Genomic DNA, 565858 nt, shown 5'->3' with positions numbered 1-565858 from the left:
CTTACCTTTTCTTTCGTAGGCAGCCAAATTTTGTGCCTATTCCTTCAGCTGATTAAATGAAGATTGGGAACATCAAAGTTAAGCAACCCATGAGCTAAGCTAGTAGAGGAAAGAGTTTCTTATGGATAAGACAGTGCAGTGCAGTTCATATAGAAACGGAGGGAAGTCAGGCGGTGGTGGCACAAGTCTTTCATCGCAGCACTGGGGAGGCAGAGGCCAGGGGATCGCCGTGAGTTCTACAGACAGAGCTCCAGGACAGCCAGAGCTGTTAGACAGAGAAACCCGTCTCAAAAAAACAAAAGCAGAGAAAAAGCAAGTTGAATTCAGCTGGTGCATAGTAAGATTAAAGTGATTTGGTTCATTTAATAAACCTTAATATTAAAAGTATCAATTTTTCTTTTCTTTTTTTTTTTTTTTATTTGATGTTTTCAAGACAGGGTTTCTCTATATAACAGCCCTGATTGTCCTAGAACAATCTCTGTAGACCAGGCAGGCCTCGAACTCACAGAGATCCGCCTTCCCTTACCTCCCAAGTGCTGAGGTTAAAGGCATGTGCCACCACTGCTCAGCTTTCAGGTTTTGTCTTAAGGAAACAAAGACTACATGGTGCTGGAGAGATGGCTCCACAGTTAAGAGCACTGACTACTCTTCAGCGGACCCCAAGCTTGGTCCCAGCAGCCACATGGAGGCTCACAACAACCTTAACTCCAGTTCCAGAGTCCAACACCTTTTTCTGCCCTCTATTGGCATCTGTATGCATGTGGGATCCATAAACTCACCCAGGGGCACATACACACAAATAAATAAATGTTTTTAAAGAAATGCACACCAAACACAAAGGAGAATAAGATTTGAGAGCAGTGATTCCAGCTCTCACTGTTGTGGTGGTGGTGCTTTAATCATTTCTACTGCAAACTTCTTGTTTTTGTTTTTTCTTTTTTTTCCAGACAGGGTTTCTCTGTAGCTTTGGAGCCTGTCCTGGAACTCACTCTGTAGCCCAGGCTGGCCTCGAACTCAGTTCCACCTGTCTCTGCCTCCCGAGTGCTGGGATTAAAGGCATATGCCACCACTGTCCAGCGCAATCTTCTTTTTTAAGCTGTAGTAAGTAGGGATAAGACCCAGGGCCCTATCTGAGCATGGTGGCATATGCCTTTAGTCCCAGCACTCCAGAGCCAGAGGCAGAGGCAGATGGATCTATGTGAGTTAGAGGCCAGCCTAGTCTACAGAGTGCATTCCAGGACAGCCAGGACTACACAGAGAAACTCTGTCTTGAAAAACAAACAAATAAAAGACCTAGTGCCTCCCACATGCCCAACCACTAAACTACATCCCTAGCCCTTGCGAAACTATTTCATATTCTAATTAACCTATTTGTTCTCTTACCTGCCTACATCCAGTACTGAAAATCCACATTAATGAGAAGAAAACGTGAACAGAGAATTTGCTACGAACAATAATATATAGTTAAATAATCTGCAAGGTTAAGCTGGAATTTGCTTTGTTTATTCCTTAGTTCTTTGAGAAAGAGCCCCCACAATGTAACCTTAAACTTGAAATCCTCTGCCCCAGTCTCCTGAGTTGCTGGGATTACGGCTGTGCATTTCCATGTCTGGCTTAGAAACAGCAATTTTAAGTGAGACCTGGATCCCCTATGTCTCTATGTCTCAATTTAAGATAAGTGATTTTTTTTTTCATGTATTTCAAAGGGACTTTGTGTGCTTAGTATGTGCCAGTTTTTCCTCTCAGTGCTTTATACATACTGATATAGTGTGTGTACACACACACACACACACACACACACACACACACACACCGATAAAAAAAAACACCTTGAAATGTTTTTAAAAATAAAAACATTTTTATTTACGATTTTTTGTGTATATGCAGTGTTTGTGGAGCTCAGAGAGCAATGAGAACATCTTGTGGGATCTTGTTCTCTGCTTCTACCACATTCTACCGTATGGATTCAGGGGGTGGAACTCAGGTCGTCAGGCTTGGCAGCGAGCACCTTTGCCCACTGAGCCATCCTGCCAGCCCCAGGTGACTTGTTTCTAACCCTGAAGAAATTTTAGAGTAGAAAGAGTGAAGACGAGGCTGGATGACTTGTGACCCTGCACAGCCTGACTCATCTTTTCTTATCTATGGAGTCTTAGCAATTTAGTCCAGCTTAGTTATCAGGATCAGGGCTGAGGGAATTTCACTTTCAATTAACTGCTGTATAATGCTTAATCAAAACCTGTTTTGTAGTAATCGCACAAATGGCAGCGGTATTGCTTGAGTAATGACCTGAAATCTGAGTCTCTTACTTCTTTCTCCTTCATTCTGTCCCTAAGAGCTGCCTTTCCCATGAGCCCCTAGGCAGCTGACAGCCTGTGAGCCTGGGTGTGTTTATAAAGTCAGCTAACAGCACCCAACTTATGGGACCGCCATGAACGTGGCATGAGGTGGGGTATATGACACTTAGTGCAACGTGATTTCACTCTAGAAACCATAGTTGCCTCCCATCATCCAGTGCATCAAATCCAAACTTGACTTTCAAAGTCTCTAGAAATTGCCAGACTCTAGCTGTCTTACGGGACAGAAATCCTCTGCTCTATCCATTCCCCTTAAGCATACACAGCTTCTTTTCCTCTCTTCGTTATTCACATGATGAAGAGTCCGAAACAGAGTCTCTTCTCCATCACACAGCCCCAGTCTCCTTGCATGCTTTTAAGCACTCTGAGGAGGTGGATCGAATCTGAATATTCTCCTGTGTCACATCTCCTCCAAAGAACCTAGCAGAGTATAAAGAGCTTGCAGCTATTGTTCACTAGGTATTTGTTGCCTGATTGAAGAAAGTAGGCTCCTAACTTATAAAATTATATATTAGATTTTTTCTTTACAGTGCTTCATAACATAAATATGTAATATATACAATGACTATAGAAAATAGATATCTTTTACCAAACTTGCATAGTTTTGGGGTGGGGATTAGTAGCTACTCCCTGCAAGTTCCAGGCCAGCTGGGCTATATAGCAAGAACCTGGCTCAAGGGGAAAAAAGAAAAGGCAGTAGCTTCCATCCACAGCCATGAGGTTTCGTAAGTCTGCCCACTTTTCTGAATTATGTATGCAATTTATTCTTTTCTAAGTATGCTTTCCTTAAGTTTCCCTAAGTTTGGTTTTCCCCAAGATTTTTTTCTCTCTGTAGCCCTGGCTGTCCTGAAACTCACTCTGTAGACCAGGCTGGCCTTGAACTAAGAGATCCTCCTGTCTCTGCCTCCCAAGTACTGGGATTAAAGGCATGTGTCACCACACCTGGCTGGTTTTCCCAAGATTTGGGGCATCCATGATCTTTCTTCTTGCCATGGCTGCTTGTCAGTCATGTGTCTGGCCTCCATCCCAGCTTGAAATAGCATGGCTCTTTTCCCTTTGCTCTAGTCTCAGGCAGCTTTTAAGACCCACAGGTTGCCTACCATTGGGTGTTTCTTTCAAATTCTGGTGAAATTGTCCTTGAGCTTCAAAAACAAATTTTTTTTAAAAAAGCAACAATAAAAACAGGCATTTGGGCCAGGCTCTCGTAGCACACGCCTTTAATCCCAGCACTCGGGAGGGAGAGGCAGGCAGATCTCTGTGAGTTCAAGACCATCCTACAGAGCGAGTTCCAGGACAGCCAGAATTACACAGAGAAACCCTGTCTCAAAAGAAACAAACCAAAACAAACATTTGTGCTGACTGTACTCCAGTTACAGAGCCTGCTTTATGTTGAGCACAGCTAGCCCATCAAGCTTGTTGCTGGCCCACAGCCTCTGTGCTTCACTTCAGCCCTTCCTCCTCGTCACCAAAACAGCATTTCCTCAGCTAAACTCAAACAACACATCTTAACTCTCCTGCTCTGTCATACTGCTCTTGGTGCGCTCTTTCACCACTTCTGAGACATAACTCAGTAGATGTCTTATTTGTTCTTTTGTTACTTGAATAGTTAGCGCCTGCCCTGATAGCATGTAGGCCCCATAAAAGCCAGAGTTTGGTCCGCACCATTGACATGTCCATGTTCAGTCTCCAATATAGCCCCAGACATGAGACGGTCTTTTAATTAAATAATCCTTTGTATTAAATAAAGGAACTGAGTCCAAACCAAACATAAATCACAGTTGGTTTTAGACCAACATTCCCACCATTCTACTCAGCCTGCTTCTCAGGAAAGACTTATACCTTGAGAACTACAGGAAGAATTGATGTTCAAGATAATGACATTCAGATGTGCTGTAAGAGCTTCTATTCTCAAAGAAAATGTTCATTGAGTTCCATAAATTAATTAAAGCAGGGATGTCATGGAATATTAATATATTATGTTAATACATTTAGAAAAATTTCCAACTAAAAAGACTTTCTGCTTTTTCTTTAGTTAACCAGAAAATTAAATTAACTCAGAGCTCCTCATTCCCCAAAGTCCTTGTTAATTAGGATTGTTCTATAAATCTCTATTATTAGAAGAGTTTGTCATCTGTTTCATTACCCTGTTTATTAGGGCAGTCTGAGCAGGGTGTCTTTGCTCATATCCTGATGTGTGCGTCCTAGTGAGAAGAAGCATTTCCTGCCTTCTTATTTCTTCCCTATTCGTTAAGGCGCATTTCATGCTATTAGTATAACAACTTGGTTTATTTGTGTCAGTTCCCTGGGTAAAGTAGGAATGAGATCATTGACTTGGCTATTAAATATAATAATTAAATTCAAGTGGTGTTAAAGATAAAAGCTTGAATGCTTTGCAGCATTGTGTGTGGTAAAGAGAGATTTAAAATAACCTGCAAGTCCATCAGTGAAGGACCAAAAAATAAATGATAGTGTGTCCATACAATTGACTATAATGCAACAGTACAATATAAAGGCATCCTCTCTTAAGTAGTTTAGAAAGAGCTTCATGTGTTCAGAGTAGCCTGGATATTATGATATCTTCTTAATACCTCCAATGAAACATCACATATGACACAACTCACTCATTTCAAGTATATACTCCGAGAGTTGTTCTTATGTTGACAGTTGTGCAATCATTACATTAACCAATTGTGAACATTTTTATTACTAAAAAAAGATACTCAATGAACATTTGCAGTCATTCCCAACTTCTCAACCTCACACCACATACCACTATCCTCCCAGCCTAGTCCTTGTGAGCTTCTTTGTTTATTTGTTTGTGACAATCTCACTATGTGACCTTGGCTGTCCTGGAGCTAGCTATATACACTAGGCTGACCTCAAACACAGCGATCCACCTGCCTCTGCCTTCCAAGTACTCGGATCATAGACGACATGTGCCATCATGCCTAGCCTTGCAAGCTCTTAAATAGAAGTATTTGATCAGAACATAGAGAATGGCTCATGTGTGGAGGTCAGAAAACAACTTGTAGGAGTCAGCTTTCTCCATCCATTCTACAAGACATGGGGAACTCAGGTCATCAGGCTTGGTGGCAAGCTCCTTTAATATCGAAAACATCTTGCTGGCCCCTATGTGTTTGGGGGAAGTTTTTTTTTTTTTTTTTTTTTTTTTTTGTGTGTGTGTGTGTGTGTGTGTGTGTGTAGTTCTTTTATGCATATGTGAATGTATATGTGTGTGCCTGTGGAGGTTAGGAATCCTTGGGAACCATCCACTTTGCGCGCCCATGCTTGCATGTGCGTGCGTGCGTGCGTGCGTGCGTGCGTGCGTGCGTGCGTGCGTGCGTGCGTGCGTGTGTGCGTGATATTTATTTTGGTTTTGACCACTTAAAGGTAACTGTAATCAACCTAGTGCCAGCCTATGAGAAAATATCAGAAGGTATTTCTTACCTCCTGTCCTGCTACATATACACCTTTAATCCCAGGATCAGGAGGCAGAGGCAGGAGAATCAATGCTAGCCAGGCCTACATAGTAAGTTCCAGGACAGCCATGGCTACACAATGAGACCCTTTCTAGGGGAGGGGGGAGTATTTCTTTTTGTTTTATCTTGTTTTGTTGTGCATTTTTTGTTGTGTTTTATTCCTGGCTGAATTTAATTAGGATTGTTTGCATGATCGTGAGGATAGGGTATCACCAGAGCATGGGTAACTTGCCAGCAGCTAGACGCCGCTGCAGAAAATGAGTCCCCCACTCTCCAGTAACCACGACTACCTAGAGCTCTTCAGAGACAGGGTGGGGCCGCTGATCCCTCCCCCCTCCCCTACACTGTTTTTGTTTGGTTGGTTTAGTTTGTTGGTTTGTTGTTTATGTGCGTAGGGGGAGGGTTGAGACTGGGTCTCCTCCATATTGTAGTCTTGTTTGCGCTGGAACTCACAGAGATCCTCCTGCCTCTGCCTCCCAGGTGCTGGCATTAAAGGTGTGCACCACCACTGCCAGCTCTGTTTTGTGTTTTAGGTTTTGTGTTTTCTGTTTCTCAGTTGGTGAGGCCGGTGTACACGTGCAGAGGTCTGAGGACAGCTCTGAGGAGTTATTTCTCCCCTTCCGTCTGTGACTACAGGATCTCTCCTGGGTTTGCCCCCTGGCCCATCCGCTTGCTCCCAGCAGGAGTGCTGGCTTTTTATGGGGTTCAGAGACCAAACTCAGTCCTCGTGTTTGCCAGGCAAACACTTTACCAGCTGAGCCCTCTCCCTAGCCCCCGTTTTTCTACAATTAATTATTCCTCAAAGTATTTTACGGACCTGTCTTATTATTACCTGATGTGACCCCATTGTTAACAGTGACTGTCATTAACGTCCCTCACTCTCCTTAGTCAGTGCCCAATTGTTCTAGGTTTGTAGTTCATTCCCTGGAGAATGTGTCTTGTACTTGAAAGTAATAAAGCCAGATTTCTCTATAAATATTGATGGTATAGACCTTTTCTTAAATCAGACTGCAGCCCTTTCCCAATTATTTCTAATAAAGTCTGCTTGCATCGCTTTTATTTTTCTCTGCCTGTGCAACCATATGTACTGTATGCTCCCTAGAAGCACTAAACCTCTATATTTATACCATAACATCCAATTAATTACAATCCTGTTAACGGCCATGTAGGCTCTAGAGTTAACAAAGTGTGCAAAGTTTAGCTGCTTCAATTTTTTTGTTTGTTTTTGAAACAAGGTTTTTCTATGTAGCCCAGGCTGATCTTAAACTCATTGTTATAGCCCAGGCTAGCCTCTGTGATCCTCTTGACTCAGCATTCCCAGTGCTAAGATCACATTCATGAGTCATCTTACCAGTGTCCATTAGAATTGAATAGATAATTCCGGGTTTTTAGCATCCATGGTTGTCCAATCTTTTGTCACTGCAGTGTGACTTTGTCCTCTGCAAATGTGCTGGGCTACTCTCCTAGCTGTGCCGGGACATATGAAGTCCACGAGGCCACAGGCTGGAGCCGCTTGACAACATGCTCACTGGCTTGCTAAGTACTCGAATCCTGGTGAATATCAGCATTTCTGAGAAGATCAATTTCATTGGTTGGTTTTATGAGAAAAGGTCTCACTTCGTAGCCTACATTGGCCTCCGACCCAGGATCCTCCTCCTACGTTTAATCTCTGCAGCGCTGTGACTACAGCATACTTTACCACACTCACTCAGTAGGATCATTTTTGCTTCAACATATCTGTGTCTCTTGTGTTGAATCTCTCTTTGAGCTGGAATGGTAATGCACAGACCTTGGAGGATGGGATATTCAGGAAGGAAGCACTGCCACGTGGCCAGTCTGTAGAGTATGGCCCTGTCCTAGTAACAAAAGGAAGGGTCTCGTGATAGGCCAGGCTGGCCTCAAACTCCTAATACTAACTTCTGCCTCTGCTCCCTGAGTGCTGGGATTGCACCCATATGCTACACAACAGCACACATGTGCAAAGCAGGCACACACCTTAATTCTTAAGACCTTTTCTCAGTAAGATCTTTCTTAAGGTTTTAAGATCTCCTACTTCCTCTTTGCTCTGAGGTGAGATTGAAGTGTGCAAGTCATTAGCCAAGTCTGTCTCCATAGGATGCAAATTTGTGACTTCAGAAGTTCAGTAAGTCCAATAAGGAAACACTATGCAATCATTTGCAGATGTCTTCCTGGCCAGATTTCATCAAAGTACTCCACAGCTGTCATGGGCCAAGCTTAGAGTCCTGGATGAGGTTCCTCTGTGGAGAGAAGGGCAAGCCCTCCTCCAGACCATGCTGTTCCCACTGTTCTGCCTGTGCATTCTGTGGTAGCTGCTGGGCAGTTGGCAGAAGATGACCAGATGAGGTGTTCTATAATAAACAACTATAAAAGCAGTAATCCTTGACATGGACATGAAGTGTACCATTGTGATTTGTCTGTAGAAAGGTACTCCAGACTGATTATTTACATTTTAAAATGTGAAGCTCTTTCAGTGGATCCAAGATTTATTTTACTACCAGCAACCCAAGCAAGCTTGAAGATTACTAGGGCTCATGATCTAGTCCACTTACTTCCTTTAGCTCACAGTTTCTGTTCAGGCACTTGAACTGTCCAAAGAAAGAGTGCTGCTACCATTTCCAGTCCTCCCAGGAACATGGACTATCTGGGTGTGGCTTTAGTAAGACACTCCATCTTAATGTTGAAAATTACAGGAAGTGTTGCTTTGCACCTTGGTTCGTAAGGCCGCAGGTACAGAACACAAGCTAATTTCTCTGAGTAGCTGAAACTCTAGGAGTGTCAAGCTTTCCCGCATGATCTTATATGTACTGAGCATTACGAAGAGAAGTTAGTCTACCTTTCTTCTCCTTTCATTACAGAAAATGACGTCACTGCTTTTGCTGTCTTGGATCAAAACCAGAAAGAAATCGTTGACACCAATGGAGCCGGAGATGCATTTGTTGGAGGTACAGATTCACTTATTCCATGTTTACTCATGAGTCAAACATCCTGACCCTGGTCTCCAGCCAACAGCCAGAGCTTACTAATCTCACAACCTTTCATTTCTTTTTTTAAGTAACTGACTCCTGGTGCTTCTTCCATCTGCTACCATCTTTGCATTACAAGGAGATTTTACTACAGGAAGGTTATGTGTTTGGCAAAGATCATCAGAGTAATTGTGTCAGAACAGTGCACAGACAAGTCACAGCAGGTAGAGTAGATCGTCCATCAGGCCTCTGTGGCTGAGAGTGCGTGTGCGTGCGTGATACTTAGAAAGGGTTACTAATTTTATTAATTCGGGCTCAGTAAGAAGGAACAAATTTGAGCTGGTGTGGTGGTGGTGTACGCCTTTAATCCCAGCACTCAGGAGGCAGAGGCAGAAGAATCTCAGTTCCAGGACAGCTAGGGCTACACAAAGAAATCCTGTCTTGAAAAAAAAAAAAAAAAAAAAGGAGCAAATTTGATATGGATGAAATCATTTGGGGAGTAAATACTCAAAAGTAAGATCAGGACAGGTTGGTTTTAATTCTAAATTACTCTAAGTTCAGGGTAGGTAAGCCAGGCTGTGTCTCTAGAAAGCTTAGAGCCTACAGTCCAGCCCACAAGAGTCTCTCCTGGTAAATGAGTCAAGACTAAAAACAGTTTGAAGGACCAGTGGGGATGACTGTTACCACCGTCTACTGAAGGGCGATGTGAATCATGGGACACGCTAGATCTGTGGATGCTTGTAATGCAGCATTTCTTGGAAAGTATTATTTCACTTTAATGATCTTACCAATGAAAGTGTTTCATTTTTCTTTCTCTGAAATTTCTTATACCCAGTTTTTAGGGTATAAACAGGTACCCATACCTCATTTTCTCTTTTCTTTGATCCAGTGAGCTTTTATCATTATTCTTTCTTATAAAGTTTATTATGTGTGGATATGTGTCCCACTTACACGAACACACATGCCACCGTGTGCAAGTGAAGGTCGAGGACAACCTTTGGAAGTCAGTTCTGCTTTCCAAATCTAAGTGCCAAGGACCAGCTAGGGTCATCAGGCCTAGCAGGAAGCACCTTCTGAGGTATCTCACTGGCCCCTGTAGTCTTTAGAAAAGTGCGAACAATAGACAGCACCCCATTTCATGCTTGGTTTGGGTTTCCTTGCACTGAAAGGCTTCATCAGTGATAATATTAGAGTAATCTACAGCTAATTTTCTTATTCCATATTCTTCAGAGCTGTAAATCTTTGTAAGCTAAAAATATTTTATTCAGAATTAAGCCTTACTGCATAATACATTAAGGAAACCGTAGTGATTTTCTGATTGGAAATTAGTTAAACCAGGAATTTTAGTCCAGAAGCCTGTATAGTTGTATCCAGTGTGCAGATTTTCAAGTACTTTAACTCTTCAAGGTGATATGTATTCTATTTATTTGACATTTAGTGGGAAGTATAATGAGGCTGTCACAGATACGAGGGTGACCTAATTACTACCTCTGGCCCTGGTGTTCTGGCCTTCCTAGCCCTGCAAAAACAGGGTACACCACAGATAGCCTGCTGCATGCAGCGCCACCACTACTTAATGAGAACAGAGAGACCGTGAGGGGAGGGGCTTTCCTTAGGAGCCAGCTGGAGCGTTCAGACGGCTGAGAGTGAGGAATGAGCAGCACCGGCAAAGTCGGCGCTTCCGTCACATTTAAAGCCTGGTGCTTTAGTGTGCTTTTGTTTGTTTTTTCCTTCGTGCTTGGGTTTTGTTTGTTTTTGAGACAGGGTTTCTCTGTGCAGCCTTGGCTATCCTGGAACTCACTCTGTAGACCAGGCTGGCCTCAAACTCAGAGATCTGCCTGCCTCTGCCTCCCAAGTGCTGGGATCAAAGGCGTGCGCCACCACTGCCCAGCTTGTTGTATTTTTTGTTTATCATGGGAAGTGGGCATACTCAGGCCACAGAGTATGTATAGAAGTCAGAGGACAACTTGTGGGAATTAGTTCTCTCATTCCAGCATATTTTACAGGGTTATGGGGCTCAAACTCAGATCCTCTGGCTTAGGAGCAAGCACCTTTACCCACTGAATCATCTTACTAGTCCTTAAGCCTTTCTTATATCCTGTCATGTTTATTCTGGGGGTATTGTTAGGTAAATATAAAGGAAAGCAGTCTTTAGGGGTTCTGGTGGGTTTGTTTTGAAATGGTCTCAAGTATCCCAGACAAGCCTTGAACTTACTTGGTAGTTTGAACTACTGATTCCCCTGCCTCTGCCTCCTGAGTAATGAGATTACAGGTGTGGGCCACCATGTATGTGGGTTTTATGTGTTGCCAGGAGTCTAACAGAGGGCTTTGTGCGAGCAGCATACCAACAGAGCCTTCCTACAGAGACATTTTTAATGATGGGCCAGAGAGTGGGTTTTATAAATTATATACAGGCTTTACTTTTTCAAAAGGTAATACTTTAAAATAATAATAATAATAATAATAATAATAATAATTCTCTAGCTAAACTGAAAACCGCTTCCCCAATTCCCCCAGAGACTACATTCTGTTGACCCCCTGTGAATAAGAACAGCTTTCTCAACATACCCCCTTTCTGGCAGAACCAGACTCCTAGCACTGGATTCCACAACACATTGCTAAAATAAAAATAGAGAAAGTAAGGTGGGCGTGGAGGCACACACATATAAACTCAGCACTCAGGAGGCTGGGTCAGGAGCTCTGCAAGTTCAGGGCCAACCTGGGCTACAGAGTGAAGCCCTGTATAAAAGAAACCAAGATAAGGGGCTGAAGAGATGGCCCAATAATTAAAGCTACTTGTTGCTCTTCCAGGGTGTCTGAGTTCAGTTCCCAGCACCCATGTTTCTCTGTTCACAGCTGCCTAGTCTGGAACTCCAACTCCAGGGGATCCAACTTCCTTATATGTTGGAGGACATCTTCACACAGGCAGTGCACATACAAACAAATAAAATACATAACGTGTGGGGGGACTAGAAGGCAGGCTGAAATTAAATGTCTGTCATTGGATATCCTAGAATTAGTAGCCATTTTTCTTACTATAAACCTGCTCTGGGGCTTGGGATATAGCCCAATTGGTAGAGCAGTCACTTTGCGTGAGTGTTCAATCCTTAACACCACATAAAATAGTGGCTATGCATGCCTGTAATACCAACACACTGGAAGTAGGGGAAGCAGGAGGCTCAGGAGTTCAAAAGATCAAGGTCTCTTCACTACATAGTGAGTTCAAGGCCAGCAGGGCTACTGCATAACTCTGTGTTTAAAAATACAAGTCCTACTCTGATGAGTTCCTAGTGTCAGTTATCAGTGGAATATTCATATAGTTAGCACATTCTGTGTGTGTGTGAGTCACACTTTATAATAGTAACAGAAGATAACCTTTATATTCTACCTTAACTAGCTTGGGGTAGGGGGGCTGTATTTTGTGAAGGGCTGGGAATCCAAGGCCTTGTGTTAACTAAATAGCACTCTGCCACTGAGCTACACCCAAGCTGACCTTTCTGTTGGTTGTTTTTCACACTTACTTATTTTCTTGTTTGTATGTATGTGTCTGGGCAAGCACGTGTCTTGGTACACATGTGGAAGTCAACGGGCAGCTTGCAGGAGCTGGGATTCCTTCCACCACATGAGTTCTGGGGATCAAACTCAGGTTATTGGGCTTGACACCAGACGCTTTTACCCACTGATCTATCTCACTGGCCCCCAGACCTTGTGTTTTTGAAACTCAGGCTGGACTTGAACTTACTGTGTAACTCAAGCTGGCTTCGAACTTTAAGTCCTCCAAGACTGGTTCTTTTTAACCCGGGTTTACTAATAAGAGAAGCAGGGCAAAGAGAAAGTGAGGAGCATGCCCGTAGTCTAGTGCCTCACAGTCTCAGGGTCAGGTTCCAAACCTGACAATCCAGTCACTGCACTGGATACTTCTGGAAACAGGTTTGAGAGAGATCTCATTAAAGCCAAGAGCCACAGGCCAGCCTTCCTAACAAGCACTGGCTTGCTGAAGAGAAGCTGACTAAAATGACTTCATTCACTGAAGAGGGCCTTTTGTTGTCTGATGGGATGCGGAAGACTCCAGGTAAGTTTGCTGCAGCAAAGAAGGAGACGGAAAGTGTGGAATGGGAGGGCTGCGTGGGGACTGCGCAGGAGCTTCTTCCTGAGCAGGAGAAGGGGTTGCAGGAGGAGACAGGCAAAGCCAGATCATAAACCTCCTTGGTAATCATGAAGTCCAAACAGGGGCTGTATAAAGCAGCTGTTTAATTGCACCTAGATAAGCTACCTGACAAATCCATCTTAAAACAGAAATGGTTTTACATCGTGAAAATAAATAAATAAACCAATTGTTTGAAACCCCAGGTTCCCATCTCCATATCAGCAAGAGCCTTCCTCCTGGGATTAGCAGTAAGCCAGCTGTTCAACTCCCATCTTTGACATAATGGAGAGGCAGTGGCAACCTTTACATTACTAAATAGTTTCTTTCTCTTTGCCTCATTGCCTGATTAACATATCTCCCTTCTGATTGACGTATTCTATCTTTAGACAGATAATATATTCATCCTGTTACTTTCAAGTTTTGCTGGCCTAAGAGTATTTCTGTCTTGTGTGACTTTGCATATCTGTATTTCAGTCTACAAACTATGGTGGTGATTTAACTCTCTGAAGTACAATAATTTTCTTTTCATAAATTTCAAGGTTTTTGCTAAAGCATCACTCTAGCTACCTTGTGCTAATTAAATAACTCAGTACCAAGCTGCCACGTGGTTCATTTGGCCAGTTAAGAGATACGCACTTACGTCATGGACTCTCATCTATAATTCGTGAGTGAGTACCCCGGTGTACATGGATTCAATTCACAGTTCCGTCTCCAAGGTTTAGTGTGTGTACCAGATCCCTCCGGCCTTGACAAGCACACCTCCTTGTTCTGTTTGGAGACCTTCGATGCTTTGTGACCTTTGTGCTTTTATTTCTCAGTGATGACACCGCTCCTTTTACGTTTCCCTCGAAAGCCAAGTGTCAGGATTGTACCTTTTGAAACAGAGAAATTCTGTAACCTCTAACTATGATTTCCTAATTTCCCAGGTCAGGAGACATTTCCTCGTTGTCCTGCTGTGCTCTGTCACAGCGGGTCTGCCTTTTCATTTGGAACCCTCTTTGTCACTGCCATAGTAACAAATGTGACAAGTGCTGCCATTGTTCCCAGTGAAAGTCCCAGTAAATGAAACTGAGACGAAAAAATCATCACAAATGATAGGAAAGGGGACCTAAGCAATGTTCCCACTGGGCATCGACACCAGCCTGTGTTAATCTGATAGGATTTAGTCCTCTGTTCTGTGGGAACTGTGTGTGTGTGGACCAAACCTACAAGTCATCTTCAGACAGAAAAGGACCACGCCTGTGACAGATGATGTCCGGGTGGCCCTCAGGTAAAGCCCGGGGGCCTCTCTCAAGAACCAGCATTCCTAGGGAACAGAACGGCACACAGAAAGGCTAAGGGCCATCTAGTTCACAGCATTGTTTCTGTTTGTTGGTTTGGTTTGGTTTGGTTGTTTGTTTGGGGGTTTGGTTTTAGTTTTTGGTTTTTCGAGACCAGGTTTCCCTGCATAGCCCTAGCTGTCCTGGAACTCACTCTGTAGCCCAGGCTGGCCTCAAACTCACCGAGATCCATCTGCCTCTGCCTCCTGAGTCCTGGGATTAAAGGTGTGTGCCACTACCACCCAGTTTAGAGCATTGTGTTTTGAGAGTTAAACATTTGTGCTACCTCTGAGTACTTTTGATTCTCAAAATTCTCTTCATAGGTTTAACTGAGGGAATGTATTACCTCAAAGAGTGCCTACAATATGTAAATTAAAAAAAAAAACTGCGCAGCGGCAATGGTGGCGCATGTGGATCTCTGTGAGTTCGAGGCCACTCTGGGCTACAAAGCAAGTTCCAGGACAGGCTACAAAGCTACACAGAGAAACCCTGTCTGGAAAAACAAACATATATATGTAAAAAACTCTTAAGGCCACTTAGCGACCACAGTGCAAATAACTATTCTGTTTTTCATCTAATAAAATTCCATTGTCTAATTCGTATTTAGAAAATACTTTGATTTTTTTAAAACTGTTTCCAGACCCAGTGCTTTGGCTCAGGGCAGGCGGAGTCACTTTCCCTGGGGACTGTACTCAGTTCGCTGGCTTGGATGCCGAGCACCTTAGCCGGAGGAGCTGTCTCGCCAGCCTTTGTCTCCCTCCTGAATTTCTGCTTCTTGGTTTTATACAAAGACACGACGCACAATTCCTGAAGTTTTTTTCAGTCCTGGAGCCACTGCTCGGTTGCTCCTGCTCTGTATCTACCTTAAGTAAGTCTTACTCATGGAAGCAGCCCTCATTAAACTTAGTGGGCCATTTCCCCCCACCACCACCAAAAAGAAAACCACAGAAGTAGAGGTTGGCCGGCTGGGAAGAGGGAGGGCGTTAGCAAGAGCGAGAGGGTCTGAGTGGGTAGGAGGGTGAATGGTCAGAATACGCTATACACATGTACGGACCTGTCAAGTCACAGGAGAGGAAAAATGAAATTCCTCGCATTGTTTTTGGTGCGCCGCCACCTCCCTTTGCTTCTCTCCTCACGCAGCCAGAAAGTGATGTGATGGGCATTCAGTGCCTTGTTTCCCACACTTCTGCACTCAGAGATCAAAACCTTTAGATGACCATGCCTCCTAGGGACTTATTTGAAGGTGGCCTGTATGACAGCTACCTACTGCAGAACAGCCGTTTTGTAGTGATGGCACCCTTCCTGCCTTTCTACTAGAGTAGGATATTGTTTTGATTGATTTATTAAGGGAAAAAAATCTTTAAGTATCCAATGAAGTATGGAATTGATTTGGTCATTAAGAATATGGAAGTCACCATAGATATTAGACCAACTTCATGCAGGGGAACAAAGAGATATTCACACCTTGCAATAGTCACATACCCAGTGAAAGAAGGTCATCTTTAACCAGAGTACCGAACTTCAAGAACCTGGCCTGTGACTACTTGAGCATTACTTGGGTCTTTAGTAATTTAAAAAAGTCAAGATTATCCTTTCCCAGCATTGAAGAGTGAAGAGGCAGGATGAGAGGGGGGGGAGGGGAGAGGGGAGAGAGGAGAGGAGAGAGAGAGGGAGAGGGAGAGGAGAGAGAGAGAGAGAGAGAGAGAGAGAGAGAATGAATATTTTTTTCATAGACATTTTTTTTCCTCAAAGATCTAATATCCTACACAGTTTCCATCTAGAAGCAACTGTAAAAAAAAGTTAAAAAAAAAAATGGAATTCAAAGGACTTGACAGGATTTTTTTTTTCTTTCCTTTCCTTTTCCAGACAGGGTTTCTCTGTGTAACAGCCCTGGCTGGCCTTGAACTCACAGAGATACACCTGCCTCTGCCTCCTAAGTGCTGGGATTAAAGGCGTGGGCCACTACCACCCTACACTGGTGGGAATTTTTTAACACTAAAATGGTATGAGCCATTATCATATAAGGGCATCATACACTGTCGTAGTTAGGGTTTTATTGCTGTGAAGAGACACTATGACCACAGCAACTGTTTTAAAGGAAAGCATTTAATAGAGGCTTGCTTACAGTCCAGAGGTTTAGTCCGCTGGTGGGAAGCATGGTGACATGCAGGCAGATGTGGTGCTGGAGAGGTAGCAGAGACTTCTACATCCAGATCCACAGGCAGCAGGAAGAAAGAGACACTGGGTCTGGCTGGACACACTTCCTCCCCCAAGGCCACTCTACCTAATTTCTCTCGAGTAGTGCCACTCCCTGATGACCAAGCATTCGAATCTGAGCCCATGGGGGCATTCTCCTTCAAACCACCACAAACACCAGAGTTCAAATTTTGTGAGCCTTAGTTTTCCTGGATTTGAAGACAATGAAGAGATGTTATGTCATGACAAAAATGTGTGTCTGTTAGTGTCCTGACTTGGAGTATCAGTTAACCAAGTGGAACTGGTTTGAATCTTGAAGTGGATATCCCAGCTGCTATCACATGGATCTAGTCAAATTTGCCATAATCTGCCTGATCCATTGTTAGCTTCTGATGCATAATTACCTCCACAACTTAGTGAGCGGAAACAAAAAATCCATTTATTTAGATAAACCTAAGTTGGAAACTGGCCTAATCTCTGCTGGACAGGTCTCTCAGCCGTCAAGTGTGATGAGATTAAGTAATGTGTCTAGCATCACTGTCAACGCCAATGTTTAAACCCCAAGTGTAGCCCACAAGTTACTCTGCTGCTTCCTCTCTTACTAGGTCACATCACCCCTCCCATTCTGTGAGGAGAAATAACCATCGTGCTTTTCTAAAGACTGGCCTGAAGACTACCAGCCTCTGGTAGAACAGTTTTTTGTTGTTTCATTGGTTGGTTTTGTTTTTCTCTTTTTAAAAATAGAGCCTCATGGCCTAGAGAGATGGCTCAGCACTTAAGAGCACCGGCTGTTCTTCCAGAGGACCCGGGTTCAGTTCCCAGCACCCACATGGCAGCTTACCACTGTCTGTAACTCCAGTTCCAGGGGATCCAACACCCTCACACAGACATACATGCGGACAAACACCAATGCACATAAAATAAAAATAAATCATTAAAAAAAATAGAGCCTCATGGAGCACAAGTTCTTCTCAGAGTCCCTGTGTAGCTGAGGGTGACTTTGAGCTTTTGATCTTCTTCCTTTGGCCACAAGATGCCAAGACTCCGGGCATGTGTGCACACACCCAGTTCATGACGCTAGGGATCAAGCCCGGAGCTCTCTGCGTCCCCAGCCCACAACAGAGGGTTGTAGTATTGTCTTTTGTTGCATTGCTTTGAGATTTTGTCTTTCTTTCCTAACTTCCGTCCTTCCAACCTTCTTTTCTTGTATGTATGTATGTGGTGTGTGTGTGTGTGTGTGTGTGTGTGTGTGTGTGTGTGTGTGTGTGTGTGCGCCCTAGACTGATATCTTCTTTCGCTCTTCTGCCTTATCCTTTGTGGCAGTCTTCGGTCAAAACCAGAGCAAGTCTTGCTAGCCAGATTGCACTACAGGTGTCTAATTTCTGCCTTCTGAGGCTGGAATTACAGGTAAGCTGCCACACGCACCCTGAATTAGGGGGTTCTGGGGACATGAACCCTGGTCCTCTTAAAGCGCTTTTAAACACTAAGCCATACCCCCCCCCCCCCCCCCCGCGCTTAATAACAGAGTTCTTAAATCCGTCTGTACCAGTATAGATAGAGACAAATTAATAAGTTTTCATAAATATAAACGTATTCCATTTTATTTGGGAGGCGGTCTCCCCTACCCTGTATTCAGTTTTAAATTTTGTCTTTTTTGCCATGGAGGAGTTAAATTATCCTTTGTTCATTAGGTATGTTAATAATTTTATGGACTTGAGAGATATCTTAACAGCTAGGTGGTGGTGGCACACACCTTTAATCCCAGCACTCAGGAGGCAGAGGCAGGTGGATCTCTGTGAGTTTGAGGCCAGCCTGGGCTACAGATCACGTTCCAGGACAGCCAAGGCTACACAGAGAAACTCTGATGGCAGTAAGAGCGTGTCCTGCTCTCAGAGGACCAAAGCTGGGTTCCAGCACCCATATGAGGAGGCTCATAACCGCCTCTAACGCCAGTTCCGGGGACTCGGACGCCATCTTCTGGTCTCTTCAGATCCCTACATGAATGTGCATGGAAACACACATACACATAATAAAATACCAGCAGAGGTCTGAATCCACTCCCCCCACACACACACACAAATAGCATATAATTACCAAATTAGAAGCTTTTCTCACTTCAGATATGTGAGATGTCTGAGTACTAACCTGGGCTATAAACACAGACCCTTGGTTTATGTTTCACTTAATTATCCAGTTAACTCTTTTTTTTTTTTTTTTTTTTTTTTGAGACAATCTTACTCTGTATCCCTGCTACCTGAAACTCACAAAGATCCACCTGCCTCCACCTCCCCAAGTGCTGGGATTTAAGGTGAGTGTCACCATGCTCTGCCAACATTAACGTTTGTAATTTTAGAACTATGTGTTTTTATTTCTGGCTCATAAAATGGCAAATTAAAAATGTGTCTGTCATTTAGTACTTTTAAATATCTAGGATCAACTTGCTATGAGAAGTTGTCAAGTGTAAGTCACCAATATATAAATAGTCATATAATGAGTCCTTTCTTATGCCAACAACCATGGCTTTGCTCAACCCCGGATCTATACCTCAACCCCGGTGGCTGTTTCTCCTCCTCTTCTTCCTCCTCTTCTTTTTGAGTGAGGATTTCATGTAGCCCAGGCCATCCTTAAACTCACTATGTAGCCAAGAAGGAACTTAAAACTCCTGAACTTCCTCCCTCCACTTCTCCAGTGCTGGGATTACAGGTGTACCACCTACCCAATTTATGGGGTACAGGGATCAAACCCGGGGCTTCATTCATGCTAGGCAAGCACTTACATCCCTAATACCCTGGATGTGGTTTTAATTCAAACATCCCATACAACAGATAATAGAACTAAACAGGTTTCCATTTACAGCCACAACTTCTCAGTGTCGCTGGAGCAAAGACCATGTGTCTGCGTGTTATAGCCTTACTTCTCAGTGTAGCTGGAGCAAAGACCATGTGTCTGCGTGTTATAGCCTTACTTCTCAGTGTAGCTGGAGCAAAGACCATGTGTCTGCGTGTTATAGCCTTACTTCTCAGTTACACGCTCTATGATGAGAGCCTGTGTTAGGTTAGCCTATCACAAGGGAGCTTCTGCTCTCCTTGAGTTCTGTACAGGTCAGCCCTTGCACCAACACACAGTTAAACTTTAGTTTTCATTGTATAAATACCTGCTGTGCCAGACCTAACCTTAGCAGACACGGTAGCTTTTTAAGTTAATTGAACACTCAATGTTTGTTGATTTCTTTTTCCTTGAAAATTTTGTTCTCTAATATATGGATATGTTACATGAATTCATAACTAGTTGGTAGTTGTGTTGAAGTCGGTATGAAGACAGAACATAATTTTACTGAGTAGACTGCATAGAAAATAGGAAAGTTTACATTTGAGCTCTTCTCAGTCCAAGGAAACCATTACTTTCACATCTGGATGGTCTGAGCTAGCCAAATGGAAGTAGGAATTTCCTGCCAGATGTTAGTTCTTTAAGCAACCTGTGAACATCTCTGTGAGAGGATCTGAGTCCTGGTTTGCTAAAGCCATACCCACCCATGCAAGCTTGCTCCTAATAGGAAACAGACACTGCCCATATACTTCACTAAAGCCAACGGTGTTTGCCATTAGGAAGTGCAAGAATGCCCAAGGCCTCATTTTGAAGGCACAACATCAGTCTCATGGAAACTATTTCAAGAATGAACGTTCTATTGAAATTGCAAAATGTAGATGCTGACAGTTTAGTTTCATTAGTAAAAAGAAGGTGAGACTGTATTGTCACAAGTATTCCAAATGACTTAAGGTCATTTAATCAAGTCAGTTTAAGACCGGAGTATTTCTCTAAAGAAAGAATCTGAATATGAAAAATTGTGAGTATTTCTGTCAACTTCCTGTTCCAGATCCACAGGGGAATTAGTAAAAATTCCATTCAGAGAATCTGTGCACAAGAAGTAGAAACGCGGTATCCAGTTGAAACAAGAAGCATCGTTAAGGGAGGAAAGGGACTGTGCACATGATCTCACTGCTGCTGGCCTCCTCCGTGAGGGGAAATATTGACATTTACCAGGCTGTTTGCTCCCGCTCTCTGATCTCCTGCAGTTTATTTTTATAACAACCTTATCGATGGGCCTCTTACCCAGCTCTCTAGGTTTAACTGAGTTGAGTCGATTTGTTACCACAGCTTCCAGTAGCTGTTACAGAACAAGCAAGACATCCTAATAAAGCTGTAAACGTGTTGACTCAAACAGAGTATTGATTTTACTTGGAGAGGGAAAAGCTGGCGCTTAGCACAGTGTCAGGGTGGGTGGATTTCAATGCAGTTTTTCATTGTCATCTGTCGTGGTTCTGAGACACCACGGAAAGCCATCAGAGGATAATTAGAAGTAGCAGAAATTTAGCCCCTAAAATCAGTTAACCACTGGGGGGTTCTGTAGCTAATTGGCTTTTATTAAAAGTTTCTCCTACCAATAATAACTAGGAATTTTGAACAGCATCTTCAGGTAGAACAGGACCCCAAGGTTGTGACTTGTTAAATGCATGAATGTAATGACTTCAGGCTCTGAGAGTTTTTCTCGTTATGGTAGTTAGGCCCATCAGAGCCAAAGCCAGTGCAGAGACAGAGAGCTGTACATGATTTTCCTGAAAAGTCAACGTTAAGGGATTGGTAAGGCAGAAAAACTATGCTAGCGTCTTCAGGATGCTCATGGTTTTGTCCTGCACCGTGACCAGGTGTGTAAAAATGCCTATACCATGTTTTGTTTCTAAATGCATTTCTTTTTTTGTTTGTTTGTTTGGAACTGGGGGGACTTGTTTTTGGGTTTTGTGAGGGGCTTTTTGTTTTGAGACAGTCTCATTGTGTAGCCCATGACCTGGAACTACCACACTTGGCTGAATACTTCCACTAAAGAAGATTCTAAGATATTTCTGTTTGCTTTTCACTACAGTCGTGTGTGCGTGTGCGTGCATATGTGTGTGTGTGTGTATGCATGTGCACCACAGTGTACATGTGGAGGTCATAACACAGCTTTATGGAGTCAGTTCTCTCCCTCCACTTTTATGTGGGGTCCAGGGATTAAACTCAGGTCATCAGGCTTGAGTGGCAAGTGCTTACCCCTGTGAGCCATCTCTGGGCCTTTTCATTGTAATCTTAATGATTAAGGTTAATGCACATCAAACCAAGCTGAGCCACAGCAAAGGAACTGCATCAGCCTCGAGCCTCACGAAAGGCTTTTGTGTGAACACTCACCTGCCATCTTGCAAACAGCTAGAAAAACATCACAGTGAGGGTGGGGGAAGCGACAGTCACTCACTCACAACAATGAACATAAACTAAATTTGACCATTTAATGCGTCTCCTCGTGTCTACAATAATTTATTCCTGTTTAGAGTAACCGTCTTACACTGCCGCCTCCTCCTCCTCCTGCCCGAGTGGTGAAGACTATGAGATCTAGGACACAGCCAGTTCTCAAGTCTGCAGTAACAGACTTTGTGTCAAAAAGACACCAAAGGAGGCTGTGGGTTCTTCAGACTTAGAACTGGTGCCATGGTTGTGTTTATTTGTACATGCAATTCCAAGCCAGATACTGACCGAGGTTAAATCTTTAAGCTGTGAAGCAGCATGTTGTGAGATTTTGTTACACTGAAGGGGCCACCAGGGCTCATGCTCTTCTATGTCAAGAGGTAGAGGAGGAAATTGGCTTTTGACAGTTGTATTTAGATCTCGTCTTCTATATTAAAGTGTTTAATGACAGAAAAAAGGAACGGCACAGATTTATGATTCAGATTTTTAGGTGTGCATTTCAGAATCCCTGTAATACAGAAACTTACTCTGCTTTGTAGAGAAAGGCGGCCGGATAGGAAGCCATGAGCGCTGGGAACATGCAGAGGGCAAAGTGCAGCAGGGCCAGCCATCACGTGTTAGCTTCAGGGTACCCTTCCTGACCAGCTGGCAAAAGTAACAGAAGCCCATTTCAAGGCAAGGAATTTTGAGGAAGTAAGGAAGCTCATAATCATAAAGATTCTATAACATAGACATTAAGACAATACCCGAAAGCTGGAGAGATGACCCAGTGGTTAGGAGCACTCCTGAGAACCCAGATTCAATTCCCAACACCCACATGGTGCTCGCAACTGTCTGTAACCCCACGTCCAGAGGATGCTATGACCTCTTCTAGCCTCCAAGGGCACTAGGCATGCATGTGATGCAGACATACATACATGCAGACAAAACATCCATTCGTGTTTAAAAAAAACATGGTACGTACTCACTCGTAAGTGGATTCTAGATATAAAGCAAAAGACAGACTGCAACCCACAGAACCAGGGAGGCTATATAGCAGGGGGGACCCTAGGATGACTGTGGCTTATAATAAGTTTTGGTTTTACTCAATTACTGGGCAAGCCTCAATGAAACATTTCACTATTAGGATAAGAATTTATACTGTATCAAACTGATAATAGAAAAATAAATAAATAAATAAATAAATAAATAAATAAATAAATAAATAAATAAATAAATAAATAAATAAATAAATAAAAGAAAAAATATAGCTTAAAAACAACAAACTCAATACATGTTTGATTTTTCAGTCTCATCATTAACTAACTTGGAAAGTGTTCCAGTATGAAATGTCCCCTCCAAAATTCAAGTGTTGCCAGGATGATGGCATTAAGAGGTAGGGCCTTAACAGGCTGATTAGTCCATGAATGGGATTAAGGGGGCTTTGAGGCTATACTTGTAGCTCATAGTACAGTGGTTGCCAAGCCTGCATCAGGTCCTGTGTTCAATCCCCAGGGCCTAAAAATAATACTAATAATGTTTTTCAAAGAGGTTTCAACCAAGCTGTGATTCTCCCTTCTCCTTCCCACCTTCCTCCGTGTGAAATAAGAGAAGGCCCTCACCCAACCAGATGGCAGCAGCTTGATCCAGGATTCCCCTATTAAGCCCAATGGCTATTCCTTATCAATAATCATATGTCAGGTATTCAGTTATCACAGTACAAACAAGCAAAAACAAGAGTCTATGGACGAATAGTTTAACACCATTAAGCCCCATTTTCCTCAACTTTAGAAATAAAGATGAGTATCTACCTTGTTTGCATTTTTCTGAAAGTCAAATGAAATGTTGACAACGCATGATGCGTGACCCACAGAGAGCATTATCTGTTATAACTGTCACCTCTTACAAGAACCAGAACTGGAGGTCTTCACTGGGTGGAGCCAGATGGTGACTATAGATCTGGATCCGCAGCAGGTAGTGGTGACCACGTCTTCATTAGATAAAGCTACTGGGCTGCTTACACGTCTGCTTCCGGTCTCACAGCCCGCCTCCTGGATGACTTTGCATCCGTTCTGGCTTCTGGAAGAGCATGGAAAAGCACCAGCTTATCATTCTGGTTCTTAGACTGCTATCATGAGATGCTGGAAGGATCATAAGTTTTTACTCTTGGTGGCTCAGATGCCATCCCTTGGTCCAGTAGATAATTAAGTTGATTGGCGTGTACAGAACATTTCAGCTGACATCCCGCGGTGATGCTGGGTATGAAGCAAAATCCCTTAAAACCAGCAGGTGGGTAGGCTCTATAGACAGATGTATTTGCATACTTCATGTGTAGCTTTCTCTTCATCTCTATGGATTTCAAGTGTTCCCGACAACATGACCCATGTTTTCCACTCACTGAAGCTTCCATACTGACCTCCATGTCCACTCTTTCTTATACTCCATTCCATTTTCTCATAGCCAAAATAGTCATTTTAAGAGGAAGTTGAGCTATTTTTTTCTTGTGGTTCATGTTGGAGCGACACAGAAAGTCCATGATCTTAGAGTGGTCTAAAGGAGCTCTGTGACCTCCTGTCCCGTCCCTCACCTTAGCTGCCAGTTCCATCTTCTGCTCTCCTTCCAGGCTTGCATACTTTGCACAATTGAAGTGTGAAACTCAAGTTCACAGTAGGTCTGTGGTGGGGCTATGCAGTACAAGCCGCTGCTCCAAGCACAGTGCTCCTGGAACGCTGTAGGGGTCTCCTGCTAAATCACGCTGGTAACATTCCCTCTCCTAGTAAGTTCAAACTCTCCTTCTGCCAGAAAGACCTGAGCAGACTGCTGTAACCGAAGCTCAGCTGTCTGGCTCTCGGAGATCCGAATCACATCCCTGGAGATCTGTAACATCTCTCTACGCTGCGTTTCTTGTCATGTCCTCAATACAGCTGACCTATTACTGTTCTCCAAAAGGTCCTTTCTCTAACACTCCCCTTTCTTTCTTCTGGGTATAATGTCCATCTCTTAGAGCACCCACCAAGACCCTGCTTATGGCACCTTCTCCAGGAAGCATTTCTTGATGTCTCCAAATACACAGATTTTTTTTTCTCCTGAAGTAGAAAATCGAAGACCAACCCTCTATTATCCATCTTTGAATTCTTTGGTATCTAGCTCAGTACCTAGATATTCAGATATGCAGCCTTTCCAGAAATAGAGCCTTCCCTGCCATGGGACAGCTTAGACCTGGTGTCGGGGGGTGCAGACAATGAGAAGGTAAGCATGTGGAAGTAAGAAAACACCACAATGGACACCAAAGGGCAGGCATCTTTGCTTTGCTTCTTTTGGAGGGTTGTATGTTTGTTTGTTTGTTTTTAAGACAGGGTTCCCAGCATGGTGGTCCACACATTTTGTTTTAGCACCAGAACTGGGTGGTTCTCTGTGAGTTCAAGGCCAGCCTGGTCTACATAGCAAATTCCAGGACAGCCAGGACTATAGAGAGAGCCTGTCATTCATACATAGATAGACGATTGATAGGTAGGTGGATAAGCAGGTAAGTAAGTAAGTAGGTAGGTAGGTAGATAGACAGACAGACAGATAGATAAAGGCAGGGTCTCACTCAGTGGCCCAGACTAGCCTGGACCCACTAGGAAACATTAGCTGCCACACCCAGCTTCTACAGGGTGAATGTCTTTTTAAAAAAGAAAATGAAGACCTGAAAACTAAATTGACCCAGAGATGACAGAGAGCAGTGTGTGTGCGCACACATGTAGACAGGAAAGAGTTCCGTGCTATTGCTTGCTAAAGTATCGTATCAGGTTTGCTTTAATTGCATGGTAATGCCTTTAAGAACAAAGGTAATTACATGATAACTTGTGTTACTACTCCCACATTATCTCTTAATAACTATGTAATTAACTTGTCACTACCGTACAGTGTGAAGTTTGATACTGCTTACATATAAAAAGCATCGATAACTTCAGTGAACAAGCTGGAGTGAGGCCAGAGACAAAGGCAGTCTGAAAAGTAAATGATTAATTAGATCGTTGTACCTGTCCAGAGAACGGAAACCGAAGCCACAGCGAAGAGCTGCAGAGCTGGGCTGGATGCTGTGGCTTTCTGAAGAGAGCGAGCATGCACCAGAGAGACTCCTGAGACACTTGAGGAATAGCTGGGTTGGGTATAATACAGAAGCCCTGTATGGTCGCTTCTGTTTGGGGAGGGTTCCTTTTTAAGTAAACACAGAGGGGGTTGTTTGGTTGTGGTTGTTGAGACATGGTCTCACTATGTCTTCTAAGCTACCCTGGAACTGGACCTTCTCCCTGCCTCAGCCTCCTAGGGACTAGGATCACAAGCATGCACTACTCTACCTGGATCAAAATAAAAAAATAAAAATAATGGAAAAACCAGCTAGATGAGGTGGCAGGCACCTATAATTTAAGTCCCTGGGAGGTGGAGACTGGAGGACCAGAAGTCGAAGGCTATCTCAGATATATAGTGAGCTTGGGACCAACCTGGGCCACATGAGATGTTGTCTCCAAACAGAGGAAATCCTTATTCCTCTCATTGCACCAGCATCTTGAATTTGTATGTATGGCACACATGCCATGGATGTGCAGCACCAGAATCTGACTCACGGCTGGTGAGAGGAAAACTAGGGTGGCCACTTGGGAACTAGTCTGGCAGTTCCTTACACACTAAACATATGCTCACCATATGATCCAGCAATTGTGTTCCTTGGCTGCCCAAATGAGTTGAAAACTTATGTCTGCACAAAAACCTGTACACAAATGTTTATAGCAGTTTTACTTATAAATGACAAGACTCAGAAGCAACCAAGATGCTCTTCAGCCTGTAGGTAAATGAATTTGCAAGCTGTGACGCATGCGGTTAGCCGTGATTGAGCCAATACACAGTGATGGCTCAGTGGTGAAGAGCACTGGATACACTTGAGGAGGACCCGAGTTTGATTCCCAGCACTGACATGGCGGTTCACAACCATCTGTGACTCCAGCGTCAGAGGATCTGACTCCCTTTTCTGGCCTCCAAGGGCACCAGGCACATGGTACACAGACATACATGCAGATAAAACACGCATACACATAAAAACAATGAATCTTAAAATAACTTTTAAAAAATGAAGAAGAAATGAGCTAATGGGGCTGGCAGGGTAGCTTAATGTGTCAAGTTGCCTGCCGTGGAGACCCAAGACTCGAGTTCAATACCCCAGTCCTACTTGGTGGAAGGAGAGAACTGACTCCAGCAAATTGGCCTCTGACCTCCACACACCTGCCATGACACGACACATCTACCTCCACACTAAATAAATAAATGTAGTAAATAAATAAATAAATAAATAAATAAATAAATAAATAAATAAATAAATAAATAAATAAATATTGTTAAAATAGTCTTATGTTACATATCTTTCTCAAGGTACAAAAATATCTTAGAAGCCAGGAGTGGTGGCCCACACCTTTAACCCCAGCACTGGGGAGGCAGAGGCAGGTGGATCTCTGTGAGTTCGAGGCCAGCCTGGTCTACAGACCAGCCAGGGCTGCACAGTGAGACCGTGTTGGGGGGAACTTATGCTGTTCGTTCACTCACATTATAAAGAGATTCTTTATCTTTCTTTATAAGCATATACATTAAATATCTTTATATGGTCTTTAAGACTAATAAAGATGACTTTTTGAAGTTCCCACTTATAATTGATTATGTAATATCTGTAATTCATCGTTGCTGGTTTTTAAAAATAGATTATTGAAAAGCTGATACTCTCCTGGGGCCAGAGGTCTTAGCTTTGTCAGCGTCCAGGTTTTCCTTGTCAAAGCAAATGAGTCTTTAGAGTCCATTCTTCTCTTAGAAGGAGGGTGCCGGCACTTAGTCTCACAGAACATTCCATCACATGAGCTTTTCTCACAAAGATCATAGCAGGAAGAATGAGGAAAACAGATGTTGCTTATAAGGCTTCTAATAGACGTGTTTCCATTGTAAGCTGATCCCACTCTGAATCTGGAGTCGGCTCCGTTCGCTGTGTGGGCCCAACATTTCAGTCTCATAGTTTGGCAGAAAGCTTATACCGACCTTCGCCTGTTACCTGAAATCTCCATGATAAAAAATACTCTTGAGAGAATGAGTTCACATTCTTCCAAAGACATCATCCTATTAACCAAATTAATTCTCTTCTGTAATTGGACAAACTTTCTTTATCAAATACAGAGCGTTTTCTGGGCCTTGGAGGTGGGGGGGGGGGAGCACATAAATCTGGTGTAATGATCTCTACAGGTCATTGTACCACAGCTTCAAATTAACCTTCAACTCCACCCTGCTCCCTAAGCTGCCCAGGACCTCAGGGAAGGCCGGAAGTCGCCCGCAGAACAGTTCCTCATTATCCTCGGTCCTGAGCGTTTGAGCACAGCAGCCGCTCAGGTGCCCCGAGGGCCGGAGCACAGGTTTTTCTGGTTTTGTCCTCTCTTACTTGTAACTACACTTTCTTCCTTCCTTCCTTTTATGTTTTTATGGCTTTATTGTAGTATAATTGTTTGATTGTAGTGTAATTGACATACAATAAAATACACATTCTTAAGTGCAGTTTCAACCTTGAAGTGTGATATGCCTGTCCTGAGCGGCTCAGCCATTCCCATGCCCTTCCTGAGCCCTTCTTCCTGCCCATCTCATCCATTTGATGGCCTCCACTTGGGAACTTGCACAATAAGGCTGCTGAGAAAGTTCATTGACAAGTCCATACATGTCTGCATTCATTTACGTGGGTAAATAGCTAGAAATAAAATGACTGAGTCTTAGCGTAGGTTAATTTAACTTTTTATAATGAGATTTCATTTTATTTTATATGTGTGAGTGCTTGCCTGAATGTATGTCTGTGCACCACATGTGTGCCTGGTGCCCTAGGAGGCCAGAAGAGGGCTTGGATTCCCTGGAACTGGAGCTACAAACTGTTGCAAGTTGACATGTGGGTGCTGGGAATGGAACTCCAGTTCTGCCAGAGTAGCCTGTGTTCTTAATGACTGAGCCATCTCTCCAGCCCCAAACTTAACTTTTTAAAACACTGGTAAATCGTTTTCCAAATGGTCTTGTCATTGTACATTCCCAGGGGCCAGTTAGATGGCTCACTGGGTGCAGGCATGCGCTGGCAAACCTAACAACCGAATTCAGTTCCTGGAACTCTCGTAACGGTGCAAGGAGAGAACCGAACCGCTCGCCCACTGTGGCACACGTTCCCTCACACACATCACACTCGGGCGGTGATCAGTAAAGTCTCCTTTACATTCACTAAGTCGGTGTGCCTGAGGTTTGGGAGGAGGCTGCATCCGGGCAGTCTCACTCCGTGTCATTTTAGTGACCACAATGTCACTGCTGCATTCGGCATGTGTATTTGGCACGCGTTTCTCTTGGCTGGCTTTTTTTTTTTTTTTAATTGAGTTGTTTCTTGTTACTGAGGTACAGAGTGAATTTGATGAAATCCCAATTATTGTGTCTTCTCCCCATCACCTTCGTGCGGCCTTTCTGTTCCTTTGCAGTGGCTGGTCTTACACGACTTTCTCAGACACATTCCCAGGTATTTCACAAGTTTGATACATGAGTAAATAGCATTTGAATGTTACTTTTAACTGTTCACTATTAGCTGTAAATGCTACCTGTGTACGTGTGTGTGTGTGTGTGTGTGTGTGTGTGTAGCCCTTCAGTTGATTTTTTCAGTTGGTATCTTCCAGCCTTACTGAACTCCGTAGCTCTAGTAACAGGTTTCCAGATTCCCTGGGGTTCTTACAGAGATGCATTTCTGCATAAGTGCAGGGTTTTATTTGTGTTACTGTTTTGGTTTTTGAAGCATAGTCTCCTGTTAACCCAGGCTGGCCTCAAACTTCACTTGAGTGGCTTTGGATGACCTTGAACTCCTAATCTTCTTGCCTGCAGCTCCCAAGTACTAGGATTAAAGGTTGTGCTACCTTGCCATGCCAAAATGGACTAGGAATTCCCCTATTTGGCATTATCGATACCATAGAGTGCTTAGCAGTGTCACTCCCTCAACCAACCAGATGGACGTTGCCAACTTTTTGTAGAGGGAAGAGATGAGACAGGGTCTCACTGTGCAGCTCTAGCTGACTGGAATTCTCTATGTAGACCAGGCTGGCCTCAAACTCACACAGAACCACCTGCCTCTTTGGGGACTGTGGTACACCTGAGGTGGACGTGGGTTTATCCAGACAAGAGTTATCTGGGGTCTTCTCTATAAGAAGCTCTTTCTGAGACAGGGGCTTGCTATGTAGTCCAAGCTGCCCTGGAGCTCAGAGCTGCCTGCCTCTGCTGGGATCACAGGTTCCCCCCGACCCCCACCGTGGCTTTTACTTACAGTAGCCACAAGGCTGGTCAGGCTAGTGACTTCTGACAACCTGTCTCTCTCAGGGAAGTGTCCAGTTCACCCAATGTGGCAGATCTGTGACGTAAGCTGTTCATCGTGCTTCTTAATTATCCCTTCTCATGTGCCAAGTCCATCGTGACATCACTGCTCCTCGTGGATTTATACTGGCCTTCTCTGACTGTCTGTCTGTCTTGTCAGTCTGTCTAGAAATGTATTTGTTTCGGCCTCCTCATACTCCCCATTCCATCCTCTCAACCCCGTGACACTCTGGACAGGTCTGGGTTGTCGCCCCTTGTGTGTGACCTCATAGCCATGCACAGTAAACTAGACTCATTTTCGAGTCCTCCTCCCTTTCTTAAGCCCTTTGTAGCTAATGTAAAATATTTGAAGAACTTTGTTTCATATAATTTGTCTTTAGTTCATCTGTTTCTAGAAGAAGAATAACCCTGGCTCGTTTTATTCCAATTTGGTGAGAAGCCGTCTTCAATGATGTTTCTATGTTATCTTTTTGGTTTTTTTCAAGACAGGGTTTCTCTGCGTAGCTTTGCGCCTTTCTTGAAACTCGCTTTGGAGACCAGGCTGGCCTCAAACTCACAGAGATCTGCCTGCCTCTGCCTCCTGAGTGCTGGGATTAAAGGCGTGCGCCACCGCTGCCTGGCAATGTTATCTTTTTTGATTTTCCAAAACAGGGTTCTCTCTCTCTCTCTCTCTCTCTCTCTCTCTCTCTCTCTCTCTCTCTCTCTCTCTCTCTCTCTCTCTCTCTCCTCCCCTCCCCTCCCCTCCCCTCCCCTCCTCTCTCCCTCCCCCCCCTCCCTCCCTCCCCCCCTCCCTCCCTCTCTCTCTCTCTCTCTCTCTCTCTCTCTCTCTCTCTCTCTCTCTCTCTCTCTGTCTGATTTTGTTGGTTTTTGAAACAGACTCTCGTATAGCTCAGGCAGGCCTTGAGTTCCCTCGGGAACCTAGGATGACTGAAACCCTGCCGCTCCTGCCTCTGCCTCCCGAGCGCGAGCCTGCAGGTGCGCCCCGCCCCCTGACACCGCTTCGCATCTCTCTGAGACCGTGGCGTTTTCTTGGAACCGCACTGTAGTGGGGGTTCCAGTAAAGAAGGGATCCACAAGGAAGGGGGGGGGGAGATAAACTGTAACTTTATCAGCAAAGACCCCAAGAAATGCGCCTCTCCAGAGCTTGCCTTAGACCTCCCTCTAAGTGAGCAGCACTGTGCATGGTGTGTTCGTTACTTCAGGGAGGGAGGGTTTGCCTCTCACACCTTCAGAGGCTGCAGTAGAGCAAAGCAGTTTACAGATGACCGCCCGGAAGCCGAGACTGTCTGCACTGCCGGCTTCCTCCCCCTCCTCACTCCACTCAGGCCCCAGCCACCTGGGTGGTGCCCCCCACCCCCATGGGGGCACGTCTCACTCCCGTGGTCACCAACGTGCTGATGGGCAGTCCAGACAGACTCTCCTCATCAAGTTGAAGTCAAGATGAACCTTCACGGTGAAACTTGGAGTCCCTGGGTGACGGTTGAGCTCGTGATGTTTCTAATGCTGTTACCCGTCCCTTAGGTTCTCTCGCTTGTCTCTTCTAGGGTTTCTCTCTCAGCTGGTCTATGACAAGCCTCTGACCGAATGCATCCGCGCTGGCCACTACGCAGCAAGCGTGATCATCAGGCGAACCGGCTGCACCTTTCCCGAGAAGCCGGACTTCCACTGATGGGAGAAGGAAAACTCAGGCTGGGCGGGACAAGCTGCGGTGACCACGTCCTGCCGTTCCTGCGTAGGAAAGAGGAAACTTCTCTGCTGTCTCTGCCAACCATGATTCTCATTAATTTAGAGGGCTCGGTACTGCTCCTAGAACCTTTAGTCTCTGAAATCTGGGGGGAAAATGTTTATTTCCATAGTTTGTTAGTGCCTCTTAAATGTCAAACAGGAACCCAACATTTCAATAGAAACTTTTATTTCATTTTTGATTGTTGTAAATTCATCAGTATTTAGTAAATGGATTGTTTTTTTGTTTTTCTTTTTTTACATTTCTGCTTTAAATACAGGTGCAATTTAATATAATAGACTTTTTAAAGAAAATAATGCTAACATCATTCTTGAGCTTTTTATATGAATCTATTTAATTTGGAAGTGTGTATGCACACACATCATATATATATATATATATATATATATTTACCTGATAACTGGTCAAATAAGGTACAGAAATGTTTATCACACCAAATTATTCCACATAAGCTCTTCAGTGTGCTTCAGGCATATGATGGACTTGAGACAACTGATTCCCCCCAACATGTGCATTATGTTATTCGAATCATAACCTTGTGCTTACTGATGGTACTCTGTAATTTGATACAAATAAATTGCCAATATAGGAATCTTTTCGGTCTTTGGCTTATGCTCAATAAAACTAAGGAAGAAAATGTTATTTAGTATTGGGCCCTATATGATTTTATTGATGGATGAGGGAAAGAAATATAGTACATGATAAATATGTGTGCGCATACGCTTACACACACACACACACACACACACACACACACACTCACACTCACAAGAGACCAGCAAGCATTCTTCTTTGCTTTGTGTTTTCCTTTCTTTCAGGTGACATGTAGCAGTAGCACTGCTAGATCATATCTAGACTTTTTTCTTTTGAGACAAGGACTTGTGTAGTTCTATCTGGCCTGGAACTTGCTCTGTAGACCAGGTTGGCCTCCACCTCACAGAGATCCGCCTGCCTCTGCTTCACCACTCCTGGACATATGTAACCTTTTTTAAGGAACCACAAACACTTTCCCAAACAACTGCAGAGCTTCCCATTCCCTCTGGCTGTGATAGCGATAATCCTAGCACTCGGGAAGCTGAGACGGGTAATCACCAGCTCGGGGCCAGCCTGTGCTACTTCACAAAAGCCCGTTTCCAAAACCAAAAGCATATTTTTATACTTACAAGAGTGTGTTACACTCCCAGCTTCTCCACACGTCTAATCCGACACTCATTCCTGCCTGTCCTCACAGTGAGTCAGCCCACCAGGAGCCACGTGTGAGGGTGTGCATGTGGATTCAGGGGCAAGCATATGCTTGTGGAGGCCAGAAGTCAGCCCCAGGTCTCCTCCAGGCAGCAACCACCTTCTATTTTGAGGCAGGATTTCTTCTTGGCCTGGAACTTGAATGGCCCAGGCTCTAGGGATCTGCCCGACCCTGCCTCCCCAGCACTGGGGTCACAAGCACACAGCACTGTTTGCTTTTTGATGAGGAATTCCACATCTATGCTGCCTCCCTGGGGACCAAGCCTCCAGCAGGGGAACAAGACAAGCCAGAGCACCGTGCGGTTGCAGGGCTTGAGATTCCTAATAGCAACACAAGGTTCCCACTTTGCCACATCCTCACCCACCGACACTTGTTCTACATCTTAGCACCCATCATGGTGGATATGAAGTGGTCTCTCCCTGTGGTTTTCCCTCGATTTCCCTAATGACTATTGATCTTGGCGTCTTCACATGCTGTCAGCTCCGTATGTTACCGTTCGGCCTGGTGTGTTTTCACATCCTTTTCTGATTCTGTGAGTCGTTTATCTTACTGTTAAGCTGTATTTTCGTATGTTCCATGTGATGACTAAGACATTTTCTCCCATATGTAGGTTGTCCTTTCTGTTTCTAGAGCTGTTGTGTCCAGCATGAGTTTCAGTCAGTGCAGGCCAGCTGTGACTATAGCTTTTCCATTTTGTTTTTTTTTTTTTTTTTTTTTTTCTTATAGCCAGGTTTCCCTGTGTAGCCCTGGCTGTCCTAGAACTCACTCTGTAGACCAGGCTGGCCTCAGACTCCGAGATCTGCCTGCATCTGCCTCCCGAGTGCTGGCATTAAAGGCGTGCGCCACCGCTCCTTGGCCAAGTCAGAATATTTAGTTCTGCATTTTATCCTAAGATAAGAGCACTGGCTGCTCTTCCAGAGGACTCAGATTCAATTCCCAGCAGCCACATGGCAGCTCACACTGTCTGTAACTCCAGGCCCACGGGATCCTATGCCCTCTTCCAGCCTCCATGGGCAATACCCATAATTGCAGGTAAAACACTCATACACATTAAAATTCCCCCCCAATACCATTTATTGAAGGAGGGAGGTCTTAAATACAGGCTTACAGCACAGCGAGAGAACCCCAGAGGGTAGAAGTTCACTACTGGTCACATTAAATTAAAAAAAAAAAAAAAAGGTTTTTTTTTTTTTTTTTTTTTTTAAAGAGCAGTTGAGAAATCTAAGTATGTGGCCATCATGTGTCTGAAGAGCCCTCAGCTTGGTGCAGAAACCAGCCTGGTTTACATAGCCGTGGACGTTATATCCATGCGGTGGAGGGCTTGAGCCTATGGTTTTTAAAACTATCAGCAGCACACATACCAAGATGAATGGGACAGAGAAGAATAGCATGGTCCCTGTGGAAGGAAGACGCTAATTTGTGAAGGAACTCCGCATGAATAAATATATATTTTTATCAAGTGTAAATATATATGTATATTTACCTTTGCAAGGTAAAACTGAAATTCTGTAAAGGAGCTCCAATAGCCAGAGGACTTCCAAGCCGCAGTGGCTTCACCTGAGGACCTTCCAGTAATCACCAGACCACTGTTCCCTGCTCTATCCAGTCTGGGTGCTTGTCTGGTCACTACTTCAGGAACAGACAGACAAAAGCCAGCTTTCCAGGCAAGTGCCACTTAATGGTGTGTCAAAATGCAGCCGTCTCAAGTCTTAAATCCACCAGGTGAATTTAACTGAGCCTGATCCTAGCACTACGGTTTATGGGTGTAAGCTGAAAGCGCAATGTCCATGCAAGTTTGGGATGTAATGGTGTCTGTAATTTATTTTCTCCAAAAGGACAAGACTGAATCCTACTCTCCTTTAAAAGGAAGGGAGATGCTGGACTGTCGTGTATGGAAGATAAAGAAATAAGAGCTTTGAAAGGCTTACTAGTTCCACAGAGATGCCTGGCCCTAATCCCTGTAGCCTGTGACATGTAACATGGCAGCAAGAACACTAGATATATTGAGGGAGTCAGACCCTAAAATAAGAGTCCACTGGACTCCAGGGAGCCTTGGTCTAGTCCCAAGAGCCTATAAAAGCAGCGGGCTTTGTCTCGCTGGAAGCAGCAGAGGAGGGCAGGAGAAATCAGAGGGACTGGAAGATCAAGAAGGACCTAAGGTAGTACTGATGGCATCAGTGCCCGGGGGCCATGTGAGTGTGCAGGAAACGGCAATAGCTGAGAGAGGGTCAGGCCATCAGTCAAAAAGGAAGGGGCTGCAGCCCTCCAGCTGCACAGAACAGTCTGACCTCCACCCTGAAACAGTCAGTCTTTCTCAGAGCAAGCAGAGCCCTGCTGAGGGCCGGGGCAGCATTCTGAGATCCCAAGGGGAGCACCCAATCACCTTTGAGAGGTAGAACCCGGACACAGCAAGTATTTGAAGATACTCTGCAGGTGGCCATCTGCAACCCGCAAAAAAACAAAGTCAAGTGACCCTGGAAAGTAAAGACCAGAGGCCTGCTGTGGTGGCACACACCTGTGGCCACAGCAAGAGACTCGAGTTACACACCCAGACTATGGGGAGAGAGAGCGAGCGAGCTGTCATATCCCCAGTGAGGAATGGAAACTAGTAGGTTTAGAGCAGAGGGACACCATTGATCTGTATTAATATAAATGGGCTCTCGCCATGTGTGGTGGCGCACGCCTTTAATCCCAGCCCACGGGAGGCAGAGGCAGTCGGATGTCTGTGAGTTCAAGGCCAGCCTGGTCTACACAGCAAGATCCAGGACAGGCACCAAAACAACACAGAGAAACCCTGTCTCAGAAAAAAGAAAAAAAAAAAAATTAAAAAATAAGTAAATAAATGGGCTCTCTGTACACACACACACACACACACACACACACACACACACACACACACACACACACACACACACACACACACACCCTCAGGATATGGCCAGGTTGCTGGAATGCTGGCATGCACAAAGCCCTAGGTTTAATCCCCAGCATCACTTAGACTGGATGTGGTGGTTCACACCTTCATCCCAGCACTTGGGAGGAAGAGGGAGAAGGATCAGGAGTTCAAGGTCATCTTCTGCTACATGAGTTCAGGGCTACCTATGACCTTGTTTCAAAAGAACAAAAGGAATAGTTTTACATTTTTGCTTTGTTTTGTTTTTGGAGACAGGGTTTCTCTGTGTAGCTCTGGCTGTCCTGGATCTCGCTCTGCAGACCAGGCTAGGCCACCACTGCCCACCTTTGCTTTGTTTTTGAGATCGGCTCTTACTGTGTATCCCTGGCTAATCTAGAACTCAATGAAATCTACTCACCTCTGGATTAGAGGTGTGCACCACCACACTCAGCTTCATTTTACATTTTATTTTATTTCATTAATTTTTTTCTGAGACAGGGTTTCTCTGTGTAGCCCTGGCTGTCCTAGAACTCACTCTGTAGACCAGGCTGGCCTTGAAAGATCTGCCTGTCTCTGCCTGGAGTGCTGAGATTAAAGGCTTGCACTACCATGCCTGGCTCATTTTACTTTATTTTATTAATTGGGACAGGAGAGATGGTTTAGGAATTGAAGCAGTTTCTGCTCTTGTGGAGGACCTGGGTTTGGTTCCCAGCACCTGCACAGTAGCTCACAATCATCTGTAACTCCAGCTCCAGATCTGATGCCCTTTTCTAAGCCTCCTCAGGCACCAGGTGCACACATGGTGTAGGGACATACATGTAGGCAAGCACTCATGCATATAAAATAAAAATAGCAAGGCGGTGTGCTCATTGCATGAGTTGGCTGTTTGAAACCTGGAGCTTATGCAGGGATGCTTGGCTCAGTCTGGGAGGAAGGGACTGGACCTGCCTGGACTGAGTCTACCAGGTTGATCGCAGTCCTCGGGGGAGGATTTGCCCTGGAGGAGGTGGGAATGGGGGGTGGGCTGGGGATAAGGGGAGGGGGTGGGAGGGTGGAGAATAGGGGAACCCGTGGCTGATATGTAGAACTGAATGGTATTGTAAAATAAAATTTTAAAAAATACATTATATACAATAAAAAAAAAAAGCTGGGCGGTGGTGGCGCACGCCTTTAATCCCAGCACTCGGGAGGCAGAGCCAGGCGGATCTCTGTGAGTTCGAGGCCAGCCTGGGCTACCAAGTGAGTTCCAGGAAAGGCGCAAAGCTACACAGAGAAACCCTGTCTCGAAAAACCAAAAAAAAAAAAAAAAAAAAAAAAAAAGATTAAAAAAAAAATAGCCAGGCGGTGGTGGCGCATGCCTTTAATCCCAGCACTCAGGAGGCAGAGGCAGGTGGGTCTCTATGAGTTCAAGGCCAGCCTGGTCTCCATAGCTCCAGGAAATTTCCAGGAAAGGCACAAAGCTACACAGAGAAACCCTGTCTCCAAAAACCAAAATAAATAAATAAAAATAATCTTCCAAATTATTATTTGCTAGAGAGGGTATGCATCTGTGCCATGACCTACTTGTGGAGGTCAAAAGACAACTTACAAAAATCCATTTCAGCGAGTGGTGGTGGTGGTGGTGGTGGTGGTGGTGGTGGTGGTGGTGGTGCATGCCTTTAATCCCAGCAGAGCCAGGCGGATCTCTGTGAGTTCGAGGCCAGCCTGGTCTCCAAAGCGAGTTCCAGGAAAGGCGCAAAGCAATACAAAGAAACCCTGTCTTGAAAAACCAAAAAAAAAAAAATCCATTTCTCCTTCTACCTTGTCGGATCCGGAGGTTGAACTCAGGCCAGGCGAGGCGACAGGCTCCTTTACCCAATGAGCCATCTCTCTTGATGACCCAGGGTTTCCTTTTTTTTTTTTTTTTAATTCAACGAGCATTAGTGTTTTGCCTGCATGTATGTCTGTGTGAAGGTGTCAGGTCCCCTGGAATTGGAGTTACAGACAGTTGTGAGCTGCCATGTGGGTGCTGGGAATTGAACCCGGGTCCTTTGGAAGAACAGTTTGTGCTCTTAACCTCAGAGCCATCTCTCCAGCCCCGATGACCTAGGTTTTAAAATTATTATTTAAAGATGTATTCTCTGAAGGCAGAGGCAGGTGGATCTCTGAGTTCAAAGCCAGCCTGGTCTACAGAGTGAGTTCCAGGTCAGCCAGGGATAAACAGACCATCTGAAGAAAAAATTAATTTCAATGAATATAGGTATTTTGCCTACATTTATGTATGTGTACCATGTGTGCGTCTAGTGCCTGTAGAGGTCAGACGAGGGCAGTGACTGGGAACTGGAGTTACAGATGGTTTCGAGCCATCAGGTAGGTGTTGGGAATCAAACTCTGGTCCTTTGCAAGAGTAGCAAATACTCTGAACTGCTCATCAGTGTCTCCAGTCTCCCACGCTGACCAACAGGCTGCTGTGTAAGTCACAGTGCCTGGACAGGACAGAACACCACGTTCAGAAATACTACATTCTACCTCAGCAGATATCAGGAGCTTTAACTGATGAACTATCGATTCTGACCTGGATTCAAACTAACCTCTCCACAGTGTGTGCCCTAGGACATTGTATGACCCCTCTACTGGGCAACTGCTATTCAAACCTTAGAGATTCAGAAAGGCTGTTTACATGGAGTGCTGTAACAATTGTTCCATGAGAGCTCACTGATTTCAGTTCACTGTGATGGATACTCAATCTAGCTGTCAAAGATGCTCAGTGCCACCGTCAGTTAATAAATATCTTGGGTTTTGTTTTGTTTTTTTGTTTTTGAGACAGGGACTCTCTATGTAGTCCTGGCTGTCCTGGAACTCACTAACTCACTCACTCTATAGACTAGACTGGCCTCAAACTCACAGAGTTTCACTGGCCTCGGCCTCCCAAAGGCTGGGATTAAAAACTTGCACCACCACACCCAGCAGTAAGTATTGCAGAATCTTTGTTTACACTGCAAAGATGTGTCTTTGCCAAGAACCCCTGCCGCCGCCTTTTTTATTATTTATTTATTTAGGTGTTTTTTGTTTTGTTTTTTGAGACAAGGTTTATCTGTGTAGCTTTGGAGCCTGTCCTGGAACTCGCTCTGTAGACCAGGCTGGCCTTGAACTCACAGAGATCGACCTGCCTCTGCCTCCCGAGGGCTGGGATCAAAGGTGTGCGCCACCACCGCCTGGCACCAAGGTCCCTTCTGATTGGTTTAATAAAGAGCTGAATGGCCAATAGCTAGGCAGGAAGAGGTTAGGCAGGATTCTGGAGACAGGACTCTGGAAGAAGTATGGCAGAGGCGAGGAGACGCAGAGCAAGCCGAATGTGCCAGAGGAAACAGCCATGAGCCATGTGGCAGGACACAGATTAATAGAAATGGGTTAATTTAAATTATAAGAACTAGTTAAGAACAAGCTGCAGCTTTAGACCAGGCTTTCATAATTGATAAGAAGTTTCTATGTTGTTATTTGTGAGCTGGCGGCCTACGAAAACGCTTGGTACAAATAAGCATCTATGTGAGTCTGCCAGAGTCCAGCTCCGACCTGCTCTCACCTTTTGAAGGATTCTTGGGTAGAAGAGAGGAATGAGGAATATTAGAAAGATAGGAAGAGACGATAAGAAAGACAGACACAGGATAGCCCTGGGTCAATACCTAGCCGCCCAAAGCTTTATTCAAAAGGTCTTTATATAATATGCCAAGGGGAAAGACAAAAGGCCTCCCCCTTGCTAGATCAAAGCACACTGCACAGCCAAGTGTAGACCCTTCCAAACACCTGGTAACCACACCCCAGGCCAAATCATCTCCTTATGCAGCCCTGCTGGGTAAAGCAAGCTCCGATTCTCAGACTCTGAGTAAGGTCTCACTAGGAAGCCTCTGTGGGCCACCACAAGCATCTTGGGAAGAAAAAAAAAAAAGTTTGATAAATATGACAAGTCATCTGAATAAGATAATTGTGTTTAGATCAAAGAAGAGATGTAACCATAAAGCAACAAAGCTTTGGATTCTGTGGCTTATTAATGTCCCCAAGGAGGGATGCCTAAAAAGAATCTGGAAAGTGTGTGTGTGTGTGTGTGTGTGTGTAGACCAGAGGTCAACATCAGGTGTCTTCTGTTGCTTTCACTTTTTCTTCTTTTAGTCTTAAAGTTATGGGTACAGGTGTGTGCCAGCATGCTTGTAAGGGCACCACATGTGTGCCTGGTGCCTGCAGAGGTCAGAAGAGGGCATCGGATCCCTGGAACTGGAGTCACAGACAGTTGTGAGCCACCGCTGGGAGCTGGGAATGAACCCCAGGACCTCTGGGAGAGCAGCCGGTGCTCTTAACAGCTCAGCCATCTCTCCAGCCCCAAGACTCTGTTAAAGTTTAGCATCTGTTGATGTTTCTGTGTGTGAGTGAATACATGTAGGTGTGCATGCCCTCAGACACAGAAGAGGACTTCAGATCGACAGAGCTGGAGGTCCCGGACCTGTGAGTAGCTCTACGGGGTCCGAGGAATTGAACTGACCGCACTCCTGTCCCGCGGAGCCGGCTCCCCAGCCTCTCTACCATTTTAATTTATTTTATGTGTACGGATGTTCTGGCTGCGTGTAGGTCTGTGTAGCACATGCGTGCCTGGCGCCTACAGAAGGTGGAAGAGGGCTTCCCACAAGTTGTCCTCTGACCTCCATGAGCATGCTGTACTACACACACACACACACACACACACACACACACACACCACACATACACACACATACACACACCACACACACACCACACATACACACACATACACACACCACACACACCACACATACACACACATACACACACCACACATACACACACCACACACACACACACACACACACCACACACACCACACATACACACACATACACACACCGCACACACACATACACACACACATATACACCACTACACACACACACACATACACATACCACACACACACATACACACACACCACACACACATATACCACACACACACACACACACACACACACACACACACACACACGCACATACACACACACACACACACACACACACACACACACACACACACACACACACACTAAATAAAAACAGGCCAGGAGGTAGTGCATACTTAATCCCAGAACCTAGGATTCAGAGTTAGGAATATCTTTGTGAGTTCAAAACCACCCTGGTGTACATTGTGAGTTCTAGACCAGCCAGAACTATATCCAGTGAGACCAATCTCAAAAAACAAATATATAAAATTTAAATGTGATTTTTGTGAAAGAATTTTGAAACCATAAAGAGTATTAGAATAAAATATATATATAAGCCTACAAGGTGAATTCTTTGGAAGATAAAACTCATTTAGATATGATTTTTTTAAGCCAGGTGGTGGTAGCACACAATCCTTAATCCCAACACTCAGGAGGCAGAGGCAGGTGGATCTCTCTGAGTTCGAGGCCAACCTGGTCTACAGACAGGACAGCCAGAGATACACAGATACCCTGTCTCAAAAAAACCAAAAAATCTTCTATGAAAATCAATCTTTCTTCTCTCTTCTCTCTCTCTTCTCTCTCTCTCTCTCTCTCTCATGGTGTGTGTGCGCGCGCGCTGTCAAGTCTCACTCTGTAGCCCAGGTTGGCCTGGAAGTCACAGGCAATCCTCCTGCCTCAGTCACCTAGTGACTGGATTGCAGGCATGAGCCACCAAGTCTGGCTTTAAACCACGCACTGTACTCGGTGCTGTAACTCCACCGCCGTCCCTGTGACCCTCTGTCCATCACATCCCTTCACTCCACAAACACTCTCTGAGCTGCTCACATGCTCAGAGCACCCTGGCCTCCCAGGCTTTGTCTTCATGGAGCCCATGTCACAGACTCTTGGGATGTGGGTGGGTGACAATCTCACCTCCCCATGCTCCGTAGAGACTGGCTTTCAGACACCCGGTGTCTCGGTCACTGTTCATTGCTGTGAAGAGACACCGTGATCACGGCAACTTTACAAAGCAAAGCATTTAACTGGGGCTGGCTTACGGTTCAGAGGTTTAGTCCATTGTCGTCATGGCGGGAAGCATGGCGGCATGCAGGCAGACATGGTGCTGGAGAAGGAGCTGAGAGTTCTACATATGGATCCACAGGCAGCAGGAAGAGACTGTCTGGGACAAAAGTCTAAGAGCTTTGACTTTTGAAACCCCAAAGCCCCCACCCCACCCTCACCCCACCCCATAGACAGACTTCCTCCTCTAACAAGGCCACACCTACCCAACAAGGCCACACCTCCTAATCCTTGCAAATAGTGCCACTCCCTAAGCATTCCAATATATGAGCCTGTGGGGCCAATTCTTATTCAAACCGCCACACTCTGGGAAACCATGGGCTTCTCCTGGGAGGAGAGGGAGGCTGTGGGTGCTGCCTCCACCTGCTCACCGGCATCATACTAGGCAGGTGATCCTGGGCCTCACACAGTCTGTTTCTTGAGAAAGGCTAATTATGCAGGCCAGGCTGGACTCATGGTCACTGTGCAGTCAAGAAGGCCTTGCACTCCTGCTCCTCCTGCCTCCACCTAAGCACTGTCACAGGGGCATGCCACTCACGCGTGTGCCTGCCACTCGCCCAGTCTAGAACTAGAGCTTTGTGTACGTGTATACTTCATTGCACACACCCAGTCCCCTGCTCGGCGTCTACTGAGAGTGTGGAAGGAGGGGTCTGTTTCTTGTTTTCTTCGTGACCAGAAAGAAATCAGCTGTGACTAGTTAGCACACAGGGGTGGGGGACACTCACAGACCCTCATAGAGTGAGTTTTCTAACAGAAAGGCCCTGGCAAACAGCAGAAGCCTTGGTTGTTGGCGACTTCTCAGCCTTGTCAAATGGCCAGCCAACGGCTTCCTTCTTCCTCAAGCTCCCGGCGTGGAAGAGCGCTGATGTCTGTTTCTGGAACTCTGGTTCGGGACCAGTCAATCCCATTCAGTAATCTATGACATGAACGTAAACCGCCTCCCCACAGACTCCTGGGTCCCCAGCTAAGGGGACTGTTTTGGAGATAAAGCCTAAACAGAGGAAGTAGGTCCTGGTGAGGCCGCGCGCTCTTCCATTCTTGCCCCTGTGCCTCCATCTGCAGTGAGCTCAACAGCCCGCCGCTCCACAGGCCCCCCCCTCAGGGTGCGCGCCATAACGTGCAGGCTTGCCGCGCCCCGGATTCGGTGAGCCAAAGATGTGGACTGAACCTCAAAAAACGTACATCAAAATAACCCCTTCCTCTTTTGTTTTGGGGTTTGTTGTTGTTGTTGTTTCAAGGCAGAGTTTCTCTGTGTAACTCTGGCTGTCCTGGATCTCACTCTATAGACCAGGTTGGCCTCGAACTCACAGAGATCCGCCCGCCTCTGCCTCCTGAGTGCTGGGATTAAACTTCCTAACACATCATCAAGCTCACACTAAGGTCACGGTCAGGCACTTCTCAGCTGAAGCCGGTCCCACAGTCCAAGGACCCGCCCTCTCACGGGCACCCAGTAAGAAGACAGGTGGAGCCGCGTGCGTGTGCCCATGTGCAGATCCTCAGTGTAGGGCCATGTCCTCTGCCCATCTATCTGGGCCTCCGCCATTTTTCTAAACCAGTAAATGGACAAGTGGTCTGGGAGTTCACCAACACTCAGAGCCGCACTTCTTGTCCTGGAGGAGTTAGGTTAGCTTCAGAGAGAGGGCATTTGGATAAGAACAAAGGCTGCATGTTACAAAAGACAAATGCAGAAACAGAGTATAACCGTTTGCCAGGTTCCTCATGTGGCTGAGAGCTGCGTATCATTGTCTGCCAGGCCGTATTTGTCCACTGTGAGAGTTGTTTTCTTTCATCCATTAAGTCTTGGCTAAATCCATGTCATGCAGAACCTAATACTACCCAAACTGTTCTCTTGCCTATCTGATCACCTGATTTTAGAAAACGCTGCTGGGGGTGGGGGTGGGGGTCCTGGAGAGAGGCTCAGTGGGTAAGCGCAACTGCTATACAAGCTGAGGACCTGAGTTCAAATCCCCAGCACCCATGCAGAAGTCAAGGGCTGAGGTTGGAGAGCTGGCTCAGAAGTCAAGAGTGCGTATTGCTCTTGCAGAGGATCCAGGTTCTACTCCCAGGATCCACATGGGGGTTGCTGAGGTCTCTGTCCTCCGCAGACAACTGAACTTCCATGCACACACCCCCAACACTCATATACACAAAGAAAGGGAGAAATAAGCCTTAAAACCAACAGGCCAGGCCCCACTGCACATACCTATGACCCAACACCAGGTCAGGGGTGCAGAGAGGAGGATACTTGGGCTTTCTACCACCTCCTACATCCACTGAGAGACTCTGCCTCAAGGGACTGCATGGAGAGCAATAGAGCGGGCCATGTCCTGCCCTGGCCTCAGTCCTCAGGCATTCACACACACACAAGACTCTGTTAGGGTTGCCAGCTCAAAAGCCCCACTCCCCTCCGAGGCCAAATGAAGGGCCAGTACAGAGAAACCCTCCTGAGCTCGTCAGTTATTCCTACTGCCACGCACAGCTTGGCAATGCAGGTTAAGACGGCATGCTAACTGCTGGTGAGAGACCGCTTCACAGCACCAGGCCTTAGGGGCCGGGGGCGTAAACACCGTCCTGCACGTGAACAAATGAGACCTGAGAGTTGGCTGTGGCAGCAGTCAGGGGACCGTCCGTCCCTCCTGAGTGTGAAGCCCGTCTAAGAACAGTCTGACTCCATCTCTCCGGATGCAGTGATCCATCTTCCGGCCGTCCTCTCACGTTCCCCACACCTGGATCGTTCAGGAAGGCCGCTGTTGACAAGGACTCAAGTCAAATACGGATGGGAGCCAAGGAGGAAATGAGGTGGAAGGACAGGGGTTTGCGAGCCCCACGGCTGTGAACAAAGCCCACAGCCATCAGCCCAGGGACGGCCACTGCCCTCCCTCCGACTCGCTTCTCACTGCAGGAATCCAAACGCGCTGTCACAGCCAGATCCCTGCCTCTGAGAAGAACTGCAATTCTGGATTGAATTTCACTTTTGTTATTCGTGGGTCTTTAAAGACAGGGTATTGGGGCTGACAAGAAAGCCCAGTCAAGTACTTACCATACCAGCACCAGGGCTTGAGTTTTACCCCAGCACCCAGATAAAAAGTCTGGCATGGTGGCAGGCGTTTGTAATCCTAGCGATGTGGAGGAAGGAGGAAATTCCTAGGACTCACTAGCCAGTCCGCCTAGCCTATCTGGTGGTCCCCCAGGCCTATCTCAAAACAAGGTGGATGACTCCAGGGAACAGCACACAAGTGTTAGGTCTCAAACCTGAACAAACGCCAGAGATGCCTGTTAACATACTGTCTTAGTTAGGGTTTCTATCGCTGTGAAGAGACACCATGACCCCGGCAACTCTGAAAAGAAGAACGTTTCATTGGGGCTGGCTTACAGTTGAGATGGTGGGAAGCAAGGCAGCGTGCAGGCAGGCAGGGTGGAGAAGGAGCTCAGAGTTCTGCATCTGGATCCACAGGCAGCAGGACGTGAGTACCACAGACCGGGCTTGAGCTTCTGAAACCTAAAAGCCCGTCCACTAGAGACCGCTTCCTCCAACAAGACCACGCCCACCCCGACAAGGCCACACCTCCTCATAGTGCCCGCCCACCCCGACAAGGCCACACCTCCTCATAGTGCCCGCCCATCCCGACAAGGCCACACCTCCTCATAGTGCCCGCCCACCCCAAGGCCACACCTCCTCATAGTGCCCGCCCACCCCGACAAGGCCACACCTCCTCATAGTGCCCGCCCACCCCGACAAGGCCACACCTCCTCATAGTGCCCGCCCACCCCAAGGCCACACCTCCTCATAGTGCTGTCCCTATAGGCCTGTGGGGCCATTGTCATTCAAACCCCCACACATATCAAAGAGGAGCCTGACCGCCTGGTTCCCGGCCCCCCTCAGTCCCTGCCTGTTACAGGGTACACCCTCTACCCAGAACTCTCCAGCCCAGGGGCTGGGCTGCCCTTCCCCCCCACCCCAGGCCCTTCCCTGTATAATCCAGACATTTGGACTACACTGGCCCCTTTACCTTTCTTACCTTTTCCCTTTTGACCTCTTGGTCTCCTGGTCTCCTGGCTCCCCCCTCCCCCCTCTCCCCTCCCCCCTCTCCCCTCCCCCCTCCCCCCTCTCCCTCTCCTCTCCTCACATGCTGGTCATGTCCACTCTGGACTCTCCCAGATGCCTCTGCCTCTGGCTCTGCTCTCCCTTTTATCTACAATAAACCTTCTCCTCCAGCATACTTAGGAGCAGTCATGTCCTTTTTTTTATTTCTTTTTCTCACTCATCTGGTACTGAAACCTTGGGACTGACATATTTGAGTTCACTTCCAAGGAACTCGGCCTCTGTGAGCCAAGCTGCAGATCTGCAGATCCGCGTATCTCAAGGCATGTATGGGTCATTTGTTTCTGCCAGCTCCGGCCATCCATCAAATTTGACCCTAAATTCTAACGTCCACCTTCTCAGCCACTTCTCTCCCTGCCCCATTGCTCTGACCATTCCTTTTGTTTTGTTTTGTTTTGTTTTTTGGTTTTTTGAGACAGGGTTTCTCTGTAGTTTTGGAGCCTGTCCTAGAACTCACTCTGTAGACAAAGGCTGGCCTCGAACTCACAGAGATCCGCCTGCCCCTGCCTCCTGAGGGCTGGGATTAAAGGCCCGGCTCTGACCTCTCCTTTCCTTGTCCGCCTTAAGACCTTTCTGGCCCCTAGCGCCTTCTACACCTCCCAAGGCACCCGCCCGGGCACTCCTCTCCATTTTCCAGCTCTGGCCTGATACACACACACTGGGTGTCACCTTGAAGACTCTGCCTCCCTTCCCGGCTCTCTCCTCTTTCCACTGGATAAGTGTGGCCAGGGCTGCCCGCTTCGTCTCCTATCACCCCACAAACCGAACTGGGGGGCAGGAAGCCCCTCTGGAACCTACTGGGCCCGATCACAGGGACAAGCGACACCTTTCCACGCTGATTTGGAACAGATTTCTGCCTGGGGACTCCCTGGCTGGGAGTTATTGTCCTGAGGACTCGTCATCCACCTCAGCTACTTTCTTTCCCTCCCCCACGCCAGGACTCCACAGTCCCCCTCACGGCTCTCTGCTCTGGCCTGGCCTGCAGCTTCTGCTCTCAACCCCTCCTAAAGCTTCCTCTCTCCACCTTGGAGAGGCTACTCCATCTCCTCCCTAAGCCCTGCCAGGCCTCCTCCTCAGGGCCGGGGGAGCTCCTCCAGAAGCTTCTCTAGGCCAGAGCCCATCTGGGCGCCTCTCTCTCTCTCTCTCTCTCTCTCTCTCTCTCTCTCTCTCTCTCTCTCTCTCTCTCTCTCCCTGCTCTCTCTCAGCTCCCTTAGAGCACACAGAAGTTCCCTCCAGTGGACTTCCATTTCTACCTCTCTCTCTCCTCAGACTACAAACCGCTCAGCCTCAGTACAGAGCAATGGCCCAAGACCGTCACACTCAGTTTTCAAATGTTCTCATATGGTAGCAGCCTCTGCCACTGCACAGACCACCCCCAAATCTTAGGTCTAAACTTGCTCTGCACCTCCAAAAGTCTCTTGTCTCTACGGTTTCTCTATTTCCCACTCTTCAAAATCTTTACCTCTACAATTTCTCTTCACTCTGCTCTCAGAATTCTCTCAAGACTACATTGTAAGTGCTCTCTCATGACTTGTAAATTCATTGGGTATGGTTTTTAAAAAATCCATAAAATCCATAACAAGCCGGGCGGTGGTGGTGCACGCCTTTAATCTCAGCACTCGAGAGGCAGAGGCAGATGGATCTCTGTGAGTTCGAGGCCAACCTGGTTTACAAACTGAGTTCCAGGACAGCCTGGGCTGTTACACAGAGAAACCCTGTCTCAAAAAAAAAAAAAAAAAAATAGATCTACTTTTTTAAAAAAAGGTATTTTTAAATAGCAACCACGTGGTTGGCAGCCATCTTGACTAAGGTTAAAGGGTACATGCCACGTGACTTCACCACCCTCTTAAGATGGCCACACAGTGTAAGGCACTAAGACAGTAGCCGTTGGATCAGGTGTGGGTTCACACGGGTCCGTGGAAAGAAGACACAGAGCACTCTAAGGATGATTTTTAGACTTTTCCAGCTGCAGGGGGATCAGCCTCGGGTGAACTGACTCACTGTTGCTTAGGGCCTTTTTATTGTGATGCAATGCACACTTTTCCCGAGTCAATTCCGTACACCAACACCTCTTGTCTGAGCTCCCCAAAGAGGCAATGCCAATGCGAATTCTCTGTTAGGAGACTCCTCCCCCAGCCAAGTTCTGCACACGCTTTGCACCCTTAGGAAACGCCCAAGATCTACCCGTTTCAAGCGGAAGGCACCGGACACAAAAGGGAGCACCCACGAAAGGGAGCACCCACAAAAGGGAGCACCCACGAAAGGCAGATTAAAGCCTGGTGCTACCACTCGGGAATCAAAGCAGCCCTCCAGGCCCTCTCCCTACAAGTAGCTATAAAGCTTTCCAGTCCTACTGAGCTCTCTGAAATCATTGCATCTCCTTTTAGACTAAGGAGACAACAGCAGGTCTCCAAAATATTTTGGATTAGGATGGAATTTTATATCATGATTGTTAATATTCTGACCCTCACCTTGAAATCCCGCCCCTTGGTGCTGCCCTGCATCCTGATGTAAAAAACCTCATTTTAAGGAAAATTCCTCCCCTTCCTCTCTCTCTTCTGCTTTTCCTCTCATGAGGTGTGCACCTCCCCTTCTCTCTCTCTCTCTCTCTCTCTCTCTCTCTCTCTCTCTCTCTCTCTCTCTCTCTCTCTTTCTGCACAGATGCAGCGTCTGGGTTGTGAATGTCCACCTGCCGCTCACCATCATGTCTGCATGGCGCGGGTTGACCGCCAGCCCGCCACTGCATCTTCCCAGCATGCCAGCCACAGCATCATCTTCCCAGCATGCCAGCCACTGCATCTTCCCAGCATGCCAGCCACTGCATCTTCCCAGCATGCCAGCCACTGCATCATCTTCCCAGCATGCCAGCCACTGCATCTTCCCAGCATGCCAGCCACTGCATCTTCCCAGCATGCCAGCATGTTTCCCTCCACATGTGGATACCTTCGGGGTTCCCGTGCATAATCCATAACAATGATAAATTCCTAAAGTTATAAAGGTCTATTCAGTTAACAAAAAAATGACTTGAAGATGTATGTCTATCTACTAACTGCTCAACTCCAGGCTTCTAGATATATTTGATGAATAAGATTTATAAATTCCTGAGATCTACTCAGGTTCACAGCAGTATTTGTCTAGCTTCTTTATCTTTGCTCCATTTGTTAAACTTTAGCTATTTGGATAAACTAAGTCATACAAAAATTACTGTAATATTCTATAATGGTATGCTATAAAAAGATCAGGAAATTTCCCAGTTTCTGTATGGACTGCATTTATGGTTTAAAGTTTTCTGTATTTGTGGGTTGATCTTTTATTTTTATGCTAAAGGATCTTCAATTAAATCTTCAACTCAAATTTTTAAGTCTCAAACTTAACCGGGATAAAGCTGTAAGATCCTAATCTTATAAACGCCACTAACTTGCAAAGTGTTATGTAATTCATTTAGCAACAAGCTTTATTTTGACTCCTGTATGTGTTTAAGGTTAAGCCTAAAGCAAGTAACTAACTCAAGTATACTTAACTCTGAGGTCCTCAAACTCCTCAGAGACCTGCTGAATATGGCATTTAAAGTGTTTAATGAAAAAGCTTCCCATGGTAGACAGAGATCCCAGATCCTCGCAGGAACCCCAAGGTCTGTGGTGGTAATCTAATTGTACTGAAATATTATTTTGATTGTATGTTAATAAATAAAGTTGTCCGGGGGTCAGAGCTATTAGAGCCATAGCAAGAGTGTGGCGGTGGTGACACATGCCTTTAATCCCATAGATATCTGTGTTCAGGGATATAGCCAGCATTGGAGACATATGCCTTTAAGACCTAGGGGGCTGTACCTTCAGACAGTGACGAGGCAGTCATGTGTTTGGGTTTACAACCAATGAGAAGGCAGAACAACATACTATAAAAAAAGAACAGACAGGAAGTAGCTCTCTTTCGCGAAGCTGGGACAGCAGGAGGAAGGGTGAGATTTTAGCTCTGAGCTCTGACCTCTCGGCTTTCTCTTTTACATTGTTTCTGTGTTTCTTATTTAATAAGATGGTTGGTTACATCGACAAAGGTCTCCTTGAAGATAGATGGATCCCAATCACCCACCTGAATTGTGGTAAGCTAGGCACTGGGAAAAACTGCGCCATATATCACCTGCTGCTGGGGCTCTGTCCAAGCTGTGGACACTGTTGGGGTGACTACTCTGCTCTGCCTGGTCACAGTATGGGCAGTCAGTCCCCCAAGGACTAAATCAGAGCTGCTGGGTCTGGCAGCTGAAGTCCGATGCTGCTCTGTGTGGCCACCAAAGATTAAATGCTGTCTCTATGACGGCCAGAAGACCTCCAACTGTGGCCTCCACTGAAGCCCTGGAATCCATGGGAGCCTAGGGCAACCGTCTAGGTATTGGGTCTCTTGTGGCTGTATTGATGTACTGGCCATTTGGAGTACACTTCCTGCGATAATTTATCCTTCTCAGATCTCTGGTGCTATTGGCTGACTGTAGCTTTGTCAGCTTAACATTGGCGGGCAAACCAGCTCCCTATCCAAGGCTACAGCTGCTTTCTCTTCATAAGTAAAAATCAGGCCTCAGGCCTCACTTCCTAGGTACCAGATCACCAGCTGTGAAACACAGTTTACCTTGCTACCAGACTCAGAAAGGAGATAAACTCACGGATTCTTTTAACCCAGAAACATTTTTGGGTTCCCAAACTTAAAAGGTGTGACTTGAAAGAGGATGACTCAGAGGCGCGGGTGTCCTGCCTTTTCTACCACGCGTATTTCAGTACAGATTGCAAACACTGATAATGCTAACAATCTAAAACTTCTATCTCTTTTTATAAACTTGAAGAATGCCTATAAGCTTCGGGGCAGCGACTTGGATCCACCTCTTGCCGTTCAAATGAATTGCAGATAAGGACTGTCAATCAACAGCCTGTTCGCCCACCTGCCTATTCTACATATTCCTGAGAGTGGGATCTCTCTCTCTCTCTCTCTCTCTCCTCCCTCCCTCCCTCTCCCTCCCTCTTTCTCCAGGTCTTGGGACTCCCTTCTCCCTACTACCAGGACCAAGGACCCGAAAGCTTCAAGTGTACACCCAAGATGAATGTTTCCTGTAAACTCCTTAACTCTACCTCTGTCCCTAGTCTGTCTGTCCCAGCAGGGTTCAGATCATCTGCAGACTGCTCCAAAACTGGCCAGCCCCAGGTGGACCCTCAGATCAGCGCCCCAGGCAGCTGCCCTTCCCTCTCTAATCCTGCCATTCTGGCTACACTGGTTCTTTTACCTTTTTTCTTTTCTTTTTTTTTCCCACCCCTTTTCCCTTTTTCCCTCTTGGTCTCCTCCCTCCTTCTCACATGGCCCAGCTCAGTCTGCTGGCCTGTCTGCTCTGGACTCTCCCAGATGTCTCTGCCTCTGGCTATGCTCTCCCTTTTATCTACAATAAACTTTCTCCTCTACCATACCTAGGAGCAGTCATGTCCTTTTTATTTATTTTTCATTCACCAAGGTTGTTCTTTCACACACACACACACACACACACACACACACACACACACACACACAGTGGGACAGGGTCTTGCTATGCACCCTGGCTAGCCTCAAACTCATACTAATTCTCCTGCCTCAGCCTCCCAAGTGCAGGGATCTCAGGCATGTACCATTACGCTAGCTAATTTTTAAATAAAATTACCTGATTTTTAAATATTGGTTCCATTTTTTTCTGTTTATCATTGTTGCTTAAACAGTGCACTGGGCGGCGGCCATGCCAGCGGAGGAGAGTGCTGGTCGGAAGAATCACAAGCCATAGTTACCTTTTTAGAGCTTTATTGGTGGGGGGGGGGGAGAGGATAGGTGGAAGGAGAGAGCAGAAAGAGAAGGGGGGCGCACAGAGGGCCCACCCGCTTTTTAGGCTGGGACGCCGTCGCAGCATGGTGACGTAATTAAGGACAGAATCCTTACAATCATTATTATTATTGCCATGGCTTTTTGAAACAGGGTGTTATGGAGCCCAAGCTGGTCTCACGTTCACTCTTATAGCTGAGGCTAGCCCTCTTCCTCCCCCTGCCAAGTGCTGAGACTACGCATGCTCCAGCACACCTGGCTTGGGTTCTGCTACTTCTCGGGTGTTGAGTGCGTTCTGCTTCCGTTGTGGCTTAGCCAGGAGGAGCCAGGCCTGGCCCTTTTGTGCCCCTCCCTCTAAACACACAAGCACAGACACGACCCACCTCCCCTTCATAGCGCCAGGCTGAGAACACCGAAAATGCCCAATAAAGAAGTGTTTTTGGCATGAATGAAGAGTCTAAAGGGCTTTTCCTTTCAACAATTATGGCCCAATAAATTATACTGGCCTTGCCTCCTGAAGAGAAAGGCCACACCAAGGCCTCCACAGCTGGCGAAGCTGCCAGAGCGCAGCTGCTGGGCAACCTTGGCCCCCTTGGGCTGTCTACCTGGATCTGGGTTTAACAGCTTGGCCTGCAGTTTTATGGCCTGAACCACCAGGCTCAGCAGTGTGTGTTCTTTGTCCGCACACTGGTGCCAAGTGTTGTGAGAACTGGCTGTGAGGACTCACACAGCTCTGGGAGCCATGCAAACAGGGAGGGGGTGTCTGTCCCCCAGGCTGTGAGGCCAGGGGACCTGTCTGCAAAAGGAATCCTGTCTGGACCAAGAACAAGGAGACAGAAGTGGCCAGGCGTGGTGGTGAATGCGTGTAGTCTCAACTGCTTGGGAGGCTGAAACAGGAATTGACTGAGTCTGGAGCTGGAGGCCAGGATGGGCACACACCAAAACTACATCATAAAGTATACATAGGAAATATAGATAAATATTTCATATAGATGTCTATACCTCTATACAAAATAAAAATAAAAAGATCTGGGTATGTGGCTCAGTTGGTAGAGCGTTTGCCTGGCACCCAGGAAGCCCTACAGTACAACACAACCCTTGAATGGTTTGCACATCTGTAATCCAACACGTGGGAAACTAGGCAGAAAGATCAGAAGTTCAAGGTCATCTTCAACTACAGAGTGAGTTCCTGAGACCCTGTAGAAAAATGAAGTTAATTAACTAGTTAGTTAATTTACTAGTTGGTTAGTGGCATAAAGCCCCGGTGCTAGAATGAAGATTGAGGTTAGAAATGGAGTCATAGAGTGAGCTTTGGGGTTGCCACTGAGCTGGACAAAACTGGACAAAGCTGGGAGAGAGGACCTACACTCAGATTTGCTTTCTCTAGCTCTGAGTGCTGTGTGGTCCTGAAAGAATGCAAGAGTCCATCAAATTCAAGACTTCAGAGCTGGGGTTACATATCTTAACAGCCTAAGAAATGTAGTGTCCAAACAAGGGACAGAGGGTTGGAGGCTTCTGTGGGTGGGGTTAGCAGGTCCCTGGCTTGCTGAATGCTCATTCCCTTTTTGGGTTACGAAGTCATTGATGCACAACTGTAAACAGAGCTCACGGCAGTGGTGTTGCTATGGTTTACAAGCCCCACTCTGGGGGATCACTCTATAGATAGTAATATCTGTAGGTTCCTGTGTTGTAAATATGCCAGTGAGAGCTGATCTCACACTACCCAGAACATAGTCCTGAACGCATCATTGGGAAGACATTGCCGTCAGCCAGTGAGAGTCTGTCCTGTTCTCCCCACTCCGGGTTTTTCTTGGCTTGTTTTTTCAGTGCTGGTGACTGAACCCAGGCTAGCATGTCCGGCTAGAATGCTACCAACTGAGCTACATGTCTGCGCCCTAAGGTTTCAGTTTTGTCTGTTATATTGTCTAGGCTGGTGTTTGTGTATGTGTTCTCTACGTGTGTGTGTGTGTGTGTGTGTGTGTGTGTGTGTGTGTGTAAGAGAGAGAGAGAGGGAGAGAGAGAGAGAGAGAGAGAGAGAGAGAGAGAGAGAGAGAGAGAGAGAGCTTGTAGAGACCAGAGGTCAACATCAGGTGTATTGTGCGCTCACCACCTACTTTATCTTTCTTACATTTTTTTGTTTACTAATTTTGTGTGTGACTGTCCTTATCCCCTGTGCTCACCTGGATGCCATGACACACCTGTGGAGATCAGAAGACATTTCCGTGTTCTTTCCTTCTACCATGTAGGTCCTGGGGATCAAACGTGGACTGTTAAGCTTGGCATCGAGTGCCTTTACCCACTGAGCCATCTAGCTGACTGTCCTTCCAACTTTTCTCTTTTTTTTTTTTTTGAGGATCGAACCCGGGGCCTTGTGCTTGCTAGGCAAGTGCTCTACCACTGAGCTAAATCCCCAACCCCCCCCCCCCCTTTTTGAGACAAGTTCTCTCACTGAATCTGGAGGTCAACAGCTGGCTGGAGTGGCTGGCCAGTGATCCCAGGATCTTGTCTCCACTACCTGCACTGGGGTTACAGCTACACATATTGCCACAGCAGCTTTTCCTACAGGTACTAGGGAATCTCCAGTCAGGTCGTTAAGTCTGCACAGGAAGAACTTTCTCCAGAGAGCCATCTCCTCAGTGGCCTAGATTGGTCCTGAGCGAATGGACTCACCTGGTCCTTCTGCCTTATCTCCTGAGTAGCTAGAACAAGCTTGCACAAGTTCTGTATTGCTGTATTTTTGAAGACAGCTAAGCTCATTAGCAAGAATACCATACCCTGTCTCTAGGAGGCTCGTTATCTCCAGGAAGCCAACGACTATCGCTTGGAAGCCTGAGGTAGGGGGACTGAGAGTTCTGGGCCAGCCTGGGCAATATAGCAGTGTCCAAAAGAATATGAAAAAATAATTCCAAAAAGTAGTGAAAGAATGTAAGAATTCCCCTAGTGAAGAAGTATTTGTGTGTGTTGTGAGGGGATGTTGTGATTATGGCGGCTTCTGAGACGCTGTCTCGTGTATCCCAGGCTAGCTTCTGTCTACACAGCTAAGGAGGACCTTGAACTTCTCATCACAAGTGTTGGGATCACAGGTGTGCACCACCATCTCTGTTGTTGTTCTGTTGCTGTGAAGAGACACCAAGACCAAGGCAAATCGTAGAAGGAAGAGTGTATTGGTGCTTAGAGTATCCAAGGGTGAGTCTCCGGCCATCATGGCGGGAGCGTGGCAGCAGGCGGGCAGCTATGGCCCCGGGGCAGCAGAGAGAGCTCCCATCTGATCCACAGGCAGGAGGCACAGGGGTAACTGGGAATGACGGTGTGGGCTTTTGAAGGCCCCAAACTCACCCTCAATGACCTTCCTCCAACAGGGCTTTCCTGTGCCTTCACTGCAGAGGAAGATTCCAGCACCCTTTACTCCTGGGTCCTTCCAGACTCCCAGACCACGAGGCTGATGCTTTCAAGTTCTGCTGCCTGCTCGGCAAGGGATCTGGAACTCTGCTTAACTGACATCTGCATAAGCTTTGCTTTCTTGCTGCTCTCTATGGAGATGGTTCCTTGGGCCTTTCCTTTGCAGGATCAGCTGGGTGGGGACCAGCCCCTAGGACACCAGTCCCGTCATTCTAGTTCTCCTCAGGTCTTTCAGGAAAGCCTTGGCACCGACATTAGTTTCCTGGCGCTCCAGCTGTACATTTCTTTTGCTCCACTTGCTCTTTTACATTCTTGTCCTGCATAAGACGGATCACTAATTACACATGACAGAGTCGATACTAGACCGTCTTCAAATCTCCTCTTCCAACAAAGTTTAGTCCAAGATTTAGCCCCAGACAGATTCTTAGGACAAGGGTAAAAAGCATCCACACTCTGCCAAACTGTTGCAAGAATGACTCTCTCCCAGCTGCTAACGTCCTTTCCCTCTCAGCCTCTCGAGCCCCACAGTCCACATCGCTCTCGGCACCACTGTCTACCAAGCTCCTGCTAGATGTCCCATTAAACCCCACTTACAGCATCCAACCTTTCCTAGTCCAAAGTGCCCAGGTCTTCCACATTCCTGCAAAAAACAAAAACAACGGCAGCCGGTGGTGGCGCACGCCTTTGATCCCAGCACTGGGAGGCAGAACCAGGTGGATCTCTGTGAGTTTGAGGCCAGCCTGGTCTACAGAACGAGATCCAGGACAGGCACCGAAGCAACACAGAGAAACCCTGTCTTGAAAAACGAAACAAAAACAACACAAGTAGCCTGATGAGTCCTGTCTCAGCAATGATGCTGTGGCTGGTACCAACTTCTGTCTCAGTTCCTTTTCTATCGCCACGACAGAACACCATGACCACGGGAACTTATAGAAGAAAGTGTTTAATGGAAATGTACAGTTTCAGAGAGTGAGTCTGCGACCATCAAGGCAGGCAGCATGGCACAGTGGCCCTTCTGAACCACAAGCATGAGACAGAAAGAGGCAGAGAGAGAAACCTAACTGGGAAGGGCATTGAGTGTCTTAGTTAGGGTTTCTGTTGCTGTGAAGAGACACCATGACCACAGCAACTCTTAGAAGGGAATCATTTAATTGGGGATGGCTTACAGTTTAGTCCATTATCATCATGGCGGGACATGGCAGCGTGCAGGCAGACATGGTGCTGGAGAAAAAGCTTAGAGTTCTACATCTAGATCCACAGGCAGCAGAAGCAACTGTGTGTCACACTGAGCGTAGCTTGACCTAAGGAGACCTCAAAGCCCACCCCACAGGGACACACTTCCTCCAACAGGACCATACCTGCTACAACAAAGCCACACCTCCTAACAGTGCCATTCCCTTGGGGTGGGGGTCATTCTCTTTCAAACCATCACAGCATGTACTTTTGAAACTTCAAAGACCAACCACACACACCTCCTCCAACAAGGCCACACATCCCAGCCCTTTCCAAACAGTTCCACCAAATGGGGACCAAGCGTTCAAATATGTGAGCCAATGGGGCCATTCTCATCCAAACCACCACACCACCATGCTTGGTTCCTCCTGCAGCGTTGAAAAGGAGACCCAGGGCCCTCCTCATGGCCCCCCAGTGCTCTCCCAGTGAGCTACAGCTCCAGGCAGCCCAGCATGCTTGATGCTGGTTTGTACCAGCCTGAGACACTCAAGCTGCAGTATGGCTCACCCAGTACAAAGCTCCACGTTTGATCCTCTTCCTGTTGCTATGAGGAAATTCCCTCACAAACCAACTTAAGAGAGGAAGGGCGTGTTTTGGCTCACAGTGCCAGGATGCAGTCCATAATGGCAGGAAAGCAGGATCTTGAGGCAGCTGGTCACATTGCATCCCTAGTCAAGACGAAGAAGGAAGCAATGAACCCCGCTCTCGGCTCTCTGTCTCCTCAGCTCTCTGTCTCCTCGTGTGCAGTTTAGGGAGTGGTGCTGCCCGCTGTGAGGGTTAGCTTTCCCACCTCAGTTAGCCTGCTCAAGATAATCCCTCACAGGTGTGTCTAGAAGCTTGTTTTGGCCAGGCAGTGGTGGCACATGCCTTTAGTTCCAGCACTCAGGAGGCAAAGGCAGGTGGATCTCTGTGAGTTCAAGGCCAGCCTGGTCTACAGAGCAAGTCCCAGGACAGGCTCCAAAGCTACACAGAGAAACCTTGTCTCAAAAAACTAAAAAGAAAAAAGAAAAACAGGCTTGTCTCTTAGGCCATTCTAGATCCTGTTGACAAAACTAATCACAACCCCCAACACCATATACATACAAAACAAACAAACAAACAAAAACAACAAATAAAAGAAAACACATGGAGTTAGTACGTAAGATTTATTTTTATTTGTCTATGTGTGCTGTGTGGGGGTGCTTGTGGAGGCTAGAAGAGAGCAGCAGATTCCCTGGAGCTAGAGTTATGGACAATTGTGAGCTGTCTGCCATGTGTGGAAAGAACTGAACCCCGGGTCCTCTGCAAGAGCAGCAAGTGCTATTAACATCTGAGCCATCTCTCCAGCCCTAAGCTCAGAAATACTTAAAAGAAGATCCAAGCTGGCTTGGTGATATGACCTTTAATCCCAGCACTCAGGAGGCAGAGGCAGGAGGATCTCTGTGAGTTCAAAGCCAGGCTGGAATACATAGAGGAAACCCTGTCTCAAAGAAAGACATAAAAAGGAAGGAAGAAAACAAGCAAGCAAACCCAAAGCATTGATGTTTTTTCTTTCTTTTTTAAAAATGTGCATTGTAAGTGTGAGGGTGTCAGAGCCCCTGGAACTGGAATTACAGACAGTTGTGAGCTGGGGCTTCTTAGAATTGAACCTCGGTCCCCTGGAAAAGCAACCAGTGCTCTCAACCACTGAGCCATCTCTCCAGCCCCCACACTGTGTTTTTCCATGTTGTTGTTGAACTATTTGTATATACTTGGTACGTTGAGTATTTATGATTGTTGTTTTATCTTCGGAGCTTGGACTCTATGTCTGTCCAAAAAAGCCCACCGGGTTTTTATCATAGCAGAGGTTGGGGTGAGGGGACTTCCGGGTTTAGAACCCTGACTGGGGGACATGTATCTAGGGGTATCTTGGTAAAAGGAAAATAAGTGTGTGCTAGGCTCAGGGGCATCAGGTGCTCTTATCTAACAGTTGGAATGTTTGGAATGTCAGGTACTTCCCCTTAGATGCTGGCCCTCCCTGGTTGGGGTCAGCTTATGGCTTTCCCTGGGTCTGGGTGGTACCTGCCAGTAAGCCTGTCGTGGCAGCTGGGTCTGGGCCCCTAAGTCAATCTTGGCAGCTGTGTGGTCCAGCTGTTTTGGGCCCCCCACAATTTCAGCCAGCAATTGTGACTCCACAGTTACCAACTTGCTTCTCTGGCAGTGGCCTGGCCACTCAGGTTGCAACCTGGCAGTAATTCTGTTTCCCCAGGCACCAGCTCTGTCACTACCACTAACATTAGCTTTAACTGAATCTCTATTGTTCTGTTTATAAATAAGACTTGAGAGTCAAAGGCTGGGGTGAAAACCTGCCAGCTCAGAGAGGTTGAGTAGCAACTAGCTGACCTTCCCTCCTTGCTGGCATCTCCCCAAAAACCTGTCCTTCTGCTCCTCCAAAATGAAAAAGCCTGCACCACTCCAGAGCCCTCCCTACTACTTCTGGTGCATCTCTCTATCTCTTCCAGATGCCCCCTGATGTCCTATGATGACTTTCCACAACCAGTTGCTAACTCAGCCGCCTGACACGAGGTTAATTTTATTTAATTGACAAAAATGCTAAGTTGGGTTTCACAGTGTGGTCGAATATCCCCTAAAATATGACGGTTCAAAGAATCTGCCTGTTGTACATCTTAGGCCTGTGACTTCTCTCAAATATGCAGTCAGGTTTGTCCTCCATCTCTCCTTATCTCTTTCCTTGCCCATCACCCTGAAAGTTATTAGGTGACTGCTGTGATCTGGAGCATCCTCCAAAGGTCCATGTGTTGAAGACTCGGTGCTACTGAGTGGTAGTGGGCACTTTTAAAGGGCAGGGCCCGGTGGAAAGAAGTTCTGTCACTGGTGGATGTACCCTTAAAGGCGTGCTGTGACCCTGCTTGCTCTCCGTCTCTCTGTTTCCTGCTGCCATGCAGTGAGTTTACCTTCTCTATCTTGTGCTCCAGCCATGATGCGCTCGGCCACCACAGGCCCAAAACAACAGGACAAGTGACCATTAGCTAAAACCACGAGCCAGAAAAGCACACCTTATCCTGGGCACCACCAAAGGGAGAAAATCAGAACAAAACCAAGAGTATGAGGAGAAATAACGGTAATTCTGTATCTTGCTGAGATATATGACTTGAGTCTAATCATAAAGGAATATGCTCCAAAATGATAGGTTGTAAAGTATTAATTAAAGGTTGTAAAGTATTAATTGTTTTAATTAATATTTCAAAAATATCAAGGACATGGGGATGAAAAACTATTCCACATGGAGAATAAAAAAAAATCTGACAATGGACGCAGCTGGTGATTTTGAGCCAGATCTGTGTGCTGTGAGGGACATTGTTAGGGCCATGGCACAGTGTGGATGGAGCCCGGGAGTCAGAGGGTATCAACACATCAGTGTGTTGTTCAGTCTGAAAGGTTGTGTTGTGGTTGTGTAGATAATGTCCCTGTGTAGCACTGGTCAGTAACGACTGTCAGATAAAAATATCTTTGTATTTGTACTTTTTTCTCTATTGGAGACAGGTCCTCATGTAGGCTAGGCTCAAACACTCTTTGTAGCCAAGAATGACCTTGAAATTCTGATCCTCCTGCTTCTACACCTCACTGGGGTTAAGGGCATGCTACACTGTGTCCAGTTTGTTTGTTGCTGGGGACCAAATCCAAGGCTTCACACATGCTAGGCAAGCACTGAGTCATGACCAGTCCGTGGATAGTACTTCCAATCTTTCTGTAAGTTTGTGCATCAAAACCCAGAGTCAAGTAATTGATTCAGATGTGTGATTTTTCAGTAAATATCATTCTAAGTTTATAAACACTTGAAACGTGTAAGAGAAATTAGGTTTACCATGTCTGACTGTTAATTGGTTAGACTTAGGAAAGGTACTTGAATGACTGGGAGACTATTCACAGCTGTCACAGTTAGAAAGGCAGGCTGACAGGCTGGAAGTGGTTAACCAACTGTATAAACGGGACCAAATTATTAGTTTAAAACTTGCAAGTAATTGCAAAAATGATCTAGACTTAGAAATACCATAGTTTTTGAATTGAATTTAAAAGTCTACTGACTGCTAACTTTTCAATACTAGAGAAAAATAGCTTTCTTTTCTTTGTAACAGATTCAACACACTTGTCTAGCATTGCTAGAGCATGAATTTTGAGCTTAGAATAAAAATTGAAATATAAAACACAATCTCTGACTAGCTAATCAATGCCAGAACATAACACACAGGCAACAATAACAAAACAGGACAGGTGCCCAGCACAGAGACTGTGTGGCATACCCTGTGCGTATGTCGGAGCCCCATCCAGAGGGAGATATAGGAGGCACAGTGAAAGATCCCAGCATACTAGCTTAGCCTAACGCCATTTCAAGTAAGGTCTGAAAAGCGCGGGGTGTCTACGGCCGGCCTCCTGGCCCCAGAAAAGGGTACTAAAGGTCAGAAAAACAGCTTGGAGCCAGACAGCAGGCGTGTCAAGCTCGGGGGAAAAACCACGAGCTGCCCTGAGTTTGAACCCGGCCTCATTTGAATCGTCCAATCAGAACCCTGTAAACCATGGGCTGCCCTGAGTTTGAACCCGCCCTCCTCGTGCTCCTGCTGCCCGACCCTATAAAAACCCTCCACTCCAGCCCGTGGGCGCGCCAGTCTCTTGAGCTTCTTGAGGGACTGTGTTGCCCCGGGTACCCGTGTTCCTGAATAAAGCCTCTTGCTGTTTGCATCTGACTCGTGGTCTCGTGTGATCTCTGGGCGAGGGTCTCTCCAGAGGGAAGACTGCCTTCGGGAGTCTTTCAACAGCAGTATTTGGCTTTAACGGGACAGGGCAGTCAACTTCCCTGCAGCTCAACGGTAGAATGTTAACCTGGCATACAGGAGGCCCAAGCCCATGTCTGTGTACAGGCCAGCAACATGCCTCAGTAGGAAAAGGTGCTCACAGGCAAGCCTGAGAACCTGAGTACAATCCCCAGGAGCCAAAAGGTAGAAGGAGGGAACTGACTCCTATAAATTGTCCTCTGACCCCTCCATGCTTGCTGTAGTACACACACATGCATGAGCATGCTCACACAGACAGACAGACAGACAGACAGACAGACAGACAGACACACACACACACACACACACACACACACACACACTTTTATTTGAAATGTCTATGTGCCAGGCCAGGCACAAGGGTAAACACCTTTAATTCCAGCACTCTGGAAACAGAAGCAGGCAAAATTCTGTGAGTTTGAAGCTAGTCTAGTCTATAGATTGAGTTCTAGGCCAGCCTAATTTATGTAGCAAGTTCTAGGACAGCCTGGTCTACAGAGTGAGTTCTAGGCCAGCCTGGTCTACAGAGTGAGTTCTAGGACAGCCTGGTCTACATAGTGAGTTCCAGGACAGCCTGGTCTACATAGTGAGTTCCAGGACAGCCTGGTCTACATAGTGAGTTCTAGGTCAACCAGGGCTACATAGTGAGACCCTGTCTCAAACAAAGGAAAAGTCATATTAAAATCTGTGTGCATGTCAACCGTGTGCTTTCTTGTAAAAGACAAACGGATGCCTTGTCTCCTTGTCTGTCTCCAATATTCAGAACAAGACCAGAGCCACCAGAGACTATCAGAAACTTTCATGACAGGCCACGGCTCTGGAATCTTCAGGGAGGGTAGACCGTGTCTGTCCACAGAGAACCAGCAGGTAGACTCACTGGAAGCTCACTGCCGACTTTGCCAAGGCTGAGGAAGGGAAGCTGCCCTGACAGGCAAGAGAGAACCATAGGTGAAAGCAATAAAAGCAGAAGGGTCAGGCACAGCGTGGGCATCGGGAAATGGGGCAGGGGTCAAAACCACTCTCTCCCCTGCGCCTGCCCACCACCAAGCACGTGTTTCATCCGTCTTCTCTTCTGTACCAGTCCCTGCTGTGATCACGTGGGAAACAGACGGTTCCTGGGTTTGTCCTGTTCTTGTTCGGGTGACAAAGCGTCACAAGGGCTGGCGGCATGACTCCGTTGGAAGTACAAAGCCTGGGCCAGGCCAGCGGCGTGACGGCACTTGCGGCAGAGCTCACCACTGCACTGTGAGGGTGGAAGCAAGGGGATCAGAAGTTCAAGGTCATTCTTGGTTACGTTAGGAGTTTGAGGCTAACCTAGGCTGTAAGAAAATCCTGTGTCAAAACAAAACCAAGAAAAAAGTGAAATCCGTTAATAAATGGTATGGCTCATTCTAAGGAGATGGGCGGGCACGCTGGAGGAAAGAGCAGGTCATGAGAGACAGAGAACGTTCTAGAATATGAGGGGGAGCTGGCTGTAGTGTTAAATCTTAGAGTAAGAACAGGCTTCATGGGGAGAGGGAGAGACGCTTGGACAAGCTTTGAAGGTGGCCCTGCCCAAGCAGGCAAAGGGCATGGGGCCTGGTCCTCAGCATCCGTGTGATGGGTGGACCACCGTGCGCTCTTTCTGACCTGAAGTGGGAGAGGGAGGCTATGACCACCAGAGCACTTCTCACTTGGAACTCAGGTGACAGGTTGGCAGAGAGATGAAAACAAATGAAAGGTCACAGGGGGCAACATCAACAAATCACCAGCCACAGAGACAAAGAGCCCAAGTGGCCACCACATCTAGAGGCAAGTGGAGCATGTCCATGTGCCGACACACTGCCATAGCCTGAGCAGCTGGCAGGGAAAGCGAACGACAGGAAATATGGCTCCTTAAGCAAGCCTAGCTTTCCGACTCAGTAAGTATGGACCGCACAGGTCAGGTCTGTGCTGAGAGAGAGGGGAGGATGTGCCTTTACTTTCAACCATTGTTAGAAGAGAAATCTATTGCTTCCAGGCACATTTACAAAGTTCTGGAAACAGCTATCCAGTACAGTCTCCCCATGGGAACTGGAAATGTAAAAGGCTCTAAAGAGAGCTTCATTGCAGGAGGGTCAGGCGGGGCGGCAGTCCAGCCCCAGTGATTTCTGACAACAGGGTTGACTCCTCACTCAGACTCTGTGTATCCGAGTTGGCTGGGGCTGCTGTGACGCCTCGTCATTATGGGGCCCAGACTGGGGAGCAGCTGTCGTCTACACACAGCCAGTCGCCATGACAAAGGGAGAGGGACCTTGGAAGCTTCTTGCTAGCACACTGAAAGGCTTCAGCACAGACGCGTACACTTCAGTTGTGCCTGGGTGACAGGATCAGGGGGACTGATCCCAGGATTCCTGTGGATACCAAAATCCTCATAAAACAGTCACTGCCTAGGATCTGTGTGCATCTTCCTGCATGCTTTAGATGGTTTAAAAATGTACCTTTATTATTATTTTTTTTTACATATTTATGTGCACATCTGTGTGGAAATCAGAAGACAACTTGCAGGAGTCGGTTCTCTTCTACTTTGTGGGTTCTGGGAATCAAACTCAGGTTGTCAGCTTAGGGACAAGTGCCTTGGCCAGCTGAGGCATCTCTCCAACCCTAGGTCATTTTTTAGATTAATTCTGCGTAAACAGCTGTATTACATTGTTTAGGTAATAGCAACGAAAAGATAAATCCAAATATGGTTAATAGAGATGCAATTTTGGCTTCAATATGTTTTTTCTCTAAAGCTGGTTGAGTCTTCGGGTGCAGAAGCCTGTGGGTACAGAGGGCCGCCTGCCACTTTGAACTCATTGGTCAGCAGGCGTGGCACAGCTCTGACTACACCCAAGAGAACCAAACCCAGATTTCTAACACTGACCAGGAAGCAGAGAGCTGAAAGGATGGTACAGACAACACCAGAACCTTCCAGAGCTCACTGCATGCAGACAACTGCAAACTAACCAGCCAATCAGAACTCGGCACACAGCATGTCCACGTCATTGTCATGCTGTCCCTGAGAAGCAATGTACTCTCTGGTACCTATGAACGGAGAAACACAATGCAGCAGTGTGGTTGAGCCTGTCACAAAGACACCTCCGAGTGGGAGAGCACACGGAAGGGCAGACTCTCCAGTTGTGAAAAGGGACAAAAGCGTACCAGCTGCCTTCTAGCTCATTCAGGAGAAAGTCCCTGGCACACAACCACAAATACCCGAGACTCCCCAGTGCCAGGATGAGCAGGAGGGCAGCATCCCGAAAGCCGAGAGGTAATATCTCCAGAGAGGGCACAGGCCTGGAGGGCACCCGGCAGATCTGGTCCTCAAGCAGCAGGCTGTCTGTCCAGGCAGAGGGTGCGCCCAGCGCTCACAGGATTCAGCTGAGAGTCACCTGCTGGGAAGGCCTCCCACTTGAAACACGCCCACCGGCAGCCCCTCAGTAGTCGCCATGGACCCAGCTTACCCACCTCAGTCACTAGCAACTGTGGCCTTCTTGGCATCCGAGGCTTGTGTCCAGGACCCAAGACTTGAGAAGCACTCCATAATGGTTTGTTCAGTGATTCAAACAGAGAGAGGGGGCTAGAGATGTAGCCCATTGGTAGTGCGTGCTTAGCATGCATGAGGCCCTGGGCTCCATCCTCAGCACCCTTCAGCCCCGGGAATGGCAGTGCAGGTCTGCAATCCCAGCACTGGGGGGTGGGATCAAGAGGGTCAGAAGTTCAAGGACATCCTCATCTATATAGCAAGTTCTAGGCACATCTGAGATATTGGAGACCCACCCCCACCCCCAACACCACACAAAGAGTCAAAGCAGGAAGCAATACGAAAGCAGATCTCTGGATGTGGTGGTACACCCTCTACAGCCCAGCACTAGGGAGGCAGAGATAGGAGGGTTTCCGTGAGTTCGAGGCCACCCTGGTCTACACAGAGAGTGCCAGACCATCTACATAGTGAAAATCTGTCAAAAAGAAGGTGGAGGAGGAGGAGGAGGAAGAGGAGGAGGAAGGTAGGAAGCGGGGAGGAAGGGGGAAAAAGAAATCAAGCAAAGAATGATATAATTTCTCAGAAACCCAAACCATACTTAGTACCCTGGAAGGGCCCGGGATAGAGAGCAACACAAGGCACCTGGGCCACCCCTGTCACTCGTGCAGAAAGGCACAAAACGTGCTGCGGATGTTTAAAGCTGAGAGCGGAGGCGGAGGCAAGGCTACTGAGGGAGGGTAGCCTGGGGATCTGCTATGGGACAGCAGTGGCATTCCAGGTCGGTGAGCTGGACCGAGGAGAGGAGAGGGTGCCCCTCACAGGAAACCTGCAGCCCCCTGGAACCCACAGCTTGAATGTCTGGAGTGTGAGGAAAGCAGAGGTCGCCCTGGGCCAACAGCAGGGTGACCCCTTCTCCATCAGAATTATAACTGTGTGACCCGTGGAAATGACTCAGACCCGGGGCCCAGCCACTGCCACCCCGGCACAGTCACTGAGCTGCTGTCCTCACGCAACAACAGAGTTCCAAAGGACAGATGTAAGCCAAAGCTGTCAAGAGGCTTCTTCCTCCCCTCCCCCCAACATCAGAGACCCAGGGAGGCAGCACAGGCCGGAGTCAGACAGAAACGCCTGACGACGCTTTCAGAGTCTGGAAGTTTTCACACTTCAGTCTTCCACACGGTGACTGGTAAGCCAGGCCTTTAATCCCAGCACTCTGGAGGCAAAAGGAAGCAGGTCTCTGTGAGTTTGAGGCCAGCCTGGTCTACATGGTGAGTTCCAGGATGGCCAGAGTTACACAGAGAAACCCTGCCTCAAAAAAAAGAAATGAAGCAAAAATAGGGACTAGTGGACCTGGAGATATGGCTCAGTGATTAAGAGCATTTGCTGTTCTTGCAGAAGACAAGCACCCATATCAAATGGCTCACAACAACCTGTAATTCCAATTCCAGGGGGTCCAGCACCCTCTTCTGACCTCCAAGGGCAGTGCACACATGTGGTACATATACAGACAAGTAGGTACACATACATACACATAAAAATACACATATACAGACAAGCAAGCATACATACACACACATAAATGAAAATTTAAAACCTGGTAGGTTTTAAATGAAAAGACTGGCAAGATTTAAAAAGACAAAAACAAACAAACAAAACCACACACACACACATACACACACACACATACACACACACACACACACACACACACACACACACACACACACACAGAGTCTTTTATATCCCAAGCTGATCTGGAACTCACTATGAGCCAAGAATAACATCAAACTTCTGGTTTTCAGGTCTCCAACTTCAGAGTGACGTGATTACAATGTATACTACCATATCTGGTTGTGTAGTTCTAGGAATCGAACCCAGGACTTCATCCATGTTAGGCAATCTACCAACTGGGTCTCATTCCCAGCCTGGATTATAAACTTCTGTGTGTGTGGTATCAGAATTCACACAGGTCCTTATGAGTGTGTTCTTCAGAATGATTTATTTGTGTATTTATTTAGTTTTACATGTATGGGTGTTGACCTAGTTAATTTTCTATTGCCATGACAGGACACTATGACCAAGGCAACTTATGAAAGAAAATATTTAATTTGGGGGCTCACGGTTCCAGATAGTTAAAGTCCATGATCATCAAGGCAGAGAGCATGGCAGCAAGTAGCAGGCCTGGTGCTGGAGCAGTATCTAAGAGCTTTACATCCTGATACAAGAGTGGGGCAGCAAGAGCTAACCAGCAATAGTGCAGGCTTTTGACGTTTCAAAGCCCATCCCAGTGACTCATCTCCTCCAAAAAGGCCACGCCTCCTAATCCTTATCAAACAGTTCGACCAACTGAGGACCAAACATTCAAATATATGGAGACCATTCTCATTCAAACCAGCACAGGTGTGTTTTGCCTGCATGGATGTCTGTATACCACACACATGCAGTACCCAAAGAGTCCAGAAGAGGGTGCTAGGTGCCCTGGAACTGGAGTTGCAGATGTTTGTGAGCGCTATATATGGGTGCTAGAAACTGAACTTGGGTTCTTTGGAAGAGCAGCCCATGCCATTAACCACTTAGCCATCTCTCCAGCCCTCCAAGACTGCCTTATTTGCTACAATCACTTGTCAATTTGAGAGACACAGGTAAGGTTACCAGCCACTCAGACTGGCCAGACAATCTGATTTCAGGCAAGGGTCTCAAGTATTCATCTATTCAAATCTTACAGGACCACCAATGTGGACACCTGGAGGATGTTTGGCCTTGATACCCAGGTCTGCTGGCACTGTGGACACCTCATTTGAGAGGTGAACTATTGTGAGAGGCCAGGGAGCTAGGAGGAAATGGCACAGGCCTTGACTCCTTGGGCACGTTGAACATGAACATACCCCTGGCCTCCGTGGCCTGGTCATTCTGACCTCAGCATCCCAGACGAGTACTTCCCAGCTGTCAACAGTGCTTCTCCATGGGATCGAAGGCCCACTTCCCTGTGTCTCCTCACAGACCAGCTGTCTATACCTCTGGGAAGTAGCTGGACCTGAAAGTGTGTGTACTCTCTCCAAAACCCAGACCCCAAATCCATTCTCCATCTAAATAAAGCGACTTAACAAGCTTCCCTTCCTTTATAGAGGTTTCTCATCCAACTCAGCCATTTACCTGCCAAAACAATGCTCTATGGCAGCTAAGCAGAGTTGTGAAGTTCTCCACAAACTTGTGTATAATGGAAATTAAGCATCAGCAGCAGTGATGTAATTACGAAGTATATTCTACAGGAAAGGTTTCTGCTAGCATATTTAGACACTTCGGGTTTCATAGCACAAAACATTAATCCTGGACTAATTGAACACTTACATGGGGGTGGAGAGATGGCTCAGCGGTTAAGAGCACCAGCTGCTCTTCCAGAGGTCATGAGTTCAATTCCCAGCCACCACATGGTGGCTCACAACCATCCGTAATGAGATCTGGTGCTCTCTTAAGGCCTGCTGGCATTCATGTAGGCAGAACACTGTATAATAAATAAATAAATAAATCTTTTTAAAAAAAATAAAGAAACAGTCATATGATACAGAATAATCTTGTTTCCTATTCACTGGGTCATCATCCTCATCTTTCTGCGTAATTAGATTCATAAATTATAATTCCTAATGTCTTAAGTTCACAGGTAGATGGCCTCCCCCTGGGGTGAGCACCAAGGGGATTCAATGATGTAGGAGCAACTCCAGGCCAGGCCCTGAGCAGAGCAGAGGGCACACCTGAACACCACAGTCTCTGACTGGGCCGTCTTGAGTTGGCCCCAGAGAAAGTAACCCTAAGTGAAAACCAGGAATGTCATTTTCCAAAGGATACAGCATTTCAGCCCTTAGGAAGAGGACATGGGAGAGCAGAGAGTCCACTGTGCTGGACAGGAAGGATGCTGAGCAGGAAGCATCGTAGGGGAGTCACCATGAAGCTGTCTTCTGTTTACATGGACTAGTGATATAGTCTCTGGTTATACAGAGGCAGAGTTCCACGGTGTCCCAGGCTGACCTCACACTCATGGGAATCCTCCTGCCACAGCTTCTCCGGTGCCAGGATTACAGGCATAGTGAAGCATGTTATTATACCTGCTTCCATGACTAAGGACAACTGAGAGCGGCCTTTTCTGTAAGAACAGTGACACAATGTTTTCCTTTTGATTACACTCAAGTAGCAGCAAGTCCATTTCAGTAAACTGTTTTATTCACATTATCCTCTTAGATTTTCCTTCTCTTCCTTTCTTTCTCTTTTGGTTTTGGATGTTTTTTAAATAATTTCTTTTTAATTTTCATTGTATGTGTCTGGGTGCTCTGCCTGCATGCATGCCTGTGTACCACCTCCATGCCTCACGCCTGAGGAGGCCAGAAGGTGGTTGTGAGCTGCCATGTGGGGCTGGGAACAGAACCCAGGTCCCTGGAAAATGACCTTACATTAGAGCTGGCCCTCCACTCTTTCAGTGAGGTATCTTGTGCTGGAATTCTGGCTGGCTCAGAACTCACTATGTAGCCCAAGTTGGCCTGGAACTCACAACAGTCCTTCTGCCTCAGTTTCTCAAATTCTAGAATTACAGGCATGAGCCTCCATTTTTCTGTTTTGTCTTATTTTTGGTTTTGCTTATTTTTTCTCTAAATTTTTCACGCATTTGTTATTTATTATTTTATGTGTATGAGTGTTTTGCCTGCATGTACCTATGTGTAGCACATGTGTGCCTGCAGAGGTCAGAAGAGGGGCCCAGATCCCCTGGAACTGGAGTTAAGGATGGTTGTGAGCCACAGTGTAGGTGCTGGGAACTGAACCCGGGTCCTCTGTAAGAGCAGCAAGCACTCTGAACAGCTGAGCCTCTCCCCAGCCCCTGCCTCCCTGTCTACTGCCAGAGTTACAGGTGTGAAACATGACATCCAGCTTATGTGGTGTTTGAGGTCAATCGAACCCAAGGTTTCCTGAACTCCAGGCAAACACTGGACATCTCCAACCTGGTTTTGTTTTGTTTGAGGCAGGTCTTGTTCTGTAACACAACCTGGCCTCAAACTTGCAGTAATCCTCCTGCCTCAGCCTACTGAGTTCTGGGATTAAGTGTGTGGTATAACAACACTTCATCATCTTTGACCGTGTGTTTGACAGGTGTGGTAGCACACACTTGTAGCCTCAGTACCTTCGAGGTGAAGGCAAAAGGATCAGAAGTCCAAGATCACCCTTGGCGACATAACAAGTCTGTGACCAGCCTGGGCTACGTGAGACCCCATTTCAAAACAAAACAAAACCATTTTACAGGCTAACAAACTGTCGTTTGAGATTCAAACTCTGATGTTCTTGGTGCTCAGACTTTAGCCCATCCACTAGGTCATGTTACATCACGAGAGCAGAAGGAGGCAGAGGGAAGCAGAGGGGGAAGGAAGAGGAGGGAAAAATAAGGGGATGGAGAGAGACTTGGGGAGTGGATAGCGGGATGAAGGGGCAGAAGGCCGGTGTCTCTGAGATGGGTCCCTTGGAGAGACAGCTGCTCTGTTTAAGCGTAAGCGGGCTGGTACAACCCCTCAACTGATCACACAGAATGTTCACAGTAGGAAAATACAGAGGGAAAGGAACTGTGCTCTCTTGCCGCTACAGAGTTTCACTAGAGAGGGACTGCCAATCTATTGGTATAGGTTTGGTTTTCAACAACGAAGGCATTCTAGAGCTGAGCGTGGTGTTGCATGCCCATAATTCCAGCACTTGGAAAGCTGAAGCAGGAGAATCAGGAGTACAAGGCCAGCACTAGGCACACAGGAAGTTCAAGGCCAGCCTGGGCAACACTACACTCTATCTCATGAGCCCCATAAACAAACACGAATATGTAAGTAATTAAGTGGGACTATATGAGAGCTATACAAGGACCAAAGGCACAAATAGGCAAAAGAAATAAGAAGACATACCGTGTAAACTGTAGCCAAAAGAGCAGAAATGGCTGGGCAGTGGTGGCGCACACCTTTAATCCCAGCACTCAGCAGGAGGATCTCTGTGAATCTGAGTCCAGCCTGGTCTACAGAGTGAGTTCCAGGACAGCCAGAGCTACACAGAGAAACGCTGTCTCGAAGAAGAGAGAGAGAGAGAGAGAGAGAGAGAGAGAGAGAGAGAGAGAGAGAGAGAGAGCAGAATGCCTACCTAAGCACCAAAGTAGACTTCATAAGTGAAAGAGCCGCTGGAAGGAATGAAGATTTTATAACTATAGTTTTCAGTATAACAAGAAATCTAATAATTACAAATGCTGTCAACCTCCAACCTTCAACCAACATGCACTGACTATCTGAGGGAAATTGCCTCTGTACTGAATAGCTGCAGACTTTTAAAAATCAGTATTTCCGGGGCATGGAGAGATGGCTCAGAGGTTAAGAGCATGTACTGTTCTTGTAGAGGACTGAGTTCTGCTCCTAGCTCTCAAATCAGGTGACTCACAACTCCCTAGGACTCCAGCTCCAAGGGATCCAATACCTTCTTCCAGCCTCCACAGACACCTACATACTTAGAAACAATCAATGTCCCCTAAGTAATACAATATAGCTACAATCAGCATGGAGTTTCTATTCTGCTGTGTGTTAGAGTGATAAAGTAACTTACGGTATATAGGAGAACCCAGGGATACCTTATACCTTATACCTCAGCACTAGGCTGAGGCAGGAAAAGGTCGCTGGCTAGATAGAGTGAAACCGCGTCTAAAAGAAACAGAGAGCCTCCCTCCACCCTGGGTCCCCGTGACTGCCCGATGCCCCGTGGCTGACGCCCAAACTAATAAACGGCAAGGCTTCCCCTCTTCCCTCCAGGCAGACACTGTTTCTATTGTTTCCTTTTTCTTTTAAACTCTAATAAAACCATTTTAGAGTTTCTTTCTTTTTTAAATTTTCTTTTTCGGCCGGGCGTTGGTGGCGCACGCCTTTAATCCCAGCACTCGGGAGGCAGAGCCAGGCGGATCTCTGTGAGTTCGAGGCCAGCCTGGGCTACCAAGTGAGTCCCAGGAAAGGCGCAAAGCTACACAGAGAAACCCTGTCTCAAAAAACCAAAAAAAAAAAAAAAAATTTCTTTTTCAAGACAGGGTTTCTCTGTGTAGCCCTGGCTGTCCTGGATCTCACTCTGTAGACCAAACTGGCCTCGGACTCACAGAGATCCACCTGCCTCTGCCTCCTGAGTGCTGGGATTAAAGATGTGCGCCACCACTGCCCGGCTGAGAGTTTCTGGATAGATAAATAAACCAAGTAGAGAGGGAAGCTGAGTGCAGCTCATTGCATGCCTAAAGTTTTCACAGCATGCATGAAGCTCTGGACTCGTTCCCCACCATGCCTCTGAAGATAGAGGCAGAAGGATCAGAACTTTCAGGTCATCCCAGATTTTAAATAGTGAGTTTAAGAAGTTTGGACTACATGAGACTCTGTCTCAAGAAAGGCTATAAGGAAACAAGGGGGTGGGAGTGGAGACAGAAGCCGGATGTGATGATGCACCTTTAATGTCAGCACTCATGAGGTAGAGGCAGGTGGATCCCCGTGAGTTTGAAGCCAACCAGAGCTACATAGTAAGACCCTGTTTGGAAAAGAAAGAGGGAAAAGGGGAGGGAGAGGAGGAGGGAGGAAAGAAAGCACACAGGGAGGAGGATGTGCACGGGTTTATACATACACCATACCATTTTATGTAAAGGACCCAGGCATCTTGGGTTTGGGAATGAGAAGGGTACCAGAACTAGTCTCCCATGGCTACCCAGGGACAACTATAGTCATATGAACACCCAAGACAGAGCTCCATAGGACATGAAATGAAAATGGAGTAAAAGGAGAAATAGAAAACCCAACACTCTAGCCAAAGAGGTCCAAGTCATCTTTTTTTGAGGAGGGGGTGATGTTTGAGACAGAGTTTCTCTGTGTAGCCCTGACTTTCCTGGAACTCGCTCTGTAGATCAGGCTGGCCTCAAACTCAGAGATCCTCCTGCCTCTGCCTCCTGAGTGCTGGGATTAAAGGTGTGTGCCACCCCCCAGTGGTCCAGACTGACCAGGAGCTCAGCTACCACTTAGGCCCACAGCCGGGCCTTAGGTTGGCCCATCCTATTTGGTGAGGGTCCAGTGTGCCAGAAACCAGAGGCCTTGAACCAGACCAAGGACTCATGGCAATGAACACTTGCAAGTAAAGCTGATTGGACCAAAGGTCTACTGTGTGACGCACCAGGACTCCAGTGCCGCCAGGTGCTGGAGAGGTGGGGAAGGTGGAGGAATGAAGAGGGTTTTCTTGTTGCTGCTTGCTTACTAGCTTGCTTGCTTGGTTTGGTTTGAATTTTTTTTTTTAATTTTCTTTTAGAGGGGTTATGCAGGGGTGAGGAGCAGATATGGGGGATTGAGAGATGAGAGGAATTGGGGTGCATGATGTAAAATTCCCAAAGCACCAACATAGAAATTATGTTTAAAAAAGTGTATGCCACCACTACCTGGCTAGTCCTCTGCTACAAGCCACAAAAATATACAAAGTAGGATTTCAGCTGATTTATGACAAAGCTAATACCTGGAAGACGCCAGAGGTCAAGCTGAGGCTCAAGGAGCCTTGGTGATATCTGGCTTTTGATTATCAGCTGTTTCCTGCTATGAGTTTCTTATGTGCTATTGTAGTTTTTCCATCATTTATTGGGCACCTTATCCCCTCTACTAAAGGAATATTTAGATAACATTGTGTGCTGACAGCTATGCACAGCCAGAACCCCAGTTCAAGCCTCCCTGTAATTATCGTCTTTGGCAGCATCCGGCCAGGTCCATCCCCAGGTGGAGGAAAGTACCTTATCAGAGATACCTCTGTACTCTCTAAAAACAGACTTAAGCATCCAGGCTACCCGTTTGAGAAGGCCTGGCGGATGTGGCAATTAAGCTTAACTTCCTCCTTTCCCAAATCTTACCTCTGGTTCCAGATCTCCCTTTAACTATCACCAGAGGCATCTAGCTATACACAGGTTGCCTAGCGACCAAGCACACTTTCCCCCACCCAGCAGAAAAACTGCAGATAGCTTGGACAGATAGGAGCCACAGGAAAAAAGAAGGCAGTTTTATTTTCTCCCATTGACCTAGCAACTTATAGATTCTTAACATTTTCTACCAATCACGTTTAAGATTATAATTGAGCACATAAGATCCCTCTTCTTAGATATTACCCGAATTTAGCCTTTAGTTCATTAGTCACTTCCCTTTTGGGTTGCAAATGATAATTAACAATTACTGCCCCTCTGTGTGATTCTTATCACCCCTCCATTTGACCCTGGAAGCCTGACAATCACTGCCTGAGGAAACTCTTACCTGCCATTATGACCACACAGGAATTCAGGCCTGGTGACTTGGCTGGAGGGGAGGATTGTGATGGTTTGGATATATAACTGTAAAGCTAGAGACTGAATGGTGAATTAGAGTGAATGGACTACAGAGCGTGGTGTGCTGAGATTCTATTTTCTTGAAAATAGTCCTCACCCTTCCTAGTTCTCTCTCCTGAGCCCCTGGGATGTGTAATATTAAGGCTGGTCCCTCAAGAGTCCTCTGCTCTTTGGTGGCAAGAATGACAATACTGAAGATCCACAAAAGGCTGGAGTTCAACACTCAGATCAGCTGGGTGTGCTGAACACCTAACACCTTGGCACTCGGGACACTGAGGCAGGAGGATTAGGAATTTGAGGACACCTTGGGCTGATGAGACCCTCTGTCTGTTTCTATCTCTCACTCTCTCAAAAAATTATATAGCAAATAATAGGCACCTACTGGATACTCTCACAAAAACAGGATACTCTTACCTCTCCAGTGTATGTGGGACATTCTGCAGGATGCGGCCTACATTGAGCCATAAAGAGGTTTTCAATATATTTAAAAGGACTGAAATCATACATTCTCCTTTGATCACAATGAAATGAATGTTGTGCTCTATAGCAGAAGGAAATCAGAAGTATGTGGAAATTATACAGCCAGGGGGTCAAGGATGTCACCAGGGAAATTGGAAAACACTTTAAGATGAATAAAGTAAAAATCCAACAAGCCCCAAAGCCTGGAATGCAATAAGAGGGGTGCTCGGAGGAAAATGCATGCTGTAAGGGCCTAGGTAAAAAGATGAAAAGTGTCAGATTAGTAGCCCAGTAAGGGCTGAAGAGGTGGAGCACTCACTGCTCTTACAGAGGACTTGAACTTGGGCTCAGGAATGCAGAAGACTCAGGGTCAGTTTCCAGCACCACATGGTGGTTCATATGCATGCACCTGTTTTACTACAGTCCTAGGGCATCTGGTGCCCTCTTCTGGCCGTTGTGGGTGCCAGACACGAATATATAGTGCACATACATACAGACAGGCAAAACACTCAGACATATGAAAACAAATAAACAGATCTTTAGGAAAAAATGAAGCCAGTAAAAGGGTGGGTAAGATGACTTAGTAGTTAAGAGCACATACTGCTTTTCCACAGAACCCAAGGTCAGTTCCCAGCACCAGTATGGGACAGCTCACTATTGCCTTTAGCTCCAGCTCCAGGGATGCAGTCCTCTCTTCTGGCCTCAGAGGGCACTGTCCTCACAAACACATGCACACATAAAACTAAATCTTAGAAAGAACAGAAACCAATAAAGAGCTTGGTCTGGAAGCTTCTGTCTGTAATCCCAGTACTTGGAAGGTAGAGGCCTGAGCATCAGGAGTTCAAGTTCAGCCTCAGCTGTGTGGGGAGTTTGAGGCAAGCCTGAGAGAGTCTCTCTCAACAAAACAAAAGCAAAAATTGAAGAATCTGAACAAACACATAACCAGAGAGCAACTTAGTCCTCAAGAACCTCCCAAGAGCGTCTGAAGGGACAGCTCAGTGGTTAGGGGCACTTGCTGCTCTTCCAGGGGACCTAGGTTTGGTTCCCAGTACCAAAGTCAGGCAGCTCACAGTTGCCTATGACTCCAGCTCCCAGGTGATCCGATACCTTCTTTTGGCATCCAAGGGCAATGTATGCATACACATTAAACAATTACACAAATAAGCCAGGCGTGGTGGCGATCACCTTTAATACCAGCACTCCGGAGGCAGAGACAGGTAGATCTCTGTGAGTTCAAGGCCAGCCTGGTCTACAGAGCAAGTTCCAGTACAAGCCAGGGCTGTTATATAGAGAAACCTTGTCCTAGAAAACAAAACAAAACAACAACAATAATAAAAAATAAAAATAATTAATTAACCAATGAAGTATTAATTAATTAAAATTTTTAATTTTTTGGAGTTGTATCCATGCCAGTGGATGCCCACATGCTCCAGAAGAGAATTTGACGTTGCTGCTGCCATTATTGCTGTTATAGCAGTGGCAGCCACCACTGCTACTGTTTCTGGGATTACCATTTCATAATTGCTTACTACAGCTAGCACAGTGGAGACCCTGGCAGCAAAAGTAGCTACCACAGTTAGTTAATCTTCATTCTATTGGGCATAATAAATTTAATTCAATAGTTACATATATTTCGATTGGCTTTGAAAATTATAAATTTATAAACTCAAGTTCCATTTGCTTTTGGGATACCATCTTACAAGGACTCCAATTTGCAGTAAGGCTCATTAAGGAAGGGAATGGCTCAGTTGCCTGTAGCCTACTGGCTATGGGTGGGATAGGACCTCTGTGGGTCTTTTCTGTGTGCAAGCCCAGCGCCACTTTGAGATCTTTGGCAGCAGTTAACTCTACAACTCACACACGATTGAGCCTGTATGATAATGAGTATTCAGAGATGGGTAATGCCTGGGGGGCACTCACCAACCTAAGACAGAGCACCTGTGTGGCCTGGGCAGGTGTCTCCATGATGGGTAAGGTGACCTGCTGATGTTCCACGCAACCTAAGTCAGAAGCTCATTTTTTAGTAAAAGGGGGACCTGTAGGGCCCTGGCCCCCCATTTTGGGTAACTGTTGCCTTCCTTGCTGACCTTGATATCCTCCCTGCAATAATTCCCTCCTGGGTTCCACCCTCCTGAATGATTAAGGGAAGTTCCTTGTCTGTGTATCCTGCATATTGGGCGTTAACAGCTTAGATGCAAGATTACAAAACATCAGTAGTGAACTTCTGCTCTCTGGGGTTCTCCCATTGAGCTGTAAGCCTGTATTTAAGACCTCCTCCCTCCGTCAATAAACGACATTTGGCAAAATAATAATTAAAATAATAATAAATAAAAATACTTAATTAACTAATGAAGTATTAATTAGTTAATTAATTAATTAAAAAAGAAAGAACCTCCCATAAACCTAATGGAGTGATTCATGCCTATAATGAGCCCCGAACTAGAGGAGCTGAGGCAGGAGAAAGGCTGTGAGTTTCAGGCTGACCTAAGTTACAGTGGAGACTTTATTTAATAAAAAGATTTGCTTAGCTTATGTGAGGCCCTAGCTTCCGTAACCAAAGGTACTAGAAAAAACAAACAAACCTGAAAGGACTGTAGATCTAGATCAGTGGTAGAGTGCCTTGAAACAAATTCAGTTTAAAATAGGATCAAAAAGGCCCGGCGGTAGTGGCGCACACCTTTAATCCAGCACTCAGGAGACAGAGGCAGGCGGATCTCTGTGAGTTCGAGGCCAGCCTGGGCCACCGAGTGAGTTCCAGGAAAGGCACAAAGCTACACAGAGAAACCCTGTCTGGGGGAGGGGGGGAGGATCAAAAGACCCTGCAAAACAGAAACAGGCAAAAGGATGAATTTAGGAATCAAATTAATGAAAGAAGTAGGTGAGGTGATATTACTCATGCCTTAGAACACTGAAAGCCTTCGCAGGAAGGCCATATGTTCAAGGTTAACCTCAGCTATGTAGTGAGGCCCTGCCTCAAAACAAGAGGGAAGGGGGAGGGGGGAGGGAGAGGAGGGGGGAGGGAGGAGGGAGAGAGAGAGGAGGGAGGGAGGGAGGCAGAGAATACAAGAACTATAAAACATCATAGAGGGATGAGTGGGCTGGCAAGATGGCTCAGGTGAGTGAAGGTGCCTGCTGCCAAGTCTGCTGACCAGAGTTCTACCCCAGGAGCCACATGGTAGGAGAGACCTTACTTGTGAAAGCTGCCCTCTGACCTAGACACACACACACACACACACACACACACACACACACACACACACACACACACCATGTCACACTTTGATCACACACATGCACAATAACTGGATAAAGAAATGAAATGAAAAAATGAATGTGATTTTAAAGCCATTCTTTAAATGTATGCGCTCTTTGCCCTCCATGGATGCCAGTGCACCAGGCGGCTGCTCAGAGGCCGAAGAGGGTGAAGCTGAAGTCACAGGCGGCTGTGAGGCACCAGAGGAGGAGCAGTCGTCTTGGCTGCTGAGCCGTTTCTCCAGCCCCTTAAAAATTTTTTTTTTTTTTTTTAAGGTAAGTAAGCAAGAGGTGTGATGGTGTATGTCTTTAATCCTAGCACTGAGAAGGCAGAGGCAAGTGGATTTCTGTGAGTTCAAGGCCAGCCTGGGCTGCATAGTGGGAGGCAGAGACATCTAGTCTAACAAAAACAAAACAAAACGCTAAACTAATTTAAATTAGGAGTGTGGTGGTTTGAAAGAAAATGATCCCCAAGGAGAGTGTCACTATTAGGAGGTGTGGCCTTGTTGGAGTAGGTGTGCTCTTGTTGGAGGAAGTGTGTCACGGGGAGGTGGACTTTGAGGTCTTATATATGCTCAGCCACGCCCAGTGAGACAGAGCAATTTCTGTTGGCCTCCAAGTCCAGATGTACGAACTCTCAGCTCACCATGTCTGCCTGCATGCTGCCTTGCTTCCCACCGTGATGATAAGGGACTGAACCTCTGAACGGTAAGGCAGCCACCATGATGAAATGTTTTCCTTTATAAGAGTTGCTGTGGAGCCTGGTAGTAGTGGTGCAGGCCTTTAATCCCAGCACTCGGGAGGCAGGCGGGTAGATCTCTGTGAGTTCGAGGCCAGCCTGGTATATATAGAGCAAGTTCTAGGACAGCCAGGACTACACAGAGAAACCCTGTCTGTCTTGAAAGAAAAAAGAGTTGGGGTGGTCGTGGTGTCCTTCACAGCAATAGACACCCTGACTAAGACAGGGAGCAAAGGTGGATTTGGACAGATTTCCTCAACGAAGGCAAACAACTGGCCAGCAAGCACAGGAAATAAGTACAGCGAGCTCATCGTCATCAGGCAGCAGGAAACGTTATCAAAACCCCAGTGACCGCTCACTGCACACGGATGTCTGTGATGGAAAGACGACTGTTAGCCCAGTGCAGGGCTGCACGATGATGAAATGATGTGCTGCTTGAGAAGAGAGTCTGCCGGACCCTCAAGCAGGTGAACAGGCTTTGGATGACACAGCATTCCCCAGGGAAATAGGAACACTGTACGCACAAATCTTTTTGTTTGTTTGTTTGGTTGGTTTTGTTTTTTTTTTTTTTTTTTGTTTTTTTTTTTTTTTTTTTTTTTTTTTGAGACAGGGTTTCTCTGTGTAGCTTTGCACCTTTCCTGGATCTCACTCAGTAGCCCAGGCTGGCCTTGAACTCACAGAGATCCGCCTGGCTCTGCCTCCCGCTTGCTGAGATTAAAGGTGTGCGCCACCACCGCCCGGCTACAAATCTTATGCATAAGGCTCATAGCACAGTCATTCACCACAGCTCCGTGCCGTGTTTGGTATAAAGAGTGTCCTTGGGCTTGCTCAGTGAGTAAAGGTACCTGCTGTCCAGGCTGATGGCCTGAGTTCAGTCCCCGGGATTCACATGGTGGAAGGAGAGAATGGACTCACAAATTTGTCTTCTGAGCTCCAGTGTTGGCATGAATACATGCACACACAGACACAACCAACTCTCTGTCTCTGTCTCTCTGTCTAGTACAATTTAAAAAAAAAAAACTAAATCAAATTCAAATTCAAAAAACAGCATCAGATAGTTAAATAAACATTCTAATTGTCTATTTATTTATTTTGAGACAAATTCTCACTATGTAGCTTTGGCTGGCCAGGAAGTTGCTATGTAGACCAGGCTGGCCTCTGACTCAGAGATTTGCCTGCCTCTTCCTCCTGAGTGCTGGGTGCTGGGATTAAAGGCATGCGCCACAATACTCTGCTCTGTTTATATTTTAGAACTGACCTGTGCCATCTACACAGGGTTTATCTGGACAGCACCGGAAGCAGACTCCTTCGGCAGAGAGGACTGCTGGAATCACAGAGCACAGGACACAAGTGAGAGTTCTATAAGGAGGAGGAAGCTCTGGGAAGAGTCACAAAGTGCACTTTAGGATGTGTACCTGCAATCCCTGCACTTAGGAGGCGGGAACAGGAGAGTTAGGAGTTCAAGGTCAATCTTAGCTATGTAGTGAGTTTGGGACCAGCCTAGGTTATGTGAGACCTGGTCTCAAAAAGAAAAAGAGAAAAAGAAACCCACAGTTTTGCTTTCCAGAAGACCTTTCCTTGTAACCTCTCCCAATACGGACCTTTGTTCTTCCACAAGCCAACCATGTATCCCATACCTCAGATTCCTTTGCTAAACTATGGGTGGTGGACTGTACAGGTAATCCCAGAACTCGGGAGGCAGGGGCAAGGGGATTGTTGTAAGTTTAAGGGCAGCCTGATCTACATAGTGAGCGACACTAGCCAGGGCTACACAGTAAAACTGCCTGCAATAAATAAAACCAGTGCACTTTCTTGTGTCTGTTTTTTCTGTCTGCTTGTTTTTAAGTAGCAAAGAGAGCAAGAGCAGACACAAAGTGCACCCTCCAAGCCAGAGGCACAGCGGCCACACTACCTGTTTGTTTATTTCAACATCTACCAGAGGCACTCTGTGTAGTGTAATTAGGTCATTTTCATGGCTAAATAATACTCCAACAAGATTACATTGCCATTTGTCAGTCTGTGCTTCCCTTGGTGGATGTCCAGATTCTTTCTCCTTTGGGAATTTATGAATAATGCTGTCCTGACAGTGTGGTGTGACATGGATCCTGGGGAGATGTGCACAAATGTTTCCTCACCCCAGATAGGGAACAGATAACAGACCAAAATAAGGACGCCACTGAAGTCCAACTTGTTGAACCAGTGAGTTCTACTGGAGTTACTTACTGGAGGATGGGTTAGAGGTCACTCACAGGAGCAGAGACAACTCCGACAGCTGCATCACCAAAGCCCACCCCAGCATGGTGACAACTCACCAGAGCTGGGAGCCTGGAGCACACTGCACAGCCTACAAGCAGCTCAACAGGTTGGAGAGCATCCTTTCCAAACAGCTCAGCTTGTCTGAGAGTGACTCTCAGGGGCCTATCAATTATATAAGCTTGGGGAGGGAGGGACCTATTGACCGGTCAGTTTCATGGACTTCCCGATGCCTTTGAGTTGTTCACTCCCTGAGGACGGACTGTCTCCCCCTCCTTAGAACAGTCAGTGTCTTAAAGAGCTTCCTTCCAAGATGGATGATTTTATAATGCAGGAACTTGCTCCAGAGAAGTCTTTTGAGGTCTTTTGTGTGTGTTTCTGCTACTTACATCCCCCAAAATGAAAGTGCTTTATCATAAGACATAATCTGTCCTGTTCAATAACACAGATACTGTTTTTAGCAGTGTGGTGGTATGAATGAAAATGGCCCCCACAGGCTCATAATAGGAGGTGTGGCCTTGTTGGAGGAAGTGTGTCACTGGGGGCAGACTTTGAGGTTTCAGATGCTCAAGCCAGGCCCTGTGTCTCTCCCTGCTGATTTGGATGGGGAGAGAACTCTTGGCTCCTTCTCCAGAACCATGTCTGCCACCATGCTTCCAATGGACTAAACCTCTGAACTGTAAGCCAGCCCCAGTTAAATGTTTTCCTTTCTAAGAGTTGCCATGGTCATGGTGTCTCTTCACAGCAAAAGAAACCCTAACTACCCTAACTGAAACAAGCAGAGTAGGTGTGTGTGGGGACCCTGTCTCCCACTGGCACTCAGTAGTCTGTAGTGACTCAAGAATGAGCAGATGACTCCTCTTTCTCAGTTTAGGATGATTTTTCTTTTAGTTGAAGCAACTTCAGTCAAATTAGTCAAGTATTTCAAGGTAACTCACACAGTAGAACACTAGCATGGATCCGCGCTGCCACTTCCTCCTCCACAGCTCTTTCCAGAATTGTTTGATCTATCTGTCTGTCTGTCTGTCACCTGCTTCTACCTCCTGAGTGCTGGGATTAAAGACATGCACCACTCCACCAGACCAATTTTCGTTGTTGAGACAGGGTCTTATGTATCCCAGGCTGGCCTGGAACTTGCTATGTAGCTGACAATGACCTTGAATTTGACAATGACAATGACTAAGTTGGACTTTGGTCACACCTATCTGGGGTGAGGAGGAGACCTTTGTGCACATCTCCCCAGGAACTGCTGTCACACCACACTGTCAGGGCAGCATTATTCATAATGGCCCCCAAAGGGAAAGAATCCGGACATCCACCAAGAGAAGCACAGACTGACAAATGGCAATGTAATCTTGTTGGAATATTATCCAACCATGAAATTTATACGCCTGTCTCCACCTCCCAAGTACTAAGATTACAGGCTTGTGCCACAAAGCCTGGTTTGTGCATTGCCTGAAACAGAACAGAGTTTCCTGTCTGCTAGGCACCATACCAACTGAGCCCAGATCAAGTTTTTAGAGACAAAGTATGACAGTGTAATCCAGCCTACCCAAGCCTGCACACAAGAGGTAGTTACTGTCTTACCTTTGAAAGGGACCATTCCCTGATGGGCTTGTGCTTTTACAATACAGAGTGTGTGTGCATCTAAACAAGACGCAACACTTTCTGACATCTAAACTTCATGTAGATGCCCTATCATAAATACCCTTTATAACATGGTATAGGATAACATGGTTTTGATTCTTAGCCTTTTTTGGGGCGTGGGTGGGGGTATCTTTGAGACAGGGTTTCTCTGTGTAGCCCTGGATATCCTAGGTTTCTTTGCTGACACAGTAAGCCAGATCAAGCCAAACTGAAAAAGTATAACGAAAGGTTTATTTGAGCAAAGCAACTCCCGGGGCAGTTCTCCGGTCCCAGAGACCGAGGCTGGACAAGTCGCACCCACAGAGGAAAACAGGGAGACTATAGGTTGTAGGAGAGAGGTGATGACATGTCACCACAAGCTGGGTTTGCGCCCAAGTACGGTCAAAAGCTAACACCTTAGGGGAGCAGGCTGCAGTAGCTGCCAAGAGTGGAACTGGGCTTTGGGGTGCTTTCCCTTTGTTTAGAGACTCTGAGCCAGTGGCATTTGGAGAGAGACAGGAATGGGACATCCGCATGGAGGTTCCAACCAAACATCTACTATTTAGCCTAGGCTGGCCTTCAATGTGTAGCTATCTTCTTGCTTCTGTCTTCCAAGAGCTGGGACCACAGACATTAGTCGCCATGCCCAGCTTCCATTCTTATTAGTAATATTATTTTGGCAGGTGTGGTGGCTCATAGCTGTGATCCCAGCTTTCAGAAGACCGAGGCACCAGGATCATCATGAATTCAAAGCCTGCCTGAGCTACGTAGCAGTAAGCCAGTTTGAGCTATCAAGGAAAACTTAGCCGCGTGGTGGTAGCACACGCCTTTTAATCCCAGCACTCGGGAGGCAGAGCCAGGTGGATCTTTGTGAGTTCGAGGCCAGCCTGGTCTACGGAGCAAGATCCAGGAAAGGCACAAAGCTACACTGAGAAACCCTATCTCAAAAAACCACAAAAAAAAAAAAAAAAAAAAAAAAGGAAAACTTATCTCAAAACAATCAAAATGTTGCTAGGTGTGGTGGTACTTGCTTTTAATCCCAGCATTGCAGAAGCAGAGGCTGGTGGATCTCTGAGTCTGAAGCCAACTTGGTTTTCATAGTTCCAGGCCAGCCAGAGCTACATGGTGAGATCCTGTCTCAACAAAACAAACCAAACACCACTAAAATGCTGAACTGTGGGTGCTCACCAGAATGAAGGCGATTCACTGTGTTGCAGAGGGGTTTTCCTGGTCTTCTTTATATGTGTAACATCACCTGTTGAAGCAGCCTTTCTCTTGTCTGAAAAGCAGTGGAGGTTCCCAGCAGTCTCAGTTCTTTGTTCTACGGTTTAGCTTCTCATGAATCACACTGAACACAGCATTCCGTAAGCAGCCTTCTTACAGTCAGACCATTGCCTGACTTCAATATAATAAACAAGGGTGGGTTAGTAAAAAAAACAACTAGTCAAATATCATGTTTCCTATGCCAGGGATCAAACCCAGGGCTTCACGCATGCTAAGCACATACTCCGAGCATCACTGCAGCCTCCTGGAAAGTTTTGTGTTTGTTCCTTGGAGAATTTTTCTTTCTTCCTTTCTTCCTTCCTTTCTTTCTTTTGGTTTTTTGTGACGGTTTCTCTGTGTAGTCCTGGCTGTCCTGGAACTCAATCTGTAGACCAGGCTGGCTTTGACCTCACAGAGATCTACTGACTGCTGCTCTGCTGCACAGCCTCTCCATCAAGCTTGAAATGGCTTTGGTTTGGATTTGCATTTTCCCATTCCCAGCTAAGTTGAACACCTTTCTCATATTTGTTTGTGGTTTGGGCCTTTCCTCCCATTATTTGTTCATCTATTTTGTCTTGTTTTGAAGCAGGGTCTCACTGTGTATAGCACTGGCTGACATGGAACTCACTCTGTAGACCAGGCTGGCCTTGAATTCAGAGCTCTGCCTACTTCTGCCTCCCAAGTGCTGGGATTAAAGGTCTGTGCCCTTATGCCTGGTTTGTTTTGTCTTTTGATGATTATTCTATGAAGATATTTTTCCTTTGAGAAAAAAAAATTTTTTTAAGCAGACAAAGAGAAAAGAGACAAAAAGATCAGGAGTTCAAGACTAGTCTTGGCTACTTCATGAACTATAGGCCAATCTGGGCTACAGTACAAAACCTGTTTCAAACACCAAGCAAAATCCTGCCTCTGCCTCCTAAGTGCTGGGATTAAAGGCGTACGCCGCCGCCGCCGCCACCACCACCCGGCGCCACGCCCGGCCTCCAAGTTTTACACGGTTATTTGGAAGGAAGAGAAACAGCATAGAAACCCAGTGCTCCGCATGTGGGGCAGCTGCGGGTCTGTCCAAGAGAAGTGCTGTGCTTTCTTAATTCTGAAGAAAGAAACAACAGCCACAAGTTCTCCCTAGGGAGCCATAGCTCCCTGGGCCACCTTCAGAGACTCTTCAATAAACTAAGGTCTCCCTCCCCTGGAGTACGGGGGCTGGCTGGGAGTGTGGAGAGGTGTGTGAGTGTGTGTGGGTTCTCATGTTCTGTGAATGCTCCCAACCGTCTCCCTCTCCCTCCTCTTAGGATTATTATTATTATTATTGGTGGCATGCATGCCACAGTGCACACGTGGCAGTCAGAGGACGATTTTATGGAACTGGTTCTCTCCTCCCACCTTTAAGTGAATTTAGTCAGCAGTCAGGTCACCAGTGGCAAGCACCCTTTCGTAGTCTAATTGATTAATGTTATGGGTGCTGAGGAGAAAGCTTAGTCTGGAAAGTGCTTGGTTTGCAAGCAGAAGGACCGGAGTTTGATGCCCAGAACCCAACCTGACTCAGGGACTTAAGCTCGAAATGTGAGTGCCGCCATCATCGAGGAGATGGCCGACCCTAGCAGAGCTTATGGAGTGAGCTCCATGCAAATGAGAGGCCCTGTCTCAAACGCAAAAGCCAGGCGGATGGCTCCTGAGGAAGGACCCTGGACTTACACACACACACACACACACACACACACACACACACACATGCTAGCACATACAGTGCACCCACATACACATGCACCCACATATAGACACATGCACCCATGTACACAACCCCAGAAATTAGCACTGTAAGGCTAGAGATGTAGCTAAGTTGGTAGAATTCTTGACCTAGCGTGCAGGAAGCTATGGTTTCCATCTCTAGCACCAAACGACACTGGGGATGGTTGGTGGTACACACACTTGTAATCTCAAGCACTTTAGAGAAGGAGAGTTTAAGGCTATCCTCAGCTACATATCATTTGAACCCAGCCTGAGCTACTTGGGACCTTGTCTCAAAACACACACACACACACACACACACACACACACACACACACATGTAGGTAGTAGGTACTATTTTGTGGATGGTAAGACTGATTTGAGGGCCACCTGGTCTTGCTGTATTTCACACAGTGGGACTAGTTTTTCCACAGCATCTTGTCTCTAATGCTGTCATAGTCCCACTTTTGAAATAGGAAATCATATATTCTTAAGCAATATCAGTTGTAAATAAAGGTACATTTAAAAACCAACCCAGGTTGGGTATGGTGGCACACACCTTTAATTCCACTACTTGGGAGGCAAGTGGGTTTAAGGTCAGCCTGGTCTACATAGTGAGTTCCAAACAACCAGAGCTATATAGTGAGACCCTTTCTCAAAAACCAACAAAAATGAAAATGGTAATTTTTTTTTTTCGAGACAGGGTTTCTCTGTGTAGCTTTGCGCCTTTCCTGGAACTTACTTGGTAGTCCAGGCTGGCCTCGAACTCACAGTGATCCGCCTGCCTCTGCCTCCTGAGTGCTGGGATTAAAGGCGTGTGCCACCAACGCCCGGAAAACGGTAATTTTTATGGAACACGTATCCTTCCTTCCTCCCTCCCTCCCTCCCTCCCTCCCTTCCTTCCTTCCCTCCCTCTCTTTTCTCTCTCTCTCTCTTGTTATGCCCAGATCTTGGGGACCACCAAAAGACCACCACGGAGACTGAATCCCGCATGTAAAAGCAAAGAGCCTTTATTTCAAGCTCCAGAGCTTGGTCCTCTGTCTGTCCGACACAGCGGTGAGAGCAGAGAGCCCTGAGCTCAGGTGGGGCAGAGTTTTTATCATAGCAGAGGTTGGGGTGAGGGGGTTTCCAGGGTCCAGGACCCTGATTGGCTGACAATTGTCTAGGGGTATCTGTAAAACAAAAAATAGGTGTGTGCCAGACTCAAGGATATCTGGCTACCTAATCTAATGGTTGGAATGTTTGGGATGTCAGGTGCTTCCTCACTCCTGGGTAGATCCCTGGGTGGTATCAGCTAAAGGCTTTTCCTGGATCTGGGTGTTGCCTGCCAATAAGCCTGTCACAGAAACTGTGTCTAGGTCCTGAAGCCTGTCATGTCTGCTGTGTGGTCAAGCTATTTTGGGGCCCCTTCACATTTTTACTTTTTGAGAGGGGTTCTCTGTGTAGCTCTGGCTGTCCTGGAACCCGCTCTGTAGACCAGGCTGGCCTTGAACTCAGAGACTCGCCTGCCTCTGCCTCCCGTGTGTTGGGATTAAAGGTGTGTGTCACTGGAACAAGTACTTTTTCATAATTAACAACATCAAAAGTAACTTATTAAAAGGAAACAGGACAGAAAATGAGTGTGAGCAAATAGGGAGGGAGGGACGGAGGGACGAGAGTCCTGGTTGCCCCTGGGGTCACAGGAAGAGACAACAGCAAAACCTAAACCCCCTGAACCTTATCTGAGGCAACCCTGCACAGATCCAAAAGGAGGGATTCTGCAAATCAGCCGTGAAATTCCTCCAAACGTCAGTCCTGGGGAAAGGCTGAGGCATCCTGAGCTGGAAGAGATGAAGACAGCAGATCTAGGGTTGCTCCTGGTCTAGGAAAGGAAAGGCTGTAAAAGCCTTCAGTGGGACAATGAGTGATGTTTGAATATGAATTCCAGGCTCGATGACAGCAATTTAACAATGTTAAGTTTTCTGAATTTGATAATTACATGATCATTTAAGAGGCTGTCCCTCATGTTAGTGGAAGATGGACCTATTTGGGGGGTAAAAGTCTTCAAATTGCGCTCAATTAGTTCAATACACATGGTGGAGGGCGATATAGGGACCGTGGTACCGCACAGCAGTGGGAGACTTGGTAAGGAGTGCATAGGTGTTCTAAGTGCTTCGCAGCTGCCCTTGGCCTCCATCACAGGCATTCTTTGGGTAGGAAATTGAAAAGGCCTTTTGTTTTACTGTTCTTTTTGTTTGTTTGTTTTTGAGTCAGGGTCTCCTAAAACCCACAAAGTGGCTGAAGATGACCTTGGTGGAGTGACAGGTTAGAGTGACTCACTCCCTCGGACTCCGGGGAGAGGGCTAGTCACGCAAGAAAAGCAGCAGTCACTGCCTGAATACCACCCTCCTTGTCCCGTACCTGTGTCCCTTGCTCTTGGAGATCCTGAGTGACAGACACATGGGTGTTCTTAGCTTTTAGAATGTGCGTCTTAGTCTTAGATGATGACACCTATGGCCAAGCGCCAAAATGAAATCAGTCTGAGGTAACAAAGTTCACTTTGTACTTCTGCCCAAATTTGCCCATGGCCAATGAGCAATATATGCGCCCCAGGCGGCATAGGAGCGGGGGTGGGGTGAAGAGTAGGGACGGACTACATAGGAAGGGGGCGGTACAGGCGCTCGGCGGGCCTGCCCCAGGGTTAGAGCCGCAGATGTCCTTGGGATTCCTCTCCACCTTTTCCCCCCACTTGGGTCCTCCAGGTGTAGGGTCCTTGGATTAACATTTGCTTAACACAGTCTGGGCCGTCCTGTTCTTTCCTGTCAGAGAAAGAACCTTCATTTTCCTCCCCTTGGAAGACAAGAGGCGTCTGGAGCAGCTCTGGGCCGGGGGACGCTGGAACTCAGTGAGTGTGACCCTGCAGGGACGTCGATGAGTCTGGGGCTGGGAAGTGGATTTGTGGGCAGAGGTTGGGATGAACCTGCCTCTATTTATCTGTCCTTGGCTGCCAAGACTGCTGCCCTGAGCTGGGGTAACGGCTTGAGAATTTTCTCTCCAATTGGTCACCGCTGAACAAAGCTGGTAGAGGCCCAGCCAGCGTTCTCCTTGTGTGCAGTGCAGCTTTCTGAGGCGCTCCCCAGTGCTGCCACTTAAGCAGAGTGAGAGCCCCGAAAGGGATCTCTCCACTGCCTCCAGAGGGTTCAGGTGGTGAACTGGATAGTCGTGGCCCTGGCCTCCCAGGAAGGAGCTCAGAGGAAACGATGAATAGTGGACTTCAACAGTGCAGTTTGTCATACATAGCAACAGAAATGGCAATTACCGCACACCCAGGCAGTACGTATTTGTAATTTAATTGAATTTTTAAATTTTCTTTCTTGCTTTATTTGGGGGGAAAAGGGTCATTCGCTGACCAGACTGGTATCAAACTTGCTAGCTAACCTTACCTGACCTTGACTTTATTTGTATCTTTAAATTATGTGTCTCTGTGTATGTAGTGAATATGTATGTGTGTGCAGGTGCCCTAGGAGGTCAGTGGCGTCATGTCTGGAGCTCCTGGTGGTTTTGAGCCACCTGGGAGGGGGTTCTAGGAACTGACCTCTGGGTCCTCGGCAGAAGCAATACTGATAGTAACTGTGAGCCATTTCTCCCGTCCCTGACCTTGCCCTCTGACCTTCCTACTCCTACTTTGTAAGTGCTGTTATTATACCTGACCTAAATTTTCTTTGATTAAAAAAACCTAACTGTAGCCAAGCAGTGATGGCGCACACCTTTAATCCCAGTACTTGAGAGGCAGAGGCAGGTGTATCTCTGAGTTCGAGGCCAGCCTAGTCACTTATTGAGTTCTAGGACGGATGGCCAGAGCTGTTACATAGGAAAACCCTGTGTTGAAATGCCCCTGTTGTACCCATTTCGCAAACCCCCCAGAGACCACCAAGGAGCAGGCTTCCAATGCAAGCACATAAGGGTCCTTTTATTGTCAGGTTCTCACCTGGGCCACCGCCAGGCAGATGGAGAGAAATTCGGCAGTGGCTGCAGGTCCAGGGCTAGAGAGTTTTTATAGAGAAAAACTGCAAGCCAGGAATTACATGCTTTGGCAATTTGGGATTGGGTAGAAGGGATATGTGGCAAGGTGATTTTTTTTAAAACTATTGGTCTAGACTTTCGGCGGCGTGAAACCACATTTGAAACTATTGGGTTGGACTTTTTGGCGGGGAACCACAACTTGTTGGACAGGATTATCTGGGCTGCTCAGCAGGATTATCAAGAGATCTTCAAGGACCATAAACCACAGACAGGATGTCTGCGGGAGCATACTGCCCTGTATCTGTTCAAGTTGTCATGGCACATTCCTGAGGTCCTTCCCGGAACTGAGTACAGCAGGTGGTCTAAGATGGTGGCCCTCTCCTAAGATGGAGTCTGTATTGGCTTCACACTCCCCTCCCCAAAAATGGCAGCCAAGTACCTTTAATTCCAGCATAGGCAGGTGGATCTCAGTGGTCAACAACACAGAGTTCTAGACCAGTCAGCGCTGTCTCAAAAAAGATAATAATAGGGTGGTCATGGAGGTACACAACTTTAATCCCAGCACTCGGGAGGCAGAGGCAGGTGGATCTCTGAGTTTGATGCCAGCCTGGTCTACAGAGTGAGATCCAGGACAGCCAGAGGCTACAAAGTGAAAAACCCTGTCTTGAAAAACCAAAAAAAAAAAAAAAAAAAAATCAATGGCAAATAAAAAAAAATAAAGTCAAAAGACCAATGATAAACAGGAGAAACATCTTCGTATTTGTTCACTGAATGACTCAGTTGAGGTTAAAACAAAATGAAAACGTTAGGAATAAAGGCCAAGGGTACTTAAGTAGAGAGTTCAATGAAAAGGAAATACAAATGGCTTTTAAACATATGAAAAGGAACACCCAGACTCTTGGTCAAAGGAATGCAAATTGACTTTTGATGGGACAGCTCTTCCCTGTGGCCAAGAACCAAAGGCTGACTGCATAGGGGAAGCCCTGGCAACTGGCTGGCTTCCATCTCTGAGGGGGGAGTGTTGGAACCACCTCGGTGCAGGACGAATTGACCACAGCTTTAAAAATGTAAATGTGTCAGTCAGGTGGGTGGTGCAGGTTTATAGTAGCAGCATTCAGCAGATTGAAGCAGGACGACAGTGAGTTCAAGTACAGCATAGGCTTTATAGCTGGCCTCTATGTCAAAATACATTTTTAAACATAATTTATTTTTATTTTATGTTCATCAGTGTTTTGCTTACAAGTATGTCTGTATGAGGGTGTCAGAAGTCCTGGAACTGGTGTGAGCTAGGTGTTGGGAATTGAACCCAGGTCCTGTGGAAGAACAACCAATGAACTCACTGAGCCATCTCTCCAGTCCCCATCAAAAGACACTTTAAAAAGACATACTAGCTGCGTGGCAGTGGTGCATGCCTTTAATCCCAGCATTCAGGAGGCAGAGCCAGGTGGAGTTCTTGAGTTCGAGGCCAGCCTGGTCTACAGAGCAAGAGCCAGGAGAGGCACCAAAACTACACAGAGAAACCCTGTCTTGAAAAACAAAAACCAAAACCAACCAACCAAACAAACAAAAAATAACTGATAGTAGAGTTTGTAATTCAATTATACTCATTTCTGAAGATATATTTTTAAAAAAAGGATTGACAATATTTTTATTTTATTAATCTAGAAAGGAAAAAAGGACTCTCATGATTACTATGTATTGAATGCCTAGTGATTCCAGACACTTTGTATGTGTATTAGGTTTTACTACTTTTGAGAATAGTTCATGTTGTACTGTGTTCAGCTGAATTTAATGATTTATTTTGAGAGGGGGCAGGGTCTCACTATTATATGTTACCCAGACTGGCCTTGAACTTCTATACTCAAGTGATCATCTTGGGTCAGCCTCACAGCAGCTGGGACTACAGGTGTGCTCAACCATATCTGGGATATATATGAAAAATCAAAAAACAAAATACTGCTAAAAAATGTAACATATGGGCTAGCCAGATGGCTCAGCAAGTAAAGATGCTTGTCACCCTCCAAGCCTGGTGATCCCAGTTAGATCTCGGGACCCAAATAGTAGGCAAAAACCAAGCCATGCATTGTCCCTTGACCCCTACGTGCCATGGTGACATGCATGAGCAAGCACTCTTGAGCTCCTGTACACACACACACACACACACACACACACACACACACACACACACACAGGCATATACCTGTAATCCTAGCACTTGGAAGACTGAGGCAGGAGGATCATGGTTATCCTAAGCAACATAGCAAGTTCAAGGCTTGCTTGGGCTATACGAAACCGTGTCTCACAAACAAACATGTCACTTCTTCAGCTCATAGCTTGTCTCTCTCACAAAGACACAGGCTCCTGCAAACAAAGTCAGCAGCGAAGCATGAAGCACGGAAGGGTGCTGAAGCTCCCAGGTTTTCACCTGGCACACTGCCGTTGAGCGCCCTGGGTGCAGTCTGTATGGAGCATCAAGGAGGGTGAAATGATGTTTAGACAAAAGCCACCCATTAGCAGCCCATCTTTGTATTCCTTCTCCAAGAGTAACATAACAAAGGTCTGGGTCACCATCCTTGGAGTGACCCTTCTGCTCCACAGTCCATTTTCTGAGCCAGGCTGGTGATAATGTTGGCCTGCCAGCGAGGAGCCTTGCCAGAAGCAAGTCTATCGGTGGTTTGTAGAACCTTCGCCCTTGCCTTTCCTGCCTCCTTTGCAGGCCCTTGCTTGGTGAGCTGTCCTGGGAAGGGAGGCGGATGACTGCCTGGGAGGGTGAGCAGGAGGCTGGAGCGAAGCCTGCTCTACTTGGGAGTTTTGTGTGCCTGACAGCCGTCCTTTAGCTAGGTGAATTCTTTCAGGAAGGGTCTCATTCACATGCTGCCAAGACATCCGCCACCTATTCTTGAATTCACACAAAAATTAAAAGAAAAACAACAGTTCTGCTAATTTAGCAACTTGGGAGATGCAGCTGGTGCTCTCTGGGCACCAGAAAGACAGGCCTTCGCCTTCCGGCCTCTGGCCTCGGGAGGTCTCCCGGGAGTTATTTTGTATCCTGCAGCTCCAGGCCTCACTGTGACAGCTGAGTGACTTAGCTGGCACTGTGGAATAGAGAACGACAAAGGCACAGAGAGCATGGCTGCTTGGTGCCTGGGCATGGCAATGGATGGCGGGGGCCGGTGCATGGCAGCCAAGGCACTTTGCTGTTGCCTCAGAGGAGCCCCTACTCCAGCAGCTGCCACTGCCCCGGGTACCGCAGTCCTGTCCTCGCTCACTCCACCCTCTGTGTGAACTCATTCCTCTATACGTGCAAGGCCAAGGACAGTCCGCGCAGTCGGTGCGTGTGCATGCATTGGTGTCCGTCTGTCACAGGCCTATCCGCGGCCTGGCCTACGACAGTCTTGGTTACTGTCACCACTAAGTGTCAGGACTCCTTCCTTCTATCCCCGGTGTCACCTCATCCTCCCTGGCTGCCCATCTTCGTGTGTTCCTGGGGACTTCCTCTTCCACTGATGGCCTGTGGTGTAGTGAGATCATGTAGCTGTCAATAATGCTGCTCTTCAGTGCAGGTCTGGACTCCTAAACACCAGGGAAGGCCACCCCTATGGAGGAATGGCTTCAGGCCTCCTCTTGGGGGAGGGGGGCAAACAGAATGTAACAGGGAAGAGCCTGCCTGGGAATCCTGACCTCCCACCAAGTACTCAGCAGCTCAGGGTCACAGTTTCCTTGTCTGTAAAACCGGGGCTAATAGCAGTATTTAAACTAGATTGTCGCCAGGATCAAATGAGCCAGTTCAGGGAAATCACTTAGCTTTGTAAGTACTCCATGAGTGTTAGCTATTATTAACAACATTGTTAGACCAGACACTTTAAAGCCATGTTCAGCAAACGTGCTCCTGGAGTCCACTTCAGCAGCCCAAGTTCTCACACTGTTTATCCTCAGAGGTTTTGAGTGGAGCCACAGAATTGCACAATACCATGCCCACGTCATTCCCCCAACTCCTTTAATTGACAAGAATAAATTGCGCTTCTCTTAGCCATGGTGTAAATCAGCTCCTAGGTCATTAGCCATTCCTTAGAGCTCCCAGACTAGCCCAAGAAGCTGCCAAGAGAGTTTTGAACAGATCAAGGCAGAATTTCTTTCCCATTCCCTTGAGATGCAGTCTTCTTCCCCAGCAACATTCACATTTCCGAAAACTCCATTTACAGTAAGGAGCAAACACATTATTGTGAGGTTAGTTAGTAAGCCGGTTTCTGTGAGAGTTCATTTTGTGGTGCTGGACAAAATGCATGGGACTAAGCTGAATGGAGTGGCAGACTGGGAGGCCGAGGCTGGGCTGAGACCAGCCTGGAACAAAAACACTGCTACCGTCATTTGTAAGGATAGAAATGTAAGTCTTTTGCTTTCTAGGTGATGGGAAGTCTGAGATCAAGATACACTGAATTCAGCTTCCTCACAGGGCAGATGGCAGGACAAAATGTGTCTTTAAGGAAAGTATGACCTGGGAGGTAGTACACACCTTTAATCCCAGCACTGGGATGGCAGAGGCAGGTAGATGTCTGTGAGTTCAAGGCCAGCCTGTTTTACAAAGTGAGATCTAGGACATGCAAGGGTTAGTTACACTGAGAAACCTGTATCCAAAAAAGCAACAAAGGGTGGGGGGGGGCGGGGGGGGGGGCGAGAATGTTTGTTTTGTGAAGCCCTGCATTTAGGGGTATGTTTGAACAACAGTACACATTGTATTAGATAAACTTCATTATCGTTTAGTTTGATGCATCGAAGTTTATTCTCTTAGCAGGTCAGAGCTGGGGAAGGAATCACCTGTATCCATTACTCAGGAGTCCAGTCTAAACAGAGTTAGGCCACCTTGTGGCTATCCTGTGGAGCCTGTGGTTTCTGAGATGTTACTGAAGGTAAAGACGGAATGGAGAATGACTCTAGTTCTTTCTTTTTTGTGTGAGGAGTCTATGTGCGATATCACTGTGGTATATGTGTGTGGTGTATGCACGTGTGTGCAGCGTGTGCCCTCGGAGGCCAGAGGAGGATGTTGAGTGTCTTTTCTATTGCTCTCACTGGACCAGGAGCCAGGCTGGTGGCCCAGGGATCCTCCTGTCTCCACTCCCACAGTGCTGTGGGTCAGGGGCCTACTGCCATGCCAACTGTTTTCCCAAGGGTGTTGGATTCTCATGTTTGCATAGTAAGCACTCTTATCCATGGAGATCTCCCCATGCTGGGATTATAGGTGTGTGTGTGTGTGTGTGTGTGTGTGTGTGTGTGAGACCCTACCCTGGTTTTTAAACTCTTGACTCCAGAGATAAGATGCACCACTTCTGGTTTTCATCACCAGTAGGAACTGATCCCATGTCCTGACCTAATGAAAAGGAAAGCTTTGATACACGAGGGTGTACAGAGAAGAATTGGGGATACTACACTACACGCTACAGGTAATCTAGATTTGGTGTTGAGTTCAAGTCGTCAGTACTGATTCAGGAAGCAGAGTAGGCATTATTCCAGACCCTTTCCTAAGGACAGTCACTGTATATATGGCATAAGATCTCAGTCCCAATTACTAGGTTCACTAAGTCCTATCACCCACCAAGGTGAGGCACACGAAGCAGATTAACAGGCAGCAAACTCCAGAAGGGGACTAGAATAACTGGGATAGACAGGAGCTGTTCAAGGTGTGCTGCTCTGGATCTCAAAGGGAAAAGATGAGATGACTACAGCGAACTTTATACCACAGGAGAAAAACTGCAATAAGCATATATATATATATATATATATATATATATATATATATATATATAACATTTAGATATTTTTGTCCTTTTGGTTATGAGCTTTAGCCTTTAGTGGTTAAGCAATATTCTCAAACCCAACATACACACACACACACACACACACACACACACACACACACAAACACATATAAAATTTGAGAAAAGGTCTTGCTGGCCAGGAACTCAATATGTAGACCAGGCTAGTCTCAAATTCAGTGATCTACTGCCTATCTATCAAGTGCTGAGATGATAGACGTGAGTCTTAACCAGGCCTGGTGGTACAAAAACTGTAATCCCAGTTATGTGGGGTGCTGAGGCAAAAGGATCAAAGTGTCAAGGCTTGCCTACAGAGTGAGTTCAAGGCCAGCATAGACCTTGTCTCATTTTGAGACCTTGTCTCAAAAACAAAAGTAAATATGACAACAATAATAAGAAATAAAAATAAGAGTAAAAACGGGCTTGGAACATAGTTCAATAGTAAGATACTTGCCTTTCAATTCCCAGTACCACTAAAAAAATATAAAAACCCCCGTGAGCTGGAGAAATGGCTCAGTGGTTAAGAGTGTGTTGTGTATTGCTCTTATGGAAGACCAGAGTTCAGTTCCCAGCACTAAAATGGGAGGCTCACACCCACCTGTAACTCCAGCTGGAGATCAGACGCCCTCTTCTGGCCTTCACAAGCACCTGTACTCTCATGCACATACTCACACACATAAACATAATTTAAAAAACATATCTTTATAAACCAATAACAATAACTGGGTGGTGACGGCGCACACCTTTAATCCCAGCACTCGGGAGGCAGAGGCAGATGGATCTCTGAGTTCCAGGCTAGCCTGGTCTACAGAGCATGTTCCAGGACAGTCAGGGCTACATAGAGAAAGAATTCTGTCTCAAAAACAAACAAAAGCAAAGCAAAAAATAATAATAACAATCATTCAGGTCTGGAGAGGTGGAGCAGTGGTTAGGAGCACTTGCTGCTTTTGCAGAGGATCTGGGTTTAGCTCCTGGTACCCACGTGGTGGCTCACAACCATCTGTAGTTCCAGTTTCAGGGAATTGAGCGCCAACCACTAAAGGCCTCTTCTGGCCTCTGCAGGGACCAGGCATGAATTCAGTACATTACACAAATTTAGACAAAACATTTATGCATAAAAATAAATCTTAAAAAAAACAAACTAGGCCGGGCGTTGGTGGCGCACGCCTTTAATCCCAGCACTCGGGAGGCAGAGCCAGGCGGATCTCTGTGAGTTCGAGGCCAGCCTGGGCTACCAAGTGAGCTCCAGGAAAGGCGCAAAGCTACACAGAGAAACCCTGTCTCGAAAAACCAAGAAAAAAAAAAAAAAAAAAAAAAAAAAAAAAAAAAAAAAAAAACTAATTTTCTGTTAGGCAGTAAGTCTTATGTGGATAGCAATATACCCTCAGATTAGCACAGTTCCTAGCATATGGTACATGCTTTATAAGTATTTGCTAAATGAATAAACTTAATTAAGAAAGTTCTTTAAACTGGGGTTGTGAGTAGCTCATGCTTGTAATCCCAAAACTGGAAGCCTGAGGCAAAAAGAGTGTCCTGTGTTGGAGGCCAGACTGTGCTACAGTATAAGCACCAATCTAAAAACACTAAGAAACAAAATAATTGATTTTTACAAGTTCTTATGTATAAAATCTACTAAACGTACTAATATTCTGTTGTTTACACACAGCTGTTGTGTTAGAGGCCGGCCTTCTCAGACAATTTGCATGTATCCTAATCACTCTATATCTGGAAGTATCCTATTTTCTCAACATAATTGCTGACATGGGCTCTAAGCTTTCCTTCCCAGGAACACAATACCCATGCAGCCAAGCAAGCATCATTCACCTTTCAAGTTCCATCCCAAGGAAGCCAATAGGATGAGACTGTTGAGCCATGCTGCTAACTTGACAACTCTTGATAGTAGAAGCAAGAGATTGCTTGTAGGAAGACATACTTCAGCTTCATATAACAAGCTTAGACATGGGATTCTGCAGGGAGTGGAGATAGAGCTCAGCTGATAGAGGTCCTAGGTTCAGTCCCCAATCCCACACCAAAAGGAGAGAATGAAAACGCCGTCGAGGACCTTTTTCGTGAGTGTAAGCTGGCCTGAGCTCACCCAGACTGTCTTGAACTGCCATCAGCTTTGCCTGACAGCATTTCAGCCTTGTGGTGTTGGAATTCTAGGAGGGAACCACCACCACCAGCCAGCTTGGTTGGTAAAATAAAAATCTAAGCTATCTTTTAAATAAATACTGGACAGCAAACCTGATAAGCTTGAAGGTTTCCTATACAATGTTTTATGTAAGTGTTCACTGAATATATGGATGTTTGAATGCATTTTCTAAGTACTGTAAAGTAATACTTCTAAAACTACCTATTCTAAGTTGTATGTGTTTATTAGTCAGTATCTTTTTTTTCAAGACAGGGTTTCTCTGCATAGCCCTGACTGTCCTGGGGTAAAAAATAAAAATATTTTTATTTGTGTGTGAGAGCATGAGTACATGTATGCAGGTACCCACAGAGGTACACATATTGATTGTCCTGCCTCTGCCTCCCAAGTTACAGACATGTTATGTGTTTAAAAACATTGACTATCCAGGCAGTGGTGGTGCACACTTTTAATCCCAGCACTTGGGAGGCCAGCCTGTCTACAGAGTAAGTTCCAGGACAGCTAGGGCTATACAGAGAAACCCTGTCTTGGAAACAAAGGAAAGAAGGAAGGAAGAAAGGAAAGAAATAAAATTTTAAAAATTAAATTAGGGACTGGGGAGATAGCTTAGTGTTTAGTACTTCTTGTGCCGTACTGTGGTGACGCACGCCTTTAATCCCAGCACTCAGGAGGCGGAGGCAGGTGGATCTCTGTGAGTTCGAGGCCAGCCTGGTCTACAGAGTGAGTTCTGGGACAGGCTTCAAAGCTACATAGAAAGAGTACTTCTTGCTTTTGCAGAGGACTTAGATTCAGTTCCAGTATACACATAATGGCTCACAACCATCCAAAACTCCATCCAGGGATCCAATGCTTTCTGATCTCCACATGGTGAACATACATACATGCAAGCAAAAGACTCATAAAAAAAAAAAAAAACCTGAAAGGTTTTTAATTGAATTAAAAATAATAAATTTTAAAAGTGAACACACACACAAAAACACACACACACAAATAAGTATAAACCAAAGTTACTCAACAGTTTGTTCAAGAATATAAGTTAGTTGGTGGCAGAGAGGGTTAAAAATGAGATAGGGCCGGGCGGCGGTGGTGGCGCACACCTTTAATCCCAGCACTCGGGACGGGAAGCAGAGGCAGGAGGATCTCTGTGAGTCTGAGGCCAGCCTGGTCTACAAAGCAAGATCCAGGACAGCTAAGACTTATACAGAGAAACCCTGTCTGGAAAAATTAAAAAAAACAAGATAGGGTCTCTCTATGTAGCTCTGGCTGTCTACTCACTACACAGACTACAGGCTAGCCTCGAACTCACAGAGATCCACTTGCTTCTGCCGGGGACCAAAGGCGGGAGCTAGCTTCTGTTCTACTCTTAATTTAGTGTTCTTCACATTCCTTTGCTACTGACCCCTGGACATATGTTCCTTCTGTGTTGACATTTTCAATTGGACAAGCACACTGGATTGTAGACTACTGGGTAATTGTTAATGGCTAGATTGGGCTTGAAATACATTTCCTTACCTTTAGCCCTGTGATTCCTAAATAGATTCTGATCATGTAGCCTGACTCTAAGAGATGATTCTGCTGACTTGGAAATGAAAAAAGGAGAGAAAGGAAGGAGGGAGGGATGGAGAGAGGGAGGCTAGGATGTAGTTCAGTTAGCAGGGTGCTTACCCAGTAGGTACCCAGCCCCAGGTTCCATACCCAGCATAAACTAGGGTGGTACAGGCCTGCCACCCACCAATCTCAGCATTCTGTGACAGAAGATCAGAAGTTCAAGATTATCCTTGGCTATGTAGCAGAGTTAGAGGTCAGTCTTAGTTACATGAGACCTTTCCTCAATTCAGTGTCCCCCTAAATAAATATCCTTATAGATGGGACCTGGTAACACAGTCAGTAATACTAGCTACTCGGGAAACTGAAGCTACAGGATCACAAACTCAATTCCTGCCTGGACAACTTGGTAAAACCCTGTCTCAAAATAAAAAGTAGGGGGCTGGAGAGATGGTTCAGTGGTTGAGAGCACTGACTGCTCCTTCAGAGGACCTGGGTTCAATTCCCAGCAACCACAGGGTAGCTCATAACTGTCTGTAACTCAAATCTGACACCCTTGCAGACATACATGCGGGCAAAACACCAATACACATGAAGTAAAAATAAACAAAAATTATGGCTGGAAAGATGGGTAAGGCCAAGGCTCACAATCAAAATAGGGAGTAAAGAGAAGGTGGAGACTTTGTTCAGTGGTAAAGCACCCACAGCATGGAGGAAGCCCTGGATTCAATCCATTATGCTGCAGCAACATTAAAAACCAAAAAAGCCAAGCTGGGAATAATGGTATACATCTTTAATTCCAGCACTTAGGAGGCAGAGGCAGGCAGATCTCTGAGTTCAAACCAAGCCTGAGCTACACAGAGAGATCCTCTCAAATATACAACATTTAAAGCCAGCAACTATCAATTTGTTTACATTCTGTTTGAATTTTGCTGGGTTACAATATCCAAAAGTGACCTGTTATGGTATATAAGCCATTGATCCCAGCACTTGTAAGACAGATGGATGCAGGGTAAGTCATGAGTTCAAGGCTAACTTGAGGTATGTAGTTTGACACTTCCTTAAACAGACATAACATTGGGAAGACTACACATACTAAATCAGTGTCTTGGTAGATGCCTTTGGTAGTGTCTTTTCTAGATGCTAGAAACTGGGGAGACTTTTCTGAAAGGTAAAGGCCTTCTCACCTTTGAGTCTTAATGAAAACAAAAGCATGCCTAACAACTGTTCTCTTCAGCAACCATTAGTCAGTTCCACAGTAAACCAGCACCCTCCTCCCCTCAGAATTTCACTAGATGCAGAGACATCTTGCTGGCTTGCAGGGTCAGTATTTCCAACCTGACTGCACAGGATGCTTTGAAGAGATGCTGATGTGGAGTGGGGGGCCTAGTTTGGTAGAGTACTTGCCTAGCAAGTCTGAAACCCTGAGTTCATTCCCCCAGTACCAAATACATGTGGCATGGGGGTGCACACCTACAATCACAGCACTTAGGAGGTGACAGGAGAAGGTTCAGAAGTTAGACTGAATGCAGCAAATTTGAGGCCAGCCTGGGTTATGTGAGAGCCAGTCTTATCTACACTAAAACAGTTTTATGTGGTATACATATGTTATACATCGCATGAACACAGGTACCCACAGAGGCCAGAAAAGAGAGTTGAATTCTTGGGAACTGGAGTTCAAGGTGGCTAGGCCTGACATGGATACTAGGAAATGAACGTGGGTTCTCAGCAAGAACAGCAAGTTCTTTTAACTGCTGAGATCATCTTTCCAGTCCCACCTCCCCCTAATAAACCTCCTTCCCCCTGCCAGTAGTGCTGGTGAACGCCTTTAATTCTTGGGAGGCAGGGGCTGTCAACTGGAGTCTACAGAGCAAGTTCCAGGACAGCCAAGGCTACACAGAGAAACTGCCTTGAAAAAGACCAAAGCAAAAACCCCACACACCCACAGCCAAAAACAAACAAACACACAAACAAATAAAAACTGACGAATAACTGACTCTACCTCCAGATACTCTAATTGAATTAGCCTTAGGTAAGACCTAGGGCAAAGGTTGGGCGTAACACACTCCTCAGATGAATCACAGCTGTGACTGGTGCTTCAGGAGGACATGTCTGTAGGGGGAAGGTAGTCAGGCACATGAGCAGGCTGGACACCTGTAGGTGAGGGCAGTTAGGCACATTAGCAGGCTGCGGTCCGTACAGTAGGAAGATGAACTAGGAAAACTGCCCACAGGACTGGGTGCGTGCTTTTATTTATTTGGCCCTTCAGTAAACACTAACTCACTACAGAGCAGGGATAGGGCAGGAAAATTGGAGAGGAAGCAGCGTCTCAGCCTAGATGTGGAAGAATCCTTTCAAGGTCTCTGCCAGATAAGGTGGGGAGTGAGGACCCTGAACAGGAACAAGGGAGCTGGTCCCGCGCAGAGGAGTGTTGGGTAGAGTCCTACATTGTCTCATTGGCAGGAGCAGCCCAAGTTCCCTTGGCTTCAGACTTGATGCAGAATGCATGGAAAAAGTGTGAAAGCTTTTTTTGGTGTGGTAAGGCAAGTTTATGACCCCAGAACCGGGGGCTGAGGCAGGAAGAGACATTCGAATTTAGAGGTCAGCTGGAGATGCACAGGGTTCTAGGCTAGCCTGTCTTAAAAAAACTAAAACCAACCAACCAAAAAGCAGGAAGGCACATGAAGTGTGGTATGATACCATCTGAAGTAACTTGGGCTGTTCCTTTCAGAGTTTGAGTTTACTAAATGATTGACTGATCTTTATTAAATAGTTTAATGATTAACTGATCGCCTCTTCTGCCTGTGACTATTGAAATCAGACATTGTAACCCTGTGGGCACCCATTTCCAATTAGCCTCACGAGAGGATACCATTTGGTAGCTGGAAGGGTGGTGGTATAGGCTAATGCTTTTTAAAGGCCTAACTGAAGGAACATAGAGTTCATCATGGGCTGGGCCTGGACAAATAAGTTCAGGGTCTCTTCCTGCTGCTTCCTCACCCAGTTTCCTCCACCTCAGGGTGACTGTGTCTGTGGTACCCATCTAGCTGTCTGACTTGTCTCAGAGCAGTCAACAAGCCCCAAAGATAAGAACCTTGTGGTTCCCTTAGGCTCCTTTCCCACCTACTCTGCATGTCCTTGTTAAGGCTCAAGGACACATAGGTCACACCAAAGAATCACCCCAGTCCTAATTCTGGCTAAGACATTCATGGAATTGTTTTTGTTGAGGGGGGAAAAATTCAGCCTAGGCTAGCAGTTCTCAAAGATTGAGAATTTCAAGACAAGTCTGGAGCTAACTAGATTTGGGAGCCCATTCCAGAGCTACTGAATCAGAACCTGGGTTGGGCAAAGGATGCTATCTGGGAGTCATCCCAGATCATTCTGATTCCTGTGATCTGTAGACTGCACTGAACAGCACAAATAGCTGTCAGTAGTTCTGGCGGAGGGTAGCTGTTTTAGGGTGGTGGGGGATGGGTGAGACAAGATGCTTGGTTCATAATCTTGCAGAATGGGTACTATGCTTGCTTTTCAATTCTAGCTGTTCCTAGGTTAACTTCTTAATTGAGCTATTTCTCTCAGCAGAAACTTGAGATACCACAGATAAGAAAGAGGTTGAAGAGGAAGCATTAAGTATCTCTGGCGCTCCTCTGTTATCCTCTCAGTCCCACTTATCTGAAGAGGCAGATTTGTCAAAGGACAAGGAACCCTCCAGGGAGGATCAGTGGGAAAGCTGGATTCCCTTGCCACACCCATTGGAGAATTTTCTTAGGACAGAAATGAAAATGTATTTCTGTTTTCTGAGTTTGCTAGCTCCTGAGCACAATTGTAGGCAAACACTGACCTATTTTTTCACCCTCTCTCTTGCTCTTGGAGTGGCTGAGGCTTGAACCCAGAGCTTTAAGCAAGTTCTCTACTGATGAGCCCCCAGCCCATTTCTTTCTTTTTTTGAGAGGGCTTCTTTGTGTAGCCTTAGCTGGCCTAGAACTTGCTGTAGACTAGGCTGGTCTCACAGACCCATCTGCCCCTGCCTCCCCCAGCCCACTTCTTTCAAGAGCCTGTTTGCTGTGATGCTCTGGAAATTCTTGTGCAGTGAGTCCAAGGCCCTGCAGTCCATCCCCAGCACTGTAACAACTCTAAGCCTTAATTAGGACTTCTTTTTTGGGTGGTGGTAGGAATGAAAGCTTCTCAAATGTGGACTTTTACTGGTTTTAGTTGCATCTTTTAACATACTTGGTTTGAGTATAGAGATCTGGAGTTTTAAACCTTGTATTTAACACATAGTTTACTTTATTGCTTTAGATAAAATGTGGTCCAGGGTTGGGCGTGGTGGTTCACTATCTGTAACTCTATCACTTGGAGACTGGGTAGGAGGACTGCTGTGAGCTTGAGGAGGACTGTCTACAGAGCAAGACCTTGTCCTGTCTCAAAAAGTAAATAAATGTCATCCCAAGGGACCAAGATGTAACTTAAAGTGCATCTGGGCAGACTATCAGAAAAACAACAAAGCAAAACAAGGACTAAAGACTCTACCAGCATCCTTAAATTTACTTTGTAACTTCTTGGAGAATAAATTCCCAGCAGTTGCATTATTAAAGAAAAAAGAAAAGCACACTTTGTAAATGCCCTCTCTTTGAAATAATGTAAATGAACTAGACTGAGTTATGAACTAATGGATTGTACAAACTCTCCTTGAGCAAATTATTAAAGATCCTCAATGAGACAGACAGGGAGCGCCTTGCAAAACTCACCCCGGGTTTGCTTTATCAGTAATGTGACTCAAAAATAGCCGAGCCAATCAGTGTCTGAGCTGGCCTTGTGTCTTGTTTCCCTGGGCTGAACCCGAGAGTGCCCAGATTTAATCTAAAGAGGTTTGTGTTTTAAAAACTAACAACCCAGTAATAAAACACCTATAAAAGAGGTTTATAATGGCCCTGGTGACAGTTCTGAGTGTACTGTTACAACTCTTCGGCTCCCCCTCTCCCTGGCTTTATCTTTTATTCAACTCCGTGCCCTTTGTCTTGGCTTCTTCCTCACCTTGCTGGCAAGAAGCACAGAGCAGGGGAAGCTAGCTCATCCACCAGAGTAGCCTTTGTGTCTTAAGGCCTGCATGTGACAGGGCTGCCGCCGCCTGCTGTGTCTGAGATAAGAGCCGAGATAAGCTGTTCTAACAAAGTACCTACACAGTTGTTCAGTAGTTTCTAATGGGGAGTGGAAGACTCTGCTGCCGTGGTTGTCAGTGCTTATGAAGATGTGAGTCAGTCAGGGCAGAGAAACTGGAATTCCTACTCCTTGACACTCTACATCTCCTTACCAGGGCCCCCAAGAAAATCCAGATTCAAGGACAGAACTTCAGGCAACAGGTGGTTTTTCCACCCAGGCCAGCACGCGGGAAACTTGGCTTTCTCAGGGCCATAGGTGTCCCGTCTCCCCAGTGGCCTGGGAAGGGGAACAGTGTTCAAAGTCTGCAGGAGCCTTTTCTCAAGCCTACCTTTCTCATACTCTTAAGTATCCCTTACCAGCATCCCACCCAACTCTGGGAAGAGCCAGGGACGGTTTTTTTGTTTTTTTTTTCAGAGTCCGGAGGGCGCTGCGAGGCTTGTGGGCAGTTTCTGAGTAGCCTTGCCTGGGCGGCCAGAGGATCCCCCAGCCTCCCTCGAATGGGCCTCAGGAACTCCGGGGGCCCAGGGGAAGCCTGGAAAACCAAACTTCACCATTAGCCTTCCTTGCAGCGCAGGGTAGAGACGAGGAAAGGGGCCCCCCAGCGGTTCCCCCCCTCGCCCAACCCCCTGCCCCTCTGCCATCCAGCTGCACAGTCCAGGAAGCACCCAGAACGCAGCTCCGAGCTCGCCAGCCCCTCGCAGGCCGGGAGAGGGCATCCTGAGGGGCAGCTTTCCTCTCCAGCCGGAGTCTGACATCCCCACTCCCACCCGAGGATGCCTGTCCGCAGTCGCTGAATGTCACTGCTCCCTCTTCCTCCCGATCAGGGTAGACACAGCTTCTGAGGCATCCCCCACCCCAAAACTGCCGCGGTCGCCCGAGGGTACGAAGCCCGGGAGAAGGACGAAGTTTGGGGTCCACGGCGGCGGGAGGGGGGCGCGTTTGAGAAGACCGCACCTCAGTCCCAGACCTGGCGGACACACTCCCCGCCCCAAAACGGCCCAGGCGTCCCCATCCTCTCGAGGACACCGGTATCCCCGCCCTCCCCCGAGGGCTGTGAGCGGAGCCCCCCGGGGCGGAGGCAGGTACCCCCGGGGCGGAGACTGGGGCGGGCGGGGTCCGGGCTGCGCCCCCGGCCGGGCCAGGCGGGCTAGCGGGCGGCGCGGGGGGAGCGGGGCTGGGCGGCGCTGCCTCGGGCTCTGTGCGCTGCAGCCCGGAGCCGAGGAGGAGGAGGCGGAGGAGGAGAAGGAGGCGGCGGCGGTGGGTCCCGGGCGGGGGGAGCGCGGCGCTGCGGACCCGGGCGGCTGGCAAAGGACGAGGCGGAGGCTGAGGAAGGCAGCGGGGAGACCCGGGCTGCAGCAACAAAGGGCAGCAAGCGATTGGCCGGGCTGCGGGCGAGGTTAGCCGGGGACCGGGGTGGCCGGAGGCAGCGGCGAAAGGTGCACGTGCTTGCAGACACGGGCGAGTGCGGAGCCGGGGGTGCACGCCCGGCGGGCAGGGGGCTTGCACCCCCTCCGCATGGGATGGCGAAGAGGCTGCAGCGAGATCGTTCCGCCTGCACCCGGCCTGGGGCTGGCAGGGTAGGGGGTATGTGGGGGGGGGGTAGGATGCGAGCCAGGGGGCGGGCGAGTAGTCGCCCGGGACGGGACAGGCGAGAGGGTGGAGGAGGGGGCGGGATGGAACGCTCCGGGCGGCGCGCCCGTCCGCGCGTTCCTCGGCGGGAGCTGGCGACTGAGAACCTCGAATTTTAACTTCGCGTGCCCGCCCGCCCGCCCGCGCGCGCGCCCGCCTGCGCCCACCCCTAAATGCTGCGGCCGCCGCCAGCGATCAGCTCTCACACAAACTTTAGCTGCGGGCTAGGGGCTTTGGGGTTGAGTGGGGGAGGGGAGAGGGAAAAAAGGCTTCTGATTGGCGTGGGGTGCAGCCAATAAGGCCACGCGCCTCTGCTGCGCCCAGCTCCAATCCATGTCTAGAGGTAGAGGGGGGGGGCGGGTAGGTGGAAGGAGAGGTGGCGCGGTGTCTGGGAGAGAGAAAAAGGGCTGGGCCAATCGGTGCCCGGAAGAGGCGGGCCCCGCGGTCTGTTGATTGGTCCTGGCAGTCGGCCCTCCCTCGGGGTGGCGCCGGAGGTGGGGGGGGGAGAGTGATGGGTCGAGAGGTGTGTCTATGTGGAGGCGAGATGACCGGCAGGGACTTGCCCCAATGGGGGGCAGAGTGGTTAGTGAGCGGGTGACGGACAGGCCTGTAGGCCAACGGTTGGCCCGAAGTGTTCGCGGCCTCGTCCAATGGGACGGCGCCGGGGCGGGGCCGCGGCTCGGGTTTAATGAGACTCCATTGGGCTGTAATCAGTGTCATGTCGGATTCATGTCAACGACAACAACAGGGGGACACAAAATGGCGGCGGCTTAGCTCCTACCCCTGGCGGCGGCGGCAGCGGTGGCGGGGGCGGCGGCACCTCCTCCAGGCGGCAGCCGCGGGCTCTTTCCCAGGCAGCGGCAGCGCCCCCGGCAGGCGCGGCGGTGGTGGTGGTGGTGGTGGCGGCGCGCGGCCAGGTCTGTCACCCACCCCGCGCGCTCCCAGGGGGAGGAGACTGGGGCGGGCGGGGGGGACCGGCGGGGAGGGGGTTGCCGCGGACCCGCGACGCCCCTCCCACAGGCCTCCGCGCGCGGGTCACCGCGGGGCCGCTCGGGGTCAGGCTGCCCCTGAGCGTGACGGTAGGGGGCGGGGGAGGCGGAGGGGGAGGAGGAACAGGCTCCGCCCCTGGCCGAGCCTCCGGGGCGAGGGGCGGGGCTCTCGGCTGGAAGGGCGTGGCAAAGCCAGGTAGGGCGGGGCTGAGGGACGCGGAAGGAGGGGGCCGGGAGGGGATTTCTGTGCGGGAGTGAACTGGTAGGATGGGTGGAGGGGTCGGACGAGGGCGTGGGCAGGATTGGAGAATGCAAGATGGGATGGGAAACTGGAGGTGTTTCAGAAGCAGGTGTCGAAGGGGGGAGTTAGGGAGGGACGAGATTTTGGGGGTGTGGGAAGGAGACCTAGGGTTATGTGAGGTCTGGTGAAATGCTTGCAGACCGGCGAGGTTGCAGTTAATTGGGAACACACTAAGGATGAGTTTGGGTGTGGTGGACGTGGAGTTGAGAGAGCGTTGCCGAGTGGGTGTTGGACTCGGAGGGCGGGTCTTGGCTCCTGAGGCAGGTATAGTTGCTGTGATCAGGAAGAAGAATCAGGCTGAATCCTCATGTTGGGGTAGGATAGAGGTTTGCTGGCTCGATGGTAAATGAAACATTAAGGAAATGGAAGGATGGGGTAGTTAGCCTTGGGAGACTTTTTAAAAGGTGATGTTAAGGTAGCAGAAAAAACTTTAATGGGGAGGGTATGGGAGAGAGGCTGCTTTTAATTTGCAAAAACATATTAGTAGTATCTCATCAGGACAGGTGATTCAGAGGATTAGGGAAAGTCTGCGGCCGTGAAGAAAGTGGGCAGGACTGGGCAAAAGGTCTGGGTGGGTATAATTTGATGGACTGTGCCCTCAGTCTTCATTGAGCCAAGAAAGGTGTTTTGGAAACTCTTATTTGATAGGCTGGGGTTGCCTGGAGTAAACTTGAGCCAAGTCTTGAAGGTGTGGTAGGAACAGGGAAAGCACAGAGTGTCCTAGGAAGAGACCTGGAGGCTTGTTACCTTGGGCAAGGACATTTGGTAATTTTGAATTTGGTAGCACTTTGGTTCGGGCAGGGTTCAGGGAGTGGTGGGAGCTGGCAGGGTAAATGCAGAGGAAGGGCAGGTTAATGATCTTCTCTGCACCACGGAGGATTTTTAACACCTGCCGTCAGGAGAGAGTGTTGACATGTGAGAGTAGTGGAAGTTATGAAGAGTCAGTGGTAAAGAAATACAGATGTCAGAAACAGGCAAAGAACCAGTGAATCAAGAGCACTTGGGGTGGGGGTACCAGGAAATTCCAGGTAAAGAGAGTTTACATGTGAACTGTATGGCAAGAGGTAGAAGTAGCAAATGGAACTTAGTTGTGTTGGCATGATGTTCTTTGTAGTCCAATAAACAGTGTATACATACAACTCAAACGTAGGCATGCACATTTTGTGCATGTGGTGCATACAAGTGCGCACACGTTCAGAGGACAGGGCAGGACATAGAGTGTCTTCACCATCCCTCACTATCCCTCTAGCCTTGCCTTGATATAGGGTCTCTTACTGAACTGGAAACTGGCCACTTTTGTAGGCTGGCTGATCTGCCAGGGAGTTTCTGGAGGCTGCCTGTCTTCATCCTCCATTGCTGGGATTACAGGCAATCTAAACCATGCTCAACTCTTTACATGGGTACTGGGGATTTGAACTCCAGTTCTCAAGCTTTCAGAGCTGTGCTGCCTTAATAAATGGTATTTTTAGAAAGTATCCTTCCTCTCATGCTAGTATACCCTAAATTTTCAGATGTAACTCTGAAATAAAACATTTGATTGCTTCCTTATTATAAATTAATTACACATGTACCAAAATGAATTTGAGCTGTTTTGTTTTTAAGAAAGAATGGGTAAGGAACCTGTAACCTCAAGGTCAACTTTGGCTTTTGAGGTAAGCCTGGGTAGGTAAGACCCTGTATTTAAATAAGCAAATCAATAAATAAGGAAAGAAAGTTTTAACTTAAAGGAGGAATTTAGATTACATGGTCAGCTGAACCTTTTGGCTGCATCTGCGCCTCTGGATGGATGCTTGGTGATGATAGTTTGTTTGTCTTATGGGCTAATGGACTACTTGTGAATACAAGTAAGTAAGTGAATGGGTGGAGGAAGTTTGATAAGTTATTATTACTATTTGGCTTTTTGAGACAGGATTCTGTGTAATAGCTCTGGCTGTCCTGGAACTCTGTAGACCAGGCTGGCCCGAGTACTGGGATTAAAGGCGTTTGCCATCATCACTTGGCTTGACAAGTTAATTTAATGTGCATCAGAAACTTGGTTTTTTTAATGTTCATTTTGTGTGTGTGTCTGTGAGTGTAGTGTATATATATGGGTGTGTGCACGCTCACACGCTCTTGCACTGCTGTGACTTTGGAGGGGCTTGTTTTCTTCACCACGTGGGTTCCAGGGCATCAAATTCAGGTCGTCAGGCTTGCCAACAAGTACCTTTACCTGTTGAGCCTTCTCACTGCACTTCCCTTGGACATTTCACTTCCTGTTGGAAAAGACTTAACAGAGAGGTCTGGCTGTAGTTTCCAAGCTAGTTCTGTGAGTAATCCGCCTTTGATTTCCACGTACACAGGTACAGTTGCATTGTAGCTAGAGAAGGCAATTGGTTAGGGAAAGTGAGAACATACTGGTTGTAGTGATTTTGCTTGTAGAATAGAAATAGGGCAGAGGGACGTAATTTTCCTATCCTCTATTCCATTGTTTCTGGTTTGGAGCAATAGTGAACAGAGTTGCTTGGAGCATCCATACATGGTGCACATGTGTCTAAGTTTGTTTGTTTGTTTGTTTCTTTCTTTCTTTCTCTTTCTCTCTCTCTCTCTCTTTCTTTCTTTTTTTTTTTTTTTTTTTTTCAAGATAGGGTTTCTCTGTGTTGTTTTGGTGCCTTTCCTGGATCTCACTCTGCAGACCAGGCTGGTCTCGAACTCACAGAGATCCGCCTGGCTCTGCCTCCCGAGTGCTGGGATTAAAGGTGTGCGCCACCATTGCCCAGCTTAGCTTTTAAAATTTTATACAGTCTAGATTTTGAGTAGTAAGCAGGTTGAGTAGCTTCTCATGTATTAGTATCTTTGGCTTTCCTCATTTGTAAAATTTCCTCTCCATCCCCTCTTTTACTTTGGAACTGAGTCTTTACTATGTAGAGATTTTTTTTTATGTTGTTCTTTAACAGTTTGTTTACATTTATTTACTTTGTGTGTATGGGGGTGTATGCATGCCGTGTGGGTTCATACACTGTGTGTATGGGGGTGTATGCATGCCGTGTGGGTTCATACACTGTGTGTATGGGGATGTATGCATGCCGCGTGGGTTCATACACTGTGGGTATGGGGATGTATGTGTGCCGTGTGGGTTCATGCACTGTGTGTATGGGGGTGTATGCGTGCCGTGTGGGTTCATGCACTGTGTGTATGGGGGTGTATGCGTGCCGTGTGGGTTCATGCACTGTGTGTATGGGGGTGTATGCGTGCCGTGTGGGTTCATGCACTGTGTGTATGGGGGTGTATGCGTGCCGTGTGGGTTCATGCACTGTGTGTATGGGGGTGTATGCGTGCCGTGTGGGTTCATGCACTGTGTGTATGGGGGTGTATGCATGCCGTGTGGGTTCATGCACTGTGTGTATGGAGGTGTATGCGTGCCATGTGGGTTCATGCACTGTGATTCATGTGGGAAGGTCAAGGGACAACTTTTGGGAGTCAGTTCTCTCCTTCCACAATCTAAGTCCCTGGGATGGAACTCAGGTCCGGCTTAGCGAGTTTGATGGCAAGTACCTCTACCCTTTGCCACCACCTTGACCTGGAAGTTCTTTCTTTACGGTGATACAAGTCCTTTGTCCAGTGTGTATGTCACAATACCTTTTCTATCGTGTGGCTTTCCTTTTCACTCTTGATGATGTCTTTCAGTGAACTGAAGTTCTTAATCTTAATGGAGTCAGATTTATTGGGTTTTCTTTATGGGTAGTGCCTTTTGTGTCTCATTTTAAAGACTATTTCCCACCCTGAGGTCACAGGTTGTTCTTCTGTGGAGTGTTATCTCCTGGAAGCTTTACTGACTTTTTCTACGATGTGTAGCTGGGAGTAAAACACACTCTTCCTGACCCCAGCCTCGGCCACTGCCAACCTACGCTTGCTTTTCCTTCCCGTTCTTCAGCCCTCTGTCTTGACTGGTCTGCAGCCACAGCTAAGGGCCGGCTGCTGCCATCCCCAGGCTCTAGGAGAAATGGTCATGTAGACAGAAGTGCGGCAGATTAGGTTTTACAGGCCTCCAGCTGACTGTATTACCCTTTCCCGTTTATGAGCTAGCGTTTTATTGTGCTCCTGCTACGGCTTGGCTCCCGCCCTTGCTTCTTTCATATCTGCTATCTCAGTGATTCCTCTTAATAGTTGTGTAAAACAGGCTTGTATTCTCATCTTTACACTTGAGAACCTGAGACGTAAATTGATTTACTAACATGCCCAGTATCCCACAGTTTAGGTAGCTAGCAAAGTGGAAGCAGGACTGCAAACTTTCTAATGTACTTCTTTTTTTAACTTTTTTTTTTTGAGGCAGGGTTTCTCTGTGTAACCTTGGTTGTCCTGGAGCTCACTCTGTAGACCAGGCTGCCCTGGGTGTTGGGTCTAAAGGTGCATGCCACCATGTCCCTCTTCTAATACACTTCTTATTAAGTCACATCAACTTGTCAAATAAGATTCCTGAAGCCTATTTTTGAAAACTTTATAACCAAAGAGAATTCCTTCCTTACCTTGTATTTGTATTTGGTTTGGGTGGTGGTGAGCATCTGTCTCAGAGCCTCTTACATGCCAAGTAAGTATTCTGTCACTGACTTAGACCCTCAGTCCCAGCCAGCTTATAGGAATGGACCATCGTGCCTGACTGCCGACTTCATATTCGGAGGGTAACATGTCCTAACCAAGGCACATAGAGCTATATGTTGTGAACTTGGATAAAGTTCGTCTTTATATGTCAGAGTAGCCAGTAGGCTTTGTGTGGCTCCTGGATGAGTTAGAGACGGCCATACTGATCCCAGCTGCAGAAGCTGAGGCCGGAGGGCCCAAGTATGTGCCCGGTGGGTATATACCATCATCCCTGGCGTGTGTTCACTTTCAAAAGTAGTGAACAAAAAAATGTATAGTTCTCTTGACATTTGTTTTTTTATTTATTTAATTTTTTTAGAGACATGATCTCATTGTTTACCCTGTTACTGGCCTGTGATTCAGAGAGATCTATCTGCCTAAGTGCTGGATCAGAGGGTGTATGTATATTACCATGGTTGGGTATTTTCTGCCAGCCAGTAGTGGTGCACTCCTTTAATCCCAGCACTTGTGAGGCAGAGGCAGGAAGATCTCAGTGAGTTGGAGGCCAGCCTGATCTACAGAGCGAGTTCCAGGATAGCCAGGACTGTTACACAGAGGAAAAAAAAATATTTCTCTCTCTCTCTCTCTCTCTCTCTCTCTCTCTCTCTCTCTCTCTCTCTCTCTCTCTCTCTCTGTGTGTGTGTGTGTGTGTGTGTGCTGGACATGGCTGTGGGAATCTGTTCTCTCCTCCACTATGTGGGTTATTGGGATCAAGTTGAGGTAACAAGCACCCTTACCTCCTAAGCTGTTTGGCTGGCCCAATTTTTTGAGTTTTAAAGGGACCATCTTTTGTTTTCTAGGTATGTGGGGTGTCTGTCCTAAAGGAACTAGCCCAGTGTCCTGGAGTGACCTGCCTTTTCAGAACAGCCCTTTATTTTAGTGTGTGCATGTATGTGGGTGCACATGTGTTTATAATTGGCAGGCCTAGAGGTGACAGTGGGTGTGATGTTCTCCTCTATCACCCTCTGCCTTCTGTATTGAGTCTTGGTCTCTTAATTGAATGCAGAGAGCTCACTGATAATGGCTGGTCTGGCCAACTGGGCCACTGCTCCGACCTCTCTTTTTTGTGGTTTCTGGGGCATGGGACAAGTGCTATACCTGCTCTCCTCAGCCTTAAGAATTGTCTTTACAGTTCAGATGACTTCTTTTTTAGAGAAAGGATCTCATGTTATCTCAGGCTAGCCTTGAACCTTCACCTTCCACCTCCCCAGCGTTGGGATTACAGTCTTGCATAACACCCAGCAAATGATTTCTTAATTCATTGCTCTCTGTCATTAAAAACTGAGTAAAGCTGACTTGCAATTAGAGAGAAATTTAGGATTGAATAGAAAAATGTAAATGCTAGAAACACTCTAAATGTAGTTGATTATTTTTTAAGTGGAATGCTTAGTTATCATAATTACTAATCAGTGCTAGCTTCAAAGGCCTGCCCGACTTGTGATGACTTTTCATCTTGCCTCAAATCCTCCCTTTTACAAGGGATCAGATTTCCTGTGATGTTCCTAACAGTGTGATTAAATTTTAGAGACTGAAACCATTGGGCACTTAAGTGCAGGAATGACTGTGCAAACCTAATTCATGGCTTCAACCGGGAGATTTGGGGCCTGTCCCTACTAATTTATGATGATGATGTTGAAACTAATCTTTGCTAGGGATTACAGAAGCCGTAATAGTTTATTGATGGTTCAGTTATTGTTTGTTGAAGCAGATTTACACAATTATAGTTTAATGACATAACAAGAGTATTGTCAACTAGGAGAGCATGACATGAAAACTTAAACTTACAATTCATATAATATGTATTAGTTGAAATGATAATTTTCATGGTGATTTAGCCTCTTAGAAATCCTTGGAAAACATTATTAACTCATGAATTGAAAACTCTCTGTTAATGAGTAGTGGGAAAGAACTTCGTATTCCTCTAAAAGACTGAGAATTAAGAATTCAGCCGGCTAGCGGGCATTGAGTGCCTGCTTTTGGACTTGCTGTTGCCTTAGACTCGTACATTCACTCTACACTCGATCGGTGTTTGGAGGGATGAACTACTGCTTGCTTTGGCTTTCTTTCTGTGTGTGTGTGTGTGTGTGTGTCTGTGTGTGTGTGTGTGTGTGTGTGTGTGTGTGTGTGTGTGTGTGTGTGGTCCCTGCGTAGATGCACATGTGTTCCTGCCTTACCTGTTTCATAGGCCACATTCAGATGTCACTGCCACATTGACTCACAGCTACCTTTCTCTTTCTCTTGTCTTCTCTCCCCCCCCCCCCCCCCAGTTTGTTTTGTTTTTGCTGTGTAGCTCAACTGGACTCAGCCTGAGATCCTCTTGACTACCTACATGAGGATCCCAGTTCCTCATGTAGTCCAGGCTGGCCTTGAACTTGAGATGCTCCTCTTGCGTCATCCTTCCAAATGCTGGGATTATAGGTGTCAGCCACCACACCATGAATTCAGGGCCAGCCTGGGCTTTATAGTGAGTTCCTTGACAGCCTAGGCTATAGTGTCAGACCCTGTCTCAAAACAAACAAACAAACAAACCAACAAACCAACAAACCAACAAACCCCTAACAGGCATTGTGTCCCTCTTTTGATCCAGTAGTGGCCCCAGAAAGTTAAGCATGTGGAGATGAATCAACCATCAGTCTTGGTCCTGTGGTAGTGAAGGAGAATGGATCCCATAGGCTCATACTTCTGATGTGTGGTTCCCCTTGGGAAGGATTCGGAGGTGTGGCCCTATTGGAGGCAGGGTGTCACTGGGGGCAGGCTCAAGGTTTCAGAAGCCCACCTCATGTTAGCCTTCTCTGCCTGCTGTTTGCTGATTCGGAGGTAAGCTTTCAGCTGCTGCTCCAGGGCCATGCTCTCCACCACCATGCCATGGACTCTAACCCTTTAGAACCATGAGTCCCAAACTAAATGCTTGCTTGCTTTTTTCCCCTTTTTTGGTGGGGGGAGCAGGGGATTGGAGGTGGGAGAGCAAGGTTTCACTGTGTAGCTCTGGCTGTCCTGGAACTCTCTATGTAGACCAGGCTGCCCTCAAACTTACAGAGATCTCTCTGCCTCTGCCTCCCAAGTTCTGGGATTAAAGGTGTGTACCATTGTGGCCAACTTAAATGCTTTCTTATATAAATTGCCTAGGTCGCAGGGCGGTGGTGGTGCATGCCTTTAGTCCCAGCACTCGGGAGGCAGAGCCAGGCGGATCTTTGTGAGTTCGAGGCCAGCCTGGTCTACAGAGCGAGTTCTAAGACAGGCACCAACGCCCCCCCCCCCCAAAAAAAAAATTGCCTAGGTCATGGTGTTTTAATTATAGCAACTAAAAAGTAACCAAGACAGCTCCTAAGAATTGTATAATTGGTCAGTGCCATATGAGCATAATACAGAATGGACATAAATTTCAAAATGGGTAGAAAGCTGAAAGTGTCCAGCCACACAGATGTGTGGGATTTGTTGGGGTGTTGGATGTTGATTGCACTGATCCATGAAGGCTTTGACTTGGCAGGTATCTAAGTTCTGTATTGTTGTACTTATTTTCCTCTTGAGACGCTCTTGCTGTGTGGTCCGTGCTGGCTCCCTGGACTCTGGGATTGAGTACGGGCGTGCTGTACTGTGTCAGGCTCTCAGCCTCGTGTCTCCAGGTACAACTGAAGCACCCTGTGTGGGAGGGTGTCCCATCTTGGGATCCAGCAAGTTGACTTCAAACTCATGTAGCCAAGGATGACCTTGAACTTTTGATTTTCCTGTCTCTGAGTGCTGAGGTTACAGGTTTGTGCTAGCAAGCCTGGCTTTATGTAGTGATGGGAATTGAACCCAAGGCTTTGTGCATGCTAAGCAGGCAACTCTGCCAATGGAGCTACATTCCCCAGTCCCTAGTTCTTTTTAGTTTTCTGAGTGGTTTTTTTTTTTTTTTTTCTTTTGAGACAGGGTCTCATTCTCTAGTTCTGGCTGTCCTGGAACTCACTATGTAGACCAGGGTGGCCTTGAACTAACAGAGATCCTCCTGCCTCTGCCTCTCCCAAGTGCTGGAATCAACAGCAGGTATCACTATGCCTGACTTTGTTTTAGTTTTTAAAAACATTCTTTATTAGCCGGGCGGTGGTGGCGCACGCCTTTAATCTCAGCACTCGGGAGGCAGAGCCCGGCGGATCTCTGTGAGTTCGAGGCCAGCCTGGGCTACCAAGTGAGTTCCAGGAAAAGGCGCAAAGCTACACAGAGAAACCCTGTCTCGAAAAACCAAAAAAAAAAAAAAAAAAAAAAAACATTCTTTATTAATTTATGAAGTTACATAAATTACATGTTATTGTAATTTTTGAGGTAAGGTCTCAGTCAGTATCTCAGGCTAGCCTGAGACTCATTGTGTAGCCCAGGCTGGCCTTGAACGCTTGGCAAGTGATAAATCCTAGTGATAAATTTTTTATTTTTATTTTTATTTGGTGTTTTTTTATTTTTTATTTTTTGACAGGGTTTCTGTTTGTGTAGCTCTGGCTGTCCTGGAACTCACTCTGTAAACCAGGCTGGCCTCAAACTCACAGAGATCCACCTGCCTCTACCTCCTGAGTACTGGGATTGAAGGTATGTGCTACCACTACCCATTTAATACGAATGTTTATAAAAATGTAGTTATAGGATATCTGACCTTCTGTGTCTAGTTTCTTTTCTTTCTTTTTTTTTTTTTTTTTTGGATTTTCGAGACAGGGTTTCTCCGTAGCTTTGGAGCCTGTCCTAGACTAGCTCTGTAGATCAGGCTGGCCTCGAACTCTCAGAGATCCACCTGCCTCTGCCTCCCGAGTGCTGGAATTATAGGCGTGCGCCACCACTGCCCGGCTTAGTTTCTTTTACAGTGTAATGTGTTTCATTGTTTATCCATATTGTAGTAGTATATATCAGTCCTTAATTTTTCTTTTTTGTGGATGAATAATCATGGAACTATTTTACCACATTTTATCCGTTCTGCTATAAGTGGATGTTTGGACTGTTTGTACCTTTGGGTCTTGTGAACAGTGCGGTTAAAAACATGTTTTTGTTTGTATTGGTTGGAGAAGCTGTTCTCAGGTTTTTCAGGGATCTAGCATGAAGTGGACCTGTGGGATCATGATAATTCTATTAGCTTTTTGAGGACTTACCAAGCAGTATTTTGTTACTTCTTAGTTGATTCCTGCATGTTCTGGTCGGCTCTGCTTCACCTTTCCCATGGCACTTGCCATAAGACTGGGTGTAAGGCAGGGATGTCTGGTCACTGCGTATTCATTGTTCTTTGGTACCATAACCTCATCTCCCAGTTTACTTGTATGGGACTCAAGCAGATGTTCAGGGAAATAGATGTTTTCAGGACTTGTAAGGTGCCAACAACTCCGTGTGGATGATGTCTGATGTCAGACAGTAGATGGTTGTAAACCAGGGAGACTATTTTAAGCCTTGTGCCGCCTGGGTGTGGTGGGTGGTAATGGAGGAAAGAAGTCAAGGTTTCTTCCGTGAGCATCTTGTGCTGTATTGTGGAAGATATTGTTAGCATGTGATGATGCTCACTCAGTTTATATACTTTGAAAAAAAAATCCTGGGGCTTCTAAAAGTAAGAGAGCTAAAATTAGCAAGTCAAACCCAGGATGATCAGAGAATAAACTCTATTATTAACCTTTTGTTTTTCTACCGTTGTTTTTGGCACATCTGGAATCTCATGGCTCGAATGTTGTGACACTAGTTTTAAAACACCACAGGCTTTGCTGCTGGCCGAGAGGACCTGGAGAGGGATATCTGCACTCTCCATGTGCTGCCTCGGACATTTCTGAACAGCGTCAATTTATGGAATGCGGTGAGACTCAGAGCTCAGAGTTGGACCAAGCATTTCCTTAGATCTGTGTTGAATAACTCGGAATGAACGCTGTAAAGAGGGTTATAAGGCTGCAAATTCCAATCTTGTCATTTGCTGATATTTTTTAGCTAAAGATAAATGCTTCATAACCATAGAAAATAGAAGGATTAATTTGATGTGGCATGAATCTTCTGAATTAATTTGGGATGACTTGCTACCTTTTGGCAGCATTTTACTTTAACTTTTAAGGTTTTTTTTTTTTTTTTTTTTTTTGAGACAGGGTTTCTCTGTATAGTTTTGTTGCCTGTCCTGGATCTTGCTCTGTAAACCAGGCTGGCCTCGAACTCACAGAGATTCGCCTGGCTCTGCTTCTGGTGTCATACGTCTTTAGTGCTGAGACTAAAGACGTATGACACCACCGCCCGGCAACTTTTAAGTTTTTAATAGAAAAAAAAGGAAAGAGAATAATGATTTTAGGGTTTTTGTTGTGACTGAATGTCCTGTCCACATCCAGCAAGTACTAGGACTCTGCAAAAGAGAGGTGGTGGGGGTAATTTTGAGTCAGGGGGAAAATAATATTTATGTGGCTTTTTAATAAATTATGCATTTTCCCTATAGATTTGTCTATCTAGTTTGATACAGCTTAGGCCAAAATGAAATTGGTTTTCAATGTATTCTAAGTTGTGCCAATTTAGGGTGGGACCAGTGGGGTGGCGGAGACAGAGCAGCCGGGATTAAAAACTTTGCAGTTGATAATGTACACAGTAGATAACAGTATTTGCTGAGGATTGGCCACGGGTTAGAGATTTCTGATCGGTCCTCTTCCTGGCTGTATATACTTTTTTAAACACTTGCAGCAGAGAGCTGCCGGGTTGCATCTGCTTCTGCCTAACTAACTGTGGGTTGGTGTCACGTGACAGCCAATTTTGAGATTAAATGGAGGAGAGGGGTTTGTGCCTCTGACTGGGGAGGAGAGGAGACTCAAAGGTCGTCTGTTGTTTGTTTAAGACTAGGATACAGGTCTTTAGGATTTCTTTTTTTCCCCTCTTGGTCTTTGAAGGGAAAACGATGACTGTGTGTGCCCTAAACTGAGGCTTTGTGGAGCTGGTGTGTCTTTCTCTCAGGTAACGCTAACCACAGTAACAAGGATGTAAGTGCCGTTGGGCACATAGCTTGTGCTGACATTCGGAGGAGGAAGAGTCCGCTCTTGAGTCGTTTGTACCCCAATGCTCTCACCTCTAAAATGCTGTGTTTGCCTGCCATGTGTATTCATTTCATGATAGGATTCTTTTCTTTTTCTTTTGTGTTTTGGGGACAGTGTTTCTCTGTGTAACAGCCATGGCTGTCCTGGAACTCACTCTGTAGACCAGGTTGGCTTGAACTCAGAGATGTGCCTGCCTCTGCCTCCCAAGTGCTGATAGGACTCTCTTTTAAGGGGCTGCCACAAACCTACTTTTTTCTTTTTTTTCGAGACAGGGTTTCTCTGTATGGCTTTGCGCCTTTCCTGGAGCTCACTCTGTAGACCAGGTTGGCCTTGAACTCACAGATATCCACCTGGCTCTGCCTCCCGAGTGCTGGGATTAAAGGCATTCACAACCACTGCCTGGCATAATAAACCTGCTTTTAGATTTGGAGACTGGGTTCTCATCCACTAGAATTAAAGTGACGTGGAGATTAGCAGGACCTCTGACCGTTCATGATTCAGAACTTAAAACTTTGGTTTTCTTTACTCTTGTTTGTGTGGCTGTGTGCCACAGAGGACAGCTTTCAAGGGCAGTTAGTTCTATCCTTCCACTTCTGTGCCCTTCTAGGATGGAACTCGGGTGGATAGGCTTGGTGGCAAGCCCCTGCTACCCGCTGAGCCCTCTCACCAGCCCACAATGTAATCCTATTGCAAATGCAGATAATCTGGGAAAAGGAATTTGGAGAAGAGTTAGGTTTCTTTTTTTTTTTTTTTTTTTTTTTTTTTTAAGTAAAATGTACTTTTGTTGTTGTTATTGTTGTTTTTCAAGACAGGGTTTCTCTGTGTAGCTTTGGAGCCTGTCCTAGAACTTGCTCTATAGACCAGGCTGGCCTCGAACTCACAGAGATCCACCTGCCTCTGCCTCCTGAGTGCTGGGATTAAAGGTGTGTGCCACCGCCATCTGGCCAAAATGTACTTCTTTAAGCACTTTCCCAGGGCTTCTGTTTCCTACCGTGGATTTCATATTTACAAGTATTTTCAGTGGTTTGAGCTGAGGGACCGTATCACCAAATGCTCACTGGTAGCTCACTGTGGCTGTTTTTAGAGAGGGGTTTTATGAGAGTTGAGCTGTGAGATGGTTGCTGACTTAAGGGATGTCCTTATGCCCAAATAAACATTTACTTTCTTCCTTTTTCTTTCTTTTTTCCCTTTCTTCCTTCCTTCCTTCTTTCCTTCCTTCCTTCCTTTCTTTCTTTCTTTCTTTCTTTCCCTCTCTCTCTCTTTTTCTCCCTCTCTTTCCCTCCCTCCCTCCCTCCTCCCTCCCTCCCTCCCTCCCTCCTTCCCTCCTTTCTTTCTTTCTTTCTTTTTTGGGGAGGGGGTTGCAGATTTGCAGATTGCTTTAAGACCTGGACAGTCTTCATTTTATTTTGTCATAGACTGTTAAAACATTTGGAGCTCCAATTCTGGTATTTTCCCCTATTTAATTACATTTTTAAGATATAAAGTGTCAGTATTGCTGAAATGTGTTCATTGGATGCGGATGGTTATTTTTGGTTGTGGATACTGATTGTGGTAAAAGCTTGTCAGGAATGTATATTTTGGGTGTGTATTACTTGAGAAATATATTTTGCTTTACTGAATGCTCTTTTGCTTATGTATCTAATATGCCTAAAAGCAACTTTGTGTTGCTGGACACTTTCCATGACACTTCTCATCTGCTTCCTGTAGGTGTATTTGTAGGGTCAAATCAAATTAGTTGTGATTCCTCCTGAATAAATGATGCAAGATGAACTATTACTTGGACACAGCGAAATGTCTTCTAATGAAATTCTTCTCCAGACCGTTTCACTTTGGAAAGCTGTTTCCTGCTGTACACATTGACCGGGGATGCTTCTTGCTGTGGCCGTGCGTGGCGAGTAAGCAGTTTGATCCCTACGCACAGTGCTCCAGGTCTAGCGTCTGTCAGAGATTTATGTAACGGCACAAGATGGAGTGTGTACTAGATTTGCAGGTTCAGGCAGTCTTCGGCAGGTTAGAAGGTAGTTTAGAACAGCTTTGAACTCCAGCATTTAAAAAGCCAGGGGTGGAGGTGTACACCTGTCAACGCAGCATTTGGGAAGCTGAGGCAGAAGGTTTGCAGTGAGTTCAAGGTTAGCTTGGACTGCATAGTGAGTGTCAAACTAGCCAGAGCTAGCAAGACCTTGTGTTAAAAACAAACAGCAAAAAGAAATAAACTATAAGAGTTAAAAAACAAGCCGGGCGGTGGTGGTGTACGCCTTTAATCCCAGCACTTGGGAGGCAGAGCTAGGCGGATCTCTGTGAGTTCGAGGCCAGCCTGGGCTACAAAGCAAGTTCCAGGAAAGGTGCAAAGCTACACAGAGAAACCCTGTCTCGAAAAATAAAAATAAAGAAAAAAAAAATTAAACAAAACAAAAATCGCATTTCCATTTCTGTAAGGAGGTCTGGAAAGGTTTGGTTTGACAGCATCTTTGAAAGAAGATTGGGCATTTGGTTGGGGCACAGCCCAGCACGGCCAGTGTGACAGGGCTGTTAAGGGAGGAGTTCCTGTAGTTTGGGGTTGCACGTTTCACTGAATAACCCCTGGACTGTGGGCTTTTAAGGCAGACATTAGCAGAAGTAGCGAGCAGCCACCAGGCAGCTGTGCTTAGAGACAGACCTGGGATGTGTAAAGGGTGAATGAGCTGGGACGCCAGGGCTGAAGGGCGGCCTGAGAGGTCGAGGAGGGGTGGGGTGGTAGTGTTTTTTGTTTGTTTAAACAGTTTTGATTTTAAATGAACTCTTTTTTTCAATTTTATCTTTTATATGCATTGGTGTTTTGCCTGCATGTCTGTGCGAAGGTGTCAGATCCCCTGGAACTGGAGTTACAGATGGTTGTGAGCTGCCATGTGGATGCTGGAAATTGAACCTGGGTCCTTTGGAAGAGCAGCTAGTGCTCTTAACCTCTGAGCCATCTCTCCAGCCCCATATTGGTAGGGTTTTGTTTTGTATTTGTTTTTTCAAGACGGGGTTTCTCTTTGTAGTTTTGGTGCCTGTCTTGGATCTCGCTCTGTAGACCAGGCTGGCCTTGAACTCACAGAGATCTGTCTGTCTCTGCCTCCCGGGTGATGGGACTAAAGGCGTGTGCCACCACTGCCCGGCTATTGGTAGTTTTTTAAGAGATTCTTACTTTCAAATATTTGAAGGCCTGCAATATTGAAGAAATAGTAAAATGCCTTGGGATTGTTCCTGGGACTAGTGTGTTGAGGTCCCAGGAAGGTGGAGGCTTGCTCCTGTGAGCAAGAAATTATTATGGCTGCGGTTGCCTCCAAAGGTGATGGATTTTCAACCATGGCAAGTATTTAAGTGAGGATTTGGTGGCCTGTTAGTGATATTGGATAAAGATCTGTTACTGGGCAACTGAAAGTTGGTCTGGATGACCTCTAAGGTCTCATCAGCCCCAGGTTTCTAAATCTTAGAAGGGAAACACAGGTAACCGACTGTACCATTCTGCCTTTTTCAGGCCATTGGGTCAGGAGTTGAGCAGGCCAATTTTGCAGCAACGGCAGTGTCTTTGTGTGCAAATGTTACATTCTTCAGTATCTAAGAATTTGAAATTTCTCTTGTTAGGTATATACCTAAATCAACAACAATAAAACTTTAATTAATTTTGTGTTTCATGAGACCCTGTTCAAAGTCTAGACACTGAATTTAGTAGACATATAATAGATCTCTGGCTGAATGTTAAGTGCCATATGCAATGGATCCTGAACAATCCTGGAGGCGATGTCTAATCATCCCCCCTTATCTATGGTTTCTGTTATCATCAGTTAAAAGTATTGCATGGAAAACTGGAGAAATGAACAATATTTTTTCTTTGTAACTTTTAAAATAACCTTTATTGGGGGCTAGAGAGATGGTTTAGTGGTTAAGAACACTGACTGGTCTTCCAGAGGACCCAGGTTCAATTTCCAGCATCCACATGGCAGCTTACAACTACCTATAACTCCAGTTCCAGGGCATCTGATGTCCTCACACAGAATATACAGGCAAAACACTAGTGTACATTAAATAAATAAATAAATCTTGAAAAAAAACTTTATTATAGTATATTAGGGTGTTTATTTTGTTTTTTTGTTGTTGTTTTGTTTTATTTTTTGAGACAGGGTTTCTCTGTGTAATTTTGGTGCCTGTCCTGGATCTTGCTCTGTAGACCAGGCTGGCCTCAAATATAAAGATCCACCTGGCTCTGCCTCCCGAGTGCTGGGATTAAAGGCGTGTGCCACCACTGCTGCCCAACTTTTTTTTTTTTTTTTTTTTATTTAATTTAATTGTTGTTAATGAGTATTGTACCTGATTTGTAAATTAAAGTTTATTGTTGGTATATAGGTGCAGGGGAAAAAAAAACAACTAAACAGTAATAATATATATCAGATGCAGTATCTCTGTTCCAGGCCTCCATTGGGGGACTTGGAACTTGTCCCCATGGGTCAGTGGGAAAGTGACCCAAGGCTTGGGGTCACTTCACTTGGTACTTCATTAGACATTAATAGAGCTGGGGTGCAGAACTAGCTGAAGCAGGTGAGGACAGGGTTGGGCTGGGAGTCTGAAATAATGGCCCTTGAGCAATAGGTGCTACTGATTGTTCTATCTTTGAGCCTTTCACATTTAGACTGGTGCAGACAATCACATGTCTTGTTTCCTGGTTGTCTGTTTGGACAAGAAGACAGTTTTACGGAGCCGAGACTGGCCTTCCTGCCACCTCTTCTCAAATGCTAGGACCCCAGACTTGTGCCATCACATCCCACCTAGCAAAATGATGATATGTGTGGACACGCTGCCAGCTGGATAGAAAGGGTGAAGAGTTAGATGTTACCCGAGAGCAGCGGGTCCACTCCAGTTCCGAGGCCAGGATTGCACTCACTGCCAGATTGGAGAGCAGAAGTCTGTGAGAGCTCTGCTGCCCTGGCCAGATGGAGTCAGATTTGTGGGGATTTTCTTTCTGTTGAGGTGTAGAATGAGCTGGAACAGGTGTTAAGATAACTAGAACACTGCATTATTTAAAGGTGAAGGGTTATGTTACTGTATTAGTTTCACCTGGCTAACCTGTGCAGCAGAAGGTCTCCCACACAGATGCTACACAGAGCAGAGCATCAAAGTGTCTTGATTCCCTGCAAATAGCTGGGCAGGGAATTTTCTCAGGTGTGAGTCTTGGGAAATACCTTACTTGGCTCAACTCAAGATTATTGTACTTTTTCTTAAGTTTTTGTTTCTTTTGAGACAGTTTCACTGTGTAGCTATTGGCTGGCTGGGGACTGTCTGTGTAGACTAGGCTGTCTTCAAACTCACAGCGATTTGCCTGCTTCTGCCTTCTGGGTGTTGGAATCAAAGGCATACATTATCATTCCTGGCTTGTATTCAACTTTGTTGATATTTATCTTATATTTGTGATAGACATGTACCTGCTTTCACGTGGTTATTAATTTTGATAACAGGAATACATTTTCCCAGATTTTAATGATTTATTTTGTGCTTTAAGGAACGAGGCACAGCACATACCACAGCATGTACATGGAGGTCAGAGGACAACTCTGGAGAGTGAGGGCTTTCCTTTCACTTTGTGGGTCCCAGGGATTGAACTCAGGTTGTCAGCGCTGGGGCAGGTGCCTTCACCTGCCAAGCCCTCTCCTGGGTTCATGGATTGCATTATTTATATCTTAGATGCAGTGCTCCTTAAGTTATTGCATGTAAGCAAGGACAATCCTTTAAAAACTCCTCTGTAGACTGTGACCAGTATCTGGTTGGGCAGTGTCATCACTGGCCGGCCGGGTTGCACAGTACCTGCCTGCCAGTGTGTTATTTTGCATCTGAAAAAAGCAATACTGAAGAATCTTATTATTATTGAAGTTCTGGTATTAAGAGCCTTTTCTCTCCTTTTTTTGTCCTCTAAGGTCTTGATTTCCTAAAGATGTCTTTCACTTGAAGAGTGCTGTCTTTCCCATTGGTGAACTAAGACAACTGTCAACGTTGCCTGGCTGTCCTCTTGGTCACTTAAGGATGGTTGTCCCTAAGATGTTGCTTGGCCTGGGCAGGGATCCTCTGCCTGTTTGTTGAATTGTGACTTTCGAATGTGCAGGTTGTGTTAAGTACAAGGAGAACCTCTATGGGTAACGTCTGTGTTGGAGAAGCCATTTGTCAACCATGGTAAAACTTGCAAACCCACTTTACACAGAGTGGATTCTTGAAGCGGTGCAGAAAATCAAAAAGCAAAAGCAGCGGCCCTCGGAAGAGCGAATCTGCCATGCCGTCAGCACATCCCACGGCTTGGATAAGAAGACGGTCTCCGAGCAGCTGGAACTCAGTGTTCAGGATGGCTCCGTTCTCAAAGTCACCAACAAAGGCCTTGCTTCGTATAAGGACCCAGACAACCCTGGGCGGTTCTCATCAGTTAAACCAGTCACTTTCCCCAAGTCGGCCAAGGGCTCGAAAGGACCGTGCAGCGATCTACGCAATGTGGATTGGAACAGACTTCTAAAGAGAGCAATCGAAGGCCTTGAGGAGCCAAATGGCTCCTCCTTGAAGAACATCGAGAAGTATCTCAGAAATCAGAGTGATCTCACAGGCACCACCAACCACCCGGCCTTTCAGCAGAGGCTGCGACTAGGGGCCAAGCGTGCTGTGAACAATGGGAGGTTACTGAAGGAAGGACCACAGTACAGGGTCAATTATGGGAGCTCAGATGGCAAAGGGGCGCCCCAGTACCCCAACGCTTTTCCATCCTCACTCCCGCCCGTCAGCCTTCTACCCCACGAGAAAGACCAGGTGAGTGGAAATAACTGACGTATTCCATTTCGGTTGTTCCTTGTACACTTCATGTGGACAGGTGGTCCTCAACCTGTGGATCGTGACCTATTTGACAAACCTCTGTCTCTAAAAATATTTATACTACAGTTGATAATGGTAGCACAATTACAGTTAGGAAGTAGCAGTGAAATAACGTTACGGTTGGGCGTCACCACAACATAAGGAACAGTGTTAAAGGTTGCAACGTTAGGAAGGCTGAGAACCGGTGCTGTGGATGAAAGTTGTGAATGGAGCTGGAGGAGATTAGTTGTTTCTGCCTTGAAACTGGCTTCTGTATTTTATATTAGGGTGTTTCACAGCATGATTCTTTAAGTCATTTTATGACGTATTGAGGGCTTCCTTAGTAGTTAAGAGTTAATATAATACTCACGTGACTTGTTTTGTGCTGTAATTGCTAGATAAACTTTAATCCACCTTCCTCAAGCCTGAGAAAGGAAATTGTGGGGTTTTCCTTCCCTTATTTGTAGGGAAGAAAAACCTCCACACTTATTTTAAAATTGATAATCTTTGCATTTTGGGAGGTATTATGTATTATGTGACCTGAATCCCTACGGCTTCAATTTAAAGCCATTTATTGTCAAGTGGTCAGTGGGTGTAGGGGAATGTTTATTTTGTCTTGTTTGCTGTCTTTGTTAATTTGCATTTATTTATCTATTTATGTTTGTGTGTGCACGCCCGCGTGCCCACAAGCCGTGGTGCGCATGTGGAGGAGGTCAGGGACAGTGGCAGGAGCCGTTTTCTCCTTCCACTCTGTAGGCCCCGTTGAGCAAGCTCAGGTTGGTAGGGATGGTGGCAAGCACCTTGACTCCTGAGCCGTCTCGCTCGCTCGCCCCACGCTTCGTGTTATTTTGATAGCATTGTAAGTGCACGGCAGAATTCTGTTACTGCCAAGATTTTGAGCCTTCAGTTGGGTATGATTTTCTTGGTTTTGTTTCAAGTGTACTGAATTAATCTCCCAAAGTCAAGCTGAAGTAGAATGGCAGATTGTTTGTACATCAAGCCCCTCCGGTTTTTGCATTCCTTTACTGTCTTTTGGTTAAGTCCAGTCATTGATCACATTAACCATTTTTATTGAAAAAGTTTAAAAACGACATGAACCATTGTTCCTAGGAAGCAGTGGTGCCTGTAAACTGCATATTGAGAAAGGTTGACACCCGGGGGTTAGGGCTCTGGGAAATGACAAGGCCCTGGGTTCTGGCTCAGCTCCTAGGGACGTCAGTATGAGAGACTCTGGTTTGCTTCTGTTCTTTGGGTACGAAAAACCCATGATGTGGGCCTATTCCACTTTGTGCTTAGCTGGTAAGGGGGCCCAGCTCCAGAAGCTGAGTAAGACCAGGTCTGTGCACCGGTATCTGAAGTCTAGAATGGATTTCTTAACTGGATTTGTGCCTTATTGGTCTTCTGCAACATTTACTTATCCATTGATGGTGGTTGTATTAGTATCAAAAATGAAGTAAACTGTGAAATTTTCTTCCTAATAACTTTATTTTAAAAATTACAGAAAATTGACTATTTTAAATTTCTGAAGACAGTCATTTAGGCACTTCTGTTTCTCCTTAAAACATTTAAAATTTTTTATTTATTGTTAATATTTAGAGACAGTACTGTGTAGTTCTGGCTGTTCTGGAACTGTATATGTAGACCAGACTGGCCTCAACAGAGACCTGCCTGTTTTTGCTTCTGAGTGCTGAGTTTAAAGATGTGAACCACTACTGGGTGTGAGAGCCACAATGCCCAGCTCTCTAAATATTTTAGTAAAAGCATATATATATATATAAACATATGTGTCATAAAGTTCCCGAGAGCCATTTCTTCATAAGATTGGTTATCTTTGTTCTTTACTCTCAGCCATGGAAGTTTTCTAATGACCAGGCACGTGGGTCTAAGTTCAGGCACTGTGGCCTGCGTAGTGTCTTCGGGAGTAATTGTATCCCCCAGAGGCATTTTTCCTTGTGCTGGGGGAGTCAGGGAAGATTCTCCATAGCGCCTCTCCTCTGCAACCTTGCTCACCATTTCTTACTCACCTTATCATTTTTCTTCAGGCATCATCGTACAGAACTATTTTTAGTTTGAAGGGAAATTCATGTTTGAAGTGTCTAGGATTGAGAACAGAGTGGCTTCTTGCTTAGCATGCACTTGCTGCTCTCTCTAGGATATAGATCCTTAAACTGTCTGGTTAGCATCATTATTTAACAAGGAAAGCTGAGAAAATGTGCTCTGAATATTTAATTGATGAAGTTTGGGGATTAATTGTATCAAGTAATCATAATACATTTTTGGTGGTATTTTATCACTGAGCTATCTATCTAGCCTCAAATGGTTATATATATATATGTTCTTAATTTTTAGATGGGGCTCATTATGTGTGTAGCCCAGACTGTCTTGGAACTCACTAGCTAGCACAGAGAGGCCTCAAAGTCTTTTTATTTGGAGACAGGGTCTTACTATACAGTCCTGGCTGGCTTTGAACTTGCAGAGATCTGCCTGCTTCTGCCTCCTGAGTGCTGGGATTAAAGGTGTGTGCTACCACCACCTGGCTTCCTTCTTTTTTTAAATACTGAATGCCTTCCTCTGTTGCTCTCCACTGTAAAATTTTGGAGACAGGATCTCTCCCTGAACCTAGCGCTTCACTGATTGGCTACCTGGGCTGTCCAGAGAGCCCAGGGATCCTCCTTTCTCTACCGTCTCAGAGCTGGGGTTACAGATGTCCATCCACTGCTCCCAGCCTTGTACACGAGTGCTGGGATCTGAACTCAGATCCTTGTCGTTGTGTGGTGTGAGTGCTGTACCCACTAAACCATTTTCCTCCCTGTCCCCAATTTTGTAACACAGCGAGATATTGTTTCATCACTCAGTCGCCCTGGTTGGCTTTGTTTGAATTTTTGATGTTCCAGTCTTTGCCTCCCCAGGAGCTGGAATTTCAGGTATGTCATCGTGCTTGGCAGCATTTAGGATATGATTGGAAACTCTTCCTAGATGGTGCAATCTTAACTATAGTTTGAAACAGTGTCTTTCAAAGAAGCTGCTACTGTGATTGCTTTGAGTCATTGAATGTCGTTGTAAAAGAGGACATAAAAATAACAGCTAATGTTTTATAAGTATAAATGCTGGCCTCTTCCGAGTAGTTCACACTTAGCTCTTGACTCACAGTTACTGGGAGGGAGGTAGAGTATTGTTCTGCTTTGGCAGATGAAAAACTGAGCTGCAACGCTTAAGCAATTTGTCCAAGGTCAGTGGAGCAGGGGAACAGTCAAGCCGAGATTCCATCCAGATAGTCTTGAGTGGGAGCTCATTTGTTCTGGCAGGGTTCTAGTCGGCACTGGGACTGCTCATGAGCAGTGATGTCTCCCTTACAGTTCTTCAGTCAGTCAGAAGCAGTTTCCCCCAACAAATAGACCCCCAGGGTTTGAAATTTGGTCGCTATTGTATTTTTCCCAAGCAGATACAATCTATATTAGCGAATTGAGACACAGCAGCGGGGAAGCAGTGAGTCTGTGCCCCCTTAGGTTTAACATGCGCACCACCCCTGAGCATGGCTGCTGGGTTAAACGAGAGCCTCCTCCCTGGACCTAACTGCAGGACTTCCTGGTATGGTCTAGGATTCAGATCAGATCGGGTATTACCATGCTCACTTCTTACCACGAAATCCTTTGTATTTATTTAAGAAGCTTTCTCTGGCGAGGCGATATGGAGATGAATTAAACCACTGAAGATAAAACTTTATCTTGGACTCAGCGAGGGAACTCCTAAAGGATAGTATTAATGTTTCTCATTAAAATGGTAAAGCTCAATTAGGTCAGATTATGAGGACTTTGGAAAGTCAAATATTCTAAGAGAGACTTCGGCGATCACACTTTATAGCAGTAAGATTCCATTTGCACATATGGGCTTTAGCATTTTTATAAAATCAGTTTAGTCCAATTTTAAGCAGATTCTTTATTATTTCACTTTATTGAGACTGCCATCCTAAAATTTATTAAATGTCGAGTCTTCGTATGTTTCTAGTGCACTGTAAAGTAAGGGTGCTTCCAGTCATGCTTTTGAATTTTTTCTTTAGGAGAAATGAAAGAATTGTTAGAACATAGTTACGTGAGCATTGAGATTGTCAATGGGGAAAGAGCACGGGATCTTAGAGACAAACACGATTGTGATGGTCTTGGTAGTTAGTTTAGTTGCTTATTTGTTCCCACCTTCTCTCTCTATTTCATTATTTTTACTATCGTTATCGGATACAGGCTAGTCTCAAAAACATAGCCCTGGCTAGCTAAATTCTCCTGCCTCAGCCTCCCACGTGCTAAGATTACGTACCTGTGCAGTCATCTCCTCCCCTCCCCCAGAGGTGTTTTTGAGCTCTGGGCAGGGTAGTGTTTATCAGGATGAAGGATTCCTATGCTGAGACACATTTGCATCCTACATCAGAGTCTTTCATCAGACCACAGATGAGAGAATCTTATTTTTAGATTTTCCCTTTTTAGATTTTCTTTGCTGTTTTCTCTAGTCACTTTATGCCTGTCCTACAGTAGACCCTCCTCATCTTGTCTCTGGGACTTTTCCAGTTGGTACTTTGTGAAGGATCGTTCGCTAGTCCATATTGGTTCATGGTATAGCAGGCTTCCTGAAGCGTCTGAGCCCTAGGGGGTTTGTTTATAGTGTGAAGCAACTCTGTATCTTTTTTGTTTTAAGCTTGTGTAGTTACAGAGTCCTAGTGTCCCCTTCCAATGACTTTAATTAGAGTTGATGTCCTTTGTAGAGAAGACTTGCTATTTTCAGAGTCTTTAGCTGTTCAACTGAATGTTGGATAAAGCCTTAAATGTCATAAAATGTGGTCTTCAAAATCCTCTGATTTTTGGCATTGGCATGGATAAGAGTCGGTTTTAGAGTGACGAAACCTGTACAGTGTGAAAGATCAGATGGATCAAATGCTCACAGTTCCAAGGTCAGGGAAGGAAGCTTGTGGTTCACATTGTTCCTGTAATTAAGCTGCAGACGTTCTTCAGAAGAGCACAGTGCTCCCAGGCTGCCTTTACAAGCAGGTAGTACCAGTCCGCACTCTGTGGAGAGAGCTCTCGGCCTGTCTCCAGCTAGTCAGCCAGGTCAAGTGGGAGCTGAAATGAGTGACTGGCTCTTTCTGTTGCACTTGAAGCATGACCGAGTATCTACTTTGGAGCTGTTATCAAGCTAGAACTTGTCCAGGCTTCTCCTGAAGTAGACTTCAGGAGAGCAGCGGCAGCAGGCAAAGGTTTGACTGTTAAGGGTGTGGAAACCTTCTTTGTAACTCTTTAGATCTCAGGTGTGTTGGATGCTTTTGATACCTTTCCTACAACACTAATCCCATCCGGAATGAGCACCAGCCTTGGGGGATTTATGCATGTATTCCCTGTACCTACATGACTTATACCAGCTGGGGTGTGTGTGTGTGTGTGTGTGTGTGTGTGTGTGTTTATGGGAATAGAATGCAAGATCTTAGTGTGTGTGTGTGTGTGTGTTTATGGGAATAGAATGCAAGATCTTAGTGTGTGTGTGTGTGTGTGTGTGTGTGTGTGTGTGTTTATGGGAATAGAATGCAAGATCTTAGTGTGTGTGTGTGTGTGTGTGTGTGTGTGTGTGTGTGTGTGTTTATGGGAATAGAATGCAAGACCTTATGCTCATTAGGCAAATACTCCACTACTGAGTCACATTCTTACTCTGTGATACTTTTAGTACCAAGAAAGTTAGTATTTTTAGCTTTGAAGTTATTTAACAGTTATGTGTTGTTTGCTGGTTTATTCTGATTTTATCTTGAATGGCAAAGATTTTATTTTTGTTTTCTCTTCAGACTTAAGCAGATGATACACTTTAAATGTTCTCAAAGTGGATGTCTGTGTTCTTTTTTGTCTATTTTATCCTTGTATGTCATTCCCAACGCAGAGGAGATGTGATTGTTCTATCATTGAGGAGACGATTTTGGTTGTAACACTCAGGATTTTGTTGTGTTTCTATACTTGGTTTTTCTTGGCCTTTGAACATTAAACTACAGTAGATTTGGTCAAATTGTTTTCCAGTCACCAAGATTTACAATCCGAATCTGAATCTTCTCAGTACTTTCATCGTTCCCATCTATTAATGTTTCACATAAACAGCAATTAGCTTACCAAATTAGAGTTAGCAAATGAGTCAGCCATGTAATTTGCTGATGACATTTTGTTAGCAGGGCCATGAGAAAAGTGTGTTTTTATTTGCATGTGGGCGCTCTTGCTCTCAGGTGGTGATGGAAGTTAGTGCGCATGCGCTGGAGGAAGAGGGAGGGCGGTGCAGTGCCCTGATCCTTCTGCTCCGGCTTGGACCGCTTTGCTGAGAAGTTGCCAGAGGTGGAAAACTGCCTATTTTAGGGTTTGGTTTTGTTTTTTTTGGTTTTGTTTTTATAAAAGTAAACATCATAATTAGTACACTATAATGTGGTGCACAGTGTACATTTTTATTTTGTTTATGAGAGGTTATGTTTTTAAAAATCTGCAGAACGAGACAGAGGAAGTACTAGCATAAATGACGCCAGGTTCAACTGAGGCTGGTCTCCACAGAGGTGCAGAGCAAACCCTAATCAGTGCTCGGAGGGAATCCAGGAAGGATTTGTGTTAATTTGACAAGTGGGTTTAAAATTCTTCAGCCACTATTTTTCAGAAACCAGCTTTGTTCATACATCCTTTTTCTAATTTGCTCCACTTTTGATCTTTGATAAAGCGACTGCAATATTGTTTCATTAACAAACTTGACTGGTTAACAGATGTTTGTTTTGGCTTGACTGTGTCCTCGCTATTAAAAACAGCATAGGCACTCATAGAAACCATGCTGGGCCTTTTCCTGTCTAGCTAGACCGGCAGTTCAAAAGAGCAACTTAATTTCATTTACAAGTTCAGTTTTTATTCCTTGGTGTTACTCTGGTAGACATGCAACATTGTAGCTCATCAGGGAGCTTTGTAGACCTCATCAGGGAGGTCTGTTGCTTGTCTCCTGGCTTCCCTTGAGTGCAGTCGCTCTCTCCTGGTGGTGTTGCTCTTGTTAAGCATTGTTCAGGCTTAGCATGCAGGAAAAAAAGGGATTGCGGAAGAGAGAATTGAGACATCATAGACTTCCACACTTCAGGGGAAGGAGTGGGTTCAGGCTGGCGAATGGAGATAATTTCTTCCACCTTCTTTGATGTCAGAAAGCTGCCATATGGAGTGCAGCGAGGCCCATGAGAAGGAGGTGAGCCTGGGTCTGGGCTGCCTGTGATGTTCTCAGTGATGTGGGCCGCCAGCCAGAGGCAGTATGGTTTCTGTGGTAGTTTCTGGTGTGACCAGTCCTGCTTTTGTCTAGTTTCCTGCCATGCTCGTGACCCTCTCCAGTTAGTTGTAGATAGGAAGGATGAAATTCGAAACAGTGCAAAGGTTATGTGGAACGAGAGAATCGGCAGAGGAAAAGAATATACGGACCAAAGCCAGTAGCAGGGCCATGGAAGATGATGGTGGTGGTGGTTGACTGTTTCTGTGGTGTTTTAATGTTACACGTCTCTCTCTCATAACAAAACCCAGGTTCCAGCTGTTGAGTTTGAATTGTCGGACCGCAGCAGCTACTATGTGCCTGTGGAGACCATCTGAAGGCCTGTTCATGGCATCCTGGGCAGGATGTGAGGGACCTGGGAACGCAGGACAGTCGAGGGAGCCAGGGCACGCTCTCTCCCCCCTTACCTTTGTAATTTAAAAATGGTGCTGTCTGATTAACGTTGGAAGAGTGGTTTAATAAATGCCACATTTTTTTCACATGGATCCACCAACTGTTAATACTGTACCCTATTTATTCTTTTCTCTTCTAGAGAGAAAGCGAGAATGAATAAATGAATGTGTGTGTGTGTATATATATATATAAATTTTTGAGCCTAGCTTGGTGGCTCAAGCCTTTAATCTCAGCAGTTGGGAGGCAGAGGCCAGCCTGGTCTATATGCAAATTTCAGGATAGCTGGGGCTTCATAGAGATCCTTTTTCAAAACAAAACTAAGCAATAACAACAACAACAACAACAAAAAAAAAACCAAACAGAGGTTAAGTTTGGATGAACTATTGGAAAACATAGAGATCCTTTTTCAAAACAAAACAAAGCAACAACAACAATAAAACCAAACAGAGGTTAAGTTTGGATGAACTATTGGAAAATAAACAGCAGACAGTATTCAGTTAATCCTTAAACATTTAGTTAGGGAAAATCTTCTTCCTGTGTAGCTCAATGCTGTCACTCAGGTAAAAACTTCAACAGGGAAGCCAGAGTTTACTGTTTACTCAATAGTCCACATTTTCTCAAACGAGCCTTAATGTTATTTATGACTTGATTTAGGACCCAGGAATCAGCAAAGTTTATAAGTTGCCTTTGGTCACTATGACTTTTAGTAGAGGACAGCTTTTCCACTATTTCAGGAGAAATTGCCAGTTTTGAAGAGTTGTCTTGAGTTGATAATTTCACTGGGGATTTGAACCCTGGGCTCCCTGAATGCTATATAAGCACTGTACCACAGAGGTGCATTTTCAGCTTCTAGATCTTTCTTTGTAGGAGTACCCCTTTCCTTTTGTGATTAGTAAGTACCCAGTGCAGGCTTGAGACCATGTGAATAACCTTTCGCTCAGTATGCATTAATTTTCCATCTCTGCTTTGATCACATAAGCTTAGCATTTAAAGCGTTGCAGCCTATCATCTGTGGTTAGGAAGTCTAACATGGTTCTCATTATGTGAGAGGATGACAGCCACAGAGCACGCTAGCAGTCTCCCTTCCTTGAGTTTGTTTCCAGCTTCTGGGCTCTTCACTTGGTTTGACTCATGGTTCCCTTCCTCTGTCATCAAGACCAGCCATTCAACATCTCTGAATGGTGCTTGGTTTTAAAGGAGGCGTGGCATTAGAGTGGGTTCATCTGGTTAATACTGGTTAACCTTTTCCCAACAGAGTCCCTAGCTGGGTGTGATGGAGCATGCCTATAATTCCAGCAGTCAGGAGGCCAAGGCGAGAGGATTGCTTCAGCATGGGCTCTGGAGCGAGACCCTGTCTCAAAGCAAAACAAAACAATAAATAAATAAAGCCCATCCCCTTTAAAGTTAAAAACCCAAACAAAGTATTAAGACCTTATTCCTATCTGCAAGGTTACCATGTTGACAGAGAGGACAGAATTCTGGGCATTAGCAAGTGTGGAGCTTGTGGGGGTGGCCATCGTGTTGCCGGCTTGCTGCACAGTGGTTTTACCGAACTCAGATTTTATACTATGGTCAGAATCTGTCTAGAGAAGAATGGGTTCTTTTTTAGGAGTTATGCTGGCTGCAGGTTAGAGTCCGGTTGTCTTGAGTTCTGGACTGAAGCTGTGTTCCTGAGTGATTTATTTCTAAGGGTGCAAGCAAGGGCTGTCTTCTCCCCCACTTGCTGGTGTCCCTTTACTAACAACAAATGGATTTACCAGAGAAATTTAGAAAATTTTGGGGGGAGTGTTGGAGTAGAATTTGAGGCATGTCTGACTCTGCACCTTAGGGTGGCCAGGAACCTGCATTGTAGCCCAGGCTGGCCTTGAACTCACATTCCTCCTGTCTTGGCATTTGGCACTCTGAGAAAACACTTGTGCTATATTCTGCTTCAGAACTCAGATCCTCACCTACCTGACTGAGCCACATCCCACCCCAGAGCAGAGTACTGAAGAATGGAGTTTCGGTATTTCAAACAGTTTTTGTTTTTGGAGATAGATTCTCTGGCCCAAGCTAGCCTCGAACTTGTAGTCTTCATGCCTTAGTGTCCTGAGTGCTCATGTTAAAGACTTGTGACATAAAATCTGATTCCAACAACCCCCCACCCCCCCACCGTTTTTTCTGTGTAGTTTTGGTGCCTGTCCTGGATCTCAGTCTGTAGACCAGGCTGGCCTCGAACTCACAGAGATCCCTCTATGCTGGGATTAAAGGCAAGTGCAACTGCCACCCAGCGGATTCAGATGTTTTTTTTTTTCAGAAATACACTTAAAGTTGTAGAGAAAGATCTTTCAGATGTGCCCACAGAGCACATTAAAATAAAACAGATAAAAGAGCCCAGTGACAAGTCTCCTCAGTAGGTAAAGGCACTTGCTGCCCAGCCTCGAGCCTGGGTTCAGTCCCAAGAGCTCACAGGGTAGGAAAGACCGACTCCTCCAGGCCCTCTCACCCCACACACATACCTCACATTCCCCAATAAACAAGTACATGTGAAAACTATTTTTAAAAATGAAAAGTTTTTATTATTGTGCATGTGTGTAGGTGTGGCATGCACAGAAATCCAAGAACAGCTTGGTTCTCTGCATGGTGGAATCCAGGGATCAAACTCAGGTGTTCAAAGAAGTGCTTTTTACCAGCTGAGCTGTCTCAGCAGGTGAACAAGCAGGTGATAAGACTGGCTTTTCAGAAACTTCATTTTTGAGACAGTGTCTCACTGTTGGCTCTGACTGGCCTGAAACGCCCTGTATAGACCAGGTATGTAGATCAGGCTGGCCTCGAACTCACAGAGATCCACCTGCCTTTGCCTCAAGAGCGCTGGGATCAAAGGTGTGCACCAGCACTGCCTAGCTTTCGGTGACATTTTAGAGACTAAACAATAGCTGAAGCATTTTATGTCTGTTATTTCAACCTTAAGCCCTCAGTTAAGGACCCTGACAAGAAACCACAGAGGTGTCTATGTTTCTTTTTTTGTTCTTGGGAAAAATTCAAGACGTAAACAGCAAATAAAGTGGGTGGCAGGTGGGGCTGGAGGCCCCCTTTCCTTCACAATGCTGCAGCTGCATCTTCCCGGTTCCAGTTGGACGCTAACAACTGTTTACTTATCAGCCTATCAGCTGCCTTCCAGAGCTGATAAAGGCTGTGATCTTAATATCTGATGAGCTCTGACCTTCCGAAACCTTCCAGCTTATCTCAATTTCCACTGGCTACTGAAATACAACTCGATACCAATAATTACATCCCCCAAAAGCGTTTATGCCAACTTATAAAATCACCTCTGTATTGGAAAATTGTGTAGTATCTTGATTTCAATTTAGCATGGTGTGTTGGTTAGCAATAAATCTTGCTAATGTATGAAACACAAGCCTGCAGGCAGTTTGGAGAACACTGATCAGGCGCAAATTGGATGTATTTTGCAAGCATTTCAAAAATTTAGAGCAAAATGAAATAAATAGTTATGACTGAATGCATCAGTTTTTAGTTTTTTGTTTTTTTTTTAATACTCATGTGTATCCTGTGAAAAAATTCCCAGTCCTCCTAAAGTCCTTTATTTGTGTGTGGGACCATTTTAAATTCCCTACCTAGTCTATGACATTCAATGAAAGCAAACAGACATGGTTGAAAACACTGTGTTTGTGCTTATCGAATGTGTGATTAGTATTTCACATTATATTTGAAGATCATAGAAACCATTCAAGAAGATATTCATTTAAACACATTGTAATATTTTCAGGATTGCAAATAAAGCCAGGAGTGGTGGCATACACCTTTAATGCCAGCACTGGGAAGGCAGAGGCAGGCGGATTTCTAAATTCCAGGCCAGCCTGATCTACTGAGGGAGTTCTGTCTAAAAAAAACCAAACCAAACCAAAACAAAACAACCAAGCAAACAAACCAGAAAGTTTACAGAATAATTCTCTGTGAAGCTTGAGTGTCCGTGAGAGCTGCTAGTAGGTACGTCTTACAGGGAAACAAACGGGACAAAGGAAGGGGTGACGTCCCCATGGGCCGTTCAGAGCTGGTGCCTGCGTCTTGGTACTCAGGCTGCCTGTAGTCCCTTTGCTCGCCGCATTCTGCCTCTACCTCTTCCTTTGAGTCAGATCAGCACAAGTCTGTTCGCATATGTGCAAAGCACTCTGCTAGGTCCTCTGGGAGTTACAGAAAGAAACCACGTTCAAATGGTAATCAAAAGAGCCCGTTGAAACATGTCAAGACGCACACAAACCTGCGATTCCTTCTCAAGTGATCGGTATGGTGACCATCATCTTCAGACTGATGGAATTTTTTTTCTTAAAGATGTATTTATTTATTATGTATACAGTATTCTGCCTGCATGTGTCCCTGCAGGCCAGAAGAGAGCACCAGATCTCATTACAAGTGGTTGTGAGCCACCATGTGGTTGCTGGAAATTGAACTCATGACCTCTGGAAGAGCAGTCGGTGCTCTTAACCACTGAACCATCTCTCCAGCCTAGAGTGATGGAAATTTTTAAAATTTGTATGTATTAATATCATGTATGTGGATGATACATGTATGCTAGTGTAGGTACATACATGCTACATCACATATGTAGAGGTCAGAGTACAACTTTTAGGGGTCAGTCCTCTCCACTGTGGGTTCTGGGGACCAACTTCAGGTCATCAGGTTTGCCTGGCAGACACTTTATCTGCTGAGCCATCTTTTTAATTTATTTTATTTTTATTTTATGTATATCAATGGTCTGCTTGCATATCTAAGTATACAATGTGCATGCTCATACAGGCCAAAAGAGAGTATCAGATCAATGGAACTGGAGTTACAGATGTTTGTGGGTGCCAGGAACTGAGCCCAGGACCTCTGCAAGAGCAGCATGTGTCTGTAACTGTTGAACCATCTCCTTATCAGATCCCCCCAGCTAGGGTTACCAGCAGTTGTGGGCCTCTGGATGTGGGTGCTGGGACCTGGAGTTGGGTTTTCTACAAGAGCAGCAAGTGCTCTTCAGTGCTGAGCCGTCCTTCCTGTCCGTGTTAGGATTTTCTTATGTGCCAGCGCAGACTTGCCACACCAGGGATCTGTGGATTGGTGGGCACACTAATAAGCAAAGGTAGAGAGAGAGCTGAGGCCTGGGCAGATGGAGGCCAGGCCTCACTGTCTTTGTCACTTAGCTCCTGGCTCCAAACTTATGTGGCTATAATACTGTGTAGAGGGAAGGAGAGTCAGGAAAATGGGAATTCCAGGTTAGTTTCTGCTATAAAATGGGTTTAAGGCTAGCCTGGGCTAAATGAAACCTTGTTAAAATAAAAATAAAAGATCCAATTAGCTGGGCCTTATTGGCTTCAAAATCCTCTTTTAAATATCTGAGTTCTAGTGGGGTGGAGAGATGGCTCAGAGGTTAAAAGTACTTGTTGCTTTTGTGGAGGACCAAGGTTAGGTTTCTTATACCTACTGGGTAACTCCAGTTTGGGGGTAGGGGAAGTCCTGGAGCTTTCTTCTGACCTCTGTAGGCACCAGACATGCATGCAGTACACATCCATACATGCAGACAAAACACTAATACACACAAAATAAATCTTACAAAAAAAATCTGAGTTATAGTTGGGCCATGTGGTCTCAGCTACTTAGGGGGCTGAAGCAGGGCATATCAAGTTTAAGGCCAGCCTGGGACACTTATGAGACACCCTCCCCTTAAAAAAAGGGGGTTGTTTTAGTTATTTGTGTGTGTGTGTGTGCACATGTGTACAGGTATGCATAGGACCAGAGGTGTTGGCTTCCTTCCCATGGAGGCTTATAGTTAGGGGTGATTGTGAGCCACACATTGAGGATGCCTGGGAAGTGGACTCTGAAAGAGTGTTCTTAAAATGTAAACCATCTCTGTAGCCTCTGAGACTCTGTCTTAAAATAAAAAAGATCTGAGTATATAGTTAAGTGATTGAGTACTTGCCAAACATGCACAGATCCCTGGGTCCATTCTCTGGTATCACCCCCTACACACACACACACACACACACACACACACACACACACACACACACACAAAAGGGGAAAGAAATATGAATTTAGAAAGTTAATAATTCAGTGCTTGTAATTCAAAACAATTTGTTTGTTACAATTGGTATGTCTAACAAAGTTCAACATTTTCATTGATTTTTTTTTCTTTATTAGTTATTTGGAGACAGAGTTTAATGCTGTCCAGGCTGCCTTCATAGAGCTGAGACTGACCTTGAATTCCAGATCCTCCTGTAGCTCCTAAGGCACCTGGGATCACAGGTGTCCAGTACCATACCCAGCTCTTTTTAATTTTTTTTTTTTAAATTGGTGCTTCAAATTTTTATTTTGAGGGGCTGAATATAAATAGCTCAGAGGCAGTGCTTCCTTAGCATGAAACCTGGAGTTTTCTCCCTTCCCTCCACAGCACACAACCTGCTCATCAAATGATGCATTTCAGAACCACTAACAGAAGCCGGGTGCCTGTGGCGCATACCTTTAATCCCAGCACTCAGGGGACAGAGGCAGATGGAACTCTGTGAGTTCGAGGCCAGCCTGGTCTAAGGAGCGAGTTCCAGGACAGCAGAAACCCTGTCTTGGAAAAACCAAGACCAAAAAACCCCACTAACTGTTAGTAACTAATGGATAGATGGATACTAAGAAGTAAGCCATCTTTGTCTTAGACAGCTAGTCATCCTCCCCAGAGGCAAGCAATATTAACAGTCCCTTATCTGATTTCACAAAGATACTCTGTACGCCCATGGTTTTCCAAAAAAGGGTGGTGGTGGCTTTTCGTGTGTGTTTAATGGAGCATGTGATATCAGAGGCCGACAAATCATATAGAGCAATGTATGTTCTTTTTAATAATATACTCTAGTGGGTTGATGCTTTTTTCTGTCCTTTATGTGAATATTAATGAACACTTCACACATCTGTTGGATGCATCCCTAAGTTCAGTGGCCAAGCGAGAGGGCATATATAGTTTAAGTTTAGTTTTATTTCTCTGCTGAAGAACAATCACATCTCTTTTATGGCCTCTAAGCTTCATTTTGTGCATTGGCCTGTTTTGCAAGATAACAAGAAAAACAAATTCCACTTATTTTCTTCCAATGTTTTTCTGTTTTCACTTTTTATTATTGAGCTTTTGCTCCATCTGGAGTTTACTTTACTCTAAGGAATGAGGTAGGAATCCAATTTTACTTTATTATCTTTTCAGATGGCAGCCCAGCTGTCCCATTACCATCCGTCGAGTGATCTCTTTATTCTTCTGTATCTGAAATTCCATCTTTACAATAAACTAGGTGTGTGTGTGTTTGAGTTGAGTTTTAGACTGTGTTTCAGTTCCTTGAGTTGTCAGTGCGTGCACCTGTACCACAGGGTTCCAGCTACAGTAGCTTCAGAGCGTGTTTTATTATCCTCCTCCTTTAGTACCGTTTTATTTCCCCTGTAGCCCCGAGAGATCTTAATGCTAATTTCAGTGATGGAATGACCTCTTTTATGAGAACGAATCTAATGTTGAATACAGGGGGGAGCTTTCCATATTATGTTTTCCGTTAGTGCCTTCTTGTAAGAAGTTTTATTCTTGAGTAAACATCAAGAGCGGTGTTGCCCATTGTCGTGGATAAAAACTGGCTCCTGACACGGCGGCTCCAGTTTTTGCTCTTACTGCATTATTTTGAAGCAAACACCACACATGGTGCCGTCTTGCCCTGTATTTTAGGCAGCTAGCCATTGCCATCATCCTTGTGGTCGGAGTCTGAGAGTGTGCCTATGTGGGTAGGGTGTACTGGTATGCTTTAACGAGCGCTACTAAACTAATTCCTAGGTTTGGTTTTTTTTTCTTATTATAAGTCAGACATTCCATTTACTCTTCTTCGTCCCCCCTCCATTTTTTCTAATGGCTTTAGGTTTTTAAATTTTATTTTAATTATTTAAGTTTTTGGGACAGTGTCTTACTATGTAGCCCTGTATGGCCTGGAACTCTGTGTAGACCAGGCTGTCCTTGCTCAAGGAGATCAATCTCTGCTGGGATTAAAGCGATGCGCTAGCATGCAGGGCTAAATTTATTTGATTTTAATTGTGTGTCTGTATGTGTATTTAGGGGCCTACAAAGACCAAAGGCATAGGATGCTGTAGAGCTAGGGTTACAGGCATTTGTCAGCTACTCCACATGTGCACTGGTGACTGAACTGGAGTAGCTTTCAAATGCATCCTTAACCCCTGAGCCATGCATAGATATGGGTGATACTGTGTCCATGGGAACTTGGACCAGATACTAAGGGAAGGTGATGGCTATAATGGAATGCTCTTCAGTGTACTGATGGCATTTTAGGAGATGCCTCCTAAAGTGTTTCATGCTGAAGTATTGGGATGTTTGAAGTGTTGTAGTGGGTAGTCATTCCAGCTTTAATCTGGAAGTTCCAACCCCCATTGAGGCTTCGGCAACTGTCACGCCTACAAGGCGGGGCCAAGGGAGTACCCTGAAGACCTGAGATCTGGATGGGCCAGCTCTCTCTCTGTTCCTGGACCCTGGACGGTGGAGGTTGACCGAGCAGAGCTCCAGAGAACACCGCTGGATTGTGATACACCTTCCCCAAATCCCGTGACCTACCTATTCCTTCATTTGTAAGTTACCCACTAAATAAATCCTTTTAACTACGTGGAGTGTCCTTAATAATTTCACCAATAAAGTGTACTTTCTGGTGGTTCAGCAAACATTACAACATGAATAAAGAATGGGTGTGAATATAATATGGGTGTGAATATATGATAAGGGGCAGAAATGTGAATAACCAGTGAGCCTAATGAAAGGTATTGGGGCTGGTGGTACTGCTCAGCAGGTAAAAAGGCACTTGCTACCAAGCTTGAGGAAGAATTTAGTACCTGGAATCCACATGATATGAGAAGGGCAGAACTGACCTCTGCAAGTTATCTTCGAACCTCCACACATGCAGAGTGCACATGCATCCGGATACACACACACACACACACACACACACACACACACACACACACGTAATAAAAAATTAAATTGCCTCACTGTCTTTACCTACAAAAAAATGAGTCTATGTTCTTTTTATAAGTAGCATTCTTTGCCATAAATAGAAGGTAATTGTAAATGTTATTATTTAAAATAGTTTATTGAATTATAATTGAGTATTGTCTGCCAAGACTCTTGAGTCTAAAGCCTGCTCTCAAAGATTAGCAAGCAGTAAAGAGGTGTTCAAGCCATCCTAATACCAGACTGAGAGTTCTCTCCTTGACTCAATTGGACAGTATGAAGGAAAACTGAAGAGGAAGCAACCTTTTCATTCAGTGACGAAATTTCACACTTTGGGACACATCACATCAGGTCTAAGTGTAATGTTAGGAAAAGAAAATTTTGTACTGAACTCAGTTTGTTCTGCACTGAAGTTTTGTCATTGTTGGGTAATTTTGGTTACTCTGGATAGACTATGTTTAGCTGAGTAGTGTCTGGGTGTAGAGATGCTATGTTGCAGCTTTCATTGTTACTGGCCTCTTGCTTTGAATTTGTTCTTGTGCACACACACACACACACACACACACACACACACACACACACACACGCACACGCATGCACACGCATGCACTGAGGTCCTGCTGTTACTTGGAAGGAAGGCCCTTGAACAATAACAAGATCCAGATCGTGTCTGCCTTGAGTTTTGTTATCCCCATACAAGACTCAATTGAATAAAACATATCTCCCATCTGGCCTGTAAACCTCAGTGGCACTCAAAATAACTTACTGGTTAACAAGTTCTTGGATCATGGTATCTTGAGTTTTTTTTTTTTTTTTTTTTTTTTTTTTTTTTTTTTTTAAAGTTCAACTTCTTTTTAGCTGTTGCTAAGGGAAGTTTGGTTGACACAAGGGACATGAGGACATGTCTGCATATTGCCAGTTGTTTTATAGGCACTTGGCTCTGTCGCCTTGCAGATGGTAATACTTTGGGTGGTGGGGAAATGTGTGCTGATTATCTTATTGAATTAAGGTAACCTTTTGTTGTCCACCGAAGTCTGCAGACCAGTTGGGCAGTGAGCAGCTGCTGGGGTGGCTTGTTTTGGGGATTTGAGAAACACAAAGATGATCTTCAAGGGTGGTCATTGTAATCTAGGTATCCAACAAAGCCATGTTGAAAGCGTCTAACCCCTCTGACACCGTTTCATGTTCTCATGGGAGGGAATGAACAACAGAAAAAAAAATCAACTTTTCTTCAATTATACTGACTAATTAAAATTGATTTATTATTTTGCCAAGTCCTAGAAAATCACCTTACCTAATGTAGTAAGTCAAAGACAATACGCTTTCATGATATTTGACGCCAGAAGCATCCTAACTTTATTGCAGTCTGTTGAAGATGATGGTGAAATAACGGAATTGTTTTTATTTTGAGTTTATTATCAACTATTCTAGAACTCAAAGCTTGCCTTACTGTTACCATCTGTTTGCAAATTCTAGCTGTAGAACTTTGGGTTTTAGGGTTGTTTTGCTTGCAGTCTGCCACTTTTATCTGGAGTCTGCTCAGTCTGAAAGCTATTTCAGGAGGCTGCTGCTGCTGCTGCTTCTGCTTCTGCTGCTGCTGTTTTTCCTCTTCCTTTTCCTTTCCCCGCTCCTTCCTTCTTCCCCTTTGAAGCAAGGTCTTGCCTTATAGACAGTCTGGCCTCAAACTAGAGATGCTCCTGCCTCAGCCTCCTATTGCCTGGGAAACCTCACTTTTAAAGTAAGGGGATAATATTTATTATTATTATTATTATTATTATTATTATTATTATTATTGCTGCTGCTGCTGCTGCTGCTGCTGCTGCTGCTGCTGCTACTACTACTACTGAAATTGTATGCCTGACTGCCCTTCTTGGAGAATTTTTCTGGAATTGATCCGTTTGGTTCTTCAGAATGTAGTAGTATAGATGACCACATAGAAAATGGGGTGGCCTGGTTATTGTCAGAGAGAAACCACTCCATGGTGATTGAAGAGAACATTCATCTATCCAGTTGGGTCATTTCTTGTGCCCTAGGATTGTGCTTTGGATTGGAAGTTTACCTTTTCTTTCCTTCAGATGTATCTGCCAGTCATGATCCTGTCTGCACGTATTTATGAAGCACACATTCTTCTGGGCAGTGGAATTGGTCTCTTGCATATGCTTTTTTATTGTATTCTCATAACTGTGAGGTAGGTCTTACTAGCTCTGCCTTAAAGGCAAGAAAACATCTCCCTAGGTGGCTCAGTGGCTGTCCAGTATCTCATGCTAATTAGGGCTGAGCATATGGAGTCCAGGGCTCTCAGAGTCTAAGGCTTACACTTCCTACTTTTCTGCTGCTGTCTAATCATCAGACTTCCTTCTTGTCCACATTGTTAGAATCAAATAAGCTCTCCTTCAGGGCTTCAGAAACTATGTCCATGCTAATCTTACTCACGGTGGAAACAGTAAAACATGTAAGAAGTGAGTGTGAGTGCATGTGTGCACATGTGTCAGAGACAACCTCAGGTGTTGGTCCTCACCTTCCACCTTGTTGGAGACAGTGTCTTGCTGTGAACTGCTTTGTACACCAGGCTCGCTAGCCAGCAAGCTTCTGGGTAGTGTCCCATCTCCACCTTCCATCTTCCTGTAGGAACTGAGATGACAGCCACACACTAGCATGGCCATTCCTGGCTTTCCCTGGGTGAGGCTCCTGTCTTCCTGCCTGGAGGACAAATACGCTTACCCACTGAGCCATTCCCGAGGCTCTAATGTGTCAAACACTGTCTAGGATCCCACCAGCTGTTTTTCTCACCACCACACACTCTAGTTTTGCTTATTCCCTTCCAGACTTATCTATAAGTCACAACTGTAGTCAAAGAATACATGTAGCCAGTGAGCATTCGGGGTTGTGCAAAAATTACTCTGGCATTTTATAACTATTTTCTATTTTAAATGTAATGTTTCCTGTTTTTGGAGGTATGTTTTCAGTAACCCAATCTGACCTTGAACTCCTCAAACTCCTGGTCCTTTTACCCCCATCTGAGAGACCTCATCTATAAGGCTGGCAACATACCATGTGTATTTTTAGTGCCTCTCGCAGCCTGCCCTTACATTCCCACGTGTCTGATTATTTTGCCACTTAAGCCCCCTCCCCCATGAAGAAAAGGACTTTTTGGCCACCTCTCTTGTATGAATACAAGTTGTTGTGTTATTTGCTGGCTTATTTAGAAACAGCCAGACACGTTCTTGTCAAACTTGGATGGATTTTGGAGGTTGTATTTAGGGTGATCAGGAGACATATGTCATGTTTTCTGATATGCTGTCAGAGTTAATGTACAGAGATTTTTAACATGAGGCCTAAAATTGAAATTCCCAAGAGCAGACTTTGGTTTGCATGTTAGAGTTGGATAATGTTTCAATTTGTCTTCTCCATGTCTTAATTAGGATGAGTGAAAACAGGATCTTCTGAAACGTGGTGGTGTGTCTCCCCATCTGATAACAGCCAATTTTAAATGGATCCATTTGATAGTTTTCATTTTGTTTAAGATCAGTTGTTTGTTGAAAAAGGCAGTTTCAGTTGCTATTTCTTTTCTGTGAATTTCTTTTTCTCTCTGGCCGGGAATGGAACCAAGGCACCGTGCACGCATGCTAGGCAACCATCCTACCCCGAGGTACTGCGTTCCCCAGCCCTCAAAGCCCTTGTTTTGAACTTGAGGGTGGAAGTTCAGCTTTTGAACGTACAGAACAAGTGGACTTCAGTGTGATCATCCCCACTAGTGTCCCCTCCCACTCGTGCAGGCTCTCTTCTGTGCTCAGTCCCCCCTTTGCCCTTCTAAGGACTGCCTTTCCCGTCACCCAAAGAAGCTTCTTATTTCTTTCCCTTGCTGTATGTGTTTACAAGTAACCCCATGTTCTGGAACCTGTGCTGTGTGTCATTAAGCTGTCCTGCAAGGGCCAATGCATGGCCCACCCCAAACTCACTGTGCTGGAGAAACTGACACTAATGTTAGCTAGGGCCACAGCTCTCAGGCAGGCCTTCATGTCCTAGCAAAGCTTGGTATCCTGTCTTTGGGAGTCTCTGAGCCTCCAGTAGTTTCTCTTCCTCTGAACTGCTGTAGCATCGTGTTCTTAATTGTCTGTCTTGTTTATTAGTCCAGTTTGTGACTCCAGTTTAGTGGACCTTGACATTCTAGGCTGATTATAAGTTCCTTGGCACTAGAAACTCCGTCTGATCCTTAATAGAAAATCTGTTGTCCACACTGTCTGCCAATATGCTTTGTGGGTACTTAAGACATATTTAATTCAATTTTTAAAGTTTCATTTTATTGTATATGTATGACTGTTGTGCCTGTGCACGTGTGCACACTTATACACGCACGCACGTGCACACACACACAAACACAATATCACATGTATACCTGGTGCCCAAGGAAGTAGGAAGAGAATGTTCATGTATTTCATCTCCTGAATCTGGTATTACAGGTGGTTGTTATACTTCAGGTGGATGCTGGGAACCAAACCCGGGTCCTCTGCAAGAGCAGCAAGTGCTCTTAACTACTGAGAGCCATCTTTCCAGCCCCAATTTAATTCAGTCCCCTCACCCCCAAGAAACAGAAAACACCTTTTCCTATCAGCCCTCAGACCAGCGGGTAGAGGAGAGGTGTTCCTAGGCGTAGTACTGCAGGTTGCCTTTCTTCTTGGCCTCTATCTCTAAGATGCCCTCCATGTAGTCCTCGCGGGTGAGCTCCATTGCACCCCTGCGAAGCACAGTCATACCTGTCTCCACACACATGGCCTTGCACTGGGCCCCCAAATATGGAGCGCTTCACGAATTTCCATGTCCTCCTTGTTCAGGGGCCATGCCAACCTCTGTATCCAATCTTAGTGTCTGCCGAAGTGAGCACTTGTTTCAGTTTTTAACGTAGCAGCAGGTCTCAGGGTTGGGAGGGCCTGCTGGGTCATGGGCTAAGCCAGGGCTTGTGCAGAATTCCCACAACGGCCATGCAGCGTGTGTCGCAGCTGCTGTGATGGTGGAGCACCTATCTGTGCCCCCCAACAGCAGCATTTGTCCTCTTTAAAGACGACGACGACGACGACGACGACGACGAAGGTGCCCCTTGCACATTGTGAGCTGCTCTCAGAGTCCACACCAGCTGACAGAGAACGGACGGGAGCAGAGTCTGGACTCGTCGCTTGGGTTAGTGACATGGAGGAGAAGTTCCCCATGTTTATCTGTGTGCCTGATTCGCTTCCTCCTCACATCTCAGGAGCCTGCTGTTGTCCTTTCTTTCTAAAATAACTGCCACCCACTGACTTTGTTAGGACATCCTGTCCTCTCAGATGAGCCAAAGTGGCCGGTGGGTAGGCATGATCCCCACTGACCTAAGAGGAAGTTGAGTCCTGGAGGCAGTCAAGGCCACAAAGATCAGCATCCAGTTGTGTTTTCTGACCAGACCTGGCCTATCTGTGTAACTCCAGGTTTTCTCTTTAGGATTGAGGACCTCTTTCCCAGCCTTCTAATAAACCTGCTCTTAGTAATCTTGGCATCTTACTTGAAGGTGAATGGTAAACTTGATGTGTGGCCATACTGTCCTGAGCTGTGGCGAAGGGAGCTCACGGACTACACTTGCCCGCACGGATCCTTCATCATGAAGCTGTTTGAGTGACCATTCCCTCTCCCTGCCTCCTGCCTCTAATTCTTCCCTCCACTTGTTCAAACACTGAGCTTCCACTCGGGACCATGTGATTTCATAGAGTTCATGTTCAGGATGTGATAGGTTTGACAGGAAGGAAATAGACAGTGATCAGAATGTGTGGCTTTCTTCATGTACTGGAAGGCCCAGGGTGAGTCCTTGAGGAGGATTTGGGAGGTTTCCAGGGTCCAAGTGGGAAGGGCTTAGTCAGTGTGTCTGAGGAAGAGAGAAGGAGCTGATGTGGCCATCACCGAGTGGAACAGGGGCGTACAGTAAGTAGCAAGTTAAGTAAGACTGGGGGACAAGATGACTGGGTTTGTATTTTTAAAGTCATGGAGAGGCATGACAGCTAAATGAAATAGGAGATTGGGGGTGGGGGCTATATATAAACAGTAGTACAGATTGAGCATCCTTATCTGAAGAGTCAATGTTGGAAATGCTCCAAAGTCTAAAACTGAGCTGGTGGGATCTATCCAAACAGTCCAAACCCCCCACCAAAACAAAAAACTAGTCTGAGCACTCCTGGGCCTGTGTATTTCACATACAGCAAGTACTCACCCAACTCCATATTGGGGAAATTGCAAATTTGGAAAATTAATGTATTCCATTCATGGAATGGATATTAGATGCCCCAAGCTTGATGACCCATTTTGGATATGAAGGCTTTTTTAAACTTTCATTTTCGCTTGTTTATTTTTGAGATTGTATTTTAATTCCAGTGTTTGTCACTTCCCTTTCCTCCTTCTGAACCTTCTCATAAATCCCCCTCCACTCTCTTTCAAATGGCCTCTTTTCATCAGTGGTTGTTATATAACAACCCGAATATAACCTTTTAGGTCCATGTAATGTTACTTGTATGTCTGTTTTCAGGGCTGTTTGGGGCTGGACAACTAATTTGGTGTATGACCTTGTTTATTAAGTGGGGTTAATTAAGATAACAGTCTTTGCACCTTAATCTCAAAAATGGAGGGAAGGACAGGAGAAGTGAAAAGTTAGGACATGATTGTCATAATAGTCGTGCAACTTTTTTTTTCTTTTTTAATGTTTCAAGTTTCCCTAAATAAAACTTTTTTCTGAGACAGGGTTTCTCTGTGTAGCTTTGGAGCCTTTCCTGGAACTCACTCTGTAGACCAGGCTGGCCTCGAACTCACAGAGATCCGCCTGGCTCTGCCTCCCGAGTGCTGGGATTAAAGGCGTGCACCACCACCGCCCGGCCCTAAATAAAACTTTTCATATTTTTGACATAGGGTTTGACCTTAAACTCAGTGTCATGAAATTACAGCATGTACTGCCAAGCCTTGTTTGTGGGGTACTGAGTATCAAACAAACCCAAAGTTTCATACAGGCTAGCCAAACGTTCTACCAAGTGAGTTATATCCCAGGGCCTAAAATATGTTTCTTTAAGTTGCCTTCAAAGATGAGAAGGCTCTGCAGGGTTATTGTAGAAGAAATCTCTGTTGTCATGATATTCTGTAGTCCAAAGGAAGCAAATGACAGCTTAGCTGGGTGACTGGCGTTGGCTATCCTGGGTTGTCCTCGGTGATTTTTTTCTCAGCCATCCTTATAGTCACTCCCCACGTTGGTTTTGTAATCAGCAAGTAAAGAGTGTCTGGTAGGGTAGAGTTAGCAATGTTGCTTGTCTTTGACGATACTTCTCTGATCAAGATGTAGTGTGTGTGTGCATGACTTCAAGTCAATCTTGTTTGTTTAGAGTAGTTTTCAGGTTCATTACAAATTTATTAGATTTCCAGAGATTTCCCATATATACCCCCTGCCTGTCAAATGTACACAGCCTCCCTTATTACAGCACTTCCACCAGAGTGATTGGTTTGTTACTGATGAACCAACTTGGAGACAACATTAGCTCCCGAAGCACACAGTTGCCATTAGCCTTGTTTTTTTTTTTGTTTTTTTTTTTTGGTGTTGTATGTCCTGTAGATGTGAGTTAAAGTTTTTATAGTTATTTATAATTTTGTATGTTAATGTTGGATAAATAAATATGACACAAGCTAGATAGGGTAACACACATCTATAATCCGATCTCTTAGGAGGCTGAGGTAGTGGGATTGAGAGTTTGAGGCCATCCTGGCCTGTACAGTGAGAACTGTGTAAAGTAAAGCACCACCAGCGAGCAAGAGCTTGGTGCTGCTGTTGTAAGGAACCAGTTCAGACCCAAGCTGTGGATTCCGGGTCAGTGCAGCAGAAGTAAAGAGCACAGCTGGTTGGTCATCAGGCTGGTTTGGCTAGTTCCCGGGGTGGCATATCAAACAGCCCGGAGCAGCGAGAGGACCTTCATGGTGCTGTAAAGTGACCCTAAAATAGACTCCTCAGGCGTTTGACTTGCTGTTTCTTGGTCGTGTGTCTTTCTTTCATTTTGGGGATCAAAACATGGTAATTCTGACTGTACTGCTGCGTCTTCACGCAGATGGTTCCCCGAAAGGCCTCACTTAGATTTGACAGATGAAATCTTTTCATTCCCAAGAGCAACTTTGTTAAACCAAACCAACCAAGTTCAAATCTCTAATTCCTATTCCTTTCTTGTGTGTACCATTTTATTCATGTAGAATAAACACACGGCCTCAAACATCTTACAAGGCAAATAGACTCCTTTTTAATTAGCGGCTCTATATACAGAATTTTACCATCATGAAATTTATAAACCAAAAAAGGAACAAATATTTACCCTGGTAGTTTCATGTCAACATTGCCCACTAAGAAAAGCTTAGAATATGTAAATGAGCACCGCTTCCCCCCTTAAGTCATGGAGGTAGAAAATTGGGCTTCAGCTTGCTGTTCTTTGAGCATACATGCTCTGTTACGTACGTACGTGTAGCTTCCTTCTTGTGAACTGATCATTTTCACATGGACTTGCTTCCAAAGCTAATACTCATTTTTCTTTTCTTACTAATTTTTAAAAATTATTTTTATGTATATGTGCATGGGTGTATTGCCAGAATCTATGTTTGTGTATATCTGGTAACTGCAGAGGCTAGAAGAGGTGCTATATCCCCTGGAACTGCAGCTACAGATGGCTGTATGGGGCTGGGAACCAAACCTGGGTCCTCTGGAAGGAAGAGCAGCCAGTGAGCCATCCCACTAGCCCCTTATTAGAAGTTCTTAATTAGTATGTGTTAATTATGCATAATAATGGACTTTGACATTTCTATTATACATGCATATAATAATTCCCAGCTAATAATCTCTCTTCTACTTTCATGTATTTATTTATTTGTTTTTGTGAACCAGTGGTTTTAGTTAGGGTTACGTACAGGAACTGAAGCAACTTTCTATTTGATACTGGAAAAAATGTTTGTCTTCTTGCAACCATTAACTATAACTCCCTGTAGATCTTCAGAGAAGGGTGAGCTTTCCTGAGACCCTGTCTCCTCTCCCTTCATTGTTATTTCCCCGTTGCCTTTGTTTGCTTGATTGTTTTTTGAGGTCTTATATACTCCAAGGATGTCTTGAAATCCTTATGCCTTCGAGGATGACTTTGAACTTCTGATCCTTCTGTCTCCACCTCTTGGATTATTAGGCTTGTGTTACCACACCCAACTAATAAGGCACCGGAGAGTCAAACCCTGGCTTCAGGCATACTAAGTGATTACGAGATGAGGGATATCCCTAGCTGCTTTTGTTAGTTTTTGTAGTATTCTTCATAAGGCATCTCAGGTACCAAGGGAAAACTTTTTTTAAAAAAAATACTTACTTTTTAAAATTATGTGAATGTGTATTATGTGTGGTTATGTGCATTTGAGTGCAGGTATCCATGGAGACTAGGGATGTCAGATCTTGCTGGAGCTGGAGTTGGTATATAGGTGGTTGAGAACTGCCAGATGTCTGTGCTGGGAACCGAACAAGAGTGGTATATGCTCTTAATTGCTGATCTGTCTCTTCAGCCCTGGAAAACATTTATTTTAGGGGTTAGCTGCTTTATTATCATAAAGAATAGTTATGCATTTAGGTAGACCTTTTACGACCAAGGCAAATTAAGCAAAGCACAAGACGTTTCTGGGAACAAAATAGCAAAGAAATGAAATTTTTGTTACGGTGAGGGCAGTGTGTGACAAAAGATGACTTGAAAAACAAAACGTTTAAGCTTGGGAGCTCTGAGATGGCTCAGTGGGTAAAGCACCTTCAGCGTGTGTGTCAGGATTGGAGTTTGGTTTCTAGCACGCACATAACAAGCCGGCCTGGTCTTGCAAGTGTGCCTGTAACCTCAGTTGAGGGAAGACTTGCTGACTGCCAGCCTAGCAGAAAGAATGTAATCAGGGGAGCCCTGCCTCAAAGAAGTAAGGCAGTGAGTGAGTGATAGGAGAGGATGTCTCACACCCCTTTCTGGCTTTAGTGTGTATGAAGAAGAGGTGTGCATACCTACATGAACACAGTGTACATACTATTTCTCTCTCTCTCTCTCTCTCTCTCTCTCTCTCTCTCTCTCTCTCTCTCTCTCTCTCTCTATTTTCTCTCTCTCTCTCTCTCTCTCTCTCTCTCTCTCTCTCTATTTTCTCTCTCTCTCTCTCTCTCTCTCTCACACACACACACACACACACACACACACACACACACACACACACACACACACACACACCTTTAAGTTCAAGGCCAATCTGGTCTACTAAGCCAGTTCTAGGCCACCTAGGGCTATACAAAGCTAGACCCTGTCCCAACAAAACCAAACAAAAATCTGTATGTGGTTATCCATACCTGTCTGGAGATTTGGAAGATAGAGGCAGGAGGATCAGTTCAAGGCCAGCCTCAGCTACATAAAGAGTTTGAGGCCAGCCTGGCCTGAATGAAACCCTGTTATAACACCTCCCTACCCAGTGAGGGGGCGAAATAAATGAAAAATCTCAGTTGATTCCAAAAAGTTTGTGTAAATGTATTGGAATAACTTGAAGGGGGAAAAATGAGATTGATATTTCCAAAATTCAGAAGCCGTATGATTTTAGCCAAGGCTTCCTGTGCTTTCTGGTGCTGCAGGAGGCGCCTCTGCTTATTTTCAGCTGCTCTGGGTGGTGATTATGCTGTGCATGCATCTCCGAAGTGGCTTTAGGTTGCTCGGGTTATTAAAATATGTTTAATAAGCTAATCTTTTTCAAAGCCTCAAAAATAATTAAGATGCAAGAACAGATAAGCCCTATGTCTAGAATGAATAATTAATTTGTAAACATTCTGGATGCTGGGGAGGAAGGAAGATGGTAGCTTCTACAGTTCCTGTTGTCAGGTCAGGAAGCAGAGAACTTGAAGCAGAGAGGATTGTTTCCTTTTTCTTTTTTCTGATATAGGGGCAATTTATTTTGGATTCTAATCCTGTATGACCACCAATGAGTGGTAATACTGGCGGTCTTTCCTCCCACTCTGCTGTTTACTTCCTATTAAAGGGCTATACCAATTAGAAAAATAAAACATGGTGGTACTGTAAAAAAAAATTTTAAACAAGTCAGAGACTTGACAAATTCAGAGAAAATACTCCATTATCTATTCTATTTTGGTGAGTCCAAAATGTTGTATCTAATTCACTTTCTATCCTAACTTGATTACCAACCCCAAACTATCTTTTGAGGTCTTTCAAATTTACACACTTTACATCTCTTTAGTAAGTTTCTTTTCTGAATTTGTTAACACGAAAAATTATAACTATCTATTTTTCAACTCCCTCAGAGACCCAAGAAGGAAATAATATTACCTAAGTAAACAAGAAGTGAAGGCAAGTGACTTCCAAAAAGTGTGAGAAATGACAAACAGCTGGCTGCCTGGACAGTCACCCAAGGTTCCTCTGCAACGTTAGGGCATCCATCTTCGGCCTACAGGCCTAGCATATCTGACAGATATTTCTGTGAAGCAGGATTTTTCTGAAGGTCTATCCTACCTTGTCTTTGCAAGGATTGACAGTCTTTTCTTTTGTGTCCTGCTTGTCCCATTTGAACAGCATACTGTCAGCAGTCGAGGCAAGGGCATTTTCTTGCCCAGTGGCTAACTTTTGCCACAAAGAAAGTAAACTCCATATGTAGTTTCTTCAATGTTTATTATTTTCTCTGAAGTAGATTGGTGCTTCCAGGAGCAGACATGTCTCAATGTCATAAAAAAAAATTTATATTATTAAAACATCTTAAATGCCATATTCTGCAGATCTCTGAAGTGTTTGATGACTATCTAAAATATGTTTGACCTTGAAAGCATACCTAACATGACTGCAAGTTTGACTGTAATGACTAACTACCAACCTGCATGTCTTTATATCCTAATTAGTTGTAATAGTACCTTTCAAGAACTAGAAATTTGCATTGCATTGTTAAATGAGATGTATAGGTACAATACCTTCAACAAGAGTAGAAATGTATGTACAGTATGTTCCAACAGAAATAATCTCAACTTTGTATCAATAAACATGATTTGTATACAATATATAAAAATCCAATCCAAGACTAGTAGTTGCTTTTTAAAAGTAGATTCAATAATCTACCTTTTTAAAAAAATCATATTTTTATTCTCTTTTTTCTTTCTTTTTTTAAAACAAGAACCCTGATTCTGATCTCTCTTGTTTAGCTTTTTTTCCTGACCATTACCAGTAACAACTTGTAATCAACCACCAATACAATGGCAAATATCTATAACTCATTGATCAACCAAAAACCACCTCTTGGGAATGTGGGCGTCATGTTCTTAAATTTACTTCCTGCTGTCTGTGGTGGTGAAGGCATCTTTAGGGGATTCTGAAAAGAAAAATTTTGGGTTAATTGTCAAGTCCTGGGAGAGGTAGCTGTATTATTTGTTGTCCAGTCTCTGCATAATGGGAAAATCCAGGGCTTGTCTAAAGTCCTGCCTAAAGTAGTCTGTGAGGCTGGATCATCTCAGCTAGCCGTCTTGAAATTGTCCTGAGCATTTGTAGTTCAAAGCCGATCGTTGGGTGGTGTTTGTCAGCTTGGTGGTGTTATCACAGTCTATGTGGAATTGTTATTGTGGGATCCCACCATCTTTTTGGAGATTTCAGAGATTGCATTAGGCATGGTGGTCATGGTTCACTGCAGAAAACTGATGGAGGCTTAAACCCAAAATCATGTACAGGAAGCTAGATAAAGCTTTTTTTATAGGATTAGTTTATACTTTATATGACCATTAGTATCATGACAAATTTTAATTTCTTAAAGAATAAAAACCAAAAGATCATGAGGTTAATAGCAATAGAATAGTCCCTTAGTTTTGGTTTTTCTTCTGTCTCAAATCAGGTGGCTCTTCTGACTTGATACAGAGATTTTGCGTTTTCCTTTGATTAACAAGCATGCTTGGGTTTAGAGAAGGAGAGAGCCACACTTTAACTCCACATCCAGCTTTAATTTGTAATTGAACTGGGACCATATAAAGACCATTTACATTATGTGTTTGTAGATAACAGCAGAAACAAACATTTAGGAAATTTTATGAAAATTTTATTCTGTTAGATATGTGATATACCAATAGGCCAGTTTACTCTCTTTCTTGGGACATATTTCCTGGATGATTTGTCCTTTTTATTCAGATATCTCATTTGTCCAGTGTTCTTCAGATTCCTTAGCCTTCATTCTCCTGAAAGACAAAAACAAAACCCTTCCCCAACTCTAACTTTGGGGCAGTTCCCTTTTGGCAAGTTATGAAAAGCATTTGTTTGTCGTATAAGTTAGTTTAAATTGAATGATCACACTGGTTGATGAACTATCACCTCTTCTAATTAAGAGGTTTTTCATTTAAATTGAACCTTTCTCAAATTTAATAGTATCTATAATTTTTCTTCTTCTGTGGAAACAAAAGCAAAACCTTGTTTCCAATGTAACACATATCCTGGTTTCCATTCTGAGGTCAGCACATCTTTAAAGTATATAGGCTGATTTAATTCTGTAGTTTTTTTCTATTATCCAATGTCTCTCCGCAGCTGTTGCTCCTTTCTCATTAACATTGAGAAAATTTAAAGTCAATAAAGCATTATGTAATCTATTTCTGGGGGCCTTTGTTACCCCTTTCTGTTTATTTAGATTATCCTTTAGAATTCAATTTGATCTTTTTATGACTGCTTGGCCAGATTCTTCTCATGTTCTGTCCTTTAGAAAGGGATGACATCAAATCATCGCTCAATAGAAACATTTGTTTGTTTTTTTGTTTTTGCTTTTCCAGACAGTAGTCTGGAACTCACTCTGTAGACCAGGCTGGCCTCAAACTCACAGAGATCCACCTGCCTCTGGCTCCAAGTGCTGGGATTAAAGGTGTGTGCCACTTCCTCCTGGCAGAAATATTTTTGTAAGGAGCTACAATGATCATTGGGCACCTCAGATTTGTCTGTGGTAGGTGGTATACAGCAGGCATTCCTATTTAAAGAATCTCAGAGCTGCCAGGCAGTAGTGGCGTATGCCTTTGATCCCAGCACTCGGGAGGTAGAGCCAGGTGGATCTCGGTGAGTTTGAGGCCAGCCTGGGCTACAGAGTGAGATCCAGGATAGTTACCAAAACTACACAGAGAAACCAAAAAACAAAACAAAACAAAAAAGAATCTCAGAGAGGAATGGGGTTATCTTATTCACCCAGTGAGTCATCAAAAGCTCATATCTATTCATTTAGTATTAAAATGGAAGACATAGATCAGTGGAGTGGTAGAATGCTTGCTTTGTGCATGTGAGGCTTTTGATTACATGCAACAGGTTTACTGAGTACCTGCATAACATAAATTATATTATGCAGTGATCAACCATTGAGACTCAAGTATGCAACTGATGTTAATGTTGTACAGAACCCTTTGAAGTGCAAAGGAAGGAGAATTTGGTTTTTGAAAGTTTTACAGAGAAAGGTAACATGGGTAAGCATTCTAGGTAGAGGAAATCGGAAGGTCAGAGGATGGGAGGCATGGTCCAGGATGCGTGAGTATTTGACCAGAGCGTGCATGACTCAGTGCAGGGGAGGCGCGATGGGAAGTGGAACTGCACGACTCACAGAGTGGAGACCCAGCTGTGGTCCATGCCTGTAGTCTCAGCCCTCGGGACACTGAGGCAGAAGGATGGAGAGTTGGAGAGTAGACCGAACTACTTGGCGATGTGTTGTCTGAGTTATGTCCACTAAAGAAACTTGTGCCGTGTTGTAGGGCAGGCTTTGGGCAGGAGAGGGAAGATCTTTTTTCCAGTCTCCTCACCACAAAGCTGACCTTGGGAGAGAGATAGAAGGCAGTGTGCTAATGTATCTCTTATCTCGGAGAGAGCCCAGGCCTATGGTACTGAATAGATATGATGAGGATCTATTCAAGTATAGACATTAAGTTGTGTAGGTTGAGGGATGATGGCCACAAAGGAGAAGAGAGGAGAGTCTTAGCAAGTAACTTAAAAATGCAGTTTTATATACAAACAACCTTACTAGCTTAAACTTGAAATTTTTTTGGCTTGGTTTAATTTCCTTCACCTTTATTTATTTGCTTACTTACTTATTTCCCGTGTGTATGCGTGTGTGCACACTGAGGGCCGCAGCACAGACAACAGCTTGCAGGAGTCGGATCTGGAGATTGAACGTGGCATCAGACTTGGCAGCAAGTACCTTCTTTGCCTGGATGCTGGGGTTGTAGGTGTGTGCCATCACTCCTGGGCTTTGTTTCTTGAAGTCAAATGTGTGTCTCACCGTGTGAATCCTCCCTTGTCTTTATCTAGTTATACAGAGCGGCACATCTGTTGCAGGGCTTGCCCCGTTCAGGAGGCCTTCCAGATGTTTTAGTTAGGGATGTGCTCAACTCAGATAGGACTGAAGTGGGATATTAGACACATAGGGGCTCTGTCTGTCTCTTGGAGACAGCAGTTGTGGGGGGGGGCACTGCGGTCAGAGCCAACTGCCCACTGTGTCATCCCTCTGAGATCTAGTATCTCGGCAACTTCCTGCTTCGCTGTCTTTAGTGGATGCCCCCATCATGCACGGCTCACAGCGTAGCTTCTTCACGTGCAGGCTCTGCCTTTCTCTTCCGGTAGGGGAGGTGGGAAGGTCCAGGGGTAACAGCCCAAGCTCTGTTCAGGAAACAAACCCTCCCCAGAGGCTTCTGTTTGCATTCCACTGACTTGAGGTGGCGTCCCTGGCACGAGGGTGGGCCTTGGCGGGTGGATCTGTGTTAAGAATCTGGCTTTTCAGCCTCTGGTTTAAAAGGCCATAGGTGGTGGGAACGAGTTTGTGTCATTCAAAATGCACCTTAGTTGAAACTAGACAGCATTATCTTGGTGTAGTTACCAAGTTCTAGCCTTCTCCAAGGTGACCATGTTTTCCTAAGGCTCTCCATGTCCTTAAAATATGGAAGGAGTTATCTTTAAAGGCTGGAACAACCCAATGTGATTTAAAAAAAAAAAAAAGCCAAAGAGTAGATTTCATTTCCTTTTGCTCTGAGAAATAAGTGCACAGGGGAGAAAACCAGAAGTAGAACTCTGGGAGTTGCTTAGTGCACATGCGATTCTGAAAAGAGTCTGAGGACTGTGTTCCCAAGGTCAGGTACTCTGTTCTCCTTGTCAGCAGCCTGAGATGCATGCGGCTCACAGGACTCTTTCTAATGGGATCGCACTTGTGTTCCTAGTCCTCTGCCAAGGAAGGACCAGCGTCCTCTGGACATTGTGTGCAACCCCCACCCACCCTCACCCTACAAGGCTTTCTGCACTCCTGTGGATTTGCTGCTCTATGTTTTCATTGTTGTTACTGCAGTATAATTCACATCATGAATTTATGCCCTTAGTGTTCAACTCAGTGGTTCAGTGTACCCACAAAGTCATGTAACCATCACCAGTATCTAATTCCAGAACACTTTGATTACCCCAGAGTGAAACCCACACTCATTAGCAGTCACTGCCCATTCCCTGCTTCCCTCAGCCCCTGGCAACCGCTAATCTACTTTGTGTCTCTATGGATTTGCTTATTATAGACATTTAACATAAAGAGAGTCATGTAGTAACTGGCCTTTTGTGACTGGCTTCTTTCACTAAGCATAATGTTTTCAAGTTCATCTGGATTGTAGCATGGATCTGTACTTCATTCCTTTTCATTGTGTGACGATCCCACATTTTGTTTATTCATTCACTGCTTGAAAGGTTTCAGCTTTTATGAACAATGCTGCTGTGAACATGGTGTACAGCTAGGGACTCACTGTAGCCCAGGCCAGCTTCAAACTGGTGATCCTCCACCTCAGCCTCGTGAGCGTGCGTGCGTGCGTGCGTTCGGATTGCAGATGTGGACTGCTGCTCCTTATGTACAGACTTATGTACAGACTTCTGTGCGAACACATGCGTTCCTTTCTCCTGGATGTGAACCAAGGGTGGATTACTGGAGCTTCAAGCATGTCACACCATGCCTTTCGTAGTTAGGGATAAACCTAACCTAATGATTGTGTAGTGTTGACATTCCTTATCAGTGTTACAGTTTGAATCTCACTAGAGGAAATTATTTTTCCAAGATTTGAGGCTTATAGACACCAGAGTTGCCCCTAGTTGATTTTTCTCCCACCTCTGCAGTGGGATATTGTGGGGCCCAGCTGAGATGATCATGTGGTGAGCTGATGCCCAGAGCCTGCACACCCGTGCCTTCTCCGCACCACCGTCCAATCCTTACCCTGTCGAAATACTAGAATCCAATCTCATTCACAGGCACTCCTTTGTTTGTTTGGACTTTTTAAAGGTGGCTTAGCTGCATAGCCCACGGGCTTCGGATCAGACACGTGATCTTTCTGCCTCAGCTCCTGAGTGCTAGAGAGCTACAGCCATGGGCTCATCACCTGAAAACAGTTGTGTGCTATCCGATGTGAAACTGACATGTTAAACCCTGTTGCAAAGGTGCTACCAGGTAACACCCACGTGGCTGTGGCATTTCAGACACCAGAGTCGCTTCCACATCAGGCTGGCTTCTGACTGAGCTCAGGGCAGCCGTGCACTTGGTCTTGGTGGGTGACAGAGGATGGGGAGATAGCTGAGGCCTGTACTGGCTGTGTCTTTCTGGGCTGTAGGACCCTTCCCCCTTCTTGAGGATCACCCCATGTTCCCTACCCCCCTGCTCAGATTCCTCCTTTTTTAAATTTCTTTTTTCTCTTTGTATTGTTAAGTTTAATCTGTCTCACGACCTCTTCTCCTGAACCTTATCCTAAAAGTGTCCCGTGCACGTTTGCCTTTTTGGCTAATGTTTGACATTAATTTCATTGTTCTCTTATCTGATAACTCTGGAACTCGGGTCTGTGCTTCTCAATTCTAGCCTCTTGTAATTAAGTTTTGTGAAAAAGAAGTGTGACATTCAGATATATTCTCCTATTAGCAAAGGTATTACTTGGTATGAGACTAGAACTGTGCATCTGTAATGAGTTGTTCCTCTGTGAATATTAATGCAACTTAGAAGAAACCTTTCTTTGTTAGAGACTTTTCCTACATGAGCCACATATTTCCAGGCCTATTTCATAGTTAGTCATTTGTGGGTTTTGAGGCATCTCAGGGGAGATGCTCTGACCAGCATGCCCCAATCCTGTTAGATAAACATGTTGTGAGATTGCTTACTTTTAAAAATTATCTTTGTTTAAAAGTTTAATTTTGTACGTAATGCCAGAGTAAAGAGTCTGCAGTATTTAAGAGACCTGTAAATACTAGGTAAAACATTTTGTTTTGCCTTCTAGGCATCTTTTTTAAGGGCTGACATTAATGCTTTCCTGGTTCACATTTTTTCTGAATTTTAAGAACTCCACATCAGATTTAGTAACGTGCCTATAGTGCACTCTTGGTGACCATATGGGTTTTCTTTTTTAGGATCAGCTAAAGAAAATATAAGCAGATGATAGGGAGCCTGTGAGAATGTACTTCTGATATTGTGTTATAGGGTCCTGGGAGAGCGAGGCGGGCAGTGCTTTCCCTTGAGTTCTTGCGAGTTTACAAAGAAATTACTAACAGTGGGCAGCGGGATAAAAGGATGCGTGTGTAAAATGGAAGGCAGTGGTGAACGCTCCTCCATTTGTGCTTCTCTCTAATCAAGGTCAGGATCTGAGCTCCTGGTAAAGGTCTGTCTTATGTCTCCAGGGTTGCCACGTTATTAGGACCCTAAGCCCTGATAGATTGTTTCTTGTTTTGTCGTAGAGTATAGATGCTTTGGAAGTAAAAAGCAGTTTAGTTTCAGGATGACAAACAGCTGATCAAAGACAATAGTGTCAAGTACAAAAGATTATCATCTTTAGGACAGAGAGCTGCTGTGAAGGGGGATAGGGCCGAGTGACAACGTTGACATCACCGGGATCCCAAGTCCTGACTGCCCAGGATCTATCTCCCTGCCCTCCTGGCGGTATTCTAGGGATGTATTTCCTTTGACTCCTTAACGGAAGTCAGTGGTCTCGGGATCCAGCAGAGGGACGTTGTAAGCCCTCGTGATAGGCCTTCAGGTGGAGCACACCCCAGTGAGAAGTGCATGACCTTGGGGTTTCAAATGTTTATGGTGCCATGCTGTGCCCAGCCCAGTGGGAGATCACACATGCCTCCGTGAACTGCAGAATGAGACCATTCTTTCTTCTATGCCCAGGGTTACCTGTCCACTTGGCACTAGCTAACTGTTTTGTAAAGTTGTCCTGTGCTATTTCCTAGCTCTTTCATTACTTCACTGTGAAGAGGGAAGGTTTATATGTAGGTGCGGAAGCTTCACCGCCTGGGACCTTTGTGCCCTGTTTTAGTGAGTCTCGGTGTTTCTAGAAGTCTATAAAAAGTATATGAGCCTTCTTGTGTGCTTGTTTGCTTTATCAGACGGGGCCTCGCTCTGTAGTCCTGGCTGGCCTGGAACTCACTCTGTAGACCAAACTGGCCTGGAACTCACAGAGATCCTCCTGTCTCTGTCTCTTGAGTGCTGAGATTAAAGGTGTGGGCCACTCCACCCATCCAGTCTTTTTTCTTTTAACAAAATGTTATTACATTTGTTTATTTTGTGTGTATGTGTGTGGGTCCACACGGAGGTTGCAGAGCAACTTGAAAAGTAGATCTTTCCTTCCACCATGTCAGTCCGGGTACCAACTCAGGTGGTAGTCTTGCTTGGCGGCACCTTTACCTGCAAGCATCTGGTCAGCATCAAATCTCTTTCTCTAACTTTCTTATTGATGTATTTTATCTGTTCAAGAATTGGGTATTTAATGGATAAGAGAGACAGAGACAACAACCCACATAGGTTTTTTTTTTTCTTATTCTACTTTATATTATCTTTTAAAAATTATTTATTTTATGTGTGAGTGTTTTGCATGTATGTCTGTGCACCAAATGCATGCCTGGTGTCAGAGGAAGTCAGAAGAGGGCATCACATCCCCTGGAACTGGAGTTAACAGATGGTTGTTAACCATTTGGGCACTGGGAATCAGACAGTCTGACCACTGAGCCATCTTTCTAGCCCCTATATTCTCAAGTAATGTATTCTTGGTTACTTTTTGCTTAGTATCAAATTCTCTAATCTTAGAAGAGCTACATATTTTGGCATATATGCACACTAAAATCCAGAGGTCGACATTTTTCTAGGAGTTTGCGTATTATGCTTAGTCCAATACATTAAGAATTATATAAAGATTAGTAAAGATTAGTTTTCTAAATGACCATTAGCTAGACATTTTATCTGTCAGAAGAGGGATTCATGCAACTCCCAAGAATGCATTGCCCTCTTGTAGCATATTAATTGTGGCAGTCCAGAGATAAATGGACTTAAGCTATGCTCAGATTTTCATTGTGGGGAGACATATATAATTCTAAAAGCTCTTCTCATCAGCAAGAGTGTTTCTGTTGTTTTAATTAAACGAACAGTTTAAAAATTCATTATGACACTTTGATGATCTGATAGTGGCTGCAAGTAAGACGTCTTTCTCAAGATTTATTTATGGTGCATCTAGAAGAGTGCTGTTCAGAGGAACTCGGCGATGACGCTGATGCGCTCTCTGCATTGCCCAGTTTAGTAGCCCCCAAAGTGTAATGACTCGTGAAACCAAGAAACTGGTGGTTTAGTTTTCTTTAAAATAATGTGTTAATTTCTTGGCTAGTGGACAACACAGATCTAGAATAATGATGCCTTGAGGCTCTCAGGTTTTTTGGTTTGTTTGTTTGTTTGTTTTGTTTTTGAGAGGGCGTGTTGAAAGTTGAGGCTGTTTAAGTATGAATAGTAATAATATTGCTACGAGGTACAGGAACTTCTTGTAAAAAGATGCAAGTTGAGCTGGGGAGATGGTTCATTCCATAAAGTGCTTGCCTGGCAAACTTACGGATCTGAGTTTGTTTGACCACCAGAACCCATTAAAAAAGCCAGGTCTGGTGTACACACTTGTAACCCTAGCACTAGAGAGGCAGATTCCTGGGGCCTTCTGGTCAACCAACTTAGCCTAATGTTGAGTTTCTGGTCAATTGAGGGACTGTGTCTCAACAAAATAATGTGGATTGCACTTACAAATGACATCTGAGGTTGACATCTAGCCTCTGTGTACCTGCGCGTGCAGACACACACACACACACACACACACACACACACACACACACACACACACACGTACAAGTTTATCAAACTTAAATATGTTGAAGTAAGCTTTGAGAACGCAAGAACTATTTCCAAAGATAATATTTAAATGATATCTTCTAAATATTTCTAAATACAATATAAATTACTACTAACCCAGCATGCTGGCATGTGTCTGTAATCCATTTACTTGGGAGGATGCAGGAAGATTTTGAGTTTGAAGCTTCCTGCGGCAAGACCTACTCTCCCCACCACTGAGAAAAACTTAGAGTAAATGTCGTGAGAGACTCAGAGGTGAGCATAATTTAGATGGAACTACATGATTCAGATCTTGATGGGAAATCTTGAGGGGGCCGTTGGTGGGCATCGGTATGCCTTCTAGAGCACAGAATGCCAAGCAGCTTCTTAGTCGAGATTCTTACTAGGATCTGGCCTCAGTGCCTCTCAGGCCTGTGGTAACACAGGGAAGGGCTGTTTGTTCAGAACACTAAGTTTTGTATCAGCTCTGACATCAAGATGACTTTGTGTCAGGCTGAAATGGGGGTGGGATTTGACTAGACGTGTGCTGTGAGAAGCTCTGTTGAATCTTCTTTCTGAGCAGGCCTCTTAGTCATCACTGTTCCCAGGAAAAAAGACTTTCCCAAGACCCTGGGAACCTAGAAATAAAAATACACAGACATGGAACCTTCACCCACTCCATTAGATAAGTAGGAGTACTTGAAAATGCTATTTGGCTTCAACAGTCAGGTTTATTTAATGTGTATATAAGTATGTTTGGTGTGTGTGTGTGTGTGTGTGTGTGTGTGTGTGTGTATGTGTGTGTGTGTAAATATTCCATAACTGTAAGTAAACTATAATATTAAAAATTATGGCTCGAATTTAAGTTGTGAGGATTTTTGTTTTAAAAATTTTCCTTCCTAAATCTTACAGGACCCCCCCCCTGCCCCTCCCCCAGGGAAAGAGCGTAAACTCACTGTTAGAGTTGGCTCTGCACTGGGAGCTCGGGGTCAAGGGAAAGCCACAGAGGATGGGCTCACTTAGCCCTTCCTTCTGTGCTGCTGGCTTGCTTGTGTAGTAAGAGTTTCTCCTTTGCTAAATCGTAAATGTATATCAGAGGGACCAGTCTACCAGTTTCTGACCCATCCTTACCAGATAGACAAGACAGGGAGCAAGAGAGCGGGGCCCATCCCACCAGATCTACTCCTCAGAGCTCCTCAGTGCCCGGAGTTTACTTTTATCAGGTTGGGGGTGCAGTTCTGAAGGGCATGCATTACACCTAAATGTGAGACAGGAGAGAATGAGTTAGGATGTATGCTCTGACAGGGTACCAGGATGCTGCTGGCTTAGGGATTTAGCTATGGCTGGTAAAGTCCTGCCTTTTCCTGTGGATGGTTTTTAGTCTCTGGTCTTGAACTAGTGTTAGGTAGACCAGACCAGATTGGTACATCTGAGTAACCTGGGATGTATCAGGCTTTTGCCCAAGACCTTTAGAAGGGAACTGAAACCAACACTTTGCTGAAATGGTGCTGCAAGCCTGGCCAGCACAGTGCCTTCAGGAGGTGCTTGTTCTTTCAGAGATGGGATCAGGATAGCCGTGTGCAAAGCTTTGCCTGACCAGAACCCTGAGGAGTTTGTAAAGAATAGATTGGGTATCAGAAGAAAATACTACTTTTATGGAAATTATCTTGGGTATAGATGAGTAAATTTGCTTGAAGATTTGAAATGTCTATCACTAAAGACAGCACCAGATAAAGACAAACAATAGCCTAGGAGACAATAGACTGTGCATAAAAGACGAAAGGTAGGCTGGGCGATGGTGGTGCACACCTTTAATTCCAGCACTTGGGAGACAAAGGCAGGCGGATCCCCGTGAGTTCGAGGCCAGCCTGATCTACAGAGAGAGTTCCAAGGTAGGCTCCAAAAGCTGCATGGAGAAACCCTGTCTTGAAAAGCAAACAAAACAAAATAAAACAACAACAGCTCCCCCCCCCCCCAAAAAAAAAAAAAAAACGACAGAGGGTAAATATGGAAGATGTAAAGAACCTTGTGCAAATAAGAATAACTATTTGAATGGGTAAAACAGATAAAGAGGCATTTTGTGGCAAAGAAGAATAGCCAGTAATTACCAAGAGATGTTTATCTTTTTAGTGATGGGGATCATACATTAAATTGATCGGTTGTTTTCTTTGCCATCAGACAGGCAGAAATTGAAAGGAATAATACTTCTTGGCAACACTGAGTGAGAAATGAGTACTCTTCTATAGAGTCAGGATGCAAATTGTTCAGACCTTCTCAGGCAGCGTAGTAGTAGCTGTGTAAATAAAATCACATACCCTGAGTTGATAATTTTGCTCATTCTAGCACAAATGAATGGTAAAGTCCTGGGATGATTAAATAAATGGCTGTGCAGCCACCATATGGAATGTTAGCAGCTCCTAGAAAGACTGTAGTGTAGATCCTTGCGAGAGAACTTTATGTGGAAACTCTCATACATTGTTAGTGGGGGAAAAATTATAAAACAGTCACATTTATGCAAAGTAAATTTCTTAAAACTAGATGTAGTTCTAAATGTATCATATTTTATAGATGCCATATGTATTATGTATGTATACATAAAATAAATTCATTCAGATTCTGTTAGATCATGCTGGAAAAGAATATTCCCAGTGTCACACCGAGAGGCACGCGGAGTGACAGCCCCTCGGCAAAGGGGTGCGGGAGGAACAGGTGAGCCAGCCCAGGGGCGGGAAGGTCTGATGCAGGTGGAGACTGTACCTCACCTCCAGTCATGTGATAGAGAGAAGTCTCGGGGATGTCTGGAAAGGAAGCCACGGGTAGTTGGGCAAGCACCAGACACTAGAGTTTCACAAGGAGGAAGAGATGTACAGAGTACCTTCCCTTGGCAATCTAGCCATCTTTGGGGGTGGGGTGGGGGGAGACTGTTTCTCAGATGATAGCATTTCATGGATTCGCTCTACAGCAAGCTTTTTAGAAATGAGTGAAATTACAGTACCTAACAATTGGTGGCATGTAGTCGAAGCTCTTTTTTTTTTTTTTTTTTTGGTTTGGGTAAAGATAGTATATGTGGTAAGTGATGAGATCTTGATTTGATGAAAGGTGAAATTAAATACACTGATTAAAAAAAAAGAGAAAGAGGAGATGGGGTGAGACTGGGGAGATGTCAGTGGAGGCTTGATTTCATCTGCATTATCTATATTTAAATTTTTCTTTATAGTGAAAATATATTCAATAATTACATAATGAAAAATGTGAAAATAGATTTCCGATAGAAGAGTTGCCTGGATGCCCGTGTCATCTGAGCCGTGTGTCTGCTTTGGCACCTAGACTCGATATTTAGCTACCCCTGAGAACATTTAAGGCCTAGATGCCAGGCTCAGCCAAGAGAATTTTCAGCTCCATTGGGAAGTTAAGTAACTGAAGGCTTAGGTGATAGAGAACTGAGCACGGACCTCCAGAACTAGGGAGGAGCAGACTCGAGAGCCAGGGCTAATCCTTATTTCCCTGGAGCATAGCTGGTCGGGTGGCCTTCCACTGTTGGGATAAGGTTGGTGTATGGTGGGGCAAAAAATGGGGAATCAGGGCACATTAATTACCCGGTGCTGGTGTTTAGGCAGAGAGTCAAGCCCTAACAGGGAAGAGCCAGCTGACTCTTGATGCACCAGACAGAGGCAGGCCTGGCCAGGACCAGGTCAGAGGTCTGGACGGGAGATGAATCTAGAATCAAAGACGACTATTTTAAAAGGCTATGCTGAGTGCCTCCAGGGCTGAGGAAGGACTGAGTCTGCTAGGGGAGTCAGGGGAGCTTCTGATCAAGATGTAAGATGTCATTAGTGTGGTCACTGGAAGGAAAGCAGAGTCTGAATGTGTGATTTCTTTTTGTGTGTTTGCTAGTTTGTTTGGGTTTTGGTTTTTTTGAGACAGGGTTTCTCTGTGTAGCCCTGGCTGTCCTGGAACTCATTCTGTAGACCAGGCTGGCCTCGAACTCACAGAGATCCACCTGCCTCTGCCACCCGAGGGCTGTGATTAAAGGTGTGTGCCACCACTGGCTGGCCTGAATGTGTGATTTCTAAGGATGGACCCAGCAAGAAGGAAGGTGGATTCCCTGCTGCTCAGCGGCACAGAGGAGGGTAAGGGCTGCTGTACAGAACAAGTGTTGGATGGAAGCTGTAGAGCATACGGTTGACCGAGGTGCGTTAGGGCCAGATGGTGAGGAGCTGAGAAAGTAGGTGCTGAGTCACTTGCTCGGGTTTAATCTTTGAGTTATCGTATATTTTTGTACTGCCATTTAAAAAATGCGGTCACTCCGCACTTACTTTGTAAGAGCATTATGATGCATGTTCAAAGCCAGCCTTAAAGAGACCAGCACCAGGTGCTTGCTTGCTTGTTTTGTACTTCTGCATACAAATGCTCAGATTTCAGGATTACTTCTGCGCCACAAACTTTCTTTGTTTGCAGTCTCTGCCTTGCGGCCTCTGCAAACAGCCACCTCTCTTTCAAAGGTCATCCTTGAACTTAAGCTGTTCAATAACAGTGTAGAACTGAGCCGTTTGTGAAGAGGGGAACTTGACCGGGAAGGTTTCCCGAGTGAGTGGCTAGTGGAGAGGGCTGTGGTGAGCTCTGTGTGGAGAGCTGTAAGCCATTCCCCATGCTGTATACAGTCTGGAACTGCTGCTCTTTCCCTGGGCATCGGTGCCCGGTCTAGCTGGTGTTGCCGCTCCAGTGCTGCCCACGGCAAAACCCTCCACTTCCTGCCTTCTGGCTTGGGCTCTGCAGGTGCCTTGCTGAGCTGACCCGACCCGAGCAGTCGGGCAGGGTAATGTGGCAGGCAGCTCTTGCGTGCTTTGCTTTGTTTTGTTTTGTTTTGCCATTACTGTAAATGATCAGATCTTGTTTGTTCTTCCCTAAATGGTACAAGGGGTTATTCATTTATGTCTGTGATGCTTTAAAAATAACAATTTCATAAGTGTCACAGCATGTATTTGTCATTTTAGTAAATGGATATTTTAATAGGCAGCAATTTGCAAATTCAAACATAGACAACATGATTTGACATTAAAAAATTAAAGAATTTCCTGCCATCTTTGCCATCAGCCTTGCATGAACGAGTTCAGCCCTCTGGAGCTTTCCTTTCTGTTGACTGTGACTGATAGTCGCACACTATTGGCATGTAATGTGAACTGACAGAAACGGCCTTGTTGAGCATCGCCAGTGGTATCTGGTGCGTGTTTTGAGTTCTTGAAGGAGGAAGCGAGGGACTGTCTGGACAGTCACCGAGTGCTCGCTGGGGAGCTGCGGCAGCATCTGCCTTCCGTTGAGGAAGCCAGCGCACTCAGGCGGCCTGAGTGAAGCTGTGGAGGTCATCCTGGCCTTTGATAGTGTCAGTGGAGTCACTGAAACGTCAGGATCTCTGTCCTGATGGCACGCCCGAGTGTGATGCAGGTAAACTCGGCTTCCCTTCTGTGTGTGTGCACACTAACACCTTGAACTACCTACCGGCTGTTCAAACCACTGTGGGTGACACCGCCTGCCCACCCACAGCTTGCAGAGTCAACAGGATCGATACTGTGTGACTGGACGATGACTCGGTCATACGTTTAGGAGGGTCGGATTTCAGTGAGACTGGCCTCTGTGGAGTCTTAGACTTGGTGGAGGTTCCTTTAGTGTCTGCTCACCCAGGAGCTAGCTCCCTTTGGGCTTTAGCATGACACTGTCCTAGTTATTTTTCCTCGTCTGACCTTTCACTAGAAGAAGAGTGTGACAGGATGTTAAAGTGCATTCTCCTGCTGTCTTAAATCTCGGCCCAGCTCCCAAAGCTGCAGATAGTAGGCGCTACTTCTCCACCCAGTCTGAAAAGACATTCTAGAAGCACTTGTTTGTCGTAGGACTTCCCAGGAAGTGGCCGGATGTGGATAGAAGCTATTCCTCTGCTCACCACATAGCCCAGTCTGTTTAAGAGAAGCCTAGACGTGGATTCCGTGCATGTAACTCTAGGAGAGCATTATTCCTTGGGGGAGTTTCCCCCCTTTCTACCCGCCCCCCCCTCATTCAGAGGGGCCTTAAGAAAAGAATGTGGATGCAAGAGGGTAGATTACAGTTTACTGAGCTGTAGGGTTAATTACCAGTTAGGTGATGCCCTGAGATTAGAATGGAATTTCCAGAAAGGTTTTTAAGAGAGTGAGGTGGGTCTGGAGATGTGACCACCAAGACTGGGGTCTTCCTCTCACCTGAAAGCGGCGGTGTGGATGGGCAGTGTGTAAAGAGGGCAGTGGTAATGCTTGACATTTCCTATGGGCTGGGTGGTCAGCACGGAGGCCCGCTGGCTGCCCGCCAGGTATAGGACCCTTCCAGGAGGAGGTTGTGGGTACAGGAGCCGAAGGGGAGGCCAAGAGCTGAGCCAGAAGAACAGTTACCTGTGCCAGGCAGCCTTGGAGGTCCAGGCAAGGGTGCGCTCTCCAGGTAGAACGGGCATGTGGGTTTCAGCAAGAGGAAGAAGGTAGTGGGCCATAAGGAGTGATGGGGTCCTTTCCCTCACGGCTGGTTTCAGAGAAGGGACTCCACATTGGTCAGTATCAAAGTTAGCTTATATATGGACTAGATTGGAGGTTTTAATACCCAAAAGTTTGGCTGTATTTACATAGGATAACATTTTCTTTTTAAAGCCTGCCTAGGAATTGGTGGTTCTGGAAAGTTCTGAGCCCTGTCGTGATGGCAGAGTCGGTCTCAGCAGCAGTACATGGACGCTGGCTCTTGTCGTTTACTCTGCTTTCACCTGTTTTATGCCCTGCAGATTTTAAGTTGACAGCTTACTAGCAATTGCTGTGTTAGCTGTGAAATTTGCAATTTCACAATAACCTGAGCACTGTAAACTTGCTGCCTTAGTAGACAACTAGTAATAAAGATTGTGCCCTCGTGTTGGCATTAGGGACCTCTTAGGAATTAGCTAGAAACCCGCCGTCTTTAATTGTAGTTCTTTTGACATTGTTAGTTTTTGGTTTATTTGTTTGTTTACTGTGATAGAATTGTAAAATAAAGTCTGCCGTGCTGGAAATGCAACTCATTGGTAGAGTGCTTGTGCAGTACTCCCAGAGCCCTGGATTTCGTCTCCAGCACCACATTTGAATTTCACAGCAGCTCACATCGACTCCACAGTAATCCACAGGCATTGCAATTTTTGCGTACACTGGTCTCCTCTTACTACTTTCTGATTACATGTGCATACATGTATGCAGAGATAGCACTTTAGCCCAAGCTGGCCTTGAACTCTTAGCCTTTCTTCTTGCCTCAGCTTCTCAAGTGCTTGGATTCCAGGCTTGCATTATTGTGCCTAGTTGTATTTGTTTTCATATTTATATTTATATGTGAGTTTGTATTTGTTTGCAGTTCTTCTTTGCATTTTCCAAGGCTAATGATAGTGCACTTTTTCATACATGTTTAAATACTTTTGGAGAAATGTCTATTCAGTCTTTTCTTAATAAAGATTTATTTTTATTTTATGTGTATGAGTGTTTGCCTGTGTGTAACTGCACTACATACATGCAGTGTCCTTGGAGGCCAGAAGAGGACATAGGAACCAGTGTAGTTAACAGGAGATTGTGAGCTGCTATAAGGGTGCTGTGAACTAAATCTGGGTCTTCTGCAAGAACAGCAGCAATTTCTCCATCCCCGTATATTCAGTTTTTAAATCTCTAAATTGATAGTAACTTCCTCTTCTTACCCATTTCTATGCGTGCGTGTGTGTTGGGACAGGTTCTGTCTCTGTACCTTGGGTGAGTTCAAACTCAAAGTTTTCTTGCCGGCGCCCCCCCCCCCCCCCCCAGCTGTGATTACAGGTTAGTGCCACCACATGTGGCTTCATGAGTTACCTTTTTGCTCTAAGTATGTCTTTGTCGTTGAAATAGTAATTCAGTCATAGTCCGCCCTCTCCTCTGTTCAAGGCTTTGTCACAGTACCAAGCTGATGCTTTGGCTTTGGTCCCTTTCATATAGTTGTGCTTGCAAGATGGAATGTTATCCTTTCCTTCTTGTCTTTTTTTTTTTTTTTTTTAAATGCTTCTCTTCCTCTCAAGACAGCTCAGACATGAAGATTTTCCAGCCAGCCAGCCAGCCAGCTGCTTTCTTCTCCCACAGTGTCATACATACAGGCCTGGCTGGAACCCTTGTCTGGAAGCGTGGCAAGGCACTTTGTACCCATCCCTGGCCACACCCCAGTACTGTGAGCTCCTGGAGTACCCAGCTTGGTTTGGCCTTTTTCTTCGTCTCTCAGCTCACAGCCCTGTCCTAAGATCTAACCCATATGCCTTGTGACTGTGGGAGAGAAAGAGCAGAGAGCCCTTTAGAAAGAGGTAACAGGACTTTTTACCAGTCGTACTTCCAAAAATGCTCCTCGTCTAGTCGTATCTGGCAAGATTTTGGCAGCTAGCTGTAGATTTTTCTGGACCTACATTGGGCTGTCTTTGTCTTGTGTTACAAAAGCAGTAATTAGAGGAAATGATCCTTTTGAGAGGTTGTTTAATGAATCTCACTTCTTTTAACTGTGCGGCTTCAACTCTTCTTTGCAGTAAACTGTACTGATGTCCAAATTATTCCACTGGAGATCCGTATTGAGGCAGAGTACCATGATGATTAATTTCCTTGTTACATTCCTTTTAGTTTTTTCTTTGGTGTGTGTGTGGGGGGGGGGAGGTCAACCATTTAAAAAGGATTTATTGACTTTACATTTAGTATAGTTTACCCTACTTGATTATATCATTCAACTGTATGTTTGAATGTGTGGTAAAGACGGCTATATTGGAATTCTGTTTTCTGTTAAACACTGCTTGCCGTTTTATTAACTACTGGTGTTTATATTTAATGCTTTAAAGTTTCAGAGTACCGCATTCTTAAGTGTACTGAAAAGCAGTTCTTACAGTCTTGAGCCTAAACTAGCTTCCCTGAATCCTTTTCTGCCCAGACAAGCACAGGCAGAACCCCAGGGAAGTGCTGTTTTCTGTCTGGGATTCACCGATGCATCTAGAATAGTGGTCTAGGTCCAGAGGCCTATGGTTGCGGCTGACCCGCCCAGGGTGGCAGGCTCTGCTCCTGCTCTCGTCCCTTTATTGCTAGTTGCTTTTACCTGCATTGTCACTGCCAGAAGATCCTTCCCTTCCCTCCACCCCTTCCTCTCACTACCTTCTCGCAACACACATGTTATTCTGCAAATTAAAAAAAAAAGCGGGGTGGTGGTGGTGGTGGTGGTGGTGGTGGTGGTGGTGGTGGTGGTGGTGGTGGTGGTGGTGGAGGTGGTGGAGGAGGTGGAGATCATCATCTATTTAGTGTCTTTTAAAAAAATTATTTATTTTTATTGTATATGTGTTGGTATTCTGCCTGCATGTATGTCTGTGTGAGGGTGTCAGATTTTAGAGTCACAGTTATGAGTTGCCATGTGGGTGCTGGGAATTGAACCCGGGTCCTCTGGAAGAACAGGCAGTTCTCTTAACTACTGAACCATCTCTCCAGCCTCTCTGTTTTGTGTCTTAGTTAAGCAACGGACTTTATCCAAGATGGACTTGATTTAAATGTTTTCAGTTTGTATCATGCCTTTAAATTTTGGTCAGTATATTTTAGCTTTCCTTACGCACATATATTCTATTAAAAATGTAGTCATCAGAACATAAGTACTGGGGACCTGTACATAGGGACCTGCTGCTGTGTTTCGCTCCAACAATTCAAAGTATAGAGACAATTTTGTTTCTGAGAACTTGAAACAGGAAATTAACAGAAATCCAGTTGTACTTATTTTTGTCATGTTAATTTAGGGATTTTCAATCAGTAAAAATAATGAAATGTCCAACCTGCCTCTTTCTCTGGCTGATTTTATACAAGTGTTTCTCTGTGTGGGTATGCGCATGTGTGAACGCAGGTGCCCACAGCATTCTGAGGATGGCGTCAGGTCCTCTGGACTGGAAGTACAGGTGGTTGTGTCCCTCCTGACATGGGTGCTGGGACAGAAACTCAGGTTCTCTGCAAGAGAGGTGACGCTCTTCATTAACTACTGAGCCATCTTTCCAGGTTCCCTACCCCTGTTCATTTTTAGAGATAGATTTTCACCATGTAGCCCTGGCTGGCCTGGAACTTGCTATGTGGACCAGGCTGGTTTGGAGATCACAGAGATCTGCCTGCTTGAGTCACCACGCCTGACCTGTTGGTTTGTTTTTAAACACCGTCCCCTCCTCGTCCCTTTTAATATCATCTCAGTGAGCCTGCACTGACAGCCCCTTCTGTGGTGGCTAAGGTGGTGTAGTGTGCAGCTGGGAAAGCGGGGGGGGGGGGGGGGGGGGGGGTTTGACTGTCTTGTCCTCACAGGGTCGGTGGTGGGCTCAGAACTCCTGGATCCATCTCCCCACAGGACTGCTGTTGAGTGCTGGGCTATGCCAAGAGAAAAAGAAGAAAGCAAGCACCGGGCACGTCTCTGCTCCTAGCCACTATTTTCAACTCTAGATGTATCTTAAAGTTTGAAAAAGCTGGACCTTTGATTTTCCACCTCCCAAGTCCTTTATGCAGTTAATAAATCCAAGGAAAGAATTTATGGGAGCAATTGCTCTTTCTATGAAAAATAATATCTTCATCCTAAATGAGTGTTTAGAAATCCACCTCCCAAGTGCTGGTTGGATGACAGGCATGTACCACTGTGTCCAGCAACAAATGATTCTTGGATGTTTTTACCTTAGTCTGGGAGTACTTAAGTTGAGGATGAAGTTTTTTTCTTTTCTCTTTACTTTTTCTTTTCTTTTTTTCTTTTTTCTTTTTTTTTTAAGAAAATTACACTTTTGGTCTGGGAAGCGTAATTATCCTGTTTTGGGTGTCAAGTATAATCCTAAGTAAGTGACCATCTCTTTTCTTGAAAAGCAGTATTGCATGACCTGGAGAGTGGTTAAGGACCCGGGTTCAGTTCCCAGTACCTATGTCAGGCTGCTCATAACTGCCTGTAACTCCAGCTTCACTGGACACGACGTACATTTACATACACACTCATATACAAATACATAGAAATCTTTTTTTTGGGGGTGGGGGAGAGTTTCGAGGCAGGGTTTCTCTGAGTAGCTTTGCGCCTTTCCTGGAACTCACTCTGTAGTCCAGGCCGGCCTTGAACTCACAGAGATCCACCTGCCACTGCTTCCCAAGTGCTGGGATTAAAGGCGTGCGCCGCCCGGCTAGAGATCATTTTTTAAGATAAAGAAAACCATCCAGGCACGGTGGCCATAACTTTCTTTAATCTCATCACTTGAGAGGCAGAAGCAGGTGAGTTTGAGGCTAGCCTGGTCTACATGGAGAGTTTAATGCCTGCCACAGCTATACAGTGAGACTCTAATAAAAAGCAGTATTGCAAAAATGAAGCAAATTCTACAAGTATTATTAGTACTAGCATTATTATCTGTGGCTGCTTGTTATAGCTAGAATTTGTCAGCCTTCTCCTAGTCTATATTGAAGTAATTTAAAGTGTTTGATTTTAGCTTGATTTTCTTTAACATGCAGCAGTCAGACTATGAAAACCGAATCATTCGGGTACACTAAACAGTAAGAAAGAGTGAAAGGTGCAAATCTACCAGTTGTGCTGTGTAGTGCCCAAGTTTTGAGGAACCTGAGAAAAGAGACCAGTGAGATTCTTTTTGTCCTTTTGAGATAGGGTTTCTCTGTAGCCCAGGCTGTCCTAGAACTCACTCTGTAGACCAGGCTGGCATCAAAATCAAGAGATCCTCTTCCTCTGCCTCCCAAATGCTGGGATTAAAGGCATGTGCCACCACCGATTGGTGACCAGTGGATTCCTAAGAGGAAGCGTAAATGAAGCTCTACTTTGGGTCAGAGTAGGTGTTCTTTTTTTTAATTGTTTTATTGCTGATATTTAAACATAGACAGTTTACACATTAACTTAATGGCAGACGTATCTAAAGACAGCTAATGTTCCACACACAGTCAGCTGGCTTTGTTTTGGTCAATATTCATTGCTTGGAGATAAGTGTGCAAGCTGCGCCTCTGCCTCTTGTGCTTGCTCCCCCTGCGCTGCAGCACCTTTTGCGTTTGGTTCTGCCCTTGAGAATGGAAACTGACTGCCACTCATCCTGCCAGGAGAGCAGCTCACGCCCCAGGACCCTTCTCCCACAGCAGGCCTTGGAAAGAACTTGCCCAGGCAGGTGCACCCTGACACCGGCCACCCTCGATAGAGGCACGGGGACTGTGTTTGAAGGATGCATTCACCCAAGTGGCAAAGGTGTGAAGGCTGTACAGCTGTCAGCAAGCTGTGGGGTTCCCAGATGAAAGAGGGGAAGATAGCTGTACCAGAAGAGGAAAGGGATAGATAGAAAGGAGTATGTGCAGGAGCCCCAAATGGCAGCTATCACAGTCACCAGCACAGACAGGGTGAGGAAATTGTTTCACACTGTCACCCCTGTACTGTAAGGATGAATAGGGGGTGTCGAACATGGGGGAATGTGCTGAGTGCTCTGAGATGTCTGTTAGACATGGTTCTCTGATACGGGGTTTATAAAGGCAACAGACCTTGAACTGCCTTCCCCTAGTCCAGTTATAGGGTATATCCTGAGTGTCGTAACTAAGTGCTCATGCTTTGAAATGTTTATGTAGACCTCTTGTATTTTATACTTTTGCTTTTCCCATTTGTTTGTTTGCCTTTGTTTTTTGAGATAGGGTCTCATTTTGTTGTATATCTGGAACTCACTATGTAGACTAGTCTGGCCTCGAACTCACAGGGATCTGCCTGTTGCCTCCTTGGTGCCAGAATTAAAGATGTGTATTTCCTACCTCCCATCATGCCTAATTTATTCTTTTCCAAGTTGAAGAATGAGATTTCTGTGGCTGGCTATGAATGTGACAACCCTCTATTTTATAAAGTAATTAGATTGAATCAAAATGTTTGCTCAATGTGTGCTATCAAGTTACCTATCAAAGCCAACTGAGTGAGTGATTAGAAGGTTCAGATCAGAAGCAACTGGTTTATCCTCATGGAGATTTTCTTCCTTTAATTTAAACTGTGTCTATGTCTAACTGATTATCTTTCACATTTGTAAAGAAATATTGACGTCCAATAAAGTATGCAGTGACCTCACCCTGGCTGTGTGGGCAATATCACTGCAGGCCTCTGAAGTGTTGATATTCTTGTAACCTTTGAGGCAGGATGTGTGTGCAGTGTATTAATGAGCTGGTTGAAGTGATGTACAGTAATTCCATCCTTGGGTAAAAACAGATGTGAAAGATTCTGTTTTAATATTTAATCATGCTCTAAGCCTCTGTTGGCTTGTTTAAGTTGACCTGACAGCATTATACCTGGAAACACTTTGAATTAAACTCCAAGGGCTTGACCTTGTTCAAACAGTTGTAATTTAATAAGGCTGCTGTCTTGGTGGAGATAGTGTAGCTAATGGGCAAATCCTTTCTGCCTGGGATTGTTCTGGGGGAGCGCTGGGATGGGGTGGCTCACAGATGCCCACCAGCTTGGCTGGACACTGGGGTTTGAAGAACTTGGGGTGGGGGAAGACTACATTAAGAAATTGTGTTTTAGAAAATCTCTTTAAAAAGTTGTTTTTATTTTTTGGAAGTATTTAATATTTTAAGCTTTAAATGCAACTTCAGATGGGCTCATTTGGTTGAAAAGAGTGGAAAAGCACTGGATTTTCCAGTGATTTAAATTGAGACAGGGACCTTCTTGGATATCAGGATACCAAAGGAAGCTCTAGAGGGCTAGACACTCTGGTTAGTTACCCTGTCCTTCTGTCTGTCCTTCCTCCACCTGCCTGCCTACCACTTCCTCTCTGGTACCTTTTCTGTGCACAGCCTGGCCAGCCAGCCTCCTTATAGCTTTATTAGTTTGAACTCTGCTGTCTTTCAGCAGTAGTTATTGCTATTAACAAGTTTGCTTCTTTCTTTAGGAGGCTCTCTGAGATATAACACGCACGCGCGCGCGCGCGCGCGCGCGCACACACACACACACACACACACACACACACACACACACACACACACACACACACGTGCGCGCCATGCCCAAACTCTCTGTGCGTTAAAACAGTCTGTGTTTTCTAGAGCATGAGACTGTGGACAGGAAATTTGGGCGTAAAAGGAAAAATTGGTTGGGTCAAGTACCATGAGTTGCCCAAATTTATTTGGAGAAAATGATGTACTGGTTGTTTTCTCATCAACTGGACACAAATGGAGACCTATCTGGGGAGAGGGACTCTTACTTGAGAAAATGCCTCTCTGAGGTAAGCCTGTAGGCTGGTCTGTGGGGTATTATCTTGATTAATGCTTGATTAATGGACTGCCGGTGCCACCCCTGGGCTGTTGTTCTTGGGTTGTATAAAGAAAGCGATCAAGCCAGTAATCAGTGTTCCTCATGACTTCTGCTTTGGTTCCCGCCTGACTTCCCTCAGTGGTGTTACCCAGAAGTGTAAGATGAAAAAAACCTTTTCCTCCTCAAGTTCCCTATGGTCGTGGTGGTTTTTTTTTTTTTTTTGGTTTTTCCGAGACAGGGTTTTTCTGTGTAGCTTTGCGCCTTTCCTGGGACTCACTTGGTAGCCCAGGCTGGCCTCGAACTCACAGAGATCCACCTGGCTCTGCCTCCCGAGTGCTGGGATTAAAGGCGTGCGCCACCAACGCCTGGCTGGTCGTGGTGTTTTATCACAGCATAGAAACCCTAACTGAGACAAAGGAGAGGATGTAAAAATCAATAAACACAGTTGAAAGTCTTCTGTAATGCCACAGATAAGCTACCCACCTTGATGTGTTTCTTGTATGTTTTTTCTTTTTATACGTCAGCATTATACGTACATCCAGCACCCCGAGAGCTTAAAACCAGCAGCAATAGTCTGGAGCTCTGGAGCTGTGGCTCTCTGTAGGAATATTCCAGCAGTGAGACCTATATTAAAAACCTGTACAATTGAGTATGAGTGTTTATTAATTACTTGCTTTCTAAACGAATACTGTGTGGCATTAATAATTATTATGTATTATCTTAGTTTTGTCTCGCACTATTTATCAGCCCTTTTGAAAGGAGTTAAGTATGTCTGTCATTCACGATACTTAACATAATGTCTCATGTCAAGTAGATAATTAGGTAAATGTTTATTTTATGCTTTTTACTATTTTTGAGGAAACTCAATTTCTAGAACTATGAGAAACATTGATAAGTTTCAAGTTCAGGAGAAGGAGAAAGGGAAAACTGTAGCACTGGGATGTGGGGAAGGGTGAAGGGACTATCTCGATTGCTTTAAAACAACTGCCATGATGGTCCATGTGGTGTGGCGGGGCGGTGGTTGGGGGGTGATGGTGAGGGATGGGGTGGGGTCTTTGGGAGCTCTCCCAGGCAGCGGAGCAGTCATCACTGGGCTGGATTTGCTATGGTTCGCTGTGCTTGGCAGAAGTCTCAGACTGAGCCCTAAAGAACTTTCGTTTGTATAATGCCTCTCCTTTGAGTATAGGTAGAAGCTGTGGATATGTTGTTACCATGCCTGTGGTTTTTACCTTGCTTGACAAGGGGGGTATTATCCTGGGGGATTAAGGTGAACACACAGGTACCCCATAGTCCCACCCCCAGCCCATTTTGCTTTTATGACAGCGTCTGGTCTGGAGCCCAGACTGGCCTTGAACTTGCAGCAGTAGAACTGCTTGAGCAGAGCACAGCTCAATAAATTGTTACTGTCTGAAGGTAGAACAGGAGCAGCTTCTAGAAATGGCATGTGGCCTCCAGCTGACAGCCGTGAAGAAATGAAGTCCCCAACCCTGCACCTGCCAACAACCCAAATGAACCCAGAAGTGTGCATTCTTCCCGGGAGCTTCCAGATAAGAGATTAGCTGGCCCTCGCCTTGACGGTGGCTGACACCAGGAGAGAGACCGCAGAAGCTGCCTGGATGTCTGCCCTTTAGAACTGCAGGCTGAGGAGTGGCTGTTCTATTTTTTCCTTATTTTATGTGTGCAGGGGTTTCACTTGCCTGTATGTGTGTGCACCACATACCTCGTGAATGCCGTGCTTGCAGAGGGCAGAAGATGGTGTTGGAATCCCTGGAACTGAAGATAGCCACCATGTGGGCATTGAACCTGGGTCCTCTGGAGGAGCAGTGAGTGCTCTTGACAGCGGAGCAGTCTCTCTAGTCCCAGTCAGTGTTTTGTTTTTAAACTCACTGTGTCACTAGAAAACCAATACAGCATAAAGACTGGCCGAGTCTTGGCTTTGTCAGATTTCAGTCTGTTTTTCTCTTGCTAAGGTACAGACTCATGCTAGCCCAGCTAAGGACACTGCTGCCTGGCTCAGGAGGTCAGTGCATTGTTGCTTTAATACCGCGGAGGCCTTTCTTTCTTCTAGGCACGGGGACACTTAGTTTGGATGGTTAGCACATAGATAGAAGGCAGACAGACCTGTTAGTGAACCTGGCATCCAAGGAAGTGAGGAGAGTACAGCTTTTTTTTTTTTTTTTTTTTTTTTGGTTTTTCGAGACAGGGTTTCTCTGTGTAGCTTTGCGCCTTTCCTGGAGCTCACTTGGTAGCCCAGGCTGGCCTCGAACTCACAGAGATCCACCTGGCTCTGCCTCCCGAGTGCTGGGATTAAAGGCATGCGCCACCAACGCCCGGCGAGAGTACAGCTTTTAATGGTGCACTGTGTACCAGAGAGCGTGACAGTGGCCCACTGCCAGCTCAACTGGAGAGTCACTATGTTAAGCTGTCATTACTGCGCAGGAAATCACCAAACAGCGTGCACGTCAAGACTACGTTTCTGTTGAAATCAGAGTATCAGTTAGGACCATGGTCTCATTGGAAGCTCACTGACTCTTGACACAGTTCAGTGACTTATTGTAGAACCGTGGGCCTCCGCTCCTGGGGGACCTCTTCACAACTGGGCATTTTGCCTGTTCAAGAACCGCACACTTAGAGCCTTGTCAATCTCTGACCCCCTTTAAGAACTTTTTGAAATGACATGTCATTATTGTGTGTGTGCACATGCAGAGGTCAGAGAACAGCTGGTCAGAGGTCTCTTTAAAGACAGGGTCTTCCGATGTAGCTCTGGCTGGCCTGGAACTCTCAGAGATCCGCCTGCCTTTGCCTCCCACACACTGCTGTACATGCACCACCACGCCTGCCCAGGTTCTCTCTCCTGTGTGGATCCCTGGGTTTGTTGGCAGGTACCTTTTCCCACTGAGCCGCAGCCTTTGACCCCTGAAGCCTGGTCCTGCTCCTGCTGGGGGGCGGGGAAGGAGGCTTGTTAATCAGGATCTCCTAGGGTCTAGACTTCGGGCTTTCCTGCCGTACTCGGGCCATCCATTGCTTCCTGACCACTTGCTGTCTGACTCTGGTTATGCCAGCACCTGCTTTGGAAAACTCAGGCCTAGCCAGCTGTCCCAACCCAAGGGGCACAGAGCAATGTAGTATTGTGCCTCTTCTGCTCCTACCCAGTGTGTGTTTATTTCAGGCTTTCACTTTGTGAGGGTAATTTTATTTTGTTAATCTTTCTCTTTTTGTAAGTGGGGATTTGATAAAAGGAAATGTCTGTACTCTAGTCCCCAAGGACCTCATAGCCAGGCTTTCTGTTGGGACTTTTGTCGTCTGAGGGTTACATGTTATTAGAGGAATTCTGTCCTCACTGGAGTTTGAGGTTGTGACTTAAAATTCTGTTTACTACATGGAGACACTGGGGAGAAGAAATGAGATTTATACAGTTAAAATATTAGCAAATGAAGGAGTGTATTTCTCAGATACATTCTGCATTTTCTCAATATGGCTTCCAGTAAAAAGCAAATCTAGCCTAAAATTAAAGCAATTAAGAAAAATAAATGTTCCATTGTGGGAATTTTGACAGTACATAAAGACAAAGATGTCCTTACCATTAAAACGAACACCAAGGAATCCAAACTGTTTTCCTGAGGTGCCTTTTCCCAGTGCCTGTCCGCTGTGAGAGATGATCGCCTCGGGCCACAGTGACTGTCTATGTGACAGTTAACCTGCCTGCACTCTAGGGAAACTGTCAGGAAATGGGCCTTAAATTAGTAATGTAAAAGGATGTTCTCAGAGCTAGAGGCAGTCAGGTGTTGATTGACTGATGGAGAAGGTAAGAAAGTAGGCTAATGGAAGACGACATCCCCGCTCGGCTGGTGACTTCAGCTCAGCTGACCCAGGGCCGCTCCTGCCTTCTGCTTATTTTCCTTGAGAGGTTGTAACTTGCAGGATAAACATGCAGACTTGGGAATCAGGCTCCTCGGAGTAGACCCCTATTTATTTCTCTATTTAACTCAGTCCCCCTAAGCCTCTGCTTCCGGTTACAGTGAGTGTTAAAAGTGTTTAATAAGACCCTGAGCAATAACGGTGGACCAGGACACACCGTCTCATGCTGGCGCTGTCAGCCCCAGCAGGCAGTCATAATTGTTTAGAATTGCAGGTGCAGGATGATAATAATAAAAAGCAGGCTCTTCCTTGTTACTATTTTTAAGTCCTCTCCAGACAGGCCTCCCATGCTGCCTGCACCCTGGGTGGATCACTTCCCCCCACTCCTTGAAATGCCACAGTCCCACACCTAAGCTCTTTTTACACATACCCTGCTGTTGCCCTTCTCACATTGGAGCTGAGGGGTAGTTCCATTATAGAGAGAATGCCATGTTGATGTTATCTAACAGTATCGTGGTAGAGCACTATGGGAAAGGTTGGTTTTAATAAAACTAATGAGGCATTGGTTTTTTTTGGGGGGGGGCGTGGGTTATAATCCATTAAGAGTGAAATGTAACAAAACCTGGTTTAAGACACAGAAAAGATGAAGCAGCAACAGCTTCAACTCAGAATTTATTTATATATATTTTTGCCTGGATGTGATATTTCAAACAAGTTCCCATTTAGTCTAAGCCATGATAGTTCTCTTCTTGGTTCTGCCTCTAATCAGGGTGGAGAAGACAGGTAAAAGGGGGAAGAAAGTGGAGGCGAATAAAAAGGTCAAGGAAGTGACCGCCCCGTTCTCCTGCAGCCCCCTCATGCCGTTGCCATTCCCAGTTTCCTGAGTTTGGCCTTCCACCTCACTTCTAGCTGTACTTTCAACTGAACCATCCCAGCGTGGGAAGCCTGAGCTCCCGTCTTCACAGCCCACGGTTCCTGACCCGGCATCACCCAGCCTCTTGGAGCTGAGCTCATTGTCTCCTGCTCTGGAGTCCCTGTGTGCTGCTGCCCCAGGCTGTGGACTGGTACCCACTGGTCCCAGCCTGTGGACGCCCCCCTCCAGGCTTCCCCTGCAGCTCGTCGGTGCTGCAGATGTTCCCATTGTACGACACAGTGGATTACAGGGCTCATTTTTCCTGCTTGCAGACCTTTGTTGGGATCTGCTGTGACCAAGGCACATCTCTGGGTTCTGCAGAGGGTGGACTGGAGATACTTCTTTGCCTTCCTGAATTTGTCTTGTCCTGTCTTCTTTCAGGACAGACTCAGTTCACATCCACCCTATCTTCTCTATTACGACAGACTAAACTAACGCAACTCACCAGACCATGCTTTCATTTAGTGGGCAAGATCTTAGAGAACATTTTGGAAGGAGTCTTCAGGACCATCCTGTATGGAAATCTCTTGGAGGGTGTCTCCCTTCTCTGTGCACATCTCCACTTCCTACTTTGACTGTCCTGTGTGGCACAGTATATCCTTGGAATTGAGTCTGAGACTTGTTTCCTCTGGTACTCTCCAGGGGAGGCACACTGAGTCGTTTGCTTCGTGATGGCTTTCTCAATATGAAATACTGCCCTAGTTATTCATCTGAACTTTGTAAGCTTACTGATATTTGACTATTTTTGACCTGTAAAAATGGCAGTTTCTTGCAGGACTCATTATCTTTCCTTCTTTTCTAGCTTAGATGCTCTTGTGGTTTATCACTTAAATCTAATTAAGTTTTCTTTTTCATATACACAAATGTATATGTACACATGTATGTATATTTAAGTTCATGTTTGCCTTTACATCCACATCTTGCTGTGGTGGGCTCAAGTTTTGTCTTTTTCCTCAAACTGTGAATCACCCCTAATTCCAAAGTCTGTCCCCCTCCCTCCCTCCCTCCCTCCCTCCCTCCCTCCTCTCCCCCTCTTTCCTCCCCCTCCCCTCCCCTTCCCTTCTCTCCCCTCTCCTCTCCCCTCCTCTTCCCTTCTTCGCATTCCTCCCTCCTTCCCTCCCTCCCTCCCTCCCTCCCTCCCTCCCTCCCTCCCTCCCTCCCTCCCTCCCCCCCTCCCTCCCTTCTGATTTGGTTTTGGGGTTTTGGTTTTTCGAGACAGGGTTTCTACTGTGTAGCCCTGGCTGTCTTGGGACTTAACTCTGCTTATCAGACTAGCTTCAAACTCAGATCCGCCTGCCTCTGCCTCCTGAGTGCTGGGAGTAAAGGCGTGCGTCACCACCGCCCAGCCTCATTTAAAGTTTCTTAATCACAGTATATACAAGTCTTTATGTGAAGAGTTTGAAGGGACAGTAAACAGTGGGGACAGAGGACGACTGAAAAGCAGTGGTAGGAGATGGCACCTTGGCCTTATTAACATCACCAGGTCCATTTTCCTACCAGCTTTAGAGCTTTCCCCTGGTGACGTAAAGCTGCAGCTCTCACCTTAAAGGGAATAAAAGTTTATTCTGGAGCCATTTTGAGTGACCATAGCCTGGGGACACAGGTGTAGGTACCCCAAATTCCATATTGCAACATGGAAGCAGTTTTGTGGATTTTCACAGTTTTAAAGAAAAAAGAAAGTTAAAAGGGGGGGGGGTTAAAGTAAATTGGTGAGTGCATCAGAGAGGTGGTTACAGCAGGATGGGGAAGCTTTTCTGTAGGCCAAGATGCCATCTGATGACATTCTTAGCTTGGGTTGGTGGGAACTAGTGGTCTGCTAAGTTATAGATTCCAAAAGGCTTTTTATCTATTAGTCACAGATGTTAGTTCAGAAACAAGGGTGGACAAGCAATGGCTGGCTGTTCTGGAGGGCTAGAACTAGCTCAAGATAAAGCGGTCTCTGGATCTGCAACATTCCAATCTCCACACTACTCTAGTTCTTATCAATCAGTCTTTGCAGACATAGCTCCTTTCCAGAAATTCTCATTCACAGCCCTCAGTTACATAGAACCGCTCCCTCCCCAGGTCCTCTTGGGTAGCAGGTGGGAGGATTCAGACTGGGGTTAGCATTGTGCTAACTAGACTCATGCACCTCCCTGGATACTCTTCCTAGTTGGTGCTCTAGCTTCCTACCCTCCCCACTGCCCTCCAGTTGTGCGAGGCGTTTCCTTCACTCTTGGTTCTGCTTGGATATTGGCTTTCTAGATGAGAAGCGTGTGCTGTGGCGAAGAATGTTCTGGCTTGCTTTGATGCTACAGCAAGCCTGTTTCCTGCCCTAGGCTTTTTGTGAACATGGAATGGAACACTCTGGCTGTTAACCCTTGTTTCACAGGACATTTTGTAGAGAGTTGTAGTGTTTCTTCGGTCTGCAGTGCCCAGCTCTGAGCTCCACCCCATTTCCTCCTAGAGCTCTTGAGGGGCGCTCTCCAAGTATGTGCAGCCTGGCTTCTGCTTCCTGAGGCCATGCATGCAGAGTAGGATGTGGCACAGGAAGACCCTTGCTGTCGTCATCGTCCCTCTGTTCTCAGTCTGCTCTGGTGTGCTGTAGTTTTCCAGCTAGTGAATCCAGCCATCTGTAAATCAATTTTTTTTTTGTAAATACAGGATGTAAAGAACTAGCCAATCAATCAATCAATCAATCAATCAACCAACCAATCAACCAACCAATCAATCCTGTCTGTCTGTCTGTCTGTCTATATGTCTGTCTCTCTCTCTGTGTCATCCATCCATCCATCCATCCATCCATCCATCCATCCATCCATCCATCCATCCATCCATCCATCCATCCATCATCAGCCTTTAACCCATGATCCTGTTGCCTGCCTGCTGAGTGCTAAATTACAAGGGTAGGGTGCCACATGGGGCTTTGTCATCTCCCCGCTCTGTCCTCCGCTTGCCTATGGTTTTATCAGAAGAAGTGAGCTTAATTTTGGAGGCTTAGTGACAACATTTTGCTTTCCAAAGCTTGCTTATCACTTCTGAGTAGTATGAGCCATTTAAAGTTTTGCTGAAGCAAGCACAGTATTTTTTTTAATCTTAATTTAAAAAATTTCTCCCTCTACTTTTTTCTTCCTTTTTTAATTTTCTATTTATTTTTAACCCACTGAGCCATTTAGCTAGCCCTCCTTTTAAAAAAAAAATGGAGGTTTCATTTCTACTTCCTCCTCTGGCATCTCTCCCTTTCTAATTTTTCTCACGTGATGGACTGCACACCTAGCCTCCCTTCAGTCTGCTTGGGTTTGAGAGGAAGTTTGTCTAGGCCTGTAAACTGGACTCTCGCTCATGTTTTCTGGAGATGTGGGGCACCCATACAGAAGCTATGGGCTTTCCCATTTCTTCCTTGATCTTGAGCTGACATGTTTGTTTAGTCTAGGTCACCTTTGCCATTTTCAAGATCCCTTTTATTAGCACAAGTGGATGTCACATGTGATTTTTCTTCTTTGAAATCGTGTGTGTGTGTGTGTGTGTGTGTGTGTGTGTGTGTGTGTGTGTGTGTACACGTGTACTGTTGCTGTGCTGGAGATCAAATACCAGGTTTCACGTCTGTAAGCCCCCTCTGAGCTGATACCTCCAACAAACATTTATTGTTGCTGTGTATTGAGACAGGGTCTCACTCTGATGGCCCAAGCAGGCCTAGAACCCGTGCTTCGGCCTCCTGGTGCTGAGGCAGGCATGCACACCACTATGCCCAGTTTTAAATGAGTTGACTCATTTAGTGATCATTTTTTGTGGTCTTGTACATCAAACCCAGGGTTTTCATGTGCTTCCTCTACTATTGAACCATATGGATCACCAGCCCTATGAGCATATCATATCATATCATATCATATCATATCATATCATATCATATCAGCAAATACTGTCTTGACGGTCTTCCCTTGCATTTGGTGTTATTACATGTACTGCTTTTACAGTTCCTTGCTGTTTTTATAGCAAGCATGTTGTCTTTCTTCTCACCATGATTTTGAAGTATTACTTGAGAATATTTTAAGATTTCAATTTGTCTCTCCATTTCAAGTTATCTCTCTTTTAAAACATATTTTGATACACTTTCTAGAATGACTGAGCTCGCCTCATGATCTGGATCCGAGAGGATACAGTGAGTTTGATAAAGCAGATTCTGTGCTTCAATGCTGAACATTTCTTTAGTCTGTTGCAAATGGTATTTATTGCATGAGCATTTTGCTTCTTCCTGTCTCCCCCTTTCTCTTGAACATCGCTAGGAACAGCTGAGAATGCAGCCAGTAGTCCGGTCACAGTAGCTGATTTTTGTGTAGTCACCGGTACAAAGGAAGGGATGGTCCATGGTCCTGTGCTCTGTACACATACTGGACACTTCCTTCCATTTCTTATTCTGTGGAACTATTTCATTACAGTCAAGTTCCATTAATGGCCCATGTGGATTTAGTCTTGTCCTCACTGTCCCTGTGATGGAGCAGATTGCTCCTACTGCTTGGTAAGCACTCTCTGACCCAGTTCTGACAGCCCCAGGGGAGCCAGCAGCTAAAGCATTTGTTGGTATCTGAGAGTCGAGTGTCCTTGCTGCTATAGATTAGGTTGTTCAGTCATTTGAGGGAGGAAAAATGAGTCTCTACCATAAGTGGTAGTTAAGATAATCTTGGAAGTAAATACATGTCAAGCAAGTATTACTTGAATTTGGGGATTGAAAAGTGGGAGAGGTTTAGTATAAAGAGCTATTCAGTATGGCTGATATGTAGTTAGGTAACTCTACATGTCTTTCCTTAGAGATTAGTTTAAAATCCATCCTGTGTTAATTGCTTCTGAACCTTATAAGGATTGAGGTATACTTGGACCTTTTGGGGGAAGCACCTTCATCCAATTCTCCATCAATAACTGTGTAGAGATTAGCCTTCTTGGAGAGCGCATGTGACGTAAGAAAGCATGGATGCTGGAGGCCCGTGTGTCAGTGTGCTTTCTGTTTAACACAATGCTGTGACTGGAAATTTTCTTTTCGTTCAGTTAGCTCACAGTTTGAAGGCCGAAGTCAAAGATCAAGCAGTGAGGTGTTTAGCCTCTGGTGAGAGTCTCTAATAGTAGTGATGGTAACACTGTTGGAGCTTGTTCAAGAGGGAGAGAAGCTGGAGTTGTGTAGAACAATGTGAGTCTGTTCCCCAGTCAGCACGCGCAGTATGGCCTACCTCTTAAAGCCCATGGCTTTGTAGCATCGGCAAGCTGGGGAGCAGTCTTCCAACACAGAAGGCCCAGAGGGACATTCTTAAAAGCCACGTCCAAACCACATTGGGTTTCTAGAAAATAGGAAGCAAGCTGACCTTCAGGAAACGAGTGCTTAGCACCAGATAGCCCACTGAGTGCCAGCCAGGACACGACACTTGTCTGTCCTCAGGCCTAGAATGAGCATTACTTGTCCACACAGTGTGATATAGTGTTTTATTGCTGTTTCAAAGTGTAATTAGTTAATTCAGAAATTAAAAGTCCTGTGACAAAAATAGATGCTGTTCTCATGGAATGAGAAATAAAGTTTAACCTTATTTATTATTTAAATGAATTCTTTTTAAATTGGAGAATTATGTGGGTAGCTTTCAACATAATTTTTCAATATGAGATGCTGAGAGCTAATTTAGATTTAGTTAGCTTAGTATTTATCACATTAGATTCCTATTTATTGTAGAGGTTAAAAGCAATTTATTTCCCATGGAAATTTTTTGGGTCTTATGGATTGGGGACCTCAGCCAAAATTGGTGACTTTCTGAAGCAGCTGGTTCAATAATTTAGTTCATTTCGCTCTTATTTAATTGAACAGTTTAAAGGGTCTGTGTAGTTGGAATAGGATTCCAGTGTACACACTGTACAGATGGTTTTGGGGGTTTGGGGGAGCCACACTCTGCTTTGTTTTCAAAGACAACTTTTATGTTTCCTTAAAAGCAAAGAAAACATCTTTTAAAACTCGGGTTTTCATTACACATGCTCTTACTTTGGCAAAGTGTATGTTTATCTATGGGGTAATGTTAATGACAGGAGGTCTCAGATGTATATAGCTCAAGAGAGCCTGTGGTTACCCAGGTAAGCAGCTGATTTTGCCCACCGTTGTGTGTGTAGCCTGAGCAGTGAGTGTGCTTCCTCCTCCCCTGCGACTCTAGCACTGTGTGTTCCCGACTGCCTGGACGTCTGGCTTGTGACAAGTGTTCCTCCACACCCCACCTCCCTCCTTCTACCCCACTGCGAGTGTAACTGATGAGCCTCAGAGTCTCCATTGGCTTCTCCATTGTTCTCTTTCATTGTAATCCCCAGTAAGGCAAGGACTATCTACAGCATTAAAGCTTATGTCCTTCCTTTATAATTAGTACTTAGATAAATAATTGTCTGGTCTGTCTTAAATTGAAACATGTTCAAAAGGGTGCCTGTACTGGTGGATCTGCTTGGGTCACAGGTCTAATATTGCTACCCACTTGTACTGTCCCAGTGTTCCTGAAAGTGCTGTAGAATTCATTCTGCTTGTGACTTAATTAAAACCTACACTTTTCATGAGTGTTACCATTGAAATGACTTTGAGATACCATAGTGTCTTAATGATAACTTCATACAGAGCCGTGTTGCTTTCAATTATATCTGCAGTCCTAAACGTTCTGAGTGATGCCTATGACAGTTCACATTTCTTTTTATTTTATATGTGTATTTTGCCCATAAGTATTATGTGTTTCATGTGCATGTCTGGTACCAGCAGAGGCCAAAGGGGAGGGCATTGGATCCCTGGAACTGGTCTTACAGATAGTTGTGATCCCAGTGTGAGTGCTGGGACTGGAACCTAGGTCCTGTGCTTAAGCAGCAGGTGCTCTGAACTGCGGAACCATCTCTCCTGCCAGCAGCATTCCCAGTTGAAGCTGACCCACGTTTGTGCCCCCGTCTGTGGTCTTGTGCAGTACTTGGTTTACGGTTTGGTCTCACTGCGTCTGTGTTCCGCAGAGAGCTTGCGCACAGCGGTGGTGGCAGTCAGCCGTCTTTGTTGACTGCACTGGCTGTAGAGCTGTTTGCAGGCTTACTACACTAGTTTCTGTTTCTCACGGAAGCTGTTCACTTGGCTTTTTCTTAACTCTACTTGACGTATGTGTATAGGAATTCTTTCATTCACGGTAAAATTTCAAAGTATAGATGTGGTAATAATTCATTTGCTCTTTTCCATGGTTGATTTATTAATAGTACCTGAAAACTTAGTATCAAAATGAACATTTTGTTGTGATGTTTCCGCAACGAGACATAATAATTCAAGTCTTCATGTTGTTGGTTGTTTTTTACTCTTGGGCTCTTTACTCTTTGGGGGCCCGCCACCCAGCTCCCAAATAAATAAATATACGTAGGCTTATTCTTTCTTATGAATGCCGGGCCTTAGCTTGGCTTATTTCTAGCCAACTTTCCTTAACATAAATTATCCCATCTATCTTTTGCCGCTGGGCTTTTGCCTTTTTCTATATCTGTATATCTGTCTATCTTACTCCATTGCTGGCTGTGTGGCTGGGTGGCTGGCCCTTGATGTCCTCCTCTCCTTGTTCTCTTGCTCCTCTGTCTTGATGTTCCTTCTCCTCCTGCTATTTATTCTCTCTGCCTGCCAGCCCCATCCATCCTTTCTCCTGCGTCGCTATTGGCCATTCAGCTCTTTATTAGACTGTCAGGTGTTTTAGACAGACACAGTAACACAGCTTCACAGAGTTAAACAAATGCAACATAAAAGAATGCAACACATCTTTGTATCATTAAACAAATGTTCCATAGCATAAACAAATGTAACACATCTTAAAATAATATTTTACAACACCTTCAAATAAATATTTTAAAAGAAAACATTTTTGAAATAATTTTAAATTATTAGAAAGTTCCAAAAATAGCATTGTGTTTATAATTTTTTGTTTTTGTTTTTGTCACAGGCTGACTCCACACTCAGTCTAAGGGTGGTCTTGACCCTCCTGGTCTGTCTCCAAGTACAATATAGTGTTCATGTACATCCTTTTAAACCTTTTACTAATGTTAACTCTTATATAAACTTGAGTATAAATGCTAAAACATTACTGGAAAAGTTTCTGGTATGACACTATTCACTACATCACAGCTCTTTTGATTATTATTACTATTATAAACGAACATTTCTTGTTTGTATATGAACACACACACAGTGCTGCACACGTGGAAGTCAGCCTACAACCTGTGGCATCACCTCTCTCGGGAGTCCACACAGCAGACTTAGCAGCAAGCCCTTTGAGTGCTGAGCTGTCTCCGGGGCCTGCCCTTCTATTCATCTTTTCAGCTGTAGCCTCAAGCTCCAATCAGCATCCCGCCATCGCCTTTAGTTGATTTCTTTTCAGTCTTCTTCTATCGGATAGTTCCTCATTATTTATTTTTCCTAACTTAGCAAACAGTTTTGGATCCTCACTATGAAGAGTTCAGTTCTTAAGATAGTAAGACTGTCTCTTGGTCATCACCTAGTGAGGGGGAGCAGTGCACAGACAAGGTGTGCCAACGACACGCCGGTGTCGTCTGTGGAAGGCATTTGTCCTATCTGAATAGAAGAGAAGGAAATTAACCGCTGACGGTGTTGAGATAGCCTTTCCACAAGAAACAACTTTGGTTCGAGCTGGAGAACTGGGAGAGAAGGGCATTGTGGGTAGAAGCAACAGTGTGCCATGACCATGGAGATGAGTGTGCTTGCAAATTGGCAGCCCTTGCCTGTGAGCAGTGACAGGGTGTGTGGGGGCCTTCCAGAGATAGAAAGGTACAAGCTACTTTTTTTTTTCTTCATTGCTATAACAATAAACATGTCTTCATTCCTGCAAAGTATATTTTGGGGAAGTTCTTAATTCCCAGTTAACTGTACTTATGAGCATTTAATTTGTAATTACTGCCTCTAGTTTTGAAAAACTGTTGATCGCGTGAATTCCTTTCATGTTCTCTCTTAGGCCTCCACGTAAGACAGGCACTTACTTACGTGCAGGAGATGGATCAGCAAAACCCACAAGCTCCTGCTCTTTTTCTGCTGTTTTCTGATGGGCTGGGTAAATCTACCATCGGGGTGTCCTTCTGGCATGTGCTAACTGCTTACTTAACACATGCAGCTTGCTGTGGTCAAGGTGCTTGGAGGAGGAGGGGGAGGGGGAGGGGGAAGAGGAGGAGGAGGAGGAGGAGGAGGAGGAGGAGGAGGAGGAGGAGGAGGAGGGGGAGGCGGCTTTCATTGTATGCAGGCTTGCTGATGAAAATATTTTTGCCACACGTGGTGGCGCACACCTTTAATCCCATGGAGGCAGAGGCAGGCTGATCCACTGAGTTCAAGGCCAGCCTGATCTACAGAGAGTTCCAGAACAGCCAGCGCTCTCACACAGGGAAACCTTGTCTTGAAAAACCAAAAAAGAAATTAATTTTTGTTTTATTCCACATTCTAGTGTGTTACTGGGGTAGAATATGGAACCCAGGGCCGAAGCATTCTGTGACTGAGCTGGGCCTCTAGTCCACTCTTGAGCAGAGCCCCGCCATGCTGCCACTGCTGTCCTCTAGCCGGGGACCCGCCATCGCTTCCTGTGTAGCTGGGATTGCTAACAGTCGCGCACCACCCCTGGCCCTCACCTTCATTCTTGAAGGTTATTTTGGTTATTTTCTTTGAACACATTAAAGAGACTCCTCTATTGTCTTGACTTCAGTTGCCAATCTAAGGTAACTGCCTGTTTTCTGAATACTTTAAAAAATATGGATTTCTTATTTTATTTTTACTTACTAATTTTAATTTTAATTTTTTGTCTAGAACTCTGGGTGAAAATTGATTCATTTCCTCAGCTATTATTATTATTTTTTTTTATTTTCTTGTTCTTTGCTTAACTCTCCTTTTGGATGTCCTGTTAAAAATGTGGTAGTGTTTCACACTTTGTATTCTATGCCTCTAAACCACTCTTCTCCAGACTGTCCTTAAATAAGTCCTTCTCCATTGGCGTCCATTAAACTAAGAGAGTTCCTGACTTAAGCTGCATAGTGGTCATAGGGTTTGCATGTTTCAGTTTGTCACAGTCCGCTGCTGCTGCTTTGTTGCCTTTTGTGGTACTTGGCATCAAACCAAAGGACTTGAGCGCAAGAAGCAGCCTCAGCCCACGTCCACGCGCAGGTTTTCTCTCTCTAAATACAGTGCATGGTTTCTGTCCGTCTGGTTCAGTAGCTGTTCTCTCTGTCAATTCTAACCCTTTGTTTCACTAGTTAATCCATAACTTCTCCCTTCTTGTCCTTGGTTGTGTTCAGGATGCTGTGTTTTCAGTGTTTGTGGAATTAGCTTCAAGTCTAGATGGTGTTTCTGCCTTCTGCTTAAATCTGAAAGCCAGGCTCGTGAACTGGGCTGTGGATCCACGGGTAGCAGAACAGCTAATTTACCTCACTTTCTGCTAGGTGTTGTCCAACTTCCTCAGGGATGGGTGTATTTGTGACCCCATCATCTTGGAGCCCAGAGGGCCAGTGAATTTTTACTTAACTTTTTCCTCCTGGGTCAAAATAACTTTAAATCAGAATGACCGAATGTTAGGCTTATCATTCTGAAGTCTTTGACTGATGGGGATTCAGCCTGTATCATTGGCTCTCTGGTGCTTTTATGAACATATGCTTAAGTGCATTTTTAACTTTTGAAATGGTTAACAACAAACAGGAGGACATAAATACCTCAATATTTCCTGCACACAAAACCTAGAGAGTATCATGATTGCATAGATTGATTTTTCTATTATTATTATTATTATTATTATTATTATTATTATTATTAATGTTCTCTATGCCAACTTGAAACTCACTCTGTATCCCAGCTGCTGTCACACTTTTGACATCCTTCTGCTTCTGTAGATACACCCTACTAAGCCTGTTTGTTTATTTTTTTAATTAAACATTTGCTGATCTTATATTGTAAACAGCTCATAAGCATTGTGGGCTAGATCTTCTAGTTCTTATCCACAGTAAGAGGATAATGTGTTCTCTACAGCTGTTGGTCAGTTGATCAAATGGTGCTTTCTCTTCTCTGTTCTCAAGGTTCCTTTTGTCCCTCAAAAGAGTGATTTGACATAATTTGAAACATAGCCAGTTTTTCTCCATTTCCCTTTTCTGTTCCACTCAAGCTGGGTTAATCCAATTAACCTCAGAGCCAGGCATGAAAGGATGGCTTCTCCTGAGGATCCAGGTTCAATTCCCAGCACCCACATGGCAGCTCACAATGATCTAATCCAGTCCAGGGGATCTGATGCCCATTGCTGGCCAACAGTGGGCACCAGGCGTGTACATAGCACACAGACATACATGCAGACAAAAACACCCATATCCATTTTAGTTTTAAAAAGGGACATTCCAGGGGGCTTTGCTTATTGTTGTATATTCTAAAATGAAAGATTATTTGGATTGTTTGAAATCCAAAATTCTGGTAATGAAGTTATTCGTACAAGCCAGGTATGGATGTTTATGCCTCTAATTCGAGCACTTCGACAGTCGAGCCAAAAGGATTGATTCATGATGTGCATGAAATGTTGTTTAAACAGAAAAGATTCATATACAATTTTAAAGCTTAATTTACCTTGTATTTTTAATTTCCTTCATTATGTCTTTGTACCGAATGGATTGCTAATGACCTTGGGTCTCTGTAATAGATACTTTTGGAGTATAGGATGTCTAGCCTTGCAGTTTCTGAGAACAAGTTGTCCCTTTCTCCTTTTTATGTCTTTATGGAGGCTAGTCTAACCCTGGAGTAACGGGTATCACTGAGGGGACTGTCTACATGTTCCTTTAAATTGTTTTTGCCTTCAGTGAACATGTATTAATACCTGATGTGTTAGAGGTGGGTATGCCTCATGTTCTCACCCCAGAAACCCGTCCAGCAGGTTCCTCATTCCTCACTGCTTGCTCCAGGGTGCTGTTGGCAATTCACCAGGAGCTTTTGAAGGCCCTTGTCAGCCTGCCCTGGTTTGTTTCACTTGTAAACAAATCGCTTAAGCCAGAGTTGATTTCTGTGGCAGCCTGTTGCTTAGAATGAAGTGCTAATGAGGTGCGGGTCTTAGGTCGGACCTCTGAGTGCCCTCGGACACAGATCCTGATTTCCCTCTCCAGCTGTCTTGAACATGTGTGCTGTGGCTGGCAATGGGCATTGAGTGGGAGGACAGAGATCAGAACAGGAAGCAAAGTCTACTCCTACTGATAGGTCAGCAGCCTTTTCATTGAAGACCAGCACGTTCCTGTTAGGGTCTGGAGCTGTGTCGGACTGATTCTTCCTTAAAGTAACTTGTGATTGTATGGGCTGTCTGAAGCAAGTGTAGAATACAGATAATGTTTTAAGGTGTGTTTCAGTGTAAAGATGGCTTTTGGGTTGTAACAGAGCATTGTTCCAGACCAGAGATTTATATATATATATTTCTTTAAAATAGAGAAATGTAAGCGATAGAAGTCCACATTTTAAAAATTAACCTGTTTCTTATTTTATTTATGTGTATGCATCTGTGTGTGAATGTATGCCCCCTTGAGTGCAGATGCCCACAGAGGCATCAGATCGCTTGAATCTGAAAGGACAGTTATGAGCTTCCCCATGTGGTGGGTGGGTGCTGGGAACCACCTCATGTCCTGTGGAAGAGAAGTCCTGATCTTAACCACACTGAACCACCCCCAGCTCCTAGGGGTTAAAGTTCATAGAGCACTAGTGGGGGGTGGCATCTGCAGAATTGCTGTTTGGAAGAAGAATTTAGGAAATGCCTTCTGTGCCCTTTATCCAACCAGTCTCAGCTAACCTTCTGGGGCGGTGGGGGGGACGGGACAGAGGGATTGATATCTATATATACTTAAAGAAAAGTACACAAGCATTTTAGCAGGTCACAATTTACAAATGACTCAACAGGCTTTATTGAATGTATTTCCCTGTTTAAGATCTCAATTTCCATGGCCTAAATCATGAGTTGAGACAGCTCGTCATGATGTCTTTCAAGCTAGTAGATATTCTGATTCTATTGTGACTTGAGGGGTTTTGTGGGGAGAGAATGTTAGTCTTGCTCTCGAGCCCAGATTTTCTGGATAGAACTCGAAGAAGTCCTCCTGCCTCAGCCTCTCAAATGCTGAGATTACATGTCTGACATGACTTTTGTTCTTAATTTACATAGAGGAGAGAGAGAGAGAGAGAGAGAGAGAGAGAGAGAGAGAGAGAGAGAGAGAGAGAGAGAGAGAGAGAGAGCGCATGTGTAACTTTTTAAACATTTATTTCATGTCTTCATGGAAATTTTTTTTAGCTAATAGTGAACCTTAGGATGTTGTATATGCAGAATTGGGGGTGGACCATCAACAAACCCTTTATTTTCATAGCCACACTTTCATTTTGATGTATTGTAGGAGAGAAATCTCACTGTCTTAAACTTATGCTTTCAAGCATAGTATTTCTTTTCTGAAAAGATTTATTTTATTTTATATGTATGGGTGTTTTGCCTGTGTGCATGTTTGTACACTACATGTGTGCAGCTGTCATGGAGACCAGAAGAAGAGGGTGTCAGATCCCCTGGAACCAGAGTTACAGATGGTTGTGAGCTGCCTGCCACGTGTGTTATAGGAATCCAACTCAGGTCCACAGGAAGTGCAGTCAGCGCTCTTAACTACTGAGTCATCTCCCTAGCCTGGGCATAGTAGGTCCTTTCTTGGGTTTTTGCTGCTGTTGGATTTTTGTTGTTATCCGTGGCCTTCCCCCTACCCTGACCCCCGACAGGATTTTTCTGTGTAGTCCTGGCTATCCCGGAACTCACTCTGTAGACCAGGCTAGCCTCGAACTCACAGTGATCCTCCTGCCTCTGCCTCTGCCTCTGCCTCCTGAGAGCTGGTATTAAAGGTGTGGGCCAGCACTTACTGGCATGTGTGTTTTTTTTTTTTTTTTTTTTTTTTTTTTTAACTAAAAATTGAACCAGTTGAAAGTTACTTGTTTTAAGTAGTAACACAGACGAGTTAGTTACTTTTCTACCACTGAGGTAAACACCGTGGATGGAAACTTGCAGAAGGTTGATCTGGAGCAGCAGCCGAGAGCTTGCACCTTGATACACAGATAGAAGGCACACTTAATGGCTTAAATCTTCTGGCACCTCAAAGCCCTCTCTAGTGACACAGGCCCCTAAGAAGGCTACACCTCCTCATCCTCTCACATAGCCACCAAATGGGGAACAAGTATTCAACTGTCTGAGACTTCTTAGGGGACATCTCATTTAAGCTGCCACACAAAAAAGTCTCTGGGACTGTCTTAGAGTTAGCAAACCCCAAGCTCAGATGCATACTGGCAGAAGAAACTGGGGCCCAACAAACCTGGTCATTGGAAAGATTTAAATCGTCTACTGTTTAGTTAGCAGTTAAATTGGTGTGAGGGTTTTTTGTTTCTTTTTTCCTTTTGGTGCTGGGAATGAAACTCAGGGATTGAAACTTTGCAGCAAACATACTACCCACGAGCTTCATCCTAGTCTTGTTAAGTTGGTTTCTTTCTTGCTTTTTTTAAAAAAACAAACAAACAAACAACTTTGTGTTTTTAGGCAGGGTATTGCTAGGTAGCTGCGCATGCTTTTAGCTTGTTCTGTAGCCCAAGCTGCACTGGGGGCTACAGGCACGGGCCACCATGCCTTGCCTGTAAATGGTTTCTCAAGCTCTTGTTTACATGTTGAGTATAGAGTCAGATAGGGTAACGTAAAGGCAATATTTAAAATAGGCCTTTGAGAAATACATGCAAGGCAACTTGATTGGTAAGTCACGAACACGTAATTCTGTTGAAAGTAGGGATATCAGTCTGGATATACTATACCTGCTTAAAACCCAACCAAAGAGACGGACAGGTGACAGGCAGACAAATAAAATAATGGTGAAAAGGAGTGGGAAGAAGTAGAAAGAAGACGTCTGGCATTCATTTTCACCTGTGTACCGGCCACTGTTTGCTGAGCGCCTCCTGTGTGTCAGGCGCTCTTCCAGACATTGGGGAACTGATCAAAGAACAAAACACATAAATCTTTGTCCTCATGAGATTCACTTTCATTCAAATGAGAAGAGACGGATAATAACAAGTAATTATATCATATATCAGCTGGCAATAACTGCCGTGGAAAAGCAGTGGAAGACAGGTATGGAGTGATGGGGGCGGGAAGACAGCATTTGTGTTTTAAGTAGTTTGATTAAGCGCCATTTAATCCAACTTCAAAAGGAAGTGAGTGTGTCATGCTGGATGTTGGGAGTAGCAAGCGCAAGGACCCTGACGGAGAGTGTTCTGTGATCCTTTGGAAGTATTGGAGGCTGGGTATGTGGCTTAGTCAGAGCAGAGAGCAGGGAGGAGGAGATGATGGCGGAGACTCCAGCCCAGGTGTTCCAGTCTCAGGAGCCATCATAAGGCTCCTGCTGATGCTGAGGGCGGGGGAGGGTCTTCTGCAGGGTTTGGAGCACAGGTAAAACATGGTTTGGCTGATTCTACCCCCCCCCCCCCCCCCCAGTGGAGTTGTTCGCAGAATTGAACGCAGAGCCTCACTCATCTTAGGGAAAGACTCAGAACTTTTAATAAACGTTTCAGCTGCTGTGTTCAGAATAAGCAGTAAGGTGGCACCTAGGGGCAGCTGGGGAGGACTGCTGAGAACCCAGCAGGTCACACAGCAGCGCGGAGTTGCCGGGTGGTAAGTAAAGGCCAGGTGCTGTGTCTGTGTGGAAGTGCAGGTGACCGGTACTGTGACAGACTTGGCGCAAATGTTAGGACACCTAAAGGTCCCAGGGTTGGTCTTGAATAACTAGAAGTATTCGCGTGAAGAGGAGAGAGAGTACATGCTAGGAGACTGCACTTCTCTAAAACTGTAGGCTTGCACTTAGGATAAACTCTACTGTGGCTCTGTGCACACAGGGCCTGGTACTTGCTTCTTCTTTGAATTTATTGCTGTAGATAGATTTCCTGGAATACTTCTGTTAAAACGATAATTGAAATGGTCATAGTAGATCTCATTTGGTTCAGGGTTTTTTGGTTTTGGTTTGTTTTTAACTTCCTTTTAAGCCGCCTAGGCTGCCAGTTTGATGACTAATTGGGTTAGAGGTTAATGGCAAGGTATCCTTATAAACATACATGGGGGTGATGCACCCAAATGAGAGCTGTCTTAGGCAGATTCAAAGAATGAAATGACTAAAAGCCATATAACAAGCCCTGTGAATATTGAAGAGTTCGGCCTGTGAGGAGGGGGCATCACTCTCGCAAAGAACTGTCTTGGTTGAATGTTCCTTTACTATTCATTGTTTGGTTTTAAAAACGTCAACTTTGTCACCACAGCATCTGTTGTTGTTTTGGGGTTTTGTCATACAGACTAAGGATGGTGTATAGGACCTATATGCACTAGGGCAATCAATGCTCTACCACTGAGCTGCCCTTTTAACTTTTTCCTTTTCAACAGGTTCTTGCTAAACTGCCCAGGCTAGCCTTATTCTGCAGGTCAGCCTTAGCCTCATAATGTCTTGGATTTTGGGCCTTGGGCAGCAGACCCACCTCAAAACAATATTTATTTAAAAAAAATAGTTTCTTCCTTTTCAAGTCAATTTCTTGAAAATGTATTTTTATTCTTTGAGAATTATTCTTATTATGTTTTTATGATTATTTATGGGGTAGCATGGGGGAGCATTTGCATGCAGTAGCATGCATGTGGAGGGCGTATGCGCTGAGAGAGAGCTGGTTCCCTCCCTCTGCAGTGTGTCTTCTGGAGAGCAGACTCAGGCTCAGCAGCAAGTGCCTTTCCCCTGAACTAGCTTTCTAAGCCTATGCATTGTTTCTGGACAGAGTTTTCAGTAGCCCAGACAGACCAAAGACAACCTTCAACTTCTGAATCTCTCCCACCTCCTCAGTGATATGGAGTAGGCAGTGCTGGGATCCAGCCCAGGGCCTCGGGCATGCTAGGCAAGCACTCTCCCTACCAAAGGAGATCCGTCTCTGGCTCCGAAAGCATCGTTTCTTAAGCATGGAGCTTTTAAGACTTGAAAGTTTTGTGGCTTGCTTCCTAATATGTTGACCGGATATTCTTTTGTTCAGAGAAAAGGGGCAGCTTGATTTTGTGCCTTCCAGCCAAGAGAAGCCCTTTTATCTCTCCACAGGCCAGTTACAGACTGCTTACTGCTCTGGGATGAGCTCAGATGGTGGAATCACAGGCCAGTTTGCTCTATTGAACTTTTTCTTTTTTTCAGCTTCCTTCTAATTGCCCTTTGGGGAATAAACTATTTCTTAACATCTGAAAGCTCAGAGGTCTAATATTGGAATTAATGGATAGTTGAAGAGATCTTTTAGACTCCATGGCCAAACTAAAATGAAGACTTTTTTACTGTAGTAGTCCACATAGCCCTCTCCCTCTGCTGTATCCCCTAGTCTCTACCCAGCACCATTAAAGAGGCTTGCTTAGTCTTTCTTTATAGTAACATTTCTTTCCCATAGGCCCAAAAGGACAGTGGTAATCAAAGAATGAATCCATGCCAGGTGGGGTGGCACACGCCTTTAATCCCAACACTTGGGAGGCAGAGCCAGGCAGATCTCTGTGAGTTCAAGGCCAGCCTGGTCAACAGAGTGAGGTCCAGGACAGGCACCAAAACAAATCCTGTCTCAGAAAACAGCAACAACAAAGGATGAATCCGAGGCTCTCTGTATTGCATGTAGGCGCTCGAGCAGTAGCCAGAACAGTTTGTGTGGCTGCACTTAGAGCCCCCAGTGGTGGAGGGAAAGGGAGCCAGGAAGCAAGTATAAGCAGATAACCACAACCACAATTTTTAAAAACTTCTTTATTCTTTCTCTGTGTCTTTCACATCATGCATCTCGATCCCATTTATTTCCCATCCCTTCATATCTGCCCTCTGCCCTTGCAATCCCCCCCTCCAAAATAAAATAAAATTTATGAGAAAAAAAAAGAAAGAAAGAAAAAAGAAAATATCTCATCATGGAAACTGTAGTGTGACATAGTAGGTCACGCCGTAAACTCTTTTATCCGTATATCTTTACTTGCAAGTGCTCCTTGCAAAGAGTCATTGGTCTGGTTCGAGGCCTCTGGTTTCTGCCACACTGTCGATGCTGGGCGCTCACTGGGACTCCTCTTGGAGATCCTGTTGTTGTCTTGTGTCATGGAGAGCCTTCAGCTTTGGGTCTGCAGGACTGGCCTGTTCATGTGCTCCATCAGATCATCGATAGGGTTGGATACTGGGGTGAGCAAGTCATCACCCTGGTTCTGGCCTGACAATCACAATTTTGATAGGTGGAGGGCATGATGAATGAGCCGATGAGACACAAAGAAGAACCTACTATACTACGTGTATTGATGTGTATGTTAGGATATTCAGTGAACAATTGCTGAATTGGACTTTGAAATTAGATAGACATTAGATTTTAGACTAGTAAAACCCAATTCTTTTTTTCTTTTTTCTTTTTCAAAACAGGGTTTTTCTGTGTAGTTTTAGTGCCCGACCTCCCGCCCGAGTGCTGGGATTAAAGGCGTGCGCCACCACTGCCCAGCTCTAAAACCCAATTCTTGTACCTACATTGTCTATAGCAGAAATTGCAAACTGCTTATTTGAAGTATCCTATTCTGCCAGTAGTGGGGAGCAGACCTGCAAGCCTTACAGGAGCCAGGGAAGCAACCCTCCTCCACCTCCCAAGTGCTGGAATCACTGGCATGTGCCAGCATGCCCTGATGGACTGACTGACTTTTAAAGATTTATTTACTTTAATTTATGTGTATCACTGTTTTGCCTGCATATATGTTTGTAAGTGTACACATACATGCAATGCCCATGGAGGCCAGAAGAGGGTGTTATGTCCTAAGAACTGGAATTACAGATTGTCATTAGTCACCATGTTGGTACTGGGAACCAAACCCAGGTCCTGTCCAAGAGCAGCAAGTGTTCTTAACTGCCGAGCCACCTCTCTAGCTCATGGCTGACTTTTAATAACCCGACCCAGGCCCTGTCTTAGTTCTGTTTCTCTGCTCATGATCTGGTTTTGTTTTGGAGCAATGAATGCCCACCCTTTAAGACCAGCCCATTGGTAGCTCACAATCATCTATAATGAGATCTGGTGCCCTCTTCCCGGCAGAACACTGTATACATAACCAATAAAATATATATATATATATTTAAAAAAGAAAAAAGAAAGACCAGCCTAAAGTCCAGCCCAAAGTGCCACCAGATGATGAGATGGTGGTGGTGGTGGTGGTGGTGGTGGTGGTGGTGGTGGTGGTGGTGGTGGTGGTGGTGGTGGTGGTGATCTCACTGGGGCATGGAACTTGCTGTGTATGTAGAGCTTGTGGAACGGAACAGAGTTTCTTTACTAAATGAATGCATCATTTAGGTTCCTTTCTCAGTATACACCAGAGGCTCTCCCACGAAACAGTGACTTTTAGTCAAGTTAGCTATGTACCCAGTTTCTTTCTTTTGCAGCCCTTATCCTCAGGGTCAGCTGAGGTAAGGGTGAAGTAGTCAGTACTTCAGTGAGTACAAGGCAGCGGAGTCATGACAACAGCACGCTACTGTTCTTCCCTTTTCAGCATACCTGCCCCCAAATGGAAGTGCAGGTGCAGAACAAATAAGTGAAATCTACTGAAAATGTAATAATTGCCGTTCTTCCGTCAGAAGTGGCTTTTGCTGTTGCTATAAGCCAGGGTCTGCTCCATGAGATCAGGTTGGCCTTGAGCTCAGGGCTCTCTGGTTTGCTCCATGTGCAAATTACAGGCATGTGCCCCCATGTTGTAACTGGGTTTGGTTTTGTGTTGTTTTGTTGTGGTTGGTTGGTTGGTTTGTTTTTTAGTCTGTAACTTAAAATTAATTTTTTAAATAGCTTTTTTGTTTTGTTTTGTTTTTGGAGACAACCTCTATGTATCCCTGACTGTTCTGGAGTTTACTGTGTATATCAGGCTGGTCTGGAATTCACAGATATCCTCCTGCCTCTGCCTCCCAAGTGCTAGGATGAAAGGTGTGCGTTACCCCACCGGGTCCTGTATCTTAGCTTATTGACATCATTTGCTGTGTGACTGTAACTTTTTCAGAAAAGAGATTTAGTTTTTACATGACTTTAAAAATGTTAGAGGTTTTATAACCCTTTCCTGAAAAATTAAGAAGTGAAGCCAATAAGTATTTATGACATGTACATTCTTCAGCTTTTAGACAATAGTAAAACAAGCCGGATTAATGTCCGTTCAGATGACTTTGATGAGTACAAGATGGTGAGTAGAGCTTGTAGCCAAGAACTTTTGCTTCCCCGCTGAATATGTCTTACTGTTGTTATGAGCTAGAACTTGGGGCTGACACTCAGACCGTTTCTTGTCTGGGGTTGTTTAGTGGATCATTAATTACACGACGATTTGCTAAGTTCTCTGTGCTCTAGCCTGGGAGATGCTGCAGATACTTGGCGGTAGTGGTTTGGGCCTCAGCACTTACATATCTTTGATGACATTATGCCTTGATTTACCAGAGATTATTTTTCTTTTAATAAGTAAGAAAGTAGCCATTTAAATGAAATTAGTTTCTTCTACCCTTGCTGGGTCTTTAGTTTTCTAACCAAAATATCTGATCTATCTTAAGTGCCTACCAAAATAATATTTATATATACTGGCTGGCCTGTGTTCTGGCTCATGTTTCCAGGCACTCTCTCTTGAAACATCCCATTTCTACCTTAGGTTGCATATGCTTTTCCATACAGTGAAATCCTCTGATAAATATTTTTCAGTCAACATAAAGTATTTAAAATACTTTCGTGAATGGCAGTATTATTATGCATTGACTGAATGCTGCCAGGGTATGTATCATCAAGTATAGGATACGGTCCAGCGTAATCCAGATTGATTCCACAGTCTAATTATCTGTGAAGTGATCAAGTCAAAACAAAGCCAAGGAACTGTCAGTGGATCAAACTGTTTGCAATTGTGATTAATAACCTGGTATGGGGACTAGGCCTGGCATCACACGCCTTTAATCCCAGCACTCAGGAGAGAGGTGGATTTCTGTGAGTTCAAGCCAGCCTGGTTTACATTGTAAATTCCAGGGCAGCTTGGACTATGTAGAGAGACCCTGCCTCAAACAACAACAACAAACCTGCTATAGGTAATTAATAGGAAATATGTGTGGCTCATGGTAAGGTGCTGTTTTATACATACACATTCTGTAAGCAATGTATACAAAAGAATTCACACTGAATAAAATCTCATTACTAATACATCCTTGGCTTAATTCTCACCTGCATTTTAACCTACTCGGGCAGAGTTAAGCACAAATAAGTGATACTTTTCTTTGTGGTAATGATAACATTTAGGTCTTAAAAATCAGTCAGTGCTGTTAAATGCTCAGTGCTAAATAGCATGTCTACATGCCCCTTCCGGCTTGGGGAACATCTCAGAAGAGGATGAGGAAGGAACTAAGAGCTGGGGCTTGGGGCAGTCCTACCTGCACATTCTGGACCCGTCAACATTCCCTCATGGGTGGAAAAGGGAAGGACTCACCTCAGCGGTGCAGCCACTGAGAGACTGCGTTCACTTAGCAGATAGCCCTCCACCTGGGTCCTTCAGGCAACCCTCATTAACGCAGTGAGACACACAGGCCATGAAAGTTGGGGGGACTTGGAAAGAAGAAATTTGTGGACTAGGAAAGAGATAAGAGGGGATGAGGTATATGTCCAGGAAGATTTTTAAAAATCAAAGAATGTTTTGATAATCAGTCAGTGACAGGCTATATTATTTTTAAAAATATCTGCATTTCACAGACCAAACTTACCTTAAATGTTGTTACCTTTTCTTAATTATTTTAAGATACTTTGAAAATAATGCCTATTCAGCCAGGCAGTGATAGTGCACGCTTTTTATCCCAGCACTCGGGAGGCAGAGGCAGGAGGATCTCTGAGTTCGAGGCTAGGCTGGTCCACAGAGTGAGTTCCAGGACAGCCTGGGCTACACAGAGAAACCCTGTCTCAAAAAACCAACCAACCAAACAACAGCAACAACAACAACAAAAAGAAAAGAAAGAAGAAGGTGCACTGTGCAAGATGCCTGTTGAAGTTCATTGTGGAGATTGGGGTTGTGGGCAGATATGTAACAGATTTGTGTTTAACCTACCTCGCGTTTCATTTGCATAGACTTAGTGGAAGTGGACATGGTAATTCTAGATTTAAATTTCTGTACTGTTGGAAAATGTTTTTCTACCTGCATGTTAGCACAGGTTTTTGAGTGGATGGTGGAGAGGGTCTGGAGATTTTGGTTGGGTCGGGTTTTTTTGTTTTGTTTTTGTTTGTTTGTTTTTCTTTTGTTTTTGTTTTTGTTGTTGTTTTGAATTAATTTTTTAGGAGAGAGGTGGTGTGTCAAGATGTAGCCCAGGCTAGCATTGGGTTTACTCTGGAGCAGAGATTGGTTTTAAACTGCTAAGCGTCTTGCTGGCCTCTTCCTCTTTTTTCAGACAAGATCTCAGTTACCCGGCCTCTCACTCACTATGTAACCAAGCACGATCTCGAAATTCTGGTCCTTTAGCCTCTACATCCCCAACACCGGGTTTTACAGATGTGCCATCTTGCCCAGTTTTGTGGTGCTGTGAGGATGGAACTCAGGACTTCGAGCGTGCTTGGCAAGTGCTCCACCAGCTGAGCCCCATAACTTTCGTTTCTAAGGAGTATAGGAACTGACCATTTCCCATGTAACTTGCCAACTTTCCACAGACTGTTGTGTTGAAAAAATGCAAGAAATATGATTGTGGGATTACGTTGTCTTCGGTTTTTTAATTGTGTGTATGGTTTCTTAGTGTGTAGTTTGTAAACTCTGCAAAGCATAAGTCATATGTTCTCATTTTTTCACCTTTTTTCCTGATGTGTCTTGAGTAGTTGCTGAAAGCTATGCATGTCTTAAGCATATATGTAGCGTGTGGGATTCTGTTTGCATGTATGATGTGAGGTGTGCGTGCATACACACACGGGGGGGGGGGGAGAGTGTGTGTGTGTGTGTGTGTGTGTGTGTGTGTGTGTGTGTGTGTGTGAGTGATTCAGGTCTCATCCCAGTGATTGTTACATTTTATAGATGTGGAATCCAAAAGCTAAAGTAGTCAAACCCAACTGGAAAGTGCAGAGTTCAGAATCTAACCCGTGATCTGATTCCAGATTCTGTGCCTTTTAGTTCCCTTACCATGCCGTGGTCAGTGATTGTTTAGAGTCTTTGAATAAGTTCTGTTACATAGAAGAAATATAACTAAGATAAGTGTGTTTTTAAAAACATAGTCTTTTGATAGAGTTGATGGGGGGCCTTGGATGTGCCTCATTGGGGGGCAGGGGAGAGGGAGAAGGGGGGGCGATTAGTAGGGACACCAAAGCATAGCAGTGTCTGCTGTAGTCTGCTACCCAGTAAGAAAAATATCTCCTTATATATACTGTGAAGTGTTTCTTACATGTGCCACCTGAGGAGGGTGATGTATTACCGAGCCCTCATGTCTCATTGCTGGTGACATCAGGGAGCCCTTTTTAGAATGGCTGCCCATCTGTCCTCCTCCAGGGACCGCTGGATCCATGCCGCTGCCGCTTGGCTGCTGCCTTCAGAGCCTGAGTCAGTGAGTTGCTCACACTGGGGAGAACAAACAGGCTCTTCTCCTCAAAGTGTCTGTAATCACACTCTTGTGAGCATAACCAGAAATAACAACCTTCTTAAACAGTTTGCGGCTCTCATGGACAGACCTCTGCTTACCCACTTTTTTCCTGAGGAAGTGGTCATTGGGCCTAATCATTGACTGTTGCTTAGATGTTGGGTAGCCACATTCTCCTCACACTCAAGTTTGGTGTGGCTTGTGCTAACCCCTGTCCTTGGTTTATACATTGCATGATGTGTAATCATAGAGGACATATGTCCAGCCATACAGGACAGACATATTATCCGTAAGGACCCTAGTGCCAAATTATAGTTGAGAGAGGTAAACATACACATGCATAGCTCACATGTAAACACTCCCAGTTTTGGTCCTTGTGGGTGGATTTGACTTTCTTGTTGTTATAGATAGTAACATTGTTTCAGTCAGGTTTTATAATGTTCAAAGAGATGTAGGTCACTGCTGATTTTTGCCTGATGGTTTTGAGTTGGAGCAGATGTTGATTAATTCATGAGCCCCAACTGCAAGGTAGATGTTCAGTATTGATTAGACACATGCTCCTGGTTGTATGCAGTTAAAAAGGACTCAGTTGTGAAATACTCCTAAAGCTAAATCAATAAACTGCTGAAGTTGGCTTTCCCTATAAATGTTGGTATTTGATTCCCTTTTCTAAATGAGAAAAGCTGTTAGGAATTTCTATGATCTGGTCTGTTAAGAAAACTAGCTGTGTGTGTCTTCAGGACAATCTATGTGTTAACCATTCCAGGTGAGGATAAATTATTCATATGTGCATCCTAATGGAAGATAACTGTGCCTTAATGGAGGCAATAGTAAGTTTTCTTTGGAAAATTCTCATCTTTATTCTGATGGCTTGGGTAGAGAACTTTGCTTAGAGTCTATCTAAATACTAATAAAAGTTTCAAGACACAGATCCCCACAGTGTAAAAATGTCTACAGTCTCTATGACGAACATGACCAGTAATTGCTAAGCAATTATCTGTGCTGGCAGAGTGAGTCACGAGAGAGCTTCCTGTCATGGCACTTTTTCTGAGCACTGTTGAATTTAGAATACTTTTCTGAGCGACTGTCCCCCTCAACAATACAGACTTGCCACGGATAAAATCAGTCTTTAGGAAACCTCCGGAAGTCCTCCAAGCTCTATCGCGTCTGGGTCCAGGCCTCCTATTCTTTGCCTTCTGCTTGCCTTCTCTTCATTTTGTAGAGCTACCGCAAGACCTCTTCTTATGCCCTTCCTCAGCTCTTCCCCTTCCAAGTGGCTTCTCTTCCCCTCTTCCCCGGATCTCCCTGGCTGCCTGTGCACACGGCTGCCACTAGCAGGCCATGAATCCTCTCAACCCTGTCATCTCCTCAGACTGCCTCCTTCTCTGTCCACAGCCAGCGTGAGCCTTCCCAATACACCATCATTTTCTTCAGCCCTCTGCTGATCAAGCAGAGAATTGATGGCCTCCAAATCTTCCGGCAGTCAAAGGCTCCACTCTCTAGTCCCTTCCCCTGAAATACTGCTTCCCACTTCCAGAATGATTCTGGTTGATCAATTGTGTAACCTCTCTGGCTCCTGTTCATTTTTACTTGTAGCCATGCCTGTGGTCCTAACCTCCCTGTGCCCCACGGTCTCCTCAGAAAGACTGAGGCTATAGTAATATCTACTGCATTGGATTCTTGAAATAGTTTAAGCTTCTAATGCAATAATTGCCATATAGTAGATGTGCAATAAACAGTAGATATTATTATTAATGAGGGAAGTGAGAACAAAGCATGCCCCTCCACATTCATTATTCTTAATATGTGTATACACATATGTATACACAAACCTCCATGGTGTTATAATGTAGGAAAAACATCTAAAATTATAATATACCTTTTTTAGAAAATGGAAAAAAAGAATATATTCAAATGCAAAACACAAAATAAATTTGAACAAAGCGCTTGTCTACGAGGCTAGGTTTGCCCAAAAGGAGCGAGGCACTGTGCCGCTTGTTTCTCCCTGATACACCAGTCTGATGTTAGTGGTTTGGTCTTTTGAAAGCACAAGAATGCCGTATGTATGCATGGGCACTTGCACACTTTTGGGGGGTGAGGGTGGTGGTGGTGGTGGTGGTGGTGGTGGTAATATATTTTCCTTGGGGAAAAATTCAAAAGCAGGCATTCATAGAGCCAATTTTAAGTAAGTGGAAGAGAAATTTATTTTGTTTTTAAAAGGATAATGTAAAGGAGGGAACTCTAAAAATAACTGGAATGGAACTGCAAACAAGTATGCTATAAGTCTATACATACCTCCTTTGAAATCTCATATAGCTTCAGCTATTATTTCAAATGGTATATTTTGCATTTGTTTTCTTGTTTTTATTACTTCTAAATATCCTGTTGCATATTCTTGCTGAAGGCAATCTAGGCTGATTAGTTCCTTATTAAAATAATGTAACAGGTTTGTGTTGGTTATTTGTATTTGAAAACGTTAAATGTAGATATTGGTGAATTAATTTCAAATCAGTTACTTTTTATTTACTAGGTATATATCAGTTAAGTGTTTTATTTTAAAAAAATAATTTATTGGGGTTGGGGATTTAGCCCAGTAGTAGAGTGCTTGCCTAGCAAGTGCAAGGCCCTTGGTTTGGTCCTCAGCTCCACAAAAAATAAATAAATAAATAAATAAATAAATAAATAAATAAATAAATAAATAAATAAATAAATAAATAAAATAATATATATATATATATATTAAGATTTACTTTTGTTACGTATATGTGTATAAGTGTGTTTGTGAGTGCATGCTTCCATGTGTTTCTCAGTACCCACAGTGGCCAGAAGAGGGCAACAGATTCCCCTGGAGCTGTAGTTTGAGGCAATTGTGAGCCCACCAACCCGAGTGCTGGGAGTCAATCCTGGGTTTTCTGTAAGATGAGTGTACACTCTTAACTGCTAAGCCATCTCTCTCTGGCCCCAACGAGTGATTTCTAGATAAGAAAATGAAATCTTGAAAAAATAGTAATAAATAAACTGGGCATGAGGGCACATGCCCTGATTCCAGCCCTCGGGAGGTAGAGATAGGAGGAAGTGGAGACCAAAGGATCCAGAATCCAACAGTTTTAGCTACATAGTGAGTTTGAGGCCAGCCTGAGACATGAGACCCTGCCTCAAAAATAAAAAAAAAAAATTAAAGATACTTAAAAATACAGGAATATGATTTAGTACATCAGTGCTGAGGGAGAGGGAGGGAAGAGAGAGGCTGACAGAGACAGAGGCACTGAGACTCTGGAGAGCCAAGGTGTGCTGTGCATTATGTGTGACTTGGTTTTTCCTGATTCCTGGTGTCATCCCTCATATCGTTGAGACTGCCACTCTTCTTGTGGGCACAAAAACTATTTGGATTTCCCTCATTTTCACCTTACTCATGTGATTTAACAGCATATGTCATTCTAAGCTGTCTCACTAATGTTGGTTTTTTTTAAAAAGTAAGATTATTAGTGACATCATAGAGGACGGTGGCGTGAAAGAGGTGGCCAGAGTTTTGCTGTTTCGTGTTTTTAACTTTTATTTCTGGTCAAGTGTAGATTTATTCCTAGTGATACAAATTGCTGTTTTCTTTGGCAACCACTAGAAGCAAGTCTATGTGAAATTATGTAATGTCTGAAAAGTTATATTCATGATTAATTGGCCTAAACCTAGAATGGTATTTGTGTGTGGAAAAAGGCAATCATGCTTTTTATTTGGCTGTGGGTTAAAGTGCCCCTGCTCAGATTGGATTACTGTACAGGGCTTTTGACTGAGAAATGTATGTTTAGCTTGATCTCTAAAAAGCATAAATCGTTGCTTCCAAGCCAAGTGTGCTGGAATTCATATTGTAACCAAGGTCAGTCTTAGAAAAACTTCAAAAGCAATCAGTTCCACTCTGTCACACCTTAGTTAACAAATAAAGCCAAGAGGTTTGAAACATCGTGATCATTCTAATAGCCTCTACAAGCAGAGTCAGTCTAGATTATGCAAGAGTAGGTTGTCTGACTTGTCAAATACTAGTTTAAATTCTTCCCGACCCTGACCTTAACTGATCGGTTACACTGCTCTATTTATTTGTCTAAGCTGGGCTTTACAGGAGCTAGCAAAGAAGGTCTTTAAACAATGCCTCCTGGTGTGTCAACTTGAGAAACGATGACATTCATTACTAACAGTGCAGTTGGTTCTTTGTATCTGTAGATCCCACAGCTCCAGTCTAACCAACTACAGATAGAAAAGTTGGGGTGGGGGAGGGACATTGCATCTGAACTGACTATGTACAGAACCCCCGTCCCCCGCCATTTTTCCCAGTCACAGCATTTTTACTGTTAGGTATTGGAAGTAATTTAGAGGTAGATAACTTACATAATTCACTAATATGCACATTGTATAGCACATCCTCCTGCATCAGGTACTTGAGCATCCACAGATTTTTGTGTTTGAAGGAGATCCTAGAGCCAAACCCCGCAAATACCTACGGCCAGCTGTGCTTAATAATGAACTCGAGGCCTCAAGAGATGGTAGCTCAGTTGCTTAGAGCCTGACTGTCTTGAGAAAGTTAGTTTCATTCGCCTTGTCTTGAGAATGGAGACTACAGTACCCACTTCTGGCATCTTAGTATGCACTGAGTGGTCACCTGACCTTGTACCCATAGTTTGTGTTCCTTTAAAATATTTATTGCTCGACAGTTCCATACATTTATGTGATTACAGTAATTTCCACTGCCACCCCAGTTCCCCTCTGGTCAGCAAGTATCTCTCTCTCCTACTCTGGTGCCCTACACTGTGCAGCCTACTGATCGGTCAGAGTTCCTTGCCCTCCCCCGGGTTGGAGAGAATTTACTGGAGAAAAGGCTATAGCACTGAGAAAAGTGACAGTCCCTCCCCCAACAGCTGTTAGGGCCCCGTGTCCCCCTCCCCCCGTGCTGTGTTACTGAGGGAGCCAGGCTGGGCAGGGAGCCACGGCTGCAGTGATCCCTGGGTGCAGTGGCTGCATGTCTGCCCTTGCTCTGGCTCTGCCATCTTTGTACCCCGTGCCTCTTGAGCACTGGGGGCTTTAGAACTGAAAGGTAAAGCATGTCTCAAAGTTAGTATTGGTTATTTTAGGACATGTGCTTTGTTTTATTCATGCTCTGACAGGGCTTGAGACCATCTCATTCTGGCCTAGATCTTAATTGTTTTGTTCTCCCCACAGCTCTCCCTTTCTCCCTCCTATGGGTGAGGGTCTCGGGTACCCCAGGTTGGCCTTAAATAAGTTCCTATGTGACTGAGCATGAACTTGAGCTCCTGATGATCCTTCTGCCTCTACCTGCCAGATGTTGGGATCACAGGGGTGTGAGTCTATGCATGGCTTGGGTAGCGTGTGTGTGTGTGTGTGTGTGTGTGTGTGTGTGTGTGTGTGTGTGTGTGTGTGTGTGTGTGTACACGTACACATAGGTGCACATGTGTGAAGGCTAGGAATCGACTTTGGGTGTCTTTCTTAGTCACTGTCTACCTTATTTTTGTGTGTCAGAGTTGATCTATGCTGCCCAGACCCACAAGGCGAGAGTTCCCTCTGTACCTCCCCAGGACTGGGATTGCCGACATGTGCCTCCACACCCAGCCTCTTATGTGGGTGCTGAGGATCAAATGTGGGTCCTCATGCTTGTGTGGCAAGCAGTTACTAAGCTGTCTCCTCAGCCTTTATTTTTTTCTTTCTTTTCTTTCTTTCTCGTTCTTTAGTTTTTGTTTGTTTGTTTGTTTGTTTTGAGACAGGGTATCTCTGTGTACCAGCTGTGACTGTCCTGGATTTTTCTCTGTAGACCAGACTGACGTCGAACTCACAGAGATCCTCCTGCCTCCGCCTCCTGAGTGCTGGGATTAAAGGCGTGCACCACCCCCGCCCCAGCGTATTTTTAAATTATCTATATTCTTAGTATTCGGATGTGTGGGTCAAGACCAGCTGTACCAATTCTACCTGGGAACTTGTTTAGAATGCAGGGTTTCAGCTTTACCTCAGAAGCACTGTTTCGGAGTCTACCGTTTATACAAATTCAGGTTCATACAGTAAAATCTGAGAAACATTCCTCTATTATATGTCCCCAACTGTCCCCAACGTCATTAATAGCCTGGAGATGATGGTCACTTGTTAACCAGAGTCTCGAAACAGACACAGGGCAGGTGATTGGAAGGAAAGAGGGAATGGGGAAGGAAGAAAGAAAGGCACGCATCCTAGTTCGGGTCACTCTTGCTGGGATAAAACATCATGACCCAAAGCACCTTGAAGAGGAGAGGGTTTGTTCTGCTTATATTTCCACACCACAGTCCAGGGAGAAAGGACTAAAGCTACAAGACGACCCATATGGAATCTTAAGTCATATTTAAGAAAGGTCACTGAAATTAGCAAGTTGACGGGAAACAAAGACTGCAAGAAACATCATCAGTCATGTTTCTATACAGTAGCAACGATCACTCAGAAACCAGGACGCTAGGCTGGCAAGGTAGCTAAGTAGGGGGAAAAGTTTGCCATTTGAAGGTGGTGACCTGAGTTCAGTCCCAGGAGACCGTGTAAACGTGGGAAGAGACAACTGCTCTAAAAAGTTGACCTCACTTCCATATGCGCCCCAAGTCAATGTTCATAACAATTTAATTAATTTTTTATTCTTTAGTAATCATATATATATAGATATAAAATATGTTTCTATCATATTCACCCCTCAATATTTACAGTAACATCAGGCATCAGATAGCAGAAAAATGCATGGGGTAATAGGCTAGGGAGTGTAATTTAGTGGTAGTTCATGCACTTATTATAAGCATAATATACATGGTCTTTAGTTCAATTCCCAGCATTTCCACAAATCGTGCGTTCATACCTGCACACACACATAAATTTGGGAAATGTGAACAAAATATGCATTATGTTAAAAAAAATAAATGTTTGAAATAATCTAAAGACCTAAACATGTAAATACTCATCTCTATTGTGTTGGAGGACTTCCATGGTGTCATAATACAGTCTTTCCCCACCTGATGGATACAGTAAAAATCACCCTAGAGCAATGTTGCTCAGCCTTTTTTCTTAGATATTGATAAGCTCATTGACACAGTTCTGTGACCTTACCCCATATCGCACCAAGCACACAAAATTAAATTAAAAATGTTCTTAGACTTTAAAAAACACGACCACAAACTGGTTTTATTCTTGCAAACTGAGTATAAAGTAGAAAAATTGATCAAAAATTCAAATTCAATAAATTACTAAGAAAACATATCCTGTATGTTATTATACTCTTCATATACATATAATACACATGGGGGAGATGTATCCAGTCAAGAATTCTTACAGCAAGGCATGCACACTGGGAAAATGGTAGATGTTTTAGGTGTGGCGTCTTGGTTGGAAGCATTGGAAAACACTTGAACTTGGGATCCTCCTGCTTCTGCCCTTTGAGTGCTAGGATTACTGGGGTACTGGGGTACTGCGTTGTCCTTCATACATGCAGGCCAGCGGTCTACCAACTGAGCCAGAGCCCCAGCTGGACAGTCAGACTTTCTCTTGCTTAATTAAGTTTGGCTTATAGATGCAAAAACCCATTTCACCTAAGCTATTTATTAATTTGTTTGGTAACTACCTTTTGAGAGGGCTTCTCTGTATAGCCCTGGCTGTCCTGTAGACCAGACTGGCTTCAAACTCGGAGATTAGCCTGCCTCTGCCTCCCAAGTTCTGGAATTAAAGGTGTTTGCCACCACCACCCAGTCTAAGCTCATTTTTAAACATAAAACTATCTATATTTCCTTTTGTTACAGTGTTTTCAAATTCTGTGGTAATATCTCCTCCTACCATGTATTTTCCATCCCCTGCCCCCTTCTCAATTAGTCTAGTGAGACATTTCTGGTGTGTTTAAACATTAATCTATCCTGTGATCTAGCAGTTCCAGTCTGATATATTTAATCTGCAGAAATGAAAATGTATTACTACAAAAGTACTACCTACACACATACCTGTAATCTCCAACACTCAGGAAACTGAAGCAGGAGGATTATGGCTTCTAGGTCAGCCTAAGCTGCATAGTGACACCTTGTCTAGAGAGTTTTTAAAAAAGATAATTTTAAGAAAGGATGTTCTTAACAGTTTAGCTATAAACTAAAAACGAATGCCAATCACCTTTGGTGGAAACAAGTAGCTTATGTGGGCCTGGCACACTGCCTTTGCAATGAGGCAGATCCAGTAACCCTTTATTTATAGTAAATGCTATTCAGTAATAGAATAGTGACCGATAAAAACAACAGACTGAGAATCTCAAAAACACGGACCATGACAGGAACCCTAAACAGAGCAATTCACACTGCCAGGCTCCATTATACAAAATAAGTGTACAATGAAATTAATTTATTGTAAAAGAAATGAAAAGTAAGCCGGGCGGTGGTGGCTCATGCCTTTAATCCCAGCACTCGGGAGGCAGAGCCAGGCGGATCTCTGTGAGTTCGAGGCCAGCCTGGACTACCAAGTGAGTTCCAGGAAAGGCGCAAAGCTACACAGAGAAACCCTGTCTCAAAAAACAAAACAAAACAAAAACAAAAAAACCCTAAACAAACAAAGAAATGAAAAGTAGTGGCTGCTAGGGGCTGGAGATAAGACTCAGCAGTTAAAAGGATTGGCTGCTCTTCCAGAGGACCTGGGTTCAGTTCCCAGCACTCTCATGGCAACTCACAACTATCTGTAACTACAGGTCCAGGAGGTCTGACACCTTCACACCAATGCACATGAAATAAATTTAAATAAATTATTAAAATAAAAGTAGTGGCTGCTATCAAAGAGGAGTAGGAAAGTAGGGTGAGAAGCAGAACTTCTAGAAGTTTCAGAGTTCTGTGTTTTGATGAGGGATGATGGGTTTGGAACCTTCATTGATGCAGCCATTTCATTATATGTAAAATGCACCTGTGTGTACGTGTGTGTACAACAGTATGAATGTCCTGAGTGCCACTAACCTGTACACTTATATGTGATTATGTGGCCTGGTGGGCATGTGGCCCTCCTGTAATCCATGGGGAGGCAGTGTACTAAGAATTGATTTAATATATCAGAAATTTTCCTTATTTTTTCTTCCTATTGTATTGTTGTAGTGGCCTTGTGTACACTTAAAACTTCCAGGAAATTAAGCTTGGAAACCCCCTGACCTGATGGGGAAGCTTCTTCTGTGTTCTGTTTCTCCCTAGCCTTGCTGTTGCTTCCTAGGGAGTGTGAGGGGCTTGTATGGCTCTCCACCTCTGTCAGTGATGCTCTGGTCCCAGAGTAATGCCTGGCCCAAAGCATTAGTGCAGCTGGAACTTCCACCACAACAGAGACCTAGGGGATGGAGCGTATAGATGCTGCATACACGACAAGATAGATCCGAGCTCTTGACATTTGGATAGTAATTATCCAAGCAACTCTCTTGCCTCCCTGCTTATGAATACTGTAATTGAAAGGGCAGAGGAAGCGAGGAAAACAAACGCAGAGCAGGCAGGGGCTGGGAAATACTGTCCACGGATGGCTTGTGTGCCCAGAGGACAACTGAGAATTGAGTGTGGTGATAGAATCGCACTACTCTGACTGCTCCTGTGAGGACAAGCCCTGAGAGTACCAATTACACTTGGCTGAGTATACTTTGGGTGCTAAGTAATAGTAGTGACACACTGAGTTGTGCATAGTGTCTCACTGACTTGGCAGATCTCTGCGTGTGAAGTTCTGTTAAGGATGGTGTTAGAGAAATATGTGTAAAGCCAGGCGTGGTGACACATGCTTTTAGTCCTAGTGCTTGGGAGTTCGAGGCCAGCCTAGTCTACAGAGTGAGTTCCAGGACAGCCAGGGCTACACAGAGAAACCCTGTCCCAAAAAAGAAAAGGAGAAGGAGGAAGGGGAGGGGAGGGGAGGGGAGGAGGGGAGGGGAGGGGAGGGGAGGGGAGGAGAGGAGAGGGGAGGAGAGGAGAGGAGAGGAAAGGAAAGGAAGATATCTAATGTGTGGCTTTTCTAGGCTATTAGTGGCCTGCCTGCCCCCCCTCTGCATTTTGTTCCCACCTTTGGGTGTTATTTATTGGGTCCAGCTGCACTGCCTGTGTCTCGTAGCAGTTGGTGCACGTTTCTCTTTGGTATGGAGATGTCTGCATTGAGCTCCCATCATGCCAAGGCAAGGTTGAGGACCGGCTCTGAAGTGGACGTCTCAGGGCAGTTGAGAGCAAATGCGGAAGCTGTCCTTGTCTCTGTGGATAGGCAGCTCCACCACATGCCCCTTTTCAATTAGCCATTGCTGCTGTGCTCTAGTTGTACTTCGGGATAATTTTCAAAAGTTAGTGCCAGTGTTTACTTTGGTTTTTTAATGCCATATTTTACTCAGGGGTGTGTGTGTGTGTGTGTGTGTGTGTGTGTGTGTGTGTGTGTGTGTGTGTGTGTGTGTGTGTTATGTGATGTGTGCAGGTACATGTGCACGTGGGTGCTGTCATCCACAGAAATGCTGTTTATTTCCTTTGAAACAGTCTTTCATTGGTTTGGCCCTCACCAATTAGGCTAGACTGGCTGATCAGTACACTCCAAGGATCGTCTCCATTTCCCCAGCCCTAGGTTTCGAAGCAAAGGCCACCATAACCCACTTCATTTTTATGTGGGTGCTGGGAGTCACATTTGTGCACATAAGGTGCTTTACTGACCCGCCCCAGTCCCTTGTGCCATCTTTAAGACAGGAGTTCTCTAGAAGCCTGTCTTCTTGCTCGTTTGTTTTCGTTTGTCTTGAGATTGCCTCTCCCTCTGTAGCTAGACTAGGCTCAGGCTCCTGGAGCTCCTCCTGCTGCTGAGATTGCAGGTGGCACTCACCAGTCCCCACCTCCTGGCAGTTGTCTTAGCCTTAAAGAAATAGTGGTTTTAAAGCCTGGACTGGCTTTTGCCAACATTCTTTAAACACTGAAGCTGGAGATCACTTGGGAGGTACTCAGTGTTTTTTTTTTTTTTTTTTAAAGCAAAAACTAAAGAATTGTGATACCTGAATGTAAGTTGATTTGAACATTCTATTTTTATAAATCTCAAGTTTATAGTGCTAATATAATATAATGTGGAGTTTATAGTTCTAATATTGTGACGTGCTTGCCAACATGAACAGTTTGTAAATCCTCAGCAGTCTTCCTGTAACCGTATGTCGGATTTCCAGCTGTGTTGAATCAGACTTTGATCCCTCTTAGGAAGATAAATGCAATGTCTGCAGTTTCTAATGGCAGGGGTGGAAGAGAGCTGTTCAGATGCAATCTTAAAAGCCAAGGCCCTGTCCAGATAAGAAACTGAAGGCCCTGGGGAAACTAATTATTTCGTTGTCATTTTTTTCATCTGTCGGCTTCATCTAGCAGTGGAGGGTTTTGTTAAGCTCAGTGTGCAGGATTAGATTTGTTTTCTTCCAGGAGAATCCCTCTCCTTAATCAGCATGCTTCTAAATGGCACACCTGCCTCATTAGAACGCGTTCTAGACTGCAGGGTACAGTGTGAGCATTTCAATTAGCTCCACACAATTGGTAATCGGGCTGATGTTCTGAGGGTGTCCCTCACTTCTCCTTCCTCTGTGGCTGAGCTTTTATTGTTTCTTACTTCTGAAGCCTCCTTTGATTGTGGGCATTTATTTCCCTGTAGTATGTGGTCATTGGTTGGGGTTTTCTTTGTAAATGAAAGAAAAGATGGTAATGTTTTATGCACATATGCAGAAATACTTTAAATATTTGTTTTATTAGGCTTTTTTAACTGTAACTTTTAAATACTGATACCATTCATCACTGTGACAAGGAGGTAAAATACAACCATCATGTTCAAGATCTCCACACATTACCAACAATAAATCCTTGTGCTCAGAGTGATAAAGAAGCCCAATTCGCAGAGCTGGTGGAGATGCTACACTGCTCCCTCACAGAACCAATTACCCACCACGGAGCATAATGAGCAGGAGAGGTGAGACAGTGGAGATCCATAGAGCGGGAGTAAAATTAAGATAAAATTGTTGCCTGTGTAACATCTTGTAGTAAGTGTATCTCCAATTACCTTCCGGAAAAAATTACTTAGCATCTTCTCAGGTCCAAACTCATGAATTGCAAGGAAAGACTTAAGACTTTAACAAAAGGGTATATGAACACAGAGAAAATGGCTCTGAGCATGTTGTCAACAGAGTTCTGTACTGCCCAGAAGGACTTGAAGTAAACCCCGCTGCTTTGGTGGGTGCTGGGCTCCAAACCTGCTTGCTGAGCAGTGGCTGTACTGACCACAGTTACTGACGCATGGCAGCATGATAAGCTCAGAAAAAAGAAGATGCTTTAGATCATCACAGGAAGTCCTGACTTTTAGGCTTTGTGTGTTCCCAAAGACCACGTTAAGCTGATTGCTGTAAAGGAAAATCCCGAGTGTGCATGATCTGTGTCCTAATTAGGACTAGGCTTGATCCATTATAGCAGGCAGCAGTTGAGTAAGTGGCTAAGTGGCAAGAAATGAAGTTTAGTTCTTTATTAGATAAATGTCACATTGAGTCCTGGAGGCAGCAGAGGATGTTAGTGAGTTACTCTAAACAACAAGAACATTTTCAACCTGTGATGTCACGGTATTGTCTATTACAAAGTTCCGGACAATAACACATTATCAGTCACAAAGCACCAATGTATATAAAGTGCTTTCTTTTAAAACAGATTGAACCAGTCATGGTGGGGTACGCCTTTAGTTCTGGTACTTGGGAGGCAGAGGCTGTCGTATCCCTGAGTTCCAGGCCAGCCAGGGCTACCCAATGAAACCTTGTCTCGATGGATGGATGGATGGATGGATGGATGGATGGATGGATGGATGGATGGATGGATGGATGGGTGGGTGGCAGGCAGATAGGCAGATAAGTAGAGAGGTAGATATGATCTCAGCTCTCAGAGGCAGAAGGATCAGGAGTTCAAGGCCAGTCTCAACTACATAGGGAGATCAAGATACCAGCCTATTATGAGCTGGTGGCTCAAAAACAGAAAAAGATGAACAGATTACACTCTTCCTACACTGTGCTGCTATCACTGGTGCTTCCAGCTCACTCGGCGTCTTTATTTTTCCTCTTTTCCTTCTCTCTTTTTTGAGAAGGAAAAGTGGTGGGTAGAGGGATCGTTCAGCACTGCTAGATACTGACAACCAGCCCTGGTTTCATAAATGCATGTGTATTATATATTTATTTTATGTTTTCATTTATTCTTTAATAATTTCATGCATGTATGCAATGTGTTTGATTATATTCAACCTAGGTTCCCCCTTCCCACTCTCTCTGGGTCTCTGCAATACCACCCCCCTTTGTATCCGAAAGTGATATTATATAAAATTGTAGTGGATATTCCTGGATAAGCCCTAAAAGTTAATATTTATGATAACTTTCCTCTGGGTGGTTTTACAACCTTTGGTCCTGTCTTGTCAGATTATGCCCAGTGAAGTATATGGCAAACATAACTATTATGTGTCAGAGTAGGATGATAAATAAATAGCTTTCAAGAAGTGATGAACTTACCTCACCGCTGATGGTTGCCTTACTTGAAGTGTTTTTAGTCATTATAGAGATATAGATACATGAAAATAAATGGTAGTGATCAGTATTTTGAGACTTGTTGAATTAAAGGAACAGTCTCACGGATTTGTTCATTCATTGCTTCACCAAAATATATTCTGTGGCTGGGGCTTCATCAATGAGTGTCATTCCTCTCATGAAGACACTCAAGGTTGAGTAATAGAAGCAAAATAAATCAGCCTGATGATCTGTCACTGCATAGAGACCAGTGCTCAGAAGCAAAGCAATCAAGGTGTGGACAGTTCTAGACCAGACCAGTGAATCATTTTAGAGATGATGGGATACCTCAACCAGACTCCAAATGATACATAGGAGAACATGTCGGGGAGGGCTTGGGATCGTCTGGCCAGCATCCTTGTATAATGATTTCCATGTGACTGCCAGGGGAGGTGGGAAACAGCCTGGGAGCTCCAGGCCTGCTGGGTTAGTACTAGAGATACACTTGGGTAAAGCGGTGGTGAGCAGAAACAAGACCCAGACTTCAGATTGCAGTACAGTCTGAGCAAAGAACGTCGATAAAAGTACCGAGGAAGAGTTTGATGAACGGGGTGAGATTTTTGAGAACCAGTTGAATTATCTGGGCTTAAGTATAGACATTTTCTACAATAAATTGTTCTCCACATAGTGGTCATGAATTTATATTCATGCTTGGTTTAAGTAGTTTGTTTGTTTGTTTGTTTTTCATTTAAGATTTTGAATTTGGTTCTCTATTCCTTGTATTTGTTTTCTTCGGCTGACTTTTTTTTTTCTTTTCCTTTATTACATTGCTAAAACCCTCTGCTTTTGGTTGCCATGCTCTCTGCCTTGTTCCTGTGGCTGCTGCTCAGGTGGTTCTTTTAAAAGAAATCCTGTAAAATTAATATTCGTCACAGGGACTGAGAGAATCAGTTTCTTCCATAGAATAATTTAAAATTCCATAACAACGTGTTTGTGCTAACATTTGTTAAGGACTTGAAGCTGTTAAGTCTTTATAACTAGAGTGAATTGGGCAATAATTAAGAGATACTTGAGTCAGACTTAAATACTTTCCACACTCAGTCACATTTGAACTTTTAGCCACCCTGGACAAGATGAGTACATTGTATACTTTTTTTTTTTTTTTTTTTTTTTTTTTTTTGAGACAGGGTTTCTCTGTGTAGCTTTGGAGCCTGGAACTCACTCCATAGTCCAGGCTGGTCTTGAACTCACAGAGATCTGCCTGCCTCAGCCTCCCAAGTGCTGGGATTAAAGGCGTGCGCCGCTGCCACAACCTCCTGGCCATTGTATACTTTAACAGGCGATGAAACTCGAGGCTCCAGGAACATGTTGAAGTCTCAATCATTTCCATCATACAAGTCTGAGCATATCACAGAGTGTGGGACCGCTCCGTTTGTAAAACTGGGCTCACCAAGATTGCGTTCTAGTAGTTTCAAGGACATCAGAGAGGGTTCAGATCCATAGGGGTATAGAAGGAGTGCCCCCCCCCACATGTCCCTGATTGTGTACATGGGCTGAAGAAGTAGCTTGTAACACCCCTCCTTACCCCTGCATGTGCGTGTGTTTGTCATTGTCAGGAAGAGGATGCAAGCCTGGATACCTCTGGCTCTGTCCTAGTGCATAAATTCGCATTTATTTTTGTCTGATACCTTAGACCAACAAGAGTAACAAACCCGTAGTTTCCATCAGGGCAGGAACAAAAAAGTCATCGTGACTGAAGAGAAAGCTGCTCGCATGCACGTTGCATGTACTGAAAGAATGTTTCCTCAGCAAAGAGCTCTTTTATTTTTAGATCAGAGGATCTAAAGACTCAAATGCCTTGGATACGATATTCTCAATAAAATATTAGAATAGAGAAGGGCCATAGCAGTTAGTTATCTGTAGAGCCATGGAGACGCTGGATCTGGAAAGAGCCGTGAGGAGTCCTAGATGCCCAGCTTGAGTGTGGTGATTCTGTTCACTGTTATGTCCTGACGTGGACGCCTAGCCTCTTCTCATTACAGGCAGCTCTTGTCCCTCAAAAGTGCTTCCATGGAGTCTGTGTGTCCTCATTTGTATGAGGTGCCGAGAACATGCAGCTGTCTAGGGAAATGAATGAAGGAAATGTTCATTACCAGAGCCCAGGAGAGAGCAACAGGGAGTTAGTGTTTACTGGGTGTATAGATTAGCATTTAGGGAAGATGAAAAGTATCGTACAGATGGGTAGTAATGTGTCCACGAGATTGTGAACGTTGCCACTGAAGGCACCTTTAAAGTTTGTTAAACTGGTAAATTTTACGTTACATGCATGGCTGTGTATATATTTATCTTTGTGTGTATATGTACATGTGTATGCAGTGAGCTCATGCCACAGACTTCATGTGGCAGTCAGAGGACAGCCTTAGATGTGAGTCATTAGCTTCCTCTGAGTGTGTGTGTGTGTGTGTGTGTGTATTTGCCGGGATGTGTGTACGGACGGAGGTTAGAGAACAGCTTGTGGAAGTTGCTGGTTCTGTCTACCACGTGGCTTTCTGGGATTGAACTCAGCTTGTCAAGCCTGGCATGGAGTACTTTTTTTTAGCCTGCTGAGCCATCTCACTGACCCACACAGGCTATGTTAGCTGGCCCACGAGCATTTAGGAACTCTCCTGTTCCCACCTCCCCTCTTACCATAGGACCGACAGACAGCATCTTGGTTTACATGGGTTCTAGGGATTTAGGCCGAGGCCCTCACAGTCGCCCGGCGAGCAGCTTTCCCGTTGAGCGGCTGTCTCCCCAGCCTGTGGCTTCCCTGTCGTGCCGTACTTTTCAGAAGAGTGTTCATGACAGGGCAGCAATTGTAGGTCTTTCTGCTAGACAGCACTTTTCTACTCCGCTTCTGTTGCTCTGTACTTTGTATGCTGGAGCCACGAAGATAAAATCTAACCCTTCCACCTGCATGAAAAGACCCAGCTTGCCACCTCCCAATGTTTAAGGATAAACAGCCCCAGTTCCTTCCTAACTTTTGTTTGCTTATGAGACGGATTCTCTCTATGTAGCCCTGGCTGTCCTAGAACTCACTCTGTAGACCAGGCTGGCCTCGAACTCACAGAGATACAACTGCCTCTGCCTCCCTAGTGCTGGAATTAAAGTCATGCACTAACATGCCCAGCTTATTTATAATTTTTTTTCTTTTTACACTTAAAATCATGATCAAGAGAAAGGCCTCCTAAGGTCAGACATAGTGGCACATACCTGCAGCTGTAACACTCAGGAGGCTGAGGCAGGAGGGTAGTGAGTTCGGGGCCAGCCTGAGCTCCATAGTTTAAGGAAGTCTAACATACATGGAGCGTAGACATTACAGTGCCCTGCTTCTCCTTTCAGTCTCCTGAGCTCTACATCTTGCTCACCTGCTCCCTCTGCCTCCCTTTTAATTGAATTTTGAAGAAAGTGGGTCATTTGTCCACTGTGATCCGGTGCTGGCGTCTCATCTCCTTTCCCTGTATGTTCACCCTCATCTGTATTTCCTGTGATTGGTGATTGGATAGAGGACTCCTTGTGTGCGTATAATCCAGCTGATAATAATTTGTTCTGGAATTCTTTTGAGAGCAGAGGAGTGCCTCTCCCTCCGCCCCCACACTTTTGCTTGAAAAGTTGGAAATGGCAGAAATGTGAAGGAATGATGTAGAATGCCTGCATGCCTTTCATTTTGATGGCTGCCTCGGGGCATTCTGCTCTATAACCACCAAAGCATATTCAGATGTGGTGGTGTTTTCAGGATCATTAGAGAGTTACAGATATACCACAACACTTCTTTTTTGTTATTATTAATTAAAGTAATTCTTTTATTTTACATCGAGAACACAGTTTCCCCTCTCTCCTCCCTTCTTGTACCCCCTACTCCTAAATTCACTCCCCTGTTTCTGTTCAGAAAGGCGCAGGCCTCCCGTGGGTGTCAACAAAGCATGGCATATCAAGTTAAGGTCGGACCAAGCTCCTCCCCTTGTGTTAAGCCTGGGCAAGGCAATCCAGCATGGGGAATAGGTTCTTGGAAGCCAGCTAAAGTGTTAGCTGGACAGGCCCTGCCTGCTTCACCACTAGGAGTCCCACAAGGAGATCAAGCTACACAACTGTCACACATATGTAGAGGGCCTCTACACATATGTAGAGCCCATGCAGGCTCCCTAGCTGTTGGTCCAGAGTCTGTGAGCTCTGTTAGTTGTTTCTGTGGGTTCCCTTGTGATGACTTTGACCATGAGGAAGACTTGTACAATCCCCCTCCTGCTCTTCCCCAGGATCCCCTGAGCTCAGCCCAGTGCTTGGCTGTGGATCTCTGCATCTGTTTCCATCAGTCACTGGATGAAGGCTCTCTGATGACAATTGGGATAGTCACCAATCTGATTACAGGAGATGGCCAATTCAGGCTACCTATTATGAAAGAGACGTCTTGATTGGAGGTGGGCATTATGGGGTCAGGTAGAAACCTGGTGTAAGGGAAACTCCCACTAATCTACAATGATGACCCCAACTAAGACACCATAACTCTTATAAGTATTTGCTCACATCTCTCGAGAACTGTCATTGTTGGCCATGGCCCAACATGATCATATGTCCACTTAAGAAATTCGTATGTAGCTTACATAGTACCTGATATTTAGTACATATTCCTCTAATTATACCAGTAAAATAATTTATGGTGACTCAAGAATTCAAGGTGCTGGACAATTGAAGGCTCCTAGTTCAGAGTACTTGTGGAGGGCTCAGTTTGGTACCCAGCAGTCATGTGATGGCTCACACCCTTTCTGTAACTATAGTTACAGGTGACCCACACCCTCTTCCAGTTTCTGAAAACACTGGGCACACACATGTCACACATACATGCATCAATAAATCTTTTTAAATCAACAATATAACCAAGGGTCATGGATTATATTTAATTTCCATGAGCTTTATATCTCACATGACTGCCATTCTTTGAAGAGTCCAGGAAAGTTGTTTTATAAAGGATTCTTCAATTTTAATTTGCCTGATTGTTTCTCTTCTGATAGATTCACCAAGAGTGAGGTGGGCAGTGCTCTGCAATTTATGGAAACACTTGGAGGCACGTGGTGCTAGACCCATATTTGTTAAAGGACTGTCTGCCAGGTTTCCCTTCGTACCCGTCCCAATGTGATTAGTAACAAAATAGCATTATAGTGGCATCCTTTTAAGTACTTTTAACACATGCTATTGGTGCTGGAAGAGATGATGAACACCTAAAAAAGTGTGTTGTTCCTGGTGGGAAGATAATTTTTCAGCCTCTGGTTTTCTTAGAGAGGAGTGGAGGGAGGTAGTGATGTTAAGAAATGAGCCCTGGGGACACAACACAGACTTGTGTACCAATCCAGATCTCCACTTGACCCTATGCAAGTTTAGAAGCCCCCCAGCCCCCGAGACCCTCAGTTTCCTCCTTACAGTGGGGATAATGCCATATATCTCGTCTAGTCAAGGTGAGTAAGCGAGGTAGCAGTGGAAGGGTGGATCCGGCTTCCCCACCGCCTCGAGGCCGTTACTCGGCCAGGGCTGAAGCAGGCTGGAGAGGTGCTCACAGAGCAGTCGGCTTCTTCTTATCCTCACGTCATCCCCGGTGTTGTCCTCGGGTTTCCTATTAGTCTGGCATTACCAGACACTATAGAAAATGTGACCAACAAGCTGGATGCCTTTGTGAGATTTCTTTTTTTTTTTCTTTTTCGAGACAGGGTTTCTGTGTGTAACAGGCCTGTTACACTGGTACTCGCTTTGTAGACCTGGCTGGCCTCGAACTCACAGAGATCCACCTGCCTCTGCCTCCCAAGTGCTGGGATGAAAGGTGTGTGTCACCACTGCCCAGCTTTTCTTTTGCTTTTTAATTTCAAATATTTATTTCATTTATTACTGTATTGTGTGTGCATGCATGCACACATGCTAGAGGCCAGAAGAGAACAATTCTTGGGTTAGTTTTCCACTCGTATCTATTAATGTGGGTTCCCAGTATTGAACTCAGGGTGTCAGGCTTCATTTTACCCACCAAGATGGCTATGTTGCCCCCCTCCCCCGCCCCCAGGATGTCAAAGAAAGGAATTCAGAATTTTCAAATAAGGTTGGATGTTTTGGTTTTGTTTTTCTTTTGAGGGGAGTATTAAGAGTATTTCACTGTGTGGTACAGGCTAGCCTTGAAATCATTTCAGTCCTGCCTCTGATTCCAGAGTGCTAGGTTACAGGTGTATGCCACCATGATCAACTTGGGCTTCTGTTTTCAAACTTTTTTTTTTTTTTTTTATAAACTATTCTTTTTTTTTTTAATTAATTTATTTATTAAGTATACAGTATTCTGCCTGCATGTATGCCTGCAGGCCAGAAGAGGGCACCAGATCTCATTAGAGATGGTTGTGAGTCACCATGTGGTTGACTGGGAATTGAACTCAGGACCTCTGGAAGAACAATCAGTGCTCTTAACCTCTGAGCCATCTCTCCAGCCCCTGTTTTCAAACTTCTTAAACACCATTTGTCTTTAATAGATCTGTATGGAATCAAATTGCTATTTACCTAGACCTCTTTTTGACGGCAATCCATTTTACTTTAAGGGATTATTTAAAAAAAAAAAAAAAAAACAGTTTATATGTAGTCTGAGAATAGTGAATAAAAATAATTCTGTGACCCATTTACAAGCATTACTGTAAAAGTTTCATTTCATACAAGTGACAATTTTTTAAAGTTAATTAGACTCGGCTACACTGAGGTTAGCAAAAAGTGCTTTGAGTTATCAATAATTCAGCAGGGCAGACATTTCTGTATAATGCGGTGGTTTTATAGAGTATTGTGAGATAGTTATCCTTAAAATAAATGGTGGTGAGCATACATCAGCATGGCGGGGTTCACTTGGATGTGGTGTGAAGTGATAGCATCTCTGCTTCTATTATTGGGCAGGGTGCGGGACATCAGTCTTTCTGGCCATGAACTACTAGCAACCTTTGTCCTTTGTGTTACCTTTAGTTAAAAACGAAAAATGAGCATGAATGCTGGCTGGTGGCCATGGCTCCCTTTCAGCTAAAAATTCACCTGGGAAAGAGAAATGGAGCTGCAGATTTGGATTTATTTCATTGCATGAATGATATGTGACGTTCTGTAAATTATTTATCACTGCAAGGGTGGCGGCAGTGGCTTGAACATTGTTCTGTCAAATGAAAGCAAGAATCCCATTAGTACAAAGACTGTGCTTTAGCCAGAATCTATCAGGGGAATGTTGTCACTTTAAAACCAGATTGTTCTTTTAATTGCTATTTAAAGGAACAAAAGTGTTCCCTAGGTACTGCAGCCGAGCAGTTGCAAGTAATAACTATGGATCCATAATTATGCAGTGCTGATTATCTGGCATTTCAAAAACTGTGGCTAGAGTCAGTGACCAATTTGTTGTAGCTTGTCTTTTTTTGGTTTTCCTAGTACAGAATGTTTCACACTGTGCCTTTTTAACAGAGCTACAGAAATTCATTTGTAAAGCTACCTCTGAAAGTAAAGCATGTACATATTAATAGAACAAATTAAGCTGAAAATAAGGGCAGGATAATGAACACTCATATTGTAAGATGAGAGTCACAGTCATATTAAACAAGTTTGTGAATGCTTGGCCATAAGATGAGTTCTTGACTTTCATGGCATGTTGTTAGAGGGAACCAAGACATTTGTTGACTCATTATAACCATTCAAAATATTATCTTAAAGAAGTGGTTGATTTTTCTTTCTAACTGGCAGTTGCTTATTTATTCAACCAGCAAACATATTTTGAGTGCCTACTGTGAAGCAAGCTATGTATTAGGCATTTGGGATTGAGTAGTTGCCCAAATGAGGTTCATTCTGTGCTGCTGTAGACTTAGAGAATTAGATCTACCACAATCTTGTTTGTGATTTACATATAAAAACATTTGTGATTATGTTGAGTTTTCTTGCCCTGAATTTTTGATTCACGAGACTCAGGATAAAGATGCCATAGTAACATTCAGAGAGCCAGCCGACAACACGTGTGAAGGCTTGGAATGTGCAATAACAGTTTAGTTTTGTACAGTTTTGGCTGTTGAAGATAATGTAACCAGATCTGTAGGCACAGTCAACTGCATTCATGTGGATGGAGAGGCCGGCCCTGCTGGCAGTAGTGAACAGGAGACACAGAATGTATGTAGATTTACACATTGTTAAAGCCATTGCCATAGAGAGTTCAAGGGTGCCAGGGGGTAGACAAATGTTTTGTTGTTTCTTTTATAAAGTGTGAATGTCAGAGATTGAGGGTTTATCTCCTTTGTGTGCCCTGCTTTTCCTTTGAAGCCCTCGGTGCCAGAGAGGCCTTGTTAATAGCCTTTTGATCTTCTCAAGTCCAACAGAATTTTAGTTTCTGCTTATTCTCTGTTCATGTGCCATCTAAAACATACATTTCATGTCTAGTGTTTAATAGGTGAATAATTAGGACACTTGATAACGTTTAGTTAAATAACCTCACTTAATTAACTGGATGATATCCATGGTCTTTAATGCTGAATAGATGAATCAGTTTATTATAGGCATACAGATTATGGGAACACTTGGGATCGCAGATGAATCCTTAATGTTCATTCTGAAGGCTCTATGATATTTGAAGGTATTAGGAGTCACTGAATTCATAAAAGTTACTTCTGGATCTAATAGCTACATTTAAATGTATTTAGATACTGCTTTGCTACCAAATAATTTATGATGATTTTTTTATTAGAAAGTGTTGATTTGAATACTTAATTTATCAGGGTTTCCTTAAGAAATATTAAAGCTTTGAATTTTAGTATTTTAAGTTTTAAAGGAGGGCTAATAATATATGTGTATTTTTGGAATTCCTCACAGCCCCGTGCCGATCCCATTCCAATCTGTAGCTTCTGTCTGGGGACTAAGGAGTCCAATCGTGAGAAGAAGCCAGAGGAGCTCCTGTCCTGTGCAGACTGTGGCAGCAGCGGTGAGTTCGGGGACGGTGCGGTGAGTTCGGGGACGGTGCGGTGAGTTCGGGGACAGTGCGGTGAGTTCGGGGACGGTGCGGTGGGTGAGTTCGGGGGCGGTGCGGTGAGTTCGAGGACGGTGCGGTGAGTTCGGGGACGGTGCGGTGAGTTCGGGGACGGTGCGGTGAGTTCGGGGACGGTGTGCTGAGTTCGGGGACGGTGTGCTGAGTTCGGGGACGGTGCGGTGAGTTCGGGGACGGTGTGCTGAGTTCGGGGACGGTGCGGTGAGTTCGGGGACGGTGTGGTGAGTTCGGGGGCGGTGTGGTGAGTTCGGGGGCGGTGTGGTGAGTTCGGGGGCGGTGTGGTGAGTTCGGGGACGGTGCGGTGAGTTCGGGGACGGTGTGCTGAGTTCGGGGACGGTGTGGTGAGTTCGGGGACGGTGCGGTGAGTTCGGGGACGGTGTGCCTTCTCCACCGACTCCACTCGTACAGCTTCGTGCTCTCTATCTCTAGCAAACCACACACATTCTTCTTCACTTAGATAAATCATCTGCTGGTGGAACAGTCTTGAAATGTAAGAATGTAATACAGGTCAAGGGTGAAATAGGAGTATATCAGTACCAGCATATGTTACGTTTATACAATACTGTTCAATAGTATTTGTAACCAAGTTCCAGTTTCAAACCTATATGGATAATTCAGTGTGGAGACTTCAGTGCCGTAAGTGAAACCATAGTAGAGATTTTGGTTTTTGTCTGTTTCTTGAGACGTCTCTTCATGTAGCCCAGGCTGGCTTCAAACTCGCTGTACTTGCTGAGGTTACAGTGGTAGTCTGTGCCACAACTGAGCTTTTAGAAATGTTGGAATCTCAGTATGTTCCCTGGGCCACACTCCTAAATCCTGATCTCAGTCAGTCTCAGAACTCACCTTCCCAAGTCCGACCATTATCACACCTAGCTCACAGCAGAGAGTTAAGTTAAATACAGAGTAGCTTCTGTTTTCCAGAATCTCAGACTCTGAAGTCTGTAGTGTTTCAGGCTATGCCACCTACTGGTGAAATGCAGTATTTCAGCTCAGCTCTGTGTGACTGGATGGAAGGTTCAGGAACCTGAAATCCTAAGATGCAAGAGAGATTGGGGTTGTTTGGAACAAGGTAGATGCGGGTGCTTGGTGTAGGAAGGCGTGGAGGAGCTGCGGAAGACCCTTGGGCAGCTGAGAACCAGTTACAGTGTCCCAAATGCTCCGGAGGGAGGTGTCTCTTCTGTGTTCTCACCGTAGAGATTATGCCTCCAGTTTTATATTCAAAACTAGAAAGGCTTTATAGTATTTATGCTTTAATTTTTTTTAACTGGATAGTCTTTTTTATTCAGTACATAGAAGTCACCCAGGTTACATTCACATACACACACTTCCCAACACACAAAATGATACTAGGTTCCCCCCATGCACACTTTTTTTTGTTAATTTGTTTTTTGGGGGGAGGTCAACCTGGAGGCCTTATACATGCTAAGCAAACACTACTACTAAGTTAAACCCCCAGTCCAGGGTTTTAAAAAAATTAATGTTTCCGTGCTGGACTCCTGTTTTTCTCCTAGGTATGAAACATTTTTCCCCCTCAGAAATTTTATTTTAAAATTTATACCTAACAGCTGGAGTTTTATTTCCATGGTAAAGCAGTTGCCTAAGATCCTAGGTTCAGTCCCCCACACCAGAAGCAAAACCAGCCATGTAGAACCTGTAGCATGCTCTCACGCAGAGCCAGCCCCAGCCCAGACCCTTTCCTTCCATCCAGTCACCTAGTCATTCCGTGAGATGCTGTCCTCCCTAGAAATGATGGCACTTACCTCTAGACATAAAGAACCAAACAGCCAAGGGCGCAGTCCACAGGAGCTGTAGTAAGAGAGCCATAAACGAGTCACCCATTGTAAACGCTTCCCAACACTTCCTGTTGTCATTCTTGATTGCGGTAAATACTTTAAAATGTTAGCACCACTTTGGACAGCTGCTTGATGGTTGGATAGAGGAAATATTCCATACCGAGGAATGTTAATGTTGTGAAATGATTCTTACTCATAATGCAGAGATTTAACTTGATAGGCCATTTGTGGTTCGGCAGACGTTTCAAACCCTACCTGAAAAATGTATTCTGACAGCCTTCTTGATGGACTTTACAGGTTCACTAACATTCTCTGACTTGGCCGTGGTGTCATAGATAGTGACGAGAGCCCAGAAACATTACCTGTGTGTTCCGCTTAATACATTTCAACCCTTTGATCTCCCCGCTGTGCTGGTGAGGGAGCGCCCCACTCATCAGTTCTGACTTGACCTCGCTTGTAGGTCTTCTTCTCATTGGCTCATTTCAAATGAATTATTCTTGTTTGTCACTGCCTGATCAAGTTTATGGTATTCACCTATCTGGTGTTTAGCTGTGGAGTTGTAGCTGTACTTTTAAAAATGTTCTCCATCGTTTCATTTTCCTCAGTGTCTCTTTATCTGGGCACCTAGACAGGTTGGGGAGGTATTGAAATGTGGGAAGAGAAGCTCTCTTTGTGTATTCCTTGCCGCTGGTGACATGCTCAGCCCTGCTGAGTTGCTAAGGAATCTGGGATTTTATCAAAACTTCAAGGCCTTCCTCACAAGGTCTCAATCTCAGACTTTGTGATAGAATCAACTTCCCCTGGTTTTCCCAGATTGAAGAGCTGCCAGAGGGAGGTCTGACCCCCTCTGCACTGAAGTTGCTGAAATGTCTTTTTCTCCGAAGCTTCTTACTTTGCCATTCATACTTCCTAGGGTCGGGCTAGGGCTGTTTGGTGCATTGGTTCCTTTCTGTCCTCAAAGTACCCTTTGTTTTCTAACAAGTGCAGAATGGGTTGAGGGTTTCTGTCCCAGGATCATGTCTACTTCTGTCACTGGCAGAAATCTAAGCCCTAGGGCATAGTGCCTGTCTGTAGAGCACAGACGATGCCTGAAGGTACCTCTCCAGACTCTAAAGGGGAGCACTGGTGCTATGTGGCAGTTCACTTCATCTTCTGTGAGTGTAGTGGCTTGGATTCGACTACTTCAGTGACTGGGAGAAGATCCCTGTTGTGAAATACTGTATAGACACGTACTCTGGTCAATTAGGCAAGCAGCCTATGTTCTTTTTTCCTCTTAAAATTGAAGCATCAAAATAAAATGTGCCTAATTTTAGGGGTCCTTTTGTTTTAAGCTATGTCTTGACACCTGGTTATTTATGATGAAAACAGAAGATGATGGACCTCATGCTTCTGCAAGGCCTGTCCTGGTGGGAGCCATGCTGGTCCGGTCCAGTCTGGTCCCGACACTCCAGTGGGACTAAAACACTTGGTCCTCCAGTTGACCTTGTGGAGATGGCTGCCTTCTCATACTCAGAAGGACCTATTGGTTCCAGGATGGAGTTGAGACTGTTTCTAAGGATCAAAGGGATTCTGCACATAAGATATTTTTGTTAAAAAAGAAAAATGTCCATGAGCAGTATAAAACCAGAAAAAGGAAGTCCAGATGCAGCCATAAGGAAGATGATTATTCAATGTGTTTCCCATATGTGCTCAATGCTTTTAGTCACCTCTCTCTACAGCACTGTTTGTGTGAGGACGACTGGGCTGTGCTGAGCTTTCAGAGACAGGAGTGTAACTGGTTCCTTCTGCTTCCACCCTAAAGTCAGCTCATTGGCCTTTTCTCCATTTCTAAGATGACTGAATTACAAATGACCAGAACTCTTACTTCTCCCCCTACCAGAAGTCCTGTTTGTAAAAAAAAAGTGCTCAAGTTCATATGTAGTCAAGTCAAAATGTGAGGTGAGGTGAGGTGCATAGAGGTGCCCCAAATGTGGTGTCCCCAGCCCTGGGCCCCGTGTCTCTTCCCTGCTGGCTCTAACTGTACAATGTGAAGAATAACAGACAGGGCTGCCGTAAGGGTAGAAATGGTCCTGTGAAGATGGTCAGCGGTGTGGCACACATCGGGATCATCCTAGCCACTCAGGAATTTGGGAACTGTGAGACAGGCCTCAGGTCTGAGGAAATGCTGAGGCTGGGGAGTGATTTTACTTGACTTTCATGGATCAGCCTACTTTGAAATTAACACTGTTATATTCTCCTTGCCTCATTAAGGCCAAATTATCTTTAATTAGCTTCACATAAGTATTAGATATTATACCAAATGAAATTTTGTGTCTGCTGCTCAGATTGCCGGGTGGTTAAATCTTACTTACAGATGAGTTGTGTGCATGTGTGTTTTCAAATTAGCAAATCTAAGATAAGTGTACAGTTCAAAATTACAGCATCGTACTAAGTGGGAGCTCGTTGGAACAGGAGGCAGAAGAGAGGCTGCTGGGGTGCAGCTGGGAGAGGGGGAGAACCCCCCCTCCATGCAGAGCAGGAAAGCTACGGGTAGAGTAGCAGCCCGCACTCAGGAGCTCGGGCGCCCACCCTGAGTTCCTCTTTACCCCCGGGGTCAATCCTGAAAGACATGGTGCAGGAGGAGCTGGGGAGGTGCAGCCTTTGCTCTCCAGGCTGCTGCTTTTTCAAAGCACTGGTTTCTTAGGGTTGTTCTGTATGAAGGCCTCAGGGAGCAGTTTGTTAGTCATCTCGTTTCACACTGACTAGACACAGATTGGATCATTGGGTTGGAAAGGAGAGTCTTGACTAGAAGGAAATTCCAAGAAGAATACATAGAAGAAGAGGAATGAGAGCCTCACTTCAGAGGAAGAGTAGATAGGAGGAGGAGGAGGAGGAGGAGGAGGAGGAGGAGGAGGAGGAGGAGGAGGAGGAGGAGGAAGGGGAGCCCTACCTTCCGGAAGTCACTGCAGCAGTGAGTCATCCACAGTGAGAGACAAGAAGCAGAAATCTTCTTGTTGGGTACATGTTATTAGAGTTTTGTGTGCTGTCACCAGACAATCTGAATGAGAAATCGACGACAGATTGATTTGGGATCATAGTTCGGGGTTTTAGTCTACAGTCAGCTGGCTCTATTGCTTTGGACCTCAGGTGAGGCTGAGCATCACAGCATCAGAAGCCTGTTTCCCTGCTGATGCTGTCAAGAACAAACACACAGTGTGGCTCCTGGGAAATCCAAGAAGTCACTGTGAGACAAGAGAAGGGGCTCCTTCACAAGAGTGGGAGTAGAAGAGGACGGGGGCAGAGGAGGGGGGCAGGCTGGAAGGAAGAAGGGGGCATGCACAGAGGTAGAGAAGAGCTCCATGTACTTGGGAGAGAAGATCCGATGAGTATTAGTGCAGAATACAAAGGATTCAGTGATACGGAATAGAGTTAACAGAGGTCCAGTTTGGAAGGGTTTTGTGGCCTATTGAAAGAATTTACATTTTTCCTAAGACTTTATGGTGGACGGAGAAAAAAATTCTGTGGTCAGATTTAGAAGCTACACAGGTCACTTAGGCTGCATTGGAATAACTGATGCAAAGTTACATCAAGATGAGCTCTAGGATATTATAGCAGCAAATCTGTGTGTCTGATGGAGAAGTGTGGATCTGTTTTAATGCAGGATTTTGGTTAGGACATAGAATCAAAGTGGTTTCAGTGATCCTTTGATGTGTGAGAATAGGACAGTGGATGTTTTCTTTTTCAGTAACTGACCGTGTGCCCATACGTAGTATGCCTGTCGCTCCAAGAAAGAGCAGGAAGGTTTTGGGGTTTTTTATTTGTTTGTTTTTGTTTTTGTTTGTTTGGTTGGTTGGTTGGTTGGTTTTTTGTTTTTGTTTTTCAAGACAGGGTTTCTCTGTGTTGTTTTGGTGCCTGTCCTGGATCTCGCTCTGTAGACCAGGCTGGCCTCGAACTCACAGAGCTCCGCCTGCCTCTGCCTCCCGAGTGCCAGGATTGCCGGGATTAAAGGCATGTGCCATCACCATCCAGTTTAGAAAGGTATTTCTTTGCTAAGATTTTTTTGTTAGTGTTTGTGGTGCTGGGGACCAAACTTGAGGCCCTGTGCATGGTTGGTAAGCATTGTCTCATTGAGCTACGTCTCTGAACTTTGGTTTTTTTAAGTCAGGTTTTGCTCTGTAGCCCAGGCTGGTCTTGAACTTTCAGTTCACCTGTCTCTGCTTCTGGAGTGCATTAATGCTTGTCTTTCTGCTATATAACATGACCTGAAAGGTAGGGCTCACTTCCATCTTCTTCTCCTCCTCTCTGTTTCTAATGCTTGTTAGACGTCAGCTGAAGGAAGGGTGTGCACACAAGCTGATGGCCGAGTAGCTGCTCCGAGGGGCCTGCTATCTGACTGCTAGCCTTTTCCTTCCTCTCCTCTTCCCTCCTTCTCTCCCACCCTCATTTAACCCAGAGCCTCGTGCATGCTGGGTAGTGCTCTGTTATGGTGCTACTCTCCCAGCCATGTATGTATGTATGTATGTATGTATGTATGTATGTATGTATGTATGTATGTATTCATTTCTCTATTGGTGCTGTAACACATTGCCACAGTTTAGTGGTTTGAAAAGCATATTTAATATTTTACAGCTATACGACAAAACTCTTGTAGGACTCAACAGAGTACAGTCAAGGTGTCGGAAGGGTTGGCTGCTTTCTAGAGAAACTAGGGAAAGAAGGTCCATATCCTAGTCCACATCCTAGTCCACATCCTAGTCCACATCCTAGTCCACATCCTAGTCCATATCCTAGTCCATATCCTATCCTAGTTCATATCCTAGTCCATTGGTTGTGGTAGGAGTCAGTTACTTGTTTGGTAAGCCCATGCCTTGCTGGCAGGTGACTCCCCTTCCCAGCTGCCAGAGGCCAGCCTCAGTATTTGGTTTCTGGCTTTCCTTCCTCCATTTTTAGAGGCTGCTGTGACAAGTGGAGATTGTTGCGTGCTCCCAACATCTCTTCTTTTCCACTCACGAAATCTGTCCCTTAGCTGTGCCCAGGCCTGTAGAGTTGCTTTCTCTATGTGGTGTGAGAATTGGGGGATAGATGTCTTTCAGAGCCATTATTGTGGTTTTTCTTCTCAAGCATTTCCTCCTGGTTTGTGGCTCCTAATTTTAAACCATTTTCCTTCAAATTTACTAGATAAAATTATTATAAAGTACGAATACTTATGTGCTTATATAACAATGAATAAATGAATGAAGACTTAGCATGGCTCTCTGATACATTGCAAACCAAAGTAGTAAAACCGTTTCCAGAAAGACAAACCGTCGTGAATTCTCTCCGCAGAGAGAACAAGGATTTTAGAGGAACATCTAAGTCTGTGGAATGGCTCAGTAGGAGGTAAGGGATTACATTCTCAATACCATCGATTCCTAGTATCATTACTATAGATTGTACAGCAATACATCAAGACTCAGTTACAGTCTTTTATTTTAAAGTTAATGTGAGAAAGGAAAATGGAAATGTCTCTTCATTGCTCAGCGTCTTTTACAGAACCATAGAAATGTAGAACTGGAAGGATCTATAGCCAATTCTCTTAAGCTAAATAAAGGGAAGATTGCTTCCTAAAAGAAAGATGGGCTGAAGGTTTTGGAATTGGATAGGACAGCTTAAATAGTAGTAGTTTGAGATACTATTGCTTAAAGTGGAAGAAAGCATTAAGAGGAAAAATGTTCCATGCTTTTGATCGAAAATGGCCAGAATCTTATTACTTTTGAAAATGCAAAATTATTAAAAGTCTCTATTGTAGGATATCTATAGGAATAAATAGTAAGCTGTAATATGATATGAATTACCTTAGTTACTGAAGACTAAGCTACAAAGCGCAAAAGGAGATTCTAATGTAGAGGAAAAATTCAGTGCATGAAATTGAGGTCATATGTGCTGGTGATGTATGACTTACAGGAAGTAATAAAGAGGAGGGAAGGAGTGAATGGTATATTTTTAAGCTGATAGGATCCATTTTAAGGGTGGAATTTAAATTGCTGTTCTTTAAAAGTTGAGTTTTTAGTCCCTCAGCATGAGGGGGTGAGCTGATCAAAGTAGCCTCCTACCTCTCTGTTCTGGGCATACTCTTCAAGGTAAACAAGTGAGCTGTCTTTGTTTGCTGGTCCTGAGCAGGGAGAGGTGATCAGTGTCCCTTTTCTATATTTAACCCTTCTTCTCCCGTTCATTTCACTGGGAAGCTCTTGGGGAAGACCATGCCAGAGGTTAACTGTGTCTGCCTGGGTGTCTCTCCTAGCCTGGGGTTATAATCATTTGGCAACATGTGATTTTTCTCAACATCTTAAATACAGATGTTTTGACTTTTTTAAGAGTAGGGAATTGTGAACTTTTATTAATGGTATTGATGATTGATATTGAATGTTTTTACTTCAAAAAGCCAGATCTCCTGGTGAGTGGAGTTTTATGAAAGCACCTGTTAAGCTTTAGGGAGGAGAACCATCTTGGCAGGAACCCAAAATACATATTTAAACAATGAAGCTGCCAAAGTCAGGAAATTATAAAACAGTTTGGAAATTACAGAATCTGCTTTTTTTTATTACCCCTCAGATTTCCTTGTGCAGCTTGGTTATAAGTTCTCTCACATGGGATTTACTAATGCTCTTACTCTTTAAAGAGCAGATTTTTAAAAAAGAAATAATAATCAAGTTTGGATATCTCCTTGGGGTTGGGTGATAAAAAGCCATTAGTTTTTAAGTGGAGCCGCTTTCCAGAGGCTCGGCTCACACTCTCCTCTCTCACTCATGGAACCCTGGTCTCCTTCCGCTGGGGATTCTGCAGACTGGCCATGTAGAACGTTGCTGGGTAAAAAGTGCCCTGAGTTGTGTGGAAAGCACAATGCTCTAGAAGAATGAGGAAGCCTGCTGACGGTGGCTTCTCAACCTACTCTCTCTATCTTCTTCTGTCTTCTTCAACTCACGAATTCCAGGCTTGGCCCCCCTTTCAGGAACTCTGGGTGCCGGTGGGATGTTCTGGGTCTGCCTCGGTCGTAGGTGTTCTTTGTGTAGCGTTAGATGAGGGAATTAGTTAAGCCGCTTGGAGCTGTGGCTTCTCAAACAGCCCCAGGTCTTTGTTAAGACAGGATCTTGCTCTGTACAAGCCAGACTCCTGAGTTCTGTTACCACGGGTGTGCACCACCACACTAAGCTCAGCTCGCTTTTCCTTTAGCCATCTTTCGTCAATGTGTGACTTCATCACACAGAGAGCAGTGTACAGTGTCGCGTACTCAAGAGCTGCGGGCACACGGTGGCTGGGGAAGATGACAGGGCAGGAATGCTGACGGGACACATGCGCAGCCTTCAAGTCCTGTAAGACTGATGGTTGTGACTGGGATACAGGTCCCGGTTTCTCTCGGAACAGATGCACGCAATCATTCTGTACAGGCAGGGGAAGAAGACAGACACCAGAGAGAAGGGAAGTCTCTTGTACAGCTCCACGTCTCTGACCTATTTTGTCTTCAAGTTCCTAAGGCTCACAAGTGGACAGTGAATAAAGGAAATTTTTAAAAATAAGAATAAATAATTTTTTTAAATTAAAAAAAAAAAACTTAAAAAAAACACCCAAAAACTGAGACACTGTTGACATAGAGCAATATGCTTTTTATTGCAGGACACCCATCCTGTTTGAAGTTTTGTCCCGAATTAACCGCCAACGTGAAGGCCTTGAGGTGGCAGTGCATCGAGTGCAAGACATGCAGCGCATGTCGGGTCCAGGGCAAAAATGCAGTGAGTATGCTTGCCACGTCCCGGCACGGGGGAGACAGAATGGTTCCGTGTTCAAACCATGGGAATGGTACGCCACACCTGGGAAATTGGTGCTCCTTCACTACGTTTTACTGCTAACCTGGTAACGTGAGGATGTTGGTGTTCTGTAGTTGGTCTCGGTCTCAATTAGTCTCTAATATGTTATATTACAGGATAATATGCTTTTTTGTGATTCCTGTGATAGAGGATTCCATATGGAGTGCTGTGACCCACCACTTTCCAGAATGCCAAAAGGTGAACTTTTAAACCATATTAAAAATGTAGGGCTGGGAATGTAACTCAGTGGTAGAGCACTGGCCTAGCATGTTTGAGGTTCTAATTTAATTCCCAGCACTGTGAGACAAACAAAATAGTTTCTTACTTACTTGTTAACCTTATTTTGATGTCTAGGTGTTCCCCCTCCTCATACCCACGTTCTTGCAGGTTGTGAATAGAAGAGTATTATAAAATTATTTGGTTTGGGATGACACGTATAACACTCTAATTCAGACGTAGGGGAGAAACTCTCTTGCCCTGCAACAGCTCCCTAGTTAGTAAGACTTGACATCACTGTATTATCCAGTAAAGGAAGTGAGTTCTGGTGACTTGAGAGTATTTCAGCAGGAGCCTGTCACCAGGCTTTGGCTGTTGGTTGATGGTTCAAAGCATGAACATCTGAATCCTTATGCATCTAGTTTAATTGGAGCGTCCTTCTCCGTTTTGTGTAAGTCAGTCATGCCCAGCCTTCCCCTGCCCTCCTCACAGTTTGCAATATGTTAAGCTTTTAAAAATGATCAAAATGACCTTGCCTTTTTATTATACTGTATATACATTGACATTGTGAAAGGTATAAAAAATAACCAGCATAAGAGAAACAAAGAAAGAATAATTGCCGATACTTCCCCTGCCTCTACGCTCCCTTTCCATAGGAGCGTGCTGCTGCACATGCGTATGTAACTTTTTGAGATTTCTCCTTCTCAGTAACAGACTGTAAGCATCCTCATATCATTGCTTGCTCTCCTAAACATGATTTTAGAAGAGTCATGTTCAGCACCATAATATAGAGCAGGGGTTCCAACCTGCTTCTGGGCCATGGAGGAGCTTTGTCGGCACGATATTTTTGAACTTTTGATCTTGAGTTGTCTCAGCGGGGCATGCATGCTTTGGTCTGCCACCCTCTCACGCTCCCTGTTGTCACGTGTTCTAATTTGCTTTAGTCATTTGCCGTCACGGCGCTTCCTGTAGGTACTTGATTTTGCAACCTCATGTATAAATGAACCATAATTGATTTAATTAACCAATTCTCTACGGTAGATACTTAATGTTGCAAGTGTTTCCCTCACTCCTGAAGATGAATTCGTAGAGAGGAGTCTAATTAGAGGCTACTTACTTGAAAGGCTGTCGGTTTTTACGCTGACCACCAGTGTGAGGAATTATATTCATGACACTCGACACCAGTAGATTCACTGAGGCTGAGACATACTTTTTTTATGTTCTAACATGTTTAAAATAATTTTTATCTTATGACTAGTACTATCTTAGATTTGATAAAACTAGTCTTAGTTAATATTTTAAATCAAAAAATTGTGATAGTTTTTCCCTTTTCATTAAGGAGACACTGAACTTTTTTTGGTTATTGACTATATTATCATTTGTGAAGTAACTGTTTTATACTTGAATCATTTTTTTTCTGTTCAGGCTCAAATACTTACAGCTTCAGTTTTACATAAATATTAATCAGATTTAGATTCCTGATATTTGCAACATTTTGTTTTTTCACAGAGTATTCTTTGCCTAGGTTTTTATGGTTCTATCCTTCCCTACTCCCCATGGAAATTACATTTTACTAGGGAGCTATGTGTGCATTGGATCATTTTTGTAAAAAACTTTTTTTTTTATTTTTAGTTAGTGTGCAAACTTTTTGTAAGTCCTTGTGGTGGCTTACACCTGTTATCCCAACCCTTGGGAGACTGAGGCAGGAGGCTCTAGAGTTCAAGGCCAGCCTAGGTCACTTGAGACCTCGTCTAATGAAGAGGAAAGGAAAGGAGTGAAACATTCTTGTGAAGACGAGGAAGTAGTTCTTCTCCTTCCGGGTAGTTGATTAAGTCCCGTGCTCCCTTCCCCGCTGATTGGAATTGGGACTTTTTGATAGACTAAACTTGTCTATAATAGCCACAGCTTCTGTGTTTTCAATTGACCAATTGCCGATGTCAGACATATCATTTTTCAATTATTATCATGCCAGAGAACTTAAAATTGTTGTTTTAATTTTAAAATATTTAAACTCATCATTTTCAGTGTTTGAAATTTCCAAAAGCAATTGATAAACAAACCAAACCTCTTTTTTCCCTATACAAGTTCAGAAGTCTGATTAACTTGAAATTTTTCCTTCCCAAGTGATAAGAAAGGAATAAAAGATTTGGGCTAGAGAGATAGCTCCGTGCTTAAGATCGAACCTTGCTGCTTTTCCAGAGGACCAGGCAGCTTACAACTGCCTGTAACTCTAGTTCCAGGGGATCCAATGCTTCTCTGGCCTTCTTAGGTGTGTACACATGGCATACATCCATGCACACACACGCAGTTTCCTGGGGTGACTGTGGGGTGGTGGGAGGCTTAGTGCCCGGGGAATAGCTAGGGCCAGCCTCTGCTCTCAGCACCTTGACCAGGGGCCTTTGACCCTTAGCGATGGCTTTCTGAAGAGAACAACAGAGTGACCCCCTGTCCACGGAAAGTTCTGCATACAGGCCCCCTTGACCAGGTTACTACAGCTGCAGGTTTATATTTAATACCTTCTCCTTAAGTGAAACATTAAAATGTCTTTTCATATATATATTAATTCAGGGATGTGGATTTGCCAAGTCTGCAGACCAAAGAAAAAGGGAAGAAAACTACTCCATGAGAAAGCCGCACAAATAAAACGACGATATGCAAAACCCATTGGACGGCCGAAAAATAAATTAAAGCAACGATTGTTGTAGGTTGAGATCTTATTAAAAGAAATCTTATATGTTGTGCTTTAAAAAATGTAGGTAATTGTAATCCCCTTGAATTTTGTTAGATTTTTTTAGCATAATTTTTCTAAACTCAATAAGGAATATTTTCCTTTTGCATAAGCTGTGGGATTTTCCCCCCAAAATAACATTTTTAATTACAGTTGGTATTTTGGGGTCTTCTCTTGGCAGTAGCTATGATACCGAGTGACATATTTCAAGCAGCAAAATGGAAGTGTTGTAAGAACTGCAAACTTCCTCAGGCTTTTTATTGGTTGAGCATTAAAACAGCTTAGTTTTATAAATATTTTCACAGGAGCTTTTTAAAACAGAGAGTAATAGATAACAATCCCTTCTGATGCCAATATACTGTTACCAATTTTTAAGATTTCTTTCCCAAAATAGTAGCTTCTGAGACACCTATAAATGACTGTTTGCCCCTATAGAGTTAGACAGGATCTTTTGGCAGGTGCAGCTATGTGCAGAAATACAGATACAATATTTTACAGTAAACCACAGGTCTCCTCTGATAGCCTCATTTCCAAATTCTTTGGTTGTGTAATTGCCATTAAAGCCTAGCTGAGAAAGGAGGAAGTGGATGTGTGTTCACCACATAAGAGTATAGATTGACTACCTGTAGTCTTAAAAAACACATAGACAGGGCTGAGTGGGGCGGGGCACACCCTTTAATCCCAGCACTCGGGAGGCAGAGGCAGGCGGATCTCTGAGTTTGAGACCAGCCTGGTCTGCAGAGGGAGTTCCAGGCCAGCCAGGGCTATCTTGGGGGCTAAAGGAAAGGGGCCCTGTGCTGTGTAGGTGAGCAGGTCCCCTGCCCACCCTGAGCAGACACTGTCCCTCCTCCTTGCACGCTCTTTTTTCCCTTTGTCACCTGAAGTCGTTCACTGCCTTGTGTGCTCTGAGAAGTGCTTCTGCACTGTCCACCAAAGGAAAAGTAGAAAGTGCAGGCTCCTTTCTAGAACTTTCTATGAAATTAATGAAAGCCCTTTAACTGGTAGGCTAGACATTTTAAATGGATTTTTAGTTGTTACTTTAGAAACAAATATAAAATATTTATGAATAAAATCTCGCATGTTCATATTATTTAAAGTAGAAATTGTGTTTTTTCATTTGTCCTGTGTAGGCATTGTTCTTGAGATGGGACCATATCCTCGGGGTCCAATTATAAAATCAAAATTAGGATATAAACTTTCTAAACAAAGGACACAGCTGAAAATTGCACCTGGCACAAATCCTAACTTTTTGTTTGTCCAAAATTGTCCTTTGAGCTCAGGAATTTTTAAGATAGTCTAGGGAGATATTCTTTTACATGCTTTATAAGCACATTGTCTTTTCTGGACGGTCAATTCTAGCTCCAGTCCAGATGCAGCATTTTAATGCAGACATTCCAGCCTGGATAACTTGTTTGTTCGTAACCCTCACTGTGTCTTGTAGTGACACCAGAGATCTCCCGAGTTCATCTGATTTGGCTGAAACAGTGGTACCGGGCAAAGATCCTGGCAACTGAGCCACCTCAGATGAACCTTACAGAAATTGGTTCATTAAATCTTTGTGTACAAGATAGGCACGAAAATGTGTTCTATTTGTAATTATTTAAGGTATTTTGGTAATTTGTTATCATACCATTCTCAGGCTTCCATTTCTCCATTAGCTTTCAGCTAAATTGGTAACTCTGGGCCTCAGCATTGTCATGCTCATATGCAAATGTTTCTATTGTATAAATTTCTCCTGCAACACCGGTAGCTTCCCAAGTCTTGGCCTGAGGTGCAGGCAGTCAGCTGCCATTCATGTAGGCAGCTGTGTTTGTGGAGTGGCCTCCTACAGCAGTATGGCCAGACCACACCATCACACGAAGCGAAATGTCATTCAAAGTAGGAGGCAGAGGTCTTGACGCCAAGTGTCTGATAATGACCATGGTAAATGTGCTGCTTCTCCGCCAGACCCCCATGTCACGTCTGACCTGCCGCGGCTTCTCTTTAATCATTTCTTCAGTTTTTGTTTTTGTTTTTTGCAATTGTCCTTTTTTTCAGCAATATTTTATGCTGTAATTGTCTTCTCTCCTAGGAGAGTATTATTGGCTGTTTTATCATCCCGAGCACAAACTGATAGAAGAGGATCCTTTCTTTTTATTTTTAGTACAAATTTATAAACACACCCAAATTCTACTTCTGTAAGTTTCCAGACTAAGTGAAAAATTGTTTCTAACTATAAATAAGTATATACTTTTATTCTGGATCACACATCTGACCTACTTTCTCTAATACTTCTTAAAGGACATTTTAGGAAATCATTATTACTTATAACAACACCGGGGTTGACTTATTTTTTTGTCTAATTATAATGAAATCATTGGGTGTTTTCTTCCTTGTACTATGCTTGGGTCCACATGGATTCTCCTAGTACCTGTTGAACGGGCCCCGAGGGAATCATCACACAAAGTAGGTTCTGTTATCTTCTCCAGCCAAGAAACATGTAGGTGGTGGTACACACACACAAAAAAAAAACATTCTTGAGGTTGCAATTAACTTTAAGTTCAAGTACATTGACTGTGCATCTAGTTTCTTTAGATTTGTTATTAGATACCTTTATAATTCTGTTGCTTAATGCTGATACTATTCTCTAAATTTTTGCCTAGGTCTGTAACCAGTGATGAAGGATCCATGAATGCATTCACAGGAAGGGGGTCACCTGGTAGGGGTCAAAAGACTAAAGTCTGTACCACACCTCCATCTGGTCATGCTGCGTCTGGGAAGGACTCAAGCAGCAGATTGGCTGTTACAGACCCCACTCGGCCTGGTGCCACCACCAAAATCACCACCACCTCCACCTACATTTCTGCCTCTACACTTAAAGTTAACAAGAAAACCAAAGGGCTCATTGATGGCCTTACTAAGTTTTTTACACCATCACCTGATGGTCGCAGATCACGAGGTGAAATAATAGACTTTTCAAAGCACTATCGTCCAAGGAAAAAGGTCTCTCAGAAACAGTCATGCACTTCTCATGTGTTGGCCACAGGTACCACACAAAAGTTAAAACCTCCACCTTCTTCACTTCCACCCCCAACCCCCATCTCTGGTCAGAGCCCCAGTTCACAAAAGTCCAGCAGTTCCTCTTCTTCTACCTCTCCCCAGAGTTCTTCCAGCCAGTCCAGTGAGCCCTCCTTTAGCAGTCTTACTAACAACAGCCAGCTGAAGGCACTCTTTGATGGACTTTCTCATATCTATGCCACTCAGGGGCAGTCTCGCAAAAAGGGACACCCAAGTTACGCAGCACCCAAACGCATGCGTCGTAAAACTGAATTCTCTTCCACGGCAAAAGCTAAAGCCCGTTTCTTTGGAAAAAGAGACGTTAGGAGCAGGTTTCTTGCTCGCTCCTCCTCTAGCTGGGGGATGACTAGAGGACATATTTTTAAAGCCATTGCTCACTTCAAGCGAACAACTTTTCTTAAAAAGCACAGGATGCTAGGCAGATTAAAATATAAAGTGACCCCTCAGATGGGGACCCCGTCACCAGGGAAGGGGAGCTTGGCAGACGGAAGGATTAACCCTGATCAGGATGATGGTAAGCAAAAGGTGGAAGCTCCAGCCAAACCCACGCCCCGCCCTTCCCCCAACCCCGAGAGAACCAAGAAATCAACTCCTGTCCGTGACATAGGCTCTACTGTTTCTCTGTCCTCTCCACTTTCACACACGTGCAGTGAGACTTTGACCTTTTCCTAATGCCGACTAGACCTCCAAAATGTTGTTCTTCCAACTAATGCTCTCCGGCCTTCTACTGTTGACTTCCATTCGTAGTGGCACTAGGCACTCCTGCCCCCAGATGCCTCTGTAGCTTGCTTCTGGCTTTGTAGTCCGCATGACCAGCCACTGTCCAGCTTCGGCCGTGTTCTCCCGTGCTGCCTCTGTAGCCAGTGCCCCTGCGTATCCTGGCAGTGCCCGCAGCCAGGTGTTTCAGCCCTGCCTCTCTCTCTGCTCCATTGCTTTCTCATGACGAAGTTCATCCTGCTTACGTCTCCACAGAGCCTGATCTGTGATTCTGTGAAGTGTGCGTTGGGGTTGAGTGTGTTTGCGTGTGTATCCGTCCACCTCAGGGAGGAAACCGATTTCAAAATTTCATTGAACAAATTGGCCCATTACATTTGTTACCCTTTATACAACAAAAAGCCAAAATATGTCGTTTGGAAAAATTGATAGATTTTATGAACTCAAAACTAATGATGAGAATGCTGTAACTAGACATAACTTCTAATCTTGGTTGAAAAATATGTTTTGCTTGTATTATTCCTACTTTGCCTCGTATTTGTTATAAAAAGATGACAGTGATGTATGTTCAATTGAAAATTTAGTTGTAGTAGGGAAAGAATTACTGTTGGATCTGTGAGCCATGCCTAGCTGTACGAGATTATACAGCTCAATGGAGAAAGATCCCTGATTGCCCACTGTGCTGATTCCGTACCATTTTGCTAATGTACACCGGCCACCCATGCTTCAAATCAGTGAATACACTTTCTGCTGGTTTTAAATGACAGATACTGAAATTAAAATAAGCATCAAACAAGAAAGTACAGATGTAAATGTGATCGGAAACAAGGATGTCGTGACTGAAGAGGATCTGGACGTTTTTAAGCAGGCCCAGGAACTGTCTTGGGAGGTAAGGCCTAGATCCCACATAGCAGGAACCAGAGTTGTACAGCTTCTAATCATTATTCTGAGGCTGTAGAGTATCCCCTCAATATCCTTCATGGTTCTTGAATGTTTATGTCCATCTTTTTAACTGTAGAATTATCTATTCTTTTCAATATAGGAAAAAGACTCAACTGGTCTCACAGAATAGACCAGAGTAGTGCTTGTTATACAGATAGAGTAATAATTAGCTGGGCATGTTGGCACACGCCTTTAATCTCAGCATTTGGGAGGCAGAAGCAGACTGATCTCTGTGAATTCTATGCCAGCCTGGTTTACAAAGCAATTTCCAGGACGACTAGGATTATACAGAGAGACCCAGTCTCAGTCATAGTAAAAATAGTGATAATAATAGCAAGATGGCTCAGTGGGCAAAAGCACTTGGCTCTGCAAGCCTGACGACCCAAGTTCAATCCCTAAACCCGTGGTGGGAGAGAGAGCCAGCTCCCAAAAGTTGTCCTCTGACCTACACAGAAGCATGGCCTATACGTGCACACTCCACGCTCACTCAGACACCAAGTAAAGACTAAGATGTAGCTTAAAGAAGTTTCTGATAATTTTTCCCCACACTTGTAAAATAACAATTTCAAATTGTAACCAAAAAGCACATCACTTTCTAATTCACCCATACTTCTTCTGATGCAGATGGTCAGCCATATGAAAACGCGTCAGTTTTTAACTTTTTGGCGTTGATGAGTGAAATGTTGTGTTTTATAATCAATCGAAGTCGTCTTTATTTTTACTGTCTAGTAATTTCTCTAAATGGTTCCACTTAACATGTCAGCTCAACTTCAGTTGCTGTCAGCACACATGGAGAAGTAAGGCTATGACTTCTTAGACGTCTTTACAAGTAATTGCTGTTTTTGACTGTCAGGAGACAGTCGTGTGTGGCCGTTATTGTTGGTCCCTGCCCTGCCGCTGCCCTTTAAGGAGGTCACATTGTCCACAGTAGGCTTCTAGCTTTGTTTCTAGCAGCGTCCTGTCAGGCTAAAGACTTGTGGGGGTTTGGATCTCAGAAACGAGTGCGTCTTTTCATTCCTTACCCGGCCCTCGGCAGACCTTGGTGTTTGCTCTTCTTCAGCTAAAGCAGACGCCAGATTCCCCTCTTCGTCACTGTCCTTTGTGTACGGGCCGGGGGTGATGGACAGTGGTCACTATCTGACAGACAGCGCTAACTCAAGGCCCCTTCTTTACAGCATGGCAAAGCTCATTCTTAAAATATCATTAATCTCTGCGGGGGCCGGGGCACGCACACACCAGTGCCGTGGTGGAGGTGTAGAGGCCAGAGGACAGTTTACAGCAATTAATTCTCTTTCTTCCTTCACGTGGGTTCCAAAAATGAGATTCAGCTTATCAGCCTTGGCCGCAAATGCCTTACCTGCTAAGCCATCTTACCAGCCCCAAAGCTAGGGTTTTTGGTTCAAGAAACATTTCTTTTCATACAGCAGGTACTATCCTAGACACTGAGGCTACCACAGTGATTGCAGGCCTCATGTAGCTTACTGCATGGGAGGAGGGGCCATAACAGGACTCCTCCACTTCCCAGCATAGATGATAGCTCACAGGGGCTTAAGTGTAACTTCCTATAGGAGCAGGGGACTGGAGTGTCTTAGCAGTCGCTGCTGCGTCATCTTGTAATGTCGGTTGAATGCGTTACAGTCTGTTGTGATACCCGGTTGTACAGACTTTGGGATGTACTTGCATCACATTTATTACCCATCTTTGGCATATTTCTTAGGGTATTATTTTGCATGCCTATGCATTATGTAAAAAGATGCTTAATATTTCCTGTTTTAACAACATGAAAATTAATAATTAAGGTCAACAATGTGATTGAATAGCCTCAAATGAAAACAAATGTAAATGAAATACACTTCTTCTTGGTGCTTGTGCTTTACCATGATTGTGCTTGTTGTTCATCAGAAAATAGAGTGTGAAAGTGGAGTGGAAGACTGTGGTCGGTACCCTTCAGTAATAGAGTTTGGAAAATATGAAATCCAAACCTGGTACTCCTCGCCTTACCCACAGGAATATGCAAGGTACGGACCAAGCCTGAGGCCCTGTGAAACCAAGGAAGACACTGAATTCTGAAGCAGGGGATGATTTTGAGAGTAAACCTGACATCTTGGGGTATCACTCAGTGGGGGAGAGTGCCCGCCTCGTGTGCAGGAGGCCCAGGTTCTGTCACCTAGACCCAGTCAGTAAACAGGTCATGGTGTGCACCTGTAACTCTAGCCCCTGGGAGGTGGAGACGGGAGGATCAGAAGGTCAGGGTCATCTTTGGCCTTGCATGTTGAGTTGATGGCCATGAAAACTTGTCTCCAGAAATAATGAATGAATACATATGACAAACATTAATTTTGGTAGTCAGTTCAAAGCGTTTGCCGCCACATGCTTACTTTTGCTGGCTTGTTTGTGTACATTCGTGCATGTTCCTTCAGCATTAGCAACCACAGCTTATACATTTCTCTTTGAATTCCTAGGCCGTGCTGGGTTTGTTTGCTTAGTAGGACAAATGCTGTTTTTTTATGAAACCAAATCAGAAAAAAACAATAGCCATTCAATAGTACTTGCTAGACTTCCTCCCCGACTTGCTTTCTTGTAGTTAAGGATGTAAATTTTATTTCTAATAATTTTTTTTTTATTTTCAAGGTTTTTTTTCCCCCAGAAATTTAGCATAATAGAAAAAAATAGGAGGAAGTAGTGGGTGGCAGATAACTTTAGGAGACCCTTCCCCAAATTACTTAAAACCATTTCTGGCCAACTTATTAAAAAAATAAGAGAAAATAATGCCATCAGAGTTTCTCATTTTTCCTGAACTGAGATTAACTATAAGAACATTTTGGCAACCATATTCCCCAACATTTCTTTTGTTACCCACATCAAGGCACCTGACATTAGTAGAGTCTCGGGGGTTTTTTTTACCCTCGCCAGCCTAGACAACCAAGTGAAATTACATCTCAAAAATTTTTTTAATGAAAAAAGAAAATCACCGGGCAGTGGTGGCGCACGACTTTAATCCCAGCACTTGGGAGGCAGAGGCAGGCGGATCTCTGTGAGTTCGAGGCCGGCCTGGGCTACCAAGTGAGTTCCAGGAAAGGTGCAAAGCTACACAGAGAAACCCTGTCTCGAAAAAAAATAATAAATAAAGAAAATCATAATTCTCAATGGAAGCCCAGCTCAGCTAAGATTTCCTGAAGAGATGACAAGGTGGGGAGTCTACAGAGTGAGGGCTTGGTCTACCTAATGCCTGTATATTGTCAGGTGTCACTCAATACCTCATATGTACAAATGTGTATGCATCATTTACATAGCTGCATGATATGTACGTACAGCTGAAAGCAGCCTGACTTAGAGGCTCTCTCATTGGCTCTTGTCTGGGAAGATTTAATGGCCAGGTCACTGACGTGTATGTCTGTATGTGAGTGAGCACATCATCCCTCTCTGACTGCTATTTAAGCAGTACCATTAGTTTCAGAAGGTTAGAGCATGCGTGGGCTGGGCTAGAAAGATGGCTCAGCAGGTGGATCTCTGTGAGTTCGAGGTCAGCCTGGTCTACAGAGTGAGTTCCAGGACAGGCACAAAGCTACACAGAGAAACCCTATCTCGAAAAACCAAAAAAAAAAATTACCAAAAAAAAAAAAAAATCCACATTTCAATGGATGGAACTAGAAAATATCATCCTGAGTGAGGTAACCCAAACCCAGAAAGACAGTCATGGTATGTACTCACTCATTGGTGGATTCTAGATATAAAATGAACAATCAGACCACAACCCATAGAACCATAGAGGCTATATATATATATAGCATGGAGGTCCGTAGGACGACTGTGGCATATAATAAATTTCAGTTTTACTCAATTATTGAAAAAAAAATAGCCAAATGAATGGAAACACATGAACTATGAACCAAAGACTGAGGGGCTCCCAGCTGGATCAGGCCCTCTGAATAGGTGAGACAGTTGATTGGCTTGATCAGTTTGGGAGGCATTTAGGCAGTGGGACCAAGTCCTGTGCTCATTCCATGAGTTGGCTGTTTGAAACCAGGAACTTATGCAGGGACACTTGGCTTAGTCTGGGAGGAAGGGACTGGACCTCCCTGGACTGAGTCTACCAAGTCGATCACAGTCCTCGGGGGAGGACTTGTCCTGGAGGAGATGGGAATGGAGGGTGGGCTGGGGGTAAGGGGAGGGCGTGGGAGGGGGGAGAATAGGGGAACCCATGGCTGATATGTAGAACTGAATGGTATTGTAAAATAAAAAATATATATCACAAAAAAAAAAAAAAACAAACAAACAAACAAAAAAAAAAAAAAAAAAAAAAAGAAAGATGGCTCAGACAGAGGTTAAGAGCACTGGCAGCTCCTCCAGAGGTCCCGAGTTCAATTCCCAGCAACTACATGGTGGCTCACAACCATCTGTAATGAGATCTGCTGTGTAGGCATGACATGCAGGTAGAACACTGTATACATTAAATAAATAAATCTTTTTTAAAAAAGTGCGTGGTTTGTAATTTCTGCATCATTGAGTACAGATTAAAGAATATAATACTGCAGACAAAGATGAAACCCACAACACTTACTAATTTAAAATTTAAAACTGCAGTGGAATTGGTGGAAAAAAAAAAAAACTTTTGACTGTCAGCCCTGCACTGACTATATGTGATAAACTGTATTATACATATGTACACACACACACACACACACACACACACACACACACACACACACACACTAAACTTCAGCTTTCTCATCCAGAAGCAGATATAGAAGCCACATTTTAGGACCTCTGATCTTAAATGATGATTTTAAAAATAGTAAGTTTACCTATAAATAAAAGATTGTTATAGGTACAGCACTATGCATTAACACTATTGGAAATATGACTTTAAATCTGAACTTCAAAAAATATCTTTGGTCATCCTGAAAGATGGCATTCTGAATTTTTTTTTTTTAAAGTGGTGGTGGCTCCAGGTCTGAGAACCCTTAGGACTTTTCTAAATGATTAGCTAATTGATTACAAAGTAGAGTCAGAACACATTACACATTTTATTAAAAATATTTTAAGGTCTTTATATGTCTTTAAAACTGACCTCTCCCCTCCCCCACCCACCCACCCATCTCCCCACCACCACCCTTTTTGAGAGACAGGGTCTCACTATGTAGCTCGGGCTGGCCTGGAACTGGAAATGTAAACCAGGCTGGCCTCAGGTTCATAGAGACTTCCAGCTACTGGTGTTAACAGTGTCCACAAAACCACACCTAGCTGCTTTTCCCTTTTATTTGTAAAGTAGTTTCAAAAGATTTTATGGCTGCATTGTCTTAGAGAGAACTGAACGTTTAGCTTTTCTGCCTTGAACAGTGTGATCATTCTGATAGATTCTTTGATTTTTACACAGATTACCAAAGCTTTACCTGTGTGAATTCTGTCTTAAATATATGAAGAGTAAAAATATTTTGCTAAGACACTCAAAAAAGTGTGGATGGTTTCATCCTCCAGCGAATGAAATTTACCGAAGGAAAGACCTTTCAGTATTTGAGGTAAGCATGTGTGAACAAAAACATCCTTTTAAACTCTACTATTCTTAATTATTAAATGTGTACTTGGGTGGTTTGTGTGTAGATAGTGCAGTGTGTGTGTTCAGTTTTGGCATTGAAATTCACACTTTTTAAAAATAGCTCCATGTTTTGGAATATTTAACCACATTAAGCCACCTTTTAGACTGAAGGAGAATTCCTGCTTCATCACATTGACTTTTGTCTTTTCCCAATCCCAGTCTACACAAATATATCCACCAGTGAATTTATGATCTCCTTGGCTCTTTGTAAACTGCACATTCTTTGGCAGGAGAAATGAGCTTTGTTTAGCAGCTCTAGCCAGTGTCTGGCAGATACTCAGTCTTCCTGGGAATTGAGCGGCTGTATGTACCTGCTTAGTACACAGACACCTGTGTTTCCATCCTGTTCTGCCAGGATGGATAAATTCTTTTGGTGAGATCCCAGCAGATGTGAGAATTCTACCCAGGCCCAGAGAACTCTGCTCTTCCCAGGAATCCCTCATGGTCACATGTCTGCCATTGTAGGATTCTTGAAAACAGTTTGTGTTTTCAGAATTGACTTAGCAGAGAAAGTCTTCATTTTCAGCGTTTAACCGGGCTTCTCTTGTCAATCTCGGGGATCTAGTGTAGCTGGGTCAGTTATATGTTGAGCACAGCCAGCTTTCTTTTCTTGGACTGTTCACTTCCCTCTAGTGACATACTTCTGTCGCCTTGCTCTGTTGTCTTCTCTGTGGCCCATCCCGGAGGACTATGCTACATCCCAGGTTCTCAGATCCAGCCTGCCTTCTACAGCAGACGTGCCGGCCTCTTTCTGAAAACCTCTGTACTGTAGGGGCCCCTTTGAGAATGCGCAGGCTGCAGTGTATCGGCTGTTCTACAGTTGCTTTTCCTCTGGCCTGCAGGGTTTCGCAGCCATCGGTAATAAAGCAAAGATCGAGAGTTTCTCATGTGAACTAAGAGCCTTCTCAGACAAGTTTAGGGTCACAGTTTTTTGTTTTTTCTCAAGACTGGTCAGGAAACTTTGGCTGTGGTACATGATTTTTTTTAAAAGCCCTTTCTTGTTCTTTTCAGCAAGTTTGAAGGGCAAGGGAATTCTTTGTGAGGTTGCCGTGTTAGTTATCACTAAAGGCCAAGCATAGGCTTCTCAGCCTGAGCACTGCTGCCATTTTGAGCTGAATAATACGTTGTATAGGGACTGTAGTATACACTGGAAGGTGGTCACATCCTGCCATCTAACCTCCAGTCGCCAGTGGTGCCCCACTCCATCCACTGGTGACAACCAAAATGCCTCCCATCGTAGCCACACATCCCTGAGCAGAAGTGGGAGAAATTGTTCCTAGTGAGGCTCCCTGATGTGAGGGAAAGCCAAGTAGAGGTTACCCTACTTGGTAGTGTTAATGTTGGGGTGCTGCTCTGCCAGCCCCAATGAGGAGGTACAGAGCTGGTCTCGTGGCCTCATGACACTTTGAGGAGTGTCAGTTTGGCCCTTCCCTCCTTCCCTGATGCCTTGAATGCCTTCTAACTAAAAGAAACTTGAAATGCTGTTCCTTTTTTCCCCAGACTGCGAATCTCATTGTTTGCCTTAAGTAATTATTAAATAAGTCAGCCTGAGTAAGCTCTAATACATCAGCAAGTCTTCTTGGGGCAAGATAATCCATCTTGTTAGGCATGTGTTTGGACAGCACAGAGATGAAAGTGGGTTTGTAGTTTATTTATACACTTAAGGGTGTGAAATAAGTCCTAAAGCCCTCTTCTAGCATCTTAACTGAATATATCAGTTGTAGAAAAAACTATTCAATATTTTCTGTGACTTAAAAACAAGTAAATAATAATCACAGAGTACTGGGGATTTGTGAGTCTCTTCTGTGTCTGTTCCTTTTATTTATTTTCATTTGATCAGAGTTGTTTCAGCATTTCATTTCCGTTTCTGATATACAGATACACATCTCCATCTTTTTTATATATAATACAGCACCATTTCCAAAAGGACCATACTCCCAAATACATCAAAACTTCCTTTAATTAAAGAGAGAATTGTATCCTCAATGCCCATTGCCTATATTTGATTATGTTGCTATGTATGGGACTGAGGTTCTATCCAAGGGAAATAGTTATATGAAATCTAAAAATAATTTGTGCAGTGTGAGAACCTGTATGGTCCACAGGAGGCTGGGGAATGGTCAAGTTCATCGTTAAAGAGCTCAGGTTAGCAAAGGCCCATCTCCCCGAAGAAGAACGCAGGGTCTGGCTGGCTCCCTGTTTTAGCAAGTCTCTACATTTGATCAAAGAAATTGGCATCTGTGCCCAGCTCCTGTCGGGAGCCGTCAGTGTCACAGCTTGAGGCTTTTATTTTGAAGAGAAGTAGACTGTAATCATGGTACTTACTGTAGGTTGAGATTCATCTCACTCTCTGTAAGTATTCCCAACACAGAGATTTTATCTTCCCCAATTATATTTAAAATGATAGTTGGGATAAAACCAAAATGGATGCCTTTGCTGTTAATCCACACTTTTGAAGGATCAGAATAATGCAGCTTATTTATTTTATTTTTATTTGAAAATAAGAGAAGTTTAACATACATGGTAAAAATTTTTATTTGTTTCTTCAATTCAGATTTATTTGGCTTCACTTTAAAAATAAGAGGGCATGCCTGACAAATTTTAACCCAATAAATTGCAAGTGGAAATGACTTTTTTGCTAGCATTGCTGTTTCTTGAACAAGCTTAAGGAGACTTTAGCTGTCTTGAATTTACCTTAACAAGAAGAAACATGGAATTCTGATTTTCCAAGTAATAGCTCTTTTCTGTTTAACGCTGTCTTTGATGGAGTATTTTAATCTTACAGATTAGGACTTAGAAATAAAATTATATACTTTTTAAAATTATATACAGAAGAAACAAGTTTATATACTAGTGGTATTTTTATGTTAAATAATGTTGTCTGTTTTTCTTTTGCTAGGTTGATGGGAATATGAGCAAAATTTATTGCCAAAACCTTTGCTTGTTAGCCAAGCTCTTCCTGGACCACAAAACATTGTATTATGATGTCGAGCCGTTCCTTTTTTATGTCCTTACAAAAAATGACGAGAAAGGCTGCCATCTGGTTGGATACTTCTCTAAGGTAAAGCCCGAGCCAGCGTGGCCTTCATTGCTTCCTCAAAGGGTTCGAGTGGAGCCCAGTTCTCTGAACAAGGCTTTTTTATGACGATAATTTGAGTAAGCGGCTCATGTTTCTGAGAGCCTCAGCTTTTTGTTTAGAGCTCGTTTGAAAAGACAAAAAGAAAACAACAAAAAAAGGTGCCTAGGCAGGGTGTAGAGGGCACCAGCACCGTGTGTCGTGCTGACGTGTCCGCGTGACGGACATCTCATTGCCATCTTGTAGATGCCTAGCAGCCTCGATTTCCACATGTTAAGCTTGTTCCTCCTTTTAAGTGGTGTCCACATGAGGGTTTCTGTGATGTAGCGTTTACGACTGCAGTCTCTTTGACTGACTCATTTCCTTCCCTCAGTGGTCAACAGTATCCAGTGTGTTAGAGCTGGTGCTTGTGGGGCTTCTGAGGTGGCTCAGTGAGGAAAGGCCAGGCCCCACATGGTAGGAGAGAGCTGACTCCCAGAAGTTGTCCACACGCACACATGCACGCACGCACACACACACACACACACACACACACACACACACACACACACACACCGACATAGTGTAAAAATGCAAACAGCACTGGCCATTGGTGGTTCAAGCGATAGGTGACTGGTTTGATCCCGTTGTCTCTCAAGATGCATGCTGCAATTTTCACTTCTAAAGCAGCCTCGCCATAGGAACCCTACCTGTCTTTAGCAGTCAGCCTGGAGAAGAAAGACCTTGCATGCTAAGGACCAATGGCTTATTTTTTTTCACCTGATTTGAGCTCTTCCTTCACATTTTTCTGCTCAGAAGTTGATAACTTACACGAATTAAAAAAGAACTGGTTTTGAAAGTGTCTGCCAGGTGTTCAACTTTTCTTTAGGTGTGCACCTAAGAAAATGGTTACATCAACAGAGAAGGCCCAGCAGATGAGTGACTTTCATTGGATCTGCTTTTCTGTAATGTTCATGAAATACTCCATAGAAGTGTTGTTTTCACAAGTGATAAGAAGAAGGAACATCTGCCTTGTGTGGTGGCACATGCTTCTCATCTTACACTCAGAAGGTTGAGGCAGGAGGATCACAAGTTTGTGGGACTCCGTTCCTACTCTCTAGCTCTCCATGTCCATCTACCACCCCCTCCCCAAAATGAAGAAAGAAATGAGAGGGATGTGCAGTATATATGAATGAACTCTGCAGCCTGGCTACTTTAAATCTGTGAAATAATCCCACGACTGAACAGGAGCAAGGACCAGTGCTCATGAGATGCTGCCTCAGAGTTCCTGTATACACATTGCTTAAAGCTCTGCACCTTCTATATCCAAAGTGGGCCAGAGTTAACTCAGAATGCTGCAATAGCAAAGCCACATAATTTAAAAAAAAAAAAAAAAGACAATGTTTTTTAGAGGCTTGTGGTGATATTTTTCTCCAAAAAGTACTTTTAATAGTAGTTCTCATACTACTTTCCAATTAGAGAGTAGTTTCTTTAAATGTGTGTAAATTCAAAAATGGGGTTTAATGATGCCTTGGTTGTAGTTGTCATTCTTTTAATTATCCTCATTGTGACCCTGCTTTGGCCCCTGGACAGGAACGTGAACAATTGGTAGGGACTCTTAGAGTCTTGGTGCCCTGCCTGACTTCCTCCTGGATGCCCAGATATTTTACCAGAACAATCTCAACTTTTCCTTTCTCCTGTGGAGCCACTGTGGTCATTTCTTACAATTATGAAGTACAAATACTTTTGACAGAAAAATAAAAAACAATCTAAGAAGTAACCACATTGTACTGGAAGTGCAAATTAAACTATATTCTAACATGAATTGCAGTGTGGAAATCTTTGGCCCTGTAGGGTATATACTAAACAGAATTTCAGAGGTTGTCATCAAAACCATTCAAGAACAGCCACAGAGTATCCAAGATGACCTTGGCAGGTTTTCTGCAAATATGAATGCATCTGACTTTCAGACTGGAGCAAAGGAGGCACACTTGTAGTGTCCAGACTAGAGTTTAGTAGCAATCCCATATATTTGTGTGTGTGTGCGCACGCCTGTGTGTTCATTGATCTGGGACTACTAATTAGGCGAGTGCGCTCGTCAACAAGCTCCAGAGATCCTCCTGTCTCTCCTCCCTGGGATTATGAGTATGAACCGCTCTGCCTGACTTTTTCTTTCTTTTTTCTTTGTTTTTGTTTTTATTTGTTGGTTTGTTTGTTTTGAAACCCTATCTCAAAACAGGTTTCTCTTTGTAGCCCAGGAGCTCACAGAGATCCACCTGTCTCTGCCTCCTAAATGCTAGGAATTAAAGGCTACGCCACCACGCCCATCTTTCTTATCATTATGATGAGGTCTAAGGCTCATGCTTGTGGAAGGCCCACGCCGGTACAGCAGGCACTTGATCTGCTGGACGCTCTTCCCAGCCCAGGAACATCTATAAGAAAGGGCGAGAGGATGGCCATGGATTACATTTCAGTAAGCCATCCGAGGTGGGAACAGTTCTGGCCAGAAAAAGGAATGGCATTAAGGATATAAATCCTCTTTGCCCAGAGTACATCTCTTTTTAGATAGAGTGACCCATTTATCTTACTTTGCACAGTAAAATTAATTATTTGAGCCTTTGCCATTGGCGTACACATTCAGTGATGGGCAATTCATCTTCTAGAGAAAACGCACAGACATTGTTACTTCCTCTTCCTATTTTAGAGATGCCACAGACAGCTACGAATACACAAAAGTTGGGGGTTCATCTTCTTTCACAACGAAATCTTTAATTCTGCCCTTTAGACTTTTTTCCACAGTCGTTTCCTGTGGTCTTTGAAGCCAGTGTGTTAAAGATCTGGGGGTTCTAAAGTAATTCTCTGATGTGGTTCTATTTGTGGTCAGCCTCATTTATGGTTTATATTTGGCCAGAGCACTCACAGCCTTAGAAGCCTTTTCCAGATCTTCTCTGTGTAGGTTTTCGTGGCGTCTGTGTACTGTGAATAAAATATTGCTACCCTGATGCTACAGTCCGTGAAAATGCCGAATTCTTTCATTCCTAGCACTGTCTCTTTCCCTAGCCTTCCTCCTGGCTTTAGACTGTTGGTAGTGTTTTGGTCTCACTGTTGTTCAGAGGCTTTGGGGTTTCTGGTTGTCTTTGTTGTTTGATTTTCCTGGTTTGAGATGCAGATTAATTATTTCTCTAGCTTTTTACTTTGCCTTCTATTCACAGGAGAATTGCATTTGCGCACATCTACTCACACGTCTACTATTTCCGTTTCACTGGGGCATTTGCTCCGAGGCAGAAGACAGATTGCCGTTGCAGAGGTGTAGGTTATCATTTAGCGGGGCTGCCCGCCAAATCTAGCCTACTCCGCTGGGTGACTCTGTGCGCTATTTTCTCCATCTCCCGAGCTGGGTGAGCGAGGAGAGCAGTCATCCCGGACTGCCGCTCTTGTCTCACTCCGTTCACATGTCCTAGATTGGTTATTTGTATTTTATGGTCCTGACTCTGTAGACTAAAGATACGCTTGAGAAGCATGGCCAGCGTGGACGGTTTGTTGTCCGTTGATAGTTGGATGAGCACAGTAGGATTACCCTGGTTGGTCCTGACCTAGGCCACTGTTTCACCTCAGTGGACAGTTTGACAAGGACAGTGGCAGGTGCAGGGAATTGCCCACTGCAGCAGAGCTTTGACATACTTGATCTGTTTCTCTTTCTCTCAGGAAAAGCTTTGCCAGCAGAAGTATAATGTCTCCTGCATAATGATCATGCCCCAGCACCAAAGGCAAGGGTTTGGACGCTTTCTCATTGATTTCAGTAAGTGGAGTACTTTATTTATTTTCATAATAGCTGATGGCTGTTACAGGAAACAGTAGCGCATAAAGCTTTATTTAAACTGCTGTGTTGTTGTTGTTTGTCAATGGATAATGGGTCTTGTATTTGTATTTACGTGAGTTATAACATCTTCCTCAAGTGAAACTTTCCCTGCCTCCCTCCCACCCAAGTTGTTACACCCTAGGGAGCTAAGACTAGCTCTCACCACAGTGCCACTGGCTCAGAAAGCCATTGCCTGAAATGAACTGGTAGACTTGTGTTCCATTCTGTGATGCCTGTGCTCAGTGCCACCAAATAGGTAATCATTTGTGATTTAAGCATGAGGGATCATTAGTTACAAGGGCTTTTAGCTTTCTAAAATTTTGTCGAATAATCAGTATGGAGCAAAGGAGACCAGGGGTATCTCCATTAGAGAACCAGCCTCCCCACCTGAAGGAAAGCTCCAACTCTGTTCCTTTCCCTTTGCTGTTACAAAAGTTATTAGTGTTTGTATCAAAAAGTTCCTCAAGAAATGCTTGTTTTCCGTGTACTTGTATCTGCTGAGCCTCTTTGGATGCTCACAATAATACACTGGTTATGTTATTTTTTAATGGGTCATTTTTTTTTCTGTCTTGCTTACATGATATTGGATGAAATAAATGTAAGGAAGGCTGAGGCTACATTTGGAGAGTTGATTCCAATTATCTAAAGATAGTAACATTCGAGTTGGGTGTCCTATGATGATGGTGGCCTCCAGCTGTATGAGACTCTGTCACTTAGAGCCCTGTGCGTGTTGATGCAGAGATTGTAGTTCCTCTCCTTGGTAGCTGGATAAAGAAACTTTGAGTATATATACAGGAAATACAAGACCCTCAATGTAAATATGCTACAAGGGTCCATAAGAAAGTATGTTGACTCTAAATCTGTATCATTAGATACTGAAATGTTGAAGTCTGTAGATAAAATAACCTAATAATTTTGGACTGATTTGTGTAATTTACTGGCACAGAAAGATAAAATTTTTGAAAAAGAAATATTTGGGGTTGATTATTTTTATACTTTCAGATAACGTTTCCACTCATTAATTTATTTTCCTAGTCTTACTGTTCTTCTGGCCTAGTTATCCAGTAGACTAATTATGCCAAGGAATGCTGCCTTACTGGCTCACTATTTTTACCCTACAGAGTTCTAGCTATAATTAACTTCTGTTTCTTTTTTTTAATCAAACTTTGACGCTTTCATGCATATATATAATGCACTCTGATTGCTCCTTCTTCCACCATCTCTCCCTCTCCCTCTCCCTCGACATCCCCTTGCCTGCTGCGTTCATGTCATCTTTTTGTGTCCCTCTGGATCTGACCAGGGCCATCCGTGTGCCTTTAGCGCCTGGTGGTAGACCAGTGGGCACACAACTGACAGCAGTGGCGGCCCGCTACAGTTCTTGTAGCTTCCTGTCTTGAGCTGGAGTGTTTGATCGTCGCCGTCCAGGAGGTGCTCATCTCCAGTTCTACTCTCTGGGACGCATCACAGCTGGGTAGGGCCTGTAGAATGAAGGGGCACTCCAGCATCCAGTTCCAGGCTGCCTTCTAAGCTTCTCCTTGGGCACCTTGAGCATGCCACCATCTCTCCGCCCTTTCTCTGTGCATCCCCCTTTCCTGTCGTGGCCGCTTCCTCTTTCTTACCCCACCTATTCAAAACCATGCTCATTTGGTAAGAACTCAAGAACCTTTCTTTTTCGAGAACCTCTTCTCTTTGATGTCGTCTTCTTGAGGTCTGTCTCAGACCTTCTCAGCCATACACTAGACAAGATACTTGAGCTTTACTCTACCTTCTGTGGTTGTCATCAGTGTCATGCCTCCAAGTTACCATGACTCCTGGGTTAGTTCCCATAGCAGTCTGTACTAGGTGTGGTTTTGTTGATAGGAAGGGAAACCCCAAAGTGATATGAAGATCTCTAAAGTGATACTTAAATTCTAAGGAACTGGTACCACCAGGTAAAAAGCCAAGCTCTAAATACAGTCATCATGTGTTTAGCACGATACAGCATAATCTGGCCTCGCTGCCTTCTATGCAAATGAACAATCCAGGTAACAGACATTCCCTTTAAGTGCTAAATCTTTATTTTAAATCATTTAAAAGATCAGTGCAAGACATGAAAAACAAGGTGACTTGAACTTTCTTTCCTTTGAGACATGTTATAGTTCTGGCTGGCCTGGAATTCACTATGCCTCCCAGGCTGGCCTTGAACTCCCAGAGATGCCTGCCTCCGCCTCCCGAGTGCTGATATTATAGTGTGCACCGCTATCCCCCAGTCGCCACACTGTAATTTCACACCTGAAATACAGAACACAATAGAACCTTCTCTGGGGTGTTTAGGGTGATGTGATGAATTCTCCCCACTGGATGTGAGCAGACCCAGTAGTCCTGACAGTATTGTAGAATGGTGGGCACTGTTTCTCCCCTGGAATGAGGAAAGATTTCAGTGCTGTTGGGAGGCAGGACTGGGGATGTGGCTCAGTGGTAGAGCTTGTGCTTCATAAGCACAGGCCCTAGAATCCATCCCTGTCGGCACCGAAAGGGGTGGGCCTGGGAAGTGGTTCAAAGGGCACTGGTGATGTTCTCTCAGAGTTTCACAGTACTCAGAAGAAAATGGGAACTGGTGTGAGTAAGCCCAATAAAAATTCAGTTTCAAACCAGAAGAATCCCTTGGCTGACCATTTTAAAGAAGACAGAGTATGCTGTTGAAAAAATTGATAGCATCTCTTTGGGAGTCACTTAAAATAACCGTAGATAAATATCTTTCCAGAACTATTTAGATCCAGTCTTTTACGGAAGGAGGGAGGGGACGGAGCACATGACCTCATCAATTTTGCCTCATAATTCCGTGTTCTGGATAAGAAAGATAAACAGAGGTTGGACGGTTTCTAAAATATGTTCTGTTTAGTTAAAAGGAACTCTTGATGGTTGGGTTCCATTGTATGAGCCTGGGATCTTTGGATCAAGGTTGCATTTTCATTAAGTCAGAAAAACTATAAAGTAGGGAAGTCCTTGTCAATAATGATTGCTAATTTAGCCAGCATACAGGCAGAGAGGAGGTTATGGCTGCCCACCTGCCCTTGGGCTGTGGATATGGTCCAGTATAGTGTGTGTGTGTGTGTGTGTGTGTGTGTGTGTGTGTGTGTGTAGAGCTGAAGGCACAAGGCTTTGGTGGTGGTGTCCAGTACAGTAAGGAAAGCTGTTCACAGGAGCAAATACTGCTCTTAGAAGAAGTTGTCTCTTTCTTCTGGGGAAGCCTACCTGGGATTTTATTTTTTTATTTAAAAATTTTTTTCATTTTACATACCAACCACAGTTTCCCCTCCTCCCGTCCCCCTCCCGCCCCCTCCCCATCCACTCCTTATGGGGGGAGTAAGGCCTCCTTTAGGGAGTCAACACAGGCTGGCATACCAAGTTGGGGCAGGACCAAGACCTTCCCTGTGTCAAGAATGAACAAAGTGTCCCACCATAGGGAATGGGCTCTAAAAAGCCAGTTCATGTACCCGGGATAAGTCCTGGTCCCACTGCCAGGGGCCCCACAAACATCAAGCCACACAACTGTCACCCACATTCAGAGGGCCTAGTTCGGTCTACCTGGGGTTTTTTAAGGTGAGGTTTCCCAGAAGCTATTTGTACAACTTGGCCAGAGTGACTAAAAGGTCCCATGCCCAGCCTACTCATAAACTAGCCCATGGGCTTCAGGACAGCCTCACATCTCACTTCTTGCAGGGGAGAGTGATAGACCCAGGCTGAAGTTGATTCCACATCCTTTTCTCCTGGATTCTGAGATTTCTTCCCCTTGAGTCAAAAAAACTTTAAAGCCCTCCTACACACACAGAGACAACTCTCCACCCTCACCAGACATGTCAAGACTTCAGAGAAGCCCACTTCCCACAAAACTTCTGGCACTCTTGGCCGCCCACGGACAAGGAAAATAGCTGCTCTCCCACGGGGAACAGCTAGGCACTGGGGTGCTAGAATGTTCCTTCCTGAGCCCTGGCCTGCTCCTGCTGTTCCAGCCACCCAGCAATGCCTTCCTCATATTGTTTCCCTCGTTATTTTGAAAGAAATGTCAGCCTTGAGAGAAAAGCTAGGAAATTGTGCCTAGACTTTCCACATGTTCTGTTCCTGGATCTGGGCTTTGGTGTTCCTGTGTCTGCTCTTGTATTCTCAGTGTTTCTCCCACATGTGTTTCCTGGACTGTGGTGAGGGGACCCACGTGTGTGTTAGTCCTTCAAAGACGTTCCTCTCCATGCCCCCACAGACTCTCAAAGTCAAGAGATTCCTGTTGGCTCTGCGCTGTCTTGCTGCACACGCTAGACTCTGATTTTGTCTTGCCGGCTTTTCCTCTGTCCTTTCTAGCAGGGAATACCCCCACTGTCAGTTCCCATGTTCCATACCACTCCAGATCTCGGGAAATTCAGGAGACTAAATGCGGTGAGAGATAAGGACCATATGGAATAGAAAGACACCTGTCTTTCTATTGGGGCTTCTCTGATGTTTCATCATTATTGGATGTGGGTGGTAAGCTTTAGGGGAGAAGTACCAGGACACTAAGGTGTGTCCCCAGTGCATGAAAATTACTTCCCTGTCACGAAGTTCGGGTGGTACCTGCCACACCACCGTGTAATTAGTGTCTGGTAAGAAGACGCCTTGAGAGTTCCTAAATACCTGTTTCTTCCTTTCACTTACGAGAATTTTTTTTTAATTTGATGTTTGGAGGCAGGGCCTCATATAACCTTGGCTGACCTTTGACTTCTGACTTCTGACCCTCCTTCCCCACCTTCTGAGTGCAAGGATGACAGGTGTGTACCACCATGCCCATCTCTGTTTATGACTCTTATCTTAAAAAATGTCCCAGGACTGGAGAGATGGCTGGGCAGTTAAGAGCACTGGCTGCCCTTACAGAAGAAAGACCCAGCTTCAGTTCCCAGGTCCCCCCATGGTGCCTCACAACTGTTTGTGATTCCAGTTCCGTGGGGATCTGCTGCCCTCTTCTGGCTTCTGTGGGCACCAGGCACTTCAGTGGCACACAGATATGCACATAAAAATAATAAATAATAAAATGTTTAAAAGGTAGAGCTTGGTAGAGGGAGACCTTCCCTGTAGGTTACCAGTTTGTCCCTCCTAGCCTGTCTGTACAGACAAGCATGTAGGTGTGTGTTTTCTCATTTTTTTTATTTTTTTAACATGAAACATATCACACTATAGCCTTTTGAATTTTGTTCTTTTTCATGTATTAGTCTTTAAATTGATTACTTGATATAAAAATTCTCTTGATGTACATTGTGTGTATGTATGTGGTTTAGTCATCTATCCCTATGTGTATATAGGTTACTTCTAGTTTTTTGCTATGTGTTCGCACATGAGTGTGTGTGTGCATATGGGTGCATAAACATCACATACCTAGTGAACATGGAGGCCAGGGACCTTAAGATGTATTTTATTTTGATTGCATGTATGTGTGTGTGCTTGTAAATACGGGTTCCCTCAGAGGTCAGAGACTTGAGGTCCCCTGGAGCTGGTGTTACAGGAGGTTGTGAGCGACTCCACACGGGTCTTGGCAACTGAACTTGGGCCCTTGGAGGTAAAGTTATCGTTCTTAAAGGGCTGGGCCATGCTTGGCTCCCGGCCTTCACCTGTCTCAAGCCTTAATGATTGGGATACTGGTGTGCGCTCCACTGAGTACCCGAGTACCCGCGACTGAGGTGAGGACGCTCTGGCAGGTGCCCTGTGGACTTGTCAGCCAGCGGTGGCTGTTCGCGCAGCATGTTGTGTAGTGTGCGGTCAGAACCCACAGGAGACTGTGAGCAGAGTGGCTTGGGGAGCACAGAGACGTCAAGAAACGTGTCATAGACCTTCAGTGGCCCAAACGGAAAGGGTAAGAGGTGCAATCGGAGGACTGTGGCTTAAACAGAATGAAAAGAAATGAGTTCGGGGCTGGCGAGGGCTTAGTGGGTAAAAGTATGTAAGTGCGAGACTGACAGCCTGAGTTTGGTCGTCTGGATGGAATCCACGGCGGACGGACGGAGAGACCTGAGTCCAAAGAGGTGTGCTCCTCCCCTCTCCCTCTCTGTCTTGCACGTGCGCGTACACACACACACACACACACACACACACACACACACACACACAGACAGAGACAGAGAGACAGAGAGAACACACAAAGTAAAATTCTAAAAACAAGTGGATTTACTCCAGAATGATGGCTAACATCTGTTATTCCAAACTGAGGCAGGACAATTGCTGTGGGTTCTAGGCCAGCTTGGACCCTGTCTCAAAAAAAACAGAACAGAACAGGGAGAACTGGCTCAGAAAGCTTGGCCTTCCAGAGCTGGGAGCAACGTGGGTGTAGTTTTCAATTTTTTTTTTTTTTTTTAAGATTTAATTTATTTATTATGTATACAGTGTTCTGTCTGCATGTGTGCCTGCAGGCCAGAAGAGGGCACCAGATCTCATTACAGATGGTTGGGAGCAACCATGTGGTTGCCGGGAATTGAACTCAGGACCTCTGGAAGAGCTTCCAGATGCTCTTAACCTCTGAGCCATCTCTCCAGACCCCATGGTTTTCATTTTTAAACTGTAAGACTGGGACACTGGGACTCGTGTGTGTGTGTGTGTGTGTGTGTGTGTGTGTGTGTGTGTGTGTGTGTGTGTGTGTACACATACATGTACATACGTCTTAGGCAATGCTGATAAAAATGATTGAAATGAAAACAAAAATAATATCCAAATGCAGTTTTATTACAAAATCATAAAAGACATTCAGTGAAAATAATTATACTTTCTTAGCTAAAACACTGAAAACCTACTAGCTAGAATTGTAGATTCTAGGGTGGCAATACAGCTAGCTTAGTAGGTAAAAGTGCTTGCTGGATGACCCGGATGACCTAAGTCTGGTCCCAGGAACCCAAAGGGTAAGAGGGGAGCTGATTGCTGACAGCTGCCTTCTGACTCCAGTACCTACGTCAGCTGATGTATACATCCACACAATGATGAGGGCGATAAAGTTATCTTAAGGGGGTGTCTTTCAAGACAGAATCTCTCTGTAGTTTTGGTGCCTGTCCTGGAACTCGCTCTATACACCAGGCTGGCCTTGAACTCACAGAGATCCGCCTGCTTCTTACGAGGTCTCCTCCAGCAGTGGTGGCGCATGCCTTTAGTCCCAGCACTCAGGAGGTAGAGGCAGGTGGATCTCTATGAGTTTGACACCAGCCTGGCCTACAAAGTGAGTTCCAGGACAGCCAAGGCTAGTTACACAGAGAAACCCTGTCTCTAAAGACCAAAAATATTTTTATAGGAAAAAAAATATATATACATCATACACACACATTTTATATATATATATATATATATATATATATATATATATATATATATATATATATATATATATATATATATATATATATTCCTTTAAAAATGGCTGCTTCAGGGTGGCAGAGATGGGTCGGTGATTATGAGCACAAGCTGTTCTTCCAGAGGACCCAGGTCCAGTTCCCAGCACCTACATGCCTCTCACAAGTTTCTGTAACTCTAATTCCAGGACATGCAGTACCCTCTTTTAGCCTCCTTGGGCATCAGGCACATAGTGAACAGGCATACATGGGAGCAAAACACCCATACACATAAAATAAAAATTAAGGGAACAAACAAACAAACCAGGCTGCTTGCCAGGCCTGGTGGCACATGTCTTTAATCCCAGTACTCAGAAGACAGAGGCAAGAAGATCGTTGAGAGTTCAAGGCCAGCCTGGTCCATACATAAAGTTCCAGGAAAGCTAGGCTGCACACTGAGACCCTCTCAAACAAGCAAAAAGAGTAGGCTGCTGTTTTTCTAAAGAGCCTCCACAATTAATGTACAACTTAAAAATGCTTTTAGTCAGAAATCTCAAATGATTTCAATCTTCTCTTCCCCCCGCCCCCCAGCTGAGCCCCGAACCCAGGGCCTTGTGCTTGCTAGGCAAGCGCTCTACCACTGAGCTAAATCCTCAACCCCGATTTCAATCTTCTAAAAACTGATTTTATTTTTCAAATAAAGTTTAATGTTGGCTTGTCTCTTGTAAGAAGTAGGGTTTGGGCCTGAAGAGATGGCTCAGAGGTTAAGAGCACTAGCTGCTCTTCCAGAGGACCTGGGTTCAATTCCCAGGAACCACATGATGGCTCACAGCTGTCTGTAATGAGATCTGGTGCCTGCAGACATACATGCAGACAGAACATTGTATACATAACAAATAAATAAATCTTTTTTAAAAAAAACCTTAAAAAAAAAATTAGGTGCTGGAAAGATGGCTCAGTGGTTAAGGGCACTGACTGCTCTTCCAGAGGACCCAGGTTCAGTTCCCAGCACCCAGCTAACAACTGTAACTCAAAGATCTGACCTGCAGGCAAAACACCAATGCACATAACCTAAAAGTAAATAAAAATTTAAGAAGAGGAGGAGGCGGAGCAGGTTCGTGTGTCTGTTTTAACAGGGCTGTGTGGAGCCACTCACCGGTCTCAAAGGACAAGTTTGCGCACGTTGTCAGAAACTGTGCCTAGCCATGCTAGGCCGTGCTGAGACGCCACACTTCTCCAGTGAGGGCTTCTGGGCATCTTGCATATGTGGGTGATTTAGTCACTTTTTCATCAGTGACTCAAGAATGGGTCCCCACGGTAAGAAATAGTTGTGGTGACCAGAATTCCAATACTTGTCATCTTGTCCTGGCGGCCTTTTCTCTTGACCCTGAGAGCCAGGTAGATTTGGCATAGTGCATGATGGGTCGTGGTCTTAAAGCTCCTACTCGGGACATATTCTCTCGTGGGTAGACTTCCAAGAAGGTATGTCACCCCAGCCATCTGAGCCTGGGAGGCCAAATATTTCAGGGTGTGTTTAGAAGGGAGAATGGCCGACTCTAAGGATGTTGTTACGTGGCTGAAAACATCCTCTGCGCAGTGTTAGTGAACTGAATGAATGATGGTCCTGTGGAGTTCACATGTGCTACTTATGGCAGTTTTGTTTTAATAGTTACGTTTTTAAGGTGGCACTAACCATTTTTAAAAGACAAAAAAAAAAAAAAAGCTTTCAGCTGAGCAGGTAGAAAGTCTTTTGAAAGTTCCATAGATGTTATGTATATGTGTTGGGTTTTGTCATTGTCTCTCACCAAAAGAAAGCTTTCCAGAAGAGCCTGGCACTCACTGGCCCTTTATTATCTGCCACAAATAATTCCCGAATTACTGCAAGAAGAACTTGATCAGCTCACTCTCTTCTCTCGTGTGATTCTTAGGGGCACATCTCTTCCCGGGGACGCTGACCAGCCTGTCCTCTGAGGTCTGGGCCTTCTGTGGGAACTCAGGCTCTCTTTAGAGAGAGAAAGGATTGTCATTCCCCACTGCCGGGCTTGGGCAGAAAGGAGAGAGGGGTGGCCGAAGTCACATGTGCACTCAGTCGGTTGGAGGGACTCTTATCTTCCCCTTCCGTTTCTCTTATCAGACAGTACATTTCTTGTCGCATTTATTTTGGAAGGAAACTCCAGTGTTAGTCCTCGACACTGTCAAGCAAGCGCTCGCCGCTCCTTTTCCCTGCAGCTGCCCTCCCTGGCCAGTGCCGTCAGGGCAATCATTAAAGAAAAATAAGATGTCCTTGTCCAGAGGTGCTCTGGTCCTTCCGGCTCTGAGATAGGGACATCTCCCGTGACACTTGGGGGAGATCGTAGGCCCTCTGCTGTCATTGGGTTTCAGGTCCCTGGAAGACTTGTTCTGATCTGTGTAATCAAGTGTAATGACATTTTAATAGCTGCTGGTGTGTAATATAATAAAGAAAATGACTGTTTTTCCTTATTTTCTCATTGTAATATGTTTCACTAAAAGCCTTTGCCACTAATGTTTTAGTACATGAAGGTGGTGTGTGATGTATTTTAGTATGATAAAGATAACATCAAGGCTGAAAATTGAGTTTGTGGTGATTTATTCAGCAGTTGACTGTTACTGAATGCACTGAAATGCGTTGCATGAGGCTGTGCAGCCAATGATTTATTTATGTATCTTTTTTCAAAGAAACTAAGTTTGTCATAAATAAGAGCAAATAAATAGTTTGTATAGAATAGTTTGTATTCATTGCTTCAATGAAAACATTGTAAATATGAAACATACGGTCTGCAGTCTCATTTTTTTCTGAAAGCTACTTTTTGCTTTACAGAGCTCAGAATTTTTCAGGTTTTGGCATGCATGTGGGTTTTGTTGTCAGATCTTTGTTCAGATTGCTAAGCAGTAGGCATTTGCAGTGAGTCACGTTGGAACCCACGACTGGACAAATTGCATTCGGATAACAAGTGAGCAACAGCCCGGTCAGGGGCAGTTGAGGGGAGCCTTGGCAGTGGTGTCCTGAGGACAGGGATTTGTTCAGGGCTGAATACCCAGCCCTAAGCACAGTGCTCGTCACACAATGGACGTACAGTGAAGATCTGTCAAGGGAATAATAGAATGCCTGGCCCTCCTCTGGCTCGCTGGTAGCACCTCGCAGGTACACCCAGCTAGCTTCTGACGAAGTTAGTTCTTGATCTGAGCTTTGTGCCTGTCTTTGTCTTTTCACATGTACATCTTTGTCCCTCCTTCTACAGACACGCCTTACCTGGAGTTTGCCAGGGATGGCCTAGGTGATGCTTGCTGATGAGAGAGGGTAATGATGCAGTCCTTGCCGTGTGTGTGTGTGTGGGGGGGTGTCAGAATAGGCTTCATTTCTCATCCTAGGTGTGAGGGGTACCCACAAGGCTCTGCAGTGGGAAACGCTTCCAACTCTCTTTCACTGGCCCAGTTAAAGTCTTTATTTCTGAAGCAGTTTTTCCACTGTTAGAACAAGATCATACACGGCTTTGTTCTTTTTTTTTTTTTTTTTTTTTTTTTAAGGCAGGATTTCTCTGTGTAGCCCTGGTTGTCCTAGAACTTGTTCCGTAGACCAGGCTGGCCTCAAACTCAGAAATACGGGATCAAAGGCATTCGCTGCTACCAGCAAGACTTTGTTTATATTGGTTGAAATTAGTGCTCTGCCTAGTTTTGGTTCCAAGGTGACTGTTACCCTTAAATGTATTTTCCAGCTTATAAGAGAAGCAGTCAGTTTTATGTAAAAAATAATAAATAAAAGCAAAAACATTTTCCTATAAAAGGATGCTTACCCCTTCAGGACAGTTCTGAATAACGCAGATATCTTCAGATAGCCAGAAGGTTTTCTTGCTTGCTGCTTTTAAAAGAAAAAATACTTGTTTTGGGAGAAAAGTTTTTCTGTATTTGCTTAGAATTGTGTTAGAGAAATACAGTTAGGGGTCATATTGACATACTAAATTTGTGTTTAACATAGTTTTATGGTAATATCATACTACACTGTAATATTTAACAATATAAAAACTTATTTTTTATAATTATTTGAATCTTGCTTTGAATTAACATTAGAAGAACCTTTCTTCAACAAAGTGTTTTACTGTTTTTAAAGTGTATAAAAGTAATTGAGTATATTTTAAAAATTGCTTTATTTATATAGCCACTTGTCCATATTGAAACAAATATCAGCATAGTTATGCTGTTGAAGTAACCAAAAATAATGTTGCTAAAATTGTGAGAAAATATAATGCAGGTGGATCTAGGAACTAGGTAGAATCTTTGTGTGGAAGAGTGTTCTGGGCTGAGGAGATGACCCTTTGCTTACAGTGCCTAATGTGCAAGGCACGAGGACCTGAGCTTACTGTCTAGCATCTCCATGAAAGCTCAGTGCAGTAGTCCACACTGTGACCTCAGGCTGGGGGAGTGAGTTGCAAGGAGAGATGGGTAGAGGCCTGGAGCTCACTGGCCAGGCAGCCTAGCCAAACAGGCGAGCTCAAGATTCAGCGAGTCCCTGTCTCAAAAAAAGTGAGGTAGAAGAGAGATCAAGGAAGACACCCAGAGTTGACCTATGGCTCAAAAAAAAAAAAAAAAATTGTCCCTGTCATTCTGGGAAGTAATGAAGTAAAAATTATTAGGATCATATTAGAACTCAGGAGTTACCTTGAAAAGCCTCCTTTGCAGTAAATATGTTAATAAAGATAATTATTATAATAGACTGAGACATGTCAAATTCAGAAGTAATAATGATACTGAAAACTAATCTGAACAATGAGAAGAACCAGGCCATTGTCTTGAAACTGGTAAATGAATGCCTTTCTTGTGTGAGCTGTACCACTAGGTGACCAAGTGGTACACAGTGAGAAAATGTAAGAGCTCGTGCAGTCTCCTCCCGTGAGTTACTGGGTGGGTCCACACGCTGAATGTCAGCAGCTGCAAAGTGCAGAAGGAGGGGCAGACAGCCAGAACCAAACTGCTGCTGCTGCTGCTGCTTTGGAGGAAATGACGCAGAGGAACACACTGAGCGGTAACAAGTGTGCCGCTAGGGGAACCCCAAGATCAAGAACAGATGGGGCGGGGGAAATGGAGTAGAAGGAGAGGCCCACACATGAAAAGAAATTAAGTTTTTTCTTAATGGACAAAACTGTGTTAGCACCTGGATATTTTGGTGGTGAAAGTATAATAATAATAGGGGCTAGAGACATGCCTCAGTGGTTAATAGCACTGGCTTCTTTTCCAGAGGACACAGGTTCAGTTCCCAGTTCCCACATGGTGGCTCACAACCATGACTCATAACTCCAGTTCCAGGGGGTCCAGAGCTCTCCTCTGGCCTCTGGGCACCAGGCATGCACGTGGTACACAGACTTCCATGCAAGCAAACTCTTCATAAAATAAATAAATCTATTGGTAGGAATAATAATAACCTATCAGGGATTGCCAGAAAAAGCCCTGATAATGGTTCCTTATCAGAGAGAGAGGAGGAGAGATTGCTTGGGACAAGCAAGGTTTCCTGGCGGTGGTCAGCAAATTCTATGTCATGGTCCGAGGTGATAGTTCCAAGGACAGTTGTCATGTGGTAATCCACTAAGTTGTACATTGTGTGTGCTTTTCTGTGTTTGTGGGGCTTGTTTTGTTTTAATGTGAGAGGTCACATGTCCTATAGCATCTGTTTGATGGCTGTGACTCTTAAAACTGGACAGCCTTTTGTATTTATTGGTGGTATTACACCAGGGGTGTTGTAAAGAGAGTTTTTCCCCTTCACTGCTTTATATAAGAAGTGTTAAGTGTGTAAGTGCTTGGTGCTTGGCGTCTGCTTCCTGTCAGCCTTTGCACAGCTGTTTGTATAAGCGTGAAGCGGGTGTACCAAACATCCCTGGACTCAGATCCTCAGGCTCAAGTTTCTTAGAAGAGATGGCCTTCCCTAACTTGTGCTTCTGCCCGTGAATACAATTGAAGGGTGAAGTGTGGTGACATGGGAGATTCAGATGAGAAATATTATATGGGGGCCTGAGAGATGGCTCCTCTCCCACAGGACTGGGGTTGGGTTCCCAGAACCCACATGCGATTCACAGCCATCTGTGACTCCAGTTCCAGGGGATCCATCCTCCCTCTTTTGGCCTCCATAGGCACCAGGCACTCACAAGGTGCACAGACATTGCACGTAGGCAAAACATAAGAAATAATTAAAACAACTTTAAAATGTAAATGATAATAAAGAAATGTTTGTACAATGGGGTGGGCTGGAGGGAAACGCCATACCTGAGGCCAGAGAGATGAAGAGGCATTGCAGCCTTAGGGTTGGTGCTCTGTTCACTTTCTGTTTCTTAATATCCAGACGTAACAAATACCCTCCTGGCAGACAGACACTGCAAGAGTGAATGGGAATTCCCTTTCCTCCTCCTAGGATGCCGGGTCCAGTGCACTTGTGAAACCTGGGCATTTAGTACATGGTGCTTCCAGAAGAGAATGGGAAAGAAAAGGGTCCAGTTGCCAAAATGCAGCTGAGCCGGGTGAGAGCACACCCAGAGTTGGCCTGTGGCTTGTATCTGTGCACGCGTGTGTGCTCACACACACACATGCTCACACACAGAAGATGGCCTTCCGTTCTTCAGTCTAAAGTCCTGCTCTGTGCTTTGCCCCACTGCTGGGTCTTTCTCCATGAAGTCAAGGAAGTTAGTAATGGTTTTCCTACCACAGCAGAAGGTTCATCAGAGGACTCTGCCGGCCTGCCTTCCACCTGCCGCTTCTCACTTGTCCCTAGTTAAAGCTTACAGACCATAGCAAGGGTTTTTAGCGAGGGGAGAAGAGGGATGGCTTGTGAGTTTGTTTTAAACGTCATTTAGAATGCGAACAGTTTAGATAGCTCTTTCCTGAAGAGAAGTCATCAGGTTTCAGTACTATTGGGAGCTTTTCAGAGAATTTTCTTTGAAATACCTTCCTGCCAAGTTTTCATAAATTAACTTGCTTTGCCCTCATCAGACATAATTAAATAGCTGCTAACCGGTTAAAGCCAAGGCAACGGTGATTGCGTGTCTCAGTCTCCGTCTCTCTGCAGATCGCACGGGAAGTTTGTTTCTGTTCTGCAGCAGGGTAATTACAAGAGACAGTTACGTAATTTACAGTTCAGTGTCCTCGTCCGTAATCACACACTCCCACCTTGGCATACCTACCCTCCTGAGATTGCCACTGCCCTTTGACTTGTAAATGGGGATTGTCATGTGATCGTTGACAGTGTAGCATTGAATTGAGTTCTCAGTAATGAAACTTCAGCTATAGCCATTACTGTGTGTTTGAATTCTTGTTGTTTACATGGTTTGTGGCTCTTGGATTTAACAGTTGCCTGGTAGTGAACAAATTAAACTCACTGAGCTTTGTCTCTAGTTAAATCTGGAGAGCGGAGTTGGGCAGCCTAATCAGAACAGTGCCTACTGTGTGTGCACTCAGATACTCAGCCCCCGAAACCTTCACGGTGCATTCCGGTACTCTGAAAGTTGGAGACTTGGGGATTAGCAGTGACTACATAATATAAAGACTCATGGGAATGATAATTATGATATTGTGGCTGATGCTATGCTCATATTAATATGTTGTTATGATACTGCTGTTACTCAGCTCTAGCTGCTTCCAGCTTTAGCATCAATCTGAACAGCAGATAGAATTGTGTCTCATTCAAAGGACTCAGACAAATGTACTGTCTGCAAGCTCAAAGATGAGTCATCGATGTCTTTTAATACTGCCAGTAATAGGCTGGGCACAGAGGTACACACTAATGCCAGTGCGCTGAAGGCTGAGACTGTTCCATAGCAAGATCCTGTCTTTAAAAAATAAATCCTTACACTTGGGAGATGCAGACAGGTGAATCTCTGTAAGTTGGAGGCCAGTCTGGTCTACAAAGCAAGTTCCAGGCCAGCTAGGGCCACATAGTGATACCTTGTCTCAAAAGAAATAATAATAGCAATAATAATAATAATAATAATAATAATAATAAATCCTTGTTATTGCTTCAGCTATACATGTAACTGAAAACCCTGCTAGTGTGATATTACATATATTGTTTCTCCCACTGATACATCTAACACAGCCAGACTAAACTTAAATTCCTCCATGACCAAAGCCACTGGCAAGTCAGCCAATCACTTAACTGCATGTCCCACCCTCCCCTGGTTCTCACACCCAGCATACACTCTCACATCAGCAGTGGGCCGCGCCATAACCCTGACACAGATGTGTATTGCCAGCGGCTTTGTGCCTCAAACTATGTTGAAAGCATTGAGAGGTAACTGAGGGAGGGGTAGAAGCATTTGCTTCGCTGGCCTGGACATACCAAGGATGTTCCTGAGCCTTCCATCTTAAACAGTTCATCAGTCAGGTCCGAGGAGGGGCTGGGCTTGGATTTTAGAAAGCTGTCTCAAAGGCTGACAACTCCTTCTCGAGATGTACTTTGTTTGAAAACAAAGGGGAAATGGAAAGAGATTTGTTCTCCTACTTCTCCCGAGCAGCACTGTATACAGTCTGTGTTTGCCAAGTGAAAGCTCGGTTTCCAGATCTGGGTGCTGGTGTGTGTGTACACACACACACACACACACACACACACATGCACACACAGAGTATATTCGGAGGGTCATGAAAGAGAGGAAAGTGGATGGAGAAAAAGAAATCGGTTACACTTCTAACTTCCAGCCACCTTGTCTTCTAGAACCTGGGTTTTGTTTTTGTGGTGTTGGGCGCTGAACCTAGCTTTGCACATGCTAGGTAATCACTCTCCACTGAACTACATCCCCACCCCAACACCCCCCTTTTTACTACTGATAGCAATAAATTGCCCAGGCTGGCCTTGAACTTTTAATCCTCTTTCCATAACTTCCTCAATTGCTAGGATGTGCAGGCTGTGCCACCAGGCTGGCTCCTGAGCCTGATTCAGAAACAGTGGCAGCATCTGAGATGCTTAGGTACTGAACTCAACTAGCTCAGCTGCCCCTATAGAGGTTTAGGCCTATAAAAGTGGCTAAAAGGAAGTCCAACTTTGCTTTTAGTGGTGGTATTTACAGGTCAATTGAGTTGTGATGTTTCGGCACCAAGATGGTGTCCTGGGTGTCGTGCCATAGGTGCTGACAGTGGGTGCCTCACACCACGTGTAGAGCTCAGTGGAGAATTGGAAATCATGTAGCTGTTCAGTAGGAAAGGCTCGTCAGGATTTTGTACTTACGCGTGACAATTTTGTTTAGGTTTCGGTTTAGGTAGCAATCTCAGGTGGGTGGAGAACAGCAATTTAAGATCATGTTTTGCTAATAAATACACACACACACACACACACATATATATATATATATATAAAATATTTCTTCAAACAGTCTCTAGTGTGGTAAAAAAAATTTCTAAGTGGATAAGTTTAAAATGTTAGGTTACTTCTTAACTTTTGTTTTTATAAACTTTTGCTCCTTCTAAGATATTTTAGAATTTAAAATAGTGTTGTTGCATTTACTGTATGGGGGTGTGTGTATGCCTGTGTTGTGTCATGGGGCCCATGTGGAGTCAGAGGGCAGTTTGTGGAAGTCAGTTATCTCCTACCACGTGGGGACCAGGGATTCAGCTCAAGTTGTCAGCAAGAACTTTGACCTGCAGAACTTAAGCAGCATTTCCCATTCCTGTCAACAGCTGCGGCTCCAGCTCCTAGTGTTCTACCATCTCCCCAAAAAATGGCTCTGAGGGACAGATCAGTTTGACTGATTTGGGAAAGGTAGTTGGCTGTGTGAACAATTTGGTTACTTGCAAAATATGTTTATGTCAACATTTTACTTTTTTTTCAATTCTAAACATTTTAAAAATCTTGATTTTAGCTTGGTCATGTGATGTTGGCAGAGTATTCATCTCTCATTCTACACCGTTTTGTCCTGTATCCCAGGGCCTTATTTCCCTAACAAGGAAATTATAGATTGGATTCATTTCGTGATTGATCATCTCAGGAAAATAAAAGTTCTCTCATCCGCTGACAGGATCTAGCTGGTAGTGTCACACCTTACACTAACAAACTGTCCTAGTTAGCTTCAGCTGTCAGCATGACACAGCCAGAGTCATCTAAGAAAGATTAGCTTGGCCTGTGGCCCTGTCTGTGAGGGATTATCTTGATCAATGACTGAGGTCAGAGGGCCCAGCCCAGTGTGGGCAGCACTACCCCTACACAGGTTTTATAAGAAAGATAGTTTAGCAGCCACATACAGTGGCGCACACCTTTAATCCCTGCACTTGGGAGGCAAAGGCAGGAGGATCACTGTGAGTGCGAAGCCAGCCTGGTCTGTATACATAATGACCTCTAGGATAGCCAGGACTACATGGAGAAACTCTGTCTCAAAAAATTTAGCAAGAAGAAAGCTAGCTGAGCATGACCCGTGATGAGCCAGCAAGCAGCATTTCACCAGTGGTTTCGGGTTCAGTTCCTGTCCTGACTTGCCTCAGATAAAGCTTTTCCTAGAATGCAAGCCATATAAACCCCTCTTTCCCTGAGTTGCTTTTGTTAGAGTATTTTGTCACAGCCACAGAAAGGGAAACGAGGAGACCACCAGCCCTCAGTTGGGTTCAACTGAAAGAGGCCCATGAAATGCATCCTGCACGCCCTCTTCCTGGCTGACGCTTTACCTTCTGCTCAAGTCTCTCACTAGACAACCCTGCCACCACCTTTGGCAGGGGGTTGATGCTGTACCCCTTTAAGATTCTGGGTTAAGGGCATTCCTCAAGACTTTTACTTAGTAATACCTGAAATCAAGCTGTCCTGAGATAAACAAGAGTTGAGAGTGACATGAATTTTTTTTATACACCTGGAAGTGACTCTACTGCCCAAAGTGGATGAGACCCATAGCTAGACCAAAGGCCAGGGAAGGGAGCTGGGGAGAGCTCCCATTCCACTGGGTGATCAGGTACAAGACGGCGTTGGCTCTTCTTTGTTATGGGGCTTTGTCATGGGGATTTGTCTCTGGCTGCTTTGTGCAGCAGATGCTGCCTGGCCATCAACTCAGCTGCACGTCACACATGGGCAGCACCCTCCATGCTAGGTACTGCAGAGGGAGGAGAGGCCCTTTGTCGGCCATCTGTGAGTGGGTGGCCAAACACCTCTTCCCTTGGTACTGATGCAGATTGACAACACCTTCAAGAGTGTCCACAGCCATCAGGGAACTTTTGGACAAACCCCAGCATGGTCTGTAGGCTTGAACACATATACTACATGGCACCAGGAAGTCACGTCTCCAGTATAAGCCTCCCTTTGGGAGGAACTTGAAGAAGACCATTCCTCTCTGGAATAGTTGGTGGGCAGTAGGGGATACTCAGTAAGGAAAACCAGCAGCCTCTTTCCATGTAACTGAGGAAGAAGACCTTAGCGCTGTAGTGGTATGTAGGAAGCTAGTGCATCTTTGAGAAAAGATAATGAGAGTATGACTTAAAGAAACAGCCTGAGATGTGACCCAGGGCAGCCAACAGACCTTTCCCAAAGACATGCTGTCTCTACTCCCTCGCCTTCCCTGGCTCGGGCCATTTCCCAGGACACACTTGAGCCTTGTAGAATATGTGAGTCTTTGTTATATTTGTCTGGGGACAGCTCATGGTTCTGCTGAAGCCTGAGGCCATCATTGTGTTTGTGGTTTCACGGGCTAGTTGTTTCTTCAGGGTTGTCATTGAAGTTAAGTACTTGACAGCCGAAAGGAATTGGGGTGCAAACGATGTTTGCCGGGAATTTTCAGTAACTAATTTCTTGAGATTGTTCCTGAGGCCAAAGCGGGAGGGGCTCTTGAATTAAATTTGTGTTTGGGTGGTGGGAAACTTAAAGACAGTACGCTGGTCTTCGGGCATCTCAAGCAAATGTAGCAACAGGAAGGAGGCTCATCTCTGTCAGGCCCCGAAGAGCAATTTGACTTCTTTCTGTCCACATTTTCTTTATTTCCCCTGTTAGGGGTTTTTAATCATCTAAATGATCGCCTCTAGATTGTATTCATTCATTATGGTGAATAACTCTTAATAGCTCATCTTTAAGGCCAGCACTATCTGTGTGCTTTTTATTAACCCTTGTAATGCTTCCAGTAACTTGAAGGGACAAATGTGATTATTGGCGGCCTAGTCTGAGTGAGGACTCAGACCTACGCAGAGATTAAGTCAATGTCTGTGGGTCACATAGCTGCGACATGGTGGGTCCTGAAGTCGTCCACTGCAGTGTTGGTGGCTCCGGAGCCTGTGTGCCTGGCTCCTGTGAGCTGCCGCTGTCTGTTCCATAGCTGACAGTCTGAAGTTCTCATGGTCCTGGCCCAGCTTTGAAAAGTTCTCACTTTTCATATAATACAGGTGGTCTCCAAGTACAGTCCCGGCAGTCCACAGTGCCATAATATGTCAAAGTGACGTCACTTTCCCCTTTAACTCTTCTTCATTCATGACTATAAAGTGAAATTTTCCCGATCTGACATGACCCGTGATAAACGCAATAGATTAAGGACCAAAGTAGACATTGACTAGAATGTAAGAATGTAAAGCAAGCCTTCGCCTCACTATTTTGTTTATATTTTAGAAGATACAGGGAGGGTTTTTTTATTATCTAAAATTATAGTAACATCATAAGGTTTATTGCTGTTTTAGAATTAATAAATGTCACTTCTGAGTATAACCGACAGATATTGTCTTTATAAACAAAAGCTCTTTGGAGTCTTAAATAAGGGTTTAAAATACAAAGTCCTGAAGCCAAGCCAAATAGATGTCTTAGAACCACTGATTTAGAGTATACCAACCCCGGCTGCTGGAGTATATCTCTGTGGTGGGAGACCTGGTTAGAGATGCGTGCCCTGGGGCTCCCTCGGGACCTTCCAAGTTGGAATTCCTGTTGTAGCAGAGTTGTTGGCCTTGTAGTAACTAACACCCAGGCACAGAATGGAGCAATCAGCCACTCGGTGGCGGCCTGGAGGGCTTTTAAGAATCCATTCTGTTCTGTTCATCCATCCCATTGTGCAGTGGTGTTTTTCCCACTTCACAAGCCTGTTCCCTCGCAGCTCCAGAGTGGTCCTCAAGGACATTGACCTTGAGTCACCCTTGGGGCCTAGTGAAAGCACAGGGCTGCTGCCTCTAGAGATTCAGATTGGTAGCTGGGGGGCGGCGGCTAAGAGCTGCTAGTCTAGTGGTTGCTGGGTGTGTAGTCCGGTTGTTACATAGTTACATAGGCCCACAGACTCATGCCCTGAGTTTAAACAGAGTATGGGCAGCCAGCCCCTCATCCATCCCAGTGCTGCTAGCCCAGGAAGCAAATGACAGACGGCATGGGCCCTGGGCTGCCACCTCCGAGGAGCGGCGTGGCTGAAGGCGTCCGGGTTCCTCCTCTCTAAGTGGCCAGAAGCCCATGGCCTGGCGTCAGTTCCCAGGGCTGCAGAGGCCAGGCTGTCTTCGGATGTGGGCCTCTCAGTGGAGCCTGCGAAACTAAACAGGTGTTTGGGGGAAGGGGTGTAATCCTTGGAGATTATCTCCCCTAAAAGCAGCTGAAGACTCGGAATTCACATAATCCAGACAGATGGGAGTTGGGGTTGAGCAGCTAGCCAAGTTTATACTTCCGTGTCTGGGGAAGTTCAGATGGTTTGGAATCAGCTGACAGATGGCAGTGCAGAGATGATGGGTGGGTGACACTGTTGGTGACAGACCTTCATCTCTGTCACACGCGCCCTTGCCTGAGAACACGTTTATTCCTGCTCCACTGGGTCATCGTGAATGGTGCTTGTTCACAAGGAGGGAGTTTTCACAGAAAATGACGGTTAGCATTGCATGCTGAGGAGCCAGTTGATTTTCACTTATTCATGTCTGCGGAACAAACTTTGACCTCAACAGTTACTTCCTTAAAGTGGATCTCTCCTGCTTCCCTAGAGGCGGTTAGTTAATCATTCCAGTCTCGGTCAGGGCTGGTAAGGTGACATTTGTCACTTGAGGCTGACAGTTGTCACTTGAGGCCGTCCTCAACAGAGGTGGGGCTGGGCCGCACTGGCCCTGAGCTCGGAAGCACCACTGCGCTCACTTTGCCTTCAAGAGGGTCGTCTCTTGAAGTAAGCTTGTAAGATTTACACTGGCGCCCAGACCTCACCTTTCCCGTTCAGCAGCTCCAGCGAAGCAGAGAGCCCGATTGTGCTGTGTGAGGACAGCGAACGTACGTAAGGCTCACTCAGTTTTCAGTGACAAAGCCCCCACTCATGAGTGAGTGCTGTTCACCAGCACCTTGGCTCAGGGCGGAGTTGAGGGGACTTATTTCACCAGCGGTTAATCACACAGCAGCACTGGGGTTTGCCTTCCACACACCACTTTGTTTTCCATCGGAGGCAGGAGGTTTCCCGGGGTAGTTGGCGGTTTCTGATTGAAAGTACCCTGCGTTAAGGAGAGGTGTTAGCACGCCGTGGGAATCTATTCACCAGGGGTGTATTGTACTTGTTTCAGATGCTTCAGGACAATACACCGGCTCCCAAGATAAGTGCTTTTTATTTCCCTGCATCTTAGATCAATTATTTGGAATCTTTTTGGTAAGTTAAATTCAAGAGCTTAAACCATCACATCTCTGTAATTATTTAATAAGTCAAATGTTCTTACCAAAAATTGTTGTGTCTGCTCTATATTGTCACTGTGCTTTGAAGAGCCGAGAAGTAGGAAGGAACTAGAGGGCCAAGAAGCCCCTTACTTGACACCCCATGTTGTGAAGGTAGTTCAGTGCCAGCAGCTCAGCCCCTTCCAGGCGAGTGCCCGCCGCCGCCGCCGCCACCACCGCAGATGACACGTAGAGTCTGTCTTCTGTCAATCAGTGCACAACTGGTAGGCGCGACCCCTTTCTTAACGGTGTAGATTATCATTGTGCATGGGATTTCACTCAACTAATAAGAAATAAGGAATTTATTCATGGTCATTTTGAATGTTCCTGGTGGACTCTGCTTAACATCAGAACATCCTCCTCCAGGGAGAGATTTTATCCACTTCCAACTGGTTCTTTGCAGAAGTGCCATTTTCTTCCCACTGGCTCTAAGTTCCTTGAGGGTCTCTAGATTTCTAGAGGAGGGGGAGACACTTGCTGTGGGCAGTGCCTGGTACCTTGGGGCATTGGCTTTGTGTGTGTGTGCTGTTGGTACATGTCATCCCTGCAATGCGAGTGGTAGGTTCTGACTGCGGGGTGGGTTTCCGGTTGTTTGTCCTCAGCATCCTGAGATGCTTGCCTGTTCCCTGCCTCCTCCCAGCCTTTGCTTACATAGCAGGAGGTTGTTTGCTGAGAAAGACCAGTGGGCTCAGGACCTACCACACACATTAGAGCTTGTTACCCTGGACCTGGAGGAGCAGTGTCAATCATAGGCTACAGTCAGGGGCTTCTGGAAGTGTCCAAGGAGACAGCCTTTTGACGTGGTGCTGAAAGGTTTATACTCCCATGCTCCCCAGGGACCCAAGTCACCTGGTGCAAGGACAGGAGCAGCTAGGTGAAGTGGAGGGAGGTTGGGAGTGTGGGAACAAAGAACGCATGCTTCCTGGGGAGGGTAGCCCTGTGTAGGAGCGTAGGCAGGCAGGGTGAGCTGCGCCACCAGCCTTCTGCTCTGCACAGACCTTTCTCCTGGGCCACATCACATCTCTACCTTCAACAATGGGGTTCACAGGAACCCACGAGGGCCTGGGAACTTGCACAGTCACTGCAGGAAACTTTTAATTGTGGGATCTCATGGACAAGGGGACAGTTCTCATCCATGGTCCCATGGTGTCACACACCCCCATACACAAGCACAGGAGTACAGATCTGGGGTCCCCGGCTGACTAAACAAATTCTCAGAATGTGGCAAGCACTTAGAAAGCAGGAGATGGATGTGCCAATTATCCGTGTTCTGAGGTTTGGGCTGCCTTGGCTGTTCTGGCGACGAAGCGCTCCCCATGTTGACAGTGTTGATGTGGGCTGGCTGCAGCACAGCAGCCATCTATGTCCGCAGTCCTGACACCGCTGTGGGAGAAAGGCCCAGGCTGGAGCAGGGATGATGATGCGTCGACAGTGCTTTGACTGAACTCTGGGGCCTGTTTGCATTCCGTCAGATGCTGTGCACGAAAACATGACCAGAGGAGTTAACGCCTTAGGCGAAACCCGATGTTTATTTTATTCTATTCTCTATGATGACATTCAGGGTAAAGCCATCAAGATGCAGAATGCTGTTGAGGTAGTATATCTTGTTCTGGATTTCTGCATTATTTGCAGTGGGTTTTGAGAAACAGGAAAAATGGATCAGAGGCATTGATTTCTCTTTGCAACAACAAAAACCTAAAACAGAATTCTTTCAAGTGCAGCCATTTTGGAAATGTAGATAAAGGAGAGAGAGCTGAAGATTTGGGTGGTTATAAGCAGCCTGGTGGTAATTGCTGCCACCTACTGTATGTGGTCGATGTTTGTTTAAATCCGAGAAGTTCACGAAGGTGAGGCTCTTGAAATAATTAGAGCAAAGAAGACATCATTACTTGACAGACAGCGTTTCTTCTTTACTCCGTAAGTGGCTCTTAATTACCGAGACAGCCGCCAGCTTTCATTCATTTCCTCCAAGTGGGCTTGAAGTTTTCTCATGTCAGAGTTCCTTTGCCAGAGAGCCCGTATCTGGCGTTCAGGCTCCCGTGTGCTCGGGGTTTTCAGTATGCACATGGAACGGTGTGCTTCAAAGTCTGGGTTTCTTTTTCCGTGTATTTTATTTGTAATTTGTAGGTGCAGCATTTTGGGGTTGGTTTATAAGTTAACTTTCATGAAAAGGACAAAAACAGAGCTCGCAAAGCAGATGGGAGTTGCCACCATTGACTTGAAAGACGATGTTTTATTAGTCCTGTAACAGCTCGGATTAGTTGGCTGGTTAAATGGAACAAGCGATACAGACTGTGTTTGCCAAAGTCCTTCTCTTTTATTAAGCCCCGGCTGTCAGAGGGTCCTCGGGTCCGCCTGTGGAAAACAACCTGCCCAGTAATGCTGGGGTGGTCCCTCCACAGGATTCCTGAGTGCCTGACATTGAGTATGGGGAAGAATTTCAAGCTTGCAGGGGATTTGTGTGTTGAGACTCACCAGAAGTCATGTCTTCAGTCTTAGCTTTCAGTCTCTGACATACACCACCATGTATGTCTGCTGCCGCCAGCTGTGTGGGAATTGGCTTATGGTGCCACCATAAAGATTGACAAGCAGAAATTTGACGAGGTGACATCACAGTAATTGGAAGAGGCGACATGCTTGACAGGATGCACTTCACCTGTGTGCTGCTTTCCCCCTGCCATTATTATACGATTTCTAGTGCTCCTGACCTGGCTCTGGAAACACTCGCAGTGACTGGAGTTTTGCTTCTTCTGCCCTAGGCTATTTGCTTTCTAGAAGAGAGGGCCAAGCAGGGTCTCCTGAAAAGCCGCTTTCCGATCTTGGCCGTCTCTCCTACCTGGCCTACTGGAAAAGTGTCATCCTGGAGTATCTCTACCACCACCACGAGAGGCACATCAGCATCAAGGCCATCAGCAGAGCCACAGGCATGTGCCCACACGACATTGCCACCACTCTGCAGCACCTCCACATGATCGACAGGAGGGAGGGCAGGTGAGCGCCGTGGTCGGGGGAGGTGAGGTCCTCCCACGCACTTTGTTTGTGTTTTAACACAGGCTCTCAAGATGGAACCCAGGCAGGCATCAAACTCATGGTGATCCTCCTGCCTCTGCTTCCTGAATGCTGGGATTACAGCTATGTGCCAGCTAACCCTGAGTTGTTTGTTTTTGTTTTTGTTTTTGTTTTTGTAGACAAGATCTCAGTATGTCACCCTGGCTGGTCTAAAACTCACTATGTAGACCAGGCTGACCTCTGGCCTCTGCCTCCCAAGTGCTGGGGTTAAAGGTGTGGGCCACCACAGCCAGCTAGCTGTCGACATTTTAATTCACTTTGTCTTTCTTGCTGTGTTACAGGTTTGTGATCATTAGAAGGGAAAAGTTGATATTGGGCCACATGGAAAAGCTGAGAAGCTGTTCCAGAACTAATGAACTTGATCCAGAGAGTCTGAGGTGGACCCCCATTTTAATTTCTAATGCTGTGGTTTCTGAAGAAGAGCGGGAAGCTGAAAAGGAGGTAGGTAATGGTGTGCTCTAGCATCCTGAATTGTGACTTCAGTCTTGTAGCTTGCTTAAGCTAAGTCATTAGCATCACCGTAAAGGCTTGGTTCTATAGACAGAGCTTCTGAAATGATGAAGCACTAATTTATCCCAACTGAGAAGACATGATAATTCTATTGAGTTGAGTATGAAGCATGAGACATTTGCCATTGATCACAAAGCGGCGTTTTCACCGCTGACAGCATGTAATCAGATCAGATGTGGTGCTGAGCTCACTGCTGCCATGTCAATCGATTCCTTGTGTTTATGAACTTGCTCGGAATGCTCCATGCCAGTGAGCATGTAATGTAGTGATAAAGGACTCAGATCAATTCACTGCATCATTAATACTGCTAACTATCCCATGAAACCCGGTCCTCTTAGACCGGTTATCCTGACTGATGCAGAGGGTCCTGAGATGTTGCAGCTCGCGTTTGCTCGGTCAGCTGACTGCCGCTCCAGAGCTCGCTTAGAGACCCCTTCCCATTGATCTAGGGGCTCCAGCTGTGTGACTCCCCCTCTCACCAATCACCATTTTTGCCCCCACCCCACCGCAGGCGGAACGACTAATGGAACAAGCCAGCTGCTGGGAAAAGGAGGAGCAAGAGACTCTGTCATCTAGAGTTAACAGTAGGCAGTCACCTGCAAAAGTACACTCGAAAAATAAATACTTGCATTCTCCAGAGAGGCGGCCAGTGGCCGGGGAGCGAGGGCAGCTGTTAGAGCTGTCCAAAGAGAGTAGTGAGGAAGAGGAAGATGACGAAGAGGATGAGGAGGAAGAGGATGAAGAGGACGAGGATGAGGACGAGGAAGAGAACATTCAGACGTCTCCCCCGCGGTTGACCAAACCACAGTCAGTTTCCATGAAGAGAAAGGTGTGTGTGGGGGGGGTGAGCTCTTCAGCCCCTGAGCGGTTTTCCGTCCAGCTGACGCATCTTTGCGGTGTTCTTGGTTCACTCTCTGTGGATGTAGCTCATGTGTGCAGTCTCCCTGATCCAGTGTCATAATCATTTCTCTTACAGTTGAGGTTGTGTCCTGGCCTTCGCAGCCTGCTAGCCCCTAGTCTGGTGGTCACTGCCCCCTGCCGGTCTGCAGGACAAGAGTAAATCCAGTCACGATAACCAGGAGGACACCTCAGAGGGTGCATACATAAGCACCCTTCAGGGCCCGCGGAGGTCAGACATGACAAGGTCCCAGGATCACTGGAGAGCTAGCCTCGTCTCAGAACTCCAAGCCAGTGCTCCTGCCTTTTATGTCCCTTATTCTCGCAGAGAGCTGTTAGGCATTTCATACCCTTGATTTTGCTGCTGGTGCTTCGCCTGAGGCCAACTACACATCAGTAGTTCCTCCAGGTACGGCAGCTCATGCCCAGTAGTAAAGTGGAGCGTTGGTTTTTGTCTGTGGGTACTTGTTCTCCCACATCTGCTCTCGTCATCTGCATTTTCTGCCTCTGACATACAGCAGGACCAGATACCACTCGGAGAGCCACGACAAGTAGTGATGGCCTGGTGCGAACGAAGGCCCTTCCCCACGGCCGTCCTGAGAGGCTTGGCAGGCAGTTTGCTGGTCCGGCTGCCCTGGGTTCGTTCTTCTGGCCCCACAGTTGGAGGCAGCAGAGGGGAGCACCCCATGAAGTGCACTGCTGTCCCCCGAGCATTTAAGTGTCTTACACAGAGTGCATTCCTGTTTATGAGGAGGATAGTGAGAGGAGCTCAGTGTTAAAACACGAAGAGCCAGAATTGTCCAAGGCCTGACATGGACCACTGCTGTCCACACAGAGTCAACCTGGAGGGAACCAACTCTTTCTATTGGCTGCTCTTGTATCTGGGCAAAGTCTAGTTGCTTAGAGAGGGTAAGGGGATGGAGGGAACTAATAACATCAAATGTTAAATTACTTATGTGGTTACATTTTAGAATTATTAATAGGCCTAGATGTGTTCTTTAAGAACACTGAAAGAATTAAAAATGTAAGATACGGTGATTCTTTGGTACTGCTTATCTGGAGGTAGTGCCCCTGCCCCTGCCCCTCACCGTGCGGGGAATGGAGCCCAGTGCCTTGTACAGGAGCGGTTAGTGTGCTGCCGGTGAGCTACACCCCAGACACGGAGGCTGGCATCATGTAAACACACTGAACCCCCTCACAGAGTAGGTCCGTCAGTTTCCTGCCTCATTGATACATAGCTTAGCATTGACTCTACCTGCTCCTTTATTTAAATTTGTGTCATTAGATACTTCTTTTCTTGGAAAGATAGCTTATCATTCCAACTGTGGGAAATCATTGGTTCCATTATCTTGACAGAAAGATTTTATCACTTTTTAAGGGATCTTCCATATCAAAATAGTCTATAAAATTATTAATTGCTCACATCCCAGCAGCCACCAATCTCTAACTCTGTTGTCTTCTAACCAGTAGACTAATTGTTCCTTCAAGCACCCTTTCATTTCTGGGACAAGGAGGCTAGCCTTGCCCCACCATATTTCCCATGGTGCCTGTCTTGAAGTGGGCATCTCCATAGCAGTTGGCAGGTAATAGATGATTGACCTGATAGCTGACTATTGCGGCATTTATAAAAGCACTGTTTATACAAACAGTCTGTGATAAGCCAGATATTGAAGCTGGCAAGTGCCACTTAGAAAACCCACACTAGAAAAGCAGTACTCGGCTTTTAAAATCTGCAGTCGAGTTGCTAGGATGCTCTCTCTCAGAGCCCCGGCTTGAGTAAACAAGTGTTTTATTTGGAAAACACTTGCCTGTGTTCTTGGCGCCCGAGAGGGATGTTAAACATCAAAAAGGAAGGTAAAGTACAAAGGCATTGTGGAGTCCTGCCATGTACGGCTCTCACATCAGTCCACATTGGCTGCACATCGCCTCACCAGGTTAATTTCTCAGGAGCACTTACGTGTGTTGTTTGGAATTCATTTCAGAGGCCTTTTGTAGTAAAGAAGAAAAGGGGTCGAAAACGCAGAAGGATCAACAGCAGTGTAACCACCGAGACCATTTCCGAGACCACGGAAGTCCTGAATGAGCCCTTTGACCACTCAGATGAAGAGAGGCCGATGCCGCAGCTGGAGCCTACCTGTGAGATCGAGGTGGAGGAAGAGGGCAGGAGGCCAGTTCTGAGAAAAGCATTCCAACATCAGCCGGGGAAGAAACGGCAGGCAGAGGAAGAGGGAGGAAAAGACAATCATTTCTTCAAGAATGCTGCCCTTTGTAGAAGTAAGTGAAGGCCTGCACGGGCTTTAGCCACCGATGTCCACAGGGTGTGCCGGTGCCGCTGAGAAATGCCAACCCAGCTTTCCTCATTCTCAGTGGCTCAGCCTCTCTTCCCTTTCATGAGGTTTTGTGTTAGACAGTTTCTAAACCAGACTGTTTCTCTTACTCTATAGATGTTGGCTCATCCTCAAAACCTTTGAAGACGAGTAAGAAACACAGTGCAGGTGCCTCGAGGCTGCTGTGTGGTTTTCTACTTAGTATTTTGGACATCGGGGTATATGTTGCCCATGTGAGCAGTGAGGGTGCAGTTCTGTTTTCCTTGAAGACAGCTTCTCAGTACACCAGGGTGCATCTTAACCATTCACCAGTGTTTGATGTCCAGAGCCATCTGAACTGACCCACACTTATTCATAAGTATATTTGTTTGCTGTATTTGTATAAACAAACATTAATATATCCATGTACATATAGATGCAGAAGAATAGGTTTTGGAATTGCAACAAAATGTTCAATTACACCCCGTTTCTAATTGTCTAATTCAGACTCGACGTTTGTTGTTACCAAGTTGTTTGTTGATTTGCTGTGTGATGCCCTGCAGGAGCACAGCTCTGCTCTGCTCCAGGAATCAGCACATCTAGAACATTCGAGGACTCAGGTGGCCCATAGGCATGGTGACCAGCTGACCAACAAAACGCATGACCACAGTCACAGAAGAGCAGCTGGGGTCTCACAGGTCACTTAGGTGCCAGGCTGAACCACTGTCCAGCCGTAGGTGCTGGGGGCAGAGGGCAGCAACCATTCCAGCCCCTTAGTCACTCTTACATCTAGACAGCAAACTGATCCCAGATATCCTGTGGGCAGAACCTCTGATTAAAAAGAAAACAACCTGTATTTGAAATTCTACGGTGATTATATTGTAGGTTGTATCGTTCATAAATCATGAATGACATTTATAATGACAATTACAGATGCACTGTTCTGTGTAGTTACTCCTTTGCTTCATATACAAGTATGCTTTTATGTCGAAATAAATAATATCTGGGGCTGGAGAGATGGTTAGAGTACTGGCTGCTCTTCCAGAGGACCCAGGTTCCATCCCCAGCACCCACATGGTGACACATAGCCATCTATAAGTCCAGTTCCAGGGGATCTGATGCCCTCTTCTGGCCTCCTCTGGCTCCAGGCATGCACTTAGTGCATAGACATACATGCAAGCAAAACACCCACACACTTAAAATAAAAATAAATAATTCGGTGGGTGTTTACTGAGATCATTTAAATCTAGCAAATGTCCACAAAGAGAAGGTCCTTTCTGCCGGTGGGCAGCGAGTTAATCCTCTTCATTCCCCAGTGCAGTGACAGTTGGACTAGAAGCTGGCATTACTCCTGTCCCGCTGTATTTCCAGATTTGTTGATGTTGAAATTGGGCTTCAGGTTTGTTTTTTTAGTATTGTGGAACTCCCAGCTTTTGCGTCATAGAATGTCATTTACTTTCCTAAGCCTAGGTTACTCAGCTTGGTTTACACCACAGTATTCACGACTGCCTTTCCCATCAACTCTTAAAGTGCGAAACTGAAAGCCATGCTTGCTAATGAATTAGAGATATGTGTTGTGTGGTTAGACTTTCTAAAACTTGTGCTTTTCTCTCTCTCTGTCTCCTCCTCCTTAAGACAATGTGGACGATAATGCAGGAAACTTGAAAGAAGGCAGCAAAGACAATCCTGAACCTCTAAGGTGCAAACAAGTCTGGTCGAAAGGGACCAAGCGCAGCCTCTCCAAGTGGAAGCAAAGCAAGGAGAGGAAGACAGGCTTCAAACTGAACCTGTACACCCCACCAGAGACGCCCATGGAGCCCGACGACCAGGTGACCGTGGAGGAGCAGAAGGGGGTCTCGGAAGACAAGGGCAGCCCTGTGGGGACAGAGCGGGAGGTGACGGAGACCATGGAAACCCTGCTCCCGCAGGACGGGAAGAGAAGGGAGGAGACAGGCGCACCTGTGAGCCCCTGTAAGTCACCAGGTAAAAAGGTAGATGAGGAGGACCCCATCAAAGGTGAGGAGGAGGAGGAAGAGGAGGAAGAGCGGGAGGAGGAGGAAGGAACTGCGGAAAAAGACCAAGATGGTCCTCAAAGTAAAGACAAAGAGGAACCAGAAATCTCCACGGAGAAGGAGGGCCCGGTGCATCTGGATGATCACGAGGAGGAGGAGGAAGAGGAGGAGGAGCCATCCCACAATGAGGACCATGACGCAGATGACGAGGACGACAGCCACATGGAGTCCGCCGACGTGGAGAGGGGTGACCTCCCCAAAGAAGCCTTCAAGGATACGCTAGAGAGCCAGGAAGCTTTTTTAGATCTTAGTGTTCAGCCGAGTCACTCCAGCCCTGAGGTCCTGATGGACTGCGGCGTTGACCTTGCAGTTGCGTGTGACAGTGAGCCGAAGGAGCTTGCCGGGGACACTGGAACTGCACCCGAGTCTGATGAGGAGCCCTCAGAAGAGCAGACACAGAAGCAGGACCAGAAGGACAGTGATGGCGTCGATGCTGAGCTCAAAGAGGCAGGCACAGCCCCTGTGGAGATCGACTCGGAGACCGCCCAGGCTGTCCAGTCTTTGACCCAAGAAAACAGGGAACATGATGACACCTTTCAGGATTGTGCCGAGACACAAGAGGCCTGTAGAAGCCTGCAGAACTATACACATACAGACCAAAGTCCTCAAATTGCCACCACGCTGGACGAATGCCAACAGTCAGACCACAGCCCGGTCTCGTCCGTCCATTCCCATCCTGGCCAGTCAGTCCGTTCTGTCAACAGCCCCAACGTCCCCGCCCTGGAGAACAGCTATGCCCAAATCAGTCCCGATCAGACTGCTATCACAGTGCCACCTCTGCAGAGCATGGAGACCAGTCCGATGATGGACGTCCCGTCAGTCTCCGATCACTCACAGCAAGTCGTTGACAGTGGCTTCAGTGACCTGGGCAGTATCGAGAGCACAACCGAGAACTATGAGAACCCGAGCAGCTACGACTCCACCATGGGAGGCAGCATCTGCGGGAACAGCTCTTCTCAGAGCAGCTGCTCCTACAGCAGCCTCACCTCTAGCAATCTGACACAGAGCAGCTGTGCCGTCACCCAGCAGATGTCCAACATCAGCGGGAGCTGCAGCATGCTGCAGCAGACCAGCATCAGCTCCCCTCCGACCTGCAGCGTCAAGTCCCCCCAGGGCTGTGTGGTGGAGAGGCCTCCCAGCAGCAGCCAGCAGCTAGCGCAGTGCAGCATGGCCGCCAACTTCACCCCACCCATGCAGCTGGCTGACATCCCTGAGACCAGCAATGCCAACCTTGGCTTATATGAGCGAATGGGTCAGAGTGACTTTGGGGCTGGGCACTACCCACAGCCATCTGCCACCTTCAGCCTTGCCAAACTGCAGCAGTTAACTAACACACTTATTGACCATTCATTGCCTTATAGCCACTCCGCTGCTGTGACCTCCTATGCAAACAGTGCCTCTTTGTCCACACCACTGAGTAACACAGGGCTTGTTCAGCTTTCTCAGTCTCCACACTCCGTCCCTGGGGGATCCCAAGCACAAGCGACCATGACCCCGCCCCCTAACCTGACTCCTCCTCCCATGAATCTGCCGCCACCTCTCTTGCAGCGGAACATGGCTGCTTCGAACATTGGCATCTCCCACAGCCAAAGACTGCAGACTCAGATTGCCAGCAAGGGCCACGTCTCCATGAGAACCAAGTCGGCATCTCTGTCACCAGCCGCTGCCCCCCATCAGTCACAGATCTATGGGCGTTCCCAGACTGTAGCCATGCAGGGTCCGGCACGGACTTTGACGATGCAGAGGGGCATGAACATGAGTGTGAACTTGATGCCAGCGCCAGCCTACAATGTCAACTCCGTGAACATGAACATGAACACTCTCAACGCCATGAACGGGTACAGCATGTCCCAGCCGATGATGAACAGCGGCTATCACAGCAACCATGGCTACATGAATCAAACGCCCCAGTACCCTATGCAGATGCAGATGGGCATGATGGGAACCCAGGCATACGCCCAGCAGCCAATGCAGACCCCACCCCACAGTAACATGATGTACACGGCCCCCGGACACCACGGCTACATGAACACGGGCATGTCCAAACAGTCTCTCAATGGGTCCTACATGAGAAGGTAGGCAGCCCGGCAGCCCACCGATCCCACTGGGCGGCTGCACTGTTGGACTGATCTGCACAAATACCTTTGAAGAGTACGATTTCAAAACCAGCATTGGTGTGAATGCAAAAACATTGCTGGCACCATTTATTTAAAAAAAGAAAAAAAAAAGCTGTATGCAGCAGAAAGCCTTATACAAGTTGTTTTTCTTTTTTCCTTTTTCCTTTTTTGGTACCTTGGTTTCTGTTACTTTTATATAAAATTCTCTGCAAAGGAAGGCCTCCCTTAGGACTACAGCTCGGCGGCAGGCACTCTTCTTTGTGCCTGCCTCCCTTAAACAGTGTGGATACAAGCCCCGCCCCAATCACCTGTTTTAATATTGAACCTGGAGCTTTTTCCTTCCTTGTCCACTCCATGTAAATGCCTTTAGCGTTTCAATTCCTGTATATTTTGTTTAAGGTAACACTTCAGCATGCCGCTAATGTCTTTGTTAGTGACAGTGCATTTTGTAGTACTGTACAAGTGTTGTGCTAACAGTAAGCCATTTCTTAAGTTTTTTGCCTTGATTAGGGTACCCTAATTTGAGGGTTTAAAAAAAAAAAACAACTCTATTTTTGTTAATTATAAAACTGTAAAGAGCTATCAGAGCTACCCCATCTGGTTAGTCAAGGGGGTTTATTGCTAAATGTTGGCTGTAAAGTTGAGACCCTTTTCCATTTTGGTGGCAGGTTCCTTTGGGGAAAGGCAGCTTTCTGTTTTATAAATGCACACTTCTGTTTATTGAATGAAGCATATCTCAGTGTTTATCTGTCAGGTTTTGAAGCATTTCATATATGTCCAAATACTTGGCAGGATTTAAAAAAAAAATAGTGAATTTGGTGTAAAGTTGCTATTTTATGGAAATGCCTCTAACTTTACATTTTCATTCCATCTGTAGATTTTTCTATCTTTATAAAATATTGGAGTTATTTTTTAAGGAAAAATAGAAAAGTAGCTTGTGAATAGCTCAAACTAAGCTTACAAATCGCATGTAAAAAAGCAGAAAAGTTATTTGTGTCTGTTTCTATTGCTTCCTTTTGTAGCCTTTGTACCTATCCAGGTGACAGTGAGGGCCAAGCAGAGGTGTAACCTTGTATAAAATAGGAGCCAGCAACACTCACGTATTTATCTGTTCTCTTTTTAGTCAGTTACTTCAAAAAAAGAAAGAAAAAACAAAAAAAGCTGTACATTTTAACATAAAATAAATTATGATGAGCCATTTTTAGCCTCTTGTGTCCTGTCATATTATGATTGAAGGAGAATGGCCAGCTGAACTGTTATCCTGTGTCACATCTCGGAACACATACACATTGGGGGAATAAATTATTTAGTGTAAATTGGAGTTAGGGGATTTTTCTGATTTGTTTTGACTTTGGGGGAGGGGTTGGCAATAAATAAGAGTAATATCTAATAAAACCATCACATATACCAAATACCTATTTAATAAATTAATTTATAATGGATTTTAATGCTTTTCATGAAAGTTTACTTTATGCTAGTGCATACCTTCTGTATGCCAATTATTGTCTTTAAAATAAAGTGAGTTTGTTTTTTTCTTTTGACTTTGATCTTCATTTGCCCAAAGCTCCCACAAGGATGTCCAGTTGCCTCGTGTGTACCATCTGCAGGAACCCCTGAGGGCTGGTACCACACTAGCAAGCTTCCTTTTTTAAAAGATTGCTATCACAAACACCCAGTTGGGGGTGGTATATTTCAAAGTTCATTTCTTTTAAAAAAAAAGTGTGAAAGTTTCACTCACTTGTGAATGGCTGGATGTTCCCTTTAGTGTTTATAGTTTAACACACACACACAAACCCAAAAGTGAATGTTTATACACATTTCGTGGCATTCAGAGAAAGTTTTGACTGTGAGTTAAAATATTTGATTGCTTGGCACCTCTGTGTGACTGGCCCAGGGAGTTTTCAAGGCATCATCTGTGCCCAGGAGCTCACAACTCTGCACGTCACTGACACAGACTCTAACTTGGGCTCCACCGGGTGGGACAGTCCATTCATGCCAGAACAAAAGGCCACCCCATAGAGGAAGCCCGCTGGGGTCTGGCTTCCTGTTCTCACCATCGCCTGCTTCTAGGGTGTATTCTGGGGTGGGCACCCACACTTGACCTTCGAGTCTTCAGCTCCTGCCGAGCCAGTGGAGAGGTAATAGCTGAAGTGGCTGGGGAAGGCGTGAGTGCGTGTAAGAAGACCCTCCTGCACGGGCTGGTAAAGAAAGCGGGGTGCAGAATATAATTCGTGGGGCAAGAAAGCATGCTCTCTTTTGAGAAGCAGGTGGTTGTGTGTGGTTTGTCTGAACCAGTCGAGAGAGCTGGTTAGGAGTGGCTGAGGGTCCGGCAGGGCGGTGGACCACACATCTGGCAGGAAGCTGTTGTCCCTGTCTAGGAACCCCACAGAGACATTCTCCAAGCCCCTCTTTGAAACATTTATGTGCTAATTTAGTGCCTTCTTTTGTTAAGAGTCATGGGGCCCAGACACCCCCTTTCCCTTTGAGTATAGCCTGTTAACATACCTTTGGGTTGTAGGAAGTCTGGGTCCCATTGCTCCACTTCTTGCTCTCGCTTCATAGTCCAAAGCAGCTTTATGGATCAGTTCCTAATCACTGTTCCACACCCCCGCCTCGGAACAGCAGAGTCCAAATCTCCCCTAAGGAAACAGGCTGTGTTGGGAAAGGACTGTCCAGCTGAGTTGGCTGGAGTGCCCCGGGGCCTCACTGGAAAAGCCACCCCGCAAATCCTGGGATATGGCTTAGATCCATCACAACAATACAGCTGCGCTCAGGTTGGTATCCGCTCGTTGCCCACATCTTTAAGACCAACAGCGTTTGCTTTCTAAGAGTGGTCATCTGATGCCAACTTCACTGAAGTAGCTCAGGTCTACAGGCCCTGCTTGCCAACGTTAGAAATGATGACTCAGCATGTCAACAGTCCTCCTACATAACCCACACCCATTGGTCAGGAGGTAGAGAAAACAAAAAGTTAATTGCCCCCAACTCAGCCGGAAATTTTAAGCTGCAATATACCCAGATGGCTGAATCAGCTCTTGGAAACACTAGTCTGAAAAGGCCCAGATTTGTCACCTCTGATGTGAAGGCCCAGTGAATGATCGATCACCTGACGATGTGGGCTCTGTAGATGCAAGCCTTGCCCAGCCATTAGCGTCGGGGACCTGCCATGGAGCAGGCTCCTGCTGCCGCTTTCTGGGATGGTTTTCCTGCATCTTCCTCCTCCACCCAGAACTGTTCTGCAAGCCCTGGGCTCGGGGGCATCTTTTCTTGCTCTTTATCTCATCCAGTGTGATGACAGAAGACTCCCAGAATTGTATTTCCCTGCAGTCATCAGTGTTCCAAATCAAAATTCTAGAATCTCCTACCCCTTTTGGAAGGTGCCCTCCAAGGATAAGTTCCTCTTGTGTCCTGGGTGAGATTCCCCCTCCTGCTGGGAGAGAGGACCGTTGGGTTCTTTTTGGAATCTTTCTTTCTCTCTCTCTCTCTCTTTTTCTTTCTTTCTTTCTTTCTTTCTTTCTTTCTTTCTTTCTTTCTTTCTTTCTTTCTCTCTCTTTCTTTCTCTCTCTGTCTCTCTCTCCTCTCTCCCTTCCTTCCATCCTTCCTTCCTTCCTTCCTTCCTTCCTTTCTTTCTTTCTTTCTTTCTTTCTTTCTTTCTTTCTTTCTTTCTTTCTTTCTTTCTTTCTTTCTTTCTTTCTTTTATAGAGGTGTTTTTCGTGTACTGTGTATATGTGCTTGGTGCTCATGGAGGCCAGAAGAGCCATCGGATGCCCTGGAACTGGAGTTACAGACAGTTGTGAGCCACCATGTGTGTGCTGGGAATCAACCCTGGGTGCTGTTAACCACTGAGCCAACTCTCCAGCTTTGGTCATGAATTCAAAACCAACCTGGGCTACACAGTCAGCTGCTGTCTCAAGACCCTCCCCCGTTCAATAAAGGTTTCTCTGTGAGAAATGGCTTTTTTTTTCTATCAAAGGTGGCTAGCCCACCAAGAGCCAATATTCCCTGAGTTACCTACCCCACCTTGTAAAATTTTTATTCAAATCTTTTCATCTCCTTTACCTTGTAAAACTTACTACATTCCTGGAACTTAACCATTTTCCTCTTTCCAAATTAGCCAGTCCAGGGTAGACTGTGAGGCTGAACCTCAGCCATCGAGGAAGCCAAGCTCCCTCTTGCATTAAGGGAAAAAGATGGAGTCCACCTTGGCCCTCTGCACTGCTTGCCAACACGTTTGGGTTGAGGCACACTTTTTGTGATAAGAGACGGCCTTGACCGGCTCCTCTCTGTTTCACTGCACACTTGGAAGCATATTCTTTCCCAACACCCCACTAACTCGTCTAGAGTGGGCTTCTCCACCGGTTACCTCATCTCCCATGTCCCACACTGCATTTTAGTGCCATCTGCCTGTTTTAATTTGCTTTTGGCCCCTTAATCCGGGTTCGGGAATGTGCCAAGTCTCGATAATGCTATTTAACTGAATGCAAACATTGCTTATGAAGTCTTGAAACACTGTTGCTAACATTTCTGTTCCTTCTTTCTCTTACCTCTAAGTCCCAGGAGTCACCAGGAAGAATCCAGGCATGCAACATTAGGTGCTCTGTTTCGACAGGACTCTACTCCACAGAGAGGTGGGGTATGGGAGGAGGTACCGGGTCAGAGGCTCAAGAAAACCTCAATGGAACTATGTATGTCCTACGTCTCGTGCATATGAGTTCACAACGCAAGTGCATCATGAAAATGGAAATACTGACTTGTCTGGACACTGAATGGCTAAGACTAATAGAGAACTGAGTTCAGAAGGGGTCATCAGGATGCTCTGATGAAAAGCCCACGGACTACTCTGACCCCAGGTCCCTCTCCCAAGAGCCTGTGGCTCCCCGGACACCAAATTGAGTCCTCAAGCGCGTCCATCCTTGGTAGGTATGCTACCCCTGGGTTCTTTCCCTCACCATCATGACTTGAGGTTCATCCAGCCAGGCATCTCAGCTGAGCACCGTCTCCACTTCAGGCTTGCCGCCTGGCAAGACCAGGTGACTGTATGTGTGTGTTTGGTTTCAACTTTTCAGCAAGGTTTTGGGTTTTTTTGTTTGTTTGTTTTATTACAAGGCCAATATTGTAACTGTCATCTCCCATGCCTATGTTAAGATGAGGACCCAGCCTCCTCCTGGACAAAGGTGACACCCAGAGCATTCTCAGGAGAGTCCCAGGAGACCAGCCTAACCACAAGGTCCCAAACTACAAGTAGCATGAAAGCAAGACAGCTCCCCCGGATGTCACAGTGACCTGGCTTTACCCAGCTTCCCTGGACTTCAGCATCCCTCCAGCAAGAACATCCTCTTGGACCCTCTAGTTCACACTGGAAGGAAGCATGGGTTCCTTCCTGCCATTCCCCCAAGGCCTCAGGCTCTCTCTGCTCTCTCCAGGACACCATCGTTGGTGGTGCTCCACGGCTGGTCTCTCTCAGCAGGCCTCTCTCTAGGTTCCATCTTTTCCGGGCTCCTGCTTCTGGAAGCCACCACACTGCTATGCTGCTGCTGTTTCCTTGAGTGAAAAAGGACCCTCGTGGTGCTGACGCCACTCGCAAGAGAGGCCAGCTCACACCTGCTGCCCTGCCCTCCAGTTCCATGCAAACCGGACCTTTGCAAATAGTTCCGGGTGTGAGTGAAAACGAACCACCATTGTGCCCTTCCTGGCGCTAAAAGGAAAGAGGCATTCAGGCTCCCTCAAATTAAGTGTCTCCTGTGTCTCTCTTTCTCCCAAATTGTGAGGTTACACTCTTCCTTGTCCAAATTGTCCACAGCTCATCTGGGTGGTGACAGCTCTGGCTGTGATGTAAGGAAGGGACTCCATGCCACCCCTTACACACACACACACACACATACACGCACACGCGCACACACACACACACACGTAAGGAAGGGACTCCATGCCACCCCTTACACGCGCACACACACGCACACACATGCACACACACGCGCACACACACACACACACACACACATAAGGAAGGGACTCCATGCCACCCCTTACACACACACACACACACACACACACACACACACACACGGAAGGGACTCCATGCCACCCCTTACACACACACACACACACACACACACACACACACACACGCATGCACGCACGCACGCACGCACGCGCGCGCACACACACACACACATAAGGAAGGGACTCCATGCCACCCCTTACACACACACACACACACACATAAGGAAGGGACTCCATGCCACCCCTTACACGCACACACACACACACACACACACACACACGCGCGCTGCGCGCGCATGCGCGCACATACACACACACACACACACACACACACGTGTGCGCGCGCGCACGCGCGCGCGTCCCACTATGGACACCAGGACACACGGATGCTCTGAGGCTCCTCCTAACTGGTAAAGCCCGTCTTGTAACACAGCTTGTCAGGCAGTTTTCTGTGGTTAAAAAATCAAGTTCTATTTTAAGGTTTTTTGGTTTGTTTTTTTTTTTTATAAGAATGTGATTTTTTTTTCTTTCAGAGCTAAACATTTAATCACAACACAATGCCCACACATTAAAAAAAAAAAATACCTCTCTGCTTCCAACTTAAAGGACAGGAGACCACAGTGGTACTCATCGGAACCCGGGTCCCCCTGCAGCCGGCCTGGCCCACGGTGAGATGGAGAACTAGACCTGGAGGAGACAGCTGGGCATCCTCCCTGTACCCAGCCTTTTAATTTCACTGTCCCATCTCCATGACCGACAAAGCCTCCGAGCAGACGCCCGTCAGCCTTCCTCTGCTCTGGGCGCCAGGGTCCCCGATCCTCCCTGGGGCGGGCCCCCTACCTCCCCAGCTCGCTGTCCCCCGGCCCGGCCTGCCGCCGCCGCTTCACCAGCTGCTTGTCCAGCTCTCGGAGCTGCTTCAGGAAGCCCCGGTTGGGCAGGACACAGCGGTTCTTAGCCACTTGTTGGATGGCGTCCACCAAGGTCATGTTCTTGTGGATCATCAGGTAGGCCAGGACCAGGGTTGCCGACCGGCTTCGGCCCATGGCACAGTGAACCAGGATCTTACCTGCAGGTGGAGGGGGACAGGAAAGCCAGAGTGAATGGGGTGAGGCTCCTGAACCCACATTCACTCTCTCTGTGGCCCACACTTTGGGTTGGGCCACAGCTCCCCACCTGCAAAGTGGGGGCCCGGCCACTCGTCTCTCTCACGGTGGTGGGGGTGGGAAGGCGGTTTGTGTCCAATAGGCCGTCTGCTGACTGGCGTCGCTGACTGGCGAGGGATAGGGTTGGTGAACGCTACAAGCGCTGCCCGGGCGGAGGAGACGGCACCAAGCCTCCTGGAAGCTTTTGTCTGTTTGAATGTTTAGTCAGTCGTGTTTAGCAGGGTTCAAATGTCAGAGCGTACCCCAGGAGACTGATGAGAGACCCCCCCCCCACAGGGTTCCTTGACTCTCCGGAGCAACAGGTACCCCCTTTCCCCTATCTGTTCTTCTAGAGAAAACTCTGCCTCGAAGAGCCGACCCCCTCCCTCACTCTTCCTTCTTGACTCCCAAACCCACAAGCTTTAGATTCTCCCCGCCCATCCCTCCTTCCCTCCCTCCCTTCTCGACTCTTCTACTGTGGGTAGAAATCAGGGCTTTATGCCTCCCAGACAAGCACTGAACTACGCTCCAGACTTTCAAAGACCTTTTCTCTAGCTTGCTTATTTCGTTTAACAGTTTACATTGGAGATCTCTATAAATCAGTAGATGAATAGCGCTCTCTCTCTCTCTCTCTCTCTCTCTCTCTCTCTCTCTCTCTCTCTCTCTTAACCCTCCCTGTCCACCCAGCTGTCACCATGCTGGGAAGAAAACCCAAGACCTTACCCATGATACACACGCTCAAGCTACATCCCCAGCAAAAATTGTTTCCAAAGCATGTGCCTTCTTTCTTTTTTTGATGCTAGGCATCACATACGGGGCCTTGCATGTGCTCAGCACCCATCATTCTACTGAGCTAGACCCCTCCCTGGTCCTTGCAAGCTACTATTTTAACTTTTTTTTTTTTTTTTTTTGGACAGGGTTTCCCTGTGTAACCCAGGATGGTTTCAAACTCAATATTCTCCTGCCCCAGTCCCTCAAGTGCGGGAATTAAACAATTTAAATAGAGTGCACTCCACACCTAGGATGGCCCTAGGATGACCCTGGAATGGCCGTCCTGTCTTCGGACTGGCAGTGCAGGACAAAGGTGTGCCTGCCTTCTGCACCTATGGGACACGGCTGGCTTTGACTATGAATGTGCCAGAGCTGGAACAGCACCTAAAATCCTTTGGGAGGTCTGGAGTAAGGACACATGACTTACAGACATGAGACCCAGGCTCCCTTCTGCTTACTAACTGCCAACTGGGTGACAAATGACAGAACCACTCAGCCTCGTAAGCCTTAATTTCCTTGACTGTCAAGTGGAGGGGCAGAATCAGATGAGCAGTGAGTAAAATCGATTCAGGAAAGAGGCACATGGCCCACCGGGCTTTTAAACAGTGAACGTCGTTTGGGGTTTTTTTGTTTGTTTGGTTGGTTGGTTTGGGTTTTTTGAGACAGGGTTTCTCTGTGTAACAGCTCTGGCTGTCCTGGAATTCGATCGTAGACCAGGCTGGTCTTGAACTCACAGAGACCCTCCTGCACCTGCTGTCTTCCTCCAGAGTGCTGGGATTGAAGGCATGAGCTACCTCCGCCCGGCTAAACAGTGAAAGTAGTTTCACTGTACCATCCCCCAAACTAACATTAACGAAGACCTGTCTCCACACTAGTTCTGGAGGGTTTTGTGGTGTGGTTTGGTGTGGTTTTAGACGGGCCTTATGTATCCCAGGCTGGCCTTGAATCCACCATGTACCTCAGGATATTTTTCAACCACCTGGTCCTCCTGCCTCCACCTCCAGGGTTCAGAAGTTACAGGCCTGCATCATCATACCCTGCTAATAGCACCTGTCTACATTGACTGTGTTAACACATGTGCCGGCTTTGTCCTCGTGACACTCACGAAGGCAATGGTGCCTTAGTGTGAATGATGTCCCAGACAAAAACTATGCCAATCATCACTGCTCTCTCCACCACGCCACACCGGGGAGGGGGCAGGCAACTCCCTGAGAATTGCCTCCCTCGATGCAACAGTGAAAGTGAAGTCTTGTCCAATTTCAGCCCCGGGGTACACTTCTTAATGTTCTATGAGACATGCATGCACACAAAGCATGCTAAATGCAAACGACAAACATTGGCTTGCTCGAGGAAAAGCAAGGTGATGCACGCCTTTAATCCCAGCACCCGGGAGGCAGAGCCAGGCAGATCTCTGTGAGTTGGAGGCCAGCCTGGTCTACAAAGCGAGATCCAGGACAGGCTCCAAAACTACACAGAGAAACCCTGTCTCGGGGGAAAAAAAAAAAAGTGAATGTGTGAGGCCCAGTTGTGGTAGTCATATGCCTGTGGTGGCCCAGCACTCAGAAGGCAGAGACAGAGAGACTACTGTGAATCTGAGGACAGCTTGGTCTACGTAGTTATCCAGGCCACTTAAGCCTACCCATCTGGAAATTAAAAAAAAAGTAAACCAAGGCAGTCTGTCATTTCAAAGAAAATGTGATGCGTGTGTTGTCGGAGATAAAAACGCAAGCTTTCAGGCAGGAGTTAGAATTCTAAATCTCTGTCTGCACCACGATGCAGTTTCCTAATACCTCAAGAGTCTCCCATTCGGATGGATGTTGTGGGGCAGGCATGGTGTTGCCTACCTCTAATGCCAGCACTCGGGAGGCAGAGGCAGAAGGGTTACTGTGAGTTCAAGGCCAACCTGGGCTACCTAGTGAGCTAGCTCCAGGTCAGCCAAACTATATAGTGACCCTTTCTCCATAACCGACCAAACAGGCCAATAAAAAAGAGCAACAAAAAAAGATGGCGCTGGTGAGGTGGGCAAACTTGGATCAACGATGTACAGTGGAAGGCAGGGCGTTTGAAAGGCCCAAGGAATTCGGTGAACCACAATTTTCAAATGGCAAGCATAAGAACTTGTGACCGGCAGAACTACAGAATCGTGGCAAAGGAGCCATTCAAAGTGCGAGGCTCCTGATGGGTTTGTTTTTGTTTCTAAGACAGGGTTTCATGGGCTCCAGACTGGCCTTGAACTCCCTACCTAGCTGAGAGTGGCCTTGAACTTCTTTTGTTGTTGTGGCTTTTGGTTTTTGGAGACATGGTTTCTCCGTGTAGTTTTGGTGCCTGTCCTGGATCTTGCTCTGCAGACCAGGCTGGCCTCCAACTCACAGAGATCTGCCTGGCTGAGTGCTGGGACTAAAGGCGTGCGCCACCGCCCCGGGCTGGCCTTGAACTTCTAATCCTCCTGCTTCTTCCGCCTTCAGTGCTGGGATTTACAAGTATGAGCTACAATGCTCAATTTATGGGTGCCAGAGATCCCCCAATCCATACATTTTATTATTGAATATTTGAAATTTCTCAGTTCTTATTTTCAATGGAGTGAGCTTTGATAGATATTACCTATAAACAGAAAGTGAACTCTCCACTGACTTTTAAGAGTATAAAATGTTCTGAAACCTAAAACTCTGAGACCCAGTGGTCTCCACGCTGTTCAGGCCAGTATCACCCATATCCACAGCCACGATGCACAAGCGGCCCGGTCCCTCGGGTCTCCACTTGGCGGCGCTCTAGAGCCCACCCGGTACACCCACTGGCCCGGTCTCATTTCAGCTTTGACTTCAACCTCCTTATCATTGTGCCTGCTTCGCAGATGGAGAACACGTTCAGGAAGTGAAATGTCTCTCCAGATGTCACCCACAAGGCTGACGCCACAAGAAGCTGCTTAATGCGAAATGTGTTCGAGGCCCTCAGTGTGTGCCACTGTGCTCTGAGGTTTGGCCCTTTGTTCTCCCTCAGTGGTGGGATACTCTGCTGAGGTTCAACTGGTTGGGGTGTCTGGAGCTGCGTGACCACAGTGCTGTGTGTCTTCCTGCCTCTCGGCCTGGAGAGATGAAACAGGAAGTTACCTGTGGACGGTTTCTGTGTGGGCGTGGCTCTCTGTCCCTTTTAGCCCTCCCTTCCTCATGGGACCCAGCCCAGGACGACGACAAAGTCCAGAAGCCAGGACAACGTAAGAAACACAAGAACCTCCGCACAGTAGGCGCCCCGGTTTTCCTGTTCCACTCCACTGGGATAGGAAGACCTGTGACCAGTTGCAAGGACCGCAGGGGGCCTGGCACAGAAGTGTCCTCCAATTCATCACAACCAGTGCCTCTCTCTGTCTACCCGAGCCAGCGAGGAGGGCGGGAAGCTGCCCCCTTTGCGGCTCTGCCGTGTAGAGGGCACTGGTCCACACTCTCATCCAAGCCCGTGAACATCCAAGCCCATGACCATCCACCTCTGCTAGATGGAACAATCCAGGCTCCCTGGCTCCCGGCCAGCTAGCTCTGCTGATAGCTAGTGTGTTTCTTCCTCTCCTGTCATAACTAAACATGTGCAGCAGATGAAAGCTTTTTGAGGGGCTTGAAGTCTGTAGAGCGAAGACAGAGAGGAAACAGGGAAGGAAGGTGAAGAGGTGGAGTGGAAAAAAAATTGGGGGGGAGGGTGCGGTTGGGAAGGAATGAAGGGGTGCTCAGCTCTGGCTGGGGCTCTTGGAACCAAATGTGGTTCTCATTAGTGCCGTCAGCCCGGAAAGGGAGGCCAACTTCCCCAGGGTAAGACCAGGTTGTTCTCTGGAGGTCTCAGGTGCCCCGGGGCCCCACCACTTTCCTGTCCCCGGCCCCTCAGGGTCCTGTACCCCCTTGGCACTGGGGCTCTGCCAAGTACCACCATTGAGGCCCCAGTTTGGTGGAGGAAAACTGAGGCAGCGAGGGAGGCCTGTTCCCAGTCCTTGCCTGAACTTCAAGAAACCAGGAGGCTCTATGACTGTGACTCTGGCCCCAAGCAGGGTCCCGAGGCAGGGAGCGCTGCTGGTACCGATGTTTTCTAGTTCAATCCAAAGCTGACTCCTAGGTGACCTGGCTTGCTCTGGGTATTCTGGGTACTGGATGGGTCGTTCATTTTGTTTATGTGCTTTTGAGATGGGGTCCTGCTACATCACTGACACCTGGCCGTGGGCTCTCAGTCTTCCTACCTCAGCTCCCTCGGAGTGCTAGAGTCACAAGTGTGCACCAATATGCCTAGCGGCCCCGCACTTCACGTGTTTCGTTACGGTCAATTCTCACAACTGCCCAGTGGCTTCAACCAAATTACCATTGCCATGCTACGCATGAGGTCACTGAAGGGTGTGCAGAGAAGTGGCTTGTCCCGGTCACAGCCACGCTCCAAGCCACAGTAGGGACACCAGAGCTGCTGCCAGCGTGTGCGCACCGGATAAAAGTTTTGCCAATAATATGTACCTCAGCTACATGCAATGTGTGCTATCATCCTCTACTCTTTCTCATCTATCCAATTTAAAAGGAAAGAAACAAGGGCACATCCATTATGTTGATTTTATGACCCACGGATAGGTCGCAACCTATGTCTGAAAAATGCTGGCTTCGACCAAATCTTTGCCAGAAGAGGAAATGCTATAATTATGAGGAGAAACTCTAAATTCGGAATTTCTAATGTATCTAGCTCATACCTATAAGGCTGGGCCGTCAAGATTCTCATGAATTCAAGATTTGAGGCCAGCTTGGTTTACAGAGTAAAACCTTATCTCAAGAAGAAAAAAAAAATCCCTGCCACATCCAATTGCTTGTTTTCAGTGGTGACCAAAAGGTGAGCTTCTGTCACTGAAATCAGGTGTGTCAGGAGCCAATGGTTCCCTGGGTAAACTGCTTACTGGGTTAAGTGGATGACCTGAGTGCTGTCCCCAGAACCCACTGGGTAGAAGGAGAGAAGCATCTCCTGCAAGCTGTCCTCTGACCTCTGCAGATGTGCACCCCTGTGCACACATCACCGACACACAATGATGAGTGACGATGATGATGATGATGATGATGATGATGATGATGATGATGAAATGTTTAGGAGCACACAACTGCCAAGCCTGTGACCCACAAGCCCTACCTGCTATCCAGGCCTAATGTGCACCCTCATCAGCACCCCCTTCTTTGGTTTTAGGGTCTGCCCTTGCTTGCTCCTCCCTCACTGCCTTGGAAGCTGCCATCCTCAGTGACCTGTACAGGGAGAAAGACTTCCTGCTCCATCCAAGACAGATGTGGGGATGTAGCGATCCTCAGAGAATGAGGACAAGGTATGAGTCCAGCAGAAAGGAAGGGGACCATAGTCTAACACTTGGGGACCATCTGGACATCTCCTGCTAGAAAGATGACTTCATCTCTATAATCATACCCACTTGGTCTGTAGTATGCGCACACGCATGCGTGCGAATGGAGACCAAAGGTTTGCCTCAGATGTTGTTCCTCAGGCACTGGCCACCTTATTTTTTGTGACAAGGTCTCTCACTGGCTTGGACCTTGCCCCATAGGCTAGGCTGGCTACAGACCCCAGGGATTAGCCTGTCTCCACGTCCCCAGCTCTGATATTGCAAGGGCCCATCAGCACATCTGGTTTTTTGCTTGTTTGCTTATTTGTGTTTTCACATGGGGTCTCGCATGAACCGAGAGCCTCGTGCTTTTGTTGACGCACACTCCACCAGCTGAGCTCTCTTCCCGGCCCGGGCTTTATTTTTCAACTCTTTATTACAGGGTTTTGCAATGCAACACTGGCTGGCCTGGAACTTGCTGTGTGGACCAGGCTGACCGCAAACTCACAGAGCTCCATCTGCCTCTGCCTCCTGAGTGCTGGGATTTCCTCCCCCCACACAGACCCGAGGATGTTGGGGATTCACCCCCAAGTCTAAGAAAATGGTGTCCTACCCAGCAACATCTGCAGTCCCTGTCATAGAATCTGTGATGGCTTCGGAAGTAGGCTGTGGCCTGTTTAAGACTGAGAGTGAGTGATGGGCCAGCTGTGATGCCGAAACCCGATCTTCGGAGCAGGTGATATCTGGCCTTTCTTAGGAGATTTCCTCAAACTAGATGCTTCAGAGTGCCTCATGAGCATCCACACCAGGCTCCGTGGTAATGTCTTGTCAGTCCGTCCGTCCGTCCCCCCCCCCCCAGGGAAGCAGGATGAGTTCATGTGTGTCAAATCCTATAGCCAGCTGGCTTACCTCCATGTCTGTGGCATCTCTTCAATAACACAGTCACCAAAGAGATACTCAATTAAGGACAAGAGTCTTCTGTGGGGCCGGGTTGAGGGAAGGGCTCCTTCCTGCTAAGTGGGTGTCGCCTCTGATGAGTTCTGTGACCCTGGGCACAGCACCTGGTTTCTCAGGGTCTGCTTTCTCAGCTACCAGGCAGGACAGTGGACTGAGTTACCGCTCCCATCTCTCCACCATGATGCAGGCTTCCTAGTTCTTTTGGAAGGTCCCATTGGCATAGAGTGGGGATAGGAATGGACCCCAGAGGCCGGTGACGGGCTGTGGGTATAGCTTCACACCACTGCAAAAGACGATGTTCAAAAAGAAACCAGGTACAGCCGGGGTTGGTGGCGCATGCCAGAAGGATTTGCTGAAGGAAGTGGAGGTGGGAGGATCACAGGTTCGAGTCCAGCTTGAGGACTACACATGTTTGCCAGGTGGTGGCGCACACCTTTGATCCCAGCACTCAGGAGGCAGAGCCAGGCAGATCTCTGTGAGTTCAAGGCCAGCCTGATCTACAGAGCGAGATCCAAGACAGGTGCCAAAACTACATGGAAAAACTCTGTCTTGAGAAACCAAAAAGAAAAGAAAAGAAACCAGGTACAGTGGTATAAGCCTGTAAGCCCAAGCTGAGGCAGGAGGATCCTAAATTCCAGGATAGCCTGGGCTATGTAACAAGACTCTGTGTCCAACAAACAAAATAACACATGAAAAAGCAAAAGGGAAACCACACAGCAGATGGAGGGCCCTGGGTTCAATCCCTAGCGTTACAAAAAATAAGATCAAATTAACAAAATAACAGAAGTGTGAACATAACTGGCAGTGTGTGTGTGGGGGGGGGTAATAGCTGGTGTGTCTGTGGCTGAGACTTGCCAACAGAGGGCAAGAAAGGCAAGAGGGAGAAAAAGAAAGGACTGTCCATCAACACCTCTTACATCAGGAGCATAATAGGAAACATGCGACCAGGTCTGGCTGGGAAATGCCACCACTGTGTCCCCTTGTTTTCCAGTGCATGACTGGACACGATCAGGCCACCCCCTGCATGTGGCAGGCAGGCCAGACACCTGCCATCCACTTCTCCTACAGTCTGTGGCAATGCTGGAGCTGAGCTAACCAGCATTCTCTTTTGTTACTGGACCACTGGGGACACGGACGACAAGCGGATGATCGAGGGACTTTTGTTCACCTTCTGCCGGCACCTAAAATGTGAGCGGCGCGAAGTAAAATCCAGATCGGAGGTTTTCCCCGGAAAGTCAGAAGTTCTGCCACACTGGCGTCGAGTCTCACAAGAAACACAGGTTGGGGCTGAACAGCAGCTGCCCCTTCAAAGATGACACCCCATACCTCCACCCCCTGCCCACAGACAGCTGGCGTCGGCGCCGCCGTACACTCATAGGACGCTTGGTTGTGAAGGGGTTGGCATTTCAGGCCCTGGCTTGAGAAAGTCTTTAGACGAGCACAATTCAAAGGTCATTAAGAATGGAGCCCGACCTCCCACCCCCAGAGGGGTCATCTGCCCTCTAACCCCAGCTTGTTTATCACCACACCTCACCCATCCGTTTCCTGTGCACCCTCTGACGTCTGTATACGCTCTTTCCTCTTGACCCGCCCTTTACGGGGTGCACCGGGTCTAACACCAGGGGGATGCTTTCCGGCTGATGTTGTGATCCGCCCAGCAGCCCTTGAAACATCTCGCTCCAGAGCCCAAATCTTTTCCCGATTTGGCAGTGAGGGCAGCTTCTCAAACCGTGTGCTGGGATCCTAAAACAAGCTTTCATGTGAGTGTATCATACAAGTTCAAAGTCGGAATGCCTTTTTTCTCTCTCTCTCTCTCTCTTTTCTTCTTAGGATCGGAAACTTTACGATGATGAGGTGCACATGCTGGCGTGGTTACACGCTTCGCGGTGCGCGGCCTCTCTCTGTCAAGTGCCTCCTGCGCCTCCTGCGCTCCAGGTTCGATGCCAAGAGCTTTATGGATTCCGCCGCTGCTGCTCTTCATTATAGCTGCTCGAGGTAAATGTTTTCATCACTGGAGGAATCACATCATTACTGAGTTTTGTGATGAGAAGCTGAACCCGGCCCTGTCTTCTCCCAGGTCTGCCAGGCCCCTTCCATTAAGAGGGAGTTCTAAGACATAAAAATGGCAGCCGAGCACATGAAACAGATACTGGAGGACTGGGTTGCTGTACAGCGTCGCCCGCCCCCCACAACACACCACCACCAATATGTTTTCAGTTAACTTCAAATACCACGAGGTGAATTTTACCTCGTGGTGGTGAATGAAGAGTCCAGTTGCTTTTGTGACCCTGTGCGGAAACTCAGAATGGACCGAATACAAAAGACATCCGTAAATAGAATCCTAAAAGGACAGGTCAGAAATGATACATCCCTCTAATTTAAGCACTTTGACCCTGTGGGTGTTTTTCAATGCATAGTGTCTTCCGATCCAAAATGATGACAAATTCTGCGGATGGCCGTGGCTGGCCGTGGAGCCAAGGGTGCTGTCAAGGTCCCCTGTCTGGCAGACTTGGTCTAGGCCTAGACCCAGGTTGCAAGTTCCTGAAGGAGGTCAGTCGGTCAGTGAGCCTTGTACTCCCAACCTCTTCTGGCAAGAAAGGCTTCTTTTCAGTAACTGGATACCCTGAGTTATGTGATGACTCCCTTAGGGGGGTGACACATGAGGCTGAAGTCAGAGCGCCGACTAGGGAGGTGATGTCCCTTTGGCCTCTGCGGAATGTGCTGAAGGGCACCCGGAGGCAGTAACTGCGTATTGTCTTACCCGTGGGGCAAACCCAGACTGCGCCCTGCTCTCCAAAATAGACAGTGTAGCTTTCCTGCGTTTGAGCAGCCAAAACTGCATTTAAAGGGCAAGGACTAGTCTTTGACTTTAGAAGATGGGTCAGTGACATTGGGAAATGAGGACACCGTGGGTGCAACGCCCAGATCCTCTACTGTAGTTTATACAGGGCCCTCAACTTTCAAAAGGTGTATGTCTTAGGGGGCAGTCCGTTCATGGGTGCGCAAGCAAGCCAGCTCCTTCAAAGTTTTCTGGCATTGAAGCCTTTGGCTCTAGTCAAGTTTGGGCCCAGGCACCATTAGCCTTTTGCCTGCAGTTCTCAGCATTGAGGACTCCTAGACCACCCAGGCCTTTTCAAGGATGGCCGTTCCTTCGACGACAAAGACTCTGACCAAAAGCCCTGCCGTGTGAACCTCCGCCTTTCCCTTTCCCCACAGTGGCTATCAAGCCCAGAACCCCACAAGCAACATCAGTAGTGGGGCGGTTAGCACAGCCAATCCCTGGCGACAGTGCCCTGCACCCCAAGGCACCAGTTTTGAGAAACACGCCCTGGGGAAAGGATCGGGCTGGCTGGAGGGAGGCTTCTTCCTGGGGCGAGGCCTACGTAGAGGGACAGGGCCTTTCCGGGGAGTTGGGGGTGCTGGGTGCGAGCATGCCTTGGCAGAGCGGGGGCGGGGTCTCGGCTTTGGGGCGTGCTCTATGCCTGGGGGCGTGGCCTCCGCGAGGGGCGGGGCTTGTCCGGGCAGGGAGGAGAGTGTCTCTTACTTACTGTGGTCGTCTCGGAGAGCGGAGTCGATGAAGGCGGCAGCCGAGTCGAAGAAGACGCTGAGGTCGAAGGTGGGCACGTCGTCGGCCTCGACGCCGTGGTACTCGATGGCCATGTCGCGGTAGTAGTCTGGCCCGGTGTCCACATTCCAGCGGCCGTGCGCGGCGTTCAGCACGTGCGTGAAGCCGGCCTTCTGCAGCCCGTAGCGGTCCAGCGCTGTGGCCCTGGGGCAGGGAGAAGGGGCAGTCGGTGGACGCCGTGTGCTTCGGGGGGTGCACGGCTTTCTTCGCAGGGCCCTGGGCCTTCCCAGTGCAAGGCGATTACAAGCAAAGACCCAAAGCGCCTCTCTTCCTGAGCCCCAGGCCGCTGGGCATAGTTTGGTTTTTCCAAGTATTGAGAAAGCAATCCCCAGGAGTAGGCGCGGGCTGGGCATTTGCCCTTTCTTTCAATTTGGATCATTCACCTAATCCTGCAGGTCCTGGGGCTGGACCTGCCAGATCTCCCCAGAGGCAACTGAATTAATCTCTTCGTCCGGGTCTGCTTCACAGAGCCCCAGGAGACCCTTTAAAAGAGGCGTCTACTCTGAAGGCTCCAAACGTTTATGGGTTTGGAGGTCATAGCTGGGAAAAACGGCTTCAAGCCGATGGTTCTGTGGGATTTCGTTGGGGTTGGATAAAATTCTTGAATAGATGCTGGCATGGTGGAGGACACTATGGATAGGGACTTAATGCTTTGTTGAACCCTTTGCCTAGCTGGGCTTGCCTTGTTCCAAAGGACCTAGTTTCTCCAGGTCCGAGTCTTGGTTTTCAGCAGAAGAATTTCTAGGAACAAAAATAAGGTTGCTTTGAGGTAGTTAAACAGAGCTAGACAAAAAGGCCATTGACTAGAGTATCAGAGCAAGCAATTATTCCTAGTGGCAGTGTTTGGGGAGGGGGTCCAGGGGGACGTACTACTGTTGTTCATTTGTTATTTGCTACTCCTGCTAGAATGGGAGTTTCCCAGGAGACCTTGGCTTGATCAACCTGTTCCCTTCGGTACCATCAGCACACCAAAGAATCTCCATCATTACTTGGGGATAAATGATTGACTACAGAAGTCGCGAAGGTTTCCTTCATCACCCTCAGCCTCCACACCTTAGGTTGTGGTTAATTCCTTGACATGGCCTGCCTCGCCTCCCTCTTCCTCTCCACATTAATTGTTGACCCTTATAGTAAATAACAAATGAACAACAGGAGCTGTAGAGACACATGACACGATTCAGCATGGCCATGAGACTACATTTGGAAGGGTGCTTGGCAGACCTCTGTGGGTAGGTGGCATTGGAGTGAGGCCCGAAACAGACTCGGGCAACGATGTTTCATCCAGGCTGAAGGAATGCGGAGTAAGAATGGGAAGGAATGAGTGGGCAGGGTGGGGGCGGGGTGGGCCCTGGGCCACAGAGAAGAGGGGTCTGGATATTACTCTGGCCACAGATGGTTTAAGAAAGGGGTGAGCCTTGTTTAAAAGATCAGAATAGTTGATGTGTCGAGATGGATTGGAGGGGGATGAAAAGCGGAAGCAAGAAAGGTCTGCTGTTGTATGAGCAAGAGAGGAAGGAAGCTTGGCCTGCGCTGATGTCTCAGCAGTGTGGGAATGGGGAGAGGAGGGGGGGGGACCAGAGTGTGTGATGTGGGAGGGGAGGGGGGGAGAGGACCAGAGTGTATGATGTGGGAGGGGAGGGGGGGACCAGAGTGTATGATGGGGGAGGGGAGGGGGGACCAGAGTGTATGATGGGGGAGGGGAGGGGAGGAGAGGACCAGAGTGTATGATGGGGGAGAGGAGAGGAGGGGGGAACCAGAGTGTGTGATGGAGGAGGGGAGGGGGGACCAGAGTGTATGATGGAGGAGAGGAGGAGGGGACCAGAGTGTGTGATGTGGGAGGGGAGGGGGGACCAGAGTGTGTGATGTGGGAGGGGAGGGGGGACCAGAGTGTATGATGGGGGAGGGGAGGGGGGACCAGAGTGTATGATGGGGGAGGGGAGGGGAGGGAGGACCAGAGTGTATGATGGGGGAGGGGAGAGGAGACCAGAGTGTATGATGGAGGGGAGGGGGGACCAGAGTGTATGATGGGGGAGGGGAGGGGGGGACCAGAGTATATGATGGGGGAGGGGAGGGGGGGACCAGAGTGTGTGATGGGGGAGAGGAGGGGGGACCAGAGTGTATGATGGGGGAGAGGGGAGGGGGGACCAGAGTGTGTGATGTGGGAGGGGAGGGGGGACCAGAGTGTATGATGGGGGAGAGGAGGGGGGACCAGAGTATATGATGGGGGAGAGGAGGGGGGGACCAGAGTGTATGATGGGGGAGAGGAGGGGGGGACCAGAGTGTGTGATGTGGGAGGGGAGGGGGGGAGAGGACCAGAGTGTATGATGGGGGAGGGGAGGGGGGGACCAGAGTGTATGATGGGGGAGGGGAGAGGAGGACCAGAGTGTATGATGGGGGAGGGGAGAGGAGGGGGGGACCAGAGTGTGTGATGGGGGAGAGGAGGAGGGGACCAGAGTGTGTGATGGGGGAGAGGAGAGGAAGGGGGGACCAGAGTGTATGATGGAGGGGAGGGGGGGACCAGAGTGTATGATGGGGGAGAGGAGGGGGGGACCAGAGTGTATGATGGAGGGGAGGGGGGGACCAGAGTGTATGATGGGGGAGAGGAGAGGAGGGGGGGACCAGAGTGTATGATGTGGGAGGGGGGGACCAGAGTGTATGATGTGGGAGAGGAGAGGAGGGGGGGACCAGAGTGTATGATGGGGGAGGGAAGGGGGGACCAGAGTGTATGATGTGGGAGAGGAGAGGAGGGGGGGACCAGAGTGTATGATGTGGGAGAGGAGAGGAGGGGGGGACCAGAGTGTATGATGTGGGAGAGGAGAGGAGGGGGGGACCAGAGTGTATGATGTGGGAGAGGAGAGGAGGGGGGGACCAGAGTGTATGATGTGGGAGGGGAGGGGGGACCAGAGTGTATGATGGAGGAGAGGAGGAGGGGACCAGAGTGTATGATGGGGGAGGGAAGGGGGGACCAGAGTGTATGATGTGGGAGAGGAGGGGGGACCAGAGTGTATGATGTGGGAGAGGAGAGGGGACCAGAGTGTATGATGGGGGAGGGAAGGGGGGACCAGAGTGTATGATGGGGGAGGGGAGGGGGGGACCAGAGTGTATGATGTGGGAGAGGAGGGGGGCACCAGAGTGTATGATGTGGGAGAGGAGGGGGGACCAGAGTGTATGATGGGGGAGAGGAGGGGAGGGGGGACCAGAGTGTATGATGTGGGAGAGGAGGGGGGACCAGAGTGTATGATGGGGGAGAGGAGGGGGGGGACCAGAGTGTATGATGGGGGAGGGGAGGGGGGACCAGAGTGTATGATGTGGGAGAGGAGGGGGGGACCAGAGTGTGTGATGGGGGAGGGGAGGGGAGGAGGGGGGGACCAGAGTGTATGATGTGGGAGGGGAGGGGGGACCAGAGTGTATGATGTGGGAGGGGAGGGGGGACCAGAGTGTATGATGGGGGAGGGGAGGGGGGACCAGAGTGTATGATGGGGGAGGAGAGGGGGACCAGAGTGTATGATGGGGGAGGGGAGGGGGGACCAGAGTGTATGATGGGGGAGGAGAGGGGGGGGACCAGAGTGTATGATGGGGGAGGGGGGGGGACCAGAGTGTGTGATGGGGGAGGGGAGAGGAGGGGAGGAAGATTTGGAGGGAATATAGGCTTTAGTATTTGGGGCTTTAGTCAATGTTTGAAGAGAGTGGTAGTTTGGCTTTAAGAAGACATGTCCTGGGGTTGGGGATTTAGCTCAGTGGTAGAGCGCTTGCCTAGCAAGCGCTAGGCCCTGGGTTCGGTCCTCAGCTCCAGAAAAAAAAAAAGAAGACATGTCCTTCACTGGCACAAAGACCGGCTCTTGCTCAGGGAAGGGTAACGAGGTTTCAGACCTTTACACTAGAGACCAGAGGAGCGGTGTGCTTCCTGTGAAGACCCAGGCTGTTCTAAGTTGTTCTCTTGCTGTGATAGATACCTTTATCAAAAGCAGCCCGGCAGGGAGGAAAGGGTTGATTTGAGTTTACAGGTTACCATCCATCATCGAGGGAAGCAAGAACTTAAGTCAGGAATCTGAGGCAAGAACTAAGGCAGAGACCATGGGGGAGCCCCAGGCTCACAATCAGCTACCTTTCTTATATAGCCCATCTGCCTAGGGCTGGTACCACCCACGGTGGGTTGTATTCCCACCCCACCCCCACTCTCCCCATCAGTTGGCAATTAGGAAAATACCGCCTCAGACATTCCCAGAAGCCAGACTAATGCCTCAGTTGAGAGCCCTTCTTCCCCGGTGTGTCAAGTTCACAGCCGAGATTGGCCATCACACATAGTAAAACCACTGACAAAATGGTGTGGCGGACTTAACCATATTGGACACAAGTAAGGACCGACAGCCTAGGCCAGGAGGAGCCTCACATCGGAAACATGCCAAGTCCTCTGCCAATGTGCCTCCCTCCCTCCTTAGTGCCCTTGTTCCCCGTGAGAGGGCCCTCGGCAGTCAGTGTTTGGGAAAGGTTTGAGCACAGGAACTGGGCCTGTGGAGAGGGTTTTCAGGGAGCCTATTGGAGCCGCTGTCTGTGTGTGCCGCCCGTGTGCTAGCTCACGTCTTCCATCCCAGCACTCGGGAGACTGAGACAGGGGGGTTGTTACAAGTGCCAGGCCAGCCTAGATGAGAGTGAGGCCCTGCCTGAAGCAAGCAGAAGAGTGGGGACCCAGTTTGGCGGCACACAGCAGAAGCAGGTGGATCTTTGTGATTTTGAGGCCGGCCTGGTCTCAATAGTGAGTTCCAGATCAGCTAGGTCTGCACAGCGAGATCCTGTCTCAAACATGAGCGGGGGGTGGGTGGGTGGGGGGTTGGGGGGGTGCGGGGGGGGGTTGGGGTCCCATGGAGCTCCCCGGCGCTGGCCCTTGGTGCTGGCATCCTGGATATAGAACACATTCCACTTTCATCATTTTCCTTCAAAAGGCCTGTTTTTCATTTTTTCCCTCCTGTCCCAAAATATGTATACAACAGAGGTTACGCGTTAGGGGCACAGATCTGCACTCAATTAGAGCCTCCACCAACACAGCCCATCCTGCTGAGTAGCAATCAGCCTCACTTTGAGGTTGAGCTCAGTGGAAAAATTAAAATTAACTGTCCTTGACAGGAAGCTCTAACACACCCCCACCCCCACCCCCACCCCCACTCCCAGAAACACTTCATTCTGGGTCCAGCCACAGAGTCTCCACAGAATCCGAGGGCAGTTTTGAATAAATTGCAGTTTGCCCTTCGCAGCTTTGGGGGTCAAGAATCAAGGGGAGATGGCACACATTGAGTGATATGGCGCCACTCACCCCACCCAGCTGGCTTTGGTTGTATCTGAGAAGAGAGGGCTCATGAGAGCGTTAGGTCCATCTTAGCCTCTGAGGTCCATCAGGTAGTTCTCAGGGCTCTATCTGATTGAACTGGGAAGCGGGGAGTTGGGGGGGGGGCGCGGCGTGGTGTCCTCATACACCACTCTGGGGGGTTCTCTCAGCTAAGAGTCAGCTTGAGACCTTGAAAGAGCACCCACAGCATTTTGGGAAATCTGCAAATAAAAGCTAGTGTTTCCTAGATTGGACACTGCATGCCTACCCAGCTCAGCAGTTGTAGGAAGGTAAGTCCTGTGAGCCAAGAAATGAGCCAACCTGGGGCTGCCTGAGGGCCTAGTGACAGGCGCTGTCAGAGGTCCTGATCGTGCCTAGCCAAGGAGGGGCGAACGCGCAATGTCACCGGGTTGGGATGCAGCCTGGGTGCTGGGAGAAGGGTAATAAGGCTCTCCTCATTGCTGAATAAACAAGTCTGCTGTTTGCCTTTTACCTGACGCCCTGTGTCTGTGCCATTGACTCCGCCCCTTCTCACTCCCTCCCCCAAGGGAGCCCTTAGGACCCAGCAACAAGCAGTTACTGAAATTGAAGTGTGGATGGAGGGTTATATCTGGCACTGTATTTTTTTTTTCTCCTTAATTTGAGGGCCAGAGACATAATTGGCTCAGATAGGTTATATGGGAAAGGAACTAAGAAACCCTGGGATGTTTTGAGATGACACAGAGGGAAAAAAGACCACGCGTGTCTCTTTTCTGGGCCTGCCTCTGATCATGGGAAAAGACTTTGGGGAACCAACGGCAAACAGATTGAGGAATTTACTTCAAGAGTCTGGACGATGAGGGACTGAGGAAGTGTCTCAGTTAGTACAGTGCTTGCCAGGAACGCATGGTCCCCAGCACCCACGCCAAAGCTAGGCTCAGTGGTGTGCTTCCAATCCCAGCATCGGGGAGGCAGAGGCAGGATCCCTGTGGTTTGCCGGCCTGCTAGTCTAGCTGAATTGATGGGCACTCGGTTCAACTTTTCTCAAAAAATAAAGTGGAGCGGATGGAGAAGGTCATTTGCTCTCTGCCTATGTTCCTACACATGTGCACACAAGAGTACTTTTCACCCTCCCACACATGCACACATACATATAGCATACAGGTGCACACACATGAACATGCACATGCAAAATAATTTAGATGGCAAAGGGGCCTCAATGTCTGGATATGTTTTAAAATCCTAGTTCTAAGGAATGTGTTAAAACCGCATGTCATCTCCTTCCAGAAATAACGTGCCCAGCAAGAATATGGAAAATAAAACCCCACAAAAATACACCAGTCTTTCTACCCACTAAAGATAAAGATTATATTATTAGTATTTTGATGTAAGAGCTTGTAGTTGTTTTTCCTTTACTTTTTAAAAAAAGGTTTGTCTATTTTGTGTATGAGTGCTCAATCTGCATGTACAACTTTATACCAGAAGAGGGCATCGGGTCCCCACCATGGTGGATTCTGAGCCACCATGTGATTGCTGGGAATTTAACCCAGGACCTCTGGAATTGCATCCAGTGCTCCTAACCACTGAGCCATCTCTCCAGCCCCTTCCAGTTGTTTGTGCATAGGATTGTTTTTATTTTTGTTTTATATATATTTTTTAAAGATTTGTTTATTTATTATGTACACAGAAGAAGGCACCAGATCTCATTACAGATGGTTGTGAGCCACCATGTGGGTGCTGGGAATTGAACCTGGGTCTTCTGGAAGAACAGCCAGTGCTCTTAACCACTGAGCCATCTCTCCAGCCCCTCCCAGCTGTTTGTCTGTGCATAAACTTGTTTATGTTTTTGTTCTATAAAGACATGTTTTTGAAATAATACCATACAGCACACCTCTTATTTTGTTTTTATCTGCAGTAGTGGAGATGGAACCTAAGGTCTTGCACATGCTAGATGTGTGCTTTATCTCCGAGCTGCACTGCGTCCTTGGCCTTCTTTCTACTTTTTGTTCTAAGACAGGGTCTCATTAAGTTGCCCAACCTGGCCTTAAACTAGCTCTGTATCCCAGGCAGTTCTTGAATTTGTGACCCCCTGCTTCAGTCTCTTAAGTATCTGGGATTGCAGGCCTGCACCGTCGGGCCTGATTCAGACTTTGTTTTATATTATTTTTATTTATTTATTTACTTTTTTATTTTTCCAAGACAGGGTTTCTCTGTGTAGCCCTAGCTGTCCTGGAGCTTGGTTTGTAGACCAGGCTGCTTCTACCTCCTGAGATTAAAGGTATATGCTACCACCACCCAGCCATACCTTGTTTTATTGTCCTTCAAAGATCATATATATGTGTGCGCCTATTTGTGTGCATGCATATGTCTGTGTGTATGTGTGTGTGTTTGTGCATATGTGTATATGCATGTGTATGTAAGTGTGCTTGTGTGCTCGAGTGTGCACGTGTGTGTGTGTGTGTGTGTGTGTGTGTGTGTGTGGTGCTGGGGATTGAACCCAAGGCCTCCAGCAAGAAGCCAAGCTCTATCTACCACTGAGCTCTTCTCCCAGCACAGAGGCTACATTTTTTTTAACAGTTGGAGACATACGGCAACCCCACAGCAAGCTAAATCTATCGATGCCATTCTCCCACCAGCTCAGATGACAGGTAGAATTTTTTAAAGCTAAAATTAACTGAAAGATGTACATTGTCCTATATAATGCCATTGCTTAATATAGACTAGTAGATGTACCCAACCCACAGCTGCATATGACCAGGGACAGCTATGGAGGTCCAACACAAAATCACTGGTTGACTTAAAACATGAGTTTGTTTGTAACTTGATTGCACAGTTCTCAAGCATGAACTCTGTAGATAACACTGTTGACTTTCAGTTCAAAAGGCTGAACGACAGAGCTGGAGGGATGGCTCAGTGGTTAAGGGCATTAGTGCTCTTCCAGAGGACCTGGGTTCAGGTCCCAGCACCCACACGGCAGCTCATACCTCCCTGTAACTCCAGTTTCAGAGGATTTGGCACCCTCTTCTGGTCCCTGAGGGCACTTACACAGAAATGGTACACAGATGTACATGCAGGCAAAACACCATACACAGTAAATAAAAGTAAGTTTAAAATGTTCTAAAAAGGGGGTTGTGGAGCCAGGCAGTGGTGGTGCACATCTTTAATCCCAGCACTCAGGAGACAGAGGCAGATGGATCTCTGTGAGTTTGATGCCAGCCTGGTTTACAAAGCGAGTTCCAGGACAGCCAGGGCTGTTACACGGAAACCCTGGCCCCACAAAAACAAACAAACAAACAAACAAACAAGCAAAAAAAGGGCTGAACATTCCTAATATGGAATATTGTAAGGAGTTCACATGTGCTGGGAGACCAAAGAATTCAAAAGGCTTGCTTTATTTTGATGTTTATCATGGTAGTTGGAGCCAGAGGTGTCCCTGAAGGACACCTGTACATACAGTTCAAAACCTTTGATATTGGCGGTGTACTGTGAGCCTCAGATGGTACTTCATGGCCTTCAGTACCTGCATGCATCTTTCTGTCATTTTGGCCAGGACTTTTTTTGCACATCTGATTATGTTACTGCAAGAGACTTTATTTGTTTGGTTTTTTTGAGACAGGGTTTCTCTGTAAAGCCCCAGCTGTCCTGGAACTGGCTCTATAGACCAGGCTGGCCTTGAACGCAGAGATCTGCCTGCCTCTGCCTCCCGAGTGCTGGGATTAAAGACGTGCGTCACCACTGCCTGATGCGAGAGACTTTTAAAAGCAGAATTGTTAGGCCAGGGGAATGGACAATTTAAAATGTGTCTGAGATTTGGTGAGATGGTTCGGTGGGTAAAGGCTATTGCCATGCAAGCTTCACAAGCTGAGATGCATCGGCAGAACCCACGTAAAGGTGGAAGTAGAGAACTGACTCCACAGAGTTGTCCTCTGCACATTTGGGCTGTCCATGTGCCTCACATACCCTTCACCACACACACACACACACACACACACACACACACACACACACACACACACCACACACCACACACAGCATACACACACAGTATACACACACACAGTATACCAACACAGCACACACACACACACACACATGTACACACAGCATACATACACACACAGCACACACACACATACACACTAATAATAATTAGGAAAGCTGTGTCCAATACTCATTCCTAAGTGGCCCTTCAGAAAACCTGGCTCAGATTTACAGTCCAATTAAAAGAAAGAAAATTTAATTGTATATTTTTGTATGTGTATGAATGTTTTGCATGAATGTGTGTCAGTGCATTCATGGTTCCTGAAGAGGCCAGAAGAGGGCTTTGGATAACCTTAAGTGGAATTAAAGACAGTCATGTGATACCCGGTGTTTGCTGGGACTCAAACCTGGGTCCTCGGGAAGAGCAACAAACGCTGTGAACCACTGAGTCATCTCAACTGTCTCCTATGTTCTAATTTTTATTATTTGTGAATTTCATAGGCATGGTGGTTTGAATAGGAATGGCCCCCATAGGTAGACTTATGTGCTTGAATGCTTGGCCCACAGGGAGTGGTACAATGAGGAAGTATGGTCTTGTTGGAGGAAGTGTGTCACTGTGGGGGCGGGCTTTGAGGCCTCAGATGGTCAAGCCCAGGCTCAGTGGCGCACATTCTTTTCCTGCTGCCTTTGAATCAAGGTGTAGAACCCTCAGCTCTTTCTCCAGGACCCTGTCTGCCTGCACACTGCCATGTTTCCCACCATGATGATAATGGACTAAACCTCTGAAACTGTAAGCCAGCCCCAATTAAATGTTTTCCTTTATAAGAGTTGCCGTGGTCAGCCGGGCGGTGGCGGCGCATGCCTTTAATCCCAGCACTCAGGAGGCAGAGCCAGGTGGATCTCTGTGAGTTCGAGGCCAGCCTGGGCTACAGAGTGAGTTCCAGGAAAGATGCAAAGCTACACAGAGAAACCCTGTCTGAAAAAAAAAGAGTTGCCGTGGTCATGGTGTCTCTTCACAGCAATAAAACCCTAACTAAGACAGAAGTTGGTACCAGCAGTAAGGTATTGCTGTGCTGGGCCTGACCAGGCTTTTGTTTGAAGGAATATGGACTTTGGGACTTTGGATTAGGAAAGCAGTTGAATGAACACTTTAAGTGGGGCTTAATGGGCCACCCTACCAGGAAAATGGAAGACAGTGGTGCCAAGGGTGGTTTAAACTGTGGGGACCTGGCTCAAGAGATTTCAGAGGAGAAAAATATTAGTATATGGTCCAGAGACTGTTCTTGTGATATTTTGGCAAAGAGTATGGCTGCTTTGTGCCCTTGTCCAAAAGGTCTGCCTGAGGCTAAATTGAAGAGTTTTGGATTAATTGCATTGGCAGAGGAGATCTCAAATCAGCCTAGTATTGACTCTGTCACGTGGTTATTAGTGTTTACTCTTATGGGTATCTATAATGATAAGGAGCAGCTGAACAAGGAAAAATAGAAAATGTACAAATTGAGGAGAAACGGGGTACCAAAAAGTGGAATGGAACTAAATGCTGTGTTTGAGGAGATAAACAGATTAAGAAATGGAATAAATGGAGTGGTTACTTCAGGGCAAGACCCACCCAGCTAAGCTTCCAACTTGTAAAATGGAATTAAAGAACAGTTTAGGTCCAGGTGTGGTGGTGCACGCCTTAATCAGGAGGCAGAGGCAGGCGGATCTCTGAGTTTGAGGCCAGCCTGGAAAACAGGAAGCTGGTGACGATGTGATTGAATGAGGAGGCCGTGTTCCTAACTGGCCTGCTCATTCAATTACAGTCTTCCTAGAAATGAAAGAAAGAATGAGCCAGAGATACATGTCCCTAGAAATCCTAACTAAGACATCAGGCAAATAATGGGTGTCCTTTTCATTAACTTGCCTAAGGAATGAGGTGGAACATTTTGTCCCACATGAGTCTGCTAGACTCCTGTGGTTTGCTCCATTTAGTTGTTACTGACAGGTTCTCTATATGTAGCTCAGGTGGGGCTTGAACCTGTGACCTTCCTGCCTTAGTGCTGAGATTGCTGGCAAGCACCACTGTCCCTGGTCTGTGCAGTTTATTCTGAGAGCATCATCAGTCCCTCATTTGACTGAGGTCTCCTTAATTCCCTCCCTGCAACCCCCTGGCCGAGCTCTGGATCCTAACTGCAGCTGAGAGACTGAAGAAGCAAACTCTTTCTCACATGGCCAGGTTTCCTCAGTCAGAGCCTTCCCTGCCTTCTTCTCATCCCTGGTCCACATCCGGCCAGTCCCTCTAGAGTCGCCCCCTGGTGGCTTGTTTCAAACTCCTTCAGTCAGCTGCAGCTGTCAACTTGACACCGGGAAGAGGGAACTTCACATGAAGAACTGACTGGACCAGATTGGCCTGTGGCCAGGACTGTGAGCCTTTTTCTTAATTGCTGTAGGAGGGCCTGGCTCACTGTGGGAGGTACCATCTCTAATCAGGTGAGCCTGCGCTGTATAAGGAAGGTAACTGAGCCGAGCAGTGGTGATGCACGGCTTTAATCCCAGCATTTAGGAGGCAGAGGCAGGCGGATCTCTAAGTTCGAGGCCAACCTGGTCTATAGAGAGAGTTCCAGGACAGCCAGGGATACGCAGAAAAACTATGAGAGCTTAAGTTACATTCTAAGTTTTAATTACTATGCCTAAGAGATCCATGAAACAAAAATACCTCTGATCTGCAAGGCCCTTGCCCAAGGACAGATAGTTCCTGAAATGCTGGAGGCTATTGTTTGTGGGAGATAACAAGTCACATGTTTTCACTCCGCTAAACAAGTTTGTATGAACCATCTACACTGGATTTGTGTTCTAGAATATCAGTTAAAGATGTGCTACATTTGTTTATGCAGTGGAACATTTGTTTAATGATGCAAAGATGTGTTGCATTCTTTTCTGTTGGATTTGTTTAACTCTGTGAAGCTGTGTTATTTTGCCGGTCTAAAACACCTGATGGTCTAATAAAGAGCTGAACGGCCATATGTAGGACAAGAAAAGATAGGCGAGGCTGGCAGGTAGAGAGAATAAATAGGAGAAATATGGGAGGAAAGATTGAGACACAAGAGAAGGAGGAGGATGCCGGGGGTGGGGGTGTGGGGCAGCCACACAGCCAGACTCGAAATAAGAAGGAAAGAAAGAAATAGAGAAAGATAAAAGCCCAGAGGCTTTAAATGATAGGCTGGATAATTTAAGAAAAGCTGGCAAGGGACTGGAGAGATGGCTCAGAGGTTAAGAGCACTGGCTGCTCTTCCAGAGGTCCTGAGTTCAATTCCCAGCAACCACATGGTGGCTCACAACCGACTATAATGAGATCTGGTGCCCTGGTCTGGCTTATAGGCACACATGCAGGCAGAACACTGTATACATAATAAATAAATAAATAAATCTTTAAAAAAGCAAACAACAACAACAAAAAACAGCTGGGCAGCGGCGGTGAACGCCTTTAATCCCAGTACCCAGGAGGCAGAGCCAGGGGATTTCTGTGAGTTCAAGACCAGCCTGGTCTACAGAGCGAGATCCAGGACAGGTACCAAAACTACAAGGAGAAACCCTGTCTTGAAAAACTGAAAATAAATAAATGAATGAATTAATGAATGAATGAATGAATAAACCAACAACAGATGTGTTTGATCACATGTGGGCGGGAAGTTCACAGGCAGAAAATATATCAGGATGTTTGCTTGCCCCTGATTGGACCTGATGGGAACACTTTAAGCCCCTGCAAACGGTGACTCAGTCCATTTTCTGGAAACCCAGAGTTGACCTTGCCAGAGAGTCCATCCACCTGGCCAGTATTTAATTAAAGCTTTCTTTAAATTTGACTTTAAACTGTGGCAGTGGTCTTATTCTTGACCAGTGGGATTAACAAAACCTGTCTCAAAAAAAAAAAAAAAAAACAAAAAAGGAGAGAGAGAGAGAAAAGAAAAGACAGATAATTGAGCCGTCCGCGAAGCAGTACCCCTGTGTGGTGTCTGCTTCTCCTCCCTGGCTTCCTGCCTTGGTGTCTTCTGATGACGTGCTGTCACCTGTGAGCCAGCAAAGCCTTTCCTCTCCATGCTTTGGTCATAGAGTTTCACAGCAACAGATGGCGGCGGCGGCGGCGGCGGCGGCGCACACCTTTAATCCCAGCACTCAGGAGGCAGAGGCAGGCGGATCTCTGTGAGTTCGAGGCCAGCCTGATCTACAGAGTGAGTTCCAAGACAGGCAGAGCTACAGACTAGACAGAGTCCTTGTCTCAAAACAAAACAACACAAAAACAAAAAGAAAGCAAAGGCGGCACAGACCCTGAGAGTGACAATCAATCAATGGGACCTCCTGAAACTGAGAAGCTTTTGCAGGGCAAAAGACACAGTCAAGAAGACAAAAAGACAGCCAACAGAATGGGAAAAGATCTTCACCAAACCCACATCTGACAGAGGATTGATCTCCACAATATATAAAGAACTCAAGAAACCAGACATCAAAATACTGAACAATCCAATTAAAAAATGGGCTACAGAGCTAAGAAGAATCTCAAATGGCTGAAAGACATTTAAGGAAATGCTCAACATCCTTAATCATCAGAGAAATGCAAATCAAAACGACTCTGAGATATCACCTTACACCTGTCAGAATCACTATGATCAAAAACACTAATGACAGTCTATGTTGGAGAGGATGTGGAGCAAAGGGAACACTCCTCCACTGTTGGTGGAAATACAAGCTTGTACAACCACTGTGGAAATCAGTATGGCGGTTTCTCAGAAAATTAGGAATCGAACTACCTCAAGACCCAGCCATCCCACTCTTGGGCATATACCCAAGGAATGCTGATTCATACCATAAAGATACATGCTCAGCTATGTTCATAGCAGCACTATTTGTAATAGCCAGAACCTGGAAACAACCTAGATGCCCATCAACGGAAGAATGGATTAAGAAAATGTGGTACATATACACAATGGAGTACTACTCGGCAGAGAAAAACAATGACAGCATGGAATTTGCAGGCAAATGGATGGAACTAGAAAATATCATCCTGAGTGAGGTAACCCAAACCCAGAAGGACAAACATGGTATATACTCACTCATAAGTGGATACTAGATGTAAAGCAAAGAACAATCAGACTGCAACCCACAGATCCAGGGAGGCTATATAGCAGGGGGGACCCTAGGGTGACTGTGGCTTATAATAAGTTTTGGTTTTACTCAATCACTGGGCAAGCCTCAATGAAACATTTCACTATTAGGATAAGAATTTATACTGTATCAAGCTGATAATAGATAAAGAAATAAATAAATAAATAAAAATGAAAAAAAAACAAAAAAAAACAAAAACAAAAAGAAAGCAAAGAAAACAAGCACACTAGAACATCTCCTTGGATCACACACTCTGAGACTTTGGTGTCCTGATCCCCACCCACATCCCCTGGCAGCCAAGACCATTTCCCCACAAGCTCTTGTGCAGAGGCAGGGAGACATGCATGGTCTGACTACACAGGTCCATGCAGACCATCTGTCACCTTCTTTCGTGGTTCAGGGTTCTGGACTGGGCAGCGAGGACAGTGCCCTGGAGGCAAGGCCGCTTCCCATTCCCGTGTCTGTAGAGGTCAGCCTGTGTGTGTGGTCCCGAGTGCCTATTTATTGGCTTATAGTCTGTGCCATGCAGCCTGCCAAGCCTTTTATCTGTCGTCAGGAACACTGTAGTGGTGGTGGCGTCACTTCCTGGACATGGCCTTGATGTCATTATCCTCCCGTGGAGTCAGATGTGCCCTTTGCAGGTGGACTTTGGAGCAGCCCATAATTTTCCCAAGCTTCTGCCTCATTAAGTCACTGGGTGCGAAAGAAAATGAAGCCCACCTGCTCACTGGCCTGCTGGCTCTTGGGTACGTTGAGGCCATTCAGGGCAACACTTAAACTGCTGCATGACCTAAAACCTCTAAATCGTTGGTTCTCAGCCTTTGGGTTACCACCCCTTTGGGGGCTGGCTGAACGACCCTTTTCATGGGCGTGGTCTAAGACCATGGGAAAACACAGATGTTTAAGTTACAGTTCATGAGAGCAGCAAAATTAGTTATGAAGTAGCAACAAAATGATTTTATGGTTGGGGTCAGCACAACATGAGGACCTGTATTAAAGGGTGGCAACCTTAGGAAGGTTGAGAATGCTGTTTTGAACTGAAGCCTCGGGGGTCTTCCTTTTGTTGGCTGGCTGTGTAGACCCAATTACACAGATAACGCTTTCTCTACGGGACTTGTGAAATTGAGCTGAGCTGTGCTCAAGTGTCTTTGCCAGATTCAAGAAATGCAGTGGGGGAGCAATGGGAAATTGCACATCAAAATCTTTATCTTTGGATAATGCCGTAACAGGGAATTCTGATTATTTTTTTCTTTTGGTCTGTGTTTTGTTAATTCGGTAATGAGCACCCATAATCATTTACTATGTAAATGTGTACTATGACTTTATTGATATTATTTCCTTAGTACTCAGGAGAGACTGATTATTACAGAGACATGGGGTGGATTTCTAATTCCTGTTAGAAATCTCCTCCCACTGACCATGGTGAGGCCGACCTGTCATTTCCTAGCACTCAGGATGGTGAGGAGGAGGTGGTGAGGAGGATGATGAGGAGGAGGAGGAGGAGGAGGAGGATGGTGAGGAGGAGGATGGTGAGGCAGGAGGATGGTGAGGAGGAAGATGGTGAGGCAGGAGGATGGTGAGGCAGGAGGATGAAGGCTACATAACAAGACACTGTGTTAGAAAATAGAAACCTCAGCTGGGTGTGGTGGTGCGCACACCTTTAATCCCAGCACTCAGGAGACAGAGGAGGGTGGATCTCTGTGAGTTCGAGGCCAACCTGGTCTACAAATGAGTTCCAGGACAGCCAGGGCTACATAGAGAAACCCTGTCTCAAGAACCAAACAACAACAGCCCCAGAAACCTTCCCCATGCTGTTTCACTCTCTACTCTTCATCCCCAACAATGAAGTGCTGGAAGCCGTGTTGGAACACCATGTATTAGTAATTAAACTAGACCCCTGGCTCATCGCACCATCAAAGCCTTTCGCACTGTTTGAACCTTGCCTGAGAAAGCTTTGGCTAACGTGAGAGGGCCTGGCCAGGGCCTCAGCCATCTCTCTCTGGCTACCTTGCCCATGACTGGTGTCCACTGGCAATAGATGAAGGTTTGAAGTCCAGGTTTTCTGGTTCCTTTGGGAAATACCCACCCTGCAAAATTGTTAATGCTGGCATATTTTTGCTGCATCCTGCCCTGGCCACGCCTCCTCACCTTGGAGTAGCAGGCCAATGTCAGCTTTGCTTGGTGCTTTGGGGCCACAATAATTGTGTGTGTGTGTGTGTGTGTGTGTGTGTGTGTGTGTGTGTTCAAGAGGGTCACAGCTGTCCAGACACATCAATTTTGAGACTCCTTCCTCCCTTCCTTGGTTTCCTGTCTGCAGGTCCAGGGGATAGATGCCTCTGGCTTTTGAGGTGGCTAGCTGGCTGGGAGCAAAGGAACCAGGAAGGACAGGATGGAGATCCCAGGCCGCAGAATAGGGCTGCTACATGCTGGGGAGCTGGGCACAGCCTGTGAGGGACCTGGCTCTTGGGGAAGAGTTTTGGGCTGTTGCTGGCCCTCCGAAGGGAGGCCTTGGAGGCAGCTACAGTTAATAAAGGTAGGGAGTTGCCTCGGGCCCCAGACATGGAAAGGGCAGCATAGTTTTAGAGCGCAGGGATGCCACTGTGGAAAGGGAGAGTTCTCAGTTACTTCCTCTCAGGCCCGCGTTATCAAAGGCTGCTCTGCCCAGGAACGTTCAGTCCCTCACGGTAGTAAGATAGCGCCCTTCTTGCCGACTGTGTGGTGAGAGAAAAAGAAAGAAAGGTTTTGCTAAGCAAAGAAAGATGTGAAGGAGATTTAAAGTGAGAATATTTAAATTACAGACTCGTGGCGCTTTTCAAGCATGCTCAAGCAGTTCTTCAAGCACCCATTTAGGGACTGCTGATTGATAAGAGGCTATGAATTATTCTTATCTCCTAGTCCCTGGCTCTCTGGAGGGCAACACTTGGTTAACCTAATTTGAATCTAATTTAAATGACTTAAGAATAATAACACAAGTATGTGCTTGAACCTAATAAAGCCTAATTTATTAAATAGGACGTTTTAGAAGAACTGTATGTTACAGCCAGACAGGGACCTTTGAAATCATCCTTTATTTAATAAATAAAGAAACAAAGTCCCAGAACAATAGCATCTTTTGCTAAAGGCCAGACACTTAGTGGCCACACACAGTGGGGACTTGAACTCTGTACCCTGGATATCGAATGGGAGCCTTTGTGTCACTCTCGGGAAGCCTGTGCTTCCCCCTGGGGCAGGCTTAGTTCCCTAGCAAGTTATGGGAGGTGGCTGGCGACTGAGGAAGAGTTCCCCAGGGGGACATCCACAAGGTGGCCTGTTGCGCTGTGCCTCAACCCTCTACTAACCCAGCAGACCTTCTGTGGGGCTGATACATCATGGAGACTCGGGGTTTTAGACATCCCAATGGGGCTGAACCCTTGGGACAACCTGGCACTGAGCACATGTTTGGAAATCCCCAAACCCACAGGTTTTCCTCCTCATGCCTCAGGCTGGATGTGGGTTGGTTGGTCTCCAGGCTGTCCTCAGGGCAAGAAGACCCCTCACACAAAACTCATGCTTAACCTGTGCTTTTTCCCACATTCTGTCAAATTTCTAGAACCCGTCTCGTCTGTAATAGTTCATACTTGAGGGTACTAGGCATTGCAATAAGCTCTGATACGTCTTAACATATTAAGACCTAAATCATATAGATGAAGAAATTCAACCTCAGAGAACTTGATAGCCCCGCCAAAGTCCTACAGAAACCAGACATTGTGGCCCAAGGGCTCAACTCCCTGCTGGTTTCTGTAAAGAAGGCCTGGAGGACAAAGAATAGAGGTCATCTTAGGGATAATTCTGGCCACTCCCAAGAGTCACCGGCCTAGGCTCCTGGGTGGCCTTGGTGGCCCAGAACATCCATCCATCTGTCCTTACTCCTGTGTCTGGACTGCCAAACTGTCCTCCAGAATCTGGTACCTGGCTTTCAGAAATCTTAAGGGCTTTTTGGATAAAAGGAAAACTCATCCTCGGTACAAATATTAAATGAAAGTTTAAGCCCGTGGAGCCAGCTTCCGGCATTGGGCAATTCCTCCAGAGAGGCCAAGAAACTCAGGCGTTCCTGTCATCCTGCAGCTGGGGTTCTAGTCTCGCTTGGTTGTACTGCCGTGAGATCCTTGGCCCTTTGAAGTCTGTGAACCGTGATTAGTGGGTGTCACACCCTGAACCCAGGATCAGAGTCAAGCACGAGGTTGAGTTGATTCCCGGCCCTGCTGTGTTTAGGTCACACAGTTGACCTTGGAGCTGCCTGGCCTCTGAGTGTAAGAGGGGTGTGTGTGTGCGTGTGTGTGTGTGTGTGCGTGTGTGTGTGTGTGTGTGTGTGTGTGTGTGTGTGTGTGTGCGCGCGCAAAGTTTAATTGAATTGAAAAGGCTGACATTTTCGTGATTGAAAGAAGCAGGGTTAGCATCACAGGCCAAGGGAGCTTGTGGTCAGTTGCCACTGTCTGGAACCTCTTAACCAGAATGTGTCCATTCTCAGACACTCACGATGCTTCTGTGAATGCCACCCTTACCTGGCGTCCAGCCTTCCACAGGCTGGCCTTCACCTATGTTTCTGGACGTTTCACTAACAACAGTGACAGTGACATTTGCATTTGTCTGTCTCTTTACTGTTTCCAAAATGCTTTCTTTTGGCTTTGAAGTTTCTCAGCAAGTATTTTAAAACTGAGGACATAGGTCCAGAGAGGTAAAAGGCCCTGTCCAAAAGCCACCACACCTTCCCGGGGGGCCATGGTAAGTTGTACTGCCGTTAGAATGTTTGTTCTCCCTCATCAGGGGTGGGTTCTGCTTTCCTGACCCTGTCCCCAGGAGGCTTTGGCATGGACTTGCTTGGTCATGGGTCAGCTGGGTCTGGGGGTGCATGGCTGTAATCTCAGAGCTAGAGGTAGAGGTAGGAAGATTGGGCATTGGGAAAGGAGCCTCAGCTACATGAGAGTACCCTAGAAACAAACAAACAAACCCCATGGCATGCATCATGTATCAGTCAGGTCACCATTTAACCGTGCCTTTCTTTTCTCTCTGCTGCAAGAGAGAAAAATGTCCCAGCAGTCCCACATGGGGGTTGCCCTGTCAGTCTGGAGCCTGGACTCCACTGACCATGGAGCAGGAAGTGTGGAATCAGAGTGGACTGTAACACTGAGATATGAATTGCTACGTTGAAGGGCCCTGAGACATGGGAGTGGCCTGTTTCATTGGGTCTAAGCGGACTGCATAGGGATAGAGTTTGGCTTAGTCCCAGACCTGAAGGTCCCCCCAGTGTTCCATTGTTTTCTGTGTCAGTCTTAGTATAAACAGTATTGGGCTTGCACCCTTATGTATTGGCACTCTTGTGTCTGTGAATTATGTTTCCTAAAGTGATAGCTGAGGTCAAAGTGTATGCACGCCTCTTTGACAAAAGCTAAATTTGACTTACGGAGAACTTAGAGATGGAACTCAGAGGTTGTTTGGTAGGAATGAAAAGCAAATGCCACCGGGTAGATGAACTGGGAAGAGCATGCAGAGGAAAAACAAGCCAGTTACAAAAGCCCGCCAGGTCGTATCATTCCATTGCCATACAATGTCCAGGCTAGGCCAAGGTATAAAAGCAGAAGGTAGACCGGTGGCTGCGGGGGGTGGGGGTGGGGTGGGGGTGGGGTGAGGAGTGACTGCTTAGAGGATCCTGGTTTCCTCTGGAGATGATACAAACGTTCTCAGTTAGATAGTGGCGGCGGTTGCTCACCTCGGCAGATGTCATAAAATCCCTGAATTGTATGATTTAAGAGGCTGGGTTTCCTGGTATCTGAATTCTATCCCAACAGAGCTGAATTCTAAGAGGAAACAGTACATTGAGTTCTGTGCACCCCTCGCCTGAGTCACCCTAATGTTCTCAACTGGGAAACGACTGGACAAATTGTACCGCAGTTATACTGTGGAATATTAAAAACGCAGAATGGCGTACATGGTGGGATTTGGTTTTTAAGAAGAAAGTGTTTAAGCCCAGACATGGTAGTGTGTGCCTCTGATCCCAGTGCTTGAGGGGATGAGGCAGGAAAAGCAGGAGTTGAAGGCTACTGAGACCCTGTCTCGGCAAACAAAACGAAAGGCCCGTTTGTGGATAAGAGCTCACACTGCTCTTAAAGAGGACCCCGGGAGTGCCCAGCACCCACCTTGGGCCACTTCCAACTGCCCATAACTACAGCTCCCGGGGGTCTGACGCCCTGGCCTCTGCTGGCACCTGCGTTCATACGCATCCCCCAACCCCAGGCATACGTATGTATACATAATGACAATGAATCTTTAGAAAAAAATCATTCTGTTTAAAAGAAATGAAAATGCCTCGTATGTGTGTGTGTGTGTGTGTGTGTGTGTGTGTGTGTGTGTGTATGTGTGTGTTTCCTTACGTTTGAAACAGCACACAGCAAGTAGAAATAGCACATGAACTCCACAGATGGGGGCTAGCAAGATGTTCAGTGGGTAAAGGTGCTTGCCTGGCCTGAGTTCAATCCGTGGTTCCCACTTGGTGGAGAAGAACCAACTGCAGCTAATTATCCTCTGACCTCCATGCACGCACTGTGGCTGGCACTTGTACTCACATGCACACACACACATACACAATAAAAATGCTTTTAAGCCCGGCGGTGGTGGTGAACACCTTTAATCCCAGCACTCGGGAGGCAGAGTCAGGCGGATCTCTGTGAGTTCGAGGCCAGCCTGGGCTACAGAATGAGTTCCAGGACAGGCTCCAAAGCTACACAGAGAAACCCTGTCTCAAAAACAAAAAAAGACCCCCCCAAAAAAAAATGCTTTTTTTTTTTTTTTTTTTTTTTTTTGGTTTTTTCGAGACAGGGTTTCTCTGTGTAGCTTTGCGCCTTTCCTGGGACTCACTTGGTAGCCCAGGCTGGCCTCGAACTCACAGAGATCCGCCTGCCTCTGCCTCCCGAGTGCTGGGATTAAAGGCGTGCGCTACCACCGCCCGGCAGAAAAAAATGCTTTTTAAAGGGGGCTGGATAGGTGGCTCAGTGGTTAAGAGCACTGGCTGTTCTTCCAGAGGTCCCGAGTTCAAGTCCCAACAACCACATGGTGGCTCACAGCCATCTATTACAATGGGATCTGATGCCATCTTCTGGCATGCAGGCATACATGATGACAGAGCACTCATATATTAAAAATAAATGAATAAATATTGAAAATATTGTCATACTTAACATAAATATATTAATATTGTCTTAATACTTGTTAAGAGTGGAAAGAGAGAGATTGTACATTTGTTTGTTTCTATTCTGTTTGAGACAGTCTCATGAGCCCAGGCTAGCCTTGAATTTACTATGTAGCGAAGGTTGACCTTGAACTTCTAATCTTCCTATCTCTACCTCAAAAACGCTAGGATTGTAGGCATGCCGAACCATGTTTGGTTTATAGTTTGCTTTTATAACCCCCATGTTTAACTTAGTAGGTAAGGGCATGCAATTTTTCTAACTTCTCATAGCTTGGAAAAAAAAAGGTTAAGGGAAAAATATGACAAGGGCTATTGCCCATGCTAGATAATTTACCTCTGGTTTGTAGGCAGCCAGCTGGGTATTAAGAGCAATATGCATAGGGTCCTGCACATCTGCTCTAAGGATAGGCAGGGCATGAAGTTCAGAAGGATGATAGTGGGGGGGGGTTAAGTAGAAGTCATGAGCTTCAGCTCTCTGTCATCAAGATTTTAGGATAGAGGGTACTAACTAAACAGCTCTGTGACTCAGGTTCCTTACCTTGAGAGATTCTCTCTCCTTGAGTTATCATGGGCCAAATGAGGTTGTGTTTGCAGGGTTCTAAGCATAGTGCCTACCATGCAGTGGTCCTTAATGATGGCCATCCTCATCCTCATCCTCATCCTCATCCTCATCACCTACCATAGATATTTCTCAGTTGTTTGTGAAGTGGGGAAACTGAGTATAAGACCTAGAAAGGGGCAGTGACCTCAATTTTGACTACTGTTTTTCAGACACATAGTTTGGGGTCCTCCTGTGCCACACTCCTGTTCCTGCTGTTGTTAATAGTCAGTAAAATAGAAGACCACATATCCCAGCCTCTCTTGCAGCTAGGTGCAGGGGAAGTCTTGGGCTAGATTTCTCCTTGGAAAGCTGCCCTTCTTGACTTCCTTTCTCCTGACTTTCCTTTTGTCTGGATCCTATGGTTCATAGCAGAGCCCTGTGAGGATTCTGGGTCCTGAGCAACCCTGAAGAAGGATGTTAGACCCTCATGATGGTGAAGCAATGCACAGAAGCTCTCATCTCGGCATCCCTGCAGTCACCATCGTTGCCCCAGATAGCCCTCCTTTGGACTTCTACATAAGAGAAAAATAAGCCTACCTTGCCTAAGGCTCTTTTTTCTGAGTTTTCTATAAAATGGAGATGAGCCCTAACTAATATATTTCTCATAGATCAACTGACTTGGAAGACAAGGCCTGTGACTAGGAGCTGTACAGAGTGATTGAGGAAGCACTTGTGCCTTTCCCAGGGTGACGTAAGGACAACGTAAGGCTGGGCCTGGAACTTACTCATCACCAATGTGGAGTCTGGGCCAGACCTCGTTGACGTGTGTGTACTGGGGGCTGCCCTTCCAGAAGAGGCGCTCCAGCTCGAAGGGTCCAGGGGTGCAGTAGTCCTCAGCCTCTCCCTCCTCCTCCTGCAGGGACAGCCTCTTGGCAGAAGGGTAGGCATCCTTGAGGCTTGTCTTTGTATCTCCTGATGCCATTTTGGAGTCAAGGGATTTTCTTTCCTTTCTGCATGAAAGAAGGTCAGGATGGAATTAGCATGAGACAGTGGTCATTATAGAAGGAGGTAAGGATGGGGTTAGCAGAGAACGGTGGGCATTATAGGAGCTGAGGATGGGATTAGCAGGGAACGGTGGGCATTATAGGAACTCAATGTACTCAGTGTAAGAATGGGGTTAGCATGGAATAGTTGTCATTATAGAAGGAGGTGAGGATGGGGTTAGCAGAGAATGGTGGGTATTATAGGAGGTGAGGATGGGGTTAGCATGGGATGGTGATCATTGTAGGAGGAGGTGAGGATGAGGTTAGCATGGAACGGTGATCATTATAGGAGGAGGTGAGGATGGGGTTAGCAGGGAACGGTGGACATTATAGGAGGTGATGAGGAACAGAGCTTAGTTGGTGGGCGTGTCCCTCCCCTGCTGTGCCCCCTCTTGCTCACCCCAGGCCACAAAGGGAAATGAGGAAGACCATGGTGACAGTTAAACGACAGTCCCCAACATTCCAGTGTTCACACAGCAAGGGGCTGGGGGCTGAGGCCGATCTACAGCAGACCCAAGAGCAGCTTTGAGCCTAAGAAATTCCCCTCGGCAGTCAGTCCACACCCCCACCCCACCCACTTTATTTATTTAACTATTTATTTATTTATTTTTGGATTTTAGAAGACAGGGTTTGTCTGTGTAGCCCTGGCTGTCCTGGAACTCCTATAGACCAGGCTGGCCTTGAACTCAGAGATCTGCCTGCCTCTGCCTCCCTAGCTTTGGAATCAAAGGCATGAGCCACCACCACCCAGCTGCCGCTTCTTTCTTTATCTGACTGGAACATGCCTAGTTTGGGACATTTTGAACCTGATTAGGGAGGCATTGACTCCCTCAGGTCTATGGCTCTCTCAAAGTCTTCGGGAAGAGACTGTCCAGCAGAAAAGGCACATGGCTGAATCTTGAGCAGGTGAGGCTTTGGTTCTGCGTGCCATTCACAGAAGCAGGGCTTCGGCGCCTTGGGGTGGAGGGAAGGTTGTCAGTGTGAGGTCAGTCGTCTTAGGGTAGCTGAGATTGTATTCGTGCTCTCGTGCTGGAAGTCTGGCTCTTGCTGCTCTGTCCTGTCAGATGTCATAAGGGATGTCCCAGCTAGACAGCCGTGTCTGCTGATTGAAAACTGTTTGGGGACCGTGTGTCAGGCTCTGCTGGTGGGACGTGGAAGAAATGTTTCCATCGTCGCCCAGGACTCTTGTTGGTTTGACAAGTAAATCGGACTTCCATAACTGCTCATCCACACGGCTCCCGGACTTCCACAACTGCTCATCCACACGGCTCCCAGACTTCCATAACTGCTCATCCACACGGCTCCAAACCCAAAGATTCAAGGAACCTGCACAGATTTCCTCTCTTGTCATTACTCCCTAATCATATAGTTCAACCATGTTCACACACTACATATACTGTATCGGGTATTACAGTAACCCAGAGATGATTTACAATCTCCATATGCAAATATTGGGTCCCGCCCCCTTTGAGATAGGGTCTCCTGTAGCCCAAGCTGACCTCAGATTTGCTATGTATAGAGGAGCGATCCTGAATTTCTAATCTTTCCCCCTCTGCACAGTACTGACATTATAGGCCTGTAGCACCGTGCCCAGTTTATAGGGTGCTTAGGATCCAACCCAGTGCTCTGTGCGTGGTAGGCAAGCTCTCTCTCCCAACCCAGCTGTGCCATTTTATAGGAGGGACTTGACCATCTGGGGATTCTAGTGTCCCGAGGGCAGAGAACCACTCCTTCGTGGGTCCTGAGGGAGGACCATGCTTACGTGTCTCTTGTTTTGTGACAGGTGCTGTCATCCCAATTCCGTTAGAGTCACTAAGTCATCTTAGCTGTGTAAAAGGTGCCATGGTCCCCGCTTCCCTTCTGAGGGAAATGATAAGGTGAGGATGCTTGCCGCATACAGCTCCAGTCTGCTGAGAGGGAGGCTGGTGTAGACGACAGCGTGATAGGAGAAGTCAAAGAATGTCACAAAGGCTGGGAGCTTCAAAGAACATGGGATGAAAGACTACACGGAATACAGTTTGAAAGGCTCGTGCTTCTCAGAAAAGGACACTGTGGACGGACGGACTAAAAATAACTCCAGGGGATTCAAACACATTAAACACTTAAATGGTAATGATACTTAAAACAGGTTCACAGCTTGGAGAGATGGCTCAGCGGTTCAGAACCTGTACTGCTCCTTCATAGGACCTGAGTTCAGTTCCCAGCACCCACATGTCGGATGGCTCACATCCACCTGTGACCTGAGCTCCAAGGGGATCCGTTTTCCTCTTCTAGATATTGCCAAAACCTGCTCCCATGTGTACATTCTACACATATACACGTATATCCGCGTAATTCAAAATAAATCTTTAAGCTGGGTATGATGACAGTTTAATCCCAGTACTGGGGAGGCAGAGGCTGGCAGATCTCTGAGTTCAAGGCCAGCCTGGTCTACAGAACAAATTTCAGGACAGCCAGGACTACACAGAGAAACCCCGTCAAAAAAGAAGAAGGAGGAGGAGGAGGAGAAGGGAGAGGAGGAGGAGGAGAGAAAAAGATAAAATATTCATGGGTGCAATGATGTAATGCCTAGAATTTGCATCAGAAAAATACAGTTGGAGGACCAGTGAGATGGCTCAGCAGGTAAAGCCCTTGCCATCTAAGCCTGGAGACCTGAGTTCAATTCCCAGGAGCCACATGGAAGAGGAAGGAAGTAGACACCAGAGAGTTGTCCTCTGACTGTCACACGTGAGCTGTGGTATGTGCACATATAAAATAAAAGTATAGTGGGATAAATGCAAAAAGACAGTGTTGGAGAATAGGGCATTGATGGAGGTGTGGGACACAGGATTGGCTGGGAATGATGGTTGGGTTTGGATGATGGTCGCAAAGTAGCTACTTGTGATCGTCTGAAGGTAACTGGCCCCCATAATCTCAGAGGGAGTGGCACTGTACTTGTGAGGTGTACTTAGGAGGAGGTGGGGCCTCGTTGGAGGAAGCGTGTCACTGTGGGGGTGGGCTTTGAGGTCTCATATGTGCTCAAGCTGCCATCCAGTATCTCAGACGACCACTTCCTGTTGCCTGCAAGTCAAGATGTAGGACACTCAGCTACTTCTCCAGCACCATGTCAGCCTGCACGCCACCATGTCTCACCATGATGATGATGGACTGAACCTCTGAAACTGTAAGCCACCTCAATTTTTAAATGTTTTCCTTATAAGAGTTGCCATGGTCCATGGTGGCTCGCAGGCATCTGTAATGAGATCTGGCACCCTCTTCTGGCCAGCAGGCATGCATGCAGACAGAACACTGTATACATAATAAATAAATAAATTCAAAAAAAAAAAAAAAAAAAAAAAAGAGTTGCCGTGGTCATGGTATCTCTTCACAGCAATAGAAATCCTAACCAGGACACTACTGTTTCTCTTTGTATGTGTTTGGGATTCTCTATAATTCATTTTTGAAAGTGCTGGGCACAGTGACACAAACCTATGGTCCAAAATATTCTGGGAGGATGTTTCAGACTAGAAATCTAAGAGTTGAGAATGAAACCCTAGTCTCATAAGAAAAATAAAAAATTTTAGAGGACAATGAAAAGACCGAAACCATTGCACCAGCAATTCAATTCTCCTGATGTACATGGTAAGTGTGTGAAAAGATCAGTAGCTAACAGTATCTGCCCATAAGGATGGGGGGAGGCCAGGTTTTGTGATTTCTTCCTTACAACAGCCTGCTTCCTAGAACAGGGACCATGTGGGGCAGAGGGGACCCTGCTCTGGAGCCTGCCAGCGTGGTATAAAGACCATCTCCACTAGAGTCGTTGGCACCAGCTGAAAATACAGATTCCGGATTGCATACTGGCAGCAGGGGCCTGAGAGTCTGCATTTTAACAAGATCCCAGCAGAGTCTGTGCCCGCTGACAGTTCATCATCACTGGCTGACGTGTGGCTGAAGAGTCAAGAGAAAGGTTGTGAGGGTGCCCCAAAGGCCTCTGTCTCCTCACTGAGATGGGACCAGGTCATTGGCTCCCGCTGCAGATGCAGGCCTGGGGAAAGAAGGGCTTGGGTCACCTAGAGGGCTGAGGACTCAGCCAGAGCCTCGGAAGCAGGCCTGAGGCTCTGGCGACCCTGCTGGGTTCAGGGGAAGGAAGTGCAGAGCACAGGGTGGACTGTGCCTCCTCCCAGGGGTGGTTGATGAGGCCTGAGCTTGACTCTCGGGACTGCCTGCTGGGGGCTGTGGTTTCTGGACAGCCCCTTGTGTGATATTGCAAGGCCTGGCTGAGTCTTCTCTTGCAGGAACCAGCCCAAACTCCTAAGACATAGCTACAACGTCCTTTAGGGTCCACGGCAGCCTTAATTACAAAGACCAACTACTCAATGCATCCACGGCACTCACTCATCTTACTTCTAAGTTAGGCGTCATATTCCTAAATACTGTGGTTTTAGGTTCCTTTGAGTCCTGCTTGTCACCAAGGGGACTCAGGAAGATACATTTTAGGGAGATGCTAGAGTCCATTGCATTGTGGGAACTCCGTCTGCCTCCTTTGGATCACCGACGCTGGCCTCACTCATGGTGAGGCCTCTTTCTCCTCATTAGGCTGTGGAGGGAACCATCCCTGGCTCGGGCCCTACATCTAAAACCTTGGCTGCATTTCCAGACAGAAGAGGAAGTGGTGAGGTCTCCCCGGAGCGGCTTGGCACTTAGAGGGCTCTGGGATCTATTATCCCCCAGCGCAGTGCTGGGGGATAGAACAAAGCAAGGGGCCGTCCAGAAACCACAGACCTGTAATCTTTCCAAACCCTGAAGACGGCCCGTGCACCCCCAAACCCTGCCCGCACAGCTCCCAAATCCCTTATTCTTCTAGAGGCAGGGAGAGTCTGTTTCCCAGATCACAGCCAAAAGGGGAGGGGGGTGGGGTGGGGAAGCAAACCTCTTGTGTTTGGTTTCCATAGATTCGACGGAGAGATTAACTGCCAAGGTCTCCATGACACACCGTATCAATCACAGGCTAAATGTCATAATGAGAGCTGGGCAGGCTGTCAAGACAGGCTTCCAGATTCCAGTTACAGCTTCATACTTAAAGATTTGGACCCGAGGAATCCAATGCCAGCTCCGAAGGCTTCTTGGCCCGTGTGAGCATCCTTCTCAGGGGCACAGAAGCCAACCTGGGCTCCTTCACAAAGGGGACAAGTGGATGACATAACAGAGTGGAAGGAAGTAGTTGGACACTAAAGAACAAACAATAATTTGATTATTGGTGGCAAGGAAGAGACATTAGGAATAGTGGGGACCGTGGCACCCTAAAGAGCCGTTGGCCCCCCCTGACACGGGATAGCGACCTGCCGTTCCAGGTAGGAATGCAATCCAGGTTTTTCTGATATCGTTGAAAGAGTTTATTTATTTATTGGGGGGGGGTGTCATAGCACAGGCGTAGAGGTCAGAGGACAAAGAGTGGGCGTTGGATCCCTTCTTCCACCGTTTGGTTCTGGTGACCGAACCCCGGCTTGGCAGCAAGTATCTTTACCTGCCGAGCCGTCTAGCTGGTTTGTAATATATTTTTAGAAAACGGTGGGTTTTTTTTTTTGTGCGTGCGTGCGTGTGTGTGTGTGTGTGTGTGTGTGTGTGTGTGTGTGCGCGCGTGTGCGCGCACGCGCGCGCGCGCGCACGTGCGTGCGCACGTGCGTGCGCACGTGCGTGCGCTTGCACAAATGTGTGGTCAGAGGACAGCATGAGGGATCTGTTCTCTCCTTCTACCTTTTGGGGCCTGGGGAATCAAACTCAGATTGTTAGGCTTGCCAGCAAGTGCTTTTACGTACCGAGTCATCTAGCCGTCCATTTTCTGGCATTTTTCTAAAATGCCATAGAGCCACCAGAGTTTTAGAAAGTATTTGACTTTGTTTTGCTCTTGAGAGGGGACATCGATGTGTAGCCCTGGTTGGTCTAGAAATCACTAAGTAGACCAGGTATGCCTTGACTTTGAGCTGTCCTCCTACCCCAGCCTCCCAAGTCCCGGGACTGCAGGTACCAGCCACCATGACAGGCTTAAAGTTACAGTTCTGAAATCAGATCAAAATCTTTTCTCCAGCCAGGCCTGGTGGCGCACGCCTTTAATCCCAGCATGTGGGAGGCAGATGCAGGCAGATCTCTGTGAGTTCGAGGCCAGCCTGGGCTACAGAGTGAGTTCCAGGACAGGCTCCAAAGCTACACAGAGAAACCCTGTCTTGAAAAACCAACTCCCCCCCACCAAAAAAAAAAAAAAAAAACCCAAAAAACAAAACAAAACAAACATTGGCTGTGTGCTTGTTGTAGTGATCTGAAATTAAGTCTGATTTTCCTTTCTTTTAAGTAACCATATTCTTTACAATATCTGTGATATAACTGCATTACTTCAGTATACAGAGGAGAAAATCACCCCAAATCCCATGCAAGTTCTGTGTTAGGGTTGTTATGTTTGGAGAAGATGCTTGCCCTGAAACTGTTGGCGGCCTTCTTGGGGGCTCTAGGGCAGTCCTGCGTTTTCCTACAGGCCTTACTTAGGACAGCAGTCTGGCCCAACTTCTGTCAGGCCGTTCTAGTCCCCTGTGCTTCCTGGGAAACCATGGGGATTTCAGTCTGGAGAGGCCCCACAGCTGGCACAATACCTTCAGGAAAAGAAAAGCCTGGTAAGCAAGCCCAAGACCTCCTGCAGGGATGTGGTTCTGATGCTTCAGGGGAAAAGGACCTCCCACCCCCTGGGGAAACTCCTCCCTCCTCTGCCCGCAGCTGCAGAGGGCAGTCCCTCCCACCCCCACTGGCAGAGCCGGGCGGGGCTTCCCTTCAGCCCATCTGGGGTTAGTCCGAACCAGTGTCCTCAAGGACACTGGGGGTCATCAGTGTGGCTGGGAAGCAGCACTATTTCCTCTGTGACACGACCTTCCAAGTTAGGCCAAAGCTTTCCATGTGTGCCTCCTATCAACCACAGAACACGGCCAGCCAGGTCAGTGGGAGAGAGGATTGGACACACGTTGGCTAGGCTGAGCCCCAAAGATCTCTGGCTTGTAGAAGTTTCTGATCTAACAGAATAGTTTATGATTTTTTTTTTTTCAATCTGCCCCCTGGACTGGAGAGAATTGGTTTTGCTGCAAAAACTTGAGTCTGGGACCTGGAGAGATGGCTCAGTGGTTAAGAGCACTGGCTGCTGCTCTTGCAGAGGCTCTGAGTTCAGTTCCCAGCAACCCTATGGTGGCTCACAACCATCTAGAGTGGGATCTCATGCTGTCTTCAGGCATAAAGTTGTACATGCAGATAGACAATCATATACATAAAATAAATAAGTAAATCAGAAAAAATAAAACAAACAAACAACAAAAAACTTGAGTCTGAATCTCCAGGCCCCCTGTACAAAGCTGAGCATGAGCCTGTCCCCCCAGCGCTGTGGGGGCAGAGGCAGGAGGATTGCCGGGGTTGCTGACTGCAGCTCCAGCTCCAGGTTCAGTAAGAGAACCTATTTCTCAAAGGACTAAGACAAAGGATGATAAAGCAGGGCACCCAGCATGAGCTCTGGCCACGTGCACGTCACACACACCCCACCCCACATTTGTGCAGTTTCTAGAAAAGTCTGCCCTCTCTTCAGAAATACCTGTGGATATTTGTATTCCTGGGCGAAAGTTAGTTCAAATTTAAATGCGATGTAAACCACATTGCTTCCTCAACATCACAAGTTGGGTCTGGAATGTTCTCTGAAGGGAGGGAGTGAGAACGTTGTTGCATAAAGACTGTGTTAGTGGAATAATACCTACTGCTGAATGTTGGATTTGGCAGGAGTGTCCAAATATAAGTATATACATATTTTCAATTTGCCTCAAGTCTTTATGCATTTTAAATCTACCAAAAATGAGCCCAACCAGAACATAAAATATGTGAGGTTTTTTTTTTTTTTAAATTAAAACTTGGACAAGAAAACCCAGGAATTTTTGTTGTTGCTGTTGCCTATAATTTAATTCTTAATGTATCAGACGTAATCCAAATGTAACAGATTTTTTTTTTCTTTTGGATTCTGGCAAGTATGTTAACAGGAGGCAATTATGTGAAATAATATAAAATCCTTTTATTAAAAAAAAAAACAGAGAAGCCTTCGCTTAAGCGGAAATTTAATATTACTTCTCCAGTGGCGTCCATGTCATGAACTCATTTGATTAACTCTTCAAATGGTTCACAGTGCTTTGGGTGGTAATTTACGAGCTCCTAATTGATTTTCCCAATCTTGGTTGGGCAAAGGTGGGCCTCCCTGAGATGTGAGGGGGCCTGAGGCCCACACTTTGCTTCCCTCTCAGACAAAAGAACCAGCCGGGATGGACATTACCCAACGACGGAGGGGACTCGACTGTCAAGGGAGATGAGGTCCATGATGCTGGTGACGCCTGACCCGGCCAGTTGTGGCTCCCGACCCCCCAAAGAGCTGGGCCTTTGCCTGCTCTTGAGACGTGTGAGAATGCTGCAGGCAGTTTCCCAGCGTGACAGACTTTCAAGAAGCATTTCCCACAGAGTGTCACCTCAGAAGGAGCCTGTCCAGAGAAGGGTAAAGGAGGGTTCATACTGGAGGGGGGGGGGGGGGGGGGAGAGGAGAGGGGCGGGGCCTGTGGCTCCCACTGCGAGCCCTCTCTACTTCCTGTCTGGACCACTGTTCCTCCCTAGATCTGCCTTTCAAATGCCACACTGGGAAGCCTAGGGACCTCGGCAAGGCTCAGGGCCAAGGCTGTTCTCATAAAACCACCACGGAAGTCCTCAGAGAAATCCCAGAACTGGCCAGACTCCGAGGAGTGAGCACGCGGGTGGCCTCACTCTTTGTATTCCCGGAGAATGTCTGTTCTTGAAACCTAGATGGGGCATGAGTGCACCCCATTAAGACCTGAAGGAAAACGAGAATCAGTGAGACTAGGAAAAATGACATCAGCTAGGCGTGGTGGCTCGCGCCTTTAATCCCAGCAATCGGGAGGCAGAGGCAGGCGGATCTACCCGGTCTGCAGAGCGAGTTCCAAACAGCCAAGCGCTACCCAGAGAAATCCTGTCTCACAACTGAAAGGCGAGAGGGGCACGGGCACGGGGGGAGGGATGGGGGGGGAATGTTGGAGGAAAAAGGAAAGAAAATGTAAGAAAAATGACACCAAGCTAGTAAGTGGGGGGCTCCGCTCAGCAGTCTTACATCCTAACTACATCTACAACAGCAGAGTTTACCACATTCCTAGTCAGAGTACCCGCTCATGTGGATGAGCCTGTGCGGCTTGATTTTTTTTTCTCCAGACAGGGTTTCTCTGTGCAGCCTTGGCTGTCCTGGAACTCACTCTGTAGACCAGGCTGGCCCCGAACTCACAGAGATCAGCCTGCCTCTGCCTCCCGAGTACTGGGATTAAAGTCGTGCGCCACCACTGCCTGGCAATTTTTTTTTAAATATGTCTGTGTGCATGTGTGTGGGCACACGTACGTGTTCAGGTACAGGTACGTGTGCCTCTGTGTGGCAGCCCAAAGTCAACACTGGATGTCTTTGATCACTCTCCATTTTATTTTCTGAGTCAGGGTCTCTTGCTGTACTCAGAGTTCGTGGATCCCAGCTGGTCTAGCTAGCCAGCCTGACCTAGGGATCTCCTGTCCCCTAGTGCAGGGATTACAGGGAGCTGGGATCTGAACTCTCAGCTTTCTGTTTGTGCAGAAAGAACTTTAGCCACTGAATCCTCTCCCTCCTGATGTTGGGAAGAATTGTACCACTTGCATGTTCTCTCGGGCCTGGGAGTTTTATACACCGAGTGCCCAGCTTCCTCGTGTGTAAATGGGGATAATATAATGGCCAGGGAATTAAATGAGATCATCTTAGCCCCGCCACATCAGCTTGAGGAATACCCCACGGAGCAGAGACGTGGATGAAGAAGGGAGGTGAATGATGTTCTAAACCAAGGGAAGAGAGAGTAAGTCTCGTGCCCAGGGCAGAAGGTGATGGTGGAGCAGTCACAGAAGAAAATACAGGCACAACTCGCCTCGGCACCCTCCTTTGGGTGGTGGATTCATTAGATCCTGTGTGAAGTACAGTTCTGAGACAGGTCATTTCTCCTGGACTTGCCAGGCTGCCAAGAACCTACACCACCTCTTTACCGTGGAAAGGGAAGACACAGACCCACCCAGGGTCACCAGACCAGAAGTCAAACATCACCTGCTCTGCAGCCGGGTTGAGGACAAATGCAGTTGCATCCCTTCGCGCAGGCCCTGGTGCTGCTCTTCCCAGGCCCACGAATCCCTGAGTAGCATCCAGAACAGAGCAGCCAAGCGAGAGGCCCCTGTTGCTGTCTAAACATCTGTGGCACCAGGACCAGCTAGGTATGCCTTCAGGCTCTGAGCTACATTGGGCTCCAGTCTCCACCACTGCCCAAGCTGTGTGACCGAGGGCAAACCACGTAACTCACTGTGCCTCGGTTCCCTCATCTGAAGAGGGGCACAACGTGGACCAGAGGAAATGTGTTAGTACTTAAAAGGAAAGCTCTCAAAACCGTTGTGGGGACCAGGTACATGCCTATAACCCCAGTACTAGGGAGGTGGAGACAAGATGATCGCCATGTGTTCAGTGAGTTCCCGGCCAGCCTGGGCTCCGGTGGGAGAGACATTGTCTCTCAAACCCCAAACCAAAACCAGACCAGAGCAACCAAAGGGTACTGGGGACATGGACACCCCTCAGAGAGCTCTGTGGCTGGTGACCAGCCTTGAGCCTGCGCACACCACGCTACTTTTTTTATCTGTCGTGGGATAGACAGTGGTCATAGGAAGTCTGCCCTCACCCAGGCCCCAATGCTCCTCCAGCTCCACTGTTACCCCAGGGCTGAGACATCCTCAGCCATGGCGTCTGGCTCATTGATGATGAGAGACTACTGCCTCTCCTCTCTCCTTAGCCTAGATCTGCCTTTGCCCTTGAGGTGGCCTGGCCTTCCCTAATTCTCCTCTGAGTTCCTCCCACTTCCCACCTCCATGCCCAGGGCGCTCCCTCAGAAGCCCCTCAAGTCTCGCTGCTGGTAAGTAGATGTCAGAGTCCTCCAACTAAGATGGGATCCGTCCAATGAGAACAAGCAGGGGCCACGGGGAAATTGTCAAAGCAGCAGAAAGAACATGGCGTATGCGGGTTCCCCCAGGGGCTGACGACCTCCTCACATACGACCCTCATGTCCCCTTCTTGGAGTATTTTCGGCTTCTTAACAGTCAGTGCCTGGTAGTCCCAACAGCTCTTGACCCACCAGTGACGACTGGGGCCACAGGACAAGGGCACTGGGATCTGAGACGCGGGAGATCCCCTTCCATCCTACCTCACACGCACACTGTGTAAGCTGAGTGGCTCTAGCTCTCCATCCTCCAGCCCCCCATCTCTATTGGGGTGTTTCCACCCCAGCCCTGTGTTCCCCTCAAGAGTGGGAAATCTGTAAGGAGTATCTTATTTTGAGGATGGCTTACGCTCACCAGGACACGGGAGACTTGAGTGCTGGTTCATAATTTGTTCTGCCCTACAACGTGAGCTGAGGGAATCTGGTACCTCTGTTTCTCTTGCTCCCTGACTCTAACCAGCTGGATGGATGCAGGTGGAACCTTGATACAACATGAAATAGAATACAGAGCATCCAGTGTTTCAGAGAAGGGCCTAAGAACCATAAGCCACTCAGTTATCCCCTAGAAACAGTTGCAGAGCCAGAGATTCAGATTTAGAGGTAAGGAAAGAGAAAGCAATTCAGTGGTGTCTCCAGAGAATGCTGGGCTAGCGAGAAGCCTTTCATACGAAAAGGATGTTCTCCACAGCTCCAGAAATGTGGAAGTGAGGTTTCCAATCTCCACAGCCATTTTCTCAAAGGACATTTGGTTAAACCCCAGAGGCAACAGCCTTCCCATTCAAGGACCTTACCTGAGTGCCCTGGGTGCCTGGCTGGGTTAAGAGGTACCGGTCCGTATGTGTGCAGCAGCCTTACATGAAACCTCCAGACTGGCTCAGAGGGTCTATTTTTAGGGTCAGATCTGCTGACACTGACCTTGCAAGCTCTCCAGTCTGAGAGGAGACCTGTGGCATTTGTTTGCAAAACGATTCACCAGTGTGACCCGAAACCCCTGACTTAAGCAGTCCCATACCTGGAGGCCCACATGTTTGTCTCTGGCCCAGCCACGGATACAGGACATGTGGCCGCCAGGGTGGCGACAGATGGGGAATCCCCCAGCTTTGTTTTCTTAGGCTGGATAAAGCCAGGTGTCTGTGGGCCCTGCCATGGGCTCTGTCTCAGAATGGCTGGGATCGGGGAGGTTTACTTGTTGGCACCGAGTCCGTAGGAGGCCTCAGGGTCCATAGCATGAAGAACTCTCCTTCAGTCTTCTCTGAGCCTTTGGAGAGCTATCTCTTGGGGGAATGGATGGGATGGATACCACATCATGAAGAGTGATCCACGAAACCCTGAGAAACAGCCCTGGTGGGCAAACACTGTTGTACTGTTTTCTGCAAAACTCCCACCAAGTCCCCAACCTTTCTCGGCTTCAGTGAGGACAGTGTCACAAGCCTACCCTCTTATATAATTATGAGCATCAAAGGAGAGAAAGTATAGAGAGCACTTAGCAAGCACCTGGCACGTGATGACACATAGAACATTCTAGATGCTGTTGGTGTTCTATCTCTCTTTTCTCACCCTCCTGCTTCTATTGGTCCAGCCTCATTTTGTTTCGGTTTTCCTCCACCCTCATCAAGACTCACCACGATAGCCCTCCTCTTTAATGTCAAGGGGAAGAGTCCCATGCAGTACCCTTTAATCTCCTAGTAGAATTAGGGCTTGCTACAGCTTCTCATGAATGATGTGGTTTTTCTTTTTTCTTTTTTTTTTTTTTTTGTTTTTTTGGTTTTTTTTTGTTTTGTTTTGTTTTGTTTTTCGAGACAAGAGTTTCTCTGTGTAGCTTTGTGCCTTTCCTGGAACTCACTCTGTAGACCAGGCTGGCCTCGAACTCACAGAGATCCACCTGGCTCTGCCTCCCGAGTGCTGGGTTTAAAGGTGTGTGCCACCACCGCCCGGCTACGATGTGGTTTTTCTATTCTTGCCCATCCTTGTCACTCATCTTGGGTATGCGGGAAGATGGGGAGAAGGCCACCAGTCTCCTCTATCCTTCCGTCAATGAGGTCCTTGCACTGTCTCAGGCAGCTTTGTTCAATAAATCTTCCTTACACCTAGCAGGGTTACCATGGCTGCTGTAATTTACCGTGATTGTTAACGCTAGTCCGATCCATTGCGAAGCTGCCCAGTAATGCAGCTTTTATTGGGTCGCAAAGGAAACTAGAGAAATGATTCTCACCTCCACTAGACAGACTGTGAATGATGAGCTAGAGAAATGATTCTCACCTCCACTAGATAGACCCTAAGTGATGAGCTAGAAAAATGGTGGGCCTCTCCTCTCCTCGTCCTTCATACATTAAACTATGCTCTGTGCCAGGCATAATGGTTCACACCTTTAATTCCAGCACTTGAGAGGCAGAGGATCTCTGTGAGTTCAAAGCCAGCCTGGTCTACATAGTGAGACTAAGTAAGGACAGCCAGAAACACATGGAGAGACTGTCTCAATAAAACATGCACACACACACTCGAAATGCCAAACACTATGCTCTGAGTAGACTAGCAGGATGGGGAAGGGTGGAAACCGTCATGATTTTCCATTGAGAACTCCGGGAATCCTGGGAAGACTAATTAGAAAAGTGGTGGCATTTATAGGGGACACCTGAGCTGTCCTTTGGAAGCCAAAAAGATGAGTCTGTGAGGTACAGCACTATTCTCTGCATGTGAGAGTCTGCCTCCAGCAATGTCTACTTCCTGATCCCCGAGACCTGTGAGGAGTACACTGTAACATGGCAAAAAGAATTAAGGGTCCAGGAATTAAGACCACTCATATATGACCTTAAAGTAGGCTGGTTAGCCTCATCACCCAGGTGGGCCCACTGTACTCAAAAGTTTGTTAAAGTGGAAAGAGTGGCATGATGGGAAAACGGGTCCCATGCTGGAAGGTAGCTTCCGGAAGCTAAGTAAGACCAGGAAGCAGATTCTTCCCTAGAACCTCTGAGAAGGAAGCAGCCTCCCGCTGACATCTTGCTTTTCCCCTCCACGTGTATCTAGTCAACTCTAGCTGCGATAACAAAACTCATAACCCGGGAGGCTTAAGCAACAGAAACGGATTTCCCACACAGCCGAGCCTAAAAAGTCCAAGGTTTTGGCAAGGCTCACGTGTAGTCTTCCTGTCTTCCTGACCTGTGGATGGCCACCTTCTTGCTGTGTTCTCAGTATACAAGGAGAGAGGAGATAGCGCTTGCAGGTCTCATCTCTCCTTAAGGCCGCTAATCTTATCAGATAGGACACCATCCTTCTGACTCATTTGCAGTCCATTGTCTACTAACGCCCTTATAGCCAAATGTGATCACACTTAGGGATGAATTTTGCTGGGACTGAGTGCAGCCAAGGTTGGGACAGAGGTTTCCCTGCCACAGAGCCCAGAGTTCAGCAGCTGGAAGGCCTTCTCTCTTCAGGAAGTTTCCCCTGCCTTCCATATTGCTGGAATAGAGAGAGAGAAACTTTTTTTTTTTTTTTTTTTTTTTTTGAGACAGGGTTTCTCTTTGTAGCTTTGTGCCTGTCCTGGAACTCACTCTATAGCCCAGGCTGGCCTCGAACTCACAGAGATCCGCCTGCCTCTGCCTCCTGAGTGCTGGGATTAAAGGCGTGCGCCACCACTGCCCGGCAAGAGAGCGAAACATTTAATTTGTGTTCTATAGGCTGCCCAGAGGCCTCCATGTTTTAGCTTTGAAGAAGTCAGGGTAGGATGTTTGGTCCAACTCCTTGGTCAGCTCCCCTGTGGTCCTCAACCCTTCACCCTGCCAGCACCTCCTAGTCCACTCCCCAGCTGCACATCCCTTCTTGCCACCATCTTCTGTGACTTGTCCGAAGTACCACTCTCCCAGGGCCCTGTGTGGGGCAGAGGGGACCAACCACAGCACAGAGCAGCTCCGCAGTTGATGCTCGACTGATCCATTCTTTGAAAATTTTTGGCTGGGCCCCATCCCCAGAGAGCTTTTCTCCCTGGAGACTTGTGTCCCTGTACCCACCAGTATCTCAAGATTCGTCCCAATGTGTACTATAGACAGAGCTTTCCTTTTTCCCTATCTGGGTTTTCTCGCTCCTGTCTCTTTACCATGCATGCCATTTTCCTAGTAACCTATCCAAAAAGGGAGATTTTTTTTTTACCTTCCCCAATACAGTTGCCTATAGAACCCCAAAACAGAAGTTCTTATTCTGAGTTTCCATTTTTAGAGGGTCCCTACAACACACAAACACCCACACACACACACACCCTCCACACACACACACCCTCCACACACACACATATTACCCCCCCACACATACACCCCCACACACACATATATACCACCCACATACACACACACACACACACACACACATACATATACCCCACACACATACACCCACACACACACATATATACCACACACACACACACACATATTACCCCCCCACACATACACCCCCCCCACACACATATATACCACCCACATACACACACACACACACACACACACACACACAGCTATAGGAGCAGGGAGAGATGTTTACAGGTCTTTTAGAATAACTAAAAATAAATGAAAAAAACAAAACAAAACACCCCACAACGTTGAATGGTAAGGATTTCAGGAGATCTGGGCTACCCTGTCTTGGTCATAGGGATGGGTACACAGCACTTCTCATTGCCAATAAAGTTCTATCAAGAAGGTGCATTTTGATGCCTGTCAGTGTATAAGCCACTGGGACTTGTAGATGCTTTTGGTTGCTCAGGATCCAGCTGTCAGCGCTGGCCAAGTATGACCTGTAACTCTATCTAGCTTTGTGATTGATGCACACCTTCCAGGCCAGGGAAGCGTTTTCTCTTCTCTTGTTCTGTGTCCTTAGAACAAAAGGGGGACAGAGTCTGAATTCTGGGAAGGTGGAGAGGCTGTCTTGCCACTGACTTTGGAGGCAGACACCGCTTCTGAGTGTGGGAAGGATTTGAGCTGTGGAGGTACCTCAGTGAAAGACAACTGATTCTCCCTGTCAAGTCTGGGTACCAAGATGATATGCAGAACCTGACAGTGCTGTTTTATTAACTCTGCCTAATAGTTCTGGAATGCCCTAGAATGAGCCTAGAGTTCCAACAAATAATAATAATATTATATATATATGTATATATATGCATGTATATACATATATGTTTGTTTTTTGAGATAAAACTTCATGATGTAGCCCAGCCTAGCCTTGAACTTCTGACCCTCTTACCTCAGCCTCCTAAATGCTGCTATTACTTGCATGCACTACAATGCCTGGCCTCATAATATTCTTTTTTGTGTGTGGTTTTATTTATTTTACTTTTATGGGTATATATGTGTTTCTCTCTGTGTGTATATGCCACAAGTGTGTGGGTGTCTGCAGTGGTCAGAAGAGGGTGTCAGATGCCCTGGAGCTGGAGTTACAGCTGGCTGTGAGCTACCAGGGGCTGGTGTTGGGAACTGAACTCAGGTCCTCCAGAATGCAGTAAGTGCACTTAACCACTGAGCCATCTGTCCACCACCACTCTTATTTTGTGACAGGATTTTGCTGTATACCCCACCGTAGCCTTGACTCTCAGTCATCTTGCCCTGTCTCCCAGGTGTGGGATTATAGGCATGCACCAGGACACCCAGCCTCTTTTTTTTTTTTTTTAATAAATGTGTGTGTGTGTGTGTGTGTGTGCAAACAGTCATGTGCATATTTATGGGTGTTAGTGCACATGTGTGCACGTTCGTATGGAGGACAGAGGACAGCCTCCAGTGCCATTCCCAGGAACACCATGTTTCCTTTGCCGCAGGGTCTGTCGTTGGCATGGAGCCCTGGGGGTCCTCCCGTCTCCACCTCCTCAGGGCTGTGATTACAAACGTGTGGCACCATACCTGGCATCTTTGTGTGGATTCTGGGAGTGAAACTCGGGTCCTTATTATTTTGAAATACGCACTTTATTGACAGGGCTGTCTCCCCTGGCCCCTCCTCATATTCTTTAATATGAGAATCAGTGGGTCTAGGGATAATAAATGTAAGCCGTAGTGACCTTTCTTTACATTGACTACTAGACTTGTTTGGTTGGTTGCTTTGGTTTGGGGCTTTTTTGTTGTTGTTTTTTTGGTTTGGTTTGGTTTGGTTTTTGAGACAAGGTCTCTCTACTTAGCTCCAACTGTTCTGGAACTCTCTCTGCAGGCCAGACCAGCCTCAGACTCACAGAGATCCACCTGACTCTGCTTCTCAAGTGCTGGGATTAAAGGCGTGCGCCACCACCGCCCTGTTAAATCATTTAATTTTTATGACAATATTTTATGCATTAACATTTTCAAAAAACATGAGTTAAGATTTTCAGGTTCACCAGGCGGTGGTGGCCCATGCCTTTAATCCCAGCACTCAGGGGGCAGAGGCAGTCGGATCTCTGTGAGTTCGAGGCCAGCCTGGTCTACAAAGTGAGTTCCAGGAGAGGCGCAAAACTACACAGAGAAACCCTGTCTCGAAAAACCAAAAAAAAAAAAGATTTTTCAGGTTCACTTAAGTCATTTTGGTCAACTTTATCCAATGGTTATTCCATTTTGTTCATGGAAACTATTTTAGAAGAATAAGTTCTCTTGAGGACCAGTGAGAGGTCTTCACCCAAGTGCTAGCCTGGCGACCTGTGTTTGATCTCGGGAACCCACATAAAGTTGGATTACACAAAGTTGTCCTGACTTCCTCATGTACATCTGGCATTCGTGACCCCATACACGTATCACGCACACACACAATACTAATGTAAGTGTAAGATTTGCAAAAGAACCCTTTTGAAGATACATAGCGAGCCAGGTGTGCTGGCACACGCCTCTAATTCCCAGCACTCAGGAGGCAGAGTCGGGCAGATCGCTGAGTCTGAGCCTAGCTTCATCTCCAGAGCAAGTTCCAGAACAGGGCTATACAAAGAAACCCTGTCTCAAAAAAAGAAAGAAAGAGAGAGAGAGAGAGAGAGAGAGAGAGAGAGAGAGAGAGAGAGAGAGAGAGAGAGAGAGAGAGAAATAAAGAAAGGAAGAAAGAAAGAAGAAAAAGAGGAAGTACACAGTGAAATAATCTTCCCTCTTTATTGTTTTTACTCATTTGTATTTTGATGTAGATGTGTCCGCATGTTTTGCACTTGGAATAGTCAGTAGATCATTTTACTTCAGATGCACTAGAGCAGCACTGTCCAAGAGAAACATAATTCAAGCCAAGTTTTCCATTTTTCAATTTTTAGGAACCACATTTAAAAAAAAGTAAAAAGAAACAGGTGAAATTAATTTGGATATTTTATTCTACAGAATAGATCCCAGATATTATCATTTCAACATGTAATCAGAATGAAAATTTACTGGAGCAATTATTTGGCACCACTGGTTTGGTTTTTTTTCCCCCTGTAGAAAGCCTTTGAAGTATATTTTAAACGTCTGAGTATACAGCCTGTCTCAATTTAGAACGGTTAGGTTTTGAGAGCTCAGTAGCCCCACGGGGCTGGTCTAGATTCACGAGAATAGAACGCAACAGCGTGGTGACAGGAACCTAGGCTTGGGACTTCCATTTGTCCCTCTGCCCAAGCCCAAGACAACTTCCCCTTTCATCTCCCTCCCCACAAAGGACACTTTGCACATAATAACAGCCCTTCCCTTTCCCCCAAGTCCTGTTGTCCCCAGTTCCTCACTGTGCGCATGCCTGGGAGTCAGCTGGTGGCTGGCCAGCCCTCATCTGCTGCAGAACTGTCACTCTTGACTTTGATGGGTGAGCTATGTGAGGACATGTGTTTGGAGAGAAGGCCTAAGGACCGGGGATGGTTCTCTGAAATCGATACCACTGTTTATCACCCTGGCTGTCAAAACACTGGGAATGCCTGCTGTGAGCTTTCTGTTGGGGGGCACTTGAGGCCTTGGGGTCCAGGTCCTGGGCTATACACGGGGGCCTTTCTAAACTACCCCCATCTCCCAAAGGACCAATGCCTTTTGAGCCCCTCTCCAGCCTGTCAGTGATCTCAAGCAAATCGGTCAGTTGTGTCTCCATTAGCACTTCCGACTTCGTGCCAGGGCTGGTTTATTTTACGGCTAGATGGCTTCTCCTCTTCACAGCCTGTTAGTGTACCACGGTGACATTGATGAGACTTGACAGGCAGCTTGTGTGGCACAGACTGGAGAGCACAGAAATAAAGGGCACGAGCTCTCCAAACACACACACACACACACACACACACACACACACACACACACACACACACAAAATGTGTTCTGCCGGGTGTTGGTGGCGGTGCACGCCTTTAATTCCAGCACTCGGGAGGCAGAGCCAGGCGGATCTCTGTGAGTTCGAGGCCAGCCTGGGCTACAGAGTGAGTTCCAGGAAAGGTGCAAAGCTACACAGAGAAACCCTGTCTTGAATCGCACCCCCCTACACACACAAAAAAAATGTGTTCAATTCCTGCCTCTGCCACTTAGCTCTAAACTGGTCCTGGTGTCCTGACTTCAAGCCATCCCTGAGTCTATAGGTTGGAAATAATAATGGGAGGCACTTGTTGTGGATTAAACAACATAATCCATTCAGAGCTCTTGGCTTGACGACATACTAATCACTGCTATTCTATCTGTGCTTAACTAGATTCTAGTTAATTACCTTAGCTCATTGGAATCTCTGTTGAAAATTAACAGTCCATTGAGTCTGGACTCAGCCTGGGGATGCAGCTGACATTCCCACACCTGAGGCCCCATGCAGTAAGACAGGATGTCTCAGGTGAATTCACTGTCCAGTGAAGAAATGGCTCCTCTGTGAGTGAGGGCTGCCCAGAACAGCCAGGAGACTCAAAGGAAAAGCTTTGGAAGAGGCCCACTTTGACACCAAGGGAAGACTAAACGAAACTGTCATATAATATGCTGATTGCCCTTGAGCCCTGTAGGACAAAGCAGACACTTGCCACACAGACAGTGGTACTATTCCAAGCTGCCATGGATATTTTGGTTCTGGGATAAGAATTAGCCAACCCATAATAGCTGAGTTGTGCCCAGGACCTTGAATCAATCCCAGTCAAATCTCAGGGGCTTTGGCCTGGAAATGCAGCTCAGCAACCAAGCCCTTATCTGGCATGTCCTGAGGCCTGAGTTCTGTCTGCAACACCACATAGACACAAAACAAACAAACAAATATAATTATTTGCCTGAGAAGGGGGAAAATAACAGGATGGCCTAAGGCTACTTGTTAGGAAGGATTGGACATCCATATCGTAGGCAATGAATCTTGTTTTGGTCAGAAACCAACAAGAAGCAGAATTCATCATAGAAGGGTAAACTGAGTCAATAAGTGGAATACACAGGGAGAACAGTCTTACAAGGACATGCCTAGGAGACAGCAACTGTGGAAAGTCATGTCCCAGAAAATGAAGACAGCCTTCTCAGAGATGGCAGAGCAAAAAGGTGGAAGGAACCTGGGCCCCTGACGGAGCTCCTGGAGCCTTGTCTCCTCACCTATCTGGACTGCCCATCTACTTCTGTTCTATGACGTGAGAGAGAAATAGGCAGATGCTTAGATTGTGTTCTAGAGTTCCTGTGGTAGCGGCCTCCCACACTGTAATGTGTTCACAGGCCAACTCAGGTGCTGGAATGGAGTGGTCGATGGACAAAGTGATAGCAGGTGAGGGCTGTAACCCATAGGGCTTTGTAGGCCATGGAAAAGAGTTGGGATTTTATTCTAGGGAGGATGGTTGCATGACCTGAATTGCATTTTATGTTTGTTTGAGACAAGGTCTCACTATGTAGCCCTGGCTGGTCTGGAATTCACCATGTGGACTAGCCTGGCCTCTGAGACCCACCTGCCTTGCCTCCTGAGTGTGCCACCACACCCAGCTGATTCGCATTCTTACAAGAACAGCTTTGTGGGTGGAGAGTGGGACATAGCAAAATTAAAGCCAGGGCCTAGGAGACCAGTGAGGGGATGTTGTAAATGTCCAGGTAAGAGGCGCTGATCACCTTCGTTAAGGGTGATAGCAGCAAGGGGCAGTTGGGAGAAATGGGTTCGATGCTAGACATGATTTTGATGGTAGTTTATAAAGGATTGTTTGGTTAATTTGACTTCGTAGGGTTCTTGACTAAGTGAAAAATACAAAATCCTTCCAGGCCCCAGGGTATCACTATTATGTACTAAAGGCTCCCTGATTCTGATGGTGTGTCTAATCTGCCATAAAATGCCTTCGAATTGGATTAAGGAAACAGCTCACTACTTTGGTGGCTTTTAACACGTTCTCAAACTGTCCCTGAGGCTAGTCTCAGGAGGGAGGGGTGTCAGCAAGCCTGGCCGAGGACCTGGAGAGCCTCTCACAGCTGCCACCTGTGCTCTGCCTGTCCCTGCACGGCCAGTAATGGCTGAGTGCCTCCTACAAGTGACAAAAGACAGTGGAATGGCGGGAGTATGACAGGAAGATACATTGTGTCGCTGTCCCCATGTTCTGCTGTTATCTGTACTGGGACACACAAAAGAGCTAGTCATTGATTTTTTATTTCTTAGCCTTTCTCAAAGGTCCTGCGTCATGCTGCTGGAATTAAGGATGCTTTAGTTACTAAATGGTAGCATGGCAGTCCCTCTTGGTTAAAAGATCAAGATCCCAGAATCTCCTGCTCTTGCGCAGGACAGATGTTGGTATTCCTCAGTGCTGATTGCACTTGGTCAGATGGGGAGGCGCCTCGATGCTGGGGGGCCTTGAGCCTGGGTGCTGCTTACCTGTGTTGGCTGCATAATCGCCTCCTCCAGAAACCTAAACAGGTACAGAACAAAGCTTCCCACCACCCTCCCCCGAGTCTACACCTGGGCACCCCCACCTCTGTCTGGAACTGTGTCTTGGAGAAGAGTGGGCGCTACCCATGAGCCTCTCTGCTGACTGCCCTCTCCCCTAGTCTTGCAGAGTATGGACTCGCTTTGAGTCCAGTCTCACTATGTATTCCTTCTTCAACCATTGACTGCTAAAGTTTAGAACTAAAATGTCTGCCAATTGGCCATGTGTTGGAATCTTGGTCTCCTGCCTGTGGCAGGGTTGGCAGGCACAGCCTGTGGTACTACTGTTGGCTGGTGTAGCCTGTGGTACTACTGTTGGCTGGTGTAGCCTGTGGTACTACTGTTGGCTGGTGTAGCCTGTGGTACTACTGTTGGCTGGTGTAGCCTGTGGTACTACTGTTGGCTGGTATAGTCTGTGGTACTGTTGGTAGGCACAGCCTGTGGTACTGTTGGCTGGTGTAGCCTGGGGTAATGTTGGCTGGTGTAGCCTGTGGTACTACTGTTGGCTGGTATAGTCTGTGGTACTGTCGGCAGGCACAGCCTGTGGTACTGTTGGCTGGTGTAGCCTGTGGTACTACTGTTGGTAGGCAGTAGAATCTTTAAGAAAGGGGAAGAAGTTAGGTCATTGGGAGGCTTTCTTTGGAAACAAAAATGGCACTCTCGTCCCTTCCTCTCTCTCCCAGGCTGCCGTGAGGTGAACAGCTCCTTGGCTCCGGGCTGCCAGCAGGATGTGCTACGGAGACCCAGGCTCCAAGCAACATGCCAGCTGACAGCGGAAATGTCCGACTCTGTGAGCCACCACAAGCCTTTGCTTTTTGGAAGTGGGCTGTCTCAGGCGTTGGTTCCGGTGGTGCGAAGCTGAGCAGCACATCCATTTCCGTCTCCTCTCTTGCCAATGCAGTCTCTCGGTTGTCCTCTACTGATTTCTCCCTTCTCTCTGGGACAATAATGACAAAACAGCTTCCAGGTAGGAGTGACCACTTGATAAATACAGGGGTTCCTGTGGTTGGGGCAGATGGAGTTGGGCGAGGGTTGTGGGGAGAGTCTCATGTAGCTCAGGCTGGCCCAAAACTCATATAACTGAGGCTGGCCTTTAATTCCTAATATTCCTGTGTTGAGATTACAGGCATATGCCACAACACCTGGATGAGAAATACAGTTTTCACATAACTATGCTCCATGCAATATTTGGGGCAAATTTATGTTTTAAAATATTTGTTTCTGAAATTGAAATGTAACTTAATGTTTTATATGTTGTTTCCAGTAGTGCTCTCAAGAAATGTGCTTGTGGGGAAAGTGAATGAAAAAAAAAAAACACTTAATTTTTAAATACTGTGCTGAATACAGAGGCTCCCGGTTCTTGGCTGGAGAGACTTGGGCTTCAGAAGGCTTCCTACACTTGCTCTCTGGTGGGCACGGATCCCGGTCCTCAAGGAGCCCATTGTGTGTGAAGGGACAGGGTGACAGGGAAGGAGGAGGATGCAGAAGGAACTGACTGTCCTTCTACCCTAATCTAATCACCCCAAGAGGGCTCTCTCAGAGTGTGGGGAGCCTCCCCCTGCCAGCAAGAAATTGCTTACCCAGGGCTTTTTGGGGATTTTTTTTTTTTGAGTTGTAATTGAAAAGGGTGTGTGTAGTCGGGGGAACCTCTTAGACATTCCAGGTTTTACTTATAAGTCTTCAGGAGTGTGTGTGTGTGTGTGTGTGTGTGTCTGTCTGTCTGTGTCTGTGTCTGTGTGTGAATACTCCTAATACTGCCAGACCATACCAAAGTTAAGGAAAACATGGAGGTTTTTGTAAAGGATATTAACTCTTCTCTAAGTTAAAGACCAGAATTGGGTTCAGCCAGGTCTGCAGCGACTATAAAACCCTTTCCATTAAACCAAATATTCTCTCGTCTTTGGAGGACTGGGAATTTGCAGAGCAGGACTGCATTTGACATTACAGAATGCTAATGTCAGTCTATTGCCCTATTTAAGAACACTCCAAGAGAGTACAGTCAGCTTTGCATATAAAACTTCTTGGCAACAGTTATAAATCATATAAAAATAATTAAAAGAATATGAAAATAAATCCATAGTGCTGGAGAGATGGCTTGGTGGTTAAGAGTACATACTGTGCTTTCAAAGGGCGGGAGTTCTGTTCCCAGCACCCGTGGCTCACAAATTCCAGCTCCAGGGCATTGATGGTCACTTTACGTCTCTTTGGGCACCATAAACATGTTCATAGACCCACAGACAGACACACAAATACACATAAGTTAAAATAAAAATAATTGGGGCTGGAGGGCTAGCTCAGCAGTTGAGAACACTGGCTACTCTCCCAGAGAACGGGGATTCCATTCCCAGTATCCACATGATGGCTCACAACAGTTTGTAACTCCATTCCCAGGAAGTCTGACTCAGTCTTCTGACCTCTGTCAGCACCAGGCATGCATGTGGTGTTCAGACAGACATGCAGGCAAAACGTCCATACACATAATTTTAAAATAATAATAAAATCTTTATTTTTTTATTAAAAATTTTAAGCCCAGCATGGTAGCCCATGCCTTTAATCCCAGCACTTTGGTGGCAGATGCAGGCAGATCTCTGAATTCAAGACCAGCCAGATCTATAGAGTGAGTTCCAGGACAGCCAAAGCCACACAGAGAAACTCTGTCTCGAAAAACAAAAACAAACAAACAAACAAACAAAAAAACTAATTTGTTGTTGTTGTTGTTGTTGTTTTTAGAGACAGGGTTCTTCTGTGTAGCTTTGGAGCCTGTCCTGGAACTCACTCTGTAGCCCAGGCTGGCCTCAAACTCACAGAGATCTACCTGGTTTTGCCTCCTGAGTGCTGGGATTAAAAGTGTGCGCCACCACTGCCCAGCAAAAAAACAGTTTTTTTTTAAAGATTTATTTATTTATTTTATATATACATGAGCGCTCTATCTGCATGTATGCCCACACACCAGAAGAAGGCATCTGATCTCACTACAGATGGTTGGGAGCCACCATGTGGTTGCTGGGAATTGAACTCAGGACCTCTGGAAGAGCAGTCAGTGCTCTTAACCTCTGAGCCATCTCTCCAGCCCCTTTTTTAATTTCTTAAGAAATCTAGGCAGTAGCTTTTTGGAAACAGGCTAACCCCGATCATCCTGTTGGGCCCCAGTGTTCTGAGAAGTGACAGGAAAAGGCTGAGTTCTGTGTTGCCAGCCCTCCCATCCCTACTCAGGGAATATAGACATACAGATGTGCTGCGGATATCTTTCTGTATGCTGTGAATATGTGTTGCTCTGATTGGTTGATAAATAAAGCCGTTTGGCCTATGGCAAGGCAGCTTAGAGGCAAGCGGGAAATCCAAACAGATGACAGGAAGAGAAGGGAGAGGCAAGGAGACATTGCCAGCCCTGCCATGAGAAGCAAGATGTAAAAATGCCAATAAGCCACAAGCCACGTGGCAAAGTATAGATTTATAGAAATGGGTTAATTTAAGATATAAGAGATAGCTTGCATGAAGCCTGCCATGGCCATAGTTTAAAAATAATATAAGCCTGGGTGTGTTTATTTGGGACCAAGTGGCCACAGGATGCGGGTGGGAGAGATTCTGCAGGACCGGAGAAAACTTCTGGCTACACAGATGTTTCTTCCAAGCCCTGACTGTCTCAGAAAGAAGGGAAGAAACCCAAGCTTTTATTCAACACCTACTGTGTGTTATTCTCTGGGCTACTTTTCTATTTGTTTGGTTTGGTTTTATTTGTTTGGTTTTTGTTTTTATGTTTTGCTTTGCTTTTTTGTTTTAAAGATTTATTTAATGTATACAGTGCTCTATCTACATGTATGCCTTTATGCCAGAGGAGGGCATCAGATCCCACTATAGATGGTTGTGAGCCACCCTGTGGTTGCTGGGAATTGAACTCAGAACTTCTGGAAGCAGCCAGTACTCTTAACCTCTGAGCCATCTCTCCAGCCCCCTGTTCTGTGTCTTGAGACTGGATCTCACTATGTATTCCTGGCTGGCCTGGACCTCGCAGAAATCCCCCTGCCTCAGACTCCTGAGTTCTGGGACTAAAGGTGTATACAGCCACACCTGACCCTTGGACCTGCTTGTTTATTACCATACCCACAGTCGACCTACAGTGCAGTTAATGCTATTCAAACGCTTGAGGAACTCAAGGTTCATAGGAGTTCCTATCTGCTGGTTTCTGCAGCACTCTGTTGGAGGTTGACGTTGGAATAGAAACCTCAGTGTTTGTGTGTTCAGGTGCCTGCGGCTCCATTTCAGCCTGTTGTGGTTTGAGTGAGAAATGTCTCCCCATATTAGTCACTCTTCTGTTACTGTGAGTAAACACTGTGACCAAGGCAACTTATAGAAAAAAGAGTTTGGGCTTACGGTTCCAAAGGGCTGAGAGTCCATCATGGCGGGGGAAGCATGCCAGCAGGCCAACAGGAAGGCTGTTGATCACATCCTCAATTCAGAGTGGACTGGAAGTGGTGAAGTATTTTCACGTTCAAAGCCCTCTTCCTGCACCACCTAAGACTTCCCAACAGCATCAACTGGAGACCGAGTATTCAAATTCCAGACCCTTTGGGGGACATTTCTTATGCAAATCTCTATACACCATAGGCTGATGTATTTGAACACTTGACAGTACTGCCTGGGAAGGCTATGGAACCTTTGGAGGCGGAGCCTTCTAGAGGAAGTACACCATTGGGGTTTGTAGGCCTACCCCTACTCCCTGTTCTCCCTCTCTGCCTCCTGTGTGTGGATGAAAATGTTATCAGTCTGTCTCTTGACTCCCAGGCAGGCCTCACGATCCTATGTCTAGGCCTTCCCACCATGATGGACTGTCTCCCCTCTGGCTCTGTAAGACAAGACCCAGCCTTCTTTCCTTAATCTGCTTTGTCAGGGTATTTTATCACAGCAATGTAAACATGACTATTACATCCCCCCAGGCAGCAGCTTAGCTCAGGTGTAGAGATGGTGATCAGGTGGATGGTCAGGTGATCATGTCACATGGGTGATCACGTGGGTGGTCAGATGTTGTGTGGGTGGTCAGGTGGTCACGTGGGTGGTCAGGCAGTCACCAGGGTAGTCAGGAATATAATAAACATCTTTGTCCAGAAACATTGGTGCTTCTCTAAAGGAACAGAACTGGACCAAGAATAACACAGGGTTCAGGGGCACACCTGCAATTAAAGCACTTGGGAGGTGGAGGCAGGAGGATCAAGAAGTCAAGGTTAGCCAGGCAATGATGGCTCACGCCTTTAATCCCAGTTTGGGAGGCAGAGGCAGGCAGATCTCTGAGTTCCAGGCCAGCCTGGTCTACAGAGCGAGTTCCAGGACAGCCAGGGCTACACAGAGAAACCCTGTCTCGAAAAAACAAACGAAAACAACAAAAGAGTTCAAGGCTATCCTCAGCTACATAGCAAGTTCAAGGCCAGCTTCATCTCTTTGAGATGCTGCCTCAAAGCTTGCCTCAAAGCCCAAATCCAGACCAGAGAGAGGGTTCAACAGGGGAAGATAGTTCCACTAGGCCTCCTCAGTCTGAGTTCAGTCCCTGGGACTCCCATGATGGAAGGCACTCTCACAAGTTACCCTGTGACCTCCACACATGCACTATGGCATGCACATGTACGCAACATAAATAACAAAAGACAACTGAAGCAAGGCAAAACCAAAAACAAGAGAGAGCGGGGCGTAGAGGTTCATGCCTGTAATTCTGCCACTCGCGGCTGCTGAGTGAAGGTCTCGAGTTCAAGGGCAGCCTGGGCTACATCATAAGATCTCATCTCATAAAAAGGGGGAAAGGAGGAAAGCTTGGCTCCAATTTGAATGTGCTGACCAGTCGTCTCTCCAGGGCACTCAGTCAGCCTTGTCAGACACTGTCTGCAATCTGACTGAAGTCTGTAAACAGATGAGGTGTCTTCAGATGACCTCAGAGATGCATTTGGAGAATCCCTTTGGGAACTCCAATGTTATAGTTGAGGATGTGGCTCAGTTGATAGAGGTCTTGCCTGCCATTCCGCACGCCCTGGACATGATCTCCAGAATCCTGTCAGTCTGGCGTGGTCTTGCGTATCTGTAATCCCAGCAGTCGGGAGGTAGAGGCAGGAAGATCAGAAGTTCAAGGTCATCCTGAACTGCATGAATGAGGTCAGGGCCAGCCTGGGGTACGTGAGATCCTGTTTCAAAATAAGCCACCACCAATAATCCAAAAAAGAAAGCCAAGATTGTTATGGGAGATGGGACTGTCTCCTGGGAAGCTTCCGTGACCTAAGTGACAACTCTGATGTCCTTGGGTGTAGACTGCAGCATTTCCCCGGGCTCTGGCTGATTGGGGACTTAACTCTTCTGTGCTTTGCCTCTGATGGTGGGTGCTCTGGTCCCCAGCGGTTTCTTCTCGCTTCTCCGTTCCTGACTCCTGCTGCCTCATGGCTCCTGCTCCCCGTGTCTCTCCACGTACCCCTCTATGTCCGATGACCTTTGACTCTAGTTTATTCCCACCCCCACCCCCCACCCAGAAAGTCTTCTCAGGCTGGCATTCCCCATTCAGCAAAGAGCCCCTACCGATGACATGTCTTATATTAGAGTGCCTCAAAACTCTCTGGGCAACTTGTGGATCAGAACATACAGTAATTAAGACCAAAGATGATGAGAAGTAACAAAGACTTCAGAAATGGTGGTATCAACAAGAGAGGGAGTTTTGGCGATGAAGAGATGGCTCAGTGGTTAAGAGTGGTTGCTGGTCTTGCAGAGGACCCAAGGTTGGCTCCCAGCTACCATGTGACCTCTAACAAGTCTGTAACTCCAGTTCCGGAGGATCCAAAGCCCCCTCCTGGCATCTGCAGGTACTGCACAAATGTGTTGGCCAGCCATACACACAGGCAAAACACATACTTCAAAAAAGATAGATGTAAGGGAAACAGAGGAGTGGATCTGGGGGAGAGGGGAGGTGGGGGGGGTACCGAGAAGAGTGGAGGGAGGGGAAACCAGTCGGGATATAATATATGAGAGAAGAATTTTTTTAAAAAAGATACATATTTCTTTCTCTTTTCATGTAAAGGAAATGTGGAGGCAGAGACTGTCCAGGACCAAAACAGAGCTCCATAATCCCACTCACACTCCATATAGCACCAGGGAGGTGGGAACCAAACATTTTCGTGGTGTGTGTGTGTGTATGTGTGTGTGTGTGTGCCTTTCTCCATTGCTCTCCCTCAAGGTTTCTCACTGAACCTGGAGCTCACTGTTTTAGGTGGGCGGAGTGGCCAAAAGAGTCCCCAGGACCTGCCTGTCTCTGATGCTCCTGTGCTGTGGCTGCAGATGTGGCCCCCATCCCTGGCTTTTATGTGGGTGCTGGGGACATCAACTCTACTTCTCAGGCCTTCCCAACAAGTACTTTACCCACTGAGCCGTCTCCCCACCCCATACCATTCTTTTTTTTTTTTTTTTTAAAGATAGGATCTCACTATGTGTGCCTGGCTGGCCTGGAACTCACTCTGTAGACCAGACTGGTCTTAAACTCACAGAGATCTGCCTGCCTCTGCCTTCCAAGTGCTAGGATTAAAGGCGTGCACAGTCATGCCTGGCTAACACACCATTTCCTTTGACAGAGACTTCTCTGGAGTTCTATGCAATACTTCCACTCTGTCTCATTGGCTGAGGTGTAGTCACATGGTTATACTCACTCGACAAACTTCAATCAGCTTCTTTTTCCTTCCCCAGGCCAGCCTGTTTCCTTGGGGGACTGGGAAATGGTTGCCTTCTCGGCCACCTGGGTCCTTATGGCTTCCCTCCCTTTTCCCACTGCAGCCCCAGATTCTGAACTCTGTCTACAGAATCCCAAGAATGTGCCCTGCTGAAACCTGAGCTCCAGGCCAAAGAGAAGGTTCTGTCCCAGCCTCTAGACAGCCCAGCCTAGGCAGCAGGGGCAGGCTGCCCACATGCACAGGCCAGGACGACTGGGACTGGCCTCTGGAGCCACTATTTTGGGTGTTGCTGACAGTGTATGAGCAAGAAATAGCAACAAGGGCTGAGTTGTCCATCAGGAGACGAACCTCTGGGCATTGGGGGTAAGTAGGTTGGGCTGCTGCCTAGGACTGGGTTTGATCTGGATAATTCCAGGCCCCACCAACTCTGGGTTGAACTGGAAACAGCCAGAGTTGGAACAGCCATGTGTGGTCTAGCCTAGAATCTGGGATGAAGCTGGGCACAACAGCATGAGCTTTCTGCCATTTTCCAGCTAGGATATAAAGCCTCCTGTACACTGGGACAGCTAACAGCCATCTGGAACTGGGACCTAGTGCCCCAGAGATGTGACAGAAGTCAGCTGGCAGCGCTTGCCCTAAAGCCTGAACCCACATGCCATTCTGATGTCTTCCTCAGAGCCTCAGTTTGCTCGTCTATAAAATGGGAGTGTGAATGCATACCTACCAAGCCAGAACACTTTTATGTAGATTCTGAACTGCAAATGAAATCAAGGGAAGCTAAGGTCCAGTCCAGGTCAGCTTCATCTTGCCAGGTACCCTGACTTAGGACACTGTCCACTTAGGAGGAAGGGATACATTCTCTTTCATGCAGCTGATTACTCAGGAGTGCTTCTGTCCATAAATGTGGTTTGCTTGGACAGGATACCTTTTCTTATTTGCACAGAGGAGAAGCACTCACCCTCCAGGAATAGAGAAGAGATGGCAAATATTCCTTAAGCCCCCCAGAAGAAGTCGGAGCTGGCTCTGCAGTCTTGGTGGGGACTCTGAAGAATTCAAGGGGCCTTATGAGTTATATATGTGGCAGGAGGGTGTCAGGTGAGCTGGATGGGAGACATTGCATGCCCGTGCAGCTGGGGCAGAGAGGCCATCCAGTCCCAAGACATGCCAGGATCCAGTCTCTTTCATGGCCCTTGTTACAGGCCAGGTAAGGTGATATGAACCCACAGCTGATGCCCCATGGACCCACAGAGCCACACCTGAAGGATGACAGCTCTTATGGTCTGAGTCTGAAATATCCCATCCAGGCTCATCTGTTTGAATGTTTGGTCCCCAGCTGGTGGTGCTGTCTGGGGAGGTTTTTGAACCTTTGGGACATGGAGATGGGTTATGGGAGACAGGCATCTGCTCTACCTTCTTCTGATTCCAGCCTGAGATCTCTGCATCTAGCCTGATGTAGTCACTGCTCTGTTGCTGTGAAAAGACACCATGACGAAGGCAGTTCTTATAAAAGGAAGCATTTAACTTGAGGCTTGCTTGCTTATGGTTTTAGAGGGTTCGTCCATGGTCATCAGGGCAGGAAGCAGACAGGCATGTGCTAGAACAGTAGCTGAGAGCTTTACAACCCGATCTTCAGGCAGGAGGCAGAGAGAAAGAGACTAAGCCTGGGCCTGATTTGGGCTTTGGAAACCTCAAAGCCCACCCACAGTGACACACCTCCTCCAACAAGGCCACACCTTCTAATCCTTCCCAAACAGTTCCACTAACTGGGGACCAAGCCTTCAAACATATGACCCTATGGGGGCCATTCTCATTCAAACCACCACACTGAGTTCTCTGACTCCTTGTCATACAGTGTGAGCAGCCTCCCACTACTGCTGCCCCAGATGAAGCTACCATGACTTCCCTCAGAAACCGTGCACCATAATAACGATGTCTTCCTTTAAGTGACTTCTCTTGGGTATTTTGCACAGTGGTGATTAATAAATTAATTTATTAATAAATTAATAAAACTACCTGTCACGGGCATGGCAACAATGGTTGGGAAACTCTGCTAAGAATATAGGGAACCAGCAAGAAGAGAGGGTGGGGAGGCAGTACGGGATGATGGAGGAAAAGTTCCGCTGAGTCTGAAGTTCAAGTATAATATACAAATGGAGGTGGCTGGTGGGATGCAAAGGCTGTGAGCACAGGAGGGAGAACTAGGCCATCTCTGTCTGGGTCTTTAGCCTGGAGACGTTCCCTGAGGCTGTGGGGGCTGAGGCTCACCCAGAAGAGTAGGAACATCAGGGAGGCAAGAGGACAGAACCTGGAGAAGCCTTCACATTCTGGCGTCAGTCAGAGGACGGAGGATAAATGGGAGCATCCAGAGAGGAGGGGGAAACCAATCAATTCACCCTCAAAACCAGGCCTGGGCTCTGCAGTTCACCAGGGAGGAACCCGGGGGGAACTTTCTGTCCTGTCTCCTTCTCACTAGACCTTCATTCGCTTTATTTGAAAATAAACTTTATTTTATTTACTATTACTGTGTGTAGGCATGGTGTGTTAGGGTGTGCATATGTGACAGAGCATGATTGTAGTCTAAGGTCAGAGGAGACCTTTGTGGAGTCCATTCTCGCTCTCCACCCTTATAAGGTGGAAACATGAACTCAGGTCGTTGGAGCTGGTGCCACAAAATCTTTTACTTGGTGAGCCATCTGGCTGGCCCCCAGAAGTGAATTTTGACTGTGGCCCGGAGAGGATGTGACACTTGGAACAACTTTAGCTTTGGGCAAGGGTATAAAAGGGATGGGACGAGGAAGAAGTTGCCGGTCCTCAGCTCTGCACCAGACCTCTTGAACCCAGAACGTTATCACCCACTGATCCCTACCTGCGCTCTCTCCTCTTTGGGCCTTGTCAGATCCTCAGGCTCCTTTCCCCTCCAGGCTGCTGAGTCAGAGCTGGCAAGCCATCCCCAGGCTTGTGGCCGTCCGTCGTGACAATAAAACCATCGTCTCACAAGCATCTTCATTATGATGAACTTTTATTATAGAGACAGACTGAATTTTCTTGTGCATAAAGAATTTTTATATTGGATCAAGGGACTCCACCTGCTGAAGGATGACACCCAGCCTGCCCTGCCTCTGCCTCCGCGGAGCCCTGACTTGCTGGTGACATCTCAGGGTCTCTGGAAACAGCTGAGACTGCCATCCCCAAGGCCAGGCAGGTCAGGCGGGGCTACGCTGGATGGAGGGGTCAGGGCTTCGGGCGCTCCCTAAGTCAGAGTTGCCCTGATTCCCGCCTCAGCCTGTTGTCCAGAACCTGGAGCTGCCGGAGAAAGCCTGAGTTGGGGCAGATATCTCTGTGGGTCTGCACCGTCTGGATGGCGTCTACCAGGGTCATGTTCTCGCAGATCATGAGGAAGGCCAGGACGACTGTGGCAGAACGGCTTACCCCCATGGCGCAGTGGACCAGCACGCGGCCTGTAGGAAGACCAAACCTGGCATTGGCCGCCTGCACCCACCTCACCTTCGGGAAGAAGGGACAGCTCTGGCCATCCCTTCTGTCCACCTGTCTCAACACCCTGGAAAACCGACACTGCCCTCATTGTCAGGTGGGGCCACAGAGGCTCAAGGTCAGTAGCAATTTAGTGTAGGGCTAAGATGGACAGCTGGGCCCCTTCAGGTCCAGAGGGGCTTCCTCGGATAGCCACTGCAGCTCTAGGAGAGGGTCCCCACACTTCTGGAGTCCCTTGGATTTACACCACAGGGAATAAATACCCTCTTCTCTCTCGGCCCTGTTCTCTCTCCTGCTCATGGAGCCTTTCAGCTGCCTGTGATTCCTCTCTGAGTCTTTGCTAGGTCTTGTGGTTTCTGCCTAGTGGGCTGGCTTCTTTCTAAAGGGTATGGTTATACTAGTGACGATAATGGAGTGTGTGTGTGTGTGTGTGTGTGTGTGTGTGTGTGTGTATCTCCCTAACGCTGCCAATAGCAAGCACACGTTACCACTCCTGCTTTTTCCATGTAGATTCCGGGGACCGAACACAGATCTTCATCTTGCACAGCAAACACTTTACCAACTGAACCATCTCTCCAGCCCCCACACTGAATCTCAGTTACATCTGAAATCGTTGGTTTCTGCGATCTACTCATCAAATGATACTAGCCATCTGCTCCCTAGAGTGGGAGGGTCCCTGGTGGGGTTGGTGCCATGGACTCCCTATCCATCGGGGCTACTGGAGAAATGCACAGCGCCTCCTCCCACCCTGACCCCAGCCTGCCCGGTCCCTTCCCCAGCAGCTCACTTCGGGGAGAATTGAGGGCTTCTCTGATGTATCGAGCAACAGGCAAAAAGTAGACACTGAGGTCAAAGAAGGGATTGTCGTCGGCCTCAATGCCATAGTACTCCAGAGGTGTTCCACGGTAAAACTTGGCACCTGTGTCCACCTGAAACTTGCCTGCAGCGACATTCACAACGTGGGTGATGCCCAGTTGGATCAGCCGGCTCTTGTCTCGGGCCGCGTATCTGAGGAAAACGCATGTGGGAAGTTAGGGCGTGGAGGTGGATCTCACAGGGTCAGAGCTTAACCGCCATCCCACTGTTCTCCTCCTAGGGTAGAGACTGAACGGTGAACTTCCCTGATGAGGGCAAGCCTCCAGAGCAGTGGTTCTCAACCTTCCTAACCCTGCGACCCTTTATACAGTTCATGTCCTGCTGACCCCCAACCATAACATCATTCCATTGCTACTTTGGAACTGTGATTTTGCTACTGTTATGAATCGTAATGTAAATATCTGATATGCAGATTATCTTATATATGACCCCTGTGACAGGGTCGTTCAACCCCTAAAGGGGTCGTGGCCCCAAGGGTGAGAACCATTGCTCTGGACCTTTTCATCTCAGGAAATTTCCTGGACGGACATTTAGCTGTGTGTGTTGAAAGCTTTAGAGATGTGTGTATACTTTGTGCAAACACTTTCTTCTAGGAACAGATCAAAAGGAAAAATTCAAAATGTGCCAACAGACATTATATAAGCTAAATTTAGTGATATTTAAAACTGAAACATTAGGAAAGAGGACTTTTTCTTTTCTTCTTCTTCTTCTTCTTTTTTTTTTTTTTTTTTTTTTGGTTTTTTTGAGACAGGATTTCTGTGTTTGTAGCTCTGACTGGCCTGGAACTCTTTTTGTAGACCAGGCTGGCCTCGAACCAACAGAGATCCTCTTGCCTCTGCCTCCCTCCCTAGTACTGGGATTAAAGGTGTGCGCCACCACTGCCTGGCTGAGAACTTATTTGACTTAATAGGTTATGAAGTATGGTACAGTAATCCTCTTTTATCTGTGGTTTTACTTTTCACAGTTTCATTTGCCCACGGTCAACTATGGCTTAAAACACTTTTAAAAATTCTATCAGTGAATAATTAATAGATGCTAAGTTTTGCACTGTCCTGCTTTGTTGTGCCCAAGGCTGTCACAGTTAGCAGTAGTTGTCAACTCTACAGATCTGTGTAGAGGAAACCTCATACAAGTGAGGAACTGCCACCATGACTGGCCTGTGGACATGTCTCTGGGGCGTTTTTAGTTGCTAATTGATGTAGGAGGACGCAGCCCACTGTGGGTGGTGCCATCCCTATTAGGTGGAACTGGGCTATATAAGAAAGGTAGTTAGTTAAGCAAGCCAGAGGAAGCAGGTCAGTAGGTAGTGTTCCTCCATGGTTTCTGCTTCCAGCTCCTGCGTTGGCGTCTACTGATGGTCAAATGTAACTGTGACCCAAATAAGCTCTTTCCTCCCCAAGCTGGTTTTGGTCAATGTTTCATTATAATAACAGGAAGTAAGAAGCTAGAACAAGGACTAGCGTTACCCTTTGGGCCAGGGTATCCACACTGCATATGCTATTTTAACCATTAATTGTCTAGTAGCTGTCTCAGTTTGAGTCTCAGATTGAGTGTCATGGTATCACAGGCCTGTGTTTAATTAGCCCTTACTTAATATAATAATTACTGTTTTGTTATTATTAGTGTTACTTTCTTAATCTAATTTACAAATTAAACTTTACAAAGGTATGGATTAGTAGGAAAAAAGACAGCATATATTATGAGCATTTGACACTGTCTTTAGACTTAGATATCCACTGGGGGATGGGGAACACACCCCTCCGGTGAAGCAAATTCCTGTGTGTCTAAATTATGAAATACCATGAGTCACTACAATGTGGAAAATGCAGGTAAACAAGGGAAGATATTTATGTTTTTTCAAGAACCTGTGAAAATACAGGATATAAAACAGAATGTTATAGGAATTTTTAAATATGTAGTAGGATTCATTTAAAAAGCTTTCTATGTAAAGCCTATCTCAAAACGGTATTACAAAATGATGGCATTTTTACCCAAAATAGAACTGTGAAAAAGCACATATGTGTTTTTAAAAGTCTGCAAGGATCTTTATCTCCGGGGAAAGAGGAATATTGTTAATTAAATATTAATCCATGCTTTAATTCTAAAGATTGATTTGTGTATGTATATGAGTGTTTTGTCTGCATGTACGTCTGCACATCAGAAGAGGGCATCGGATCCCATGGGACAACAGTTGTGAGCCACCATGTGGGTGCTGGGACTTGAACCCAGGACCTCTGGAAGAACAGCCAGTGCTCTCAACTGTTGAGCCATCTCTCCAGCCCAATTAATTCTAAATACAAAGGGAAATTCTAAATTCTTTCTATATAAGTCTATATTTTCTAAAATTTAAGAAAACTCTTAGGGGAAAATAACAGTTTCTCTCACTCTCTCCTTTTCACTCATAGAAACCTTGGGAAACTCATGTTTTTTCCAGGACACCTGTACTAAATGCTCCTAGGATCACTGCAGCAGTTAAAAGTGGATCAGAACAAATGAAGAATTTATGGCCTAGTCACACAGTGGAATATTATATAATAATAACTGCAGCTATACAGAATAACATTATGTCACACAATTTTAACCAAATGATGCTGTCCATAAAATACACACAATATGGGCTGTTTGCCCTACAAGTGTGAGGACCTGAGTTCAAATCCCTAGCACCCACATAAAAGTCAGATGTAAGCCAGGTGTGGTGGCACATGCCTTGAATCCCAGCACTTGGGAGGCAGAGGCCGGCGGATCTCTGTGAGTTCCAGGCCAGCCTGGTCTACCTAGACAATTCCAGGTTAGCCAGGGCTGTAGTGAGATCCTGTCTCAAAAACAAAAATGGTGGGGGGAGCATAGGGAGGTGAGTAAGATCAAATACATGAGAACTTGAAAAATCTCTGCCAAACCCATCAGTATATCAATAAATATACATCAATTAAAAAATAATGACAGAGCCAGGCGGTGGTGGCACACGCCTTTAATCCCAGCATTTGGGAGGCAGAGGCAGGTGGATCTTTGTGAGTTTGAGGCCAGCCTGGGCTACCAAGTGAGTTCCAAGAAAGGCACAAAGCTACACAGAGAAACCCTGTCTCGGGAAAAAAAAAAATAATAATGACAGCCAGGCAGTGGTGACACACACCTTGAATCCCAGCACTTGGGAGACAGAGGCAGGCAGATCTCTGTGATTTCGAGGCCAGCCTGGTCTATAGAGTAAGTTCCAGGACAGCCAGGACTGTTTCACAGAGAAACCCTGTCATGAAAAACCAAAACAAACAACAAACAAACAAACAAACAAACTAATGAGACAGGCCTGGTAGCATGTGTCTTAATCCTAGCACTCAAAAGGAAGAGGCAGGAGGATCTTTGTGAGTTTGAGGCCAGCCTAGTCTACCTAGTGAGTTCCAGAAGAGCCAGGGCTACACAGTGAGATTCCGGGTCAGTGATGATGATGATGATACTTATTTTAGGCAAGCTAGGCATATAGCTCAGTTTGTACAGTGCTTGCCTAGGGTTTGATCTCCAGCCTGAAACAGGTGTAATGATGTACACTTGTAATCCAAGTGCTTTAGAGATGGAGGCTGGAGGGTCAAAAACTCAAGGTATCCTCAGGTACATAGGAGTTCAAGCCAACCTGGGGTACTTGACACCTCGTCTTAAAAAAAAAATAAAAATAAAAATAAAAAATTGTCGCTTAAAGCGTGGTTATCCACCGAGAAGGGGAACTCGCAGAGGTAATTCTCTATTTCTGGACGATGAAACGGTTGGTGTGTGTTTTGTATCCTGTGTCCTGTTTCCATAATAAACATAAAAAGATAGGCAAGTACAGGCTAGGTGAGAGGCAGGGGGTGATAGCTGGAGGAAGCTCATTCTGCCACTGACATCCTTGTGCCACCCCCAGCTCCTCCGTGGGTCTTACTTACGCATCTCCCAAGAAGAGGTTGGGCCAGACCTCATTGATGTGGGTCATTGTGGCGGTCCGGCGGACCCACAGCAATCGCTGCAGTGAGGCTAGCGTGGGTGGCTGGTAGGGGGGCACCTGGACCGCCCCATGTATCTTTGGCCTCCGGAGGTCCTGCTTCTGCATCGAGTCCATCCTGGAACAGAGTGAATACCACAGCAGCTGAAGCAGGCTCCCCGAGGACGGGTCCAGTGGACAGGGAGGCCTGCGATGCAGTACCAGGAACCCCTGGGGTGCTGTGGGGCCAGCCTCAGCTATGCTGAATGAGGCTAGAACCTAGAACCTTTTCCCTGGGAACAAGGAGAACTAGAATCCCTTGTCAATGCCATGGCGCTAAGCAGACCTTTCCTGAGGCTGTGGATGTTAGAAGCTTTGGCCTTGGGGACCTTGGGGATCTCTGGAGGACAAACCAGTACAGACCCTACCCCTTAAGTCACTGGAAACCCCAGTTGGCTGAAGCTTTCAAAAAGTACCCAGGATGTCCGTTCAAGCCCAGGCAGCTCATCTCCAGCCCCCACCCGCATTGTTTCTAGGTCTGGTCCCTCAAACCCTCACTTTGAGGTGCTTGAGGTCAGAGCACTGTCCAGGGTCAGAGCCCAGCTACAAACTGGCACTGATCGGCCTTTTCACACCAGGTGAGCTGGGGCCTCTCATATGCCGGATGTATATATGTATCCCCTTGTGGTATGTCCCTTGTTCTCCACGGAGGGACCCCGAAGCTCAGGGTGTCAGTTCAGCGACGTCTAAAGACAAATGGCTGGGGTCGATGTCTGTTTCTGAGAGACTTCCGTTCCTTCCCCACACCTTCCAGTTGCCAGGGGGTAGTCACCAGCCTGTCAGGGATGAGCCACACATCTGCTTATAGGCCCCAGGCTTTTCCTCCTTACCCCCGTGACTGAGGCCAGTGCAGCTGTGCAGGCCTCACCCGGATGGGGTGGGCTGTGTCTGGAGTCAGCTGGCTCAGGCCATCCTCCGGGACCCTGCAGAGCTGGGGTGTCAGAGGCACCAGAACCCTGGCCTGGTGCCGTAGTGGGAAGGGGGACCTATCTTGGCCAACTGCCCCTGGTCCCTTCAAGGAGTAACTAGAGAAGGTACAGACTGGGTAGAGCATCTTTTCCCTCTGGCAGGCCGTACCAAGACTAGAAAAAGAAACAGGCACCCAGGAGGCCACTGGCTTGGCCAAGCTCACCCAGCGGGTGGATGGTGAGCCAGGAGGAACTGAGGACCGGGCTTTATCCTTCATCCCCCACTGCGACCTCTCAGGGCAGGCTGAGCGGCCTGCCACCTACCTAGGGCATGGTCTGGGGTCAGGAATGGGGGACTGGGTGCAGGGGCAGGACTCTGTGTGTGAGTGGAACGGTGCTGAGGCAGATTCCGCCCAGAACACAAATGCTGTGAAGCGCCTAGAATTCCAGGTCCACGCATTTGAGCCGGTGGGGGTGGGGGTGGGGATGAGAGCTGGCCTAGGCTGCTTGGACTGAAGCAGCGCCCCCCACCCCCCAGTGTCTCTGGTATTGAACACACTTGTCCTTCTAACCCTCCTGAAGATGGGGGACCAGCTGAAGAGGTACCTAGACAACAGACTTCCCTTAAAACTTGGCCAGGGTACATTCTGTGGCCTAAGCGAGTTTTCATTCCTGTCTCGACCTGAGTTCCTCTTAGTAAAGATGGCTGGGTTGCCTGACCTCTGTAGCTTCTCTGCTATTCTGCAGGCTGCAAACGACAGGACTGACTGCAGGACGTTGAGTTGGAGGGGACCCCTGAGTCCAGAGGAGTCCAACAGCCACTCTGGCCTGGAGCCTCCTGATAGAATGCTCCAGCTCTGAGTGGAACCAGACAGGGATTTGGGGAAACCCTAGGCCCCTCACAGGCCTGCTAAATTTGGTGTGGGGTAAGGCTGCCCTCTGGTGGCCAGTGGCTGCCAGGCCGCACAACTGTGCCGCAGAACTGTGTCAAGGATTTAGGGGCAGTTTTTAGCCTTCCAGGTCTCACCTAGATCTGTAGGAAAGGTTTTTTTGTGGAGTTAGGTCCTCCTGATCAGGTCCTACTTAGGGCCTTGCTTCTGGTGCTCAGGATATATGTAGCGCAGTTACCTGCTCAGGTCCACTGAGGGTTCCTCCCACCTATTGGTCAAAGCCAGGCCACTCACTCAGTCATCCATTCTGTAAGCCTTAGGCACTGCCCCCCTCCCCCGACCAAAGGTGGCCCAGGGACACAGTTCCTTCGATTCCTGCTGCCCCTTGGTCTATGGAGGGCCCTGCTTGACACTGACTTGGACTTTTCCTCAGCCATGTCAGAATGAGACATGGCTGAACGTCCTGTAGGAACAAGCCTGCTCCCTTCACACTCATGATACCCCTCAGGGAGCTCCCCGGGATACCTGGCCTCTACTTCCCTGTGGTACAGACAAGCGGCTGCCTCTGTGGCAGCTGTTTACAGGGGTACACACTTGCTCTCTGTTGCCGGTCTCCCACTTTCTCCCAGGAACCACAGCCTTCTAGAATACTACCCCACAGGCCCGCAGCCTCAGGCCTTGCCCAGGCTTCAGGGGGACAGGACAGCTGTTTACTGCCTACCTCTTTAGCTGTGACCCCAGGACACATTCCTCCTGGTCTCCTGGCTGCCCCCTCTTTGCCTCCCCTCTTCCCTAGGGAAGCATGGGCCAGGTGGGGGTGGAGTTCTCAGAGTAGAGCACCGAGGAGACTGGGAAAGGGACCTGGGGACCATGGCAGGCGGGTGCCAAGGGTGAGCCTGTGGTGGTCTCTGCCCGGGGTGCATCCTTGCACACCTGGAGGGAGGTGAGCCTGAGTGAGAGTCTCTGAGCCTGGATCTTCACTAGGAGCTGCTGGGTGACTCCCATGACGTCATAAATGATAGGTGCCTCCTAGAGTCCCCTGCATCATGGCAGATGCCCCGTAAGTGGGGCGTCCCATTATTTATATCGCTGCAATCACTCTCATCCTTTCAGGATTCAGCAGTGCCCTGGAGAGGCTGGAGTCTGTGGAGGTTTCACCTGGATCTCTGTTTCTTGCTTATAGTCACAGTTCAAGGAAGCACATGACAGACAGAGCCCAGTACTCACCTCTTCCCACTGAGTCCACATAGTGCTCTCCTGAGGCAGGCAGAATCAACATCCCCACTTTTCTGATGACAAAACTGAGGCCCGGGGTGATAAAGCAGGAGGCCCAGGGTCATAGAGTGGTGAGAGGCAGAGTTCTGTGCCTCTCCCTCTGACCTGTTTGGACTCCCCCAACCCAATCCTCACAGTTGCCCAACACCCACAACATAGGCAGAGGTGCTCCGGGCACCACTACCCAGCGTTCCCAGGGGCCCTGAATCAGGGCCATTCACCCACCTGTAGGGAGATCCTGCCCAGGCCGTAGTCTTCTCCGACAGACAGTGTGTACTGCCGACTTCCAGCCGCCTGTCTCTGCACACTTGATGCTGTTTCTATTTTTTGATTTGAGTTTAATTATAAAGCATGCTGTCCTCTCCCTCTGGCTCCCCTTACCACTTGTCCATTGGTCCCAAGGCATGGCTAGCACCAGGCTCAGCCAGGGACTTTCTCCTAGGCCCAGGCCTCAGTCTTAGTGTTAGGCATATAGGAAGCTCACGGGGATTTGCCTGTGGTGTGTGGCGCGAGTGTTTGTGGGTAGCTGGGCAGGGAGAAGGAAAAATCAAGCAAACCATAGAAAAAATTCCCTTTAGAGCCAGGCGGTGGTGGCACATGCCTTTAATCCCAGCACTCAGGAGGCAGAGGCAGTGGCAGGCAGATCTCTGTGAGTTCAAGGACAGCCTGGTCTACATAGTGAGTTCCAGGCCAGCCAGGACTACAGAGTGAGACCCTGTCTAAAACAAAACAAAACAAAGCAAAATGCACACAAAACAAAACAAAAAAAAAAAACCCAAAAACCCACCTCCCTTTGGGGCTGGGCTTGAAGCCCTGCGTTCCATGCCAGCATTGTCCAAAACAGACAGACAGACAGACAACACCCCCAAACTCCCTTGGCTTTCAAAGTTACTCAGAACAAGGGCAGAAGGTAAGAGCTGAAAGGATCTATGCTGGAGGACAGAGATGAGAGTGACCCGAGGCACATGCACACTGGTGGCATGCCACCCATCAGCGCACAGGCCTAGGAGCCTCTATTTGGGGGTGACTAGCTCAGGATTAAGATCTGGCAGATACACTCACTCGAGGTAGCGCAGACAGACAAAGGTGTAAGGGGACTACAGAGCAAGTTTGTGCAGTCAGAGGCTTTAACTAGGAGCAGCTCCCGCCTCCACTGCCTTCTCCCTCCCTCCCTCAGAGACAGGGATGCCCAGGGGTATGCCTAGTGAGGGCCCACTGGATTTGAGATGAAAATCTCTCCTTTTAATCCAAATGCTCTAGCCATACACCCATACCATAAGACCTACCAGATATTCTCTCTCTCTCTCTCTCTCTCTCTCTCTCTCTCTCTCTCTCTCTCTCTCTCTCTCTCTCCTCCCTCCCTCCCTCCCTCAGCCTTACATCCACTGAACTCCCAGGAGCTAAGACTCAACCACTGCTGTGGTCCTTGAGACTCACGGAGAGCTGGGGAGAACATTGAGGATCACCTTCCCTGGCCCCATCAGGGAACTGGGGGAACCCTGTCATGGAACCTCAGAGCCTGGCTGACAGACAGCCCACTCACACCTGTGGAGACTGGAGATGGCGGCAGCGGCGGCTGGGAGGGTGTGTGGAACACTGGAGGGGGCTGATGAAGCAGTGAGTTCCTGAGTGAGCCCCACGCCGGGCCTTTTCCATCTTCCGGGTATCCACTTGGGCTAAGGTCGCCATCAGGGCCAGGGCCAGAGTAGCAAGCTGGAAGAGCCTGGTGGCCGAGAGTAAGGACTGGCTCTGGAGGAGAGAGAACCTTCACGTTACAGGTAAACAAAGGCCCAGGCTGGCTGGGACATGTCTTCACCCCTGAGTTCTGTGTGCAAGACCAGTTGGAGGGTAGGTACCAGGAGAGAGGATGAGGGCAGGCTAATGGAGAGAGATGGCCTCTCTGCACGGCCCTCTCCCCTCAGGACTTCAGCCCTGGGGTTGCTGGGTACCCTTGCACAGCCGGCGTACTGCAAATCTCTGGAGGCTCTCACGGCACAGACACTTTTGTAGATGTCATGTCCACACATTGGGCAATGGTGCAGCCCTGCTCAGCCAACTTCCCCCAGACCAGCTGTCTGATGGGCAAGATGTTGAGGTCAGCGGCCAGGGTGTCTGAGACTCCAGGCTAAGGAAGTGAAGCAACTGGGCATGATGCAAAATTTGCGGCTCTGCCATGTTTCTCCTTCCTGGCTAGAGGGGCAAGAGTAGGCAGTGAACTTGCCGTCTACACAGGGAACACATGTCTTAGTTACTAACACCAGTGCATTTCAGAGGAAGTGTGTGATGGCCCAGGCTGGCTCTGCTGGGAATTTGCTAAGTCCTACAGGCTCTTAGGAGAGGCTGGGCAGCACCCAAAAGCAGGTAGGAAGGCCTTACCTACTGCACATAAGGCATCTAAGCCTAGACTTTCCTTCTTCATCTTTCTCTCTCTCTCTCTCTCTCTCTCTCTCTCTCTCTCTCTCTCTCTCTCTCTCTCTCCACTTTGTTTGAATATTTGAGTATCACAGTGTGTGTGGAAGTCAGAGGATACATTCATTCAATCATTGATTCCTTGCCATCTACCTTATTTGAAATAGGGTGTCTTGGGTTTTTTGTTTGTTTGTTTGTTTGTTTGTTTGTTTCATATGCCAGGCCCAGTAACTCCCGGGGATTCTTGTCTCTGTCTCCTATCTCACCACACACGACTAGGTTCAGCCTCAGGTAGGTTCTGGAGACTCCAACTCAGGTCCTCGCGCATGTGTGGCAAGTGCTTTTGCCCCCTGAGCCAGCCATCTCCCACCTTTCTCTGTTCTCTGGAGAGCTAAAGAATCCAGATGGGAGGATGGCCCGCCAGGCCCTGGATAGGCAAGGGGAACCCAGCAGCTCGAGAAAGAGAGTGTGTGAGTCCTCACTGCCAGCCACAGGCAGCCCTGCCAACCAGCTTCACCTCAGGCTCCCTCTCCAGGCTCTCAGGTGATTTCTCACTGCCAGCTGCACTCAGCACTCAGGTTGCGCCCTGCCCTTCCTTACCTGGCTCCTTAGCTCTGGCCTGCCCCCCGCAGTTGCTGGTCCAGCTGGCAGAGCTGGCGGAGGAAGCCGCGATTGGGGAAGATCCATCGGCGCTCCTTCACCACGAGGACCGCCTGCTTCAGGGACAGCTGCTGGTGCAGCATGAGGTAGGCCAGGACCAGTGTGGCAGAGCGGCTCACGCCTACCACGCAGTGCACTAGCACCTTAGCTGAAGAAGACGTGCAGGGGATGGACGCCTTCTCCACAGCCAGCCCACCCAAGGGGTAGGGCCCAAACCCAAATCCCATTCCCCGACCTGTGCTGGGTGTGTTATGGGGACCCTGTGTAAGTCCCTCAGCCTTGATGGGCCTCGGTTTCCTGATCTTTCAAATGAGTAGACTGACATCTGTCTAGAACTACAGTCCAAACCCTCAACATGACTTACAAAGCCTTTGAGGCCAGGTGGTGGTGGTGGTGGTGGTGGTGGCGCACACCTTTAATCCCTGCACTTAGAAGGCAGAGGCAGGCCGATCTCTGAGTTCGAAGCCAGCCTGCTCTATAGAGCTAGTTCCAGGACTGTCTTGGGGAAATAAAACAAAACAAAACAGAACAAAAGCCCCTGAGAACCAGCCATCCTGACCATGCACCTCACCTCAATCAGAACCCATTTCAAAACTCAGCTCTACGAACACAGGCAGACTTTGAGTTCTGCTTGGAGCTGTCATGGCCTCTGACCTTTCCTCTGACCTTGGTCTGACTAGCCTTTACTCATCCATCAAGTCACATCTCAGACGTGGCTTCCTCCATCAGCTTTCCTCACCACTCAAGGTATCCCTTGAATCACCAGGTACTTTGTCCTTTCTGCGTGTGACCTAGAGAAACTACCGTAGTCAGGAAATCACCACAGTCCTCTGGATTGGATGTTTGTATCACTCTCTTATCAGCAACGCTCAGAGGACATCCCTGTTTGATTAGCAGGTTCTCCAAGAGCAGGAGCCTTGGCTGACTTAAGTCTGGCTTCCCAGAGTTTCGTTCTTTCCCTGACACAGGCTAAATGATGACTAGGTGGTGGTGGATGAGCAGATGAGGAAAAAAAGGTCGTCAAAGTGCTCTGGCTATTACAAAGCACCATGAACCTTACCAGGTCCCTCATCACACACAAAAAAATGAGGAAATGGAAACCCAGAGCCTGACTTGCCCTGGGTCACCGAGCAAAGGGGCATGGTTGTTTCCCAAGATGAACACATAGTAAGGGCTCCAGTCTCTCAAGGCCTGTGGTCCCCTGGGTGTTTTGTTTTGTTCATCTGGGGGTACCTTGGGGCAGAATTCTGGGTACCATGTAGCACTCTCCCAGGGCTGCCTGTTGTGGAGTAAGAACTGTGGAGAAAGCGCCTGCCAGGAATGCCGAGTCAGGCGGCAGGTCGTCCCCAGCTGTGCCGGGCCACTTCATTTCTGGCTGCCACATCTGTCACCCTGACTGCTACAGTCCTTTGCTGTTCTCCGTGGCCTGCTTGTGTTTTGTGTGCAAACCCAAGGAAAGGGATGGTCCTATGAGGGTGCTGTCAGACCCACATCTAGAACCAGATCCATAAAAGGACATTCTTCCTTGATACAAAACAAAAAGTCTCCAGAACTCTGCTAAACAAACAAACAAACAAACAAAAAACCAGAAATGTGGCTGCTCCTAATTCATTACAGCTTTGCTATTTGGCCTCACTTTCTCCATCTGTGTTTGTTTATTTTTGTTTTTTCCAGACAGGGTTTCTCTGTGTTGCCCTGGCTGTCCTTGAACTCTCAGAGATCCACCTGCCTCCCAAGCGCTGGGCTTAAAGGTGTGCACCACCACCGCCTGGCTAACTTTCTCCATCTGTCAAGCAATGCCATTAGATAAGATGCTAAGGCCTAGAGCAGAATATTGTTAAAACAACAAAGGGTTGGGGATTTAGCTCAGTGGTAGAGCGCTTGCCTAGCAAGTGTAAGGCCCTGGGTTCGGTCCTCAGCTCCGGGGGAAGGAGGGGAGGGGGGAACAAGACAAAAAACTAGGGATGGGAGGATGCTGAGGATCGAGGGGGAATTGGATCTCCTCCCCACAAGTGAGCAGAATGGAAAATGGACTGGGCCCCAAGTCCTACCCCCAGGTGTGTTGAGGGCACAGTGGATGAAGTCAGCTGCTGAGGAGAAGTAGGTGCTGATGTTGAAATCAGGGAGGTCGTGGGCTGGTACCCCCAGGTAGCTCACACCGCTGCCGTAGTAGTCAGGGCCTCCCTGACAGTAGAGTCCCCCGTGGGCGGCATTCAGCACATGGGTAATTCCCAGCTTCCACAGCTCAAAGCGGTTATTTGCCGTGGCCCTGGGAAGGGCAGAAAGGGGGCTGGATGCGGGCTGAGCCTCTGGGTCAGGAAGGAAGCTTTGTTTGATGCCTGATTTGGGGAGGGTAAAGCTATAAGGGTAGAAAGGGAGCTAGAACTCATCTATAGTGAGCTGGGTCTGCAGCTTTTTGTCTCAGCCCCAGGGCTTTCTCTTGGTAGAGATGGTGGTGTGAGGGGGTATGTTTAAATCCCTTTTGCTGTCTCAGGCAGCCTGCCCCCACCACAGGCAGGAAGCGATTGCTTCAGCCCTGACGACTAGCTGCTCCTCCCTTATTGCCACCTGTCTTCTTACTCATTCATATTCATCATCTAGAGTCACTTGGTCACCACGTCATACCTGCTACTAATCTACAAGTATTTAGAAGTGACACCTTTCTTGATTCATCCTAGGCCAGGCTTCTCCACCCACTCAGTGTCCACAGGAGGCAAGCTGGGCCCAGAGCCTATGCTCTGTGTCTACACCATTTCATATTTCAAACGTTATTGCTTCCCAGACTGGCCAGTTGTCTAAGATGTGCCTGAAGACCCCAGGGATCTTCCCGTCAGGAACTCCCTCAGACTTTCCCAAGAAACAAAACCAAAACACTCAAGCTCCCCCTGCTGTTAGAATCTGGTCATCGAATCGCTCCTGGCGTTTAGGAGTCCGGAGAAAACTCCTGGCCTTGGGGCTGGCTAGCAGCAACTAGTTCTCCTTGTTCCCTCTCTGCCACCTCCTCTGGGAAAGAGTTCAAGGATTGTTTCTCCTTGACATACTCCTAGGACCCTGTCAGCAGCCACTCACGCATCTCCTATGAAAAGGTTGGGCCAGACTTCGTCTACGCGGCTACAAGAGGCTCTCCCGGCCCTCAGGAGCTCTTCCAGCTGCAGGACACTGGGGCAAGGTGTGGCTTCTGCTTCTTCCCCCAGTTTTGGGGTGGAGGCCTCAGCCATGGGCCAGCCTGCCGACCCCTCTGCCTCTGCCGTCGTCAGCTCACTCTTCTCTGCCCCCCTGTGTTCCTCCTTCCCAAAGACTGGCAGCGACAGGTGGGATGAAGTGATTCAGCAAGTCCCAGGGGCCTCCAACGAGGGCAAGGCGTCCGATTTCTCTGGGGCCAGCTCCCATCCCTAAAGTCTCCGAGAACCCGGAATTAGACCCTGTAAGTCACTCTCCGCCTCCATCGGTGTCTTCTGTAAAGTTAAGGAGACACCTGCCCTGGAGAATTGTTTCAAGGGTTAAACAAAACAAAAGGTCCACTGTGTCTAACATGCAGTTGGGGCTTCGACATAGTTTAACTCATCGGTTTAGAGCCCTTGCATAGACTGTTAGGTTCTGAAGGCAGAGCTAAGTGCCGGGTGATGACTCTTAGTCTAAGTGTGCTACAAAATGCATGGCAGCCCGACGTGTGTTGATTGGAGCCCTTGGACTGTGTGGAACACTCGTAAAACTGTCTGAGTTGTACGGCCAGAGGAACTTAGAGAGACGTGGAGGAAAGTGTCTGAAGTGTGCCCAGAAAGTTCATGGAGGATCTGAATGATGGATGGTGCTGTAATGAAGATAGCTGATTATTTGTTTGTTTGTTTGTTTTGAGACAGGCTTTCTCTGTGCAATAGCCCTGGCTGTCCTGGAACTTGTTCTGTAGATCAGGCTGGCCTCTAACTCACAGAGCTCCACCTGCCTCTGCCTCCTGAATACTGTACCATCGCATCCGGCAAAAGATTATTTTTACAACTTAAAATATTTTATTGGTATTGGAGTTCAGTGCTTCCTGTGGCCAGAAGAGAGTGTGGAGTCCCCTGGAATTAGAGTTCGAGGTGGTTGTGAGGTGTCATGTGGGTACAGGGGATTGAACCTGGGTCTCCTGCAAGAGCAGCAAGTGCTCTAATCACTGAACTACATCTCTACCCCCATCAGAAACATTTTGAGGATGGAAGAGTCCTTTGCCTACAAGGGCTGTGGGGAGATGAGATGTCTTGCCCTGTCTCGTGTGGCTTCATGGAGACCCTGAAGGGTATGAGGGCACTGAGCAGATTCCTGGCTACCCCTGCTATTAAGAGTCTAGCTTGGGGTTGGGGATTTAGCTCAGAGGTAGAGCGCTTGCCTAGCAATCGCAAGGCCCTGGGTTTGGTTCTCAGCTCTGGGCAAAACAAAACAAAACTGAAAAAAAAAAAGAGTCTAGCTTGAAGGGAAAGGCCTCACCAAGACACCCATGTTTGCCGTTCTATCCACCTCAGAGCCTGTCCCTAACCCCTTCACAACCACCAAAACTGGTCCTGCATTGTTCAGGAAAGTAGAGCCAAAGAGGACCTAGAATTCAGGCTGCAGATGGCTTTGGTCATGGTTTCTGCCAGTCCTAGTCTTGGGGGAGAAGCAGGTGTTCTGTTAGGGCCGGGTATAGTCGTGGCAGCGAAGAACACAGGTTCCGATGACAGTCTGGCGGTGGAATACCAGCTTGAATACATATTCACTGTGCTCTGTCAGGCTACATTGTTTCTTGGCCCTTCTGTGTGTGTGAGATCTACTTTTCAGAGTTGAAACAACGATTGGCATTATAGTCTCTAGCACAGACACAGTCAGAATAAAGAAGCAATAAATGGGGTTACTTGGGGATTGGCTGAAGAGGAGCTAGCTAGGCCCTCCAAAGGTCTCAGAATAGCCTCTTCCTAGACCCCTACCTCAGTCGGCAACCCCATAGGAACTGTTCCATCCTTGGCTGCCTATGCTTGGACCTGACGCATGCGCTCTCACTCCCTCCTGGGTTTCCCCCCCCCCGCTTCCTTCCGGTTTTGGCCCCGCCCCCTCTCCGATAGCGCCCCGCCCCCCGAAGCAGTTCCGGTTCGGCTGGCCGCGGCTGGCGGCGCGGCGCCGACGGGGCCGGAGCGATGCCCGCGCGTAGTCGAGCTGGCTCCCGCCTGCGCTCCGGCTCCCCTCCCCGGGCTCTGCGTCTGCCGCTCGAGGCGCTGCGCTCCGCCGACGCACCGAGGACCCCGGACTCCGACGGCGCCCCGGACCCCGGCTCCGAGCTGGGTCCGGGCAGCTCGGCTCCCACCGCGGAGGTGAGCGGGCTCCGAGGCTGAGGAGAGGGGAGATTGGGGGGCACCTGCAGCCAAGGGTGAGTGGAGAGCCGGGGGCTCTACGGGCCGCGGGGAGACGGTTGGGGGAGCCGGGGGAGGCCGCTCTGGAATGGAATCCGGAGGAAATCGGGGTTGAGCTGACCTGCGGGCAGCGAGGGGCGAGGCGCAGGGGCTGGGCCCTTGCCAGCCCAGCTGGAGAAGGAGGGACAATGTGAGGGGGTCCCCGGAATCCGGACCCGGAGGGAGAGGTGCCCGGAGCTGTGGCCGTGGAGAGGAGAGATGGGAAGAGCTGGCCCCGGGCCGCCTGAAACCGGCGCGAGGGCAAGGCAGTCGGGTGGGGACTGACAGCCAGCCACCTGACCTGGTGGGAATGGTGGCTTTGAAGGGCCGGAGTTAAGGTTGACTGGAAAGAGGGAGGGGTCGGATGGAAAGTCTCTTGGCCTAAAGGTTAGAGAGAAAAAGTCCAGGAAGAAAAAGGAGCCCTTGGGGGATCTAATTTAGGGCCTTGGCTTTCTTACAGGTAAGTGCCTTTCAAAGCGTCAAAAGATCTCTGGGTAGTGGATGTGGGCTATAGAGCTTTTTTGTTTGTGATCCTTTTAAGAATCTGGAGTGTGAGGAGCGGGGGATGCATCACTGATTCGCATCCAGGGACTGGGGGAGGCGAATGGAGAGGAAGTGATGTTTGAAGAGGGTAGTGATTTCTGAAAATAAAGATGTCACTCAGATTTCTTCTGACGCGAGTGGTTTATTCTTTTTCTTTGTGCTTCGTTCTTAAGGTTTAGACGTCGGGCAAGTTTAAACCTTAAGAAAGGGTTTAAAATGTTACCTTTCAGTTTTAAAAATTAAACCTGCGAGAGGTTTTTGGACGCTTGGATTTTACAGATAATTCAGTGAGAATTATTAACACCTGTGTACAGCCTGAGTTGCTCTGCATATTGGCCACAGGGTGGGAATATGGTCCGTGGAAATTCCTGGGTTAAGAGGGCATACACCAACAGTCCAGGAACCTACAAGATCTTCCCATTGGTAACTCCAGGATTGGGGTTCCCTTGTAAAAAAAAAATTTTTGAGAGGTAATTTTGACAGCTTTTTCAGGACCAGTGTTCTGCTATTTTGCAGATTTTTTTGCATGAATGGTATTTCTTCTGTAGCGCTCTGGAAAAGTAAGGGCAGTAAGGGAAGGTTATTTCTGGCAGCTCGTGAAAGGGACAGTGAGCACACAGGTGCTTTTTCTAGAAGACATAGTACCAAAGCCATAATTCTGCCAAAGAAGTATTGATCCCAAAATTTGTGTTCACTTTAATAGAAGTGGGAAATGGTAATGTGACTCCGTGGAACCTTTGACTCTAACTGAGGCTTGTGTTTTACTTTCGTGGCTCATCAGATAGGTTGTTGGACATTTCCAAAGCAGTTTTTAGTTATTTTCCACTCCAAACAAGCATCTACTGCTGATTGCAGCAAGCTTCTAAATTGGTCTACATAAGTGGACTGTATATCGTACCATCGAAGGCTCAGTGGAATCATCATTTCCTCAAAGAATAGGTGAATTCTTAGTTTTGCTCTTTTGAGGCTGTCAGAAGGTAGACTTTAGTCAAGATGATCTTTAGATGAAGGATTTTATGTAGCGTTACTGGTTTATGTTTCTGCTTTTCCTTTTCCTCCCCCCCCCCCCCCAGACAGGGTTTCTCTGTGTAGCTTTGCACTTTTCCTGGAACTCACTTGGTAGCCCAGGCTGGCCTCGAACTCACAGAGATCCGCCTGGCTCTGCCTCCCGAGTGCTGGGATTAAAGGCGTGCACCACCACCGCCTGGCTTGTTTCTGCTTTTCCTAACAGACAGGGAACTTTCATCATATTAGCTCTGGTCTTTTTTTGGAAGCATTCTTAGTGTGACACAGGCTAGCCTGTAACTCATGATTCTCCCGTGTCAGCCTCCTGAGCGTTTGGATTACAGACATGCACTACCTCACCCAGCCAAATTTAGCTGAGTAAAATTTTTGATGTATGAAAATTTGCTGAACTCAACTGAAATAAAAGAATTCTCTGCTAAGGTAACATCCTAACATTATTATGGCATGAAAGAGAGAAACTGTAAGATGGAGTTACAAAATTAATAGGTTAGGATACCTAGAGATGACTGTGTTTTCATTTCCGTTTGTCAGTTCTCACAGTCACAGTAAAGAAAGTCAGTTTGATGGTAAAGTAGCTACTCTAAGGCTGAAGGAGCCTTCACTACTGCGGGGCAGAGTTGGCAGGTGCAATCAGGACAATGATTTCAACAGCATTCTCATTCTGCCAAGTTACTGTTCATGCTACACAGTTGCCTCTAAATATGTTGATTCCGTTGTCATGTCTTCAGTACTTTAAAACTTTGCTTTTTCTTAACAAGCACAGGATTTAAAAAAAAAAAAAAATCATAGGAACCTGCAACACAAAGCAGTTGCAGAGACGCAGAAGCAATTCCTACTCTGCGAACTCCAGTCTCTTGGTAGTGGCCTTTCTAGGGTGCCTGCACACCTCCTCTGACCAGCAGGACACGGGGAAGTGCATCTGGCCCCTGGTTTCATCAGCATCCTCTTGGCTGCATCCCAGTTCTGAGACATGTTTATATTTGCTGTCCTGAGCATGCACTGTTACAGAGCTGTTAATCATGAAATTTAGATGGAAATGCCCAAAGTAAGGTATAGTTTATGCTTTTTTGCTTTTATAAGTTTGTGTTAGGCTTTTGTTTATGGATATGCAAATTGATATCATTTGTGTCTGTTGAGTGCATATTACATAGACTGTATTAGATTAAGTTGGAGTTGGGCTTATTTTAGCCTGAGTGTAATTTTTAAGAAACATTATTATTTATTTATGGGAGTGTCACCTAAGCCATGGCATATGTGTGGAGGTCAAGAGGTAACTTGAATGAGTCCATTTTCTTCCACCATGTGGGTCCCAAGGGTCATCAGATCTGGCAGCTGGTACCTTTGCCCACAACCACCTCACCAGTCCACAGTGGTTTTGTTTATGTGTTTTGGTTAATACTATGAATTAATTTTTCCTGAATAATTTGCGACAGCTGAAAGAATAGAAATAACATTTCTAACAAGCAGTTCCTGTGTCAGATTCAGCACTCAGATCTTGTTTGTAATATTTGGAAAACTATCGCCTTACAAATGACATCACTGTCCCTATAAGAATAACACAGTATCTATAAGAGTACCCAAGCATATAAGAGAACAGTACTCTTACTTTGTTGTTCCAAACAAAGGACCTCTAGCCTTCAATCTTTTAGCACTAGCTCTACCATGTATGTACACAGCCAAGAAAGACTTAAAAATAAGCCATGGGGTAGCAGGAAAGTATGCACTGTAAGAGGACAGCTAGAAGATGGTTAATTGTGCATACTTTCCCAAGGAATGTATGTAGAGCCAAACAGTAGCCTAGTAGCACTACAAGAATTGAAAAGCTATATGGTACTGGGCGAGGTGGTGCACACCTTTAATCCCAGCACCCGGGAGGCAAAGGCAGGTGAATCTCTGAGTTCAAGGCCAGCCTGGTCTACAGAGAGAGTTCCAGGACAGCCAAGGATACACAGAGAAACCCTGTCCCCCCCAAAAAAAAAAAAAAAGAAAAGCTATATGGCTATTCTCTTTTTAAAATGTTTATTATTATTATTATTATTAAATTTTTTTGACAGTTTCACACATGAGTATAGCACATTCTGTCAATTTACCATCACCTTGTCTTCCCTCGCTCACACTCCTGTTAATTCTCCTCCCAGGTTCCTCAAGTTGCAGTTGTAAGATGTAATTTCCCTAAGGAGCATTGTCTTAAATGCTAGGGATCCGGTTTGGGCCTTCTGCAAGCCAGGCAAACATCCTACCAGGAAAGTGGAATTTTTCCAGTCCTGGAAATGTATTAACCTTGTTTATAATTTATTTTCTCAATCTACCCCCACACACACCCACACCCACATCAACCCCCTTCCACTCTCCCTTTTGAAACAAGGTCTCACTCTCAGGTACTGGGATTAAAGGAATGCTCTGCCACACATAGCCTAGTCTTGTCCATAATTTCTTTTTTATTCAAGACAAGGTTTCTCCTTGTAGCCCTCGCTGTCCTGGACCTCCCTCTGTAGACCAGGCTGGCCTTGAACTCTGGGATGAAAGGCGTGTGCCACCACCTCCCGGTCCGTTCATAATATTTAAGACTCTTTACCCTTTATTGTTCTGCCTTGAGGTATGGCGCTCTCTCTCTCTCTCTCTCTTGTTTTTTTGTTTTTTGTTTTTTGTTTTTTTTTTTTAGTTTTTGCAACACCACTTAGAAACAAAAAAATTTAAAAATTTGTATTGATTATCAAATCAGTAATTTTCTAAAACATATTCTGTGTTTATGTTTCTTCAGTGGTTCTCAACCTTCCTAATACTGTGACCCTTTAATACAGTTCCTCATGTTGTGGTGACCCCCAACCATAAAATTATTTTTGATGCTGCTACATAACTCTAATATTGCTACTGTTATGAATCATAATTAAATATCTGTGTTTCTGATGGTCTTAGGTTGACTCCTGTGAAAGAGCCATCTGATACCTCCCAAAGGGTTGAGAACACTGATGTAGCGGTGTTAGACTGTATGGTTGTCACTGAGTCTAGACAAATGCTTCATGCAGCCATCATTCAGTATTGTGGTGTATTTTGTACACAAAAATAATGTGTGTACATTTACACAGACACACTTGAGAATACTACAAGAAAAAAATCATCAGGGCTGGGATATACAGCAGAGGCAGAGCTCTTGCCTGGGGTGCTTGGAGCCCTGGGTTCAACCTTTAGTACTACAAAACAATAAAAGATCAAGCATATTTAGGTCGCTGTAGTTACCATCTGAACATAGAAATTGATTTTGTAGCCGGGCGTTGGTGGCGCACGCCTTTAATCCCAGCACTCGGGAGGCAGAGCCAGGCGGATCTCTGTGAGTTCGAGGCCAGCCTGGGCTACCAAGTGAGCTCCAGGAAAAGGCGCAAAGCTACACAGAGAAACCCTGTCTCGAAAAACCAAAAAAAAAAAAAACCAAAAAAAAAAAAAAAAAAGAAATTGATTTTGTAAAATTGAATAGATCAAGTTGATTTTGTTGATATGTCTTCTGTGTTCTAAAGCTTGTATAATGATAAATTAGGACCCAGTGTGGTCTTGTATGTGGAGATAATTAAGTCTGGTAGAGTAGTTTGTATCCTTTTGGTTAGAGGTGCCTGTCATTTTTCAGAAGTTTCTCAGTTGCTTCCCAAGCTGTACTTTTACATATCAATAATAACCAATTGTATAAATTTGTATTTTATTTTTCTTTTGAAAATACTTCAGTAGTGTTTGCTTGTGAGGTGCAGAGCAGTAATTGGGCATGGTTACAGTTTATAATACTCAGATCTGCAGGTTGGTTAGCACTTAGCACTTGTGTTGAGAGAGGGAGGGCATGTGTGTGGGGGCCAGAGGTTGTTTTCCTTAGTCACTTCTTCAAGTTACATTTTGAGACTGGATAACTCACTGAACATGTAGGCAGGCTGGCCAGTGAGCCTGAAGAAGTCCACTGTCTTTGCCTCCCAGCCCACGCTGGGATTCCAGGCAAACACTGCTGTGCCTGGATTTTTTATGTGGGTGATCCGAATCTGAACTTCCCTCATGCTCATGTGGTAGGCATTTTACCAGCTGAGTTATCTTACCAGTTCCTCATGTCCTTAAACATTAAAAATGTATCAAATTATATCAAAATTGTTCATGAGTAGAAGATACAGTGTATTTTTCTTTTATAATTTAACTTGATTTCATATATCAGCCACGGATTCCCTTGTTCTCCTGATACAGTGTATTTTTAAAAGAAAAATCTTTCTTTAAAAACTTTTTGTGGGGTGTGTGTGTACGTGCACAATCATGAAGCCAGAGGATGAGTTTTGTGTCACTCTCTACAGTGCTGGGCATTTTATGTGAGTGTTGGAATTCAGGTCCTGATGCTTGCACAGCAAATACTTGTACCCACGGAGCCATTTCCCCAGCTCCCAGTGTGGTTTGTTTTAAAAATACCCTTATACATAGGGCTGGAGAGATGGCTCAGAGGTTAAGAGTACCAACTGCTCTTCCAGAGGTCCTGAGTTCAATTCCCAGCACCCACATGGTGGCTCACAACCATCTGTAATGAGATCTGGTGCCTTCTTCTGTATACATAATAAATAAATCTTTTTAAAAAATACCCGCCGGGCGGTGGTGGCGCACGCCTTTAATCCCAGCACTCAGGAGGCAGAGCCAGGCGGATCTCTGTGAGTTCGAGGCCAGCCTGGACTACCAAGTGAGTTCCAGGAAAGGCGCAAAGCTACACAGAGAAACCCTGTCTCAAAAAACAAAATAAAATAAAATAAAATAAAAAATAAAAAAATACCCTTATACAATGTGTCTTGATCAGATCAGGGTGATTAGGTATTTGGAAGCTTGGAATTCCTTTCTTCCAATTGTTAATGAAATATATCGTAGGTTATTATGCACTGTATAATCCCATTCTGCTACCAAATACTCCCTTCCTTATTCTTGTTACTTTTTATTTATTTATTTTAATGTATGTATATGAGTACTCTGCTTGCATGTATGCCTGCATGACAGAAGAGGGCATCAGATCCCATTATAGAAGTTGTGAGCCACCACATGATCACTGGGAATTTAACGCAGGACCTCTGGAAGAGCAGTCAGTGCTTTTAACCTCAGAGCCATCTCTCCAGCCCCTTTTAGTTTTTATTTTTGAGATCATAATTACATTTCTCCCTTCCCTTTCCTCCCTCCAAACCTTCCCATAGATAACCTCCTTGCTCTCTGAAATTCATGGCATCGTTTTTTTCATTAATTGATATTGCACGCTCGTGCGTGTGTGCATGCGTGTGTGTGCGTGTGTGTGTGTGTGTGTGAGAACGTACATATTTCTAAATATAATCTGCTCTGTATAATGTCATTTATGTCTGTCTTCCTCCCTTTTATTGCTGTGCTAGCTAGAGATTGAATTCAGGTTCTCAAACAAGCACTCTCCCTCTGAGCTACATTCCCTGCCCCCGGATTACTGCTTCTATTATCTGTTTTGTTGAACATGTTAGCCAGCCTCCCTTTATCCTCTCCCTCCTCTCTAGCATTCACTATGCTGGGTCAGTTTGGCTTCTTTTTGATTACGAGAGAGAGAGAGAGAGAGAGAGAGAGAGAGAGAGAGAGAGAGAGAGAGAGAGAGAGAGAGAGAGAGAGAGAGAGGGGAGGGGGGAGGGGAGGGGAGGGGAGGGGAGGGGGGAGGGAAGAAGGGAGAATGAATATTGCTCCACTCTTTCTAGTCAAAAGGTAAACAAGCTTTGCTTTGCCATGTTATTGTCATGATAGGCTTCTTCTGTACACATTAAAAAGCAGCAGGGTCCACTGTCCGTGGACCAGAACTTCTGAACTGCAAGGTCAAATAAACCATTTCTGTAGGTGCCGCCTACAGATTTCTGATCCTTGGTTAAAGTATCAGAAACCTGTGGGCATGGTGTTAGCACGTCAAAGAAAGACTTCACACTCATGTTCATTACAATAGCTAAGACACAAGATCAACCTAGATGACCATCAAACAGATGAGTAGGTGCAGAGAATCACAAAGGAATAGAATTCAGACCAAAAGCAAACAAAAAGACCGTTATGAAGAAGCAGAGGTAGAAGACTGCTGGAGCTCAGGGATCTCCGGTCAGTCCAGAGAACATGAGAGGGATTTGCTGAGAAAACGCCTAGCTCTCTGGAGGTGGTGGTGCACACCTTTAATCCCAGCTCTCGGGAGGTGGTGGTGCACACCTTTAATCCCAGCTCTCGGGAGGCAGAGGCGAATGGATATGTTTGTTCGAGGCTAGCCTGGACTGTTTCACAGAGAAACCTTGTCTCAAAAACCAAAACAAACAAACAAACAAACCCAAAACAACAACAAAAACAACAAAACCCCCTAGCTCTCAGACTTCCTCAGGGAAGTTTCTTTGTGCAGTGACAGAAGCTAACTATCTTTGGAGCACTTAGCTACCATACCGACTCCACAAGGCTCAGGGACCATCTTGAAAGAGGAGGTGGAAAGATCAAGAGCCAGAGGTCCAGGAGGACCAGAGGTCAGGAGGACCAGAGCAAAGCTGCCTTCTGGATATGACAGACCTGCTATACTTAAGGACTCACAAAGCCTGGTTCCCTTCACTGCCCTGCACAACCGCAAGCCAGTCGACATTCCAGCAGGAAGCGGGGAGGGGCTTGAGCCCCCATCCCTAACTGAGGAGTTTCTGACAGTTGCTTCTAGGGGAGGGGGAGATAGCTCTCTTTTAAGGGTGTGATGCCATAGGCCAAAGCTCTAGAGGACAGCCTCATACCCAGGGGTACACGGATAGCACAAACTGAACTAGTAGAGTGGTTAGTTCTAAAAAACAAAACAGCCGGGGGGCGGGGTGGGGTGGGGGTGATGGAGACGCACACGCCTTTAATCCCAGTGCTCGGGAGGCAGAGCAGGCGGAGCTCCGTGAGTGCGAGGACAAATCCAGTTCCAGGACAGCAAGGCTGTTGCACAGAGAAACCCTGGGGGGGGGGGGGGGGTTCGAGACCATGACGACATGACACCAAAAACTGTTAACTGCTATCCTAGGATAGGTTCTTCACTCTAGAGATTTCCAAAGTTTGTTTTATACATTGATCATGTAAGAAAAAGAATTTTTAAAAAATTAAACTATTTTTAGTGAAGTACAATACACTTAAGTAGACATAAGCAAAAAACCAATTGAACTAATAATTTGTGTATATTTACATACTAATAAGAGATAAGAAATACTGAGTTAACCAGCAAAACCACAGTATCTAAAAACAAGACATGATTACAGATCCAACTTCATCCCTCACTAACTGTAACTGTAACTTAAGAATGCTTTCACCTTTATACCAAGAGGAACTAAGAGATTTTTAAGCAGTTAATTATCTGAGGCTTTGAGTACATCACTTTGTTAATCAGTAGGACAAAATCCTTACAGTGTTAATGCTGGCAGTGATCTGTATAATTGTCCAATTTACGCCTGAATAAACGAAGGGTGGAGAGTTTGTCACCAATAGAATCTGATATAAAACTCAGAAAGGATAATGGTGAAGAGTGCTGCCTCTGAGATGGGGGGGTGGGTGGGGGTGGCACAGGCCTTTAATCCCAGCAGAGGCAGGTGGATCTCTGTGAGTTTAAGGATAGCCTGGTCTACAGGGAGACTTCCAGGACACAGAGAAATTCCGTCTTGAAAAACCAAAAAAGAAAAAACAACCCCACAAAACAAAACAAAAAGCAAACAAACAAACAAACAAAAAACAGGCTGGAGAGATGACTCAGCAGTTAGGATCACTGACTGCCCTTCCAGAGGACCTGGGTTCAATTCCCAGTGCCCACATGGCAGCTCACACCTGTCTGTAACTCCAAGATTTGACGCTCTCACACCCAGGCAGTGTATACAGATCAAAGGCGTGCACCACTATGCCCGGCATTCCTCTTTCTTTTTTTTAAACTAAAAAGGCATGCCATTTTCATTATTTAGGATAGTTTCCTTTTTAAAAAAGAACTTTTAAACTTTGTGTTTTGAAATGTAGATTTACAGGGAGTAGCACAGAAGAGCCAGAGAACCCGTGCACTTTGATCCACTTTCCTGCTGTAGTTAGATCTTACATAACTATAAGACAGTGTCAAAAACAGGGAACTGTCATGTCATCATAAATAGATTCTTATAACTGTTGTTCCAATCCAAATAAAGAGCCATTCCTTCATTACAAAGATCCTTCTCTGTGCTATTATCTCTAACCCTTGGCAACCACTAATCGATTCCATTTATGTAATCTTGTCAGGTTGATACTGTTGCATGGGTAGAACCACACTGTGTGACCTTTTGAGACTGGCTTTCCCTCAAGTCTAATGCCCTTGAGACTCCTCCAAGGTATTGAATATACAATAATTTGTTATTTTTATTGCTGGGTTGTAGTTCATGGTATTAGGGTACCACAGTTTTAACTGTTGATATATTGTAGGGTCTTTGGTTTCTTGGACATGTCAACTATTACAAATAGTGGGTAGGTGTTAGTGTAGCCCAAGTTTTCATTTCTTTGGAGGAGCTCTCAGGAGTCTCTTGCTGGGTTATATGGTAGGTATAGGTGTAGCTATCCTTTACTGTGGCTCACACTTTCTGATGTGTTCTACACTCTTCTAACAGTTATTTTCTTTGTAAGAAATACTGATTTTCATTTGAAGTGTATGCTTTGCCTGCGTGTGTCTGTACCACATGTGCAGTACCCAGAGAAGCCAGAAGAGGGGAGTTGAATCTCCTGGAACAAGTTACAGATGGTTTCTGAGGTGCCATCTAGATCTGGGAATTAAACCTAAGTTCTCTGGCTGGTGTTTTTTGATTTTTCAAGACAGGGTTTCTCTGTGTTGTCCTGGATGTTCTGGAAATCGCTCTGTAGACCAGGCTGGCATTGAATTCAGAGATCCTCAAGCCTCTGCTTTCCAAATTGTAGGATTAAAGGTGTGCACCACTATGCTTGGCAAAAATTATTGTTTCTAAAGCACACTTCTTATGTCATCTTCTTACTCAAAATGTCCTGTGATTTTCATGGTTCTTAATTTGATAGCATTTTCTGTGATTAGTCCCAATTTTGTTGTTTATATGCCTAATGTTTTGAGACTCATTCTCAGTATATGTAGCCTTGGTTAGCCTGGAGCTCACTGTGTAGACTTGGCTGACCTCAAACTCACAGAAACCCACCTGCCTCTGCTCCCTGAGTGTTGGGATTAAAGATGTGCACCACCACACCTTGTGTGTTTCTTTGTTTAATCCCAGTACTCCCTCCTGCTTGTTGGTTGGCACTGGTTGGCACTGGTTCCTGCCTTCCCGTCTGTGCTCACCAAGTTTCCTCGGTGTTCTCTTACTGCTCCTTCTCCACAGGCTCTGCTCAGATGACACTAGTGACCTCTTTTATCTCACCAGCTGGAAAGAACCTAGGTTTTCCCCAGCTCCCTAATGTTTCCAGTTTTTAACAAATCACCTAAATCACCACTTTCTTGGTATTGCTTTGAAAATTGAGATAATTTTGTAAGAATTCCTTTCACGTTTATTTATTTCTGAACTGTAAAATCGAGGGCAGGGTCATTTTGATTCATAAGACTCACAAGTACAATACTTTGTACATACTGTATGCAGAGTAATATTTTATAGGTGAATAATACATTTGGTGAGAGTATTTACATCTCTGGTTCCTTAGTTTCTAGCACGTTGTGAAGCAAGCCCTTGGTAAGTGCAGAATTGTAAAAGCCCCGTGACTCTACAGTCTTTATTCTACTGATAACTAGAAACTGTTTGGAGCCGTCTTTTACAGTAGGGCTGCAGCCCTTGGTTCACAAGGCTGAGCAGTGTGGTGGGTAAGAACGTGCATTTTGAACTGATAGGGTTGGGCCTGAAGCCTTTGTTTGTATTGTTTACTGGTTTAAAATGGTCTTGGGTAAGGTGCTCTCAGTTCACTCATCTATAAAGTGAGACATTAGTAACATCAGCTTTATATGACGGCTGTGAGGATTATCTGAACACGAGAGTAACGCACTTAGAGCCATCTCGGACACAACAAGTGTGCTCAGATGCTCTGTAATCCACGCTTGGTTCCCTGCCCTCTTCTAATGGCTTTGGTAAAAAAGGTCACAGTTCTCATCCTGTCATTGAGTTTTTAAAAGGTTGAATAAATAAGACTCTTCAAACTTTTCAACTCAGAAAGGTCTATGTGGTGGCACCAAGGCTCAATATGGACTTTTGTCACTTTTATCAACATGAAAAGGATGTCATTTCCTCTTCCTCCATTTGCTGTTGGGTTGACTCTTTGGCTGGATCTGGGTATCAACTGTTACAAGGGTGATTAATAATAGTAAGTATGAGTTCTTGACAAAGAAGGGGAAGCCTGAAAACAGCATGTTTTATACATTTTAGGCAAATAGTGATAGGAATGACAGGACAGTGGATACCTGTACTGGGTAGTAGTAATTTTGGTTTCACTAGAGATAATGAGTGTGGTCTACAAGCTAGTGGGGGATAAGGATGACTTTGTATGTTTGAATTCTTTTCAGTCTTTACCATTTTTGGTCATCAAGGCTATCTTCCAGCTTTAGTACATGAAGGCTAGTCCTCTCACAAGACTCTTTGTGGCTGGTTGCATGTAGAGAAAGATAAGTCGGAAAGGAAAGTGAAAAGGTCCGGGCTGGTGAAATGGCCCTTCTGCTGTTGTAATTCAAGGGATTGCCACTGGAATAGTAACTAACATACCAATCGGGCGTGTTTTGGGACAGCACCTCCTGAACTCTTCAGTTCCATTCGTATAAAATGGGCAAGCTAAGCTGTATTGTTTATGGGCATGTATTTATGTGCTTGTAAAGCGGTAAAGAAAGGGTAGACAAAGGATGGGTTTGTGGTTACTCTAGGAGACATGGAGGAAAGTTTGGCTTCTGTATTATGAAAGTTTCAACTTTCATTGTGACTTTTGCAAAAAGGCAATAATATATTCTCCATCTCTCTCTGAAATCTTTGCTATTAGGCTTCCGAAGCCAGGTTATGCATGCATTGATAATGTCGTACAAACAGCGCTTGGGGCGTGCAACTATTTCACCTCACTAACACTGTGTAATCCCCACCAGGTCAGTAGGCCAGGATCCCTGTGCACCATCCTAATCAGCTTTGCTGTTCTTCCCGTTACTGTTTTCCCCTGTAACAACCACAGGCTCCTCTTTGTAATGTTTTCTTTTCTTTATCCATTTACTACCCAGGCACGTGTCCACATTTCCTTTCTGTAGCACAAACTACCTAAACATCTACCTGCATCGTATTTAGTACACTTCTTACTGTTCTGAAGATACTAATTTTACCTTTTGGGCTTCTTTAAAGTTAAAATGTTTGGTCAGATTTGAATCTTCTGGTTTGAATTTGTTATCCCTCTATGTAGAGAATGTTTTATGGTCTTACAGATAGTAGAAAATGGTTCATTTATACACCTGCTGTAAGTAAGTAAATGTTAAAATAGAGCCGTTAATGTCTGTTACCTTACCTCTCAGGAGATAGATGCAGGAGGATCAGGAGTTCAGTGTTATCCTGAGCTATGTGACACCCTGCCTCAAAAAGAAAGAGAAAGAAAAAAAAAAAAACATGTTTTTAAAGAAGTATTTTGTTATTTTAATTGTATGTGTACGCATGCATGCATACACATGTGTGCAGTGACTCTGGAGCCAGAGGCCTTGGATCACCTGGAGCTGGAGTTACAGGAACTTGTGAGCTGCCCAGTATGGGTCCTGGGAACTGAACTTGGGTCCTTTGGAAGAACAGCTTTTAACTACTACAAGTGCTTTTAACTACTGAGCTGTCTTTCCAATCCCAAAGCCAAATGTTATCAACACTCCATCTGAGTAGTTACATGAATCTTTACCTTATCGTCCAAGGTGTGTGTGTGTGTGTGTGTGTGTGTGTGTGTGTGTGTGTGTGTGTGTGTGTGTGTGTGTGTGAGACCTACCACTGACCACCACAGCACAGGTGACAACCAGGCAGATCCAGAATGGAGGTCATTCTATAGAATTGTGCCAAACTGAATGCTGTCTGTCCCCTGCCCCTCCAAAAAAGTAGGTGAGTTATTCTGTATTAAAGATACATGATAACCCAGTGTAATTCATAGCTTCAACCTCTACCCTGAGAGGAGAATAGATAGGAAAGACAATTGGACATAAAATAGTTTTCTTAGGTGCAGTGATGGATGTTATACAGCTATAAGAGATTGTCTTCTTTAAACCCCATTTGGAGTCTTGCTGTGTAGTACAGGCTTTTCTCAAAGTCAGTCTCCAGCTTCTACCTCCCATGTACTGGCTTACAGCCACATGCCAGCCACCATGCCCAGAGGAAGTTGTCATTATTGTAATATGCATGCTGAAATATTTATATTTAATGTCATAATATCTTTGTATTAAATGGTTTGCCCCATCCCACCTTACTCACTGCGTAAAACTCATGTGGAAAAAATGTTTAATTCTTGAATTTGAATTCTTGCCCTGCCAATTTCAAGTAGGGACCTCAGTTACTTGAATTATACTTTTCTGATGTTGTTGCCTCATCTATAAATTGAAGTTAATCTGCCTCGTCGTAAAGCTGTTGAGTGTAATTAATAAATGTAGCTGCTTCTGCTATTATCACTATTTTCATATTTATTTTGTAATCTGTTACTTGGGAGATGAAAGAGTACAGATTGTAAACAGAGGTGCCTGCAGAGAGCCCTCGGAGCAAGTAGGCCAAGATGAAGTGGGATCAGTGTTACTGTGAAATGAGGCCCTGGTGCACACTGCCGTTTGTGCGAGGTTACTCCTGTTCCTTCCCTTCCCTCCCCATTTAACACACGAGGGTGTTGAGGTCCCCAAAAAGATGGCTTGTCACTGGTGCACTGAAGTTAAACTCCCAAGAACCAATGCAATGAATCCAGTGCTCCTTGTCCTAGACCAGGCTACTTCCCCTGGTGTAGAGGACAGACTGAAAAGAACGTTGCTAAATATTAGCAAGAATTTACAGAATTTTCAGAGAGCTATTATAGCAGTGGTTCTCAACCTGTGGGTCATGACCCCATTGGGTTGCATATTTATATTACAATTCGTAGCACTAGCAAAATTGCAGATATGAAGTAGCAATGAGATAATTTTATGGTTGGGGTCACCACAAAATGAACAGCTGTATTAGAGTTGCAGCATTAGGAAGTTGAGAGCCACTGCTTTACACTGATGCTAAGTGCTGGGTTGGAAAAGTTGCTTAAGCAGGTTGTTGAAACAAAACATGCCATGCATTCAAAGAATGCAGAAGTGCATACATTTGATGAGGAGGGAAGTGGACATCCCTTAGTTTCTCCCAGGTACTGAAGGGAAACAACATAAACTTTGCTTTACTTAGTTTTAACCAGCATCATACATGGACCTGGTCTAAGAATTCAGAGGTCCAAAGGGCTTGTGTGGAATTGATGAGATGGCAAGTGTGGGTAAAGTGCTTGCCTCTGAGCCTGATGATCTGCGTTCCACCCCCAGGCTTCTGCAGCTTGTCATCTGGCCTCTACATGAACGCCGTGGCACTTGTGTGCAGGGGTAGGGAGAGGTGCTTGCTGTCTTCTCTCACTCTCCTGCTTTCTCTCATATACATGAACACATGAATCAAAACGTCAAAGGCTGTTTATATTCAGTCACAGTACTGTTGCATGGGATGGAAATGACTTTAAATTTTGAGCTAGGCTGCTAGGAATGGCCTAGAACGTGATTTGGGCTAGCCTGAAGAGGAGTGCTACTTTTGTCACAGAAAGTTGGTATTAGAACAGCATGGAATTGTTTTGTTTAGAAACAACAATACAAACAAACAAACACTATCCCAACAGTGGAAAAACCATTCAATTAGAGAACAGGAAAAGGCTTAGTTACTTTTCTATTGCTGTGATAAGACCCATGACCAAGGCAACTTGTAGAAGAAAGAGTTTATTGGGGTTTACAGTTTAAGAGGGGGAGTCCATGATCATCATTGCTAGGAGCATGACAGCGCAGCAGGCGGGCAGGCATGGTGCTGGGAGTTTACATCCTATCCTCAAGTAGGAAGGGAAGAGGGGCGGGGAGGGAGGAAGGGAAGGAGGGAGAGAGGGAGGGAGGGAGAGAGAGAGAGAGAGAGAGAGAGAGAGAGAGAGAGAGAGAGAGAGAGAGAGAGAGAGAGAGGAGAACGCGAGAGAGCGCTCACCCCAGGTGACACTCCTCCTCCAACAAGGCCATGCCTAATCCTTCCCAACTGGGGAGCCAAGTATTTGAATATATGAGCCTCTGGGGGCCATTCTCATTCAATCAAAGGTGTTTTTTGGGGGGTGGGAGTGTTTTTTATTTGTTTGTTTTTTTCTCTCTCTTTTTCCAAGATGGGGACCAGGCTGGCCTCAGACACAGAGAGAGATCTGCCTGCCTCTCCCTACTGTGCTGGGATTAAAGTGTGAGTTACCACTTCCCAGCACACACCACACTCTTAAATTTCCTGGTTGATCAAAAGCAGGCTGATTGATTTCTGTGAGTTTGAGGCCAGCCTGGTCTACAGAGTAAGTTCCAAGACAACCAGGGTTGTTATACAGAAAAACCTTGTCTCTAAACAAACAAACCAAAACCAAAACAACAAAAAAGTGTATCTGTTTAGTTGTATAAAATAGTGAATACCTATGATTCTAGCATTTGGGTGGCAGGAAGATCAGGTATTCAAGGCCATCCTTGGCTAAATATTAGGTTAAAAGAGATCCTATCTCAAAAACAGATTATATCTATTTTGAGTTGTATGGATAATTTAGATAGCAGTGATGTTTACAGATGTTCATAAAATCCTACCCTCAGTTTAGAATTAAATGAAATTACCTTAAAAACAATAAACAGACTTCAGGTTAGGTTTATTCTGACCACCCCCCCCCCCTTTTCCTTCATTTCACAAATAAAGATGTCGTCCTAGAGGGTGGGGAAATGGCTCTGCAGGTACGGGTGCTCACTGCACAGTGTGGAGGACCTGAGTTCAGATCCTCATCACCTGTGTAAACAGCCGCACATGGCAGAGGACACCTGTAACCCCGGTGTCACACTGTTGGCACTGGAGATGGGATGGCTTCCTGGGGCTTGCTGGCCACCAGCTTAGCAGCAGGGTCAGTGAGAAACCCTGTCTCCGGAGTAAGATGGGAAATGATAGAGCAGGACACCCGGTACCGTTTCTGGCCTCTGCACCCACAGGCACACGCACCCCCACACAATAAATAAATATATTGAACTCAAGCTGAAGTTCATGGTGGTATTCACTCGTGGTCCTCAAGTTAGAGATCATCCTGGGCTACCTAGTGAGGCTTTGTCTGACAACTCGGGGTGGTAGGGATTGAACTCCTGTTGTTAGACCACTGAAGTCTCTATTAGCAGGAACTAAACTAATCTGGTCAAAAAAATTAAACAGACTTAAAAGAGCTGCTGTGCTCAGAATGTTCTCAATTGCATAAGCCTGTCCATAGGAAAGATAAAGTTGTTTGTTTCGTGCTATACAGAAGAGTCAGCTGCTTTCATTTGTCTGTTATCTATACCTGGGAATGAAGTTGGACTCAGACCCACTGATAGTCAAAGGCCGAGTGCAGAAGTGGACTGCGTGTGTCTTGATAAGATAGTGTTAATCTTTGATGCTCCAGGGCTTGCTTAATTGCTTGTGACTTCAGCATGTACTTCAATTTTCATCTCAAAATGAGGTGCTTCATGTACATGGACCAATTAACATTCCAGAGCTGGGGACCGATCTTGGGGATAGTCCTTCGCTAACACACACTTTTGGGAAAGGAACAAGCACTAAGCTTTATGTGCAATGCTTTTAAGTGTGCATCAAGGTGGGCATGGTGGTTTTGCCTGTGTCCCAGCACTGTGGGATCACAGTGAGTTTGCCTATCAAAAGCCAGGCCAGCCAGGGTCACAGAGTTGATTGAGCCAGCCCTCTAGTTGATTGTGTATGTTGTACTTACATGTAACAGTCTTGCTAACCTGACATTAATACTAGAAACTGGGGGGGGGGGGGTGTTTATTTGGTTTGGGTTTTTTTGTTTTGTTTTGTTTTGTTTGTTGAGACAAGGTCTCACTGTGTAGTCTTGGCTAGCTCAGAATTTGCTATGTAGGTCAGGCTAGCCTGGAACTCAATCCCAGTGCTAGGATTACAAGGCATACACCACCATGCCTAACCAATTCTAGAAACTCTGATTGATGATTTATTAATTTTTTATATGTATGTATGTATGTATGTACGTACATGTGTATGTGCTGGGGGTGAGTTTTCAGGGCCTCCTCTATACTAAGCATGCACAATTAGAGGAAGGCTTTACTCATGGAATCAGATACTAGTAGGTTCTTCAAAGATGCCTTTTATCAAGTTGTGAGGTTTCTTTCTATTTTAGTTTGGTGAGTTTTTATAGTCAGGAATGAATGATGAGGGGTTTTTGTTTGTTTTGCTTTGTTTGCTTTTGGTTTTTGGTTTTTAAGACAGGGTTTCTCTATGTAACAGTCCTGGCTGTCCTGGAACTCACTTTGTAGATCAAGTTGGCCTCGAATTCACAGAGATCCATCTGCCTCTGCCTCCCGAGTGCTGGGACTGAAGGCATGTGCCACCAGGCCTGGCTCCTCTTGGTTATTTTATGTCTTTAAATTTGTTTGGAATCTTTGTATCTTTGCACATCACATATATTCGTGGTTTTCTTTTCTTGTTATCTCCTCGATTTTGTTGTCAGGAATGAATTCAGAAATATCCTTTCCTTGAAGAGTGTGGAGAGAATTGGTATTTGTTTTTTGTTTTTGTTGTTGTTTTTAAAGCAGGGTTTCGGGGGCTGGAGAGATGACTCAGAGGTTAAGAACACTGGCTCTTCTTCCAGAGGTCCTGAGTTCAATTCCCAGCAACCACATGGTGGCTCACAACCATCTGTAATGAGGTCTGGTGCCCTCTTCTGGCCTGAAGGGACACATGCAAGCAGAACACTGTATACATAAATAAATAAATAAATAAATAAATAAATAAATAAATAAATAAATAAATAAATAAATAAATAAATAAAGCAGGGTTTCTCTTATAGCCCTGGCCATCCTGGAGCTTGCTCTGTAAATCAAGGCCAGCATTGATTTGCCTGCCTCTGCTTCACTGCCTGGCTGGTACTATTTTTTAATGTTACAATTGACCAGTGAAGCCTCTGGGCCTGAAGTCTCCGTAAGAATGTATTACATACTCAATTTCTTTAAAGGTTTTGGTTTGTTTTTGGCATTTACTTATGGCAGGGAGTAGGGATCGTCATGACACTCAGATGGATGGAGGTCAGCAGACAGCAGTCTGTTCTCGTTCCACATGTGTGTTCCAGGAATCAAACTCAGGACACTCTGGCTTGGCAGCAGGTGTCCCCCAGAGCCATCTTGCTGCCTTTTGGTTAAGGATGACTGTTCCTCATCTCTATTATTTCCTTTTACTTTGGGCTTTCTAGTCCTTCCCTCCCTCTTGTTCCCCTCCTCCCTCCCTTGTTGTTGTTGTTTCTTTTTTTTTTTTTGAGCTGAGGATTGAACCCAGGGCCTCATGCTTGCTAGGCAAGTGCTCTACCACTGAGCTAATCCCCAACCTGGGGTTTTTGTTAGACATTTGTGTGGGAGCCCGTTCTGGGGTTCCTCGTGGCTTTACCCAGCAGGTCCGAATAGAGGATGATCAGGACCACGGGCCTGAGTGCAGGTGTCTGAGATGGCCTGCACTTGGCTGTGCTGGGGGAGGAGGTCTTTTGCTCCACCCCTTGGCGTCTCTATAAAAACCCTGGACCAGAGACAGTCCGGGCCCTTTGGAATAGGTTCCAGGCCCTCTCGAGGCTATCCTTTATTTTCTGTCTGTTTATCTCCGCAAGATTCTCCGCTATAAATCCTTCTATCTAATATTTCCTGCTGATCGCACTCAAGAAAACTCTGGGAAGCTGTGGGGGTGGTGGGTAAACGCCCCACACATTTGAATGAGGTTTCTAATGTTAATTAAGCGGGAGGGCTGGGAGGAGGAGGTGCTCAGGAAGAAAGAGGGATGTAGGCGTAGCTTCTGAGAGCCACTGCATGGTCCTTACAACACTCATGGATGGGATTTTAGTGAATGTGAGGCAGTTAGCGAAGAGGGTTGCAGAAAACTAAATGAGATCACAGGATGGTTCCTGAAGGACAGCAGACAGGATGCTGATTAATGAGGGAAAAGTCTAGATCATAGGACGGATACCTTTACTGTAAACAGTTAACAGTCTTGTTTGAGATTCTCACAGATGTCTAGGGAAAGGAATGAGGCTCTCCCAGGGGTCAGACACATTCAGGTTTTATACCTGGTCATTTGTGACTTTAAGATGAACTATCTGTATGGGGAAGGAATATTATCTCTGTGTTGGTAGTTTTACAGCCAATGGTAATTGTACTAGATTCTTGCTTCTCAGGAAGCAGGAGGCTTCAGTCAGACTTCAAAGTGAGGGACTTTTTTCTTCCCCGTATAATTTCCCCTGTCTTTCTAGTCTGCCTCGTCTTCCCCCTCCCCCCTTTTTAGACAGGCTCTCACTGTGTAGCTATGGCTGGCTTAGAACTCACTATGTCTGTCTGGCCGATGTCACAGAGACCCACCTGCACCTGTCTCCTAAGCATTGGGATTAAAGCCATGCCCTGCTGATCCTTTTGGCGTTTTGTTTTCTGTAATTTCCTCCGTGCTTATAGATTGAAAGCAGTTGTCATTTGAAGGGAATCTGAGTGCTTCAGGGAAATTATGGATGAGAAAGTAATGTCAAGAGGGGCAGAAAAGACCCAGTGATGGTGGCACACATCTTCATCCTCTCTGTGAGTTCGAGGCCAGTCTGGTCTGCAGATTGAGTTCCAGGACAGCCAAGACTATTAACACAGAGAGAGCCTGTCTTGAAACACCCCCAATCCCAAAAAAAAGGTCAGAGAAAAAGGAAGCCCAGTTTCAGTCTGTCACTTACAGTAGGCCAAGGAGTTCCCCAAATCTTTGAGGGCCTTCAACTCAGGCCAAACTGGGATTAGTGGTGTCTATGCAGAAAAGGACCTCAGGGTGAGCCCCTTCAAAGCAGAGCTGGGACTTTTAAAGTTTGTTTTATTACATTTTATGTGTGCACACATATGCATCTGTCTGGGCTGTGTACACGAGTTCAGGTGCTGATGGAGAGCATCAGATCCCCTGGGGCTGGAGCTACAGGCAGTTGTGAGCTACCTGATATGGAATCGCAGGTCCTTTATAAGAGCATTATGTACCCTTAGGCTCTGAGCCCTCTCTCTGGCCTCCACATTTGGGAATTAAATTTTTTTTTTGTTTTTGTTTTTGTTTTTTGTTTTTTGTTTTTTCGAGACAGGGTTTCTCTGTGTAGCTTTGCGCCTTTCCTGGAACTCACTTGGTAGCCCAGGCTGGCCTCGAACTCACGGAGATCCGCCTGGCTCTGCCTCCCGAGTGCTGGGATTAAAGGCGTGCGCCACCACCGCCCGGCTCGGGAATTAAATTTTTAAAACTTGTATTTTATGTGTATGGGTGTTGTAACTGCAAGCATGTGTACCATGTGTGTGCCTGGTGCCCTTGGAAGCCAGAAAAGGATGTCAGAGTCTCCTGGGGCTGAATTTACAGATGCTTATGAGCTGCTCTCAGAGTGCTGAGACTCGCCTTGAGTCCTCTGGACGAGGTGCAAGTGTTCTTAACTGTGCGGCTGTCTCTCCAGTCTCAGAGCTGGGGGTTTATTAAAAGATTTTCCACATAGATTTTAAACAAGGTAGGTAAGAGAAAGGGGGGAGAATGAGCTTGGGAAGAAAGTAGGGCACACCTGAGACCTGGGTTCCAGCTTCCCTCAGGGAGTTGCCTAATTTTCTCTTCATCTAGTTCCTGAGACACAGCCTCACGACACAGTGGGGGTTCTCCGTGAACTCACCATAAATCCCGGACTGGCTCCAAATTCTAAATATTCCTGACTCGTCCTCCTCAGTGCCGAGTGATAGGCATGTTCCAGCACGCCGGTTTTCTGTTTAACATGTTGAGATGTATACAGCTGTCATAATTATGTAAATTTCCTTCTTACCTTCTAATTCTGTTATCTCTGTCAATGCTGGTCAATTTCGATTGATTTTTTCCCCCGTGGATTATAATGTCTTGCTTTTGGATTCTAGATACCTTTATATTCTTACATATCCTATAAAGATCCCTGAACTTGCAAGGTGCATTTAAGATTTGTGAGGCTAGACCAGAGAAAGGTGTATGTAGCCTAGGGTAATTTTTCTCATGACATTTGGGAGACAAACAGTTCTTTTGTTTGTAGAGATAGGATTCCAGTACACCATAGTTTTCTGCTGAGTTTTGTTTTGAGACAAGATCTCTCTGTGTAACTTTGACTGGTCTGGAATTTGTTGGGATATTCTATGTTGCGTGGTTCAGTTGTAGAAAGAAGTCACTCCAACATGAAATGTTAAAGTCTGTGTGGCAGCAGGAAGGTCCAGCCTCTGATGAACTGTACACCGAACAGCCATACAAAGGCCTATTTATTGATTGTTACACAAAGTTGTTTTTTGGGTAAAGTACTTCCTCATACCAAGGTGCTATCTAATCTATATGCCTCTCTAAAGGAAAGTATCACATGCCCTCATGACTTTAGTCTTTACTGTGTGTCATTTGCAATGCATAATGGTGTGCCAGAGGCATCTTGTGACCAAAATCATTCAAAGACTGCAACGCCCCTTCAGAAAAACAATTCTACAAATCATGGAAATCAATCACTGTTTTCCACAAAGATTCTTCAAGATCAGAGTACTTCTAGAAAACAACTATTTACTCTAATGTTTACCCTGGATACAGTGAGAACTGTTCATTGTAATATCTACCCCAGATACAGGACTGCTAAATTCCTGCAACAGGAACTTGCTATACTAGACCAAGTTGGCCTTGAACTCACAGAGATCCACTTGCCTTTATCTTCTGAGTGCTAGGATTAAAGCATCTACCACCATCATTCCTGGCAGATTTTTTTTTTTTTGAGGGAGGGTGTCTTACAGTTATCACTGATATGATGAAACATCATAACCAAAGCAACTTGGTGGTGGTGGGTGGGAGGGGGCATTGGCTTACATTTCCACATCACTGTTCATCACTGAAGGAAGTCAAGACAGGAACTCAAACAGGGCAGGAACCTGGAGGCAGGAGCTGATGCAGAGGCCATAGAGGGGTGCTCCTTTCTGGCTTGCTCCTCATGTCTAGATCAGTCTGCTTTTTTAGAGGGCTGGAGAGATGGCTCAGAGGTTAAGAGCACTGACTGCTCTCCCAGAGGTCCTGAGTTCAATTCCCAGCAACCAGATGGTGGCTCACAACCATCTGTAATGAGATCTGGTGCCCTCTTCTGGCCTGCAGTCATACATGCTGTATACGTAATAAATAAATAAATCTTTAAAAAAAAAAAAAAAAACAAACAAAAACCCAGGGCCATCAGCCCAGGGATGACCCCACCCACAATGGGCTGGGCCCTCCCTTATTAATCACTAATTAAGAAAATGCTGTACAATCTTGCCTGCAGCTCAGTCTTGTAGAGGCATTTTCTCAGTGGGATTCTCTCCTCTCAGATGACTCTAGCCTGTGTCAAGTTAGATAAAAATAGACAGCACAGAGGGTCTCACTATATAGTCTCTGATAAATTCTCTCTGTGTAGTCCACTCTGGCCTTGAACTCACCATCACCTTGGCTTGGCTTCCAGGGCCAAGAATGCTGGCAGCATTCTAGGATTTTTACCAGCACCCTGGTGTCTACTTCCTACATGCTGGTAACCCCTCACCAAGTGGAGGCAATGAAGAATACATTCACATACTGCTGACTGTCCTGGAAAGTGGGGGAATTAGGCTTGGCTGGGAACTGTGGGTTTAGATTTGATTTTGCCCCATTGCTATTGTGTGTTCTAAAGTCCCGGGAATTGTGAACTGTTGGTCAGTCTGATTGGGATTGGCTTTTTGTCCATGTGTGAGGTTGGGGATCCTGAATGGTCTCTTCTCCATCTTGACACATGCATGTTCTGGTGAGTATTCAAGGGAGAACCCCTGTAAATCTCTCAGTTCTCCATCGGAGTGCCCTACAAATACAGCCACCTTGGTGAGCTCAGCTCACCCGGATTTCTTGTCTTAGGCCTCTCCTGAATACTGTGAGCCCACCTCATTTGTTTACTGTCTCTCGGGGATTTGGCTGAGAGGTCCATCATTTTGAATCTTTTTCATGTATTTTATTCATCATTTGATTACTTCAAATCAGAGAGTAAAATTTGTTCTGTTTTTATATCTTGGCCAGAAGCAGCAGTCCTACAGATAATTGATGTGAATCAATTATTAGTTAAAACGGAAAGCATCCTTGAACATTTACTGACCAAAATTCATTTTATTGATTTGTATCAAACCAGTGTCTGTCGTATTCTTTGTTCAAAGTTTTCTGTTCCCTGGAATTCCTGTGGTACAACATGACTATTAAATGGACCCTGGAGCTTACTGGCATTCTTAATGTTCTCTTTAGTACAAGTTCTCACAGTTGGAGTAAGTACTGGTTACTGTGGCCCTGTAACTATTATGTAGTAGCACACAATTAAAGGACATGCACTAACCTGATGAGGCGGAGCGGTGAAATGTGTCATGCTTTTAAGGCATTCCCACAGCAAGCTCAAAGGCTTCTAGGAGGCTTCTATGTTGGTACTCATATTATCTAGTGGTTAAAGCATGGGCATCAAAGCTTGATTGAAGTTGAAAGAAGTGGTGAGTTAATATGGGGAGAAATGTGGAAGAAGAGAAGAATCATTTTGCTCAGAGTGTGAGATGAAACTGTACTAAAGAATAGTGCTCCGAGGATGGGAGTGACTTGGAACCCGCTGGTGGTAAGCCGCTGGAGAAGGGAAAGTAGAAGAGTGGAAATAAAGGAGAACTTGTTGTAGATGAGGTTTGCTACTTGGTCACTGCTGCTGCGTTTATAGTGTGTTGTTGGGTATCCAAGTTTGATGATTTAGTCGGAGCGTACTGGGAAAGGAATATGCAGATGTAGCAGAAAGGGTGAAACCATTTGGCAACGATTATAAACTCAAACCATAGTTTCCTGGAGTTTTACATATGCTATATGTAACTTTGCAGCAGACTTAAAATACAAACTCCTTGTTGATGGATAAGATGTTAATTTTCTAAGATTGGGAAAAAATGTGGGTTGATAATGAAATATACTTTAATCTTTCCAAAAAATGAGGATTCTTTTTTTAGTATCAAGACAAAATACTTAATGATGGACATTTTCATCTTTGGGTGAATTTCATCAAGTTTATCTCTTATTTCTGAATACTTTTGGTGATATGAGTGAGCTTATTAGTTCATGTATCTGCTTTTGTTCCGTGATAGTAAGTCTTTGTGACAAGTGTTCTGTGTGGGAAGGGGGGACGGTAACATCACCTGCCTTTTCCTTTCCTCAGCCTAAGGAAGCTGAGATGTTTTTCCTGACTCCAGAATGTGTGCTCTAAAGCCATGAGAAATGCTTAGTCAGGAGATCAGAGCATCATCGGGGTAGGAGGGGAGAGAAGATGCTGTCTCAGACATTGTGGAGAACCTTTGTCCTGGAGGGTATTTAGTTATATTAGCTTTTCTTTTCTTTCTTTATTTTTGGTGGGGGATTTAAAGACAGGGTTTCTATATGTAACAGCCCTGGCTGTCTTGAAACTCACTCTATAGACCAGGCTGGCCTTGAACTCACAGATATCTGCCTGGTTCTGCCTCCAGATTAAAGGTGTGTTGGGATTAAAGGTGTGGGCCACCACTGCCGGCTTTTGTTTTACTTTTAAAAGCAAGTTCTTTTTCAAACTGTAGTATACCTTAGAACTTTCACAAAAGAAACATATAACTCTATCTCCCCGGAACATTTTACTGTAGCTGTTTTTTTTTTTTTCTTTAAAAATTGGGTATTTGAAGCCGGGCGTTGGTGGCGCACGCCTTTAATCCCAGCACTCGGGAGGCAGAGGCAGGCGGATCTCTGTGAGTTCGAGGCCAGCCTGGGCTACCAAGTGAGCTCCAGGAAAGGCGCAAAGCTACACAGAGAAACCCTGTCTCGAAAAACCAAAAAAGAAAAAAAAAAAAAAAAAAAAATTGGGTATTTGTTGTATCATTGTGGATTAAAAAAAATACCTGTCCAGTTTTTAAACATTATTCAGAAGGAAATATAGTGAATTATTAGAAATCCAGAAAACCCTCAGGCTTTAATAGTCCAAGAAGGCCGGGGCGGTGGTAGCGCACGCCTTTAATCCCAGCACTCGGGAGGCAGAGGCAGGCGGATCTCTGAGTTCGAGGCCAGCCTGGTCTACAGAGTGAGTTCCAGGAAAGGTGCAAAGCTACACAGAGAAACCCTGTTTCAAAAAACAAAAAACAAACAAACAAAAAAAAGAAGTCCAAGAAGTAGACACATGAGAAGTAGTTTTTGTTATCCCTTTTTTTCTTTATAAGCCTTTGTTTTCTATGTATCTGATACACTTTAAAAACTTGAAATAGACCCAGGTTTTACAAGAGGAAAAAAAAACATATATAGCTAAGTAGGATCAAAGTAGCAAAAATTATCAATACTTTTAAAAATAGTGCACTTAAATGACCTTTTATTACTATACTCTGAATTTTGCTTCCTATTTATGCGTATATTGAAATGGTAGTTTTCTTTTAACACTTTGACCACTAACTCCCAGAAGTGCCTTTCCACTTCTGCAGTGGGACTTTCAAAGGCTGTTCGGAACTTAGCTGAAGTTCATAGCTATTTTAAAATCTTTTTATCTGTTGGCTAAATCATCTCATACATAATAGATAGAGATGTACAAATCTAAAGTTTTCTGGAATTTTACTGTCTGTAATTTTGTTCTTTTCTACCTCAAGTGGGGAAATTTTTTTCCCCCATGAACGTGACAATTTCAGAAATTTAGCTTTTCCCATATGTCTTTTATAGATTTCATTTTATGAAAAGCATTAAGATGGGATTTTCCCCCTCCAGTGTTCTCAATAGTAATCTTTTGAAGTAATCGTTGTTGACATGCTGTGGAAACGCCATTTGTAAAACACCTTTTTCTAAAGTGTTAAAGCTGGAGTATAGCTCAAGGTAGATCACTTATCCTGTGTGAGTCCTGGCTTCAACAACTGTCCTCCATAAAACTGAGACACTTGCTATCAGCCTCTTAAAATTATTAGAATGTTAATCTATTGAAAATACTCATTCCTGAATAGCTGTTATTTCTTTGACTATGGAAGCCAGTGGGGGTACTTTATTGTTTCTGGTATGCGTGTTTGCATTTGGTCTTTAATGAAGATGTTGGACTACATTCTAGTTTTGTTTTGTTTTCTTTTGACAGTCAGTGGAGGAAGAGATGGCAGGCCCTAGTCAACTCTGCATTCGCCGCTGGACTACTAAGCATGTAGCAGTGTGGCTGAAGGATGAAGGTTTCTTGGAATATGTGGACATTTTATGCAACAAGCACCGACTGGATGGAATCACATTACTCACCCTGACTGAATATGATCTTCGGTCTCCTCCTCTGGAAATCAAAGTCCTAGGAGACATTAAAAGGTTAATGCTCTCTGTCAGGAAATTGCAGAAAATCCATATTGATGTTTTGGAGGAGATGGGCTACAACAGTGACAGCCCCATGAGTCCCATGACTCCATTCATCAGTGCTCTTCAGAGTGCAGACTGGCTCTGTAATGGAGAGCCCACACACAGCTGCGATGGACCCATCACTGACTTGAGTTCTGAGCAGTACCAGTACATGAATGGCAAGAGCAAACATTCTGTTCGAAGATTGGACCCAGAGTACTGGAAGACCATACTGAGTTGTGTATATGTTTTTATAGTATTCGGGTTTACATCTTTCATTATGGTTATTGTTCACGAGCGAGTACCTGACATGCAGACCTACCCACCACTCCCGGATATATTCTTAGACAGGTAGGTTTTGTTTCTAGATGCCAAGTTTGTAGAAGGTTTCTGGAGTCGCAGCAGTGGTAACGTGGATAATAGCGTTGTGGTTATAGCTGACGTGTATGTATACTCCATTTGCCTTGTCTGGTGCCATCAGATGACGGGCTTTGCTGAGCCTGGTGGCACATACCTTACTCTGGAAACTGAGGTGGGGGACCACAGGTTCAGGCTCTGCGACATTTGTAAGTGTTAGGAGAATGTGGTAGACTTAGCTGCCTTTCTTTTTAAGAAAATTTTATTTAAAATGATGAAAAGGGTTCTGCTTTCCTAAAAATACCACCAGATGAATCAAATTTATTTCCAGTAGTACAAATTCATTCAGGGGTTGATTTTGTTTTTATTATGTACTGAATAAAACTATTATATATTGCCGGGCGTTGGTGGCGCACGCCTTTAATCCCAGCACTCGGGAGGCAGAGCCAGGCGGATCTCTGTGAGTTCGAGGCCAGCCTGGGCTACCAAGTGAGCTCCAGGAAAGGCGCAAAGCTACACAGAGAAACCCTGTCTCGAAAAACCAAAAAAAAAAAAAAAAAAAAAAAAAAAAAAATTATATATTAAATAAAAAAGAAATGGTCGGGGGCTGGAGAGATGGCTCAGCAGTTAAGAGTACTGGCTGTTCTTTCAGAGGACCTGGGTTTGATTCCCAGCACCCACATGGCATCTCATAGCTGTCTATAAGCCCAGTTCTGGGGGACCCAACACCTTCACACAGACATACATGCAGGTAAAACATCAATTTAAATTTTTTTTAAAATTTGAAAAATAAACATTAAAAAAAAAAAAGAAGAAGAACCAGGTAGTGTTGTATGTTTAATCCCAGCATTCGGGAGCCAGAGGCAGGCGGATCTCTGTGAGTTTAGGCTAGCCTGGTCTACCAAGCAAGTTCCAGGACAGCCAGGGCTACAAAGAGAAGCCCTATCTTGAAAAACTAAAAATAAATAAATAGTCTGTGGTTATGAAAAACAAAAAGAGAACAGTAAGTAACAACTGTTTTTACTTCAGTGGTTTTTTAAAATGATCAATGCAACCTTGTTTTCCATTGCTGGTGATTGAGCCCAGGGCTGAGTGCATGTAGGGTGAGTGCTCTGCCACCAAGCTCTATCTGTAAGCTATCTTGTGGGGACACCAGCTGTTAGAGGTAATAGTATTCTGGTTACTACTCAGCCTGCTGCCCTCCTACAGTATACTCAATAAACTGTTCTTCCTGTTTTTAAAAAGGAATGATAGTCATGAATTTAAAGCATTGAGGACAATGTTTATCTGTGACTAGTAAACAGACAAGAAATAGTGGATGCAAAGTGAAGCTGCCTGTATCCTTCCTTCAATGTACAATTGATTCAGGCAAGTTATCAGTGGATGCTGAAATCCATCTGATGGAAAGCCGCTGAGCAACAGCATTTTTGCATGATTGAAGTTTCATCTTTCACATTACTTAATTGCAGAGGAAACAGGTACTTTCACAGTGCTGGGACCTGACAAAGATCGTCCTAACCACATGGTCAGATCCGCCATCACAGTGGAACAAGCTGACAGCATGCACTGGATGTAATGTTCAAAGCATCACCTTGAGAATAATCTGATAATCTTGCCCCTCAGAAAAGTTTAACCTAAATCTGATGATGAGGAAATAGACACAAAAAGAAGCATTCTACATGATAGCTCATCTAGAGTCTCCAGAGATGTCAGTGTCAGAGTAAAACCCAGGGATTGTGAGGGAATGGAAGGGACACACCAAGCTCAGTACCTGGTCATTGGATCCTAATCAAGCAAATTCAGTTGCAAAGGGCGTGTTGAGGATAATTAAAGTGTGAATGTGGGGTGCATATTAAACATGATGCCAAGAACCAGTGCTGCAGTTGTCAGGGCACAGCAGTCTGAGGTCTGTCCTTAGTCTCCGAGATACATGGAGTAATTTTGGAGGACTCGAAAATGTGTGAAATGAAGCAAAGATGGCAAAACATGAAATATAAATAATTGAACAATTTAAGTGGAGTAGTAAGTACTTGTGTACTTGCACTTTTTTCAGAAGGATCGGGGTTTTTTCAAAGAAATTGGTGGTGATGGGAGGAAATGGGAGTTGGAGACGGTCGGATCTGTAAGGTCAGTGAAGGACTACAAAGAAGTGGACGTAGAACTGGATCACAGGGCTTGGCTTTGTGTGCATGAGGCTGTACTGTAGGATGTCCTACTGATTGTAGGGTGGCCTGGGGTTTGTTTAGTTTGGGGTTTTATACGTATATTTTATATATTATTCCTAAAGCATAGGATTCTTGAAATTGAAGGTCTGAGGAGAAATATTAATAATGACAAGGTTCAGGTTATAACAGAGTGTTGGTTGCTGTGGTAGGGCAAAGGGCAAGATCACAGGAAGAGAAATAAAAATAAAGGGAGCAAGAATGCCATTATATACATTAACAAGGAGTAAGGGGGAGAGGGAGGGAGTAGGGGGAGACCATCAGTAAGTACCTGGAAAACTTTTTAAAAAGAAGTTTTTATTAGATCTAGAAATTATAAGAAGTTTTACAGAAAGGAGTTTCATCATAATTTTTGTATGAATATAAGCTTATATTGGGTAAAAGCTAAAACAGCTGTTCTTAAGCAAAATTATTAAATAGTGGGCGAGAGACTCATACAGAGATAGAAAGGCGTGTGTGTGTGTGTGTGTGTGTGTGTTAGGTGTGTTAGGTGTGTGTGGGTGTGTTACTAAATGATTTAATGTGGGATAAAATAGAGTAAAACTGCGGAGCAGTAATTAGGTTTATTTTGGGGAAGAAGTAGAAGATTCACTTTTATCCTAAGTGTGTAAAATTATTTAAACTTTTCTATGTACGTATGTCTTTCTTATTGGGGGTAGGGTCCCACTATATATCCCTGGTTGTCCTTGAACTACTTATAAGCCAGGCATGGTAGCAAACACTTTGGTTCCCAGGACTCAGGAGGCAAAGGCAGGTGGATCTCCCGGCTTTTATGTATATTATTTTTAAAGGTTTTTTAAGAGTGTCGTGGCACATGCCTTTGGTCCTAGCAAATCATACATTTGCTGATAATATATCATAAATTTATTTTTAGATAATTCTTTAGACATGCATATAATTTTACTATTACTAAAGTTGAGAAGGCAAATGTACATAATAATAAAATGTTCTTGTTTATTTTTACATAAAAAAATAAATCTTGCCAAAATATTTGATACTTGAGAATACAGCATCTTCTGTATTTTTCAGAGTTAATATTTTTGATTTTTTTATAATCCTCAATTCTGAAAATACCACTTCACATAAATTCATAATACAAAATGGCAGCTGTTCAGGGCCATTTAGAAATTGTTGGAAATATTATTCTAATTCTGAGCCAAAATTCGTGTAACAATTTTTGTTTGTTTCTTTTGAGATAGGACTTCTCTGTGTAGCTCTAGCTGTCCTGGAAGTCACTCTGTAGCCCAGGCTGGCCTGGAATTCAGAGACCCGCCTGCCTCTGCCTCCTGAGTGCTGTCATTGAAGGCCTGTGCAGCCGCCCAGCCACAGCAATTTTTAAGTCAGCCGTCATCACAGAAGACAACTCAAGGACATGATAACTTGTTGCTTACGTGCTGACGAGAGTAGCAAATAGGAAAATTGGTGATTACATCTGTTTTTTATAAGTAAAGCAGTTTTTTCCCTTAGAGCAGACTTTGTAAAGACCCTGCACTTCCTAACATAGAGCAGTCTTTGAATCTGAGCTGAGGTGTTACAGGCAGCATTCACTGGCGTTGTAAGGAGTGATGGCATGCGGTGTGAAGTGTGTGTTGTGTTCAGAACCAAGAGAACCGAGACTGCAGTAAAGCTGTGCAGAGTGGTGCGGGCGAGGTGGGACTGCAGAGACACCTCGGACGATGCATCACGTGTTGGATGATGATTTTCCCTCAATTATTTACTCAGTTTTGTGCAGACTGTCTTCTTTATTCAAGTCCTATAACTCACAGTTTAAGAGGTTGGATGCTGGGCTGGAGAGGCGGCTCAGAGGCTTCGGAGTGTGTACTGCTCTTGCAGAAGACCTGTGCCCACGCCGGGCACCGCACGGTTGCTGTAAACCCCAAGGGCACACACACAGCAAAATCTAATCTAAGGAAAAGACATTGAGAGCTGGGCGGTGGTGACGCACACCTTTAATCCCAGCACTGGGGAGGCTACGGCAGGAGGATCTCTGTGAGTTAGAGGCCAGCCTGGGCTACAGAGCACGATCCAGGACAGGCACCAGGTTGTTATTTCTTTACAGAGAATCATTACTGGAATTTAGGACAGCTAGTAGATTCTGATGAGAGGGATAGTTTATGAAGCTGATTTTTAACCCCCCAGGCTTTCCAGATATCATCTCCTGAGGGAGATAAAGTTCTACAGAGCAGTTCTGAGCCAAGCATTGTATTGAAAAGGGATGTATCTGCTTGTCTCCAGTTCCAAAAAGAACTGTTTTTCTGTTGCAGTGTTCCCAGGATCCCGTGGGCCTTCTCCATGACTGAAGTGTGTGGCGTGATCCTGTGCTACATTTGGATCCTCGTTCTTCTTCTTCACAAGCACAGGTAGTCCCGATTCCTAAATACTGAAAATATCTGACTCTCATGTCGGGTTGTCAAGCCTGGTCCTTCCTCTGTGTTGCCCTGGAAGATTTCCTCTGCTCAGTGTGACATAGCTTTCCACAAAGGAAAATTGGGGCCTTAGTTAAGGAAGGTCGTAAGACCAATATATTTAGTAGTATTGTGAATGTATCTTATAGGGAAAAGGGTAGTCAGCCTGGGGCCAATCCTTGCTAGTTTAGCCCCCTCCTCTTTCCCCTCCTCCCTCTCCCTCTTTTTACCTCCTCTTCCTTCTCTTTCTTTTCTTCCTCTCCCTCTCATATTTCTCCTTTCTTCTTCTGCAGAAACAAACTAGAAATGCCATTTCTATAGAAACCTAGAAATGCTTCCAAAGCTAGTGTTGGTTAAGTGTTTGATTGGAGGAAAAAAGCCCATTAAACAAGGTTGTCCTGCATGCTCTGCACATCTGAGAAAGTGAAGCTGCTAAATGGGAGCGTGCTTCTTGACCCTTGCACTGAGAAATACCCAGGGAAAACTTTTTAAAAATGATGAATGAAAACAGCAGCTCAGTGGTGTGGCACACACCTTTAGTCCTAGCACTTGGGAGGTAGAGGAGGTGGATCTCTGTGAGGCCAGCCTGGTCTACAGAGCGGGTTCCAGGACAGCCAGGGCTGTTACACAGGAAACTCTGTCTTGAAAAACCAAAATAGATAAATAAATAGAATAAATAAATACAGCAAGGAAGGCATAAGTATGGGAAGACCCCCTTTTCTTTTTTTTCTTTTTTTTTCTTTTTGGTTTTTCAAGACAAGGTTTCTTTGTGTAGCTTTGCGCCTTTCCTGGAACTCACTTGGTAGACCAGGCTGGCCTGGAACTCACAGAGATCCTCCTGCCTCTGCCTCCCGAGTGCTGGGATTAAAGGCGTGCACCACCACCGCCCGGCATGGGAAGACCCCTTTTCTACATTAGTGAGTCTTGCTAGATGTCAAAAAGAGGGGGGTGGGAATAAGGCTTAGTGATGAGGAGAACATTCAAGACTGTCTGTGGTTAGCTGCTGCCCATTGTTTTTAGAACCCTGAAGAGGAATGACTGGGTGTCTTGCAATTGGGGACCTCTTTCCTCACAAGGAAGTCTGTGGTCACCACATGCATCCTGAGCTGCAGTTATTTTGGTCCTCTGAAGGTGAAAAGAAAGGTTGATGACTACTATCTTTGCCACATTCCTCACTGTGTCCTGTGTGTACTCCTATTGTAAGAGGAAATGGTTTAAAAGTGTGCGTATCACTGCTCTCTGGTTAGCTTTGGCTCACAAGACCCTGTGGACTTGAATCTATCCACTCTTGAAAATAAGAACAAATTTAACCTTAGAGGAAACCTTGGTAGACTCTGTGAAGTGTAGTAGTGACCAGGTAAATCCTAAGATTGTTCTTCTGCATTAATACATAGTGTGCGCAGGAAGGCAGAGACTGGGCTTCCGGATTAAAATGTGAAGTGTAGTAGTGACCAGGTAAATCCAAGTAGTGGGGTTTCCTTAAAGTAGGTAAATCCAGGAGGCGATGTTTACTTAGTCCAAGAAACTATTTCTCAAATGTCGTCATCTTTGTATCCCTGATTGCAGTCCTCTGAAAGTTGTTGAAATGCAGGTTCCTAAGCTCCATCCAGATGTGCACACTAAAGATTAAAACAAACAAACCTTGCCTCATGTTTGGTACTACTCTTGAGAGAAAGTCTCCAAACTCTTAGTCTGTTTAGATTTAGAGCATTTAAAGAAATAAAGGAACAAATGATAGCACAGTTTATAATTACTCAAGTTATGCTTATTCAGAATTTCTGTTTTAGATATACTTGAATATAAAACTTTGTGTTATTTTCACAGCTTAAATTTAAGTTAGGGACAACTCAGAATAACTTCAGATAGCCACTCTTGTGAGCTGTTTTTGTGCTGTTAATGAGCAACAGTAGAATCTCAAGTGCCCGAGTAACTCCTATAAACAACTTCAGGGCAAGGTGACTTGCTGCTCTCTCTCCATGGCTCTGGAGTTCAGTTCTCACTGCCCATGCTGAATGGCAGGCTCTCCACTGCCTGTAACTCCAGTCCAGGCGATCCACACCTCGGCCTCCAAAGATCCTGCACTTCCATGCACGCACCCACAGGCAAACACGCATACCTACACGTAATTAAAAACAACCAAAATAAACCTTCAAGTTTTTTGAATAAATTATAAGTAATAGTACTAATATTAAGCTTCCCAGTATTACTTCTGTCTTGAAAACTTCACTTTTAGATGGGTGGTGGTAGCACATGCCTTTAATCCCAGCACTTAGGAGGCAGAGGCAGGCAGATCTCAGGCCAGCCTGGTCTACAAAGTGAGTTCCAGGAGAGCCAAGGCTACACAGAGAAACCCTGTCTCGGGAAACAAACAGAAAGAAACTCCTCCACTTTTGTAGGGTCATATTTTACCACCAAAAGAATGCTCTTTCAGATCCACACTAGTAGCATGCAGCTATTGTAATTTCAATTAATTAATAATAGATTCAGATCTTACTTACATGAGCCTCATTTTAGGTGCTCAAGAGCCAATTGTATTTAGCTGGCTACATGGCATATAGAACATCCCCATCACTGCAGAACTCTAGTGGGTTATGTTAGTCATGTTAGATGGTCTCCTAAGATTCCTCTCCTCCAAATTAAAATGTAATGACACATCCATAATGAAACCCATTGTTTTGTATGCAGGCATAATAAAACCACATACACATATACACATCCCAAGTGCTTTATAAAAGTGCAATTTAAATATAGTAAGTTTTTCTACCTTTAAGTTTACAGGTCTGCATTTAGTAAACAACCCATGAGCAAACACTGCCACAGTCTGTGTTTAGAACACCATCTGAACGTTCCCTCTTGTCTTTGCATTATTAATTCCAGTCCCCGCCCCGGCCCCAGGGAAACACTGACCCATTTGTCTCTATGGTTTTCTTTCAATACAGAACTTCTAAGTGGGAGGAAGGTTTCTGTCCTCCGTAAAGACGAGTGGTGTCCCCCTGCTTTCTAAACTGCAGGAGAGTGTGGGCAGTCTCTGATTTCTGCTTGATCACTGTTCACAGGTCGATCCTCCTGCGCAGGCTCTGTAGTCTGATGGGCACCGTCTTCCTGCTCCGCTGCTTCACCATGTTTGTGACCTCCCTCTCGGTGCCGGGACAGCACCTGCAGTGTACTGGAAAGGTAGCCGCCACCGTCGGGTCTTCTTGATTGTTCTTCTGCATTAATACATAGTGTGCGCAGGAAGGCAGAGACTGGGCTTCCGGATTAAAATGTGCTTTTTGGTAGTTGCAGGATCAGCAGTCAACTTAACAGAAATAACTGGGTTAAGTAACCTTAAGCTAGATTTATCTCCCTGTGAGTCCATCATGGATATTAGTTCCATGTTATGAGACTATGGAAAAAAATTATTCTGACTGTCTTTTTCTGCTACGTTTCCCTTTCTCACTACACTCAGCATCTGCCTTATAGTGTTTTTGTTAGTATATATTAATTATGTGCCATAAAGGGTTTCATTATCACACCCTCATACATGTTCAAAATGCATTTGGATCACATCACCCTTGATACACACACTTAGGTCTTCATATGGTGTGCTCTGGTCCCTTATTGCTTTCATCAGCCCTTTTCTTTAAACAGTTTAAGCATTTTCCAATTAAAACTAACCCAGTACTCTGTAAACTTTCTAGGATATATGAAATATTGATGGATTTTTTTGTCTTTCAGTTTTGTGTATGCTTTATAACTTCCTGTTTTGCTGTATTATTGATATATCCTTTTCTGGTTAAATAGAGAAGACAAATTATGCTGATAAGGAACATAAAAAATAGGTTATAAATTGTCATTTTTATTCTAAGATCTAGGATAAGATCTCTTTTTTAAATTTAAGCTCAGTGATAGAGTAACTACCTAGTGTATACAGGGTCCTGGGGTTCAGTCCCCAGTACTCACTCTCCCATACACACACTAATTAATTTTAAAAAATCAGTAAAATAAATTTTAAAAGTTGAGGATCTCGACTAGGTATAGTTACACAGGCCTTTAATCCCAGCAATTGGGAGGCAGAGGCAGGTGAATCTCTGTGAGTTTGAAGCCAGCCTGATCTTCAAACTGAGTTCCAGGACAGCCAAGGCTATGTAAGAAGATCTCATCTAAAAGAAACAAAAACAAAAGTTGAAGGTGTCATATGTCCTTGATACACAAAATTGTGAATGGTTAAATTTGGGCAAAAAAATTATTAACCTACTTTTCAGACAGGAGACTTGGTGGCTACATTAACACCTTTGTTGTTGTTTTTTTATTGTTTGTTTGTTTGATTGATTTTTGGTTTTTTGAGACAGGGTTTCTCTGTTTAGTTTTGGTGCCTGTCCCGGAACTCACTCTGTAGCCCAGGCGGGCCTCGAACTCACAGAGATCCACCTGGTCTACAAAGTGAGTTCCTGAGTGCTGGGATTAAAGGCGTGCGCCACCACCGCCCGGCCCTTTGTTGTTATTTTAATGTTGTTTGTAAAACAAAATTAGGTGCCATTACTTCTCCAGCAGTGGTGGAAACAGCTGACACGTCAGTTAGGGAAGGAAGACTAAGCAGATGAAGAGCTAAACCTGCTGCCCTTGAGGTGAAGGGCAGCCAAGTTCTCCAGGTATTAGGCATGTGAGACTGAGCACTGAGAAGGGCCCAGTGCAATTTCAGACTTCTCAAAAGCAAACATTTTTTAAGGTTAAAAACTGTTGGGGAGTTTTGTGTTTTTTAATATAGAAAAAACATTTCTTTTTCCTTTTTTTGAGACAGGGTTTCTCTGTGTAGCCCTGGCTGTCCTGGAACTCACCAGGCTGGCCTCAAACTCACAGAGATCTGTCTGCCTCTGCCTCCCGAGTGCTGGGTTTAAAAGCATGTGCCACCATCACCTGGCAGAAAAACATCTTTTTATTACAAAATTGTACATGTTTCTTGTAAGAACTGAAATTATATATAAATGTATGTAAAAGCAGAAGCTCACATAGAACCCTTTTTTATCCCAACCTGCAAGTATAACTGTTAACAGTTGTGTCTACTTGAACAGCAGACCTGGTTTGGAGTTTCTTCTTTCTCTCCTCCAGTCCTCCCTCCCTTGGAGGCAGAGGCTCACGATGCAGCTCTGGATGGCCAAGAACTCACTCTGTAAATCAGACTGGCCTGGAACTCACAGACATCCTCCTGCCTCTGCCTCACAGCTGCTAGGATTAAAGTTGTTAGGTACCTCCAGCAGCAGAAATCATTTTAAGTAGAGTTTTGATTTACTCTGATAAGACATTGATGGACATCCTTCAGCTGAAGGACATATTGCGGAGGCGGGTCTGTAACTAGGTTGAAGGTACTGGTACATCATTTACTTCTTCCTCGTGTGTATCTGTGAGGCCTGAGATGGGTGTCAGATTCTCTTCTTTTCAGTCTCCACCTTATTCATTGAGGCAGCATCTCGGATGAACCTGGAGCCACCAGTTCAGCTAGCATGCCAGCTCCTCGGGGATTTCCTCTCTCCAGCTTTCATGCTGGGATTACAAGTGGGCTGTTATATCCAACTAGTCTTTGGCATTTTTTCTTGGCATGGGTTCTAGGGATCTGAACTCAAGGCACATTTGCATAGAAGCACTTTACCCATCTCCCAGTCTCGTTAATTTTTTTGTAAAGAGTACATAGCCAGGTGGTGGTGGCGCACGCCTTTAATCCCAGCACTCGGGAGGCAGAGGCAGGTGGATCATTGTGAGTTCGAGGCCAGCCTGGACTACCGAGTGAGTTCCAGGAAAGACGCAAAGCTACACAGAGAAACCCTGTCCCAAAAAAAACAAAAAAAAAAAAAAAAATTCATCCTTTTAATTGCTGTGTGTAAGATTCCCCATCCCCCAGATTATAAATGATGTAAATTTTACTTGTTTCCAAGATATTTTAAACAGTAAATATTTTATTTATTTATTTATTTAGGTTTTTTGAGACAGGGTATCTCTGTATGGCACTGGCCATTCTGGAGCTCGATCTGTAGACCAGGCTAGCCTTGAACTCAGAACTCAGAGATTGACCTGCCTTTGCCTCCTGAGTGCAATGATTAAAGGTATGTGCCACCACCACCCGGCTCATAGTAAATGTTCCTAAACATTAGAGCTTTTCTTCTTGTTTTGTAGAGGAACCTTGAACCCAAGGCCTTGCACATGCTAGGCAAGCACTGTTTACCTCTGAGCTATGTCCTCAGTTGTACTTACCTCTGAATTTTTGGAAATAGAATTATATTATTAAGGACAGGTGCATTAAATTGTGATACAAATTCCTAAAATGCTGGCTTGAAAAAATCCAGGATGGTGTTTTAGATAGAGGTACACTTTGTAACTTTGTTCTTTTTAAGTAATCTTTCTTTCTGAAGAGTAGCAATGAACATTATCCACGTTTGCTTTTGGTCTCCAGACATCACTCAAAAAATATCTATCAAAGACATTTTAAATTTAGGGTGTGTGTGTGTGTGTGTGTGTGTGTGTGTGTGTGCGCGCGCGCGCGCGCGCACATGCAAGTGCAGGCATACATACACCACAGCATGAATGTGTGGTTCAGAGGACAGAGAACCAATTCTCTCTTGCCACTTTGTGAGACCTGGAAATTGAACTTCAGTTATTGGGCCTGCACAGGAGTGCCTCTACCCACTGAACCATCTTGCCAGACTCACTCAGGCCTTTAGTTAATAAAGGGGAAAAAAAAAAAATGAAAAAATCATCAGGAGCCAGGCATGGCAATTCATGCCTATAATCCCAGCACTCAGGAGGCTTTGGCAACAGATTGGCAAATTTGAGGACAGCTGGACCACATCCTGCAGCAGCAGTTTTCAACCTATAGGTCATGACCCCTTTGGGGTCATATATCAGATATCCTGCATATCAGCTATTTACATTACAATTTTTAACAGTGGCAAAACTACACTTATGAAGTAGCAGTGAAAATAACTTTATGGGGGCTGGAGAGATGGCTCAGCAGTTAAGAGCACTGGCTGTTCTTCCAGAGGTCCAGAGTTCAAATCCCAGCAACCACATGATGGCTCACAACCATCTGTAATGAGATCTGGTGCCCTCTTCTGACCTGCAGGCGTACATGCAGGCAGAACACTGTATAGGTAATAAATAAATCAATCTTTTTAAAAAAAGAAAAGAAAAATGTCAGATCTCTTTTTAAAAAAAAAAGAAAGAAAATATCTTTATGGTTGGGGTCACCACACCATGAGGAACTGTATTAAAGGATGGCAGCATCAGGAGGGTTGAGAATCACTACCATAGTGAGTCCCAAGCCAGCCTGAGATACAAGACCCTGTCTGAAAAGAAGGTGGCCAGAGTGGTGTTTCTCTCCCATTTTACTTTGCTTCCTAGAGCGACAGATCTATAAGCTTCTCTAAAATGTTCCTGGTTACTGCTCTCTGTAATTTCCTTTTAAGCAATTGGTAAAATTGACTTTACTTTAGAAATTAGATTAGAAAAAAAAAAAAGAAAAAAATGACTAGAATCTAATTTAGTTGGCTTAATAACTTGTATAAAACAAGTGTACGTTTCTTTAGACTGTAGGGTACCACCACGAAGTCGGTGTCGCCATAATATTGACCCCATTCTTTGGCTGTGTGCACAGCTATGTCTTTGTCTTCAAACACTTAATTATTTCATTGATTTATAGCTTAAATTGTTATGAGAGGTTGGTTAATTTGTCTTTTGGTTTTTTCAAGACGAGGTTTCTCTGTGTATGCCTGGATGTTCTGAAACTTGCTTTGTAGACCAGACTGGCCTTGAAAAAGCTGCCTGCCTCAACCTCCTGAGTGCTGGGATTAGAGGTGTGCACTTGCTCTACTATGCCTGCTTGAAGCTAATCTTTAAGTTTTTTTTTTTTTTGGAGCTGAGGATCAAACCCAGGACCTTGTGCTTGCTAGGCAAGTATTCTACCACTGAACTAAATCCCCAGCCCCCAAGATTTATTTTTTTAATTATGTGTATGTGTCTGGATACATACACGTGTGTGGGTGCCCGCAAAGACCAGAAGGTGTTGGATTTCTTGGAGCTGCTGTTGGGAGCCTTCCTTTATGGGTGCTGGGAACTGATTAGGGTCCTTTGAAAGAACAATACATATTCTTTTGTTTGGTTTGGTTTTTTTTTTTTTTTTTTTTTTTTTTTTTTGGTTTTTCGAGTCAGGGTTTCTCTGTGTAGTTTTGGTGCCTATCCTGGATCTCATTTTGTAGACCAAGCTGGCCTCGAACTCAGAGATCCGCCTGCCTCTGCCTCCCAATTGCTGCGATTAAATGCTGCAATTAAAGGCGTGTGCCACCTCCGCCCGGCAAAAGAACAGTACATATTCTTAACTGCGGAGCCCACTCCCTAAGACTAGTCAGTGTACCAGTTAAAGAGATTAGTAGTGGTGGAAGACAGAGATTCAGTCATTGTGGCCACTTTGGGAAGAGGATCAGATAGAGGAGTCCAGTGACCCCCTAAATCAGTTTTAGGGTTCTGATAGGAACTTTAGTTTAAATAAGGGGAAAACTGGAGTGAGAGTAAGAAGTACACATAATCAGACCTCCTTGGTCTAAGTGTGGTCTGGTTGGTCTCAGTTCTTATTATTGCTTGAGGAAATAAGCCAGTTCCATGAGTTGACTGCTCTTGCTTGAGGGTGCTCTCATGATGGGGTGACCTGTCAGTGAGGCTCCAGTGTGACCGCAGATTTAGGACAGGAGGTCTGGAAGGGATACTGGGACAGCTGACAACAAGGCATCTCAGTTTTCATCCTTACCTTTCTTTGTCCCTGCATTTTAATAAGTTGAGTAGAAGCCCTGTTAACATGTCTGTGAGCAGAGTTCAGCGTGTGATTGATCCACAGGACGTGAGATGGATGCTCAGTGACGACAGAGGTGCCAGCTTTACCCTGCTCTAGGCCAGAGTTGTGTGATGTAACTGTCACAGCGGTTGTGAGCGTTCCTTGGCAGTAATGACAGGACTGCATTTGACTGATGGTTGAAGTGACTGAAGATGGAGGGGCTAGGCCTTCATCCCTGCCAACATGCCACTTCATCACCTCGCCCACACTGCTTATTATCAATCATGAGTTGTTGCCATCTCGTTCATGAGAGACAATATCTAATGTTTATGGTCTTCTTTGTATATGAATCTAATCTCCTGAAATTATTTCCATACATGGTTTGACGTGAGGGCAAAAACATTTTCCTCAAAAAGTATGCTAATTGACTAGGAACAAACTGTCATGAAGTTGGGTGTTTCCCCTCTGAAAGTTTGACAAGTTTAGTCTCAATAGATTAACAGAAGAAAAGGTATACAAATTCAATAATACCTCCAGAGCCGTGTACAAAATAGGAGACTCTGCCAGAGTGTTGACGTTTATGTCGTGTACAAAGGAATAAGGACGTGGGGCTTCCGGAGGCGTGGGGGTGGTGATCCAAACCATGGCAAGTTCAGGAGAGGAGGAGCTGTTGGTCATGGGGCAGTCGTCATTTTATCCAGACGAGGTTTCCAGGTGGCAGGCAGCATGTGGATACATACCTGTGTCATCTCTGTCTGGGCTGGAGGTGTCAGACCCCCTAGTCTCTGCTTCCTGCCAAAGGTCTTTCCTATGGAGAGCTGGAGATCTCAGAGAACACTTTTGCATTTGTATCTTTTGCTTAATTGACTAATGTAGATAGATACTTCATTTATACAAGGAAAGGTTTTTTTTTTAAAGCTACTACTGAGTGCAGTTCCAGATCCAAAGATATCAAAGGAATGTATTGGACATAGAACAGTTTGCTTTCCTGTGAAGTTTGTTATGTAGATAAGAGAATGTCCTGCCCTTGGAGGGGGGTTATCAGGGCATGGCCACTGAAGAGAAGGCTGCATCTTGCACTACAAGAACAAATTAGATGTCATTCTCCGGTGTGGACAGACCTCTTTATGTCTCAGATGACTTTTCTTTATTAATTAGTTATGTATGGATATTTCCATCCAAATCTGCCCTAAATGCTGCTAATTGCTTTGAAGTATAATGTAGCCTGCCTATTGACCTACATTATTTATAGCAATCTTAAAAGTAGAGCGTCTGGGGATAACAACCAGCAGCCAAATCCCTTACAGTGAGATCCATAGGCATTTCATTGTGGTAAATTAATGGCTTAAAATCGTGGAACCAAGACAGAACTGAGAACATGCCTACTTTTGAAATTTAACAACACAAAGCTAATTTGCATGTCTTGTCTAGACAGCTTCCTGTTCCTTCTTAGCCTGTTTTAGTTTGTTTCTTGAGGAATGTGTGAGAGATGTAGAATGGGAAAAGATGAAAAGACTGTAGTTACTTGATAATTATTTGAGACTAGCATTACTTGTTCCCTGCCCCTAATTAAGAAAATACCCAGCTGGGCAATGGTAACATACACCTTTGATCCCAGCACTCAGGAGGATCTCTGAGTTCCAGGCCAGCCTGGTCTACAGAGTGAGTTCCAGGACAGCCAGGGCTACACAGAGAAACCCTGTCTCAAAAAAACAAAAGAAACAGCCGGGCGGTGGTGGCGCACGCCTTTAATCCCAGCACTCGGGAGGCAGAGGCAGGCGGATCTCGGTGAGTTCGAGGCCAGCCTGGGCTACCAAGTGAGTCCCAGGAAAGGCGCAAAGCTACACAGAGAAACCCTGTCTCGAAAAACCAAAAAAAAAAAAAAAAAAAAAAAAAACAAAAGAAAAGGAAAAAAAAATTTCTAGTATGATTGACTCATCAAACACCTCTGATCTATCTTTTCTCTTCTTCTGTCTGAGACTTGCATCTCAGGGCCACAGTGTGGCTGCTGAAGGTTCAGTTCCCATGTCTGAATTGTAGATAGAAGGCAAGTGGAATGGTAGAAAAGACCTCCCCTTGTGTTTCTGTAGCTTCCTAGAAATCTTCCACACTTTTGCTTTTCACACTTTGTGAAGGCCAGGAGGGGTGAGATTTGGCTGAGTTCATGGCCTCATCAATGTATGTGTTCCTGTAACCAGTGAAGACAGGGAGAGTAGATGTTAAATGGTAGTCTGGAGGTTACGGCATAGCTTATTTCCTTACTAAGTTTTTCTTTTTTCTTTTTTTTTTTTTTTTTTGGTTTTTCGAGACAGGGTTTCTCTGTGTAGTTTTGGAGCCTGTCCTGAAACTCACTCTGTAACCCAGGCTGGCCTCGAACTCACAGAGATCCGCCTGCCTCTGCCTCCCAAGTGCTGGGATTAAAGGCGTGCGCCACCACTGCCCGGCAAGTTTTTCTTTTTGAAGAAAGTTGGGGCTTGTTTGTTTGTTTTTGGATTTTGGAGACGGGGTTTCTCTGTGTAACGGCCCTGGCTATACTGGAACTCACTCTGTAGACCAGGCTGGCCTCCAACTCACAGTGATCCTCCTTCCTCTGCCTCCCAAGGACTGGGACTAAAGGCATGTGCCCCCACGGCCCAGCCTGACAGTTGGAGCTTATTAAAAGATTTTAATATGAGGCTGGGCAAAAGTGTTGCACCCACCTAGCACATGGGAGGCAGAGGCAGGTGGATCTCTGTGTGTTAGAGGCCAGCCTGGTCTACAGAGTGAGTTCTAGAACAGCCAAAGCTGTTATATAGAGAAACTCTGTCTTGAAGAAGGACCCAAAAAAAAAAAAAAAAAAAGATTTTAATACAGATTTAAACATGAGCATTATGGGATAAAAATTATTAAATAAATAAAAATAAAGCTCAGGGGGCTGGAGAAATGGCTCAGTGGTTAAGAGCACTGGCTGCTCTTCTAGAGGTCCTGAGTTCAATTCCCATCAACTACATGGTGGCTCACAACCACTTGTAATGAGATCTGGTGCCCTCTTCTGGCCTGCAGGGACACTTGCAGGCAGAATATTGTATACATAATAAATAAATAAATCTTAAAAAATAAAAATAAAACTTAGGGATGTTTTTGTTTTACAGTGGTTGTTTGTTTTAGGACAAATCTCATGTAGCCTTGGCTGGCCTGTGTCACTGAGAGTATAGCCTTGGACTCCTGAGCCTCCTGCCTCTGACTGGGGCATGTTGCCATAGTGGACATGTTGTATTATTCTTGGCTTGACATGAGATTTCTCTGTGTATCCCTGGCTCCCCTGGAACTCAATCTGTAGACCAGGCTAATGTAACAAGAGTTTTCCTGGCTTGCCCACAGTCGGGACAAATCTCTGACACTCGCCAGTCCCACAGCCGCTCAGACCCAACCAAGTAAACACAGAGACTTAGAGACTTATATTGCTTACAAACTGTATGGCCTTGGCAGGCTTCTTGCTAACTGTTCTTATAGCTTAAATTAATCCATTTCCATAAATCTATAACTTGCCACGTGGCTCATGGCTTACCGGCATCTTCACATGCTGCTTGTCATGGCGGAGGCTGGTAGTGACTCCCTCCGCCTTCCTGTTCTCTCTTTTCTCCTCTCTGTTAGTTCCGCCTATACTTCCTGCCTAGCCACTGGCCAATCAGTGTTTTATTTATTGACCAATCAGAGAAATTTGACATACAGACCATCCCACAGCAGACTAACCTCAAGCTCACAGAGATATATCTGCCTCTGCCTCTTCAGCATATGTTACATGCCCAGCTTGATAATTTTTCTTTGTTTTTGTTTTTGATTTTAATTTTGGAGACATGGTTTCTCTGTGTGGCTTTGGAGCCTGGCCTGGAACTCGCTCTGTAGACCAGGCTGTCCTGGAACTCACAGAGATCCACCTGTCTCTGTCTCCCGAGTGCTGGGATTAAAGGTGTGGGCCACCACTGCCCGGCCCAGCTTGACGTTTTCACTTAAAGTAACTCTACTATAAAGGAGTATGAATTACTATGATTTCATTTAATTAGCAGCATTTTCTGAGTACAGTCAAGCTTTGGTCACTCTCGGGGCCCACTTGGAATTAATTGGGTTAGACTTTGTTTACCTTTGCCTGGATGCTCTTATTTCTGGGAAGCTCTCCACCTCTCTAAGCATTTGAAGAACTAATTCACAGCTTTCTTTATAGATATATGGAAGTGTGTGGGAGAAACTACGCCGGGCGTTTGCCATTTGGAGCGGCTTTGGTATGACCCTGACTGGCGTCCACACTTGTGGAGATTACATGTTCAGTGGCCACACAGTTGTTCTAACCATGCTGAATTTCTTTGTCACAGAGTGTAAGTATGTCTTTAATGCTTCTGTGCATATCAGACAGCAGGTTGCAGAGGAGGAAGTGGGGAGGGTGTAAAGTCCTGGGAAGAATAGGCAACTGGGCTGGGGTTGTAACTCACTTGGAGTGCTTGCCTGCCATGCATGCAGCCCCAGGTTCATCCTCAGCTACATGTCCAGTTCAAGGCAGCCTGACTACACGAGATAGAGTTGCACAAAAAGGTGGGAGGTAGGTTGGGGAGCAATAGCTTACAGCCTGCCCTGAGAAGCATGTGACTAAGAAGCATCAGAAGAAATGTGTTTTAAATGCCTCTTCTGTCCTTTTCCTAGATACTCCAAGAAGCTGGAATTTCTTGCATACTCTATCCTGGGTTCTCAACCTCTTTGGAATCTTCTTCATCTTGGCGGCCCATGAACATTATTCCATTGATGTGTTTATTGCCTTTTATATCACAACAAGACTCTTTTTGTACTACCATACTCTAGCCAATACCAGAGCCTATCATCAGAGTAGGAGAGCGAGAATTTGGTTTCCTATGTTTTCTTTCTTTGAATGCAATGTTAATGGCACAGTACCTAATGAATATTGTTGGCCATTTTCTAAACCAGCAATAATGAAAAGACTAATTGGATGAAGACTGTATCTCTGTAATGAGTTTGTTGTTAAATATACAGTAGTTACGGAATGAAAACGAATAACTTCGCTTTGTCCCCAGGTTGTCCCTGGATGTGTTGCATTTTGACTTATATGTTGACAGGTTTCCTGTTCTGAGCAAGACTGTGACTATAAAACTCGAGAAAGCAACCAAGAGTCCTTAGCTAGCTGTTTGAACGGAGAGTTCAAGGACAGATTTGCTGCCCCTCCTTCACTGTAGGAAGACCCAGTCTGTGGGTGATATCAGGCCCTAACCTGTGCATGTTGAGTGTTTAGCGCCTCCCGAACTCAAGCACATCAGCTTGGACTGGTTGGTGGATTTGTACTGGTTTCCAGCAAGACTCCAGTCAAGAAAGGTTTTCTGAAGCTGTTTTCCCTACCAAGTGAGCCTTCTCACTTGTTGACTGAACTAATCTGTGTCTGTCTGGAAAGTGATTATTGTCTTACTAGTAAGTGTGTTTTACCCTTTGAACCACTGTTAAGAAAAGCGCATTGAACACAGCAGCTTGCATGGAACAAGAAGAGAATGGGAGGGCCATGTGTCAGGTGTCACTGGCCTTCCCACGAATGCAAATACGGGGTCCCATTTTCACCACAGGTGCACTTCCTGTTTTGTTGGAAGCGTCAGTGCGAACAAGAGTAAGGATTCGTGGGGGTCAGCTGCGCGGGTTCAGACTGGTCAAGTGGTGTCGCTTTAGTGCCGGGAGCATCCGGAGGACGTTTGTGTTGTAGCCGTTAGTTAGGCAGGTGGCAGCCCAGTCGAATGCTTTTTAATGACGGGATTTAGTGAGACAAGTAAGAGTGTTTTACCAGACGTTAACGTTCTTATGTCAGTAAATAAGTAAACGTGCATGCAAAGAATTCTTTTCTAGTGGAAAAAAAAATCTACAGGTTGTAGGCATAGTGTTAACTCTTTGGGGTTTCTTGTTTTGTTTTCCTGAAATTTCTCATTCTTGACCGTTGAAAGTAAATAGTCTGAGGCATACTTGGACACAAAAAGCTTGTTGCTTTTTATTTTAAAAAATAATTGTGTACATACATTCTTTCTATAGGCCTAATTTGCAGTCAAGAACTAAAATAAATGAGCTGCTGTTTACATTAGAAAATTACCTTCAGTAATTAATTTCCCCTCTCTACCATTTGTCACTTTATTTTTGACTTGAGCCTGCTTGTAGAGTTGGAAATTAACCTTGAGTTTAAACAAGTGGAATACTAGTGTAGTGTAATTGTGTAGTTTCTACATTCCATGTTAATACAAGGACTTTGAGGAGAATGCTGCAGGCATCCTGAGGTCACAGTCAGACCACAGCAGATGCTCATGTTCCTTCTCTGTTTGAGTGAAATCTCCATTATTGCAGTTGGAGTCATAGTCCCACCCTCCCCGAAGCTACCTGGGTGAATTAGGCAGAGAGGGGATGATGTTAGGCAAGCGGTTTTCAGCCTGCTAGAAACATCACTCATCTATCACTTGAGAAATGATGTGAAGCAACTCAAGTTTGATGATGTTTTTAAATCTTATACTTCAGATTCTTACAGTATTTTAAATTGTTGATTCTGTTACAAGCCAGGATCAAAACCACCAATATCTCTTGTAAAGAAATTGCATAATCATGGAGTGAAGGTTTTCCATGCTTGTTTGAGTGGTTTGACTTGAGGTCAAAGGCTACTCCTGCCACCCCCTTTCACATCCCCACCCCTATGTAGCAGGACCCAACTTAGCTAGGAGGAAGCTAGTGTTGGCTTTTGGGAGACTGTTCCCAAACCATCTGTGTCTCAGTCATTTAAGACGTTCACTGCATTAACGGTGACTGTTTTAACAGCAGGCTTCTCTCCTCCATATGGATTCTACTGTAGAACAAAATAGGAAAGTGACTGCAGCTAGCTCTGCAGCACAGTTGGTGGTGAAGGTGCCTGGCAGCAGCCTGCAGTGTGGATTGTGAGTGGTCTTACAGTTACTCCCATTGGTTTTGAGGAAGAGGTTAGCTAGACTATAACCTATTAGCTATTCTAAGACAGTGTTTACATGAGTTAATCACCTTCAAGTCTCACAACTGAGACAAAATTGTTTTTCAGTTTTTGTCTTCATACCTGTTCTCTTGCTGAAATCTTAACTGTAGTGAAGATAGAATTTCTGTTTACATTTTGGGCATGGTGTGGCTGGGTGGAGAAGTTTCATGCTTTGGGATCTTGTATTTGATTCTGCAGTTGTAGAAGGCTTTCATCCTTGACAGCTTTGTACAGAAGGAAGGAAAGGCTTTGAGTTTGGGGACACAAAGTAGAGGTTCCGTGGGAAGTCCCTGATGGATTGATTGCCTCTGGTCTAGACACAGCATTGTTGCCCTCCCTGTGGTGCTAAACCTGTGGCTGTGTGCGCCGGGCACGTTCTCTGCTATTGAACTGCATCCTCAGCTCTGTGTCTTTTAGGGGGCAAGGCAGAGGATCTTGAAAGGTGGTTGAAGCCAGAGGAAAAGATGGAGGTTTTAAGGAAGATAAGCTTGCTCTCATCTCCACATACTTTGGCAAAAACCTTTTTGTCTGTGTTGCAGTTCCCAATGAGGCTGTCCTCCAGTTCTCTCTGACCAGAATTGCTGTAGCAAAAGTACTACTTTACATGCTGGTTCTACATGTTGATAGTCTTAGAATCAGTCTGTTTAATAAAGGTGGGCTGTGACCAAGAAAACTGCCAGGAGCATAATATTGACACTGCGGGTGGTGGTAGCCCTGCTCGGCCTGCCTGTGTTATGACTGGGGATTCACACAAATCTGTCATTTATAAGCGGAGAACAGAGGAGCAGAATCCTTTGATAGCATAGAAGAAGCAGTCTGTTTTAGGAACATTTGTGCAAAAACTTTTCCTTCCTTTCTTTTCTCTTCTCTTTTTTTTTAAAGGCAGGGTTTCTCTGTGTAGCCTGGGCTGTCCTGGAATTCAGTCTGTAGATCAGGGTAGCCTCAAACTCAGGGATCCACCTGTCTTTGCCTCCCATGCTGGGATTAAATTCAAATTCATGACAAAAACCTGTTTTGATTATATTAAAAGCGATTTTATTACTTAAAGATTCTAGATCCAAAATGCTTAATGTTTACAGTATTCTTGACTTGAACTCCCTGACTTAATACACTTAATTCTTTGATAGTCCTTTGTAGACAGAGATCCCATAGTGAAAGCAGTGACAGTACTCACCTGTCTGTCAGCCCTGGAGACAAGAACGTTCCTCGGAGTAGTTTACTTGCTTTCCTTCACAGTGTGAAAGCCACCAGAGCACTTGAGCTTTAACGACAACCCGGCATGACGGTTTAGACAGCCGCCCCGCTGTCTATTTGGGAGTGAGCTTGGCCTCGGTCGCCCCCTATACCTCTGCAGCTGGGGACTGCTAGATCCCAGTAAAGCTCAGAGAGCTTCAGCTGCCCCACTGGCGGGAAGAGAAAAGGGATTGTTGGCTCCTTCTCTCTGTGAATTCCTTCCAATGACTAAAATTACTGTAGAAGGGGCTGTGGGCTTGCCTGCCAGTTCAGTGGCACTAATCCCACAGAACTAATGTGATAAATTATTGTATCGAGTTCAGTACAAATGTCTATGAACTAAGCTATTTCTCCAGCTACACTAAGTTGTTTTTGAGGATACGTTCTACTGTATGTTAAACAAGGACTCTTCATTCTGTGTATTTCCTGTCTTGGCATAAGGAAGCATTGTGCTTTGATGAGAGAAGGAATGTTACGAAGTTGTTTTTGTTTTTCATTGTTATTTCACATCTCTTTTAATCTGAGCTACTGGATTTTCTGAAGAACTAAACAGCCTGTTATTAACATGTTTCAGATGTTTAATGATTTTTCATTTGAAGAATTCAGGATTGATGGATAATGAACTGTTTCTGCTGTGGCACAAAGGAGGCGAAACTGTCCTCAGTGGAGAGCAGTGTGTGGACTAAGGCAGGCGTGCTTAGTTCAGGGAATTCTACCCGCAGTCTCCTGTCCAGAGAAACTAGTGGTACTTGAAGATAGGAAAGTTCCTGTGGTAGCCATACCTTGAAGCACAGTATTGTATATAAGTAAATACCTGATTCTAAATTAAATCCAGATTTAACTAATATATATTATTTTATATCTTTGTTGTATTAAAATGTTTTAAAACACTAAAAATAAAACATTTGAAAGTTGACTCGTGGCTTCTTATTTACATACCCTTGCACTCTTAATCTAATGTGTCTTTACTGTTTCAGACAGAATCTTGCTATGTAGTGTGGTCAGGTCTCCACTTCTGTATACTCCTGGCTTTGACATGCTGTCCTCCTGCATCAGCCTCCTAAGGGCTAGCTAGCCCTGGTGGGTTCAGTGGAATTTTAATCGTCATCCTCTCCCACCCCATTTTTAAGCACTGCAGCTTACAAAGAAGAGAATTGAGATTACATTTCACAGAATACACGTGGAGGTCAGAAGACAACTCGGAGGAGCTGGTCACCGTTGTGTCTCAGGGATTGAACTCACTGAACTCGGGCTGTCAGGTTTGGTGGCCTGTGCATTTACCTACCGAGCCTTCTCACTGGCCACATAGCAACTTCGAAGCTGTAGGGTGTCGTGTGTAGCATTTACTAACTCAGGGAACAACTTGCCTGTTACAAGATAGGGAGCTGAGGGTCGGAGACGTAGCCCACTGGCAGAACCTAGGTGGGCAGAATAGGCCTGTGTTCCAGATGATTAATAATCCAGCTGAAAGATGACAGAAAAGCAGCAACTGTCTTCTGTTTTTAGTAGACAGGGAAAGCGAGAAGGAACTCGCAGAGAAGAAAGGACTCCCGGGAAAAACACCTATTTTCTATTATCAGTGTGAAAGTGTTCATTGCCATATGGTGTGTGGAGGCTGGAGGATGACGTGTGGAGTCAGTTCTCTCCTACTGTTACATGGGTTCAGGGGTGAAATTCAGGTCCTCGGGCTTTGTGACTGGTGCTTTTACCCACTGGGCCATTGTGTAGGTTCTTGGGTAACATTCTTGAGAGGAATGCATCAGTAGTTTTGATCCTGCCTTAGATACCCTGGGGCTGTCTTTCCTGACAAGACTTCTCATTGAAAAAGCTTGATAGAGGGCAATCTCTGAGGGGACAGACGAAAACTGCCCCTGTCTACTGGTAGTTTGGGAGAGTGTGCACTCACTGAAGGAGGGTCAGGAGAAGCTCAGTAAGTATGCAGAACTTGAAAGACAAGTCAAAGACTTCAAAGATTTAGAGCAAGGGATCTAAACCTGTGGGTTGAGACCCCTTTGGGGGTCGAAGGACCTTTTCACAGGGTCACATGCCAGATATCCTGCATATTAGACATTTGTATTATGATTCACAACAGTAGCAAAATTACAGTTAAGTAGCAATGAAAATAATTTTACGGTTGTGGTCACCAGGACATGAGGACCTGTATTAAAGGGCCGCAGCATTAGGAAGGTTGAGAACGCTGTTACAGAGGGTGGAAGAAGAAAGAATGAAGGCTAACGAGGTGGCTGGAAGGGTAAAGGCGCTTGCCGCAAAGCCTGATGACCCGAGTTCTACCCGGAGGATCCACAAGGTGAAAGGGGAGAACCAAGACTGCTAGTTGTCCTCTGCCCTCCACAAGTGCACCTTGGTGTGTGCGCTCCTCCCCTGACACAAATGTCACTTTAAAAAGCTTCTCAAAGTCAGGTTTACTTGTATAGAGCAGGGAACTGTTAGCAGAGTTTGTTTTTGATTGCCAATGGAAGCACCGGGAGGACCCACTGCTAATTCAAAACTGTAGGTCCAGCTCTAAGTAGTTGCGTAAACAGCCTTAGGTAAGGCCGGGCATGGACCTCAGTGTTAAGAGTGCTTGCCTGGAGTTTAACCCCTGGCACCACCAAAAGAGGAATGAGATGATAAAAATACACAGATCACAGGAGAGGAGAGGAAGGCCCGAGAAGTCCTACTATTTGGTAGTTGAAGGAACTGGGACTGCACAGCTCATAGGAAGCCTTTGGCCCAGTAAGGAGGAGCAAGGCACCAGAAATTAGCTGCCAGCTGCTACTGTCTCATGTAACATGAATCTAGGATATCCTGGGTCCCAGTCACTCCCGGGGGTGCTAGGCTCCCAAGCATGAAGTAGCTGACCCTCAAAGAGAGACAGGGAAGTGACTTGGAGGACACCCAGTTGGGTCCTTCAGCTGTAAATTAGACAGAACCAAATGCAGCTTTAAGACCCCTCGTACAATAGCATGATATTTAAATGCCATGTTTCCAGCTCAGGGGCTCCCTCTGTGAACCAGAATAAGGAACTACTTTAATCTGTTCATATTCTAGCCTTAGGAGCCCTGGATCACACTTTGCAAACAATGTCTAAATTTAATGGTCATGAGATGCACATTGAGCAGGTTTCATTAAGGAGAGGACAAAGTGCATGAACTTTGAACCTGTTCTTCATGGAGCTTGACTGGCAGGGACCCAGCCAGAGAGTATTTTGGTAGCAGTAATGCAGTTTGGAGCATTTCAGCACAAATGTCTGGTGTAGAAATTTGGTAAGCACAGCTGTCTAGGCAAGAGTTATTTACTGTTGGTTCCACAATGGTACCGGTGATTCTTACTGTCGTTTTTTTTGGAAGTTGTTCATTTTAAATAGATAAATCATGATTGTGAACTCCAGCTGAGCCCAGTGCTTATTGCTGCTGCTTAACTGGGCACAGTATGGCCCACAGCCTTATACTACTGCCTGGCCATCCCTGTCATGATGGCCAGTATTCTCGGGGACTGAAACCATAAATAAGCCCTCCCTGCAGGTACCTGGGTGAGCAGCTTGTAGCAACAAGACCAGCAATTAATACAGATGCTTTTAGGAAGAGTTTTAAGGATACATGGATTTAGATGCCTTCGGGATATGCAGGCTTTTCTGATTATCTTTATAATTCTTTGTTTTGGTTTTTCAAGACAAGGTTTCTCTGTGTTGCCCTGGCTGTCCTAGAATTTGTTCTATAGACCAGGCTGGCCTTGAACTAGGAGATCCTCCTGCTTCTGACTCCTGAGTGGCCTAGTTCTATCTTTATAATTATTCTTAGAAGTTGAAAACAAAGCTGTAATTAATATTCAGTTAGTGTTAGTATTAAAAACAAATTTAAAAACTACCAGGAACTCAGCTAGTATAGAGTAGTGTGTTCCTCTGCATATATAAGATTTATGTATGTATGTATGTATGTATTTATTTGGTTTTTCGAGACAGGGTTTCTCTGTGTAGCTTAGCGCCTTTCCTGGAACTCACTCTGTAGACCAGGCTGGCCTTGAACTCACAGAGATCTGCCTGGCTCTGCCTCCTGAGTGCTGGGATTAAAGGTGTACGCCACCACCGCCCAGCTGTAAACTTTATTTATAGCCTAAGCTGCTAAAAGGGAAGTTGTTGGGCCAGTGGCTTTCTGTGTTTTGTTTTGTTTTTGAGACAGGGTCTCACTGTGTAATGTTGGCTGTCCTGGAACTATGTAGACTGGCCTTGGACTCAGAGATTTGCTTGTTTCTATCTACTAAGTGCGGGGATTAAGAGGTGTGGCTAGCATACCCTGTTGTTGGTTGTTTTTGCTCTTTTGGGGGCCCATCACCGAGCTCCAAAATAAGTCACACATGGAGGCATATTCTTTCTTATAAATGCCTGGCCTTAGCTTGCCTTGTTGCTAGCCAGCTTTCCTTAATTTCAGATTATCCCGTGTACCTTTTGCCTCTGAGCTTTTACCTTTCTCTTACTTCTGTATATCTTATTTTCACTTTACTCTGTGGCTGGCCCCTGGCATCCTCCTCTCCTTGTTCTCTTGCTCCTTCTCCCAGATTTCTCCTTCTATTTATTCTTTCTACCTGCCAGCCCTGCCTATCCTTCCTCCTGCTTCAGTATTGGCCGTTCAGCTCTTTATTAGACCATCAGGTGTTTTAGACAGGCACAGTAACAGCTTCACAGAGTTAAACGAATGCACATAAAAAAAAAATGCAACACATCTTTGCATCCTTAAGGAAATGTTCCACAGCATAAACAAATGTAACACATCTTAAAATAATATAATAATATTCTACAACAATGCCCAGCTTGGCTTTGTGAATTTTAAATTTCAAGCCATCTTTAAAAGTGGTTGTACTATCTAGCATGCTGGCTCAAACCTATAATCCCAGTATTTGGGAGGTGGAGGCAAGATCAGTATCCTGTGCAGGGTTATCCTTGGCTACATAAGGAGTTCCATGACAGCCTGGACTATGTGAAATTCTGTCTCAAAAAAAAAGTATAACTTAGAATAAAATAAAACAGGTTATAACAATCTGTTCTTTCGATGGGCAGTTGTGGTGATGCCTTTAATCCCAGCACTCAGGATGCAGAGGCAGATGGGTCTCTGAGTTCCAGGACAGCCAGAGCTGTTACACAGAGAAACCCTGTCTCTAGAAAACAAACAAACAAACAAAAACAAAAAACCCACAGCCTGTTCATTCACTAACAATTCATGAGCTTGCCTATTAATCCACACTATTACCAAATTAATGTCAGCAAACTTTCTCAGTTTTGCCCATCTGATGGGCCACAGGATGTTTGTTTAATTTGAAGTTTGTTTTTCTTTGCTTTGAAGTCCTGGGGATAGATATGTCATGTGTTCTGAGATGTACTTAACCAGTAAATCATACTCCCAGCCTAGGAATAACTGACTTCTATTCCCAACACCCACATGTCAGTTCACAACTGTCTGTAACTCCAGTTTTAGGGGATCAGTGTGATGCCCTCTTCTGGTTCCCATGGGCACCAAGCATGTACATGATGCACAGATATGCATGTAGAGAAAACGCCCATAAACAATAGAAGAAGAGAAAAGAAAAGCCTCTTCTTTCATTGGCTGGCTCTCTCTACTTTATGACAACCCAGAGCTATTCCTCTTTTTGGAAAGGCCTATAATTTCTCTGGAGGACCACCGCAGATTTCACCCTGGGTAGAATAGCATTAAGATAGTGTATGTGGGTCGGGCGGTGGTGGCACACGCCTTTAATCCCAGCACTCGGGAGGCAGAGCCAGGCAGATCTCTGTAAGTTTGAGGCCAGCCTGGGCTACCAAGTGAGTCCCAGGAAAGGCGCAAAGCTACACAGAGAAACCCTGTCTCGAAAAGTAAAAAGAAAAAAAGATAGTGTGTGTGTGTCTGCGTATAAACATATATATATATATATATTTCCCCCCCCCCCCCAGACAGGATTTCTCTGTGTAAGGCTATCCAGGAACTTACTTTGTAGACCAGGTTGGCCTCAACTGTCAGATCAACCTGCTTTTGCCTCTCGAGTGCTGAGATTAAAGGCGTGTGCCACCATTGACTAGCAATTTATAGTATAATCTTTAATGTAGCCATCCATTGCCTTTGAAAATACTTTTTCCAATTGTTTTCCCTGACCACCTGGGAAAGGATAAGCCTTATCTAGGGAAAATTGAAAAGATACACTTGCTTGGTCTGTTTTCAAGTTCTGTGAGGATAATGTTGGCACCTATCTACGTGGCAGCATTGTTTACTGGCCTTACCATCTTCTGTTAGATATCCCAAGGACTCAAGTTTATCTGTCCTGGATGGAGGACAGCCTCCATTGTAGCTGTGTAGGATCAGAGATGGAAGACATTTCAATGTCAGGTCCCTTGAAGCTGGTGCATCAGTCAGAAAAACTACTTCCTGGTCCTCAGGAATCTTCCTTCTAGAGATAACTGTGGGAAAGACAAAAGCATCACTGAAGCTGCCGACCAGTAACTGCCCTCGGTCCCGAGGGTCTGCCCTAGACACAGCGAGTTAATAGAACAGCAGCACCGGCCAAGGTCTGGGTGTGCTGCTGCCTCAGATCCTCACTTGCCATCTGCCTCAGAGCCAGGAAAGGCATTAAGTAGCGGCAACCATGGCCATACATCCCTCACTTTGCATTACATAAAATCAGTCACCTTTCTGGAAGCGTCCAGTCTAGAATAGTATACTGCTTCCTTGCTTTCCAGAATTCTCCTGAAGATCACATCGCACACACCTAAATCCTGTCCAATGGGCGCTCTCTGTTTTTAGCCTCTGCTCCTCAGTATTTAGTCTCTCACTGCAGGAAGTTTATAAAAACCTAACCTGTTTGGCCAGGGTGTGCCCTGGTGATCTTGGCTTAGCAAGTATTGACATTTTAGGTTGTCAGAGTGCTAGAATCTAAAAACAAATAAGTAGAAGCCAGGCGTGGTGGTTCACACCTGTCATCCCAATACCTGGGAGGCAGAGGCAGAGAGGTCACAAGTTTGAGGTCAGCCTGGGCTACATAATAAGCCCTGTTTCAAAAATTCAGGAAAGCAGCATCCATTAGAGACTGCAGAGTTGACTACGCAGCAGCACTTCTGGGTTCCCAGCCTGGGGAGACAGAGACAGGCAGATCCCTGCAGCTTACTGACCTGCCCGCCTAGTTGATTCAGTGATCTCCACATTCAGGGAGAGATCCCATCTTAAAAAGGCACAGCCCAGTGTGGTGGCGCAGTCCCGCCTTCTCCAGCAGTCCGGAGGTATCTCTCCCACCCATGGTCCCACAGCCACTTAGAAAATAATCACTCAGAGGCTTAATATTAATTACAAACTATGGCCTATGGCTCAAGCTTCTTGCTAGTTAGCTCTTTCATCTTAAATTAACTCATTTCTATAAATCTGTATGTTGCCACATGGCCGTGGAGTTACCAGGCTGCTGACATCTTGTTGCCCCTTCAGCTGTGGGCTCTCATCTCTCCTGACTCCACCCTTCTTCGTCTCCTCTTCAGTTTGAATGTACCGCCTAACCTTATCCTGCCCTGCCTACGCCAATGCAGCTTTATTTATTATTCAATGGGAGCCACACACACGTATTCACAGCATACAGAAAGACATCCCACAGCACAGGCCTTTAATCCCAGAACTTGGAAGACAGAGTCAGGCAGATCTCTGAGTTTGAGGTCAGCCTGGTCTACAGAGTGAGTTCCAGAATAGCTAGGACTGTTAAAGAAATCCCGTTCTGAAAAAACCAAAAAAAAAAGCAAAGAACAGTTAAAAAAGACACCCAGTGGCCTCTGGCTTACACTCACTTGTACCAGCATGGATACAAGCTCATCCACATGAATATGTTCACATCACACACAATTTTAAATAGAAAACAGGCAAAAACAGGTAGAAAGGTTGGAAGAAGCTTCTGTTACTTGATGTAGCAGAAAGGGAAGTAACATTTAAACAGGCTTGAAACGGCAGCAGGTGCCCAGCTCTCCGCTGTAGCTAGAACCAGCTATGATGGATGGCTTCCTGTCAATGTGACCCAAACTAAAGTCATTTGAAAGAAGGGAATCTCAACTGAGAAAATGCCTCCATAAGATCAGGCTGTAGGCAAGCCTGTAGGGCGTTTTCTTAATTGGTGATTGATGGGGCCCAGCCCACTGTGGGTGGTGCCATCCCTGGGCTGATGGGCCTGGGCTCTGTAAGAAAGCAGGCTGAGCAAGCCGTGTAGAGCAAGCTGGTAAGCAGCGCTCCTCCATGGCCTCCGCATCAAGTCGTGGCTCCTGGTTCCTGCCCTGCTTGACTTCCTATCCTGACTTCCTTTGACGATGAACTGTGACAGACTTGGAAGCATAAGCTGAATAAACCCTTTCCTCCCAATTTGCTTTTATGGTCATGGTGTTTCATCACAGCATTGGTAACCCTGACTAAGACAAGTTAGTACCAGTGTAGTGGATATTGCTGTGCCAGACCTGACCATGTTTTTAGGAGGATTGTGGAAGGACTTTGGACCTCTAGACTAGAAAAGCCATTGAGTGTTGAGAGCTCAGTGGGATGTTCTGTGGCAGCTTGGGAGATAATGTTGAGAGCGTTGCAGAAGATGGAGACCTGGCTTGTAAAGCTTCAAAGGGAAGTAGAAACTCGACTGGGATTTTTCTGTGAAGATTCTGTGGTTCTGGTCAGCTGGTGGTGAAGACTCAGACGTAATTAACAAGAGACCAGCACCACTGAAGTGAAACCTTGTGTTACGGCCACAATTGATGCTGATGGGGAGGAGCTAAGAAATCAGCAGTGATTAGATTAGATTAGTGATTTAGAAGAGACGGCATCACTGAGGTAAAATCTTCTGGGAAGTGTTTCCTGAGAGTCAGCATACAGAAGCTATGTTCCAGGGGCAGCCAAGGTTGTACCTCATTCTGGCAGCTGAACTTGGTAGTGTGAGAGTCACCCAGGTGGTACTGGTTTTGAAGGTTTGAAGGAGTCATGGAGAGCATCTGAGGCACTGTGAGAGGCCAGGAGAGGCCATTGGTGAAGGTGCAGCCTCAGTGGCAGTTGAAGGCCCAGGACTGAAGGGGTCAAGCAGAGAAGTTGAGGCCTGGCACCATGAAGAGAGCCGAGGAGAGGCTGTTGGTGAAAGTGCAGCCCAGCTGCAGCAGAAGACCCGGCATTTTAGAGATGCTGTTACCATGGGAAGACCACCAAGAACAGCTGCAGTGGAGGGAAACTGGCCTGAGCTAGAGACAGGCTGTCTGTGCTGCAGAGGGCAGAGATGGAGAAGTTACCCGAACCCCTTGGAGGAGCCCAGAAGATCGTGAGTGAGTCCCAGATACTGGACATTGAATTATGTACATTATTGAAGTGTGGTTTTGCTTCGTTTAGATTGTGAGTGTGCTCTAGTTTTTCCCTCTTGAAGTAAGGAAGTATTTAATTTCCATTTTTTATCTTATAAGATCCCACAATCGAGAGACTGAATTCTTAAAGAGATTTTAGGTTTTAAAAGAGACTGAATTAAAAAAAAAAAAAGACTGAATTTTATAGTGTTTTGAGTTTGCAAAGACTGGAACTCTCCCCTCCCCCCCCAGCTGAGGACCGAACCCAGGGCCTAGCGCTTGCTAGGCAAGTGCTCTACCGCTGAGCTAAATCCCCAACCCCCCCTTTTTTTTAATTAATTTATTTAACTTTATTTTATGTGCATTGATATGAAGGTATCAGATCACCTGGAACTAGAGTTGGAGACAGCTGTGAGCTGCCATGTGAGTTCTGGGGCTTGAACTTGGGACCTCTGGAAGAACAGCTACTGCTCTTAACTGCTGAGCCATCTCTCCAGCCAAGGCTAGAACTTTTTAAGTTTGTAAAATGTTTTATATTGACAGGAGCGCACGCCTTTAATCCCAGCGCTTGGGAGGCAGAGGAAAGGCAGATCTCTTGTGAGTTTGAGGTCAGCCTGGTCTGCAAAGCAAGTTCCAGGACAACCAGAGCTTGTTACACAGAGAAACCCTGTCTCGAAAAACAAAAAACAAAAAAACCGTATGATTCTGATACTGACATTAGTGTGTCATCTTGAGGAAGGAAAGGTTGTGGCTCCACAGTGCTTGTGTGCCAAGTTGACAAGGGGCCGGCCAGTTAGGACAGTTTTCTGTCAACTTGACAGACTGAGCTTTTGCAGATGACAGCCAGCAGAGGGTGCCCCAGACTCCGGCCATTGTGTGGCACTCAGCCGAGGCCGCCTTCGAGGCGGTATGGTTTGCACACCAGTGTCACCCAGCCCTTGACTCAGCAGGTGGGAGAAGTTTCCATTTCTACCAGGTTCCTGGGTGATGCGGAGCCTCCAGGAAGTCATCTCTCCGTTGGGAGGCAGTCGTCAGTAGACGCACACTCCAGCACAGTCAAAGCTTTAAAAAAAAAAAATTATTTCATTTTATTTTGTGTGTGTGCCATGGTGTCCGTGTGGAGGTCAGAGGACAACTTGTGGGAGCTGGTTCTCTCCACCACAAGTGTCCTGGAGATTGAACTAATGTCAGCAGGCTTGATGGCTCGTGCGTTTATCAGCTGAGCATCTCACTGGCTTCTCTACATACTCCCGTCTTGAGGCACCTAAGGGCGTTTCAGCAAGGCTTGGGTGTTGCCAAGGCCTCTCATTTCCTGCTTCCTGGTACCTGATGGTGAAGACACTTGGTAAATTGCAAAGCTCTGCACAGACAATTGCTGCAGGCTTCTCACTTCCAAGTTCCAGTCCCGTATTTAGGTTTTACCTGTATGTTCTTAGTATATAAATTCACTTCATTTGGGGATGCTGGTGAGAGTTTTTTGTTTGTTTGTTTGGTTGGTTGGCTGGTTGGTTAGGGTTTTTTGTTGTTGTTGTTTTGGTTTGGTTTGGTTTGTTTGTTTGTTTTCTTGAGACAGGGTTTCTCTGTGTAGCCCTGGCTATCCTGGAATTTGCTCTATAGTCCAGGCTTGCCTCAAACTCAACTCACAGAGATCCATCTGCTTCTGTGTGCACCACCATCACCTGGCTTACCTTCCTTTTTAAAAACAAAAACATAGCCAAGCTTCTAAAAGGATGGACTTACTATTTTAAATTGTAATGAGTATATATATGCATGTATGTGGGTTTGTCCATATTCTTGCTAAAACCAGAGACTTTCGTTCTCCTTGGACCTGGTGTGACTGACAGTTATGAGTGTCAGGTCCAAAGGAAACCCCAACTCCCCAAACCCCAAAAGACAGTCCATATATCCAGAAATGGGCTCAACCTGGACTATAGGAGGATTTCTAGTGATTAGATAAAAACCAGCATTCTTCAGGAGCTTGTGAAACCGGTTCCCATCTGCTAAAGGAGTCATCTCCTTTACCTCTGGCAGACAGGACATATGGTTACCTGTGGCACCTATCAGCATATCAAAGTGCATGCTGGCCTCCAGGCTCCCACAGTACCACAGGTGCTGTTGTTTATCTCAAAGCCCCCACCCTAGCATGCTGCCCCCCCCAGGCCGCTCTTCTCCAGATCTGCATTTGTTCTCTTTATAATGCAAGGTGTGTCTGTCCCCCCCCCATCCCCGCCCTCTTGCTAGTCTCAGAATGCTCTCTCTGTTTTTGTTTTTGTTTTCAGAGCTGAGGACCGAACTTAGGGCCTTGCACTTGCTGTACCACTGAGCTAACTCCCCTGACATGCTGGGACTTGAACTCAGGTCCTCTGCAAGAGCAGTATATGCTCTTAACTGCTGAGCCATCTCTCATAATTAGCCTAGGATGGCTATTGTGAGTGCTAATGAGCTAAAATATATAATAATATAAAATACATTAATAACAATTCTTTTCTAAAGTACTTGGGGCCAGGAAGAGAGGTTTCAGATTTCAGAGATTTTCATATTTTGGAGTATTTGCTTAGACTTTGCCAGCAAAGTCCTACATCTCAGATACTCCAAAATCCCAAGCTCTCAGTCAAGAACTGAAGTGTTCATTCTAGGGATGTTAAAACTGAACATGGCGCCAGGTGGGCGCCGCACGCCTTTAATCCCAGCACTTGGAAGGCAGAGCCAGGCGCATCTCTGTGAGTTCGAGGCCAGCGAGATCCAGGCACCAAAACAACACAACACAGAGAAACCCTGTCTCGAGGAAAAAAAAAAAGAAAAAGAAAAAGAATAAGGAACTGGGGCTGGAGAGATGGCTCAGAGGTTAAGAGCACTGCTTGCTCTTCCAAAGGTCCTGAGTTCAATTCCCAGCAACCACATGGTGGCTCACAACCATCTGTAATGAGATCTGGCACCCTCTTCTGGCCTCAGGGATACATGCAGGCAGAATATTGTATACATAATAAAAATAAATAAATCTTAAAAAAAAAAAAAGAGAGAGAATAAGGAACTGGAGCTGGGTGGCGGCGGCAGCGGCAGCAGCAGCAGCAGCAGCAGCAGCAGCAGCAGCAGCAGCAGCAGCAGCAGCAGCGGCACACACCTTTAATCCCAGCAGAGGCAGGCTGATCTCTGTGAGTTGTTTGCAGACTCTGAGTGAATGGGGGTTGGAGAGAGAGAGAGCAGGTTTCAACTGAACATCTGGCTCCTCGCTCCCCAGGGTGTTTAAAAATGTAGCTCTTCGCCACAGCTTAGGGTGCATTTCTGTTATTTGACATCACCTTCCCAAATCCTTGCCTGGCCAGGGCTTTGTCTCCAAAGTGCTCCCCACATGTTTACCCAGAGCTAGCCAGGCTGCTGACTAAAGACTTGCAGACACCACCTTGTCAGAAAGTGGTGTGGCCGCCCACCTCTCTGCGTTAAGGAACTGAGAAGAAAGTCTCACTAGGCAGAGCTGAGGACAGTTCCTGGCATGGGACAGAGACCGCGGAGGGCGTTTTGAAAAGCCCGGTTCTTGCGTCAGACTTCCAAGCAAATGAGAAAAGGTTCTGCAGGCTCCTGTTTCCTTATCTCTAAAGAAAGAGCAACAGTCCTTGTTCTGTTCAGAGCCCAGATAGCAGAAGGTGTCAGTGGGGTGTGGGCCTTTGCCAGCACTTGGTGCGTTACTGTGTCTGAATTCCTCAGAGTGGCTTCTAGGGAGAATTCCTTCCTCTTCTGATGTAAGGCTCTCTCACTGGCCCTTCTCTTTGCCTAGCTAGCTTTCTCTAAAGATTACCTTAAAAAAAAAAAAAAAAAAAAAAAAACTCTTTAAAAGCTGGGCGGTGGTGGTGTGCTTAGCACTCGGGAGGCAGAGGCATGTAGATCTCTGAGTTCAAGGCCAGCCTGGTCTAGAGTTCCAAGGCAGCCAGGGCTACACAGAGAAACCTTGTCTTGAAAAACCAAAGAAACCAGTAAAATTTCTTAAAACAGTGTTTCTAGCCTAGGCTGGCCTCAAACTCATTACATAGTTGAGGATGACCTTGATTTTGTTTGTTTGTTTTTTGAAATAGAACTCACAGAGATCTGCCTGCCTTCTGCCTCCCAAGTGCTGGGATTAAAGGTGTTTGCCACCATGCCCAGCCAACCTTGAATCTCTATCCTTCTGGTCCACATCCTGACTGCTGGAATTCCAGGCTTGTGCTACCACGCCCCGTGTGCACTGCTGAGCATTGAAGCCGGGGCTCACAAATTCTTGACAAGCACTCTACCAACCCAGCCACATCCCAGCCTCAGCAGATTGCCCTCTGAGGAGGACTTAGGTTGGGCCCACAGGCGTGTCCATGGTTACCCGCCCTTCACTCAGCCCAGTATTCTGTGCTGAGTATGGTCAGGAGCCTGGGGAAGACATTTTTCTGTTCAGGCTTCTGTGTGCACCCCACATCACACAGGCATTTTTTTGCAGAGGGCACCACGTTGTATGTGGTGGGTCTCATGGTCTCCGATGTGACTTTGAGCAGATAAAGACCATCTCTACTACCCATGAGGGTCCTGTCTTCAAGGTTTGCTCTGGAGACATTTGTTAAAAATGAACCCACATAGCTTCAAGAGGCCCTGCAGGCTTTCACTTTCGGGGAGCCCAGATGAACGGACTGACCAGGAGAGAAGGGCCTAGGGGAACCTGGGCCTTAGGGCCACAGAATGAACGCAGTGGGGCCCAGCTGCCATCCATTCATGCTGAGCATCACAGCAGGCAGTGTTCAGTGTTGTTTACATCTCTCTGTTTGGAGTGGTCCATTAGTGGCAATGGGTCTACCTTTTCACTCTTGGCTTCTTGCACCTTCAAGTGCCAGCCTCAGCTCCATTAAAAGGTCAGCAGGCACCAGGTGGTGGTGGTGGCCCAGCCTTTAATCTCAGCACTGGGCACTGGGGAGGCAGAGACAGGCAGATTTCTGTGAGTTCGAGGACAGCCTGGTCTACAAAGTGAATTCTAGGACAGGACAGCCACGGCTACACAGAGAAACCCTGTCTGGAAACACACACACACACACACACACACACACACACACACACACACACACACACACACACACACACATTGCCTCTAGAGATGGTTCAGTAAGTAGAGGTTCTTGCTCTGCAGGTATGAAGATCTGAGTCTGGCTCCCCAAAGCCCATAGCAAAGCCAGGCGCAGTGGTATGCTTTCGTACTTGCTCAGTGCTAAGAGGGGGAGACAAGGTCCCAGGGGCTTGCTGGCCCCCAGCCTAGCTGAAACAGTGAACTGGAGGTTCAGTGAGAGATTCAGTAAGGGTCAATGACATCGCTCAGTAAGTACTTGCTGCCAACCCGACAACCTGAGTACAATCCTGTGGACTGATTCTCAATCTCACACCCTCAAATAAATAAATGTAATTTTAAAAGTGGTGGAGAGTGATAGAGGAAGCCCTAAACTTGACCTTCTGGCCTCCATATGCACAGACACTCATGAAAACACACACACACACACACACACACACACACACACCACACACATAGGTGGGGGGCTAGCCTGGTTTGTGATATCATATGCCTTTAACTTCACTACCTCGGAGGCAGAGGCAGATAGATCTCTGAGTTTAAGGCCAGCCTGGTCTACATAGCAAGCCCCAGGCCAGCCAGGGCTACACAGTGAAACCCTTTCTCAACAAAAAAGCAAGGGGAGTCTTTGGATTGGCTTATTACATCATAGTGGTTATGTAGTCCAGCAACAGCAGTGTCCATGCTGGAGAGGCTGAGGACGTGGAAGCTGCATGTCTCAGCAGTCCTGACCTGCTTCCAGAAGATTCCTGGAGAGCTGCTGGTCTTCAGTCCCTGCTGGGACCCAAAGAAGCTGGAGTTTGGTGTCGGCAAGGGCTAGCAGCAGCAGAAGCATGGGATAGATGTGTTCACCAGCACAGAGCAGAGGGAGGGGCCCAGCACCACTTCCCTGCATGTGCTCCCCTCCTCCTGCCCCTCTGCTGGACAAATATAGCCTCCATATGTAAGAGTCCATTTAACCTCGAGGCTTCCATCATGTTCCCAGGATGAGCTGACTCCCTTGTAATATAATAATTAATAATTCTTCCTCCTCCCCCTTCTTCTAAGAAAAGGTTTCTCTGTGTAGCCCTAGCTGTCCTGGGACTAGCTCCCTAGACCAGGCTGGCCTTGAACTCACAGAGAGATCCACCTGCCTCTGCCTCCAGATTGCTGGGATTAAAGGCATGCGCCACCCCCAGCCCTACTCTTCTTTCTTAAGGGTTTTGACAATACTTACTCCCATTTCTGTCCCTTTCAAGGTCGTTAACAATTAGTCCTGGTATAGACTGGTTACTTGGCAAGTGCTGGGGGAGAGAATATGTACCACAGAATCTAAAAGACTAGTGATGGCCCTTATGATCCAAAGAGCCCGAGTAGAGCCTTTTAGAGAGAATAGAACTATTTTCGGTGTGTGGAGGAGTGAGTGCTGGGGCAAGCACTCTACCACTGTGCCGCGCCCAGACCCACATGATCCTTGACGTCATGCTAAGAGACCACTGAAGTATTGCTGGGGGGGGGAGATTTCACTAATTTACAGATAATGACAGTTGAATACTTTATTTTATTTATTTATTTTTAATGCTGAATGCCGTTTATTGAAGGAGGGAGGAGGTCTTAATTACAGGCTTACAGCACAATGGGAGAACCCTGGAGAGCAGAAGTTCACACGATGTTTTACAATGTTGCATCTAAGCTGTTAACGCCCAATATGCAGGATACACAGACAAGGAACTTCCCTTAAGCATTCAGGAGGATGGAACCCGGGAGGGAATTATCACAGGGAGGATATCAAGGTCAAGGTCAGCAAGCAAGACAACAGTTACCCAAAACGGGGGCCAGGGACCTACAGGTCCCCCTTTTAATAAAAAATGAGCTTTTTACTTAGGTTGCGTGGAACATCAGCAGGTCACCTTACCCGTCATGGAGACACCTGCCCAGGCCACACAGGCGCTCTATCTTAGGTTGGTGAGTGCCCCCCAGGCATTACCCTTCTCTGAATACTCATTATCATACCGGCTCAGTCGTGTGTGAGCTGCAGAGTTAACTGCTGTCAAAGATCTCAAAGTGGTGCTGGGCTTGTAATCTGTGTGTTCAACACAGAAAAGACCAACAGAAGTCCTAACCCATCCATAGCCAGTAGGCTAAAGGCAACTGAGCCATTCCCTTCCTTAATGAGCCTTACTGCAAATTGGAGTCCTTGTAAGATGGTACAGTTGGATACTTTATACCATTTACAAACACAAGGTTAGCTAAAATACTGTAATATAGACAAGCACAGCCATCTCAATCTTAAGGAGTAACATTCTCATCTATTAAAACAGACTCTCAAGACCTACACAAAGGAGCAGCTTATTAGCATAGCTCCACCACATTCTGGAAGGTAATAAAGTGAATGTCTTTTTTGTTTTTGTTTTTCGAGACAGTGTTTCTCTGTGTAGCCTTGGCTGTCCTGGATCTCGCTCTGTAGACCAGGCTGGCCTCGAACTCTTGGAGTTCTGCCTGGTTCTGCCTCCTGCATGCTGGGATTAAAGGCATGTGCCACCACCGCCTGGCATGAATGTCTTTTGAATGTGTCCCATGATTCAGACCAATGAGCCTTGTTAGCTGGCCCTTGTTATTCTGAACTAACTGAGCTTGCAGTTCTGCTCACCACAGAACAGCACTGGTTCCTTTGGAAAGTGTGTCTCTGCTGCTTGTCTCAGAAAATGGGAAGGAGAGGGTGTCGGGGAGGGCGTCTCCAGTACACTTTGATGGAGCTGGGACCTCACGCGTGTCTCCCCTGACTCCACAGGTACTGCTCCCAGCCTTCTCTACAACAAACAAAAAACCCTGCCACCAAAACAAAAGCCCCCGATCGTACAAGCACCTAGACTCCTGAAATGGGGGCCACAGAGGTCATCTGACAGAATGGAAGGAGGCTCTGGGGTAAGAGACCTCGATACAAACAACATCATTGTCTACTAACCAAAGAGGCCTGGGTTCCCAATCAGGAGGGGTTTTTTCCTCTCTGCTTTTTTGGGGGGTGGGGGGGAGGTGTGGTGATGATACTTTGTTTCTACCCTAACAAAATGTCCCTGAGGATCAAGGGACAGAGCCAGCCACTAGATGAAGCATAGAGGCCGGACAGTGGTGGCACACACCTTTAATCCCAGCACTCGGAAGGTTGAGACAGGAAGTGATATGGCTGGGTGGAGAAAGGAATATAAGGCAGGGGAAGACAGGAGTTTGACACCCTTTCACCTGAGGACTCAGGGCGTTCAGTTTGAGGATTTGTGGAGACAGGATCTTCCCCTTTCGGCTGAGGAACTGGTAAGGTGAGAAGTGGCTGTGGTTTGTTTCCTCTGATCTTTCAGCATTTACCCCGATATCTGGCCCTGGGTTTTTATTATAAGACCAATTAAGATTCATGCAATGGGGTGGGGGGGTTAGTTGGAGGAAGCCGGGAATTGAACCCAGGCCTCTGAGCTGCACCTACCCCAGCCTCCCTTTCCTGCACATTGCCTTGGAGATGCGGCTTCAGGAATCACCTTGGCGAATCCGTTGAGCCTCTCTAGAGGCTGAGGCACTGCTGGTAACACAAGAACTCTGGTACCGTCCTCCTACCAAGACCCACAGTGGGTCACTTTGGAAGCCATCATGGTTTGGGCTACCAAGACAGAAGAAAACCCCAAACCAAGGTGGCCTGGCATCCCAAATGAAGTAGGGAGGCAGGCTCTGACCTGGGCAAGAAAGCCCATATCCTCAGTGTCTTACTTGTGACTTATTATTATTTTTTTCTTGCCTAGTTGCTCTGAGCTAAGGCTTTCACTGCTAAAATAGTCCTTGCAGGCTGAATAGGGTTTAAAGAAACCCATGTCAGCGAAGGAGCACAGAGCATAGCTGTGGTTTTCTTTTGAAACACTGATTTAAAACTCCATTTATTGGTGTGTGTGTTCATACTGTGGCTTACATGTGGAGGCCAGAGACTGTCTTGTAGGAGTTGATTCTCTCCTCACACCACGTGGGGCCCAGGGATTGAACTTCGATTGTCGGTCGCCTTGACAACAAGTACCTTCATCTGCCGGGCCGTCTTCACCTGTTGGTCTCTAGGTTTTAACAATCTTTTAAATATTTTAATTTTCAATATATGGTTTGAACCCCTGGACATGGAACTGATGGCCACGAAGGGCCAATCATGCTTAGATTTCCCTGAACTACTGGAAGACTCAGCATGGTTCTGATTGGGTCCTCTGTCTCTCTTCTCTGAGACAGTCCCACCCCCATAATTCATCTATTTGTTGACTCACTATGAGTGCAGCCTTTATCTCAGGCCCTTCAGGGGAGTTAAAGATGAAGCTTATACTCACCACTCTCAGGAGTTTATAGCCTGATAAGGAAAGTGGAAAAAACCCACCTGAAACTGTAAATAAGCCAGGCGACTCTGTTTTCTGAGAATCTGCAGTATACCCAGCTCTCTTACATTTCATTTAATCCTTGCAGGCCTCACAAGAGTATCATAATAACCCTCCACTATACAGCTAATCAAGGAGCTTTGTTAAGTGTTAGGATTCAAGCCTGCAACTACTGTCCCCCAGGGTCTGTGGGCTTCTCCTCTGCATTGGGGATCAGAAGAAACAAGGGTCCTTAAAAGTGACTGGGGCCTCCAGGAGGAGCTGGAGCTGGTGAGACTTTATAAGTACCTCCGAGACAGGTGGACTGGGGCAGGTCCTTTGAGCAGCAAGTGCCAACCGTGGGATGAGACAGATGTGTGAGATAAGGTGAAGGTCAGTGAGATGGCTCAGCGGGACAGGGGCTTGCTGTGTAAGCCCAGCGACCTGAGTTTGATCTCTGGAACCCACATGAAGGGAGAGGGAGAGAACAGACTCCACGGCACATGCCTCCACCAGGTTATAATAAGGTAAAATTAAAAAGAGATCTGTTGAAGAAATGTGCTTGAGGACCAAGGAGAAAGGGGAGGGGCTTCCGATGGTGGTCCAGGAAGATACAATCCTAACAGGAGCCGGCTCGGAGAAAGCATCTTCAAGCCAAGGTGCCTTGTTTGACCAGGCTTGTGCCTTGCAAGGATGGACCATTATAAGAGCCCGTCCTCAGCTTGGAGCAGTGGTGTGACTTTCATGGGTCCTGATGGGCAGTAGCTAGAGCTCTGGTCCTGCACCTCACCAGAGTAGATCTAAGCAGTGTATCTTCATGGTTATCACGATAGACCTAGAGCTGGTTCAATTTTAGGGTAACTATGTTGGGGGTGCTCCTTCAGATTGGCATGCTTTCTGTGGCACTCTGGCTCTCCAGCTCCTTCTCGAGAAATCAGGGGTTGTGTTGCATTCTCTTTGACTTATCATATAGAGAGAGTAGCAGGGCTCTGAGAAGTTGTACTTAAAGAAGTGGATTAATGTTGGTTTAGCGCATCGATTTCCAAATCCATCCGATCTCGGTCCTTTTCTGTGTGTAAATTCTATTAAGTCCTCGTGGGATTAGCATTCAGCAAGGCTCTGCTGGTTTAGGATGTCATGTGCGGGTCATGTCGTGGAGGTCCAGAGCCTGTATGTACTGAGCTGGTGTGTGGACTGCTTCCTGGTGGAGTTCTGAGGCAGCATCCTGTGCCCAGAGAGAGTGTGTGTCCGATAGCAGTGTGCCTTGCAGACCGGAGAGGAGGGAGGTCCTCTGAGTTGCTCTCCTGTGCATCCTTCCAGCCCTCCACCCTCTGCTCCAGACACAGGGGGTGAATAACTGGAAAGCTAGTTGCTCTCAAGCAAAGCTCAGTGCAGGCTAGCGGGAGGGATGGCAGGTCACCCTGTACCAAACGGACCAGCCGCCCACAGCTAGGAATAATGGCCCATTGTCCCCCGGCTTCCTCCTCTGTTCTACTCTGTATGGAGTGTCCAGGCAGCCTGCCAAATTGCCCTTGTGACTTCCTGGGGCCCAGAATTCTCCCTCATCTTCCTTCCACTGCCTCCCACACGAACTCCAGAGACACAGGGCAGCCACACAGTAGACAGAGAAAGGCGTGGGGTGCAAGTCATAAGACAGCCGCTGCTCCCCTGTTCAGTGTCTGTGGAGACTCAAAACTTCTAAGTTGGGACTGCAGCTATCACTGGACGGAAGCCACGGCAGGCCTAAAGCAGTTGACGTCACCTTTGTTTTGTATCAGTCTCCCTCAGTCGGGAAGGCTTGGAGGGCGGAGCAGTGTGCCGGTGGTTAAGAGCATCTGCCTCCCACAGTAACAGAGCTGGGCTCAAACTCTGCCCCACCCCCTCTTAAAGAACCAGCTGTGTGCACTCAGAGCCAGGGAGTTCCTTCTGTTCTCTTAGGGTTGCTTAAGAATGCCGGGCGGTGGTGGCACACTCCTTCAATCCCAGCACTCGGGAGGCAGAGGCAGGCGGATCTCTGTGAGTTCGAGGCCAGCCTGGGCTACCAAGTGAGTCCCAGGAAAGGCGCAAAGCTACACAGAGAAACCCTGTCTCGAAAAATCAAAAAAAAAAAAAAAAAAGAAAAGAAAAAAAAAAAGAATTAAAGGAAACACATGAACCTTCCAGAGCACAGGAGGTGCCTGGTATGTGTTATCATGATTATTTTGATTATGTTCATGACCACGTCTGTGTCAGCACAGTTACATGGGTGGGTGGGTGGGTGGGTATGTGTGAGTGAGAAACAGTTCTCACAGTTTAAAGAGCAGAATCTTTTAAAAGTGAGAAAGGTAGCCAGGCGGTGGTTGCCCACACCTTTAATCCTAGGCCTGGGGATGCAGAGGCAGGCTGATCTCTGTGAGTTCAAGGCCAGCCTGGTCTGCAGAGTTGAGCTTCAGGACAGCCAGGGCTACACAGAGAAACCCTGTCTCAAAAAAAACAAAAAAAAAAACAAAAAAGAAAAAGAAGAAAGGAGAGAGAGAGAGAGAGAGAGAGAGAGAGAGAGAGAGAGAGAGAGAGAGATAGGTAAATTTTAATTGAAAAAACTTACATATTAAAAGTTTGATATTGTTTTATAAGTTGAAGATTTTAAAGTGTTAACATGTACACTGGGGGTGTAATGCACTAAAGGCTGAGCAGCTTGGGGTGCCAGAGAGATTCCTCAGTGGTTTCTTTTTGTTTCAGAGACGGGGTCCCACTATGAACCTGTCCTGGAACTCACTCTGTAGCCCAGGCTGGCCTCTAATTCACAGAGATCCAGCTGCTTCTGCCTCCCATGTCCTGGGGTTAAAGGTGTGCGCCACCAGTACCCGGCTGAGCTTGCTCCATGAGAACGCTTGCTGTTTTTGAAGAAGTCTGGGGTTCAGTTCCCAGCACCACATGGTTACTCAGATGTGTAGCTCCAGTTCCAGGGCATCTGATGACCCCTTCTGGCCTCTGTGGGCATCAGACAGTCACATGGTACACGTTCCGGCAAAACACTCATACATATCCAAAATACAAAATAAAATTGGTTAAAAATAGCAAATTAAGCTGGGCGATTGTGGCACACCCCTTTAATCTCAGCATTCTGAAGAGGCAGGAGGACCTCTGAGTTACAGGCCAGTCTGGTCTACAAAGTGAGTTCCAGGATAGTCAGGGCTACACAGAGAAACCCTGTCTCAAAAAAAAAAAAAAAAACAAATATCAAATTAAAACAATAATAATGTTTTGCCAGGGTTCCAGGTTGCCGCCTAGATGTGAATAACAAAGTCTTTTCACATCAGTCTCCATACCAACCCTGGGTATGGGCTGGGAGCGGCTGTGTGAAGTTCACACTGTGTGCCCTGTTAATCTGTAAGTCCACTGTCCGCCCTAATTATCACAAAGTAGATTAGGCCAGAGAGGGCCCGACTCTGCTGTGATCTGGAGAGCTGAAGAACACTTGTCTCTCCCTAATTTGCTTCTGGGACACGACTGTCTAGATCAGTGCTTTTCATGCTATCGTGTGCCTAAAAATGACACCCCAAGGTTGTGGACCCCAAGCCCATACTCGCTGTTCTTCATGCACCGTAGGAGAGGTTCCCACATGGACTGGCTTAACTTTGGAGACAGTTAATGCCAGGATATCCTTCACAGCTGGCTGTGGGCGCTAACCTCCCCAAGTACACCCAGATACAAATCCCTGTGTGCATTTCGAGCGCCCAGCTTCCCACCCTGGCTGTGTTCTCTCCCTCCTCGTTTGAACTATTTTGGCCTCCCTGCGACACCATCCCTCTATGCTCTGTCTCTAAAACCTCAGGGTGGCTGTAAAGAAACCACCGAGTCTTCTGTGGCTCCACTGAAACCTTTCCTCTCCCCTTTCCCGGAAAGGCTGCCCAGTCTCTCATCCTGCCCACACCCACACCGGCCCGGCCTGTGGATAGAGGGCTGTTACTTCCTCACACACAGTTGTACAAGATTGGGGTTTATGCCATCGGCTAGGCCGTCTTCGTTTTTGTTTTTGTCTGTGGTGCTGGGGGCTGGACCCCAGGTCTTGCACACACCGGGCAATACCTTTCCACTGTGCCATCCCCCAAGTCCTGTTATCCTTTATGACCCATTTGCCGACCACTCCTTTTTAGTCACGGAGGACTTTGACACCTGACTCAGAGTTGCCCTCTCTATTATCTATCCTCTAACACCCAGGGGAGTCCAGCATCTGGGCCAACAACATGTGCCAGCCCCACTATCCTGTGGGACGTGGTAGTGCAGCCCACACCAACGTCCTAGCCTCACTCGACCAGTGGACGTCATGGTGAACTCAGTGAACCTCATGGCCCTCTGCTTCTCCCTGTCCCTCTCCTTTCCCTTTCTTCCTTCCTCTAAGTCCTCAACTCCTATGTTTTCCCCAGGCCTAAGCAAAAGGGGTTCCCATCCCAATTTTCTTTCTTTTCTTTAAAGATTTTATTTATTATGTATACAGTGTTCTGTCTGCATGTATCCCTGCAGGCCAGAAGAGGGAGCCAGATCGCATTACAGATGGTTGTGAGCTACCTTATGGGTGCTGGGAATTGAACTCAGGACCTCTGGAAGAGCAGCCAGTGTTCTTAACCTCTGAGCCATCTCTCCAGCCCCCCACCCCATCCCATTTTTCATAGATCCCACTCCAATCCCTCTAAGATTGTGCCCATTCCTAGGAGGGTGGTGTCTTCAGGCGAAGGGAACATGCCTGCACTCTCCATATGTAGGCCTAGTTCTACACAGAAGAGCTTTCAGTAATCCTGACAGCCTTCCTGAGCCTGATTCTAGAGCTGGTTTGTCCTAAGGATGGACTGATTTGCCAGTGGTATACATCTAAGCCCCTGCCGTGGTCAAGGAGTGTGTCAATGTAAGAGGGTGGAACTTGGCTGTGTGGGCTAGGGTGGCTCTTTCCCAGTATGTGTCAGAGCCAGTGGCAGGAAAAGAAAGAATGTGTGTGTGGGACCAGTTCTTCTGACAGGACCTCTTTGAGCCCACGCAGGAGTAAGACTGAGTTTGCCTGACTGGATTTCAGAATTTCAGAACTGCTGTGGAGCAATGACTCTCGTTTCCCACCTTTTTGAGCAAGAGGGTCTTCAAAGTAATGGCGTGTTTATTTCATCGTTATGTGCCGAAGGGCAGGCAGCTAGTCTCTGATTCACAGGAACTGAGTCAGGACTAACTCAGTCTAAGGAGCCCCATTCTGATATGGAGGTTGGAGGTGTTGGGGCAGGGAAGGAAGTACATGGACTTGCATATAAGACTGGAAAATGACTATATGAGCAAAGCATGGTCTATGGAGTGTAAAACACATCCACATAGTCACTCACAACTTCTTTCAAAGGATGCAACCTAATCTCCCTCCCCTTGGTATAAATTGGTCTGAGTAACTAATTTGCTTTTTAAATAAAGACAGTCTAAGTAACTGAGGTCATTCTAAACACTTTGGTCCTTCTGCCCCGGCCTCCCAGATGCTGGGGTTCTGGGTGTGTGCTGCCTTGCCCAGTTTAGCAAACAGTAAGGCAGAAAGCACAGCATCGTTTCTAAGATTGAATTTCTAAGACAATGCAGCTTCGGTCTGTCTTGCTGGATTTCTCTGTTTTGTTTTCATTTTCAATATCATGAATTTTTTTTGTTTTGCTTGTTGAAAAAAGTTTCAGCCGGGCATTGGTAGCACATGCCTTTAATCCCAGCACTTGGGAGGCAGAGGCAGGCGGATCTCTGTGAGTTTGAGGCCAGCCTGGTCTACAAAGTGTTTTCCGGGAAGGCACAAAGCTGCACAGAGAAACCCTGTCTCGAAAAACCGTAAAATAAAAAAAAAAAAAAAAAAAAAAAGAAAAGAAAGAAAAAGAAGTTTCTTATGTAGCTCAAGCTGGCATCAAGCTAACTGTGTTAGTGGAGAGTGACCCCGAACTCCTGATCCTCCTGCCTCTGCCTCCCAGGGGCTGGGATTCCAGGCATGTGTGGCCACACTAGGCTTGGTCTTCTAAAGGAGTCTGGATGTGAATACTCCAATAATACAGGATTATTTACTGAGTCCTGCTCAAAATGAAGGCCTTGAAACAGTTTCTCTTTAAACTTATCCTGTCCTATCTCTGACCTCCACTTAAGACAAGCCAAAAAAAAACCTTTTTTATCTGGAGCAAGTCATAGAAATGTAGAATGCCCTCCTGCTGCCCCTGAAGCCTCAAAGCTTGAAAATACTCATCTTCCCCTGCCATAAAGACGTTCTCTGACCTACCTTGACTAATAGTAGATCTTCATAAGACCCCTGTTTTATTTATCCATTTACTTATTTTCTGAGTCTGTGCATTTGTGGCATATGTAGGGAGCAGACAAAGCCCCTAGTGAATGTGTATTTCCGGGTATGGCCATGTCACGGAATCCCAAGGCCTCCAACCCGTGGGGTAATTGGCAAAGCTGTTGCCCGTGTGGATCCAGCTCAAGGGGAATGAACGGCAACGCTTCCCTGGGAGGTTGGAAGGTTTATGGACGGTTGATCAGTGTAAACACTAGCAGCTGCACCTTCCTCCCTCTGCCCAGATGTCTATAGCCTGAGACCTCTGCCTACAGACACCTCCTACCAAGACTGGCTAGCCCCTGCCCCTACGCTGTGCCTAATGAACACTACTGAGATACCACTGCTCGGCTCATGTGTATTTCTGTATGCCTGTCCATGCTTCATTCAGCCTAAGCATAAAAATAATTTAAAAAAAAATCAGTAATTCATCTTGGGTGTTTGGGCTCTTAAGTTTGGATTGTGTATCATGATCCGGTAAATGAGTTATATATTTCTCTTGCTAACCTGTCTTTTATATAGGAGTGTCAGCTCTGTTCTTTAATATTGGGAGGGAATTACTATCTTTCCACCCTTGCACTTTTTTGCATAGGCATGTGTCTGTCTCCAGTGGTCGTTAAGCACTGCCCACACACTTCACACGGTTTACAGAGTAAAGCCCCTGACTTGTGTCAGTAAAATTATGTCTTTGGGGGGCTGGAGAGATGGCTCAGAGGTTAAGAGCACTGGCTGCTCTTCCTGAGGACCTATGTTCAATTCCCAGCAACCACATGGCGGCTCACAACTGTCTGTAGTGAGATCTGGTGCCCTCTTCTGGCGAGTGTATACATAATAAATAAATAAATAAATAAATAAATAAATAAATAAATAAATAGAAATTATATCTTTGGAGATCAAAGGCTACAGGTTGATTCATACTGTGAATAAGTCCTGCCTTAGGTAATTGAGGTAACTAATTTAGCAGACCGAGTTTTTTTGGCAGGTGCTGTTGTGAAACCTTTGGGATGGAGAGGTCAAACTCTACCCTGAGCCTTGCAAAGGTATCACAGCTAGGACAGATTATCTCCCATGGGCCAGGTCCATTGCAGACCAACCTGCCTACACTTGAACGAATGAACTTGAAGGAATGAACCAGGGGCTGGAGCCCTGATTACAACACAATCTCAGCCATGATCAGGCAAGATTGCTGGCGATGCTTGCTCTTGGGAGAGAAGCATAACCAGTGTGTAACTTTAAACTTGGTTTTAGGTTGGGGAATCCCATCTAGCCATCTTTTCCCAGTTTAGGAGGAGAGTGAAAACTTCACAACACTTGAGTAGAAAAAGAGTTCAGCGATAATCAGTTTGTGAACGTGTATGTGTTTGAAGTCCAACTGTATGACAGATTACTAAACATCACCTTAGAGAGGCTGAATTACTTGAGTTTTATTGAGTTGAAGTAAACTGTCTCCATTTCTAATCTTCTGTATGGGTGGTGTGTATACGTACAGGTATGCACAGTTGTGCCTGAGGAGACAGAGGACTTCGGGTAGTCTCTTGCCCTTCCCTTTACTCCCTGGAGCCAGAATCTGTTCCTGAACTTAAAAAGCATGCCGTTTGCTGGCCAGGTTGGCAGAGAGAGCCCCAGAGACCCTCTTGTTGCTGCTTCTGGAGCTACTACTGGCTTTTTTTTTTTTTTTTTTTTTTTGGTTTGTTGAGACAGGGTTTCTCTGTGTAGCTTTGCGCCTTTTCCTGGAACTCACTTGGTAGCCCAGGCTGGCCTTGAACTCACAGAGATCCGCCTGGCTCTGCCTCCCGAGTGCTGGGATTAAAGGCGTGCGCCACCACCGCCCGGCGGCTTTGAATGTTGGGGCTGGGGATCTGAGGGCAGGGCCTCTTGCTTGCACAGCGAGAGTTCTTCCCCACTGAGCCTGCTCCCAAGGCCCTGTTTCTTAGCTTGTGCATTTCCTTTTTTCCCTATTTGCCTCACACTGTAGCTTAGCCTCAAACTGGCGGCAATCTCCCTGCTTCTGCTTCCCAAGAACCAGGACGGGCTGCTCTCTTACACTTCTTGCACACGCAGAGAACCTGAGAGCAGCATTCTAATTGACTGGTCAGCACGGACCCTCCAGTTCCTCCCCTATCCTCTCTGCAGGCCTCGCGACCAGGGGAAGCTTATCTCCCTGCTAAGAGCATGGCTTCCCCGCACGTGCTTCGTGAAGCCCTCCCGTGCATGAGTGGGAAGGAAGCCGCAGGAGCGCAGCCCTGAGGCTCTTCACTTGCAGAGCCCACTGAGCCCGGCTCAAGTCCGTCCTTCGGGAGCGCAGCCTCCCCAGAGGATGACACACTGCCGCGGGCGCTGAACCGATGGAAAGAAGGGCGCGCAGGCTGCGGCGGGCGCAGCGCGCCCCGCTTCCTCCTCCCGGGGCCCCGAGTCCCTGCAAAGGGCAGCGACCGCCAGGCACTCTTCCCGGCTGGGACGCCCGGCCCGGAGGCGGAGGGGGCGCACGTGACCCCGCGGGCGGCGTCGCCCCGCCCCGCCGTGACGCGCGAGGCCCCTCCCACCCTGACCGCGAGGGTGCCGTTGCGCCGCCTCCGCCGTTCCCCGGCCCTCGCCTCTCGGGCTGCCCGGTCCATTGCCTGACCCGTGGCCCGCCGGCTCTTCCGCGCCCCTTGCCCGTCGGACGGTCCGAGACAGCTCAGCCCGGGGGAATCACCGTGCCCTCGGCCCCGCGTGGCCACTCCGGAGCAGGTGGGCGTGGGCGGGGGGGCGGCGCGGCGCAGGACAGGCGCAGCCGGACAGCCCGGGCGGCCAGCGGCGGGGTCCTGGCTGGGGGAGGCCAGGCTTGCGGCGGGGCGCAACGGTGTCTCCTTCACTTCGCCCTCCAGCCGCGGTGGCTGCAGCGCAACCTCCAGATAGCGGAGCGGCCTCGGCGTAGCGGAGCGGCGGCGGCAACGCCCCTCGGGACACCCGCAGGTACCACGCTGTCCGGCCTCCTGCTGAACCCGGGGTCTAGGCCGGGCCGGCAGCCCGAGCGGACTCGGGGCAGCCCTGCTCCCCTAAGATGGCCGCACGGGCCCCCGGCTCTCTGCTCTGCTGTCCGGGATCCCCCGTGGGCCCTTTGACCGTCCCCCTGACCGCACTTCTTGTCCCTCCTACAGATCACCTTTTCCCCGCGGCTTCGCTATGGCGGACTGTTGTGTACCGACATGCCCAAGGCGTAAGTAGACCCAGGGACGTGTCCGCGGTGGGGCTGCTGGGTCCCTCTTTGGAAAACCATAGCTCGTCCCGTCGCGATCTACAATGCCTGCAAGGACTTGGAAAGTCTGGCCCCTCGGCGTGGCCGCTCAAGCTTACTGCCCACTCTGCTGACCAACGCGGTGCTGGGCTGTTGGGTTGCAGATGGGGGGCTCGCGCCCGGGGCGTTGGTCCTTGGCCGGACCCACCCTCTGCTTTTGAATGTGTCATTTACACATCCGGAAGCAAAACAAAAACTACTAGTTGTTGAATTCCGCCCCGGAGAATTCGACCTGTCGCCTTGCAAAGAGGAAGTAGGTCTCCCTCAGTCTGCAGAGATGGAGTGCACTACAAGGTCATTACACGTGTTCCTAAGGGTGTGGATGTGCTCTTTAGAATGAATGAGCTGTAGCGGGAGCTCAGATTCCTTGCCCTTACGCCTCACTGCTTTGGCGGAGCACTTGGGAGCCCTATTAATGTGTTTAAAGTGCCATTTGATATTTAGTTGCTTTAGACACTTGACTGAAAGAAACATAGATGGTTGTATTTTACCCCCGTCTCAAGATGTCAGTTCCCAGAGTTAAGTTTCTGTCTCCCTGCCCGTGTGTTGATTTTGTTCTTGTTGTTCTGTGTGTTGATTTGTTCTTGTTGTTCTTGTTTGTGTTGATTTTGTTCCCCTACCAAAGGATTTGCTAGGGTAAAATGCCTAAACTTAAAATTTTGGTTTTTAATCTCAGTTAAATCCGTCAATTCCCATAAATTCTGGCTAGTGTGTGTACACTTGTAGTAGTGTTGTGAGGCTGTGGATATTAAGTGTAGGAAAGACAGGCTTCCCCCCCTACTCTATAAAAACAAACTGGTGGAACCGTCCCAAGTTTATACCACCACATAGCCACTTAGAAGTAAACTTGTACGGATGGCTATTGAGTAGTTGCAGTGCCATCAAAAGCATTCCCATTGGTCTTGAATGTAAATATTGGTAGTAGGTCAGAGTCCAGTCACACTAACTGTAGAATGTTTCTTTTTACCAGCAATGTGTATCCCTCCATGCTATGCTGACCTTGGCAAAGCTGCCAGAGATATTTTCAACAAAGGATTTGGTAAGGACTTTTCATTTTAGCTTAAAAGAGAAAAATGTGTGCTTGGATCTTTTCAGGAAATTGACTTGCTTTTCCAGGCTGAATATCCTGCTGGATTAATTCTTCTGCAGATGCATTTTATGTTAGACTGCTATACTGCACCCCAGTTTCTCAGCTTTTCTTCAGGTCGCAATTTATGAATTCTAACCTTTTAAGGGAAAAGCTTGTACTTTTTGTTGTTGTTGTTTTGAGACAGTTTCTCTGTGTAGCCCTGGCTATCCTGGAACTCACTCTGTAGACCAGGCTGCCCTTGAACTCACAGAGATCTGCCGACTCTGCCTCCTGAGTGCCGGGACTAAAGGCTTGCCCCCCCCCCCCCCCCCCACTGGGCTGGGAGTGATTTTCTAATCTAACATTTAAAAATGGCTTGAAGAGGGTGTGTCACAAGGTGGGGCAGTTCTCCCGCCAGCACTCTGGGCATCTGCAGTCAGTAGCCTCAGTAGAACTGACTGCTTTTGAAGTGTCCTTCAGGTACTGCAGGACAGTACTTTTTTATTCCCCTGCACAAACATGAAAAACCCAGTAGGCTGAAAATCAAGATTAGTAGTAGGGATGCAAGGCCCCGAGTTCAAATGAGAACACATATAAGACCTCATAAGTGCAGCAGGATAAATTTTGGAGATGGAATTATTTTAAATGTAGCGAGAATAATGGGTATACATGGCAGAACACTCATGCTTACTCTCTATTTTTTGAAGGCTTTGGGTTGGTAAAGCTGGATGTGAAAACGAAGTCATGCAGTGGCGTGGTAAGTGACTAATACATTCTCATCAATCTTTTCATTTCTTACCCTGTAAATGTCTACAGCTGTTGCCTTAAAAAGGCAGAGGTTAATTTGTTTTGAGTGATTTATGTGTAATCTGATTTATTGGCTTTGGGTATGATTTCTGATTTTCATGTAGTTTTATTATTTTCCTGTGTATATATGTGTTACTATGATTGCACAAAGAAGTTGGGAAAAACTTCTTATTTGGGTTATTTGGGACTATTCGGGTAGATTACAAGCTTGAAGGCCAGAGGCTTGTAACCCAGACTCTTTGGTTTTCTTCAAGACAGGATTTCTCTGTGTAGCTTTGGAGCCTGTCCTGGAACTTGATCTGTAGACCAGGCTGGCCTTGAACTCACAGAGATCCACCTGTTTCTGCCTCCTGAGTGCTGAGACTGAAGACGTGATAACCCAGAATCTTAATACCTATCAGAGTTCTGGCCTTAATAGTAATTTGTTTGGTTGACCACACTGATCATTTAATATAATGGCTGTATTCTAACAGTCATCCATGGAGATGTCTACATATGTCTATCCTGTCTTGAGTATCACTTATGTGTTGATCAAGTCCCAGCTGTTAAAAAAGGGATAAAGTAAAATATTGTATGCTTTTTTTCTTTCTCTAAAAGTTTTTTTTGAGATTTGGAGGTGGGTGTTGTGTACATTCTAAACTATCATTATAGGGCACTGTGATAAATGCATGCTGTTCTGCATATAACTGGAATTTATTAAAGTTGTTCCTGGTGGGATTTCTTAATGCTCAGACCTGTTGCACTTAGGAGGTCTTATTTGTCCTGTCCTGTGGTTTCCTTGGTTTATAGAGAATTCTTAACTATTTGGTAATGGTTGAGTGACTGACTTGGCTGGGCTGAGAGGTTATAGTTAGTTAGCTGATTGTTATTATTTCCCACTGCTGCTGGATATTGAACTCGGGGCCTTGCATCTCTACTACTCATCTGTATTTTTAGCCTGCCGGGTTTAATGTATGTTTGTGCATGTGCGTTACCCTAAAATAAACACACTATCCTTGTCCTTAGAAAGCTTACATTCAAAACGGGGGTGGTGTGTGTGTGTGTGTGTGTGTGTGTGTGTGTGTGTGTGTGTGTGTAACTTAGCGGTGGGGGATTACTAGCTGTGTATGAGGGCCAGTGCCTCAAAACAAAACTCCTTTCTAGTTGGAAAGACAAGCTGAGGATAATTGGAGAATTGTATCAAGCACTAAATTTATAAGCCAAAATTCTTGTTGGAAAGGAAAGGTTTATTGTAACAGGGTTAGGGAAAGTTATATGGAAGTAAGTTTAAGATTTTGAAGAATCTATAGGCATTGGATCAAAGAGGGTATGTTTTGTTTATACCTCCTGAGTAAAATTGAATAATATTGGTGCTGTAGTATACACACCTACTCACAATTAAATTCTACTAAGGCTCCTTTCTTTTTTGAACTGCAGAGATGCTCAGGCTACCCAAAATGTGGAAGATAAGTTCATGGTGGGGGAATGAATTGCTTTAGTGTTGGTTTAATCTGCCGGATTCGGCCCACAGGCTGATGTTGACCTTGTTTCCTGAGCACTGGTTTGGCATACATTAGGCTGGCTCTTGATTTCAGGGACTGATGCATGGTGGTGGAGCTTAGGTCATTAATCATTGTCTTGCAGGATTAAAAACTGCTGCCCATATACATTTCCCATTTAAACTATTTGTTGGAAGAAAATGCTTCCTGTGTATTTAATGTCATCCTATTGTTTGTGCATGCAAAGCTACAGAGCTTTCTCCGGCAACTCTGTGCTGTTACAGTTGAGAATACAGGTCTCCACAAGTTAACTGTGTTCCTCAGGATTACTCATTGAGCAAATGACACCTCAACCCAGATAACTAGGACTCATAACTTCATATCAAATGTTATTTCTTTTTTTTTTTTTTTTGGTTTTTCGAGACAGGGTTTCTCTGTGTAGCTTTGTGCCTTTCCTGGAGCTCACTTGGTAGCCCAGGCTGGCCTCGAACTCACAGCGATCCGCCTGGCTCTGCCTCCCGAGTGCTGGGATTAAAGGCGTGCGCCACCACCGCCCGGCACTCAAATGTTATTTCTTAATATAACCTAACCTAGTGCATTTTAGGAGACTGAATGTTAAGCATTGAGATAATTTCTGTTAATGAAAGTGTCTAGTTTTAGGAGGACATAAATAGAGACCTAAGGATTTTGATCTTTTTTGTTGTTTTGTTTTTCGAGACAGGGTTTCTCTGTGTAGCTTTGTGCCTTTCCTTTAACTTGCTTTGTAGACCAAGCTGGCCTTGAACTCAGAGACCGCCTGCCTCTGCTTCCCGAGTGCTGGCATTAAAGGTGTGTACCACCACCACCTGGCGATTTTGATCTTCTTAACTTCAGAGTTAAAAATATTTCTATTCTAAGAGAAGGATTGTTCTCCATTGACAACAGTTTTTTTCCCTTTTTTTTTGACAGGGTTTCTCTGTGTAGCCTTGGCTGTCCTGGAACTCACTCTGTAGACCAGGCTGTCCTCAAAGTCACAGAGATCGCCTGCCTCTTGCCTTACAAGTGCTGGGACTAAAGGCATGCGCCACCACCGCCTGGCGACAACAGTTTTTGATATATTTTTTTTTTTATTTTACGACAACTGTTTTTGATATTTCTTTTTATTTTATTGTCTGTTTTTTGAGTTTGTGTGTGTGTGTGTGCATGCGTGCTCAGAGATCTGCCTGCCTCTACCTCCTGAATACTGGAATTAAAGACATGCACCACTACCTCCTGGCAGGGTCTGTTTCTTAACTCCAGGTATCGCAATTTCTGATAAACTTTAGATATTCAATTTTAGGCATAGCTTTCCAGAGACTGTAGTGTAGAGACACTGATAGAGAAACCGAAAGTCAGAACTCTGACAGGCTGCTTAAAGCTTACATTTTATCTTGATATATTTCACATGCCATCCTTGGTAAAAACCAGACACTTGGGTCATCTAGAAAATTCTGAGATCCAGCTTCCTTCCTCCGTGTTCCCCTTGCCCTGGGTGTGCCTCAGGGACTGTGTTCTATACACACCCACGAATAAAACTTTTTAAAAGACTTATTTTCAATTAAAAGTGTTTTTATTTTACATGTATGCCAGTTTGCCTATGTATGTCTTTGTGTCCTGGTGCCTGCTTGTGAGTTGCCGTGTGGATGCTAGGAACCAAATTTGGGTTCTCTTGTAGAGTGTATTTACTCGCTGGCTATTTTTCTAGTTCCAAGGCTAAGCTTTTTTATAGTACTTCAAATTAATAATCCTTGTATTTTTTTGCTGCCAACACAGGTTATGTGATGTATGATGAAAATCAAGAAGCTCCCCCAATCCACTTTTAAAAGGCTTATTTTTATTTTGTGTGTATGTTTTTTTTTGCCTGCATATGTATCTGCACCATGTGTGTGCAGTACCCACAGGGGCCAGAAGAGGGTGGTGGATATGCTGGTCTGGAGTTTACAGACTGTTAGCTGCCTTGGGTGTTAGGAATCAGACCTGAGTCCTCTGCAAGAGCAACAGGTGCTCTTTACTACTTAGCCATCTTTCCAGCCCCATGAAAATAGGGTGAGTTGGGTGTGGTGGTGTACACCTTTAATCCCAGCACTAGGAAGGCAGAGGCTGGCAGATTAGAATAGCCTGGTCTACAAAGCCAGTTCCAGGACAGCCAGATCAACAACAAGAAACAGCAAAAAGAAGATATATAAGTTGTTTGGAAAGCCTGAAATCTAGCGAAGACTCATTTCAGAAAACAAGGACTTGGAGAGATGGCTCAGCATTTAAGAGTGGGTGCTGCTCTTGAAGAGGGTCCTAGTTCATTTCCAAGCACCCATGTGATGGCTCCCAACCACCTGTAACTTCAGCTTCAGGGAAATCAGACTCCTGGCCTTCATGGCATCTGCACTTAATATTCACATACACATGCAAATTAAAAACAGTTCTTTAAACATTTGCCACTGTTGTGTTTGCTTAGGAAGTTAAGTGTGTTGAGTAAGTTAGGCAGTGCGTTCTTCCAGGCTTAGGAGAAGGCTCATGAGTTGTTTGTTGTCTTGTTAGGAATTTTCAACATCTGGTTCATCTAATACGGACACTGGTAAAGTCAGTGGGACCTTGGAGACCAAATACAAGTGGTGTGAGTATGGTCTGACTTTCACAGAGAAATGGAACACCGATAACACTCTGGGGACAGAGATTGCAATTGAAGACCAGGTAGTGTTTCACAAACTTGATTTCTGTCATTTTTGAATTTCAAAAAGGAAAGAAAGCTGAACATAAATTCTCATGAATTCTTTTTCTCCTGAAATACAGATCTGTCAAGGTTTGAAGCTGACATTTGATACCACCTTTTCACCGAACACAGGGTAAGTGCTGATGTTTCCGCATCACTGCATTCTTGAAGCATTCTTGGCTGCTCACTGCAGCGGTGAGGCCTGCTGTTGACCACTGCCTGCCGCTGTTGGCTTGCATCAGAAACTGGCCTCCTCTTCACTGTGGTGGTGCTTCTCGTTTCTTAGCTTTGTGACTGTCAGTTTGACAAAGCACTTCTCTATGATGGGGCAGTCCGTCACCCCATGTGGCTTTGTTTATTTGGGTGTTTTTAGCCCTAAAATTGTCATACTGCAGTTTGTTTAAATCTTTGATGTCCACCAACTATAAATCTTTGTCACTGGCCTTAGTTTCAAATCAGTCTTTCCTTCTTTTCAGAAAGAAAAGTGGTAAAATCAAGTCTGCTTACAAGAGGGAGTGTATAAACCTTGGCTGTGATGTTGACTTTGACTTTGCCGGACCTGCCATCCATGGCTCGGCTGTCTTTGGTTACGAGGGCTGGCTTGCTGGGTACCAGATGACCTTTGACAGTGCCAAGTCAAAGCTGACAAGGAGTAACTTTGCAGTAGGCTACAGGACTGGGGACTTCCAGCTACATACTAATGTGTAAGTATTTCTTTAGAGGCTCTAGGGTGCTGTGTAATGTCGCTTTTTTTGATCTGTTTTTAATGTAAAGGATATCTGACGTGAGGTAGTTCTAGATGCTGCTCAGAAGCATATAGCGTAGACCCCGAGAGTGCGTGCTCACATCATCTTTGAGACTTGAGATGCTGCTCTGTGTCTTTGGGGGGTGGGGGGTTAGGCTTTGTCAGACTGCTACCAGTGCTTTCTCTGACCTCATGACCTCGGGGGTGTGGGGTCCTGGTTTGATAGGATTATCTTAGCATGTTAGATCACCTTTAATCCTAGCATTGGGAGGCAGAGGCAGCTGTATCTTTTTGAGATTGGGGCCATGGTGAGTTCCTTTCTCAAAAATTTAAAAAAAAAAAAAATGGGCGTTGGTAGCACACACCTTTAATCTCAGCACTCAGGAGGCAGAGCCAGGTGGATCTCTGAGTTCAAGGCCAACCTGGTCTACAGAGCGAACTCCAGGACAGGCTCCAAAACTACCTAGAGAAACTCTTATCTTATCTTGGGAAAAACAACAACAAACGTGTTTCATACCCAGCTCAAGTTAGATTACATAGAAAAGGACTAACTTTTTCCATGACAAGTCAGTATATTGGTAAATAACAGAAGTACAAAAGAAAAACATTTCCCATAATCCTACCAACTAGACACATAATCTTAAAGTTTTTTTTTAATTAATTAATTTGTTTGTTATATTATGGCACATGTGAATGTTAACTGGAAAACTGATTGTCTCGGGCATCAAACTCGGGTACTCAGGCTTGGTAGCAAGGGCCTCAAGTCCCAATAAGCAATCTCTCTCTCTGGTCCTAAGTACAGTTTTTTAAAGTCTCTTTTGCAGCCCCCTTTAAAGAGTCTTTCTCTGTCCCGCTAACCAGCTTTCCAATAATGACACAAAGACTTTTTACTAATATGAAAGCTTGGCCTTAGCTTAGGCTTGTTTCTGAATAGCTCTTATAACTTAAATTAACCCATTTCTGTTCATGCAGACTAGGCTGCCACGTCACTCATGGCGTCTACCTCTCCTTCTGCATGTCCTGCTTCCTCTGTCTGTCTGGTTATCCCCCTTTCTTCTTCCCAGAGCTCTCTCTGTCCGGAAGTTCTGCCTATGTCTCCTGCCTAGCTCTTCAGCTTTTTATTAAACCAATCATACCTTGCAACAGCCTGCTTGGCCTGAAACTCACTACCTAAATATATAATCTTTATTTATGTTTTGGTGTACTCTTGTATGTGTGTGCATGTGTTTGTATGTGGTGCTGCTGGAAGTAGAATCCAGGGATTTGTCCAGGATAGGCAGCATTTGATCATTGATCCTAACCCCTCTGCTCCTTGTGTGTGTGAGTGTGTGTGTTACACACCCTAATCCCAGTACTGAGGAGACAGAGGCAGAAGGATCTCTGAGTTTGAAGCCAGCCTGGTCTACATTGTAAGTCTCAGGACAGCTAGGAATACATAGAGAGACTCTGTCTTTAAAAACGTGAGGCTGGCCGGGCGGTGGTGGCACACGCCTTTAATCCCAGCACTCGGGAGGCAGAGCCAGGCGGATCTCTGTGAGTTCGAGGCCAGCCTGCGCTACCAAGTGAGTTCCAGGAAAAGGCGCAAAGCTACACAGAGAAACCCTGTCTCCAAAAACAAAAACAAACAAACAAACAAACAAAAACGTGAGGCTGTCCTAGAGAGATGACTCAGCAGTTAAGAGCACTGGCTACTCTTCCAGAGGACCCAGATTTGATTCTCAGAACCCACATGGCAGCTCCTAACTGCCTGTAACTCCAGTTCCAGGGGATCTGACACCCTTACACAGACATATGCAGGCATATATACATCAATGTGTATAAAATAGAAATAAATCATTAAAAACACGAGGCTGAGGCAGAAGATTGCTATGAATTTGCGTGTAGCCTGGGTTACAGAGTAGACTTGCACTGTCTCACCCACACCAGAAAAGAGTTTGGAGTTTTCGTTAGAACTGTCAGGACCAGCTCCTGTACACCAGGCGAGCATTGTACCTCTCTGCTGCCTGCTCAGTGCTAGTAGTGGCTTACACTAACAGGACTGCTCCAGTACTACCCTGTGCCTCAGAAGTGGTTACGTTGTCTATTCTAGATTCTAATTCAAAATATCTTATAGCAATAATGGGACAGAATTTGGAGGATCAATTTATCAGAAAGTATGTGAAGATTTTGACACTTCAGTAAACCTTGCGTGGACATCAGGCACCAACTGCACTCGATTTGGGATTGCAGCTAAATACCAGTTGGACCCCACTGCTTCCATTTCTGTGAGTACTTGTGCAGCCTAGAGTGGGGTCTCTGGTGGTGGGAGTGACTCTCGGGGGTACTGAGACTCAGTCCATGTTCACACGTGGACTGGCGTTAGAATGAATGCTGCTTTTCCTGTGGAAGTTGTACTGCTAGAGGGTTGCCATTCAAGCTAGATCACGGGTGACTGGATGAGAATGGCCCCCATGTGCTGATCTGTTTGAGTGCTTGGTGCCCAGTTGGTGGGACAGATGAGGAGGTGTGGCCTTGTTGGAGGAGGTGTGTCATTTGGGGCAGGTTTTGAGGTTTCAGAGCCCAGTCATTCCCAGGGAGCTCTTTGCCTCGTGCTTGTGGGTCAGGTGTGAGTTCACATCATGCCTACCTGCCTACTGCCATGCTTCCCACGGTGACGGCATGGACTCGGCCTCTGAAACCTGGAGTCCTGAACTAAAGGCTCTCCTTAGAAGTCACCTTGGTCGTGGTGTCTCATCACATCAGTAGAAAAGTAACTAAGACAATCACAGAGGTTCTCTTCACTTTGAGAGCTGCTGAATTAGTATTGCTAATACCCCTGAGCCCCCAAGCCTGCCGAAGCTCCAGTGACCCGTGTCTGGAGTCCTCGGTGGTTTATACTTGTGTTGGGGAATAATAATAGTACTTTCTTGGATTTCATCTTTTTATGGTTTATCAAGTATCTTCAGATTTGGTCTGGGAGGTCACTGGTCTAAGCATTTTTACAGGGGAAGAGACGGGGTTGGCAAGAGAAGGATTTAATATTACTGTTGGGGGAGTGGAGCCAGGACTGGACCCAGTGTCTTGATTGGAACCCTGTCTAAGTGAGCAGAACATCCTACTGGGACTGTCGCCTGAAAGCCTGCACCTCTAGGACCTGCTCACCCATCTTAAGGGCAGAGCGAGATGGTTGGACACTCTTGTCTGATTTTCGGCTCCTTCTCCTGTGCATGTCTTTGGTCTTTGAGTTTATGTCTTTAGAGGTAGAAGAATGTGTGCTGTGAGGGGCCGGGGATTGGCTTCCATTCCTGGCAGATGAGCAGCTGTGTCAGGGACTGTCTGTACTGTCTGTACTGGGATGACAGGAAGTTAAAACAGTCCAGGAGAGTTAGTTATTCCTGTTACATAAAGTACCCTTGACTCTCAAGGACTGTTTCAATACCATAAGCGGGTATGTTCAGCCCCATCTCTGCTTTATGATAACACATAGTCAGAAATAGTGTAAAGGGGAGAGAAATACCCAGAACGCTTCTCCCTTTTCGAAGTCAGTGATGCATTTATGACTCGCCACTTCTCTGACTAGGCTAGTGAAGCACTCAGTTGAGCACACGGTTGTTCTCTTGAGATAGCCTTGTGGCACTCGAACAGATTGTATGCCTGCGGTAGACACACCTTTCAGCCACTAGTCTCCATGGGAAAAGGTGGCCTGGGACCTAGGTGTCATTGAGGAAACAGACAGCAGTTCCCATCCAAGTAGAGCCTCCCCGTGGAGCAGCTCCAGAAGCATAGTCAAGATAGATTGTGTATTGATGTCTATGTATTGTAAGAATAGAGTCACTGAATCATTACAAATCGGTGTGCTCACAGCAAGATGTTAGCTTTATGCTGTAGCCCCCAGGACACTGAAGAGCCCAGTTGCCGGTCTAGGCTCTGGAGTAGAGGGTAAATCACAGGCATATCTGTCCTGTGGCCTGCAGGCTGCATGCGTGTGTCCTGTATTGCTATAAATGTGGCCCAAACATTTGTGGGTAACAACATTCGGATGCACTGGAAGAAGTTTGGACAGCTGCCAGCATCCGGGTGGCTTAGTGAGGATGTTAGCTGGGGTAGTGGGGACGGGTGCGAGAAGGAGCTGCTGCCTCCCAATGCTCCTGTCAGCCTTGGAGGTCTGTGACCTAAATCCCAAATTGTCAGGGCATATGAGCAATTGGTAAGCCATGCCCCATTGGAGCCTCGTTATGCCCCGACTAGTTACAGCCCAAATCTAGCAGCTTAGAGGTAAGGAAGAGTGTGAGGAAGGAGTGAAGCTGTGGAGATTGGAGGAGGAACCCTGGAGGTAGTGATGTGTGGTCTAAGCCTTGAGTTCATAAATCCCTCCTCACTTACATCGCAAAGATGGCATCGTCAGCCACATATTAATTAGCTTTTGGGCTTAGCTTAGACTCAACAAAAGTAACTTTTGAGTGTTTTTTTTTATGCTGTGTGGATAATTAGGGGGTCTTTGTACATGTCCAAAGGGGTGTAAGAGAGTGTTATTGGGCCCTGTGACAATTTGATTTTGAGCTAATGTCTGATTTTTTTAAGTGGCACTGGTGCTTGCTTAATACATATTTATTAAATTTTAGTATCCCATTGAGTTAAATTCCTGGGCTCTATAGTTCCATGATGGGGAATACCCAAAAGCTTTATCTCCCTTCAGAAATGTTTCTCTCTTTCTAGGCAAAGGTCAACAACTCTAGTTTAATTGGAGTGGGCTATACTCAGACTCTGAGGCCTGGTAAGTATTGTTGATAAAGTAGGGTTGTTTTTACAGCCCTCTTCCCCTTTTAAAAACTAGTCATTGAAGTGTGCGGGTGTTCTGTCTGCTTCTGTGTCTGCACACTGGAGAGGGCGGGCGGGCAGTGGATCCCATGGGACTCTAGCTACACACGGCTTTGGAGCCACCACGGGGCTGCTGGGAATTGAACCCAGGACCTCTAGAAGAGCACTCGGTGTTCTTGACTGCAGTCGTCTTTCCAGCCCCATTTTTACAGTATTTAAAAAACTTTTTGGTTTTTCGAGACAGGGTTTCTCTGTGTAGCTTTGTGCCTTTCCTGGGACTCACTTGGTAGTCCAGGCTGGCCTCGAACTCACAGAGATCTGCCTGGCTCTGCCTCCCGAGTGCTGGGATTAAAGGAGTGCGCCACCACCGCCCTGCTTAAAATTTTTTTTTAGTGTATTTTGTGACCCTTGCAAGCCTGTCGTGGGGTTGACAGTCCTTTTCTGGGAAGTTGCAGCTCATGGCCCTCCCCCTTGCTCTGTGAGTGAGGAGGGCTGTCCTGAACAGGCACAGCGCCCTCACTACCCACTGCTGTCTAAATGCTGTCTTGGACCAGAGTTCACCTGGTGCGTTGGCTGGTCTGTCTCTGCGGTCCCCTTCAGGTCGGGGATTCCAGAGCAGCTCTATTTCTAACGAGCTCTGGAGGGCTTAGAGCAGTTGGCCAACAAGGTCCTGAAGTACTGGCAGCCCAATTTTCCTAGCGGGAACCCCACTTCCCACACCTGAAACTTAAAGAAAAGTGAAAGTGAACCCGAAAGGGCCAGTTACTGCTCACATACTCAGCACCCTCTTAGGTCAGCACCCTCTTACCTACCTGCTGTGTGTGCTTCCTACTTGTCCTCAGAGGCCTCTTTTTAGGGTTCACTTACAATCGGGTCTTTCCAGGGGTGTCTAGTCTGGGTAGTATAGTGACTGATATGGCTTCGAACGCTTTGAACTTATTACTAACCTTTTTCTGTCTAAGATGTACATTTCCCACAGTTCCCAGTGTCACGGTTCATCCAGTGCCCTCTGCTGGCCGGGATTAGTATGGTCGTTGCAGGCTGAGGAAGTATGGGTGGGCCCATCATGGTTGACTGTCAGGCCCTCATGGGGTTTGCTTTGTTCACAGGTGTGAAGCTTACTCTGTCTGCTCTGGTAGACGGGAAGAGCTTTAATGCTGGAGGCCACAAACTCGGGCTTGCCTTGGAACTGGAGGCTTAATCCAGTTGAAAGAAACCTCTGGGAACGGATTATCAGAAGATTTGGCCTTAATATATTTCCATGTGACCAGCAGGCTCCCCCTTCCCCCCAGAAGGTGATGAAATCAAAGGCTGATTAAACAAGAGCTGTATTTTGAATATTTAGACAGTTTCCTGTTGGCTGGTTTCTAGTTGGATGGTTACCTAGTTGTCAGGGCTGCCGTTGTGCGGCGCCTCCACATTATTTAAATGTATTTAATGTTCATGTGCTGCCCACCAATGATGAAATAGACGTTTATGAAAACCGGGCTATGGTCTGCATGTTTGTTTTCTGTTCCTTTAACATTGACCATTGTACTGAATGGATCAGTGGATGCTTTAAGATGAGGGAAGAGATTGTTTTGTGTTATAGTCAACCATCATTAGAATTACTTTGGTAACCCCAAACATGACAAATTATGAATAAAACGAGTGTACATAACTAATGACTCCACGTATGTGCAGTTACAGATTGGCCAGCCAGGGGCTAAACCCTGGTTAATACTTTCTGGTGAGCAGTTTGCTCTTTACCTTAATCTGTGCAGCTAAATTCCTGTGTCCTTAGCAGAATTCCACGAGACCTTTGAGACAACAATAAAATCAGAGGATACATACTTTAATACTCTTCATTTTCTAAGTTTGTGCAAATTTACAGTGAGTCACTGTTAACCCCACGGGTGATGCTGAATGGTTAAACAGGCATGCCGTACCCTTCGGAGGGTACCCACAGCCACAGAAAGTGGAGGAGGTCCTAGATAGGTATGGCGGGCAGAGGAGAAGGCGGTGCAGTGATGGGTGCAGAGAGGAGTGAACGGGCACCCCTTAGCCAGCACCCAGGGATCTGCATACCCCGTGATTCCGGTGGGAAGAGGAGGACAGCACAAGCTTCCCCAGGGAGGGTATCAAAGGTGGGAGGGGAAACCATGGATGAGAGAAGGGAGACAAGGGGCACACTTGTGGATGTAGAGACCCACGGTGAGTCGGAAGCTTTGGAGGAGAGCTAAGAATGGAGCGCGTGGGACTTCCCCATACACAGAAATGGGGCACGTGAAGAAGAAAGAGCCTCTAGGTTAAGAGTTTGACGTGTGGAGCTGAGGGACACAGAGGTGTCTTCTGGCCCCACTGTTTGCCCTAAGGGATTGGCAAGGGGCACCATATGAATGAGAAGACCGATTCCCTGAAAGGTTCCGTCTCTAGGCACCCATCACTGTGGAAGGTAACAGGTTGAAATTTGAGTCTGGATCCGTTGCTTGGTGAGAAGGAACTATGAAAGGTATCCAGACTGATGTGAAAGTAATGCTTGCCAACCTAAGCTGTCCTCAGCCCCCTCGTGGCCGATGCCCCTCAGCCAATGGGTACATTCCATGCTGCACTTTGGAGTTCACCTGTGGGCGAGCGTGTGTACACATGTGGGTTACCAGTATATAAGAGGCACTTCTCAGAGTGGACTGGACCAGGTCTCCTGTGTGCACTGGAGTGTGCACTTGTGACTTAGGGAGAAAGGGCTGGGGTGCAGCTAGTTCTTGAGGTGGGGCTTGGGCAGATTCAGCTCATGAAGCTGCACTTGGAGCAGTCTCTAGGTGTGTGCCCCCGGGGCCTGAACCCACAGGTGGCAAACCTGTGCGGTCCCAGAAAGTGCCCTCATTCTAGAGCAGCTGGAGAACTGTGAGGAGCAGAGTCCCAGTCAGAGGCTGGCTTCTTCCCCTGCCCCCCAAAGGACAATGCTAGAAAAGACTCAAGATCTTGAGGTGCCTTGAATGCTGCCTACTATCAAGTCTGTTTTACACCTTGGACATCAGTTCCCTCCCACAGGAGGGGGCAGCAGACAGAAATTTGATCCAACCTTAGGTCTTCAGGTCTAGGCCAAGATGGTTGGTTCTCAGTTGATGGCCACTGATTGGTGCTAATGGAGTTATTAAGGCAGCTCCACATAGTGAAAAGGGAGGTTTATTTTGGGGTAACTTACAAGTAAAGGGATAGGTTACAGGATCCGGGAGAGGTGAAGTGCAGTCCAGCGGTGATCTCTGGAGAACTCTGCTTGGTCTACTGTCCAGCATCCAGGATCACCAGGAACCAAGAGAGCCCTCCGGGTCTTAAGGGCTCTGGTCTCGGCCCCACCCCAGGGGCAAGTCATAGGTAGGCGTGACAGTTCCCGGAAGCCTCACTAGGGGTAGTACTTCCAGGTCAAAGCTGGACCAGCTACCCACTACAGAGGGCTTGCACTGCCCAGGTGAGGGTGGGGAGGCAACAGCCCTGTGAAAATGTGGGTAGACGGCCAGCAGCCCATGCCTAGGTTGCTCTCTAGCAGGACCCTTATCTTGTCAGACCCAGGAGACAGATAAGGCCCTCCCTTCCATCTAGCCCCCATAACCCGTTGGGAGTCTACTCAATGCATACAGCTGCAACAGTTTATTAAAACTACCCTGTCAGGGCCACAAGCCTTGGTGCCAGAGAGACCCTTTACTGGAAAAGCTGTCTGTGTTCCTGTAGGGAACACCACCTAGTGAACCAAATATGGATGCTCAGAAGGTCGTGTGTCCCAGTCCTTTTATTGTCAGGTTGAAAACAAGGGTCACTGGCTGGGGTTCTCCTTAGATCTTGAAGGCCAAGGAGAGCCCGTCCCCTAGGGGCAGGAGGCTGATGTAGATCCTGGCGTCCCGTAGGATGCGCTCATTCAGGTTCCTAACGCACTCCACAGCCTTGTCCCTGGGCTTGGGCTGCAGCACCTCTCCGCGCCACAGGACCTGTGGAGGGAGGGGCGGGCCATCGGGAGGGGGGGCAGGAGGGGCGGGGCCTACGGTGCTCTGGGCGGGGCTTGGGGGTGGGAGGGGCCGAGATGTCCGGGGGCAGTACCCGGCGAGGGAGCTGTCTAGCCTTCGCTAGTCCTTACCCTGAGCACGGCGAGCACGCCTCCGGGGCGAAGCAGCTGTAGACAGCGCTCGTAGTAGGCGGCACAGTTCTCCTTGTCAGCGTCCACCACCGCTACGTCGAAGGTTCCGGCCTCGCCCGCCGCTAGGAGCTCATCTTGCGGGGACAGAGGGCAGGTGCCGCTGAGCTGCGGTCCCGGTGGCAGGAAGCCCCTGCCCAAGGTTCAGGGTCGCCAGCTTGGTCCCCCAGGTTGGACAGTGCAGGCAGGGCCCCTCCCACGCCGGTGCTCACCCAAAGTCTGCAGGGCCGGCTGCAGCCGAAGGTCGATCTTCTGCTCCACTTCGGCCTGCGGAAGGAGGCCGGGTCAGACCGGCACGCCCCCGAGGCCGAGCACGCGCAGCCGCAGGCGCGGGACTCTCACCTGCTTCCAGAGGGGCCGCCCCAGCTCCGGGGGTTCCGCGTCCACCTCGCAGGTCACCACGCGGCCAGCCTCGGGAAGCGCCAGGGCTAGCGCCAGGGCGGAGTAGCCAGTGAAAGTACCTGTGGAACCGGACACCCACTGGCTCAGTCCAGGGTGCGGGGTGGCCCCGTGACTCGGGGTCCCCAGCGCCCCTGGCTGTGCGCCCCTACCCAGGTCCAGCGCTTTCTTGGCCTTGATGAGCCGGGCCAGGTTGGCCAGAAGCTGGGCCTGCTCACATGTCATCATGGAATCCCCCTGCGGCTGCTCCAGGGTCAGCTGTGTATGGAAGAGGGTGGTACGGTTCCTGCCAATCACCGCCCCCCCCCCCCCCCCGTACAGGTTTTGAACCCTGCAGGGGCGCGGTGGCAGGTGTGGCCTAGAGGGGGACAGGTCGCAGGGAACCCGGAAGCCCAGAGAGGGCCTCGGCCCAGCCCAAGGTCGCAGAGCCATGTGAGATCCACCATGCTGGGGAGTGAGGAACCTGTTCTCGCCCCCAGTCCTACTGACCAGTCGCAGGCTTCGCAGCGCCGGGTGCTCCCGCATGGAGCGGCTCAGCAGATACTGCCACAGGGGACTGTCCTCAGGGGGCAGCAGGCTCTGTTGTCGCCTGGACCCCCACGGAGGCCACCGTCTCCCTGCCGGGGAGAGGGTGCCGGATCAGGGCCTGGGGTTCTAACAGGGTTCTCGGGCTCTGCGCCGCGCCCTCCCTTTCCCGGGGCCGCCGCAGCTCACCCAGCAAGAGACCAGTGGCGAAGGCGGCGCCCAGCGCGGCCGAGCCCAGGGCCAGCGCGGCGGGGACAGACAGGCGAGGCAGTGGCTGAGCCATGGTGCTGGTGGTAGCAGGCGGTGGCGATGGTCACGTGTGCTGGAGTAGAGGGGATGGGACTGGGACTAGCGACTGGGCTCCACCTTGTCCAGGCCCTGGCCGGCATAGCCGCGGCCTCGGGCACCATCTGGTGACACATCGCCGTATTGCAAAGGTCAGGCTGAGAGAACCGCGCGCCACCCGGTGGCCGCATGTGGAACTGCTTCGGGCCGGGGAGCAAGCCCTTGTCGCTGGGGCTCTTGCTGTGTCTGCAGTGTGACCGACCGCCCCTCCTGGCTGCTATTGTTGAGGCCCCCGAGGCATATGTGAGCATGGGGAGCGGGTCGGGGGTGGGGGGAGGTAAAATGAGTGTGTGGCCAATGGAAGTGTTCAGAGAGACTTCAGGGACGCTTCCTGGAGAGGTGCCCAAGCGGAAGGAGCCGAAGACAGGAGACAGGCAGGGCTTCAGGAGCCCTGGGGCACCTAGTTAGTGGGTTCCGAGACAGTATCCTTAGCAGCAGGGATGCTGGGTGTAGCATTTTCTGCCTGTCCGTCTTTCCGAGTTTCCTTTTTGTGAAGAAGGGTTACAGTCTTACCACGAAAGGCACCAGATTTCTCGCACACAGTAGGTGTTCAATAGTGGTAGCTGCTGTTCTGGGCATCTTAGGCAGGCGGCAGCTGAGTTCCCCTTGCAGGGCTATTCTACCAGGCTGGTATTCCCTAGGCGGTTATTGAATACCTACTGTATGCTGAACTCTGGTGGAAGGGGAAGGCGGCGATGGTTTGTGGCTTGGAGACAACCGGCCAGGCACAACTGGTAGGCAGCCCCCATCTTCCTGTCCCCTCTTCTATAGGGTGAAGTCATTGCTAGTCCTCACTGCGCACAGCACCTGACAGAGTTCCCAGCGAAAAGACAGGCACAGGCCTTACACACAGGCTATCTGAGCTAATTTTTGTTTTTTTCCTGAGACGGTTTTTCTGCGTAGTTTTGGTGCCTGTCCTGGATCTCACTCTGTAGACCAGGCTGGCCTCGAACTCAGAGATCGAACTCAGAGATCCGCCTGGCTCTGCCACCGCCGCCCAGTTTATCTGCGCTACTTTTAAAAGAGATGCAATCCGCAGGGCCCCTGAGGTGGTTGCCTTGGAAGCCTGTTTCTTAACGACACCGGCCAGGTCCTGAGACCCTCAGAAGGCAGGCAAGCCGGGCAGGATGAGTCCCCAGGCAGGACTAGAGCTGAGGGAGAGGCCGGAGTACTGGGCCCCAGGAGGTAAGGGCAGGGCTGCCTGGCTGGAGAGCAGCGCCTCCATTCACAACCAGGGTAGATTGGCTTCTTGACCTATGGGCGTCTGCCCGGGGCGGGGGGTTGGGGGCGCAGCTGGACAGAAGAGAAACCCGCTTTCTCTGGGTGTGTGCTGAGCTCTCCCAGCTGCTCCTGGAGCCCGCCTCGAGGACAAGCTCTTTGTCCTCACTGACTCTCGACATCCGGTTCGGTCCTGGAAAATGTTTCTAAGTTTGAGCCATGTTCTCCAGGTGAGGATCGAGGAAGAGGCCGCGCCTTAGGGCTGAGCACCCGACGGGCACTAAGTGCGAGCCTTCTGAGTGATGTCCTGGTGGTCCCACTCCGCGGCCAGCGGTGAAAACGGGCAGGGGAAGCCTTTACCGAGCACACCCAGCGACCCTGGCGGCAGGGTGTTGTTTCCCATTTTCCGGAGAAGGAAAGGGAAGCCCTGAACGGGTCACCTCTCCAAGCTCACGGTCCAGCGGCCTGCTCTCCTAAATTCTACCGACTTTATCAGTACTTCTCCGGGACGCACACAGTGGGACGCACACAGTGAGGTCCCCGCAGGACCTCAGCCCGCAGCATGCGGCACATGGCGCCCGGCCTTGGCTGGCGCCCTCTCTCCCATACCTGGGGATCCGGGTGCCTCTCGGGTCCCCAGTTCACACCACAGCCTTCCTCCCCCAACCTGGCTTCAGGCAGGAGCGGTTGGAGGTGGGGGGAGAGGGGAGCGGGCGGGGAGGGAGCCATGTCACCATATATCCCCGTCAGATTAAAAAACTAATTTGAAAAGATTAATGCCTTCCATTCCTGTTACGTTGGCTCTGCTACCTCTGGGCCTGCGGCCGCTCTGCCTCCTGATTATTGAATTTTTATGGCCTGGTAATTAATTGCAGATTCCCTGTTTTGTTCTATTTCTTTTTCTCTGACATTTTAATTTCAACAGAAAGCACCGGTCTCTATGCAGATTCTCTCTGGAGACCCTAATGGTCTATAAAACAGAATGACTTATACACGTGGCCCCCACTTCAGTTGGCGGCCGATTGTTTGAGACCTTGCTGATCACGCAAAATTTAATTTTCCCGCCCCCTCCCCTTTCTGCTCCTGTCTCTTGTCCCTTCCACCTCAGCTCCAGCGCCTCCCCTCACCACGGAGGGGGCAGAGTCGCGATCTGTTGCAGGGCCTTGTCTTTAGGAGGTCGGGGGCTGAAGTCAAGACAAGTGAACTTGGCTGGGTGCATGGAGCTGGGTGCATGTAGATAAAGGGACATTCTTGGCCAAACTGGGTCACAGCTGTTCGCAGACACAGGGATGGGACAGACCCTTGGGTTTCTGCCTGATGCCAGACTTCTCCTTCCGGCCCTGCTAACATCACGTTGCCTTGTCCTCTCTTCAGAGCCCCACCCCCACCCCTGGGTCAGGCGGATCAGAGCACAGCACAGGTGAAGACAAGATTAAATTGAGCCGAAGGGCGGGGCAGCGGTGGCGCAGGCCTTTAATCCCCAGCTCTCCGAAGGCAGAGCCAGGCGGATCTTTGTGAGTTCGAGGCCAGCCTGGTTTACAGAGAGAGTTTCAGGAAAGACAGGGCTACACAGAGAAACCCTGTCTTGAAAAACTAAAACCGAAACAAACAAACAAAAACCAAAACCAAAAACCAAACAAACACCCCCCCCCCAAAAAAAAAAAACCAAAAAACAACAACAACAAAACAAAAAGAGTCTAAGGGCTGGGAACTTGGGTGTCTCCAGGAGCCAGGCAGGTGAGGTAAATCAAGGGAGGTGATAGAGTCCCATGGGGACTGTGTCACTCCAGTGCTCAAGTGCCATCAGAGGACACGGTAGCCACTCAGCATTTACTGTGAGATGGAAAGATGGCCCAGTGTGGCTCGTTTACAAACCTGGGTTTGGTGCTGTAAACAGTCATCCGGGCCGTGGTGGCGCACACCTTTAGTCCCAGCACTCGGGAGGCAGAGGCAGGCAGATGTTTGTGAGTTCGAGGCCAGCCTGGTCTACAGAGAGAGTTCCAAGACCGCCAGGGCTACACAGAGAAACCCTGTCTCAAAAAACTAAAACAAAAACAAAGAAGCAAAACCAGTCAACACATGCTCGCACGGCTTTGAACTGTGTCTGACCGGGCTCACAGGGCCTCCTACTCATTCCTGGACAGAGAAGTCAGGACATGAAGCAGGATCCATCTGCCCATCCCGGAGTGGCCCCCAGAAACTCTTCTTCTCTTTGGGCTCTTTCGGTATTGGTCAGCTTCTCCTGGGCTGTCGAGACATCTTTGGATGGAGTGCCAGGGTTTTCCTGTCTCTCACAGAGAGAAACTTGCAGCCCCTCTTAAGTAGAGATTTTGGGAGGGCTAGACTGAGACTCTGAGGACCCTAAGGACAATTCAAGGGAGGCCTCAGACCACAAAGCAGGGGGTTCTGTGCCCCCCAAACTGGCTGGGGCAGAACTCACAGACTGGGTAGCTTCTGTGCTTGGATGCTGGGCAGCATTTGAGAGGCCAAGTAAGGCAGCAACAACATGGGCTCTTGGGTTAGGTGGACTGGGATTCAGACGTGGGACCCGGGGGCCTCACCCTGGGTGAGCTCAGGACCTCTCAGTTGGATGAAACGGGATCGTTATGTTTTTCGGACCTTAGAGGTTTGGGGACCAGTGTGTGGGGATATTGGGAGTGGAGAGCCTAGTTAGAGGAAGCAGGGCCATTGTGTGTGTGTGTGTGTGTGTGTGTGTGTGTGTGACTGTGAAGGGAATATCGGGACCCTGCCCTTTCCTCTGTAACTGCTTCCCATTCTTCATGAAATAAAGAGACTTATGGCAACTCTCTCTGCCAGTGTGAGGTACGGGTACCACACACACAGCAACTAGCTGGATGACTAGGAACCAAAAACTGAAATTGTGAGCCAAATAATCCCTTTCTAACCCCCTTTCAAGATGGTCTCCCCCTATATAGTCCAGGATAGCCTTGATCTTCTGTTCTTCCCACCTTAGCCTCCCAAGTGCCAGAATTACAGGGTCCAACACCATGCTGGTTTCTCTCTCTCTCTTTTGGTTTTCCAAGACAGGATTTCTCTATGTAGCAGCCCTGGCTGTCCTGGGACTCACTCTGTAGACCAGCCTGGCCTCGAACTCACAGAGATCCACCCGCCTCTGCTTCCCAAGCGCTGGGATTAAAGGCGTACGCCACCACCGCCCGTCTGGCTTCTGTTTTAAAGTTGATTTGTTTTCACGGCCTGTCACTGACTGCCATGGGGGTGATGCTTCTTAGTTTTCCATTGCCGTATCTTGAATGTACACAGACCTATCAGCTTAAAAATACCAACGCTCGGTCCTGCATCTGCGAAGGAAGGAGAAAGAAGCCCTGCGAGGTCAGGACTGGATGCTTGCCCTCTCCCGAGTCTGGCAGTTGTCAGGGTGAGGAGGCCTCTTCCAAGTTCAGGAGCTGTGGACACAGCGCGCTTCCTTCTTTAGAGTCCTGCATCTCAAAGGCCAGTCATGGTGCCTGGAATCTCCTGGTGCTTTTGATCTGCCTTTCATCTTGGCTTCCAGGGGCTCCTGTGGAGACTTCGTGACCTCCCTGTTTTCAGGTGAGCTGGCTAGGAGATGAGCTTCATCTGCAAAGCCTTCTTTGCCAAGTAAGAGGCAAGGTCGTTACCAAAAGAGTAACATTGATGGTAGAAGCCTTGGGGCCAAAACTCGGCCTGCCACAGTCTCCAGACTTCCCGGAGTGGTTATAAGGAGGCAGACCCTGCCTGCCCTGCCTCTACCCTCGAAAAAGCAGATTCAGCCAGACCAGTGTGCCCGGCAGGGTCTCTTGATGACAAGCCACAGCGCCACCTAGTGGCTAACAGCAGGTTCGACTTTACAACACACAATTCTCTCCAAACAGCGCCTGGAGAGGCCCAGACTCAGCTGGGACGTCACATCACCTGTGGCATCTTAAGTCTGTTCTAATGAAAACCCAGCGTCTACCACAGCCCTCATGTCTTGGTGAGACTCCACCACGAGCACCACCAAGGTAGATGGCCTTTCTCCTGGATCTGCACCTGGCTGGGCTGCCCAAATTTGCTGGTACAGTGCTTCTGATTGGCTGAAGCATGCTGCCGTGCTTGCAAGAGTCGTGGCCACGCCCGGCTAGACTCTCTTATTTTTCTTTTTCCCTTGCAGAGAAAGTGGCTTCTGCCCTAGCTGGAGCTTGCGACATCCCTGGCTTTGCTGCTGAGAGCAGTCACCTGGAGTGGAATTCCGGAGCGGTACAGGGAATCCCGCCAGGTGTGTGTACACGGGATAAAAGCAGTTAATACTTCCATCAGTCTTGCCGTGTCCCAGCCACTCCTTAGGATTTCCTGTGGCCCTTTTCATCCTCACACCCATAGAGTGCCGGGGGCCATTGTACCCCCATCTCGGCGATGTGGAAGCTGAAGTATGGGGGGAGGGGAAAGCAACTTACCCCACATTGCACAGCTTATAAGTGGTAAGTTCGAGGCCAGCCTGGTCTACAAAGCGAGTTCCAGAAATGGCACAAAGCTACAAAGAGAAACCCTGTCTTGAAAAAAAAAAGTGGTAAAGATTTGAACCTGGGTTTCAGGACCACACCATCCTGCAGGAAATACCTTCCTCATCGTGGACTCAGACAATCAGGAGAGAGGAAGAGACGGAACGACTCACTTCCCTCTTTTCAAGAAACGAACAGTGTCCTGAGGGGTCCCACAGACTTCGACTTTTATTCTTTGGACAACAGCCACATGGTCACACTTGCACCAAACAGACAGCTTTTATTTTGGCAATTATGAAAAAGCAGCTGTAACTTTAGAGCTGGAAGAAAGGATGGTGGTGACTGAGAACATGTAGCATGTCGCCACACTTTTTATATAAGAAAAACTGAGGACCCCGAGAGGTCAACAATCGTCTGGAGGTCAGTCACATAGCTGGGAAAGGGTGGAACAGGTAGGGCCCCAGAGACACGTCCAGCGGAGTCCTCAGAGGGGAGGACCTCTCTGTACACTCCCCAGCCTTTAGGAGCACCCAGGGCCATGGCTCAGATCTCCAGTGCCCTGCAATGCTAGCCACCTCTCTGGCCCAGGCCCATCCTGGTGGCACCAGCCATGCCCGGCACTGACTCCATCCATCCCACTAATGCCCACATCAGCTGTGCTCACAGCATTCCTGAGGCGGCCTCCTGAGCACTGAATAATTCAGGCCCATGTAATGGGATAATGAATTTACTGACAAGCCAGTGTGGTCGCGGTACTTACAGTCTAGAAATACTGACTCCCCAGGCCCACTAGGCAGGCAGGCAGGCAGGCAGGCTTGTCCTACCATCAAGAAGCTGGGTGAAAAGCCCCAGCCTTTCCTGGGGAACTCAGCCTGATGGAGTAAGAAGCCCGCTTGGGTCTCAATGGTTCTCCCACTTCTGGGGGAAGTGGCTGGGGCCAGGGGCGGCCTGGTGGGACCTTTACCAGGGGAGCAGAACCAGATAAAACAGCAGAGATGGGTGGGAACACGCAACCCCCTCCTAGGAGCCCTGGTTCTTTATGAGGCAACCAAGGTTGAGGCTTTGTAGCCCTGTCACTGTTTTGTGCTGGGAATTTCGGGGTGACTCCGAACCCTTGGGGTGGAGAGAGACCTGCTTCCTTTCCTGCTAACTTGTTGCTCACCTGCCCCAGCTGCCATGGTTTGCACGTGTCCCTCTCTGGAGACGATCGCTTCCACCTGGCGGGCAGGAAGGCGGGCGCCTCTCCTCTCAATCTGGCTGGGGGGTGACTGAGGACGAGTTGGAATGCCTGGATGGAAGCCTCCCCAGCTTGGAGGAGGGATGAGTACTGTGAGGCTCTGCCACTTCAAGCCCTTCCTCTGGCCCACCCTCCCCTCAGCTTCCACCCTCCCCTCAGCTTCCACCCCCTTCCTCTCCTCTCTGCCTCCTGTCTGGGGCACTGTCTATGGGAACGGATAGACGCTCTTCCTGGCCTGAACCCTGCCAGCCGAGGACTCCATCAGACTACGATCCTCAGCCCTGGCTCTGCTACGTGTCAGGACGTCCTGTCGGTATGGGCCTCAGTTTCCCATCTGTGTGGTGGTGGTGGGAGGAGGTTCTCAGGGTCGTTTCGGGGCTCCAAAGCCCTGGGATGTGTCCTGAAGAGCAGGAGGCTCTCTCTGATCCTGGCCAGCCCTGCCCCACATGCTCACAGGACTCTTCCTAGGTAAGTGTTTCCCTGGTCATCTAGGAACCCCAGAGAGGGGTTTCCCCGATCCCTCCTTGTCAGCTGAGTGGTAGACCAGGGAGGGAGATGATTCCATAAGGCAGGGAACTCTGGAACCACAGCTGGAGCCACAGCTGGGGTTTGGAGGAGACGGTAGCTGTGTGACATGTGAGCCTGAGCTCGCAGCCACCTGGAGGATATTGCTGCACTTGTGTTGGGACTTTTCTCCGAGAGACTGGGGCTCCGGGTAAGGCAAAGGCATGAGAGCCTTTGAGGATGAAAGGATGGCTTTGTCCAGTCCAGAACCCTGGCGTTGACCCATCACCACCTTCGGGCAGAGGTAGGCCGGGGCTCACTTCAGCTTGGGAGTTTTCTGTGCCCAGGTCCAGGGTGGTGCCAATGCCTTCAGCTTCCGCTTGGAGCTGGAACTCGTCAAGACTTCTTCAGCTGGTGGCTGAAGGACAGAGTGGGTGGTTTCCCTGTAGTAGCCAGGAGGCTCAGGCTGGGCGAGGGGAGCCATGTTACTTCCCGGAGCCTGCTCGTCCTGCTCAGTTGGTTCCCGCCTTTCTGTGTCCCAGGTTCCAGGCAGGTAGGCTTTGCTGTCTTAGATCTTCCGGTTCCCAAGCCAGAGGTCCCAGTTCAGCTATTGTAATGGTCTTAAAACATGGAACATTCTGTGTCCCCAGCCTGGTCTGTTGTCAACCATCTATGACAACCATTGTAACTAGAGCACCGGGCAGTGATGCTGTGAGGCTCTAGGCTGGGCTAGAAAAGGTCAGACCTTCTCTCGGATTCTTCCAGAAACTTACTCTCTAAGAGGTCCATCTTCCCCAGAGCCCCTGTGGGCACAGACACACGGACTAAGAGATGCTCAGACAGCCCCAGCTGCTTGAGTCTCTTGAGCCAGATGTTAGACACGTATCTTGGGCGTCTCTGCCGTGCCGTTAACTATCCATCAAATGCCTGCACTGCGTGATGGAGGAGAGGGAGAAGGGCCGGGTGAGTCCAGCAGCCTCCAGGTTGAGCCAAGCATGGTTTCGTAGGTAACTCATGCTGAAGGAGACAGAGACCTGGTGGCTCAGAATTGCTGCGACCAGGGCCAAAATCCTAGTCTCAGCAGGGTGTCCGGGGGAGTTGTCTGCTCCTGGCTTCTCCCTTGCTTGGATGTTGTGGGCAATGCTTGGCACCCCCCAGCTTGTGGGCGAGTGTCTTTGCATGCATTTCCACTGGTTTACACTGTGTCCAGATTTCCCTCCCCTCATCTGAACACCAACTATCTTGGATTGTGGGGGTAAGGGGGTGTCCTCTGCCAGCCTGTCTCCTTTTAACAAATGACATGTTCAATGACCCTATTTTGACATAATGGTCACATTTTGAAGGACTGGGTATTAGGACTTCAAGCTATCTCATTGTGGAACACATTCAACCCACAATCCATCATTTGGAGGTACTTGTTATGTAGCAATGGTTGTTTAGAGCACTGCAATTATGGGATGGCTGGGATTGCAACTAAAACACCAGTGGAAATGTAATGAGATGGAAAATACTTTCCAGAACATCCCTCCAGGAGGGTTACTGCATGCCGTGGGAATCACTGATTTACTAAGTAACTTGGGGTTGGGATGGGGTCTAGACCCTCTCCCAGAGTATGAATGTTCCAGTAACAATGAACTTGAATAACAGGCTGCTTCTGAAATGCCTCCTGAGGTAGGGAATCAACTTGGGTTTTCCTTTGGGGGAATATTCCTTTCCTTCAAGTAAATGCTGACAACTTGAAGAAAATTAGAGTATTAGATTGTTCCAGCTCCTTGTGTCTCTGGATGGCATCGCTTACTCCATCGGAACAAGACACACTTTGAAGTTCTGTGTCCCTCTTGAGTGTCTGGCTTCCTTGGGGACTTGGCACAGTCTTGGGGACAGGAACACACTCTATCTTATTTCCTATCAAATCCTCAGCACAGTTCTTGGCACACAGTAGGTACATTGCAGCTCTTAGCTCAAAGGATGAACACTGAAAAAAGAACAAAGGGATTTTAAATACTACATAATAACTAAGGATTTAAAGATCAGTTAGCTTCAGAGCATGAAAATGTTGAAATCCCCTTGAGTTGATGGGAGAGTCTGTAAGAGACAGAATTACCAGAGGCCAGGAACAGATTAAAATTATTGTTACCAGGGAATAAATGACTCTCAGGGTGGCCTCGAACTTCCACAGCTCAAATCTCTGCACATAAGAAAGAGGCAAAGCTTATAAAAATCACCAGGAAGAGCTGATAAACAGATTGAAATTAGGGCTGGAGAGATGGCTCAGCGGTTTAGAGCACTGACTGCTCTTCCAGAGGACTCAGGTTCAATTCCCAGCTCACAGTTGTAACTGTGACTCCAGTTCCAGGGGACCTGACACCCTCATACAGACACACATGCAGGCAAAACACCAATAAAATACACAATTAAAGGCACAGATTTAAATTAATTACGTATGAAAAACTCAGAACAGACACAGCTGGAGATGGAATCTGTAAAATGAAAGGTTGGGAAAAAGTATAGAACCACAGAAAGATGAAAATGTACAAGGAGTTAGGAGATATTAGAGTTGGAATTAAGATCTTTAATGCATATCTAATCAAATTATTTGAAAGGAATTATAGAAATGGGAAAGAGGCAATATTGAAAATGACGGTAGCTCATGGTTTTCCAAGATTATTGAAAAAATGTTAAGTCTGGTCTGGGGAAATGGCTCATTGGGTAAATGCTTGCCACGCTAGCCTGATCCCACCTTTGGGTCCCTAGAAGCTATGTAAAAGCCAGATGTGGTAGCACACATCTAACTCCAGCAGCCCCAGGGGATGATGGGAACTGGAGACAGGAGAATCCACTGAAGCTTCAAGGATGCAGAGCTGACTGAGGAGACACCCAGTTTTAAACAAGGTCAGACGTGAAGGCTGACACTCAGTGAATTTGTTCTCTGATTTTCACACACACACCATGGCATGTGTGCCCCTGCACTCACACATGTGAACTTGCATGGACACACAGACACACAGTAAAACACAGAACGAGAGACCCCCAAAGTCTTAACTTTGTACCCCACAAAGTACATGCCTGTAGCCCCAACCCTTGGGAGGCAGTGGTAGGATTGGGAGTTCAAGCTAGTTTCAGGGATGTGTTTTGCCCAAAGTCAGTCTAAACTACATAAGACCCTGACTCAAAGGCTTTCTTCTACAGGAATTGCAGTGATTTCAAGCAAGCTGGATTAAAATGAATTCATATACAGACACATCGTAGTCACATAGACCAATACCAGAAAATAGAAGCTCTTGAAAGAATGAGAAAAAAATCGTTTACATAAAAATCACTTTTATGATTAGAAGAGGTAAGACTAATGGCTGATTAATAACAGTATCTACTGTAGCAATGCAAGGAAAACATTAACTTTGAAAGAGACAAATTTATATTTATTCTATGTGTATGAGTGTGTTTGTCTGCATGGATATGCACCATATGTGTACAGTGCCTGCAGAGACCAGAAGAGGGGGTTGCATTCTCTGGAACTGGAGTTAAAAACAGTTGTAAGCTGCCATGTGGGCTCTGGGACCCGAACTCAGGTCCTCTGTAAGGACAGCAAGGTGGTGGTGGTACACACCTTTAATCCCAGCACTCAGGAGGCAGAGGCAGGTGGATCTCTGTGAGTTTGAGGCTAGCCTGGTCTACAGAGTGAGTTCCAGGACAGCTAGGGCTGCTACACAGAGAAACCTTGTCTCAGAAAACAAAACAAAACACCCAGCAAGTGTTCTTAACCATCCAGCCATTTCTTCAACCTCAGAATATTAACTTTGAAACAAGCTTTAAATCAGGCATAGTGGCATGCCTTTAATCCCAGCTCTTGGGAGGCAGAGGCAGGAGAATTTCTTTGATTTGAGACCAGCCTAGTCTACATATCAAGTTCCCGGCCAGCTAGGACTGCACAGTGAGACCTTGTCTCAAAACAAAAAACACAGCATAAAAGTAAAGTTAATTCAACAGACAATTGTTAATTTCAACAATGTTTTGAAAATATGTTGTCTATGCACAATGGAATATTACGCATCCATAAGAATGTGAAATTCATGTGTGGCACCATGAATGGAACAAGACACTATGTTACACGAAATAAACCAGGAGCAGAAAGTTAAACATTCCCACTCATTTATAGAAGCTAAAAATGTTGATTACGACAAAAAAAAAAATCTGATTTCAAAATTGGGTGAGTGAGGGCTGGGGATCTGACCTCATGGCACAGTGCTTGCTTAGCATGCTAGAGGTCATTGGTTAACCCCTGCACCACTAAACAAACGAATAGAAAAGGAATAAAGGGAGGGGAATGGGACAGATAATCTGAGTAGACTTTCCTCAGATGGTTTACACACTATGAACAAATACATGAAAATGTTCCCCATCGCTAATCACAAAGGGAATGAGAATTAAATCCAAGAGAGATCACCTCACCCCAGTCACAGTGACTCATAAAAAAGATGAAAAATGGCCGGGCAGTGGTGGTAATCCCAGCACTCGTGAGGCAGAGGCAGGCGGATCTCTGTGAGTTCGAGGCCAGCCTGGACTACCAAGTGAGTCCCAGGAAAGGCGCAAAGCTACACAGAGAAACCCTGTCTCAAAAAACCAAAAAAAAAAAAAAAAAAAAAAAAAAAAAAAAAAAAAAAGATGAAAAATAAGAGATGCTAGCAGGACACTGAGAAGGGGAGACGCTCCCACACTGTTGGTTGGGTGTCAATTAGTCAAGCCATTCTGGGAACAGTATGGAGGTTCTTAACAAACATCAAACTAGCTGGGTGTGGTGGTGCAGGTCTGTAATTCCAGTACTCAAGAAGTTGAGGCAGGAGGATTTGGGTGTTTGAGGCTAGCAAGACTGTCTCAAAAAATAGAATTCCCATTTGCTCTACCAACCATACTTCTGGGCATATATACACAGGAAATGAATCATCATATTAAAGAGATATCCGCATGCATTTTTTTTCAGTACTATTTACAACAGTTAAGACAACAGAGTCAACCAAGATGCCAGTGGGGGAATGGATTAAAAAATGAGGTGTGTGTATACAGTGGGAATTTCTTTTTCCTCCATAAAAGCTAGTGAAATTTTGTCATTTGTGCAACATAAATAGAACAAGACACTATGTTAAGTGAAATAAGCCAGGCACAGAAATTTAAATAGCGTATGTCCTTCCCAGTTTATGGAGGCTAAAAATATTGATCCCAGTAGGAGTAGAGCAGAACAGAGGCCAGGAAAGGGGGATGGGTACCAAACACGGAGGGAGGTTTTCTAATGCTACCTTAGCACAATGAGGCTTCTGTAGTTTACAACAGTTACACACCTTAAAACTGCTGAAAGCTAGGAAGTTCTCAGCACACAGAAATGATGATAATTAAGGAGCCTGGAAACCTTAGTATCCGGGTTTGATTGTTATGTATTGTGTACATGTATTGAATTGCCACACTGCATCCCATAAGTAATAATGTGGCTTTAACCACAGTAAAATATCCTTTAAGAATGAGCATAGAGCCCAAGAGGATTGAAAACATCTCCACATGAAGACATACATGAATGTTAACATTATTTACAATGGCCAAGGAATGAAAAGGACCAAATGGCCTTGAGTTGTGTGGGACCCTGGGCTTGACCATCAGCAATGAAAACCAAAGTCCCTCTTCCATACTAGGAGGTGAGGAAAAAGCAGAGTGAGAGGCAAGCAACAAGCCCGATTTCAATCAATTCAGAAGGATGCAAGAAGAAAACTCCTTAGAAAATAGAACACCCCCCAAACAGAGCAACTCCTCAAACACCTAAGATCAAATCACAGAAATAAAGCCAAATGGATTTGTGATCTCTAGAAATAAAACCAGACTGGCTTCTCCAGATAAGAGCATAGACTACCTAGATTTAAATATACACCTGTGAAAGCAGAATGGGGCTATTTATGGGGAGGAAGGGGAACCCGTGCAGACAGGAGGGGGTGGGGGAGGGGTCAGGAGGTGCGATGATTGTCTTAAGAACAGTGATATGTGTGTTTGCAAACGACACAAAGAAACCCGTCAGTTTGTTCACTAACAAATTAATAAATGAAAAAAACAAACTGCCAGACTGGATTTAAAAAGATTCCGGGGGTCACCCGTTAAGAGTGAGTATTGCTGTTCCAGAGGACCCATGTTCAGTTTTCAGCACCCATACTGGAACCACAGCAACCACCTGTACCTCCAGCTCTGTCTCCCTCTTCTGGCCCCTGTGTGTCCCTGCACCCATATCTATAAATACCCACAAAGTAATCTTAAAGCTTAGCCTACAACTCAGGAGACTCATCTCAAGTTTAAGACAGAAGAGAAGGAAGTCCAACAGTGAAAAAAAAAAAAAAATCAGCGATGCACTAACTGAAAGAAAACTACTCTTCATATGTTAATGTCAGGCAAAATAGATTTGAAGACAAAGATATCATTGGAGACAGAGTGTGAATATAAACAATGAAATTAAAAGTTGACAAGAGAAAATTAGAGGTGAAGTCATAGGTACCAATAACACAGCTTCAAAATACATAGACTCCTTTATTGCTTTTTTAGATTCATTATTATTTTAATTATGTATAGGCAGCTGCATCTGCATGTGGGTACGTGCATGTGTGTGCGGGTGCCATGGAGGCCAGAGGTATTGGGTTCCCTTAGCTGGAGTTCCAGATGGTTGTGAGCTGCCTGATGTGGGTGCTGGGGACTGACTGGCAGAGCATCCGGTGCTCTTCATTACTGAGACATCTCTCTAGCCCTGAATTATTTATTATTATTTTTATTATTATTCATTATTGTTGTTGTTGTGACAAACATCTGAGAGAATGCTTGGATAAAAAGCTTTCTCTTTTTCCCTCTTTTTCAATGAGATGGAACCATCAGCATTCAGGGTGGGTATTCCAATCTTGCTTCTCCCTGGAAACATCCTCATGGATACACCCAAAAGTGGATCCATCTTTTAGATATTTCTCAATCTAAGCTGACAAGATTAACAAGTCCATCCCTCATCATCTTGACACCCAGACACATCTCCTTAAAGTTCCCACAAAGCCCATGTTCATCTCACAGTGCAGAAATGCATTCAGCCTGTCTCCAAGAGTTGCTGCAATATTTTTTGTTTTTGCTTTTTGAGACAGGGTTTCTTTATGTAGCTTTGCACCTTTCCTGGAACTCACTCTGTAGCCCAGGCTGGCCTTGAACTCACAGAGATCCACCTGCCTCTGCCTTCTAAGTGCTGGCATTAAAGGTGTGTGCCACCACCGCCTGGCTATTTTTTTTTTTTCAAAATAGGGTTTCTCTAGATAGTTTTGGTGCCTGTTCTGGATCTCGCTCTGTAGACCAGGCTGGCCTTGAACTCACAGAGATCTGCCTGGCTCTGCCTCCTGAGTGCTGGGATTAAAGGATAATGTTTTTGATACTGTTCAAAAGCACAAGTTCAAAGTCTCCTGAGAGACTCAGAGCATGCTCTCAGCTAGGAGCCCTGAAAAATAAGCAACAATCACAAACGACCTAGAGACTTCCAGTGTGTGATGGTAGACTAGACATTCCCGTTCTGAAAGGGACAGATTGAGGCACAGAAGGGGAATGAGAGTACAGAGAGACCAAGACTCAGCAGAGCAAACATTAACAGGGTTGTCTGCCAAGCTTGGCAGCCAGAGCACATAGTGGGGTGACATGAACTTCCACAGGTGGGGGCGGCTCCAGCTCTAGGGTTTTGCTAGCTGCAGGAAAAATTATTCACTCACTGACACCTCGTGCTGTAGTCTCAAAATATGTAACCTTCCTTATCAGTGTGGTAGGTTTTCTGGTCACTGTGTGTCTAGTCAGTCTTCTGTTGCTGTGAAGGGACAGCATGACCATGGCAACTCTTATCAGTGAAAGCATTTCATTGGGAGCTTGCTTACAGTTTCAGAGGTTTAGTCCATTATCACTGTGGGCACACACAGAACTGGAGCAGTAGCTGAGAGGTATATCTTGGTTCACTGGTTGGACCTGGTGTGGGCTTTTGAAACCTGAAAACCCACCCCCAGTGACACACTTTTCTCCAACAAGGCCACACCTCCTAATCCTTCTCAAACATTGCCATTTCCCTAATGACTAAACATTCAAATACATGGGCCTACATTGTGGCAAAATACCTGAGGGAAACATATTAAGTTTTTTTTTTTTTTTTTTTTTTTTTTTGCTTTTTCGAGACAGGGTTTCTCTGTGTAGCTTTGCGCCTTTCCTGGAACTCACTTGGTAGCCCAGGCTGGCCTCGAACTCACAGAGATCCGCCTGCCTCTGCCTCCCGAGTGCTGGGATTAAAGGCGTGCGCCACCAACGCCCGGCACATATTAAGTTTTAAAAATATCTCTGTTCTGACTTTTGTTCTGGAGTATCATTATAAATCTGGCCCAAACCAGCCAAAAGTAACCATGCAACAGCTTGAATGTTGGGCTGTGTTGAGATTTCCTCGGTCTGATTAATTAGGCCATTATATGTTGGAGTAGACAGGATGAATGCTGATTTGGACGGCTTTCTCCTTTCCCATTTATTCTCTCTGTGCCTCCAACCTTTGAAGTGTACTACAGACCTTCAGAGAGGGTCTCTGCTGTGGATGATTGATTGATAAATAAAGTGCTGATTGGCCAATAGCCAGGCAGGAAGTGGGACAAGGCGGGACAAGGAGAGAGGAGAGCTCTGGGAAGAGGAAGGCTGAGTCAGGAGTTGCCAACCAGACACAGAGGAAGCGAGATGTAAAGTACTGGTAAGCCACAAGCCATGTGGCAACTTATAGAAATGGGTTAATTTAAGATAAAAGAACAGATTGCAAGAAGCCTGCCATGGCCATACAGTTTATAAGGAATATAAGTCTCTGTGTGTTTACTTGGGTCCGCAGGGCCGCAGGAGCTGAACAGAACCAGGAAAACTTTAACTACAGGTCTCCTCCACTACATGGGTTAATCCTGTCTGGAAACCTTTGTAGCCAAACTCAGAGGCTTGCCATACTCACCTGCTTATTTCCCAAGCTGCTGAAGGTAGTGATCGAGGTATCAGATAGATGGTTTGCAAATATTTTCTTCTATTCTGTAGGTTGTATGTCATCATGTTCATCTTATCTTTTTCATTTTGTTATTTTGATTATTTGCAACTTTAATTATGTGTCTGTGTGGGTATATGCATGTTAATGCAGGTTCTTGCAGAGGTCAGGGGCATCTGATCCCCTGGTGCTGCAGTTGCAGGCAGTTGTGAGCTACCCTCCATGGGTTCTGGAATCAAGCTCCGGTTGTCTGCAAGAGCAGTACGTGCTAGTAATTGCTGAGCCATCTCTCCAGGCTCTCTATTGTCACTTTATCGATGCTGTCCTGAGAACTTAAAATTCAATTTAAATTTTCTTTGTTGCTCACTTTTGGGAGCCATATCTAAGAACCTCTACTAACTCCAAGATTATGAAAATTAACCTTCCTTCCTCCCTCCCTTCCTTCCTTCCTTCCTTCCTCCCTCCCTCCCTCCCTCCCTCCCTCCCTCTCTCCCTCCCTTCCTCCCTTCCTTCCTTCCTTCCTTCCTTCCTTCCTCCTTCCTTTATCTTCCCTTCTTCCTTCTTCTCTGTCTCTGTCTGTCTGTCTTTTTCTTTCTTCCTTGGATCTCATATAACCCAGGCTGGCCTCAAACTCACTATGCAGTTGAGGATGACCTTGAACTTCCGATCTTCTGTGTCTACCTCCTGAGAGATGAGATTTCAGGTGTGCACCACACAGCTTATGTTGTGCTAGCCTGAGCCCAGGGCCTCGTGTTTGCTAGAGAAGCACTCTACTGAGCCACACTCTCAGCCCCCTTTGGAACAAAGTCTTGCTATATAGCCCAGGCTAGCCTCAAACTTGAAGTCCTCTCTGCAAGTTTTAGCATTACAGGTATGGACTACATTTTTGTTTTTCTCTAAGAGTTTTTTGTTGAAGCCTTTGATCCATTTTGAGTTAACCTTTACCATCCATCATCCATTGCTTTCTGTCAAATGCTGACTTACCTCTCTGGATTACTGTTACTTTTGGGCATGTTGGGGAATCCTTGTTAGTCCTCACATTTGGCTTCTTTTAAATATAATTTTGGCTGAACCAGGCCCTGGGCACATGCCCCTCAAGTTTACAACCAACTCGCCAACTTTTGCCAAGAATCCATATTCTGGTTTTGCACTCTAATCTTTGAGGAGTGAGTACACCTTCAGCCAGCTGGTCCACCATGGCTCATGCTGATCTGGTGTGGCTGTGTGAGTTTATCAGTGTGGTCCACCATGGCTCATGCTGATCTGGTGTGGCTGTGAGTTTATCAGTGTGGTCCACCATGGCTCATGCTGATCCGGTGTGGCTGTGTGAGTGCATCGGTGTGGTCCACCATGGCTCATGCTGATCCAGTGTGGCTGTGAGTTCATCAGTGTGGTCCACCATGGCTCATGCTGATCCGGTGTGGCTGTGAGTTCATCAGTGTGGTCCACCATGGCTCATGCTGATCCGGTGTGGCTGTGAGTTCATCAGTGTGGTCCACCATGGCTCATGCTGATCCGGTGTGGCTGTGAGTTCATCAGTGTGGTCCACCATGGCTCATGCTGATCCAGTGTGGCTGTGAGTTCATCAGTGTGGTCCACCATGGCTCATGCTGATCCGGTGTGGCTGTGTGAGTGCATCGGTGTGGTTGCCACTAAGCCTGAATGTATGTTAAGAGTCTAATTGTTAGCCAGCACTCGGGAGGCAGAGGCAGGTGGATCTCTCTGAGTTCGAGGCCAGCCTGGTCTACAGAGCAAGATCCAGGACAGGCACCAAAGCTATACAGAGAAACCCTGTCTCAAAACAAAAACAAAAACAAAAACAAAAACAAAAACAAAAACAAAAACAAAAACAAAACAAAAAACAAGCCGGGCGGTGGTGGCGCACGCCTTTAATCCCAGCACTCGGGAGGCAGAGCCAGGCGAATCTCTGTGAGTTCGAGGCCAACCTGGGCTACCAAATGAGTTCCAGGAAAGGCGCAAAGCTACACAGAGAAACCCTGTCTCGAAAAACAAAAAAAAAAAAACAAAAACAAAAAAAACAAACAAAAAAAAACAAAAAACAAACAAACAAACAAAAAAACCAAAACAAAAAACAAAAAACAAAAAAAACCCCAAACAAACAAAAGCCATTATGGGAGTATTTTTGTTTTTTTAAACTAAGTTGCACAATTCTCAAACATAAACTCTATAGAGGGCATTGTGTTGGTACATTGAAAGGGTGGACACACCTGCAAGACCCTTGAGGTCCTTATGTGACCCTAGTAATAGGTGATGTTAGCTTGGGTGACCCAAGAAGCAGACATGAGACCAAGATTTTAGAGAAAGCAGCTATGTGGGGGCAGTGCAGGAGTGTTGCTGGGAGAGGTAAAGGGTCTTGAATCGGGAGGGGAAACAGTGGGAAGTGTGTGATGAGCAGCTAGCTCCCTACCCTTTGGAGACTCCTGGGAGAGGCTATGACAGAACCTTCCCACTGCTGACAATTCATCTCTTGTTTTTGGGGGGTGTTGTCCTGGGCTCTGAAGGATGCCTGTCATAACCTTCTAACCAAAATGTCTCCAGATGTTACCAGATGTTTTCCATGGGAGTAAAATTATCCCTGGCCAAGACATGGTAGGACATGTCTCAGAATCATCCCATTTAAGAGGCGAGGTGCTCTCCATCATTGTCGTAGGGTCGCTTTTGAGGATGTTCAAGGCGCTTCCACTCCTGGCCTATCCCTCGAGTCCGTTAAACCTGGTCTTCGTCAGGAGGAAGGGCTGAGCAGTGCGCCAGGAGTTGGATGTGTTGAGGGGAGGGGGCATCTACCCCGCAGGTGGGTGGACCCTACCACTCTGGAAGCCCATGTTCCTGGGGCCTTGTAAAAGGATTCCTGCAAGGGCCAGGTTGGCTGCACTGAAGGCGGGCACCCCAAGGCAAAGCTCTGGCCCTCAGCTCTGCTCTGAGTTCCTTACTGTGTCATGGCCCTGGTCCAGTACCTGCAGGAGAGGGAAGAATGGCCGGAGACTGGAAACACAGCGAATGATGTCGTTTTCCTCCGTAGGAGGTGCTGAGCTGTGCCCACAGGCCAGTTCTGGTTCCTGGTCCCCCTGCAGCCTTTCGGGATGTTCTTCTTCTCCAGTGTGCTGTGACTTTGACCGAGATTCATGTCCTCTCTGGTCATCGGTTTCTTTTCTGTTGATCCAAAGTGACCTTGAAAGGTCCTTAGAACTCGAGTGGCTGCCGAGAGCCCAGGGAGGCAGTGGGAGCCTCCAGGCAGCAAGGAGAAGGCAGGCCAGAAACCACCATTTCTGACAGCCTGGCCCCTCGTGGTGCTGCTGGCCTCTGATCTCTGAGCGTTTCCACAGCACGCCTGACACCAGGCCTGGTCACAGGCCCGCGCGGCCCCTTGCTCACTCACAAACATCTGTTACAGCATTTTACCGCGTTAATAGATTCGCTCTGAGAACCGGGCAGGTGTTCGCCACCCAAGCCAGCAAACATCAAACTCACATGCTCTCCAAGCCTCTATGTAGCGGGCAATCGAGTTTAGAATGACTCATACAGTCTAGCAGATAATAAAACACACATAACATTTGCTTTAGGGGACAGGTGAGGGCATTTTGTCCCGTGCATAGGAGAAACAAAAACTCGGTCTATTTGGGAGTCAGGTAATTGAATACAGATGGGCGGAGGTAAATGAAAGAATTTAGCAAATATCTCTGTGGAATAGCTAATGGGAATGAGACAGAATAGGAAATTAAAAATTATTCGAAGCAGATGGACCATTCTTTTGAGTTTTTAAAAATTTATTAGGGCCGAGGAAAAATGTGTCTGTTTATTTTCTATGGCTATGAAATTAATGGCTTGGTGAGTTTTGCTTGGGCAATTTTATGACTGCTGTGTCATCTGTCATAATTTGGGGGCCGTTTGATAGGGATTTATGAATGTCTCCACCCCTCCTCACCCTCCCTGATTTAGAGGTGTGGGTCACGTGTGAGTGAGGGCTGTCTTATTTTGAGAGTTCCATGCCAGTGGCCGCTTAGCCTGGCAGACCCTGGGTGGGCAGGGGCTTCAGGGGTCTCTCTACCCAAACATGAGTGGAGAGGTGACAGAGGGTCACATGGAGGCTGTGAGAACTGGGCCTGACCTGACTGAACTTTTGCTGTGCGGTGACCCCAGTCTGCCTGGGTCGGAGAGGAGGTGTGTGGCCAGGAAGGCCAGCCCACACTGCTGGTGTGCTGGGCTGCGAGCTTGGGGGTCCATCGCTACAGTCTCCATCTGGAGCCTTGGGCTCTTTCATCCACTCTAGTCACCATATGCCCTAGGGTCTGAAGTTTAGCCGGGCGGTGGTGGCGCACGCCTTTAATCCCAGCACTCAGGAGGCAGTAGCAGGCGGATCTCTGTGAGTTCGAGTCCAGCCTGGTCTACAGAGCAAGTTCCAGGACAGGCTCCAAAGCTACACAGAGAAATGCTGTCTTTAAAAAGACAAACAAACGAACAAACAAAAAAATCAAAAGAAGTTTAGGGGAAGAGGAAAAAAAATCTCATTACTTGGGGATCTTTGTGAATCTGGTCTGGAGTTGGGGTGCCAATGTGTTCTCTTCGTCGGGGGTAAAAACTGGGTTTTACAATGGGCAGGCTTGGGTCTATTTTCATCTCAGTCATTCTTAGCTGTGTGGTTTGGGCTGGCCACTACCCTCTCTGCCCCTTGTTCCCTCCTCTCATGTTAGAAAGGTTTTGGGGATCAAATGAAGTAAGGTCCTCACCCTCACCCCCAACATGAACCCAGCAGAGAGCTGGGAAGTGGTAAGAAGCAAGCTGCCAGCTCCCCCTGACAGATGGGGAAATTGAGGCACAGAACTGTTAAGTGACTTTCTGAGGTCATATACCTAGAGTTGATCTGAGTTAGCTTTTATCAATGTCTCTGGCTTCCTACGTTGTGACATGCCAGGCCCCTGGTGCAATGGCTTCGGGGTGTACACCTGTGACTATGTCCCCTGTACTGCCTGGCGAGGGTCTTCTTTCATTGTCTACTTGGTCTGTAGGTGAGGAAATCCTGTTCTGGGGTCTCATCCCTTGGGGACAGTCAGTCTCTTCTCAAAGCCCTGGCAGGGAGGGGCTGCTGGTGTGGTGGCTGCCTCTATCTATCCTGATCCAGGTCTACAGGACCTTGGGGAGCAGGGCTGTTGGGGGCAGGGCTCAGGGTGCCTTCAGGCAGGGAGTCCTCCAAGGGCCGATGTGAGCTCTTGATCTCTGTCACAGCCTGGGTGTTTGGCTTTAGAAGAGGACATGGGCACCTCCAAGTCCCATTCATTGCAGCCCTACATTTTCTAGGACACTAGCCCCATCCCTTCCTGGGCCTCTAGGCTTCTCCAATGCAGAAATATCAGCACCTGCTCTTGCTGAGCTCCAGAGAAGGCAAAGTGACTAGGTCACACCATCAGCTGCTGCTTCTCCAGTCAAAGTCTTGTGGCATGCTACATGCCAGGTGCTGTCCTAGGACCAGCAGCAGGTGTGGTCTCTGCCCCACCAAAATGCCATTTTTTTCTTTTCTTTCTTAAAACATTTATTTATTTATTTAATGTGCATTGGTGTTTTCCTGCATGTATGTCTGTGTGAGGGTGTCGGATCCCCTGGAACTGGAGTTACAGACAGCTGTGAGCCACCATGTGGGTGCTGGGAATTGAACCCAGGCCCTCTGGAAGAACAGCCAGTGCTCTTAACTGCTCAGCCATCTCTCCAGCACCCCCTCAACTGTCATTTCTATCAGTTCAATGACAGGAAGTGTGTGTGTGTGTGTGTGTGTGTGTGTGTGTGTGTGTGTGTGTGTGTATGTGTATAGTAGATTACAGTCATGGTTTATCCATGGTGTAGCGTTTTGTCCTTTCTTGCCCTGCCTGCAGGGCTACAACGGGTCTCGACCACCCTAAGGAGGGAATGTAGGGACAGGAGATACAAAGGAAAACACACCAAGTCTAGATGCTGATCAAGGTGCAACTTTATTTTTCTCCAGGAGGGTTTATATAGTTCCTGCAGGGTCGGGGGAGCAGGAAGCTGTCATCTGCATAAGGTGGGGCAAGCTAACAGGATGTTTGTATAGGATGTTTACAGGGTGAGAGGGTCAAGGGCTCTGACTCAATGTCCTGTTGCTAGGCAACTTGACTGTAAGATGATCTAGTTCCCTGTCTTATGGGGGGGGTCTGTATTTTTCCACTAACTAGAGATTTTGTCCTTGTCCCTAACATTTTCTAATGCAGAGTAATACTCCAATGCAAACACTGTATTTTGCACACACATTTCTGTTAGTGAATACTTGGGGAGCTTCCAGCTTTTGTGAACATTGTTTCTGTGAACTAGGTGTGTGAGTATCTCTTGGCCGAATTGTCACTTTAGGACACTTGTTTATTCTTGCATCTGCCGAGGCAGGCTTGGGTTGCTTCATGTCTATCCCAGCCATCTACATGTCTTTGTAAAGATACATGCTATCACCTCCCTTGAGCACATATCTAGGGGTGGCCAGATCATGTGCCAGGTATATGTTTTTCTTTTTTGAAATTAATTTTACATACCAACCACAGATCCCCCTCTTGCGTATTTACCTTTTTATTATTATTATTATTATTATTTTTTGTTTTTCCAAACAGGGTTTCTCTGTGTAATTTTGGTGCCTGTCCTGAATCTCTTTAGCCCAGACTGGCCTTGAACTCACAGAGATTCGCCTGGCTCTGCCTCCCGAGTGCTGGGATTAAGGGCATGCGCCAGCCTATATTTAACTTTCTAATGAGGCTAGTAAACTATTGTTTGAAGTAGTCAGGTCAGTTGATGTTCCTGACAGCAGAGGGTCTAGATTCTTGTACTGGCTGACTTTGTGTGTCAACTAGACACAAACTAGAGTCATCAGAGGAAGGAGCCTTAGCTGAGGAAATGCCTACATGAGATCCAGCTGTAAGGCATTTTCTCATTTAGTGATCAGTGGGGGAGGGCCCAGCCCATGGTGGGTGGTGCTGTCCTTGGGCTGCTGGTCCTGGGCTCTATAAGATGGTGGGCTGAGCAAGCCATGGGAAGCAAGCTAGTAAGCAGCACCCTCCATGGCCTCTGCATCAGCCCCTGCCTCCAGGATCCTGCCCTGTTTGAGTTCCTGTCCTGACTTCCTTCAGTGATGGACAATAATGCTGATGTATAAACCAAATAAATCCTGTCCTCCCCAACTTGCTTAGGCCGTGGTGTTTTGTCACAGCAATAGAAACCCTAAGGCAATTCTCCACAACTGCACCAGCATGTCATTTTTTTTTGACTAGGTTTGGAGTGGTGTCTCATGTGGTTTTAATTTATATTTTCCAACTGACTGACTGACTCTCCCTGAACCCTTGGTTAGAGGTCAACGCCAGATGTCATCCTCAGTCACTCGCCACTTGGTTTTTTGAAACAATGTCTCTCCATGAATTTTATTATAGTTTATTGATTAGGCTGGGCTGGCTGGTCAGCACCCACGGTTTTGGGGCTGTAGGCAAGCAGTATCACACCCTCTTTTGTTTGGGTGCTGGGGTCTGTCTCAGGTCCTCACACTTACAAGGCAGGCAGGCACCTTACTGATTGCCTGCTCCTCAGACCTGGCAGAGTCTTAGCTTTGTGCATCTTGTTTGGTGGAGGCTGGGTAAGTCTTTTTTTCTGACTAATATTGGATTTATTCCCTCACCGAGTCCACAGTTCTTTATATATTCCATATACAGGGTTTGAAAATATCTCCTTGATCTGTGACATGTCTTTCTATCGTTGGCTGTTAGGTCCTGTTACACCTTTTTCTTTATACATCATGGTTTCACTGCTGTCTCCAAGAAAGCTTTGCCAGAATCAAGGGCCCAAAGGTTTTCCCCTAGAAATGTTATAACTTTAGAGATTTTCTTGTGTGTTTTTAGTTTGATGTGTGTATGTGCATATTCGTGTGTGTGCTTGGGATCAAAACAAGAGCCTTGGGCATGCTAGGCCAGTGCCCCTGAGGTATACCACCTTTGTAGTTTGAGGTATTTCATTCAAAGTCGTGGTCCAGAGCTGGGGATGAAGATCAGTGGTTGGAGCTCACCTGAGCCCTTTGTGGTCTTGGGTTCAACTTCCAGCATATCACACACACACCCTGTAATCTGTTTTAAGCTATTATTTTGCATGTGGTATGAGGTATGAGGTATGGATTAACCCCCCCCCCTTTTTTTTCTTGGCAGGGTCTTGCTAATAGCCCAGGCTGGCCTTGAGCTCACCATTCTCCTGCTTCCGCCTTCCTTGGGCTGGGATTACAGGTGACGCTATTATCCTAGCTGGGCATCTTTCATATGTGCTCATTTTTAGCATCTTTTGTTGATAAGCATTCTTTCTATACTGAATTGCCTTTGCATATTTGTTAAAAATTAAAATCATTTCTGCTCCATGGCTCTGTTTATCCTCATGCCAATGCCAAACAATCTGGATAGCTTTTGATGATAGTCTAAAGTCCCTTTCCTGCGTTTGTTTTATTTGTCTGCATATACATAACTACGTGTGTGTGTGTGTGTGTGTGTGTGTGTGTGTGTGTGTGTGTGTGTGTGTATGTATATGTATGTGTGTGTGCGCTACAGAACATGTGTGGAGGTCAGAAGACATCCAGCTGGAGTCAGTTCTTTTCTACAGTGTGGGTCTGGGCTGTTGGGTTTAGGTCATCAGGCTTGGGGACAAGCGCCTTTACCCAATGAGCGATCACCACTGCCCCCCTTTTTATTACATTTTTTCTACGTAAGTGTAAAGTTTCAGAAGATAGTGTCAGAACTCAAATTTTGTTTTTTAGTTCACAGAGATCTGCCTGGCTCTGCCTTTAGAGTGCTGGGATTAAAGGAGTGCGCCACCACCGCTTGGCTTGCTCTTAAAGACATTCTTATCTTCCAAGCTCCTAAAGAACATCCCCCTGAGCTCTTTTTAAAAAACATATTTTCTTTTATTTTTGTATGCATTGGCCTTTGACCTGGATGTCTTTGTGAGGGAGTCAGATCCACTGGAACTGAAGTTATAGACAGTTGTGAGCTGCCATGTGGGTGCTGGGAATTGATTCCAGGCCCTGTGGAAGAGCAGCCAGTGCTCTTAATCACTGAGCCACCTCTCCAGCCACCCACCCCTCAACTGAGCTCTTAACATTCAATAGTTCTTCTAGCCCAAAGATCCAAAGTCCTCCCATAAGCCTCCTCAGAACATGGTCAGGTCTCTCACAGCAATACCCCACTACGCTGGTACCAATTTCTGTCTTAGTTAGGTTTTTATTTTTGTGAAGAGACACCATGACCACAGCAACTCTTTTTTTTTTTTTTTTTTTGGTTTTTCGAGACAGGGTTTCTCTGTGTAGCTTTGCGCCCTTTCCTGGAACTCACTTGGTAGCTCAGGCTGGCCTCGAACTCACAGAGATCCGCCTGTCTCTGCCTCCCAAGTGCTGGGATTAAAGGCGTGCGCCACCACCGCCCGGCGACCACAGCAACTCTTATAAAGAAAACTTTTAATTGAAGTGGCTTACAGTTTCAGAGGTTCACTCCATAATCATCATGATACAGGGAATGGCAACATGCAGGCAGATGTGGTGCTGGCTACATCTTGACCAGAGGCAGAAGGAAGTCGACTGACTGTCATCTCACACTGAGTGAAACTTGAGAAAAGAGACCTCAAAGCCCACCCCCAAAGTGACACATCACCTCCAACAAGACCACACCTCCTAATAGTGCCACTCCCTTTGGGGGTCATTTTCTTTCAAACTTCCACAGGAATGATGGTATCTCCAGTGGTGTTTTTATTGTTCAGGATTGTTTTGGCTATCTAGGGTCTTTTGTGTTTTTGTATGAATTTTGAGATGTTTTTTTTTTTTTCAATTTCTATGCAGAATTGTGTTGGAGTTTTGATGGGGGTTGCTTTGAATCTGTAGATGGTTTTCAGTAGGATGGCTGTTTTCACAATATTCATCCTACTGGTCCCTGAGCATGGGAGAGCTTTCCCTCTGGTAACCCCAACCCTGACTTTATTCATCAGTGTCTTAAGCTTTTCATTGAACCATATACCTTGGTCATATTTATCCCAAGAAAACATTTTGATGCTATCGTGCTTGTTAGTGGTGTGCAGGACTATTGATTTTAATGGGTTAATTTTGTATCCTACTACTTTGCTGAAGGTGTTCATCAACTGTAGGGTTTTTCATTTTGGTGGAGTCTTTTGGGTTTTTTTATGTCTAGAATCATATCATCTACAAATAAGGATACTTGGACTAGGTTCTCTTCTTCTTTGTATCCCCTTTATCACCTTTTCTTGTCATACTGCTCTAGCCAAGACCTCAAGTGCTATACTGAACAAGAGAAGGGGGTATGAACATCTTTGTCTTGTTCCTGATTCTGATGGGAACTCTTTTTTTTTCCTCTTTAGCATGGTGCTGGCTGTAGGCTTGTTGTGTATTACCTTTGTTGAGATGTGTCCCCTGAATCCTTAGATTCTCCAGGACTTTGATCATAAAGAGATGTTAGGTTTTGTCAAAGGCCTTTTCTGTGTCTAATGAGATGATCATGTGGTTTCTGTCCTGTCTGTTTATGTGGTGTTAAATCATCCTCAAATCTCTGGGATGAAGCTGGATGATCTTTTTGATATTAAGAATTTTTGCATCTATGTTCAGCAAGGAGATTGACCTTATAATTTTCCTTTTGTTTTAATCTTGTTTTGGTGTCAGGGAAATACCAGTATATTAGTTATGTTTCTCTTGCTGTGATGAAGCACGATGACCAAGGCAACTTGTAGAAGAAGGGGTTTGTTGGGCTTAAAGTTTCAGAGGGATAGGAGGCCATGATGGCACAGTAGAGGTAGCAGGTGGCAGTCACTGTGGCCAGAGCAGCAGTTGAGAGCTTACATATTGAATCACAGTAGAGAGAATGAACAAACATGGCAGGGGTCTTTAAACTCTCAAAGTCCTTCCCAGTAACATACTTGTCTATCAGACCTTGCCTCCTAAACCTACCCAAGGAGCGGCACCAACTGGGGACCAAGTATTCAAATGCCTGAGACCATGGGGGGCATCTCATCCAAACCACCACAGTCAGCTTCAGAAAAAGAATTTGGAAGTAGGACTGGGGAGAAGGCTCAGCAGTTAAGAGCATTTGCTGCTCCTGTGGAGGACCTGGGTTTGGTTCCCAGCACCCACATGGTGGCTCACAACCATCTGTACTCCAGTTCAAGAGATCCAACATCCTCTTCTGGCTTTTAGGGGCATTGGACACACACATGGTACACACATACACATACAGGCAAAATACTCATACACATAAAATTAAAATTTAAAAAATTTAAAAATAGGAGCTGGAGAGATGGCTCAGCAGTTAAGAGCACTGGCTATTCTTCCAGAGGTTCTGAGTTCAATTCCCAGCAACCACATGGTGACTCACAACCATCTATAATGAGAGCTGATGCCCTCTTCTGGCATACTTGGAGACTGAATGTTATATACATAATAAATAAATAAATCTTTAAAAAGTTAAAAATTTATTAAAGAGTTTGGTATTGTTCCTTCTTTTTCTATTTTTGTAGGAGAATTATGAATGTTAGTCTCTGTAGGTCTGGTAGAATTCTTCACAGAATCCATCAGGCCCTGGGATTTTTTTAGTTGGAAGAATTTTAGCTATTGCTTCTCTCTTGTTGGTTGGTATGGGTCTATTTAAATGATTTACTTCATATTGATTTAATTTTGGTAGACCATATTCATCCATATGGATGAATCTAGAAATTCATCCATTTCTTTTAGATTTTTCAGTTTGATGGAACATAGCTTTGTAAAAATGTGATTTTATGATTCTTGAAACTTCCTCAGTATCTGTTGTAATATCTCACTTTTCATCTCTAATTTTATTAACTTGGGCCCTATGTCTTTTTCTTTTGGTTATTTTGGTTTTAAGGATTTGTAAATCTTGTTAATTTTTTTTCAAGGAACCAACTCTTTGTCTCATTGATTTTTTGCATTTTTCCATTTGTTTCATTAATTTCAGCCCTCATTTTAATTATTCCTTCACATCTGCAGTTGGGGCATGTTGTTCGTTCTTGTTTTTTTCAAGGGCTTCAAATGCATAATTAAGTTATTAATTTGAAATCTCAAAAAGAATTTGATATAGGTACTATACATTTTCAACTTAGGATTGCCTGCATCGTGTCTCATAGATTTGGACATGTTGCATTTTTATTTTTATCCGATTCTAGGAAGTTTTAGTTTGTCTTCTTCATTTTTTTCCCTTCTCCAATTATTATTCAGTAGTATGTTGTTTGGTCCCCAGGAGTTTGTGTACCTTATGTGGTTTCTGTTGATGTTGATGTTTTTAGCTTTATTTTCTTGTAGTCAGGTAGGATGCAGGATGTTGTTTTTGTTTCCCTATATTCATTGAGACTTGCTGTGTGAATGATATGTGGTCAGTTTTGGAGAAAGTTCCATGGACTGCTGATAAGAATGTGTATTCTCAGCACTGGAGAGATGGCTCAGCGGTTAAGAGTACTGACTGCTCTTCCAGAGGTCCCGGGATCAATTCTCAGCACCGCATGGTGGCTCACAACTGTAAGTACAGTTCCAGGGGACCCAACACCCATGGCAAAACACCAATGCACATAAATAAATAAATTTAAAGAATGTATTCTCTAATGTTTGGGTTTCAGTGTTCTGTAGATGTAAGGTGGTCACCACATGGGTGCTGGGAACTGAACCCAGGCCTTCTGCAAGGGCAGAAAATGCTTTAAGCTGTTGCTTCAGCCCGTTATGTGTGTGTGTGTGTGTGTGTGTGTGTGTGTGTATAGTCTCTTCTGATGAGCTGTTCTGGATGTGTTTGTTTCCTGTGACCTCTTGGGTGTATTTATCCTCTTCAGACTCAAGTACACCTTGCAGTGTTCTCTGTGGAGCTGGGCTAATGGTTGTACGGCATTCCAACCTGTTTGTTGTTGTTGTTGTTATAGTTTGTTTTGTTTGTGTTTTTTAAATCTTATCTCATGGGTAGTGTTTATTTTGCCTTCAATTTTAGATAGTTTTGCTGGGTGTTGTAGTTTGGCTTGACACTTTTGTTCTTCAGAATTTAGACTTTATGTCTTTCTAGGCCTCTAGGTAGTTAAAAGAGTCTGTTGAATAATCCCGTGTTGTCTGATGGGCCTGGTCCTATGACTGTCCCGTTCCCTTTTGCGGCTTTTGATAACTGTTCTTTATTCGGTTTTTGTTATTTTCTTAAATTTACTTGTTACTTTTATTTTATGTATGTGGGTGTTTTGCCTGAGGAGGTCAGAGGAAAGTGGTGGATCCTCTGGAACTGGAGTCACAGACAGTTGCAGAAGGTTGTGAGCCACCATGTGGGTGCTGGGAACTGAACCCAGGTCCACTGGAAGAGCAGCCAGTGCTCAACCGCTGAGCTGCCTCTCCAAACCTATTCTGTGTTTTCAATGTTATAACTACATTATGTTTTGGGGGAGTTTCTTTTCTGGTTCTGTCTATTTGGTGTTCTGTAGCCCTCTTGTAGCTGGGTAGACATCTCCTTTTTAAGTCTGGGAAATTTCCTGCTATGCTTTTATGAAAATACTCTCTATGCCTTTGCTATACTGTTTTTCTCCTCTATATCCATAATCTGAGGGTTAGGTGTTTTGATGTGATGGTGGTTTGAATGAGAATGGTCCCCACAGGCTCATAGATTTGAACGCTTAGTCATCAGGGAGTGGCACTACTTGAGAAGGATTAGGAGGTGTGGCCTTGTTGGAGGAAGTGTGTCACTGGAGGAGGGATTTGGGGTTTCCAAAGCCCAAGCCAGGCCCAGTGTCTCTTCCCTCTTCCTGCTGCCTGTGGATCTAGATGTAGAACTCTCGTCTACCATGTCTGCCTGAGTGCTGCCATGCTCCCTGCCGTGACGATAATGGACTAAACCTCTCAAACTGTCAGCAAGCCCCAACTGAATGTTGTCTTTTAGAAGAGTTGCCACGGTCATGGTGTCTCTTCACAATAGAACACCGACTAAGGCAGATGGTGTCCCAGAATTATCCCATGTTCTGTTCAAATATTTTAAAAATTTAGCATAGATGATTGTGGCCTATGAAACTAAGACAATTTGCATTTTCCTTTCTAAACTAGATGCCTTAAAAATCCTTTTATTGCCAGGTGGTGGTGGCACACCCCTTTAATCCCCAGCACTCAGGAGGCAGAGGCAGGCAGATCTCTGAGTTTGAGGCCAGCCTGGTCTACAGAGCAAGTTCCAGGACAGTCAGGGCTACACAGAGAAACCCTGTCTGGAAAAAACAAAAACAAACAAACACAAACAAAAAAACAAACAAATAAATAAATAGGAAGAAAGAAAGAAAAAGACAGAAAGAAAGAAATTCTCCTCTTGTCTTGCTGGACTAGCTAGAACCTCTGGTATAAATATAAATAAAGGTAACAAGAGAGGATATCCTTATCTCATTCCTCTTCTTGAGGGGAAAACTGTCAACATTTCACTCTCGACTGTGATGTTGCCGGCCCTGTGACAGGTCATTTCTCCTTATGTAGAGATTGTTAAGGGCTTTCAGTAGGGACTAGGCATTGGATTTCACCAGGTGTTTTTTCTTTAATCTATTGAAACAATCATTTGTTCTTAGCCCTTCCTTTTATGAATAGGGCACATTGCATGATTGATTTTGATTTCCCTTTTCCCACTTCTGGTAGATTTTTCCTGGCCTTGGGTAGCGCCCTCGTATATCTACCACAAGCTGGATGGTAGATGCTTGAGGGATCCTCTCTCGCGCTCTCTTCTATAGATGCTGACTCCACTCCTGTCCTTGACTAATCCTGTTAAGTTAAGGGATTGCTTTTCTTTTTGCCATATACTGGGAACTCTCCCCAGGCTCTAAGTTGGGAACAGTGTATAGTTCACCTGTGGCACCCCCACCTCTTTTCTTGGTGCAGGGCATTGAACCCTCACACTTGCTGGGCATATGCTCCACCACTGAGAAGAACCCAGCAGCTGATCTCCCTTTTACTTGACGTTCGGCATCTTGAGGATCATCTCATGGATGTCACTTGCTTCCTTAGTTGTTTCGGGGGTCAGCAAATCTAGCTCTCCCTTGTGGAAGGAGAAGGCTGTCTCCTTCGCTTTTTTTTTTTTTTTTTTTTTTTTTTTTCTTTCAGCCATAGCAATGTCACAAGGAGAGGTTAGCAGCCAGGCAAGCGGCTGCCACTGAGACATGACCTGGCTTTTCAGTTAGCAGGTCTGGAGCAGACTGAGGTCTTTCACGGGACTGGCTGGATGAAGCAGCTGTAGGGAGAAAATGTGTACCTAAGCTGTGGATTCATCACCGTCTCGTGTTTACCTCTCTGTGCATCTTTCTACCTGTCTATCCATCTGCCCGTCCGTCTGGATGTCTGGAGAGCTGTGTGTAGCTGCCCTCTGGAACAAGGTCTTCCGTTTGTTCTGTTCAGATGAAGTCACAAGCTGATTTCAGAGTCTATGTCCACACCCAGTCCTCAGGCCTAGCCTGCAGGCTGATGAGGAGCCATGTAGACATTTGCCTCTGTGGTTCTGTTGGGAAGGCAGGGTAGGGGCAGAAGAATCTTATTGCTGAGTCTGTTGTGCTGATCTGGAGCCTTGGCTCCTCTTTGCTTTCCTTGGCCATCACTCCTTCGCTTTTTTAAGCGAAGACATAGGCTCCAGGACCCTTCGCTGGCTCCTGCCTCTGTCTGTCTCCCTTAGCATGGGAGGGGGCTAGGCCTAAACCAGGTTTCAGAGGAACATAGCCTACTTTGTGTGTGTGTGTGTGTGTGTGTGTGTGTGTGTGTGTTGTTTTGTTTTGTGTTTTGAGACAGGGTTTCTCTGTGTGGCCCTAGCTGTCCTGGAACTCGCTTTGTAGACCAGGCTGGCCTCGAACTCACAGAGATTTGCCCGCCTCTGCCTGGGATTAAAGGCGTGCACCACCACACCTGTTCTAAAAGCGGATGTTCCCAAGGTCTGCGGGCGAGCCACCACAGCCAGGAGGGTCCAAATGCACCTCTTTCCCACTGTGGAGATCTTCACTCACGCTGGGGAGTGGGCAGGTGCAGACACTGTTCAGACCACCTCCAGAGCGCCCAGCCCAGTCGGAAGCCATTGTCTGTCCAAGGGCGGACAGTGGTACGCAGGGACACCTCTGTAGCAGGAGCGAAGCATCTCGCAGTGTCTGGTGGGCTGTCTTAGTCCACTCAGATTGTTGTAACAAAATATCAATAGACGGGAGGGCTTATCAATAATCAAAATCTTCTCTCTCCCGGTTCAAGGTCAAGATGCCAGCAGGCTTGTGTCCGCTGATGAGGGTCCCCCTCTTGAATAGCCATCTCGGTCTTTACAGCTTCATATGGCTAAAGGGGCAGTGGGTCTCAGTGAAGCCTCTTTTATGAGGGTTCTACTTCCCAAATCACCTCACTCTCATAGACTTGGGGATTATAATTTCAACCCACGACTTTTGTACAGTACATGTATATGTATTAAGTCTATTGCAAGATAGGAGAAAGTTTATATGTATTTTTATTGTGTATATAAATGTATGTGCAAATGCACATGTATGTGTGTGCATGCTTGTGGAGGCCAGAGGCTGACCTCAGAATGTCTCTCAGTCATGGGGCTTGCTGATTTGGCTAGGCTGGCTGATTGTCCCATATGCTTGCAAGCCAAGGCTTTACTGACTGACCTATCTCCAAGAGGTGTATTTTTTTTCAAGACAGGGTTTCTCTGTGTATCCCTGGCTGTTCTGGAACTAGCTCTGTAGCCCAAGGTAGCCTCAAACTCACAAAGATCTGCCTGCCTCTGCCTCCTGAGTGCATTTGTGAGAAATGTTATAGATTCATTCATTCATTCATATATCACACACTATGGGCACAGCTCCAAAGCAAGCCTACAGATCCAGTGCTGTGGCCTTCATGGTGGCTGTACAGTCTAATGGGAGAAACAGATACTAGACAGGTAAGCATGCTATCACAAGTGTTGATTCTGGAAAAATAAATCTCAGTATTGGTGTGACAGAATGAAGGTAGGACCCAGCTTAAGGTTCATGGAGGGTAGGTGAACGAAGACCGTAGATGTAATTCCAAATGGTCTTATTAAATAAGCACAGAGCCAAATAAAGAGTTAAAAGCCCAGAGATTGAGCAGTAGCCAAGAGCTAAGACTACCTTATCTTACCACTTGCTGCCTTCCTTCCCCTGAGAGAGACCTTCTTTCAGTGTCCTGTCGTTTTATTGCCTTTCTGTTCTGCCTTCTCATTGGCTGTAAACCCAACCACATGACTTCCTTGTCACTGCCTGTCTATACAGACCTCCAGGTCTCTATGGTTGGTACTGAGATTAAAGGTTCCGGTCACCACTAGGCTGTGTCCTTGAACACACAGAGACTCTGCCTGATGTGTGATCGGATTAAGGGCGTGTGTCACCACTACCAGACTTCTGCTTAATGGCTTGCTCTTAGCTCTGATCCCCAGCAACTTTATTAACATACAAATAAAATCACATTTCAGCACAAATAAAATATCACCATAGAAGACCCAGCATTTCAGTGAGTCCTGAGAGCCGTATGTCGATTAGGTGAGGGAAGAAACAGGCCTATGTGTTTCGGGTTGAGGTAACTCAAGTCTAAGGGTGGTGAGGTGGGCAAGAACTCAGTCCCTTCCAGGACCTGCTAAGCCCAGCTGGAGGGGAGGAAGCTAAGGGACATGTGGAGCCAAATGCTTAAGAAGATGACCCTGTGTTTTATCATCCAGATTAGTGACACTTTAGAGAGGAAGGGTATTAATAATAATGTTGGGATAACGGATCACCTACTTGTAGGTCAAGGTGCAGAGTTGTGTTTTATTCTCAGGGGCATGCATAAAGAATTGGAGCCTAATAGAGCAGACTCCCAAAAGACTTGTCTTTTGTCCCTGACATCATGACTTTGGGTGACTTAACCTTGTGGGTCTCCATTTCCTTGGATGCACATTGGAGGCAGTGGTGGCGGCTACTCATGGGGTTGATGGAAGGCAGTGGGATAAGAAATGCACAGTGCTGTGTAGAAAGTAGCTGGTAATAAGAGTCAGCTTCCCTTCCTCTCTGGGAGTCCCATGGAACTGCCCACGCTGCATTAGTTCCTTTTCCTGCTGTAAACAAATACCCAAACAGAAGCATGTAAAGAGACCAGGCGGTGGTGGCACATGCCTTTAATCCCAGCATTGGGGAGGCAGAGGCGGGCAGAGCTCAGTGAGTTTGGGGCCAGCCTGGTCTACAGAGTGAGTTCCAGGACAGCCAGGGCTGTTACCCAGAGAAACCAAACCAAACCAAAGCAACAGAAAAAGAAGCCTGTGCTGGAGGAAGGGTTTATTTTGGCTTTGAAGGTTCAGCCCATCTTGGTGGGAAAGCCACAGCAACAGGATCTTGAGGCAGCTGTCACATTGTACCCACATCCAGAAAGCAGAGGGAGATGGATGCGTGTGGTCAGATTTCTCCTTTTCATGCTGTCCCGGAGGGCCCAATGGGATAGTGCGGTCTACATTTAAGGTGGGTCTTTCTGTCTCCATTAACTACATCTAGACAGTTCCTCACAGGCTTGCCCACAGGCTCGTCTCTGAGGTGATTCTAGATCCTGTCACGCTGACAACAGACCACCCACCCCTCTAGGCTTAGCTGTCAGGTTGTAGGATTTTTCCGCTCCTGGTACCCTTCCTGCCAGAAGGCAGTTTGTGTTGAGAAAGCTTGAGGTTTAAATGAAGTGCCAAATATAATTTGGCAATACTAAGAATTAATTATTAGAAAAGCCACGAGCTAGCTCCAAGTGGGAAGGTGATGTCTCCCCACCGGGAGGGACCTTCACTGGTACTCCATGACAGGTGGGGACAGGCCAGTGTTGATCGCACCCTGGACCCTCAGAATCAGGCCTCCCTGAGGAGTGCCTCAGGGGTGGGTGTGTAGGAGGGAGAAGGATCCTTCCCTGGGGCCTGCTCGGGTGACTCCTGCATCTGCCAGCTGCAGACACACATGTGGCTGCTGTCTGTACTTCCCCTTTAAGAGAAGTAAAGAAGTTCCTGCTAGGGTGGTGGGGGAGTAGGCGAGATGTAGGCCAGAGGGGAGACCACATTTGTCTCCATGACAAGCCAAGGACAAACGCCCAGCCTGGAGCATTCCGGAGCAGGGCCAGCAGGTCCCTTCGTCCTCTGGCTTTGGGGACCAGAGCAATGCTGGAGAGGAGAGCTGTGTGTGGGGAGCAGGCAGCTGGACCTGGAAAGGAGGGAAAACAACCCAGGCTCACAGCCCCCAACCTATCCTGGGCCTCGACTGCCCCTTTGGAGGAGTCTGGGTTTAATTTTCTGGTCAGTGTGACGAGGAGGAGGAGGAGCAGGAGAAGAAGGAGCGGGTTGAAGCTCTAATTCGGTCGGTCGGCTGGGATCTGTCACTCAGCAAACAGCCGCTGACGACTCCGGGCAGCTTCAGCTGTAAGCAGCCCATGATTTATGGACACTGAGTGAACTCCTGCGGCAGAAACCAGCTCGGAGATCAGAACAGCAAGAGGGATTTTTTTTTTTTTTTTTTTTTTGGCAGGAGACAGGGTCTGCATTTTCCTCATTCATGCCAAACTGCTTTGCACGGCAATTAGCTCTGTCCTCGTTTAGTCCCCAGCCCCAAAGGGTAATGGAAGTCATATATCATCTTCAAGCCTGCTAATTATTGAGCTCCCTTACAGGTAGCTTTGTAACTGTGAGAAGGGCCTGTCGGCCTGATATTTATTACTCCTCCAATAAGTAAGCAAAGAGGGGGGGCAGGGAGCTGGGGGACAGGGAGAAGGGAAGGAAGACAGGGGTGGGGAGGGAAATGACTTTTCTGAAAGACCGCCCAACCCCAGCCAGGGATCTCTGACGTCCCTCTGCCAACGTGCTCATCAGAGGGCAGACATCTTTATTCTGCAGAGCTGTTCTTTTCACGCTGTAGGAATCTGTAGTGTGTCTGTAAGAGCTGGGAACGGTAAGGGAGAGACCTGGGCGGGGAGCAAGCTGAGGGTGGGGATGGGGACGAGGTAAAGTGACAGTCAGGAGGGGACAGAGTGGAATAGAACCTCTGGCCAGCTCCAGAACCTTCTTCTGAGGTTCCTGGCCTGCTGGGCGGGGATGGCAGGGGTGAGTGAGGACTTTGGGGCTGGGCTTGGTCATGTCTGTTCTTTCAAAGGATGGGGTGTGTAAAGGAAATACTGAGAAGGTGGTTGTCTGCGTTACAGGCTACACCAGGAGTTTCTGTGGTCATGAGTAACTGAGGGGCAGATCTGTTCTACCCAGATGAACTTAAAAACTATAATCATTATTATCCAGGGTCACTTATGGCTGTTTTTAAACAGAATACAGTTAAAGCAAGAGAAAAAAATGCCAATATTTAGTTAACATCAGAGACTAGACTCAGTAGTCAACCTGGAAACAGTACTTGTCCAGTCAACATGCCTGACATATACCATTCTAGGTATGGTGATAATGGTGATCAAGATGGATGGATAAGATTGTTTCCTTCATGCTGTCTCAAGTCTCATCAGATGCTGGACACTGGCTGACATGTAGGGAGTGCCCAATTCTTGGCCAAGATCACTGCCATTCCCTTTCTATCTATCTTGTCTGTAGTGATGTCTCATAGCCCCTTCCCATCTGCCAGAGTCCTGCACAGGGGCCGGGGCACAGGCAGGTCCACCTGACACGTTTATAAGGAGACACTGCTGAGGCCCCACAGCTTGGCAGTTCAGGGGAGCTGTGCTTTTTACTGTGTGATGCCCCCGGCGGCTATGACAACCCCTTTCGTGGTCTTTAGCCTCATGACAAGACGTTAATGATGGCACCTTACGTATGGAGGGTCCAGCTGAGGAAACAGGACCCTGGGTTCTTCAAGAAGATTGCTGGAAGGATGCTGAACAGGTCCATGGGGCCCCCCCACCCCCATCCCTCTACCTGTATGTGGTCAGAAGCGTCGTTCTTCACAGATGGCTTCTGGGCCTTATGGAGAACCTGTCCCCTCTCTGTGTTTCTTGTAGCGATTACTGATCAGGTGGCTGCCGCTCAGCACCTACCCCCTGTCCTGTAACTCTTTGACTCAGGGACATGCCAGTGCCCTGCCCTCGCCACTCCAGGCATCTCCTCCCAATATCTGAACCGATACTGAGGAGTCTCTTCTTCCCATCTCCAGTGGTCACTGTTTGCCAGTCTTGGAGGACAGATTCATTTTTGCTACATATCCTTTCCTCTCTCTTGGGACTCTTTCTGGTTTTTTTTTCTTCTCTAAATCACCCCTTTCCTTGGTCTTAATTCCACTTCCCTTTTCAGCCTCCCATTCCTATTGCCCACTCTCCTCCCCCCACTTACCAGGAGCCAGACATGATGGTGCTTTTTGGACCTCTGAGTGAAGACTGAACAACTTGTCAGAGGAGATGAGTGGCCTCTTATACGACCAGCCCTCACACCCTTTCCCTCCCTGGACCGGTCTGTGTCAACTCTGATATCTCCCCATCCCTTCCTCACATGAAGGGCTCAGATGCCCAAACTCATCCTCACATCCATACCCATCACTTAGGTCCATCCTTGAGCCTAGTTAAAAGTTCCCAGGGAAGGGGCTCTAGCTGTCCAAGCTGGGGACCCATGTTTCACCCAGAGCCATTGACTGCTGAGAAGATGAGGCAATGCGATGGGTCTTGTGGGGCCACCTGCCCACTGTCAAGAGGAAGGAAGAGGAGATGCTGAGCAAGGAAAGGATAACCGCACTGCAGATTGGAAGGATGGCCAGACGTGCTAGCACCATGAGATGTGTGAGTTTTAGTTACTTTTCTATTACTGCGAGGAGACACCACGATCAAGGCAACTTATAGAAAAAATAGTTTATTAGGGGCTTGCTTACAGTATCGGAGGATGAGTCCACGATCATCATAGCTTCAGAGCATGGAAGCAGGCACACAGGCATGGTGCTGGAGCAGTGGCTGAAAGTTTACATCTGATTCACAAGTATGAGGCAGAGAGAGAGAGAGAGAGAGAGAGAGAGAGAGAGAGAGAGAGAGAGAGAGAGAGCGCTAACTGGGAATGGCTGGGCTTTTGAAACCTCAGAGCCCACCTCAGTAACACACCCCCTCCAATAAGGCCACACCTCCTAATCCTTCCCGAATAGTTCCATCAACTGGGGACCAAGCGTTCAAACATATGAGCCTATGGGGATTTTTCTCATTCAAACCATCACAGAATGGAAGCGTTAGATTAAAACATTAGTAAATGTGCCCCACAAGAGATTGTCTCAAGAGAATGGCAGTATTTAAAGCACTGTGTTTGTACATTTGTGGGTATAAATCAGAATTACTTCTTGTACAAAAGTTTCCAGTGTGGTGGCTCTAGCTGAGATCTGGCCAGTGTTCTTCATCCAGTACTGGACAGAAGAAACAAGGGAAGAGTTGGGTACTCCATCAACATACCTGTCACATACCATTCTAGGTATGATGCCAATACCCATCGAGATGGATGAGATCTTTTCCCCTCACATAGGAAGTGCCCAATCTGAGTGAGTGTGTCTGGACTTTGGACCCCAGAGCTCTGAGATGATGGCGAGGCTCACTGGTGGTGAGGCTATGAGTTCCAGAGTGCCACACCGTCTCCTCCTCCTCTGGAGAATACTCAAACTATCAGTTCCCCCATGGGGCGTGAATAAATTGGCCTCATTTCCATCACTCCTGGTGGGCTGGTTGAGTGCCAAAGCTTGCCTTCTATGTTGTGAGCTTTCTACATGCTTCTGCTTAGAGAAAGGGGTGGGTGAGACCTATGATAATATGGAACACTTTTCCACAGGGAGTTGGGTCAGGATGGGAGGAGGGACATTTCAGGTTTTGACTGCGTGGGCAGGGTCTACATGAGTACCACATACAGAAATGTTGCTTTCTCAGCTTTCCTGTGGATAAGTTGCTTACTTCCCAGGCCCCTGTGTCTTCTCTGTGGTATGTCTGTACAGGGGACAACAGGAGACCGTGCGGCTGGCCGAGTGTCTGGTCTGGGTTTGTCTGCAGCAGCCTGCTCAAGCACCCCTCCCAAGTTGTCCCCAAGTCTAGCTCCTGTGTGAGTTTCCATGGTGGGGGATAAAGAGTGACAGATGGGCTCAGGGTTCTGAAAGGAGGGCCTCGGGGCGGGGGTGCTCCCTCCCTGTTGGCATAGCTCTTACATCCTTAATTCTACCTCGTGAGCAAGAGAGGGTTTGTGAGCCTAGGAGAGCCGGAAACAGGGACTGTTATCTAGGGGCGAGGCCTAGGTTTTAACTCAGGATAAACCATGGCTGGAGAGGAAGCCGTCCTGGAGGTGGAGAGGCCAGCCCAGGGGACCCATGGAGGGTAACTCAGTCACTAGTGGGCTCTGGCCCCGTATCTGCCTCATGGTGGCCAAAGACCTCTGACAGTGGCCATCTTGCTCAAACTGTTTCCATGACCATTGCTGTGCAGAAAGCCATTCTAAACTCTTTTATGGGACTGGGGAGATGGCTCACTACTGTGCTGTGTAAGCATGGGGACCTGAGTTTGACCCCCAATACCCACAAGAAAAGCTGGGCACACTGGGGTGTACCTATAATCCTAGCATTAGAGATAGGGAGGTCCCAGGGCTCTTGGACCATTGGATCTAGCCAATTGATGAGCTCCAGGCTCAGTGAGAGACTCTGGCTCAAAAAATAAGGCAGGAAAGTAATTGAGGAAGACACCTAACCTCTGACCTTCACATGTACACTCCCCCACATCTAACACTGACCTCTGACCTTCACATGTACACCCTTCCAACACTGACCTCTGACCTTCTTCACATGCACACCCCCCAACACTGACCTCTGACCTTCACATGCAACCCCCCCCCAAACACACACTCATTGTGTCTACAGTTCTTATGGGTCAGAAATTTGGACAGGACATAGTAGACTGTTTTGTTTTTGAAGTCTCACGTGGGCCAAATTAAAGACCAGGGAAGGGCTTCATGGATGGGCCTGGGATCATCTGGAAAAGTCTTCATTTGCTTCTTTTCTTTTTTTTTTTTCAATTTAAATTTTTATTTTTTTGAGACAGGTTCTCACTATGTAGCTCTGGCTCTCCTGGAACTCACACTGTAGACCAGGTTAGCCTTGAACTCCAAAGATCCACCTGCCTCTGTCTAAGTGATGGGACTAAAGCCATGGGACCAGTGATTTTTAAATTTTTAAAGTTACATTTACTTATTGTGTGTATGGACACGTGTGCAGAGGTATGTGTGTGGAAGTCACAGGGCAATTACGGAATCAGCTTGCTTTTTCTATCCACCATGTGGGTCCCAGGGATAAACCGAGGTCATCAGGCTTGGCTGCAAGCATTTTTTCTCATGGAGCCATCTTGCCATCTCTGGTCATTATGAGTGCTGCTGCTGACTAAATCTCCATTCACTTTGGGTGTCTGATGTCACAGATGTTGGCTAGGACCTTGGCTTGTCTGGGGCTGGGGGTTGGACACTTGTGTGGGTCTCTCTGTGTGCATACTCTGTGAATCAATTTTTCTCACAACAGGGTGGCTGGGTTGTAGAAGTACTTCCAGAGAGCTACCAGCAGCTGCATAGCTCTTTGAATCCAGCCTCAGAAGTCATCTGGTGTCACCATTCCCATGCTCTATTTGAGCATGGTTAGCCAGAACAAGGATGAAGACAGGCCCATTCCCTTTCGTGGGGAGGTATTGTTGTCATAGTCAGAAATATAACCAGCCATGCTGGAAAGTCCCCTGACCACAGCTGTACCAGGAAGGTGAGAGGGGCTGGTCACACCCACTGCACTGTTCACACCTCACAACTGAGGGTCACCGAACTGAAAACATCCATTCAATGTAGGGTCTCATCCTGTGACGTCCATCTAGTCTCTGCTTGAATATCTGCAGTGATGTGGAGCTCAGTACCTTTCAAAGATCTGGTTCCGGTTGGAAATGTCAGGAGACCCATAGGAGGAGAGGAACACTGCCTCTCCTGTGAGAGCTCTCTTGACTCTCGGTCAGCCTCTCCTTGAGTGAGGGGCAGTGAGGATGAGAGAGAACAAAGGAAGCTGAGTGCCAGATGGGCCTGGAGGGTTCCGGTCATCCCATAGAAAGCAAGCTCACACCAGTCCCCTGGAAACCCGTCCAGATGCTGATGGAGATGGGTTCCCCTGGGCCTGCTCTTCAGCACCTCCAGCTGCATTATGATTTCTCAGAATTCTTTTTTTCTCTAGACCTTCCTACTCCTCAGCAGGGATTCTTTCATGCCCTCAGTAAAAACTCCTGACACACAGCAGGCACTCAATAAATAATTGTGTTTTCGGGTTTGTTTGTTTTTTCTTCCTCTTAGACATAGGGTTTTGCTAGCAACCCAGATTGGTCAGAAACTTGCCACCTTCCTGCCTCAACCTTCTGAGTACTAGAGTTTAAAACATGCACCATGATGTCAATTTCCCTCCCTGCCTGCTCATGTCAGTTTGTCTGTCTCTCTCTCCCACTGCCCTCCTCTCTCCTTTCCTCTTCTTCTCTCCCCTCTTCCCCCTCCTTAGGAGTCTTTTATTTATTTATATTTTATGCATGAGTGTTCTGCATGCCAGAAAAGTACCACGTGGTTGCTGGGAATTGAACTCAGGACCTCTGGAAGAGCAGCCAGTACTCTTAACCACTGAGCCATCTCTCCAGCCCTGCTCTTTGAGATTCTTAAGACATTATTTGAATGTGACACTAGGTGGCTCATCATTTTATTATTATTATTGCTATTATTGACGTCACACAAGACTGGCTCGTGTTAAGCTTGCATTAACTAAAATTCCCGATGGTATTTCCGCTTCTGTGCGGCACAGGGTCTCTCCCACGTGACCTGGGATTTTGTCATCCGAACAGAACTGGTATAAGGACAAAGATCCAGAGGTCCACTGACCCCCAATAGAGCATCTAAAATAAAATCGGGTTGGCTGGGCATGCTTAGCTATTTGGGAAGCTGAGGCAGGAGGATTACTTGAACCTAGGAGTTTGAGGCCAGCCTGAGAAACACAGTGAACCCTGTCTTGAGGATGGAGGGAGAGTGGTATCTGAAGAGTGGGAAGTAGATGGAGGGTTAGCTTGTGGGGAAAGAATATTCTTGGTGTCACACAAAGAAGAACCAGAATAAAGCAAAATTAAGTAAACTGGTAATGCCTCTTTTTATTTTTTTGTAAAAAACGGTGTGTCATGACCAAAACTTGGCTAGCAAGATGCCTACATGTCTTATATTCATAAGGGGGAAGCTTGGCTGTTCCTCATTGGCTGAGGTTCAAATTCATAATTTACTCCTGATTGGCTAATTTGGAAAGCAACATGAGGGAAGGGAAGGGGAGGGGGAAGGGGTGCTGGCTACTTGGGGGAGAAGTTTCAGGAATACAGCAGGGCTTTGTGTAAACAAAACTTCTATGGTGGGGGAGATTAAAATATTTGCATAAAAGTTTTATAAGATGGGAGCTGTTTAAAGATTTGCATAAAAGTTTTATAAGCTAGAGGAGATTAAAGATTTGCATAAAAGTTTTACAAGGTAGGGGATATTGGCCCTCGGTGGGGCTTGTCATCCATCGTTGGTAGAAATAAAAAAATCTCCTCTTCTCACAAATTTGTGCCTGGCTTCCTGCTGGGCTGGCACAGGGGTGGGGGTGGGGGGGATGGGTCAGGCAGTTTTGTGCAGAGTCTGGGATGACCACTGTTTATCCCTGCCCTTCTTGATTGGGAGAGGAACAAATTAGACAGTGAGAATGGCCGTTTCTTCAGAGGAGCTCAGCAATCCATCACTCGGTCTAGATCGGAGAGCATCTTGATCCAGGTGTGCAGCTGTTCAGCCTCGCTGCCTGGTAGGGATGGTGCAGGTGGATCTTACAGGAGAGGACCGTCCATAGCCTTCTCTGCTCTGTGCACCAGTGGTCTTATTTATGTTCATTTACAATGAAAAAAAGTCATTTATGAATGATGGATCCTCCTAAAGTTGGCCTATCCCCCAGACTCTCGTATGCAGACTTTCTCAGCTTACAAGGAAGAGAAATCAAACAGAATCTAGGACAGCTTGATAGGAAGCATGCTCCAGCACTGACAAGACACAAAGACCGGACAGGCCAGTGGGACCCATCACCAGTGGGCTTCTCTGGAGGCCTCGTTTGTGCTAGCGTAGATGGGTTTCTTGCAGGCAGTAGCCATGGCACTGGATGCTCCACACGTCACAGCCTTGCAATTCTCAACCCGAAAGGTCTGAAGATGGGCTGAGGAGGTATCTCAGCCGATAGAGCACTTACCTAGCATGCATGAAGCCCTGGTCTTGGACTGCATAAAACTGGGTATGGTGACATGTAGTTGGTTGTTTTTATTCTTTACTTTTTGTTCTTTTACTTTACACCCAGCTCCCAAGTAAATCACACATAGTCTTATTATTTCTTATATTCATATAAGGCCTTAGCTTGGCTTACTTTTGCCTGCTTTTTTTTTTTTTTTTTAACTTAAATTATCCGATCCACTTTTTGCCTCTGGGCTTTTACCTTTCTCTACTTCTGTATATCTTTCCTTCTTATTCTGTGTCTGGCTGGGTAGCTGGGTGGCTGGCCCCTTCTTTTCTCCTTTTCCTTCTCAATCCTCTCCTCCCAAATTTTTTCTTCTATTTTTTCTCTCTACTTACCAGCCCTGTCTATCCTTTCTCCTGCTTTGCTATTGGCCATTCAGCTCTTTATTAGACCAATCAGATGTTTGAGACAGACATAGTAACACAGCTTCACAGAGTTAAACAAATGCAACATAAAAGAATGCAGCACATCTTTGCATCATTAAAGATATGTGCCCCAGCATAAATGAATGTAACACATTCTAAAATAATATTCTACAGCAGTGACACATGCCTGTGATCTCAGCTCTCTGGAGGTAGGGGCAGGAAGACCAGAAGTTCAAGGTCAAGTCCCCTCTCCTGCCCTAGACAAGGTTTCTCTGTGAAACAGCTGTGGCTGTTCCAGAACTGACTTTGTAAATCAGGCTATTCCTGGAACTCACAGAGAGGCAGGAACTCACCTGCCTCTGCTTCCCAAGTGCTGGGATTTAAGGTGTGCGCCACCATGCCCAGCCAAGGTCAATCTTGAACAAGAGATACATGAGACTTTGTCTCAAATAACAATGACCACCACAACAAAAGACAATAACAATTTGTCTTAAAGGGATTGAAAAGTGTGCCTCTCAGAACCAGTCTATAAAACTCTAGAGAAGGTCTACAATTTGCTTTGCATGAGTCATATGATTATCCCCGGGTCCATCATTTTGGCAGGAGGATGAGATAAAATGATTGACTAGGCCCAAGTCATACATCTTTTCTAGTGGCTGGCTGCCTCCCAGTCATGTCTGGATGAAAAACATCCAATGAAAGCAGGCATTGAGCTTGGATTAGGCAAGTAAGAACTGAAGCTGTGCTGTCTCCTGGGATCCACCTGGTGTAGCATACATACTTCTCTCTCCTCCTCCTCATTCTCCTGCTTGTCCTTCAGCATCAGCCTCCACGTCCCCCTCAGCATTTATGTATATGGCTCCAAATGGCGTCCCCAACCCCAGACACCACATGGCTTTTAGAAACCCAATGCTACCTGTGGCTGAGTTCATATTTCAAGGAAGAGAGAATCCAACTGGCTGTAGAGATGGGCACTACTTCTTAATTACTGTTATTGATTTTGTTCTGCTGGAGATGGAGAGATAGGTGTTAAATAAATACCGGACTGGTCATCAGTGGTAAAGGATATTGTTACAGGGTTCAAACACAGCCTGGAAAGATCAGTTTCCAGAAAAGGGGCCGAGGGTGAGGCAGGTGCCGAGCGAGGCAGCTGGCTAGTCGCAGGGACTCAGAGGACTACGACACATCCTCAGGTAGCTTCACGTCTAATTTGACAGGCAAGATATTTACTGGGGCCAAAGGTCACAGGGTATCAGAGGAGGCTGAGGTTAGTATGGGGCAGGTGGTTGGAATGACATTGACCTCCAAGGAGGCAGAGAGGAAGGGAAAAGGCATTCTGCAGGTCAGAGTCCAGGGGTTCAGGGACTGACCTCTCCATCTCCTCCAGAAACACCAGTCTGCTTGGATGACCCAGAATGGCCTAGCCTTCTCCATTCACTGTCTGTCTGTCTGGTTTGTGTATAGGCGATCAGCAGTTTTCATGACTTTTTTGAAAGTCAAGAAGTTTATTCCCTGCTAAAAAGCTAAGAATGGGGACACAAATAAACAAAAATCGCTCGCTCTCCTTCCAACCTCCAAGGTTAAAAGCAGGCCAATAACCCTCTGCATTTGGAGACTATAAACTAATACATGAAAGGCCTCCGGGCAGGGACGTCCACTTTTATTTTATGGTCCAGGAACGTTCTGGACTTGCCCAAGGCCTCAAAGCTGGGACTGGAATGAAGTGTCTGCCTGCCAACTCCTGGATGACCACTGGAGAGTGGGCCTGGCCAGTCTCTGTGTGAAAGGTGTGGGGGACACCCCACCTTACAGAGTGGGTAGAGACCGGGCCTAGGGTTGTTTGGGTTCAAGCCAAGTCCTGAGTGGCTGAGAAGCCTCCGGCGGAAGGTCCATCCAGTGTCTTATCTGGACAGACATCCTTTCCTGCTGGAGAAAAAGGAAGCGAGAGTTGTTTCTCCGCTGTTTCTGTCCTTTCAGACAGATCAGAATTCAGATGTCCCCAGATAATCAGCTGGCCACAGCGCTACGAGAGGGGCCTTTGTCCAAGTCACACAGGGTGCTGGGGGTCTTGGGGTCACTGGTCCCGAGTGCCTGACTTTGGATTTTGATACAATTTCCAACACACAGTGATTTGTATTCATTCTCATGACCTGAAAGCCATAATTGCTAGTGCTGTAAGCTCAAAGCCTTCCTTCACACTTCCTGTCACCACTGTGGTGTCTCCTCATGGTGTCATTCATGGGCTGCCTCACTAGAATGTCAGGGGCCCAAACCTCACTTGACCTCAGAGAGGCCCTGAAGGCAAAAAAAAAAATCACAGGAGGGCAGAGGCCCCAGAGGAGGGGTCCTGAGGAAGGAAGAGAGAGCCTGGCAAGGAGGACAGAGGGGTGGCTGGGTAGAAGAGGAGGGAGCCGGGGAGGCGGGTGAGGGCCATGGAGAGGGCCCCTTGTCAAGGTTCTATCTGCATGATGATTGATGCGGGCCTGGGTTTTTCTGTCAGCCTGTCAGGGCGCAGGAATGTTTAATGTTCTCATTATTGGTTACGCTGTTGTGTATATTTCTCTGTCAGCACCACGGACCCAGCTGAACTGGCAGAGCACTTCAAAGGCCTGCGGGTCATTCATCATCCCCATGACGCCCAGGCAAACGCTCAGCTTCAGCTCCGCGCCAGGGATTTGTTATGACTTGCAAGCCGGCTGACAGACAGGGCTATGGCAGGGAGGGACAGGGGCTGCAGAAGGCCCCCTCCCAGCCCCTTTTTGTCGCTCTGGACTCAGGGCAGTGCCCCCGTGCCTCCGAGACCAGCCAGGGGTGACCCTCCAGTGCATGTGTGTTGGTCAGGAGTGCAGGGTGAACCCCCGTGAGGGGCTCCCTGGAGCACTGCCAGTCCACTCCCTGCAGCCCCACTTTCCTCTGGACATATAGGGGTGCCCACCCCCCCACCCCAAAGTTATTCTGAAGTTGGGTGGTGGTGGTGAGGGGAACCCAAACTTGCAGGGCCAGGGAGGGTTTGGGGGGCAGGGAGAGCCGGGAATATGGAAGCTTTGTTCCCTTTCCCAAGCCTGACATGATTAATCGTTTTCTTCTGATCTAATTTTGGAACATGAAAAACAGCACATTTGTCTTGAAGAAAAATGATGTGCCGAACTGCGCAGATGGAAATTTCGGGCAACGAGAAAGATTAAAGTGAAACCCCACTCCTTAGACCTAATCATGAGTTGTAGATTATTCTGTCGGCCCAGCCAGATGGTAGCTCTGATTCCACAGCCCCTTCTTATATTAATGAATACTAGACTGTTATATTTGACTTAGGTAAGTGAAATGTCTATCAGAGCTAATGGGCTGCCAGCCAGCATAACACATGTTGTAGCGCTAAGGGTCCTTGCTGCGTTTTTCATGTTTTATACTAATGTAGAACATTTTGTTTCCTACTGGTTTTCATCATTGTCACTGTTTGCTAAATATTTTCACATGGAAAGGGTGGGGGAGGGAGGCAGAGTTGGGAGGAAAAAGAAAGCCCCCCCCCCAAACTTGTGTCCGAAGCTAATTTCCTCCCGTTGGGCTTGGCTATAACTCTGCAAGTAAAACAGTCACCCCGAGCAATGCGTACAGGAACTCAATAGTAACGTGATTAAGTCCCTAGTCAAGGAGACTACACTCGACTCTATGTTAACAAACCTAATTATAGCCCCGTGGTGATAAATTGGGCCCAGGTCCTTGCTGCATATCTCCGAGGTCACGTACAAAGAGTGGTTTGACCATCTCTCCATCCTGGGGGAGAGAATTGTCCTGGAAGGTGTCCCAGGCCCAGTATGGCACAGGGGCTGTTCCTCTCTAACCCGGTTGTCCAGTCCCTGGGGAGAGTGAATAGATGCCAGGCAGCTTTCAGAGAAGATCAGAGATGTGAGTAAGGGCTTTGGGTTTTTCTGCAGGAGCGGGGGTGGGGGTGGGGGGTGGGGTGTCATCTGCCTCCCCCTATCCCCACAGCAGTGGTTCCAGGCAGGTCTCTGAGTTGGTGACTGCCCTGGACCTAGCAGAAGATGACTCAGACCTGCCTTCTTTCCCCTTCTCTGAACTGGAGAGACTCAGAAAGGCTTGTTGTTAAGGAGGAAATCCATACTTCCTTCCTTAAGAAGGACCCATCCTGGTGGGCGTGGCATCCTGGAGAATGGGGAATCCTGGAGGTGGAACCTGAAAGCGGTCTGGGGACAGATGAGATGCGATTGAGGGACATCTTCAAGAGATGCTGTCCTGAGAAAAGAACAGAAAGAAATCCACAGCCGTGAACACCATGACAGTCAGAGCAAGGTCTTGGCTGGCAATAGGTGGTCTCTCCATCTCCCCAGCCTCTCCAGCCTCATTTCTCACCTGTCCTCAACCGTGAACCCCACACTTCTGCTTCATGAACCTTTTTCGGGTCCCCAGGAATACCAGGCTCTTTCAAAACAATGTGCCTCTGCCCTTTTTATTTCTGTCTCTCTTCCTCTGCTTCTTTCTCTGGAAACCCTCTGCACATCCTTCGAGATCCAGCTGCTGTGTCTCTAGACACTGGTACGGTCTGGCTGTGTAACATCGCCATGAGCTCCCGTGTTGAACACTTGGGGCCCAGCTGGCGGTGCAGTGTCGGGAGGCTCTGGAATCAGGCGATGGAGTCCGGCTGGAGGAAGTAGGCCACTGCTGAGCATGCCTTTAAAGGCTGTGGCTGGTCCCTACCTCCATCTTCAGCCTGGCTTCCTGTCCACCACAAGGTGCGTAGCTTCCTTCTGCACGTTCTTCTGCTGCCACCATGGTTCACCGAGGCGGCGGGCCCAGAAACCTGAGTGACGCTGAAGGAAGCCTTCTGAAATCGAGCTGAGACAAATCTCCTTTAACTTGTTTCTGTCGGGAAACTGGTCACGGCGATGAAAGAGGAACCAATAACACCGAAGTACCGTCAACGTGGGCTTGCTAAGCATTCAACAACTTTTAATGTTTACTGTTTGGGAAGCAGAGGTTTGGTCTGAGGTGAGCCTAGTCTACATAACGCGTTTGAGGCTAGCCAGAGTCCCAGGGTGAGAATGTGTCTCAAAAAAAAAAAAAAGTTTATTTATGTTGCCCATATACATTGGACTTGGTGTTTCTCTTTCTCTCTCTCTTCCAACCTCCCTCCTTCCCTCCATCCCTTCCTTCCTTCCCCCTATCTCTTTTTTTTTCTTTCTTTCCTTCCTTCCTTCCTCCCTCCCTCCCTCCCTCCCTCCCTCCCTCCCTCCCTCCCTTCCTCCCTCCCTCCCTTCCTTCCTTCCTTCCTTTCTTTCTTTCTCTTTTTTTGGGGAGGGCACAGTGTGAGAGGGTGGACCTGGGAGGAATCAGAAGTGAGTATGATGGGGTGCATTATATGAAATTCTCAAATAATTAATAAAAATATTATGTTGGGGAAAATGTTTACAAACATATATTCATTACACATAATGAGTTTCTTTTCAGTTTTAAAATGTATTTTTATTTATTTGTGTGTGTGTGTGTGTGTGTGTGTGTGTGAGTGAGTGTGTGTGATACGTAAGTGCAGACACCCATGGAAGCCAGAAGAGGGAGCTAGATGCCCTAATGAAACTCACTGGGATACACAGGGAGGAGGTGGGAGAAGCTGTCAAAGGCCAAGGGGGACCAGCTGGAAAGAAGCTGCACCGCTGAAGTAAATTGCCTGCCTAAAGATGCTAAGGGAGGGGCGAGACCTCGGGAGCCTCTCCCCGACAGCTACTGCTTCAGTTAAGGGCTGGGCGGTGGTGGCGCACGCCTTTAATCCCAGCACGTATCTCTGTGAGTTCGAGGCCAGCCTGGGCTACCAAATGAGTTCCAGGAAAGGCGCAAAGCTACACAGAGAAACCCTGTCTCAAAAAACCAAAAAAAAAAAAAAAAAAAAAAAAAAAAAAAGAAAAAGAAAAAAATAAAAATAAAAATAAAAATAAAAATAAAAAAGATTGTTTTGGCTTATGGTTTCAGAGGAAAGAGTCCATCACGGTGGGGAAAGCATGGCAACAGGCTGCCGGAAGCTGAGGGATCACATTCTCATCCACACACATGAAGCAGAGAGAATGAACAGGAAGTGAGAACAGGTTATAAACCCTCAAAGTCAGCATCTAATGACACACTCCCTTCCTGCAAGGGTGCACCCCCTAAGGTTCCATAACCTCCCCAAACGGTCCCACCTACTGGGGTCCAAGAACTCAAATACATGAGCCTATGGGGGCGTTTTTTTCATTTAAACCACAGCAGCTACCTTAACTCCCTATACCTTCTCAGGGAGGGATGGGCATTCACGAGTCCTTCCCCTCTCAGTGACATGATGCACAGTCTCTGACTAGTTCCCTGTGAGACACAAAAATGTTGCACTGCAAAATGTCTGTTTTCAAGTCTTTCCCTGCACTTCTTCCTTCCTCTACTCTTAACCCTGTGTTCATCCAGAAATACGCATTGAGCAGCTCCCATGTGCCCGGTAACAGGAACGTACAGACTGCCCGCCCTCTGAGGTGACCTTTTAGTAGCTCTGGGTGGCCGCACGAATGCATTGGATGCTGCTTGTTATTTAAATAGAACTTGTGGAGTTCTTTCTCAGGCTAACTCTGGGAATGGGGACTATTCTAAGAGGATGGCAAAGGAGAAAGGCAGGAACCCCAAGGGGCCAAGAGCAGCTCTGTAGTCCAGACTCTCAGCTTCTGTAACCTGTGACTGGCTCATTCATTGTCCTCCCCAGTCCTTAAGGTGATAAAAACAAAACAAAGAAAAAAACCTTCTTAGGGTATATGAGATACCATAGAAAAGTATATGTATCTCATGAGTACAGCTCAAGAAATGATCATAAACTAGAACTCATGACAGCAAGGCCCCAAACCAGACCCTCCAGTACCTTATATCACAGGATCCTTTTGTTTCAGTTTTAAATTTTATTTTTATTTATTTCTCTGTGTGTGTGTATGTGTGTGTATGTGGCCACCCACCCACAGAAGCCAGAAGGGGGCGATAGATCCCCTAGATCTGGAGTTGTATGTGGTTGTGAGTCTCTCAAATGGGTGCTGGGAACTGAACGCACGTCTTTGAAAGAGCAGGAAGTGCCCTTAATTTCTGAACCATTTTTCTAGCCCCTTTGTTTCATTTCTTTTTTTTTCCTTTCTTTTCCTTTTTTAAAAATTTTTCGAGACAGGATTTCTCTGTGTAGTTTCAGAGCCTGTCCTGGATCTCACTCTGTAGACCAGGCTGGCCTTGAACTCACAGAGATCCACCTGGCTCTGCCTCTCAAGTGCTGGGATTAAAGGCGTGTGTCACCACTGCCCAGCTTTCATTTCTTACATATTAAAAAAAAAACTCCAACCCCAACTTCCCCCGACAATTTGTCCTTTTTTTTAGTGGCTTTACTTTATAAAAAGTGCAAATATGAACAAGATCCTTTTGTTTTGAAACAGGATCACACCATGCATCTCAGGTTGGTCTGGAATCCATTCCGTGGCCTGTGCTGGTCTTGAACCAATGATTCTCCTGCCTCAGCCTCTTCAGTAACTAGGTTAAGGCATGTGCCAGCACACCCTCCTCATAGGCTGGTTTTAGAATATTTTTTTAAAATATTAATCAACAGCTCCTCTTTTTTTTTTTTTTAAGATTTATTTATTTATTAGCTATACAGAAGAGGGTGCCAGATCTCATTATAGATGGTTGTGAGCCATCATGTGGTTGCTGGGAATTGAACTCAGGACCTCTGGAAGAGCAGTCAGTGCTCTTAACCTCTAAGCCATCTCTCCAACCCTGTTTTAGAATATTTCTATCATTTTCTAAAAGTCTCTTGAGCCCACTTTAAATCATTACTCAGTGTCTGCCAACCCTTTAGGCAATCAGTTTTTATATTTTATAATTATAAACATAACTCTCAACAACTTAATTGAAAAATAATTCACATATTATAAAGTATATGCTTTAAAATACAAAGTATAATTTTTTCAATTCTTAGTACATTTGTAAAGTTATACAAATATCACCACTAATTCCAAAAATTTTACCACCTAAAAAATTCTGTCTATACATTTGCAGTTACTCTCCACGTCTCCTTCCTCGAGTCTCTGGAAATCACTGGTGACTTTTTAATCTCTGGATCACCTTGTAGAAAGAGACTCATGATAAGTGGCTGATTATGTCTCTGACTTCTTTTGACTTGGTTTAATGTTGGCTTTATCCATGTCACAACACAGATGAAAACGTCATTTGCTTTTACAGTCAAGTAATATTCCATTGTATGAGTTTGCAGCATTTCCTTTGTCCATTTCTCAGCTGATGGACATCTGAGTTGATTTCATTTTGGGGACTGATGTGAGTCATGCTGCTGTGTACAAATTTATGTATTTTTCATGGATTTATTTTTATTTCTCTTTACCATATATCTGCCATTGAGATTACTAGGTCATAGACCAGTTCTATTTTTAAGTGTTTGATGACAACCCACTCAGAGCTAAATTTTAAAGTTGTCATGATATAAAAATTCTGTTTGTTTACTTATATTTAGATAAGGACTTTGAATAAAATTTTCTCAGCATAAACTTTTTTCATACTTGTTAAAAATAATTTTTTTATGAAATTACAATATAATTATATCATTTCTCCCTTCCCTCCAATTTCTCCCACATATGTATCTTTCCTCTCAAATTCACAGCCACTTGTTCTTTAATTGTTGTTTTATACACGCGCGCACACACACACACACACACACACACACACACACACACGCACGCACTTCTAAATATTAACAATACAACTTGTTTAGTCTGTATAGTGTTACTTATATGTATGTTTTCAGGACTGGCCATTTGGTATTAGACAACCAATTGGTGTGCTCTTCCCTGGGGAAAGAGTCTTTCTCCTCCTGTCAGTGTTTTAAAATTGCTTGTAGTTCTCTTTTGTTTTTGTTTTGAGACAGGGTCTCACTATGTAGCTCTGGCTGTCATGGAACTCACTTAGTAGAGTAGATCAGGCTGGCCTTGAACTCACAGAGATTCTCCTGCTTCTGCCTCCCAACTGCTGACTAGCCTGTAGCTCTTTGTGCAGGGCTGAGTCCTTACGAGCTTTCCCTCATCCATGTTAGCATGGCCATTGGTGTCAACTCATGGCTCAGGTTTTGTGTAGGCAGCCATGTTGGTGAGCCTTTGTGTATGTAGGTTCTCTGGCACGTCTAGAAGACACAATCTCAAAGCAAACTTGCTGTTCCTCTATCTCTTACAGCAATCTCTCCTCCCCCTCTTCTGCAATGATCCCTGAGCCTTAGATGCGGGAGTTGTGGTGGAGATGTATCAGTTGGGACTGGGCCCTACAATTTTGTGTTTTGATTGGTTCCATCTGTTCCATCTGTTGCAAAGAGAAGTTTCCTTGGTGAGGGGTGAGGACTCACCTGTGTGTATAAGGATAAATATTTAGAGTGTAGTTAGGGATTATGCTGGTTTGGTAAAGTGGTGGTTGTAGATTCTCCCCCAAGATCCATGACCTCACTACTCCTGGGTAGCTGGCTTGGTTTCCAGTACCAGGCATGATCTCTCTCTTGTTGAGTGGGCTTTATGTCCAATTAGAGAGCTGTTGGTTACTGCCGAGGTGTGCATGCCACTAGGGCATGCACGTAGGGCTGTTGTGCCATGCTGGTCACACAGGCATCATAGCTGGGTAGGGTTTGTAGGTTGCTTCCCTCCTTTGGAAGTTTGCATGGCACCTTCTGTACCATGAAAGCTAGTCCTCATGGAGGAAGATTTCAGACCATATCTAGCTCAGGCCCTTTGGGTCCTGTTTCCAAAGTGCATGGTGTCTTCAGCAATGGGAACTTGCCTCCTACCTCTGGGAAGCAGCCAAGGGCAGCAGCGACATCCCGTGATAGTTTGGGAGTCTCTTGGACAACTCTGACCAGCAACTCAAGAGTAGGTTTTTCTTTCATGCCTGGTGTTGGGTCTTTGTTAAGTAGTCTACGATTATTCTTGTGGGGAGGACTGTCAGCCCAGATGGGAAAATTTCATTTAAACTAGATATGTATATAACGACTTCTATGTATTATAAGTATTTTAGTAGACAGAATATGGTCTGATTCCTCATGACCTTTTCAAACATCCTTACTATAATTTTCACCTGCTTCCAGCTTCTTCTGTGTTTATCTCCCTCCCCCTTCACTGATTAAAGTCTCCCCATTTTTCCCACCCCCGCCTCCAGATTACTTGTACCCTGCTGTATTCTACTGCTCAGACTCTTTGCAATGGGTCCTTTTCACTTTCCTGGTTTCTGCAGTTACAGGTTACAGACTCAGATCTGAAGATTTGGAGATAGAAACATCAGATGAGAGAGAACATGGGACATTTGTTCTTTTCTGGGTCTGGGTTACCTCACTCCATACGATCTTTTCTAGTTCTGTCCAATTACCTTCCAATTTCATTTTTTAACAGCTAAATAGTATTTCACAGTATAGATGGACCACATTTTCATGATCCTTTAGTCAGTTGAAGAACATATAGACTGTTCCTAGCTATCGTGAAAGGATCAGCGATGAACATGGCTGATCAAGTCAAAGAAAGGTAAGGGACATTTTTTTTTTTTTTTAAGATGTGGCCTGGCAGTGGTGGTGCACGCCTTTAATCCCAGCACTCAGGAGGCAGAGACAGGTGGATCTCTGTGAGTTCAAGGCCAGCCTGGTCTACAGAATGAGATCCAGGACAGGCACCAAAACTACGCAGAGAAATCCTGTCTCTAAAAACCAAAAAAAAAAAAAAAAAAAAAAAAAAAAAGATATGATTTATACTGGATTTTACCAAGTGTTTTTTTTTTTTTTTTTTTTTTTTTTTTTAACCAAGAGTGAGGTCTTGGTAATAATTATTGAATTAACTGTTTTTCTTTTCTGTTTAATCAGTTTTTGCTTTATGTATTCTGGTATTATTTTATTTTTTGATTTTGGTTTTTATGTGTATATGTATGTGTTCATGTATGTTTGAGTGCCCTTGATTGTACTGGTACGTGTGTGTGTGTGTGTAGGTCATAAGGCAACTTTTGGTGTCATTTCTAAGACTTCCCCATCCCCCGTTTTTGGGAAAGATTCTCTCTCTGGCCTGGAGCTCACCGAGTAGACTAGGCTGGCTGGCCACCTAGCCCCAGGTTCTGCCTGTCCTTGTTTCCTCAATACTGGGATTACAAGTACATGCTACCTACCGTATTTGGTCTTTTAATGTGGTTCTCATGTTTGGAAGGCATTGAAAGGTTTTTTTTTGGGGGGGGGATCTTTTTAAATTTTTGAGACTCTTGTTAGGTGAGATGCGTTTCCAATTGTTACATGCTGATGTATTGACCGTTTTATCACCATAAAATGTTCTTTGTCTCTGGTACTCTTTCTTACCTTAAAATCTATTTTTTCTGACAGTAATATGACCATTACAGCTCTCTTGTAGTTCCTTTGCTGAGATATATTTTCTCATCCTTTTAGTTTTAAAATCTTATGTCTTGGAATCTATGATAGATATCTTGTTGACGTCATACAGCATGTATGACTGCAGGCCAGAAGAGGGCACTAGATCTCGTTATAGATGGTTGTGAGCCACCATGTGGGTGCTGGGAATTGAACTCGGACCTCTGGAAGAGCAGCCAGTGCTCTTAACCTCTGAGCCATCTCTCCAGCCCCCAGACTTTTCTTTTGAATCAAGTTTAAGAACCTCTGCCTTTTGAATGGAGTTGTTAAGTCCATTCCCTCTCTCTTTTTTTGTTTTTGTTTTTCAAGACAGGGTTACTCTGTTTAGTCCTTGCTGTCTTGGAACTCACTTTATAGACCAGGTTGGCCTTGAACTCAGAGGTCTGCCTGCCTCTCTGCCTCCCAAGTGCTAGAATTAAAGGTGTGTGCCACTACCGCCCAGCAAGTCCATTCCCTTTTAATGTGATTATTAGTTTGACTAGATTTATACTTGTCATTTTTCCTATCTGTTTTGGATACTTTTTCTTTCTCTGGCCCTCTTTCATTTCCTTATTTTATACGAGACACCTATATTTTAGCTAAACATTAGAAAAGTAATTCCTCCAGATTTTTTTTTTTTGGTTATATGATTTTAAGCAATTTTCTTAGCTATTGTTTCAGGGATTATGGCTGCATTTAATTTATCATAATCTATTTCAAAAAATAGTACCTTATTTCTGGAAAAATACAGAAATTTAGCTCAGTTAAGTCTGATGGATGAGGCAGGAAGATAACTAATTCAAAGCCTTCTTAGGGTACAGAATAACTTTAAGAAAAAAAGGGAAAAGGCTCAGTAGGACAGCTCAGTGATGGAGCATTCATAGCATATTCCAGACCCCCTTCACTCCCAGGCCTGTAAAATAAAGAAAGAAAAGAAGGAAGAGCCTTTGCTTGAATAGACCCCTTCTTCTCTTCTCCTTTGTACTGTTATTTTCACACACACACACACACACACACACACGTGTAACATATATTTGTTATGACCCAACAACACAGTGTGGTGCTATTGTGTTCCCAATATATTGTGCACCCTAATAAACTTATCTGGGGTCAGAGAACAGAACAGCCGCTAGATATAGAGGCCAGAAATGGTGGCACACGCCTTTAATCCTAGCATTCTTAGGCAGAGATCCAGATGGATCTCTGTGAGTTCAAAGGCACACTGGAAACAGTCAGGCGTGGTAACAAGAGCCTTTAATCCCAGGAAGTCATGGCAGGAAGCAGAAAGGTATGTAAGGTGTGAAAACCAGGAACTAGAGCTGGTTAAGCTTTTAGGCTTTTAGCAGCAGTTCAGCTGAGATCCATTCGGATGAGGACTCAGAGGCTTCCAGTCTGAGGAAACAGGATCAGCTGAGAAATTGATGAGTTGAGGTGGCTGTGGCTTGTTCTGCTTCTCTGATCTTCCAGCATTCACCCCAATACCTAGCTCCAGGTTTGTTTTTATTAATAAGACCTTTTAAGATTCAAGCTAGAACACAGTGTTTTCCTTATTTATTTTTATACACTTACACTTTAAAAGAAGCTAAGAGAAGAAATGAGGGAAACATAGGCAGAATCTTTTATGTTTACTCATGTATTTTTGGTACTTCATTCCTTGTTGTGGGTTCCAATGATCACCCATGTTACTTCCTTTTAATCTCAAAGACTTTAAATTGAAATATTTTTGTTTGTTTTTAAGACAGGGTTTCTCCGTTAGGTAGCTCTGGTGGTCTTGGAAGTTCGGTAGACCAGGCTGGCCTTGAACTCACAGAGATCCACCTGCCTTTGCCTCCCGAGTGCTGGGATTAAAGGCGTGTGCCACTGTGCCCAGTTTAAACTGAAATTTTTTTTAGCAGTCATGCTAGCAACAATATTCTTAGTCTTTATGTGTCTGGTAAGGTCTTTATTTTCTTTCCATGCTGAAAATGGTTTTAGCCAGATCAGAATTTCTAGCTGAAAACTTTTCTTCTTGTGCTTTCACTGTCTTAATCCATTGCTTGCTGACCTTCATTGTATCTAAGAAAGGGTTAGCTGTTCACTGTTCTCTGGGACACATGGGTTTTTTCCTCTTTCTGTTCCAAGTGATTTCCTTTTGGTGTGTGTGTGTGTGTGTGTGTGTGTGTGTGTGTGTGTGTGTGTGTGTGTGTCTGTTAACAGTTTGGTTATGTGGATTCAGGCATAGATCACTTTGTAGTCGTTATAATTAGGGTTTATGAAAATGTCTAGGTGGGTAGGTTCGTATTTTTCATCAAAATTGGGAAAATTTTAGTCATCACAGCTTTGAATATTTTTTCTGCTCTTTCTCTCAGTATTATTCTTCCAGGAGAGCAGTGAAACAATGCTGATACTCTAATATGCGTTACATTTCTGCACATGTGCACGGGCCTTGTTGGCTGCAGATGAATAGGTGCCTTTGGTACTTTGTGGTCCTGTTATACGCACACGGAAAGCCTAGGATATACAAGGAATACCCTGTTGCTGTGTGTGGTAGTTTGAATGAGAATGACTCTCTTAAGCGCCTATGTCGGAACTTGGTTCCCAGTTGGTGGAACTGTTTGGGAAGGATTAGGAGGTAATGTTGGAGGAGGTGAGTCACTAGGGGTGGGCTTCGAGGTTTCAAAAAGCCCGTGCCATTCCCAGTTGGGTCTTTGTGCCTTGTGTAAGTGGATCAAGATGTGAGCTCTCAGTTGCTGCTCCTGGCACCGTACCGTTTGCCAGCTGCCATGGTCTCCTGCCAGGGTGCTCATGGACCCACCCTCTGAGCCTGTAAGTCCCAAATTCCATGCTTTCTTTTACAAGTTGCCTTCATCATAGCGTTCTGTCACAGCAATAGAAAAGTAATAGCTTCTTGAGACTCCTCCTCATTCATCCCTGCGAGTGTGTCTGCCCGGTAACAAGCTTGTGGCCTTGGGTTAACAGAACTCATGGTCCCTTCTCTTTGTCATTGAAATCACCTCAGTTGATAATGACACAAGTCAGATGTGTTTCCTCCAGTGTCAGCGTCAGCGGTAGAGCGGGTAGGTGTAATGTTACCCACACGGGGGAAAAGGAAATGTGAGTAGCAGCGTACCCATGTTGCTTTTACCCAAACTTGAGCAGTTTTCATTGATACCTTTTCCCTCGGGTTTTGTACACGTTTTTTAAAGTCCCGGAGTGCTAAAACTAGATTTTTGATGGTTTCATCCACTTTTATGGCTTATTTTTTTTGGGAAGAGGTTTTGTAGATGTTTTAACCATCCTACTAGAAGTCAGGGACTTTTTGGTTTGTTTGTTTGTTTGTCTGAGTTTCTGTCCTTTACTGAACATCCACATCCTTTCTATTTATGGCTCACATTTATAGTAGCAAGAACATTGTTCATCTAGATAGTCTTAGGCAAAGCTCTTTCTCCAAATTAATTCATAGTTAGTGGCCTGGTTTTGCCTTGAAAGTAGTAAAAAGCCTAGGGGAGAAATTTGGAGAAACAACGGCTTGAACTCAAGGCCAAGTGTGCACCACAGGTGTGTTTATTGTAGTTTCAACCTGGGTCTGACCGATTCTGTATGTAGTTGGAAAGTGGCTGTCAGCAACATCAGTGACACAGGTGAGGGCTGGTGAGGATATGTGCCAGGAGGATGAGGATAATGGACCACAAATCTGTTGGATCCATATTCCCCGTACGGGGTGACAATAAGTGTTAAGATGGGTGTGACCAAACCACTCCTGTCTGTTCCCTACTCTTCTCTGACTCATGTTGCCTTTGTCTGATTAGACAAAGTGAGTAAGGGGTTGTGGTGGTTTGAAAGAAAATGCCCCCAAAGAGAGTGGCACTCTTAAGAGGTGTGGCCTTGTTGGAGTAGGTATGGCCCTGTTAGAGGAAGTGTGTCACTGTGGAGGTGGGCTTTGAGGTCTCCTATATGCTCAAGCTACACCCAGTGTCTCAGAGCACTTCCTGTTGCCTGTGAGTCAAGATGTAAGAACTCTCCGCTCCTTCTCCAGCACCATGTCTGCCTGCATGCTGCCTTGCTTCCCACCACGATGATAATGGACTAAACCCCTGAACTGTAAGTGAGCCACGGCAGTGAAATGTTTTCCTTTGTAAGAGTTGCTGTGGTCATGGTATCTCTTCATGGCAGAAGAAACCCTGACTAAGACAGAGACATAAGCCCTTGTATTTTTTTTCTTCAGGCATGCACTCATTTGCTGACACAGGCATTCACAGACGATATGATCTCAACCTCATGTCAGATGTTGGATGTCAGGTGTTGGAGATGCTGCAAGTGTTCTTGGGAGCAAGGCCCACATGTCCTTAGCATCACAGTTTATTATCAAGGACAAAAATCCTCTTACCACAGAGAGTGGGACTCTTAGGCAGTTTGGATGGCTGTATTTTGGTTTCTGGGAAGAAAATATTTTCTTTACCAAGGGGACAGAGCAGCATCAACAAGATCGTGGAGAAAGTGTTCCAACTACTTGAAATAACTTACTGTGCCTAAAGCCTCAAGCATTTTCTGCTTTCAAATTAATCTTGCTAGTTACTAATGTGTATCATTATTCATTAAAACAGGCCAAGTGAGAATCCCATTTAGTAAAATTGGTTATTAGAGAAAATATGATTTCCAAATGCACAGCAGAAGCTCTGGCAATTGACCTTCATTTAAAAATCTTTTGTTTTTTTACTTTCTTTTATTTACATTTGTGGGTTTTTGTTGTTGTTGTTTTCTTTTGGTTTATTGAGACAGGGTTTCTCTCTGTAGCTCTGGCTGTCCTGGGACTCACTCTGTAGACTAAGCTAGCCTTAAACTCACGAAGATCTGCCTGCCTCTGCCTCCCGAGTGCTGGAATTAAAGATGTGTGCCACCATCACACAACATATTTACATTTGTTTAGTGTGTGTGTGTGTGTGTGTGTTTGCATGTATACCAAAGTCAGAGGGCAACTTTTAGGAGCTGGTTCCCTTGTTCTACCAAGGGCCCTTGGGATTGAACTCAGGTCATCATTGGGCTTCACAGCAAAGGTCACCTGGCCACCCCTTCATCATTCTTTCTATAATACACGGAATGATGTCACCAGCTCAGTAATCACTCGTCGCTGTCACTGTCCCAGTGGTTGGTGCTCTCAGACACATTTATGCCAGTTGTACCTATAATTTTAAAGACATAATTTATTTAAATATGATACAAACAAAAAAATACAACCCCAAGAAGAAACAAACGTCTTCTATACTAACAAAACTTGAATGTTTAGGAGATATTCAGTGAAGAGATGCACCAAAACTACCACAGTGAATTGGGAACATGTGTGGAAACTAGGAGATTAGAGGGGGAAAAAATCACAGCCCAAATAATTTCTATGGCAAGCTTTCTCCTTGAAAATTATTTTTTAAAATTCTCACTGTACTTTAAACAATCCAAAATTAGAACTCACAGAAGATCAATGAAAAACTTAATTTTCTATAGGAGAAACTATGTAGAAGTATGTTCTAGAATCTTGAAGGGGGTAAAATAACATTGGCTTTAGAAAGATACTGGTGTTGAAATATGCTTGACCTTAAAATAGTCAAGGTTATGGTTTATTATTTTTTACCTTAACTCATCTTTTTTTTTTTTTTCCCGAGACAGGGTTTCTCTGTGTAGCTTTGCACCTTTCCTGGAACTCACTCTGTAGCCCAGGCTGGCCTCGAACTCACAGAGATCCACCTGCCTCTGCCTCCCGAGTGCTGGGATTAAAGGTGTGCTCCACCACTGCCCGGCTTTTTTTTTTCTTCTTTTTTTTGGTTTATTTATTTTTTATTTTTATTTTTTCCTTAACTCATCTTAAATATGTAAAAATACTGTTCTAAATTCAGTCTGCATTGTCATAGTCTGCTGTGGGATGTTCTGTATGGCAAATGTGTTGCTCTTATTGGTTAATAAATAAAACACTGATTGGCCAGTAGCCAGGCAGGAAGTATAGGCAGGACTAACAGAGAAGAGAACTGAGAGAACAGGAAGGCAGAGGGAGAGACTGCAGCCGCCGTCAGGACAGGAAGATGTAAGGTACCAGTAAGCCACGAGCCACGTGGCAAAGTATAGATTAATAGTAATGGGCTGAATATAAGAGTAAGAGCTAGACAATGATAGGCCTGAGCTAATGGCCAAGCAGTTTAAATAATATAAGCGTTTGTGTGTTTATTTTATAAGTGGGCTACGGGACTGCCGGGGCTTGGCGGGACCCGGAGAGAAAACTCTCCAGCTACAGCAGTCGGTGTCATATATTTGGTCATTTTGAAGAGGGGTCTTCCTCACTCCTTGAATGTGTCAGTTTTCTGTATAGTTTTTCACAGAATCTTTGTTCAAATAAGAAATCCCTCCCCTGTTTTGTAATATTAATTAAAGGACTTTTAAAGTAAAGTAACCAAACACAAGACACACACACACACACACACACACACACACACACACACACACACACCAAAAAATATCCATCCTTTATTTTTTTATTTTTTATTTTTTTTATTTTCCGAGACAGGGTTTCTCTGTGTAGCTTTGCGCCTTTCCTGGAACTCACTCGGTAGCCCAGGCTGGCCTCGAACTCACAGAGATCCACCTGGCTCTGCCTCCCGAGTGCTGGGATTAAAGGCGTGAGCCACCACCGCCCGGCCATCCCTTATTTTTAACATTAATTAATGGACTTATTTAGTAAACCAAAACACCACACACACACACACACACACACACACACACACACACACACACACGGTCTCTGTTGTATGAAATACCACTGAATTTAAACATTTGTCGATTGTTAAAAATTCCTGTTTGAGCCGGGCGGTGGTGGCTCATGCCTTTAATCCCAGCACTCAGGAGGCAGAGCCAGGTGGATCTCTGTGAGTTCGAGGCCAGCCTGGACTACCTAGTGAGTCCCAGGAAAGGCACAAAGCTACACAGAGAAACCCTGTCTCGAAAAACAAAAACAAAAAACAAACAAACAAACAAACAAAAATTCCTGTTTGAGGGGTTGGGGATTTAGCTCAGTGGCAGAGCGTTTGCCTAGCAAGTGCAAGGCCCTGGTTTCAATCCTCAGCTCTGGAAAAAGTAATAATAATAAAAAAAAATATTCCTATTTGAGGGCCTGGTGAGCTGGCTCAGCAGGTAAAGGCATTCTGCCATGTTGGTGACCAGAGTTTGACCCCCTGAACCCACGTGGTAGAGGGAAAGAACAGAATCCCTCAAGTTGTCCTCTGACCTCCACATGTGTGCCACGGCACACACATGCCCTCACACATACACACAAAATAAATAAGAAAAGAATTACATTTCCCACTTGACAAACCATACGCATTTTGGCAAAAGAAATGTAACACAAAATTTACCATTTTAAAGTATGTAATTCGGGAATAGTAAGTGTGCTTGTGTTACTATAAGACCCCACATGCTCACACTCACTCTTCACCCAAGCTACCCCCTAGGCTACCACCATTTGTCTTCAGAACTCTGTTCATCTTGTAGGGTGGAAACAGTGCCCGCTAAATAGTAACTCTGGGTCCTCTCCTCCCCCAGCCCCTGTCCATCACAATTCTACCTCTTGTCTCCATGAGCCTGATGACTCTAGGTACTTCATAGAAATGGAATTAAACAGTGGCCGTTGCCTTCCTGTGAAGTCCCAGAGCTCTGTGTTTTGGTGACCCTTTCCTGTCTGCTGCTCAGACTGGATGATCACAACGGCACTGCTCCCCAGGTTTTGATTCTTTTCTCTGTCCTTCAGCCCAATGCGGATTCCATCCATGCAGTCTTTTATTTCAGTTAGTGTGTTTTTTGGTTCCAATATTCTTACTAGTTCTGGCTTATATCATCTATCCTTACCCAAAACTTTCTACTTTTGCCCCTTTGCTTCAAGAACATTTGCAATTGTTGACTGAACTTTTTTTTTTTCATTTTGTTATTATGCTGGCTTTCTAATTTGTCACATAAATTTAGCATTTCTGATACTGACATTGACTGAGTGCCTTTTGAAGAATTCAGTTTGAGATACTTCTGGATTTTGGCATGACTTTTTTATTAAATTGAAACAGACAATTTAATAAAAAGAGAGACATAGACTGACAAGTAAGAAGCCTGAAGTTGGGGGCTAGAGAGATGGCTCAGAGATTAAGAGCACTGGCTGCTCTTCCAAAGGTCCTGAGTTCAATTCCTAGCAACTCCATGGTGGCTCACAACCATCTACAATGAGATCTGATGCCCCCTTCTGGTGTTCAGGCATTCATTCAGGCAGAACACTAGATACACAATCATAAATAAATAAATCTTTAAGAAAAAAGAAGCCTGTAGCCAGGTGGTGGTGGTGGTGGTGGCGGCGGCGCACGTCTTTAATCTCAGCATTTGGGAGGCAGAGCCAGGTGGATCTCTGTGAGTTCGAGGCCAGCCTGGGCTACAGAGTGAGATCCAGGAAAGGCACCAAAACTACACAGAGAAACCCTGTCTTGTGGGGGGAAAAGCCTGTAGCCTCTCCTACCCTTATGCACGGCCATGCACATTCTCTCTCTCTCTCTCTCTCTCTCTCTCTCTCTCTCTCTCTCTCTCTCTCTCTCTCTCTCTCGATATATATATATATATATATATATATATATATATATGAAGCTGGACTAATTTCAACTAGGACAAACTTAGAGAAGCCACACTAATTAAGTACATCAAAATCAAATTACTGAAAACTTAAGATCACAGAAAGGTAGAAAGCTGCATCTTACATAGAGGAGAAGGGATATGCAGGCATGCTCCTCCTCAGAAACCAAAGTCGAAGAAGGAGGCTTTCTATAGTTATTCCCAACAGAAGCGTTGATGTTGACACCTGTCCCAGACAGTGTGGATGCCTGGGGGTCTGGCCCGTTCCAGCACACCAGTAAACAGAAAAATCAAAGACAAGCCCTGGACCCTGTGGAAAAGGCATGTACTTCCAGCTACACAGGAACCTAAAGCAGGAGGATCACAAATTGGAGACTTGCCTGGGCTGTAGAGTGAGTTCAAGCCCAGTCTGGGCAACTTAGTGAAACAGTCTATAAGTATGAAAGTCCAAAGAGGGCTGGGGACGTGTCTATCACAGTAGGATAGTATTTCCCTAGGATGCATGAGGCCCCAGGTTCAAGGTCAAATACTACCCCTCACTCCTGCTTGGGAAAAAAAATCCAAGGATGGACTTATTGAAGAGACTGGGGTGACCGTTTTGCTTAAGTCGCATATTCTCCAAGGTGCCCCAGTTTATTGCCAAGAGAGACCTCTTGCCCCTCAAGCCTGTGTTTTCTCTTGGAGGGGAAGAAAGAGCATTGTGAGTGAATGCCTGGATCCCCAGTGTTGTGCCCAATCCTTTGCCAACAAAACGTTGAGGTGATCAGCTCATTTGAATGGTTCAAGCAAGTGGAAGCAAGAGAGGGAGAGACTGTGGACTTCCGGAACACTCTCTGGATGCACCAGGAAGCCTAGCACCAGCCACTTGAGCTTGCCTGTGGCCCTGGAGGGCTCTGGACAATCCACATCTTCCATTCCCCTATGCTTGTTCCTTGAGCTGACCCTGGTAAAAAGCGTGGGGAAGTACCTTGCTGCAGATATCTGGTTCAAATACCAACAATGGAAGAAATCAAACACATTTGATCACTTCAGGGAACTGCCCTGGTTAAAACAAACAGGATGATCCCAGAGCCTGATCTTGTTTTGTGGGACACAGGGAAGACTTCCAATCCTAAGACTCTTTCCCCACCCTCAAGACGAGAGGAGAGGAGTGGGCATATCTACCCCAAAAGTCCATGAGCCCTAGAATGCCTAGTTGGGCTGTGGGACAAGGGTGTTTTCTCTTGAAGCTAGTTACTGGGGATGGAGATGATTAGTACTTCAAAGGCATGAAGAATCATGGGAACAAGACTCTATCAAAGGTACAGAAATCTATAAATAGCCTGAAAAATAACTCCATAATTTTAAGGAAGTTTTTAGTGAGCTACGAGAGGACGCACACAGACAACTAGGAAAACCAGAAAAACAACACAGAAACCAAGTAAAATGTTCAACAAAGATAGATTGTGTGAAATGGAAATTCCAAGGTGAAGAACAAAATGAATAATCTACCAGAGTACAACAGTCAACTTCATTGAGCAGGATTATTTGTGAATTCAAAGACAGGTCATTAAAAAAATATCCAGAGGAGGAAAGAAAATAATGAAAAGGAATCTAGAAAACTTGCGGCACTTAGGAAATGCCATCAGGAAAACTCACCTCTGTGTTGTGGGAATCAAGAAAGATAAATGTGTAGGAAAGATGGTGTACGAGGCCCAGTGGCGCATCCTGGAACCTAAGATTTGGGAAGCTAAAGCAGGGAGAAGATCCTGGGTTGTGGGCATCCTGGGGTGCTCAGAGAAGCAAAGGCAAAGCAAGGTGGCTGAAAACATCCCAAATGTGGGGACATCCAGATGTGTAAATTATGAAGGTCACTGGTAAGTTTCACCCTAAAGAAGCTTACACACATCATAGTCAAACTGTATGAAATTGAAGACAATGGCAAAAAAGCCATCAGCAAGGGAAAAGAGGGTCAGGTAAGGCATTTTAGTTTCTTTTCCCGTTGCTGCAGTAAAATACCCTGACAGAAACAACGTAAGGGAGACAAGGTTCCAGGATGCAGTGTGTCATGTCAGGGAGGTCAGGGCAGCTTGCTTAAGGTCACATGGTATCTACAATTAGGAAGCAGGATGCTGCTGATGCTTGTGTTCAGCTCACATTCTTTTCATTCTGTCTTCCCACCTCAATTAACCTAATCAATACAGTCCTTCACAGGCTTACCCCAGAGGCTAAGTCCCTCACAAGTATGCCAGAGGCTTATCACTCAGGTGACTCCAGCTGTCATGCCAAGAACAGCTATGAATTTGACCCAATGTATAGTTTTTGCAACTCAGTTGTGTAGTTGAAACATGCAACTTATCAGTAGAGAATCCTGAAGGACAGAAAGCCTGAAATTATTACCCACAAGGAAGAGAATTGATAGGTGATAAGAGGAACTCCCACCAAAGAAGTGACTTCCTTCAGCTGCAGTGACTTCACGGGGGAGTTACCAGACATTAAAAGAAAAATTAATACCAATATTTGCTCTTAAAAAAAAAAACAACAAAAAACTAAGGGCTGGATTGATGGCTCAGAGGTTAAGAGCACTGGCTGCTCTTCCAGAGGTCCTGAGTTCAATTCCCAGCAACCACATGGTGGCTCACAACCATCTATAATGAGATCTGGTGCCCTCTTCTGGCCTGCAGGGACACATGCAGGCAGAACACTGAATATATAATAAATCTTTAAAAAAAATCTAGCCGGGCGTTGGTGGCGCACGCCTTTAATCCCAGCACTCGGGAGGCAGAGCCAGGCGGATCTCTGTGAGTTCGAGGCCAGCCTGGGCTACCAAGTGAGCTCCAGGAAAGGCGCAAAGCTACACAGAGAAACCCTGTCTCGAAAAACCAAAAAAAAAAAAAAAAAAAAAAAAAAAAAAAAAAATCTAAGAGGAGGGAGCACTTCCATTAAGTCCCTGAGACCTGTATCACCCTGACAGCAAAGCCAAACAATACAAGGATGAGAGAAGAGACGTACGGAGCTTGTCCCCAACAAACACAGATACAAACCTGCTCAACGGTGTGTGAGGAAATAAAAGTTGACATCATGGTAGAAGGACCCCACGACCAGGTGAGATTTATTCTCGGGGGGCAACTGTGTGCTTCGGCACACATAAATCACAATCATCGTCAAAAGTGTGGCCACCCACCAGCAGAGGGAAGGGTAAAATCTGAGCTCACTGCGTGCAGGCAAAGTTGATATATCCTTTCACAGCCATGAACAATTTGAACTAGGTATGGGAGGTGTTTTTACCTTAACCTAGTAGAGGCCACACTCAACAAGCCCACAGCTAACATGCCAGCAGTAGACTCTGGCAATAACTTCTTTAAATGACAACTATGGCAAGGACATCCAATTCTCAACACTTCTGCCAATAGAGCTCTTAACTGAGGAAAAAAAAAAACAAAAACAAGCCATGTCTGAGTCAGGAAGAGTAAAATAGTCTCTGAAGATGACATGGTCATCTATGCATGTATGTGTCTGCCTATGTATGTATGCATATACTTGTAGGTATGCATAGATGTATCTATTATGTATATACCTATATGCACACATGCATGTATGTTACACATATGTATCTACCTATATATGTATATATATGTATGTACCTATGTATGAGATATATGCATATAGTATATATCTATGCATATTTATGTATGTACACATTTATGTATACACCTATGCATGCATGCATGTATATACATATGTATTTACCTATATATGTATGTGCCTATGTATGAATATATGTGTATATGTATGTATATGTGTGTATGTATGTATCTATATCTTCTATCATCTATCTATTTACTTATTATCTGTCTGCCTACCATCAATATCCTTGAATTCTCCACAAAGAAACCATAAGTACCAATGAACACATTTAATAAAGTGGCATGATACAAAATTAACATACAAAAATCAATTGTTTCTGTATATGGGCACTGAGTTACTTGAAAAAGATTAAGAAAACAGTCTCATAATAGGACCAAAAAGAATATATATAGGAGCCAACAAAAGAGGCATAAGACATAAAATATTGATTAAAAAATTGAAGAATACACAGATAAGTGGGAAATCACACCATGTTCATGGATCAGAAGAATTCATATTTTCAGATTTTCCATACTTCCCAAAATGATAGATCCCATCAATTCCTTCAAATTATAACATAAATCCATAATGTACTGGATTAAAAATGGATGCATAGTTCAGTGGTCCAGAACAAAAAGAAAGAAACCTACACATACTTGATAAACTTACAAAGTCATTGATGACACACAATAGGAGAAGATGGTCCCCAATAAAGATGCTCAGAAGTCCGGTATGACAGAACATGCCCACTGTACATGCATGTAGGATGTAATGGCAGGAAGATTATACACTGGAGAGCAGCCTGGGCCATACCATCAGTGAATACAGTCTGTCTGTGCTACCTAGGAAGACTCTGCCTTGAGCAACAATAACAACGATGTGTTGAGAAGACTGTCCTATGGAAAACAGTATCTTTATTTTATGCCAAATCTGACTTAAGATTAATTAAAGATTAAAATGTAAGACTCCAATCTATGTGGGGCTCTAATCCCAGCACTCAGGAGGCAGAGGCAGGCGGATCTCTGTGAGTTGGAAGCCACCCTGGTCTAAAGAGCAAGTTCCAGAATAGGCTCCAAAGCTACACAGAGAAACCCTGTCTTGAAAAAACAAACAAAAAACACAAACAAAAAGACCCCATCTACAAAACTCTCAGGAACTGTGGAAGTTTCCACAGCACTGGGTTTTGCAGTATTGCTTGACACAGTTGGGAAAACAGAGCTGGGAAGGGAAAAACCAAGGGGGCTCTGTCGGACAGATGGTCCTGGAACCAGCAAGGGAAGCGGCTGGCAGAACCGGATGGGAGAAGACATTTACAAACTGCGTGTCCCCAAAGGTGCAAATCCCCCAAACATACAGAAACTCATGTGCGCCAGTTAAAAAGCACTGCACAAATAACGGGATTTTAAAATGGGCAGAGACAATATTTTACCATAAAGACATATAGACATCTAATTACTGCATAAAGTGTTGTGACTAATTATCAGAGAAATGTGATAGAAATATCACATATGTCAAAAACAAATCATTATACAGTGTTGCTAGGAGAGCAAGCTGGTTCAGCCGTTGTGGAGCATTTCATGGAGTTTCCTCAAAAGTTAAAAATAGAACTGCAGCACACAGACAGGTAAATGGACACACACACACACACACACACACACACACACACACACACACACACTAAAAGAACATATAATCACAATGTCCCACAATTACTGTATGTACCAGCGATCATAGAAATTAAGTAGTTGTTAATTAAAAAAAAACCTATGTCTTTATTGTTACTTTTTGTTCCAAAAGGAGGTAAAGCTTTTGATTTTGTTTTGAGAGAAGGTCTTACTATGTAGTTCAGGTGGCCTCGAACTCATGGAGATCCACCTGCCTCTGCCTCCCAAGTGTGGGATTAAAGCCATGTCCCTGACACCTGTCAATGTCAGTATGTTGTTATCTGATATAGCATGGAAAACCCTATCTTCTAGTCTGGACGTTTTCTCAGTCACATTTAGTATTATTACTGAAGCATTGGGGTTACATTCACCTCTTGCTGTCTTCTCTCACACCACGGGCTCTGCATCTTCCCTTCATTTCTTGCTAACAAGCATCTCTTTGAGTATATCTCATCCTTCTGTTATCCCATAGTGTTTTTTTTTTTTTAAATTCAGTAGTTATTTTACAGCAGGAACACACATATATTTGATGTGGTTTGTTTGTTTTGTTTTGTTTTTTTGAGACACAGTTTCTCTATGTAATACTCCTGGCTGTCCTAGAACTCTCTCTGTAGCCCAGGCTGGCCTCGAACTCACAGCGATTGGCCTGCTTCTGCCTCCCAAGTGCTGGGATTAAAAGCGTGCGCCACCACTGCCTGGCTTTTCTTATATCTTGGTTGATTTTTGAAATTTTACACACCATAAACTTTATCTGTTTTTATGCATAAGTCTATAGATTTTTTTGCTAGTGAAGTTGTTTATTTACCATAACGAGCTTGATTTGCAACAATGTATCATTCTAAAGTTCTGGCTATTGTAAGCAACAGTGCCAGTCTTTAAGCTCCGGAACTCCAGTCTGGTTTTCTGTGTCTCCTTATAGCTCTGCCTCTTGTCACACAGCAGAATGCAGTTGAGATTGACACATGTGCCTGTGTCCGACAGGTAGAAGGTTACTGTCACAGCCCAATTGTGTTCCGTGGTAGACTCACACTACATGGGGCTTATTCATTTGCTTCGTGAAAAACATTGGGTTGCTTCCAGTTTGGGGTGATTATGAATAAATCTCTCATAAACATTCATCTACTATAAGCGCAGTTTTCATTTGTCATGGATAGAACCTAGGGGTGGGTTGCTCATTCGGATTGTGTGTGTGTTTGATTGTTTACGACACTGTCAGGTGACTTCCCAGAGAGGCTCTGCTATTGTAAATTCCCGCCAGCAGTGTGGAGGCTTCTGGTGAGACTGTTCTTGTCAATGCCTGGTGTTGACGCTCATTCTTTTTAATTTCTGTCCCTATAATAGGTATTCCATAGTATTTTATGGTGGCTGCAATTCACATGTCCCTTGTGACTAATTATGCTGAGCATATTTTCATGTACTTATTAGCTGTCCATATATCTCCTTTTGGATGAGATGCGTGTTTAGAATTGCCACCATTTATAAACTTGGTTTGGGGACTGTCAAGATGGCTCAGTCATTAAGAGCACACACTGCTCTTACAGAGGACCTGAGTCAATGGTGAGCCATCACTAATGGATGTTTTAGCTTTATAGAGTCTTTCATTTAACGTGTGTACACGTATGTTTAAAGATGTATTTATTTGCATATGTATATGTGTATGTGCCTGGGAGAGTTTATGGGTACCACATGCACACAGGTGCCTGTGGAAGCCAGATGAAGGTACCAGATTCCCTGACTGGACTGGGACTGCAGGCCCTGTGTGATGCCTGCTGTGGGTGCCGATAGCCAAGCCTGAGGCCTCCGCAAGAGCAGCAAGCGCTCTTAACCTCTGAGCCATCTCCCCGGACCTTCATTTATATACCTCGAGGTTTATTTGTTATGTGGTGTGCATCAGTATCTGATTCCTTCTTGTGACTGATGTAGAAGCTTCTCTGCTACACAACATGTGCCTTTTATTTACCTAGCCACCGTTTCATGATCAGATAGCAATCGTTAGGTTGTTTTCACTTTGGGCAATTAGGACCAATACTGCTACAAGCATTCACACACAAGCTTTTGTGGGGACTTGTACTTTTTTAATTGCTGTGGGTGTATAGGGCTATTGAGTTAATTTTTATACAAACCGTGAGATGTGAGTTGAGATTTTCTTATGGGGATGGGTGGAGACATGAACATTCTGTTGTTCTGGGACCGGTTGCTTTTTCTCCAGTTAGAGTCCCTTTACACCCGTCAAACTTCTGTTGACTCTCGACTCCCGACTCTGTTCGACTACATTGACCTACATGTCTCTCTCTTCGCTGGTATTGAAGTCTAGAGAATGTAGGTTTAGAATAGTCTTGAAATCAAGTAGCTGAAGTCCTCCAGTGTTGTTATCTGGCAACATGATTCAGCTCATTCTAGACCTTTCTCATTCACTCTTTTCATTACTTTGAAATTCTGTGTGTACGTGTGTACGTGTGTACGTGTGTGTGTGTGTGTGTGTGTGATGTGCGTGTGTGCGTGTGTGACTACTTTTTTGAGTGTGTGTGCATGTATGCCATGGTGTGTGAAGGTCAGAGGACAATCTCAGGTGTTAGACCCTGCCTTCCATTTTGTGTAAGGCAGGGTCTCTTTGTTTTTGGCCACTAAGTACACCTGGGCAGCTGGCTGCCAGTTTTGGGGCATCTCCTGTCTGCACCTTCTGTCTCTCTGTAGGAGAGTAGTTTCTCTGGAACTGCAGATACTTGTGCTGCTAGGCCTGGCTGTTACATGGGTTCTGGGGATTTGATGTCAGGTCCTCATGCTTGCCCGAAAACATCTCCAAGCCCCTCACATGCATTTTAGAATCAGCTCATCACTCATGATTGGGAAAATGTACGGCGAGACTTTGGGAAGAACGCTCAGCGGTTTGCTTCTTCCATTGATAAACACGCCGTCTAGCGTTTTGTTTTATTTGATTTCCTTCATCAGTATTTTGCAGTTTCCAACATACAACTCTTCACGCACTTAGATCACATAACTGAATTTATGACTAAAGCTCATTTTTGGTGCTATTGCAAATGATAATGCTTTTAAAAATGTGGATTGTAATCGTCTTTGCTAACCTCTAGGATGAAATTCCTTGTTTTTATACCGACTTTCAGTTCTGTGATTTATTTAACTCATCTTCTAGTTGAAGAGATTTTAGGGGGATAATTTCTCTGGAATTTTCTACATAGACAGTCTATTCATTGTAATAGCACATGTTTTTTTTTTTTTCTTCATTCTTCTTTCCTTCTTCGACACAGGTTCTATCTGGTATCATTTCTTCTAAAGGAGACATCTCTTCCCCTTCCTCCTCTCCCTCTTCTGCCCTCCCTCCCCTCCCAATCCTCTTTCTTCCTTTCTGCCAGGTGTTACAGATGCCTCAAGTGATTTTTGTTTGTCTGGCAATGTGTTTGTCTGGCTGTGCTGTTGGGGGATGAACACAAGGCTTTGCATATGCTGGTGAGCACTTGAGCTCTGAACTAGATCCTCAGGCATTCCATTTGTTTTTACTCATCTCCCCATTAGATGTTTTTAAAACATTTAACAATAAAACCTACTTCTTGGTTTGCATATAAGATTTTGTTTGTTTCTTGCCTGCTCCAATGACTCCTCTTACTGTTCCTCTCCGTCTCTGTGAAGCAAAGCAACAACCAAATCTCTCTCTCTCTCTCTCTGTCTCTCTCACACACATACACACACACACTCTTCTTCTGGGTTCATGTAACATATGTTTCATTACCGTTTTTGTGTCTTTCCTCCATTTAGATGGCTTCCTTCCCTGATAAAGGCCTTTTGTATTTTCATGTTCTACTTATGTATATGTATGTACATATATCCATTTATATATAAATTTAAATCTAGATTTCTGCATGTGAGAGAAAACATGGCATTTGTCTTTGTGGATCTGGCTTATTTTGTTTTTCACGATGATGCTCTGTTCTATCCATTTTCCTGAAGGTGTTATGGCTTCATTCTTCTTTGTAATTGAGTTGATAACTTTGAGTGTATGTACCATGTTTCTTTTCTTCTAAGATTTATTTATCAGCTGGGTGGTGGTGGCCCAGGCCTTTAATCCCAGCACTCGGGAGGCAAAGGCAGGTGGATCTCTGAGTTCTAGGCCAGTCTGGTCTACAGAGTGAGCTCCAGGACAGCCAAGGTTGTTGCACAGAGAAACTCTGTCTTGAAAAAAAGAGGTTCATTTATCTACATGTGTATAGATAAGTTTGTGCATATGTGTTTTTGCAGGCCACACGTGGTCTTTTCTTCCTTACAGTCTTCCCTGCAGGCCCCCCTTTTACTTCCTTTTGAGCAGGTGAAGAGCTCTATTCTCTGAAAGACACATTTCTGTTTTCGAGTGTCTCAGGTATGATTTTGCATATTAGCTCATTTCTAGTCTTAGAGCTGGTGAAACCTGGGCCGCCCTCAGGAACTGGCCCCCACCCAAATCATATTCCTCACTGCCTGTGTGCTCCATTCCTGTCTAGAATATCTTTGCTCCCTTCCCTTTCTCCGTTACAAAAAAATAAATAAATAAATAAACAAATAAATAAGATTATGTTCTGGATAGGGATGTATCCCCGAGGGTTTGAAGGGAATTCATAGTTCATCCTCCACACATCCACCCTGAGCCAGACGCTCCTCCACTGGATACTTGTATGTTGTGTACTGATAAAGGCGACTCTGCATTTGCCCCTAGCGTTTTAGTACCCAAGGCCCACAGCATTTAGCTCTCTTTCTGAAAACCACCTACTCAAATCCTGGAGATGCTAGAATCGTGTGCTAGAAAGGGAATTCGAAGATCGAATATTCCAGTGTTTCCCAGGAGCAGAATAGATGGCTGTAGGTCTTTAAATGTAATCATCTGTGTATTTAATCAAGTAAATATGGCAGGTGACAGTCTTTCTTACAGGGTGGGGACAGATAGTTTTCTCCTTCCCTCCCTCTTTCCCCACTCTGTCTTCCCATCTTACCCTTGCAATGATGAATTCTCCGTCTACCCGTGGATACAGCTGAACGTGATAGTTGTGGGTTTGGGGCTCTGGAAAAGGGAGACCTGGTTCTGATGCTGGCTCCTCTTACTCAGCAGCTCTTTATCTGGACTCCACAAGTCCCACTTTCTCATCGGTTAATTCAGGAGACATGCATTATTTAAGTGATGATGTGTGTAAAGTTCTCAGCAGTGGGCCTATCGCACTGGAGAGACACAAAAGACGTCGGTAAGGATTAAAATTCACTTTATCCTGTGCCAAGTTAGAGAGAGGGTGGGATGTCTGCTAAGGTGAGCGGGCCTTGTTTTCTTTGACTTTTCTGGGTAGTAGGGAGCAATGCTTGGGGGCATCTCTTATTCCTCTCCTGGGACGTCTGAGGGTCTGTAAAGGTCCAGTGCTTTCTGAGAAGAGAGGAAATAGATATTTGAGAGAGAAATCACAGAAGATGCTACCACGAGCATTTGCTTGGCAGGGAAACAGTAAACATGGATTGAGCACCAGCTGTGCACCTGCCTTGAAGTTCTTTTTTGAGGGTAGGGCAACTTCAAGGGCACTTTTACTGTTTCTTCTTCTTCCAGACCACACATCATCACTTAAATAATGCATGTCTCCTGAATTAACTGATGAGAAAGTGGGATTTGTGGAGTCCAGATAAAGAGCTGCTGAGTAAGAGGAGCCAGCATCAGAACCAGCTCTCCCTTTTCCAGAGCCCCAAAGTCCTTAACTACCATGTCATTCTTACCCCATGCCCGTTTCTCTTTGTTCAGAGTCTGGGAGAATGTTTTCTCTCTTTGAGAGGTTCTTGGTCTGTTTGGAGGAGGAGGAATCTCATGTTGCTGTGGCTTGCAGGTGCTTGGCTCCCACCAAAATTCATGTCTAGGTTTCGTGTTAGGAGGTGGTGGGTCCTGGGAAAGAGATGATTAGATAGATCATGGAGCTTCAGTCTTAGAAATGAATTTGCACTCTTTTCAAGAGAATGGGTTAGTTCTCCTGGGAGTGAGCTGGTGTCAGGGAGCTGGACCAGTTACCATGGCAGTGAGTTGTTATGGAAAGGTCGGTCACCTTTGGTGTTTTGGCCTCTTTGGTTGAGTGTTGCTCGCTGCTCTCCTGTGTGCCATCTAGTGTGCGACGACACAGCTTGGAGTCCTGGTCATGTGGCCCTGAGAGCCTGGTCTTCTTAGTCTACAAACCCAAGAGCCAAGAGAAGCAAAGAACCCAGCAATACTTCGTTGTAATGACACAAAGCTGAAGACACAAGGTTATTATAAAAACGAGGCTGTGCAGTGGCTGGTCACCTGCTTACCTGTGGATAAAGCTGAGCGTGATGGTTAAAGACCCACTAACAGGGGGGAGGCTAAGGTTGGGGGTCTATGGTCAAAGACACTGAGTCATTTGACCATAGTTGACAGAAGAGCATTGGAGAGAGGATGGGGAAACCTCAGAAAAATGTAACTAAAGGTCAAGGATCTGGCTCTGCCAGCAACGTGCTTGCCACACAAGCGTGAGGACCTGAACTCCATTCCCAAGACCTACCTAAAAGCTGGACACAATGGTATGTGCCTGTAATCCCAGCAAGGAGGCAGAGGCAGGAGGATTCCTGGGTCTTACTGGTTGGTCAGTCTAGCTGAGTTGGCAAGCTCAAGCTTGGTTCAGTGAGAGAGCCTATCTTTAAAATATGTGGAGAGCAGCTGGGAGGTAGTGGCACATGCCTTTAATCCCAGCACTAGGGAGACAGAGGCAGGTGGATCTCTGTGAGTTCAAGGCCAGCCTGGTCTACAGAACAAGTTCAAGGACAGGCTCCAAAGCTACATAGAGAAACCCTGTATCGGGAAAAAACAAAACAAAACAAAACAAAATATGGATAGCAATTGAGGAAGACACCAGAAGTTGGTCTCTGCACCCCTGTTTGTGTGCACCTCCCCCACCGCCACAAACACAACACAAGCAACTCAATTAGATCTCAAAATGCCTCCCAGGTTAAGCCTTAGCCATTTAGGAAGATGCTTAGTATATATTACTTGTGGAAGAAGTTTAAGGCCCTGTATGTGACATATCGTTTTTGTCAAGAGCTAAGCAAATTGTTTGAACCTAGGTACCTATGGGTGGCATGGGGTAGGAACCTACCATGAATGAGCCAAGCCATTCATGCCAGCCCTGGTGATCCTGCTGGGGAAGTAGAAACACTGTAGGGCAGAGGGGATGGTGTGATAAAGAATAGCTTTAAACATTTTCATGCTATTTGAGCTATAAAGATATACAGCTTGTGGGTCAAAGACCCACATCTGCAAGTCAACCAAGCTAATACGGTAGGTGGTTTTGAAGCTGTGTAGGCCTCTCTGGGTCACCTCCTTGCCTAGACAGGGAGTGTGAACAAGGGACAGGGGATTGAAAATAATTGCCATCACACACAGTGCCCAGAAGCAGGGCTCTAACCCCCCACCGTGGGGCAGCCATGGGAGTGTAAATTGTCCAGTCTTTTCTTGAGGCATCTTGGCCATCTCAAAAGTCTTCAAAGTGTTCATATACTTTGGCCCAGTAACCCCATCTGTAGGAAAGCACATAGAAGTCATTGAACAAGCACACAAAGATCTGGGTACAGTGACATTTGTTATAATTGTGCTCACTATAACAAATGACTGGAAACAACCTAAACAGCCAGCAGTGAGGAATCAGGCAATACATGGGGACCTCTTGGCATGATGCTCATCTACCGGGCAGGACGGTGTGTTTAACGCTATGGAAAGATGGTTGTCACTTTAAGTGAGGAAAGCAGACCTCAGAACAGTATGATCACAAGTCTATTTTTAAATAGAGAAAAACAAATATGGGGGAGATGGCTCAGTGGTTAGGTGCCCTTGCTTCCTAGCACCCGTGGCAGGTGGCACACATCTTCAGCTCCAGGGGACCCGACACCCTCTTCTGGCTCTGTGGGCATTCTTTTTTTTTTTTTTAAATTTTAAAATTATTTATTTATTTATTTTTTTGAGACAGGGTTTCTCTGTGTAGCTTTGGAACCTTTCCTGGAAGTCACTCTGTAGCCCAGGCTGGCCTTGAACTCATAGAGATCCGCCTGCCTCTGCCTCCTGACTGCTGGGATTAAAGGCATGCACCACCACCTCTCTGTAGGCACTCTTATGCATGTGTACACACATGCACACACATGCACATGCACACACAAGCACACACATGCATGCATACATACACAAATAAAAATAAAAATAAAATATTAAGAAAAATAGATATGGAGCAGTAGGGATATCTCAGTGTGAGGATCGGAGTTCAGTCCCCAGGACCCTTGTAAAAGTGCTGGTGTGTCAGTGCTGGGGGCGGAGGACCCCTGTCTAATTGGAGAGCTCCAGGACACCGAGAGACCCTGTCTCAAAGGTGATAGATGATATTCTTAAGGATGACACTTGAAGTTGTCTTCTGGCCTCCACGGGCACATGTGCGCGTTGCGCATGCATACACACACACACACACACACACACACACACACACACACACACACACAAGTAGATATGCTTACTTTAATTTTTTGTTCTAGGCATTTTATTTTACTGAAGGGGACTGTGCCATGTGGTGACCTAGTCTTCTTTTTTTTTTCAAGACAGGGTTTCTCTGTGTAGCCTTGGCTGTCCTAGAATTCCCTCTGTAGCCCAGGCTGGCCTTGAACTCACAGAGATCTGCCTGGCTCTGCCTCCTGAGTGCTGGGATTAAAGGCGTGTGCCGCCATCACCCCAGCGAGACCCAATCTTACACAGTTTACGAAGATGGCTTATAGTCTCATGCTATGAAGATCCTGGTAGCATGTGTATTCTTTACATGATGTCTGACACATGGCTGTAGAGAATTGAAGTGTTACTTTCAAACCCTGTCTGTCTGTCTGTCTCTCTCCCCTGCCCCCAGGGAACTTGCCATGTTAAGCTTATGCTTTGCCCCTGAGCTACATTCCCAGCTCCTTGGCATTTTCATCAGACAGAAAGTATGATACAAAATTCGTTACTATGAACTCAATTTCGAAAGGCTAGTGCAGGAAGCCATAAGACAAGACCGTAAAGTTCAAATAACACTGGTAACCGTAAAGTTCAAATAACACTGGTAACAACGTCTGAGTGGTGTTGGGCTAGGAATGATCTTTTTTGTGTGTCTGTGTGTAGATACTGTGCGTAGGTTCTTGTGTGTGTGTGTGTGTGTGTGTGTGTGTGTGTGTGTGTGCACGTACATGCAGAGGCCAGAGGCCGACTCTGGGAGTCATCTACCTTGTTATTGGTGTCTCCCACTGAGACTTGAGATTTGCCCATTAGACTAGGCCGGCTGGCCTGTGGACCCCAGAGATCTTCCCAGTGCTCGGATTATAAGCACAAACCACCACACCCAGCTTTTATGTGGGTGCTGGGGATCCAGCTCAGGTCCTCATGGCTGGCATGGCACGCACTCTACTGACTGAGACATCCTCCCAGGCCACAGTGGTCTTCCTGTCACTCTCCCCTTGGCTTTAACACAGCCAACTTCATAAGCAGCAGAGCACAGGAGACCTCCTCATAGCTGTCATCCTCTTCATTCCAAGTTTTTTTTTAAAGAAAGACTTTAATTACTGATATAAAGTAAAACAATTACTTGTTGGTTGGCTGAGAATTGCTAGAAATTAATAAATAGCTTGGAAATTATTTAGTAAATTCTAATTACTTAGCAAAAGTAATTAAAATATTTATAAGCGAACACCCATAAAACACCACCAAGCAAATACATTACTCAATAAATGGTTTAATTAGTATTTCATTACCAGAAATTAATCTCAGTAACCAAACATTCCTACAAATTACATGTGGGACGGACAACTTATTTCACTGCTATTAATGATTTCAATTACCAAGTCTGTATAAGTTTCATTCCTTCTTGTCCCCACCTCCTCCTGTTCCACACTCCCACCAGACAAGTTCCCACACTCTGGGCCCGAGTTAGCACGTGGGGGGGGGGCTGGGTGGACCCTTCCACTGTGGGGAACCCCAGGCACATGGATTAATAATTTCCCTCAGCTCATTTCCTTGTTGTCTTGCTGAAATAGAGGCCCTAGGTGCCTGTTAAATCAGCTGGAATCAGACTCCAGCCTGGTGGGCTTCTTATCACAGATATATCCTCCTCCAGAGCCTTCTAAATCACTTGGCAACAGGGCTCAATTCCTTCCCCTGTGCTACTGCCAAGGCCTTGTTGGCACTGGCTTCGATGCCTCTCAGGTGTGAGTGGTGCAGCCCGGGCTGGGTTCCTGCTAAGGCATGAAAGGGACCTCCATGCAGCTCAGAAAAAAAGGAGTCCGCTCCTCCAGACTGTTGAGCCGCAGACCTGGAAAGCCTTCAGCTCCACTGGCTGCCTTGTCCTGTTCCCAGGGCACAAACTCCAAGACTCACAATTTATATGTAGAAGTCTTCCTGGGGAATGTGTTCAGGAACTCCCCCTGTATTGGCGTGAAGAAAGCAGGACAGGGTAGAGGGAGATATTGAAAAACTCCAGGAGAAAGCTCTGGAGCTTGTGTGGTCATCCCAGATGTTCTAGATTGAGGTGGCAGGGAAGAAGCCTTGGGCATCCTTAATGACCATATGTTAGATGGGGGTTACTAGAGGGAAGGCAGTGTCTCTTTTGGCTGAGGAAAGTTGCTAGTGAGGGATTCAGCTGTCGTCTGTTAATGGCTGGTCCATCCTGGAGATGGAGTGTCTTGATTCCGAAGGAGGAATCAGGAATCAGGAAGCACACAGCAGCATCCACTTATCCATCATCCCCGTAACCTCTTTCTGTATGTACAGAGAAAGCACACATGAAGTCCCTTCCCGGGGTAGCCTGAGGGCTGTGGCTTCTTCTTGGCATAGTGTTGGTCTACCAGTTGTCCCAGCATTTTGCTGGGGCTGGGGACAGTTGCATTTTTGACATTAGGGTAAATGCTTGCTTAGGAATCAATGGCATTGATGCCTCAATCACAGTTCCGAGACATCAGGGTCATATCTCATTGCATGCCTGGAAGTTAGCACAGAACAGAGCTCCATCAATATTTACTGCTTGAATGTATAGTGGTAGAGGTAGACTGTGGTACTTTGGTGTAACAGAAGCAGCTTAAGGAATGAAGCTCCTCACAATGGAGCCATCATTGGCTGGTAAGGCTGACGGCAAGAGTTAAGATAGCTGAGGCAGCAGGAGTGTGAGGTGGCTGGTCACACTGTATCCATCCATGGTCAGGAAGCAGGAAGAGAGATGAACGTCGGTGTGTTCAGCTGGCTTCTCCACCCACCGTTAATTCAGTTCCGCATGCCAGTCTATGGAATGGTGCCACCTACATTCATGGTGTTTTCCCTCCTCAGTTAAACCTTCTTGGACACATCTTCACAGACTTGTGCAGAGGCATGTCTCCGAGGTGATTTTAAATCTAGTCAAGTTGACAGTCAAGATCAACCGTCACACGGTCACCTAAATGCATTAATGTAAACCATGGCATTCTCATCAGAGGGAAACAGTGACTACGGTTTAATATGCTGGCTCAGGGGAACCTTTCCCAAACAGAATTTTGAGCTGAAATCCAAGGAGAGGGAAGTGAGAACTAGACAAGGTGGCAGACAGGATGGTATGCACCCGGAGCCTCTCCTGGACAGACCTCTACCTTTGCCCCCACTGTGTGTCTCCTGGGAGGAAACCAAGAGGACCTGAGGTATTACATTCATTGAGTTTCTCCTGATAGCTATGGCTGAAATGAATCCTGTGGTCTTATCACAGCCCTATCTTGTACAAGGTGCCGTGACAGAGGGCTTATTTACACCCAGCCTCAGCCTAGGTCACTGTGAGATCACTTTGCCTGCACCTGGCTGTGCTTTCTGGCTTGGGAGGCATAGATAAGTGTCCCAGCTGGAGGAGGAGGAGGAGGTGAGACTAAGTTGGGGTCACGCAGGGGGCATCTTGCCTTTGGATGCTACATTGTGTCTATTTTACCAAAGAACAGATTGGAAACAGCTGGGCTGCATCCTGACCTCTTATTTTGCCTCTATCTACCTATGGTCCTGTGCCATCCCTACCTCTATCCTCTTCCTCAACACTGCTATCTGGTCTTTCTCCTCTGCACCTGGCAGGTGCATGCTCCTCTCTTTGGGGCCACATCTCCACTCCCAAGGTCCCTCCTTGGAGGAGCTCTGTTCATGGACTTGAGGTTATGCTGTGCTCAGAACTTTCTAGGTACCTGCAGTCCTCAGCTGCTGATTCCTTTGGAAAGGTGCTATTTTATTTTAGAAATCTCATGCCACAAACTGGGCCTGGTCTAGAGCCCGGAGATTTGAAGGGGCTGAAAGGGAAGCCAAGCTCCATTAAAAGACTCCTTATGCCTACCCCAGTCATCATGCTCTCATTAAGCCCTCATAGTATGGGCCATCATGTGGTGGTGGGGGGCATCTGCATGGCCTCCCTAGGGAGGCAGATTGTGAGGTTGCCTTTAATCTGGCTTCTGCTGGTGTGGAAGGACTGAGAAGGAGTGAGGAAGATGGAGAGTTCACATTTGTTGTGTCTGGGATTTTGCCTGCCTTGTCCTTAATCAGTCTCTGGTTAATTAGCCACCTCTCCTCAGCTCCACAGAACATCATTAATCACTACAGGCAAAAGCTGGTGGCTGTGCCTTCTAGCTCTTCGGAAATCCTGGCTCCTTGGGTGGGCACTTCTTGCCTGGGGCATTAGAAATGCCACATGGTCCTAGGGGCTCCTCTTTCAGGGTCTTCAATGTGCTTGGGAAGGGTCCTGGGTCCGCTGAGATAACATAGGAGAAAGAGTATAGCGCCTTCCTCTTCTTCCTCCAACATTCCAATTTTGTTCATGGTGAAAATGTGCCTAGCCCCAGTGAACTCATGTTATCAGACTCTCTTGCAGCTATGGAAGGTCATATGACCAAGTTCAATATAATGTGGCATAAGCTAGAATCTTTTGGAAGCTCTAGAATAGCAATTCTCAACCTGTAGGTTGTGACCCCTTGGTCCGGGGGTGGGGGTGGGGTGGGAGGTAGGGTGGTGGGGTGGGTGGGTGGAGTGGGGTGTGTGTGTGTGTCAAAAAACCTTTTCACAGGGCTAGCTAGGACCATGGAAAAGCATGGATATTTACATTATGATCCATAACAGTAACAAAATTACAGTTATAAAGTAGCAATGAAACTTTATAACTTTATGTTTAGGAGTCCCCACAACATGAGGTATTAAAGGGGTCACAATATTAGGAAGGTTGAGAACCACTGTTCTAGAAGGTCTTTTCCTTTTCTGGAAAGGGTTTTGGATGCCGCTAACACTGTCCTTGCATACTTTTCTTTCTGCCTTTAATGAAGATCTGAAGGCTGAAAAAGGCAAGAGAACTTCAGTGGTGTCAGCCTTGACGTTGATAGAGCAGTGCCAGGAGCCATCCTGCTCTGTGTCTCTGTCATGTGAAAAGGATACATCTCTATCTGCTTGGGCCACTGATAGTTGGGTTTTTTTGTTATCTGCAGTGGAATATGTTTCTGAAACTGAAGGGAACGTAGCCTGATTATCGATTCTCAGAGAACTGAGGGAATTCCAGGCAATTCCAGCCACTGAGGTGACGGTAGGAACTTGAATGTCACTAGCTCTGCCCTTTAATCCGAGCAGCACCTCAATTGCTTAACCATTAAAAAAAGTTTTGTTTTTAATTAGCTCTCTCTCTCTCTCTCTCTCTCTCTCTCTCTCTCATGTCTGTCTATATGTGTCTGTGTGTGGGTATGTGCATATGAGTACAGCTGGCCATGGAGGGGCCAGAGGATGGCTTTAGATGGATCTCCTGGAGCTGGAGTCACAGTTGTTTGTGAGCTGCGTGACATGGATGCTGAGAACCAAACTCGGGTCTCTAGAAGAGTAGAAAGCATCACCCGCTCAGCCATCTCTCCAGCCCCCATCTCCTCGTTTTGAGAAGTTCCATGTCCAACATTTTTACCCATCTATGTCATTAAGCATTGTCTGGCTGTGACATCGGCACATCAACAGGGGTCAGCCTCAGTGAAACAGAGCATGTAGGAAGAAGGCAGAACAAGCCTTCAACAGGGGATGCTCTAAGAAGGTTTTGATGTGAAGAGCTGGTCATGGAAATGGACATAATAAGGGCCAAGCACCATCGCTGGAGGACAGGGCTAAAGACCCGGACTCACATTCATCTTTGGAGGTTAAGGTCATTGGAGATTGATCCCTTCTGAGACCCTGGGATGGGAAAGGATATGAAGGACCCAAGAGGCCAGCTCACCATCAAGAAGTTAGGGGGTTGGAATAGGTGAACCAAGTTACTAGCACACTTAGAAGATTTTTGAGGGATGCTGGTGGCAGCTCAGGAGCTGGTGTCCTAGAAACGCCTGGCTTGGTGGATTTGCAGTGGGGTTCTGGGAAGAGCAGCTGTGCAGTATCTATTCGGTCATCTGGGCCAGCGCGGGTATCCTTACAGCCGTGGCTGTGGAGGCGTCGGTGCACAGAACTGGTTCTCCACAGCGGCCCTTTGTGTGAGTCAGCAGGTAAAGTTCTGTCTGTCCCTGGCCTTCGGAGCCCTGATCTTGGTGTGTCAGCTTTGCCGGCCCTTGGGCAGTTTGGAGAAGGTGAGGTGCTCTAGTTCTCGTTCTGCTGCAGGAACGAACCCCCGGGCCAAAAGCAACCTGGGCAGGACAAGCTTTATTTCAGCCCCCAAGTGACAGAACCTCATAAAGGGAAATCGGGGCAGGTAGTGACGCAGAGGCCATGGAGGAAGGCTGCTTTCTGGCTTGTATCAGACTTGAGTTCAGCTACCTGTCTGTACAGCCCAGGGCCACCTGTCCAGGGACAGCATTGCTCACAGTGAGCTGGCTCCTCCTCCATCCATTTGCAATCAAGAAATGTGCTCCACAGACAGACCCACAGGCCAATCTGATTGAGGCAATCCCCCAGTGGAGACTCCATCAGATAACTCTGGGCTGTGTCACATTGACTGCTGAATCTCTCTAGGAGAGACTGAGAGGCAGATGGGCCCTATGACATGGTGACTAAGATAAATGACTGAAGTCAAGCTCCTGGGTTCCAGTTCCTTTGCTTGTCTGTTTACTGTGTATGCTGGGCACTGACCTGGCTCGTGGCTGTGCAGCCTTGTGCGGTCTCTCGGGGTTCTCTCCAGAATAGGCTCTAGGCTTAGTATATTAAAGTCTTAAAAAAATGCAATCTTATCAATAGCATGAGTCAGCAGGCTTCACTGTGAAACATCTGCACATGAATTCTGACTAGTCCTTCCCTCCCAACTGCCCTCTCTTGCCCACCTCTCTCTGGCCCATTCCCATTCATTTCCCCTAACAGTCCATTTTGAAAATCTGAATACATTTTGAACAAGGCCTTCACATTTTCATTTTACACTGAGCCCCGAAAATAATGTGGCTAGCTCTGCTTGGGAAAATTTATTAATCTCTCTGCACCTTTGTTTCCCTATCTCTAAAATGGACAAACAACAACAACAACAATAACAACAAAAGAGAAGCAAAACCCCCACAAACCTATTGCTTGCCTCAGAGTTGTCTTATGTGTAAGACAGGACCGGGCAGGGAGGAAGCCTTTGCTTTCATGCTATTAAGTGAGGTGAGTGAGGACTTTGGCCATTAATCCATAAATCACAGAGATGTGATGTTCCGCGTCTCCATCCTGTGAGGCCAACCAGATCACAAGCATGGGGGTGGGGGTCGGGGGCGGGGAGGAACCTTCTGACTGACTCTCAATTGAGACGAGATGCCTCATTCATTCTCCATCCATCTCAGCCCACAGGATTGACAGAGGCAAAATGGAAGGCCTCGAAGGTGTGGAGTCAAAGCCACTGTCCGTCTGGAGGGACTGGGAACTGAAATCGGGTGTGGCTTACAAGCATAATGAGGGACCTCCTGGATGTAGCCTCTATCTTCCCTAGAGAGCCAAGCCAAGAGTCAGGTTGTCCTCAGCCACCACACCCCCTAACGGACACGCACAGATATCAGGGAAGGGGCCAACCTCAGCTTTCCACGAAGCCTCTGCTCCTGAACCTTGAGCATCTGCAGACCCAGGTTAGTAGGTATGTGTTGTGTAACAGTTTCTTTTCTGGGAACATGCTTCATACATGTCTACTCACCCAAGATAGGGACTCTCTGACAGATCAAAGTGTGCATACCACCAAAGTCCAACTTGGTGGACCAGTGAGTTTTATTGAAGTCACTTACAGGAATATGGGTGAAGGGTTACTCACAGGAGCTGAAATGACTCAAAGAGAGATGCATTACCAAGGCCCACCCCAGCATGAGTGACAGCTCACAAAGCTGGGAGCCTGGAGCACACTGTACAGCCTGCAGGCAGCTCAACAGGTTGGAGTGTCCTTTCCAGATGGTTTACTTGGTCTAAACCCCTTCCAGGAAGGTTGGCTGGCTTCTGCTTCTCCCTGGCAGTTGCTCTGGCCTCAGAGTCTTTGAATCTTGGCTTGTTTACATCTTGGGAGGGAGAGGCCTGGTGAATCTGGTCGGTTTCAGGGACTTCCTGAGTCTATTTTGAGTTGTTTACCTTCCTGCTTAAGGAGCTTCCCTGCAGGATGGAACATTTGGATGGAGGAAGCTGCTACATATCAGTAGGATGCAGTGGAGGGTGCTTTTTCATGACAGCCCTAAGGAAGTCATCCCACTCATCCATCAAACACCAAACATAAATCATCCACGTCCAGCTCAAATGTCATTCCTAAGTGAACATGTTCTGTTCAGGCAATGGGACCTTCCTGGCAGCTTGGAAGCCTCCAGCGAGTGAGCTCCCATCTGGCTTTTCTTTCATCTCAAATCTATCACTGTCCTGTGTGTCAATTAAAGAAAAAAAATCACTTAGAGTTATCCTTTGTTAATGTTAGGGTCCACAAGAAGTCCCATAGAAGACCACTAGTCACATATATACAATCAACAAGAGCATTTAATAATAAAAAATTCCAGCATGCAGGGGTCAACCATCTGACACAGGCTCCGTTTAAGCAGGATTAGGGGAATTCCAGCTGCGGCTAAATATACTTTGAAGTGAGTAGGTATAGACATTGGTACAGGAATCATTTTATGATTGCCTCATGACATCTGGCCAGCAACTGTGGTTGCTGTGTCAGGGGTCGGTTTGACTGAAAATAGCAAGAACAGTTCCTTCTTGTGGCCGGGTAGGATGCTGTTTGGCTGCCAGACTTGATGTACTTCTGATGTACTGTCTGATTGAAGCCAGACATCAGTCAACATAGGATGGTGGGGTAATATGGGGCAGAGGTCTTAGCAAACTGACCCCTGGAAAAAAATAAAAAATACAAACAAACAAAAAAACCAACTGGCCCTGTTAGGGTCAGTCCTGTTATATGAGGGGATGGCCACTTTAATTAATTTTTATTTTAAAAATCCTAAATCTAAAGCCAGGCGGTGGTGGCACATGCCTTTAATCCCAGCACTTGGGAGGTAGAGACAGGCAGATCTCTGTGAGTTCCAGGCCAGCCTGGTCTACAGAGCGAGATCCAGGAAAGGCGTAAAGCTACACAGAGAAACCCTATCTTGAAAAACAAAAAACAAAAAAAACCAAAAAACAAACAAACAAACAAACAAAAAACAACAACCAACTAACCAACCAACCAAACAAACAAAAAAACCCCAAAAAACCAAAAAAATCCTAAATCTATAAAGTTGGAAGAATAGAATAGGAATTCTCTAGGCTTCCTTATTAATGTTAGAATACAGTTAACATTGCCCCATATTCACCCATGCATCTTTCTCTTCTTTTAAAATATTTATATCAATGTTTTAAATATTTATTATATTATATAAATATTAAAAATTATATATATATATATTTACTCATGTTGAAAGACCCCCAGCTGAGATCTTCCTCTGGGAGAGACCCCAAACCCAAGGAACACACCGAAACCACAGATCAGATGCAAAAGCAAGAGGGTTTATTTAGACCAGGTACCTGGGGCGAAGTCTCTTGGAGGACTTGCGCCCTTTCCTAGGGCAAGGGGGACTTTTTATGGGATCCCAGGGGCAGAGGCGCGGTTACAGAAGCGAGAAGCATAGTTACAGGGTCCCTATTGGTTGTTTCAAAGAAGGCCAGGGTGAACTTGGGGTCGTATGTGTGTGGCTGATTTGGCCTTGCCCAGGCCAGCTGCTTATTCCTCAAGGCCAGGGGGCCAGCCATAAAATATCCTGATTCGACTCAACTGTTTTTTTCCCAAGGCTGTCGACCACAGTTATCTCTCTCAAGGCTGGATGGCTGGCCATAGTTATCTCTGTCAAGGCCGGGTGGCTGGCTACGGCTGTGAACTCCTGTTTTTCTGATTCCTTCAGAATGGCGTTTCTTAGGCTAAGTTATTGGGGGGGGGGAGCATTTCATTGGCCCAAAGCCCCATGTCCTCATAATGGAGCGGGGGTCTTTCAATGTGTGTATGTGCATGCACACAGGCACATGCTGCAGTGTACATATAGAGGTCGAAGGATAACGTGGAGGGAGCCAGTTCTCTCCTCCCACCACGTGGACTCTGAGGATCAAACTTAGGTTGTCAGGCTTGGCAGCAAGCACTGTTATCCCCTGAGCCATTGTGTTGGCCCTTTTTCCGTTCTTTTCTTTCTCAGAAATCTTCCTGCCTCCACCTTCCGAGTGCCAAGATCACAGGCATGTACCACCGTGCCCACCCACCCCGCCTTCCCCTCTGCGGCCTTCCTACCTTTCTGACGGTAATTTACAGACAACGTGACAATTTCTTCAGCACATTTCTGGGACTGGAGTACATATCCAGTGTAATTACTACATTCAAGAAACCCAGCACGGTCATAGTGTTGTTAGTTGATCTTTATGTCTTCCCAGCTATTTCTATAATGTCCTTACGTATGTACATGTTTTAAAACCCTGGGAGGCAGAGGCAGGTGGATCGCTGTGAGTTTGAGGCCAGCCTGATTTACAAAGCGAGTTCCAGGACAGCCAGGGCTGTTAACATAGAGAAACTCTGTCTCGGGGAAAAAAAAATCTGTAATACATATGTCCTTGGGGCCTGCTGCCACCTGAGGCCGTGTAGATGCTTGTGGCCCATCCTGCCACCGAGGGGTCCGTATTGATATCTGAGCTCCACGTTACCACCGAAGGCCATGAGGATGGCCATGGTCTGTGCTGCCACCCAAAGCCATGTTGATGTCCCTGTGCTGTGCAGCTGCTGGGGTCCACATTGGTGTCCATGGCCCCTGTTGCCCTGGAGGCCATGTTGATGTTCTTGGCCTGTGCTACCGCCAAGGGCTATGATGGTGTTGGTGGCCAAATGCTGCAGCAGAGGGTTGTGTTGATGTCCGTGGTCTGTGCTGCCACAGGACACCATGCTGAGGTCCGTGGCATGTGCCAAGACCATGTGGATGTCTGTGGTCCGTGCTGTCCTCAGAAACCATGTGGAAGAAGTCCATATTCTCTGCATCCACTGACTGTAAAGGGCAAGGAAGCTACTTTTGTCATGGTACCGATGACTGCAGACTCACAGTTGAGCGAGGGGGTCACAGAAGGCTTCTGTGACAACCCCCACCCCCCACCCCAAAGTAACAGCCTAGACAGAAAGCATCGAAGAGAAATCTTAAAAATTGGGATAAGGGTGCCGAAGTGTCGCTCTCCACAGCTGAGGGCTTTCGGCGTGAGTGACTCAGTTTCCTTTAAGGGGCTGCCCACTGGGAGTTTGACCATGCTCCAGGGAGTGTATGGGAACACAAACTGGGCTTTTATTTTTCTTCTTGTCTCTTGCGGGAGGCCACAGGGATGGGGGAGGCAGACCTGGGAGAACTGGGCAGTGAGTGTGATTGGGGTGCATGATGTGAAGTTCCCAAATAATCAATAAAAATATTATGTTGGAAAAAATCTATAATACAGCCAGGTGTGGTGGTACATGCCTTTCTTTAATCTTGGCACTCAGTAGGCAGAGGCAAGTGGAGCTCTGTGAGTTCAAGGCCGGCATGGTCTCTATGGTT

General features: G+C 45.9%; 8 protein-coding genes and 1 long non-coding RNA gene across 36 annotated transcripts in view; 4 read left to right on the top strand and 5 right to left on the bottom strand.

The window, feature by feature from the left end:
- Positions 1-32459, top strand: part of Adk (adenosine kinase) — a 407238-nt gene extending 374779 nt beyond the window's left edge. For both annotated transcript variants that reach the window (XM_006984766.3, XM_006984767.4), the window contains exons 10-11: positions 8710-8796; positions 31668-32459. In XM_006984766.3, the coding sequence (XP_006984828.1) occupies positions 8710-8796; positions 31668-31792 (212 nt within the window). In that variant the 3' untranslated portion in view covers positions 31793-32459. The remainder of the gene's footprint in view (positions 1-8709; positions 8797-31667) is intronic.
- Positions 32460-81531: 49072 nt separating this feature from the next.
- Kat6b (lysine acetyltransferase 6B) lies at positions 81532-292904 on the top strand. 12 transcript variants are annotated; one of them, XM_076544673.1, is made up of 18 exons: positions 92720-94503; positions 94938-95034; positions 124719-125589; positions 228535-228643; positions 238129-238244; positions 238436-238517; positions 241104-241236; positions 243906-244288; positions 245802-245923; positions 247879-247994; positions 251354-251495; positions 254472-254633; positions 258333-258426; positions 283152-283383; positions 283743-283902; positions 284483-284800; positions 286851-287142; positions 288810-292904. In XM_076544673.1, exons 3-18 carry the CDS (start codon positions 124969-124971, stop codon positions 291323-291325), a joined length of 5598 nt encoding a protein of 1865 aa, XP_076400788.1. In that variant the 5' UTR covers positions 92720-94503; positions 94938-95034; positions 124719-124968; the 3' UTR covers positions 291326-292904. The 12 variants fall into 12 exon arrangements, with proteins under 12 accessions (XP_076400789.1, XP_076400785.1, XP_076400783.1 ...); XM_076544674.1 differs by lacking the exons at positions 92720-94503; positions 94938-95034 and adding an exon at positions 81532-81656 and having other exon boundaries at positions 243906-243961; XM_076544670.1 differs by lacking the exons at positions 92720-94503; positions 94938-95034 and adding an exon at positions 81571-81656 and having other exon boundaries at positions 243906-244834.
- Positions 266869-294765, bottom strand: LOC121832246 (uncharacterized). 2 transcript variants are annotated; one of them, XR_013042318.1, is made up of 6 exons: positions 294436-294765; positions 293869-294002; positions 272809-272887; positions 272067-272260; positions 269609-269673; positions 266869-268201 (listed from the first exon to the last, which is right to left on the bottom strand). It is a non-coding gene; the product is annotated as an uncharacterized LOC121832246 (long non-coding RNA). The 2 variants fall into 2 exon arrangements; XR_013042317.1 differs by having other exon boundaries at positions 269609-269670.
- A 1656-nt stretch (positions 294766-296421) lies between these two features.
- Dusp29 (dual specificity phosphatase 29) lies at positions 296422-344411 on the bottom strand. Of its 2 annotated transcripts, none has more exons than XM_076544667.1 (5): positions 344303-344411; positions 332161-332385; positions 309117-309337; positions 298207-298432; positions 296422-296904 (listed from the first exon to the last, which is right to left on the bottom strand). In XM_076544667.1, exons 2-5 carry the CDS (start codon positions 332355-332357, stop codon positions 296763-296765), a joined length of 786 nt encoding a protein of 261 aa, XP_076400782.1. In that variant the 5' UTR covers positions 332358-332385; positions 344303-344411; the 3' UTR covers positions 296422-296762. The 2 variants fall into 2 exon arrangements, with proteins under 2 accessions (XP_076400782.1, XP_042140580.1); XM_042284646.2 differs by lacking the exon at positions 344303-344411 and adding an exon at positions 332819-332906.
- A 20554-nt stretch (positions 344412-364965) lies between these two features.
- Positions 364966-375099, bottom strand: Dusp13b (dual specificity phosphatase 13B). Of its 7 annotated transcripts, XM_006984761.4 has the most exons (5): positions 374956-375099; positions 373636-373730; positions 370243-370416; positions 366243-366463; positions 364966-365421 (listed from the first exon to the last, which is right to left on the bottom strand). In XM_006984761.4, the coding sequence occupies exons 1-5, from the start codon at positions 375097-375099 to the stop codon at positions 365219-365221; spliced, it is 837 nt and encodes a 278-aa protein (XP_006984823.2). In that variant the 3' UTR covers positions 364966-365218. The 7 variants fall into 7 exon arrangements, with proteins under 7 accessions (XP_006984823.2, XP_042140577.1, XP_042140575.1 ...); XM_042284643.2 differs by lacking the exons at positions 373636-373730; positions 374956-375099 and adding an exon at positions 372857-373033; XM_042284641.2 differs by lacking the exons at positions 373636-373730; positions 374956-375099 and adding an exon at positions 371570-371666.
- Positions 370636-431960, top strand: Samd8 (sterile alpha motif domain containing 8). Of its 8 annotated transcripts, none has more exons than XM_076544657.1 (10): positions 371721-371847; positions 376452-376565; positions 379527-379648; positions 379777-379903; positions 381555-381800; positions 408786-409378; positions 413871-413966; positions 417068-417185; positions 427007-427157; positions 427480-431960. In XM_076544657.1, exons 5-10 carry the CDS (start codon positions 381627-381629, stop codon positions 427782-427784), a joined length of 1437 nt encoding a protein of 478 aa, XP_076400772.1. In that variant the 5' UTR covers positions 371721-371847; positions 376452-376565; positions 379527-379648; positions 379777-379903; positions 381555-381626; the 3' UTR covers positions 427785-431960. The 8 variants fall into 8 exon arrangements, with proteins under 8 accessions (XP_042140570.1, XP_076400774.1, XP_076400772.1 ...); XM_076544658.1 differs by lacking the exon at positions 371721-371847 and adding an exon at positions 376104-376362; XM_076544659.1 differs by lacking the exons at positions 371721-371847; positions 379527-379648 and adding an exon at positions 370675-370915.
- On the bottom strand, positions 375024-381502 carry Dusp13a (dual specificity phosphatase 13A). Its single transcript, XM_042284644.2, has 5 exons — positions 381420-381502; positions 379549-379934; positions 378531-378748; positions 376420-376627; positions 375024-375159 (listed from the first exon to the last, which is right to left on the bottom strand). The coding sequence occupies exons 2-4, from the start codon at positions 379695-379697 to the stop codon at positions 376428-376430; spliced, it is 567 nt and encodes a 188-aa protein (XP_042140578.1). The 5' UTR covers positions 379698-379934; positions 381420-381502; the 3' UTR covers positions 375024-375159; positions 376420-376427.
- A 26947-nt stretch (positions 431961-458907) lies between the features above and the next one.
- Vdac2 (voltage dependent anion channel 2) lies at positions 458908-472479 on the top strand. Its single transcript, XM_006984758.4, has 10 exons — positions 458908-459048; positions 459234-459292; positions 460341-460409; positions 461147-461196; positions 465278-465430; positions 465530-465582; positions 465926-466153; positions 468308-468458; positions 470890-470947; positions 472101-472479. Exons 2-10 carry the CDS (start codon positions 459259-459261, stop codon positions 472190-472192), a joined length of 888 nt encoding a protein of 295 aa, XP_006984820.1. The 5' UTR covers positions 458908-459048; positions 459234-459258; the 3' UTR covers positions 472193-472479.
- Positions 472480-474140: 1661 nt separating this feature from the next.
- On the bottom strand, positions 474141-476430 carry Comtd1 (catechol-O-methyltransferase domain containing 1). Its single transcript, XM_006984757.4, has 7 exons — positions 476270-476430; positions 476045-476172; positions 475708-475813; positions 475499-475617; positions 475369-475423; positions 475100-475233; positions 474141-474953 (listed from the first exon to the last, which is right to left on the bottom strand). The coding sequence occupies exons 1-7, from the start codon at positions 476361-476363 to the stop codon at positions 474801-474803; spliced, it is 789 nt and encodes a 262-aa protein (XP_006984819.1). The 5' UTR covers positions 476364-476430; the 3' UTR covers positions 474141-474800.
- Positions 476431-565858: the final 89428 nt, after the last annotated feature.

Source organism: Peromyscus maniculatus, chromosome 9 (genome assembly GCF_049852395.1).
Source record: "Peromyscus maniculatus bairdii isolate BWxNUB_F1_BW_parent chromosome 9, HU_Pman_BW_mat_3.1, whole genome shotgun sequence".
In the NCBI taxonomy this organism is placed as follows: Eukaryota; Metazoa; Chordata; class Mammalia; order Rodentia; family Cricetidae; genus Peromyscus; species Peromyscus maniculatus.
The sequence above is the reverse complement of the archived record's forward strand: the minus strand, read 5'-3'. Positions and strand labels throughout refer to the sequence as shown.

Coding starts and splice junctions, on each gene's coding strand:
- Kat6b (XM_076544670.1), top strand. CDS start 124,969: ATGGTAAAACTTGCAAACCCACTTTACACAGAGTGGATTCTTGAAGCG. Junction 244,835..245,801: donor TAACCCTGATCAGGATGATG/GTAAGCAAAAGG, acceptor TTTAAATGACAG/ATACTGAAATTAAAATAAGC. Junction 254,634..258,332: donor TGGTTGGATACTTCTCTAAG/GTAAAGCCCGAG, acceptor TCTTTCTCTCAG/GAAAAGCTTTGCCAGCAGAA.
- Dusp29 (XM_042284646.2), bottom strand. CDS start 332,850: ATGGTCTTCCTCATTTCCCTTTGTGGCCTGGG. Junction 332,386..332,818: donor ATTTCCCTTTGTGGCCTGGG/GTGAGCAAGAGG, acceptor TCTTTCATGCAG/AAAGGAAAGAAAATCCCTTG. Junction 296,905..298,206: donor GGGGACAGCGAGCTGGGGAG/GTAGGGGGCCCG, acceptor TTTTCACTCAAG/GAAACAGCAGCAGCATAGCA.
- Dusp13b (XM_042284639.2), bottom strand. CDS start 371,523: ATGAAGGATAAAGCCCGGTCCTCAGTTCCTCCTGGCTCACCATCCACC. Junction 366,464..370,242: donor AACCTCTTCTTGGGAGATGC/GTAAGTAAGACC, acceptor CGTTTTCCTCAG/ATACGCGGCCCGAGACAAGA. Junction 365,422..366,242: donor AGCCCTCAATTCTCCCCGAA/GTGAGCTGCTGG, acceptor GTCTTCCTACAG/GCCGCGTGCTGGTCCACTGC.
- Dusp13a (XM_042284644.2), bottom strand. CDS start 379,697: ATGGCTGAGGCCTCCACCCCAAAACTGGGGGAAGAAGCAGAAGCCACA. Junction 378,749..379,548: donor AACCTTTTCATAGGAGATGC/GTGAGTGGCTGC, acceptor TGCCCTTCCCAG/GGCCACGGCAAATAACCGCT. Junction 376,628..378,530: donor TGCCCTCAACACACCTGGGG/GTAGGACTTGGG, acceptor CGTCTTCTTCAG/CTAAGGTGCTAGTGCACTGC.
- Samd8 (XM_076544659.1), top strand. CDS start 381,627: ATGCCCGCGCGTAGTCGAGCTGGCTCCCGCCTGCGCTCCGGCTCCCCT. Junction 381,801..408,785: donor GCTCGGCTCCCACCGCGGAG/GTGAGCGGGCTC, acceptor TTCTTTTGACAG/TCAGTGGAGGAAGAGATGGC. Junction 409,379..413,870: donor CCGGATATATTCTTAGACAG/GTAGGTTTTGTT, acceptor TTTCTGTTGCAG/TGTTCCCAGGATCCCGTGGG.
- Vdac2 (XM_006984758.4), top strand. CDS start 459,259: ATGGCGGACTGTTGTGTACCGACATGCCCAAGGC. Junction 468,459..470,889: donor ACCCCACTGCTTCCATTTCT/GTGAGTACTTGT, acceptor CTCTCTTTCTAG/GCAAAGGTCAACAACTCTAG. Junction 470,948..472,100: donor TACTCAGACTCTGAGGCCTG/GTAAGTATTGTT, acceptor CTTTGTTCACAG/GTGTGAAGCTTACTCTGTCT.
- Comtd1 (XM_006984757.4), bottom strand. CDS start 476,363: ATGGCTCAGCCACTGCCTCGCCTGTCTGTCCCCGCCGCGCTGGCCCTG. Junction 475,234..475,368: donor GCCGGCCCTGCAGACTTTGG/GTGAGCACCGGC, acceptor TGTCCCCGCAAG/ATGAGCTCCTAGCGGCGGGC. Junction 474,954..475,099: donor GCGTGCTCGCCGTGCTCAGG/GTAAGGACTAGC, acceptor CTCCCTCCACAG/GTCCTGTGGCGCGGAGAGGT.